This window comes from Schistocerca serialis, chromosome 11 (assembly GCF_023864345.2).
Source record: "Schistocerca serialis cubense isolate TAMUIC-IGC-003099 chromosome 11, iqSchSeri2.2, whole genome shotgun sequence".
In the NCBI taxonomy this organism is placed as follows: Eukaryota; Metazoa; Arthropoda; class Insecta; order Orthoptera; family Acrididae; genus Schistocerca; species Schistocerca serialis.
Genome location: NC_064648.1, coordinates 144,112,122 through 144,688,837, shown reverse-complemented (window position 1 = coordinate 144,688,837; position 576,716 = coordinate 144,112,122). Strand labels below are relative to the sequence as shown.

Genomic DNA, 576,716 nt, shown 5'->3' with positions numbered 1-576,716 from the left:
AAATGAGCAGAGAATTTTTTTTAGGTTTTGAAATTATTGCAGAAAGCTATGACGTTTTTGAGATTTGACTGAGGTGTTATGATGTTATTATTATGACGACGATGTGTACTATGCTGTTGAGATATGTTTATGATCAATAAGATGATGCTACCGTATATGACGAATAAGAAGTATGTTGGAAACCAAGAATCGTACTTTAAGAGTTATGAAATGTGCGTAAATGCGTGACTGTATCACAATACTGACGAATATTTTATTTGGACACTTATATTTATAGGATTTTCTTTCTACAGATTTGCAACGCTAATTCTTGACCTGTGAAATATTTTTATGTCAGACTGTCACTGTAGCGGAAACTGGTGTTGTAAATATTTCCGTAAGAAAGTTAAGTGACCACCTGCACGTAATGCGTTGTGGGCACGCAGCTGTGTCAAACACCTGGAGAACAAGCACAGGTAGAAAAAAAAAGGAAAAAAGGCAGGCCTTTATCCTCGCCATTGACATTCCTTTAGAGAAAATATTGCAAATGTGACACCCTCATTACTTCCATTAACCTTGCTATTGACATTCCTTTGTAGAAAGCATCGCAAATATTACACGCTCATTACCTGAAAACATATGATTACTCGTACTTTGTGCTAATTACTGCAATGCTTATGAATTGATGGGAAATATTCGCACATCTGCACACCTGATTATGACAAGTGTCTTTCTATGAGAGTTGAGAGCTACTGACTTACGAAATGCCACATGACTATTGAATGATGTTTTTATGCTTTGGTTTGCGTAATTGCTTATTTCATTTGACATCTGTTTTTCAGCTGTGTTGCAGCATTGGTTTCATAAAATAAAGTTAAATGCATTTGCTAATGTGAACACTTTCTGTCAACAGATCTATTAAATAATAATTTTGTGATCCACATTCTTCAAAAAAGGAGCACTTGGAAAGGAAAGAACAATAAGAAGGGACTAGTAACAGTAACTGCATACATAATATTCTTTTCAAGTACATGGTAATATTTCTTTTACAATAAGTTGTTGTGGTGCACCACTTTAATTACTTAGACATTAAGATGTGATTATACATTTCCCTTATCTGCATTGTTATCTTTAATGTACTATTTTTCCTGCTTGAGCTATGTCATGTTTAGATATAAGCTGCTGTTTGCCAGCCATAGTGTTACTGAATTTGACTTTGTGTTACTCTGCTAAGCCAGTGTTACTACTCATTTATTTTTCTTGTTGCTGCACATTGGCTCATATTAGTTGTAATGTTGCATTGCTTGGTAATTTAGATTTACTGTAGCTTGCTTTGCAAATTTCCATTTTTTTGTCATTGCTGTTTGTGTTAATTGTTTTGTGCTGCTGCATTGCCTCGTCCCTTAGTTTAGCATCTGAGCTCAGTAGATTTAAGTTAGCTTAAAAGGGGGTAGCCTCTAAGAGAATGAGTTGCGATGAATTGGAAGAAATGCATTCAGAAGTCATATGAAAAAAAGTACAGAAAACAGGTTTAGGTAGGATTTTCTTGGAAATAAATGTTGAGGTAAAAAATGTGTGAACATATAAATACAGAAAGCATGCTTAGATAGAATTTTTTTGGTGGAAACAAAGGATGAAATAAGAGGAAAGATATATGAAGTTTTGGGTTGGACTGCAGTACCAAATGTTACACTGAAAACGAACCCTGTCCTTTCCTATTGGTGTTATCCCACTATGTGTTTGTGTACCTTTGTGTATTTGTTTTCTTCCTGTCTCTGTGTAGTTTCATAGAATTTTTTCTTCTTTTAATATTAAGCTACATTCACTATGATGAGGAATACTGTTATCCTCAAATATATTTGGCATTAATAATATGTTATTTACCTTATAAATATGCTTACACATTATTTATTCTGTTTTGTTTTAATGCTCATGTGTGAAGTTGATGTTTCGAAAGTGATTCTGATCTTTTATTTTTGTACTCATGTCATAATTCCTGTAACACTGATGTATATGTTTATTTCTATTCTTTTGTAAAGCCCCTATTACTACAAATGTTATCTGTATTATTATGTTTTTAGTGATGTATTCTGTACCTTTGTTATTGTATTCTCATGTTATAAAATTGAAATTGACACCAGTTTATCAAACTAAGTAACTTGTAAGCATTCATTTCACTGCACACATTTCCGTTGGTCATAGTATATGGACAATATGTGAGAAGTAGGGACTGATAGTGTTTACATGTGTGTTAATAATTCAGCAAGGGACTGGATAACAGCATTGATGGATCTAAGGACAATTCCAGAAATTATGTGAGTGCACAAGTGGTGGTTTATGGACTTGCTATATTGTCCGCAAGACTCTTCGATGGTGATTGTGCACCTGCACATTTGCAACAGAGGGCTGCTGGCCGTCTCTACAAGGACTACAGTGGGTCTGCATCTCTGATGGCCCACCAATTGCTACAAGGACTGCAGTGGGTCTGCACCTCTGGTGGCCCACCAATACCGTAATCTCTACCAGGACTACAGTGGGTCTGCTCTGTGATGACCTACCTACCAATCTTCTTCAAACTGTCGAATGACTCTGCTGTGGGTTTGCTCTGTTGTGGCCCATTACCTGTATGCATGTCAAGAGTCAGCACTGTCTTTCCGTTGGAAGGACAACACTACTTCTTCAAGACTGCATGGAAATCCACTACTTCCGTGTGCATTTTCTTCTACTGCTCAGACTTTGAGAAAAACACTACTATTTTACCGTAATGAACGATCAGGACTGTCTTTATGGACTGTGAGAAAATTTGAGCTTTTGACCAACATTGTATGAATAAGTGTGTGCATTTGATTTCTTTGTTATTGTAATTATGAAAAATTTTTTCAAATCTGTATTGGCCACTGCCCAAACCAATTTGTAAAAATTTTTTGTGGGGGAGCATGGGGGCTATGTAAGTAGGCTGTTTAGGTTTTTTTATTGGTAACGCCACCTCTGTATGAAAATCACTGGCTGTGCTGTGTGCAGTCTGTGGCTGCTTTGCATTGTTGTAATACTCGCCATTGTAGTGTTAGGCAGCTGGCTGTGAACAGCGCGTAGCGTTGCGCAGTTGGAGGTGAGCCGGCAGCAGTGGTGGATGTGGGGAGGGAGATGGCGGAGTTTTGAAATTTGTCATGAACTGCTATATTTATATATGATGATATCAAGGTAAATACATTGTTTGTTCTCTATTAATATCTTTCATTTGCTAACTATCCCCATCAGTAGTTAGTGCCTTCCATAGTTTGAATCTTTTATTTAGCTGGCAGTAGTGGCGCTCGCTGTATTGCAGTAGCTTGAGCAGCGAAGATTTTTGTGAGGTAAGTGATTTGTGAAAGGTATAGTTTAATGTTAGTCAGGGCCATTCTTTTGTAGGGAATTTTGAAAGTCAGATTGCGTTGCGCTAAAAATATTTTATGTCAGTTTAAGCACAGTCATGTATAATTGTTCAAAGGGGAAGTTTCAACATGTGAGGTCATCAGTCCCCTACACTTGGAACTACTTAAACCTAACTAACCTACGGACATCACACACATCCATGCCAGAGGCAGGATTCGAACCTGCAACCGTAGCGGCCTCGCGGTTCCAGACTGCAGCGCCTAGAACCGCACGGCCACTTCGGCCGGCTCACAATAGCAGATAGCCCTCAGTGGAGCAGCGCGTTTCCTACATGTTATCACGTAATTCTTTTTGAGATGTTGCATTTAAATTACATAATCATATTCATTCATAAGAAAATATTTACAGAACTGTGACAAAATATATTACATAAAAATTACTCTATTACTCAAAATTACAGTATTGATACTGCGAAAATTTCTGATGTTAGATGATTGAAACGGCTCTGAGCACTATGGGACTTAACATGTGAGGTCATCAGTCCCCTACACTTGGAACTACTTAAACCTAACTAACCTACGGACATCACACACATCCATGCCAGAGGCAGGATTCGAACCTGCAACCGTAGCGGCCTCGCGGTTCCAGACTGCAGCGCCTAGAACCGCACGGCCACTTCGGCTGGCTCACAATAGCAGATAGCCCTCAGTGGAGCAGCGCGTTTCCTACATGTTATCACGTAATTCTTTTTGAGATGTTGCATTTAAATTACATAATCATATTCATTCATAAGAAAATATTTACAGAACTGTGACAAAATATATTACATAAAAATTACTCTATTACTCAAAATTACAGTATTGATACTGCGAAAATTTCTGATGTTAGATGATTGAAACGGCTCTGAGCACTATGGGACTTAACATGTGAGGTCATCAGTCCCCTACACTTGGAACTACTTAAACCTAACTAACCTACGGACATCACACACATCCATGCCAGAGGCAGGATTCCAGCCTGCGACCGTAGCGGCCTCGCGGTTCCAGACTGCAGCGCCTAGAACCGCACGGCCACTTTGGCTGGCTCACAATAGCAGATAGCCCTCAGTGGAGCAGCGCGTTTCCTACATGTTATCACGTAATTCTTTTTGAGATGTTGCATTTAAATTACATAATCATATTCGTTCATAAGAAAATATTTACAGAACTGTGACAAAATATATTACATAAAAATTACTCTATTACTCAAAATTACAGTATTGATACTGCGAAAATTTCTGATGTTAGATGATTGAAACGGCTCTGAGCACTATGGGACTTAACATGTGAGGTCATCAGTCCCCTACACTTGGAACTACTTAAACCTAACTAACCTACGGACATCACACACATCCATGCCAGAGGCAGGATTCCAGCCTGCGACCGTAGCGGCCTCGCGGTTCCAGACTGCAGCGCCTAGAACCGCACGGCCACTTTGGCTGGCTCACAATAGCAGATAGCCCTCAGTGGAGCAGCGCGTTTCCTACATGTTATCACGTAATTCTTTTTGAGATGTTGCATTTAAATTACATAATCATATTCGTTCATAAGAAAATATTTACAGAACTGTGACAAAATATATTACATAAAAATTACTCTATTACTCAAAATTACAGTATTGATACTGCGAAAATTTCTGATGTTAGATGATTGAAACGGCTCTGAGCACTATGGGACTTAACATGTGAGGTCATCAGTCCCCTACACTTGGAACTACTTAAACCTAACTAACCTACGGACATCACACACATCCATGCCAGAGGCAGGATTCGAACCTGCGACCGTAGCAGCAGCGCGGTTTCGGACTGAAGCGCCTAGAACCGCTCGGCCACAACGGCCAGCCCTTTATTGGTGTTACAAAATCCTGGGTAAAAGAAAAAGTGGGAGAAAAAGACCGCGGATATTCGATAGTTTACTGCAGTTACGTTTTGTTTCGTGTGCCCCTCACACAATACCCTGCTAGTAGCCTCTCGCATTAACCCCGCACTGCTTGCTACCTTTGTAACCACTACAGCAACTACGGGCCACTTACCTCTCTCTCTCTCTCTATCTCTCCGTCAGATGAATAATTCATGCAGCACGGCTCGCCGCTTAATCGGCAAAATGGCCGAGGCTCTGGTTGGAGCGAGGCATCCCGAAAAACGAGTTGCGACATCTCGCTGCTCCCCGGGCGCCGGCGGTCATTCCAAGGCGCCTGGTCGACTTCGCTAGTGGCTGCGGTCCGGGGCCACTTACCGCTGCCCCGTTGTCTTTTTTCATATATCCTTTCCTTGTTTTATTTTCTTTTTGCGCCCACTGACCTCTGGGAACGCTTGTGTGAGTAGCAGTCTGCTAATCTCTCATCTCCGCGAAACTAGTCAGACACCAGACGACGAAAAAAAGAAACCCGAGAAAAAAATAGAGGGGGAGAGTGAAATCGAGCGATAAATGAGGCACTAAAACTGCAAGAGGCCTTGCTCCTCGACATTATTTTCCTCTAAAGACTTCTTTTTTCCGTAATTTTTCGTCTTAAATGGTGGTCATGACGGAAAACACGCGACGTACTGGGGCGACGAACTTTTCTGAGAAGCTGTTTACATTTACGTGGTCCACTCTAGTTGCTGTGTAGTATTCGTGAGACCGCACACAGGGTGTTAAAACTCTCGGAAGAATACCATCCACACAGTCCCAAAAATCAGAGTGACAATTGTCGCACAAGCAGCTTAACGGCTCATGCATCCAAGCTGCCGACACTGATAATGTACAAAATAATGGAAAACTAAATTGAGGATCTGTTAGAAAAATGGTTCAAATGGCTCTGAGCACTATGGGACTTAACATCTGAGGTCATCAGTCCCTTAGAACTTACAACTACTTAAACCTAACTAACCTAAGGACCTGAAACTTTCTGGAAACATCCCCCAGGCTGTGGCTAGGCCATGTCTCCGCAATATCGTTTCTTCCAGCTTTCAGGAGTGCTAGTTCTGCAAGGTTCGCAGGAGAGCTTCTGTAAAGTTTGGAAGGTAGGAGGCGAGATACTGGCAGAAGTAAAGCTGTGAGTACCGGGCGTGAGTCGTGCTGCGGTAGCTCAGATGGTAGAGCACTTGCCCGCGAAAGGCAAAGGTCCCGAGTTCGAGTCTTGGTCGGGCACACAGTTTTTAATCTGCCAGGAAGTTTCATATCAGCGCACACTCCGCTGCAGAGTGAAAATCTCATTCTGGTAACCTAAGGACATCACACACATCCATGCCCGAGGCAGGATTCCAGACTAAAGCGCCTAGAACCGCTCGGCCACAAAAGCCGGCGAGGATCTGTTAGAGGACGACCAGTTTGGATTGAAGAAAGGTAACGGCACCAGAGAGTCAGTTTTGATTTTGCGCTAGATAGTGGAAGCAAGATTCAGAAAAAACCAAGACACGTTCATAGGATTACTAGGAACAGCGTTCGGAGACGGAAAATGGTGATGCTCATGTCCATTATAATTATCCGGGCTGTTATGCCGTGGTCGGTTGATGAATTCTGAGGTGATTCCCAACGTTTCGTCTCCGACTGCGGGAGACATCTTCAAGGGGGTCCGTAGCTTGAGGTGCAATTGGCCGCTGTCCGTCGCCGTCGATCGCCGTTGCCATCACCCAGTAGTGGACGGGCGGTACACATCTTCTTCAACACCGGCATCCATATACCGTTTAATTTGACGCCCTCCTCCTTTCGGTTGAAATTATTTGGGTGTTTAGCGATTTCGATTGCCTCCCTGTAGAGCCTTTCGTAGTATCCGCTCGTGGCCGCTAGTACTTGCGTCTCCTCGAAACGAATATTGTGGTTCCCTGGCTGGAAAGCATGCTCCGCAACAGCTGATCGTCCCGTTTCTCCTCTTCTACAATTTCCCTTGTGCTCTTCCAAACGTTTAGAAAAACATACACATCACGACAGCTGCATGGGATCCTATACATTCCAGATTTTTCCAATGGTTTGCGAGCGTCCTTGGCAGGCCTAAGGTATTCCTGTATCTTCCTGGTGGGCTTGTAAATTACGGTAATATTCCGCTTCGTCAAGATCCTCCCTATTCTTTCCGTTACATTTTTAACAAACGGCAGGAAAACCTTAGATTTTGCAGTAGCCTGTACGTCAGTATGATTTCTGCGTGGCTGCCTCAACGCACGTTTTATTTCGGTGGACGAATATCCGTTCTTCGTTAGTGCATTGTGGAGATGTTCCATCTCAGCATCGAGCAACTCAGGTTCACAAATATTTCTAGCTCTGTCCGCTAACGTCTTGATAACACCCCGCTTCTGTTGTGGGTGGTGGTTCGAATCCCGGTGCAAATAACGGTCCGTGTGCGTGGGTTTGCGGTACACTGAGTGGCCCAAACTACCATCCGTATAGAAACAGTGAGAATATTAGCCAAAACCGTCGAAAAGTAATATAACTCTGGGTGAGAGAAGAGCTTTAAAACTCCTGAATGACGACGATAGTATTTTGGTTCTCCCAGCTGACAAAGGAAGCGCAACGGTGGTTATGGATGTGGCCGACTATCAGAGAAAAATTACGGATCTACTGGTCCCGCAAGCATATAGGAAGCTGAATAAGGACCCCACTAACAACGTTCTCAGAACTGTGTCGCGGTTATTAAAAAAGTCCTCCATTGAAGAGAGTGTACAGAAAGGTCTCTGCAGTTCGGTTGCGCTACCACCGAGGCTTTATGGATTCCCAAAATTCATATAGAAAATGTTCCGTTAAGACCGATACTAAGTGCCATTGGTTCGCCCACCTACTCGTTAGCCAAGTTTTTGACTACGCTGTTAAAACCACGTGTGGGCCGTTCGGACTCGTACATAAAGAATTCGACACATTTCATCAGCAGATTGAATGGCATAGTGGTCCAGCCGGAGGACATATTGGTCAGCTTCGATGTGGTATCGCTGTTTACCATGGTTCCACTTAATGATGTATTGGAACAGCTGGATCGAATTTTTTCTGCCGATATTTTAGAGCTGTTTAAGTGTTGTTTGACGACCACATACTTCAAGTGGAATGAACAGTTTTATGAGCAAACGGATGGCGTGGCTATGGGAAGCCCCCTAAGTCCCGTAATTGCAAACTTCTTTATGGAGAAATTCGAAGAACAGGCCTTAGGAACTGCCAGCAAGAAACCAAGTGTATGGTTCCTATACGTGGATGACACGTTTGTGTTGTGGAGACATGGTAGGGAGGAACTAAGCCGGTTCCAAGAACATCTGAATAGTATAAAGAATTCAGTTTACTATGGAGGAGGAGGTAGACGGCAAACTACATTTCCTCGATTTGCTTGTGTTTAGAAACGAAAATGGTAGTTTGGGCCACTCAGTGTACCGCAAACCCACGCACACGGACCGTTATTTGCACCGGGATTCGAACCACCACCCACAACAGAAGCGGGGTGTTATCAAGACGTTAGCGGACAGAGCTAGAAATATTTGTGAACCTGAGTTGCTCGACGCTGAGATGGAACATCTCCACAATGCACTAACGAAGAACGGATATTCGTCCGCCGAAATAAAACGTGCGTTGCGGCAGCCACGCAGAAATCATACTGACGTACAGGCTACTGCAAAATCTAAGGTTTTCCTGCCGTTTGTTAAAAATGTAACGGAAAGAATAGGGAGGATCTTGACGAAGCGGAATATTACCGTAATTTACAAGCCCACCAGGAAGATACAGGAATACCTTAGGACTGCCAAGGACGCTCGCAAACCACTGGAAAAATCAGGAGTGTATAGGATCCCATGCAGCTGTCGTGATGTTTATGTGGGTACCACCAAAAGAACTGTTTCTAAACGTTTGGAAGAGCACAAGGGAAATTGTAGAAGAGGAGAAACGGAACGATCAGCTGTTGCGGAGCATGCTTTTCAGCCAGGGAACCACAATATTCGTTTCGAGGAGACGCAAGTACTAGCGGCCACGAGCGGATACTACGAAAGGCTCTACAGTGAGGCAATCGAAATCGCTAAACACCCAAATAATTTCAACCGAAAGGAGGAGGGCGTCAAATTAAACGGTATATGGATACCGGTGTTGAAGAAGATGTGTACCACCCGTCCACTACTGGGTGATGGCAACGGCGATCGACGGCGACGGACAGCGGCCAATTGCACTGACGTTTTCAAAACACGTGACGTCACGCCGCGGCGCGGGGGCGCGCGGACACGGAATTTAGCGGCAGTCAGTAGCGAGCCAGTGTGTGTGTTGGACCTTCCATCGAGCTACGGACCCCCATGAAGATGTCTCCCGCAGTCGGAGACGAAACGTTGGGAATCACCTCAGAATTCATCAACCGACCACGGCATAACAGCCCGGATAAGTATAATGGACATGATATTTCCGGCCGTGAAAGTTTACATTTTAGTAAATGGTGATGCTGTTTGAAATTCTCACATGCGCTGTAGCGAAAGAAGGTACCGTACGAGGGGCGTTTGAAAAGTCTGTGCAAAAATAAATACTACTTACGTATTTGGGGTAACCCTTTTTTATTTTTCGACATTGTCTCCTTTTAGATTTACACGCTTCGTCCAACGCAGTTCTAATTTGTTGATCCCTTCCGAATAATAGGAATTGCCCAAATCTGCAAAATAGCTATTAGTTGCTGCAGTCACCTCCTCGTTTGAATAAAATCTTTGACCCACCAGCCATTTCTTCAAATTGGGGAACAAATAGTAGTCCGAGGAAGCCAAGTCTAGAGAATATGGGGGATGTGAAACGAGTTGGAATCCTATTTCCATTAATTTTGCGACCACAACTGCTGAGGTGTGTGTTGGTGCATTGTCGTGATGGAAAAGGACTTTTTTTGCGGTCCAATCGGCGGCGTTTTTCTTGCAGCTCGGTTTTGAATGGGTCCCATAACGATGAATAATATGTACCTGTAATAGTTTTACCCTTTTCCAGATGGTCGATGAGGATTGTCCCTGGCGAATCCCAAATTACAGTCTCCATAACCTTTCTGGCCCAAGGAATGGTCTTCTCCTTTTTTGGTGCTGATTCTCCCTTGGTAACCCATTGTTTAGATTGTTGTTTGGTCTCAGGGGTACAGTAATGTATCCATGTTTTATCCACAGTGACGAAACGACACTTAAGGTCTTGCGGATTCTTCCTTAACAGCTGCAAACCATCCTTGCAACACTTCACGCGATTCCATCTTTGGTCAAGCGTGAGCAATCGCGGAACCCATCTTGCGGATAGCTTTCTCATGTGCAAATGTTTATGCAAAATATTATGTACCCATTCATTCGAGATGCCCACAGCACTAGCAATCTCCAGCACCTTAACTCTTCTCTCATCCATCACCACATCATGGATTTTATCAGTAATTTCTGGAGTCGTAACCTCCACAGGGCGTCCAGAACGTTCAGCATCACTTGTGCCCATATGGCCACTCCGAAAATTTTGAAACCACTTATAAACTGTTCTAATCGAAGGTGCAGAGACAGAGTAATGTTTATCAATATCCTGAGGCGTTTTGCTGTTCATAAAGTAATGTTTAACCACCACACGAAATTCTTTTCCGTTCATTTTTTTTTACAATCACTCGACTTCCTTGATTCAAACCAACGCCAAACGCAAAAGAAACAGACCAATATTGCTGAAACTTGGTGTGCGTTCTTTCCAAAGATGCTGCTAACTAAAGATGACCTCGATACGCGCCGGTGGTTCCATCTCTCGGACTTTGTATGGACTTTTCAAGCGCCCCTTGTATAACATATATAATAGCCAAGACAGAAAAATAAGAACTGAACAGCAAGAACGAAGTACTCGGATTAACTGTGGTGTAAGGTGCAGATGTAGTCTTTCACCCCTACGTTGAGTCTGTACATAGAAGAAGCAATGACGGAAGTAAAAGAAATTTTCGAGAGTGCGGTTAAAATTCGGGATGAAAGGCTAGAAATGATGATATTCGCTGATGACATTGTTATCCTCATTGAAACTGAAGAAGAATCCCAAGATCTGTTGAATGGAGTGGTCTAGTGAGTACAGAATATGGACTGACAGTAAATAGACATACTGATCAGAGTACTCTTGTAACCTCCCCACAAAATTTATTTAAATAATATGAATGATTCTAATTTAATGTAACCTCAAAACAAAATTCATTTACATTTATAACTTCCCTACAAAATTCTTTTCACATTAACCTCCACACAAAATTCTTTCTGATTTAATCTAAGCTCAAAATTCATTCACATTTAGCGTAACCTCAAAACAGAAAATATTAACATAAATAATATTCACGTTTAGTGTAAGCTCAAATCAGAAAAATTCCTAAACCTCTCAACAATAAAATTATAATTACGCCATTCACATTCAGTGTAACGTCGCAATAAAAAAAGTAAATTCAGTAACCTGGTAATAATACAATGTAACTAACTTCTCAATTAAACTGTCGCTCACTTATGACTTTTCAATAATTCACTGTGAATTTAACCAGGTAAATTTTGGACGACAGCAGTGCTGCGTCATGGCCCTGAAAGATCATTCTGAATAAAAAAAGGAAAAATTCTTACCTCAATGAAGTCGCCGAATATATCTGCTCTTACAATAAATTTTTCTGGCGCAGCCCTGTGCAATGCTGCCCACACGATACACCAGACCTCACTGCTAGCAACAACTTACTGCTACAGCTACACAGTTCCTACTGCAGTCAACACTGCTCTCTGGTCAGAGACCTTGCATATCGCAGGCAGCACATGAGCAATACATCGAAATTACATCTGCTCAGACCTCTTACGTAACCCTCCATTGGGGGGGGGGTGGGGGGGCGGCAAAAATTGGCAGCGATGGTGAGTCAATTGGACTTGCCATGAGCAACAAATTTTTCTAAAATCTACTTAATTAACTAAGTTTACAGTCACAGAGTATATACATATATTTATAAGTGCAGAACATGAAATGAAATAGAGTGCACATGCATACGCAATGAGTACAAAACATATTAATAAATGACATAAAGTGCACACGCACTGTATATATATATATATATATATATATATATATATATATATATACCATTTTATAAGAACTAGGAAAGGAAAGGGAAGGATTGCATCATGGCTGTAGCACAGTAGGTTGCACGTAGCTGCACTGAAAGTCCATAACTTTCTGCAGAAGCACAACACCAAGTGAGACAATCTGAAGTTCTCTTCCCTGAAGTATTAATCAGTGTAGCCAAGACACTGAAATGTCGTATTAATATTCAATGTTATCATTTTGGTAGTACATTAGGTACACCATCAGTGGGACCATAACAACATCTCCATCGTTCAAGGTGGTGGACAGCATGATTATGCTAGTCATCATAGAGAATTACACTAGTCTATCAACCGATTTGAGTAATTGTTGGCACTCATTGCCTAGTTTCTAAACATTTCTGTACTATGTATGGAGTATTACAGAACAGTATTCATAAGTCATCTGATTACACTAAATATTGGCACTCATTGGCCAGTTACAAACCATGTTTATACATTATTCAGAAGTCATCATTCAAAACAGGAGTTAATGAGTGTAGCATTAAGCTACTGGTATTCATATATGATATCATGTAAGTGATATAAGACAAATTTTAAAATATAAAAAAAGTGGCATTCATTGGCCAGTTACAAAGAATTCATATACTTTTATAAAACATTATTCAGTATTATTCAGAACTCATCATTCAAGTGACATAGGACATACTTAAAATGTAACACACTGCAACTATTACTCAAGGTCTGTGGTCCAATAATACATAGACATAATGTATTCAATACATCTGAGAAATCTGCATTATATTTAGTACAATAAATATCTCTTAAACTAGTAGCATTATTTGGGACTGGTAATACATTTCTTTGTGCAAGCAATGCATTGCGTTGGGATCGATAATTAATTGCTGGGGCATGAAATTATTTGCTTTTGACTTATTGCTGCAAATAACGATTAATAATGTCATTCGTCATGAGTCAGCTGTAGCAAGGTTATGAAACAAGTAGAGTATATGTGATCACATTCATGAATGACACACACAAATGGGTAAAAAAATGCAAGTACTAGAACAGGTTTAATAACTAACTGCTTATAGCACATTAATTTCATGAATAGCTTCTCCTGGAAAAAATACAAAATGGATTATTCATCTGAAAGAAGAAACGCATATTATGCTGAAAAGTAGTGAACTTCGAATTAAAAGGTAATGAAACGTGTACTCAATATGTATGTACTCTAGCTGTCCTTTCCAAAACATTCAGTCATTATACAATGCGATATAAGACATACTGTCAAAACGAACTGCAACAAATACTTAAATAACTACATAGCATTTCTAAACTAACAGTAAATATATAAACTTCATCATTATTCTCATCTGCAAAGAAAAACTTCATTATTCATATTACCATAACTTCATCACTATCATCAGCTGCAAAGAAAAACTTCATTATTCATATTAGCATATTCTTCATGTAACTATTCATCATCATTCATTATCATCTGCAAAAAAGACACTTCATTATTCATTATTCATATTACCATTTACTTCATATAACTATTCATAGTATAGACTTTCTTATTTCTAGCATAGTTCATCACTAAAACTAAGATGTGTAGTTCTGTCTGACAGCCTGCATCAATCGCCTCGTATTCTGAAAGAACAAAAATTAGTTAAGACTGCTATCATACGATGTGTATAGTATATTCTTGTTAATGCTTGTTAATTCTGATCCATTTACTCTTCATCACAAGGTATTCCATTTTCTTTTGTTCATTCCGAATATGAAATTCCCATTTCATAGTAATCCACTGTGGTTTGTTTAATTTATTTCTTTTAAACGTTATTGCTTTCTGAAAATGATGAATAAGGATTAATATCTTGCATTTAAATCATATACCCATTAAATAAAAACTTGTTTCTAGTGATATAATTAAGCATACAGCATAGCATGACAGAAAACGTATTATGTCAAAAACATAGAGAGTGTTCAGGTGCAAAAATGTACACACAGTCTTATAATGCAGTAGCCAAAAGTGTAGAATAGTCAAGATATTGAGATATCATAAGGAAAAATGTTAAAGTCAACTGTTTGTTATATCTTAAAGATTTCGTAGTGCATACAAACAAAACAGGGAAACATTCGTACACACACGAAAAATGGAAAATGTGCACGGTCTGATATATAACTTGCCAAGAAAAAAATACGATAATCATCAGTAAGTAGTCACATAGATAGAATTGCATAAGTGGTCATAAAATATGTAAGTTTATCTGGAAAAATGTGCACGGTCTGATGTGTAGCGACAAGAAAAGCGACCTGCTAACCTTACCTTGCCAGGCACTTGCCAGAAAAAAATACGATAATCATCAGTAAGTGTTCATATAAATATCTGCAAATGGCATTACAGTGCGACAAATCATAAAGTATGTTCATTCAGTAAAGGGTTTAATATTGGAGACATGGTGATTGCCTTTATTTTTTCTGTTTCTCAAAGTTTCGACGTGTACTACATTGGGGTGAGGAATGCTGCGTATTCTGTATGGACCTGCATATAGAAGCTCAAATTTACTGCATCTGCCGGCCGCGGTGGTCTAGCGGTTAAGGCGCCCAGTCCGGAACCGCTGGACTGCTACGGTCGCAGGTTCGAATCCTGCCTCGGGCATGGATGTGTGTGATGTCCTTAGGTTAGTTAGGTTTAAGTAGTTCTAAGTTCTAGGGGACTGATGACCTAAGATGTTAAGTCCCATTGTGCTCAGAGCCATTTTTTTTACTGCATCTACTCTTTCCTCTGTTGGGTAAATAATGTGTGCGTACCAATATCTTCTGTCCAATGTGAAAGTCACGGCGAGTACAAACCTGTTTTTGCTGTCTTCTCCGGCGCTCTGCGGCACGTTTGATGTTGTTCAGCACAATGTCAATTATTTCATGGTGTCGTAGTCGACGAGATGTAGGAAAGGATACTAATTCTTTAATTTCGTTAGGTGGTTCAACATTTTTCAGTATAACTGTCAGAGATAACATAGTAGATTCATTTGGTATGCAGTTAATTACATCCTGGAATGACAGTATGTGTGTATCCCAATCAATATGTTTTTTTTATAGCAGTATATTCTACATAGTTTACCAATTTCTTTCATTAGTCGTTCACAAGGGTTCGAAGAAGCGTGATACTTGGATATATAGATCGGAGAAATGTTTCTTGTTCGTATAATATGTGTCCATATAGCAGATCGAAACTGTGTTCCATTGCCGGAAATTACTTTCAATACATGCCCTACATGAAATAGAAAATGTTTTACAAATGCTTTCGAAACAGATTTAGCAGTAGCTTTGCGTAATGGAGTGAAGGTAGCAAATTTTGAAGTGAGTTCAACAGCGACAAAGATGTAGCAAAACCCTCTATTAGATCTAGGAATCGGACCAAAAATGTCTACAGCAGCCATGTGTCTCTATTTAACAGGTACAATGGGATGTAACGGAGGAATATGTGAAGTCGTGTCTGACTTAGCTTTATGGCAGATTTTACATGACGCTAAAACTCGTCGAATACGTTTCTCCATGTTGGCAAAATAACAGTTCTGTCTCAGTATAAGAAAACATTTTCTGGCTCCATAATGTGCGTAACTTAAATGAGTATACCAAATTAATTTGTTAACAAGCTCGGCAAAATGCATAGTAACCAATTGTTGCTGTCAGGATGAGAGCGGCGAAACAGAATGTCATTGCGTACAGTGTAATGGTTTCTGATTGTAACATTATTCCTATCTTGCCAAAGGTGTTTAATTTCTTTCCATACGTTGTCTTTACTCTGCTCTTGTGCTATGTCTCGTAATGATGACGAAATAAAATTTTCAAATGCAACTTGTTGAATATACATGACGCTAAAATTTGCTTGGCAGAAGTTGATTGCGATGTCTTGCTGAGAGAACGGGATAGTGCGTCTGCTACAATATTTTGCGTACCGGGAATGTAAACAGTTGTAAAATGAAATTCCTGTAAATAAAGTTTCCATCTGCTTAACCTGTCATGTGTAAATTTTGCTGAAAGTAAAAACTGTATAGCTCTATGATACGTGTAAACGGTAGTGTGTCTTCCATAAAGAAATGCCTAAATCGCGCAAATGCCCATACAACACATAATGTTTCAAGTTCTGTGACAGAATAATTGCGTTCAGCAGGTGACAGAATGCGACTCGCAAAGGCGATGTTTTTAATTGCTGTAGAACCATCTTCTTCAATTTCCTGAAAAATGTGTACGCCTAAAGCGGTGTTAGAACTGTCGGTGGCAATGGAAAAATTTCTAGTAAGATCTGGATGTGATAAAAGTGGCGCATTCAACAAAGCTTGTTTCAGATTGACAAATTCAGACTGCGCTTGGCTCTCCCAGGACCGAATAGTGTTTTTACCCGTCAATTGACATAATCTAGGGGTGTCTAAAGCAGAGTAATGAATAAATTTACGAAAAAAGTTAATTAAACCCAAAAAGCTGCGTAGTTGTTTCTTCGTCGTAGGTACAGTAATGTCACCTAAAGCTTGAAGTTTTACCGGGTCAGGCGCAGTGCCTTCTGCTGAAATTACATGTCCAAGAAATTTTATAGAAGTTTTGCCAAAGTGTAATTTGCTAAGATTAACTGTGAGCCCTTGTGCACGAAAAGTTTCCTACAGTTGTTCAAGAATCAGACTGTGTTTAGACCAGTTAGCTTCTCCAATAAGAATGTCGTCTACATACGATGTGATTCTGTCTTTTAATTCTGTCGGAAGTATAGTATTCAAACCGCGAATAAATGCTGCTGAAGAAATAGTTAAACTGAACGGTAATTTACAAAATTGATAACAGTCACCAAAACAGAGAAAAGCTGTGTACTTTCTGCAGTTCGGATGAAGCTGAATTTGCCAAAATCCCGATTTCAAATCTAATGTGGAATAAATAGCAATACCATGAAATTTCTGTAGAAGTTCTTCTAGTGTTTGAGGGCGATCTGTTTCATTAATAATAATGTCATTGACGTGACGCGAATCAAGTACGAGGCGAAGTGAACCATCCTTTTTCTTAACAATATGGAGCGGGTTTATGTACGGACTAACTGCCGGTTCAGTAATACCTTGGTCAAGCATAGCTTGCAATTCTCTCTTAACTTGTTCTGTGTGAATATACGGAATGGGATAATGTTTGGCTTTAAATGTGTCGTGCTGTTTAACTTGAAATTCATACATAAAACCGGACGTAGTACCAGGGACGTTGTCAAAAACTGGAGCTTGCTGTAAAAGAATTTTGCGTAGCTCTGAACGTTCGTCTTCTGTATTTGCACTGCTCTGTTTAATTTTATCAGTAATCATCTGTATAACGTCATAGTCGGCTTCGTCTGGAGTATTATAGTTGTGTACGTACGTATCTGTGAACAATGTGGAATGACAGTCTATGTTACGTGATGCAGAAATGACCTCTGTACGATTAATTGTTTGTTCTTCCGCAGATAAAGAGTGCTGAAATTCTAAAGCCAGTTGTACATTTTCATCCTTCAACATTAAATAGGAATTTTGAAAGTCGATAATTGCGTCGTGTTGTACCAGAAAATTCGTACCTAAAATAACGTCTGTTGTCAATAAGGGAACAATCCAAAAATTTGAGTGAAACGTATGACCTGCAATACAAAACAATAAGTGTGTCTGTAATTTTACATTTACTCCTTTACCAGATACTGCTCCTTTTACTTTAGTTTTGCCTAATGGTAACGTAGGATAGGTATTCTTTTTGTTACATTCGTTGAAAGTTTCCTCATTTATAACTGACATAGGTGATCCAGAATCGATTACTGCTGAAAATTTGGATGATCCAATCTTTGCTTCAATGACAGGATGTGAAATGGTTTTTGAATAACTGGTTTTTCCTGCAAAAGAGTGTCTCGGATGTCGTCCAAAGTAATAACATTTTCGTGAACAAGATTCTGTGTGTCAAAAGTATTGCTTGCGTTGCTGGAAGATGCAACCTGTGCTGTATCTAGTCAAATTCTATCTGATGTGCTATTATTTGCGGGAGGATGCTGTGGCATTTCGACTATTTGTACTGTTCTGTTATTTCTTCCTGACGTATTACGTTTGGGGTGATACCGACTGTCTGGTTGGTTCATGATAATTTGTTGTTGCGGATGATTCTGTTGCTGGTAAGAAAAAAAATGGTTCAAATGGCTCTGAGCACTATGCGACTTAACTTTGGAGGTCATCAGTCGCCTAGAACTTAGAACTAATTAAACTTAACTAACCTAAGGACATCACACACATCCATGCCCGAGGCAGGATTCGAACCTGCGACCGTAGCGTGTTGCTGGTAAGACCGACTGTTATTAAACGTACGCTGAAAATTGTGCTCATTACTTTTACGTCTGTCATGATAGTCATTGCTATACGGCTCGTTGCGATACGAGTTAAATGACGTGTCTTCTGTACGTACTGATTTCCTTGTTGCTGTGAGTTACTATTTGGTGGAGCCGACGCTATACGTCTAGGCGGCGAAACATTAAAGTTTGTTTGACCTTGCAGACTACATTGTTGGTTAGGTATGCTAACCGGCTGGTTTTGTTGTTTTTGTGGGGAAAAGCCTCTATTGTTGGCAAAATATGTTTGCGATTGCTGAAAATTTTGATGATACTGATGATTAAACTTTTGTCTGGTATTAACGTTCTCGTGGTTTCTGGAGCGTATAATGATAACTGTCACTTTCGGTAAAACTTGTCATATCGGGTTTTCTTTATTCATTCCTAATTCTAGATAGATCGATAGTTGAAGAGCTGTTTTGACAGATATAAAGGATAGTAAAAGAGAAGGCAGCAGTGCAGAAAACTAAAGATGAAATAGCACTACTACGGCTCGGGGCCCTGTGCATGCTACGGCACATATTCATTGAAGCGTAATGAATCCCCTGAGGTCAATTACGCGCTGCAAATAAATTTTAGTTTCTGCGTTACAGGCAATGGCGGTGAAAATTCAAAAGCATGTTGTTGTATCCAATCCAATTCTAGTTTCTGCATTACAGGCCAAGCTGGTGAAAATGCAAAAGCAAATCGTTGTATCCAGTACAAAGAGTGAATCTGTGTTCTGTCATTATTAAATATCTTAAATTTTCTCACGGATAGAAAGTGCTTATAATCAAAATTGTCGTCTCTGTATGTTTGAACAGGTTCAGGATTGTATGATAATCTATTTGTCTGTGACTGTTCAGAATCTAAGTCACGTACTCTCTGTAAATTACCTAAATTATACTGGCTGTGTGGGTGTGACAAATGTTGGGAACGTGGCGTATGCTGTGACGTGTTTGTGACTGAAACAATTTTCATTTCTGTCACTTTAAAACGTTCGTCAATTTGGCTGTTCTGTTGTTCAAATCTCTTATCGACTTCCGCATCCAGCATGTGTGAAAGTTCTGCTGACATTAAGTTAAACTCGTTGCGTAACTGTGTTGCATTTTCAGAACATTGTTCAGTGACTGCACTACTTTCATCTCTAAGTAATTTCGTTGTGGCTACACGTGTATCACGCAACTCTTCGCTACTATTCCTAGCACAAGCCTTAATTTCCTCACGTAATTGTTCTTTAGTATCATGACGTTGCACGGCAACGGCTGTAGGCTGTTCACTAAGTTGTTTGTCCTGTTCATTAAAGTTGTCGTGTATTTCATTCGACTGTTTGAAACTGTTGTTTAGTTTTTGATTCCATTGTTTGAGATTTTCATTACGTTGCTTGTACGATTCATTAAGTTTGTCCTGTTTTTCATTAAGTTGTTTGTACGATTCATTAAGTCGTTTGAATAGGTTGTCTTGGTCTTTCTTGAGTTGTAGTAATAATGCTACAACTTGATCCCAGCCAAAATTAGTTGCTGTATTCTCTGTGCTGTGTGATGGCGTACCTGCAATTGTCACGTTTTGTGTAACCATTTGGTCATTGTCTGACTCACGAAAAGGTTTGCCAATCGGACGTGCACTGTTGGTCACTACATCGGAATCAAATAAATCTGAGGTATTCTGACTACATTGTTCACCTTCGTTAGAAACAATTATCTGTGCGTTACGTAAATTTTGCAAACTGGGTGTATCAAACTGGGCAGCGATCATTGTATCGGAACGTGCCGCGTCATCAATTGTTAAATTTACTGTGGACGTAATTGAATTTGTTTGCCCATCATTAGGATTTAACTCAATACTAGTGGTCGGTACGCACTGATTATCAGTAATTAGAGGATTATCACTATTACACTGACTGTCGCTAGTATGATCGGTCAAATTATTCAAGAGAGCTTTTTTACTCATTGCACATCGCGATGTACTGTTAACAGTTTTTCGCGGCATTTCTCACAAATCAAAATTAAGCACAAAATGAAACAAAGACAAAGCGAAATGGAACAAACACAAATATAACAAAGAGCAATAAATTGCCGATGATCTGTGAAAGAAAAAGTGACAAATTAGTAAATGCGTTGCGCCAGATGCAAACTACATTTAAGTAAATAAGAGCAGATATATGACTACTTTTCAGAAATCCACAAAGAAAATACGATCCTGGCTGGTTGTCGCCAAGTGTAACCCCCCCACAATATTTATTTAAATAATATGAATATGATTCTAATTTAGTGTAACCTCAAAACAAAATTCTTTCACAGTGTAACCTCCCCACAAAATTCATTTACATTTAATCTACCCACAAAATTCGTTCCCATTTATAACCTCCCTACAAAATTCTTTCCACATTAACCTCCACACAAAATTCTTTCTGATTTAATCTAAGCTCAAAATTCATTCACATTTAGCGTAACCTCAAAACAGAAAATATTAACATAAATAATATTCACGTTTAGTGTAAGCTCAAAACAGAAAAATCCCTAAACCTCTCAACAATAAAATTATAATTACGCCGTTCACATTCAGTGTAACGTCACAATAAAAAAAATAAATTCAGTAACTTGGTAATAATACAATGTAACTAACTTCTCAATTAAACTGTCGCTCACTTATGACTTTTCAATAATTCACTGTGAATTTAAATGGGTAAATTTTGGACGACAGCAGTGCTGCATCATGGCCCTGAAAGATCATTCTGTATAAAAAAAGGAAAAATTCTTACCTCAATGAAGTCGCCGAATATATCTGCTCTTACAATAAATTTTTCCAGCACAGCTCAGTGCAATGCTGGCCGACCTATCTGTCATTTATGAAAGAAAGCAACTGATTTTTCTATTGCAATAATCGGGATGATCATGGATGGGAGAAATTAGTAAATTCTTTAAATTGAAATGAATGGTTGTTAAAAGTTACTTTTTATGAGGAAGATTATTATTACGAGAGTTTTAAAACATTTACATGGGACTTGAGGTAACATTACTACATATGCGCGAGGCTGCTTTTTACCTTAAACATTAATAGTCAGGCTCCGACATCGCTGCACCGCGACCGGACCAGCCAACACGATACACCAGACCAGACCAGAGCAGACTCCAGACTAGCAACAACTTACTGCTACTGCTACACAGTTCCTACTGCAGTCAACACTGCTATCTGGTCAGAGACCTTGCATACTGCAGGCAGCACATGAGCAATACATCGAAATTACATCTGCCCGGACCTCTTACAACCTTCTTTGTACCTATCTTTTCCTTCCCAACTTCTGCGATGGCCCTTTTTAGATATGTCCATTCCTCTTCAACTGTACTGCCTACTGCGCTATTCCTTATTGCTGTATCTATAGCGTTAGAGAACTTCAAACGTATCTCGTCATTCCTTAGTACTTCCGTATCCCACTTCTTCGCGTATTGTTTCTTCCTGACTAATGTCTTGAACTTCAGCCTATTCTTCATCACTACTATATTGTGATCTGAGTCTATATCTGCTCCCCTTTACATACTGCATTACCCTTTCAATATCCTCATACACTTTCTCTATCTGTTCATCTTCAGCTTGCGACGTCGGCATGTATACCTGAACTATCGTTGTCGGTGTTGGTCTGCTGTCGATTCTGATTAGAACAACCCGGTCACTGAACTGTTCACAGTAACACACCCTCTGCCCTACCTTCCTATTCATAACGAATCCTACACCAGTTATACCATTTTCTGCTGCTGTTGATATTACCCGATACTCATCTGACCAGAAATCCTTGTCTTCCTTCCACTTCACTTCACTGACCCCTACTATACCTAGATTGAGCCTTTGCAATTCCCTTTTCAGATTTTCTAGTTTCCCTATCACGTTCAAGCTTCTGACATGCCACGCCCCGACTCGTAGAACGTAATCCTTTCGCTGATTATTCAATCTTTTGCTCATGGTAACCTCCCCCTTGGCAGTCCCCTACCAGAGATCCGAATGGGGGACTACTCCGTCTAATAGGCGCAGCTCATGCATGGTTGTTTACAACTTTTGGCCGAGCGGTTCTAGGCACTTCAGTCTGGAACCGCGCGACCGCTACGGTCGCAGATTCGAATCCTGCCTCGGGCATGGATGTGTGCAGTGTCCTTATGTTAGTTAGGTTTAACTAGTTCTAGGGGGCTGATGACTTCAGCTGTTGCCCCATAGTGCTCAGAGCCATTTGAACCATTTTTTTGTTTACATCTTTGGGCGAGATTAGTGACATCTCTGAACAGCCAAAGAGACTGTGTCTGTGATACAATATCCACAGTCAACGTCTATCTTCAGAACTTCTGGGAACTGGGGTGATGCAAAACTTTTTTTGATGTCTGTATGTGACAAAAACACAATTTTACTGATGGCGCTCCCAAAATTACATGATGGCTGTACGGAGCAGAAACTTGAGCATCTGGGAGCGATGAACACTCAGGTCTACACAAGTAGAACAACACAGCGTTACCGGATTGTTTGCAGCATTGTGAGTCTCATCACTTTTCGCACACCCTTCCTATTTCAGTACATTATATGTTTCTGCATAAATAGTATACACTCAATACGATACGTCGCCTTGCAGACTGTGGGTGAGTATCGACTATAGCTGCCTTGCAGCAGTATTCGGAAGGGATGCTTGTTAAATGGTGGGTTGAGCAGTATACAGGGCATAGACTTCGAGAGGTTGTAGAGGGTGTCTTCAGGAACAAATTGAGGATAGGAACATAAGTCTGCAAAGTCATCCAACGATGTTACACAGCATCGAACTTATAGGACCTGGCGCCTGCCACTAGGCTACCCCCCCTGCAGCAAACGTGACATTGTACGCTGACGGGCCGTATGAGGAGAGTCTCGCAATGTTATTTCTTATTCAGTGATCGCGACATGTTGTGGCCGAGCGGTTCTAGGCGCTTCAGTCTGGAACCGCGACTGCTACGGTCGCAGGTTCGAATCCTGCCTCTGGCATGGATGTGTGTGCTGTCCTTAGGTTAGTTAGGTTTAAGTAGGTCTAAGTTCTAGGGGACTGATGACCTCAGATGTTAAGTCCCATAGTGCTCAGAGCCATTTTAACCATTTGGTCGTGACTGTTTGCCACCATCTCCAGCGGAGAAGATGGAGCTACCTGCTGCCTAGAAAGGTCTTGTTTCCTACGAATGCTCTTTTTCCTTGGTGGATAATGGACACTAGTTTCCAACTAGTGTCTGGGGACAGCGGCCGGTTAACGGCAGTAGGACATGTTATGAATAGGAAGGTAAGACAGAGAGTGTGTTACTTTGAACAGTTCAGTCATAGGGTTGTTCTTAACAGAATCGACAGCAAATGAACACTGACAAAGATAGTTCCCATGTAAATGAGGGTAATACGGCATGTAAAGGGGGACGAAAAACTAAAAGTCATGGGAGACTGGAATGCAGTTTTATGGGAAGGAGTAGAAGAAAAGGTTACAGGAGAATATGGGTTTGGGACAAGGAATGAGAGAGGAGAAAAACTAATTGAGTATTGTAACAAGTTTCAGCTAGTAATAGCGAATACTCTGTTCAAGAATCACAAGAGGAGGTGGTATACTTGGAAAAGATCGAGTGATATGGGAAGATTTCATTTTAGTTACGTCATGGTCAGACAGGGATGCCGAAATCAGATTTCAGGCGTACCCAGGAGCAGATATAGACTCAGATCACAATATAGTAGTGATGAAGAGTAGGCTGAAGTTCAAGACATTAGTCAGGAAGAATCAATACGAAAAGAAGTGGAATGCAGAAGTATTAAGGAATGACGCTGACACGCATGGAGTTCCCCAAGGCTATAAGTAAAGCAATAAGGAATAGCTTACTAGGCAGTACGGTTGAAGAGGAATGGACATCTCTAAAGAGGGCCATCACAGAAGTTGGACAGAAAAACATAGGTACAAAGAAGGTAACTGCGAAGAAACCATGGGTAACAGAAGAAATACTTCAGCTGATCAGAGTACAAAAATGTTCCAGGAAACCGAGGAATACAGAAATATAAGTCGCTGAAGAAATAAATAAATAGGAAGTGGAGGGAAGCTAAGACGAAATGTCTGCATGAAAAATGTGAAGACATCGAAAAAGAAATGATTGTCGGAAGGACAGACTCAGCATACAGGAAAGTCAAAACAACCTTCGGTGACATTAAAAGCAAGGATGGCAGCATTAAGAGTGCAACGGGAATTCCATTGTTAAATGCAGAGGAGAGAGCAGATAGGTGGAAATAATACATTGAAGGCCTCTATAAGGGAGAAGATTTGTCTAATGTGAGAGAAGAAGAAACAGGAGTCGATTTGGAAGATGTAGGAGATCCAGTGTTAGAATCAGAATTTAAAAGAGCTTTGAAGGACTTAAGATCAAATAAGACAGGAGTAGATAACATTCCAGCAGAATTTCTAAACTCATTGGGGGAAGTGGCAGCAAAACGACTATTTACGTTGGTATGTAGAAAGTATGAGTCTGGCGGCATACCATCTGACTTCCGGAAAAATATCATTCACAATTCCAAAGACTACTAGAGCTGACATTTATCACACAATCACATTAACAGATCATGCATCTAAGTTACTGACAAGAATAATATACATGAGAGTGGAAACGAAAATTGAGGATGTGTTAGGTGAAGATCAGTTTAGCTTCAGGAAGGTAAAGGCACCAGAGAGACAATTCTGACGTTGCGGCTGGTAATGGAAACAAGATTAAAGAAAAATCAAGACACGTTCATTGGATTTGTCGAGCTGGAAGAAGCGTTCGACAATGTAAAATGGTGCAAGATGTTCGAAATCCTGAGAAAAATAGGTGTAAGCTGAAGGGAGAACGGGTTATATATAATAAGAGCGAAGAGAGAATAATAAGAGTGGATGACCAAGAACAAAGTGCTCGGATTTAAACGGGTGTAAGACAGGGGTGCAGACTTTCACCCCTACTGTTCAGTCTGTACATCGAAGAAGCAATATTTGAAATAAAAGAAAGGTTCAGGAGTGGAATTAAAATTCATGGTGAAAGGATATCAATGATACGATTCGCTGATGACATTCCTATCCTGAGTGGAAGTGAAGAAGAATTACATGATTGCTGAACGGAATGAACAGTCTAATGAGTACACAGTATGGTTTGAGAGTAAATCAAAGAAATCAGAACAGCGAGAAAATTAACATCAGGATTGATGGTTACGAAATAGATGAAGTTAAGGAATTCTACTCCCTAGGCAGCAAAATAACTAATGACGGATGGAGCAAGGGCATAAAAAGCAGACTGGCACTGGCAGAAAGGGCGTTCCTGGACAAGAGAAGTCCACTAGTATCAAACATCTTAATTTGAGGAAGAAATTTCTGAGAATGAAATTTCTGAGAATGTATGTCTGGAGTACAGCATTGTATGATAGTGAAACATGGACCATCAGAAAACTGGAACAGAAAAGAATCGAAGCATTGGAGATGTGGTGTTACAGACGAATGTCAAAAATTTGGTGGATTGATGAGGTAGGGAATGAGGAGGTTCTGCGCAGAATCGGAGAGGAAAGGAATATGTGGAAAATATTGACAAGGAGAAGGATGATAGGACATCTGTTAAGACATCAGGGAATTACTTTCCTGGTACTACAGAGGAAGAGAGAGATTGCAATACATTCAGCAAGTAATTGAGGACGTAGATTGCAAGTGCTACACCTAGATAAGAGGTAGGCACAGGAGAGGAATTTGGGGCGAGCCGCATCAAACCAGGCAGGATACTGGTGACTCAAAAAAAAAAGCCGATTGGGACTACACGAAACTGTTACAATATTTCTCTTATTCGCTTCCTGTGGGCTTCCTTTATCACCAGTCTTCTTCGTTGGTTTTCCTCCTTAGCCAGACTGTGATTTGTGAATTTTTAGCCTAAAGATTTCGCGGTTTTGCACGTCTCCAAATGTTATTCCTGTCAATTTTGCATCAATTTTAATTTCGCCAATCCATTTGATCATGTCCGTTTTGGCTTTTGTTCCTGTTGTCAAAGAATTCGACTGTTTGTTTTCAATGCCTGTCTGGGTTCCTTCTTTTAATGTGTGCACAGAATCTTAACCTCCGTCTTGTAATGACACTATTCTCTGATTTCCCCTTTGCCTCCGAGTCGGTATTGCTTGTCTACAAGTTTCGCGCTTAGAATTTTTCTTACCATTTTGCATTCGTTTCACTCAATATTTAAGTGTCTATTATTCTATTAACTGAAGTAACCGGCAAGCAGTTGCACCAAATACACTCCTGGAAATTGAAATAAGAACACCGTGAATTCATTGTCCCAGGAAGGGAAAACTTTATTGACACATTCCTGGGGTCAGATACATCACATGATCACACTGACAGAACCACAGGCACATAGACACAGGCAACAGAGCATGCACAATGTCGGCACTAGTACAGTGTATATCCACCTTTCGCAGCAATGCAGGCTGCTATTCTCCCATGGAGACGATCGTAGAGATGCTGGATGTAGTACTGTGGAACGGCTTGCCATGCCATTTCCACCTGGCGCCTCAGTTGGACCAGCGTTCGTGCTGGACGTGCAGACCGCGTGAGACGACGCTTCATCCAGTCCCAAACATGCTCAATGGGGGACAGATCCGGAGATCTTGCTGGCCAGGGTAGTTGACTTACACCTTCTAGAGCACGTTGGGTGGCACGGGATACATGCGGACGTGCATTGTCCTGTTGGAACAGCAAGTTCCCTTGCCGGTCTAGGAATGGTAGAACGATGGGTTCGATGACGGTTTGGATGTACCGTGCACTATTCAGTGTCCCCTCGACGATCACCAGTGGTGTACGGCCAGTGTAGGAGATCGCTCCCCACACCATGATGCCGGGTGTTGGCCCTGTGTGCCTCGGTCGTATGCAGTCCTGATTGTGGCGCTCACCTGCACGGCGCCAAACACGCATACGACCATCATTGGCACCAAGGCAGAAGCGACTCTCATCGCTGAAGACGACACGTCTCCATTCGTCCCTCCATTCACGCCTGTCGCGACACCACTGGAGGCGGGCTGCACGATGTTGGGGCGTGAGCGGAAGACGGTCTAACGGTGTGCGGGACCGTAGCCCAGCTTCATGGAGACGGTTGCGAATGGTCCTCGCCGATACCCCAGGGGCAACAGTGTCCCTAATTTGCTGGGAAGTGGCGGTGCGGTCCCCTACGGCTCTGCGTAGGATCCTACGGTCTTGGCGTGCATCCGTGCGTCGCTGCGGTCCGGTCCCAGGTCGACGGGCACGTGCACCTTCCGCCGACCACTAGCGACAACATCGATGTACTGTGGAGACCTCACGCCCCACGTGTTGAGCAATTCGGCGGTACGTCCACCCGGCCTCCCGCATGCCCACTATACGCCCTCGCTCAAAGTCCGTCAACTGCACATACGGTTCACGTCTACGCTGTCGCGGCATGCTACCAGTGTTAAAGAGTGCGATGGAGCTCCGTATGCCACGGCAAACTGGCTGACACTGACGGCGGCGGTGCACAAATGCTGCGCAGCTAGCGCCATTCGACGGCCAACACCGCGGTTCCTGGTGTGTCCGCTGTGCCGTGCGTGTGATCATTGCTTGTACAGCCCTCTCGCAGTGTCCGGAGCAAGTATGGTGGGTCTGACACACCGGTGTCAATGTGTTCTTTTTTCCATTTCCAGGAGTGTATATAAGGCGCTTGGTTCTCTTCAGTCCTACAATGTTTGATTTATTGCGCAAATCGTCTAGTTCACAATCATGTCTGATCCTCCGTTCTCCAATGATTTCATCTTGTACTGGACCAAAGATCCTCCTTAAGACTTTCCACTCGAAAACAAGAAGATTGTTCAAGTCTTTTATCCAGGCACTCCCAAGTTTCACAACCATACAGCACTACGGGTTGAATCATTATTTTATACAGCTGGAGTTTGACATTCCTCCAGAGACCACGAGAAGCAAGAAGCTGACTGAGACCGAAGTATGATTGGCTGGCGGCTTGGATCCTCGCTTTGATTTCTGCTTCACATGCTCTGTCTTCTATAAAGATCACCCCCAGATATTTAAATTCACGAAGCCTTTTGTAGGATCGGGTTCAGACTATCAAGGGCTGGAGTGGGTCTCTTGAATAAGCCTGGGTCCTGCTTATCACGAGGTATTCCGTCTTTGATTCATTCACAAGGAGTCCAGTTTTGCTTGCCTCCGCCTCCACGCTTTTGCTCATCCGCATTAGTTCCTCCCTAGATCTGGACAACAGGGCCACATCATCAGCAAACGCGTGATGTGTGATTTTCTCACCCTTTACTTCAGTACCCTCGAAGCTTTTACGAGAGACTTCTCTCATTATGTTTTCAAGTGTCAGGTTGAACAATATAGGTGACAACCCATCTCCTGTGTTTATGTTAAAGCTCTCAGTGAGTTGGGGCCCGAGCCTCACTTTGCCTGTTGAATCAGAGAGACAAATTTCAACTAGGTTGACGAGTTTCTTAAGTATTCCAGACTCCTTTAGCAGTTCCTCCGGCTCTCCCGGGGTATCCAGTCACACGCCTTCTTAAAATCTATGAAGAGCACATGAATTTCTTCGCAAGTAGTACTTAGTAGAATATACAGTTTAAAGTTGACTGACAGCACTTAATATTAAGCTGGTTGTACTATAGTACTTAAATTTACTTTGGGAAGCACTGTAGTAAATGACGACATCGACAGCGCCAATGTCATCGTTTTCTGCTGTATTTTAAACGAATGTTTAATTATAATAGTACAGCCAGCTTAATCCATAGTGCAGTCAGCCAACTTTAAACTGTGTTTTCTGATGACGCTCTTGTTAATCTGAAAAGCGAAAATGACGAAAAAAAGAATACTAGAATGAGACTTTCACTCTGCAGCGGAGTGTGCGCTGATATGAAACTTCCTGGCGGATTAAAACTGTGTGCCCGACCGAGACTCGAACTCGGGGCCTTTGCCTTTCGCGGGCAAGTGCTCTACCATCTGAGCTACCGAAGCACGACTCACGCCCGGTACTCACAGCTTTACTTCTGCCAGTACCTCGTCTCCTACCTTCCAAACTTTACAGAAGCTCTCCTGCGAACCTTGCAGAACTGGCACTCCTGAAAGAAAGGATACTGCGGAGACATGGCTTAGCCATAGCCTGGGGGTGTTACCAGAATGAGATTTTCACTCTGCAGCGGAGTGTGCGCTGATACGAAACTTCCTGGCGGATTAAAACTGTGTGCCCGACCGAGACTCGAACTCGGGACCTTTGCCTTTCGCGGGCAAGTGCTCTACCATCAGAGCTACCGAAGCACGACTCACGCCCGGTACTCACAGCTTTACTTCTGCCAGTACCTCGTCTCCTACCTTCCAAACTTTACAGAAGCTCTCCTGCGAACCTCGCAGAACTAGCACTCCTGAAAGAAAGGATACTGCGGAGACATGGCTTAGCCACATCCTGGAGGTGTTTCCAGAATGAGATTTTCCCTCTGCAGCGGAGTGTGCGCTGATATGAAACTTCCTGGCGGATTAAAACTGTGTGCCCGACCGAGACTGGAACTCGGGACCTATGCCTTTCGCGGGCAAGTGCTCTACCATCAGAGCTACCGAAGCACGACTCACGCCCGGTACTCACAGCTTCTGCCAGTACCTCGTCTCCTACCTTCCAAACTTTACAGAAGTTCTCCTGCGAACCTTGCAGAACTGGCACTCCTGAAAGAAAGGATACTGCGGAGACATGGCTTAGCCATAGCCTGGGGGTGTTACCAGAATGAGATTTTCACTCTGCAGCGGAGTGTGCGCTGATATGAAACTTCCTGGCGGATTAAAACTGTGTGCCCGACAGAGACTCGAACTCGGGACCTTTGCCTTTCGCGGGCAAGTGCTCTACCATCAGAGCTACCGAAGCACGACTCACGCCCGGTACTCACAGCTTTACTTCTGCCAGTACCTCGTCTCCTACCTTCCAAACTTTACAGAAGCTCTCCTGCGAACCTTGCAGAACTAGCACTCCTGAAAGAAAGGATACTGCGGAGACATGGCTTAGCCACATCCTGGAGGTGTTTCCAGAATGAGATTTTCACTCTGCAGCGGAGTGTGCGCTGATATGAAACTTCCTGGCGGATTAAAACTGCGTGCCCGACCGAGACTGGAACTCGGGACCTTTGCCTTTCGCGGGCAAGTGCTCTACCATCAGAGCTACCGAAGCACGACTCACGCCCGGTACTCACAGGGTTAGCCACAGCCTTCTTCAGGAGTGCTAGTTCTGCAAGTTTCGCAGGAGAGCTTCTGTAAAGTTTGGAAGGTAGGAGACGAGGTACTGGCAGAAGTAAAGCTGTGAGTACCGGGCGTGAGTCCTGCTTCAGTAGCTCAGATGGTAGAGCACTTGCCCGCGAAAGGCAAAGGTCCCGAGTTCCAGTCTTGGTCGGGCACACAGTTTTAATCCGCCAGGAAGGTTAAAAAAAAATACTAATTACGATTTGTGGGCTAGTTGCTGTTTCCAAAAGGTTATACATGAGGCTCAACAAGGAAAGCACACTCAATAGGAGGGTGTCGAGGTCCATGTACATGGCACTGGTTGGACCTATGATGACGTACGCAGCTCCCGTCTGGGAACACGCAGATCCTACGCGCCTGCGCCGCCTGCTCAGATCGTACAGAACAAAGTGCTACCCATCATTAGCAACGCTTCACACTACACAAGCACCGTCGATATTCACAATGAATACCGCCTTGAAACCCTCAAGGAAGTATTCAAAAAACACGCCACAGGAGAGACACTCGAACAATCCTATCATCCTTACTCTGGGAAACTACCTCAAACCATAGGTGGAAGCACAAGCGGCCAAAGACTCTCCTAGCTGGGTCATAACCACCTGTGGCAAGCTAACATACACTACTGGTCATTAAAATCGCTACACTGCGAAGATGACGTGCTACAGACGCGAAATTTAACCGACAGGAAGATGATGCTGTGATATGCAAATCATTAGCGTTCCAGAGCATTCACACAAGGTTGGTGCCGGTGGCGACACCTACAACGTGCTGACATGAGGAAAGTTTCCAACCGATTTCTCATACACAAACAGCAGTTGATCGGCGTTGCTTGGTGAAACGTTGTCGTGATGCCTCGTATAAGGAGGAGAAATGCGTATATCACGTTTCCTAATGTTACATGAGCGCTGAAAAATCTGCAGTTGAGGTACCAGAAATATACAAGTATACAGGGTGTTACAAAAAGGTACGGCCAAACTTTCAGGAAACATTGCTCACAAATAAAGAAAAGATGTTATGTGGACATGTGTCCGGAAACTTGCCCAAAATATCTGCAACAAGAAATGAATATTCAAGCGCACAGTAACTGGAATGCCTCTATGGATCGGAAACGCTAACATTGAAGCGGAAACCCTCTGAACAAGGGCACTCAATGCTTGAAATCGGTTAACGAAATAAAATATATTTGGTGCAACTGCTTGCCGGTTACTTCAGTTAATAGAATTGTAGCATATCGCGATTACGGTTTATCGTATCGCGACATTGCTGCTCGCGTTGGTCGAGATCCAATGACTGTCAGCAGAATATGGAATCGGTGGGTTCTGGAGGGTAATACGGAACGCCGTGCTGGATCCCAACGGCCTCGTATCGCCAGCAGTCGAGATGACAGCCATCTTATCCGCATGGCTGTAACGGATCATGCAGCCACGTCTCGATCCCTGACTCAACAGATGGGGCTGTTTGGAAAACAACAACCATCTGCACGAACAGTTCGACGACGTTTGCAGCAGCACGGACTATCAGCTCGAAGTCCGTGCCTGCGGTTATCCCTTACGCTGCATCACAGACAGGAGCGCCTGCGATGGTGTACTCGACGACGAACCTGGGTGCACGAATGGGAAAACGTCATTTACTCGGATGAATCCAGGTTATGTTTACAGCATCATGATGGTCGCATCCGTGTTTGGCGACATCGCGGTGAACGCACATTGGAAGCGTGTATTCGTCATCGCCATACTAACCTATCACCCGGCGTGATGGTATGGGGTGCCATTGGTTACACGTCTCGGTCACCTCTTGTTCACATTACGGCACTTTGGACAGTGGACGTTACATTTCAGATGTGTTGCGACCCGTGGCTCTACCCTTCTTTCGATCCCTGCGAAACCCTCCATTTCAGCAGGATAATGCACAACCGCATGTTGCAGGTCCTGTACGGGCCTTTCTGGATACAGAAAATGTTCGACTGCTGCCCTGGCAAGCACATTCTCCAGATCTCTCACCAACTGAAAACGTCTGGTCAATGGTGGCCGAGCAACTGGCTCGTCACAATACGCCAGTCACTACTCTTGATGAACTGTGGTATCGTGTTGAAGCTGCATGGACAGCTGTACCTGTACACGCCATCCGAGCTCTGTTTGACTCAATGACCAGGCGTGTCAAGGGCGTTATTACGGCCAGAGGTGGTTGTTCTGGGTACTGATTTTTCAGGATCAATGCACCCAAATTGCGTGAAGATGTAATCACATGCCAGTTCTAGTATAATATATTTGTCCAATGAATACACGTTTATCACCTGGATTTCTTCTTGGTGTAGCAGTTTTAATGGCCAGTAGTCTACATCAACAAGCGACAAACGTCGGCAAGCGCCTCCATATCAGCAATGTTGACTGTGTATACAAGCTGCTATTAAAGCCGGCCAATAGGGTACAGCAGGGAAACCGACAAGTTCGCACACTGACGCACAAACAAATCGTTAACATCACCCTACACTGTGCATCTGATACATGACCTATCGGACAGAAGAACGATGAGGAACCTGTTATAGGTATGCTGATACTGACCGAGAGATCAACACCGGCACCCAACGGCAGGCGCCGAGTAACAGCACCGCACAACGTCAAAGGTATCGACCTGCATGAAACCCACTACATACTAAACCTACCCTTGCCCGACCTGTCGCAGGCAGTAAGACATCCGTTAGTGCTCTTACTACACGACATAACTATCGCAGAGTCTTTTTTTCCCTTGTGTCTTACCTTGGCACTTTTTTTCCTCTGCCCTTCAAACCGCTACCCTTCGTTCGACTTTCGGCCCAATCTATCCTCCAAATGAGCGCGTATTAATGGTTAACCTTAACCATCGCAGTACCCACATCCTGCGACACCTCACTTTAGTGAAAACTAACCCCTATGCAGAGATGGCAGTAGACCTTTTGAGTTGGCCATCATGCCGGTGTGGTCGTGGAGGGGCTCCACCTCTTGAAAAAAGAAAAAAAAGAAACGGTACCCTCGAAGTCGCTTTTACATGTAAAGCCTTCTACATGTCGAGAACGGCATGTGTTCGACAGAAGCTCTTATGTCCAGTTACACATTTGGTCTGATATTTCGTACACTCCTATTTTCATCATTAGGGGCAGTAAAGAAATGTATCGAACGCCTTCCGGCATCTACCTTTGCCCCTGTGTGCGCTGCTTTCTAGGTATCCTGCTATTTACACTACTGGCCATTAAAATTCCTACACCAAGAAGAAATGAAGATGATAAAAGGGTATTTATTCGACAAATATATTATACTAGAACTGACATGTGATTACAATTTCACGCAATTTGGGTGCATAGATCCTGAGAAATCAATGCCCAGAGCAACCACCACTGGCCGTAATAACGGTACGGCTGGGAATCGAGTCAAACAGAGCTCGGATGGCGTGTACAGGTACAGCTGCCCATGCAGCTTCTACACCATACCACAGTTGATCAAGAGTAGTCACTGGCGTATTGTGACGAGCCAATTGCTCGGCCATCATTGGCCAGACGTTTTCAGTTGGTGAGAGATCTGGAGAATGTGCTGGCCAGGGCAGCAGTCGAACATTTTCTGTTTCCAAAAAGCCCCGTACAGGACCTGCAACATGCGGTCGTGCATTACCCTACTGAAGTGTAGGGTTTCGCAGGGATCGAATGAAGGGTAGAGCCACGGGTCGCAACACATCTGAAATGTAACGTCCACTGTTCAAAGTGCCGTCAGTGCGAAAAAGAGGTGACCGAGACGTGTAAGCAATGATACCCCATACCATCACGCCGGCTGATACGCCAGTATGGCGATGACGAATACACGCTTCCAATGTGCGTTCACCGCGATGTTGCCAAAGACGGATGCGACCATCATGATGCTGTAGACAGAACCTGGATTCATACGAAAAAATGACGTTTTGCCATTCGTGCACCCATGTTCGTCGTCGAGTACACCATCGCAGGCGCTCCTGTCTGTGATGCAGCGTCAAGGGTAACCGTAGTCACGGTCTCCGAGCTGATAGTCCGTGCTGCTGCAAACGTCGTCGAACTGTTCGCGCAGATGGTTGTTGTCTTGCAAACGTCCCCGTGTGTTGACTCAGGGATCGAGACGAGGCTGCACGATCCGTCACAGTCATGCGGATAAATGTCATCTCGACTGCTAGCGATACGAGGCCGTTGGGATCCAGCACGGCGTTCCGTATTACCCTCCAGAAACCCACCGATTCCATATTCTGCTAACAGTCATTGGATCTAGACCAACGCGAGCAGCAATGTCGGGATACGATAAACCGCAATCGCGATAGGCTACAATCCGACCTTTATCAAAGTCGGAAACGTGATGGTACGCATTTCTTCTCCTTACACGAGGCATCACAACAACGTTTCACCAGGCAACGCCGGTCAGCTGCTGTTTGTGTATGAGAAATCGGTGAGAAACTTTCAATCATGTCAGCACGTTGTAGGTGTCTCCACCGGCGCCAACCTTGTGTGAATGCTCTGAAAAGCTAATCATTTGCATATCACAGCATCTTCTTCCTGTCAGTTAAATTTCGGGTCTGTAGCACGTCATCTTCGTGGTGTAGCAATTTTAGTGGGCAAAAGCTCTTGTGTCCAGTCACACATTTGGTCTGATATTCCGTACACTCCTATTTTCTTCATTAGGGGACAGTAAAGAAGTGTTTCGAACGCCCTCCGGAAGTCAATGAACTCGGCATCTACCTCTGTGCCAGTATGCGCTGCTTTCTAGGTCTCGTGTTATCTACAGCTGTCCTGTGGCTCTTCTACATCTACATCTACATTGATACTCCGCAAGCCACCCAACGGTGTGTGGCGGAGGGCACTTTACGTGCCACTGTCATTACCTCCCTTTCCTGTTCCAGTCGCGTATGGTTCGCGGGAAGAACGACTGTCTGAAAGCCTCCGTGCGCGCTCTAATCTCTCTAATTTTACATTCGTGATCTCCTCGGGAGGTATAAGTAGGGGGAAGCAATATATTCGATACCTCATCCGGAAACGCACCCTCTCGAAACCTGGCGAGCAAGCTGCAGAGCGCCTCTCTTGCAGAGTCTGCCACTCGAGTTTATTAAACATCTCCGTAACGCTATCACGGTTACCAAATAACCCTGTGACGAAACGCGCCGCTCTTCTTTGGATCTTCTCTATCTCCTCCGTCAGACCGATCTGGTACGGATCCCACACTGATGAGCAATACTCAAGTATAGGTCGAACGAGTGTTTTGTAAGCCACCTCCTTTGTTGATGGACTACATTTTCTAAGCACTCTCCCAATGAATCTCAACCTGCTACCCGCCTTACCAACAATTAATTTTATATGATCATTCCACTTCAAATCGTTCTGCACGCATACTCCCAGATATTTTACAGAAGTAACTGCTACCAGTGTTTGTTCCGCTATCATATAATCATACAATAAAGGATCCTTCTTTCTATGTATTCGCAATACATTACATTTGTCTATGTTAAGGGTCAGTTGCCACTCCCTGGACCAAGTGCCTATCCGCTGCAGATCTTCCTGCATTTCGCTACAATTTTCTAATGCTGCAACTTCTCTGTATACTACAGCATCATCCGCGAAAAGCCGCATGGAACTTCCGACACTATCTACTAGGTCATTTATATATATTGTGAAAAGCAATGGTCCCATAACACTCCCCTGTGGCACGCCAGAGGTTACTTTAACGTCTGTAGACGTCTCTCCATTGATAACAACATGCTGTGTTCTGTTTGCTAAAAACTCTTCAATCCAGCCACACAGCTGGTCTGATATTCCGTAGGCTCTTACTTTGTTTATCAGGCGACAGTGCGGAACTGTATCGAACGCCTTCCGGAAGTCAAGAAAAATAGCATCTACCTGGGAGCCTGTATCTAATATTTTCTGGGTCTCATGAACAAATAAGGCGAGTTGGGTCTCACACGATCGCTGTTTCCGGAATCCATGTTGATTCCTACATAGTAGATTCTGGGTTTCCAGAAATGACATGATACGCGAGCAAAAAACATGTTTTAAAATTCTACAAGAGATCGACGTAAGAGACATAGGTCTATAGTTTTGCGCATCTGCTCGACGACCCTTCTTGAAGACTGGGACTATCTGTGCTCTTTTCCAATCATTTGGAACTCTCCGGTTCCTCTAGAGACTTGCGGTAAGAGATGAAGTAACACATTTTTCCAGTCTTCCAGTCCTTACGAACTTGATAAATGCCAGCCTCTTACACTGGCAACCCGAGTTTCTCCGCGGCGCTGGCTGTTGTTTCGGCCGATCGGCGGCGCGCCATCGTCAGGAGTTTTCCCTGGATGCTGCGTCTGGCAGCCTCGCTAGAAACCGGGAGAGAGTGGGTGGGCGGCGGGCCAGCGGAGAAAACAACCCAACACGTACAGTGGCCACGCCGCGGCCGGCTGTTGGCACCTCTGCTGCCTGTCGTCCCAGCCAAGGACAGGGTCGTCAGCACGGGGTGGGGCCTCCTCGACAAGCAGGCGTGGTGTCGGCTGTGTGCTGCTTGACGAGAAACGTAAAGCGGCCAGAAGCGGACTAGCAAACGAATTGAAACTTAAAGGGGTTAAGAAGGCTATGACATTCATCTACATCTACGTCATTACTCTGCTATTCTCAATAAAGTGCCTGGCAGACGGTTCAATGAACCACCTTCAAGATGAAACTTCCTGGCAGATTAAAACTGTGTGCCCGACCGAGACTCGAACTCGGGACCTTTGCCTTTCGCGGGCAAGTGCTCTACCAGGCAAGGCAAAGGTCCTGAGTTCGAGTCTCGGTCGGGCACAGAGTTTTAATCTGCCAGGAAGTTTCATATCAGCGCACACTCCGCTGCAGAGTGAAAATCTCATTCTGGAATCATCCCCCAGGCTGTGGCTAAGCCATGTCTCCGCAGTATCCTTTCTTTCAGGAGTGCTAGTTCTGCAAGGTTCGCGGGAGAGCTTCCGTAAAGTTTGGAAGGTAGGAGACGAGATACTGGCAGAAGTAAAGCTGTGAGACTTGCCCGCGAAATATTATGTGTCAGTTTAAGCACAGTCATGTATAATTGTTCTAAGGGGACGTTTCAGTACATAAGGAGCGCGAACAGCGTCAGATGCTGAGTGATCACTGCGGAGGGCACTCGTGTGAGACAGTGTTGTCAGCACATAAGAGAGTTTGAAATGGTCTAGTTGTGAGCCTCTACTTGGCCAGTTGGTGAAGTGAAGTGATATGGCTGGGAGAGTAAGCCGCCTGAATTGGAAATGTGTCTCCTGTCCTCTTCACCCATAGGCATCTTTCCTTCACAAAGTGTGAGGGTTCTCTGTTAAGAGTAGGTGAGTGTGGTGTCATATATGTGCTGAATGATGAAGAGAGAATGGATCCACATGCTGGCACATAGCCCACTCCTCTCGAATAGCGTGAAGGGGTCCGCCAAGCTCAGCATGCTCATCTGACAGGTGGACTGCCATGAAAAGAGCCACATGCCCTCACATCGTGAGACACGGTGTAGAGGTTAGGGTTGGGTTGTTTGGGGGAAGAGACCAAACAGAGAGGTCATCGGTCTCAAAGGATTAGGGAAGGATGGGGAACGAAGTCGGCCGTGCCCGTTCAAAGGAACCATCCCAGCATTTGCCTGGAACGATTTAGGAAAATCACGGGAAACCTAAATCAGGATGGCCGGATGCGGGATTGAACCGTCGTCCTCCCGAATGCGAGTCCAGTGTGCTAACCACTGCGCCACCTCGCTCGGTGTAGAGGTTTGGAGTGTAACCCAGGACTATGGAGCAAAGAACGGGGATCAGGGTCATTACATCATCGCCCATCCTGCCCCACCTGCTGTGAAGTCAAATGGAAACCATCAACAGTGTGCGGCATACTTGGATAGTCACCCACCCTAGTAGTGACCACATCTGACAGTGCTTCATTTCAGCGATCTGAAGGGAATTCACAGCCATGACACCAGCTGGTCGAATCGTGCAGTATCCAGATTCGTGGAGCATTCGGATGTGACAATCGCCTGATGTTTGGCTGCATGGGAATGTGAGGGTAGCCACAGTTGTAGTCATCGTTTTGGTCCATTGCCTCTGACCATCAGAAGGAAGGATCGCCGTATTATGCATTAGGTACATTGTAAACCAATCACATCTGCACCTGTCATGCGAGACCAAGTTTTGGTCTCTCTGCAACATTCTATTATTCCGCACTGCTGGCCAAAGGCTAAGAGCAACAGAACAAGGGAACTGATGTCCTACATGCAGGCTGCCACTAGCACGACAGTACAAATGGCTGCGTTTGGGGTGCGGGAGGCATCTATTGCCGACGAAAGGCGCCGAACCGTGTTCAGTGACGAATCGCGGTTCCACACTACCCCGGATGATCATCGTCGGCGAGTATGGCGACGACATGGGGAGAGACCGCATTCTTCCAGTGTTCTGGAGAGGCACAATGGTGTTGCTTCTGGTGTCACAGTGTTGGGAACGATCAGACGTGATTTCAGGACAAAGCTGGCTGGGAACGAGGGAATGGTTCTTCAACCTGATTACTCATGCACTAAATTTCACGCGACAGTGCAGTGGTAACCTTTTCCAACATGACAATGCTCACACACGCATGGTACGTGTCTCTACGAACTGCTCGAATTATGTTAAACTACTGCTGTGGCCAGCAAGACCCCCATTGCATCCCTCACAGAACACAACACACACACACACACACACACACACACACACACACATATATATATATATATATATATATATATATATATATATATATATATATATATAGAGAGAGAGAGAGAGAGAGAGAGTTTGTGTTCTGAGAGGGATGCATCGGGGGGGGGGGGGGTCTTGCTGATCACAGCAGTAGTTTAACATCACGTGAGCAGTTCATAGATACACGTACACATGTACACACACACACACACACACACACACAGACATATATATATATATATATATATATATATATATATATATATATATATATATATATAGTCAATCATTTCCCGGTCCCATTCTTCAGTAAGCGCATGTTCACTGCCCAGTATCTTTACATTCGTTCTAATATTTCCTGTCTTTCCTCATCTGTAAATACCCTTTTCATTGTGTGTCGTCTGTATACTTTTGGTTTAAATCTTATTTTCTGATCTTTCAGTTTCTTGAGATTTTCTGTCTTGTTTTCCAGATCATCCAAGGTTATATCTAGTTCACCCATATCTTCTTCAATTTCCTTGATCCATCCCACTTGTTGCTTCAGATTCCACAGTTTCTGCATGATTTTCCTTGCTAATCTGGTTTCTGGTGTCCTCATTATGTGGCCAAAGAAAGAAACCCTCTTTTTACGTATAGTATCTGTGATGGGCTCCGGTTCCCTGTACACTACTTCATTCAGCACTATCCGCCATTGTCCTTCCTTCTGGTATATCTAGGATACCACAGTTGCAGGCTAGCTTGGTTCATGAGAGAACAGAACAAGTTTATGACACCCCTCCCAAGCAAAACATGCATCCCGGCGAAAGTAGGTGCAACGCCATACTGATAAGTGGCCTCATACTGCCAAATTCTTTGTAAATTTGACTCGATTTTTCAATCAACGAAATATTGTCTCATTTCAAGTAGGTACCCCAGTCATACAATTATAGTCAGTGGTGACTTCAACCTACCCTCGATATGCTGGAAAAATTATACGTTTAAACCTGGCAGTAGGAATAAAATGTCATCCGAAATTGTACTGAATGCTTCCTCAGAAAATTGTTTTGAACAATTAGTTCATAAGCCTACTCGAATCGTAAATGGTTGTGAAAGCATACTTGACCTCTTAGGAACAAATAATACTGGACAAATAGGGAGTATCGTGACGAATACAGGCATTAGCGACCACAAGGGTTGGGTTGGGTTGTTTGTGGGAAGAGACCAAACTGCAAGGTCATCGGTCTCATCGGATTGGGGAAGGAAGTCGGCCGTGCCCTTTCAAAGGAACCATCCCGGTATTTGCCTGGAGCGATTTAGGGAAATCACGGAAAACCTAAATCAGGATGGCCGGACGCGGGATCGAACCGTCGTCCTCCCGAATGCGAGTCCAGTGTGCTAACCACTGCGCCACCTCGCTCGGTGAACACAAGGCAGTTGCTGCTAGGCTGAATACTGTAACACCTACAACCATCAAAAACAAACGCAAAGAATATCAGTTTAAAAAAGCTGATAAAACTGCTCTTAACACCTTTTTAAGAGACAGTCTCCATTCATTCCGAACTGATCACGTAAGCGTAGAAAAGATGTGGACTGATTTCAAAGGCATAGTATAGACGGCAACTGAGAGATAAACGAGGTGCATTCAAGTTCTAAGACCTCCGATTTTTTTTCTAATTAACTACTCACCCGAAATCGATGAAACTGGCGTTACTTCTCGACGTAATCGCCCTGCAGACGTACACATTTTTCACAACGCTGACGCCATGATTCCATGGCAGCGGCGAAGGCTTCTTTAGGAGTCTGTTTTGACCACTGGAAAATCGCTGAGGCAATAGCAGCACGGCTGGTGAATGTGCGGCCACGGAGAGTGTCTTTCATTGTTGGAAAAAGCCAAAAGTCACTAGGAGCCAGGTCAGGTGAGTAGGGAGCATGAGGAATCACTTCAAAGTTGTTATCACGAAGAAACTGTTGCGTAACGTTAGCTCGATATGCGGGTGCGCTGTCTCGGTGAAACAGCACACGCGCAGCCCTTCCCGGACGTTTTTGTTGCAGTGCAGGAAGGAATTTGTTCTTCAAAACATTTTCGTAGGATGCACCTGTTACCGTAGTGCCCTTTGGAACGCAATGGGTAAGGATTACGCCCTCTCTGTCCCAGAACGTGGACACCATCATTTCTTCAGCACTGGCAGTTACCCGAAATTTTTTTGGTGTCGGTCCGTCAGCATTCGTGGCACCCACCTGGATGACACTTTTCGCATTTTCAGGTCGTCATGCAGGATTGTGTGCACAGAACCCACAGAAATGCCAACTCTGGAGGCGATCTGTTCAACAGTCATTCGGCGATCCCCCAAAACAATTCTCTCCACTTTCTCGATCGTGTCGTCAGACCGGCTTGTGCGAGCCCGAGGTTGTTTCGGTTTGTTGTCACACGATGTTCTGCCTTCATTAAACTGTCGCACCCACGAACGCACTTTCGACACATTCATAACTCCATCACCACATGTCTCCTTCAACTGTCGATGAATTTTAATTGGTTTCACACCACGCAAATTCAGAAAACGAATGATTGCACGCTGTTCAAGTAAGAAAAACGTCGCCATTTTAAGTATTTAAAACAGTTCTCATTCTCGCCGCTGGCGGTAAAATTCCATCTGCCGTACTTTACTACTTGCAAATTTTTTTGTGGGGAGCATGGGGGCTATGTAAGTAGGCTGTTTAGGTTTTTATTATTGTTAACGCCACGTAGCGCTCTGTATGAAAATCACTGGCTGTGCTGTGTGCAGTCTGTGGCCAGTTTGCGTTGTCTGCCATTGTAGTGTTGGGCAGCGGCAGCTGGATGTGAACAGCGCGTAGCGTTGCGCAGTTGGATGTGACCCGCCAGCAGTGGTGGATGTGGGGAGAGAGATGGCGGAGTTTTGAAATTTGTAATACTGGATATCATGAACTGCTATATACATTATGACTTTTGAACGCTATTGAGGTAAATACATTGTTTGTTCTCTATCAAAATCTTTCATTTGCTAACTATGCCTATCAGTAGTTAGTGCCTTCAGTAGTTTGAATCTTTTCTTTAGCTGGCAGTAGTGGCGCTCGCTCTATTGCAGTAGTTCGAGTAACGAAGATTTTTGTGAGGTAACTGATTTGTGAAAGGTATAGGTTAATGTTAGTCGGGGCCATTCTTTTGTAGGGATTATTGAAAGTCAGATTGCATTGCGCTAAAAAAATATTGTGTGTCAGTTTAAGCACAGTCATGTATAATTGTTCTAAGGGGACGTTTCAGTACCCATACCAGGCATGACAGCAACACTAAACATGAACAATTGCAGTCCCAGATCTACGGTACTTACGAACCGTGGTAAAAACTTGAGACGCCCCCCCCCCTTTCTCCTCGAGAGTTTCAGACAGGACGTCAAAAATTTTAAAAAAATTGAGTTTTCAAAAATATGTTCATTTTGTAGCGCACATCTTTCTCAGGAGTTTAAACAAATATGTTCGAGAAAATGTCAGGGATGTTATTTGGTCTTAAGTGTGCCAAGTGCAGAGCCACGCCCCTTCACAGAGCATTCTTCTATGCGCATTGCTGTATTTCGCTCTGTGGAATTCAAACGTGCCTATTCTTTAACGCAAGCCATCAAACCTGAATTCAGGACAGTGGAAATTAAAATGTCCTATGGTACCTCTCCTGCTCCCATTCGGCCGGTTTGACATCATACCCACCTTAAAAAAAATCTCGCAGTTAATAATGAGTCGGATTATTTGTAACCGGGAGAATAAGAACATCTCAGAAATTTCGTACTGTTTATCGCCTATTGGCTTATAACTTTCTCTTTTGTGTGACACAAAATTAAGTATAGGAAACATAAAACCAGTAAAGACAAGAGACAAGCAAGACAGTACACATTTCTTCAATCCTCAGGTCCCAGGACTTTTTCTCCATAATCTTCTTACAGTTTTACATGGCGTGCTTTTCTTTCTGCGAATGATTCTGTTACATCATCAAAGTTCATGAAACCTTTTGCTACGTCAAAAACCAAAATGTAATTTTCTAATATTAATTTTAATAATGAACAGCCTCAGTTGCACCGTTTACTAGAATTTTCCTAGGTTTCAGTCGGGATAACCCGACCTTCTTCAGAATAACAGTATCTACCGTTTGTCCATAGTGGACATCGTCAAGCTAAAACTACAAATCCATAAATTATACTTCAAACGGTAGATACTGTTATTCTGAAGAAGGTTGGGTTATCCCGACTGAAACCTATGTAAATTCTAGGTAAACGGTGCAACTGAGGCTGTTCATTATTAAAATTAATATTTATACAGTTGCTGACAGGGCTGCGAAATATTGAAGATATTTTATTTTTCTAATACTGAGAAAGTTGTTGATACAAATAGTACCCAAGACTGATGTGGTTTCTCGATTTGGTTAAGTCTATTTTGTCACTGTCTGCTAGATAAAATAGGCCTTTCTAATATGGCAGCAATTGTAACACACGCCAATCTACCTCATTTACGTAAATAACATAACAAAATATGATTGACGAAGTACCACTATCAAATGCCTATTAGCCCTACTAGAAGCAAAAAGTTTTATGTTCGGAAATAGTTTCACATTTCATTCATATGCTTGAGTTCTTCAAGTATGAGATCGGAATGCAGTAGTAGTACGAAATTTTTATATAAATTTGGAATCGTTATATTCTTCCATGTAAGTCGTGTCATTTCTCTGTTTCATCTCCTTCCTCGTTCTAACGAAGAATCTTGGCATCACTAATTCTGTAACTGTTCCTGCCATTGTCGAAACTTTTTCTCCGGTTAACTTCGCTAACCCTGCCAGAATCACCGGTTCAGTTATCCCGGACTTATTCTCCGTTTCGGTGTCATTACGTGTTCGTACTACGCGATCCCCGCGCTATTCCGAGAATACAGCTTAAGCGGCTGCTATCTAGGGACTGTAACTGGCCCTTAGTAGAGTAGTGATACGGCAAAAATTTTCTGTCAAAATTTCATTTTCTTGTATACACCGAGAAGATTAATATGTAAACTTTCTTACCTGTTATTCCTGTTACTCGTTAATTTCCACTCTGGTAGTCCAAAGCTACGAATTCTGCTACAAATTATAACAACATTTATCATTCGGACACCCAATCAACCACATAATAAATAGCAATTGGTATTCACCCGTTCTGGTTTATTTGGCTCAGCTCGAGTAGGTCAGTCTCCTTTTGTTTGCGGGAAAGTATTTTATTTCTGGATGTGACGGGGATTCTCCTGGCAGAGGCAGCACGTACAATATGCAGGAATTCAAAAATCAACTTATCATTCGTTCAGAAATCAACTTAGAATGTGTCCAAAAATGTTCAAAAAACAACAGGGATGCCTTTCAAAAATATATGAATAGCCGCGCGGGATTAGCCGAGCGGTCTGGGGCGCTGTTGTCATGAGCTGTGTGGTTGGTCCCGGCGGAGGTTCGAGTCCTCCCTCGGGCATGGGTGTGTGTGTGTTTGTCCTTAGGATAATTTAGGTTGTGTGTAAGGTTAGGGACTGATGACCTTAGCAGTTAAGTCCCATAAAATTTCACACACATTTCAACATTTTTGAACATATGAATAATAGACAGACCAACATGCGTTGGATGGTAGGCGGTTTGTGAGACAAGGCTTTTTTTCCTCCAAGAATATGAATATGACGCTTCCTGAAATTGGCGCCCGGGACAGACATACCCCTTCCCCTCCCTCTTGGGCCAGGCCCAAACAAACGTAATTGACTCTGGTGGGCTTTCTATCTATCAGAAATCTAATCATCTTCATACCCACTGATGGTGTGTACATGTACGAAGCTACAGTGGCATTTAATCGTGTCTTCTAGGTGCTTCACTTTTTTTTGTCAGGCGGTGTATTAAATGCCATTTTCAAAACCTGTTTCACTGATTGAGATAGTATTATGATTCCGCACTGCACGATCGTCAGAATGACAGGTTCCGAAGTAAGTGCCCATGCGAAAAAAGCAGCGTAAATCGTTCAACAGGGAGAGGCCATTGGGGCTTAGAGCATACCAGTACGATTCTACACAGAGGATGCGAAAGAACTTGCCCCCCTTCTAACAACAATGCACTGTAGTTATAAGACATCTCCGAAAGAACAGACACAAGACATTCATATAAGTGATTCGTCTTGGATGGCAATATAAGTACAATCTCCAGTGCAGATGCACGATTCGTTCGATCTCCAGCAGGAATCTAAAAATGTGAAAGACGTGGATGGGGATTGCGGATAGATGGCACTAGGTGGGGATGTGGGTCGGTTGGGGAGCGTGGTAAGACAGACCGTGCAAGTGCGATGAACGCTCTGTGCGGATGGTGCCCTGGTTAACAAATGGTGCAAATGGCTCTGAGCACTATGGGACTCAACATCTAAGGTCATCAGTCCCCTAGAACTTATAACTACGCAAACCTAACTAACCTAAGGACATCACACACATCCATGCCCGAGGCGGGATTCGAACCTGCGACTGTAGCAGCCGCGTGGTTCCTGGTTAACAGAAGTGCCTAGTAAGCAGGAGGTCCCGGGTTCGAGTCCCGGTGCAGCACAGAAAGCAGGAGACACAGGAGCGCAAGTAGACGCCGAGTTCCTTGACATGCGGGAGGCGTTCCATTAAGCTCCGAACTGCCGCCTAATGAACAAAATTCCAGCCTGCGGTGTAACAGACCAAACGTGTGACTGAATTAAAGAGTTTCTAGCAAAAAGGACACAGTAGGTCATTCTCCATGCAGAGAAATATTGAGATGTAAAAGTAACTTCGGGTATAGTTCCTGGGAGTGTTACAGGGCCATTACTCTCCACAATACATTTATACACTGAATCGCTAAAGATGCCGGTATAGGCATGCGTATTCAAATACAGAGATACGTAAACAGGCAGAATACGACGCTGCGGTCGGCAAGGCCTACAGAAGAGAACAAGTATCTGGCGCACTTGTTAGATCTGTTGTTCCTGCTACAATGGCGGGTTATCAAGATTTAAGTCAATTACAACGTGGCGTTATAGTCGGCGCACGAGCGATGGGACACAGCAACTCTGAGGTAGCGATGAAGGGGGAATTTTCCCTTAAGACCATTTCACGAGTGTACCGATCAGGAATCCGGTAAAACATCAAACGCCGGCCGAAGTGGCCGTGCGGTTAAAGGCGCTGCAGTCTGGAACCGCAAGACCGCTACGGTCGCAGGTTCGAATCCTGCCTCGGGCATGGATGTTTGTGATGTCCTTAGGTTAGTTAGGTTTAACTAGTTCTAAGTTCTAGGGGACTAATGACCTCAGCAGTTGAGTCCCATAGTGCACAGAGCCATTTGAACCATTTGAACCAAAACATCAAACCTCTGGCATCGCTGCGGCCGGAAAAATATCCTGCAAGAACAGGAGCAATGACGACTGAAGAGAATCGTTCAACGTCACAGAAGTGCAATCCTTCCGCATATTGCTGCAGATTTCAATGCTAGGCCATCAACAAAGCGTGCGACCATTTAACGAAACATCATCGAAATGGGCTTTCGGAGCCGAAGGACCATTCATGTATCCTTGATGACTGCACAACACAAAGGCTCGCCTGGGCCCATCAACACGGACAATGGACTATTGATGACTGGAAACATGTTACCCAGTCGAACGAGTCTCATTTCAAATTGTATAGAGTGCACGGACGTGTACCCGTATGGAGACAACCTCATGCATCCATGGACCCTACATGTCATCAGAGGACTGTTCAAGCCGGTGGAGTCCCTGTAATGGTGTGGGGTGTGTGCAGTTGGAGTGATATGGAACCCATGATACGTCTAGATACGAATTTGACAAGTGACACGTACGTAACCATCCTGTCTGATCACCTGCACCCATTCATGGCCATTTTGCATTCCTTGGAGTTGGGCAATCCCAGCAGGACAATGCGACACCACACACGACAAGAATTCCTACAGAGTGGCTCTTCTGAGTTTAAACGCTTCCGCTGGCCACCAAACTTCCCAGACATGAATCAGCGATCATAAAACGGTTAGCGCATCATTGATTTCAGCCGTAAATAGAAATATTAAAAAAGGTAGGAAGATTTTTCTGTTTAGCAAAAGTGACAAAAAGCAGATTTCAGAGCACTTGACTGCTCAACACAAAAGTTTTATCTCAAGTACAGATAGTGTTGAAGATCAGTGGACAAAGTTCAAAACCATCGTACAATATGCATTAGATGAGTATGTGTCAAGCAAGATCGTTAGAGATGGGAAAGAGCCACCGTGGTACAACAACCGAGTTAGAAAACTGCTGCGGAAGCAAAGGGAACTTCACAGCAAACATAAACATAGCCAAAGCCTTGCAGACAAACAAAAATTACACGAAGCGAAATGTAGTGTGAGGAGGGCTATGCGAGAGGCGTTCAATGAATTCGAAAGTAAAGATTTGTGTACTGACTTGGCAGAAAACCCTAAGAAATTTTGGTCATATGTCAAAGCGGTAGGTGGATCAAAACAAAATGTCCAGACACTCTGTGACCAAAATGGTACTGAAAAAGAGGATGAGAGACTAAAGGCCGAAATACTAAATGTCTTTTTCCAAAGCTGTTTCACAGAGGAAGACTGCACTGTAGCTCCTTCTCTAGATTGTCGCACAGATAACAAAACGGTAGATATCGAAATCGATAGAAAAACAATTAAAATCGCTCAAAAGAGGAGTGGCCGCTGGACCTGATGGGATACCAGTTCGATTTTACACAGAGTACGCGAAGGAACTTGCCCCCCTTCTTGCAGCGGTGTACCATAGGTCTCTAGAGGAGCGTAGCGTTCCAAAGGATTGGAAAAGGGCACAGCTCATCCCCGTTTTCAAGAAGGGACGTCGAACAGATGTGCAGTACTATAGACCTATATCTCTAACGTCGATCAGTTGTAGAATTTTGGAACACGTATTATGTTTGAGCATAATGACTTTTCTGGAGACTAGAAATATACTCTGTAGGAATCAGAATGGGTTTCGAAAAATACGATCGTGTGAAACCCAGCTCGCGCCATTCGTCCACGAGACTCAGAGGGCAATGACTTCTGCAAGGCGTTCGATACAGTTCCCCACAGTCGTTTAATGAACAAAGTAAGAGCATATGGACTATCAGACCAATTGTGTGATTGGATTGAAGAGTTCCTAGATAACAGAACGCAGCATGTCATTCTCAATGGAGAGAAGTCTTCCGAAGTAAGAGTGATTTCAGGTGTGCCGCAGGGGAGTGTCGTAGGACCGTTGCTATTCACAATATATATAAATGGCCTTGTGGATAACATCGGAAGTTCACTGAGGCTTTTTGTGGATGATACTGTAGTATATCGAGAGGTTGTAACAATGGAAAATTGTACTGAAATGCAGGAGGATCTGCAACGAATTGGCGCATGGTGCAGGGAATGGCAATTGAATCTCAATGTAGACAGGTGTAATGTGCTGCGAATACATAGAAAGAAAGATCCTTCATCATTTAGCTACAATATAGCTGGTCAGCAACTGGAAGTAGTTAATTCCATAAATTATCTGGGAGTAGGCATTAGGAGTGATTTAAAATGGAATGACCATATAAAATTAATCGTCGGTAAAGCAATGCTCGATTGCTGCTCACCGGTGTGGGATCCGTACCAGATAGGGTTGATAGATGAGATAGAGAAGATCCCACGGAGAACAGCGCGCTTCGTTACAGGATCATTTAGTAATAGCAAAAGCGTTACGGAGATGATGGATAAACTCCAGTGGAAGACTCTGCAAGAGAGACGCTCAGTAGCTCGGTACGGGCTTTTGTTGAAGTTTCGAGGACTTACCTCCACCGAGGAGTCAAGCAGTATTTTGCTCCCATCTACGTATATCGGGCGAAGAGACCATGAGGATAAAATCAGAGAGATTAGAGCCGACACAGAGGCATACCGACAATCTTTCTTTCCACGAACAATACAAGACTGGAGTAGAAGGGGAAACCGATAGAGGTACTCGAGGTACCCTCTGCCACACACCGTCAGGTGGCTTGCGGAGTATGGCTGTAGATGTAGACGTAGATTATTGAGGATATCTGGGATGCCTTGCAGCGCGCTGTTCAGAAAGATCTCCACCCCCTCGTACTCTTACGGATTTATGGACAGCCCTGCAGGATTCATGGTGTCAGTTTCCTGCAGCACTACGTCGAACATTGGTCGAGTCCACTCCATGTCGTATTGCGGCACTTCTGCGTACTCGTGGTTGCCGTACACAATATTAGGCAGGTGTACCAGTTTCTTTGGCTCTTCAGAGTATAAACGTTGTCGGAAGATCCATAAGGCTTTTCACAGATAGTGCTGTTGTATACAGAGAAGTCGCAAAGCTAGAAAATTGTAGCGAAATGCAGGAGAGCCTGCAGAGGATCGGTGCTCGGTGCAGGATTCGACAATGGACCCTCCGTATAAAACAAATGTTTAGTATTTAGTGTATCCTCAGCAACTGCAGTCGTAGGAAATGAACAGTAAACAACTAGTTGTATAAGAGAAATTTACTTTCTTTTCATGTTTCGGGCTCTTAGTGCCCTTCTTCTGGAAGCTATATTGCATTATTTGCGAGTGTCAACAGTGAAGTGGCTACACCGAAATGCCACCATCGTAAAAAATATACAGGGGCAACAAGTACTACACTCCTGGAAATTGAAATAAGAACACCGTGAATTCATTGTCCCAGGAAGGGGAAACTTTATTGACACATTCCTGGGGTCAGATACATCACATGATCACACTGACAGAACCACAGGCACATAGACACAGGCAACAGAGCATGCACAATGTCGGCACTAGTACAGTGTATATCCACCTTTCGCAGCAATGCAGGCTGCTATTCTCCCATGGAGACGATCGTAGAGATGCTGGATGTAGTCCTGTGGAACGGCTTGCCATGCCATTTCCACCTGGCGCCTCAGTTGGACCAGCGTTCGTGCTGGACGTGCAGACCGCGTGAGACGACGCTTCATCCAGTCCCAAACATGCTCAATGGGGGACAGATCCGGAGATCTTGCTGGCCAGGGTAGTTGACTTACACCTTCTAGAGCACGTTGGGTGGCACGGGATACATGCGGACGTGCATTGTCCTGTTGGAACAGCAAGTTCCCTTGCCGGTCTAGGAATGGTAGAACGATGGGTTCGATGACGGTTTGGATGTACCGTGCACTATTCAGTGTCCCCTCGACGATCACCAGTGGTGTACGGCCAGTGTAGGAGATCGCTCCCCATACCATGATGCCGGGTGTTGGCCCTGTGTGCCTCGGTCGTATGCAGTCCTGATTGTGGGGCTCACCTGCACGGCGCCAAACACGCATACGACCATCATTGGCACCAAAGCAGAAGCGACTCTCATCGCTGAAGACGACACGTCTCCATTCGTCCCTCCATTCACGCCTGTCGCGACACCACTGGAGGCGGGCTGCACGATGTTGGGGCGTGAGCGGAAGACGGCCTAACGGTGTGCGGGACCGTAGCCCAGCTTCATGGAGACGGTTGCGAATGGTCCTCACCGATACCCCAGGAGCAACAGTGTCCCTAATTTGCTGGGAAGTGGCGGTGCGGTCCCCTACGGCACTGCGTAGGATCCTACGGTCTTGGCGTGCATCCGTGCGTCGCTGGGGTCCGGTCCCAGGTCGACGGGCACGTGCACCTTCCGCCGACCACTGGCGACAACATCGATGTACTGTGGAGACCTCACGCCCCACGTGTTGAGCAATTCGGCGGTACGTCCACCCGGCCTCCCGCATGCCCACTATACGCCCTCGCTCAAAGTCCGTCAACTGCACATACGGTTCACGTCCACGCTGTCGCGGCATGCTACCAGTGTTAAAGACTGCGATGGAGCTCCGTATGCCACGGCAAACTGGCTGACACTGACGGCGGCGGTGCACAAATGCTGCGCAGCTAGCGCCATTCGACGGCCAACACCGCGGTTCCTGGTGTGTCCGCTGTGCCGTGCGTGTGATCATTGCTTGTACAGCCCTCTCGCAGTGTCCGGAGCAAGTATGGTGGGTCTGACACACCGGTGTCAATGTGTTCTTTTTTCCATTTCCAGGAGTGTAGTATTGTGCAAGGTCTGTGAATTACATACAGGCATCCAAGAGCTCTGATTGTGTTAATGGATTCATTATTGTATTACTTATTGCTCCTGTATATTTTTTAAGACAATGGCATTTTGATTTTAGTCCTTTATTGTTGACATTCGGAAATAATGTGATAAGAATAAGCTTCTGAAGAAGGGCGTTATGTGCCCGAAACTGGTAAGGGAATTAAATTTCGCCGACTGTTGTGACCGAGCGGTTCTAGGCGCTTCAGTCCGGAACCGCGCGACTGCTACGGTCGCAGGTTCGAATCCTGCCTCGGGCATGGATGTGTGTGCTGTCCTTAGGTTAGTTAGATTTAAGTAGTTCTAAGTTCTAGGGGACTGATGACCTCAGATGTTAAGTCCCATACTGCTCCGAGCCATTTGAATTAAATTTCTTTTATGCAGCTGGTTGCTTATTATTTCATTATATACACAAACGTAACATGTTCTACATCTACATGGATACTCTGAAAATCACATTTAAGTGCCTGGCGGAGGGTTCATCGAAGCACCTTCACACTAATTCTCTAGTGTTTTACTCCCGAACAGCGTCCGCAATAAAGGAACTTCTGTACGTTTCTGTGCGAGCTCCGATATCCCTTATTTTATTATCATGATCGTTTCTGCCTGTGTAGGCCGGCGTCAACAAAATATTTTCACATTCGGAGGAAAAAGCTGGTGGTTGAAATTTCGTGAGAAGATTCCGCCACAACGAAAAACGCCTTTGTTTTAATGGTGTCCACCACAAAACCTGTATTATTCTGTCCCCTATTTCTCGATAGTACAAAATGTGCTGCCCTTCTTTGAACTTTCTCGATTTACTCCGTTAATTCTATCTGGTAAGGACCTCACACCGAGCAGCAATATTCTAAAAGATGACGGACAAGCGTAGTGTAAGCAGTTCTTTAGTAGATCTGTTACATTTTCTAAGTGTCCTGCCGATAAAACCCAGTTTTTGGTTAGTCTTCCACACAACATTTTATATGTGTTCTTTCCAATTTAAGCTATTCGTGATTGTAATTCCTAGGTATTTAGTCTAATTTACGGCCTTTAGATTTGACGGATTTATCGTGTAACCGAAGTTTAACGGATGACCCCACACTTCCATGTATATATCTTTTCTAAATCGTTTTCAAATTTGTTTTAGCTTCTGATGACTTTATTAGTCGATAAACGACGGCGTCATATGCAAACAACCTAAGACAGCTGCTCAGATTATCTCCAAATTCGCTTATATAGAAAAGGAACAGCAGAGGGAATATGACACTACCTTGGGGAACGCCAGAAATACTTCTCTTTTACTCTATGCCATTCCGTAAGTTATTACGAACTTTGACCCCTCTGACAGGAAATCGTGAATCCAGTCACATAACTGAGACGATATTCCATGAGCACGTAATTTCATTACAAGCCGCTTATGTAGTACAGTGTCAAAAGCCTTCTGGAAATCCAGAAATACGGAATCAATTTGAAATCCCTTGTCAACAGCACTCAATGCTTCATGCGAGTAAAGAACTAGATGTGTTTCATAAGAACGATGTTTTCTAAATCCGTGTTGACTGTATGTCAATAGACCGTTTTCTTCGAGATAATTCACAATGTTCGAACACAATATATGTTCCAAAATCCTGCTGCATACCGACGTTAACGATATGGGCCTGTAATTTAGTGGATTACTCCTACTACCTTTCTTGAATATTGGCGTGACCTGTGGAACTTTCCAGTCTTTGAGCAAGGATCTTCCGTCAAGGTAACGGTTGTATATGATTGTTAAGTATGGAGCTAATGCATCAGCATACTCCGGAAGGAACCTAACTGGTATACAGTCTGGACCAGAGGACTTACTTTTATTAAGTGATTTAAGTTGCTTCACTACACCGAGGATATTTACTTCTACGTTACTCATGTTGGCAGCTGTTCTCCATTCGAATTCTGGAATATTTACATCGTCTTCTTTCGTGAAGACGTTTCGGAAGGCTGTGTTTAGTAACTCTGCTTTGGCAGCACTGTCTTCGATAGTATCTCCATTGCTATCGCGCAGAAAAGGCACTGTTTTTCTTGCCGCTAACATACTTCACATACGACCAGAATCTCTTTGGATTTTCTGCCATGTTTCGAAACAAAGTTTCGTTGTGGAAACTGTTATAGGCATCTTGCATTGAACTCGGCGCTAAACTTCGAGCTTCTGTAAAAGATCTCCAATAAAATATGGCGTTTCAGTCTTCGATCGCTATTCTTTATTTTCAATTACCGGTTTCGGGCTAGCTGCCCATCTTCAGATCTGTTAGACAAAGTTAAAAATATAATTAATAAGAGAGGAACAGTTAGCGATAGAAATATCTTAGTTTACAAAAAGAAATTATGGAACGTATTAAATGCCAACATACCATATATTGCAGTTACAGAGTAACTTGTCCGCACAGAACAATCAGTTCACTGTCATAAGTAAAGTAAGTACCTATAACAATTGTGCATCTGTTATTATTTCACCGTATATATTATGGCGAATATTCTTTTTAATAAAACAATTTTTAAAGTAATAACATATGAATAATCTTTTTTGAGTGGACCATGAAACGAAAAAATTTTTACACTAGTTTAAAATAAAAATTTTATATAATGAATGACCGCGGAATTCCCATTAAGACAATCATGTCTATGGTTCAATTCTTTTATCTTGGCGGCTCGCGCATGCCCGCCCAGACGCGGGAGATTGCTGCGTTGCCAGTTGCAAACGGCGCACGCGCCAATAGAAGCAGCACCATAGTATAGTATAGTTCGCAAGCTTACGTTTAGGGGGGAGCGCGCAGTTCATGAAGTAAAGCCACCACGGCCGCATTAAGCCTTTCGCTGCTACAGAGACGTGCCCCCGCATTCCGCACTGTGCGCGATTTTCTCACTGCACTGCTCGCCTGTTCCGACTGCTTTGACACTCTTATCAATCGATTCCAAAAAACTATTTGGCCCAAAAATTTGGTTTTTACACATCTTCTTGACTGATACCTTCGCCCCCATAAATGACTTAATTTTGTTTCGATGTTCAACGCAGTTATTATGCAGCATTAAATATAGTAAACCATTGCACGAAATTTTGAAGAGTTTGCAGATGTAAAAGTCCATAAAGTATACTTTCCGTATGGTCGATTTTAGTTGCCACAATGTTGAGAATGAAATGTGGACAAGATACCTAAATTTCATATAAAATTTACTGTATAACAATATCTCATTTAAGTACCACATAGGTGTCATATGTAATATTGCGAAATATTCCGTCTTTCGCGACTGTAACAAAAGTTTTATTTACACTGAGCACGTTTGGTTTTATTTTAAAGCACTTCAATCAATCAAAAGGACCTAGCCAAAATACATTAAACAAAACTGTGGACTTACAAAAACGTTAGGACTTGAATATACCGTCTATCAGTGAAGTGCTCTGAGCTATGTCAAATATAATTTTTGTGTGTGGCACACACAAACATCATTTATTTGCTAAAACACTGATCAGCCAACACAAACGTTGAATATTGTGTTACCGCAACACAAAACTACGAAAGGTGACTTGGAAATGGAGGACACAAAATACTGTCCACTGAAGATGCTTCAAAAGAGAAAAACGCGTCTGGTCTAAATAAGTCGCTTATTACAGTTGCAGAAGAGGGATATATTTCAGTACCATTGGTAAAACTGCGACTGTGGAACAAAAACAAGAAAGAGAACATGAGTACCTTTGTGTATGTGCCATACCTTTCATTGATTGAAGTGCTTTAAAATAAAGCCAAACGCGTCCGGTGTAAATAAAACTTTTATTACAGTCGCGAAAGACGGAATATTTCTCAATATTACATACGACACCTATGTGGTAGTTAAATTAAATGAGATATTGTATACAGTAAATTTTATATGAAATTTAGGTATCTTGTCCACATTTCATTCTCAACATTGTGGCAACTAAAATCGACCATACGGAAAGTATACTCTATGGACTTTTACCTCTGCAAACTCTTCAAAATTTCGTGCAATGGTTTACTATATTTAATGCTGCACAATAACTGCGTTGAACATCGAAACAAAATTAAGTCATTTATGGGGAGAAGGTATCAGTCAAGAAGACGTGTAAAAATCAAATTTTTGGGCCAAATAGGTTTTGTGAAATCGAATGATAAGTGTGTCAAAGGAGTGGGAACACCATGTGTCAGCACAGGCGAGCAGTGCAGTGATGACAAAATCGCCCACAGCGCGGATTGCAGGCAGCACGTGTCTGCAGCATCAGCGAAAGGGTTAATGAAGAGACAAAGCACTAGAAATTTAAAAAAATTGCATTCAAACGAATATAATTGGTGAAGTAAGGCACTTCGATATTGTTTTTAAATAATGAAAATATTAAGCACCACACAAGGTTTCAACACATAACCTTTCACATAGAAGCCAAACACCTTAGCCGTTACGCTATCGCGGCTCGTCCGCCTATAGGATGCCATTAGGACTCTAAGACGTCACTCAAAATACTGACAAACACTGTTGGTATAACTATGAATTACTCACGCTTCGTCGAAGTACAATAGAAAATAAACAATTACCGCTGTTCTTTATTGCGAAAAAGCAGTATAAAAGAAAGTCTGCTATCAAGACATTGCTTTTGTTCTATTACTTTATTTATGACTGAACGTTTCTAAAACTGAAGACACTCGTCCATGCTCTGCACTGCAGTCGAGCTCTGGCAACGTCGTTCTCTGTTCATTGGCTGACTGTGTTTTGTGACGTCAGATGCGCAGAACGAACCTAAACTCGGCCGCCAACATAAATGACGCGCACTTTAGTTTTGATAAAGATCTCCAATCTTGGGGATTTTGCGTCTGTTTAAATTTGGCATGTTTGTTTCGTTGTTTCTGCAACAGTGTTCTAACCCGTTTTGTGTACCAAGGAGGATCAGCTCCGTCGTTTGTTAATTTATTTGGTATAAATGTCTCAATTGCTGCTGATACTGTTTCTTTGAATTTAAGCGACATCTTGGTGGCAGTAGTTAGTGACTCACCCTGTATATTAGAAAGTGAAGAAAAGGTATTTTTAGAATAAGGTCATTATCTTTGAAGAGAAGAAGTTTGTGGTAGGACTGCCGCACTGCGCAACTAGGAATGATTATACGCAGCTACTTAACTTGCTCAGAGCTGAGACAAACACCACCCTTCTTCCCTGAGTCATGCATTAACATATTAACTGATTACGCTATTTGATTTTTATATAAATCCTCTGTTAACATTGTGTGGTGTGCGTACTGGAAGACCTTCGGTACACACACCATCAGATTGTTTGACTTGTCGCTCTAACGAAGTAGGCGAGTGTCAGCAATATGTCTCGTGGTCTTATCGTGGCGTGTTTATCTTCTGCCGTTAGGTGAGACGATAGAAATGCCACTTGCACGCTTAGAGTAGCAGATTGACGGTGACCAACTTTAAACTGAACTTGATTAATTTTCACACACATTTATTAAAATAATATAAATCATAGACATTACGTAACTTGATTCTGGATGCTGTTTACAATTGACAATCTGAAGTTCCTTTGGTTTTGGTACGTTAATCTTATTCTCACATATCTCTGCTACTTGACAAAGTGTCTATACATTTCTCTTCATGGCTATGTACAGGAAAATGGTAATCTTATTAGGCGCAGGCTAAAACATGGCTACAGACTAATGCAGACTAACGCAGACTGATGCAGACTGACTAATCTGGGGTCTGTACACTCGTTATAATACCTCGAGCGTTCAGGTATCACTGCGCGAGTGTGATCCGCGAGGAGAAAAGGTTCTACGTTAGTAGCAATCTCATTGGCTGCGTTACATATTAATACGCGGATCGGCGGAAGCAGAATTTGGTCCGTCTCTAAGGCAGCGCCATCTCGTAGTGCGGAGACGGACGAGCGCTGTGGCTGTGCTGTTGTGCTTAGCGGGGCGCGCTCTAGTGGGAAAGAAAGTTGTGTACACGCTGACTACACGGAACTATGTACACAACACATTGTACCCTCTTTAAATCATTGTTCACTTGGTTAAGCGTAGTATTGTTCAGAGTTATGTTATATGTAGACGCGAAGTTTTACTCTGTTGTTTTGAATATATACTTCATTCTAAAATATGTCTCTTGGAATATCATTTCATAGGAATAGAAACTCTCCCCTTCCACTGTTTATCATTAGCATTGCCACGTTGTAGCATGTGGTATGAAACAGTTTCAGTATAATTTGGAAATTTTATTTAGAAATAGAAATCTAGCTTAGCTGCTGCCTGCCTGCTGTTGTGTTTTCGAGAAATCTGCAACCAACTTTGTCAAGACACGAGAGCAGTGAAAAGTTTGATTACAATCAGGCAATTGTTTTAATGCGGCTGCGTATTTAGTTTAAAAACAAATGGCATTTGGATCAGTTACAGTTCAGTTCAAATTAAGTTCTGTTTAGTCAAATGTTAGCAAACGAGTTGAATAACAGTTTGAGGGGACATACATTTGCTAACATGTAGATTTTTGTGGAGTGGGAGGTAAAGAACCAAATATACTGAGAGGTTACATCCGTTATTCATGGACATTTAAAGCTCTGTTACCAGTTGTAATCTGGTTTTCGCAGGATACAGCGAATCACGTTATGGTTGTAGAAAGGGGCCGTAATGAGTTACTGTTAGTTGCATAAGCACACAAACTTTATTTTGCTAAGAATGACTTAATTACACATTTCCTTAAAAGGATCAAATTAAAACAATTCGGCTGAAGGCCTAGTTAAGAAAACTTAAGATACCTCTTGGGCTGAAGGCCCAAAACCACACAAAAAACAAGAACGGCTGAAGGCCTGAATACAAGTTATTAAAAATGCCTTAAAGAATACACGCAGCTGAAGGCCTTTAAAAGAGAAAATAAGTGCTTGGCTGAAGGCCACACACAAGACATTGAACAACTCAGGACTTAGGGCCTGGATAACAAGAATTTCAGATAACATTTTTTTTAGAAAATTTAATTTTAAACCAATCAGTTTTCAAAGTTTTAATTTAAGACAGCTGAAGGCCTTATTCTAAAATTAAAACAAAGTAAATTAATACACGACTGAAAGCCTCACACAGTATTTCAAGCTAAAATGAAAATCACAATCACAAACAGCAGAACAGTGGTGCTCAGAGATGTTTTAAGGGTCAGCCTGTGGAGGTAACTCTAACCACAGTTTAGGTGAGACAGGCAGCCAAAAGTAAGGTTAAACAATCAGATGGCAACCCAACCCAGGGACAGCTGAAGGACCGACCGACAACCTAATCAATTCCCTTCTGCCCAACCAACGGCATGGCAATGGAAAGTATCAACCGAGGCCGAAGATATCAGCAGCACTACGTCTTCAAAACAGGCGTCTAAAAACAGCAAGGCACAATAACCACTCTAAAAAAAATATGAACAAACCACTAATAGGTTGTTGAACTACATGCCGTGCCAGACAGCATCAACACGACGAGGAATAACACACTGCCGGAAAACTACACTCCTGGAAATGGAAAAAAGAACACATTGACACCGGTGTGTCAGACCCACCATACTTGCTCCTGACACTGCGAGAGGCCTGTACAAGCAATGATCACACGCACGGCTCAGCGGACACACCAGGAACCGCGGTGTTGGCCGTCGAATGGCGCTAGCTGCGCAGCATTTGTGCACCGCCGCCGTCAGTGTCAGCCAGTTTGCCGTGGCATACGGAGCTCCATCGCAGTCTTTAACACTGGTAGCATGCCGCGACAGCGTGGACGTGAACCGTATGTGCAGTTGACGGACTTTGAGCGAGGGCGTATAGTGGGCATGCGGGAGGCCGGGTGGACGTACCGCCGAATTGCTCAACACGTGGGGCGTGAGGTCTCCACAGTACATCGATGTTGTCGCCAGTGGTCGGCGGAAGGTGCACGTGCCCGTCGACCTGGGACCGGACCGCAGCGACGCACGGATGCACGCCAAGACCGTAGGATCCTACGCAGTGCCGTAGGGGACCGCACCGCCACTTCCCAGCAAATTAGGGACGCTGTTGCTCCTGGGGTATCGGCGAGGACCATTCGCAACCGTCTCCATGAAGCTGGCCTACGGTCCCGCACACCGTTAGGCCGTCTTCCGCTCACGCCCCAACGTCGTGCAGCCCGCCTCCAGTGGTGTCGCGACAGGCGTGAATGGAGGGACGAATGGAGACGTGTCGTCTTCAGCGATGAGAGTCGCTTCTGCCTTGGTGCCAATGATGGTCGTATGCGTGTTTGGCGCCGTGCAGGTGAGCGCCACAATCAGGACTGCATACGACCGAAGCACACAGGGCCAGCACCCGGCATCATGGTGTGGGGAGCGATCTCCTACACTGGCCGTACACCACTGGTGATCGTCGAGGGGACACTGAATAGTGCACGGTACATCCAAACCGTCATCGAACCCATCGTTCTACCATTCCTAGACCGGCAAGGGAACTTTCTGTTCCAACAGGACAATGCACGTCCGCATGTATCCCGTGCCACCCAACGTGCTCTAGAAGGTGTAAGTCAACTATCCTGGCCAGCAAGATCTCCGGATCTGTCCCCCATTGAGCATGTTTTGGGACTGGATGAAGCGTCGTCTCACGCGGTCTGCACGTCCAGCACGAACGCTGGTCCAACTGAGGCGCCAGGTGGAAATGGCATGGCAAGCCGTTCCACACGACTACATCCAGCATCTCTACGATCGTCTCCATGGGAGAATAGCAGCCTGCATTGCTGCGAAAGGTGGATATACACTGTACTAGTGCCGACATTGTGCATGCTCTGTTGCCTGTGTCTATGTGCCTGTGGTTCTGTCAGTGTGATCATGTGATGTATCTGACCCCAGGAATGTGTCAATAAAGTTTCCCCTTCCTGGGACAATGAATTCACGGTGTTCTTATTTCAATTTCCAGGAGTGTACATTAAAGACTAGGGTAGGTAACTGGGGCCTTAATGGCCACAAGTCAGAAAATACCACTGATAAGTAACAACCAATTTAGTAGTTAAAGACCATACAGGAAGACGGTTGCAAAATTTCGCCGATTCCAACACCATACGTTGCTGCTAGCTGAAACGGCCCAAGAAGCAACAACCGGAAATGAACTTAGAGATGTCACAGCAGTTGAGTTTTCATAACAGGTTAACTGATCACTCAACTTCAGTGTCCATGTTTGGTGGGCAACGAACTTTGTAGGTCTCGCCGCTAGCATCTCAGAATACGACCACGCGTGCGCGCCGCCAGCGGTCTCCCCTGACCTCGCACCGCGGAGACTTACTCGTTGCTCTGTCCCAACCGACCGACTGCCTGCGGCACGCAGACAGCATTAAAATAGCTGCTCAGTCAAACCACAAAAGCTACACATGGTTCCACGAAACATTTCCACAAACAACTCGAACAATACTAAAACGTTCACTGTGGAACAACAAGGACGAATCACAAGTCGACACACACAGAGAACCCAGAAGCGGTCGGCGACCAAATACACGTCGTCCAATGAGACGACCGACCGAACGACCAACCAAGGTCGTCCCCCTCAAGTCACGTGTGCCGGCAATGGTCGGGCGAGTCGTGGCTGTCCGGACCTCACTGCTGCTCCGTCCAGACTGAACTCCCGCCACACGACGACCCAGAAATACTAGCGGTCGCTCCAAAGATAGTAAGATATTGCTCTTATCGATAAGCGCTGCTGCTGCCACTCACGGGCAGGGATTCAAGCAACTTCGTGACGCCAGTAAATCGAATAAGAAACTGGGCGGCAGTACCGCTAAGACAAGATATCGAGCAATAATGAACACGAGCCGCGCACAGCTCAATTTGTTGCAAGAGTGTTTGTAGTAGATGCTCATCGTGTTAAATCTCTTCCAAATCATGTTATTGAACAGGAGCCAAACAATTAACTGAGTGGATCTGAGAAAGAGGGAAGTGGACTTGTCTTCGAGACTGATGAATTTCGGAAAAGGGACTGCGGGTTTTGCAGGGAATATTAACGTCCTCGATAAAGTCTGAAACGTTTACATGCTATTTAAGTTCTCAAAACTGAAAAAGGTGCTGTATTTTTTTGCACTGACACAACGTTAGCTCAGACATATGAAGTTACATAGCATTTTCTGCTGCTGTTGATATTACCCGATACTCATCCGACCAGAAATCCTTGTCTTCCTTCCACTTTGTAAGTAGGCTGTTTAGGTTTTTTATTGGTAACGCCACCTCTGTATGAAAATCACTGGCTGTGCTGTGTGCAGTCTGTGGCTGCTTTGGATTGTTGTAATACTCGCCATTGTAGTGTTGGGCAGCGGCAGCTGGATGTGAACAGCGGGTAGCGTTGCGCAGTTGGAGGTGAGCCGCCAGCAGTGGTGGATGTGGGGAGAGAGATGGCGGAGTTTTGAAATTTGTCATGAACTGCTATATTTATATATGATGATATCAAGCTGGCAGTAGTGGCGCTCGCTGTATTGCAGTAGCTTGAGCAGCGAAGATTTTTGTGAGGTAAGTGATTTGTGAAAGGTATAGTTTAATGTTAGTCAGGGCCATTCTTTTGTAGGGAATTTTGAAAGTCAGATTGCGTTGCGCTAACAAAATATTGTGTGTCAGTTTAAGCACAGTCATGTATAATTGTTCAAAGGGGACGTTTCAACTTCACTTCACTGACCCCTACTATATCTAGATTGAGCCTTTGCATTTCCCATTTCAGATTTTCTAGTTTCCCTACCACGTTCAAGCTTCTGACATTCCACGCCCCGACTCGTAGAACGTTATCCTTTCGTTGAAAGGAAAGGAATATGTGGAAAACACTAAGGAGAAGGGACAGGATGATAGGACATCTGCTAAGACATGAGGGAATGACTTCCATGGTACTAGAGGGAGCTGTAGAGGGCAAAAACTGTAGAGGAAGACAGACATTGGAATACGTCAAGCAAATAATTGAGGACGGAGGTTGCAAGTGCTACTCTGAGATGAAGAGGTTAGCACAGGAAAGGAATTTATGGCGGGCCGCATCAAACCAGTCAGTAGACTGATGACCAAAAAAAAAAAAAGTTGCGCACATGACTGACCAGTTGCACATTCCAGTAACGCTGGTTGTCCTAAAACGTTATCGCCACCTATCTAACAGCCGGCATGTCCACCTTTGACACGGATAACAGCAACAATGCATCTTGGCATGGAAGCAGTGAGGCCTTGGTAGGTCGCTGGAGAGAGTTGGCACCACATCTGGACACACAAGTAATCTAATTCCCGTAAATTCCGAGGAGGGGGGCAGTGAGCTCTGACGCTTCGTTCAGTCACGTCCCAGATGTCTTTGGTCGGGTTCTGATCTGGCGAGTTGTGCAGCCAGCACATCAAGTGAAATTCACCACTGTGTTCCTCGAACCACCTCATCCCACTACTGACCTTGAGACATGGCGCATTATCTTGTTGAAAAACACCACTGCTGTCGGGAAACGTGATCGTCATGAAGGGGTGTACGTGGTCTGCAACCAGTGTTCAATACTCCTTGGCCGTCATGGTGCCTTGCACGAGCTCCACTGGGCCCACGGATGCCCACTTTAATGTCCCACAGGGCTTGTCTCTGTCCCGCAGTACAGGTGTCGAGGAGACGGATTCGCGCCCTCGTATCGGTATGATTAAGAAGATTTCGGGATTCGCCAGACCGTTCAACGCCTGCCACTACACCAATATCCAGTGCCGATGGTCACGTGCCTACCTCAGTCGAAGTTGCCTATGTCGTGATGTTGACATAGGCACACACTCGGGTCATCGGCTATGGAGGCCCATCGTTATGAGTGTTCGGTGCACTGTGTGCTCAGACACAGTCTGATGTTAGTTCCGCCACATTTCGCCGCCTGTCCTGTTTTACCAGTCTGCCCAGCGACGACATCCGACATCTGGGTGGCTGCCCAACCCGACGGCGTCTGGATATGGTTTCGCCACGTGTTGAAGACACCCACTACAACTGGGCCATCACTATCTGCCTTCGGTCAAATTCAGAGAGATCGCGCGCCTTCCCCATTCTGCACACGGACAGCACGCTCACCGATATTACATGCACCGTGCGTGTCTGACTAAACCATGGAGGTAAGAATAGAGCGAGACGCCGTGACGTCACAGCTGCGAAGCTATGTGAAGCCGAGGGTAGCCATCTCAATCTCGCTTTTGGAAGGATTTTGCGCTATTATGGTGACTTGTGTGGTGTTCGGATGTACGACTCGTTCTGATTGTGATGCGAAATCGAAGGGAATAACATTTCATGTGTAAGTTGTCTCGTTAAGTGTGATTTTACAACTTCATTGTGAACGAACGTGTGCTACATCGGTACTTGTACTACAGCGTGTTTTTCTCCTGTACGATTTTAGATTTCCTAAAAATGAAAGTCGGAAAGCTCTGTGGGAGAATGTCGTGAGGAGGAAGAATTGGCGTGCGTCTAAATGGAGCACTATATGTTCTCAGCATTTCCGAGAAGAGGACATAGACCGAACTTCCCTTTCAACGGTAAGGCTCCGAAAAAATGCTGTACCATCAGTTTTCACTACACACCCCAAACATTTGCAAAAGGTATGTTAATTCAAAGAATTAAATTCTTAGTTTTCAAGTTCACGTTTTAGTATAATACGTACGTATCGCCGATAATCCAAGTGTTGAGTAACTCACTTTGTCTTCATCATGTACCAAATTAAAAGCTAACACTATATTAACTGGCGTAAAGTATAGGCCGAAACAGGACACTGTGTAGATTTGCCATTCTATGTACCGTATTTCACTAAATATTGATGGTAATGAACAGTGTTTCCCAGTAGTGTAACGTAACTGAAATGTTCCAGTACGTATTACAAAGATGTATTTACGGGGCTTTGGAGGGAGGGTATAGCTAACTTAGTTTTCAGTTTCTATTATTTAGTTTGTGATACACGTTTATTACTGAATTAACAAAATTGTATCGTTTACATTGAAGACTAGCTATTCGTAATATTACATTAAAAACTATTTTTAATCAGAAGAAACGCGGAATTTCGCCTTTGCAAGATTTTATTTTAAACAAAAACTTTGAAACAACCAATCTGATGACGTTACATGCGTATATGGTGCAATTAGCGAGTGTAATACACGCAGCGCTATAGCACACTGGCAATGTTTCGGTCAGAGTGTCATGGCAGCGAGCCAGGCCCCCATGGCTTCAAAACGTAGTACGGCTGGGATACGTAGCGCCATCTCCCCTTATTCTTACCTCCATGGACTAAACAACATCAAGAGGGAGGAGGGAAGCACTCTGAAGTCATACCCTTCCCGGACGTCACGAACCTGCCAGCGACACTCAAGAAGACCGCAACCATGGTGCGAGGTGGACGGTACGACGTCCAAAGAAAACCCTACCTTTTGGCGCAAGCGGAAGGGAAACGGAAGCCACCACTTCCACACCGGCCGTTCGAGCTTCGTGGCGTATATCGGGCAATTATGCTAGAATTCGTCACGAAGAAGGACCTCCACACCATCAACTCGAACCCAGTCTTCACGCCGCGCGACTGGCGCCTCATCTCGGAGGATGCGGTCGCGCGGCTGAAGAAAGAAGTCCGAGATGGAGAGAGGAAGCTCTCACCCGAGCTGAAGAGTCCGCACCGAAGAACATCGCGAGCGAGGGAAAGAAGAATTAGTACAACTTCAACAGCCAACGTCACCGCCAACATGCCTGCATGCTGGCAACCAGGATTCATCACCAATAACACGCAAGGACCAGCCACAACGAGAGGCAACAACACTATTCCAACCCGTAAGGATCTTGGAGGAACAGCTATCCACAGCTTAGACTCCAAACCTCAGACCAAGGACTAGGGCCGTATGTATAGCGTCAGCGTCAGTGACTAGCAGTCATTCCTCAGCAAGCTGTTGCCTGGACGGTCTATATCGATAGTTGGTCGGTGGTCATAATCTGCTGGCTGTTCAGCGTAAGTCTTAATGAGTGAGTTTGCGAGTATCAAAGTATGTCATAAATCCTCATACCTTTTAACTGCATTGACTTAGAAACTTACATTTATTATACGGCCATGTGACTATAGACCTTAGTACGAGACATAAATTTCAACTTGGACGAATAGAGCAAAAAGAAAAGAACTGTCTGACATACAGCGTTAATGTGTCCACCGTGGGATCACTTGGAAGTATGTACCACCACGGATGACTTGGTGAGGAGACTGATGGGAACACGTGACAGGCCTGTCAAGTGTTGCCTGAGAAATGAGCTTGATCGCTCTGAGGTGGATAAAAGAATAAACTCAAGACACATCACTCAAGGATACGGCATTCACTCCAGCTTATTCTCTAAATGATGGCAAACTGGTAACCACTCAATGTGGGCCAGAACCAGGGATCCTTTCAGATTACACTGCTACAATAGCTCCCTACTTAGCAATCATATACAACCGCTCGCTCACCGATAGATCTGTACCTGCAGATTGGAAAATTGCTCAGGTCGCACCAGTGTTTAAGAAGGGTAGTAGGAGTAATCCATCAAACTACAGACCTATATCATTGACGTCGGTTTGCAGTAGGGTTTTGGAGCATATACTGTATTCAAACATCATGATTCACCTCGAAGGGAACGATCTATTGATAAGCAATCAGCATGGTTTCAGAAAACATCGTTCTTATGCAACGGAGCTAGCTCTTTATTCGCACGAAGTAATGGCCGCTATCGACAGGGGATCTCAAGTTGATTCCGTATTTCTAGATTTCCGGAAAGCTTTTGACACTGTTCCTCACAAGCGACTTCTAATCAAGCTGCGGGCCTATGGGGTATCGTCTCAGTTGTGCGACTGGATTCGTGATTTCCTGTCAGAAAGGTCGCAGTTCGTAGCAATAGACGGCAAATCGTCGAGTAAAACTGAAGTGATATCAGGTGTTCCCCAGGGAACCGTCCTGGGACCTCTGCTGTTCCTGATCCATACAAATGACCTGGGTGACAATCTGAGCAGTTCTCTTAGGTTGTTCGCAGATGATGCTGTAATATACCGTCTAGTAAGGTCATCCGAAGACCAGTATCAGCTGCAAAGCGATTTAGAAAAGATTGCTGTATGGTGTGGCAGGTGGCAGTTGACGCTAAATAACGAAAAGTGTGAGGTGATCCACACGAGTTCCAAAAGAAATCCGTTGGAATTCGATTACTCGATAAACAGTACAATTCTCAAGGCTGTCAATTCAACTAAGTACCTGGGTGTTAAAATTACGAACAACTTCAGTTGGAAAGACCACACAGATAATATTGTGGGGAAGGCGAGCCAAAGGTTGCGTTTCATTGGCAGGACACTTAGAAGATGCAACAAGTCCACTAAAGAGACAGCTTACACTACACTCGTTCGTCCTCTGTTAGAATATTGCTGCGCGGTGTGGGATCCTTACCAGGTGGGATTGACGGAGGACATCGAAAGGGTGCAAAAAAGGGCAGCTCGTTTTGTATTATCACGTAATAGGGGAGAGAGTGTGGCAGATATGATACGCGAGTTAGGATGGAAGTCATTAAAGCAAAGACGTTTTCCGTCGCGGTGAGATCTATTTACGAAATTTCAGTCACCAACTTTCTCTTCCGAATGCGAAAATATTTTGTTGAGCCCAACCTACATAAGTAGGAATGATCATCAGAATAAAATAAGAGAAATCAGAGTTCGAACAGAGAGGTTTAGGTGTTCGTTTTTCCCGCGCGCTGTTCGGGAGTGGAGTGGTAGAGAGATAGTATGATTGTGATTCGATGAACCCTCTGCCAAGCACTTAAATGTGAATTGCAGAGTAATTATGTAGATGTAGATGTAGATGAGGAGTTCCAGCGACTGGCAGAGAAGGATGGGAAGACCAGAATAGCACACAGAATTTCAACGAAGCTCACAGTTTACAGTATTATCCCCAGAACTGATCCTGGCACTTTGGTTCCGAGTCGAGCAGTTAGGCTGTGACTTCCCGGACTTGCGCCATATGGTTCAGAACTGTAGAGTCCCCCTAAATGGGTCAGGTGTGGACCACCCACCAGAGACTGCTAATCAGGTCGCTGACTGCATGTGGTGTGCACAGAAGGGCTTCTTAGTTTAGCGACTCTCCATCCAGTCCAGATAACGATAGCTGTAGGGAACCCAGATGTATCAGTGTAACATCAAAAGAAATGAAACTTCCTGGCAGATTAAAACTGTGTGCCCGACCGAGACTCGAACTCGGGACCTTTGCCTTTCGCGGGCAAGTGCTCTACCGTCTGAGCTACCGAAGCACGACTCACGCCCGGTCCTCACAGCTTTACTTTTGTCAGTATCTCGTCTCCCACCTTCCGAACTTTACAGAAGCTCTCCTGCGAGAAATGCCTCCCACAGATGAGAGTACTGAAATCCTAATGGTAAATTGCTGAAACATTCGCAGCAAACTACCGGAGTTTGAAGCGTTCGTGGAAAGCAGTGTGGCTCACGTGATACCGGCTACAGGAAGATGGTTGAAACCTGAAATTGATAGTAGTGAGATTTTCGGGGAGTGGTTAAGTGTATATCGAAAGGACAGGCAAATGAGGTGGTGTATTTGTTTCAGTAGACAAGAGATTCAAATCCATCGAGGTAGAAACTGCTTGTGATTCTTTGGGCAGGACTCAGTATCAGGGATGGGCATAAAATCATAACTGGATACTCCTATCGTCCGCTAGATACACCTCCAGATGTAGCCGAAAACAAAAAACCTGACTTCGGTTGTACGTAAGTTCCCCAGCCACACTGTAGTTATCAGGGGAGACTTCAATCATCCAACAATTAACTGGGAAAATTACAGTTTTGTTAGTGGTGGGGGTGGTTGAACATCCTGAGAAATAGCACTACACGCCTTCTATGAAAACTATCTAGAAAAGATAGTTAGGAACCCCCTCATGATGGGAATATATTGGATCTAATGGCAACAAACAGACCTGACATCTTTGCGGATGTCCTCATCGAAACTGGTACCACAGACCATGACGAGGTTATGGCAGCAATGATTACCTAAGTGCAAAGGACAGCTAAAATAAGAAGAAAGATATATATGTTCAGTAAAATTGATAAAAGATCAGTAGTGTCATTTCTCAATGAGGAACTTGAAACATTCAGCAGAGGGCAGGATCATGTAGAGGAACTATGGCTCACGTTTAAAAGAATAGTTGACCATGCACTGGATAGATATACACCCAGTAGAACAGTTCATAGTGGGAGAGACTCTCCATGCCATACAGTTGCTGCAAACAAACTTCTACAGAAACAGAGATTACTGTGTAATAGATGTAAAACAAAGCGTATGGCTATAGACAGAGAGATGCTGAATGAAACGTGTTTGGCTGTTAAGACAGCAATGCGTGATGCCTTCAGTGACCATCGTAGCAGAGTACTGCCAAATGATATTTCACAAAACCGAAAGAAATTCCGATCGTATGTGAAGGCTGTTAGTGGCACCAAAGTTAGTGTCCAGTCCATAGCGAATGAGAAAGGAACTGAAATTGAGGATAGAAAAGCAAAGGCTGAAGTGCTTAACTCTCTTTTCAAATGTTCCTTTAAAAAGGAAAACCCTGGAAAATTGTCCCAATTTACCCTTCATACCACTGAAGAGATGAATGAAGTAAGTTTTAGTGTCAGTGGTGTTGAGAAACAGCTGAAACAGAATTGAACAAAGCTCCAGGGCCCAATGGATCCCTGTCAGATTATATACTGAATCTGCGGCTGACTTAGCCTCTCTCCTAACTATAATCTATCATAGATCCATCGAACAAGAAACCACGCCCATTTTTGGGAAAAAAGCACAGGTCAGACCCCTGTACAAGAAGGTAGTAGAAGTGAAATGGCTCTGAGCACTATGGGACTTAACGTCTTAGGTCATCAGTCCCCTAGAATTTAGAACTACTTAAACCTGAGGACATCACACACATCCATGCCCGAGGCAGGATTCGAAGTTGCGGCCGTAGCAGTCCCGCGGTTCCGGACTGAAGCGCCTAGAACCGCTCGGCCACCGCGGCCGGCTGGTAGGAGTGAACTACTGTCCAGTATCATTGACGTAGATTTCTTGTAGAATGTTGGAACATGTTCTGAGCTCAAACATAATGAGGTACCTTGAAGAGAATGACCTCCTCAGTGCGAACCAGCATGGATTCCTAAGACATCGATCACGTGAAACCCGCACTTTTCTCACATGACATGCTGAAACCCTTGGATCAAGGCAGTCAAGTAGATGCAGTATTTCTTGACTTCTAAAAAGCGTTTGACTCAGTACCACACCTATACTTATTGTTCAAAGTATGATCCTATGGGGTATCAAGTGAAATTTGTGACTGGATTGAGGACTTTTTGATAGTGAGGACGCAGCATGTTATCTTGGCTGCAGAGTCATTGTCAGATGTAGCACTAACTACGGGTATGCTCCAAGGAACTGTGTTGGGACCCTTGTTTTTTATGTTGTATGTTAATGACATTGCAGACAATGTTAAAATAACCTCAGACTTTTTGCGGATGATGCAGTTATCTATCATGAAGTAGAGTCTAAAACAAGCTGCATAAATATTCAGTCGGATCTTGGTAAGATTTCAAACACTGGCGACTTGTGTATTGTATGTATTGAACGAGGGACCTAGAAACGACGGAGAGGCTTCGTCCCCGCCGTTAGCCCTCAGTGGTTCACAACCCCACAAGAGGCCACAGCAGTTGTAGTGGGACGTGAAATTGAAGCGTCCCCCATCCACCAGTGTCGGCCCAGTTTGCAGGTAAATATAAGTTTAATTTATTGTTTTGTTTATGTATTTTTGTAATATTTGTAATAGCTGTGAATTATCTAAAGTTTTGTATTTATTTTTTATGTTTCGTGTACGGAGAGGGCGGCGCAACGAACGGAGACGGCATCTTCGCTGCCGGGACCAGAGAGAAAATTGCTGGCCACTATACGTCGTGGGTCGACAGCCAAAGAGCAATAGAAGATCCTGAAACCGAGTTGTTGCGTCGTGCTTCTAAAAATTAAGTAATTGAGAATTTGTAATGTTTGTACAACAATGACGTCATAAAAAGTTTCATCATGTTGTAAATGGTCAGTTCTGTCTTGTCAAGGCTCAGGTTCACGTCTATATGTAGGAAGATAATAAATTAGTGGATGCTACTAAAGTTTAAATACGTGTTCCGAGAATTTATTTATGAAGGATTTATGTGAATGAATTAATAATATATTTGACAAGATTATTAATTTTTGACAACGTTCATCGCGAGTTTGAATCTCGAAAGTTTATTCAATGTGGTTCTAATATTTATTAAATCAGATAACGTGCATTAATATAATTTCTGAGGAGAAACAAACGACATCTAAATTGAAAAAGTTTGCGCAAACCAATGGGACTGAGTGACGTAATTCTGCGCATACGACTCAAATGATGTTTTACAGTTTCGTTCAAGAACCATTCTGAGACAATTTAAAAAGAATATAAATAATTTTGAAGTGTGTTGTAACTGACGTAGGTGACGAAGTCTACACATGGTCATATGTCAAAAGAAAATCATTTATAAAAAACTTACGTCGTTACACTACACAGTCCACCCACCCCACCGCCGCCCCACACCCCACCCGGAAACGTTTCATACCAAACGAGTGTAACCCCAAACGTTTGCGTCGTAGAGTAATAACTACGGTGTATGCGAACGTGCGAACGTGGAGAGTGTTTGCACAGCAATTGCCGACATAGTGTAACTGAAGTGGAATAAAGGGAACCAACCCACATTCGGCGAGGCAGATGGAAAGCCGCCTAAAAACCACAGGTTGGCTGGTACACCAGACCTCGACACTGATCCGCCGGGCAGATTCGTGCTGTGGACCGGCACGTCTTCCTCCTCGGGAAGCAGCGCGATACACCGCGCAGCTAGCCGGGCGAGCCACTCGCGACTTGCTTAAATGTTCAGTAAAGCAAAAATTGTGGAATTCACAAAACGAGAAAACATAGTATTGGGACTATAATACCAATGAGTCAGTGACGGAATCGGCCAACTCATACAAATACTTGGGTGTAACACTTTGTAGGAACATGAAATAGAATGACCACATAAGGCTCAGTGGTGCTTAAAGCAGATGGTAGACTTCGGGTTTATTGGTAGAATACTGCGGAAGTGCAATCAGTCTACAAAAGAGATTGCTTACAAATCAGTATTGCTCAAGTTTGTGGGACACATACCAAATAAGACTAATAGGGGACACTGAACATATACAGATAAGGGCAGTATTAATGGTCACAGGTTTGTTTGACCTGGGGGAGAATGTTACTGAGATGCTGAAAGAACTGAAATGGCAGACTCTTGATGACTAAACTACCCCAAGAAAGTGTATTAACAAAATTTCAAGAACCGCTTTTAAATCATATGTCTAGGAATAAGCTTCAACCCCTTACGTTTACTCACCTTATTAGAATAATTACAGTGTGCACAGATGTATCCAAGCAACCAGTCTTCCCACACTCCATACGTGAGTGGAATGGGAAGAAACCCTAATAACTGGTACAGTGGGAGAACCCTCTGGCATGGTTTGCAGAGTATAGATGTAGAGTTGCGACTAAGACAAAAGGCCGACGAGGACATTTGGCGCAGGTGGCAAAATGAATACCTCCTGCTGCTAAGAAGCTACCACAGGGTGAAGGGATACACCTCAAGAAGTAGACCAAGAGTTGGAGAATCGTCCTGCTGCAGGAGGACCTTAAACCTGGCACTTGTGGAAGGATGCACTGGTGGAGAGTATAAAATAAGACGCATCATTCTCCAGCAGGTAAATGCCACGAAATTCTGTCGTCTGGTGCACGTACTTATTCCCTCTAGGCCGGCCGCTGTGACCGAGCCGTTCTAGGCGCTTGTCCGGAACCGCACTGCTGCTACTGTCGCAGGTTCGAATCCTGCCTCGGACATGGATGTGTGCGATGTCCTTAGGTTAGTTAGGTTTAAGGAGTTCTAAGTCTGGGGATCATAGTGCTTAGAGCCATTTGGACTATCCACCGACTAGGGTGGGATGGATGATGGGGAATAAGGGACTATTATGCCATCTGTTGACGTTGTCTACGAAACTGTAGACTGTGCTGCCCTCTCCAGTGCGTGTATATAACTGAAACTGGAACTGTAATGGACACTGCGAACAGATCTGTGAGCTGAAGTTACTGTGCTGAATTGCTTTAAATACAAGCGAGTAGCAAAATAGTCTCTTGATTACGCATAGACAAGGTCTCCGAATGACCCAACTGTCTTTCCCCAATCATTTTCACGAACAAAATAAGCTTTTTAACAATTGCTACAATATATCCACACATTTTCACACACATAGTTGATTTTTATCTTGGTGTTTCAAATTTCCGTAAACGAGGTAACTAGTTACTTCAATCATTGTTCGTTCTCCAAAAACCTGACATTTTGTCCTTTGCCAGTCATAAATATTTTTATTTCTTCCAAAAGAGAATGAAATCGTGTGAGCGTAGCTGATCTGTTGAACCAGCGAAGTCGGCTGTGGTATATATGATCATGCCCTGGGCCTACTTTAGACAGGAAGGTTTGAAATTGTCTATGGTTTAGTGCCCTTGCGCGTATAAAATGGGCAGTCCATATTACCTTTTCCATTACGTTTTTCTAATCGTGAGCTTTGGCACACAGGTGTTCTTCGTGCTTTTAAAGTCGCGATATTACTCATCGGTGTCGCAAATCGTTTGTTCATCCCTGGTGAACGATGTCTTGTGAAGCCGGAAATTTTTCACCATAAAGACCGAACTTTTTCGTAAAATTACTTACTTCCTCAAATACGTTTCGACCTGTTGTACCTTTCATTGGAAATGAGCGTTTGGCGTCATTGGCCAGGAGGCGCCTTACGGGGCAGGTCCGGCCGTCTTGGTGCAGGTCTTGTTACATTCGATGCCACATTGGGTGACCTGCGCACCAGATGAGGATGAAATGATGATGAAGACAACACAACACCCACTCCCTGAGAGGAGAAAAATTCCGTCCCAGCGGGGAATCGAATCCGGGCCCGGAGGACGGGAATCCATCACGCTGACCACTAAGCAAAATTTTTTTTTTTTTTTCGGTATTGTTCGTTGCGTTTGGTCTGCGCAGACGTCACACGGCATTCATTCACGTTGATCGTTGACCTTTACTCAGTTTTTTTTATTACAGAGGGTGAGCGACCCTCTGACCGAACACGCTGACCTTCCGTGACGGCAGCTATCGGGCCGGACATACCTTTCATTGAACGCATGGCAAGTAATTCCTCAATTACAAAATATCGACAAAGGAGGTTCATTTTAAAACATTGCCTTACTTACTACTGTATCTGTGCTACAACCATCTCGTCGGGATATGGTGGATCGGATTTTTCATGCCTGCATGCCGTGTGTTGCACATCCCTTCGGTAGACGGTGTAGAACAGGTACCACGTAGTCACGTGACCCACTACCGCATGACGTCAGTCATACCACAGAGGTGCTGTTTACAAGGTGTAATACTGGAGGGGAAACTTAACATCAGGATTGATGGTCACGAAGTCAATGAAGTTAAGGAATTCTGCTACCTAGGCAGTGAAATAGTGACGGACGGAGCAAGGAGGACATCAAAAGCATACTCGCTATGGCAAAAAAGGCATTTCTGGCCAAGAGAAGTCTACTAATATCAAATACCGGCCTTAATTTGAGGAAGAAATTTCTGAGGATGTACGTCTGGAGTACAGCATTGTATGGTAGTGAAACATGGACTGTGGGAAAACCGGAACAGAAGAGAATTGAAGCATTTGAGATGTGGTGCCATAGACGAATGTTGAAAATTAGGTGGACTGATAAGGTAAGGAATGAGGAGGTTCTACGCAGAATTGGAGAGGAAAGGAATATGTGGAAAACACTGATAAGGAGAAGGGACAGGTTGATAGGACATCTGCTAACACATGAGGAAATGACTTTCATGGTACTGGAGGGAGCTGTAGAGGGCAAAAACTGTAGAGGAAGACAGAGATTGTAATATGTCAAGCAAATAATTGAGGACGTAGGTTGCAAGTGCTACTCTGAGATGAAGAGGTTAGCACAGGAAAGGAATTCGTGGCGGACCGCATCAAACCAGTCAGTAGACTGATGACCAAAAAAAAAAATACTGGAGAGAAATTCCGCGTTATGCAAAGCATCGTTTTATAACTATCCACAAAGATGTTTCACCACTTTACGTACTATCTTCAGTGTGGTCTTTTATTCAGTTTCCTTCTCATATGACGCTGTTTCTTGTTATGCTGGTGGTTTTATACATACCGCACATTCTACAACTTGTCACGATTTTTTTTTCTAGAGATCATAGTGTCGCTTCCCTTTGTATCCCGCGGCTTCCTAATCTGCCTATTTGATTGTGATATAAATGACAGTGATGCGTGTGCCTAACGAAATTTCACAATGAGTGAGGCTATCGTTACCGAAGCAAAATAATGCCGGTTAGTAGGAGGAAAGTGTACAACAGGCACTTCTGAAGGAAAAACCTATTCTAAACCTAATCTAAATTCCGATAATTTTGAAATGAGTGGAATATAGTGAAATCGCCCACGAATCACACGAGGAGAAACGGGGACCACGTAATATTTAATACAAAAGACATTGATTAGCAAACAAGGGATAATTAAACGGTCGCCAGCCCACCAGGGCAATGAATATCCAGAATCCTAAGAAAGGTAGTGGCAAAGAATTTAAGCCGTGACAACAGAAGGTTGTCACCCTTTTCCACACCACAACAGTTCACGAGAAAATAAATGAATCAGAAAGCACTGAGTTTGCAGTTACTTAATCTGAACTATTAAATTTTAAAAGCGATGCTAAATGAAGTGATGATTGAATAAATAACTGAAACTTTGTTACGTAAAAAAAGACTTTCAGTAACCTCTGCATAACGTAATACAAAATTTGGAACAAAGCAAGCAATTTACTTTTAATTACTGAAATACTGAATTGAATTTACTTTAAGCGAATGAGCAACTGATTTATTTTTAACGTAAGAACAATGAGATACGTACCAACCCAGCAAAAGTAAACCGCTAAGCTAAATACAGAATAAATGAAATTGCGCACTCTTCATTTGTGCTGTATCTTTAGTTATTAGTTTTGCTAGTGAAATTTCATGTTACTTTAAGTCAGTAAACTTAATATTCAAAACTGCAAATTAGTGAAGCCTGTTTTACGCAATACAAGAATGAACAGTTAGTGAGGCAGCAAAATTTAGGCTGAAACTGGTCATTAGCAAATGGAAAAATTTGGAAATTCGTGGTATGGTCTTATGTGAGAAAACTGCTGAGGTCATCCGTCCCTAAGCCTACACACTACTTAATCTAACTTAAACTAACTTACACTAAGGACAACACACACACACACACACCGATGCCCGAGGAGGGACTCGAACCTCCGACGGAGGGAGGGTCATTAGCAAACAACAAAAATGGCAATAAATAGTTAATCAGTTTTCAAATTTTTCAACACTTGGTGATCGCATGTATCGGAAAGGTATCCTGCTTGGTAATAGTGTCTGAGGACAATGACAACACATATTCCCTACAAGGTTTAATATTGCAGGTTATTATTCAAGAAAGTTAGTTATTCGTGTTTGTGAAAGAAATGCCACGGGCAGTGCATGTACAAAATGAGTTAACAGTCTTACGGTGTTGTAGCGGTGCGGACGACGAAGTACACTACTGGCCATTAAAATTGCTACACCAAGAAGAAATACAGATGATAAACGGGTATTCATTGGACATATATATTACACTAGAACTGACATCTGATTACATTTTCACGCAATTTGGGTGCATAGATCCTGAGAAATCAGTACCCAGAACAAGCATCTCTGGCCATAATAACGGCCTTGATACGCCTGGGCATTGAGTCAAACAGAACTCGGATGGCGTGTACAGGTACAGCTGCCCATGCAGCTTCAACACGATACCACAGTTCATCAAGAGTAGTGACTGGCGTATTGTGACGAGCCAGTTGCTCGGCCACCATTGACCAGACGTTTTCAGTTGGCGAGAGATGTGGAGAATGTGCTGGCCAGGGCAGCAGGCGAACATTTTCTGTATCCAGAAACGCTCGTACAGGATCTGCAACATGCGGCCGTGCATTATCCTGCTGAAATGTAGGCTTTCGCAGGGAGCGAATGAAGGGTAGAGCCATGGGTCGTAACACATCTGAAATGTAACGTCCACTGTTCAGAGTGCCGTCAATGCGAACAAGACGTGACCGAGACGTGTAACCAATGGTACCCCATACCATCACGCTGGGTAATACGCCAGTATGGCGATGAAGAATACGCGTTCAAATAAATGGTTCAAATGGCTGTGAGCACTATTGGACTTAACTTCTCAGGTCATCAGTCCCCTAGAACTTAGAACTACTTAAACCTAACTAAGGACATCACACACATCCATGCCCGAGGTAGGACTCGAACCTGCGACCGTAGCGGTCTCGCGGTTCCAGACTGTAGCGCCTAGAACCGCTCGGCCACTCCGGCCGGCCTCCCCTGTGTTTTTCCCAAGGGCACCCTCTCTCCGTGCTCTCCCTCCTCTCTTCCTCCCTCCCTTCTGTCCCCCTGGGCTTCCATTACCCCCCCTACCTTCTTTCCTCTCCCTCCCTGCTCCTCTGCCACTGGCATCTGCACCCTCCCTCTCTCCCTCCTCCCTCACCTTCTCCTTTTTGGCAGGTCCCCGGATTCGTACATGAACAGTGAACATTCGTGCGCCGGAGATCATCGCCATCGGTATTTTGTGTGCCATCATGATAATGCCTTAGTGTTTCACCGTCCGTGCTCCATCGTTCACGTTTGTCTTTTCTGTCATCTATGTTGGTGTACCTGTGCTGAGCGCTTTTCATTTCACTGTGCCTGTGAACGGCTCCATGTATTTTACTTTGTGTGTCTACTGTTATTTACCCATAGTTTTGTTTTGCTATGTCTTCGTATGTACTAATTGTAATATCTGTGGCCGAAGAGCGGCGTAGTTTTGCCGCTGCCGGCCTACCTGTATAAGGTATTAAAATGACAATAAAGAAAAAAAAATAGTATTTCTGGGTCGTCGTGTGTCACGAGTTCAGTCGGGATGGAGTGCCAGTGAGGTGCGTGACTGCTGGCGACACACATGTACTGTCCGACGGAAGCAGACTGGAGCGGGAAAGACCGTTGGTTGGTCGTTCGGCCGGTCGTATCATCTGACGACCTGTAGCTGGTCTTCTGACGGCTTCTGGGGCGCTTCAATTGGACATCTTGTGGGACTTGGGTCGGTTCCTTCCTTGTGCAGTGATGTTGGGTGGCGAATGGGCAAGTGTTCCCTCTGTGTGGTTGCGTTCCAGCCAGTGTGCCCGGGTCCCAAAAGACATCGAGTTGTAGTGAGCTCCAGAGCTCCGGACAGCCAAGACTCGCCCAACCATTGCCAACACACATAACTTGAGTGGGGACGACCGTAGTTGGTCGTTTGGTCGGTCGCCTCATCGGATGACCTGTAGTTGGTCTTCTGACGGCTTCTGGGACCCTTCAATTGGACATCTTGTGGGACTTGGGTCGGTTCTTTCCTTGTGCAGAGATGTTGGGTGGCCAATAGGCAAGTGTTCCCTCTGCGTGGTTGGGTTCGAGCCAGTGTGCCCGGGACGCCGTGCCTCTGAGTTCCCAAAAGACATCGAGTTGAGTCGGGTAGGAGCTGTAGTGAGCTCCAGAGTTCCAGACAGCCAAGACTCGCCCGAGCATTGCCAACACACACAACTTGAGTGCGGACGACCTTGGTTGGTCGTTCGTTCAATCGTCTCATCAGACGACATGTATTTGGTCGCAGACCACTTATGGAAACTCTGTGTGTGTCAACTTGTCATTTCTCCCTGTTGTTCCACAGTGACTGGTTTTAGGATTGTCAGAGTTCTTGGTGCAAGTGTGTGTAACTTCTGTGAGTTCCACCAAGCAGATCAATTCTGTCTGCATACTGGAGTAGCCAGTCGGTCGGTTGCGAGAGAGGGAATTGATTAGGCTGTTGGTTGGTTCTTCAGCCGTCCCTAGGTCGTGTTGCCACCCGATCGTTCAGTGTTACGCTTGGCTGCCTGTCTCACCTAAACTGTTGTTAGAGTTTCCTCCCCAGGCCGACCCTTGGAACACTTCTGAGCACCACTATTCTGCTGTTTGTGATTGTGATTTTCTTTTGTCGCAAGTACCGTGCCAGGCCTTCCTCCATGTATTAATTTTGTCTGTTCTGTGTTCAGTATATGGCCTTCAGACGAACCTTATGTGAAGTATTTTAAGATCAGGCCTTCAGCCGTGTTTTATTTAAAATTCTTGTTTTGCTCTGTATTTAGGCCTTCAGCCGCGGTTGTTTTAAAATTTGTGTGGCTTTCATCCTTACTCTGTAAATGCTTATCTTAAGGTTTGTCTTTAATTATTTTGAATAATTGTTTGGGCCTTCGGCCGTCAAGATATTTCGAGTTTTCTTAAAATGGTTTTATGTTGTACTGTGTAAATGCTTGTCTTTCAAGGTTGCCTTTTATTATGTTGAAAAATTATTGGCATTTCAGCCGAGGAATTAATTCAAATTTTCCTTAGTATGGCTTTTAGCCGAAATTTGTATATGCTTGCCTTTTAAAGAATTTCGTTTTCTGATCTGAAGTATTATTTAGGCCTTTAGCGGAGAAGATATTTTAATTTTTCTTAAGTAAGGCCTTCAGCCGTTTGTCTAAGTCCTTGTGTTTTAAAAGGAATAATTTAAACTTTATTATTGAGAAGTTACTTGGGCCCTGAGCCGTGAATTGATCGTTGTTGTTTTAAAGAGAAAACCGTGCATTGTGTTTTGTAGGAATAAAGTTGTGTGTTCTCGTGCAACTAACAGTAACTGATCTTGACCACATTCCACAACGTGATCCGCTCTGTCCTGCGAAACCAGATTTCATATTGCTTTTGAAATATCGAAGCAATTATTTATTTTGCAGTTGTCATTTCTTGTTGTTACATACGCATCTCATATAATTTATCAGCAAAGTGGAAGTTTTTCCTAGACAGCAAGGGAAAAAAATACTACAACATCAAAAAGATGATCGAGTGTGCAAGGCGTCTCCAACAGATTAAGTTTTTTGCAAATAATTTAGTTTGTCCTCATATAAGGGGCGACCCAAAAGTATCCGTCTGAGCCCATTCCTGCCGATGCGGGTATATAAGCACCGACGTCTGGGCTAGGCATCAGTGTCTTAACGAGGTGCGTACAACAAATGAGGACACATGAACTACGGCGACGTTGTAACCAAATGCTGCCAGACATGACCAATGTGCTGTTACTCGTTTCTTGGCTGCAGAAGGACAAACACCGGTAGATATTCGTCGGAGAAGGAAGAATGTTTATGGGAAAGGATGTCTGTCGGAAAACACTTTTGTCGACAGGGACGTTGCTACTTAGGGCACGTCCCCGTATCGCAAAATCGTAACGCAGAAGTGACGCCAACTCAAGTGGAGACACTGGAGCACCAGCCCTACATCTACATCTACATGAATAGTCTGCAAGCCACCGTAAGGTGCGTGGCGGAGGGTACCCTGTACTACTTGTCATTTCCTTTCCTGTTCCACTCGCAAATAGAGCGAGGGAAAAGCGACTGTCTGTACGCCTCCGTATACGATTTCTCCTATCTTCGTGATCCTTACGCGCAGTATATGTTGGCGGCTTGGTTCAAATGGCTCTGAGCACAATGCGACTTAACTTCTGAGGTCATCAGTCCCCTAGAACTTAGAACTACTTAAACCTAACTAACCTAAGGACATCACACACATCCATGCCCGAGGCAGGATTCGAACCTGCGACCGCAGTGGTCAAGCGGTTCCAAACTGTAGCGCCTAGAACCGCTCGAATATTACAGGTTTGATCTTCCTACTCATCAGCATTAACATACATTTTTCCAAGTTTAGAGCTGGCTTCCATTCATGACAGCAACTGGAAATTTTGCGTAAGTCGTCTTGTATCTCCCTACAGTCACTCAACTTCAACATCTTACTGTACACCTGGGCATCATCAGCAAACAACCGCAGATTGCTGCCCACCCTGTCAGCCAAATCATTTGTGTATACAGGGTGTTTCAGAAGTGATGGTCAATATTCAGGGATATGACAGGAATGATCATTCGAAACAAAAAACTCAAATAAGCATGGGCTCTAAAACGCGTATCTTAAGAGCTATGAGCAGTTCCTGATCTTCGATACTGTGAAGCAAATCTCTTCTACTGCAAGCTCTTTGTTTTCCATACTAGGGTGAGTCAAATGAAAACTTTAAATTTGTAATAACAACTCGAAATTTCACGCCGTTATCCTGTAAGTTGGTAAGCGTGCTACAAACAACGTGCAGAATGGCCTGTAGGTGGCAGCATAGTGCAGATGCACACATACCGTCGCAGTATCAGTATAAAGATGGCCGCCCCACTTGCGACTTGCACCAGGGAGGAGCAGCGTTCTGTTATTCGGTTTTTGCGTAGTGAAGGTGTGAAACCTGTTGAAATTCATCGACGAATGAAGGTTCAGTACGGTAATGCATGTTTGTCACAGCAGCAAGTCTACGAATGGAGTAGGAAGTCCGTAAATGGTGTGACTTCAGTGGAAGATGCTCCTCGTCCAGGTCAGGCACAACGGGTTGTGACTCCACAGAACATTGCAGCAGTTGAAGCCATAGTGAAGGGAAACCGCCGAGTGACACTGAATGACACTGCAGCATGTTTACAAATTAGTCACAGGTCAGCACACCACATTGTGCATGATGTGCTCCAGTTTCATAAGTGTCTGCAAGATGGGTGCCGCGGCAGCTGACTCCTGAAATGAGAGAATTGCGTGTTGATGCTTGTGAAGAACTTCTTCGGCGCTTTGAACGAGAAGGTGATGGCTTCCTTGCAAGAATCGTTACTGGGGACGAAACCTGGGTTCACTTCCACCAACCGGGAACGAAGAGAGCGAGCAAGGAATGGCGCCACTCAAAGACGCAATGGGGGGGGGGGGGAAGAAGTTCCGTTCTGATTAAGAGGTATGCCACGCGGTGCATGAGTTGTTGTGCAGACTACCAAAAGGATTTTTTTCTAATGCAATTTATGCACTTTGTAAGCACTGGAAGACTTGCATTGAGTGTGGGGGAGATTATGTTGAAAAGTGATACAGCTTTGTACCACTTCTGCACAATAAATAATATTTAAAGATATTTAAGGTTTTCATTTGACTCACCCTTGTATTTTGGAAATTGGTAGTATGGGCCAAAACAAGAAAAAAATTACCAGTATGCTCTAAAATGCATACCTTAATAGCTATGAGCACCTGTTCATCTTCGGTACTTTGGAACACAGCTCTTCTAGTGAACAGGTGCTCATAACTTTTAAGGTATGCATTTTGGAGCACACGTTTACTGTATTTTTTTTTTCTTATTTTGGTCCGTACTACCACTTTCCAAAATATGAAAAGATCTTGCAGCAGAAGAGATTTGCTTCACAGTATCGAAGACCAGGAACTGCTCACAGCTCTTAAGATATAAGTTTTAGAGCCCATGATTACTTTGTTTCGAATGATCATTCCTGTCATATCCCTTAAGATTGAGAATCACTTTTGAAACACCCTGTGTTGAGAAGAACAGAGGTTCTATCGCTTTCCCCTGGGGCACTCCTGACGATACCCTTGTCTCTGATGAACACTCGCCGTCTAGGACAACATCCTCGGTTCTATTGTTTAAGAAGTCTTCGAGCCACTCACACATCTGTGTTATTATGACATACGCTCGTACCTTCCGTAACAGCCCGCAATGGGGCACCATGCGGTTATTCCGCCTTCGAACCCTTAAAAAAGCCCTTGAAGAGTCTACGGTTCCTGCCGGACGAGTATGCGTAGCAGGAGATTACGGACTTCTTCACCCAGCAGGACACGTGTTTTTACCAAACGGATATCTTCAACATGGTGCGTCAGTGGGGTAAATGCCTCAGTGCTCACGGCGATATTGCCTGGCTGGCATACCGATTCTGGACTGTGCGAACCGAAACTTTTTGATCGCCCCTTGTGTTTCAAAATTTTATCTTCAGATTTTACCTTTAGATATTATACACTTGTCTCGAGTCCTTGAAGCAATTTCTGAATTTGATCTTTAGACAAGCTTTTAGATCTCTCAGCGAAGCGTTTTTAATCTTATCACTACTTGTAAAACAACGGCTCTCTAATGTTTTATTAATTTTTGCTACAAAAGGAGGCCACGTGAACTCATTTGTGGTGAATAGGGAGAATGGTTCATCATCACATTATTGTTTTTGACCAAAAATCCGCGAGTAACACATGAAGTACCAGCAGGCGTATTGTCGCGGTGCAACAGCAAACTGGTGCTTCTCCGCAAATCCAAGAGTGTTTTTTTTTTTCCTGATTGCTTCAAGCAAATGGCGTTGAAGTTCCTATTCAGCATTCGACCTTGCGGCAACAAGTCGTGTTGCACAACGTCGTTAAAATCGGAGAACGCAAAGAGCATAACCTTCAGATGTTACCGCGTTTGTGGACCTTTTTCCGGTCTTGGCGAACCACAGTTGCGACGTCATATCCGCAAATCCGCGTTATGGCTCGACAATGATTGAAGCAGAAGAAATGGATTAAAATTCGTGCTGCGACCGGGACTCTAACCCGGGTCCTCTTGCTTGCTAAGCAGACGTTCTAACCATTACACCTCCACAGCACTATGGCGAACATTGCTGCACGAACTACCCAAGCAGAGTGCCCTCCCAACGCAAACTTCAATTCATTTCTTCTGCTTATTTTCCCTTAGATTGTCACTATCGCAGATAAAGAAGAGACTTAAATCTCGCAGGAAAAATATAATTATAAGTGTTACGACTCGTTTCAAGAGGCAAGGTGGGGAGGGGGGGGGGGGGTGGAAGCAGCATGTTAGCTTGGAGGAGGAGGAGATTAATGTTTAACGCCCAGTCAACAACGAGGTCATTAGAGACGGAGCACAAGCTCGGATTGTGTCAAGGATGGGGAAGGAAGTCGACCGTGCCCTTCCGAAGGAACCATCCCGGCATTTGCCTTAAGCGACTAAGGGAAGTCGCGGAAAATTTAAATCAGGATGGCGGGATGCGGGTTTAAACCGTCGTTTTCCAGAATGCGAGTCCAGTGTGCTAACCACTGCGCCACCCCGCTCGGTTTGTTATCTTCGGTGGAAAGTCTCGAGACAGTAGTAAAACTAAATTCAGGGTTGCCACAGGGAATTTTAGTTGCGAAACTCGGTGTTCTCCACCATCTGGGAGACAGTACCAAGACAGTCTAAGGAAAAAAAAAAAAAGACAAATGACGATTGATAACAAGAGGGGAAAGCAATACAGCAGAAGGAGAATGTGTAGCTTTCATAGATGAAATAGTGAAGGTAGGTGAAAGGACGGTGGTTAGTAAAAATCCTTGGGTAACACAAGAAATACTGAATTTAATTGACGAAAGGAGAAAATATAAAAATGCAGTAAACGAAGCAGGCTAGAGGGAATACAAAAGTCTAAAGAATGAGATCGCTAGGAAGTGCAAAATGGCTGAGCAGCGATGGCTAGAGGACAAATGTAAGGATTTAGAAGCATATGGCACTAAGGGACAGGTGCCGTCAACGGGTAAATCAAAGGGATCTTTGGAGAAAAGAGAACAACGTGTATGAATATGCTTAATGGAAAACCAGTTCTAAGCAAAGAAGAGAAAGCAGAAAGGTGGAAGAAGCATATAGAGGATCTATCCAAGGGTGATGTACTTGAGAGCAATATTATGGAAACGGAAGAGGACGTAGATGAAGATGAAATGGGCGATATGATACTGCAAGATTTTCACAGAGTACTGAAAGACCTAATTCAAAACAGGGCCCCTCGAGTGGACGACTTTCCGTCAGAATTACTGAAATCCTTGTCAGAGCCAGCAATGACAAAACTGTTCTGCTGGAGTGCAAGGTGTATGAGGAAATCAGGTGCTGACAGGGGCGAACGTTACCAAAGTATGTTTAATAAGTCACGGTTGCAAAATACTAACACGAGTTCCTCACAGAAGAATGGAAACACTGGTACAGGCTGACCTTAGTGGAGACCCGTTGGGATTCCGAAGAAATGTAGGCAATACTGACCCTACGACTTCGCGTAGAAGACAGGTTAAGGAAAGGCAAACCTACGATTATAGAATTTGTAGACTTAGAGAAAGCTGCTGACAATGTTGACTGGAAAACTCTCTTTTAAATTCTAACTCTGGCAGGGATAAAATACAGGGAGCGAAAGGCTATTTACAGCTTGTACAGAAACGAGATGGCAGTTACAGGAGTCAAGGGGCATGAAAGGGAAGCAGTGGTTGAAAAGGTAGTGAGACAGGGGTGTTATTCAGTCACTACATTGAGCATGCAGTAAAGGAAGGAAAAGAAAAATTTGGAGTGCAATTAAAGTCCAGGAAGAAGAAAAAATAAACCTGAGGTTTGCCGATGACACTGTAATACTGTCAGAGACAGCAAAGGACTTGGAAGAGCAGTTGAACGGAATAGACAGCGTCTTGAAGGCAGGATGTAAGATTAATATCAACGAAAGCAAAACGAAAATAATAGAATGTAGTGGAATTAAATTGGGAAATTAGATTAGAAAATGAGATACTTCCAGCAATAGATGAGGTTTGCTACTTCGGCAGCGAAATAACTGATACAGTCGCGGTAGAGAGGATGTAAACTGTAGACTGGCAACGGCAAAAAAAGCGTTTCTGAAGAAGATAAATTTGTAAACATCGAGTATGGATTTAAGTGTCAGGAAGTCTTTTCTGGAAGTACTTCTATGGAGTGTAGCCATGTATGAAAGTGAATCACGGACGATAAACAATTTAGACAGCAGAAGCATTTGGAATGTGGTGTTACTAGATGGGTAGAAGATGCAAATAATGAGGAGGTACTAAGTAGAATTGGGGAGAAAAGAAATATGTGGCACAACCTGATCATCAGAAGGGATCGGTTGGCAGGACACATTGTGAGGCATCAGGGGATCACCAATTAAATACTGGAGGGAAGCGTGGAGGGGTTAAAAATCGCAGAGGGAGACCAAGAGATGAATGAAGTAACTAGATTCAGAAAGATGTAAATTGCAGTAGTTACTCGGAGAAGACGAGGCTTGCACAGGATCAGCATGGAGGAACTGCATCAAACCAATCTTCGGACTGAAGACTACAACGAATGATTAAAATTTCAGAAGAATTGGATTTATTCAAGCGAAAGAGAATTACAAGAGCAAGTCAATAACGCGTTGATCCACCTCTGGTTCTTATACAAGCAGATATTCGGATTGGGATCTATTGATAGAGTTGTTGGATGTCGCCCTGAGGTATATCGAGCCGAATTCTCTCCAATTGGCGTGTTGGATGGGCCAAATCCCGAGCTGGTTGGATGGCCAACCCATAATGCTGTGAACATTCTCATTGGAGAAGGTAGGATTTGGCAAGCTGGAAGACAAGCAGTAGCAATAAACACTGTTGTGGGTGAGCATTATCGTGCTGAAATGTAAGCCCAGGATGCATTGCCACGAAGGGCAACAAAACGAGATTCAATTCAAAGTGGGACTCGTTACTGAAGAGGATACTACTATAGTCGATGCGATGTCGGGCCGCGAAGACCAACGATGTCGTGTGTGGAGACGGCCTGGACAGCAGTGTGACACCAACCTGTCGCTTGTCACACTGCCCAACAACGGGAGTGACGGTTTGGGATGCAATTTCCTTTCCTTATGTGCGACACCCTTGCAGAACACAGGCGTGTTCAAAAATGGGTCAAATGGCTCTGAGCACTATGGGACTTAACTTCTGAGGTCATCATTCCCATAGAACCTAGAACTCCTTAAACCTAACTGTTACCTCCGAGTGACACAGTACTCGTTAAAGCCTGTTCTATAGTAAGTGGGCGGGGTTCACCTTATGACAAAGGATTTTTGTATAGTTATCGACCGCGTGTACCTGAATGGTGGCAAATCAGACTTACAACCACTCTGTAATAACAATGATCTGTCAAGTAAGTTAGAAATGCAATTACACGTCAGGATGGATCAAAAGCAACCCAGAAGATGGTACTAATGTGATAATAATACGGTCGCCAGCCTAATTAGGCATTAACTGACTCCCTATACAAGTTGGTATATATTCATGCAAAACAACAAGTAGTAACACTGCATAATATAGTAGAATTTTAGAACCAGAAAATCTATTGAACTGATAGTTTCACGTTCTGTACTGATATGGAAAAACCATGAATACATAATGTATATAATGTATACTACAAAACTATATACTGTCTATTAATCTGATTAAAATCGGGCATAGGTTACCCTAGAAATAGCACTTTCGTACCACACACAAAATCTCAATTTTGATAAAGATAAAACACTGATAAATTTTGACTTTTATGTTGACTTTAACTTTTGCTGGTCAAACCAAATTAGAACACTTCAGAATTGACTAAAGGGGGGGGGGGTGGGGGGAGGGGGCGACCCTGAAACTGTTATGATAGCTGTATTTAAAAAAATGATTACTGAATTTATTATGCGTTCAAGATTTCCAGTATATAAGTTACTACTCTTTTCATCTTATTTACTGCTCATTTAAATATCTTTATATCTGTCTCGAAATAATAAACTTCATTACTATATCAATATTAAAGTTATCTTTCAACTTCGTTAGACCTTCGTTATTCATTTACTGGTTCATTAACAAAACATTTCTTTAAACACCATTATAACACAGCTAGTTCTGCAAATAATTATCATTAACACAAATTTTAATTTTCATTTCGGGACACTCTGATTGCACAACATCTGGAAGGACCCTGTGTATGTTAGTTGTGAGGATAATTAAATGATGGGAAAGTTCTGGTAAAATTTAGGTTATTATTGCACAGTTCACTCTCTGATCCATACGAATACAGTACTAAAAGTTTCAACCTGCTTGTATCGATGCGGCGGTTGGCGGGCGGCGAGATGCGAGGCACAGAGCACACGTACAACCACAGCTATGGCTCTTGACGTATCGGCACTTTAGTTCTTCTTAGCGTCGCAATACTTTTCCATTTAGTGCCTATGGAATTTTGCCACGCAGTGTGGGCGTTGGAACGGCATACCCGAGGCTCAGTGAAGCTACGTCTTCCAGGAGAGCCTCCTCGCTCCAGAACGTGTTGCTCAGACCAGTGCCAAATTCCAACTACTACTGCCGAGCCCGTTATGCCGTGCAGCGCCCGTGTGCATTTTCCCGCGCTCGCCTGTCATCCACCTTTTACCGCTCCCCTACAGACAGGGTATTCACCAGAGGTTTTGCATTCTACATATCCTAACACATTGCCTACGTCTGGACCAGGAGCACAATTACAATTTTAAGCATCTTACAACAGTCTCAACATCTGTTACATTTCAATTCTATCACAATATTACTTGACATTTGACATAAACATTAATATTCACATTGAAACTTATTTACAGTTTTCTTAACATAATGGCATGAAACAAAAAAAAAAAAAAATGAAATCAGAACATCAATTACACAAATGTATCGAAAAATCAGAAGAAAAAAATTATTTATATATACAATAGTATATTGGTTGTGCAACAAAAATCAAAACACCCTGGAAGATCTCAAAGATACCAGGAAAACAGTCACAAAAACAAGTCGTAAACAACACGAAGACAAAAAATTGCAAGACATAGAAAATGATTTCAAGAAAAACAATTCCCAAAATTTCTACAGAGTATTCATACAACAATTAACAAAGTACTCTCCTCCATCACTCCAGTTCAAAAATGACCATGGGGGAATTGCTCATACCAACACCGAAAATTGTGAAATTCTTGCAAAATACTTTTCTAAATTACTGAATTGTGAAAAGCCTGCAGAAAAATTCGAGTTCCATCGTACACAACGAAACCCAGACTCAAAGCCACCAAGTTTACAAGAGATTAAAGAGATAATTCAGCCTGCAGAAAAATTCGAGTTCCATCGTACACAACGAAACCCAGACTCAAAGCCACCAAGTTTACAAGAGATTAAAGAGATAATTCAGTCACTGAAAAATAACAAAGCATCAGGAGAAGACCAAATCATCGCATAATTATGGAAAAATGCAGGAAAAAATCTTATTACAAAACTCAAAGACATTATACATGAAATCTGGAAAACTGAAAAAATCCCCACAGATTGGAAGACTGCAATCATACATCCTCTGTACAAAAAAGGAAGTAAAACAGACTCCAACAACTATCGCGGATTCTCCTTATTGTCAATAACATACAAAATTCTGTCTAAAGCCCTACTAAACCGCGCAGAACCTCAGCTGGATTCAAAACTAGGCGAATACCAAGGTGGGTTCAGAAAAGGTCGATCTTGCGTAGAACAAATCCTTAACTTGAAAAACTCAATGCAATATTTACATAGTACTTCAAACAAAAGTTATGTCATCACGTTTGTCGACTTTAAAAAAGCATATGACAGTGTAGACCGAGAATCCCTTTTTGAAGTATTAGCAGAATTTGGACTAGATCAAAAGACAACAAACATCATAAAAGAAACACTCACGGAGACCAAATCCAAAGTAAAATTTAGGGGAGAATTGAGCACAGAATTTGAAATAGACACAGGAGTACGACAAGGGGATGTACTGTCACCAGTGCTCTTCAATTGTGCTCTTGAAAAAGCAGGTGCACCAGCACACAGACTGGGACCAAGACGTAAGGGCATAGAATTAGACTGCTTAGCACTTGCTGATGACATGGCACTGATCGCACAATACATTACCGATGCACAGAAACGGCTAGAATTATTACAAGAACAGGCAGCTAAAATAGGATTACAAATTTCATTTGAAAAAACAAAATTTATGACTGACGTCAAAGATGCACCTTCTGATCTCAAAATTGGTAATAACTACATCTCTCGAGTAAATAATTTAAATATTTAGGTGAATGGATTGCAGAAAATTGTAACGAAAGGAAATCTGTCAGATCAAAAGTCCAGAAAATGGAGACGGCGTTTCAGTTAACAAAAAACATTTACAACAAAAAGAGTCTCTCGTGGAACTGCAAAATACGACACTACACAACAGTAATTAGACGCGAAGCTCTCTACGCATCTGAGACACTAAACCTTCAACACAGAACACTAAAAGAGGAATTAGAAGTGAAAGAACGTAAGATAATGAGGAAAATCCTAGGACCAAGAACTAAAGATGGGGTACATTATCCAAAACCCAATGCAGAAATATATAAAAATATCTCCAAAAAAACAGACACAATGCGCATGAGAAGAATCCAATTCATGGGGCACTCAGAAAGAATGGACTCAAACAGGTTAACGTACAAAATCCATACATTTTTAAAGAACAAAACTACAAGACCGAACTGGTACAAACAGACGGAAAAATACCTGAGAGAATTAGGGTGTCCAAATCTACATGATAGAAATGAAATCAGAAAAATCACAAACACACGGGGTTTTGAGGAAGAAGAGAGAAAAACTAACCGACATACATGGTCTACGCAACGAAAGCTAGCCCAATCGTTGTTTATGAAGGAATACTGGGCGAAAAGGAAGGCCAACAAATGTTGATTACGCGTGGTCCTAAGTGATCCATCCGCGAAGAAAAAGAAGAAGTATAGCGTCGTTGTTGTTACACTAACTAACCTAAGGACATCACACACACCCATGCTCGAGGCAGGATTCGAACCTGCAACCGTAGCGGTCGCGCGGTTCCAGACTGAAGCGCCTAGAACCGCTCGGCCACCCCGGCCAGCAGCGGCACGTCGACGATATTCTCTACCGCGTTTTGTTGCTCTTCACGGCAAGTGGTCTTGGGCTTAACTGTCAGCAAGGTTACCGGCCCGCACACGGCGAGTGATACTATCGCTTGTCTTCGTACTTGCCAAGCCCTGCCTAAGCCATCAAGGTCTCCGGCTGCCCCATTGATAACGATGGATGCCCACGTGAATGTTCCCCACAGCACACTAGAGCCACCGCCAGCTCTTCTTCGTCCAGCAGTACACGTGTTGAGGAACTGCTTGCGCGCTCCTGTCGGCATGATGAAGAACGTGTAGGGATGTATCAGACCATGCAACCCTCTGACACTGCGCCAACGTCCAGTGCCGATGGTCAAGTGCCTATTTCAGTGATAGCTGCCGACGTCGCGGTGTCAACATTGGCATATAGATGGGTGGTCGGCGTCAGAGGATCATCGTTATAAGTGTCCGGTGCGCTATGTGTTCAGGCACACTTGCTCTCTGCCCAGCATTAAGGTCGGATGTTAGTCCCACTACAGTTCGCCAACTGTCCTATTTTACCAGTCTGCCCAGCCTACGACGGACGACATCTGCAATGGTAAACTTCGTGATCAAAAGTATCCGGACACCTGTCTGAAAATGACTTACAAATCCGTGGCGCCCTCCATCGGTAATGCTGGAATTCAATATGGTTCCAAAAATGGTTCAAATGGCTCTGAGCACTATGGGACTTAACATCTGAGGTCATCAGTCCCCTTAGAACTACTTAAACCTAAGGACATCACACACATCCATGCCCGAGGCAGGATTAGAACCAGCGATCGTAGCGGTCGCGCGGTTCCAGACTGAAGCGCCTAGAACCGCTCAGCCACACTGGCCGACTTCACTATGGTGTTGGCCCACCCTTAGCCTTGATGTCAGCTTCCACTCTCGCAGGCATACGTCTGTCAGGTGCTGGAAGGTTTCTTGGGGAATAGCAGACCATTCTTCACGGAGTGCTGCACTGAGGAGAGGTATCGATGTCGGTCGGTGAGGCCTGGCACGAAGTCGGCGTTCCAAAACATCCCATTGGATTCAGGTCAGCACTCCGTGCAAGCCAGTCCATTACAGGGATGTTATTGTTGTGTAACCACTCCGCCACAGGCCGTGCATTATGAACAGGTTGCTCGATCGTGTTGAAGGATGCCATCCCCGAATTGCTCTTCAACAGTGGGAAGCAAGAAGGTGTTTAAAAGATCAGTTTAGGCCTGTGCTCTGATAGTGCCACGCAAAACAACAAGGGGTGCAAGCCCCCTCTGCGAAAAACACGACCACACGGTGACATCACCGCCTCCGAATTTTACTGTTGGCACTACACTCGCTAACAGATGACGTTCACCGGGCATTCGCCATACCCACACTCTGCGATCGAATCGCCACATTGTCTACGGCGATTTGTCACTCCACACAACATTTTTCCGCTGTTCAATCGTCCAATGTTTATGCTTCTTACACCAAGCGAGGCGTCGTTTGGCATTTACCGGCGTGATGTGTGGCTTATGAGCAGCCGCTCGACCATGAAGCCGCGCGGAGTGGCCGGGCGGTTTGAGGCGCCATGTCACGGATTGCGTAGCCTCTCCCGCCGCAGGTTCGAGTCCTCCCTCGGGCATGGGTGTGTGTGTTCTTCTTAGCATAAGTTAGTTTAAGTAGTGTGTAAGTCTAGGGATAGATGACCTTAGCAGTTTTTTCCCTTAGGAATTCACACACATACACACACAGACGCACACACACACACACACACACACACACACACACACACACACACACACACACTCGACCATAAAATCCAAGTTTTCTCACCTCCCGCCCAACTGTCATAGTACTTGCAGTGGACCGTGATGCAGTTTGGAATTCCTGTGTGATGGTCTGTATAGATGTCTGCCTATTACACATTACGACCCTCTTCAACTGTTGGCCGTCTCTGTCAGTCAACAGACGAAGTCAGCCTGCACACTTTTGTGCTGTACGTGTCCCTCCACGGTTCCATTTCACTATCACGTCGCAAACAGTGGACCTAGGGATGTTGTGGTGTGCGTACTGTAAGACCTTCGGTACACACACCATCAGATTATTTGACATGTCGCTCTAACGAAGTAGGCGAGTGTCAGCAATATGTCTCGTGGTCCTATCGTGGCGTGTTTATCTTCTGCCGTTAGGTCAGACGATAGAAATGCCACTTGCACGCTTACAGTAGCAGATTGACGGTGACCAACTTTAAACAGAACTCGATTAATTTTCACACACATTTATTAAAATAATAACAATCATAAACCTTACTTAACTTGATTCTGGATGCTATTTACAATTGACAATGTGAAGTTCCTTTGGTCTTGGTACGTTAGTCTTATTCTGACATATCTCTGATACTTGACAAAGTGTCTATACATTTCTCTTCATGGCTATGCACAGGAATATGGTAATCTTATTAGGCGCAGACTGAAATTTGACTATAGACTAATGCAGACAAATGCAGCCTGACTAATCGGAGGTCTGTACACTCGTTATAATACCTCGCGCATTCAGGTATCACTGCGCGAGTGTGATCCGCGAGGAGAAAAGGTTCTACGTTAGCAGCAATCTCATTGGCTGCATTACATATTAACACGCGGGTCGGCGGAAGCAGAATTTGGTCCGTCTCTGAGACAGCGCCATCTCGTAGTGCGGAGACGGACGAGCGCTGCGCCTGCGCTGTTGTGCTTAGCGGGGCGCGCTCTAGTGGGAAAGTTGTGTACGCGCTGACTACGCAGGACTATGTACACAACAGATGTTTAGCAGTATGGATATCTCACGCACAGATGTATGACACAAGTGACACCCAATCACCTGATCACGTCGTCCGTGAGTTCCCCGGAGGGCCCCATTCTGCTGTCTCACGATGTCTAATGACTACTGAGGTCGCTGATGTGGTGTACCTGGCAGTAGGTGGCAGCACAATGCACATAATAAGAAAAACCTATGTTTTTGGGGGTGTCCGGATACTTTCGATCACATAGTGTAGGTGGTCGCCCAATCACACATCTGGACCTGGTTTCACATTGGTTTCGCCATGTGTTGAAGACACTCGCCACAGCACTCGAACACCCTATCAGTTGTGCAGTTTCCAAGATGCTCGAGCCGAGTCTCCGGGCTATCACAATCTGCCCTCGTTCAAACTCAGACTGATCGCGCGCCTTCCCCATTCTACACACGGATAGCGCGCTTACTGAGACTGCATGCACCGTGCGTGTGTCTGACTAGCAGTCATTCCTCGCCAGCTGACGCTTCTGTCGTCTGGACGGGCTTCTAACATTCTGCGTGGTGTCTGTCGTTCTATATCGTGTCTCCCTACCACTTTCGCGCAACGACGCTCTCAGCGTGTTTTTTAGAGAATTGACTAGTTTGAACCTGGGACCTGTTGCTGGTAAGGAGACGCCAGACCACACATGACATGTAGAGTTGAGAAGAGTTCAGTGAGACTAGCGATGATGTAATCAAATACTTAATGATTTCAGCGTCAGCTCCACTGCACTCCCTGTAAAAGAATCTTAATACTAACTAAATTTAGTGGAAGGGGTTCAAGGCTTTCCTACTTTTAGTTAGCTGGTAAAATAACGTCGAAAAAGCAGTAAGTTTACCACTGGAAATTTTATTCTACTCACAAAACATTGTTTATAAATTGCACTATTGATAAAAGGAAATGTTTTATACAGGATGGTAAAAACCAACTGGGTTCGACAAAAATGTGAACGAATATTCCCTGAATGGGTTTCCAAGTTCTACAATGGATCGAAGGATGACCTATGCCATATCACATCTATAATCTAGGTTTAAATTAAATTTCACAAAAGAGAAAAGTATCAAAATGGTCTACAGTGACCCTCAATTATCTTTAATTACTTATCTAACTAGTCGTAAATTACAGTGGCTGATGTGGCTTCTCAATAACTATATAACAGAAAAATCATCTCGTTTCAGATTTTTACTTCAAGTGGCAAATGTGAACACCATGAGCTTTAATTGACGATCGACACTAGTATTACGCAACAAGGGGGTGTAACAGATGAGACTTCTGCAGTTCTGAGTGAAGCTTTATGCGCTGTTATGCGGCATCGCGTGCGTTCATTACCTTGTCGGTGTTCGTCAGGGGGCGGCGGGCAGCACTGCTCCGCTCACCTCGCCGTCTCGGAAGCAACTCTCTCCTAACTTCTCCTTACTACAATTTACCGAAGTTGGTTTAATAAAACTATCTGGCTGTGTTTTCATCTGACCAATCAGGGTCACAATGTTAACCTTAAGCTCCACCTACAAAAATTCTGTGTATTCAATGAGAAACGTTATACTTTTCGTGGTGGGGCAATGTTTTTGAAGTTGGCAACGTAACAGAGACGCGAAAAAGTCTCACGCTAAAACTTGCAGCTGCTGTGGCCCTTTTAGTGTTATCGTAAGATCTATACCGTTCTTCTGTAGGGCTCTAGCTTTTAACATGGGCTGGGGGGTGGTCCTGACGCAACAGAGACGCGAAAAAGTCTCACGCTAAAACTTGCGGCTGGGGTAGCCCTTTTTGTGTTATTGTAAGATCTATACTGTTCTTCTGGAGGGCTCTAGCTTTTAACATGGGCTGGAGGGTTGTCCTAGCGGTTAGCTGGCGACGTCGGTGTCCGTCCCTTATCGTAGGGCCTTCCAGCTTAACACGGTTCTGCTCTCGTTTCTCTCCTCGGAACTGCGTTTGTCTCATGGTGGGAAGGTATGACATGCATTTAGGCATTTTTGTGTTAGTCTGTGGTATTCCATTTGCTCACTCGTTACTCGTATTACTTTGGTTAATTTAATATCACGATTTATCCGGAGCTATGTGACATACTACTGGATTTGCTAATCATGTCAGGGTTTTCATGGAAGGTGTTGGATTTGCCTGACACCTTACAGGCTTATATCGATAGTAGGTGTGTGGTCGTAATGTTCTGGCTGACCAGCGTATTTCTTACATCGGTGTGCCACATACAAGAGTATGGCAGACGTTACGTAGCACGGCACGGCCTGTATCCGTATTATTTACATGTACATCTACTTCTACATGATTACTCTGCAATTCACATTTAAGTGCTTGGCAGAGGGTTCATCGAATCACAATCATACTATCTCTCTACCATTCCACTCCCGAGCAGCGCGCGGGAAGAACGAACACCTAAACCTTTCTGTTCGAGCTCTGATTTCTCTTATTTTATTTTGATGATCATTCCTACCCATGTAGGTTGGGCTCAACAAAGACTGAAATTTCGTAAATAGATCTCGCCGCGACGAAAAACGTCTTTGCTTTAATGACTTCCATCCCGACTCGCGTATCAGATCTGCCACACTCTCTCTCCTATTACGTGATAATACAAAACGAGCTGCCCTTTTTTGCACCCTTTCGATGTCCTCCGTCAATCCCACCTGGTAAGGATCCCACACCGCACAGCAATATTCTAACAGAGGACGAACGAGTGTAGTGTAAGCTGTCTCTTTAGTGGACTTGTTGCATCTTCTAAGTGTCCTGCCAATGAAACGCAACCTTTGGCTCGCCTTCCCCACAATATTATCTATGTGGTCTTTCCAACTGAAGTTGTTCGTAATTTTAACACCCAGGTACTTAGTTGAATTGACAGCCTCGAGAACTGTACTATTTATCGAGTAATCGGATTCCAACGGATTTCTTTTGGAACTCGTGTGGATCACCTCACACTTTTCGTTATTTAGCGTCAACTGCCACCTGCCACACCATACAGCAATCTTTTCTAAATCGCTTTGCAACTGATACTGGTCTTCGGATGACCTTACTAGATGGTAAATTACAGCATCATCTGCGAACAACCTAAGAGAACTCCTCAGATTGTCACCCAGGTCATTTACATAGATCAGGAACAGCAGAGGTCCCAAGACGCTTCCCTGGGGAACACCTGATATCACTTCAGTTTTACTCGACGATTTGCCGTCTGTTACTACGAACTGTGACCTTTCTGACAGGAAATCACGAATCCAGTCGCACAACTGAGACGATACACCGTAATCCCGCGGCTTGATTAGAAGTCGCCTGTGAGCAACGGTGTCAAAAGCTTTCCGGAAATCTAGAAATACGGAATCAACCTGAGACCCCCTGTCAATAGCGGCCATTACTTGGTGCGAATAAAGAGCTAGCTGCGTTGTACAAGAACGATGTTTTCTGAAAACATGCCGTTCCAGGTGATTCATGACTTTTGAGAAGAAGCTGAAAGTAGACAAATGTAATTTTGTTGTCGTTGGCTAATTACAAATCGCCAATCAATCCCATTAACACTCATATCCATCTTTTTGATTTGCAGCTCCTTGTATTGGCCGTGTTTGCAGTTAAAATTGTTGGATGTGAGGTCCGCCAGTTATGCAAAACACCGTTTTTCTCAGTACCCAAACATGTTTCGACACTACTGTGCCATCGTCAGTGGGTTTTCGTTTTTATTTATTCTGCAATGTGAACATTTTTGTTAAATGATTATAGAATTATGTGCATTTTTGGTTCAAACAACAGATCATTTCCTTTTGTAATACCTTTACATTTGGTGTGCATGAATTTTCCGGGTCACCAGTGTGTTAATGACTACAGGTAGCTTGTCATCTGCAACCAAACGAAGTTGATGAAAAAGTTTTTTTGCTGGGAGTTAACCTATCTTCTGGAATGTAATTTAGTTTTTCGCGATTTTTTCGCCCCTATTTTCGTATTTACTTACGTTTTCATGTGGCAACCACTTACATTCTCCGCATCATGCTGAGATGTTCTGTTGCATAGAACACACTGTGATTGTGGTTTGCTATCAGTCAGTGTACATTTGTTCACCAGAGGGTTTGGCGCCAAATTTGAATTTTGTTTGCATTTTATCTTTGTGTGTGTGTGTGTGTGTGTGTGTGTGTGTGTGTGTGTGTAGATTTTATCTGTTTATGCTGTTTTTATTTGTAAAATTCCTTTAATGTGCTAAATAGTGTGCCCTTACAGAGTGTAGTGTATTCGTTTAAGACCTGTTTTCCTTCCACTATTACCTTCTGTATATGGAAGTGTTCCTCAATCGTCAGTTTGCTGTACAGGCTGTGGCTGGGTTTTAATATTCTTAAGTCTGTTTCTATTGTGGTTGGGTGGTCATTGTGGGCTACAAGGTGGTCAGCAAATCCAGAACGAGATTTTCACTCTGCAGCGGAGTGTGCGCTGATATGAAACTTCCTGGCAGATTAAAACTGTGTGCTGGACCGAGATTCGTACTCGGGACCTTTGCCTTTCACGGGCAAGTGCTCTACCAACTGAGCTATCCAAGCACGACTCACGCCCCGTCCTCACAGCTGTTCGAATCTCGGTCAGGCACACAATTTTAATCTGCCAGGAAGTTTCACATCAGCGCACACTCCGCGGAGACATGGCTTAGCCACAGCCTGGGGGATGTTTCCGGAATGAGATTTTCACTCTGCAGCGGAGTGTGCGCTTATATGAAACTTCCTGGCAGATTAAAACTGTGTGCCGGACCGAGGCTCGAACTCGGGACCTTTGCCTTTCGCGGGCAAGTGCTCATTTCAGCGCACACTCCGCTGCAGAGTGACAATCTCATTCTGGAAACATCCCCCAGGCTGTGGCTAAGCCATGTCTCGGCAATATCCTTTCTTTCAGGAGTGCTAGTTCTGCAAGGTTCGCAGGAGAGCTTCTGTAAAGTTTGGAAGGTAGGAGACGAGGTACTGGCAGAAGTAAAGCTGTGAGTACCGGGCGTGAGTCGTGCTTGGGTAGCTCAGTTGGTAGAGCACTTGCCCGCGAAAGGCAAAGGTCCCGAGTTCGAATCTCGGTCCGGCACACAGTTTTAATCTGCCAGGAAGTTTCATGGTCAGCAAATGTCCTAAGGGAGCTGTTGCTTTTTAAAGCTCTGAGATGTTCCGAATATCTGTTTTCTGACGAAATCGCTTTCACTCGTGACGGTAGCGATGTCACTCTTAACTCACACTGGTGGTCTCACGAAAACGCTCGTGCCTTTGTGTGGAAACTACAGCGTAATAAAAAAAAAAAAAAAAAAAAAAAAACGATACGCCACTAACGAATTGTCCGAATGGGACGGAAGCCGGTAGGTGTGATGTACTTGTGCAGTCAAACAGATGATTACAATTTGAGAAACACTTGATGATTTATTCGAAAAGAAGAGAAAGAATAGTGGAAACACTCGCAGACAAGAGCTAGGAAACAGTCTGCCGCATTCTCTACAAGTAGAAAGTCACCAACGCTTTCGTCCACCTCTAGCTCTTACGCAATCAGTTAGTCGGCTCGGCCAACTAGTTCGGGATTTTCACGACCTAAGGCGCCAGTTTGATAGAAATTGACGCGGTGTCTTTCAGGTGGACATCTAATAACTCTGTCAGCCAGTGCCAAACTGAACAACTGCTTGCGTAAGTGGCAAAGGTGGGGCAATGCGGTACTGACTTGCTCAAACTGTGAAGTTCTTTCCCTTGAATAAATCAGGCAGTTTTTCAGAAACTGGAATCATTTGTTTAAATGTACATCATATCTACCATGTCCCGTCTCATTCGATGATTCTTTCGTGACTCCTGGAGTTTTTTTCCGTAGAGCGTACTTACTTCACAGTACTTCCAGTAGATGCCCTTATCTATAATGAACTACTGTCAAACAGAAACCAACACATGAAATATAACACTTTTAAGTCGTGCAAAGATTAGTAATTTGCTTCAAATGTTCAGAAATGTAAAATTGTGCATTTCACAAAACGAATTAAAGGTTGCAATATCAGTGAGCCACAATTGGAGTCTGTCTAATTGTACAAATTCCTCAGTGAAACAGTTTGTAGGGATATGAAATGGAACGATCACATACGCTTAGCCTTGGGCAAAGCAGGGGGCAGACTGCGGTTCACTGACAGAATACTGGGAAAGTGCAATCAGTCCACAAAAAAAGATTGCTTACAAATCACTCGTGCGACCAATCCTAGAATATTGCTCAAGTGTGTGGGACCCGTGCCAGATAGCTCCCTTTTTGTAGTGGTCATCAGTGTTGTGACTGGTTTGATGCGGCCTGGCATGAATTCCTCTTCTGTGACAACCTCTTCATCTCAGAGTAGCACTTGCAACCTACGTCCTCAATTATTTGGTGGATGTATTCCAATCTCTGTCTTCCTCTACAGTTTTTGCCCTCTACAGTTCCCTCTAGTACCATGGAAGTCATTCCCTCATGTCTTAACAGATATCATTTCATCCTGCCCCCCTCCTTATCACTGTTTTCCACATACTCCTTTCTTCTCCCATTCTGCGCAGAACCTCCTCATTCCTTACCTTAACAGCCCACCTAATTTTCAACATTCGTCTGTAGCACCACATCTCAAATGCTTCGATTCTCTTCTGTTCCGGTTTTCCCAGAGTCCATGTTTCACTACCATACAATGCTGTACTCCAGACGTACATCCTCAGAAATTTCTTCCTCAAATTAAGGCCGGTATTTGATATTAGTAGACTTCTCTTGGCCAGGAACGCCCTTTTTGCCAGTGCTGGTCTGCTTTTGATGTCCTCCTTGCTCCTTATTTGATCTTAAGTCCTCCAAAGCTCTTTTAAATTCTAATTCTAATACTGGGTCCCCTATCTCTTCTAAATCGACTCCTTTTTCCTCTTCTATCACATCATACAAATCTTTCCCCTCATAGAGGCTTCCAATGTATTCTTTCCACCTAACCGCTCTCTCCTCTGCATTTAACAGTGGAATTCCCGCTGCAGTCTTAATGTTACCACACATGCTTTTAATGTCACCGAAGGTTGTTTTGACATTCCTGTATGCTGAGTCTGTCCCTCCGACAATCATTCCTTTTTTGATTTCTTCACATTTTTCATGCAGCCATTTCATCTTAGCTTCCCTTCATTTCCTATTTATTTCATTCCTCAGGGCCTGGTATTTCTGTACTCTTGAGTTCCCGGAACATTTTTGTACTTCCTCCTTTCATCTATCACATGAAGTATTTCTTCCGTTACCCATGGGTTTATCGAAAAAAAAAATGGTTCAAATGGCTCTGAGCACTATGGGACTTAACATCTGAGGTCATCAATCCCCCAGAACTTAGAACTACTTAAACCTAACTAATCTAAGGACATCACACACATCCATGCCCGAGGCAGGATTTGAACCTGCGACCGTAGCGGTCGCGTGGTTCCAGACTTAAGCGCCTAGAACCGGTCTGCCACAACGGCCGGCTCTAAGGTCATCAGTCCCCTAGACCTTAGAACTACTTAGACCTAACTAACCTAAGCACATCACACACATTCATGCCCCAGGCAGAATTCGAACCGTAGGAGTCGCGCGTTTCCGGACTGAAGCGCCTAGAACCGGTCGGCCACCGCGGCCGGCAACAAGGGAAGAGTCCAGGCGCCTCGGAGTAAACCAAAGCGATGTTGTTCGGACATGGAGGAGATAGAGAGAGACAGGAACTGTCGGTGACATGCCTCGCTCAGGCCGCCCAAGGGCTACTACTGCAGTGGATGACCGCTACCTATGGATTATGGCTCGGAGGAACGCTGACAGCAACGGCACCATGTTGAATAATGCTTTCCGTGCAGCCACAGGACGTCGTGTTACGACTCAAACTATGCGCAACAGGTTGCATGATGCGCAACTTCACTCACGACGTCCATGGCGAGGTCCATCTTTGCAACCACGACACCATAAAGCGCAGTACAGACGGGTCCAACAACATGCCGAATGGACCGCTAAGGATTTGCATCACGCTCTCTTCACCTATGAGTCTCGCACATGCCTTCAACCAGACAATCGTCGGAGACGTGTTGGGAGGCAACCCGATTAGACTGAACGCCTTAGACACACTGTCCAGCGAGTGCAGCAAGGTGGAGGTTCCGTGCTGTTTTGGGGTGACATTATGTGGGGCCGACGTACGCCGCTGGTGGTCATGGAAGGCGCCGTAACGTCTGTACGATACGTGAATGCCATCCGACCGATAGTGCAGCCGAATCGGCAGCATCTTGGCGAGGCATTCGTATTCATGGACGACAATTCGCGCCCCTATCGTGTACATCTTGTGAATGACTTCCTTCAGGATAACGACATCGCTCGACTTGAGTGGCCAGCATGTTCTCCAGACATGAACCCTCTCGAACATGTCTAGGATAGATTGAAAACGTTGTTTATGGACGTCGTGGCCCACCAACCACTCTGAGGGATCTACGCCAAATCGCCGTTGAGGAGTGCGACAATCTGGACCAACAGTGCCTGGATGGACTTGTGGATAGTATGCCACGATGAATACAGGCACACATCGCTAACAGCGCTCCGTGCCCTCGGTAAGAGATTCTGTGGCTGGGCGGACTGGCAGTCAGCCAGTGTATAGAGAAGTGTATTGACATGATATTCTTAGTGGACGCTCTGTGTTGGTAGGACATGCGTTATAAAGTGAGTGAAATGATGTCTTTATAAGAAAATACGCAAGGAGATGTATGATGATGGATGTTTGGTTGATAATGTTTGGGCAGTGGAATTATTGACTACTATATCATTTTTGGAACTGGATGTCACATGAATAAGGTGAATTTTTGTAAATACAGTGCTTGCTCTTCAACAAAATCTTTCTTTTGCTAACCATATGCCACCTAGTAGAGTCTGTAGTGGTTGGAATTTTTTTATTTAGCTGGCTGTATTTGCAACTTGCTGTAAATGCTGTAGTTCGTGTCATGAAGATTTTCTGCGAGGTAAGTGACTTATGAAAAGGAATTCTTGATTGAAATGAGTTTAGGCAATTAACAGGGTTGGAGGTAGTTTCACATTTCTTTAATTTCATGTTTTTTGGATTGTATTATTGTAAGGATTTCTTGCAATTCAGGGCCATTTATTTGTGTTAATTACTGGAAGTCATGTAGTCAATGTACAGCACTCAGATTGAGTTGGTCTTTTATGTTGTGGGTAGTAAATGAATAGCTTAAGTTTGAGTTGTCTTTGTAAGGGAAAATACTGTAGGTCAGTGTTTAATAAAAAATAATTAAAGAGGTAGTTTCACACTCTCTTCACTTTCTAATATGTATATCATATTCATCCTTGCTGTCCTTTACAATAAATCTTTCTTCATCTAACAGATACAATCAGAAGTCAACACACGACTAGTCCATCAGCTACCACACTGCGACTAAGACTGCATCAGACTGCGCACAGGCAAAGACTGTACCACCACAACAGCAAAGATTGTTTAACAGTGACGCAACTTGCTCTCTCTCTCTGGTGTGCACGTCAATGACATACAAAAGTCAAAATGACATGACCATCATCAACACTTCAGCGCGTTATAACACAGTTGGGGAACCGGCTGTGTACAGCTGTATCCGGGTACGGTAGACATTTCTAGCATCTTCTTAATTAACTTTCATTCATATCTGCATTCAATAAAAGACGGTTCATGATCTTGCATGTTGTCTTTTCTACCACAACGATTGCTTACTTTCTATCATGTGTTTTGGACCTTCTTGTAAATTAACCCTTCCTGTACAAGTAGTGAGAGAAAAGACTTTCGATGACGTTATGCAAAACACAGTCATTTCGTAAAAAAACGACCAGAAAAAGCGGAACGATGCGCTTGTCAATTTTACAGCGTTAAAATCATAGAAATGTGAGGTGAAATTTAGATAAACGTCAGTTTCACAAACTCCACCACTTACTAGAGGGCAACGGGCCTATTCCTCGTCACAGATTCCGTCCAAATTTGTGGTGTGTGCAGAACTTGGACAGAAAGTGGTGGCTCCAGATGGTCAAGAGATTGGACAAAAAAAATCATTTTTGGACGGGGTCAGGCGAGGCAAATGAGCCATTTACGTTAGTGTAATCTGTAGGCAGCGGGAGGCGCAGTCGGAAAGGTACAGAATGATAATCCCAAGGTCGTGGGAGCGAGTTCCACTGCAGAAACTTTTTAATTTTTTTCATTTCAAATTTTTAACTACAATGCGAATAAATCGAGATAATTATCAATATATTGTATTATATGTGATGAAGCCCTGCGTCCACGAGAAGAATTTCTTCTGTTAATTGAATAGTGGGGTGGACTACAAATCCACAATTATACGACGAGATTTTTCTCAAGATGGAGGAGTACCATCGTGCTGTATCAAAGTGATTCCCTCCAAACTCACACCGCTAGTGCGGCCCTAGTATGTCTATTTTTATCGTCGGCTAAATAATTTGGTCCGAAAGCTTTACAACTGCTCTTATCTCGTCGACAGAAAAGAAGAAACCACATCCCGAGAAGACTGCGTCAAAATACATTCCACTCTACATCACCAGCTAATCTCGCCAATATTTGGCGAAGTGGTATTTTAGGCCAGGTTTACTGCCAAACTGCGTGGTGAGCAGCATCTTATATGATTGTAAATCAAACCTGTTTTTTCTATACAAACTGTAAAACAACCATGAAATACATTGGAGGTATGAATTAAAAATGCCTTCAGTCACAACTTTTCGTGTTTTATTAAATACACGATGCATTTCGGTACGGACCCTGTGGGTCCATCATCACCCGTAATTTGTCTTAATAAATGTTTATTTCTTCTCTGGAATGAGGTGAAATGTATATTCCTATCACGAAAAGGTTTAATGTTAGGTTATGAATTTCGTAAATCGAAAGCGGAAAATATGTACAAAATAGTGGAAAAGATGAACAGTTTACTTACCATATATTTCAAAGGAAAGCGTTTTTAACGTTTTAGCTTCGGCAAACATCTTGAATGAAGTGACATGTACGAAACGACGAGAAAAGAATGTTTGCCGGAGTTAAAACTTTACAAACGCTTTTCTTTGAAATGTGTGGTGAGTTTACATTGTTCATGTTTTCCACTATTTTTGTTTTCCGCGTTCGACTTAACGAAATTCATAACATAACATTAAACCTTTTCGTGATAGGAATATACATATCACCTCATTCAAGAGAAGAAATAAAACATGTATTAAGACAAATTACACCTGATGATGGACCCACGGGGTCCGAACCGAAATGCATCGTGTATTTAATAAAACACGAAAAGTTGTGACTGAAGTTCATACCTCGAATGTATTGAATACAGTCACATTTGAAGCTGCAAAATACGGATAATAAACCATGTAATGATAAAAATGTGGCCTTTAAAACATGCTTCTGTTAACACAATGAACTCTACCCCAGCATGTGTAAATCATTAACCGTAAAATAATAAATGTATCTAATCTCATATACGAATCCAGACAACCTTTTGGTTAGGGCAACCACAGCTAATAACAGTGATCTTGGGTATTAATAAACCGTGTCAGCTGTATTTAGTCCTTTATTATTGGATCAGTACGAGTTTCGTGGCACTAAAAGCCATATCTTCAGATGAAAATTTGTGTAACAATAAATCCAGAAGGAATAACAACCCTGAGATCTACACCGATTTTCAAAAATTTTTAATACCTGTTAAAAACTTTTACTTGAGAATTTTAAAATGTTATTAGTCACATAACTAAAATATTAGAGCTCAAAGGCCATACAAGTGTATATCACAGACTTGTTATTCCTTTTGGATTTTTTGTTATACATGTGTTCACCAGAAGATGTGGCTTTTACTGCCACGAAACCGATAGTGATCAAATAATAATGAACTAAATACAGCTTAAGCAGGTTATTTTTTATTTTATTTCATTTTATTTTAATTTTTTGCCTTATTGAGTTTCGGTTCCTCCCGAAGGGGGCGGGCTGGCAGCAGCTTAGTACGCCGCTCTTCCGCCTACACAATTTGTTTTAAAAAAATGAAGATTATATATAATAAAAGCAGGCGATAAAAACGGTGACTTAAAATGCAAAATGGCGGAAAGTTGTGGAAGTGGCGATGCTGATTAAATACGCAGGAAGCAGACAGGTAAAATAGTAGACAGACAATTAAAAAAACACGGCGACACTCTGGTTTCTGTTGGCAAGAGGTATAAAAATCACACTCAGCGACAGTATGATTTCAAGCAGTTTATTAATACTCATGATGACTTATATATGAAGTTCTCGTGTACAGCTTACAATTCCTTCCTCGAAATTTATTTTTAATTTCAAATTTTTACGCCTCTTATGCAATACTTTGATAAATACAATACACGAGAGGCGTTCAATAAGTAATGTAATATATTGTCTTCCCAACCAATTTTGGTTGGGGAAAAAAATGTTGAATTTGTTGGGAGACATCTTGTGAACCTCTGTAGTTTCGTGAAGTTCCGACAGGTGGCAGCGCTAGGCGTAGCCTCCAAAATGGCGCCTATAACTGCGGTATGTTCGAAGCCGACAAGTGTCGTTGAGTTTCTTTGGTCGGGAAACCATATCATCGCAGATATTCATATGGGCGTGCTCAATGTCTGCGGAGACATGACAGTAAACAAAAGCACGGTGAGTTGTCGGGCAAGGCGTTTGTCATCGTCGCAACAAGGTAGCGCAAACTTGTCCGAGCTACCTCGTGCCTGCCGGCCGTACACAGCTGTGACTCCTGCAGTGTTGGAACGTGCGGACACTCTCATTCGAAGTTATCGACAGATAACAATCAGACACTGAGCCGTGGTAAAATCTGCTGTTTTGAAGAGCGCGCCGCAGCGCATAGTGCGAAGTAGTCGCCCTCCGTTTCTGGAGGTGGCACCGCTGTGGCAATCGAAGCTTTGGTGTCTGATGGGAAAGGGGAAAGGTTGCCTGTTCACGTGCATTTAAGGGGCGCTATGAGCTCGGCATGGAGTCAGTAAGAGTCTGTCGGTCTGAGACAGTCAGTCGGAGGCAGTTGGTCAGCCAGGGCAGTTTGTCAGTTTCGTCGACTCTGGTCAGTTGGTCAGCCGGTTCAGTGTGCGGCAGTCAGTGTCTGTCCGTCGTCCGGAGTGCTAGTATGTGTTAGGCCGCTAGTCTGCTCAAGTTAGCTCAGGCAATGGGCATTGGCGGTTGGATCTATCGGTTGGTCAGTCGCGCACTGGGACACGAGATGACGTGTCCGCCTTGAGCGTCGGCGCATGTGAGGTCGCCACGTCAGTCCAGTGGGCCGCGCCGTATAGCGAGGGGTAGTGGCTTCGCGGCCGACACGACAGCAACAGGAGTCAACCCACGACATCGGTCTGGCCGGTGCGAGCTGCGACGCCGTGAGACGGGAGATCGGAGCGCCTTCCTGCGTCCGTTGAAGCGGCTGGCAGCGGACGGTTTGGGAGACCGTTTTGGGGGTGCTGCGCCAGGTCTTCGCCAGAAATCGCAGTTATTAGAAGCTGAGTGAGTAGTGATATGTTAAGTTCTACTTGTGTTGTTGGTCAGTCTCTCGTCCCCAGCTTGCTTGTTTGTCTCTCGTCCGCATTTGTTAGGCAGTTAGTGTCTGACTGTCTACCGTACGTTAATAGCTGCCTCTGTCATGTTTGTCGGATTCGGTGTTAACGAATTTATAGAATTAAGGTAAAGACAGAATTCCTGAAATATGTTTCTATCTTCCTTATCACCTTGCGAGGCGGTATATGTGTAATGTAGAGCATCTTGTACACTTTATGTAAGTCTGAATTTCATGGGTTTTATTTAAATAGTCATTTTTATAAAGTTGCCACCCTTCCACACTAAGAGCCCTTTTAAAAACAAATTGCACTTTTGGTGGAAAATAATTCTGTGAGTGTTTGTACCATTTCCATCCCTCTTACGGGGTGCATAGTTAATGTGTTTGTGTGAGTTGTTAAAATTTTTAGATTAAAGTAATCTGTTGTGTTGCAGATTTCAAAAAAATGGCTCTGAGCACTATGGGACTTAACATCTATGGTCATCAGTCCCCTAGAACTTAGAACTACTTAAACCTAACTAACCTAAGGACATCACACAACACCCAGCCATCACGAGGCAGAGAAAATCCCTGACCCCGCCGGGAATCGAACCCGGGAACCCGGGCGTGGGAAGCGAGAACGCTACTGCACGACAACGAGATGCGGGTTGTTGCAGATTTGCACCAGTGTAGTTTCTCAGAGGTCGTTGTGAGCGGTCATGACTACGGCCGTGTTGAAAGGGAGCAGGCAAGATTCTCAGCCCGAAGGCTCCTACTGTAACAAAAAAAAAAAAAACAGACGTGGCGTTCGCCGTGCCTAGCTGACGTGACGTCACCAACAAGCGCCGAGGCCTTCCTTTGAGTCGGTGTTGCAGTTACTCGCCGGCAGTCCTCGTGTCTCGTATTGACAGGGCGCTCTGTTGGGCTCTGCTAGCTGGCAGCCAAGATGGGACGAGCCTGAGTCCATCCTGCCCGTTCGTGTTATTAGGGTGTTCAAGTATTTCGACGGCCGCTCTGATTTTGCGTTTTGTCTTACCTGGCTGCTAGGCCAACACACAGGCTTCGCTGAATTCTTATTTCTTTTCCGCAGTCTTGCTGATGTTCTGCCACTGCGGATTTGTTGTTTTACCCTAGAGGAATATAGCGCTCGTTTTCCCGGATGCGCGTTGCTATTGGCCTACCAGTCTCGCCGATGTCTGCCTCTCCACATTCGCATTCTACCTTGCAAACGCCTGCAGTGTGGAATGCATCCACCTTGTCCTTGGTGGAGCCTAGCACGTCCTGGATCCTACGACCAATATAGAAAACAGGCTGCACCCCAATGCGGCGAATTGCCTTTCGCGGGCGAGTGCTCCACCAACTGAGCTACCCAAGCACGACTCACGCCCCGTCCTCACAGCTTTACTTCTGCCAGTACTTCGTCTCCTACCTTCCAAACTTAACAGAAGCTCTCCTGCGAAACTTGCAGAACTAGCACTCCTGAAAGAAAGGACATTACGGAGACATGGCTTAGCCACAGCCTGGGGGATGTTTCCAGAATGAGATTTTCACTCTGCAGCGGAGTGTGCGCTGATATGAAACTTCCTGGCAGATTAAAACTGTGTGCCCGACCGAGACTCGAACTCGGGAACTTTGCCTTTCGCAGGAGAGCTTCTATAAAGTTTGGAAGGTAGCAGACGAGGTACTGGCAGAAGTAAGGCTGTGAGGACGGGGCGTGAGTCGTGCTTGGGTAGCTCAGTTGGTAGAGCACTTTCCCGCGAAAGGCAAAGGTCCCGAGTTCGAGTCTCGGTCCGGCACACAGTTTTAATCTGCTAGGAAGTTTCACTTTGTCTATTTCTTGCTTCTTACTTCTGTTCGTCGACAAGGCCGTGTGGATCGACTTATGGCTGTAACCATTGCCTAGAAAAGCGAAAACCTACGCAATTATAGAAGACTCTCGTGTTCGGCGTTTGGCTCAGGCGCATCGTACTGCTTCTGCAGCAGCAATGTGAGCAGCAGTTGGTTCAAATGGCTCTGAGGACTATGGGACTTAACATCTGAGGTCATCAGTCCCCTAGAACTTAGAACTACCTAAACCTAACTAAGCTAAGGACATCACACACATCCATGCCCGAGGCAGGATTACAACCTGCGACCGTAGCGGTCGTCCGGTTCCAGACTGAAGCGCCTAGAACCGCTCGGCCACACGGGCCAGCAGCAGCAGTTGGGACCAAAGCGACACAAGGAACTCTTACAAATCGCTTATTTCAAGGAGAGATCCGAGCCAGACGGGTGACACGTATGTAAGCATCATGTCTGATCACCTGCATCCATTCGTGTCCATTGTGCAATCCGACGGACTTCGGCAATTCCAGCAGGACAATGCGACATCCCACACGTCCAGAATTGCTACAGAGCGGCTCCATTCCACTGAGCCCCAAAACAGCACCATTTGCGACTTCACTGGTGTCAAAGCGAGAGGCAATTGGAGGGCACAGTGGAAGTCTGTTGTGTTTTCTGATAAAGGCTGCTTCTGCCTCGAAGTAGGGACGCAACTTAAATCACATAATAAATTCAAGTCTTCTGCTCCAGACTGTGTACCAATTAGGTGCCTTTCGGAGTATGCTGAAGCCTTAGCTTCATACTTAACAATCATATACAACCGTTCGCTCGTCGAAAGATCCGTATCCAAGGACTCGATTATTGGTGTGACCTGTGCAAATTTCGAGAAAGGTAGTAGGAGTAATCCACTTAATTACAGGCCCATTTCGTTAACGTCGATATGCAGCAGGATTTTGCCACATATATTGTGTTCCAAGTCCATTGGGTAACAGAAGAAATATTGAATTTAATTGATGAAAGGAGAAAATATAAAAATGCAGTAAATGAGGCAGGCACAAAGGAATACAAACGTCTCAAAAAATGAGATCGACAGGAAGTGCAAAATGGGTACGCAGGGATGGCTAGTGGACAATGTAAGGATGTAGAGGCTTATCTCACTAGGGGCAAGACAGATACTGCCTACAGGAAAATTAAAGAGAACTTTGGAGAAAAGAGAACCACTTGTACGAATATCAAGAGCTCAGATGGTAACCCAGTTCTAGGCAAAGAAGGGAAAGTAGAAAGCTGGAAGGAGTATATAGACGGTCTATACAAGGGCGATGTATTTGAGGAGATACGATACTGCGTGAAGAGTTTGATACAGCACTGAAAGACCTGAGTCGAAACAAGGCCCCGGGAGTAGACAATATTCCATTAGATCTACTGACGGCCTTGGGAGAGCCAGTAATGACAAAATTCTACCACCTGGTGAGGAAGATGTATGAGACAGGCGAAATACCCTCAGACTTCAAGAAGAATATAATTCCAATCCCAAAGACAGCAGGTGTTGACAGATGTGAAAATTACCGAACTATCAGTTTAATAAGTCACGACTGCAAAATACTAATGCGAATTCCTTACAGACGAATGGAAAAACTGGTAGAAGCCGAGGGAAGATCAGTTTGGATTCCGTAGAAATGTTGGAACACGTGAGGCAATACTGACCTTACGACTTACCTTAGAAAATAGACTAAGGAAAGGCAAACCTACGTATCTAGCATTTGTGGACTTAAAGAAAGCTTTTGACAATGTTGACTGGAATACTCTCAAATTCTTAAGGTGGCAGGGGTAAAATACAGGGAGCGAAAGGCTATTAATAATTTGTACAGAAACCACATGGCAGTTATAAGAGTGGAGGGGCAAGGAAGGGAAGCAGTGGTTGGGAAGGGAGTGAGACAGGGTTGTAGCCTCTCCCCGATGTTGTTCAATCTGTATATTGAGCAAGCAGTAAAGGAAACAAAAGAAAAATTCGGAGTAGGTGTTAAAATCCATGGAGAAGAAATACAAACTTTGAGGTTCGCCGATGACATTGTGATTCTGTCAGGGACAGCAAAGGACTTGGAAGAGCAGTTGAACGGAATGGACAGTGGCTTGAATGGAGGGTATAAGATGAACATCAACAAAAGCAAAACGAGGATAATGGAATGTAGTCGAATTAAGTCTGATGATGCTGAGGGAATTAGATTAGGAAATGAGACAAAGTAGTAAAGGAGTTTTGCTATCTGGGGAGCAAAGTAACTGATGATGGTCGAAGTAGAAAGGATATGAAATGTAGACTGGCAATGGCAAGGAAAGCGTTTCTGAAGAAGAGAAATTTGTTAACATCGAGTATAGATTTAAGTGTCAGGAAGGCGTTTCTGAAAGTATTCGTATGGAGTGTAGCCATTTATGGAAGTGAAACATGGACGATAAATAGTTTGGACGAGAAGAGAATAGAATCTTTCAAAATGTGGTGCTAGAGAAGAATGCTGAAGATTAGTTTGGTAGATCACATGACTAATGAGGAGGTATTGAATAGAACTGGGGAGGAGTTTGTGGCACAACTTGACAAGAAAAAAGGACCGGTTGGTAGGACATGTTCTGTGGCACCAGGGGATCACAAATTCAGCATTGGAGGGCAGCGTGGAGGGTAAAAATCCTAGAGGGAGACTAAGAGATGTATACTCTAAGCAGATTCAGAGGGATGTAGGTTGCAGTAGGTACTGGGAGATGAAGAAGCTTGCACAGGATAGAGTAGCATGGAGAGCTGCATGAAACCAGTCTCAGGACTGAAGACCACAACAACAATGTTAGTAGTCGTCTTAGGTTGTTTGCAGATGACTATGACGTTTATCGACTGATTAAGTCATCAGAAGATGAAAACAAATTCCAGAACGATTTAGAAAAGATATCTGAATGGTCGAAAATTGGCAGTTGATCCTAAATAACGAGAAATGTGAGGTCATCCACATGAGTGCTAAAAGGAATCCGTTAAACTTCGGTTACACGAAAAATCAGTCTAATGTAGAGGCCGTAAATTCAACTAAATACCTAGTTCAAAAATGGTTCAAATGGCTCTTAGCACTATGGGACTTAACATCTGAGGTCATCAGTCCCCTAGAATTTAGAACTACTTAAACCTAACTACCCTAAGGACATCACACACATGCGTGCCCGAGGCAGGATTCGAACCTGCGACCGTAGCGGTCGCCTAGAACCGCTCGGCCACACCGGCCGGCTAAATACCTAGCTATTACAATTACGAGCAACTTAAATTGGAAGGAACACATAGGAAATGTTGTGGGGAAGGCTAACCAAAGACTGCGTTTTATTGGCAGGACTCTTAGAAAATGTAACATATCTACTATGGAGACTGCCTACACTACGCTTGTCCGTCGTCTTTTAGAATACTGCTGCGCGGTGTGGGATCCTTACCAGATGGGACTCACGGAGTACATCGAAAAACTTCAAAGAAGGGCAGCTCGTTTTGTATCATCGCGAAATATGGGAGAGAGTGTCACAGAAATGATACAGGATTTGGGATGTACATCATTAAAAGAAAGGCATTTTTCGTTGCGACGGAATCTTCTCACGGAATTCCAGTCACCATCTTTCGCCTCCGAATGCGAAAATATTTTGTTGACACCGAAGTACATAGGGAAGAACCATCACCAGTATAGAATAAGGGAAATGAGAGCTCGTACGGAAAGATATAGGCGTTCGTTGTTTCCGTGCGCTACAAGAGACTGGAACAATAGAGAATTGTGAAGGTCGTTCGATGAACCCTCTGCCAGGCACTTAAATGGGATTTGCATAGTATCCATGTAGGCCTCGCGGGATTAGACGAGGGGTCTAGAACGCTTCAGTCATGGACTGTGCGGCTGATCCCGGCGGAGGTTCGAGTCCTCCCTCGGGCATGGGTGTGTGTGTGTTTGTCCTTAGGATAATTTAGGTTAAGTAGTGTGTTAGCTTAGGGACTGATGACCTTAGTAGTTAAGTCCCATAAGATTTCACACACAGTATCCAAGTAGAGACACTTTCATAGGATTTGTGGACCTGGAAAAGCGTTCGACAATATAAAATGGTGCAAGCTGTTCGAGATTCTGAAAAAAATTAGGGGTAAGCTATAGGGAGAGACGGGTCATATAGAATATGTACAACAACCAAGAGGGAATAATAAGAGTGGACGATCAAGAACGAAGTGCTCGTATTAAGAAGGGTGTAAGACAAGGCTGTAGCCTTTCGCCCCTACTCTTCAATCTGTACATCGAGGCAGCAATGATGGAAATAAAAGAAAGGTTCAGGAGTGGAATTAAAATACAAGGAGAAAGGATATCAATGATACGATTCGCTGATGACATTGCTATCGTGAGTGAAAGTGAAGAAGAATTAAATGATCTGCTGAACGGAATGAACAGTCTAATGAGTACACAGTGTGGTTTGAGAGTAAATCGGAGAAAGACGAAGGTAATGAGAAGTAGTAGAAATGAGAACATCGAGAAACTTAACATCAGGATTGATGGTCACGAAGTCTGCTACCTAGGCAGTAAAATAACCAATGATGGACGGAGCAAGGAGGACATCAAAAGCAGACTCGCTATGGCAAAAAAGGCATTTCTGTCCAAGAGAAGTCTACTAATATCAAATACCGGCCTTAATTTGAGGAAGAAATTTCTGAGGATGTACGTCTGGAGTACAGCATTGTATGGTAGTGAAACATGGACTGTGGGAAAACCGGAACAGAAGAGAATCGAAGCATTTGAGATGTGGTGCTATAGACGAATGTTGAAAATTAGGTGGACTGATAAGGTAAGGAATGAGGAGGTTCTACGCAGAATCGGAGAGGAAAAGAATATGTGGAAAACACTTATAAGGAGAAGGGACAGGATGATAGGACATCTGCTAAGACATGAGGGAATGACTTCCACGGTACTAGAGGGAGTTGTAGAGCAAGCAAATAATTGAGGACGTAGGTTGCAAGTGCTACTCTGAGATGAAGAGGTTAGCACAGGAAAGGAATTCGTGGCGGGCCGCATCAAACCAGTCAGTAGACTGATGACCAAAAAAAGAAAAAAAAAATCCATGTAGATGTACATGGCCCTGTTCTGGTTAGAAGAAGGCTAGGTTAGGACTTGCAACCAACCTGTCTGCGTGCTAGAGACTATGTTCTGGGATGCAATTTCGTATGACAGTAGGAGCACACGCGTGTTTATCCCATGTCTGTATGCGAGTCTGGTGATTCGACCTGTTGTGCTTCCCTTCACGAACAGCATTCCAGGTGGTGTTTTCCAACACGATAACGCTCGCCCATGTACCGCTGTTATAACCCAACACGCTCGACACTGTATCGACATGTTGCCTTGGTCTGCTCGACCACCATATCTGTATCCCATCGAGCAAGACACGGGACATCATTGGATGACAACTGCAGCGTCATCCACAAACAGGATTAACCGTTCCTGTGCTGACCGACCAAGTTCAACAGCATGCAGCTCCATCCAACAAACTGACAGTCGGCACCTGCACAACACATTGCATGCGCGTTTGCATGCTTGCATTCACCATTCTGGCCATTAAAAGGATTGTTAATGTACCAGAATTTCACATTTACAATGGCCTATTTCGTGTTAACATTAACCTGCGAGCTTGCAATGTTAATCACTTAGATATATTACCTAGACAAATGTATTCCAGAAATTTCAATACTCTACGTTAATTATTCTTTAGTGCGGCGATTTCTTTTCATCCTTTTACTAAGGATACAGTCATTCAGTGCCTTGAAAGGAGGATATAAGATGAACATCAACAAAAGCAAAACGAGGATAATGGAATGTAGTCGAATTAAGTCGGGTGATGCTGAGGGAATTAGATTAGGAAATGAGACACTTAAAGTAGTAAAGGAGTTTTGCTATTTGGGGAGCAAAATAACTGATGATGGTCGAAGTAGAGAGGATATAAAATGTAGACTGGCAATGGCAAGGAAAGCGTTTCTGAGGAAGAGAAATTTGTTAACATCGAGTATAGATTTAAGTGTCAGGAAGTCCTTTCTGAAATTATTTGTATGGAGTGTGTAAGTAGGCTGTTTAGGTTTTTATGCTGGTAACGCCACGTAGCGCTCTGTATGAAAATCACTGGCTGTGCTGTGTGCAGTCTGTGGTTGGTTTGCATTGTTGGAATATTCGCTATTGTAGTGTCGGGCAGTTGGCTGTTAACAGCGCGTAGCGTTGCGCAGTTGGAGGTGAGCCGCCAGCAGTGGTGGATGTGGGGAGAGAGATGGCGGAGTTTTGAGAGCGGACGATCTGGATGTGCGTCCGTCAGAAAAACGAAATTTGTAAGACTGGATGTCATGAACTGATATATATATTATGACTTTTGAACACTATTAAGGTAAATACATTGTTTGTCCTCTATCAAAATCTTTCATTTGCTAACTATGCCTCTCAGTAGTTAGTGCCTTGCAGTAGTTAGAATTTTTTATTCAGCTGGCAGTAGTGGCGCTCGCTGTATTGCAGTAGTTCGAGTAACGAAGATTTTTGTGAGGTAAGTGATTTGTGAAAGTTATACGTTGATGTTAGTCATGGCCATTATTTGTAGGGATTATTGAAAGTCAGATTGCGTTGCGCTAAAAATATTGTGTGTCAGTTTAGTGTTGATCAGAATAAGTAAAGAGAGAAATGTCTGAGTACTTTCAGTTCTGCTCAGCTGTTTGAAAATCAAATAACCTAAGAGCTTTACCAGCACAGTAATTCATAAATTTTTCTAAGGGGACGTTACAAGTGTAGCCATGTATGGAAGTGAAACGTGGACGATAAATAGTTTAGACAAAAAGAGAATAGAAGCTTACGAAATGTAGTGCTACAGAAGATTGCTGAACGTTAGATGGGTAGATTACATAACTAATGAGGAGGTATTGAATAGGATTGGGGAGAAGAGAAGTTTGTGGCACAGCTTGACTAGAAGAAGGGATTGGAGGGTAGGACATGATCTGAGGCATCAAGGGATCACCAATTTAGCATTGGAGGGCAGTGTGGAGGGTAAAAATCGTAGAGGGAGACCAAGAGATGAGTACACTAAGCAGATTCAGAAGGACGTAGGCTGCAGTAGGTAGTGGAAGATGAAGAAGCTTGCACAGGATAGTGTAGCATGGAGAGCTGCATCAAACCAGTCTCAGGACTGAAGACCACAACAACAACAACAGTCATTCAATAAAATAATCCATAAAAGTGCTAAAATGGGCGATGGTGATGATGAAAATAATTTAACATATGGTTTAGAGCAGGGGTGGTCAAGAATTCGGCTCGTGATCTGTGCCCAGAGTCGCGTGCCAAAGCCGTCAACTTGTTTGGCACACTGCCGCACCGTAATGCCACTCTATCTGAGCGAGAGGAGGGGCAAGAGCGAAAACGGGGAATGCGCTTCACTTAAACGGCAATCCAGTCGCACTGCATACGACGCGGATCTATGTTTCACATTTCTCAACAACACAGGTCAGAATGAAACAAATCTTCACTATTATACACTGAAGCGCCAAAGAAACTGGTGCAGGCCTGCGTATTCAAATACAGAGATACGTAAATAGGCAGAATACGGTGCTCCGGCCGGCAACGCCTATATAAGACAAGTGTCTGGGGCACTTGTACGGCCGGCCGATGTTGCAGAGAGGTTCTAGGCACTTCACTCTGGAACCGCGTGACCGCTACGGTCGCAGGTTCGAATCCTGCCTCGGGCAGTCCTTAGGTTAGATAGTTTTACGTAGTTCCAACTTCTAGGGGACTGATGACCTCAGATGTTAAGTCCCACAGTGCCCAGAGCCATTTGAACCATTTTTTGCACTTTTATCGGTTATTGCTGCTATAGTGGCAGGTTATCAAGATTTAAGTAAGTTTGAACGTGGTGTTGCAGTCGGCGAACGAACTATTGGACTTAGCATCTACGAGCTAGCGATGAAGCGGGGATTTTCCCGTACAACCATTTCACGAAAATCAGGAAACAAATCGCTGCGGCCAAAGAAGATCCTGCAAGAATGGGACTAACAACGACTGAAGAGCATTGTTTAACGTGACAGAAGTGCAATCCTTCCGCAAATTGCTGCAGATTTCAATGCTGGGCCATCAACAAGTGTCAGCGTGCGAACCATTCAACGAAACATTATCGATATGGGCTTTCGGAGTCGAAGGCCCATTCGTGTACCCTTGATGACTGCACGACAAAAAGCTTTACGCCCCGCCTGAGCCCGTCCATGCACACATTAGACTGTTGGTGACTGGTAACATGTTGCCTGGTCGAACGAGTCTCGTTTCAAATCGTTTCGAGCGGATGGACGTGTGCGGGTATGGAAATAACCTCATGCACCCACGGACCATGTCAGCAGGAGACTGTTCAAGCTGATGAAGGCTCTGTAATGATATCGGGCGTGTGTAGTTAGAGTGATATGGGACCCCTGATACGACTGTGACAGGTGACACGTAAGTAAGCATCCTGTCTGATCACCTGCAGCCATTCATGTCCATTGTGCATTAAGACGGACTTGACAATTCCAGCAGGACAATGCGACACACCACACGTCCAGAATTGCTACAGAGCGGCTCCAGGAACACTCGTCTGAGTTTAAGTACTTCTGCTGACTACCAAACTCGGCGGACATGAACATTATTGAGCATATCCGAGATGCCTTACAATTTGCTATTCAGAAGAGACCTCCAGCCCCTCGATAGCTTACGGACAGCCCTGCAGGATTCTTGGTGTCAGTTCCCTCGTGTCCGCAGCTCCTGGTCGTGCGGTAGCGTTCTCGCTTCCCACGCCCGGGTTCGACTCCCGGCGGGGTCAGGGATTTTCTCTGCCTCGTGGTGACTGGGTGTTGTGTGATGTCCATAGGTTAGTTAGGTTTAAGTAGTTCTAAGTTCTAGGGGACTGGTGACCATAGCTGTTAAGTCCCATAGTGTTCAGAGCCAGTTCCCTCGAGCACTGCTTCAGATATTAGTGGAGTCCATGCCACATAGTATTGCAGCACGCCTGCCTGCTCGCGGGGGACCTACTCGATATAAGGCACGTGTACCACTTCTTTAGTTGACAGGGCTACCGGGCCTACGCGGTAAACTGAGATAAATACACTCCTGGAAATTGAAATAAGAACACCGTGAATTCATTGTCCCAGGAAGGGGAAACTTTATTGACACATTCCTGTGGTCAGATACATCACATGATCACACTGACAGAACCACAGGCACATAGACACAGGCAACAGAGCATGCACAATGTCGGCACTAGTACAGTGTATATCCACCTTTCGCAGCAATGCAGGCTGCTATTCTCCCATGGAGACGATCGTAGAGATGCTGGATGTAGTCGTGTGGAACGGCTTGCCATGCCATTTCCACCTGGCGCCTCAGTTGGACCAGCGTTCGTGCTGGACGTGCAGACCGCGTGAGACGACGCTTCATCCAGTCCCAAACATGCTCAATGGGGGACAGATCCGGAGATCTTGCTGGCCAGGGTAGTTGACTTACACCTTCTAGAGCACGTTGGGTGGCACGGGATACATGCGGACGTGCATTGTCCTGTTGGAACAGCAAGTTCCCTTGCCGGTCTAGGAATGGTAGAACGATGGGTTCGATGACGGTTTGGATGTACCGTGCACTATTCAGTGTCCCCTCGACGATCACCAGTGGTGTACGGCCAGTGTAGGAGATCGCTCCCCACACCATGATGCCGGGTGTTGGCCCTGTGTGCCTCGGTCGTATGCAGTCCTGATTGTGGCGCTCACCTGCACGGCGCCAAACACGCATACGACCATCATTGGCACCAAGGCAGAAGCGACTCTCATCGCTGAAGACGACACGTCTCCATTCGTCCCTCCATTCACGCCTGTCGCGACACCACTGGAGGCGGGCAGCACGATGTTGGGGCGTGAGCGGAAGACGGCCTAACGGTGTGCGGGACCGTAGCCCAGCTTCGTGGAGACGGTTGCGAATGGTCCTCGCCGATACCCCAGGAGCAACAGTGTCCCTAATTTGCTGGGAAGTGGCGGTGCGGTCCCCTACGGCACTGCGTAGGATCCTACGGTCTTGGCGTGCATCCGTGCGTCGCTGCGGTCCGGTCCCAGGTCGACGGGCACGTGCACCTTCCGCCGACCACTGGCGACAACATCGATGTACTGTGGAGACCTCACGCCCCACGTGTTGAGCAATTCGGCGGTACGTCCACCCGGCCTCCCGCATGCCCACTATACGCCCTCGCTCAAAGTCCGTCAACTGCACATACGGTTCACGTCCACGCTGTCGCGGCATGCTACCAGTGTTAAAGACTGCGATGGAGCTCCGTATGCCACGGCAAACTGGCTGACACTGACGGCGGCGGTGCACAAATGCTGCGCAGCTAGCGCCATTCGACGGCCAACACCGCGGTTCCTGGTGTGTCCGCTGTGCCGTGCGTGTGATCATTGCTTGTACAGCCCTCTCGCAGTGTCCGGAGCAAGTATGGTGGGTCTGACACACCGATGTCAATGTGTTCTTTTTTCCATTTCCAGGAGTGTATGTCGTTAGCCACAGTGACCACCGACCTTTTAAAGCGTCTACGTATGCAGTGGGTTACAGGCATGCCCACCCTCCCAAGAGTTAAGTCAGAGGGGCGTGCCTGGAACGATTTTTAGATTTAAAACTTGTTGAATTTATGAAGGGAAAATAAATGCAAGAACGAAAAGTAGAACGAGCCAGACGGATTGCAGTCCTCGCATTTTATGTAGATTTAACTGCACACTGTCCACTGTACGACACTGCGAGGCGAGAAACAAGTTTTTTTCTGATTTGATAGAGATTTATTTGCAAAGAAAATCGCATAAAATGGCTCTGAGCACTATGGGACTCAACTGCTGAGGTCATAAGTCCCCTAGAACTTAGAACTACTTAAACCTAACTAACCTAAGGACATCACACACATCCATGCCTGAGGCAGGATTCGAACCTGCGACCGTAGCGGTCGCGCAGTTCCAGACTGTAGCGCCTAGAACCGCTCGGCCACTCCGGCTGGCGAAAATCGCATAGTGGAAGCGACAAATTCTCACAAATCCAGTTCAGTTCCCTATGCTCCCTGCCGTTAAGGTGAACGCAACGTTTGGAGAATTCATTGTGGCAATGAAATAATTACAGATATACAGGGTGTTCAGAAAAGGACTGCCTGATTTCAAAATTAAATATCTCGAAAACAAAGATCGATAGAGGAATGCACTAAACGGTATGTTTATTGTGAAAGCTGTAAGAAGTTTATACAGCAGTTTGAAATAATAGTTAGAAAAGCTGTTGACAGATGGCGCTGTACGCTGTACAGCTCATATCAGCATACATAAGTGAAATAATCGTATGAAAACAATCTTTGCAAACAATCACATCACAATGTTTTCAAAATGTTCACCATTGGCACTACAGAGGTGGCGCAAACGAAGAATGAAATTCGCCATCACATTTCGTAGTGTCTCAACCGAAATGGATTCACATGCCACAGAGATCGCTGATTCGAGCTCGTCCAGCGTGGCGGGATGCTTCGGGTAGACCGTGTCTTTCACTGTGCCCCACAAAAAAAAGTCACAGGGAGTCAAATCCGGCGAATATGGAGGCCAATCCATGCCTGCACCGGTAAATTTGGGATATTCCAAAGCAATGACTCGATTCCCGAAGTATTCCTCAAGAAAGCGAAACACTTGTTCGGTCCATTCAGTACCTGGTCGATCCTCTAACGCTTGCTGTGTGGCGACAAATTGTTCCAAAATTGCAACGTAACGTGCACCAGTGACCGTTTCTCGAATGAAAAAAGGGCCAGTAATGCCTCTGCTGCATACTGCAGCCCACACAGTAACTTTAGGAGAATACAGGGGTTTCGCTTCACACCAATATAGCTTTTCGGAATCCCAGAATCGCCAGTTCTGCTTATTAACGTATCCATTCATCTGTAAACCAAATGCAGCCCAACTTCAAATCCTTCACTATCAATGATTGTGAGCATCTGATTTGCAAAGGCAACCCTTTGTTGCACAGCTCGTACGGTTATGGCCTGGTGCGTTTGAATTTTTAATGGAAACATGTGTAGGCTCTTTCTCAGTATTTTCTGCGTGCTGGAACGCTTCAAACCAGTCTCAGATGCAATTCTACAGACGGATGACATTGGATTTGGCTGAATAATTCCAGAAACTGTGGCGATATTTTCAGGCGTAGCTGCGGTTTGCTTGCGGCCAACATGCCCCACTAGATCATCAGTTACGCTGCCTGTTCGTTGAAATTTTGCGAAGAGCGTACGAATGGTTTTCGCATCGGGTCCTTTTGGAACATTAAATCGTGCTTGAAAACTTCGCCTTGTTGCCGTAGGACTATCTTCTATCCTAGGCATTACGTAGGGCGATTACAGCGCCATCTGTTAGCAGCTTTTGTAACTGTTCTTTCAAACTGCTGTATAAACTTCTTACAGCTTTCACAATAAACATACCGTTTACTGCATTCCTCTATCGATCTTTGTTTTCGAGATATTTAATTTTGAATTCATGTCCTTTTCTGGACACCCTGTAGATTCCTAAACGTTTTCGAGACCATTTGCTATTTCAGCTGAAAGCGTCATTTTGAATTCGTAGACCCGTGGTCTAGCGGTAGCGTCTTTGATTCATAATCAAAAACGACTTCGATCCCGGGTTCGATTCCCGCCACTGCCTAAATTTTGATAAATAATCAGCATTTGCGGCCGAAGACTTCCGGCATAAGTCAGCCTCATTCTGCCAACGGCCTTGTCAAAGAGGGCGGAGGAGCGGATAGAGGAGAGGGAAATTGCCCCTAAAGGCGGAAGAATCAGCAATGATCAACGACATGAGGATGCAGAAGGCAATGCAAACCACTGCATTAAAGACACGTAACGTGTATCCACAGGACATGTGGCCTGTAATTGAAGAAGTGTCATGATGATCTCTCCATTGGCAAAAGATTCCGGAATAGTCCCCCATTCGGATCTCCGGGAGAGGACTGCCAGGGGGAGGTTACCATGAGAAAAAGATTGAATAATCAACGAAAGGATAACGTTCTACGAGTCGGGGCGTGGAATGTCAGAAGCTTGAACGTGGTAGGGAAACTAGAAAATCTGAAAAGGGAAATCTAGATATAGTAGGGGTCAGTGAAGTAAAGTGGAAGGAAGAAGGATTTCTGGTCAGATGAGTATCGGGTAATATCACAGTCTAACATAACAGTCGCGACACTCACTGCTGTAAAAGTTGTTGCCGTTTGACAGATGGAGCGACACTAGCGCTCCAAGTGGCAGGTAAGGTGAACGTCAGACGCGTCGTAAATATGTTTGTTTGCATCCATTTCTTACGTAATTTCCGAATTATTCGAGTTATTTTCTTGCCTCCAAGAGTTTGTGTAGTATCAGAAGGCATATATGTTTCTAAAAGTGATTCTAAAATAAGCGCAAGTATGGACAAAAACCATGAATAGAGTGGCAAGCTACAACACATTCGTGAAGAAACACTTGTGACATTGAACAAAATTGCAGCTTACCACGTCGATATCAAAAGAATATAAAAACACAGATTCACACGTGAGAAGCACAGACATGTACCTCTACATGCAAAAGCGATCGACAGCTCGTTTATCGTTCTGTAGGCCTACTGTGTTTGTCATTGTCGCCTGTTGCCACAAGTACGACCTTCATCTTTATATTATTCTAAGTGGGACAAGCAACTGCCAAATAGTGGGAGAAATATGCTGAAAACATTAAAATGAGCTGATTACATTACATTTCACGAAAAACCACATATTTTAATAATTTTCAAACAATCTGTCTGTAGGCACTTTCCTTGTCCCGTAATAGTTTCGCTCGATCTGCACATTCTGACACTTCACACGCTTTTGTAAGACACGAACAGCTGCACTTAATCTAACCACTTCATCGTCAAAGCAGGTCTGTGTTGATGTTCACACGAATCTGGCACTGATACATGGAGAGTTGAACTGGCTGCTTCTGTGTCATAGGACTGTTTTACAGCTTTAGATTGACTGTCGAATCTTTGTGGCAGTTTCCTTTTCATCGTCAGTTGAGGTGGCTTATTTGGAATGTCAAACAGTGTGGGTACTGCATTCCACACAAGTTTGTTATTGTCTGCGTTGCTGGTTTTGTTCGAAATGTAGTGGACAAAACCCAATATTATTGTACAGGTAAACTGAGTCTTTCTTCATAAGGTCTTCTCGTTTGCTATTAACTAGCCATTTTCTGCTCCTAAAACGAAACATTCATCATTTATACACATATAGTTTGCAAGTGAATCCTGACGATACAGTTTAGTAACATGATGGTATATACCTCTCAGGATCCTTAGGAAACCTAAAAAAAGACAGCTGTGGTGTCTTCTTCCTGTTGTTGCTGCAATTTATTGCGCTACAAACGCTCCCGATGGTAAAAACCATTGTATAAATCAAAATAAACAATCACTATTCGCTTTCACGATCGCGCCGAACTCACAGTTCAACCTACCAGCCGCTTGGGGCGCTGCTGGCGCTGTAGGCAACAAAATCGAGGCGAAGTGTCGCGACTGTTATGTTAGACTGTGGTAATATCAACAGCAGCAGAAAATGGTATAACAGGTGTAGGATTCGTTATGAATAGGAAGGTAGGGCAGAGGGTGTGTTACTGTGAACAGTTCAGTGACCGGGTTGTTCTAATCAGAATCGACAGCAGACCAACACCGACAACGATAGTTCAGGTATACATGCCGACGTCGCAAGCTGAAGATGAACAGATAGAGAAAGTGTATGAGGATATTGAAAGGGTAATGCAGTATGTAAAGGGGGACGAAAATCTAATAGTCATGGGCGACTGGAATGCAGTTGTAGGGGAAGGAGTAGAAGAAAAGGTTACAGGAGAATATGGGCTTGGGACAAGGAATGAAAGAGGAGAAAGACTAATTGAGTTCTGTAACAAGTTTCAGCTAGTAATAGCGAATACCCTGTTCAAGAATCACAAGAGGAGGAGATATACTTGGAAAAGGCCGGGAAATACTGGAAGATTTCAATTAGATTACATCATGGTCAGACAGAGATTCCGAAATCAGAAACTGGATTGTAAGGCGTACCCAGGAGCAGATATAGACTCAGATCACAATATAGTAGTGATGAAGAGTAGGCTGAAGTTCAAGACATTAGTCAGGAAGAATCAATACGCAAAGATGTGGGATACGGAAGTACTAAGGAATGACGAGATACGTTTGAAGTTCTCTAACGCTATAGATACAGCAATAAGGAATAGCGCAGTAGGCAGTACATTTGAAGAGGAATGGACATCTCTAAAAAGGGCCATCACAGAAGTTGGGAAGGAAAACATAGGTAGGAAGAAGGTACCAGCGAAGAAACCATGGGTAACAGAAGAAATACTTCAGTTGATTGATGAAAGGAGGAAGTACAAACATGTTTCGGGAATATCAGGAATACAGAAATACAAGTCGCTGAGGAATGAAATAAATAGGAAGTGCAGGGAAGCTAAGACGAAGTGGCTGCAGGAAAAATGTGAAGACATCGAAAAAGATATGATTGTTGGAAGGACATACTCAGCATACAGGAAAGTCAAAACAACCTTTGGTGACATTAAAAGCAACGGTGGTAACATTAAGAGTGCAACGAGAATTCCACTGCTAAATGCAGAGGAGAGAGCAGATAGGTGGAAAGAATACATTGAAAGCCTCTATGAGGGTGAAGATTTGTCTGATGTGGTAAAGAAGAAACAGGAGTCGATTTAGAAGAGATAGGGGATCCAGTATTATAATCGGAATTTAAAAGATCTTTGGAGGACTTACGGTCAAATAAGGCAGAAGGGATAGATAACATTCCATCAGAATTTCTAAAATCATTGGGGGAAGTGGCAACAAAACGACTATTCACGTTGGTGTGTAGAATATATGAGTCTGGCGACATGCCATCTGACTTTCGGAAAAGCATCATCCACACAATTCCGAAGACGGCAAGAGCTGACAAGTGCGAGAATTATCGCACAATCAGCTTAACAGCTCACGCATCGAAGCTGCTTACAAGAATAATATACAGAAGAATGGAAAAGAAAATTGAGAATGCGCTAGGTGACGATCAGTTTGGCTTTAGGAAAAGTAAAGGGACGAGAGAGGCAATTCTGACGTTACGGCTAATAATGGAAGCAAGGTTAAAGAAAAATCAAGACACTTTCATAAACCGGAAAAGCATCATCCACACAATTCCGAAGACGGCAAGAACTGACAAGTGCGAGATTTATCGCACAATCAGCTTAACAGCTCATGCATCGACGCTGCTTACAAGAATAATATACAGAAGAATGGAAAAGAAAATTGAGAATGCGCTAGGTGACGATCAGTTTGGCTTTAGGAAAAGTAAAGGGACGAGAGAGGCAATTCTGACGTTACGGCTAATAATGGAAGCAAGGTTAAAGAAAAATCAAGACACTTTCATAGGATTTGTCGACCTGGAAAAAGCGTCCGACAATATAAAATGGTGCAAGCTGTTCGAGATTCTGAAACATGTAGGGGTAAGCTATAGGGAGAGACGGGTCATATACAATATGTACAACAACCAAGAGGGAATAATAAGAGTGGACGATCAAGAACGAAGTGTTCGTATTAAGAAGGGTGTAAGACAAGGCTGTAGCCTTTCGCCCCTACTCTTCAATCTGTACATCGAGGAAGCAATGATGGAAATAAAAGAAAGGTTCAGGAGTGGAATTAAAATACAAGGTGAAAGGATATAAATGATACGATTCGCTGATGACATTGCTATCCTGAGTGAAAGTGAAGAAGAATTAAATGATCTGCTGAACGGAATGAACAGTCTAATGAGTATAGAGTATGGTTTGAGAGTAAATCGGAGATAGACGAAGGTAATGAGAAGTAGTAGAAATGAGAACAGCGAGAAACTTAACTTCAGGATTGATGGTCACGAAGTCAATGAAGTTCAGGAATTCTGCTACCTAGGCAGTAAAATAACCAATGACCGACGGAGCAAGGAGGACATCAAAAGCAGACTCGCTATGGAAAAAAAGGCTTTTCTGGCCAAGAGAAGTCTACTAATTTCAAATACCGGCCTTAATTTGAGGAAGAAATTTCTGAGGATGTACGTCTGGAGTACAGCATTGTATGGTAGTGAAACATGGACTGTGGGAAAACCGGAACAGAAGAGAATCGACGCATTTGAGATGTGGTGCTACAGACGAATGTTGAAAATTAGGTGGACTGATAAGGAATGGGGGGGTTCTACACAGAATCGGAGAGGAAAGGAATATGTGGAAAACACTGATAAGGAGAAGGGACAGGATGATAGGACATCTGCTAAGACATGAGGGAATGACTTCCATGGTTCTAGAGGGAGCTGTAGAGGGCAAAAGCTGTAGAGGAAGACAGAGATTGGAATACGTCAAGCAAATAATTGAGGACGTAGATTGCAAGTGCTACTCTGAGATGAAGAGGTTAGCACAGGAAAGGAATTCGTGGCCGGCCGCATCAAACCAGTCAGTAGACTGATGACCAAAAAAAAAAAGATGTAACTAACTGATCTGCAACGTAATTACTGTGTTTAAAAACAAATCCTTTTACGTTAAAGCCGGCCGTGGTGGCCGAGCAGTTCTAGGCACTTCAGTCTGGAATCGCGCTGATGCTACGGACGCAGGTTCGAATCCTGCCTCGGGCATGGATGTGTGTGATGTCCTTAGGTTAGTTAGGTTTAAGTAGTTCTAAGTTCTAGGGGACTGATGACCTCAGATGTTAAGTCCCATAGTGCTCAGAGCCATTTGAACCATTTTTTTTTTACGTTAAAAGTGTCTAGAACGTCTAAGTTACTCTCCTCAGGTAGAGTTGCTACGTCTCCAAAAAGACGTTGTAAAAGTGCTACAAAACTTCGATAATCGTATGAGTGTAAGATATCTTTTTTGGATTATGAAACTAAATAATTTACGATTACGTGGCAACCTGCGTGAAACAATCTGTGAAAATGTCTGCGTCTATCTGTGTGCCAGCAGTTTGTACCAGATAAAAACTATATTACGACTTCAGTGCGCAAAAGACCAATTATTCACTGAAGAGCCGTTAACTTGCGACACGAGTTGATATTCCATAAATTGTTGTGTTGTCCTTGGAAGTGTTGTGCATTTCTCTCTGCAGCTCTTCTTCGTACGGCTATTTTTGGTAAGTAATTGTTTATATTTATGTGTTGACCTTCCATAAATGCACAAATAATATTACTTTTTATTCGAATAGAATTATCTACACTTGAGAGTCGGATTTCTGTGTGCTTAGTGGCGCTAACCACCTCCTCTCTTCTCCACGCAGTATATTTTTTTCCCCGTATAGTATCTCTCGCGAAAAAAAGATAACAGAGGAACAATGTTACCAAATATTGCTTGACGAAATTGCTTCTAGTGACAACAGTGTTGACAGTGATGAAAGTGATGACAATGACCCGACATTCACTACACATTGCGCAACTGCTACTTTTGTTTACAGTCGCGTGTGGATCTGTAGTGATTCTGAGGATAACAGTGAAAGTGACAAGTCAAGTGAAAGCTGTGCGGTGTCCGTCGCTTTTCCATCAACAGTCGCGATAGACTGGAGCCAAGAAACAACTGTTGAACAAGTGCTGTCATTTATTGGGATAGGTGGTGTGGCTGCGGAAATGAAGAACAAGCCGGTTGAATTATTTTGCGCGTTTTTTGATGAAACACTTATAAACCGCATAGGGTTTCAAACCAATGTGTATGCAACACATGACAGGCAGATCTTTCGCCCCCACCAACGAATATCAAATAAAAGTTTTTATCGAAATAAATTTTTACAGGCCGCGCGGTTTGAGGCGTCATGTCACGGACTGCGAGGTCCCTCCCGCCGGAGGTTCGAGTCCTCCCTCACGCATCGGTGTGTGTGTTGTTCTTAGCATAAGTTATTTTAAGTAGTGTCTAAGTCTAGGGATCGATTACCTAAGCAGTTTGGTCCCTTAGGAATTCACACACATGTGAACATTTTTGAAATCTTTACATCATAACTTGCACTTCAATGATAATTCTGTGGCTGCTGACAGAAACAGAATTATGACGACTTATACAAACTACGTTGGTAGGTCATTTGAACAGGAAATTCCAAGACTGCTATACGCCGCAACATAATGTCGCTATTGATGTGATGATGATCATGATGATGATGAGGTCCCATACTCCGAGGAGTGTAGGGGGACGATGCGGGAGACACGTACTGCCGACTAGGCAAGGTCCTAGCGGAGGTGGTTTTGCCATTGCCTACCTCCGACCGCAATGGGGATGAATGATGATGAACACAACACAACAAAAACCAGTCATCTCAAGACAGGCAAAATCCCTAACCCCGCCGGGAATCGAACCCAGGACCCCCTGTGTGGGAAGCGAGAACGCTACCGCAAGACCACGAGCTGCAGACCGCTACTGATGTAACGTGGTTAGATTCAAAGGCAGATCATCTCTCGAATAGTACATGAGAAACCTGTAAAGAGAGAGCACGAAGTGTGGATGTTGCGTGATGAATCGTCATACAACTTGAAATTTGGTACCTATACAGGGAAAGTAGCAGGTTTAGGATAGATAGTGGTTCTAAATTTAACAAGTGATTTTTTTGCAAAGAATCATATTATATTTACGAAGAATTATTTTGCATCATATGATCTGTGCGAGAACTAAAGTCTAGTGGTCTGCACGTTTGTGGAATAATAAATCATAGAAGGAAAAAAACTGCCAGAACTCAAGGAGAAAAAGGAACTTGGGGAGAGGAGTTCGATTACAGAATTGTCAATGATGGCGTAGCTGCATGGGAAGATAACAGGGCAGTCAACATAATTTCTACCTGTCATGCACTATCAGATGTGTCCACAGTAAGTTTCAGGTTGAAAGGCGGAACAATAATCAAAATCACTTGTCCTATTCTGTTGAAAGATTACAATTTTAATTTTGATCGACTGAAGTCAGACTATGCTACAGGAAAAAAAAGCAAGAAATGGTGGATGAGATTAAGTCAGTTGTTGCACAAGGGGGTCCTTTTAATTGTAAAATGTAAACTTTCATTGCCGGAAATGTCACAATTAATAAAATGTTCCGGGCTATTATGCCGTAGTCGAATGGATTTCATCTAAAAATCCCGACATTTCGTCCCCATCTGCGGAGCACATTTTCAAAGCGGATCGTAGCTTTGTTGAATGTCCGATTCATACCCTGGCTCGCAAAGCATAAAAAAGACTGACGTGACGTCACATGTTAAGAATGCGCGAGTGCAACTGGCCGTTGTTGACTGCCGCCATCCGCTGTTGCAATCACCCCACGGTTGAGGACTGGTACACATCTTAAAAAAAAAAAAAAAAAATGGTTCAAATGGTTCTGAGCACTATGAGACTTAACTTCTGAGGTCATCAGTCCCCTAGAACTTAGAAATGCTTAAACCTAACTAACCTAAGGACGTCACACACATCCATGCCCGTAGCGGTCACGCGGTTCCAGACTGAAGCGCGTAGAACCGCTCGGTCACACTGGCCGGCTACACATCTTCTTCAGCACCGGAATCCAAACGTCATTCAGTTTCAAGCCCTCTTCCTTCCTACTGAAATTACTGGGGTTTTATGCTCTCTGTACAGGGTGGTCCATTGATAGTGACCGGGCCAAATATCTCACCAAATAAGCATCAAACGAAAAAAATACAAAGAACGAAACTCGTCTAGCTTGAAGGGAGAAACCAGATGGCGCTATGGTTGGCCCGCTAGATAGTGCTGTCATAGGTCAAACGGATATCAACAGCGTTTTTTTTTAAATAGAAACACCCATTTTTATTACATATTCGTGTAGTACGTAAAGAAATCTGAATGTTTTAGTTGGACCACTTTTTTCGCTTTGTGACAGATGGCGCTGTAATAGTCACAAACGTGTAAGTACGTGGTATCACGTAACATTCCGCCAGTGCGGACGGTATTTGCTTCGTGACACATTACCCGTGTTACAATGGACCGTTTACCAATTGCGGAAAAGGTCGATATCGTGTTGATGTACGGCTATTGTGATCAAAATGCACAAAGGGCGTGTGCTATGTATGCTGCTCGGTATCCTGGACGACATCATCCAAGTGTCCGGGCCGTTCGCCGGATAGTTACGTTATTTAAAGAGACAGGAGGTGTTCAGCCACATGTGAAATGTCAACCACGACCTGCAACAAATGATGATGCCTAAGCATGTGTTTTAGCTGCTGCCGCGGCTAATCCGCACATCAGTAGCAGACAAAATGCGCGAGAACCGGAATCTCAAAAACGTCGGTGTTGAGAATGCTACATCAACATCGATTGCACCCGTACCATATGAAACGTCCCCTTTGAACAATTATACAAGACTGTGCTTAAAACCTGACACACAATATTTTGTTAGCGCAACGCAATCTGACTTTCAAAATTCCCTACAAAAGAATGGCCCTGACTAACATTAAACTATACCTTTCACAAATCACTTACCTCACAAAAATCTTCGCTGCTCAAGCTACTGCAATACAGCGAGCGCCACTACTGCCAGCTAAATAAAAGATTCAAACTATGGAAGGCACTAACTACTGATAGGGATAGTTAGCAAATGAAAGATATTAATAGAGAACAAACAATGTATTTACCTTAATATCATCACAAGTCATAATATATATATCAGTTCATGACAAATTTCAAAACTTCGCCATCTCTCTCCCCACATCCACCACTGCTGGCGGCTCACCTCCAACTGCGCAACGCTACGCGCTGTTCACATCCAGCTGCCGCTGCCCAACACTACAATGGCAGACAACAATGCAAACTAGCCACAGACTGCACACAGCACAGCCAGTGATTTTCATATTGAGCGCTACGTAACGTTGCCAATAAGAAAACATAAACAGCCTACTTACATAGAGAAAACATAAACAGCCTACTTACATAGAGAAAACATAAACAGCCTACTTACATAGAGAAAACATAAACAGCCTACTTACATAGAGAAAACATAAACAGCCTACTTACATAGAGAAAACATAAACAGCCTACTTACATAGAGAAAACATAAACAGCCTACTTACACATATTTCTATGCACCAGGAATTGCATGGCGACGACTTTGAACGTCGTGTACAGTTCTGCCACTGGGCACAAGAGATGTTACGGGACGATGACAGATTTTTTCCACGCGCTCTATTTAGCGACGAAGCGTCATTTACCAAGAGCGGTATCGTAAACCGGCATAATATGCACTATTGGGCAACGGAAAATCCACGATGGCTGCGACATGTGGAACATTAGCGACCTTGGCGGGTTAATGTATGGTGCGGCATTATGGGAGGAAGGATAATTGGACCCCATTTTATCGATGGCAATATAAATGGTGCAATGTATGCCGATTTCTTACGTAATGTTCTACCGATGTTACTACAAGACGTTTCACTGCATGACACAATGGCGATGTACTTCCAACATGATGGACGTCCGGCACATAGCTCACGTGCGGTTGAAGCGGTATTGAATAGCATATTTCATGACAGGTGGATTTGTCGTCGAAGCACCATACCGTGGCCCGCACGTTCACCAGATCTGATGTCCCCGGATTTCTTTCTGTGGGGAAAGTTGAAGGATATTCGCTATCGTGATCCACCGACACCACCTGACAACATGTGTCAGCGCATTGTCAATCCTTGTGCGAACATTACGGAAGGCGAACTACTCGCTGTTGAGAGGAATGTCGTTACACGTATTGCCAAAAGCATTGAGGTTTACGGACATCATTAATGTGGTATTTACAGGTAATCACGCTGTAACAGCATGCGTTCTCAGAAATAATAAGTTCACATAGGTACATGTATCACATTGGAACAACCGAAATAAAATATCAAACGTACGTACGTTCTGTATTTTAATTTCAAAAACCTACCTGTTACCAACTGTTCGTCTAAAATTGTGAGCCGTACGTTTGTGACTATTACAGCTCCATCTATCACAAAGCGAAATAAGTGGTCCAACTAAAACATTCATATTTCTTTACGTACTACACGAATATGTAATAAAAAATGGGGGTTCCTATTTAAAAAAACGCAGTTGATATCCGTTTGACCGATGGCAGCGCCTTGTAGCGGGCCAACCATAGCGCCATCTGGTTTCGCCTTTCAAGCTCGACGAGTTTCGTTCTTTGTAGTTTTTTCGTTTGACGCTTATTTGTGAGATATTTGGCCCGGTCACGATGAATGGACCACCCTGTATAGCCTTTCATTGTATCTGCTTGTGGCTGACAGTACTCGAGTCCGATCAAAATGAATGTTGTGGTGGTCCCCTGGCTGTAAGGCATGTCCCTCAACAGCTGATCTGTCAAGTCTCCCCTCTTCTGCATTTGCCCTTGTGCTCTTCGAGTTGTTTTTTGACAGTTCTTTTTGTAGTACCCAACTTTCTCCTTATAATGTGCAGACGTCACTGTAATACATAATAGGCCCATTAGGTGTCACCTCCTCGAAGAAAAACGGACCGAAGACGAAGGAGTTAGTGGAACCTCACCACACAGTCGCATAAGCTGAGGGCAGTGGATATTCCTGCACATCATATGGTGGAGCATAATCAAATATGCGACAGTGCCGTGCGCTCAACGGCACAGAATATTCCCCGGTCACATGTCAGTATGTGCGGGAAAAAAAAGAAAAAAGAAAACGAATTGCAAAAATCATAGCATTGTAGCCTATCTTGGTGCTTTATTAGGAGCATAGTCTGAACCTTCCTGTCGGTAGCCATTGCGTTTGGCCTCGCGGGGTAGCCGCGCGGTCTTAGGCGCCGTCCGCAGCTCGTGGTCGTGCGGTAGCGTTCTCGCTTCCCGCGCCCGAGTTCCCTGGTTCGATTCTCGGCGGGGTCAGGGATTTTCTCTGCCTCGTGATGACTGGGTGTTGTGTGATGTCCTTAGGTTAGTTAGGTTTGAGTAGTTCTAAGTTCTAGGGGACTGATGACCATAGATGTTAAGTCCCACAGTGCTCAGAGCCATTTGGACCATTTGAATCTTAGGCGCCTTGCCACAGTTGCCGCGGCTTCCCCCGTCGGAGGTTCGAGACCTCCCTCGCGCGTGGATGTGTGTGTTGTCCTTAGCGTAAATTAGTTTAAGTTCGATTAAGTAGCGTGTCCCCCCCATGAACCGTGGACCTTGCCGTAGGTGGGTAGGCTTGCGTGCCTCAGCGATACAGATAGCCGTACCGTAGGTGCAACCACAACGGAGGGGTAACTGTTGAGAGGCCAGACAAACGTGTGGTTCCTGAAGAGGGGCAGCAGTCTGGATGATTGACTGATCTGACCTTGTAACACTAACCAAAATGGCCTTGCTCTTCTGGTACTGCGAACGGTTGAAAGCAAGGGCAAACTACAGCCGTAATTTTTCCCGAGGGCATGCAGCTTCACGTGGACGATAAATAGTTTAGACAAGAAGAGAACAGAAGCTTTCGAAATGTGGTGCTACAGAAGAATGCTGAAGATTAGGTGGGTAGATCACGTAACTAAAGAGGAGGTATTGAATAGAACTGGGGAGGAGCTTGTGGCACAACTTGACTAGAAGAAGAGATTGGTTGGTAGGACATGTTCTGTGACATCGAGGGATCACCAATTTAATATTGGAGGGCAGTGTGAAGGGTAAAAATCGTAGAGGGAGATCAAGATATGAATACACTGAGCAGATTCAGAAGGATGTAGGCTGTAGTAGTTTCTCGTAGATGAAGAAGCTTGCACAGAGTAGCATGGAGAGCTGCATCAAACCAGTCTCAGGACTGAAGACCACAACAACAACAACAAGTAGCGTGTAAACCTAGGGACCGATGACCTCAGCAATTTGGTCCCACAGGAACTTACCGCGTTTCACACGGAAAACATCAATCTTGTTAACACTTTGCACCAACAGTCACTTCACAAAATACTTAAGCATGCATCACCAAGTGACAAGCAGTATATTGACGTCAAAACAGAGAACGTTTCACATTCTGACTGCTTACAGTGCCATATTTTCACCGTGTGGCAGAAAAAAATGTTCAAATGTGTGTGAAATCTTATGGGACTTAACTGCTAAGGTCATCATTCCCTAAGCTTACACACTACTGAACCTAAACTATCTTAAGGACAAGGGTGTGGCAGAAAATGGAACTATTATTTTTTCAGTAAACACCACTAGTGCAGTGATTACCGAACATACCTACGACGTTGGTGAGGTGGCTCGTGTGTCTCAGAGATACAGAGAGCCATACCATTTGTGAAACCACGAAGGAGGGACGTCGCTTGAGAGACCAGACAAACGTGTGGTTGCTAAAGAGGGGCAGCAGCCCTTTCAGTAGCTCCACGAGCAACGGCTTGTATGATTGGCTGATCTGGTCTTGTAACATCAACGAACACAGCAAATGGCTGAAAGCGAAGGGAAACTACCACCGTAATATGTCCTAAGGACATCTAGCTCTACTGTATGGTTAAATGATGATGGCATCCTCTCGGGAAAAAAAATTTCCGGACGTAAAACAGTCTCTCAATCAGAACTCTGGGCAAGGATTACTCAGGAGGATGTCATCATCAGGAGAAACGAAACTGGCCTTGTATGGATCGGAGCGTCCAATGTTAGATAACTTAATTGTGTAGGTAAGTTAGAAAATGTAAAAAGGGAAATGGGTAGTTTGAAGTTAGATATAGTGACAAGAAGTGAAGTTTGGTGCAAGAGGAAGAGGACTTCTGGTCAGGTGAATGCAGGTTTATAAATACAAAATTAAATAGGGGTGATGCAGGAATAGTTTCAATAATAAAGAAAATAGGAATGTGGGAAAGCTACTATCAACAGCATTACCGTAGCCAAGATGGATATGAAGCCCACACCCATCACAGTAGTGCAACTACCTCCGCAGATGATGAAGAGATTGAAGGTATGTATGACAAGATAAAAGAAATTGTGATGGGGGATTTGAATTCGATGGCAGGAAAAGGAAGAGAAGGAAAAGTAGCAGATGAGTATGGACTGGGGGAAAGAACGAAAGAGAATGCCATCTGACAGAATTTTGCACAGAGCCTAACACTTGGTTTAAGAATCATGAAAAACAGGTTGTATGTATGGAAGAGATCTGGAGACAACAGCAGGTTTCAGACTGATTATATGATGGTAAGACAAAGACTCTGGAATCAGATTTTAATTTGTGAGACATTTCCCGGAGCAGACGTGTTCTCTGACATGTGGACTCTGTCGACAATTTATTGGTTATGCTTTGTAGATCAAAGCTAAAAAGTTGTGAAAAGGTAAGATATTAAGGAATGGAACCTGGATACATTGGTAGAATCAGAGGTTGTTGAGAGTTTCACAGGGAGCATTAGGCAACAACTGACTACGGCAGGGGAAAGGAATACAATACATGACGAATGGGTAGGTTTCAGAGGTGGAATAGTGAAGGCAGGAGAGGATCGAATAGGTAAAATGACAAGGTTTTGTAGAAATCCTTGCATTACACAGGAGATATTCGATTTAATTGATGAAAGCAGAAAATATAAAAATGCAGCAAATGAACTTCGGGAAAAGAAATACAAACGCCTAAAAAAGAGATTGATGGGAAGTGCAGGACTGCTAAGTAGGAATGTCTAGAGGACATATGTTTTTATAAGCATTCTCGATAGGAGAAAGATAGATACCACCTACAGGAAAATTAAACAGGCCTTTGGAGAAAAGAGAAGTAGCTGTATGAATATTAAGAACCCAAATGGTAAACCAGTCCTAAGCAAAGAAGGGAAAGATGAAAGGAGTATATAGAGAGTCTATACAAGGGAGACGAATTTGAAGGCAGTATCATAGAAATGGAAGAGGACGTAGACGAAGATGGTAAGAGGGATATAAAACAGCGTGAAGAATTTGGAAGAACACTGAAAGACCTAAGTCGAAACAAGATCCCAGGAGTAGACGACATTCCGTCAGAGCTACTGATGTGGTGTGTAAGTGGTAACATGAATAAGACAGGTGAAATACTCTCAGACTTCAAGAAGAATACAATAATTCTGTTTCCAAAGAAAGCAGTTTCTGACAGGTCTGAATATTACCGAAATTTAAAAAGCCATGGTTGCAAAATATTGATATGAATTCTTACAGGAGGATGGAAAAGTTGTTAGAAGCCGACCTCGAGGAAGATTACAGAGGAATTTAGGAACACGAGAGACAGTACTGATCCTACTATTTAGTCGGCCGCTGTGGCCGAGCGGTTCTAGGCGCTTCAGTCCGAAACCACGCGGCTGCTCCGGTCGCAGGTTCGAATCCTGCCTCGGGCATGGATGTGTGTGGTGTCCTGAGGTTAGTTAGGTTAACGTAGTTCTAAGTGTAGGGGACTGATGCTTAGAGCCATTTGAATTTTTGACACTACGACTTATCTTTTTCCCAAGTTCATTTGCAACATTTTTATATTTTCTGATTTCAACTAAATTCAATATCTCCTATGTTATACAAGAATTTCCACTAGACCTTGTCAAAAAAAAAAAAAATGGCTCTGAGCACTATGGGACTTAACTCCCAAGGTCATCAGTCCCCTAGAACTTAGAGCTACTTCTCTTCTTTCCGTAGTTGTTCTGCCCCATTTCTTCCTAGAGTTCCCCTGGAACCATCTTCAGATCTCCAATTTCGGTTACAGGAGTAACCCGTCCATACACAGCAACCTTCACATGAACCGAAACCGGTCATGTGAATAAGCATTTTTTTTTGCAATCAAGACGGATTATAAATAACATTGGAACTTCCAACACCGTCTGCTATACGTAGCTCTATTACTGACTTATAAACACTTTTTTTTAAAATTAGCAAACATAATATGTACGAATAAGTATAGTAAGTTATTCTTCTACTATATTGTAAGTACAAAAATGAATAAATAAATACCCTGAATGTCAGATTAAATCCTCGTTCTTCGATACTGTCTGCCCCAAATGAGGTCATTTGGAAACAACTATTGTATTTTTGGGTGTTTGCAAGAAAATGACGTGATTCGGGTGTTTCGCCACAAGGCAATGAACGCAACGGCTCAGGTGGCGGAGTCAATAAAGGCAATTTCACTTTCCCACTAAGGCAGCACAATCCGTGCGTTTCTCTGGAAAACTTCAGTGCACCACAATACTCGCAAACAAAGTCCATCGGCCCAATGCAAACGCAAGGATGCAAGCAGTAATCAGTGGTGCAGTCGCATCTAAACGCTGCTCGATTCAAAGCATCACATGATAAATCTTTTCTTGTGCATCGAAAATTATCTACATGTTGATCTCTGTTGTTCGCTTGACGATTTGGGATTGCCAACCGAGCCGTTTCGCGTGCTGCCTCACTTTGCTCTTGTGATTGAGAAGCACGAAGTCGAGCCATTCTAACGCGGCGCTCTTCACGGGCGGTTTGTTGTTCTTCTGCAGTCCTTTCATTCGCAATGTTTTGTATCCTTCTTGCATTACGGCTTTGTCGAGAAATATTCGATCGTCTTGGTCGCGGAACTGTTCATGATGATTCAAAGAAAAAACAAATTATTTCTCTACATTTTTAATTAATGATATATACTCATACTTAACCATAGACGTTTAGCTGTACTTTTGCGTTTTGTTATTCCATGCCAGATGCGTTTTTATTATACCACGCTTTATAGCGGTCGAACGGGATAAAAGATATCCCATGTCCGTCTCCTAGTTCTAAGCTACCTCTCCAACAATTTTCAGCCAAATCGGTCCAGCCATTCTTGAGTTATAAATAGTGTAACTCACACGACTTTCTATTGTACGAGGTGCATTCAAGTTCTAAGGCCTCCGATTTTTTTTCTCCGGACTGGAAAGAGATAGAAACATGCGCATTGGTTTAAAATGAGGCCGCGTTCATTGTCAATACGTCCCAGAGATGGCAGCACCATACAGCAGATGGAATTTTACCGCCAGCGGCGAGAATGAGAACTGTTTTAAATACTTAAAATGGTGACGTTTTCCTTACTTGAACAGCGTGCAATCATTCGTTTTCTGAATTTGCGTAGTGTGAAACCAATTGAAATTCATCGACAGTTGAAGGAGACATGTGGTGACGGAGTTATGGATGTGTCGAAAGTGCGTTCGTGGGTGCGACAGTTTAATGAAGGCAGAACATCGTGTGACAACAAACAGAAACAACCTCGGGCTTGCACAAGCCGGTCTGACAACACGATCGAGAAAGTGGAGAGAATTGTTTTGGGGGGATCGCCGAATGACTGTTGAACAGATCGCCTCCAGAGTTGGCATTTCTGTGGGTTCTGTGCACACAATCCTTCATGACGACCTGAAAATGCGAAAAATGTCATCCAGGTGGGTGATACGAATGCTGACGGACGACCACACGGCTGCCCGTGTGGCACGTTGCCGAGCAATGTTGACGGGCAACGACAGCAGGAATGGGACTTTCTTTTCGTCGGTTGTGACGATGGATGAGACGTGGATGCCACTTTTCAATCCAGAAACAAAGCGCCAGTCAGCTCAATGGAAGCACACAGATTCACCTCCACCAAAAAAATTTCGGGTAACCGCCAGTGCTGAAAAAATGACGGTGTCCATGTTCTGGGACAGCGAGGGCGTAATCCTTACCCATTGCGTTCCAAAGGGCACTACGGTAACAGGTGCATTCTACGAAAATGTTTTGAAGAACAAATTCCTTCCTGCACTGCAACAAAAACGTCGGGGAAGGGCTGCGCGTGTGCTGTTTCACCGAGACAACGCACCCGCACATCGAGCTAACGTTACGCAACAGTTTCTTCGTGACAACAACTTTGAAGTGATTCCTCGTGCTCCCTACTCACCTGACCTGGCTCCTAGGGACTTTTGGCTTTTTCCAACAATGAAAGACACTCTGCGTGGCCGCACATTCACCAGCCGTGCTGCTATTGCCTCAGCGATTTTCCAGTGGTCAAAACAGCCTCCTAAAGAAGCCTTCGCCGCTGCCACGGAATAATGGCGTCAGCGTTGTGAAAAATGTGTACGTCTGCAGGGCGATTACGTCGAGAAGTAACGCCAGTTTCATCGATTTCGGGTGAGTAGTTAATTAGGAAAAAAATCGGAGGCCTTAGAACTTGAATGCACCTCGTATATCAGCGGTGCTATCACACTTCCCTGGGCCATTCCTGACGGTACCCTTGTATCTGACGAACACTCGCCGTCGAGGATAAAATACTGGCTTCTATTATTTAAGAAGTCACATATCTGTGAACGTATTCCATGTGATTGTACCTACGTTAACAGCCTGGCACGGGGCACTGTATCAAATGCTTTCCGGAAATGTAGAGATATGGAATTTGCAAGCTGCCCTTCACCCATAGTCCGCAGTATATCATGTGAGGAAAGGGAAAGCGATGGTTTCTAAAACCATAGCGCTTCGTGGGCATAAGCTTCTCGTAAATGCAACTCCATCCTGGTTTCAGGAGCGTGGGACAGCGCCTGGTCAATGGAATGCGACAATACTGTTATTGTTATATTAGGCAATCGGTTTCGACGCTGCAATGACGTCATCTTCACGCCTTCCGCATGAATATCAAGTGCCAGGCGTGCATGTGTAAGACAAAGCACCAATACTCCGTTCATGTGATAGGCTTGAACATCACGTGATTGAAAAGTCGAAACTGGTTGTCTAATGAAACAATAACGTTATAGCTTCCGTTGGTACGGTATTATTAAATTTTATAAGCTTTTCTGTCTCGCCGGCCGGTGTGGCCGAGTTGCCGGCACGGTAGCTCAGCGTGTTCGGTTAGAGGACTTAGCTCCCCTCTGTAATAAAAAAAAACTGAGTGAACGGATCAACGAACAACCTGAACGGATGTCATCGGACGTCCGCCACGAACAAATTCAACGAACACTATGGAAGAAAATGAGATTAAAAAATAAAAAAGCGGTTCTAGGCGCTTCAGTCTGGAACCGCTCGACCGCTACGGTCGCAGGTTGGAATCCTGCCTCGGGCATGGATGTGTGTGACGTTGTTAGGTTAGTTAGGTTTAAGTAGTTCTAAGTTCTAGGGGACTCATGACCTCTGAAGTTAAGTCCCATAGTGCTCACAGCCATTTGAACCTGAAACGTCCCCTTTGAACAATTTTACATATGAGTGTGCTTAAACTGACACACAATATTTTGTTAGCGCAACGCAATCTGACTTTCAAAATTCCCTACAAAAGAATGGCCCTGACTAACATTAAACAATACCTTTCACAAATCACGTACCTCACAAAAATCTTCGCTGCTCAAGCTACTGCAATACAGCGAGCGCCACTACTGCCAGCTAAATAAAAGATTCAAACTATGGAAGGCACTAACTACTGATAGGGATAGTTAGCAAATGAAAGATATTAATAGAGAACAAACAATGTATTTACCTTGATATCATCATATATAAATATAGCAGTTCATGACAAATTTCAAAACTCCGCCATCTCTCTCCCCACATCCACCACTGCTGGCGGCTCACCTCCAACTGCGCAACGCTACGCGCTGTTCACAGCCAGCTGCCTAACACTACAATGGCGAGTATTACAACAATGCAAAGCAGCCACAGACTGCACACAGCACAGCCAGTGATTTTCATATTGAGCGCTATGTAACGTTGCCAATAAGAAAACATAAACAGCCTACTTACAAACCATTTTTCGGTCTCAAGGAAATTTATTATATTTGAACTCAGAATATTTTTCCCGTATTTATTCATTTATTTTTGTTTTATTTTGATTACCTATATACTCCATATATTCTTACAATTGGTAATTATTTCTTTTACTTTGTTTCTGTACCGCTTTCTGTGTGTCATATCTCTTGAAGAAGTCCCATCAACCATTTATTTTATTTCATTGGCTGTGTCATTTAATGTAAACTGTTACATAGCCTCTGTTTTTCGAGTTTAGTGTTAATGTTTTTTTTCTGTTTATTTTCTTTGTATTTACTTTTTTGTTCATATTTTTATCTCTTAAACTGCATTAGCACTGCTCTGTCAAAGATGATATTTCGCGGGTGTTTGTGCCTCAGTCTAAATGAGTAACATTTTTCTCGAAATTATTTACAAATATTGTAACTTCTTTGGCGACTATCGAACTTACGGCTGACGATAGTCTTGTAAACCGAAAACTTGTTATCCAGGATAAATTAATCCTGCACAACATAAGCAACAAAGTTCAGGTTGTTTACAAATGAATATCGGGGTTTTAACGCTTTATAGTATTTATTATATTCAAAAATGGTTCAAATGGCTCTGAGCACTATGGAACTTAACTTCTGAGGTCATCAGTCCCCTAGCACTTAGAACTACTTAAACTGACCTAAGGACATCACACACACCCATGCGCGAGGCAGGATTCCAACCTGCGACCGTAGCGGTCGCGCGGTTTCAGACTGTAAAGCCTAGAACCGCTCGGCCACCCCGGCCGGCTATTATATTAAACTGACAGTTATAAATGATGTGTCAACTCAAGCAACTCAAACAATTTTACCAAGAACCTTATAAACCTCACTGGCATAGCGAAGTACGCGATTGGTTGAATTTCACTGTACCCAAGCGCTGGATAGGCAGCAAGGGGCCCAATGACAGGGCTTGCTTTGCACGGCCTCCACGTTCACCCGACCTAGCACCATGCGATTTTTTCCTTTGGGGCTTCATCAAGGATCGTGTGTACGTACCTCCGCTACCAGCAGACCTCCCTGAATTAAGAAACCGGATTGAAGCAGCTGTTGCTACAATCACTGCAGACTTATCAATGTTTGGGAAGAACTCGGCTATAGACTTGATGTGTGCCGTGTGAGAAATGGTGCTCACATAGGACATTTATAAGGTTCTGGGTGAAACTGTTTGAGTTGCTCTTTCATTTGACATACCATTCATAACTGTAAGTTTAATATAGTAAATATTATAAAGCGTTAAAACCCCGAAATTCATTTTTTTAAAAACCTGTAGTTTTCATTTATTACTCGTGAACGAGACTGACACTGCGGACAAAAGAACTTAATGACATAAAACGAATGGAGAAGGTGTTTTTCTTCTGTTGCCTGCTGCAGGTCTGTGGAGTCAGTCGGATATTGCGGTTGCTGTGGCGCTATGTCCTCAGATCTCGGAATTTGAGATGAGTGTCCGTTTGTTGAAAGCATCCAGGGGTGTTGACACAGACTTCTGGCTGTAGGGCAAGGTCGGTGACGCTTGCGGACAGTCCAGAGGAGTTCCCAGTTTAGCGGTTGCGTTACAGAGTTTGACCTGCAGACTGGCACAGCGGCAGCAGGCGGAGTAAGTCAGACCCGCCTTCTGTGCAACTTCGGAACACTGGCAGCTACTTTGATTCTCTACAGATGTACAGGATAGTAGAAGCGACCGTTTCGCGCTCTTATGATAGTGGAAGCTAGAACGTCCAGACATGTTGCTAGAATTAGTCGATCTATAAAAAGTTCCATTAGAACTACTGACAGCCTTGGGAGAGCCAGTCCTAACAAAACTCTACCGTCTGGTGAGCAATATGTATGAGACAGGCGAAATACCCTCAGACTTTAAGAAGAATATAATAATTCCAATCCCAAAGAAAGCAGGTGTTGACAGATGTGAAAATCACAGAACTATCAGTTTAATAAGTCACAGCTGCAAAATACTAACGCGAATTCTTTACAGACGAATGGAAAAACTTGTAGAAGCGGACTTCGGGGAAGATCAGTTTGGATTCCGTAGAAATGTTGGAAAACGTGAGGCAATACTGACCCTACGACTTATCTTAGAAGAAAGATTAAGGAAAGGCAAACCTACGTTTGTAGCATTTGTAGAGTTAGAGAAAGCTTTTGACAATGTTGACTGGAATACTCTCTTTCAAATTCTGAAGGTGGCAGGGGTAAAATACAGGGAGTGAAAGGCTATTTACAATTTGTACAGAAACCAGATGGCAGTTATAAGAGTCGAGGGGTATGAAAGGGAAGCAATGGTTAGGAAGGGAGTGAGACAGGATTGTAACCTATCCCCGATGTTATTCAATCAGTATATTGAGCACGCAATAAAGGAAACAAAAGAAATGTTCGGAGTATGTATCAAAATGCATGGAGAAGAAATAAAAACTTTTTTAGGGTTCGCCGATGACATTGTAATTCTGTCAGAGACAGCAAAGGACTTGGAAGAGCAGCTGAAACGATTGAACAGTGTCTTGAAAGAAGGATATAAGATGAACATCACAAAAGCAAAACGAGGATAATGGGATGTAGTCGAATTAAGTCGGGTGATGCTGAGGGAATTAGATTAGGACATGAGGCACTTAAAGTAGTAAAGGAGTTTTGCTATTTGGGGAGCAAAATAACTGATGATGGTCGAAGTAAAGAGGATAAAAAATGTAGAATGGCAATCGCAAGGAAAGCGTTTCTGAAGAAGAAAAATTTGTTAACATCGAGTATAGATTTAAGTGCCAGGAAGTCGTTTCTGAAAGTATTTGTATGGAGTGAAGCCATGTATGGAAGTGAAACGTGAACGACAAATAGTGTAGACAAGAAGAGAAGCTTTCGAAATGTGGTGCTACAGAAGAATGTTGAAGATTAGATGGGTAGATCACATAACTAATGAGGAGGTATTGAATAGAATTGGGGAGAAGACGAGCTTGTGGCACAACTTGACTAGAAGAAGGGATCGGTTGGTAGGACATGTTCTGAGACATCGAGGGATCACCAATTTAGTATTGGAGGGCAGCGTGGAGGGTAAAAATCGTAGAAGGAGACCAAGAGATAAATACACTAAGCAGATTCAGAAGGATGTAGGCTGCAGTAAGTACTGGGAGATGAAGAAGTTTGTACAGGATAGAGTAGCATGGAGAGCTGCATCAAACCAGTCTCAGGACTGAAGATCACAACAACAACATAAAAAGAGTTAGGGAATGTGAAATGGCGCGAATCGTTCGAAATTGTCAGAAAAATAGATGTAAACCTTAAGACGTGTAATAGACAATATGTATAAGAACCAGTACAGAATAGGAATAACAGACCAAGAAAGAAGTGCCCCGATAAAAGAGGATAAAAGGAAACAATGAAGAAGCAACGATGGAAATAAAAGACAGAATCCGGATTGACATTACGCTGAAGCGCCAAAGAAACTGGTATAGGAATGCGTCTTCAAATACAGAGATGTGTAAACAGGCGGAATGCGACGCTGCTGCTACGATGGCAGGTTATCAACATTTAAGTGAGTTTGAACTTGGTGTTACAGTCGGCGCACGAGCGATGGGACACTGCATCTCCGAGGTAGCGATGGGGTGGGGATTTTCCCGTACGACCATTTCAAAAATCCGCTAAAACATAGAATACCCGACATCGCTGCGGCCGGAAAAAGGTCCTGCAAGAACGGGACCAACGACGAGTGAAGAGGATCGTGACAGAAATGCAACCCTTCTGCAAATTGCTGCACATTTCAATGGTGCGCCATCAACAACTGTCAGCGAGCGAACCATTCAACGAAATGCCATCGACTTCTTTCCGAGCCGAAGGCCCGCTCGTGTACCCTACATCAGTGCACGACACAAACCTTTACGGCCGGCCGCGGTGGTCTCGCGGTTCTAGGCGCGCAGTTCGGAACCGTGCGACTGCTACGGTCGCAGGTTCGAATCCTGCCTCGGGCATGGATGTGTGTGATGTCCTTAGGTTAGTTAGGTTTAAGTAGTTCTAAGTTCTAGGGGACTAATGACCACAACAGTTGAGTCCCATAGTGCTCAGAGCCATTTGAACCATTTGAACAAACCTTTACGCCTCGCCTGCGCCCGTCAACGCCGACACTGGGCTGTCGATCATTGGAAACATGCTGCGTGGTCGGACGAGGCTCGTTTCATATGGAGACCCGCATGTCAGCAGGGGACTGTTCAAGCTGGTGTAGGCTCTGTAATGGTGTGGGACGTGTGCAGTTGGAGTGGTATGGAACCCCTGATGTGTCGAGATACCATTCTGACAGGTGACACCTGTGTAAGCATCCTGTCTGATCGCCTGCATCTATTCATGTCCATTGTGCATTCTGACGAAGTTGGGCAGTTTCAGCAGGACAATGCGACATCACCTTGCGTCCATAATTGCTACAGAGTGGCTCCACGAACACTCTTCTGAGTTTAAACACTTCCGCTGGCCACCAAACTACCCACACATGAACATTATTGAGCATATCTGGGACGCCTTGCAACGTGCTGTTCAGAATATGTCTCCACCCCCTCGTACTCTCACGGATTTATGGACAGCCCTGCAGGATTCATGGTGTCAGTTCTCTCCAGCACTACTTGAGATATTAGTTGTGTCCATGCCACGTTGTGTTGCGGCACTTCTGCGAGCTCACGGGGGCCCTACACGATATTAGGAAGGTGTACCAGTTTCCTTGGCTCTGCAGTGTGTAAGAACCAATATGGAACAATAAGAATAGCAGATCAAGAACGGGGTACTCAGATAAAAAGGATAAAAGGATACAATTAAGAAGCAATGATGGAAATAAAAGACAGGATCAGGATTCATGTTAAATTTCAGAGTGGAAGGATATCAGTGATGATGACGCCGCTATCCCTAGCGAAAGTGAACGAGAATTGCAGAACAAAATGAATGAAATGAACAGTCTACTGACCACAGAATATGGATTGAGAGTAAACCGAGGGAGAAGGAGATAATTACATGTAGCGGAAACAAAATTACTGGTAAAGTTAGCATCAGAATTGAGGATGGAAAAGTAGATTAAGTTAAATGAAGCGATATGGTTCCAGACATTTCCAAGTCTCAAACATCCATGATGCACATATACAGACTGAAACGACGAATGAAAATTTGTACCAATGTCAGGATTCGAACCGGGTGCCTGCTCACTATGCATATGTGCTAACCACTATGCCACTCTGTTTTCTTTGGCACTTTGTTCGTCATTGCTCATTGTACTTGGTCGTAGCGGACATCACATGACATCCATTGAAGTTAGTTGTTGATCCTTTCACTCAAATGTTGAAATGTGTGTGAAATCTTATGGGACTTAACTGCTAAGGTCATCAGTCTCTAAGCTTACACACTACTTAACCTAAATTATCCTAAGGACAAACACACACACCCATGCCCGAGGGAGGACTCGAACCTCCGCCGGGACCAGCCGCACAGAATCCTTTCACTCTGTTCTTTTTTTATTGCAGAGGGTGGTCAGCCCTCTGACTGAACACGCTGAGCTACCATGCCGGCCTGTACAACAGCACGGTCTAGCACGGCTAGGTCCTCAACCGAAACTGACATTTACGTAAGCCCAATTGGTTTCCCCCTAAAGCCTCTACAATGTTGTTCGAGTTTAGGGGGAACACCACGTGGACTGAGGCGTTAATGGGAATTTGGGCTGAGGAGGGAGGCGTGCAGTTGTGCAAATCCGCTATGCCAGGGTGGTGTAGTGTTTAGCACATCTGCCCAGTGAGCAGCAGACCTGGGTTCAAATGGTTCAAATGGCTCAGAGCACTATGGGACTTGACATCTGAGGCCCTCAGTCCCCTAGAACTTAGAACTACTTAAACCTAACTAACCTAAGGACATCACACACATCCATGCCCGAGGCAGGATTCGAACCTGCGACCGTAGCGGTCGCGCAGTAGACTGGGTTCGCGTCCCGGCCTTGTTACAAATTTTCATCGGTCACTTTAGTCTGCACATGTACAGCATAGACGAAGTTAATACCGCTATGTTGGAACCAGAAAAACGTATGACGAACGGAGCAAGCGGGACTTAAAAAATCAGACTAGCACAGTCAAACACGGCGTTTCTGATCAAAAGAAGTCTGCTAGTATTAAAAATGGGTCTTAATTTACGGAAGGAATTACTGAGAATGTGGATCACAGCATTGTATGGAAGAGAGTCTGAAACTTCCCCTTTGAACAATTCTACAAGACTGTGCTTAAACTGACACACAATATTTTGTTAGCGCAACGCAATCTGACTTTCAAAATTCCCTACTAAAGAATGGCCCTGACAAACATTAAACTATACCTTTCACAAATCACTTACCTCACAAAAATCTTCGCTGCTCAAGCTACTGCAATACAGCGAGCGCCACTACTGCCAGCTAAATAAAAGATTCAAACTATGGAAGGCACTAACTACTGATAGGAGTAGTTAGCAAATGAAAGATATTAATAGAGAACAAACAATGTATTTACCTTAATATCATCACAAGTCATAATATATATATCAGTACATCACAAATTGCAAACCTCCGCCATCTCTCTCCCCACATCCACCACGGCTGGCGGCTCACCTCCAACTGCGCAACGCTACGCGCTGTTAACAGCCCAGCTGCCGCTGCCCAACACTACAATGGCAGACAACAATGCAAACTAGCCACAGACTGCACACAACACAGCCAGTGATTTTCATACAGAGGTGGCGTTACCAATAAAAAACCTAAACAGCCTACTTACATAGAGAAAACATAAACAGCCTACTTACATAGAGAAAACATAAACAGCCTACTTACATAGCCGCCATGCTCCCCACAAAAATTTTTACAAATGGTGTTGGGCACTGCCCAATACAGATTTGACAAAAATTTTTCACAATTACAGTAACAAAGATATAAAATGCACACACTTATTAATATTATGTTGGTCAAAAGATCAAAATTTCTCACAGTCCATAAAGACAGTCCACATTGTTCATCACAGTAAAAATGCAGAGCTTTTCTCAAAGTCCAAGCAGTAAAAGAAATTTGCGCACAGAAGTAGTGGATTTCCATGCAGTCTTGAAGAAGTAGTGTTGTCCTTCCAACGGAAAGACAGTGCTGACTCTTGAGATGCAGACAGGTAATGGGCCACAACAGAGCAAACCCACAGCAGAGTCATTCGAAGTTTGGAAGAATATTGGTAGGTAGGTCATCACAGAGCAGACCCACTGTAGTCCTGGTAGAGATTACGGTATTGGTGGGCCACCAGAGGTGCAGACCCACTATAGTCCTTGTAGAAATAATGGCGTTGGTGGGTCATCAAAGATGCAGACCCACTGTAGTCCTTGTAGAGATGGCCAGCAGCCATCTGTTGCGACCTGTTGCGACTGTGCAGGTGCACAATCACCATCGAAGAGTCGTTCGAATAATATAGCAAGTCCATAACCACCACTTGTGCACTCACAAAGTTTTTGGAATTGTCCTTAGAACCAGCAATGCTGTTATCCAGTCCCTTGCTGAATTATCAACACACGTGCAAACACTAACAGTCCCTACTTCTCACATACTGTCCATACACTATGACCAACAGAAACGTGTGCAGTGAAATGTAACTTACAAGTTAATAATAAGATGAACTGGTGTCAATTACAATTTTATAAATTTACAACATGAAAATACAATTACAAAGGTACAAAATACATCATTAAAGAACATAACAATATAGATAACATTTGTAGTAATAGGGGCTTTACAAAAGAATAGAAATAGACATATACGTCAGTGTTACAGGAATTATGACATGAGTACATACATAAAAGATCACAATAACTTTTGAAACATCAACTTCACACATGAGCATTAAACAGAATAAATAATGTGTAAGCATATTTATAAGGTAAATAACATATTATTAATGCCAATTATATTTGAGGATAACAGTATTCCTCATCATAGTGAATGTAGCTTAATATTAAAAGAAGAAAAAATTCTATGAAACTACACAGAGACAGGAAGAAAACAAATACACAAGGGTACACAAACATATAGTGGGATAACACCAATAGGAAAGGACAGGGTTCGTTTTCAGTGTAACATGTGGTACTGCAGTCCAACCCAAAACTTCATATATCTTTCCTCTTATTTCATCCTTTGTTTCCACCAAAAATTTCTATCTAAGCATGCTTTCTGTGTTTATATGTTCACACATTTCTTACCTCATTTTTATTTTCCATTATCTTACCTCATCATTTATTTCCAAGAAAATCCTACCTAAAATACTTTTTTTTTTTTTTTGGCCAAACCATTTTCTTATAGCGTCTAAATGCATTTCTTCCAATCCATCATAGTTAGTTTCTTATATAGTCTACCCCTCTTAAGCTAACTTAAATCTACTGAGCTCAGCTGCTAAACTAAGGGACGAGGCAATGCAGCATCACATAACAAATCAACACAAACAGCAATGCAAAAAATGCAAATTGGCAAAGCTAGCAGCATAAATGAGCAAAAGTCAAATTCAATAACACTATGCCTGGCAAACAGCAGCAACTTATACCTAAACATGATATAGTGCAAGCAGAAAAAATATTACACTAAACAACAATGCAGATCAGGGAAATGTATATTCACATCTTAATGTCTATGTAATTAAAGTGGTGCACCACAACAACTTATTGTAAAAAAAATATTACCATCTAATTGAAAAGAAAATTATGTTTTACTGTTACTAGTTCCTTCTTATTGTTCTTTCCTTTCCAAGTGCTCCTTTTTTAAAGAATGTGGATCATAAAATAATTATTTAATAGATCTGTTGACAGAAAGTGTTCACATTAGCAAATGCATTGTATTTTATAAAAGCAATGCTGCAACACAGCTGGAAAACAGATGTCAAATGAAATAGGCAACTATGAAAAGCAAAGCATAAAAATATCATTCAATAGTCATGTGGCATTTCGTAAGTTAGTAGAAATTCTCTCAACTCTCATAGAAGGACGCTTGTCATAATCAGGTGTGCAGATGTAAAAATATTTCTTGTCATTTTAGTAGGCATTTGAGTAAATATCGTAAATTAAGAGCTAGTGTAATCATACGTTTTCAAGTTCGACCGTGTCGTTTTTGCGATGCTTTCTCTAAAGGAATGACAAAGCCAGGATAATGGCCTCCCTTTTTCTTTCCTTCCTGTGCTCTGAAAGGCACGCGCTAATGGCTTTTTCTCCAGGCGTCTGACACAGCTGGGTGCCCGCGACGCATTACGTGCAGGTGGTCACTTAACTTTCGTACGGAAATATTTACGACAGGAGTGACAGTCTCACATAAAAATACTTCACAGGTCAAGAATTAGCGTTGCAAATCTGTAGAAACAAAATCCTATGAATATAACAGTGTCCAAAAAATGTTCAGTGGCATTGTGATACATTCACACATGATTCACACATGTCATAACTCTTAAAGTACGATTCTTGGTTTCCAACATCCTTTTTCACAAGTCAAGAGTCCCTACCCACTATTCATTACTCCTTACCTTATTACACATATACGTATCCATCGACACTCGTCAATATTTCGTCATTATAAATATGAAGCATAATCAAATAACTCATATAGTCTCAGCCTATTAATCATAAACATACCTCAGCAGCATAATACACATCGTCGTCGTAAAAATAACATCATAACACCTCAGTCAAATCTCAAAATCGTCGTAGCTTCCTCCAATAATTAAAAAAAATTCTCTGCTCATGTCAAAAGTGTCATCTGCCTCAAACGTACTTTAAAAATCATAATCCCTTTACCAAATACATCATTCAAAGCTCTCATAGTATCACAATGGTTCCGAAAAAATATGAACAGTTTCACAAAGTACAGACAAATTACAGTTTCATAAGTGTGAAGTTATCCAGCTGTGTAATTACGTAAACATCTGTCACTGACGTAGTAAAAAAATGTTTATCTCTCAGTTAAATGATCAGATAGCTGTGTAATTTGTGTGTTAGAGAAATATGGTACCGATGTGTAAAGTTGTATAAGCAAATACCATATTAGCTAGGGTTCCTTGTGGTTGCCACACACATGGTACACAAAGTAAGCGTGTACCCCCCTGAGGATTAATGTAATTATACCCTCAGGTGTTACAGATTACAGCAATGAAATGAAATGTATCTCTGAAAACCTTTGTATCATTGTACTTCAAATATCTTAAAAAATAAATGTTTTAAGTACAAAATTAATCACTGAAATGCGTGTACTGTAGCGCTAAATGTGCATCTTGTTGTAAGATAATCTCTGTGGAAGTGTCGTAGTTATTTTCCTCCGAAAGCTAAGTTCTGCAGAAGCCAATGTACTTACCTCATGATAAACAAAAGTGAAATGCTTTGCGTAGAGATATCTTAGTTATTACGCTTATTGTTGTGATGATGAAAGTACTGTGCTGTAACGTATTGTTGTGCTATGGAAAAGGCTGTCTCCTTGTAGCTATACCACAAAAGTTACTAATAAAACATATTTTGATTTCCAGAAGAATTCAGAAAACTGTGCTGATATAAAACAGATACACCACAAAAGCAACATTGTAAATTGTCACTTATTAGTAGCGTCGTGATAAAAATCGTGTAGCTGTCACATAAACTAACCTCTGTGTCATCTGGTATCTCTCAGAAAGCACTTTAAATTCAGAATGTATTTTCAAATAAACCAAAATGTTGCATTAAAATCTCATTAGCAGTACTGGTAAATGTTCTAAGTATGTAAGCCTTATAGTCGTTCCATAATCGTGCAACAAACAAGCAAGAATGTACACACAATAACATTACCACGGAGAGGTGATCTTTCCCTGTAGTTATTACTACTCTGCCAACGGTTGTCATACGGGTGGTGTCTGTTTTGGTCACGATTTGTGTTGTGAGAATAGCCTTGTCGTGTAAAGTTATTACTTCTTTCATCGCGGAATTGCGACGGATGTGATCTGTAATTGCTGTGTTCCTGGTTTCGCGTTCCGCGATTGTCAGTGTCAATTTCTAATTCTTGTAAGAGTCCCTGAAATGCTTCAATGTCGTCTTTGCAACGTCCTGCCAAAATAATATGTCGTAAATGTTCCGGCAGTTTGATTAAGCAAATGCGGATGAGTTCTGAGGGGCTGTATGGGTTTGAAAGATACTGATTCTTATGCAACATGTCTTCAAAATATTTCATAAGACTGGAAAATTCAGATTGTTCGAAACATTTCGTCATTATGATGCCATGTTTTACTCGGTCTTGTGTGGCTGGAGACCAATATGCTGAGAGGAAGGCATGGTAAAACTCTCCTTCACTGTGGCAATCGTGAATTACCGATCGCATTCTTACAGCTGGTTCATTCTCTAAGTAGCCACACATAAATTCTAATCTGTGTTCCAACGACCAGTTGGGAGGAAAACAATGAGAGAATTGATGGAGCCATGCTTGTGGATGAATGTCGTTGGCAGAATTCTTAAACGTTTTGAATTTACGTGTAGTAATGAACAGCTTATAGTCAAAATCGTCATGTCGGCGAGTCGCATGTCGGTCATTGTTACTTCGTTTCGGCGGTTCCATCTCAAAATCCAATGCGCCTTGCCAATTTCTTTCATAATTTCCGAAGTGTCCTGTGTTATTATTTTGTGGTTGTTCCGTATTTCTATGTCCCTCTTCCCGTATTGGAGCGCGAGTGTCCTCTGAAATACGTAATTCTTGTATTACCTGTGTCAGCTGATCTTGTACTTCCCGGATTTCTCTTTTGTACTGTGTATTGATTTGATTTTGATTCTGTTTGAATTTTCTTATTTGTTCATACTCTTCTGTGTCAGTGAAGGCTACGGGTCTTGTGTCATTCAGATCATCATCTACCTTTGTAGATAAGTTAGTGAACTGATCTGAAAGTTCGGCTACTTTATCCGATAGTGAAATCATTTCCTCTGTATGTTTTTCTGAACCAAGTTTCAGAGTGTCCATTTGTGTTGCAATCGTGTCTACTGTGACCTTTAAGTTTTCCTGAGTTTTTGCAAGTTGCGTAACCGAATCGGTAGATGCAACTGAGTCAATTTTAGCTTGCAAGGTCTCATGATTTTCATGAACAATAGTTTGCAGTTCTTTTATGGCTGCTTCGTGCTTCTGTAATACATTTTCATGACGCGAAAAAATAGGTTGGAAATGCTCACAAATTTGTGTTTTTACGTCATTACAGACTTTTTGACATTTCGATTCAATGTGATGTAACTCAGTAGTTAAATCTTCACGCGTTTGTTCAAGAGTTTGTTCCAATGAGTCTAACTTTTGAAGCTGTTGCTGTGTTTGTCTCTGATTTTGTTCCATTGTGTCTAACTGTTGCTGTGTTTGTCTCTGGTGTTGTTCCATTGTGTCTAACTTTTCAAGCTTTTGCTGTGTTTGTCTCTGATTTTGTTCCATTTGTTGCATTAATTGCAATAATAATGTATTAGTGTCTGGAATCTGTTTCTCTACGCTTTTCGGCAGTGCATTTGCACCGGCAACATTCACATTTTGACAAGTAGAAAATGTGTCTTGACTTATTTGAGAAAACGGTGATGACCCAAAACCTGAATCTACAGTATTTGCGAAATTGTGTCCTGTCATTTCGGATTCCTGAGGCGAGCTGTTGCCGACCGATCGATCGATAATGCTTCCCTGTTCACTACCTGTTTCACTGTCTACACCATTGTTTGCAGCCCGCTCCATTTCCCTATTCACAATTACCAAATTACTACTTTGAACATCAGTTAATTCACTACTCGGTGGCGCTAACACACTGCTTTCGTCTTCACTGTCATTTCTCAGTTTACTTTGGAGCCTAGTATTACTTTTTCACACGCCATTATTGTTACAGTATTTCACACGACAACACAGAAAAACACAATTTGAAGTGCAAAAATAGGAGAACACATTAACATAGCACTGAAAAAATATCTAGTTAATTGCAAGCGTAGCTGCGAAATACTTGGTGCAAATCTATATGCATGCCACAACTGTTTTACTGTACAACAATGAAAGGCTACAACTACAAAAGAGATTCTCTCTACAATTACGCGCTAGCAATAAACAAAAGCTACACTAAATACAAAAACTACAAGAAAAAAATCAGAAGATTCCAGTGAGGTATCCTAGGCTAAGGGTCGACATATGAAACTTCCCCTTTGAACAATTCTACAAGACTGTGCTTAAACTGACACACAATATTTTGTTAGCGCAACGCAATCTGACTTTCAAAATTCCCTACTAAAGAATGGCCCTGACAAACATTAAACTATACCTTTCACAAATCACTTACCTCACAAAAATCTTCGCTGCTCAAGCTACTGCAATACAGCGAGCGCCACTACTGCCAGCTAAATAAAAGATTCAAACTATGGAAGGCACTAACTACTGATAGGAGTAGTTAGCAAATGAAAGATATTAATAGAGAACAAACAATGTATTTACCTTAATATCATCACAAGTCATAATATATATATCAGTACATCACAAATTGCAAACCTCCGCCATCTCTCTCCCCACATCCACCACGGCTGGCGGCTCACCTCCAACTGCGCAACGCTACGCGCTGTTAACAGCCCAGCTGCCGCTGCCCAACACTACAATGGCAGACAACAATGCAAACTAGCCACAGACTGCACACAACACAGCCAGTGATTTTCATACAGAGGTGGCGTTACCAATAAAAAACCTAAACAGCCTACTTACATAGAGAAAACATAAACAGCCTACTTACATAGAGAAAACATAAACAGCCTACTTACAAGTCGTGGACTGATGGGAAAATCGGAAAAGAAGGCAATTTAAGCATTGTTTATGACGTGCTATAGAAGGGAGATGAAAATCAGGTGGACCAATGAAACAAGAAATGGGACGTCTATCCTCACTTATTGTGCAAGATCCCCTTACAAATATTCTCCTCCACAATTGGTACTCCCCTCCCAACGCCGTTTCCACTTCTGGATCCAATCTCGGTACTCCTCTGTCTCGATGGCACCAAGCCTTGGTTGCGATCTTTTTTAATCTCGTCTATCGTTGCAAATCTTCGTCCTTTCGACGGGGTTTTCAGCTTTGGGAATAAAAAAAGTCCACAGGGGTGGAGAGTACGAAGGACAAGGCAGTAGAGTATCAAGAATGGTGTCCCCACAGGGTTCGATCTTGGGTTCCTTATTGTTCTTAATATATATTAACGACTTGCCACTCTATATTCATGAAGGTGCAAAGTTAGTTCTTCTTGCTGATGATACAAGTATAGTAATCACACCCAAGAAGCAAGAATCGGCTGAGGAAATTGCAAATAATGTCTTTCAGAAAATTATTAAGTGATTCTCTGTAAATGGACTCTCACTAAATTTTGAGAAAAGTCAGTTTATACAATTCTGAACAATAAATGTAATAACACCATTGAAAAATATAGACTATGAACGGAAGTCTGTTGCTAACGCAGAATATTCAAAATTTCTGGGTGTTTGCAGTGTTGAGAAATTGAATTGGAAGAAACACATCGATGATCTGCTGAAACGGCTAGGTTCGGCTACTTATGCTATTAGTGTTATTGCAAATTTGGTGATAAACGTATCAGTAAATTAGCCTACTATGCCTATTTTCATTCACTGCTTTCATATGGCATCATATTTTGGGGCAATTCGTCATTAAGAGAGAAAGTATTCACTGCACAAAAGCGTGTAATCAGAATAATAGGTGGAGCCCACCCAAGATCACCTTCCAGACATTTATTTAAGGAACTCGGGATAATCACAGTACCTTCGCATTAAATAGATTCACTTATGAAATTTGTCATTAATAACCCATGCCATATCAAAAATAACAGCGAAGTGCATAGCTACAACACTAGAACAAAGAATGATATTCACTCTTCTGGATTAAATGTCACTTTGGCACAGAGAGGGGTGAATTATGCTGCCACTAAAATTTTTGGTCATTTGCCAAATAGTATTAAAAGCCTGACAGATAGCCAACCAACATTAAAAAGCAAATTAAAAGAATTTCTGAATGACAACTCCTTCTACTCAATAGATGAATTCTTAGATATGAAGTAGTAACTGAAAAAAATTAAATAATTAGCTGCATACTGGCCATTAAAATTGCTACACCAAGAAGAAATGCAGATGATAAACGGATAACCATTGGACAAATATATTATACTAGAACTGACATGTGATTACATTTTCACGCAATTTGGGTGCATACATGCTGAGAAATCAGTACCCAGAACAACCACCTCTGACCATAATAACGGCCTTGATACGCCTGGCCATTGAGTCAAACAGAGCTTGGATGGCGTGTACAGGTACAGCTGACCATGCAGCTTCAGCACGATACCACGGTTCATCAAGAGTGGCGTATTGTGACGAGCGAGTTGCTCGGCCACCATTGACCAGACGTTTCCAATTGGTAAGAGATCTGGCCAGGGCAGCAGTAGAACATTTTCCGTATCCAGAAAGGCCCGTACAGTACCTGCAACATGCGGTCGGGCATTATCCTGTTGAAATGTAGGGTTTCGCAGGGATCGAATGAAGGGTAGGGCCAGGGGTCGTAACACATCTGAAATGTAACGTCCACTGTTCAAAGCGCCGTCAATGCGAACTAGAGGTGACCGAGACGTGTAACCAGTGGCACCCCATACCATCACGCCAGGTGATACTCCAATATTGCGATGACGAATACACGCTTCCAATGTGCGTTCACCGCGATATCGCCAAACACGGATGCGACCATCATGATGCTGTAAACAGAACCTGGATTCATCCGAAAAAATGACTTTTTGCCATTCTTGCACCCAGGTTCGTCGTCGAGTACACCATCGCAGGCGCTACTGTCAGTGATGCAGCGTCAAGGGTAACCGCAGCCACGGTCTCCGAGCTGATAGTCCATGCTGTGGAAACGTCATCGAACTGTTCGTAGAGATGGTTGTCGTCTTGCAAACGTCCCCAACTGTTGACTCAGAGATCGAGATGTGGCTGCACGATCCGTTACAGCCATGCGGACAAGATGCGTGTCATCTCGACTGCTAGTGATACGAGGCCGTCGGGATCCAGCACGGCGTTCCGTATTACCCTCCTGAACCCACCGATTCCATATTCTGCTAACAGTCATGGGATCTCGACGAACGCGAGCAACAATGTCGCGAAACGATAAACCGCAATCGCGATAGGCTACAATCCGACCTTTATCAAAGTCGGAAACGTGATGGTACGCATTTCTTCTCCTTACACGAGGCATCACAACAACGTTTCACCAGGCAACGCCGGTCAACTGCTATTTGTGTATGAGAAATCGGTTGGCAACTTTCCTCATGTCAACACGTTGTAGGTGTCGCCACCGGCGCCAACATTGTGTGAATGCTCTGAAAAACTAATCTTTTGCATATCACAGCATCCTGTCGGTTAACTTTCGCGTCTGTGGCACGTCACCTTCGTGGTGTAGCAATTTTAATGTCCAGTAGTGTATTTTGTGAAAGAAAACTTATGTTAGAGTGAGACGTTCCACATCATTACGAAATGTCGTATTCATGATCTATGGAAGAAGGATTAATGTATGCATGTGCAGTAGTGACGCACCAACAGGGATGAATGTACGGGTGCGTTATCTTAACACAAGAGCTATGAATTGTCTCGCCACATTTCAGGCCGTTTCCCTCTCAAAGTTTCTCGCAGGTGTCCCTGTGGCGCGAATTCATGATGAACTAAACTCTCAAAGTCAAAGAAAACTATCAGTGTGACTTTGACATTTGACCTGACCTGATGATCTTCTTTTTGGTCTTGGAGAACCTTTCCCGACCCATTTTGAAGATTGAACTTTGGTCTTAACATCGTAACCAAAGACCAATGGTTCCCAGCACGTGGTATGCGGACCCCTAGGGGCCGCGAGCTATGTCAGAGGGGTCCGCAAGAAGCTATAAGAATAAAAAATATATTAAATATATTTCGTATGATAACAGATTTTTTGTTTTGGCCGCTTCCTGCATGAGTAGAGCTTTAGCGAACGCTAACTCCTAGGTCCAGCGTCTTCCTACAGCTGCGGTCAAAAAGTGTCAGATCTGTTCATCAAGGATAGAAAACGAGTCACTAACTTGTCTACTGTATCCCTTTCAGACCCCCACCCAAACTTGAAATGGAAATTTTTAAATAAATGCATTTTTGTAACTAAAAAAAATATAGTCGTGGACCAATTGCTTAGAAAATTTAATCTTTTAATTTTGATACAAATTTTAAACCCACACGATAGTGTGGGTTGGGATTATCTTACATATTTATGTCATTTCTTGCAGTGATACTCACGGAAGCAGTTACTGTCTTTTGACAGACACAAATAAATATTGCACTTCAGTGGCCGTGCGGTTCTAGGCGCTGCAGTCTGGAGCCGGGCGACCGCTACGGTCGCAGGTTCGAATCCTGCCTCGGGCATGGATGTGTATGGTGTCCTTAGGTTAGTTAGGTTTAATTAGTTCTAAGTTCTAGGCGACTGATGACCTCAGAAGTTAAGTCGCATAGTGCTCAGAGCCATTTGAACCATTACAGTTCAGACATCTTGTTCTGGTCCCCTTCCTGCAATTTTTTTGCCTGCAGCAACGAGTTGAAGGCAAATCATCAACAGTTGGCCAGTGATGATATCCGCCTAGCCACTTCTCATCACATGCTGTGTTTGCTGGTTTGTACATTTTATATGGTGGCTCTTCATCGGATTCACTTTCATGTTCCTGTCCTGAAGAAGAAGAATTAGTGCTTCCCCAATCACTTGTCGGAAGCCAAGAATATCTAAAGTGTTTTTGTTTTGTACTTTATTGGCTTCGAATTCAACTTTGTATTGTAACCAGGAATTGACGCAAGCCAAATCAAGCAAATGAATCAAAACTTTTAAAGTCCACTTTTTTGTCTTCAAGAAGGTCCTGTAGGTCTCCATCATTTGATCGCAGAGGTCCACTCGTCCCATACACAGGTTGTACTTCACTACTACTGCAGAACATGGTACTAAGATGTACTTCTTTCTGGTTTACTCCATCTCTCAGCATTTCTTACAGGTTCACATCCTCTACAAGTAGAGACAAGCGTCACAGCTTTTGAATTTTTCCACTGGACAATGAATAATTTATCATCGTCCCTGCAGAATTCTTCCATATCTCTTCTCTTCAGTCTGTTTTCTTCTGTCAAGTGAACTGGTTTCACTCTGTTTTTCATTATGGTTCCTGTTCCTTCCAGCCCTAGGTCAAATAACTGATGCAATAACGGCAAAGCTGTAAAATATCTGTCAAAATATAGTCTTGCACCTTGAGGTAATATTTGAGCAAGCGAAGTATTACAGATGGCCCAAGACCAAGGCCAACATCTGGCAGAGGAGTTGATTTACCTTGATAAAATTAAAAATGAAGTACTAAACCTTTCGTTGTTGCCAAAACATTTTAATTCCCAAAGGGCGCGGTTTGTTTGGAACATACTGGGACAATGTGCAGCGTCATCAATGGAATAATCATTTTCAGAGGGGCGTGGAAGTCTCAAACAAGCGATGCGTACAACATTAATTGCAGGTTGTACTTTCCTCAATCTATTACTTCCTGATTCACGTGGAATGTTGTTAGTGTCCACAACATGAAGTGCTGTTCTGAGAGTGAAGAACCTGCCATCGACCGAAAACGACCATATGCCGGTAAAATAGTCCCAACACACACAATTGTGCGTGTGGATGTTACAGTCATTGTAGCTATGAAAGTATTCAAATAATTGTGGCGGACATATTTTTATTTACTTCTGTACGCCTTTCGGAATCTCAAACACATTTTTCCAAATGTCAAACATATAAATAAAGCACAATAAACATTTACCTCGACAGACATGCCTCCGACCTGCCATCTAGAAAATTACCAAAGATTAAGACACAATATCTCGCGTCTGTAACGAGATATCGATATAAATTGAGTTGTATACGAAACAGCGATTCCTGTACACTCGTGTGACTTGGGACTCAACTGCATAGCGGAATAATATGATGCTACAACGCAAATAAACCGCACCCACAAAATTGAGCATATCGGGTCTGAAAGGGTTAAAACAATTCTTGGAGTCATCAGAGGAGAGTTTGCCTGACCAGATCAAGATCAATGTAGCCGAGCATCTACGCAGCCTGGCCACCACTTTTAGAGAGTATTTCCCTGAACCTGACCCTGACGACAGATGGATTCGAAATCCCTTCAGCTGTGAAGAAATAGACAAAATCCAAGGCCTCACTGAAGAAGAGTGAGATCAACTTGTGGATCTGTCCAGTTGTGGTACGATTGGATGGATGGATTGGATGGTTTGGGGGAAGAGACCAAACTGCGAGGTCATCGGTCTCATCGGATTAGGGAAGGATGGGGAAGGAAGTCGGCCGTGCCCTTTCAAAGGAATCATCCCAGCATTTGCCTGGAGCGATTTAGGGAAATCACGGAAAACCTGAATCAGGATGGCCGGACGCGGGATTGAACCGTCGTCCTCCCGAATGCGAGTCCAGTGTGCTACCACTGCGCCACCTGTGGTACGATGATAAACATTTTCATCGGTGATAAAATTACAGACTTGTGGGCATCAGCACTCAAGGACTACAAGAAGCTTCGAGATAAGGCAATGAAAAAGATCCTTCTGTTGTGACTTGGCAAGACAGCCAAGCCACTATGATTGGTAGCCGAAAGGCACGCGTTTAAGCTCACGCAGGCTGGCGTCAGGCCTGGAACAGTTATAGGAGTTGAGTCTAGTAAACAAGGTACGTAGCTTCTGGAATACTTTAATCCATAATTGGTGAACATCGGTCTGATGGCACATGCATCACAAGATAAATAGCAAATGATAATGGCGCCTTGCTAGGTCGTAGCAAATGACGTAGCTGAAGGCTATGCTAACTATCGTCTCGGCAAATGAGAGCGTATTTGTCAGCGAACCATCGCTAGCAAAGTCGGCTGTACAACTGGGGCGAGAGCTAGGAAGTGTCTCTAGACCTGCCGTGTGGCGGCGCTCGGTCTGCAATCACTGACAGTGGCGACACGCGGGTCCGTCGTATACTAGCGGACCGCGGCCGATTTAAAGGCTACCACCTAGCAAGTGTGGTGTCTGGCGGTGACACCACACCTTCCATTTCCAACCACATATCGGTGTAAGCAAGAATTTTCTTCCACGTGTTTCATGATAACAAATATAGGAATCGGCTCGACATGCGGTCGGATTTCAGAGTGAAAGTTTCAAATTTGGAACTTAATATTTCAGAAATAATGGGCTCAAAAGTCAGATTGAACTCATCTCATTAAGAAATGTAAATTAAAACTAACTGTATGCTGATGGAGTACACTGTCGTAACTGTATTTTTCCAAATAAATAATACCTTGTATGAAATTAGTGTTTTCTTATTTTTCACACATGTCTACTCAATGCAATCTCAAGTGTAGTACACTTCAAAGACCAAAACACACAGTTTTAATTTTTTCCGTCATTTTCAGTTCATACTCAATTTTAATTTTTTTTAAGAGTTTGTTATACTAAACATCCAGATTTGAAGACAAAGATTTTGAGCAATAATCAGAAATTTTACAATAACAATGGTGGCTAAATTGAAAAAGTTTTAAACTCAATACTTTTTCAATAATGAATATGTCAATGTTTTTTCTAAGTACCAAAAATAGAAAACGTATAAAAAAGACTCTTACTTTGGCTTTTTTAGGTACTTGGTACTGTGATATGACAAGGTACCAATCACGCTCGATGAGGGTGTCCTCGAGAAAATTTTGTTGGGAACCCCTGCCGTAGACCCACTTCTCACCAGCAGTTACGTTTCTCTTAACAAACACCTCGTTCTAATTGGCGCGATCCAAAAGCTCTTCACAGCGAGGCTTAGGTCTTTCTGGTTTTGACTTGTTGGTCGTGGAACGAAGTTGGCGGCGACAATATGCATTCCAAGATGCTGCGTCAGGATTTCATGACATGATCCAACTGAAATGTTACATTCTTCTGCAATCCCTCAGTCTTCGATTGGAACGCACGTTCCTGACATGAGCGCCGTGGATAGACGTCGAAGGGCGTCCTGAAAGAGGGTCGTCTTTAACTTCCGTCCGGCCATTTTTAAACTGTATGAACCTCTCGTAACAACACCGAGTACGGCTAAGCGCTCATCGCCGTAGGCTTCCTGCACTATTTGCTGTGTCTCTCTAAAGGTTTCCGTGAGCTTCACGCAAATTTTAACGCAGACGCGATGCCCCTCTTAACTCTGCCATCTCGAAATTCGCAAACTGTTTGACGCAACGTTCTACTCGGCACAGCGCTGAACAATAAGTAAAGGACTCACAACAATGAAACTTCCAGCAGTTACATATTAAACACAGGCGTGTGCAGGGATGCCAACCACATTTCGCTCCCCCCACACTATCGGCGCGAAATTACGAATGTTCCGGAGTTTTTTGTACAGAGCTCGTATATGTCGCAAAACAACTAGCGAAGGGGGTTCAGAAACCTATCCATCACTAGATTCAGAACAAGGCTCACTGGTTATGTTACAGCACAATAAAAAAAAAACACTTTTCAACTACTACCTCATGAAAATATACACACTATTGCAAACTTGTGCAGTAATTATTCCTAATTTTGGCCCTTCAATTTTGCTAGCTAGTAACTATTCTGAATAACTCCACTTTTATTCGAGTACCTTTATTATTGTGTTGGCATTTTAAAAAAGAATAAAATTTGAACAAAACACTTTAGATCATCTCTTTGCAACTGCACTTTGGTGAAACTTGAACCATCCTTTTATGAAATAGTACTTGGAGCTCTTCAGAAAGACTGCTCACTGAATGAGTATGAAATTTATTATTCCACAAAGTTTATTAAATATAGTTAAAGAAAGCAATTGGTTTTCAGTTCAAGAAAGTAGGTCACTCGGAAAGATTACAGCACTTGGAAAATGACTAGGGATTAAATATGGGTGCTCGACTCAACGATTAAACAAAATTATTTATTATTTAGATAAAAAACCAAGTAATTAGTCCACGCAATCACACATTACTCAGCTAATTTTTTGAGACGAAGGTGGTCGCTGTGGCACACTACACTAATGTGCAACAAATGTAACGTTTATTATGGGCTACACACAGGTGGATATAAACAATATACACGACTGACATCTCTCCCAATACCTTTCCGGATATCGGCAATTGGATCTTTTCATCTGACTGAACCTTACACAATGAATGGTTAAATACATGTTGGCGCAGATAGAAGACCCCCGGGTATGTACAAAGGAAATAAAGTGATTTTCCTCATTTGCGTGGCCATATTTTCCTTATTTGCTTTATAATTCCTGAGGGTATTTTCTCTCTGTCTTTGCAACTACAAGAAAATGCGTGTTTTTTTCCCACCAGACACATTTCACTTTATTGTGGTAAAGCATTATCAGTTTTCTGTCATTAAAAGATATTTATAATTTGATTTCTTTTAAGGTGGGGAAAACAGTCCGTTAAAAATATATCGACTTTTTTACTTACGGTGATTTCCGCTTGGTTTCTAGCCTACATGCAGAGATGCCGTCTGCTAACACATCTTTGGTGTCTTACTTCATCAGACACTAATTCATATTTTTCGCTGCTATACGGAACTTACGCACTTCTTATGTTTCACGCAGCACACTTTTTCTTCTTCTTCTTCTTCTTCTTCGTTTCACCCAACTTTGGGGTACGTTGAATCAATCACTTCTGTGTGTTCTGTGCCTTTCTTTTCGCCCAGTACTGCTTCATTCTTTCTGATCTTGCTTTTCTTTCCTCATCAGAGATGACAATCGTTCTTTTCTTTCTATTTTGGAACTGGAATCCCTCTTTTCTGTCTTTGCTTATCATTTTTGCGGTCCTGTCTGTGAGCATTTTTTCTGTGATGTGTAGTTCTCTTAAGTCTTTCTCTGTTTGGATAAACCAATTTGGTTTGGGTTTTTATTCCTGAAGTAGTCAAACATTCTTTTTGTAAGTCTATTTGGGTTCATTCTGAGAATGTGCCCATAAAACTCAATTCTTCTTTTCCTCATTGTATCCGAAAGTTTTTCTGTGGTTTTGTAGAGTGTTTCATTTTTGGTATGAATTAGTTTGTCGTTATGAAATTTGGGGCCTAAAATTTTTCTCAATATTTTTCTTTCTTTGATCTCTAGCCTTTCAATTGGGCCATGGTTAGTGATAGATAATGTCTCAGCTGCATATAGTGCTTCTGGTTTAATGACAGTGTTGTAATGTTTTATTTTTGAATTCCATGAGAGGGACTTTTTGTTATAAGTATTTTTAGTAAGCTGAAACGCTAGTTCAACTTTGTTTCTTCTTAATTCTATTGCTTTTTTCTCAAGGGCGTTCCAGCTAGTCCATTCACCAAGATATTTGAATTCTTTAACAGTTTCGATCTTTTGGTCTCTTACTTTAAGATATTTCATTGGCTTTTTTATATTTGTGATTATTTTGGTTTTTTCAAAAGAAATTTTAAGGCCTATTTTCTCTGCTTGTTTCTGTAATTCGAGGATCTGTTCTTTGGCTTCTTCCCATGTTTCAGCTAGTAGGGCCATATAATCGGCAAATGCTAGGCAATTAACCTTGATGCCTTTGTTTTTTGTTCCTAGTCGGATTCCACTATTGATTTTCTTGTTCCATTCCCTTACTATTTTTTCTAGGGCACAGTTAAATAACAATGGAGAGAGTCCATCACCTTGTCGTACTCCAGTTTTTATCTCAAATAGGTCTGAGAGTTCTCCCATAATTTTTGTGTTGGTGATGGTTTCTCTAATTAGGTTTGTAGTTTTATTGTCTAGGTCCAATTCTTTTAATATGGAGATTAGAGATTCCCTGTCTATGGAGTCGTACGCCTTTTGAAAGTCAATGAATGTGATGACATACGCTTTTGCTCTCGATTTTTGGTAGGCCATAAGATTTTTGAGGTTTAGAATTTGTTCTGGGCAGGATCTTCCCTTCCTGAAGCCTGCCTGGTATTCTCCAAGTTGACAATCTAGCTGGGGTTCTGCTCTGTTCAAAAGGACTTTAGACAGTATTTTGTATGTTACGTCAAGGAGCGAAATCCCTCTGTAATTGTTGGGGTCTGTTCTGGATCCCCTCTTATGAATTGGGTGAATGAGGGCCATCTTCCATTCATCCGGAATTCTTTCTGTTTTCCATATTTCTTCAAAAATGTTTTGGAGAGATTCTATGGCATTTCTATTGACATTTTTCCACAGTTCAGCTGTAATTTGGTTCTCTCCCGAAGCCTTATAGTTTTTGAGATTCAAAATGATTGATTGTAGTTCCTCACGGTGGGTGGTTCTGAGTTAGGACTTGTTGAAGTTGAGTTGCTGAAATCCATTTTTTCAATTGGTTCTTTACAGTTGAGAAGGTTTCTGAAATATTCCCTCAAAATTTTGCAATTATCCCTGTTGTTGTGTGCAATATTACCATTTTTATCTTGTAATTGGAGTGTCGGTGGGCTGTACTTGGTTATTTTTTGTTTAAAAGTTCTGTAAAAGCTCCTAGTCTTGTTTTTGTTGAAGTCTTCGTTGATCTGCAAAAGTAGTTGATCTTCTTGTGCTTTTTTAATTCTTTTGAGGTTTTTACTCACTAGTTTTCTTACACTCAGGAAATTTTGCCTATTATATTCATTTTTCTGAGATTGCATCTGTTGCCATGCTTTCTTTCTTTGCTCAATAAGTTTGTCACATTCCTCTGTCCACCATGCGTGTTTTTTGATTTTGGTTATAGGTGCTATTTGTTCAGCTTTGGTTAGTAGGCTTTCCTTCATTTGATCCCAATTTTGGTTCCTTATATCTTGAGTCGCGAGGGGAAACTCCTTCGAATTCATTATCTTTTCTGGATCGTATCTTCTGCTTTTGGGTTTACTGTTTCTATCTTTCCTTTTGGGGATAATTTTGAGTTTTATTTTAGAAAGATAGTGATCAGAATCCAAGTTTGCTCCTCTGAGTACTTTGACATTTTGTATTTCTGTATGGTGTTTCCATTTTATCGCCACATGATCAAGTTGAAATTCACCCAAGTGTGGGTTTGGTGAGGTCCATGTCTTCTGTTTTCTGGGTAGTCTCTTAAAGGCTGTGGATTTCAGGATCAAGCCATGCGCTTGGCAGAGTTCTACTAATCTGACTCCATTTTGGTTAGTTCTATTGTGCGCTGGGTAGTTTCCAACAATATTTTTGTATTTTTCTCTTTTCCTACTTGAGCATTGAAGTCCCCCGTAAGTATGATGTTGTGTTTGTCTGGGATCTTTTGCACCACGTCATCTAGTTGTTCCCAAAAACGTTCCACCTTTTCCTTATTTTTCCTATTGTCTTCATTTATGGGGGCATGTGCATTCACAATTGTGTATACTCTATTAGCAGATTTAAAAGTGAGTGTGGAGAGTCTTTCCGATTGTGATTGAAAGCTGATAATGGAGTCTAAAATACTTTTATCTATTATAAAGCCCGTTCCGAGGTGGGGTGTGTTTTTCATTATTCTTTTGCCTACCTTTCCTTTGTATATTCTGAAACCTCCAGAATCAAAATTGTTTTCATCTATGTATCTAGTTTCTTGTAGTGATGTTATGAGTATTCTATGATGTTTGAGGGTATCTGTAAGATGTTTTAATTTTCCTGTTTTTAAAAGAGAGTTTACATTTAAAGTAGCTATGTAACTTGTTTTTTTACATTTCAATTTGCTTGATGTCTTATCATGTCCCGATTCATCTCTGTGCAATGCTGCAGACTCCCCAGAATCCGATAGTCTGCTTGCGCACCTTGGTGCGGTGGATTGTCCACCTGGGGTAATTTGTTTCACATTACACTCTTCCATGATTGATAGTATTATGTAAGGGGTGACTCTTCGAGCCACAAATTTACAACCACGGTTGTTAGCCCTGGAGGTTTTTCCCAGCCGCCCCTAACCTGGGGAACAGACGCTGACCAAAGACCGCCCAATGTGAGACAGTCGCCTTTGGATTTCTGGACCTGTGTTGGTCCACGGGTGGTATTTTATTTCCCACCTACCCTACATATCTGTAGAGCTTTCCCCTATCCGCCACCTGGGGACGCGCCCGGTAGGGGAACAGGTTCCCCCTCGGGACACTTTTTCTTATAACACTCTTTTCTGTTTATTTTTATATTTCTAAGTGTGTATTGTGGTTTCTGTTCTGTACTTTGCCAACTTAACATTGCCTATACTTCTTTTTTTTTAATTAATTTTATGCGTGTAATTCTATTTAATTCTATTGCTGTGTATGTATATGCTGTATAAGAGTAGTGAACGAACAGTGAAGGAGTAGTCTTTTTTTAATTCTTTTATTTTTTTAGATGGCGGAGGGGGAAACCATGATGAGTGGTCGTAAGTGTATAGTAGTGTGGTGGAGTTTGAGTTCCAGAAGACAGTAAGGAGCAAGAAGTCAAATGAAATTCTGGGGGGAGGAGGGGGGGGGGCGGAGGAGGGATTGGTGGGAGAGGGTGTAGCGTGAAAAAGGCTTTCTTATTTTTCATGCAATTTCTTCAGTTATTTTATATAGTATCTGGTTTTCAATATTTATTTGGTCATTGACCAACTGCTTATTTTGAATTAATGCTTTGTGTACGTGGAAATTTTTAAACCGGAAGATACCAGCCATCTTGTATCTATCAGCTTAGTTTCAGAGATTGTGAAAAAGATGTACACTAAAATGACTGGCACGACATTCGACACAAGATACAAAAAATACGTTACAGCATTTGCCAAGAATCTAAAACAAGAATACCATAGACGAAGTAAAGACAGACATCTCCTCCCTTTCCAAGAAAATTTGCCCATATACAAAGCATTAGCTCAAAATAAACAGTTTCTCATTGATCAAATAAATATTAAACCAGACACCATGTAAAATAAATGAAGAAACTGCATGGAAAAGAGAGCCTTTTTCATCTTTCACCCTCTCACACCCAACTCCCCCTCCCCCTCTCAATTTCATTTCACTTCCTGCTCCTCACCTTCTCCTCAAACGCACACTCCACCATACTACTGTACACTTACGACCACTCAACATAGCTTCCCCCACCCCCACCTAAAGAAATAATAAATTAATCAAAAAGACCACTCCTTCACTGTTCGTTCTCTACTCTGCCACAGTATAAATACCCAGCAACCTAACTGAATAGAATTACACACATACAATGAACTAAAAAAAAAAACAAGTATAAGTCAAAGACAAAGTAGTCACAACTCTACAAAACAGAAACCACAATACAGACTTAGAAGTATAAAAATAAACAGAAAATAGTGGTGTAGGGAAAAGTGTGCTGTGTGAAACATAAGAACTGCATAGTTCTCTAGAACAGTGGAAACATTACAAGCATTAGCGTGTGATGAAGAAAAACTCCAAAGATGTGTTAGCAGATGGCATCTCCAGATGTAGGCGAGAAATGAAGCGGAAATCACCGTAAGTGAAAAGCAACATATTGTTAACGCACTCTCTTTCGATGTTAAAAACAAATCAAATTGTAAATATCTTTTGTTGCAGACCACTGATGATGCTTTACCTCAATAAAGCGAAACGTGTCTGGTGGAAAAAAAAGGAAAAAGAAACAGATTTTCTTGTAGTTGCAACGATAGAACGAAAATACCCCCAGGAAATGCAGTGAAATTACAGACACGAAGAGCAGAGTGGACTTACCATTTATTTGCAATGAAAAATACATTTATAACAACATCGACACACAGCTGTGCACGTTTAAGTACATTCAGGTACACCCAATGTAAAGTTGGGATATGGATGGCGGTGACTTCACGGCTGATGTCTTTCATTTCCTGTGTTATGTGTAGATTCGTTTTATAGACCTTGCTCTTCGAGTCCCCCACAGGAAAAAAATTCTATTTAATTAGATACAGCGGATGTGACGTCCATAAATGTTTGCTGACAGTTCGTTCCTCAGTGAATACATGGATTTGTTCCGGGGATACCTAAGGCGTGTAGCATGTTGCCCCGTTTTGCTGGAAGAAGCGGTATTGTCTTCCATATTCAATGAGTTGAGTACAAAATATATCAGAAATTTCCATATATGCAACCACGTTCAAGTTACTGTCAAAAAATGTCGGTCCAAAGATGGGCGTTGCTGTTAAACCGCAACAAATGTCGGATCTTTCACCGTGGAGTGGTTGCTGACACAAACCGTTAGTGTTCTCCCTTGTCCAGAACCCAGTGTTCTGTGAATGCGCATGAGCGGAAAGAGCAAACCGTGCTTCATCACTCATGATGTAACGGAAAGGGTCTTAAAAACCATCCTTGGTTTTATTCAAAAGTCACGCGCATCTCTCTATACATTTCTGATTGCTGTCCTACCATAATTGCTGCGCAACCGTCGCTTCAAATTGAGACTTTTCAACATCCTCCTACTTACATGCGTCTGTTGGGTCAACTTACGTGTAGACTTTTTTTAGACTCTGAATAATTCTGCGAATGTCTACAGTAACTTCTAGTGTGCGAACTGGAGGAATTCTTTGTCGTTTTACATTTTGCGAAGATCCGTAGGTGTGCCAGTTTTTATGCAAACTTGTATTGCTCTCTTTGCATATAGTCTCTATCCGGATACTTGACTCCGAAAATTTCGAGAGTTTCTTTAATCGAACTTGTCTTCACATATGCTTCCACAATGTCTACCAACAAAGTCATTTTGCAGCCACAAAGAGAAACGTCTAATTTCACTTATGAAATGAAGGGTGAAATGCTGACAAAAGATTGCTGACAATCGATTATTGCACGAAATTGGCCGTTGTTACAGCTGTTTACTCTATTTCATAAGTCGAAATATTGTGTTGCCCTACTTGCAAAATTTTGTCCTCTTGACATTTGACACGTTTCCCAGTATCGGTACGATTCCTGAAATTCGCCGTGGTTACGATATCTGTATAAGACAGATACTAATTCTGCGTTGCTACTGTTTGGCAAATAGGACCAATATGTTTCGGAGAAGAAGACGTTCTTAGGAAGTTGTGTAGTGCGTAATGAGATGTAAAGAGGAAGAAGGGTGGGGGCATCGGAAAGAGGGGAGGAACAGAGAGAGTGGTCCTGTTGACGAAGGGGGGTGGGGGAAGGGCTGTGGGCGTGGTCACGTGACCGTACCGACGTTTATATATATAAGGCCGCGGGACTGTGGGGCCTCTTTTCAACTGTCTGCGGTCGCGCGCAGCCGGAGAAGTAGAAACGAGAGCAAGAGAGGCAGTGAGAGAAAGAGAGAGAGAGAGGGGGCAGTGAAGAAGTAGACAGAGAGAGTGGTAAGGAGAGGGGGAGAGTGGATCGGGCGTGACTTTCTCGCGCGGCCGTTTTCGTTTTCGTTTCGCCGCAGCCGGGCGCGCCTTCCTCGGGACTGGTCAGATGCCAGGCTGCAGCCGCCGCTGACGGACACAGCTGCAGACACAGCTGCGAGGACACACTCACCCTACCGTCGACTGCACAGCCGCCGCTGCAGACATGGGCGGCCCTGTTACGTGAGTACCTCATTCGCTCTATTCACCTCTCAACACTCATTCCCTGCCTATACAACTTCTTTCGCTTTTCCCATCACTGTTGGTACGACCAAATGCACTGGTGACATTTTTATGTACAGTTACCATAAAGCTTTCAAAACTTCTAGTGTTCTGCAACTAAATGCAGTCAGCGTGTCATCATCAATCAGACTTGAGAATTTTAAAATAAATATTCAAAAAAATATTTAAAAAAATAAAAGTCAGACATATGATGATAGACTCGCGAAACTAGTTGGAGAGCAATAATGATTTTATCACCTTCTGGGGGTCACGTACAAAAATAACGTTTATGAAAGGTGTTTGATGAAAACAGTGATTAGTAACAAGTTTTGCGAGCTAAATTCGGCGCTTTGAAACTACGAGACTTCGGAGGAGACTCTGCTTTTTAAACACATTTTGGCGACCGCATTGTTCTTAAGATTTGGATATTGGGGAGATACCATTGTAGGAATTAATTTTTTTCCAGTTGACGAGTATATCGCCTTTTAGTATTTTATCCATCCTCAGCAACTGTAGTTCTATATATCGACATCATCAGCAACCAGTTGTATAAAAGAAATTTAATTTCTTTACCGGTTTTGGGTACTTAGTGCCCTTCTTCAGAAAGTTATACCAATCACATTATTTGGAAGTGTCAACAATAGCATGTATACAGTTAAATACCGTCGTCAAATGGTTCATAGTGCTTGTATGTTGCTTTTTAATCGCATTTTGGCGACCATATTCTTCTTCAGATTTGGGTATTGGGGAGATACCATTTTAAGAATTTTTTTTTCGTTCCAGTTGATCATTTAATCCATCCTCAGAAACCGTAGTTGGGTACATCTACATCATTAGAACCAGTTGTATAAAAGAAATTTAATTTCTTAATCGGTTTCAGGTACTTAGTGCCCTTCTTCAGAAACTTATACCTATCACATTATTTGGAAGCGTCAAAAATAACATGCATACCGCTAAGTGCCATCGTCATATAGTTCATAGTGCTTGTATGTCGTTGTTTGGCTTCTTTATATCACATCTGTACAGGCATATGAACCACATGCTGTATGCACATTATTGTTGAGACCCGCAAATACTGCGATAATTATAACATTCTGAAGAAGGTCGCTAAGTGCCTGAAACAGATGAAGATAATTAAATTTGTTTTCTACAACTCGTTGCTGATTATTTCGATATATGTCGTCTTTACATGCCAGATTTCATCTCACTCGCTCCATCCAGTTCCAAGCAGCATCTGCCTGTTCAACTTCATCAACTGTACCTCTGGCTGCTGCTGCATCCAAGCATCAAAAGCGATTACAGACTTTTATGTATAATCACCGTAAAGGTGCTAAAATATTTTTTTTATTCTTCGGGTAGTTTCGATATATGTCGTAGTCTGAAAATCTTTAGCGTATTAAAAATAAACTAAAACAGACTTCTAGATGATAACGTATTGCATAAACTACGGAAAAACAGGTGATTTTATCAGAATTCCGGTCGTTGTGGAGGGTGTGGAGAAAAATATGGAAACACAAACCACAATGTATTACATGGCTAATACGGTGTAGGAAAACCGTTGGCATTCAAAACAGCGTCCAATCGTCTACATCTACATCTACATACATACTCCGCAATCCACCATACGGTGCCTGACGGAGGGTACCTCGTACCACAAGTAGCATCTTCTCTCCCTCTCAGAATGAGGGAAAAATGACTGCCTATATGCCTCTGTACGAGCCCTAATCTCTCTTATCTTTGTGGTCTTTCCGCGAAATGTAAGTTGGCGGCAGTAAAATTGTACTGCAGTCAGCCTCAAATGCTGGTTCTCTAAATTTCCTCAGTAGCGATTCACGAAAAGAACGCCTCCTTTCCTCTAGAGACTCCCACCCGAGTTCCTGAAGCATTTCCGTAACACTCGCGTGATGATCAAACCTACCAGTAACAAACCTAGCAGCCCGCCTCTGAATTGCTTCTATGTCCTCCCTCAATCCGACCTGATAGGGATCCCAAACGCTCGAGCAGTAGTCACGACTAGGTCATATTAGTGTTTTATAAGCGGTCTCCTTTACAGATGAACCACATCTTCCCAAAATTCTACCAATGAACCGAAGACGACTATCCGCCTTCCCCACAACTGCCATTACATGCTTGTCCCACTTCATATCGCTCTGCAATGTGACGCCCAAATATTTAAGCGACGTGACTGTGTCAAGCGCTACACTACTAATGGATTATTCAAACATTACAGGATTCTTTTTCCTATTCATCTGCATTAATTTACATTTATCTATATTTAGAGTTAGCTGCCATTCTTTACACCAATCACAAACCCTGTCCAAGTCATCTTGTATCCTGCTACAGTCACTCAACGACGACACCTTCCCGTACACCACAGCATCATCAGCAAACAGCCGCACATTGCTACTACGGTACGGTACGGATGAACACGTGTATGGTGTTCAAGGGAATCTATACCATTCTTCCTGCAAAATAGCGGCACTCTGAGGTAACTGTTACGGATGTGGGTAGCGATCACGCTTCAAAGTAGGCCATAAAGGTTCTGTAATAAAGAGATTTGGTAACTGTGGTGCCTAGGCTATATGCGACAATTCATCCTCGTGCATAGTCCTGGACTATGCGAGCTGTATGAACAGGAGACGCAGCATAACCATTGGAGAAAAAACATTGTGCCATGGGATAGATCTGATCGGCCGCAATGGTCACATAACCCTCGGCAGTAACGCGGGGTAACCATCAGACCTACGGAATGCCACGGGATGGCTGCTCAAGTCATCACCGAATCCACTCCACGTTTCACTCTTCGGACGTAAACACGGCCAGAACCTGGAAACAGCGGCCGTGCGGTTCTAGGCGCTACAGTCTGGAACCGCGTGACCGCTACGGTCGCAGGTTCGAATCCTGCCTCGGGCATGGATGTGTGTGATGTCCTTAGGTTAGTTAGGTTTAAGTAGTTCTAAGTTCTATGGGACTGATGACCACAGATGTCAAGTCCCATAGTGCTCAGAGCCATTTGAACCATTTTTTTGGAAACAGTGTTCAACAGAGTTCATCCGACAAAAAGACAGTTTTCCATTGCTCCACAGTCCAGATTTTATGGCTTGGTTTCACGTTTCCTTTTTACGGGCATTTCCATCACTGATGTGTGGTTTTGGAATCCCCCCCCCCCCCCAAAAAAATGGTTCAAATGGCTCTGAGCACTATGGGACTTAACTTCTAATGTCATCAGTCCCCTAGAACTTAGAACTACTTAAACCTAACTAACCTAAGGACATCACACACATCCATGCCCGAGGCAGGATTCGAACCTGCGACCGTAGCGGTCCGGCGGTTCCAGACTGTAGCGCCTAGAACCGCACGGCCACGATGGCCGGCAAGGAATCTCAGCTCGTTCTGGAATTCTCTGCCTCTGGAGCTCCCTTCGTGTGGTTTTGATGCTGACAAGTTTCGCGAGTCCGAAAATCAGTTCTGCAGTGACTTTTACAACTGTCGTCCTCTTATTTTTAGTCACAATCTTCTTCAGTGACCGTCTGTCACGGCCACTCAGCACACACTTTCCTCCGCGTTGAGACTTCGCAGATGATGCTTTTCCGATTTCCCTGTATGCTGTATAAATTTTCTGTATGGTGTCTCTCGAAACAATAAACACTTCAGCTACTTTGATTACGTAAGCACACACCATAGGCGCCAATAATTTGCCCACTTTCGAATTCACTTAGCTCTGACATAATGCACTCACAAAAAAAAATGTTCAAATGTGTGTGACATCTGATGGGACTTAACTGCTAAGGTCAGCAGTCCCTAAGCCTACACACTACTTAACCTAAATGATCCTAAGGACAAACACACTCACGCCCGAGGGAGAACTCGAACCTCCGCCGGGACAAGCCGCGCAGTCCATGACTGCAGCGCCTAGACCGCTCGGCTAATCCCAATGCACTCACAACTACAGAGAACACTATTCTGACCATTCCTGACATTTGCAACGTGTTGAGAACACTGCGCAGGTGTTGTTCGTGGTCGAATACAACAGCGCAACCTGTAGTCTTCGCTAGCATCGGTATTTATGCTCCATCATTAATTTTTCGCGGTATTTTCATATCTTTGTACAATCCCTGTACATAAAAATGTCTGTCATAAGAGCTATTTAAAGAACATTGATACTGGTAACTAGTCTCTGGAAGTTAAACTCAGTGCTTCGAAATTCCAAAAACTCAGTGGGAACTATGAATTTTGAATGTATGTTCCTCTCTCCTCTCCTCCCGAACAGGCCATGATGGCTCAACGGTACCGACCGGCCGCCGTGTCATCCTTAGCCCATAGGCGTCACTGGATGAGGATATGGAGGGGCGTGTGGTCAGCACACCGCTCTCCCGGCCGTATGTCAGTTTACGAGACCGGAGTCGCTACTTCTCAAGTACCTCCTCAGTTTGTGTCACAAGGGCTGACTGAGTGCACCCCGCTTGCCAACAGCGCTCGGCAGACCAGATGGTCACCCATTCGAGTGCTAGCCCAGCCCCACAGCGCTTAACTTCGGTGATCTGACGGGAACCGGTGTTACCACTGCGGCAAGGCCGTTGGCTTTAAATTTCTTTTAGGCCACAATATTCTGCATCAGGCACCATTACTGTGGAGATAAAGATTCAAGAAAACGATTTTTTTTCTTTCCGAATCCCGACTACCGTGCCATATTTTTACCTCACTCACTCTATTCAACTCTCAACACTGACGCTCTGTCTGTTCAACTTCGCCCACTGTACCTTCTAACAATCCTACCACAACAAAGGTCAAAAATTAATTATGATTGTAGTGTTGCTCACGCTGCTAAATATTGCATTTTCGGGCAACAACAAAGTTATATTGTGTGGCAGGTGTTTTTAGAGCACAGTTAATAAAGTCATTTCATGAAATAATGGATAAACTAGGCACTCATCTTTTCCCACGCTGGTCTCGTTCTGAACTCATGGCTCAATCGTCGAAAATCTAGGTAGTGATGACTCCAAGCTCGGCTGCAAAAAGGCCTAGGTGTTATTCTGCGATATTCAAAAATTTTATATATATATGTTTCATAAACCAAGTGATGTAAAAAAAGTAATCAGCACTCCGAATTTAATTCACACTTATTTTTTATTACTTTTGTTGCAACATCACTTCACAATATAAAACATACTTGAAAATATCTTCCTCACTGTTAAAGTTCACATTTCATAAACTGACTTTTCAACATGACGACCAAGACTTGACTCTCTAATAACCGCTTACGCGCCCAAAAATCAGAGTTACAAGTACGTCAAAGATCATAGTGACAAAAGAAAGAATACACATAAGAATAATATCATTGCAATATAAACATATCGATCTATCAAAGTACTTCTACATTAATGAAATCAAATCTGAATGTTGTCACAGAAATATGTTAACTATTTTACAGAAACACAGTAGAATACTGCTGGTATCGAAAGGTTGACGTGAAGTGCCGTAATGGTTAGGTAATTCAAGTACCATTACAACCTGCAACTGACGCTATGGCCAGATGCAAAAGCAAATTTTGTGTATAACACTAAACCATTGCTAAAATCGTTTTCTGATAGCATGTTACCATCTTACAGATTTTCTACATTTCTTTATTTTAAAACTCCAGAATCTGCAATGTGGTGACATTCAATCTGAATCGATTGCATAATAACACACACCTTAGCAGGCTTATGGTGGCTGAATAAAAAAAATGTCATTAATGAAAGCTGCTTAAGAAAGGTTGAGAGATGTGTCTTGTTTGTGGAACCTAAACTCGGCGCTCCGAAACTGCAAACCTTCAGTGGACTATTTGTGTTTTAATCGCATTTTAGGCACGATGTTGTGTACCAGACGCAAATGATGTGGAGATATAGTTTCAAGAATTGTATTTTTTCGTCTTTTCACGCTACAGTTTACGTCACTTGCTCTATTCAGCTCTAATCACCTTGAGACTGCAAGTTCAACTTCATCTGCTGTAGGTGGCACAACTGTGATAGCACCGATTGTGCTTTCTGACCTCTTTATGTTTAATCATCATAAAGCTGCTGAAATATTTATTATTCTTCAGCTAATCTCGACGTATTTCATAATCCGTCAGACTTTAGAATTCCAAAATAAAAAATGAAAGTAAAAATTAAAAAATTTTGGAACAAAATGTCATGTCACCTAAACTAGTTATGCAATAACAAATATTTTGGCTGCCTTGTGATGGTTATACATAAAAATGGCGTTAGTGAAAGCCGTTTAAAGAAGATTGTGATTAATACTTACATTTCAAGAACCTAACTGAGCATTTCGAAATTACGGTACTTAGACTCTGCTTTTAAATCGCATGTTAGCCACAATATTCTCTACAGCAGATGATTACTGATCTCCACACAATGCGGCAAGATACTGTTTAACACTAGAAATACGAAAGTGAGTTCTTGGAGAAGAATACTAATCACAGATGTTTTTTCAGACAAAGCAAGAGAATTAAAGTATAAAGTAGGTGGTAAAAACTGAGAAACTGGAGAAAGATAGCCCAAAGACTTTTTATGTTATATTTGATATTATCCAGACATTGTAGAACGACATTCGCGGCTGTACGTGAAGTAACATATAGCTTCAGCTAGCTGCGATTGGTACAAGTCGCTGTAGTCTCATAAAGCAGTTACGAGCGTTTTTAAGCCTTTCTCCAGATGAGGCATCAAAACTTGTGGATGCGTCAGGTGGTTTTGAAATGGCTGGAAATGGCTTCACGGAAACAGGTGTAACGTTTCGCAAGTGCCTTATAATGGTTGCAGCTGCCTATAGTTTTATTTCACGTTTTACTTGCATTTCTGGGGTTTCTGAACACAATAAGTGTATCGTGGAACGATAATAGTAAAGATTTGGATCTAAGAAATGAGTCTTTCGATACTTCATTTTTTTATTGAATTACCGCAGAAAAATATAGAAAACATATTTCGCGATCTTTTTTTTTTTGTTTCATAATTTATAATTCTGTTTTATCTTTTCCACCTCTAACTACTTGCTTTATAGTTTTATTCTCATGCTTGATTGGAGTGGATAGTATCTTGAAAAGGGGTATGAGATGAACATCAACAAAAGTAAAACACAGGTGACAGAGTGTATGGGAATTAAATCAGACAGTGCTGAGGGAATTAGATTAGGAAATGGGACACGAAAAATAGTAGATGAGTTTTGCTATTTGCGCAGCAAAATAACTGATGATGAAGTAGAGAGGGTATAAAAGGCTTATAAAGGCTACAGCAAAAAAAAGCATTTCTGGAAAGAAGAAATTTGTTAACATTGCATATAAATTTAAGTGTTAGTAGGTCTTTTCTATTTGTCTGGAGTGTAGCCTTTTCGGAAGTGAGACATTGACGATAAGCAATTCAGGCAAGATGAGAACAGAAGCTTTTGGATTTAAGATAATTCTCATTTACTGTTCCGTCTCAGTTGCACTTTTTTAATTAGGTTTCATGTTTCGATCCTTATGGACCATTTTCAGATCTAAGTAGTTGCGTTACCAACTCGTCTTGTCTACTCAGGAGCACTTATCAGTGTACCACTTAGGTCGTGAAGATGATCCAGAGGGTTTCGAAACATGTAAGCTAATTAAAAACGTGCAATTGAGACGCAAAAATAAACGAAAATTATCATAAATGTCGAGGCAGTCGATGAATCTCTCAAGACAATTACATCAGCTACAGCGAACTTTTGAAATGTGGTGCTACGAATCAATAGTGAAGATTAGATTGTTAGGTCGAATAACTGATAAGACGGTGCTGTTTCGAATTGGGAAGAAAAGAAATTTATGGCGCAATTTGACTGAAAGAAGCTATCGGTTGATAGGACACATCCTGAGGCTTCATGCATTCAACAGTTTGGTGATGGAATGAAGTGGGAATGGTTGTGCATTGATGAAGAGACGAGCTGCATCAAACATGTCTTTCGACGGAAGAGCACTACAACAACAATCTCAAAACTGACTGTAGTTGACATTCCTTCCCCTAACTCATCTTTGTGTTCCCATTGTCTTTCTTATTTCATTTATATCGCCATTAGTTTCATACAAAACTTCTTCAATTTCGCTTTTTTCATTATAGTGATTAATAACAGCTTGTAATGGTTTTTTCCTATTTTAGTTACCTACTACTTGTTATTCGAAGTTTTATTTACGACTTAACGTCGAAATTTTATCTCGGAAATGGTTGTGGTATAAATTTTGGGTGATTTTGCCTGTTCATCTTCATCTTTTGCACCTCTGACTGGCACTCCATTCGCTGTACTCACAGGCAGTACCTATCACTGAGACTCGGTACATAATTGCTCAACAGTGGAAATTCTTCAGCGTCTTGTAGTCAAGAGTGGTACTTCGAAACTGAGGGGCTTTAGTAGAATCTGAGATTTCGTGTCGCAATTTAACGACGACATTTTTCAACAAATGCAGCTGGTAATGGGATAAATCAATTGCTTTAACGGCTCTACGATACGATTTATATTCTTCACCGTACGTAATAGACAGTTCACATTCCTGTTATTAGTTTTAGTTAGCTACAACACTGTAACGATTGTTAAGTGTATAGTACTTAGGAAATGAAGCATCTAATTGTCTCCCTTCTTTAGAGTATGAACAGAGAACTATGTATAATGCATAGGCGTACATTGTCAGCATAAACGTCTAGGGTGTTTGGAAGTATCTTTGCTATACATTGGACAGCCGTTTTGTACTTGAGACTGCATGTGTACGTGTCGAGAGAAAAAGTTGATGTTCGTGAGATTCTTATCGTTGGATGTTAAATACGTAGCGTACTTAACTTGCATTCTGCTTGGTTCTCCCACATGCATTACAAACTTTCTGTTCCTACTTGATAAAGCTCGTGTTAATGTTTATAAGTAGTTCCGCATGTGGGCAGATGGAAAAGTTCGTATGTTGCCACATGCTGCATGGATGTTATCTCAATGTAAATGCATGACTGTATCCTGTGCTAAATTAATGACTCCGGCATCTGATGTGTTTCATAGTTTCTTTTTTTAAGTATATTTTCCTAACTGTGTTTAGCTGCTTGATAATGACTAAAAACTGGAAATTGCTCAACAGCAAACAAAGTGAAAATGGCACAGAGCATAATGGGCAATGTTGTGTTTCGAGAAATGTTAGGCTGATGCATAAGTTCGCAGTGTTTTTGTTTTGCATGTTGGTATTCCGGTTGCTATGGGTTTATTTGTCAAGTGTCATTTTTTATATGTAGTTCACTTTTGCAGTTTGAAATAAGTTTCCTTTAATTTACGTCTATGGTCACAAACTTTTTGTTAACAGATTACCAAACCGGTAATCTGTTACCAAAACGTTTGTGACCATAGACATAAATTAAAGGAAACTTATTGCATATACGGGTCACTGTTTTATTCGCGACAATGTACTACTTAAGCCTAACTAACCTAAGAACATCACACACATCCATGCCCGAGGCAGGATTCGAACTTGCGACCGTAGCAGTCGCGCGGTTCCAGACAGTAGCGCCTAGAACCGCTCGGCCACCGCGGACGGCTCATTAATACGAGCTTTATCAAGTAGGAACAGAAAGTTTGTTATACATGAGGGAGAACCAAGCAGAATACAAGCTAAGTACGCTACGTATTTAACACCCAACCTTTGAAGAACTTCCTTTCCGAACGAAAATGGGCTCCCGAACATAGCCCGACACTGTCTTCGCCTCAAACCACATTGTTTCTGGAGTCACGGAATAGAAAAATTACCGCAGCGTTTGCAGACGGTTGTAAATAGTGGAGAAGAATATACAAGGTGTTTCAAAATGAGTATACTGGTTTTAAGGCTGTGCAGAATTTATGGCACTCAACATAGAATTATAAATAGTACATCAAATGAAAGAGCAGCTCAGACAGTTTTGTCTGTATACCTACGTGAAGAGCGTCGAAAGACCAACAGTGACTGAAGAACGTGTGAGTCTTTCATGCCCAGCCCCAACAAATCAGTTCGGAAGATTAGCCGTGAATTAGTAGTTCCAGTCACGTCTTTGAGGAGACTTTTAAGAAGACACTTATAACTACTTCCTTATCATGAATCCTTTCATGAATCACTTATCTCACAAAAATCTTCGTTAATAGAACTACTGCAATACAGCGAGCGCCAATACTGCCAGCTAAATAGAAGATTCTAACTACTGAAGGCACTAACTACTAATAGGCATAGTTAGCAAGTGAAAGATTTTGATAGAGAACAAACTAGGTATTTACCTTAATAATGTTCGAAAGTCATCAAATATATATCTATTAATTCATGACATCCATCTTTACAAATTTCCTTTTTCTAGCGGATATACGTCCAGGTCGTCCGCTTATAGCAACCTCTCAAAACTCCGCCATCTCTCTCCCCACGTCCACCACTACTGGCGGCTCACCTCCAACTGCGCAACGCTACACGCTGTTCACTTCAACTGCCCAACACTACACTTGTGGATATTTCAACAATGACTCCAACCAGCCACAGACTGCACACAGCACTGTCAGAGATTTTCATACAGAGCGCTACATGGCGTTACCAACATAAAAACCTAAACAGCCTACTTACACACTTTACGCGTACGTATACAAACAAAACTGTTTGAGCTGCTCTTTAATTTCATGTATTATTTTATAATTGTAAGTTGAATGCAATAAATTCTGCACAGCCTTAAAAGCCGTACATTCATTTCGAAACACTCTGTATTATTGACAAATAAAGTCCGTGTTATGTGTAGCTGTCGTGTTTATTGAACTTGTGGAAAAACGCCACGAACGTATTCACCAACCCGATATGTCTAGGCTGTGGACCCAGTGCTAACAAAACTAAAGACGAGAACATCACGTGTAGCCCCCGGCCTTCTCTATCACCCACCACATACGCCTTCCGCCGGCTTCCAGCGTGGAACTGGAATTACTGTACTGCAGCTACGAGCTAGCCAGGAGCGCCTGCACGTCTGACCTTTTGGTCGTCGTACGGCGGAGCACCTAAGCTCGCCTTGAACTTTGTGTCTCCGACGATAGAGATCCTTTCCAAGCTCAGTTATCTCCAACATTCTCTCTCCTGGCATTTTATTTTCCCGCAGGAAAGGGGAGGGCTGGGTTGCGGTGGGGGCAGGGATGAGCTCGCTTTGTTTTGACTTTTTTTTCCCGCCAGACCGTCCTTCGTATTAGGTATGCCAAGCACTTCCCCGTACGTGGCGTGCGACAGACGCAGCGGTGCCTTCCCGAGAACGGCCGTTTCTCCTGGGAGCATTCGGTGGCGATGAAACCACCGGGCACACCCTCAGAGGTGCAAACACCGTTCTGGGACGGAAACGGGTTGACAGAACGGAAATTGCTACAAAATCCCTCATGCGACCCATCGTAGAATATTGTTCAATCGTGTGCGGAACTCGTACAAGCCGCTGTAGCTGAGCGGTTCTAGGCGCTTCAGTCCGGAACCGCGTTGCTCCTACGGTCGCAGGTTCGAATCCTGCCTTGGGCATGGATGTGTGTGCTGTCCAGAGGTTAGTTAGGTTTAAGTAGTTCTAAGTCTAGGGGACTGATGATCTCAGATCTAACGTCCCATAGTGCTTAGAGCCATTTGAACCATTTGACGCATACGAAATTAGACAAAGATGGGATTGTATGAGGGAAGGTAGGAAGGAAGGAAGATTAGGAGTTAACGTACCGTCGACATCGAGTTCATTAGAGACGAAACACAGGCTCGGGTCGTGTCAAGGATGGGGAAGGAAATCGGCCGTGAGCTTTCAAACGAACCATCCCGGCGTTGGCCTGGAGCGATGTAGGGAAATCACGGAGAACTGAAATCAGAATTTCTTTAAAGTCAGTACCGCATTAGAGTGTTTTTTTTTTTGCTATGTGTCTAATAGTGTATTTTATTTTAAATACGACAGTACGCCATCTTAGGCACTGTATAACATTAAAACACTGGATAATGGCATTTTAAGCCGAAATCATGATCGTGTAAATTTAACACTGCAAATAAAAAATAATAATTAAAAAAACAATCTAATGGCCGTACTGACTTTAAAGAAATATATTATAGCTGTGGCCCCACATTATGATGGCTCTGAGCACTATGGGACTGTAGCGCCAAGAACCGCACCGCCACTCCGGCCGGCCCACATTACGAAAAAAATATGAAATCAGAATAACCTGACGCGCGTTTGAACCGTCATATTCCCGAATACGAGTCCAGTGTGCTAACCATTGCACCACCTCGCTCGTTGTACAAACGGTAGTCAAATGAAAACGAGACAGAAGGGAAAAAAAACGTAAGTAGACTGTTTGTTAAATGGTTCAAATGGCTCTGAGCACTATGGGACTTAACATCTGAGATCATCAGTCCCCTAGAACGTTGAACTACTTAAACCTAACTAACCTAAGGACATCACACACATCCATGCCCGAGGCAGGATTCGAACCTGCGACCGTAACGGTCGCGCGGTTCCGGACTGAAGCGCCTACAACCGCTCGGCCACACTGGCCGGCTCCAGCTGAAGTGTATAAACTCATAAAAGTGTTCCTGGAACCACTCTGTACCGATTCTGGACGTGTGGGGTGTCGCACTGTCCTGCTGGAATTGCCCAAGTCCGTCGGAATGCACAATGGACATGAATAGATGCAGGTGATCAGACTGGATCCTTACGTACGTGTCATAGTCGTATCTAGATGTATCAGGGTCCCATATCACTGCAACTACAGCGCCCAATACCATCACAAAGCTTCCATCAGGTTGACGTTGAGGGTCCATGGATTCACAAGGTTGTCTCCATACCTGTACACGTCCATCCGCTCGATACAATTCAAAACGATACTCGTCCGAACAGTCATCAGCAGTCCAATGACGGCAATCATGGCCCATGCAAGGCGCAAAGCTTTGTATCGTGCAGTCATCGAGTGTACACGAGTGGGTCTTCGGCAGTGAAAGCCCATATCGATGATGTTCCGTTGAATGATACGCACGCTGACACTTGTTGATGGCCGAGCATTGAAATCTGCAGCAATTTGTGGAAGGATTGCACTTCTGTCACGTTGAACGATTCTCCTCAGTCGTCGTTGGTCCTGTTCCTGCAGGATCTTTTTCCGGCCGCAGCGATGTCGGAGATTTCATATTTTACCGTAATTCTGATATTCACGGTACACTCGTGAAATGCTCGTACGGGAAAGTCCCGACTTCACCCCTACTCTTCGCAGATGCTGTGTCCTATCGCTTATTCGCCGACTATAACGCCACGTTCAAACTCACTCAAATCTTCATAACCTGCCACTGTAGCAGCAGTAACCGCTCTAACAACTGCGGCAGTTACTTGTTTTATTGTGCCTGTTTACATATCTCTGTATTTGAATACACATGCTTATACGATGTCTTTGGCGCTTCGGTATAAGGGACCCAAAACTGAACCCTGTGGGACACCGTTCTTGATAAATCTCCAGATGGAGGGCTCTGCTGAGTTTTGCAGACTATCTGTACTCTTAATTTCAACCTTCTGCATTCTCCCATTTACATATGAGTCAAAATCAAGGAACATTTACAATAAATCGGCCTGGACTATTCTTCGGACAATGTTCAGAAATTTGTGGAGCAAACCACAGATTTATATCAATTGTAATTGAAAGAACTTCAGTAAATTTATTTATCAAGTTAAGGGGTTAGTTAAAAAATGTAACATTAGAGTGTCAATCTAAAATAACTAAACAATTAGTGCACCTTGAAACATCAGATGACTGAAAGTAAGTAATGGTCTCTTAAACGAAAACAATAGTAAATTAACGACTACTTCTGATGGGGAAATTAAATCTAAATCCCTCAAATATCTCCTCTCATATGATCATTTGTGCACTGTCCCACTCGTACCACAGTACTTATCTAGAAGAATTTCATCGACAAATCCTAATACTGAGTGATGATACTGAACGTGCGATGGCCGCTTAAAAGTTCGGCTGCAGCTGCTGAAGACGTGGCAGGACCGCGTGTTGGAAACGCCAGCGCGGCGGGCGCTAATGTGTTTGTCGGCGGGTCGGAGCGGCGGGGCGAGGAAAATCGGCTGTTTATTCGCGCCGGCCGCGGCAGCCAGGGTTCCCCCGTGTTTTCGAAACACGCCGGCGTGGCTTGCAGCCGGATCGCTTTCTCCCCGCTCTGCTGAGCTGTACTGCGGTCCCCGGTCAGTTTCGACACTGGCCGCTCGCTACAGCGTGTGCTGGACCGCCGCGTGCACGCTGGTCCGTCAGCGCTCCAGTCCCTCCAGCACCGGGTCTCAGCTGGAGGCGGCGATTTTTCTGGCGCAAAGCCGGCGGCACACGGGCCGAGCGACGAGCGCGCCGAGTTTCTGACGTCACAGCCTGGATAGCTCGTCGGGGCGTCTTTCTAAACGTGCAAAGCGATATCTAGCATGGCAGATACAAAATTGCTGAGCACTGCCCACAGCGACGTTGGATGCCTCCCTGTGGCATTACGTCCACTTCGCAAGAACACTACAGCCCATTAAAATTGCTACACCACGATGACGTGCTACAGACGCGAAATTTAACCGACAGGAAGAAGATGCTGTGATATGCAAATGATTAGCTTTTCAGAGCATTCACACAACGTCGGCGCCGGTGGCGACACCTACAACGTGCTGACATGAGGAAAGTTTCCAACCGATTTCTCATACACAAACAGCAGTTGACCGGCGTTGCCTAATGAAACGTTGTTGTGATGCCTCGTGTAAGGAGGAGAAATGCGTACCATCACGTTTCCGACTTGGATAAAGGTCGGATTGCAGCCTATCGCGGTTCCGGTTTCCCATATCGCGACATTGCTGCTCGCGTTGGTCGAGATCCAATGACTGTTAGCAGAATATCGAATCGCTGGGTTCAGGAGGATCTCAACGGCCTCGTATCACTAGCAGTCGAGATGACAGGCGTCTTATCCGCATGGCTGTAACGGATCGTGCAGCCACGTCTCGATCCCTGAGTCAACAGATGGCGACGTTTGCAAGACGACGACCATCTTCACGAACAGTTCGACGATATTTGCAGCAGCACGGACTATCAGCTCGGAGACCGTGGCTGCGGTTACCCTTGACGCTGCTTCACAGACAGGAGTGCCTGCAATGGTGTGCTCAACGACGAACCTGGGTGCACGAATGGCAAAACGTCGTTTTTTCGGATGAATCCAGGTTCTGTTTACAGCATCATGATGGTCACATCCGTGTTTGGCGACATCGTGGTGAACGCACATTGGAAGCGTGTATTCGTTATCGCCATACTGGCGTATCACCCGGCATGATGGTATGGGGTGCCATTCGTTACAAGTCTCGGTCACCTCTTGTTCCCATTGATGGCACTTCGAACAGTGGACGGTACATTTCACATGTGTTACGACCCGTGGCTCTACCCTTCATTCGATCCTTGCCAACCCCTACATTTTAGCAGGCTAATGCACGACCGCATGTTGCAGGTCCTGTACGGGCCTTTCTGGATACAGGAAATGTTCGACTGCTGCCCTGGCCAGCACATTCTCCAGATCTCTGACCACTCGAAAACGTCTGGTCAATGAGGGCCGAGCAACTGGCTCGTCACAATACGCCAGTCATTACTCTTGATGGACTGTTGTATCGTGTTGAAGCTTCATGTGCAGCTGTACCTGTACACGCCATCCAAGCTCTGTTTGACTCAATGCCCAGGCGTATCAAGGGCGTTATTACGGCCAGAGGTGGTTGTTCTGGGTGCTGATTTCTCAGGATCTATGCACCCAAATCGCGTGAAAATCTAATCACATGTCAGTTCTAGTATAATATATTTGTCGAATAAATACCCGTTTATCATCTGCATTTCATCTTGGTGTAGCAATTTTAATGGCTAGTAAGCGGAGCAGACACGGATGGGGGATCATCCTGGCGAAGATGTGGGCTGCAAATGGGGAAATCCATTCAGATAAGCGACTTCGACTCAGGGCAGATTATTATTACGCGCCGGCCGGAGTGGCCGAGCGGTTCTAGGTACTACAGACTGGAACCGCGTGACCGCTACGGTCACAGGTTCGAATCCTGCCTCGGGCATGGATGTGTGTGATGTCCTTAGGTTAGTTAGGTTTAAGTAGTTCTAAGTTCTAGGGAACTGTTGACCTAAGAAGTTATGTCCCATAGTGCTCAGAGCCATTTGAACCATTTTTATTATTACGCAGAGCTTGAGAACAAGTATGTCGAAAACGGCGAAGCTTGTCGATTGTTCACGTGCTACTGTCGTGAGCATCTACAGAAAGAGGCAGAAAGACAGTGAAAGTATCACTAGGCGCTAAATGGTTGGACGTCCACGACTCTTCACTGAACGTTGGGTTAGGAGGCTTGCCTGCTCTGTAAAGTAGGATTGATGGTGATCTGTGAGATCTCTGCCGAAAGAGCACAGTGCTGGCGCATACACAAGTGTTTCAGAGCACACCGTTCATCGTACGTTTTCGGACATGCAACTTCTCAGCGGACCACACCAACGTGTTCACATGCTGACGTGACGACACCGTCAATTACAATTGCAGTGGGCGCTGGACTGTTGGCATTCGACTGTCGATCAATGGAAATGTGTCGGCTCTTTGGGTGTCTCCACATACGCGTACATCATAATTACGCTACCACGCAAACATTGGGGATACACGCATCTGGTGTGAGACGTTCCTGGGAGAGTCCACTGGGGGTAGAACCGCACAGTAACCGTGGGTTCGGTGTGAGGCGGCAGTGGGGTGGGTAGACTGCTGTGGCCTGTTGTGGGGTTGTGAGCCACTGAGGGCTACGGCGGGGCGAAGCCTCTCCGTCGTTTTTAGGTCCCCGGTTCAATACACAATGCAATACAGGTACCCTTGCGATGGTACAGTTTTGTATTTTAAGATAAAATAAAAAATTTGAAATAAAAAATTCCACCATTCCAAAAGGCGACTGGTTGCCGTAATTCCTGAAATCCTTAATTCTCTTACCTGTCGTATTATGTCTAACACTGAAGCAAGTGCGTATTCTTTTTACGTGCATCAGCGTACGTTACTTAATGCCATTCATCGGCGGTCCGCGAGAGAACAGTTGACCCCTTTTCTAAAGGTCGCCTTGCGCAAATGGCGGACCAGCGGCCGGCGCGCGGGACGGAAACGCGAAGGCTGAAGATGCGGACAAGCCGAGTACCGAAACGTCAGGGCCACGAATGTTTGCAGACAAAGGCATTGACAAAAATACAACACACCCCATAAAGTACGCCGAAAAAGTAAGTGGTGAAAGAAAATCCGTGCACAGCGCGAGTCCTCACGTACTAACAGTACCAAAATATGAGTAACAAATTTCCTCCCGTGCAAAATTTTGCCAGGAACCGACTCCAATGAAAGGCAATTTGACAACACTGTAATAAAGTGTACGGCGAGTACCTTCAATACTCTGCAGCTGTGTTGCCAGGTTAATACACCGGTTACCTGACGGTGCGTGGCGGAGGGTACTTCTGGCACCACTAACTTATCTCCCCTTCCCTGTTCAACTCGCGACTGTCGAAAATGGCTCTGAGCACTATGGGACTTAACATCTGAGGTCGTCAGTCCCCTACACTTCGAACTACTTAAACCTAACTAACATAATGACATCACACACATCCGTGCCCGAGGCAGGATTCGAAACTGCGACCGTAGCAACAGCGCGGTTCCGGACTGAAGCGCCTAGAACCACTCGGTCACCGCGGCCGGCTTGGTTTATATGATCATTCCACATAGGGTAGCTCCGGATAATTAGGTTTAGGTATTTTACGGTAGATACTGTTTCCAGCAATCTGTCATGAATAGTATAGTTGTACAGTAGTGGATTTCATTTCCTATATATCCGCAATATTTTATATTTATTTACGTTCAGGATCAACTCCCTGAGCTTGCACTGCACCATTCATCAATTCTCTGGAGGTCATTCTGTTGCTAATGTTACTTATAATCCGTCATGATTGCAAATTTTTTTTTTTATTCATATGACCGGTTTCGGTTCATTCAGAATCTCCTGGGAGAGTCCACTGGGGGTGGAACGGCACAATAAGAGTGGGTACGGTGTGAGGCGGCGGTGGGGTGGGTAGACTGCTGTGGCCTGCTGTGGGGTTGTGAACCACTGAGGGCTACGGCGGGGCGAAGCCTCTCCGTCGTTTCTAGGTCCCCGGTTCAGGAGTAACTGAAATATCAGATCTGAAGATGGTTCTGAATGAACCGAAACTGGTCATGTGAATAAAAAAAAAAAAAAAGAATTTTCAATCAAGACGGATTGTAAGTAACATTATAAAATCACTGATTGCTGTTATCCCATCAGACATTATGTCTGTATTTGCAAACATTCTTTTGCTACTTTGTTACAGACAATCGCATCATCTGTCAACAGCCTTAAACAACTTCCGACGCATTCTACTACATCACTTAATACATTATAAACAGTAGCGGTCCTGTCACACTTCCTTGGGGTATACCGCCCCCCCCGCCCCCAACGCCCCCCCCCCCCCCACCCCCGAAATTACCTTTACTTCAATCGATTATGCTCCGTTAAGAAGCTCTCCTGCGAACCATCCAGAACTGGCACTCCTGGAAGAAAGGATATTGCGGAGACATGGCTTAGCCACAGCCTGGGGGATGTTTCCAGAATGAGATTGTCACTCTGCAGCGGAGTGTGCGCTGAAATGAGCACTTGCCCGCGAGAGGCAAAGGTCCCGAGTTCGAGCCTCGGTCCGGCACACAGTTTTAATCTGCCAGGAAGTTTCATATAAGCGCACACTCCGCTGCAGAGTGAAAATCTCATTCCGGAAACATCCCCCAGGCTGTGGCTAAGCCATGTCACCGCAATATCCTTTCTTCCAGGAGTGCCAGTTCTGGATGGTTCGCAGGAGAACTTCTGTGAAGTTTGGAAGGTGGGAGACGAGGTACTGGCAGAAGTAAAGCTGTGGGGACGGGGCGTGAGTCGTGCTTGGGTAGCTCAGTTGGTAGAGCACTTGCCCGCGAAAGGCAAAGGTCCCGGGTTCGAGTCTGGGTCCGGTACGCGGTTTTCAAAAATGGTTCAAATGGCTCTGAGCACTATGGGACTTAACTGCTGAGGTCATTAGTCCCCTAGAACTTAGAACTACTTAAAGCTAACTAACCTAAGGACATCACAAACATCCATGCCCGAGGCAGGATTCGAACTTGCGACCGTAGCGGTCTTGCGGTTCCAGACTGCAGCGCCTTTAACCGCACGGCCACTTCGGCCGGCGGTACGCGGTTTTAATCTGCCAGGAAGTTTCATATGAGCGTACACTCCGCTGTAGAGTCAAAAATTTCATTTTGCACCATAAAGTATTTGGCTTCTCAATGTTTATACGTTTGTTTAATTGACGTCGCAGCGCGCCACTACGGAAGGAGGTCACAGGTACTTTGAGCCGAATTGCTAGCTTCAGCATCGCAATGGGAGAAAATGACGGAGAATTAAAAGGAAAAATGTGTGACGGTTTAATGTTTGCCGCACTGTGTACATTAAATGTTTCTGGGAATGCTGAAGGTGATGCGGCTGAAGATGAGCTACGTCGGCCATGAGGCTTCGAAGTAGCGGTATGCGGTGTTGCGATTGTAAGATGACGTCATCAGAAAATAAATCAGACATCGTGCGATGCGCGGCCGCAGCCTTGAGGATGCCGTTGCGGCAGACCGCAACGTTTAATGGAGGGAGTGACGCGCCTTACTGAGCGTGATTCAGCCGCAGATCCGCTTGGCAGGCGTTCGGTCCCTGGCAGTGCCTCACGGCACAGAGAGGTGAATCGCTGCCGAGAAATAACACCCCCGTGAACGTCAGATGAGCCCTTGTCTAGACGCGGATTCGTCGAACAAACCTGTACACGTACAAGCCGAGATTTGTCAGTTCAACCTCATTTTGAAGCAGACGCTTTTCGCGATCGTGAGCATTTTGACGGTAGCGAGGAAGGCCACGTATTCCGATACTACCACTGACTTTGGTACTGTGTTTGAAGAAGAAAATACAACGCTGCTCCAGGGAATGGTTTAAAATACACTACCGGCCATTGAAATTGATACACCAAGAAGAGCCGGCCGGTGTGGCCGTGCGGTTAAAGGCGCTTTAGTCTGGAACCGCGTGACCGCTACGGTCGCAGGTTCGAATCCTGCCTCGGGCATGGATGTGTGTGATGTCCTTAGGTTAGTTAGGTTTAATTAGTTCTAAGTTCTAGGCGACTGATGACCTCAGAAGTTAAGTCGCATAGTGCTCAGAGCCATTTGAACACCAAGAAGATCACGTGCTACAGACGCGACATTTAACCGACAGGAAGAAGATGCTGTGATACGCAAATGATTAGCTTTTCAGAGCATTCACACAAGGTTGGCGCCGGTGGCGATACCTACAACGTGCTGACATGAGGAAAGTTTCCAACCCATTTATCATACACAAACAGCAGTTGACCGGCGTTGCCTGGTGAAACGTTGTTGTGATGCCTCGTGTAAGGAGGAGAAATGCGTACCATCATGTTTCCGACTTTGATAAAGGACGGATTGTAGCCTATCGCGATTGCGGTTTTCGTATCACGACATTGCAGCTCGCGTTCGTCGAGATCCAATGACTATTGGCAGAATATGGAATCGATGGGTTCAGGAGGGTAATACGGAACGCCGTGCTGGAACCCAACGGCCTCGTATCCCTAGCAGTCGAGATGACAGGCATCTTATCCGCATGCCTGTAACGGATCGTGCAGCCACGCCTCCATCCCTGAGTCAACAGATGGGGACGTTTGCAAGACAACAACCATCTGCCCGAACAGTCCGCCGACGTTTGCAGCAGCATGGACTATCAGCTCGGAGACCGTGCATGCGGTTACCCTTGACACTGCATCAAAGACAGGAGCGCCTGCGATGGTGTACTCGACGACGATCCTGGGTGCACGAATGGCAAAACGTCATTTTTTCGGATGAATCCAGGTTCTGTTCACAACATCATGATGGTCGCATCCGTGTTTGGCGACATCGGGGTGAACGCACATTGTAAGCGTGTATTCGTCATATCCATACTGGCGTATCACCCGGCGTGACGGTATGGGGTGCCATTGGTTACACGTCTGTCACCTCTTGTTCGCATTGACGGGACTTTGAACAATGTGTTACGACCGTGGCTCTAACCTTCATTCGATCCCTGCGAAACCCTACATTTCAGCAGGAAAATGCACAACCGCAAGTTGCAGGTCCTGTACGGGCCTTTCTGGATACAGAAAATGTGCGACTGCTGCCCTGACCAGCTCATTCTCCAGATCTCTCACCAATTGAAAACGTCTGGTCAATGGTGGCCGAGTAACTGGCTCGTCACAGTACGCCAGTCACTACTCTTGATGAACTGTGGTATCGTGTTGAAGCTACATGGGCAGCTGTACCTGTACACGCCATCCGAGCTCTGTTTGACTCAATGCCCAGGCGTATCAAGGCCGTTGTTACGGCCAGAGGTGGTTGTTCTGGGTACTGATCTATGCACCCAAATTGCGTGAAAATGTAATCACATGTCAGTTCTAGTATAATATATTTGTCCAATGAATACCCGTTTATCATCTGCATTTCTTCTTGGTGTAGCGATTTTAATGGCCAGTAGTGTATGTTACGCCTGGTTGGTTAGGAAGGAGTTGAAGTTCGTGATGTCTCGAGATGGGTGTAATCCCGAAACGCGTAGCATGTTTTAACAAAATGTCAATTGAACATCCCATGACTTTATTGCGATTGTACAGCATTCGTTGCCGATTATTAACTTCTACATCTGACAATGACTCTCCATTCAAGATAAGATTCTGCGTCCTCCCTACCAAAAAGTCCTGAATTTATTCACAAATTTCACTTGATCCCCCAAATGATCGCACTTTTGATAATAAGCGTATGTGTGGTGCTGAGTCGAATTCTTTTCGGAAATCAAGAAATACTGCGTCTGTCTGACTGCCTTGATCCAAAGCTTTCAGTACGTCATGTGAGAAAAGTGCGAGGTGGGTTTCACACGATCGATGTTTCGGAATCCGTGCTGGCTATCGTTCAAGAGGTCATTCCGTTCAAGACACTCGTTGTTTTAGAACTCAAAAAATGTTCAATGATTCCACAACAAATCGCTGTCAAGGTTGTTGGACGGTAGTTTCGTGGATCACTTCTACTGTCCTCCTCGCAGACTAGTGTGAACGTTTCGAGTACCTTCCGCCACTTCACAATTTCTCGGCTGCGGTTACACACACAGCTTGCGCCGACAGGGGTCATTTCTCCACAACGGCCGGTGTTTGCCGCCGCTCGCCCGCCATTACACGCCAGCCCGTGTCCTCCAGGATTTCCAAAGTGTTTCCTCAGCGCTCGCGTCCTTATAAACAACTGCCTCATCTCTAGCGGTACACCGCGGGTGAAGGCTGTCCAGCGGGAAGGGAACGTCCCTCACCGCAACGCGGGCTGCGCGCCTTCCTTTGCCTCTAACCGAGGTTTCATTCTGCCTCCCAAAAACGACCGCTTTCCAGTTACAAACTCATATTTTTTCTTCTTCTTTTCCGGAAAGGATTTCGCACTCTGCCCCACTGCAGTCTATTAACGAAGGTACGAGCATATGGAATACGTTCACCGGTATGTGAAGATTGATCTGTTCTTTCTGACATGTCCGAAGGAACAGATACTATATATATATATATATATATATATATATATATATATATATATATATATATATATATATATATATATATATATATATATATATATATATATATCCGCACAGAAGAAGATGGTCAAATAGCCCGCATCTCGTGGTCGTGCGGTAGCGTTCTCGCTTCCCACGCCCGGGTTCCCGGGTTCGATTCCCGGCGGGGTCAGGGATTTTCTCTGCCTCGTGATGGCTGGGTGTTGTGTGATGTCCTTAGGTTAGTTAGGTTTAAGTAGTTCTAAGTTCTAGGGGACTGATGACCTAAGATGTTAAGTCCCATAGTGCTCAGAGCCATTTTTGAAGATGGTCAAATAGCCGGTGAGCCGTAACTATATATATAGGGTGATCAAAAAGTCAGTATAAATTTGAAAACTGAATAAATCACGAAATAATGTAGATAGTGAGGTACAAATTGACACACATGCTTGGAATGACATGGGGTTTTATTAGAACCAAAAAAATACAAAATTTCAAAAAATGTCCGACAGACGGCGCTTCATCTGATCAGAATAGTAATAATTTGCATAACAAATTAAGACAAAGCAAAGGTGATGTTCTTTACAGGAACAAAACCAGAATCGCGCATTTCCTCGAAGAAAAAAGGCTCGATAACGGTAGATGTGGTAAATCGAACCGATACCGTGACTTTCTCGTCGTGCAGTGGAGTTTCCACGACAGTTCTAGGATCTTCGGTAGCCCAAATTCTGCAGTTGTGGGCGTTGACAGACCCTCGGAGTGTGAAATGAGTTTCGTCGGTCCACAACACGTTACTCAAACAATCGTCATCTTCCGCCATCTTTTGAAACGCCCACACCGCAAATGCCCTCCGCTTCACTAAATTGCCAGGTTAACAGTTCGCGATGCCGATGGATTTTGTACGGATAGCATCGGAGGGTACGCCTAAGTGCCAACCAAACAGTAGCGCATGGAATGCCGGTGCGACGTGCGACTGCACGAGCGCTGACTTCCCCGTGCATAGACGAACCCGCTACAGTCTCCATTTCTTCCTGAGCATTACGCTTTGTGCCCGGTCGGCCACTACGGGGTCTATCGTGTAAACAACCCGTGGCTTCGAACTTCGAAATCATTCTCGCCACAGCTGCATTTGTCAACGGACCTTTACCCGTTTGATGAATGGCAGCTACTCCTAAACGTGGAAGAATGTAAGTTAATCCGGATGAGTAGGAAAACAAACCTGTAATGTTCGGATACAGTATTACTGGTGCCCTGCTTGACGCAGTCACGGCCTTTAAATATCTGGGCGTAACGTTGCAAAGTGGTATGAGATGGAACGAACATGTGACAACTGGGGTAGGGAAAGCGCATGGTCGGCTTCGATTTATTGGGAGAATTTTAGGAAAGAGGGATTCAGCTGTAAAGGAGGCCGCATACAGGGCGCTGGTGCGACCTGTTCTTGAGTACTGCTCGAGTGTTTGGGATCGGTACCAGGTCAGATTGGAGGAAGACATGAAAGCGATTCAGAGGTGGCCTGCTACATTTGTTACCGCTAGGTGACGTAGGTGTTACAGAGATGCTGCGGGAATTCAAATGAGAATTCCTGGAGCGATGGCGACATACTTTTCGAGGAACGCTATTGAGGAAATTTAGAGAACCGGTGTTTGAAGCTGACTCCAGAACGATTCTACTGCTGCCAATGTACATTGCATGTAAGGACTACGAAGATAAAATATGAGACATTAGGGCTAATACAGAGGCGTATAGACAATCGCTCTGTTTGCGTGTGGAACAAGAAAGTAAGTGACAAGTAGTGGTACAGTGTACCCTCCGCCACGCGCCCTACTATGGATTGCGAAGTATGTGTGTAGATGTGGATATATGTGTACGTATGAGCCAATAGGGACTATGTGCATTGCAGCTGTCCCTCCTTTCGTTGTGCCGTATATCTCTCGTCATTTCTCGATGTTCCTCTCTTCCGTGTTGTGTCCAACTGACTCTAGCCTTGAAACTTCCTTGCAAATTAAAACTGTGTGCCGCACTGAGACTCGATCTCGGGACCTTCGCCTTTCACGGGCAAGTGCTCTACCAACTGAGCTACCCAAACACGAGCTACGACCCGTCCTCACAGCCTTAATCCCGCCAGTGCCTTGTCTGCTACGTTCTGGAAACATTCCGCAGGCTGTGGCAGAACCAAGTCTCCGCAATATCCTTTCTTCCGCGAGTGCTAATTCTGCGAGGTTCGCAGGAGAGCTTCTGTGAAGTTTAGGAGACGAGGCACTGGCGGAAGTAAAGCTATGTAAGTCTGCAGGCTTTCGTGGCCGTTGTCACTGAAGTTAAAATCTTCTGGGTTATTAGGCCGCGTCATATTTCCTCTAAAATGATCGACGTTTCGACCCCTCTGATGGGATCTTCCTCAGGATCTTCCGGTGTCCACTACTGCTAGAGTGTTCTAGCAGAAGATTTTAACTTCAGTAACTTTAGAAAGTAAAACTTTCAGGACGGGGCATGAGTCGTGCTTGGGTAGCTGAGTCGGTCGCCGGCACGGTAGCTCAGCGTGTTCGGACAGAGAGCAGGCTGGTCTCTGTAATAAAAAAACTGAGTGAAAGGATCAACAACGAACTTGAACGGGTGTCATATGACGACTGCTACGATTAAATAAAAAAAAAAGAATAGGTTGATGGAGCACTTGCCCGCGAAAAGCAAAGGTCCCGAGTTGGAGTATCGGTCCTGCACACAGTTTTAATCTACCAGGAAGTTTCATATCAGCGCACACTCCGCTGCAGAGTGAAAATTTCATTCTGGAACCATCTCAGCTTGTTCCCGATATGAATACCCGACCATTCTACTGCTTACAGTACTCTGCGTCAATCACGCAGCGTGCGACACACAAGGAACACACGGCGCGTGATCAGAGCTACTTTCATCAGCGCCAACGATCCACTTTCGGACACATGTCCAGAGGACCTTCTTTTCCCTCCATTTCCAGTCATCAGCAACCCGTCCCTGCATTTTGTAGGTTTTATTAATGCTCACCCTGTACTCGCAAGCCAACGACCTTGACGTACTGGTAACACCGGCTCCCGTCAGATCACCGGGCTGGGCTAGCACTTGGATGGGGGACCGTCCCGTCTGCAGAGCGCTGTTGGCAAGTGGGGTGCTCCCAGCCTTTGTGAGGCAAACTGAGGACCTACTTGATTGAGGAGTAAACTGCCATACGGCCGGGAGAGCGGTGTGCTGACCACATGCCCCTCCGTATCCGCATCCAGTGACATCTGTGGGCTAAGGATGACACGGCGGTCGGTCGTTACCGTTGGGTCTCCCAACGCCTGTTCGGAAGGAGTTTATACTCGCAGCCTTTGATCTTTCAGAATACGCTGTACGTCTGTAGACTTGTTCTGGGCATTGCAGCGCGACGCCAAAGCAAAACTACTGCCTAGTCTTGCTGATAAACGCCTGTCCCACCATCATGGTTTACCTTCTCTGTACTTTCCTCAGATCTCTTAGAAGTTTGCCCCTCGTGGTCTCGCAGCCACTTATGCCACATGTGTTTAGGAGTTGAGAAATGGTTCATTTGAAAAGGTTACGGGATCTTTTCTCGTCGTGTGTTCTTTCTTTTTCACCCCGAGAACAAGTGAAATTGTGCAGTGGTTATGACAACTGGAATTCAAATACTCATAAGGCAACCACGCACGGAATAATGCATTGGTGACTTCGATGCACGATTAGAATACCAACTTTCTACTGCTGACATGGTAACTTCAATGCACAACTGAATGCTGACATTGGTGACTTCACGACTAGAATACGAACTTTCTTCTGAAGACTTCAGCCGGCCGGCGTGGCCGAGCAGTTGTAGGCGCTTCAGTCTGGAACCGCGCGACAGCTACGGTCGCAGGTTCGAATCCTGCCTCGGCCATGGATGTGTGTGATGTCCTTAGGTTAGTTAGGTTTAAGTAGTTCTAAGTTCTAGGGGATTGATGACCTCAGATGTTAAGTCCCCTGCTGCTCAGAGCCATTTGAACCATTTTTGAAGACTTCAGCGGTCGATTCTGACGCAAGCACAAACCGTAGAGAGATAGTTTTCGTTGAAGCAGCGTTCCCAAGAAAGGACGGATATCATGCAGAATGTCTCGTCAACGTGACGAGGCACTGCACTCGCTAACTGTAACAGATTCCAACAAGCCAACTACGAGGGTTGCCCAGAAAGTAAGGCACGTCTACAGACTTGTTCTGCTAAGAGCGACGCAGTTCAGCGTGCCTGCTTTCGCCTGCTACACCATTACTTTCAGCTGTGTCATCCGTCAGACTCTGCACAGTGTTTTCCCTCGGACAGACACGCTGGGTTTTGCGAACTGCGGGGGCGGGGATACGCGTAGCGGCAGAGTGGTAAGAATACTCTCTCAGCCGCATCGCCAGAATGTTCCTGCCGCAGCATTAAACGAGGCGAGCGTTACAGCGCGGCGGCGTTTCGCAACACGCCTGTCGCCTGCAGGCTTCAGCGACGTAACCGCCGCCACCCAACGCCACCGCGGAGACGCATTCTCCGCGCACCTTCTCCGCATGACCTTTGATTTCCCGCCGCTTAGCGGCTTCTGCCTCTGCCAGCCGTTACGACGCGCAATTTCTCTTCCTGCCGAGAGACGCGAGACGACGCGTAATTATCTTTTTACGCGACTTCGCCTCCAAGTGATTACAGACGAGTTAGTACATCGTCAGTCTCGTATTTACGGCGCCTCGGCTCACCAGGAAGAAAGTGTTCCCAACCTTGTATGCCAGACGCCGAAATTTCGTGACGAAGCTCTTTAAACAGACGCAAAATCTCCAAGATTGGCAATCTTTTACAGAAGCTCGAAATTTAGCACGGACTTCAATGCGAGATACTTATAATACACACATATCAAAAAAAGTTTTGCACCACCTCGGTTACGAGAGTTCCGGAGCCTGTACAGAAAATTGGAATAGAGATCAACATAAACATCATTTCCATCCTTTTACTGTACATGAAAACCACACATTGCATGTTGTACCACCACACAGCAAGGCCTTCAGAGGTGGTGGTCCAGATTGCTGTACACACCGGTCCTTCTAATACTCAGTAGCACGTCCTCTTGCATCGATGCATGCCTGTATTCGTCGTGGCACCCTATCCACAAGTTCATCAAGACACTGTTGCTAGCCGGCCGTAGTGGCCGAGTGGTTCTAGGCGCTACAGTCTGGAACCGTGCGACCGCTACGGTCGCAGGTTCGAATCCTGCCTCAGATATGGATGTGTGTGGTGTCCTTAGGTTAGTTAGGTTTAAGTAGTTCTAAGTTCTAGGGGACTGATGACCTCAGATGTTAAGTCCCATAGTGCTCAGAGCCAGTTTTTGAACACTGTTGCTCCAGATTGTCCCACTCCTCAATGCCGATTCGGCGTAGATCCCTCAGAGTGATTGGGGGGTGACGTCGTCCATAAACAGGCATGTTCGATAGGGTTCATGTCTGGAGGACGTGCTGGCCACTCTACTCGAGCGATGTCGTTATCCTGAAGGAAGTCATTCACAAGATGTGCACGATGGGGGCGCGAATTGTCGCCCATGAAGACGAATGCCTAGCCAATATGCTGCCGATATGGTTGCACTGTCGGTCGGAGGATGCCATGCACGTATCGTACAGACGTTACGGCGCCTTCCGTGACCACCAGCGGCGTACGTCGGCCCCGCATAATGCCACCCCAAAACAGCATGGAAACTCCACCTTGCTGCACTCGCTGGATAGTGTGTCCAGCCTGACCGGGTTGCCTCCAAATACGTCTCCGACGATTGTCTGATTGAAGGCATATGCGACACTCATCGGTGAAGAGAACGTGATGCCAATCCTGAGCGGTGAAAAAAATGGTTCAAATGACTCTAAGCACTATGGGACTTAACATCTGTCATCAGTCTACTGAACTACTTAAACCTAACCATCCTAAGGACATCACACACATCTGCGCCCGAGGCAAGATTCGAACCTGCGATCGTAGCAGGAGCACTGTTCCGGACTGAAGCGCCTATAACCGCTCGTCCATAGCGGGCGGCATGGTGTCCGGCCCATCTGTACCGTGCTGCATGGTGTCGTGATTGCAAAGATGGACCTCGCCATGGACATCGGGAGTGAAGTTGCCCATCGTGCAGCCTATTTCGCACAGTTTGAGTCGTAACATGACGTCCTGTGGCTGCACGAAAAGCATTATTCAATATGGTGGCGTTGCTGTCAGGGTTCCTCCGAGGCATATTCAGTAGGTAGCGGTCATCCACTGCAGTAGTAGCCCTTGGGCGGCCTGAGCGAGACAACATCGCTTTGGTTCACTCCGAGACGCCTGGACACTTCCCTTGTTGTGAGTCCTTCCTGGCACAAACTGACAATGCGGATGCGATCGGACTGCGGTTTTGACAGTCTAGGCAGTGAAATTGCGTGCTTATGGAATATCGTCTCAGTTATGTGACTGGATTCGTGATTTCCTGTCAGAGAGGTCACAGTTCATAATTACTGGCGGAAAGTCATCGAGTGAAACAGAAGACATTTCTGGCGTTCCCGAAGGCCCTTTGCCGTTCTTTATCTATGTACGCGATTTGGGAGACAATCTGAGCGGCCGTCTTAGGGTGTTTGCAGATGACGCTGTCGTTTATCGACTAATAAAGTCATCAAAAGATCAAAACAAATAGAAAAACGATTTAGAAAAGATATCTATATGGTGTGAAAATTGGCAATTGACCCTAAATAACGAAAACTGTGAGGCCATCCACATGAGTCCTAAAGGAATCCGTTGAAATTGTTATCTATAGAGTAGAAGGAGTTGCCTGTCAAAAAATCTTTCAAACTCTATTTAAACCGTGCTTCATTTGAAACAAGTTTTTGATGGTTGCTGGCAATTTATTGAAAATGTGTGTTTCTGAATATTGTACACCTTTTTGGACCAAGGTAAGTGATTTTAGGTCTTTATGTAGATTGTACATATTCCTAGTAATGATATCATCCACTGAGCTATTGGTTGGAAATAGAGACATATTATTTGCAACAAATTTCATTAAGGAGTAAATATACTGAGAAGTAGTGGTTAGAGAACAAAGTTCCTTGAATTTGCACCACAAATGATTCTTATTACACGCTTTTGCACCCTAAAAACTTTTGCTTGGTTTGACGAGTTACCACAGAATATGATCACATATGACATAATAGAATGAAAGTAAGCAAAGTATGCAAGGATTTTTTATATTTATAGCTCCTACATCTGACATCATTCTCACAGTAAATATAGGCTTGTTTAGGCGCTTAAGCAATTGAATTTATTATCGAGTTGTAATCTCAGAAATTTAACACTGTCAACTTCTTCTATCTGCATGTCTTCATATATTCTACACATGCTGGAAGGAAAATCTCTTATCGGTTTTGAACTGCATATAGTGGATCTTTTCAAAGTTCAATGACAGTGAATTGGCTTTAAACCATTTATTGATGTCAGTGAAAATTTGATTAACAGCCATTCCTAAATCTGTACTAGACTTTCTAGTTCCTGCAATGTTTGCATCATCTGCAAACAAAATAAACTTAGCATTTGCCAATGTAACAGACGAGAGGTTATGAGATATACACAAGGAAAAGGAACGGACTCAAGATGGAACCTTGAGGAACACCACATGTAATTAATTTCCAATCAGGTGAAGACTGACAGCTTACTGCACAGGTTTTGTTTCCTGGTGCTGATTCCGCATTTAACATTTGACGATGCCACTACGGCTGCAGTACATTAGGACTTAGTTTTTATGAAACAGATCTGATGATGGTCATTAAAAACCGAAACCGGTAATCTATTAACAAAACGTTTGTGTCCATAGACGTAAATTAAAGGAAACTTATTACATATACGGGTCACTGTTTTCCCGCGACGACGTCGCAGCTTGTGAAACTTCAGGTGTAGTTGGAACGTCCTTATAAACAATGTCTTTTACGAATCCCCACAAGAAAAAATCCAGAGGCGTCAAGTCTGGCGAACGAGCCGGCCACGATACATCCCCTCCGCATCCAATCCAACGATTCGGAAATTGTCCCTGCAACTCATTTCTAGCCATCAACGAAAAATGTGACGGACACCCATCGTCTTGATGCCACATTCTATTCCTTATTCCTAAAGGTATTTCTTCCAATAACAGACCTAATGTTCCTTGCAGCAATGTTGTGTACTTCCTACCATTAAGATTTCCTTCGATGAAATACGGGCCTATGATTCTGTCCTCCAGGATCCCACACCATACATTCACCGCCCACGGTTTTTGGTGTGCAACTTGCCGCAGCCAACATGGATTTTCAGTTGCCCGATAATGCATGTTATGCACATTAACATTTCCATGGTTCGTGAATGTAGCCTCGTCAGTAAATAAAATCAAATTAATAAACGTGTCATTCCACTGAATCTGAAGTTGGGCCCATCGGCACAATTCAGTGCGACTCATACAATCCGTACCAGTTAATTCTTGGTGGAGACGGATATGGTAAGGATGATATTTATGGCGTTGCAGAACACGAACAACACTTCTCTGGCTCATGCCAGATTCCCTTGCGATTTGACGCGAACTAACACAAGAATCTCGAACCACAGTGGCAGGAGTACAAATTTCCGTTTCCTCGTTAGTAACTTTCCTTTGCCGAATATGTTTCCGATGCGTTAAAGATCCAGTTGTTCTCAATTTATCATACACATATTTGAATGTACGAGGTGTAGAATGAGTACGGTAAGGATACCTTTCAGCGTATAAGTCTCTAGTTCTCACTGAATTTCGTTGGCATCCTCTGTAAATGAGAAGCATATCGAAGGAATACGTCATTCACATTCGCTTGATTCGTCGATACTAGTCTTACCGTCCCTATTAGTGTTGTATTGCGAAACCGTCCAATGGTGTTTATATGCCAAAGGCACGTTAGATGGATACGCCGAATTGGGCGAATATTTACTATTTGGACGATATACGAGAGAGAATTGTCAGAGCATGTGTTTCGACAAGTGCCGAAGTGATAAGGAATACCACTCAATCCATGATAAGAAGATTGCAGCACTGCACTGGTACCAACGGTCATCACTTCGAACACCTTCTGTAAATGGACGTTCATGCCACCTTCGTGACCTTCAAAAATGCCTCTGAGCACTATGGGACTTAACTGCTGAGGTCATCAGTCCCCTAGAACTTAGATCTACTTAAACCTAACTAACCTAAGGACATCACACACATCCATGCCAGAGACAGGATTCGAACCTGCGACCGTAGCGGTCGCGCGCTTCCAGACTGTAGCGCCTAGAACCGCTCGGCCACTCCGGCCGGCTCGCGATCTTCGTTGACCCTCAAAGACCTTACTGTTACACATCACTGGATTCGTCTCGATAGCCGCTGTCAGAAAATAAGTACCAAACTATAGCATCCCATTAAAAAAAGCAAAGTTGACCTTCACGCCTCTGACGCGACCCCACCGAGATTGTCCCACAAACTTATATGATACTTTCGGAGTTATTCTAGGTGGCAATAAGTGACTCACCCTCTATACATAGCTGAGTTTGTTAGAGAGAGATTTATAATGTTGGTTCATTTGAGCTCATTATCCACAGTAATATCTAAAAGTGCAGTGGATTTTACTTCTTCCAACCTTGTTTCTTCCACCTCTTGAATCGGTATGTCCAGATTTATCTCTATTTCTGAACACTGTATATATGGTCTTTTTCAGTTTTATAACCAGTTAATTTTGCACCAGTCATTCGGCTACGACATTTGCAGTAATATAGCTCGTCTCTAAAGCTATTCCACGTTTCGGTCACCATTTAGTTTCGTCACATCAGGTGTACAGAATAACTTCTTCGCTTCGTCTTCAACTACATCATATATAAAAAGATTAAAGAGCACTGTCCACATTATCGAACAGTGCGGCACTTCGTATTTGATGGTTTTCTTTTCTGACTGGTACGTGTTCGCAGTTGGTGCATATTCTTTCCTGAGGTAAGAACTTGAAGGACGCCTTGAGCTTTTGTGGTATTTTATTCCTCAATCGAGCAGACATTATGCGGAAGCGTGACAGACGTAAAAACTTCATCGCAGCCTCACGTGTACAAATGAGCCGGCACAGTAGCGGAAAGCCTTCAGCACGCAAAGCGAACGAGGCCGCGCTACTGGGGAATGCTGGCCGCGAGGTCGCCGCCAGGCACCGCCGCTGCGAGCGCGCGTGCTTAACCGCTGGCTGCCTCGCGGCGCCAACAGTGGCACCAACATTCGTGTTGTTACCGCGGGAAAGGTGTGATATCGGCCGTAGTAAATGCGACAAAGTGTTCCGTGCGCCTTAGCGAAGCGACGCTGGAAGCAGGTAGCGGTGATTTCTACGCACGGTTGGAACAGCAACTTTTCTCCTCTGGAGATTTCAACGCCTGGTTCGGTCGCGAACACTTTCCATTCTCGTCGAAACAGATTGCCGACGAAAGGACAGATGGTAGGGACGACACGTTTGACTGTCGTGTCGACAGGAATGTCATTAGGACCAGAAGACTCGCTAAGTAGAGAATTCCCTTAATGTGATTTCTGGGGCTTTCCAGCGTCGACGGGTTACCCACGGGTAAAGGCCGATATTGGACGTGGGAACTGTGACCGAAGATTTCCTGCTCCAAAAAGCACGCTTCAAGGCGCGGCGTTGATGACTTCTGTGCACGGTTGGAAGAGCAACTTATTCTTGAAGTGCATTTCCGAGGAAAGAACAAGTAGTAGGGCATATTTCAGCGCCTTGTAGAATATTATTAGAAACCGATACTCGCTAAGTTAAAGAGATACATCAGTGTACTTTCTGAGATCTGCCAGAAGTGCACTTTCCTTTATTAGCAGGATTAGAAATTCCATTTCTACGCGCAAAATTTCGACGACTGACGTAACAGTCGTCGCCCATTGATCAATTAAGGTGATTTCTAAGGTTGTTTCTCTGAAACGAACACTGTCGCTGTCATTCGCTATCCGCGCGTGTGCTCCGTCTCTAATGAGCTTGCCCGCATCTCGTGGTCGTGCGGTAGCGTTCTCGCTTCCCACGCCCGGGTTCCCGGGTTCGATTCCCGGCGGGGTCAGGGATTTTCTCTGCCTCGTGATGGCTGGGTGTTGTGTGCTGTCCTTAGGTTAGTTAGGTTTAAGTAGTTCTAAGTTCTAGGGGACTTATGACCACAGCAGTTGAGTCCCATAGTGCTCAGAGCCATCTAATGATCTTGTCATCGACGAGGGTCTCTACAGCTATCACATCCACATCTACACTCCGTAAGCCACCTTACAGTATTTCAATCACGAATGCTTCTCGGGAATTTACCTAGATTATAAAACTTACCTGGAACTGCCTCGGCCCGTTTCACGACCGCGATGCGGCAGCCACGAGTGCTGTACTGGAACTCATTTATGGATTTGTAGTTTTAGCTTGACGATGTCCACTATGGACAAAAGGCAGTTACTGTTATTCTGAAAAAGGTTGGGTTATCCCGACTGAAACCTAGGTAAATTCTAGGTAAAGGGTGCAACTGAGGCTGTTGATTATTAAAATTAAAATTAATCATTTATACAGCTGCTGACAGGGCCGCGAAATGTTGTTTAATTTCTCGGGAAGAATGGGTATCCGCAAGCCACCATGTGCGTTTGAATCTCTCTTAATTTTCGGTTTCTGGTCACTTCGCGAGACATACGTCGGATAAAGCAATATGTTGGTTGACTCTTCTGCGAACTTGCGCCCTCGGCATTTCCACGGCAGACCATACTGTGATTCTCGACGCCTCTCTTCTAGCGTCTGCTTTCCCGGTGGAATGGGAGGCGCATCTCTGTGACGCTTTCCCGCTTGCTAAACGAACCCGTGACGAATCGCGCTGCAGTTCTCTGTTTCGTCTATCAATCCTATTTGGTGCGGATCCCAGACTGACAAGCAATATTGCTGTGGCTGGGCGGTTCTAGGCGCTTCAGTACGGAACCGCGCTGCTGCTGCGGTCGCAGGTTCGAATCCTGCCTCGGGCGTGGACGTGTGTGATGTCCTTAGGTTAGGTAGGTTTAAGTAGTTCTAAGTCTAGTGACCTGACGACCTCAGATGTTAAGTCCCATAGTGCTTAGAGCCATTTGAACCATTTGAACCAACAAGCAATATTCCTATGTGGGTCGAATGAGTGTTTTTAAGCTACCACTTCCACGGGTGGACCTCTTCCTGAGGAGTCTTTCAGTCACTGGAGTCTGCCTTTTCTGTGTGGTCGTTCCATACGCACAGTGTCAGTTATTTAATGGAAATATTATTTCCAGCGGTTGTCCTGCAATGGTGGCATCAAACACTGTCGAGGCTTTCCGTCTCTGTATGTGCAAAATATTACATTTGTTTAAATTGAGACGCAACTCCACTCCCTACATCAAGCGCCGATTCTCAGCAGGACTTTTTGCATTTAGCAACAGTTTTCTAGTCTTGCCACTTCTCTCCATACAGCAGCCTCATCTCCGAACAACCTCATGGAAGTTCTGATCTCGTTCACCACGTTATTATACTGTTAACCTCGTTTCTGTGTTTTATATTCAGTCTCCGAAATATTGAGTAAAAGAAGAGAGTTGTGAGCGAAGAAACGGATTCGAAAAATGTGCCTCTGACCGCACCGGTAATTGATGGAAGAAAACGGCGGAAAATGTACTGTGCTATACTCCTCCGGAACAAGCCAACGGCCGGCCGCGGTGGTCTAGCGGTTCTGGCGCTGCAGTCCGGAACCGCGGGACTGCTACGGTCGCAGGTTCGAATCCTGCCTCGGGTATGGGTGTGTGTGATGTCCTTAGGTTAGTTAGGTTTAAGTAGTTCTAAGTTCTAGGGGACTTATGACCTAAGATGTTGAGTCCCATAGTGCTCAGAGCCTTTAACAAACCAACGGTACCGAACGGCCGCCGTGTCATCCTCAGTCCACAGGCGTCACTGCATGCTGATATGGAGGGTCATGTGGTCAGCACACCGCTCTCCTGGCCGTATGTCGATTTCCGAGACCGGAGCCGCTACTTCTCACTCAAGTAGCTCCTCAGTTTGCCTCACAAGGGCTGAGTGCACCCCGCTTGCCAAAAGCGCTCGGCAGACCGGATGGTCGCCCATCCAAGTGCTAGCCCAGCCCGACAGCGCTTATCTTCGGTGATATGACGGGAACCGGTGTTACCACTGCGTCAATGCCGTTGACAAACGGCGGAAAAGCAAAATCAGAATTGGCGGTCGTGGGTTAGAATTCTCGCTTGTTTTGAGTACGAATCCACTATTATCCACTGCCACACATCAGTCTTCCTGAATTGAGGAAAACAGGAAAGTTATCCCTAATAAATGCCCTCAGAAATGAGGTTTCGTGTGTACAGTTGTCACTGTCAGATTTCAAACCAATGGTGGCAAAATATCGAAAGGGAAACGAATAAAGTACCAAAATTAATTTTCCTAAGAAGTTCCTCCCTTTCATTGTTTCATGAAAAAGTCGGAAATCTGTATTTATGTCCACATTTCCGTTGCAGCTTTCTTCCGATAGCAAACTGCTTGTTCCATGTTGCAGTGCAGTTATTATTTTCTCAATCAGGAAGTGTTTCATTATTTTGTTTACTCATCATCGTCAATGGTCGAGAATGATTTTATTTATTCACACTATTTTTTTACGAAATTTCTGAACAGGTTAAATTTTTGTGCAGGACCGAGATTCGAACCCGCAATAGTTGCATTCGTGAGTAATGCTCTTATCGAATGAGCTATCCAGGCGAAAAGTAGGCGACTGGTACTGCTGAGTCGTGCCTAGATACATCATTCGGTATAAGCATTGTCCTTGAGAACCAAGGTTCCGGGTTCGGCTACCGGTCGAGCGTACAATTTCAATTTGTCAGCAAGGCCGGGAAAAAGTTTAACTGTATCTAATACAGAATTTTCGACTACACTTTTCTCAGTGGTTTCAGCCAGTCAAATGTCCTCGCTACAGATGAAAAGCAGACAACTGGGAAAGCGAATGCTAATCGGAACAGGGTCGTAAGAGTGGCCTTTACGCGACCTCCTTTTGTAGGTTAGTGTGGGTGTCCTTTTGTAGGTTAGTGTGGGTGCGAGGCGTTTCTGACATCCTTACGAATTGCGTCCCCAGGGGGATTGTCGCGTCACGGGGAAAACTGGGCGTGCCTGCAGCTGCAGACCGTGGAGCGAGTGGCGACACTGCAGGAGATGTCAACACGCGTGGGGCCGTCCCGGCCGTCCCAGAAGCGGTGAAAGCGCTCGAGGGGCCGCCGGCGATGCACCCTCTTCCTGTTTACCTGCCCACGAAAGGCCACCCGACAGCCAGTGCCGACAAACCTTGCAAACACTCAACGAGTTTGTTGCAATGCCGTAGTTACCCCACCCTCCATTTTTCCTGTTTTCATTAGTTTTCTTAATTCAGTATCATGAGAGGTTACAACATTGATAATACCAAGTATTTGTGGGTTGTCCTGCATAGCTAAACACATTCGTGGTATTTAAGGAAGAGACTAAATCGTCTGTGCAATCGATACACAACATTGGTGACTTCAATACGCGGTTGGAACACCAACTTCTTCGAAAGATTCCATTCCAAATAGGTCTTATTATTGCCGAAGCTGAATGCAGCACTTCTGTTTGAAGAGTTCCACTTTCTTAACACATCTAACACCTGAAAAGGAACGCACACATTGGATACAGAAAGGAAAGTAGTTGTGAAGTCCTGCACAGTTTAATGCGTCATAGAGTTTAAAGTAAGGTTTAAAGCTTCGATGCGGGTTGTAGAAAATTCTAGAATGTTTAAATAGAAAGAAACATATTTTTATATGACAAAAATATCACAGGTGCACCGTTTGCCCATTAGGTGCCCACGAAGATATTGACGATAGCGATGTTCAGAGATGCTGTTCAAATTACCATGTGATGAATATTGTTTTAGAAATGTTGCTGACCTCCTACTGATTATTCTATTTTTATACGAAGCCCTTGGTAAATGAGACAGCGGTAGATACTCCAGAAGAGCTGGTTGCACATTTGGATGAAGCTGCAGCCATTATTCGTTGAAAATCTGGTTCTTTTGAGAATTAGACAGTCATTAGTGTGTAGGGCCGAATTGAGTATTAAGGTAAACGAGCGATATTTTCAGCAACACCTCTAACACAATATTCATCATACAGCAATTTGAACACCGTCTCTGTACATCGCTAGCTTCAAAACTTCAAGGGCCCCTAGCGGGGAACGTTGCACCAGTGACGTTTTTGTCACGTAAAAGACTGTTTCTTTTATTTCCTCTAACCACCGTTTGAACTTTATACACCGGTACGTACGATGGTTTTTTTACATCCTGTACATCAGCACGCCAAATTGGCGAGTTCAATGCACCGTTGGAACACCAACTCTCTTCGGTAGATCCGTCGTAAGTTTCGAAGATCAAATACTTTCCGAAGAGGATTTTTTGTCGACGGGGCTATAACTAACACTTATCCTTGAATGCTTGTATTTCATTAATTATTCTAATTACAGAAAGCAAACGCATGCATTGTGTACAAAAAGGTAAGCAATCGTGGACCCTCTACGGCTTGATGCGATCGTGGAGACTAAGAATAAATCTTTTTCGACTATGTAACAGCCCCACCACAGTGGTGACTTCGATGCACGGATAGAATACGAACTCTTTTTGGAAGGTCCTTTATATTGGTTCGCGCCCAATGTCGTAATGAGACACCTTGTATTTTGCGGTTGTTACTGTTTCCAGTGATTTATCGCCGGCATCGTAATCGAAGAGTATTGTATCTTCCCGCAACACGTCAGAAGCGTGCGAAGGAGTGTTGCGGGCAGATCAGGAAGCAAAACGTTGTAGCAATCAGTCACGTATCGCACCTATTTCTGTCGAAATTTATCGAGCGCCGCTGACGTCACGGCAGCCGAGCTTTCACGCGAGACGCAGGGCCGCCAACCGCGGTGACATTTCCCTCGCGTGGCGTTTGCATAACGAGAGACCCGGGAAATGCCGACCGGTGCAAATTCCCTCGCCAGCCCCCGCTCCCTGACATTAGCGGCCGTGTGCGTACGCAGCCCGTCTCGTCTCGCAGTTACGCAAGCACCTAACGGTGTGCTGGCTGCTGAAGATGAGCCGCGCGCCGAACCGCTACGCCACGTCCTTGATGCTGGGCATCCGGGAGAGGGCGTCAGTCAGCATGGCTAAGGTGCTACGGCGGTACGGTGGTAGGTCCGAGCTGACCGAGCGGTTCTCCGCCCCGCGGGCCCCTTCAAAAGAGAAGAGATTCCTCTCTCAATGGCCTCGGCACATCGTACGCGATGACACAACGAAAGTACCGAAGTTCGATCGGCTCAAAACGAATAAAAATTATTATAAAATACTGGAATATGTCTGTCTATTGAACCACCTTTCATGGTAATTTTGTAGAGTAGCCTAACAGGACAAAAAAATTGTCACCCCGCGGGAGACCTTCCGACATACAATGCAAAAACATTCATTACAATCCAATTTAAATACCACATCACATACGCTCTCTCTCTCTCTCTTTCTCTCTCTCATACACACACACACACACACACACACACACACACACACACACACACACACAAGAACAAAGCATGTGCTTAACAAAAATTTAAAAAAGAGCAATAGAATCGTTTTGGTACTGCTTGGGCAGGAAAACAACTAATACAGTAGTTGAGAGGATATAAAATGCGGACTGACAATGTCAAAATGCCTTTGAAAAAGAGAAAAATATGATAACTTCGAATATAAATTTAAGTTGGTTGGTTGTTTTGGGTAAGGAGACCAGACAGCGAGCTCATCGGTCTCATCGCATTAGGGAAGGACGGGGAAGGAAGTCGGCCGTGCCCTTTGAAAGGAACCATCCCGGCATTTGCCTGGAGCGATTTAGGGAAATCACGGAAAACCTAAATGTGGATGGCCGGACGCGGGATTGAACCGTCCTCCTCCCGAATGCGAGTCCAGTGTCTAACCACTGCGCCACCTCGCTCGCTTAAATTTAAGTGCTGGGGCATCTTTTCGGGTAGTATTTGTCTGGAGTCTAGCCTTATATGGAACAACAACACGCTTAACATACAACAACGACAACGTCCGGGTACACCCCTTTTGACATTGTATCATTAACTGCCCAATACCTAAAACTTAGCATAATATGTTGGTTACATTCACGTTTGTAGGGTTGTTTTGTCCACACCCTCGATACTGTGGCTTCTGCGGGAGGAGTAAAAGATGCCAGTGAGAGTAAGTGTGGGAAACTGACATGCCGTTGCAGTTATGAGAAGCCTTTTGCCTGTGTACATCGTTAGTGTCTTACAAGCGCGGAACTGGAAAAGCTAATAGGCAGCGACTGGCCGGTGGAAAGGGAAAGGATAGGCGGCCTGGAATAGAGTCCAGCTCCAGCCGGCCGTGGTGGCCTGCCGGCTTTCTACTGTTTTGCCGGCCTCGGCTGTTGCCAGCTCTACGACCAGTAAACACCGCAGCAGGTGCGTTCGCCGCAGCCGCACTGCAGCACGGCGCCAAAGCAAAACTACTGCCTAGTCTTGCTGATAAACGCCTGTCCCACCATCATGGTTTATCTTCTCGGTACTTTCCTCAGATCTCACAGAAGTTTGCCCTTCGTGGTATCCCAGCCATTCATGCCATATGACTTTAGCAGCTGAGGAATGGTTATGGTTCATTTGAAAAGGTCACCCTGCAGCCATCCACACTAGTGGTCCCTCGTTTGCGAGGAATTGACCAAAAATAAATAAAATAAAATAAAAATTTAAAAAAAATTCGAAAGTTTACGCGAGTCTCAGTAGCATTAAAAGGGTACAAATACGTTGTCTGGGAGGGTGGTACAATGGACAGGATAAGGCCTTCACATGTAGAAGATTGTGGATTCGAATCTAGTCAGATGCTTTCATTTCTTTATTTTAAATTTTTATGAAAATGACTTCCATCGTTACGTATATTCAGTTCGTTGATTTCAATGTAATTTTTTATTTCGATCATCACTTTAATCAACTTCTTTATTTCTTCTCATTTTTCTCCCTATCAGACTTTTTTCGATTGAAATCCTTGTTCTTATGATTTTAATTAATTTTTCGTATTAATTTCGATTTAATTTTTTTCGTTTTACCATTCTATTTTTCATCTGTCTTACTGCGTTCACTGTTTCTATTCCTCATTTGGATGGAAGTTCTTGTCACTTATGATCCATTCGTTCATTTAAATCTTCATCTGTGTTAGTTTTTCCATAGTGCAGTAGGAATTTAGGCTATGTTTTAAGTATTTGACGATTACCATCAAGAAAAAAAAGCACTTCTTTGCAACGAAAAACACATTTTTTAAACAATTGTACAGTCAATATAAATACATTATTTCGTCTTTTGTTTTGTAACTGACCGATTAGCATTTTCAAATATTTAAATATTATAGTAAACAAATACCATTAAATTCACATTCGCAAAAATTCGGCGTGGAAAGAGAATAATATACAGAAAAAATGAGAACGAATGAAAAAAAGGTTCAAATGGCTGTGAGCACTATGGGACTTAACATCTGAGGTCATCAGTCCCCCACAACTTAGGACTACTAACCAACCTAAGGACATCACACACATCCATGCCCGAGGCAGGATTCGAACCTGCGACCGTAGCGGTCGCGCGGTTCCAGACTGAAGCGCCTAGAGCCGCTCGGCCACACCGGCCGGCAGAACGAATGCAAAATTCATACGATGATTAAAAAGAAGTGTCAAAGGAACAGAAATATAAAAAATACGTTTAAACCAATTAATTGAATGAAAATAATGATCAAAGTCATTTCGATAAAGATTTAAAAATAAAAAAAGGGTGAGCCAACCAATGAGATTCGAACTTTTTTATCTCATTTTGTTCGTTATTGTTCGTTGCATTTGTCCGGAGCGGCTGTCCCATAACGCCCGCTTAAATTGATCGTTGATCCGTTCACTCAGGTATTTTATTATAGAGGGCAGCTAAGCCTTTGACCGAACACTATGAGTTACCGAGCCGGTGACCTCATGACGTTCTGCACATGCAGGGCTTAGTCTACTCGTTGAACTACACAACCTGTCTGTTGTTGTTGTGGTCTTCAGTCCTGAGACTGGTTTGATGCAGCTCTCCATGCTACTCTATCCTGTCCAAGCTTCTTCATCTCCCGGTACCTACTGCAACCTACATCCTTCTGAATCCGTTTAGTGTATTCATCTCTTGGTCTCCCTCTACGATTTTTACCCTCCACGCTGCCTTCCAATACTAAATTGGTGATCCCTTCATGCTTCAGAACATGTCCTACCAACCGGTCCCTTCTTCTAGTCAAGTTGTGCCACAAACTTCTCTTCTCCCCAGTCCTATTCAATACCTCCTCATTAGTTATGTGATCTACCCATCTAATCTTCAGCATCCTTCTGTAACACCACATTTCAAAAGCTTCTATTCTCTTCTTGTCCAAACTAGTTATCGTCCATGTTTCACATCCATACATGGCTACACTCCATACAAATACTTTCAGAAACGACTTCCTGACACTTAAATCTATACTCGATGTTAACAAATTTCTCTTCTTCAGAAACGCTTTCCTTGCCATTGCTAGTCTACATTTTATATCCTCTCTACTTCCACCATCATCAGTTATTTTGCTCCCCAAATAGCAAAACTCCTTTACTACTTTAAGTGTCTCATTTCCTAATCTAATTCCCTCAGCATCACCCGCCTTAATTCGACTACATTCCATTATCCTTGTTTTGCTTTTGTTGATGTTCATCTTATACCCTCCTTTCAAGACACTGTCCATTCCGTTCAGCTGTTCTTCCAAGTCCTTTGCTGTCTCTGACAGAATTACAATGTCATCGGCGAACCTCAAAGTTTTTATTTCTTCTCCATGGATTTTAATACCTACTCCGAATTTTTCTTTTGTTTCCTTCACTGCTTGCTCAATATACAGATTGAATAACATCGGGGAGAGGCTACAACCCTGTCTCACTCCCTTCCCAACCACTGCTTCCCTTTCATGTCCCTCGACTCTTATAACTGTCATCTGGTTTCTGTACAAATTGTAAATAGCCTTTCGATCCCTGTATTTTATCCCTGCCACCTTCAGAATTTGAAAGAGAGTATTCCAGTCAACATTGTCAAAAGCTTTCTCTAAGTCTACAAATGCTAGAAACGTAGGTTTGCCTTTTCTTAATCTATTTTCTAAGATAAGTCGTAGGGTCAGTGCCTCACGTGTCCCCATATTTCTACGGAATCCAAACTGATCTTCCCCAAGGTCTGCTTCTACCAGTTTTTCCATTCGTCTGTAAAGAATTCGCCTTAGTATTTTCCAGCCGTGACTTAATAAACTGATAGTTCCGTAATTTTCACAACTGTCAGCAACTGCTTTCTTTGGGATTGGAATTATTATATTCTTCTTGAAGTCTGAGGGTATTTCGCCTGTCTCATACATCTTGGTCACCAGATGGTAGAGTTTTGTCAGGACTGGCTCTCCCAAGGGCGTCAGTAGTTCCAATGGAATGTTGTCTACTCCCAGGGTCTTGTTTCGACTCAGGTCTTTCAGGGCTCTGTCAAACTCTTCACACAGTATCGTATCTCCCCTTTCATCTTCATCTACATCCTCTTCCATTTCCACAATATTGTCCTCAAGTATAGACCCTCTATATACTCCTTCCACCTTTCTGCTTTCCCTTCTATAACGTATCAATTTTCTAACGCTGTTGAGGGTGTGATGTAAAATTCCGAAGTTGTTTTCGCAAACGTGGTCCCACCAGCGTGAATGGTTGCGGGGTGTGATTTCTGGGATCTTAACCTACGTCACCGTATAGATGCTTCAAAAAGTGGATTCCACCACTGGGGAGTCTCCTTGTGAGTGTCTGACCAGGTTGTGACAGCAAAATTTCGACTCTACAAGAATTCCGTGTCTGAAAGTGAGCCGCATTTACACTCTTTTGTTTCCTGTCCACCAGAAAATCTCATTTTAGCCCCAGGATTACTCTCTCCCCCTCCCGCTTGAATGTAATGTACGAGCATACTGGCGCGGCTCGAGTATCGCAACTCCGGCCAGCCGAAACTGCTGGTTGCTCCGCTTACGCGCTGGAGTGGCCCAGTTCGACTCTCGATAACTATCGATAGGACGCCCGCCCGGCAGACACGAAGTGGCTGGCCAACTTTCGCAACGCGAATAAAAAGAGACAGAGAGAGGGAGAGGAAGAGAGAGAGAGAGAGAGAAAGAGAGAGAGAGAGACGGAAAGAAAAAGGGAACGCCGATCTGGGCGCTCGCAGTGTTGCCAACCCTCCCGCGCTCTGGGAAACAGCCCAAAGCGCCGTTTTCCGTAGCAACGGATAGAGCGACCGCTATGCAGGCGGTTACGTCTGCAGACATAATTGCGCAACTCTGCGCCAGATCGCCTTTCTTTCTTCCATCCATCGCGAGCTCCGCATTCTTGTGCCTCTGACGGGCAGCCTTGTATGTGGAGCGCACACGCGAACCAGTTGCCTTGGCTGCTATCCGCTCACCGCTCTGAGACAAGTAGACAGCGGTGATGTGGCAAACCGAAAACTCTGCGGTGTGCGGTGGCAAGTGGCCGCCCAGTATGTAAATACAGGTCCTTACAGAATATTGGGTGATGCAACTGGCTGGGTACACGACTTTCCAACAGACAGAAGGCAAATCGTCGCTTATCCACACTCACGTCCAGAAAAAAGAAATACAACACCCTCAGAGACAAGGTCATTTTATTGACAAGTGTTGTGATAGGCTGTTCACCATTGTAGGAGTACATGATAACAAATTCAGACCAAATGGAACACACACATCACAGTTGTGTTCAACACGCATGAAAGTACAGTATACCGCCCTCTGGCAGCAACGCAGGTGTGTACTGTTGCATGAAACGACCATAGAGGTGACTAATGGCATCCTGCGATGGACTGTCCCAAGCATCTTGCGCTTTTTGTTGTAATTCGGCTATTCTTCTTACAAGTCCTGGAGAACCAGTAAGGCCGGCCGCAGTGGCCGAGCGGTTCTAGGCGCTACAGTCCGGAACCGCGCGGCCGCTACGGTCGCAGGTTGGAATCCTGCCTCGGGCATGGATGTGTGGGATGTCCTTAGGTTAGTTAGGTTAAAGTAGTTCTGAGTTCTAGGGGACTGATGACCTCAGATGTTAAGTCCCGTAGTGCTCAGAGCCATTTGATCCAGAACCAGTAAGTTCCCGCTTCATACGTGTTCAACTGGCGAGAGATCTGGTGATCTTGTTGGCCAGTGCAATTGTTGAACACACTGCGTCGCAGCAACCGTATGTGGAGGTGCATTGTCCTGCTGAAGATATGCCAGCAACAAGGGGCTAACAGTCTTTGCAAGGTGGTGTGCGTTGGTCACTTTCCCCTCAGGAAGACCAGATGTGAACGCGAGTTGTAACTGATCCCCCCCTCCCACACACACACACACACACACACACACACACACACACACAAACCATGAAGCCTGCGGTGGGACTTGTGTGTCATGGGTGCTTGCACTTCAGAACAAGCCACTCATCAGTTCTACACAATATTTCAACAATATATCAAACAAATACTATATGCGGAGATAGGAAATCACGGGAACAACTGAAACAGTGCATCACTTCACTGCAATTTTCATTTATTGTAAAACTTGATAACAGACCAAGAAAATGTCGAGTGTTACACTTGTCAGATAATAGCACTAGAACAATAATAAACACCTTGTTCTGTTTTCTGCGCTATATACAGGCTGTTACAGAAAGGTACGGCCAAACTTTCAGGAAACATTCCTCACACACAAATAAAGAAAAGATGTTATGTGGAGATGTGTCCGGAAACGCTTAATTTCCATGTTAGAGCTCATTTTAGTTTCGTCAGTGTGTTCTTCCACCTACGCTCAATGGAGCACGTTATCATGATTTCATACGGGATACTCTACCTGTGCTGCTAGAACATGTGCCTTTACAAGTACGACACAACATGTGGTTCATGCACGATGGAGCTCCCGCACATTCCAGTCCAAGTGTTCGTACGCTTCTCAACAACAGATTCGGTGACCGATGGATTGGTAGAGGCGGACCAATTCCGTGGCCTCCACGCTCTCCCGACCTCAACCCTCTTCACTTTCATTTGTGGGGGAATTTGAAAGCTCTTGGCTACGCAACCCCGGTACCAAATGTAGAGACTCTTCGTGCTCGTATTGTGGACGGCTGTGATACAATACGCCATTCTCCAGGGCTGCATCAGGATATCAGGCATTCCATGCGACGGAGGGTGGATGCATGTATCCTCGGTAACGGAGGACATTTTGAACATTTCCTGTAACAAAGTGTTTGAAGCCACGCTGGTACGTTCTGTTGCTGTGTGTTTCCATTCCATGATTAATGTGATTTGAAGAGAAGTAATAAAATGAGCCCTAACATGGAAAGTAGGCGTTTCCGGACACATGTCCACATAACATATTTTCTTTTTTTGTGTGTGAGGAGTGTTTCCTGAAAGTTTGGCCGTACCTTTTTGTAACACCCTGTATATAAATGCATATATGTGCATAAGCACGATTGAAAGTGGTGAAAAAACACTAAATTGCCGACACTGGTCCACCATTTGGGCCACTCTAAGTTTTATGCCCACTGGGCTCCCCGCCGTATCATAAAGAGCAACGAAGGACCATCTGTGCGGAATTACTTGGGTTTACGAGGCAGACTGTGAAAATTTTTTGGCGATCATCGTCAGAGGTGCTGTAACTCGAGTCCATTACTTCGGAGCGCAAAAAAATGGCGGTCCGTGGAGTGACGCCGCGTCACCTCTCCTCTGAAGAAAAAGTTCCCTTACTCGATTTGCGACTGGAACAGGAAAGGAAATTAACAACGGCAGTGCCAACGCTGCTGAAGCTGTCTAGTAAACAGCCAACATAGTCAGCTGGATTGAAGCGGGCGCTAAGTAGCTAAATCGAAGCGAAAGCCGTAAGGCATCTCCAAGGCGAAGCTTCTCCATACAATGAATGGGCAGGCGGAGGGATACACCGGCCACTGGAAGTGGCGCACCCATCCGGCATTAGAGGATTCTCCCCCCCCCCCCCCCCCCCCCCTACGGCAGATGCCTTGTACTGCGGTGCTAACTGGCCGAGATCAGCCGCGGCCGTGTCGGCGGACCGGAAAACAGCCATTTCCGCGCGCCTGGCCGTGAAAACTCCGCTGCCGGCGTTTCCGCCTCGAGGCACATCCTCAGGAAGGCGCCTGGCCCAGTTTCTGCCACCGCGAGCTGCGAAACGGTCGCTCGTGTCACGACATGCTCTCATCTGCATGTACACTGAGGTGGCAAAAGTCATTGGATACCTCTTAACATCCTGTCAGACCTGCTTTTCTCCGGTGTAGAGTGGCAACTCGAAGTGGCACGGACTCAACAAGTCGTTGGAAGTCCCCCTAAGAAATATTTTGAGCGAAGCTGCCTCTACAGCCGTCACAATTGCGAAAGTAATACTGGTTCAAGATTCTGTGCACAAATTGATACCTCGATTACGTCCCATAAATTCTCAATGGGAATCATGTCGGGCGACCTGCGTAGCCAAATCAATTCCTCGAACTGACCAGAAAGTTCTTCAACCAGCTGCAAAAAACTGTGGTCTGGTGACATGGCGCCCAGTTATCTGGGAACACGAAATCCTTCAATGGCTGCAAATGGTCTCCCTATAGTTGATCATAACCGTCCCCAGTCAATGATCGGTTGAGTTGGACCAGAGGACCCAGTCCACTCCATTTAAACACAGCCCACACCATTATGCAGCCACCACCAGCTTCCAGAGTGCCTTGTTGATAACTCATCCCTTACCAACTGAAATCGGGATTCATCTGACCCAGGCCACGGCTCTCCAGCTGTCTAGGGTCCAGTCGATATGGTCACGAGTCCAGAAGAGGCGCTGCAGGCGATGTCGTGCCGTTAGCACTCGCTTCAGTCGTCCACTGCCACAGTCCATTAACGCCCAATTTCGTCGCACTGTCCTAACGGGTACGTTCGTCGCACATCCCACATTGATTATTCTGGCTGTTTCACACAGAGTTGCTTGTCTGTTAGCACTTACATCTCTACACCAGCGCCGCTGCTCTCGGTCGTTAAGTGAAGCCCGTTGTCCACTGTGTGTCCACGGTGAGAGTTAATACCAGAATTTCAGTATTCTCGGCACACTCTTGACACTGTGGATCTCGAAATAATTAATACCCCAACGATTTCCGAAATGGAATGTCCCATTCGTCTAGCTCCAACTACCATTCCGCGTTCAAAGTCTGATAACTCCTGTCGTGCGGCCATAACCACATCGGAAACCTTTTCACATTAATCACCTGGGTAGAAACGACAACTCCGTCAACGTATACCTTGTATGCGTGATACTACGGCCATCTGTATATGTGCATATAGCTATCGCATGGCTCTTGTGACCTTGAAACGTCCCCTTAGAAAAATTATTGATTTATTGTGCTGATAAACCTCTTACATTATTTGATTTTCAGACAGCTGAGCAAAACTGAACGTACTCAGACATTTCGCTCCTTACCTATTCTGGTCAACACTAAACTGACACACAATATTTTTAGCGCAACGCAATCTGACTTTCAATAATCCCTACAAAAGAATGGCCCTGACTAACAATAACCTATACCTTTCATGAATCACTTACCTCACCAAAATCTTCGTTACTCGAACTACCGCAATACAGCGAGCGCCACTACTGCCAGATAAATAAAAGATTCAAACTACTGAAGGCACTAACAACTGATAGGCATAGTTAGCTAATGAAAGATTTTGATAGAGAACAAACAATGTATTTACCTTAATAGTGTTCAAAAGTCATATATATATATATATATATATATATATATATATATATATATATATATATATCAGTTCATGGTATCCAGTCTTACAAATTTACTGTCTCTGTCCAGATCATCCGCTCTCAAAAATCCGCCATCTCTCTCCCCACATCCACCACTGCTGGCGGCTCACCTCCAACTGCGCAACGCTACGCGCTGTTAACATCCAGCTGCCCAACACTACAATTGCAGACAACAATGCAAACCAGCCGCAGACTGCGCACAGCACAGCCAGTGATTTTCATACAGAGCGCTACGTGGTGTTACCAATAAAAAAACCTAAACAGCCTACTTACAACCTCAGTGTAGATATGCATATACACACGCTTTTGTAATCAAACTGCCTCATACTGCCTCATGACGCACGCCGTTTTAATAATTCCTTGTTGGTTGAAGCTCCCCTCTTGTCCACGTTTGATTTCAAATGCGTCCATAAAGTTTTGTCCGTAAATCACATAAAAAGCCTTTGCACGAGTGCGTGGTCGTTATCAGCAGTTAGTATAATTGTCCGTCTTCAGTGCAATTTTTTTATTTTATTTTATTTTATTTTATTTTATTTTTTTCTTTTGTAAACATATTCACCTTACCGCGTTTCCGCTTGCAGGCGTCGTGAGGATCTATGAGATGAACAGACAAATTAGGAACAACACTTCTGCGCGAAATACATAAATACAATGTATGGACTAAAATGAAATTTGTTAACAACGAGTGACAAGTGTCAGGAAGTCTTTTCTGAAAGTAATTGTATGGAGTGTAGCCATGTATGGAAATGAAAGATGGACGATGAACAGGGCAGACAAGAAGAGCGTAGAAGCTTTCGAAATGTGGCGCTATAGAAGAATGCTGAAGATTAGGTGGGTAGATCGCGTAACTAATGAGGAGATATAGAACAGAATTGGGGCGAAGAGGAATTTGTGGTACGACTTGACTAAAGGGAGACATCGATTGGTAGGACACGTTCTGATGCATCAAAGGATCATCAATTTAGTACCGGAGGGAAGCGTGGGGGGTAAAGATCGTAGAGGAGACCAAGAGATGAATACACTAAGCACTTTCAGGGAGATGTAGGTTGCAGTAGGTACTCCTAGATGAAAAGGGTTGAACAGGATGGAGTAGGATGAAGAACTGCATCAGAGCAGTTTTTGGACTGAACACCACAAAAACAACATGCCTCACTGCGCGCTATAAACTGTTATTGTTCCCATAACACGCTTTCCCTTTTGTTTTAGTGAAGTGGCGCCTGTTGAAACGTACGCGGTCCCAGCCAGCAACACAACAAGTGGAGGCGTGTCTTGTTTCGTAGGCAGCGACGAGTCTTACCGAAGAGATACCCTCGGCCAGCCGGGTGCAAACACGTTACGTGATCCGTGTTTGCCAGACTTTCTCCTGGTCAAGGCCCGGCGATGGGGTGGAAACAGCGGCACACGCCGTGCGCAATAGCACTGCCGCCTCCCGGGAGAAAAGAAATACAGGAATACGAAATACCGCTCGTGTGAAACACGGCTTGTTATTTTGACACGCGACATCTCCCGAACGGCTCGGTTTTTCAAAGTAGGATTTGTCGACCTGGAAAAAGCGTTCGACAGTATAAAATGGTGCAAGCTGTTCGAGATTCTGAAAAAAGTAGGGGTAAGCTATAGGGAGAGACGGGTCATATACAATATGTACAACAACCAAGAGGGAATAATAAGAGTGGACGATCAAGAACGAAGTGCTCGTATTAAGAAGGGTGTAAGACAAGGCTGTAGCCTTTCGCCCCTACTCTTCAATCTGTACATCGAGGAAGCAGTGATGGAAATAAAAGAAAGGTTCAGGAGTGGAATTAAAAGACAAGATGAAAGGATATCAATGATACGATTCGCTGATGACATTGCTATCCTGAGTGAAAGTGAAGAAGAATTAAATGATCTGCTGAACGGAATGAACAGTCTAATGAGTACAGAGTCTGGTTTGAGAGTAAATCGGAGAAAGACGAAGGTAATGAGAAGTAAGAGAAATGAGAACAGTGAGAAACTAAACATCAGGATTGATGGTCACGAAGTCAATGAAGTTAAGGAATTCTGCTACCTAGGCAGTAAAATAACCAATGACGGACGGAGCAAGGAGGACATGAAAAGCAGACTCGATATGGCAAAAAAGGCATTTCCGGCCAAGAGAAGTCTACTAATATCCAATACCGGCCTTAATTTGAGGAAGAAATTTCTGAGGATGTACGTCTGGAGTACAGCATTGTATGGTAGTGAAACATGGACTGTGGGAAAACCGGAACAGAAGAGAATCGAAGCATTTGAGATGTGGTGCTATAGACGAATGTTGAAAATTAGGTGGACTGATAAGGTAAGGAATGAGGAGGTTCTACGCAGAATCGGAGAGGAAAGGAATATGTGGAAAACACTGATAAGGAGAAGGGACAGTATGATAGGACATCTGCTAAGACATGAGGGAATTACTTCCATGGTACTAGAGGGAGCTGTAGAGGGCAAAAACTGTAGAGGAAGACAGAGATTGGAATACGTCAAGCAAATAATTGAGGATGTAGGTTGAAAGTGCTACTCTGAGATGAAGAGGTTAGCATAGGAAAGGAATTCGTGGGGGGCCGCATCAAACCAGTCAGTAGACTGATGACAAAAAAAAAAAAGTCTCCAGCACTGGCCCCTTACCTATTTCGCGAATCTCTCGCCCAGCGTCAAGTTCCAGCGACCGGAAAAAAGCGCAGGTGAGTCCTGTGTATAAGAATGGCAAAAGAACGGACCGCAAAATTACAGACCAATATCCGCAACATCAGTTACTTGCAGAGTCCTTTAAGATATTTTCAGTTCGAATATCATACATTTTACTGAGACCGAGAAGTTTATGTCCACGAATCACCTTGGTTTTAGAAAGCATCGCTCGTGCGAAACTCGGCTTGCCCATTTCTCACATGATATTCTGAGATCTATGGATGAGGGGCAACAGGCAGATTCCACATTCCTAGATTTCCTGCAAGCGTTTGACACGGTGCTCCATTACAGCCTGTTAAAAGAAGATACGAGCGTATGGGATACGTGAGTACTCGAAGACTAAGTTACAGAACAAAGTATGCAGTGCTCGACAGTTGAGTTCATCAGAGACAAGGATATAGTCAGGAGCGCCCCAGGGAAGTGTGACGGGGTTGGTAATATTATCTACACTCATGTTCATCAGTTAAGTATAATTGCAGAATGTGGTGCCACACTACGTGGCACTACACAAAACTGGTGCTAATAGCATAGGCACATAGGGAACACATACGACACACATCTGTAAGTCCACGGTATTGGTGATAAGTTGAGCTAATCGTCCCGAAACACATGTGCTACAAAACGCCACTGTTTCCTTCACATGTACCCCGACATCAATATGGGATATGATCACCATGCACACGCACACAGGCCGCGCAACGGGTTGGCATACTCTGGATCAGGTGGTCGAGCAGCATTTGATTGTGTGAACTACAACATCCTTTTAAATAAATTAGAATTCTATGGTGTCACGGGCAGCGCTGCAAAACGGTTCAAGTCATACCTCGCTAACAGGAAACAAAGGGTGTCAGTGCAAGGGACTAGTGAATTAAGTCATCAGTCATCATCAGAATGGGAAGAAATTACATGTGGTGTCCCACAAGGATCCATCTTAGGGCCATTGCTTTTTCTTGTGTACATTGATGACCTCTCATCAGTTACACTGCCAGAAGCAGAGTTCGTTTTGTTTGCAGATGACGCAAGTATTGCAATAAATAGTATGTCGAGTGTAGTTCTAGAAAGGTCTGCTAATGATATTTTCATGGATATTAATAAATGGTTTACAGCCAACTCACTGACATTAAACTTCTAAAAGACTCACTATATGCAATTCAAAACCTGTAAGAGGTTTCCACCCAGCATATGCATAAAGTATGAAGAAGAGCAGATAGAAGAGGTTGAAGGTCTTAAATTCCTGGGATTACAACTTGATAATAAATTCAGTTGGGAGGAGCACACCACAGAACTGCAGAAACGCCTTAACAAATCTGTATTTGCAATTCAAGTGTTAGCAGACATAGGCGACATAAAAATGAAAAGTCTTGCATACGTTGCCTACTTTCATTCCATAATGCCATATGGTATAATATTTGGGGATAACTCTTCAAGTCAAACAAACGTTTTCAGAGTCCAAAAGCGTGTAATACGTATTATTTGTGGAGTAAATTCACGGACATCCTGTAGAAATCTCTTCAAAGAACTGGGTATACTAACTACTGTCAGTATATTTACTCCTTAATGAAATTTGTCTTAAATAATATATCTCTTTTTCCAACAAATAGCTCAGTTCATACATACAATACCAGGAACAAAAATGATCTCCACAAGGACTTAAAAGTACTTTCCTTAGTTCAAAAAGGGGTCCACTACTCAGGAACACTCATCTTTAATTATTTGCCAGCAAACATAAAAAAATTTAGTTACAAATAAAGATCAGTTTAAAATGAGCCTGAAAGACTTACTAGTGGCCAACTCCTTCTACTCCACTGACGAATTTTTAAATAGAAAGAAATGATGTATTGTATATACTCACACTATTAGGTTGTTATTTCAGCTTTAAAAAATTATGTATAGTATATACTCATACTCTTAGTATTGTTATTTCAGCTTTTAAAAAAAGTGACATCTTCCACATCCACGAGGATCTCCTCAGTACGGATCTATGGAACGACAAACTAATCTAATCTAATCTAAGCTAATCTGCTGGGTATAACCTCCCATTCTTGCACGAGTGCCTGTCGGAGCTCCTGAAGTCTGCTAGGGGTTTGAAGACGTTCAGCGATACGTCGACCGAGCGCATCCCAGACGTGCTCGATGCGGTTTAGGTCTGGAGAACAGGCGGGGCACTCCATTCGCCTGATATCTTCTGTTTCAAGGTACTCCTCCACGATCGCAGCTCGGTGGGGCCGTGCGTTATAAGCCATCAGGAGGAAGGTGGGACCCACTGCACCCCTGAAAAGGCGGACATACTGGTGCAAAATGACGTCCCGTTACACCTGACCTGTTACAATTCCTCTGTCAAAGACATGCAGGGGTGTATGTGCACCAATCATAATCCCACCCCACACCATCAAACCACGACCTCCATACGGGTTCCTTTCAATGACATTAAGCGGTCAGCATCTGGCTCCTCGTTCACGCCAGATGAAAACCTGGTGAAAATCACTGTTCAGACTATACCTGGACTCTTGACACCGGACTTTACGGGCTGTCCTTTGACCAGGGTCAGTGGAATTCACCTTGCACGTCTCCGGGCGAATAAACCGTGTCTGTTCAGTCGTCTGTAGACTGTGTGTTTGGAGACAACTGTTCCAGTGGCTGCAGTAAGGTAGGGAGCGAGGCTACCTGCAGTACTCCGTTACCGTCTGCGGGCACTGATGGTGAGATATCGGTCTTCTTGTGGTGTTGTACACTGTGGACGTACCGTACTGTAGCGCCTGGACACGTTTCCTGTCTGCTGGAATCGTTGCCACAATCTTGAGACTTTTCTGAGGTCATCAGTCCTCTAGAACTTAGAACTACTTAAATCTAACTAACCTAAGGACATCACACACATCCATGCCCCGTGCAGGACACGAACCTGCGGTCGTAGCGGTCGCGCGGTTCCAGACTGAAGCGCCTAGAACCGCTCGGCCACACCGGCCGGCAAATCGCAAGTATTTTTCGTTGTAGAATCTGAATATGCAATGAAAATGGGGTAGGGGGTGTTCCCATTTGAAGTATTTCCATTTGAAAATACAAAGTTGACCCCACCCACGCAGGAGGGTTGGTTAAGAGGTGGTCACGTGTGGGGCAAACAGATGTCCCCTTTACTAATATTAGCTTTTCACCTAGAACATTTTTCTGGTACGATGCGCCATTTCGAGATAACAAGTTGTCTCGAGTTAAAACAAACGCCTTGTCTACTTCAGCACTTCACAATAGAGGAGAGATGCAGGGTAAAAGAAGAAAAGGACGAAGAAGGCCGCCCCGGTTAGATAACTTAAGGCAGTGGACGGGATTACTGAGTGAAGATCAGGCACACCACATACTGCTGTTCATAGAATAAATATGCATCGTTCGGACGCCTGCTGCCAGTAGTGGACTGGCTGAAGAAGAAGACAACAACAGTAGCCGAAACAGTTACGAGACGGTAAACCATCACACTATGAAGGGTTCGCCGGTGAGGGTCAACGAAATAAGCTGGCGACTTCGCTCACTGTCAGTGGCTGCCAGAGGCTCTCTGAGCGTAACGCGGCAGCTGTCTGCGTGGGTCGCTGCAGCTGCAGCTGCGGCTGCAGACGCCAGCTGCCAGCTGTGTGAGCAGTCCCGCGTCCACTTTCGCCTCGGCGGCGCCAAGGTCAATGGGGAAAGCCATACACGCTCCCTCACTCTCCCGTCTTGTCCAGCAGTCTCCGTCTCCAGCCGGCTACCGGTCCGACGTACTTCTAACACCGCAGGTACCTACATACACACGTGATCTCTCCAGACCACTCCACAGTTTATGGTGGAGGATACATCCTACCATATTCCATTCGCCTATTGAGTGAGGGAAGTATGACTGACTACATCGCTCTGTAACCACCCTCTCTCTCTCTCTCTCTCTCTCTCTCTCTCTCCCTCTCTTTCTCTCTCCCTCTCTCTCTCTCTCTCTCTCTCTCTCTCTCTCTCTCTCCCTCTCTTTATCCCTCTCTCTCTTTCCTCTTTTTACCAAAGGTGCCCCTTACTTGCGGACAAGAGCGCATTTTACTTTATTTACAGTTTCACTATTTCACATGCGTGAAGTGAACGTTCCAGCGGTGCAGTACGCGTGCCGATACAAAAATCGCTCGTGGCATCAGCAGAGAGATACTTAGGGAAAGTTCATTTATTATAGCGCAGATCAAGTAACTGTTATTAATAAATATTAGCTAACAAAAGCTGTCGTTTGGCACTCAGACATTAGGAGGAGTGTAAGGGCCATAAATACTATTTTTCATAATTTTACAATACCAGGAAACGTAGACATTAATAAATAAATGAATAATTTCGGAATAATCTCAGATACGCGATTTTATACGAACTATACCGATTGTACGCTCAAGTTACAGACTGTGCGCCATAGTGTAGAGACATCGATAGGATGCCTTTCGACCTAGTCATCTGGTAGACCATGCTCTGTACCGCTAATAGTTAGTTTATAATCCGTGTCAACAAGTTAATTTTGCGGTGTTTCTAATACAGGGTGGTCCATTGATATTGATCGGGCCAAATATCTCACGAAATAAGCATCAAACGAAAAAACTACAAAGAACGGAAGTTGTCTAGCTTGAAAGGGGAAACCATACGGCGCTATGGTTGGGCCGCTAGATGGCGCTGCCATAGGTCAAATGGATATCAACTGCGTTTTTTTTAAAATAGGAATCCTCATTTTTATTACATATTCGTGTAGTGCGTTAAGAAATATGAATGTTTTAGTTGGACCACTTTTTTCGCTTTGTGATAGATGGCGCTCTAATAGTCACAAACATATGGCTCATAATTTTAGACGAACAGTTGGTAACAGGTAGGTTTTTTTAAATTAAAATACAGAACGTAGGAACGTTTGAACATTTTATTTCGGTTGTTCCAATGTGATACATGTACCTTTGTGAACTTATAATTTCTGAGAACGCATGCTGTTATAGCATGATTACCTGTAAATAGCACATTAATGCAACAAATGCTCAAAATGATGTCCGTCAACCTCAATGCATTTGGCAATACGTGTAACGACATTCCACTCAACAGCGATTAGTTCGCCTTCCGTAATGTTCGCACATGCATTGACAATGCGCTGACGCATGTTGTCAGGCGTTGTCGGTGGATCACGATAGCAAATATCCTTCAACTTCCCCCACAGAAAGAAATCCCGGGACGTCAGATCCGGTGAACGTGCGGGCCACGGTATGGTGCTTTGACGACCAATCCACCTGTCATGAAATATGCTATTCAATACCGCTTCAACCGCACGCGAGCTATGTGCCGGACATACATCAAATTGGAAGTACATCGCCATTCTGTCATGCAGTGAAACATCTTGTAGTAACATCGGTAGAACATTACGTAGGAAATCAGCATACATTGCACCATTTAGATTGCCATCGATAAAATGGGGGCCAATTATCCAACCTCCGATAATGACGCACCATACATTAACCCGCCAAGGTCGCTGATGTTCCACTTGTCGTAGCCATCGTGGAATTTCCGTTGTCCAATAGTGCATATTATGCCGGTTTACCGCTGTTGATGAATGACGCTTCGTCGCTAAATACACTCCTGGAAATTGAAATAAGAACACCGTGAATTCATTGTCCCAGGAAGGGGAAACTTTATTGACACATTCCTGGGGTCAGATACATCACATGATCACACTGACAGAACCACAGGCACATAGACACAGGCAACAGAGCATGCACAATGTCGGCACTAGTACAGTGTATATCCACCTTTCGCAGCAATGCAGGCTGCTATTCTCCCATGGAGACGATCGTAGAGATGCTGGATGTAGTCCTGTGGAACGGCTTGCCATGCCATTTCCACCTGGCGCCTCAGTTGGACCAGCGTTCGTGCTGGACGTGCAGACCGCGTGAGACGACGCTTCATCCAGTCCCAAACATGCTCAATGTGGGACAAATCCGGAGATCTTGCTGGCCAGGGTAGTTGACTTACACCTTCTAGAGCACGTTGGGTGGCACGGGACACATGCGGACGTGCATTGTCCTGTTGGAACAGCAAGTTCCCTTGCCGGTCTAGGAATGGTAGAACGATGGGTTCGATGACGGTTTGGATGTACCGTGCACTATTCAGTGTCCCCTCGACGATCACCAGTGATGTACGGCCAGTGTAGGAGATCGCTCCCCACACCATGATGCCGGGTGTTGGCCCTGTGTGCCTCGGTCGTATGCAGTCCTGATTGTGGCGCTCACCTGCACGGCGCCAAACACGCATACGACCATCATTGGCACCAAGGCAGAAGCGACTCTCATCGCTGAAGACGACACGTCTCCATTCGTCCCTCCATTCACGCCTGTCGCGACACCACTGGAGGCGGGCTGCACGATGTTGGGGCGTGAGCGGAAGACGGCCTAACGGTGTGCGGGACCGTAGCCCAGCTTCATGGAGACGGTTGCGAATGGTCCTCGCCGATACCCCAGGAGCAACAGTGTCCCTAATTTGCTGGGAAGTGGCGGTGCGGTCCCCTACGGCACTGCGTAGGATCCTACGGTCTTGGCGTGCATCCGTGCGTCGCTGCGGTCCGGCCCCAGGTCGACGGGCACGTGCACCTTCCGTCGACCACTGGCGACAACATCGATGTACTGTGGAGACCTCACGCCCCACGTGTTGAGCAATTCGGCGGTACGTCCACCCGGCCTCCCGCATGCCCACTATACGCCCTCGCTCAAAGTCCGTCAACTGCACATACGGTTCACGTCCACGCTGTCGCGGCATGCTACCAGTGTTAAAGACTGCGATGGAGCTCCGTATGCCACGGCAAACTGGCTGACACTGACGGCGGCGGTGCACAAATGCTGCGCAGCTAGCGCCATTCGACGGCCAACACCGCGGTTCCTGGTGTGTCCGCTGTGCCGTGCGTGTGATCATTGCTTGTACAGCCCTCTCGCAGTGTCCGGAGCAAGTATGGTGGGTCTGACACACCGGTGTCAATGTGTTCTTTTTTCCATTTCCAGGAGTGTAGAACGCGTGCAAAAAATCTGTCATTGTCCCCTAATTTCTCTTGTGCCCAGTGGCGGAACTGTACACGACGTTCAACGTCGTCGCCATGCAATTCCTGGTGCATAGAAATATGGTACGGGTGCAATCGATGTTGATGTAGCATTCCCAACACTGACGTTTTTGAGATTCCCGATTCTCGCGCTATTTGTCTGCTACTGATGTGCGGATTAGCCGCGACAGCAGCTAAAACACCTACTTGTGCATCATCATTTGTTGCAGGTCGTGGTTGACGTTTCACGTGTGGCTGAACACTTCCTGTTTCCTTAAATAACGAAACTATATGGCGAACGGTCAGGACACTTGGATGATGTTGTCCAGGAAACCGGGCAGCATACATAGCACACGCCCGTTGGGCATTTTGATCACAATAGCGACACATCAACACGATATCGACCTTTTCCGCAATTGGTAAACGATCGATTTTTCACGGGTAGTGTATCACGAAGCAAATACCGTCCGCACTGGCGGAATGTTACGTGATACCACGTACTTATACGTTTGTGACTAAAACAGCGCCATCTATCACAAAGCGAAGGAAGTGGTCCAACTAAAACATTCATATTTCTTTACGTACTGCACGAATATGTAATAAAAATGGGGGTTTCTATTTAAAAAAACGCAGTTGATATCCGTTTGTCCTATGGCAGCGCAATCTAGCGGGCCAACCATAGCGCCATCTAGTTTCCCCTTCAATCTAGCCAAGTTTCGTTCTTTGTAGTTTTTTCGTTTGTCGCTTATTTCGTGAGATATTTGGCGCGGTCACGATCAATGGACCACCCTGTATAAAAACACCATAATGGCAACCCGTGTAAAAACTTAGTTCCACTAAAAACTTCTTCCCGCGTCATTACGTAAAACATAATACACCAGTATTGCACTTTCAGAATCCGACGGAGCTGCTACGGCTCTGCAAGCGGACATAAAACCTACGAGAGCATCTCCACGTAACAGGCAGTACGGATTGCTACGTGGCGGCTCAGGTCTTAATTATCACTAGCTCAGGTGGGAAAGAGTGGAAAGTTATACTGTACGACCCTTATACCACCATCTACAGACTCGTCAGCTAAACTGAGACATTTCTGGAGGTTTACTACTGGTGAGGCGATCTTGCAAACTGGTATTTATACAATAATTTACTACGTCGAGATCAAATGGCTCTGCCGCGCGGGATTAGCCGTGCGGTCTAAGGCGCTGCAGTCATTGACTGTGCGGCTGGTCCCGGCGGAGGTTCAAAAAAATGGCTCTGAGCACTATGGGACTTAACATCTGAGGTCATCAGTCCCCTAGAACTTAGAACTACTTAAACCTAACTAACCTAAGGACATCACACACATCCATGCCCGAGGCAGGATTTGAACCTGCGACCGTAGCAGCAGCGAGGTTCCGGACTGAAGCGCCTAGAACCGCTCGGTCACAGCGGCCGGCAAGTCGAGATCGCTTAACAGTTACAATGCCGAATGTTAACATTATGTGGTTGGGCAATTCATTGCCATCTTCAGGTATGTTTAACCCACAAGCAGCTCCGTCATGATATACAAGGTGTTTCACAATTCACGTTACTCGCTTCTAGAAGTTGTAGACGGGACTTAGTAGATCAAGTTTTAGATTGGAACCCATTTCCAGAAACGTCATGCAACGACGCTACACAGCGACAAAGTTATAGGCGCCGGCTTTTGGGAAGTCGAGAAATACTGTATACAGGGTGTTACAAAAAGGTACGGCCCAACTTTCAGGAAACATTCCTCACGCACAAAGAAAGAAAATATGTTTTGTGGAAATGTGTCCGGAAACGCTTACTTTCCATGTTAGAGATCATTTTATTACTTCTCTTCAAATCACATTAATCATGGAATGGAAACACACAGCAACAGAACTTTGTTACAGGAAATGTTCAAAATGTCCTCCGTTAGCGAGGATACATGCATCCACCCTCCGTCGCACGGAATCCCTGATGTGCTGATGCAGCCGTGGAGAATGGCGTATTGTATCACAGCCGTCCACAATACGAACACGAAGAGTCTCTACATTTGGTACCGGGGTTGCGTAGACGAGAGCTTTCAAATGCCCCCATAAATGAAAGTCAAGAGGGTTGGGGTCAGGAGAGCGTGGAGGCCTCGGAATTGGTCCGCCTCTACCAATCCGTCGATCACCGAATATATTGTTGAGAAGCGTACGAACACTTCGACTGAAATGTGCAAGAGCTCCATCGTGCATGAACCACATGTTGTGTCGTACTTGTAAAGGCACATGTTCTAGCAGCACAGGTAGAGTATCGCGTATGAAATCATGATAACGTGCTCCATTGAGCGTAGGTGGAAGAACGTGGGGCCCAATCGAGACATCACCAACAATGCCTGCCCAAACGTTCACAGAAAATCTGTGTTGATGACGTGATTGCACAATTGCGGGCGGATTCTCGTCAGCCCACACATGTTGATTGTGAAAATTTACAATTTGATCACGTTGGAATGAAGCCTCAACCGTAAAGAGAACATTTGCACTGAAATGAGGATTGACACATTGTTGGATAAACCATTCGCAGAAGTGTACCCGTGGAGGCCAATAAGCTGGTCATAGTGCCTGCACACGCTGTTCATGGTACGGAAACAACTGGTTCTCCCGTAGCACTCTCCATACAGTGACATGGTCAACGTTACCTTGTACAGCAGCAACTTCTCTGACGCTGACATTAGGGTTATCGTCAACTGCACGAAGAATTGCCTCGTCCATTGCAGGTGTCCTCGTCGTTCTAGGTCTTCCCCAGTCGCGAGTCATAGGCTGGAATGTTCCGTGCTCCCTAAGACGCCGATGGATTGCTTCGAACGTCTTCCTGTCGGGATACCTCCGTTCTGGAAATCTGTCTCGATACAAACGTACCGCGCCACGGCTATTGCCCCGTGCTAATCCGTACATCAAATGGGCATCTGCCAACTCCGCATTTGTAAACATTGCACTGACTGCAAAACCACGTTCGTGATGAACACTAACCTGTTGATGCTACGTACTGATGTGCTTGATGCTAGTACTGTAGAGCAATGAGTCTCATGTCAACACAAGCACCGAAGTCAACATTACCTTCCCTCAATTGGGCCAACTGGCGGTGAATCGAGCAAGTACAGTACATACTGACGAAACTAAAATGAGCTCTAACATGGAAATTAAGCGTTTCCGGACACATGTCCACATAACATATTTTCTTCATTTGTGTGTGAGGAATGATTCCTGAATGTTTGGTCGTACCTTTTTGTAACACCCTGTATACCCGACTGCGTTGATGAATAGCGATCGGGATGTTATTTAAGATAGCCGAGTAACGCTGCAGTCTGCCTCACAGCATTTGCCTTTCCTAACGCCGAAACGGCCGCCATGTGACGGATTCTATGAATCACGCACTAGCCGTGCGTCAGCTCAGCTCTCAGCCGGCTCGGGGGACCTTGCGTGTCTCTCCGTCTGGTGAGTCAGCGACCCGAGGGACAAAGGCCTGCCGTGTCCAAGGACCAGGGTGGCCGGCAACCTGAAAAAGAAAAAAAAAAAGAGGAACAGCATAGAAGGGGCGTGGCCAGCAGTTCGGGATAAAATACACGCCCCGTCGCTCCACGAAAGATCCGTATCCGAAGACCGGAAAGTTGCACAGCTCACACCACCAACACGCAAACAGAGAAATAGGATTAACCCACTCAATTGTGGGCCCGTATCACTGACATCGATTTTCAGCAGCATTGCACAACTTAACGCTGTGTACCAGCGTTACGAAATGCCTCGAAGCAAAAGATCTGTTGACACATAGCCAGCACAGTACTGAGGAAACACAGTTCTTTTGAAACGCGACTAGCGCTTTAGTCACACGAACTAATGACTGTTACCGACACGGGATCTCAATTTGATTGCATATTTCTAGATTTTCAGAACGCTTTTGGCACTGTTCCTCACAAGTGGCTTCTACACTACTGGCCATTAAAATTGCTACATCAAAAAGAAATGCAGATGAGAAACGGGTATTCATTGGACAAATATATTATACTAGAACTGACATGTGATTACATTTTCACGCAATTTGGGTGATCCTGAGAAATCAGTACCCAGAACAACTACCTCTGGTCGTAATAACGGCCTTGATACGCCTGGGCATCGAGTAAAACAGAGCTTGGATGGCGTGTGCAGGTATAACTGTCCATGCAGCTTCAACACGATACCACAGTTCATCAAGAGTAGTGACTGGCGTATTGCGACGAGCCAGATGCTCGGCCACCATCGACCAGACGTATTCAATTGGTGAGAGATCTGGAGAATGTGCTGGCCACGGCAGCAGTCGAACATTTTCTGTACCCAGAAAGTCCCGTACAGGACCTGCAACATGCGGTCGTGCATTATCCTGCTGAAATGTAAGGTTTCGCAGGGATCGAATGAAGGGTAGAGCCACTGGTCGTAATACATCTGAAATGTAACGTCCACTGTTTAATGTGCCGTCAATGCGAACAAGAGCTGACCGAGAGGTGTAACCAATGGCACCCCATACCATCACGCTGGGTGATACGCCAGTATGGCCATGACGAATACACGCTTCCAATGTGCGTTCACCGCAGTGTAGCCAAACGCGGATGCGACCATCATGATGCTGTAAACAGAACCTGGATTCATCCGAAAAAAATGACGTTTTGCCATTCGTGCACCCAGGTTCGTCGTCGAGTACACCATCGCAGGCGCTCCTGTCTGTGATGCAGCGTCAAGGGTAACCGCAGCCATGGTTTCTGAGCTGATAGTCCGCGCTGCTGCAAACGTCGTCGAACTGTTCGTGAAGATGGTTGTTGTCTTACAAACGTCCCCATCTGTTGACTCAGGGATCGAGACGTGGCTGCACGATCCGTTATAACCACGCTAGTGATACGAGGCCGTTGGGATCCAGCAGGGCGTTCCGTATTATCCTCCTGAACCCACCGATTCCATATTCTCCTATCAGTCATTGGATCTCGATCAACGCGAGCAGCTATGTCGCGATACGATAAACCGCAATCGCGATAGGCTACAATCCGACCTTTATCACAGTCGGAAACGTGATGGTACTCCTTTCTCCTCCTTACGCGAGGCATCACAACAACGTTTCACCAGGCAACGCCGGTTAACTGCTGTTTGTGTATGAGAAATCGGCTGGAAACTTTCCTCATGTCAGCACGTGGTAGGTGTCGCCACAGGCGCCAACCTTGTGTGAATGCTCTGAAAAGCTAATCATTTGCACATCACAGCATCGTCTTCCTGTCGGTTGAATTTCGCGTCTGTAGCACGTCATCTTCGTGGTGTAGCAATTTTAATAGCCAGTAGTGTAATTCAATACAGTGACTATAGGGTATCGTCTCAGTTGTGCGACAAGATACCTGATTTCATGTGAGAAAGGTCACAGGTCGTACTAACTGATGCGAAGTCATCTAGTGGTAGAGAAGTGATATCTGGACTTGGTTGTTTGGGGGAGGAGACCAGACAGCGAGGTCATCGGTCTCATCGGATTAGGGAAGGACGGGGAAGGATATCGGCCGTGCCCTTTCAAAGGAACCATCCCACCGTTTGCCGGAAGCGATTTAGGGAAATCACGGAAAACTTAAAATCTGGATGGCCGGACGCGGGATTGAACCGTCGTCTTCCCGAATGCGAGTCCCAAGCGTTGTAGGTCCTCTTCTGTTTTCTGACCTATATAAACGATTTAGGAGATAACCTGAGCAGCAATCTTAGATTATTTGCAGAGATGGCGCTCTCATTTACCGTCCAGTGAAGTCGAAAGAAGATCAGAACGATTTACAAAATTATTTGGTCAGGATATCTGTGTGGTGGGAAAAGTTGCATTTGGCCCTGAACAACAAAATGCGTGACTTTTTCGCGTCAGTTCTAAAAAAATTGCGTTAAATTTCGGTTACACGATAAATCACACGCAATGAAAGCTTCTTGATTCAACTAGGTACCCAGGGATTACAATTAGGAACAACTTAAAACTGGAGCCACCACACAGAAAACGTTACCGGAAAGCGATCCAAAGACAGCGTTTTTATTGTTAGAACACTTAGAAGACGCAACATCTTAGTAAAGAGAATGCCAACAGTATGCTTGTCTGTTCTCTTCTGCAGTATTCCGGCGCGATTGCACGATATGAGATCCTTACCATACGGGTGTGACAGAGGACATCGAAAATGCTCAAAGAAGAGGAAAGCATTTTGTACTATCAGGAAGTATAAAAGAGATTGTCGCAGATATATTACGGGAGTGGGGGTGGCAGTCATTGAATCAGAGGTATTTTTTGATTGTGAGGAGGTGTTTTACGAAATTACTATCACTAATGTTCACCTGTGAATGCCAAACTATTCTGTTGACACTATCAGCATAAGGAGAAATGGTAATGACGATAAAACAAGAGAAATCAGAGCGCTGTCGGGGGGATGTAAGTGTTCGTTTTTCCCCCTGTGCTTTTCATGAGTGTAACGGTAGAGAAACAGAAACTGGATCGATAAACCCCCAGACAAGCAGTTACGTAAGAACTGTGGTGCTGTTGCAAAGATGTAAATATACAGGGCGAGACAAAATGGACTTTACAATTTTGGAATGATATAGAAATGTATTGAGATAACTTACATAATCGGTAGATGTGTAATTTTGTAGCAAACAACCTCAAGTTTGAGTCACGTAGTGCGTCAGTACACCATTCCGCCACCAGGAGCGCCCGCGTAGTACACAATTAAAATGGCTACTTTCACTGGTGTGAAGCGTGCTTGCTGTGTGTTTTCGATTCACGAAAACGAACTCTGCAACAACTGTTTTGAGTAAAGGGCGCGTCAAAAAGGACTTAACAATTTTGGAATAATATAGAAATTTATTGAGATAACCTATAGAATCGTAGATGTGTGATTTGGTAGTGAACAACCTCAAGTTTGAGTCACATAGTGCCTCAGTACTCCATTCCGCCACCAGAGGCGCCAGTGTAGTACACAGTTAAAATGGCTGCTTTCACTAGTGCAGAGCGTGCCCGTTGTGTATTTTGGTTTCATGGAACGAACTTTGCAACAACAATTCTGCGTAAATTTCGCACCGAATACGCCAAAGAACCTCCGAGCAGGCGTACAATTCACTCTTGGCACAAGAACCGTGTTGCACCCTTAGCGCCGTCCGGTGTGGCCGAGCGGTTCTAGGCGCTTCAGTCTGGAACCGCGCGACATCTACGGTCGCAGGTTCGAATCCTGCCTCGGGAATGGAAGTGTGTGATGTCCTTAGGTTAGTTAGGTTAGAACTACTTAAACCTAGGGGACTGATGACCTCAGATGTTAAGTCCCATAGTGCTCAGAGCCGTTTGCACCATTTTTGAAGCCTTAGCAAATTGAAAGTGTACAGCCGTTTCTTCTTGATGGAGAAAACTGTCATGGATAATGTGTATTCGGATATGCTTGAAAACTTTTTCATTTCACATATCGAAGAAAATGACCGTGATGGATGGTTTACTACCAGCAATACGGGTGTGTCACCTCATTTCCTCACGGAAGGCTGAAGTTTCCTTGATAACTGCTTCCCAGATTGGTGAACTGGCCGTGAAGGGCCAATCGCATTGCCACCTCGCCCACAAGACCTGACCCCTATGGCTTCCTTCCCCTGCGGTTTCATTAAATACCGTGTGTATGTTCCTGCCCTGCGGGAAAACTGGATGTACTCTACGCTGCTGCTGCACAAGATGCTCCCGATTTGCTGCAACGAGTGTGGGAGGAAACTGATTACAAGTGGCAGTAACAATTTTTTATTTATTTATTTACACGTCAAGTTCCGTACAACCGAAGTAAGGAGTAAATCTCCAAGCTCATGGAACGTGTCAGTACATGAAATTAAAACATAAAAGTAATAACGGATAAAAAATAAAATGTTTATGAACTCAAAAAAAGTCAGTATATAAGTTTAAGTAACCGCAACCAACAATACAACAAAAAACAGCGTAATTTTTCAAGGAACTCCTCGACCGACCGAATAGGAGTGACCCATGAGGAAACTCTTTCGGTTTGAAAGCGCGTGGATTACTGCTAAGATTCTTGAATTCTAGTAGCAGCTCATTGAAAATGGATGCAGCAGTATACTGCACACCTTTCTGCACAAGAGTCAAGGAAGTCCGATCCAAACGCAGGTTTGATTCCTGCCGAATATCAACTGGGTGAAACCTGTTTATTCTAGGGAATAAGCTAATATTGTTAAGAAGAAGTGACAGTAAGGAATATATATATATATATATATATATATATACACTCCTGGAAATTGAAATAAGAACACCGTGAATTCATTGTCCCAGGAAGGGGAAACTTTATTGACACATTCCTGGGGTCAAATACATCACATGATCACACTGACAGAACCACAGGCACATAGACACAGGCAACAGAGCATGCACAATGTCGGCACTAGTGCAGTGTATATCCACCTTTCGCAGCAATGCAGGCTGCTATTCTCCCATGGAGACGATCGTAGAGATGCTGGATGTAGTCCTGTGGAACGGCTTGCCATGCCATTTCCACCTGGCGCCTCAGTTGGACCAGCGTTCGTGCTGGACGTGCAGACCGCATGAGACGACGCTTCATCCAGTCCCAAACATGCTCAATGGGGGACAGATCCGGAGAGCTTGCTGGCCAGGGTAGTTGACTTACACCTTCTAGAGCACGTTGGGTGGCACGGGATACATGCGGACGTGCATTGTCCTGTTGGAACAGCAAGTTCCCCTGCCGGTCTAGGAATGGTAGAACGATGGGTTCGATGACTGTTTGGATGTACCGTGCACTATTCAGTGTCCCCTCGACGATCACCAGTGGTGTACGGCCAGTGTAGGAGATCGCTCCCCACACCATGATGCCGGGTGTTGGCCCTGTGTGCCTCAGTCGTATGCAGTCCTGATTGTGGCGCTCACCTGCACGGCGCCAAACACGCATACGACCATCATTGGCACCAAGGCAGAAGCGACTCTCATCGCTGAAGACGACACATCTCCATTCGTCCCTCCATTCACGCCTGTCGCGACACCACTGGAGGCGGGCTGCACGATGTTGGGGCGTGAGCGGAAGACGGCCTAACGGTGTGCGGGACCGTAGCCCAGCTTCATGGAGACGGTTGCGAATGGTCCTCGCCGATACCCCAGGAGCAACAGTGTCCCTAATTTGCTGGGAAGTGGCGGTGCGGTCCCCTACGGCACTGCGTAGGATCCTACGGTCTTGGCGTGCATCCTTGCGTCGCTGCGGTCCAGTCCCAGGTCGACGGGCACGTGCACCTTCCGCCGACCACTGGCGACAACATCGATGTACTGTGGAGACCTCACGCCCCACGTGTTGAGCAATTCGGCGGTACGTCCACCCGGCCTCCCGCATGCCCACTATACGCCCTCGCTCAAAGTCCGTCAACTGCACATACGGTTCACGTCCACGCTGTCGCGGCATGCTACCAGTGTTAAAGACTGCGATGGAGCTCCGTATGCCACGGCAAACTGGCTGACACTGACGGCGGCGGTGCACAAATGCTGCGCAGCTAGCGCCATTCGACGGCCAACACCGCGGTTCCTGGTGTGTCCGCTGTGCCGTGCGTGTGATCATTGCTTGTACAGCCCTCTCGCAGTGTCCGGAGCAAGTATGGTGGGTCTGACACACCGGTGTCAATGTGTTCTTTTTTCCATTTCCAGGAGTGTATATATATATATATATATATATATATATATATATATATATATATATATATATATTGGGAGGCCAACGTCAAAATACCCGGACTCGTGAACAGGGGTCGACAAGAGGTTCGTGAACTTACACCCGTTTCTGAGCCAAAAATGTTCTTTTAGAATGGGAAGAGTTGCCCCAAAACATAATACCATACGGCATAAGCGAGTGATAATAAGCAAAGTAGGCTAATTTTCGTGTCGAACGATCACTCACTTCAGATACTGTTCGAATAGTAAAAATGGCAGCATTAGGTCTTTGAACAAGATCCTGAACGTGGGCTTTCCACGACAGTTTACTATCTATTTGAACACCTAGAAATTTGAACTGTTCAGTTTCACTAATCATATGTCCATTCTGTGAAGCTGAAACGTCAGGTTTTGGTTAAATTGCGTTTTAGAAACTGTGAAAACTGAGTCTTACTGTGATTTAGCATTAGCTTGTTTTCTACAACCCATGAACTTAGGTCATGAACTGCACTATTCGAAACCGAGCCAATGTTGCACACAAGTCTTACTACAAGCTAGTGTCATCAGCAGACAAATATTTTAGAGTTACCCATAATAATAGAGGGCATATAATTTATATAAATAAGGAACAGGAGCGGCCCCAACACTGATCCCTGGGGCACCCTCCTCTTGACTGTACCCCACTCAGACCCCATATCACAGCGATTATCAACACTGTGAATAATGACCTTTTGCTGTCTGTTGCTAAAGTAAGAGATGAACCAATTGCGAGCTACTCCCCACATTCCATAATTGTCCAACTTCTGGAGCAATATTTTATGATCTACACAATGAAACACCTTACTTAAATCAAAAAATATGCGTAGCATTCGAAACCTCTTGTTTAACCCATCCAGTACCTCACACAGGAAAGAGAATATAGCATTTTGAATAGTTAAACGACTTCTAAATCCAAACTGTACATTTGATAGCAGATCGTTTGATATAAAATGATGAATTATCCTTGCATCAACAGCCTTTTCAATAACTTTAACAAACAATGATGGCATAGAAATAGGTCTAAAATGATCTACATTATCCCTTTCTCCCTTTTTATAAAACGGCTTTAATCGCTCAGGAAAAAATATGGCTAAATACAGGGCTAACATGTGCAGCACAATACTTTAATATTCTCCTAGGCACTCCATGATAACCATTAGAGTCCTTAGTCTTCAGTGATTTAATTATTCACTCAGTCTCCCTCTTGCCTGTATCACAGAGGAGTATTTCAGACATCAGTCTCGGAAAGGCATTTGCCAAGAAAGTTAAATGATTCCCCATAGAAACTAAATTTTTATTTACTTTACCAGCAATGCTCAGAAAATGATTGTTATCCTGCGAAATATCTGTTCTATTTGCATACCACATACTCTTTCCCTTCCTAATAACATTATCAAGCACCTAACAATACTGTTTGTAACGGGCTACTGTAGCTTGATTGTGACTACTTACATTTTGATAAAATACTTTCAACATTGCAGCACAGTCAGCAATCGTGATAATGTAATACATATAAGAAACTATCAGCCTCGATTGCGGCAATGAAACCAACCTTTACCTAGGTTTCAGCCTTCTTCAGAAGATAACGCTGATTCTATAATATGTCTACGAGGGCATGGTCTAGAAATACCGCATTTTTAAAATGTGACTACGCCTATTCAGGCTGTTTTAGTTTTATTTCTAGACCAAGCCCTCGCAGACATATTATAGAATCAGGTTTGTCTTCTGAAGAAGGCTCGATTTGGTTAGACACTGGACTCGCATTCGGGAGGACGACGGTTCAATCCCGCGTCCGGCCATCCTGATGTGACTACGCCTATTCAGGCTGTTTTAGTTTTATTTCTAGACCAAGCCCTCGCAGACATATTATAGAATCAGGTTTGTCTTCTGAAGAAGGCTCAATTTGGTTAGACACTGGACTCGCATTTGGGAGGACGACGGTTCAATCCCGCGTCCGGCCATCCTGATTTAGGTCTTGCGTGATTTCCCTAAATCACTCCAGACAAATGCCGGGATGGTTGCTCTGAAAGGGCACGGCTGACTTCCTTCCCCGTCCTTCACTAATTCGATGAGACCGATGACCTCGCTGTCTGGTTCCTCCCCCAAAACAGCCCAAGGCTCAATTACTTGGGCTGAAACCTGGATAAAGCTTGGTTTCATTACCGCATTCGAGGCTGATAGATTCTTATATATTTTGATATAACTCCCGCTTTGTTCTACATGATATCCTTATCTCACTGGTCAGCCACCTGGGCTGCCTATTACTGCTAGTACCCCATCGAACCAAAGTGACACTTTGAGACTTTTATGTAAAACTTGGTATTGTTTACTACAAAATGACACATCTATCGATTCTGTAAGTAAAGTCAAACAATGGAAAAACCAGGATGGGTTCTGTATATTGATTCTGTAAGCAATGACAACAAATTTCTATATCACTGTAGAGTCCTTTTCGACTCACCCCGCACAATCTGCACCGAGCAGATTTTTAGTCACTAGTCGTCGGACACCGTGTGACAGTGTAACTAGGCTGTTTAGGTTTTTATGTTGGTAACGCCACGTAGCGCTCTGTATGAAAATCACTGGCTGTGCTGTGTGCAGTCTGTGGCTGGTTTGCATTGTTGTTGGCTATTGTAGTGTTGGGCAGTTGGCTGTTAACAGCGCGTAGCGTTGCGCAGTTGGAGGTGAGCCGCCAGCAGTGGTGGATGTGGGGAGTGAGATGGCGGAGTTTTGAGAGCGGATGATCTGGACAGAGACAGTAAATTTGTAAGACTGGATACCATGAACTGATATATATATATATATATATATATATATTATCACTTTTGAACACTATTAAGGTAAATACATTGTTTGTTCTCTATCAAAATCTTTCATTTGCTAACTATGCCTATAAGTAATTAGTGCCATCAGTAGTTTGAATCTTTTATTTAGCTGGCAGTAGTGGCGCTCGTTGTATTGCAGTAGTTCGAGTAACGAAGATTTTTGTGAGGTAAGTGATTTGTGAAAGGTATACGTTGATGTTAGTCATGGCCATTATTTGTAGGGATTATTGAAAGTCAGATTCCGTTGCGCTAAAAATATTGTGTGCCAGTTCAAGCACAGTCATGTTCAATTTTTCTAAGGGGACGTTTCAACAGCCCCGAGTCGGTACCCAGCCACTGGACCGACGAGGCCGTCGTTGTCCGCTGCCGCGATTGTCCAGCGGCCATTAGGCGGTTCCGGGTGCCAACAACAGCGAACGCTGTTTTCCAAGGACTGCACTCCGCCGTTCCATTAAAAACAGAGCAACGTGTGGGGGACACTGACGACTTTAATTGTCGCGGTCGAGCACGCTAACGCCCGCAGAGGACGAGTGGATCACGACCACTGTGGACAGCGGGCAAACCAACCAATGGCTAGGGTGTACAAAACAAGAAACTCTCTGGCTGCTGTCCTCTTGGTCGCCGCACTGTCAGAGGCGCCATGTCACTGACTGCGGTCCGCAGCTCGTGGTCGTGCGGTAGCGTTCTCGCTTCCCACGCCCGGGTTCCCGGGTTCGATTCCCGGCGGGGTCAGGGATTTTCTCTGCCTCGTGATGACTGGGTGTTGTGTGCTGTCCTTAGGTTAGTTAGGTTTGAGTAGTTCTAAGTTCTAGGGGACTGATGACCATAGATGTTAAGTCCCATAGTGCTCAGAGCCATTTGAGCCACTGACTGCGCGGACCCTCCCGCCGTAGATTCGAGTCCTCCCTCGGGCATGGACGTGTGTTGTTCTTAGTAAGTCTAGGGACCGATGACCTAAGCAGTTTGGTCCCTTAGAAATTCACACACATTTGAACATTTTTTTCCTCTTGGTCAGTACGCCAAGTATCCTGTATCTTTCGAAAAAACATCAGTCTCTCAACTGTGAAGATTTCGAGAGCTGACAAGCGCGAGAATAATCGCACAATCAGCTTAACAGCTCATGCATCCAAGTTGCTGAGAAGAATAATACACAGAAGAATGCAATAGAAAGTTGAGGACGTGTTTGACGAGGATCTGTTTGGCGCGAGAGAGGCACTTCTTACGTTGAGGTTAATAATGGAAAAAAAACTCTGTCCGAAGCCTTGGAAGGCCAAATGGCACCGACCGGCCGCCGTGTCAACCTCAGCCCACATGTGTGACTGGATGCGGATATGGAAGGCCATGGGGTCAGTACAGCGCTCCCGCCAGCCGCTGTGACCGAGCGATTCTAAGCGCTTCAGTCCGCGCTGCTGCTACGGTCGCAGGTTCGAATCCTGTTTCGGGGATGGATGTGTGTGTTGTCCTTAGGTTAGTTAGGTTTCAGTAGTTCTGAGTTCTAGGGGACTGATGACCTCTGATGTTAAGTCCCAAGGTGCTTATTGAACACTGCTCCCCCGGACGTACGTCAACCAAATAGCTCCTCAGTTTGCCTCACAAGGGCTGAGTGTACCCCGCTTGCCGACAACAGACCGGATGGTCACCCATCCAAGTGCTAGACCAACCCGACAGCGCTTAACTTCGGTGATCTGACGGGAACCGGCGTTACCACTGCGGCTAGCCCGCTGTCGATAATGGAAACAAGGCTGAAGAAAAATCAAGACACGGTCAGAGGATTTGCCGAGCAAGTAGAAACATTCCACAAACGGTGCTAGATGCTCTAATCCTGAGAAAAGCAGGAGTAAGCTATTTGCATCTACATCTACCTCTACACCAACATCGATACTCTGCAGATCACACTTATGAGTCCGGCAGAGCGTTCATCGAACCACCTTCACAATAATTCTATATTATCCCACACTCGCCGGCCATTGTGCCCGAGCGGTTCTAGACGCTTCAGTCTGGAACCGCGCGGCCGCTACGGTCGCAGGTTCGAATCCTGCCTCCGGCATGGACGTGTGTGATGTCATTAGGTTAGTTAGGTTTAAGTAGTTCTAAGTTCTAGGGGACTGATGACCTCAGAAGTTAAGTACCATAGTGCTCAGAGCCATTTGAACCGTTTTTTGCCAGGGTACTTGGTTTGGTATAGCCGTGCTACCTGGTACTTGGTTTGGTATAGCCGTGCTACCTATCGACCGTTTCCATCTGCTTGACCGTATACGAATACCATCTCGACTTGTTCCTGGCATGTGTACCAGACCATTCTGCTGTTTACAGTACATTGTGTCAATCACATACCCCGCAGAATACGAGGGAACACACGGCACGGGGTCTTAGGAACTTTAATTCGTCACTGCCATCTACCATGCCAACAATGCATTCCCGGACACATGTCCATTGGACCTGTTTTCCTCCATTTCCAGGAAGTAATTCGTCCACTAGAGCTTGTCCTTCCATTAATGGTTGAAATGGCTCTGAGCACTATGGGACTCAACATCTGAGATCATCAGTCCCCTACAACTTAGAACTACTTAAACCGAACTAACCTAAGGACATCACACACATCCATGTCCGAGGCAGGATTCGATCCTGCGACCGTAGCGGTCGCGCGGTTCCACACTGAAGCGCCTCGAACCGCTCGGCCACACAGACCGGCTTCCATTAATGTTCAACCTGTATAGTGTTGAGTTTTATTGCTATGTTTTGCACCCGTCAGGTATCCTGTGTGCTAATCACATTTGCTGTCAGCTATCGTAGGTTATAGAATGAGGTTTTCACTCTGCAGCGCAGTGTGCGCTGATATGAAACTCCCTGGCAGATTAAAACTGCGAGCCGGAACGAGACTCGAACTCGGGACCTTTGCCTTTCGCGGGCAAGTGCTCTACCAACTGAGCTACCCAAGCACGACTCACGCCCCGTCCTCACAGCTTTACTTCTGCCAGTACCTCGTCTCCTACCTTCCAAACTTCACTGAAGCGCTCCTGCGATCCTTGCAGAGCTAGCACTCCTGAAAGAAAGGATATTGCGGAGACATGGCTTAGCCACAGCCTGGCTGATGTTTCCAGAGAGCTTCTGTAAAGTTTGGAAGGTAGGAGACGAGGTACTGACAGAAGTACTCTGAGGACGGGGCGTGAGTCGTGCTTGGGTAGCTGTTCGTAGAGCACTTGACCGCGAAAGGCAAAGGTCCCGAGTTCGAATCCCGGTCCGGCACACAGTTTTAATCTGCCAGTAAGTTACTTTTCGTAGGTTATGTCCAACGATGTTTGTTCGGAGCAACTGTTAGGCGACGCTTTAACGCTAGCCACTGCAGCAGGATGCAACGCGAGCACCTGATGATGTCGCACACTTGCTTCGCAGAAACGTCGTGGGTCTCACACACTGTCGTCCGGAGACAAATCTCGACATGTGTGTTTGCAAAACATTGGGCAAGTGTTGCGATGTGTGTGTGGGCGTAGGCGTGCAGAGCTTCCTGGCGCTGTTGACGCTGAGCTCGACTGCGCGGAAGGTGGGCGCCGCCGCCGCTTTGCATACAAAGAGCAGTTAGCTGCCGGCATCCGGGTATGGAGCACCCGGCCGTACACGCCGACCCTGGATCCCACAGCGCTTGCCACACCGGCGGACGCGTCTGAATAATGGATCCAGGAGGATCGTGCGATTCTGACAGAGGGGAGGACGTCGGCGGAAGCGCGATCTGCTGCCCAAGGGGCTGTACAGTAGTTTCCCTGTCCGACGACTGGTTGGACAGGTGTCTGGGACCCTGTGGTGCACACTATACGCTAGTGCGACCAATTAATTCAATATCACTGTTGCAACGTTTGCAGTCTTTATGAAAAAGGTGTGCTAGCAGAGTTGCAACGTATTCAAAAGAGGCGCTGTTAGATGAGCGCCGATCAAAAAGTTTACGTTTGGACTCGAGGTGAATGTAAATAAGTTAAACTGCAGGGACGGCTTCCTAACTGGAAATGGAGGAAAAAAGGTCCTATGAACATATATCTGGAAATGGACAGTGTGTCTGCAAGGACAACAAATCGTCCCAGAACACAGTACAGAGCTGCATCGCATCCTCGTCGCAACAGATGTTCAAAGTTGCCTCCACAGGACACAATGCAGGCGTCCACACGTGAAATGGATTGAAATAGTAACCGGTCCAAGTATGTGGTGGCCAAGAATCCCTGACCGAGCGAGGTGGCGCAGTGGTTAGCACACTGGACTCGCATTCGGGAGGACGACGGTTCAATCCCGTCTCCGGCCATCCTGATTTAGGTTTTCCGTGATTTCCCTAAATCATTTCAGGCGAATGCCGAGATGGTTCCTTTGAAAGGGCACGGCTGATTTCCTTCCCAATCCTTCCCTAACCCGAGCTTGCGCTTCGTCTCTAATGACCTCGTTGTCGACGGGACGTTAAACACTAACCACCACCACCACCACCAAGAATCCCTGTACACACATTGACGCTGAACCGATGCTGATGAGACGCCTCATCCATTCCCCGAGGACTGTCTGTAGCCCACATATGAGGACTGTATGAGAAACCATAGAGTAAATATCTCTGGAGTGAGCACTCACATGCGCAGAACAGATTTTGTGTTGTCAACATACATTGCCGGCCTGGTCACGCGATCTCGGGACGTCGTACGTTTGTCCGTATAGCGCCCTGTATATTTAGAGTGTCACCACATCCCTAGTACAGACGGATTCTTTTCGTACGTGTCGTGGATTATTTATATATGTTGCGCAGACATTTTAACAGTACCCATTTGATACCGGGAATGAACCAGCTACGTAACTTTTAAGGGCAAGTGATATTACATTCAGCTTCTTTGCGATAGGTGTCATAGTTCAGATGCACTCGATTTTTGGTAGTTTTTCGTATGATACCGCACTTTATAGTATTACAAAGCCTGAAGTACATTTTTGCAGTGATAGTCCCGCAAAACGACTTGACAGTACGTTAGTACTTTCGCAGGTGTCCGAAAAACACCGAATTTACCACACATTAGCGATTATATCCCTGCTAATTCGTCCTTTTTTCTTGTATTTCTGCGTTTTTATTTTCTCGTTTTTGCGACCTAAAGCACAATTTTTATTACTGGTGACACTTTGAAGTATTTATTTAACGCATTTTAAGTACTTGCTCCCAGTTCATTAAATAAACAGTAGATGTGTAATCTATATACAAATATACACTCCTGGAAATGGAAAAAAGAACACATTGACACCGGTGTGTCAGACCCACCATACTTGCTCCGGACACTGCGAGAGGGCTGTACAAGCAATGATCACACGCACGGCACAGCGGACACACCAGGAACCGCGGTGTTGGCCGTCGAATGGCGCTAGCTGCGCAGCATTTGTGCACCGCCGCCGTCAGTGTCAGCCAGTTTGCCGTGGCATACGGAGCTCCATCGCAGTCTTTAACACTGGTAGCATGCCGCGACAGCGTGGACGTGAACCGTATGTGCAGTTGACGGACTTTGAGCGAGGGCGTATAGTGGGCATGCGGGAGGCCGGGTGGACGTACCGCCGAATTGCTCAACACGTGGGGCGTGAGGTCTCCACAGTACATCGATGTTGTCGCCAGTGGTCGGCGGAAGGTGCACGTGCCCGTCGACCTGGGACCGGACCGCAGCGACGCACGGATGCACGCCAAGACCGTAGGATCCTACGCAGTGCCGTAGGGGACCGCACCGCCACTTCCCAGCAAATTAGGGACACTGTTGCTCCTGGGGTATCGGCGAGGACCATTCGCAACCGTCTCCATGAAGCTGGGCTACGGTCTCGCACACCGTTAGGCCGTCTTCCGCTCACGCCCCAACATCGTGCAGCCCGCCTCCAGTGGTGTCGCGACAGGCGTGAATGGAGGGACGAATGCAGACGTGTCGTCTTCAGCGATGAGAGTCGCTTCTGCCTTGGTGCCAATGATGGTCGTATGCGTGTTTGGCGCCGTGCAGGTGAGCGCCACAATCAGGACTGCATACGACCGAGGCACACAGGGCCAACACCCGGCATCATGGTGTGGGGAGCGATCTCCTACACTGGCCGTACACCACTGGTGATCGTCGAGGGGACACTGAATAGTGCACGGTACATCCAAACCGTCATCGAACCCATCGTTCTACCATTCCTAGACCGGCAAGGGAACTTGCTGTTCCAACAGGACAATGCACGTCCGCATGTATCCCGTGCCACCCAACGTGCTCTAGAAGGTGTAAGTCAACTACCCTGGCCAGCAAGATCTCCGGATCTGTCCCCCATTGAGCATGTTTGGGACTGGATGAAGCGTCGTCTCACGCGGTCTGCACGTCCAGCACGAACGCTGGTCCAACTGAGGCGCCAGGTGGAATTGGCATGGCAAGCCGTTCCACAGGACTACATCCAGCATCTCTACGATCGTCTCCATGGGAGAATAGCAGCCTGCATTGCTGCGAAAGGTGGATATACACTGTACTAGTGCCCACATTGTGCATGCTCTGTTGCCTGTGTCTATGTGCCTGTGGTTCTGTCAGTGTGATCATGTGATGTATCTGACCCCAGGAATGTGTCAATAAAGTTTCCCCTTCCTGGGACAATGAATTCACGGTGTTCTTATTTCAATTTCCAGGAGTGTATATAGAAAGAAGGATCCTTTATTGTATGATTATATGATAGTGGAACAAACACTGGTAGCAGTTACTTCTGTAAAATATCTGGGAGTATGCGTGCGGAACGATTTGAAGTGGAATGATCATATAAAATTAATTGTTGGTAAGGCGGGTACCAGGTTGAGATTCATTGGGAGAGTCCTTAGAAAATGTAGTCCATCAACAAAGGAGGTGGCTTACAAAACACTCGTTCGACCTATACTTGAGTATTGCTCATCAGTGTGGGATCCGTACCAGATCGGGTTGACGGAGGAGATAGAGAAGATCCAAAGAAGAGCGGCGCGTTTCGTCACAGGGTTATTTGGTAAGCGTGATAGCGTTACGAAGATGTTTAGCAAACTCGAGTGGCAGACTCGGCAAGAGAGGCGCTCTGCATCGCGGTGTAGCTTGCTCGACAGGTTTCGAGAGGGTGCGTTTCTGGATGAGGTATCGAATATATTGCTTCCCCCTACTTATACCTCCCGAGGAGATCACGAATGTAAAATTAGAGAGATTAGAGCGCGCACGGAGACTTTCAGACGGTCGTTCTTCCCGCGAACCATACGCGACTGGAACAGGAAAGGGAGGTAATGACAGTGGCACGTAAAGTGCCCTCCGCCACACACCGCTGGGTGGTTTGCGGAGTATAAATGTAGATGTAGATGTAGATGTATACATAATTGACTATTCACTGATAAATGCATGGAGGATAGTATTTACTGAAACAACTAACCTTTCTCTTTCCTGTTCCACTAGCAAATTTACGAGAGGAAGCGATTGTTTGTAAGCTTTTGTACGAGCCTTAATGTCTATTATATAGTCATAAAATCGTAGAAAAATAGGACTACAGAATCAAGTCTTAATTATAATGCGTCTCGAAATTTTTAAACGTATACAGTGTCTCTTACTAAAATGAAAACTATAATTAGAGCTATATGGAATGTACCCATGAAAAGTTACTATCCCTCCTTTCACATATTTTTCTTTGCATACGTAGCAAGAACAGTAATTCACCATCGCTATTACACTATCAACAAACGGTGAAACACAATAAAAACTCTTGGTATTATAAACTTCAAACGCTGCAGAAAGCACACAGGCACAGCGAAGTCCCGAGATCACGTGACAATCCTGGTTTAATGTTGACAACATGCGCAGAACGCAATGCTCACTCCAGAGATATTTACTCTATGTGAGAAACAGAGATATGCGCAGTATACGTACATACTTTGTGCTGCAGAGTAGTCACGTCAGACGATAAAAAAAGTAAAAGTTACTTGGATGTGAAGATCTGTGGGCACTCTTTCGCACGCTACCAGCTTTCTCTGAGTAGCATCACAGGCGTCGTGAACGCGCTGTTGAAGGGTTTGCACATCAGGAACTGCTTCAGCATACACAATGATTTTCAGATTCCCCCAGAGGTACAAATCCAAAGGTGATCTAGCAGACCACGCTACAGCGTCTATGCGCCCTATCCAATGTCCGGGGAACGTTTTTGAGATGCCGGGTAACTGTAATGTGGAAGTGGGGTGGTGCTACGTCTTGCAGAAACCACACGACCTGTCGTATTGCCAAAGGCACATTCTCATCCAGCCCAAGTAGAGTATTCTGCAGGAAGTCCAGGTACACTATGTGATCAAACATGGCTGAAAATGACTTACAAGTTCGTGGCGCCCGCCATCGGTAACGCTGGAATTCAGTATGGTGTTGGCCCACCCTTAGCTTTGATGGCAGCTTCAACCCCCGCAGGCATACGTTCAATCAGGTGGTGGAAAGTTTCTTGGGGAATGGCAGCCCACTCTTCACAAAGTGCTGCACTGAGGAGAGGTATCGATGTCGGTTGGTGAGGCCTGGCACGAAGTCGGCGTTCCAAAACATCCCAAAGGTGTTCTATGGGATTCAGGTCAGGACTCTGTGCAGGCCAGTCCATTACAGGGGTGTTATTGTCGTGTGACCACTCCGCCACAGGCCGTGCATTATGAACAGGTGCTCGATCGTGTTGAAAGATGCAATCCCCATCCCCGAATTGCTCTTCGACAGTGGGAAGCAATAAGGTGCTTGAAACATCAATGTAGGCCTGTGCTGTGATAGTGCCACGCAAAACAATAAATGGGTCAAGCCTCCTCCACGAAAAACACGACCACACCATAACACCACCGCCTCCGATTTTACTGTTGGCACTACACACCCTGGCAGATGACGTTCACCGGCCATTCGCCACAACCACACCCTGCCATCGGATCGCCACATTGTGTACCGTGATTCGTCACTCCACACAACGTTTTTCCACTGTTCATTCGTCCAATGTTTACGCTTCTTACACCAAGCGAGGCGTCGTTTGGCATTTAACTGGCGTGATGTGTGGCTTATGAGCAGCCGCTCGACCACGTAATCCAAGTTTTCTCACCTCCCGCCTAACTGTCATAGTACTTGCTGTGTATCCTGATGGAGTCTGGAATTCCTGGATAGACGTCTGCCTATTACACATTACGACCCTCTTCAACTGTCGGCGGTCTGTGTCAGTCAACAGACGAGGTCGGCCTGTACGCTTTTGTGCTGTACGTGTCCCTTCACGTTTCCACTTCACTATCACACCGGAAACAGTGGCCCTAGGGATGTTTAGGATTGTGGAAATCTCGCGTAGCACCCCATTCTGCTCTCTCACGATGTCTGATGACTACTGAGGTCACTGATATGGAGTACCTGGCAGTAGGTGGCACCCCATTGCACCTAAAATGAAAAACCTTTCTGTTTGGGGATGTCCGGATACTTTTGATCACCTAGTGTACGTTCCCCCATAGAGGCGCTGTGGAGTAATAACCGGTTCAAGGTTGTGGTCGCCAGTGAATAGCCGCCCACACATCGATGCTGAACCGCTGCTGATGAGGTGCCTCAACCATTCCCCGACAACTGTCTGCAGCTCACCATGACGGTCATGCAGACTGATGATGTCAGTCCCGGTATAGGTTGCTTTGTCTGTAAATAGGACTGCCGCCAGAAATCCTGTAATCGTGACAGCCCGGTGCAGAAACGATTGATAAAATCCTTCCCGTACAGGGATATCTGGTGCTGATAATCCTTGTGGTACTTGCAGGTGATACGGATAATAGCGGCTGTCGTACAGGGTACATACAATCACGGTTTGCCTTACGCCATGATCGTGGGCCACTGCTTGGAGTTTGAACTAGGATTTGTCTCAGTATCCTGTAGAAAACGGTTCCGCAAGTCTGGTGTACGCACAGTCCACAGCCTACATGCACGTTCGTCTGTCTGAAAGCTCCCATGAGCACACAAACGCCCAAAAATGTGTAACGCGGTTGTGAATGTACTTGTTTTGGTACCTCTCGATAGCTTCCATCTGCCCGGCCACAAACACCATCTTGACTTGTTACCGACATGAATACCGGACCATTCTGCAGCTTACAGTACACTGGGTGTATCACACAGCTTACAAGACCGAACGAGGTGGTGCAGTGGCTAGCACACTGGACTCGCATTCGGGAGGACGACGGTTCAGTCCCGCGTCCGGCCATCCCGAGTTAGATTTCCTGTCATTTCCCTAAATCGCTCCAGGCAAATGCCGGGATGGTTCCTTTTAAAGGGCACGGCCGACTTCCTTCCCCGTCCTTCCCTAATCCAATGAGACCGGTGACCTCGCTGTTTGACCTCTTCCCCCAAACAACCCGACCCCCAACAGCCTACAACACACAAGGAACACACAGCACATGGTCAGGGGAACTGTCATTCTCAGCGCCATCTACAGTGGCAACGACGCATTTCCGGACACAAGTCAATAGGGCCTTTTCTCCTCCATTCCCAGTCATGAACGCGTCCCTGCAGTTTGTCGATTTGATTAATGTTCGCCCTGTATGCCTCATAACTGTCTGAGACTTGCAGTGATCTATGGACCTATGTACTTACTTCGCAATTGTTATCCCCAGGTATTTATTTTAGTCGACCTTCTAAATTTGCTCGATTCGTACTGTAACCGAAATACACTGCTGGCCATTAAAATTGCTAAACCAAGAAGAAATGCAGATAATAAACGGGTATTCATCGGACAAATATATTATACTAGAACTGGCATGTGATTACATTTTCATGCAATTTGGGTGCATAGACCCTGAGAAATCAGCACCCAGAACAACCAAATGTGGCCGTAATAACGGCCTGGATACGCCTAGGCATTGAGTCAAACAGAGCTTCGATGGCGTATACAGGTACAGCTGCCCATGCAGCACGATACCACAGTTCATCAAGAGTAGTGACTGGCGTATTGTGACGAGCCAGTTGCTCGGTCACCGTTGACCAGACGTTTTCAATTGGTGGGAGATCTGGAGAATGTGCTGGCCAGGGCAGCAGTCGAACATTTTCTGTATCCAGAAAGGCCCGAACAGGACCTGCAACACGCGGTCGTGCATTATCCTGCTGAAATGTAGGGATTCGCAGGGATCGAATGAAGGGTAGAGCCACGGGTCGTAACACATCTGAAATGTAACGTCCACTGTTCAAAGTGCCGTCAACGCTAACAAGAGGTGACCGAGACGTGTAACCAATGGGACCCCATATCATCAGGCCGGGTGATACGCCAGTATGGCGATAATGAATACACGTATCTAATGTGCGTTCACCGCGATGTCACCAAACACGGATGCGACCATCACGATGCTGTAAACAGAACCTGGATTGATCCGAAAAAACGACGTTTTGCCATTCGTGCACCCAGGTTCGTCGTCGAGTACACCATCGCAGGCGCTCCTGTCTGTGATGCAGCGTCAAGGGTAACCACAGCCACGGTCTCCGAGCTCATAATCCGTGCTGCTGCGCCGGCCGAAGTGGCCGTGCGGTTAAAGGCGCTGCAGCCTGGAACCGCGAGACCGCTACGGTCGCAGGTTCGAATCCTGCCTCGGGCATGGATGTTTGTGATGTCATTAGGTTAGTTAGGTTTAACTAGTTCTAAGTTCTAGGGGACTAATGACCTCAGCAGTTGAGTCCCATAGTGCTCAGAACCATTTGAACCATTTTTTTCGTGCTGCTGCAAACGTCGTCGAACTGTTCGTGCAGATGGTTGTTGTCTTGCAAACGTCCCCATCTGTTGACTCAGGGATCGAGACGTGGCTGCACGATCCGTTACAGCCGTGCGGATAAGATGCCTGTCATACCGACTGCTAGTGATACGAGGCCGTTGGGATCCAGCACGGCGTTCCGTATTACCCTCCTGAACCCACCGATTCCATATTCTGCTAACAGTCATTGGATCTCAACCAACGCGAGTAGCAACGTCGCGATACGATAAACCGGAATCGCGATAGGCTACAATCCGACCTTTATCACAGTCGGAAACGTGATGGTACGCATTTCTCCTCCTTACACGAGGCATCACAACAACGTTTCACCCGGCAACGCCGGTCAACTGCTGTTTGTGTATGAGAGATCGGTTGCAAACTTTCCTCATGTCAGCTCGTTGTCGGTGTCGCCACCGGCGCCAGCCTTGTGTGAATGCTCTGAAAAGCTAATCGTTTGCATATCCACAGCATATTGTTCCTGTCGGTTAAATTTCGCGTGTGTAGCACGTCATCTTCGTGGTGTAGCAATTTTAATGGTGAGTAGTGTATAAGCGCGGCAGGGCCTACTCGGACGCTTGGTGGAGAGACGCCGGCGCTGGCGGACGAGAACGTGCGGCGGCCGCTGTGCCGTGGCGTATAGCGGGCCGACATTTAGCTGCAAGGCCGCGGCGCGGTCGCGCCGTTACATTCCAGTCCAGCTGCTGCGGTGGGGCCGGCACGGCTGGGGAACTCGGCAAGACTGCACACCGGCTCAGCTGGGACCCGAAACAGCTGCGTCTGACACCACGGTAGATATACCTGTGCCGCGCTATGGAGTGGCGACGCAACCCACTTACACGTCGCCTTCGACTCATCGGCCACTGCCTGTAGTTGCGGAGAAGAAACAGAAAATGAATGTGAAACGTAGCCTCTTGTGAGGAAAACGTAAAACACGGGGAACTCTGGAGGTCTCAAGCGTGCTTTGAACGCTTCTGGAAGTGCTCACAAAACTACATTTACAAAGTTTTACAGTCTAAATATCCTCCCGGACAACGTTTTCGGCGTGAAAGTATCAACGACTGAGGTTTGATAAAGTGCACATTTTTCAGTGATAAACATTTCGCATTTGAGGTTCCTCTACGTGGTAGAGTGGCAATCACGTCATGTTGTCACAAGGGAAAAATTAATTTACCACCATTAATATAGCCGGCCGGGGTGGCCGAGCGGTTCTAGGCCCTACAGTCTGGAACCGCTCGACCGCTACGGTCGCAGGTTAGAATCCTGCTTCGGGCATGGATGTGTGTGATGTCAGGATAGTTAGGTTTAAGTAGTTCTAGGGGACTGATGACCTCAGAAGTTGCGTCCCATAGTGCTCAGGGCCATTTGAACCATTTGGAACCATTAATATAAAAAATTATTTTTCAATGCACTGCATCAAGGACTCTCTCCAAATGCTTGAACAGTTAAAGAGAAATCAGAGAATTATTTCAGTAAATACAAGTGGTCGAATTTGGGCCACAGACGATACGAGTACTAATAAACAGAGAAGCGAATTTATGCGCAACATTTCTTAATATAGCGTGTTAATGAGCACAACTCGTAAATAAACTTCCGCAGTTACCACAGCATGGAACCTGCACTGCAGTTCATGAAACACACAATTTCCGAAATTTCGTATTATAAAAATTACTTAACCTTTACGAAATTTATATGTCACTAGAAATCTCAGCTAACAGAGAATCCGGAAAACCTTCCACAGTTCGTCAAACTTGCTGGAGTGAGGATTTATTTAAATAAATGGGAATTAAATTGCGTCATTAATAAAATTTTGAAAACACAACTGACTCGGTTTGGTGTTAGTGCGAAAATTCCACTTATGTTTTTACGGAGTTAAATTTATTGAACAGCACTGGAAAAGTCACCGCTTTAATAAATCCACAGGGTGTTTCAAAAATGACCAGTATATTTGAAACGGCAATAAAAACTAAATGAGCAGCGATAGAAATACACCGTTTGTTGCAATATGCTTGGGACAACAGTACATTTTCAGGCGGACAAACTTTCGGAATTACAGTGGTTACAATTTTCAACAACAGATGGCGCTGCAAGTGATGTGAAAGATATAGAAGACAACGCAGTCTGTGGAGGCGCCATTCTGTACGTCGTCTTTCTGCTGTAAGCGTGTGCTGTTCACAACGTACAAGTGTGCTGTAGACAACATGGTTTATTCCTTAGAACAGAGGATTTTTCTGGTGTTGGAATTCCACCACCTAGAACACAGTGCTGTTGCAACAAGACGAAGTTTCCAACGGAGGTTTAATGTAACCAAAGGACCGAAAAGCGATACAATAAAGGACCTGTTTGAAAAATTTCAACGGACTGGGAACGTGACGGATGAACGTGCTGCAAAGGTAGGGCGACCGCGTACGCCAACCACAGAGGGCAACGCGCAGCTAGTGCAGCAGGTGATCCAACAGCGGCCTCGGGTTTCCGTTCGCCGTGTTGCAGCTGCGGTCCAAATGACGCCAACGTCCACGTATCGTCTCATGCGCCAGAGTTTACACCTCTATCCATACAAAATTCAAACGCGGCAACCCCTCAGCGCCGCTACCATTGCTGCACGAGAGACATTCGCTAACGATATAGTGCACAGAATTGATGACGGCGATATGCATGTGGGCAGCATTTGGTTTACTGACGAAGCTTATTTTTACCTGGACGGCTTCGTCAATAAACAGAACTGGCGCATATGGGGAACCGAAAAGCCCCATGTTGCAGTCCCATCGTCCCTGCATCCTCAAAAAGTACTGGTCTGGGCCGCCATTTCTTCCAAAGGAATCATTGGCCCATTTTTCAGATCCGAAACGATTACTGCATCACGCTATCTGGACATTCTTCGTGAATTTGTGGCGGTACAAACTGCCTTAGACGACACTGCGAACACCTCGTGGTTTATGCGAGATGGTGCCCGGCCACATCGCACGGCCGACGTCTTTAATTTCCTGAATGAATATTTCGATGATCGTGTTATTGCTTTGGGCTATCCGAAACATACAGGAGGCGGCGTGGATTGGCCTCCCTATTCGCCAGACAAGAACCCCTGTGACTTCTTTCTGTGGGGACACTTGAAAGACCAGGTGTACCGCCAGAATCCAGAAACAATTGAACAGCTGAAGCAGTACATCTCATCTGCATGTGAAGCCATTCCGCCAGACACGTTGTCAAAGGTTTCGGGTAATTTCATTCAGAGACTACGCCATATTATTGCTACGCATGGTGGATATGTGGAAAATATCGTACTATAGAGTTTCTCAGACCGCAGCGCCATCTGTTGTTGAAAATTGTAACTACTGTAATTTCGAAAGTTTGTCCGCCTGAAAAATGTACTGTTGTCCCAAGCATATTGCAACAAACGGTGTATTTCTATCGCTGCTCGTTTAGTTTTTATTGCGGTTTCAAATATACCGGTCATTTTTGAAACACCCTGTATCTTTAAAACGTAATTTTGTCACGTTAGTACCAAGCTTCATTCTCTAGTTAAATTACATGTACTGTTAACAACCGAAACAGAAAAAAATAAGTTTCCATAATTAAGCACCGATATAACAACATTTAATGTATTAAAAAAAGTCGTTAATATCTGTCCTAATTTAAACGCTAATACTGTTTTTTGAGAAACACTTGTATAAGAAGGTAACAGTCTAGCAGATCTGTTGACACTGTGGTTTTGCCAAAGACGTTAAAAGTTTCTGCGGAGAAGCTAACTTGTAGTGTGTATTGTAGACATAAGTCGGGAAGTTGAGAATATACGGCAGCCTCGTACGTGTGTGGTCTGTGCTGGACGGGGAACGATTCGCGTCCTTCAGGCCCCGCTGAGTGTGGTTGGCAGGCGACTCCGGAGAAGTGTTCGTCTCGCGCTCCGGCAGGTCAAACTACGGCGGTGACTGAAGGATCTTCGCCATCTGTGTGGTGGGCTCCCTGCTGTATTGCTCGGTATACCGCCTCCTGCGTCCGTGGCTGGTGAGAGGGGACTGGACTGTGCGTGCAGCGGCGAGGTGCGTAGCGCTCTGGCACGTGCGCGCCGAACACATGTTGCCGCCAAGGCCGACTTCTCCTGCCAGCGTACGGTCAAATGGCGGGGAGCACACGGCTTTGGAGCTTACTGTGTGATTCCACGGTCCATATATCACGCCGATATGTAGCCATGTAGTCGTATAGCGCTGCCGTCAATGTTACTGCGATACATGAGCAACAGACGGCAATATTTTATATGACCGGGCAATATTGCTGAGGTTGCAGATCGTTGTCGGCGTATTGCCGAGGGGCTACCTGTGTTGTCCAACAAGTGTGGACAGTATGTTGCCGTCTACATCTACATGATTACTCTGCAAGTCACATTTAAGTGCTTGGCAGAGGGTTCATCGAACCACAATCATACTATCTCTCTACCATTCCTCTCCCGAACAGCGCGCGAGAAAAACGAAGGTACTTAGTTGAATTGACAGCCTTGATAATTGTACTATTTATCTAGTAATCGAATTCCAACGGATGTCTTTTGGAACTCGTGTGGATCACCTCACACTTCTCGTTATTTAGCGTCAACTGCCATCTGCCACACCATACAGCAATCTGTGGCCGTAATAGCATTGAGATCAATGTTGCTACATTACCAGTACAATAGAGGGCAATATTGCCATATGGCCGGTCAATATTGTTAGTGACGCAGGTGGAACAGGGAAGGGGGGATCAGATAGTGGTACAATAAGTACCCTCCGCCACACACCGTAAGGTGGCTCGCGGAGTATAGATGTAGATGTAGATGTAGATGTAGATGTAGTTGGCGATGTATCGCTGAGGAGCTGCCGGTGTTGTCCGTAAGGATGGACAATATGTGGCCGTAATAGCACAGTCGTCAACATTGCTGCAATACGAGCACGACAGAGGGCAATGTTGCTATATATCTGGACATTATTGCTGGTGTTGGAGGTAGTTGGCGACAGGTCGCCGAGGGTGGAGAATATGTGGCCATAATAGCTGAGTCGTCAATGTTGCTGCAATACATGAGCAGTAGCGTGCAAATATTGGTTTATGATAAGGTAATATTGATGGTACTGCAGGCACTTGGGTACATATCGCCCTGTGGCTGCCTGTGTTCTGCAACAAGGATGGACAATATGTGGCCGTAATAGCACTGCGGCCGGCTGGTGTGGCCTTGCGGTTCTAGGCGCTTCAGTTTGGAACCGCGTGACCGCTACGGTCGCAGGTTCGAATCCTGCCTCTGACATGGATGTGTGTGATGTCCTTAGGTTAGTTAGGTTTAAGCAGTTCTAAGTTGTAGGGCACTGATGACCACAGATGTTAAGTCTCATAGTGCTCGGAGCCATTTGAACCATAATAGCACTGCCATGAATGTTGCTGCATTTCGAAAGAAATAGCGGGCAGTATTGCTATATGGCCGGTCAATATTGTTAGTGTCGCAGGTAGTTGGTGATGTATCGTCGAGGGGCTGCAGGTGTTGTCCTACAAGGATGGTCAATATGTGGCCGTGCATTGCCATCAATGTTGCTACATAACGAGAGCAATAGCTAGCAATATTGCTATATGGCCGGTCAATATTGCTGGTGTGGCAGGTAGTTGGCGACGTATTATCGGGGGGGGGGGGGGGGGGGGGGCTGCCGGTGTTGCCCAACAAGGGTGAAGAATATACAGGGTATGAGAACTTTGCCACCTATTTTCGAAAGGCAACAAAACGTGAAAAATGCAATTAGCCAGGGATGCAGTTATTTCAAGGGTTCATTCAACGGGCAAGAATGCACAATTCCAATAAATAAACAATCACTTTCAAGATAAAGTTACGTTGTTTCTTTTAAATTGCACATGTTTGTTTTTTCTACCGAAATGAAACCTATAATTAGTGGTGGCAGACTTTGTCTCACTGCTCTCAACAAGATATCGTCTATAGTACGCAGACTTTAAACAATGGCGACGGTTCCGCAGTTTATGTCGTAATGCGGGTTGCCTGCATCGCCCTGAAGCGTGCTGCAGGCAACGCTTGGAGTTCTGCGCGTTGCAGCTGTAACTGCTTCGCATTTCAGAAGGTACGTGGTTTAGAACCGTCTGCCGTCACAAAAGCAAACATGTGCCACTTAAGAAACGTAACGTCGTACTGAAAGTGATGTTTGAAACTTCCTGGCAGATTAAAACTGTGTGCCAGGCCGAGACTCGAATCGGGACCATCCCCCAGGCTGTGGCTAAGCCATGTCTCCGCAATATCCTTTCTTTCAGGAGTGCTAGTTCTGCATGGTTCGCAGGAGAGCTTCTGTAAAGTTTGGAATGTAGGAGACGAGGTACTGGCAGAAGTAAAGGTGTGAGGACGGGGCGTGAGTCGTGCTTGGGTTGCTCAGTTGGTAGAGCACTTGCTCGCGAAAGGCAAAGGTCCCGAGTTCGAGTCTCGGCCTGGCACACAGTTTTAATCTGCCAGGAAGTTTCATATCAGCGCATACTCCGCTGCAGAGTGAAAATCTCATTCTGGAAAGTGATGTTTGTTTACTTGTAGGTATTGTGCGTTCCTGTCCATTGTGTGAGCCCCTGACAAACTAGACGCATCACTGGCCAGTTACATTTTTCACATTTTGTTTCTGTTCAGAAACATATGAGGTGTCGGAGTAAGATGGGACACCCTGAATATAGACACGCAAATTGTTACACCTAGGTATTTGTATGTGCTGACTGTTCTCAACTGCGAATCATTGATACTGTGCTCGTAGAACGCTACTATTCTTCGTTTTTGTTAAGTGTACCATTACATTTATGAAAATTTAAAGCTAGTTGGCAAGCCTGCGCTACTTAAAATTTTTATCAATAGCCTAATTTAATGCCATACTGACTGTTAATCGACCGTGTCTCTTTGAAAATGTATGAAAAAGGATTTTTTGATACCGCTCGCAACTAGTCAAAAAATTTGCTGACTTACTTAAAGCTCATCCCTGGGCTACAATCGCAATGCAAAAACATTTAACAGAAGTACACGAGCGTATTAAAGTTGTTCTCTAAAGTCTCGACACGCGCTGTCGTTATCTTGTGGAGAAAGAGACTTAGTATGTTGGTCTGCTTGTCGCATAAATTTGTTTTAAAAAATCACTCACTTTGTTGGTGTTAAATGTTTGTCTTTTTGTGGCGTGTTCAATCTAACGTACGGAGTAGATAGTGCTTCCTTCTCTCCAGGATGGCTCCAGCATACTCCAGGACTAAAGAGAACAACTGTAATACCTATGTGTACTTTAGTTAAACGTTTTTGTATTGCGACTGTAGGCCAAAGATGAGCTTCTCAATTTGAAACACATTGCTTCATTAAACAATTTAAGTAAGTCAACAACAAAAAAAAATGGTTCAAATGGCTCTGAGCACTATGCGACTTAACTTCTGAGGTCATCAATCCCCTAGAACTTAGAACTACTTAAACCTAACAAACATAAGGACATTACACACATCCATGCCCGAGGCAGGATTCGAACCTGCGACCGTAGCGGTCGCGCGGTTCCAGGCTGTAGCGCCTAGAACCGGTCGGCCACCCCGGCCGGCAGTAAGTCAACAATCTTACTTAGTGGTAGCACTCTGGAAGTAATCTTTTCACGTGGCTGAATATTTGTGCAGTTTTTGTCAGACATACTTCCTTGTTAGTTACGTGCATCATCTGCAAAAAGTCTGGCGTTAAATAATAGTGAGCGTATGGCATTGGTGGCCGGGAGACCCCTCGCGGAGCGGTTCGGCCGCTGCTCCACAAGTTCTTTAACGCCACTACGGCGACTTGCGAGTGAATGAAGATGAAACGATGATGAAAGACACACAACACCCAGTCATCTCGAGTCAGAGAAAATCCCCGGCCCCGCCGGGAATCGAACCCACGACCCCATGCGCGGAAAGCGAGAACTCTACCGCAAGACCACGAGCCGCGGACAGTCTGACGTTTCTGTTAATATTGTCTGCAAGGTCTAAGTTTGGAAGATAGGAGAAGGAGTACTGGCGCAATTAAAGCTGTGACGAAGGGACGTGAGTCCTGCTTGGGTAGCTCAGTTTGGTAGAGCAGTTATCCACGAAAGGCAAAAGCCCCGAGTTCGAGTCTCGGTCTGGCACACGCATTTGACCTGCTAGGGAAGTGTATAAGAAAAAAAGTTCAAATGTGTGTGAAACCTTATGGGACTTAACTGCTATGGTCGTCAGCCCCTAAGCGTACACACTACTTAACCTAAATTATCCTCAGGACAAACACACACACCCATGCCCGAGGGAGGACTTAACTGCTATAGCCGTCAGCCCCTAAGCGTACACACTACTTAACCTAAATTACCCTAAGGACAAACACACACACCCATGCCCGAGGGAGGACTCGAACCTCCGCCGGGACCAGCCGCACAGTCCATGACTGCAGCGCCTGAGACCGCTCGGCTAATCCCGCGCGGCAAAGTGTATAAGAGAAGTGACCGTCAGCACTTGATTATGGATGAGGAATACTCAGCAGAAAGCTCGTGCATTTTGAACCACTTGTCGCAGATGGAAGCTCGAGAGAACATCATGCTTCACGAAATGGTCGTAGCGCATATTGCTTTGTTAAAAAATTTTCATTAAAAATCGAACGCAAGCCCTCCACATGGCAGGCGAGCATACTACCACAGAGCGACTCTGCTTCTTGAAACATTAACCTTACAATTGCGTACTGAAGACGCTTGGAACGTTCCAAAGTCGATTTTCTCAAGCTTTCATGAGACTTGCTTTGAGCTGCTTTGGTCGACCGATAGTTGAATCCTAAAAAAAAAAATCCATGGTCCCGTATCTACATCTACATCCATATTCCATACTACGCAAGCCACCTGACGGTGTGTGGCGGAGGGTACCTTGAGTACCTCTATCGGTTCTCCCTCCTATTCCAGTCTCGTATTGTTCGTGAAAACAAAGATTGTGGGGGCTCTAATCTCTCTGTTTTTATCCTCATGGTCTCTTTGCGAGATATACGTAGGAGGGAACAATATACTGCTTGACTCCTCGGTGAAGGTATGTTCTCGAAACTTCAAAAAAATCCAGTACCGAGCTACTGAACGTCTCACTTGCAGAGTCTTCCACTGGAGTTCATCTATCATCTCCGTAACGCTTTGGCGATCACTAAATGATCCTGTAATGAAGCGCGCTGCTCTCCGTTGGATCTTCTCTATCTCTTCTATCAACATTTTCTGATATGGATCCCACACCGGTGAGCAGTATTCAAGCAGTGGGTGAACAACTGTACTGTAACCTACTTCCTTTGTTTTCGGACTGCATTTCTTCCAATGAATCTCAGTCTGGCATCTGCTTTACCGACGATTAATTTTACGTGGTCATTCCATTTTATATCACTCCTAATGCGTACTCCCAGATAATTTGTGGAATTAGCTTCTTCAAGTTGTTGACCTGCTATATTGTAGCTAAATGATAAAGGATCTTTGTTTCCATGTATTCGCAGCACGTTACACTTGTCTACACTGATATTCAATTGCCATTCCCTGCGTCATGCGTCAATTCGTTGCAGATCCTCCTGCATTTCAGTACAATTTTCCATTGTTACAACCTCCCGATATACTACAGCATCTTCGAAAAGCCTCCGTGAACTTCCGATTTTATCCACTAGGTCATTTATGTATATTGTGAACAGCAATGGTCCTACGACACTCCCCTGTGGCAGACCTGAAATCACTCTTACTTCAGAAGACTTCTCTCCGCTGAGAAAGACATGCTGCCTTCTGTTATCTAGGAACTCTTCCGTCCAATCACACAATTGTTCTGACAGTCCCGTAGTGAAAAGTAAAGCGTCTGACAAAAGAAACACCGCCATTATTCACTTCCATACGGACGACCCTAAGACAAGAACGCCGTACAAAAAATGGTTCAAATGGCTCTGAGCACTATGGGACTTAACTTCTGAGGTCATCAGTCCCCTACAACCTAGAACTACATAAACCTAACTAACCTAAGGACATCGCACACACCCATGCCCGAGGCAGGATTCGAACCTGCGACCGTAGCGGCCGCGCGGTTCCAGACTGCAGCGCCTAGAACCACTCGGCCACCCGGGCCGGCACTGCCTCTCTTACCAAAGTGAGTGTTAGTGTTTAAATTCCAGGCTGTCGGGATTACACCCATCTTCAGAGATCACAAACTTCAACTCCTTCCTAACCAACCAGGCGTACAGCTTTGACAACTCAAAGAAAGTGTTATTTCGAAATAAGGTGTTACTTCGACCACGCTCACCTTTCCAGACAGTATATCTGTGGCTCTCGGACGTCCGATCGGTCACTCGGCAAGACTCAGCGGTAGAGCGTCTCTGAGGGTGTCCAGCTCGGTCCTGGACGAAACGTCAGGAACAAAATGGCTCTGAGCACTATAGGAGTGTCGAAGCCGCGACCGTAGCTGTCGCGCGGTTGCGGACTGTAGCGCCTAGAACCGCTCGGCCAGTCCGGCCGGAACGCCGTACAGATCTCCCGCATCGCAGCCGCCGCGTCAGAGAGAGAGGCGCCAGATCCCCTCCGCCACGCACCTCCAGCCAGCCGGCCACTTTCCCTGTCACTTGACCCGCTGACCTTCCCCTCCCCTCCCCTCCCCCGCGCTTGCGTGTCGTCTCCAGCCAGGCGACAGCCTCCTCTGCGATCGGCCGGCCTCTCCTTTCTATTTTCGGCGTTCGTCGTCATCAGCTCGCCATCCGTGCCCGTAGTCCCGTGCTTTTCCTTCCGCCGGCAGACAACGCCTCCTCCCCCACATCACCCTGCCGTGTGCGGGCGGCCTTGACTCGCGCCGCAACACCGCTACGGCGCAAGTAGCCTGCGAGCTGAACCAGCAGCCATTCCAACGACAACAAACCCACTCGCACTTTTCTCCCGTGAAGGCCGTGGACCGAGGCAGTTGTGTGGACCAAGTATTTTTCGACTTCTCAACACTATTTTACTCGGTATCACGCTAACCCTTCTTAACGAAAGTGAGTTCCCGTGGGAGTACCAAGAGGCATTTCTCACTGTATTTAGTACGGGAATTAAAAATAAATAAAGTATTGGAAATTTTTTTAGTGATGTACAGATGAAAGCCACGCTTAAATACTACTTTTCTACATAGTTGCCCTTTAAATTAAGGCACTTGTCGTAGCGATGGAAGAGCTCGGAAATTCCTTCGTCGTAAAATTCGGCCGCCTGCGCCTTCAACCACGTGGCTACCTCTTCTCGAAGCTGTGCGTCGTCATCAAAACGCTGCACAGCCAACCACTTCTTCATTGCTGGGAATAAGTGGAAGTCGCTCGGTGCCAGGTCGGGACTGTACGGCGGATGAGGAAACAACTCCCACTTAAAAGATTCGAGAACTTCACGAGTGGCATTTGCCGTGTGGGCCCGGGCGTTGTCGTCAATCGGCAAGAACTTTGAGCCCAACTTTCCCCTTTGCTTGTTTTGTATTGCTCTTCTGAGGTTGTGCAGAGTTTGGCAATACCTTTGAGAGTTTATTGTAGTGCCTCTTTCCAGGAAATCCACAAAAATCACACCTTTTCTGTCCCAAAAGACAGTCATTACGTGGTTGATGGCGCGGGCGGCCGAATTTTACGACGAAGGAATTTCCAAGCTCGTCCATCGCTACGATAAGTGCCTTAATTTAAATGGCAACTATGTAGAAAAGTAGTATTTAAGTGTGGCTTTCATCTGTATATAATAAAAAAAATTTCCAATACTTTATTTATTTTTAATTCCAAAACGTAATGTACTTTGTGGATAGCCCTCGTATTTCTTAAAATGGAGGTCGCAACATGTTACCATGGATGGAGCGTGCAAGGGAACTGACCACTGGTCTTTATCACGTATTGAAGTACACGATACCCGAATAAGCAGATAATTTTAAACTGAGGGCAACAACAGCTTATACATAGTCCACAGAACCTTCAATCACTAAAATCCAGATGCTGAAATGGACGAAACTGATGAACATATAGCTGAATGAAAGCTCGTTAATTCGCTACACTGAGGTGGTAAAAGTAATGGTATATCGACATGCACACATACAGCGACAACAGTATCGAGTATACAAGCTACACTATGTGATCAAAAGTATCCGGACACCTGGCTGAAAATGACTTACAAGTTCGTGGCGCCCTCCATCGGTAATTCTGGAATTGCCCCACCCTTAGCCTTGACTACAGCTTCCACTCTCGCAGGCATACGTTCAGTCAGGTGCTGGTTGGAATGGCAGCCCACTCTTCACGGAGTGCTGCACTGGGGAGAGGTATCGATGTCGGTCGGTGCGGCCTGGCACGATGTCGGCGTTCCAAAACATCCCAAAGGTGTTCTATGGGATTCAGGTCAAGACTCTGTGCAGGCCAGTCCATTACAGGGATGTTATTGTTGTGTAAGCACTCCGCCATAGGCCGTACACTATGAGCAGGTGCTCTATCGTGTTGAAAGATGTAACAACCATCCACGAAATGCTCTTCAACAGTGGCATGCAAGAAGGCGCTTAAAACATCAGTGTAGGCCTGTGCTGTGATACTGCCACGGAAAACAACAAAGGGTGCAAGCTCCCTCCGTGAAAAACACAACCACACCGAATTTTACTGTTGACACTACACACGCTGGCAGATGACGTTCACCGGGCATTCGCCATACCCACACCCTACCATCGGATCGCCACATTGTGTACCGTGATTCGTCGCTCCACACAACATTTTCCCACTGTTCAATCGTCCCATGTTTACGCTCCTTACACCGAGCGAGGCGTCGTTTGGCATTTACCGGCGTGATGTGTGGCTTATGAGCAGCCGCTCGACCGTGAAATCCAAGAGTTCTCACCTCCCGCCTTACTGTCACAGTACTTGCAGTGGATCCTGATGCAGTTTGGAATTCCTGAGTGATGGTCTGGAGAGATGTCTGCCTATTACACATTACGACCCTCTTCAAATGTCGGCGATCTCTGTCGGTCAACAGACGAGGTCGGCCTGTACACTTTTGTGCTGTACGTGTCCCTTCACGTTTCCACTTCAATATCACATCGGAAACAGTGGAGCTAGGGGTGTTTAGGAGTGTGGAAATCTCGCGTACAGACGTATGACACAAGTGACACCCAATCACCTGACCACTTTCGAAGTCCGTGAGTTCCGCAGAAGCGCCCCATTCTACTTTGTCACGATGTCTAATGACTGCTAAGATCGTTGATATGGAGTACCTGGCAGTAGGTGGCAGCACAATGCACCGAATACGGAAAAAGTCTGTTTTTGGAGGTGTCCGGATACTTTTGATCAGATAATGTACTTACATTACTTTCATTACATGAAGGCACTGTAATTTACGATTGACAAAGTGAGATGGTCCATAAACGTAGTAGGCTGTAGTGCCATGTTTATTTAATCGTGCCATTAGCTACCTTCGACTAAGAGTCATTGTCAAGCACATTCGTAAGGTATATATTTCATGTCATTTTCAAATCACTCAGATGTAATTAAGAGTGATTTTAAAATGACACGAAATACCGATGTTACAAATGTGACTGTCAATGAGGCGTAGTGCAAATTAGCTAAAGGCGCGATTAAATAAACATCGCATTGCAGCCTACTACGAGCCATGTTTACGTCTATCAAGCATGTGGAGGCTGTGGATCCCCACGAATACAATTTTTGTAATAGCCGAGTCCTACCTGCAGTATACTGAGCAACTGTGAAAGTTAAAACGGTAAGTATAACGGGTAATTTGCCGCCCGAGGTTTGGAACATGATTAATATCGCAACCAGCATTAAGACACAGAACTGAACTTATAAAATGGCTCTAAGCATTGTGGAACTTAACATCTGAGGTCATCAGTCCCCTAGACTTAGAACTACTTAAACCTAACCAACCTAAGGACATCACACACATCCATGCCCCGAGGCAGGATTCGAGCCTCCGACCGTAGCGGCAGCGCGGTTCCGGACTGAAGCGCCTAGATCCGCTCGGCCACAGAGGCCGGCGAACTGAACTTACTGATTGCCGGTACTGTGGTGAGGATCGATTACCTCATTACATAATTACATGTTCGTCAGTGTTACCCATTAACTTTACATAAGTTTCACTCCATTTTCAAAGAAACAATTATATTTGTAATTTCGATACATTTCGCAGTCATACTAGTATCTGAAGTGTCGAATATTAAAAATCACAATTATAATCACATTTATTGTTTGAATAATTATCCTGGAAAAAAGTAAAATATAGCGGCTGCCAAAGAGTACTTTAAAAATGAACACAGTCACTCTCGACCGCAAAAGAACATTTATTCTGTGGTAACCGGTTGCTGTCAGATTCTGACCGTCGTGGTATCAGAGTCGGAAGATAATCAGAAACTGACCGAAATCGGCTGCAACAAAAATTTTTTTTCCGTTCGAGACTGTTTGTGTTCATTTCAAAAGAAACTTTTATTTTTGTATTAGTGACATTACGTGACTGTGTTGCTGCAGTGAACATACAGCTAGTCGTTTGGTATTTAAGTTACGTATGACAGTTCTCGCAGCCGCTGTGGTATTCCTGCGCCCCTGCTTAGAGGCGATGACCTTGGAAGGCGCTTTCGCTCGCTGCTACTCCGTCCAGAGATCGTTCTTCCGCCCCTCCCCTCCCCCGACGTCGCGGCGTTGTTTTCTCCGTCACTTGTTCTCGCTCCCCCTCCCCCCCCCCCCCCCAACTCTTCCCCATCACCATTACCACCACCACCACTTGTCTCTGCTTCTCCGGCTTTTGTTCCACAGTTTCTCAGTAGCGGGAGAAACCGACCAAATGTCCCAGCGGCGGCTTTGCTGCTTGCGACACCTGCATTCCTCAGACGTCAGTGTGTGTGTGTGTGTGTGAGAGAGAGAGCCGACGCCCCGCGAAGAACGCGGCTCGCCCTCTGTGATTCCGGCTACGGCCGCCTGGGGCGCCCGTGTCGCACGCTTCTACCGCGAGTTTATCTTTCGTACCGCATAACAACACAGCCCATATATAAGCGTCCGCGACGGGGGACGAGGAGGGGGGTGGGGGAGGGGGAAGAAGCGGTACTGCCTCCCCCCCCACCACCACCACTTGGACGTCTGGCTTCAAAATAGTACAGAAATTTATCAATGATGCAGCAATTAAAGGAAATAAACTACTCACTACTAATTTCTTTCCTTTTGTTTCTCAGAAACAATCTGTGACTTCGTGTAGCGTAAGGTGCAACGCACATACGACAGGATCTTCACAACCTTACTATGGATCATGGAAGCGGATCTTACTCTAAAGAAAATCACTCTTGAGAAATCAAACTCTGATTATTCAGGAAAATACTACTCAGCGTGAGAAGAGTTAAACAATTACAAAATTCTTTCATTATGGCAATTATTAAAATCACAACCGATGGCATAATTTGTGACATAATGAAAAACAAAGAGATCTAATTAACACTAATCATGAAAGTTGTCAGTTATCTGACTGCCAAAAATTTCGTAGAATTCATAGTTTTGACAAACATGCCTCCGTTACCTTTAAAATTCTTTCAAAATCTTCTCCATCACTATACTGAATGAGAAAGTATTAGAAATGACTTTTCATCTCCTTAATAGTATATCAGTTTTTCCCAGATTCACAGAAAACAGATTTCTTTTTCTGAAAAACTCAACTGCACGCTACTGTGCCTCAAATGAGAATGCCCCAACGCTGCAAAACACTGACTGACTAGCAAGTCAGCCGCAGATAAAACTAAACACGGATTCAAGGATCTTACCACTACCCATTCTATGCGCTCAATCATCTTTTCCCCAGTACAGTAAACAGCATAAAATTATTTACACAACAGCAGAAAACATGAGAATCTCACACTACAAGTGCTTGAATTTTGCTCGTCACGTTGGTCACCATACCAGATAGGACTGGTAGAGGAAACAGAGAGCATCCAAAGAAGGGCAGCGCGTTTCATTCCAGGTTCGTTTAGTAAGCGAGGAAGCTCACGGACACGCGCAACCCACTCCAATGGCAGACGGTGCAAGAGAAGTGTTCCGTATCAGTCTACGGCCTACAGCTAAAGTCCCGAAAGCCTTAAATATACTGCTTCCTCCTATGGACGTATCGCGAAAAGCCGATAAAAGTAAACTTAGATATATTCGAACCCACGCTGATACCCCGCGAAATGTACGTGAGAATAAAATTTGAGATATTCCAGCCCATACGGATATCACGCGAAAAGTCCGTGAAGATAGTATTAAAGATATTCGAAGCCATGCAGATATCTCGCGATAAGTCCGTGAAGATAAAACTGGAGATATTCGAGCCCTTGCTGATATCTCACGAAAAGTCCGTGAAAAATTAGAAATACTCGAACTCACGCGGATATCTCGCGAGAATTCTGTGAACATAAAATTAGAGATATTTGAGCCCAAGTGGATATGTCGCGAAAAGTCCGCGAAGATAAAATTAGAGATATTCGAGCCCATGCAGATATCTCGCGAAAAGTCTGTGAAGATAAAATTAGAAATACTCGGACCCACGCGGATATCTCGCAAGAATTCTGTGAAGATAAAATTGTTTGGATTCCGTAGAGATGTTGGAACACGTGAGGCAATACTGACCCTACGACTTATCTTAGAAGCTAGATTAATAAAAGGCAAACCGACGTTTCTAGCATTTGTAGAATTGGAGAAAGTTTTTGACACTGTTGACTGGAATACGCTCTTTCAAATTCTGAAGGTGTCAGGGGTAAAATACAGGGAGCGAAAGGCTATTTACAATTTGTACAGAAACCAGATGGCAGTTATAAGAGTCGAGGGACATGAAAAGGAAGCAGTGGTTGGGAAGGGTGTGAGACAGGGTTGCAGCCTCTCCCCGATGTTATTCAATCTGTATATTGAGCAAGCAGTGAAGGAAACAAAAGAAAAATTCGGAGTAGGTATTAAAATCCATGGAGAAGAAATAAAAACTTTGAGGTTCGCCGATGACATTGTAATTCTGTCAGAGACAGCAAGAGACTTGGAAGAGCAGTTGAATGGAATGGATAGTGTCTTGAAAGGAGGGTATAAGATGAACATCAACAAAAGCAAAACGAGGATAGTGGAATGTAGTCGAATTAAGTCGGGTGATGCTGAGGCAATTAGATTAGAAAATGAGACAAAGCAGTAAAGGAATTTTGCTATTTGGGGACCAAAATAACTGATGATGGTCGAAATAGAGAGGATATGGAATGTAGACTGGCAATGGCAAGGAAAGCGTTTCTGAAGAAGAGAAATTTGTTAACATCGAGTATAGATTTAAGTGTCAGGAAGTCATTTCTGAAAGTATTTGTATGGAGTGTAGCCATGTATGAAAGTGAAACATGGACAATAAATAATTTGGACAAGAAGAGAATAGAAGCTTTTGAAATGTGGTGCTACAGAAGAATGCTGAAGATTAGATGGGTAGATCACATAACTAATGAGGAGGTACTGAATAGGATTGGGCAGAAGAGGAGTTTGTGGCACAACTTGACTAGAAGGAGGGATCGGTTGGTAGGACATGTGTTGAGGCATCCAGGAATCACCAATTTAGTATTGGAGGGCAGCATGGAGGGTAAAAATCATAGAGGGCGACCAAGAGATGAATACATCAAGCAGATTCAGAAGGATGTAGGTTGCAGTAGGTACTGGGAGATGAAGAAGCTTGCACAGGATAGAGTAGCATGGAGAGCTGCATCAAACCAGTCTCAGGACTGAATACCACAGCAACAACAAAATTAGAGATATTTGAGCCCATGCAGATATCTTGTGAAAAGTCCCTGAATATAAAATTAGAGATATTCGAGCCCACGTGGAGACTTACCAGGAATCGTCGTTCCCGCGAACCGTTCGCGACCGGAACAGGATAGGGGGGAAAAGAATCGCACGCAAAATACCCTCCATCACACACAATAATCTGCCTTTCTGAGTATAAGTGCAGATGCTGATGTATGGCCGTATTAGCGGACGCGAAGTCCAGAGGAGTGTAGCGGCGGCCGAGCGTCGCCGGGGACAGGCGGGTCTCGAAGCCGGTCCTCCCGGTATGGCGAGACCGGGGCAGGACTGGCCGGAGCGCCGGGCAGCCAGGGTCAGCGGCCGCCCGCGCCTCCTGGAGGTCGCCCGGCCGCCCGTCACACAGCTCTCCGAAGCCCTCCTTGCCACACACTTAAGAGCGACTTGGAGGGCGAAATGAAAGGTACCTTCTCCCAAGCAACTTCCAGTGTCCGATATCCTACTGAAAAAAGCGCCCTCTGCCACGCTCTTCACCGGGATTTACACAGAAGCGCCAAAGAAAACAGAGACATATAGGCAGACAGAATACGGGGCAGCGGTCGGCGACACCTACATAAGACAAGCATCTCGCGCAATTGTTAGATCGGTTACTGCTGCTACAATAACAGGTTATCAAGGTTTACGAGGTGCATTCAAGTTCTAAGGCCACCGATTTTTTTTCTAATTAACTACTCACCCGAAATCGATGAAACTGGCGTTACTTCTCGACGTAATCGCCCTGCAGACGTACACGTTTTTCAGAACGCTGACGCCATGATTCCATGGCAGCGGCGAAGGCTTCTTTAGGAGTCTGTTTTGACCACTGGAAAATCGCTGAGGCAATAGCAGCACGGCTGGTGAATGTGCGGCCACGGAGAGTGTCTTTCATTGTTGGAAAAAGCCAAAAGTCACTAGGAGCCAGGTCAAGTGAGTAGGGAGCATGAGGAATCACTTCAAAGTTGTTGTTACGAAGAAACTGTTGCGTAACGTTAGCTCGATGTGCGGCTGCGTTGTCTCGGTGAAACAGCACACGCACAGCCCTTCCCGAACGTTTTTGTTGCAGTGCAGGAAGGAATTTGTTCTTCAAAACATTTTCGTAGGATGCACCTGTTACCGTAGTGCCCTTTGGAACGCAATGGGTAAGGATTACGCCCTCGCTGTCCGAGAACACGGACACCATCATTTTTTCAGCACTGGCGGTTACCCGAAATTTTTTTGGTGGCGGTGAATCTGTGTGCTTCCATTGAGCTGACTGGCGCTTTGTTTCTGGATTGAAAAATGGCATCCACGTCTCATCCATTGCCACAACCGACGAAAAGAAAGTCCCATTCGTGCTGTCGTTGCGCGTCAACATTGCTCGGCAACGTGCCACACGGGCAGCCGTGTGGTCGTCCGTCAGCATTCGTGGCACCCACCTGGATGACACTTTTCGCATTTTCAGGTCGTCATGCAGGATTGTGTGCACAGAACCCACAGAAATGCCAACTCTGGAGGCGATCTGTTCCACAGCCATTCGGCGATCCCCCAAAACAATTCTCTCCACTTTCTCGATCGTGTCGTCAGACTGGCTTGTGCGAGCCCGAGGTTGTTTCGGTTTGTTGTCACACGATGTTCTGCCTTCATTAAACTGTCGCACCCACGAACGCACTTTCGACACATCCATAACTCCGTCACCACATGTCTCCTTCAACTGTCGATGAATTTCAATTGGTTTCACACTACGCAAATTCAGAAAACGAATGATTGCACGCTGTTCAAGTAAGGAAAACGTCGCCATTTTAAGTATTTAAAACAGTTCTCATTCTCGCCGCTGGCGGTAAAATTCCATCTGCCGTACGGTGCTGCCATCTCTGGGACATATTGACAATGAACGCAGCCTCATTTTAAAACAATGCGCATGTTTCTATCTCTTTCCAGTCCGGAGAAAAAAAATCGGAGGCCTTAGAACTTGAAGGCACCTCGTAAATGAAACTCCCTGGCAGATTAAAACTGTGTGCCGGACCGAGACTCGAAAGGTCCCGAGTTCGAGACTCGGTCCGGCACACAGTTTTAATCTGCCAGGAAGTTTCATATCAGCGCACACTCCGCTGCAGAGTGGAAATCTCATTCAAGATTTAAATGAGTTTGAACGTTGTGTTATAGTCGACGCGCGTGCGATGGGTCACAGCGTCTCATTTCACGAGTGGACGTGAATATCAGGAATCTGGTAGAACATCAAAAGTCTCCGACATCACTGCGGCCGGAAAAAGATCCTGCAAGAACGGGACGAACGACTACTGAACAGAATGGTTGAACGTAACAGAAGTGCAACCCTTCCGCAAATTGCTGCAGATTTGAATACTGGGCCATCGTACAAAGCATTCAACGAAACATCATCGATATGGGCTTTCAGAGCCGAAGGTCCACTCTTGTACTCTTGATGACGCCCCACGTGGGCCCATCAACTCCGAAATTGGGCTGTTGATGAATGGAAACATGTTGCCTCGTCGGACGAGTCTCGTTTCAAATTGTATCGAGCGGATGGAAATGTACAGTTGTGGAGACAGCCTCGTGAATCCCTGGACCCTGCATGTCAGCGGGGAACTGTTCAAGCTGGTGGAGGCTCTGTAATGGTATGGGGCGTGTGCAGTTGGAATGATTTAGGACCCCTGATACGTCTAGATACGACTTTGACAGGTGACATGTACGCTAACATACCGTCTGATCACCTGCACCCATTCACGTCCATCGTGCGTTCCAACGGACTTGGGCAATTCCAGCAGGACAATCCGACACCCCATACGTCCAGAGTTGCTACAGAGTGGCTCCAGGAACACTCTTCTGAGTTCAAACACTTCCGCTGACCACCAGACTCCCCAGACATGATTGAGCGTGTCTGGGATGCCTTGCAACGTGCTGTTCAGAAGAGATCTCCACCTCCTCCTACTCTTGCCGATTTGTGGACAGCCCTGCAGGATATTACCTCCAGCACTACTGGTCCCGATGGCCCTACACGATATTAGGCAGGTGTACCAGATTCTTCGGCTCATCAATATATATAGTACAGCTGCGAGGCAGTTTATCACGATTTGAAGGCCACTACCAGAGAAACGCTTTGTGTCCATCTAAGTAACATATCCCCTGCCACTATAAAGTCTATTCGGAGAATGTAAAGAAAAGTTCCCTCAACCATACCCTTTGCATTTGAGGCCCTGAAGTCAAAATGGGAACTTGTCATAATTTTTGTGGCATAAGAGCCATTACTGGAGCTGTCATTTTTACACGATTCCCCATGTGTTGGTTCTAAAATGGGACTTGCTGAGTCATTTTTTTTCCCTTGTCTAAAACAGTGTTGAAATCCCGTTTCTTGCAGGAAGAGGACTCGTCACAGTCACAGAGACTGCGTGAAACAACCTCAGCTGTGACGACAGCACTGTAGCAGAATGCAGCAACGTACTTGGAGACACTGTTCGATCAGAATGCGTCTCTGTTCCACCCAGTAGCAGGGGGATGGTGAAATATGAACTTCCTCTGGTGAAGACTGCAGCCGGCCGGTGTGGCCGAGCGGTTCTAGGCATTTCAGTCTGGAACCGCGTGACTGCTACGGTTGCAGGTTCGAATCCTGCCTCGGGCATTGATGTGTATGACATCCTTAGGTTAGTCAGGTTTAAGTAATTCTAAGTTCTAGGGGACTGATGAACTTAGATGTTAAGTCCCATAGTGGTCAGAGCCATTTGAACCATTTTTGTTAAGATTGCGACAGTCCCTCACTTCCATAATGTTTCGGGGGCATACATGGACAACATTCCTCTGAAACTAGAGAGGCTACAGGATGTTTCACTCATGACTCATGCTATCCCTTTGCAGTTTCGTGAGTATTTCGATAATATTTGCAAGAAATGTGCCATTAGTAAAGTGACTGGTGGCGCTGAAGACAGTGAATCTGGAATTCAAGGTTGGAACAGTGATCAGGAGTGACAAGTCCCTGAGCTTATGTGTCTGTCAAAACGAACAGGGTTGTTTAATAAACAGAAAATGTGGAATTACCTATCCCACGTTACAAGCCAAGGCACTAAAAAGCATATTGTCTTGCATTATATTGTCTATTTTGATTTGTATTATTGAATTATGAATGATTATACAAATAATAGCAAGGTGTATGAAGACGCTGAAATGGCTGAAAAGAATATTTGCTTGAAAATATATTATTCTTTTAGTTACACGATATTTACAATAAAATGAATCTTATTTGAATCAAAAAGAGGGTCATTATATATTACAGTTTTCGATTATTTGCTTTTATACTATGATTGCAGATTTTGATATAAGATAGTATTCTTTCTGATGAGCATGCGTCAGTAACTATAAGGTTTGGGAATAATACTGCTCAAGACTGTACAGTTTTTTCAATATATCTCAAAAGCATTTTCGAGTTACATGTCCTTTTTTAGATCTCAATATCTCAGTTCTCTCGCAATTTACTAGGAACAGTAAAAATTTTGGAATGCCCTGGTTCTAAACACAAACGAAAGCTGTTTACCCATACGTTTGACAGCGACTTTCTAATGAATCGTGACTTGATTTCCATATGATTTCTTCAATTTGCTCTAATTCTGTGTAAACGGAAAAATGAATCTGACTAGACAACATTTGTGGGCTATGGGTTTTAACGGTTTTAAATCGCCATTAACGATATGAAAATGGACTTAGAAATGGTGACGGACGAAGAAACCCCATCTAAAGGTACAATTTATCATTGGTACGGTGAATTCAGAAGATACCGGTTTTTTTCTCAGTGACGGATTTCGTGAGCGACGTCCAAGAACTACTGTATTAATGAATAACTGTGAAAAAATTCCAAGGCGACAGTTCAGATTTGGTTTGGAATATCATGACTGGTGGTCAATCTTCGATTGTTTGCTATGATCGTGAAAAGACAAGTCAATCGGCACGAAAATTCTTTCGAATAGACCTAAGCCTATCCTATGAAGACTTCGCAGCACTAGTAACAAGATGGTTCCTCGTTTTTTATATATTTTTAATTTTTTGTTTTACTGCAGTAGAGCGAAGACGTGCCGTTACTACCGACTCTATGCAACTATCTGTCTACCGCATGTTTTTGTGGAAGATCGCGAAAAATTCCATGACGACAACGCACCATAGCGAACAGCAGAACTAACAAATAAGTATATGCAAGTCTTAGAGGTCAGCACATCGACTCTCCATCATACAGCACTGACCAAGAAAATCGTGGTTTCTTTTGTTGCCAATAATAAAAGGTAAAAATGTGTGGAATGACTTTCCCGTCATCGGGTGAAGCAGTGGAACATTATAAAAACCTGTTCTCAGATGGTTCAAATGGCTCTGAGCACTATGGGACTTAACATCTGAGCTCATCAGTCCCCCAGAACGTCGAACTAGTTAAACCTATCTAACCTAAGGACATCACACACATCCATACCCGAGGCAGGATTCGAACCTGCGACTGTAACGGTCGCGCGGTTCCAGACTGAAGCGCCTAGAACCACTCAGTCACAACGGCCGGCAAAACCTTTTCTCTCAACAGTGAGTTCCGAGGCGGTCGTGCTAACGGGATGCGAGTGTATTTTGTGGTTAGTGCGTGTCTTCTAAAGAAAACGCTAAATACAGAGGAGAGGAACAGTTCGGAAAAAGATGATTGATTGTATCACCTCATTGAAAGCCTCCCCAGCAGAGTTCAGGCCGTCATAAATGTGTAGGGTCGGTAAGCGGCGTAGTATTATCCACTAATAGGTGTCCGGATATTTTTGATCACATCGGCTACAATACTTAGTACAATACTGGATAAAGCACCCTCTGCCACGCTCTTTACTGTGATTTAGATCCAGCAGAGGTGAGCAAGCACCCTCTGCCATACACTGAATCGTGATAAACGGCGTAGTATTATCCACTAATAGGTGTCCGGGTATTTTTGATCACATGAGCTACAATATTTAATACAATACTGGAAAAAGCACCCTCTGCCACGCTCTTTACTGTGATTTAGATCCAGCAGAGGTGAGCAAGCACCCTCTGCCACGCACTGAATCGTGATCCGGGTAGGGACCTTATGTTTCGTCGTCTCCGGGTCAACGGAGGACAGCGCGCCAGCATACCGCGCAGCGGGAGGGGAGAAACCGGTGTAAGGGCTGCCAACGCACGCGCGCGGTAAAAGTGTGGGCAGTGCTGCCAACGCAGCTGCCCCGCCCGGGGCTGTGGGTCAAGTTCAGCGCTTTCGAGAAGACGGCCGGGCCGGGACGGGACGGAAAGGGAAACTCCCGCTAGACGAGGGATAAAAAAACAAGCGACGCGATGCGAGCGGCCGGCAGTAACTACTTTCTCTACTCTCCTGTCTGCCTCACGCAAAGCTCTCTGGCCACACGCCCACGCACGGCTGCAGCTGGGAAGGGTTGCCGACCTTCTCGTGTAATAAGGGAGTTCCCGTATTTCAAATGGCTGTAAGCACTGTGGGACTTAACATCTGAGGTTATCAGTCCCCTAGACTTAGAACTACTTACGTCTTACTAACGTAAGGACATCACACACATCCATACCCGAGGCAGGATTCGAACCTGCGACCGTAGGAGCAGCGCGGTTCCGGACTGTAGAGCCTAGAAGCGCTCGGCCACAGCGGCCTGCTGTTCCCGTATTTGAGGGATAAAAAAAATTACGAGTCGCTAAAGTTAGTGCTGTATAAATGGCGTTCGGCTGATATCGGCTGATTTGGTTGTGGTGGCAGACCGATCTGCAGAATAGTCAGAGGTGTAGGTTAGGTTGGAAGGTGATAGTTTGACTGCGAAGGCAACGAATGAAGCAAGATTAGGCTTAACGTCCCGTCGACATCGAGGTCATTACAGACGGATCGGAAGCTCGGATCGCGTCAAGGATAGGGAAGGAAATCGGCGGTGCTCTTTGAAAGCAACCTTGCCGGCATTTGCCTGGACTGATTTAAGGGGCAACAAATGAGAATGCCGAATAAAGGCTGTGACGACAGAATGATCTATAAAGTGACATAATATTTTCATTCACGTCATACTTAATCGGTCCATTTCGGCCAATACTGGTTGTACAGTTCTCATTTTAGTTGCCAATGCCAGATGAAACGTTCTCATTTTAGCTGCTCGTAAAAAAATAAAATAAACCTAAATGTGCATGACGACCCGGGTTTGAATCGTCCTCCCAAATGCGAGTCATAACAACTATGTAACTTCAATGAATGACTTACAAGAATAAGATGAAACGTCCCCTTAGAAAAATTATGAATGACTGTGCTAGCAAACCTCTTACGTTATTTGATTGTCAAACAGCTGAGCAAAACTGAACGTACACAGACATTTCTCTCTTTACTTAATCTGAACATCACTAAATTGACACACAATATTTTTTTAGCGCAACGAAATCTGACTTTCAAAAATCCCTACAAAAGAATGGCTCTGACTAACAATAACCTATACCTTTGACGAATCACTTACCTCACAAAAATATTCATTACTCGAACTACTGCAATACAGCGAGCGCCACTACTGCCAGCTAAATAAACGATTCTAGCTACTGAAGGCACTAGCTGCTCACCTCCAACTGCGCAACGCTACGCGCTGTTCACATCCAACTGCCCACTACAATAGAGAATTTTTCAACAGCGCAAACCAGACACAGACAGCACACAGCGCATTCAGCGATTTTCATACAGAGCACTACGTGGCGTTACCAACATAGAAACCTAAACAGCCTACTTACAAACATAATGCTCGAAAATACATCAATAGTGGATTTTAGTATACCGTAAAAGATCGAAACTACTCGCATTTGGTAGGACGAGGGTTCAAACCCGCGTCCGGCCATTCAGATTTAGGTTTTCGGTGATATCTCTAAATCGTTCCAGGCAAATGCTGGGATGGTTCCTTTGCAACGGCACGGCCGATTATCTTCCATGTCTTTACACAGCCCGAGCTTGTGCTCCGTCTCTAATGACCTCGAAGTCGACGGGACGTTAAGCCCAATCTTCCTTCCTACATCTCGCCTATCAACGAGGGCGTGCTGAAAAGTAGTGCCTGTTCTCAGCATGGGATGACGTATTACATGTCATGTGTAATACCTGGTCAAGTTCCCCGCTTCACTGACGCAAGTTGGAGCCCTTTGCCGCTAGAGGTCTCCGAATTGGAGCATGTAAAATGGCTGTATGTAACGTAACTATGTCGCTGCGTGAGAAACTGCGTGATGTAACAGAGTTTCTAACCGCAGGAAATGTGCCACCAATTGAAGTCCATACGAGAATGAAAACTGTGTATGATAATGAGTGTATCTACATTAGGTGTAACGTGTGACAATGGCTTGTTCGTGCTCGTAATGAAGGAAACGGTCGTGCTAACAGCAACGTGTGCCACAGTACTCGTGGTCTTCTACCGCGTAAGGCAGCCGACGAGGTTCATATTCGCGTCTTCTGTGATGTTCAAGGTGTGGTTCGTTTGGAATTTGTTGTGACTGTCAATTCGCAATTTTTCACAAACGCAACATTTATTGATGTAAGTTCACAAGGGTGACGACTGAACAACGAACGAAAAGTAACAATAATGATGCCAGTAAAAGTCTCCTAATTGAGGCAAACAAAAGTTCACTTCTAATTTTCTGCAAAAGTTCGTGGTAACACACACAACACTAGTAACAGTCCAATTCAGAGACGAAGACGTAATTTTCAACGGTCCCAGTACACGAGGGCGGCATCCGGCGTGAACTGCAGGGCTGGTTCTAGCCCCTAAAGAGCTGTCTCCAGCCAATCAGCTTCTGGCGTAGTGATACTTCCTGCTGGCCGTGGTTCGAGCTTCCCCTGCAGGAAGTGGAATGTCTGTTTCCATTATCTTGTATGTAAACAGCCGTTGTTTACCATGGTGCTTTTGGTACGCCTTCGGCATAGACAACCTCGTCCTCTGTGTTGTAATATGGGTTGCCAGCTCTCAGGGGCTACCTTTGCTCCGGTATAACAGAATTCGTGCCTGAAGTCACCACCATGAACTGTTCAAAGTACTGCGTCACCCTCAGAAAGCTGAAAGCACAAATTCGAATGGTTCATCCAGCACCCTCTTCCTTCAGCATGACAACGCCACACCACACAAGGGCGCCGCGACCCTTCGGGTTCAACGTCATCGATCATCCATCCGTACAGCCCCGACTAAGCTCCATGCGATTTTCATCTGTTTCCGAAACCTGAAGAACACCTTCGAGGTGTGGGCACTGATGAAGCTGTGCAAGCAGAGGCGAGGTTGTGACTCCGTCAACAAAATCTGCAGTGACAGTTTCAACAAACTACACTACTGGCCATTAAAACTGCTATACCAACAAGAAATGTAGATGATAAATGGGTATTCATTGGACATGTGACTACATTTTCACGCAATTTGGGTGCATAGATCCTGAGAAATCAGTACCCATAACAACCACCTCTGGCCGTAATAACAGTCTTGATACGCCTGGGCATTGAGTCAAACAGAGCTTGGATGACGTGTACAGGTACAGCTGCCCATGCAGCTTCAACACGATACCACAGTTCATCAAGAGTAGTGACTGGCGTATTGTGGCGATATATTGGCGTATATTGACAGACGTTTTCAATTGGTGAGAGATCTGGAAAATGTGCTGGCCAGGACAGCAGTCGAACATTTTCTGTATCCCGAAAGGGCCGTACAGGACCTGCGACATGCGGTCGTGCATTACCCTGTTGAAATGTAGGATTTCGCAGGGATCGAATGAAGGGTAGAGGCACGGATCGTATCACATCTGAAATGTAACGTCCACTGTTCAAAGTGCCGTCAATGCGAACAAGAGGTGACCGAGACGTGTAACCAATGGCACCACATACCATCACGGCGGTTGATACGCCAGTATGGTGATGACGAATACACGCTTACAATGTGCGTTCACCGCGATGTCGCCAAACACGGATGCGACAATCAAGATGCTGTAAACAGAACCTAGATTCATCCGAAAAAATGACGTTTTGCCATTCGTGTACCCAGTTTCGTCGTTGAGTACACCATCGCAGGCGCTCCTGTCTGTGATGCAGCGTCAAGGGTAACCGCAGCCATGGTCTCCGAGCTGATAGTCCGTGCTGCTGCCAACGTCGTCGAACTGTCCGTGCAGATGGTTGTTGTCTTGCAAACGTCCCCATCTGTTGACTCAGGGATCGAGACGTGGCTGCACGATCCGTTACAGCCATGCGGATAAGATGCCTGTCATCTCGACTGCTAGTGATACGAGGCCGTTGGCATCCAGCACGTCCTTCCGTATTACCCTCCTGAACCAACCGATTCCATATTCTGCTTACAGTCATTGGATCTCGACCAACTCGAGCAGCAGTGTTGCGATACGATAAACCGCAATCGCGATAGGCTACTATCCGACCTTTAACAAAGTCGGAAACGGTACGCATTTCTCCTCTTTACACGAGGCATCACAACAACGTTTCACCAGGCAACGCCGGTCAACTGCTGTTTGTGTATGAGAAATCGGTTGGAAACTTTCCTCGTGTCAGCACGTTGCAGGTGCCGCTGCCTGCGTCAACCTTGTGTGAATGCTCTGAAAAGCTAATCATTAGCATATCACAGCATTTTCTTCCTGTCGGTTAAATTTCGCGACTGTGGCACGTCATCTTCGCGGTGTAGCAATTTTAATGGCCAGTAGTGTAGTTTCTCGCGGGGAGGGGGGCTACGTGTTCCCTTCCAGGGAGAGCAATAACATCACTTTTCAGCAGGCTCTGTACTAAACTGTAATTCAAGTTGCTTTCGGATTGGTATTGCGTACCGCTGAAGATGACTGTTCGGTTTGACACTGTCCAGCCTATTAACTAAAAAACAAGAAAGATTCTTTGCAGCCGAAATCGACGTTTAGTCGTCAGCCATGTAATTTCGGAGTTTCTCGTGAGCTACAGGGGAAGAGTCGTGTGACTTAACAAAGGCACCCGAACACGTAAGGGATCTGTTGCGCTCGCTCCGTGGGAAAACCGGTTAGCGGGACGACCGCGAAATACGCCGCCATTACCGGAGCGCGACGCTGCTGGAGGTGCGCTCGAAGCCGAAACTCGCACGCGACGGCGCTATTACCGTTGCGTTGGCCACGGCTGATGTCTTTTCCGAGGAAGCTGCTGCAACGGCGGCCTTGGAACACTTGCCTACATTCTGGATTGCAGCTGTAGATTGCGCACGCGCTATTCTGGGTTAAACCGCGGAATTTGCGGTTTGAATTGACGGACGCGGCATTTCGGAGGTCAAACGCCAAGAGAAACCCCAGCTCGCGCATTTCTTACATCTATACGGGGCGTAGCAAAAAAATGTGCGGCACAAATTGCAGGACACATTCCTCAAAGGTAGTCGAAGAAATTATGTTATATGCACATTGGGCTGGAAACGCTTTGTTTACTTCTTACAACTCATTTCCTCGAACTCATTAATCACTGTATGGTTCAAAAATGGTTGAAATGGCTCTGAGCGCTATGGGACTTAACATCTATGGACATCAGTCCCCTAGAACTTAGAACTACTTAAACCTAACTAACCTAATGACAGCACACAACGCCAGTCATCACGAGGCAGAGAAAATCCCTGACCCCGCCGGGAATCGAACCCGGGAACCCGGGCGCGGGAAGCGAGATCGCTACCGCACGACCACAAGCTGCGGACAATCAGTGGAAACACGAACAGAATGCACCAGCATACCACATGTAACTCTTTCTGACAGGAGATGTTCAATCTGCCCTTAGTGGGGTTGAAACATGCATCAACCCGCCGCCGTATTGAATGTCGGATGCGCTGAGAAATCCCTGCGTATTGCGTATGGCTTCGCAACCTTCCATAATAAGGGCATGGAGACTCTGAACATCCTGTACTGGAGTTCCATGCACAAGAGCTCTCAAACGAAAAGGTCCAGTGGGTTTAGACCCGGAGAATGTAGAGGCCAGGCAAATGGGTCACCTCTAGCTATCCATCTGTCCCTGAATCTGTTATTTAGAGCCGGCCGCAGTGGTCTAGCGGTTCTAGGCGCTCAGTCCGGAACCGCGCGACTGCTACGGTCGCAGGTTCGAATCCTGCCTCGGGCATGGATGTGTGTGATGTCCTTAGGTTAGTTAGGTTTAAGTAGTTCTAAGTTCTAGGGGACTGATGACCACAGATGTTAAGTCCCATAGTGCTCAGAGCCATTTGAACCATTTTGTTATTTAGAAGCCGACGGACATTAACACTAAAATGAAGAGGTGTTCCAACGTGCACAAATCAAGTTCTGTAAGAAATTATGGTAATTTTGTCCGTTGAGCGTGGGTGGGAGAGAGTGTGGCCATGCCAAACCATCACCAACAATGTCGGCCCAAACACTGAGAGAAATCCTTTGTTGATGACTTGCTTCAAACAGCTGCGTGAGGATTGACGTCTGCCCCTACATGCCGGTTGTGAAAACTTACAATCTGACTTCGTTAAGCCGGCCGAAGTGGTCGTGCGGTTAAAGGCGCTGCAGTCTAGAACCGCAAGACCGCTACGGTCGCAGGTTCGAATCCTGCCTCGGGCATGGATGGTTGTGATGTCCTTAGGTTAGTTAGATTTAACTAGTTCTAAGTTCTAGGGGACTAATGACCTCAGCAGTTGAGTCCCATAGTGCTCAGAGCCATTTGAACCAACTTCGTTAAAACTCGTCTTGGAAAATGAGTTATAACACATAAACAAAGCTTTTAAAATGGTTCAAATGGCTCTGAGAACTATGGGACTTAACATCTGTGGTCATCAGTCACCTATAACTTAGCACTACTCAAACCTAACTAACCTAAGTACATCACACAACACCTAGTCATCACGAGGCAGAGAAAATCCCTGACCCCGCCGGGAATCGAACCCGGGAACCCGGACGCGGGAAGCGAGAACGCTACCGCACGACCAAGAGCTGCGGACAAACAAAGCTTTTAAATAATAGATTTCAGCTATCAGTCGTCCTTTTTAAATTTTATTGGCAGATCTAGATTTCAGCTAGAAACTAGCCATTCTCAATGCCCTATCATTTTGGATCAATGCATGTAATACCTGTTGGTCGGGCTTGATCCACAGTTCATTGAGTACTAGTATGCCTGTTGGTCGGCCTTCATCCACACTTCACTGAATGCCGATGGTCACGTGCCCATTTCAGTCCTAGCTGCCGATGTCGTGGTGTTAACAGTTGCACATGTATGTGTCATCGGGTGCGGAGACCCATCGTTGGGAGTGTTCGGTGCACTGTGTGTTTAGAAACATCTGTACTCTGCCCAGCAATACTGATGTTAGTTCCCGCACACAGTTCGCGGCTCGTCCTCTTATCAATCTGCCCAACCTACGATGTCCAACATCCGCAATGAGGGGCGGCCATCCGACCCCACGACATCTGGACACGGTTACACCTCGGTTTCGACGCTCACCGCAGCACTCCTCGAACACTCGACAAGTCGTGCAGTTTTAGAAATACTTCTGCTGAGCCTCCGGGCTATCACAATCTGCCCTCGGTCAAACTCAGACTGATCGCACGCCTTCCCCATTCTACAAATGGCTCTGAGCACTATGCGACTTAACTTCTGAGGTCATCAGTCTCCTAGAACTACTTAAACCGACCTAACCTAAGGACATCACACACATCCATGCCCGAGGCAGGATTCGAACCTGCGACCGTAACGGTCACGCGGTTCCAGACTGAAGCGCCTAGAACCGCTCGGCCACTCTGGCCGGCCCCCATTCTACACACAGACAGCATGCTCATTGGTATTGCATGCACCGTGCATGTGTCTGACCAGCAGTTATTCCCCGCCATGTGACGCTGCTATCGCCTGGACAGGCTTATATCGATAACAGGTCGCCGGTCATGATGTTTTGGCTTATCAGTGTGGTTATGCAGAGACGGAAGGGCTTGCACAGGATAGAGTAGCATGTACACCTGCATCAAACCAGTCTTCCGACTGAAGACCACAACAAAAACAAATGTCAATCGGGAGCACGTTTTTCCTATAAAATGTTGTATACGGTCGTTCCAGTTTACATCTTCACGGATCGTCACTTCTACGTATTTTAAGCTGCCATTGTTTCTACATCTACATCTACAGGGTGCTACAGAAAGGTATGGCCAAACTTTCAGAAAACATTCCTCACACACAAATAAAGAAAATATGTTATGTGCACATGTGTCCGGAAACGCTCAATTTCCATGTTAGAGCTCATTTTAGTTTCGTCAGTATGTACTGTACTTCCTCGATTCACCGCCAGTTGGCCCAATTGAAGGAAGGTAATGTTGACTTCGTCCGCCCTTCGTGGTCTCGCGGTAGCGTTCTCGCTTCCCAAGCACGGGGTCCCGGGTTCGATTCCCGGCGGGGTCAGGGATTTTTCCTGCCTCGAGGGTGTTGTTGTGCCGTCTTCATCATCATCATTCATCCCCATTACGGTCGGAGGAAGGCAACGGCAAACCACCTCCATTAGGACCTTGCCTAGTAAGGCGGTGCGGGTCTCCCCCACCGTTCCCCTACGCTCTGTAAAGAAGCATGGGACTTCATTTCATTTCAATGTTGACTTCGGTGCTTGTGTTGACATGCGACTCATTGCTCTACAGTACTAGCATCAAGCACATCAGTACGTAGCATCGACAGGTTAGTGTTCATCACGAACGTGGTTTTGCAGTCAGTGCAATGTTTACAAATGCGGAGTTGGCAGATGCCCATTTGATGTACGGATTACCACGGGGCAATAGCAGTGGCGCGGTACGTTTGTATCGAGACAGATTTCCAGAACGAAGGTGTCCCGACAGGAAGACGTTCGAAGCGGCGTCTTAGGGAGCACGGAACATTCCAGCCTATGACTCGGGACTGGGGAAGACCTAGAACGACGGGGACACCTGCAATGGACGAGGCAATTCTTTGTGCAGTTGACGGTAACCCTAATGTCAGCGTCAGAGAAGTTGCTGCTGTACAAGGTAACGTTGACCACGTCACTGTATGGAGAGTGCTACGGGAGAACCAGTTGTTTCCGTACCATTTACAGCGTGTGCAGGCACTATCAGCAGCTGATTGGCCTCCACGGGTACACTTCAGCGAATGGTTCATCCGACAATGTGTCAATCCTCATTTGAGTGCAAATGTTCTCTTTACGGGTGAGGCTTCATTCCAACGTGACCAAATTGTAAATTTTCACAATCAACATGTGTGGGCTGACGAGAATCCGCACGCAATTGTGCAATCACGTCATCAACACAGATTTTCTGTGAACGTTTGGGCAGGCATTGTTGGTGATGTCTCGATTGGGCCCCATGTTCTTCCACCTACACTCAATGGAGCACGTTATCACGATTTCATACGGGATACTCTACCTGTGCTGCTAGAACATGTGCCTTTACAAGTACTACACAACATGTGATTCATGCACGATGGAGCTCCTACACATTTCAGTCCAAGTGTTCGTACGCTTCTCAACAACAGATTCGGTGACCGACGGATTGGTAGAGGCGGACCAATTCCGTGGCCTCCACGCTCTCCTGACCTCAACCCTCTTGACTTTCACTTATGGGGGCATTTGAAAGCTCTCGTCTACGCAACCCCGGTACCAATGTAGAGACTCTTCGTGCTCGTATTGTGGACGGCTGTGATACAATACGCCATTCTCCCGGACTGCATCAGTGCATCAGGGATTCCGTGCGACGGAGGGTGGATGCATGTATCCTCGCTGACGGAGGACATTTTGAATATTTCCTTTAACAAAGTGTTTGAAGTCACGCTGGTACGTTCTGTTGCTGAGTGTTTCCATTCCATGATTAATGTGATTTGAAGAGAATTAATAAAATGAGCTCTAACATGGAAAGTAAGCGTTTCCGGACACATTTCCACACAACATATTGTCTTTCTTTGTGTGTGAGGAATGTATCCTGAAAGTTTGTTCGTACCTTTCTGTAACACCCTGTATATCTACATCTACGTGATTACTCTACTATTCACAATAAAGTGCCTGGCAGAGGGTTCAATGAACCACCTTCATGCTGTCTCTCTACCGTTCCACTCTCGAACGGCACGCGGGAAAAACGAGCACTTAAATTTTTCCGTGCGAGCCCTGATTTCTCTTATTTTATTGTGATGATCTTTTCTCCCCATGTAGGTGGGTGCCAACAGAATGTTTTCGCTATCGGATGAGGCGATTGAAATTTCGTGAGAAGATCCCGTCGCAACGAAAATCGCCATTGTTTTAATGATTGCCACTCCAATTCACTTATCATGTCTGTGACACTATCTCGCCTATTTCGCGATAATACAAAACGAACCGCCCTGCTTTGTACTTTTTCGATGTCATCCGTCAGTCCCACTTGATGCGGATCCCACACCGCACAGCAGTACTCCAGAATAGGGCGGACAAGCGTAGCGTAAGCAGTCTCTTTGGTAGACCTGTTGCACCTTCTAAGAGTCCTGCCAATGAATCGCAGTCTTTGGTTTGCTCTGCCCACAACATTATCCATGTGATCGTTACAATTTAGGTTATTTGTAATTGTAATCCCTAAGTATTTACTTTAATTTACAGCCCTCAGATTTGTGTGACTTATCGCGTAATCAAAATTTAGCTGGTTTATTTTAGTATTCATGTGAATAACTTCACATTTTTCCTTATTGAGGGTCAACTGCCACTTTTCGCACCATACTGATATCTTATTTAAATCATTCAGCAATTCGTTTTGGTCATCTAATGACATTACAAGACGGTAAATGACAGCATCATCTGCAAACAATCTAAGACGGCTACTCAGATTGCCTCCTATGTCGTTAATATAGACCAGGAACAATAGAGTGCCCGTAACACTTCCTTGGGGAACGCCGGATATTACTTCTGTTTTACTCGATGACTTTCCGTCTATTACTACGAACTGCGACCTTTCTCACAAGAAATCACGAATCCAGTCGCACAACGGAGGCGATACTCCAGTGAAAATATTTTGACGTACTCCCCCGTCTATGCTGATGCTTGTCCGGGTGTGACCAATTGAGGCCGAGATTCTGTGTTTGAGTGTGCGATGCGTGCTTGTCGCATTATCGCAAACAGGGAGAGTTGTTAGCTGTTCTCGCTCGTGTTGTACACACACCGGGTGATGATCGAGTGGGCGTTGGCAGGCGTGGGAGAAAGTCACTTTCGCGGGCCATCTCTTCTCTCCTATGCTGTTCTCTCTCTCTTTCTCCCTCTCTCCTCCTTCCCCCCCCCCCCCCCCCCCACCTTCCTGAATCTGCTGGCGTCTTCTCTTGGGGCGTGGTTCCAGCGCGGCCCACATTCCAGTGACGTCACAGAGTGGCGACCCGGACAGGATGCGAAACGCAAGTGCGGCACCGGCGGCAAGGAATCTGCGCTCAGTCAGTCACACGGACCGACTATTGGAATTAGCGCACCGTGAGAGCAATTCGAATCACACAGTAGGTGCGAATTAACGCGCCGAATGCAGCACAGTTTGAGCTGAAAAATACGGAGGGCACTCACAACGTTATTCAGAAAGATTTCCGGCTTGCTGCCGGTCGTCGTTAGCTTACATCCACGATATTTCGGCTGGACAACTGCCAGCCGTCCTCAGGTGAGCCATCGAAGACTCACGAAGACGCCCTCCGTTCCGCAATATACAGGGTGTTACAAAAATGTGCGGCCAAATTTTCAGGAAACATTCCTCACACACAAGGGAAGAAAATATGTTATGTGCACATGTGTCCGGAAACGATTACTTTCCATGTTAGAGCTCATTTTATTACTTCTCTTCAAATCACATTAATCACGGAATGGAGGAAACACACAGCAACACAACGTTCCAGCGTGACTTCAAACACGTTTTTACAGGAAATGTTCAAAATGTCCTCCGTCAGCGAGGATACATGCATCCACCCTCCGTCGCACGGAATCCCTGATGCGCTGATGCAGTCCTGGAGAATGGCGTATTGCATCACAGCCGTCCACAATACGAACACGAAGAGTCTCTAAATTTGGTACCGGGGTTGCGTAGACAAATGCTTTCAAATGCCCCCATAAATGAAAGTCAAGAGGGTTGAGGTCAGGAGAGCGTGGAGGTCACGGAATTGGTCCGCCTATACCAATCCGTCGGTCACCGAATCTGTTGTTGAGAAGCGTACGAACACTTCGACTAAAATGTGCAGGAGCTCCATCGTGCATGAACCACATGTTGTGTCGTACTTGTAAAGGCACATGTTCTAGCAGCACAGGTAGAGTATCCCGTATGAAATCGTGATAACGTGCTCCATTGAGTGTAGGTGGAAGAACATGGGGCCCAATCGAGACATAACCTACAATGCCTGCCCAAACGTTCACAGAAAATCTGTGTTGATGACGTGATTGCACAATTGCGTGCGGATTCTCGTCAACCCACATATGTTGATTCTGAAAATTTACAATTTGATCACATTGGAATGAAGCCTCACCCGTAAAGAGAACATTTGCACTGATATGAGGATTGACACATTGTTGGATGAACCATTCGCAGAAGTGTACCCGTGGAGGCCAATCAGCTGCTGATAGTGCCTGCACACGCTGTACACGGTACGGAAACAACTGGTTCTCCCGTAGCACTCTCCATACAGTGACGTGGTCAACGTTACCTTGTACAGCAGCAACTTCTCTGACGCTGACATTAGGGTTATCGTCAACTGCACAAAGAATTCCCTCGTCCATTGCAGGTGTCCTCGTCGTTCTAGGTCTTCCGCAGTCCCGAGTCATAGGCTGGAATGTTCTGTGCTCCGTAAGACGCCGCTTCGAACGTCTTCCTGTCGGGACCCCTCCGTTCTGGAAATCCGTCTCGATACAAACGTACCGCGCCACGGCTATTGCCCCGTGCTAATCCATACATGAAATGGGCATCTACCAACTCCGCATTTGTAAACATTGCACTGACTGCAAAACCACGTTCGTGATGAACACTAACCTGTTGATGTTACGTACTGATGTGCTTGATGCTAGTACTGTAGAGCAATGAGTCGCATGTCAACACAAGCACCGAAGTCAACATTACCTTCCTTCAATTGGGCCAACTGGTGGTGAATCGAGGAAGTAGAGTACATTCTGACGAAACTAAAATGAGCTCTAACATGGAAATTAAGCGTTTCCGGACACATGTCCACATAACATCTTTTCTTTATTTGTGTGTGAGGAATGTTTCCTGAAAGTTTGGCCGTTCCTTTTTGTAACACCCTGTATAGCGTGCATCGAGTATTCCGCGCATGCGTCAAAATCATATTGACAGACGAACCACACCGCCCGCCGGCAGCGCCCTCGCTGGTGGAACTGCAGAACTCAGCTGTCTTCGGCGTTGTCAATTGCCGCTTCCATCGGAGTAACTCTGACGTCTTCTTCTGGAGCAGATCTTAGAGATGACGGGGTTCCACGCATTATCTAGCTGGTAGCCATTCTCACGGATCATAAGATTGTCTGTCATGCGAATTTCCACTGATTCTTTTATGACGGAGTCCCAAAAGGATGTTGCTATGGCCAAAATTGTTGTCTTGTGCATTGAGTGTCCAGTGGAAATGGAATGCTCAGCAATTGCAGACTTGCTAGGTTGCAAAAGGCGAGTACATCGTTGATGTTCAGTGCAACGTTCTTCTACTGTTCGCAATGTTTGTCGTATATATGAAATGCCACACTAACAAGGTATTTTATAAATTCCCTGCTTCCGCAATACCATATCGTCTTTGACTGAGCCCAGCAGGTCGGAAATCTTCGATTGTGGACGGAAAATCACTTTCACTTCTAAACCGTGGAGGATTCTTGCAATTTTGAAGGAAATGTTGCCAACAAAGGGAAGAAAAGCTAAAGATTAGTAGGCTTGCTCTCTTCTTTCTCCACTCCCTGTTTCTTTGGCTAAATTGCAAGTGCCTTGCTAATTTTCGATGGCTCAGCTGAGGATGGCTGGCAGTTGTCCAGTCGAAATATCGTGGATGGAAGCTAACGACGACCGGCTGCAAGCCCGAAATATTTTTGAATATTTAGTTCGTCGGGAAAATTTTAAATTTCACTCACAACGTTGTTATTAGCACCTCCAAAAAGGAAATATAAGAAAGTTATTTTATCACGTTAGACAAAAGGTCTCTGAACACATTTGAGACCGTATCTATGTACGAGGGTTGGAACTTTAATAGAATCAACTATTTATTTACAGCTCATACAAAATAGACACGTGTTTCAAAGTTTTACTGACCTTCAGAGTGTCTTGCAGCGGTCTCTCCGCGATATTTTCAGAAATTTTATAAATTATATAACTCAGTACATATCTCGAAATATCTCTTCTTATCTTACCGATTCCTAAACTTTAATATACGATGATTATCAATGCAAAGTAGTTTCAAGCCCTATTATTCCTTGGAGCGTGCATTTACTCCATGGAATAGCTTCTCTGCTATCTACGTTTTCTCTTATGAAAAGAAAGATTGAGATCTTGCCGATTAGCCGTGAAAGAACGAAGATGTATATGTATGTACTGTTGAGCTAGTCGCCATCTTGATGAGATTGTGTATGAGAAGGAATTTAATACATGAACTAAACTAAAGTAAGTGTGTTCGCGTATTATTTAACTGATTGTTATTGACAGTGTCTGCTTACTACGCTGTGTTGCAAGGGATCGGTGGGGAACGTCTGAGTTACACTGGACGAACCTGCCGTTTTGTACGCTCAAGATATCCAGTTTATTACTTTCAATAAATGGGCTAACACCGTCTTACCAGCAGATTTCCGGTCTTCCCCATGTGGTCACCGAAAGTTAATAATTATTACAAATGTTTTCAGGAGATCGACTGACAATTTTCGACGCACCGAGACTTCGAAATTGCTTCACTGCCTTATGCAATTTAAGTTAAGCTCAATTTAATCAGGACAGAACAGTACTGAACTGTGTGAATGTGATAAGCCTGCTTTGTGAATGAAAATTCCCTTAACATACGCATGTTTTTTTACTATCCTGATCAGTGAAGCTAAATCAGGCCGGTGTGAGAGAGGTTTTTAAAGTCCAGATCCCACAAAAAATATTAAAACCAGCATTGTGTGTAAGCCATTGCCAGCGATGTGGAAGTCGTAGGATACTCTTAGCAGTGCCAGTTGTGTTGACAGTTCGAGCGACGCGGTCTATCGCCCGACGAATTTGTGGCAGTTCTGAAGCGAATGCCGTCAAGTGTTTCCTTTAAAAAAAAAAAAAAAAAAAAAAAAAAAAAAAAAAAAAAAAAAAAAAAAAAAGAAAAAAAAAAAGTTCAAATGGCTCTGAGCACTATGGGACTTAACGGCTGAGGTCATCAGTCCCGTAGAACTTAGAACTACTTAAACCTAACTAACCTAAGGACATCACACACATCCATGCCCGAGGCAGGATTCGAACCTGCGGCCGTAGCGGTCGCGCGGTTCCGGACTGAAGCGCCTAGAACCTCTCTTCAGTTTACAAATCGAGTTGAACTTACGAGGGCTTAAGTCAGGGGAGTGCAGTAGGTGGTATAGCACTTAGCAGCCCATTCAGTCAAACAAATCAGTAACAGCTTGCACTGTACGTGCTGATGGTCAGGTCCTGCAGAAAGTAGCCGGCCGCTGGTGGCCGAGCGGTTCTGGCGCTACAGTCTGGAACCGCGCGACCGCTACGGTCGCAGGTTCGAATCCTGCCTCGGGCATGGATGTTTGTGATGTCCTTAGGGTAGTTAGGTTTAAGTAGTTCTAAGTTCTAGGGGACTTATGACCTCAGCAGTTGAGTCCCATAGTGCTCAGCCATTTGAACCATTTTGAACCTGCAGAAAGTGTCATCACTTTTGTCTCTATGCTGTTAATTTTTGGAACACAACCTACGACCAGCTCAGAGATAGAAGTGATGACACCTTCAAGCGGAGGTGCGTCCCAAGCAGAGAGCAACCATTCACTTTTGCGTGGCGGAAAACCAGAGCATTGCAGATATTCGTAGGTGCCCGGAAAATGTCTGCGGGGACCTGGCAGTGAGCAAAACCACGGCGAGTCTTTGGGCTAGGCGTCATCGCAACAAGGTCTCGCAAACCTGCCAATGATCTCTTCAGTACGAGTAATGAGGCTTCATTTGTAGTGTGTGGAAAAGTTGAGAATTTGACGGGAGGCGTGTTAGGAAAGTCTGTGCAGTCGAAATGACCACTGTGTCCGGATGGCCTAGTGATGAGGGCATGTGCCTTGTAAGCAGCAGACGCCGGTTCGAATCCAGGTCTGGGAGAAATTTTCAACTTCCCCATTGATTTCAATCAATGCCCACTCGCAGCCAATGTCTGTAATTCTCTTGTGTCTTAAAAATATCTGCATTTTTACCCAGACCGCTTAGGATTGGCATCACGTTCTCTTCATCGATGAGTGTCGCATATGCCTTCAATCAGACAATCGTTGGAGACGTGTTTGGAGGCAACCCGGTCAGGATGAACGCCTTAGACACACTGTCCAGCGGGTGCAGCAAGGTGGAGGTTCCCTGCTGTTTTGGGGTGGCATTATGTGGGGCCGAAACACGCGGCTGGTGGTCATGGAAGGCGCCGTAATGGCTGTACGATACGTGAATGCCATCCTCCGACCGATAGTGCAACCATATCGGCAGCATATTGGCGAGGCATTCGTCTTGTGAATGACTTCCTTCAGGATAACGACATCGCTCGAGTAGAGTGGCCAGCATTTTCTCCAGGCGTGAAGCCTATCGAATATGTCTGGGATAGACTGAAAAGGGCTGTTTATGGACGACGTGACCCACCAAACACTCTGAGGGATCTACGGCGAATCTCCGTTGAGGCGTGGGACAATCTGGACCAACAGTGCCTGGATGAACTTGTGGTTAGTATGCCACGACGAATACAGGCAGGCATCAGTGCAAGAGGACGTGCTGCTGGGTATTACAGGTAGCGGTGTGTACAGCAATCTGGACCACCACCTGTGAAGGTCTCGCTGTATGATGGTGCAACATGCAATGTGTGGTTTTCATGAGCAATAAAAACGGCGGAAATGGTGTTTATGTTTTTCTGTACAGGTTCCGGAACTCTCGGAACCGAAATGAAGAAAACTTTTGTTGATGCGTGTATTTACGGAGCGTGAAGTTCGGAATGGAAACGTCAATACCCGAAAGCAGTACGATGCAATTCTCAAACATTCTCGAGTGAATCGGTAGTGAATTTTTCCGTCCGTATTTACTACCCTAATGTGAGATCGATTTGCTCGTCAGGCAGTGTGGTTTTGTAGCAGAGTGCACTCTCCAGAAATAGAGGTCCTGGATTCGATACCTTGCCGAAGAGAATCTTTGAACAGAGATGCATGTTCTGCTACGTGAAGTACGTTAGATGGAAAAAAAAATCAGTACTGCTCGAGATGGGATCACGAATTTGAGTCTCGTTTCCGTCATTTTTTTTTTCATATCTTTCCGTTCGGTTAGAATACCTACACCAACTAAATATAAAATTCGTCAATATGACCCAATCAACATATATCTAGTAGCCATTTTTATGAAAGACGCAGGTCTTCTTATTTCTACTTACATGTTACACACAAAAACGCAGTTTTCATTTAAAATATAAATTCTTACTTACTGATCTTTTATGAAGGATTGTTAATAGTGACTTATTAAATTAAAAAATGACAAATTAAAATTTCTTCATCCTTCTGTGTTTTGCGCTTGACGGAAATACTGGTGGAATGTGCACCTTTGTTTAGAACTTTATAGTAGCTGGAAACCGAAGGCGGACCACCACGGGATAGGCAAGCATTTAATCACATAGCGATGCGGCCCGTGGGAAAATTGACTTTCCCTTAGGGTATTAAAGACGATCGGCGAAAATTTGAAGTCCGTTTTCTCGACTTTGTATGAGAATTGCAAAATGGCTCTGAGCACTATGCGACTTAACATCTTAGGTCATCAGTCCCCTAGAACTTAGAACTACTTAAACCTAACTAACCTAAGGACATCACACACATCCATGCCCGAGGCAGGATTCGAACCTGCGACCCTAGCAGTCGCGCGGTTCCTGACTGAACCGCTCGGCCACCGTGGCCGGCTGAGAATTTCACTGGGCGGCTTTGGTAAATTAATAATTGGGTTCTGAACTTCATGTAACACAAATATAAAAGTATTCAGTAACCTAATTCTCGTGTGGTATCCTTGTAAGTACACTCATTCTCAAATACTCTGTGCTAAAGTTGTAAAATAAAACAGGCTGTATTTTCGAGAGGAAAGAGGAGGGCAGGGAGGCATAATGAAACAGAATCGAACCCAGTGCCTGAATGCAGCCATCTCGCATGCGACCTCGGCCCTTGGAGGGAGAAGCCCGGAAGCCAGAAAGGCCAACTTCGCCACCGGAAGAGGTTTGGAGGCCAGCCGGTTTGTCGCCGGTGGGCGTTACCGCTTGGTGAGCGGAACCTTACAGTAACTCTACCATAATCTCCACTCCCCCTCCCCCCCTCCTCGTCCCAGGCACAAGAAAGCCGCGACGGAGGTATTTGCAGCCGCAAACAGCGATACCGTGAGCGCAATGGCGCGCATGGCTGACCGCAAGAATTCAAGAAATTCCGGAACAGTTGCCTGCCAGCCGCAGGATCTATTTCTACCGCACCGTCAGCCGGGAAGGATGCGCAGCCTTTTCGATCTGAAATGTCTTTTTCCAAAGCTGTTTCACAGATTAAGACTGCACTTAGTTCCTTCTCTAGATTGTCGCACAGATGACAAAATGGTAGATATCGAAATAGACGACAGAGGGATAGAGAAACAATTAAAATCGCTCAAAAGAGGGAAGGCCTCTGGACCTGATGGGATACCAGTTCGAAGGTACACAGAGTACGTGAAGGAACTTGCCCCCCTTCTTGCAGCGGTGTACTTTAGGTCTCTAGAAGAGCGTAGCGTTCCAAAGGATTGGAAAAGGCCACAGGTCATCCCCGTTTTCAAGAAGGGACGTCGAACAGATGTGCAGAACTATAGACCTATATCTCTAACGTCGATCAGTTGTAGAATTTTGGAACACGTATTATGTTCGCGTATAATGACTTTTCTGGAGACTAGAAATCTACTCTGTTGGAATCGGCACGGGTTTCGAAAAAGACGGTCGTGTGAAACCCAGCTCGCGCTATTCGTCCACGAGACTCCGAGGGCCATAGACACGGGTTCCCAGGTATATGCCGTGTTTCTTGACTTCCGCAAGGCGTTCGATACAGTTCCCCACAGTCGTTTAATTAACAAAGTAAGAGCATATGGACTATCAGACCAATTGTGTGATTGGATTGAAGAGTTTCTAGATACCGGAACGCGGCATGTCATTCTCAATGGAGAGAAGTCTTCCGAAGTAAGAGTGATTTCAGGTGTGCCGCAGGGGAGTGTCGTAGGACCGTTGCTATTCACAATATACATAAATGACCTTGTGGATGACATCGGAAGTTCACTGAGGCTTTTTGCAGAGGATGATGTGGTATATTGAGAGGTTGTAACAATGGAAAATTGTACTGAAATGCCTGAGGATCTGCAGCGAATTGACGCATGGTGCAGGGAATGGCAATTGAATCTCAATGTAGACAAATGTAATGTGCTGCGGATACATAGAAAGATAGATCCCTTATCATTTAGCTACAAAATAGCAGGTCAGCAACTGTATGCAGTTAATTCCATAAATTATCTGGGAGTAGGCATTAGGAGTGATATAAAATGGAATGACCATATAAAATTAATCGCCGGATATTTTACTTACAAGGCAGCACGATTCCTTAACTTCTCTACTTCGTGATCACCAATTCCGACGTTATGTTTCTCGCTATTCTCATTTCTGTTGCTTATCATTACTTTCCCACGGTTTACTATGAATCAAAATTCGCTATGCACTAGGTGATTAATCCCACTCAACAGATGTTGTAACCCTTCATCAATAGCCGTATACTGTAAGATGTTTATGTGCCTCTACATTATTTAAACCCTTGTATGTTACACCATTATGTTTCTGACAATATACAGTTCTTCTCCTATATTTTGGTGTCTAAGAATCTTGGTATGAATGTAACTTTTCAACCTTTCTATAACGCACTGATCGTTTAGCTGAGGCATCAAATAAGTCAACTTCATATGAAGGGCTTATATCAATAGTGGTACAAGTCCATTTTTGTTCATATTGAGATACAGAGTCCTAAAGTTAAATGAGTGCTGAAAAATCTGCAGTTGAAATATCAGAAATATTCAAGCTTATGGCTTCTTGCTAGAGATGAACCTTTCTTTCTGTTTTTTTGGATCATTAATTTCAGAATCATTCTAGGCAGAAAAGTGGAGGTAATGGACTTGTATCACTATTGAAATAAGCCCTTCATATGAGCTCGTAGATCTTGTTGTCTACAAATCTTTTTATCGGCTTTATAGTAGTTTACTGCCTTGGTAGGCAGCACATGCTTATTAGTGACTATGTTTTCTGTTTATTGATATATTATACGCTACGTTTATACTTAGGACAATGAAGCACTTTACTGCTTCCTTATAATGGCAATTGGTGTTACCTGTTGTCAGCTACCACGTTTTAGCCAGTTGGCTTTTTAGACCCAAATTGACACATTCCCCAATTTACTCGTGGGAATTAGGAATGTCTGCACCTTATGATTATGATTGGGACCAGGTTAGTTTACCTGCGTGTCAGTGTTGTAGTTACTTCCCCATACATCTTAGGGAGATTGTTATGATGTTCTTACTAGAGACGAGTTTTGGTGTTCATGTGTTTATGGGCTTAAACTTCGGCAATGTGGTGGTCTTCGCACACTCATTTACCTTTTATTTTTTCCGTTCCCACGTTCCCTATCGCGAGATAACTTATTGAGACCGTTTGTCATCTATAGGTAGCTCGTTTTAGATACTGTCTTACACTCCAAGTGAAACTGCGTGATGCTGTCGGCTGTGAACTAGCTTTGCTTAAGTAGGATTTGACATTCTTGTTGGTTTGTTTCACTGTGGTAATGCCGACCTGTTATGTGATATAAAAGAAACCAAATCATATCTTTTTATTGCGATTTGCTGTATAACCTAGGCCAGAAGGTAGCTGTGAACGTTCTTGCATGCTGTTTTCTCTTAATATGTCGAAAAAATGGCTCTGAGCACTATGCGACTTAACTTCTGAGGTCATCAGTCGCCTAGAACTTAGAACTAATTAAACCTAACTAACCTAAGGACATCACACACATTCATGCACGAGGCAGGATTCGAACCTGCGACCGTAGCGGTCGCGTGGTTCCAGACTGTAGCGCCTAGAACCGCACGGCCACTCCGGCCGGCTTAATATGTCGACTGCCGTTGGGTTTTGCTCCAAGTTGTTCTTGATGCTGTGACAACTACTTGTCTTACCATATATTGCGTAGGCTGTAAATACGCATACTATTGTATTTCACAGCTTACTATGTGACATTTTACTTTGAATGGAGATTGGTACTCATCGAAACATCCCCTTAGAAAAATTTATGAATTACTGTTCTGGTAAACTTCTTACGTTATTTGATTTTCAAACAAATGAGCAAAACTGAACGTACTCAGACATTTCTCTCTTTACTTATTATGATCATCACTAAACTGACACACAATATTTTTTTCAGCGCAACTCAGACTGACTTTCAATAATCCCTACAAAAGAATGGCCCTGACTAAAATTAACCTATACCTTTCATGAATCACTTACCTCAGACTACTGCAATACAGCGAGCGCCAATACTGCCAGCTAAGTAAAAGATTCTAGCTATTGAAGGCACTAACTACTGATAGGCATAGTTAGGAATTGAAAGATTTTGATATAGAACAAACAATGTATTTACCTTAATAGTGTTCAAAAGTCATAATATATATATCAGTTCATGATATCCAATAACACAAATTTACTCTTTCTGATGGACACACGTCCAGATCATCCGCTCTCAAAACTCCGCCATCTCTCTCCCCACATCCACCACTGCTGGCGGCTCACCTCCAACTGCACAACGCTATGCGCTGTTCACATCCAACTACCCAACACTACAATGGCAAATATTCCAACAATGCAAATCAGCCACAGACTGCACACAGCACAGTCAGTGATTTTCATACAGAACGCTACATAGCGTTACCAACATAAAAACGTAAACAGCCTACTTACATCATATATGATAGGCGGTTCCTCATATAGAAGAATTATATATATATATATATATATATATATATATATATATATATATATATATATACTCCTGGAAATTGAAATAAGAACACCGTGAATTCATTGTCCCAGGAAGGGGAAACTTTATTGACACATTCCTGGGGTCAGATACATCACATGATCACACTGACAGAACCACAGGCACATAGACACAGGCAACAGAGCATGCACAATGTCGGCACTAGTACAGTGTATATCCACCTTTCGCAGCAATGCAGACTGCTATTCTCCCATGGAGACGATCGTAGAGATGCTGGATGTAGTCCTGTGGAACGGCTTGCCATGCCATTTCCACCTGGCGCCTCAGTTGGACCAGCGTTCGTGCTGGACGTGCAGACCGCGTGAGACGACGCTTCATCCAGTCCCAAACATGCTCAATGGGGGACAGATCCGGAGATCTTGCTGGCCAGGGTAGTTGACTTACACCTTCTAGAGCACGTTGGGTGGCACGGGATACATGCGGACGTGCATTGTCCTGTTGGAACAGCAAGTTCCCTTGCCGGTCTAGGAATGGTAGAACGATGGGTTCGATGACGGTTTGGATGTACCGTGCACTATTCAGTGTCCCCTCGACGATCACCAGTGGTGTACGGCCAGTGTAGGAGATCGCTCCCCACACCATGATGCCGGGTGTTGGCCCTGTGTGCCTCGGTCGTATGCAGTCCTGATTGTGGCGCTCACCTGCACGGCGCCAAACACGCATACGACCATCATTGGCACCAAGGCAGAAGCGACTCTCATCGCTGAAGACGACACGTCTCCATTCGTCCCTCCATTCACGCCTGTCGCGACACCACTGGAGGCGGGCTGCACGATGTTGGGGCGTGAGCCGAAGACGGCCTAACGGTGTGCGGGACCGTAGCCCAGCTTCATGGAGACGATTGCGAATGGTCCTCGCCGATACCCCAGGAGCAACAGTGTCCCTAATTTGCTGGGAAGTGGCGGTGCGGTCCCCTACGGCACTGCGTAGGATCCTACGGTCTTGGCGTGCATCCGTGCGTCGCTGCGGTCCGGTCCCAGGTCGACGGGCACGTGCACCTTCCGCCGGCCACTGGCGACAACATCGATGCACTGTGGTGACCTCACGCCCCACGTGTTGAGCAATTCGGCGGTACGTCCACCCGGCCTCCCGCATGCCCACTATACGCCCTCGCTCAAAGTGCGTCAACTGCACATACGGTTCACGTCCACGCTGTCGCGGCATGCTACCAGTGTTAAAGACTGCGATGGAGCTCCGTATGCCACGGCAAACTGGCTGACACTGACGGCGGCGGTGCACAAATGCTGAGCAGCTAGCGCCATTCGACGGCCAACACCGCGGTTCCTGGTGTGTCCGCTGTGCCGTGCGTGTGATCATTGCTTGTACAGCCCTCTCGCAGTGTCCGGAGCAAGTATGGTAGGTCTGACACACCGGTGTCAATGTGTTCTTTTTTCCATTTCCAGGAGTGTATATATATATATATATATATATATATATATATATATATATATATATATATATATTGTTTCAACACTGTCTAGTGCTGATCTTTGTAACGAATTTACATGTTCCCTTGTAAATACGTGGTGTTAAATAGTTTTAGGACTAACAGATGTGTACCCATGCTTTAGTCTATTGTGCTGGATGTGCACAGAAATTTGGGTTAACGCTACCACAAATATGTACACACGTTTTAGTCTGTTGTTGTGAATGTATACAAAGATTTGATTTAACGCCACTACTTTCATTAAAATGAGAAAATCCGATCAACAGTGGAGGGATTATAAGGACTCCTTGGGGAGCACCGGATATCATTTCTGTTTTACTCGATGATTGCCCGTTAATTGTCGCACCGCATGTTGACTTTTGTCTCGCGATCTTCGCCAGACATCATTTTAACGATTTTGCTATCGTTTGGCCATCACTAGCGGTTGTCATCGTCAGAGATTTCCCCGCCGGAGGTTCGAGTCCCCCCCTCGGGCAAGGGTGCGTGTTGTGTCCTTAGCGTAAGTTGGTCTAATTTAGATTAAGTAGTATGTTAGCCTAGAGAGCGATGACCTCGGCAGTTTGGTCCCATAGGACCTTACCATAAATTTCACAAATTTGTCAGAGATTGACCGTACGTTGCTGGTGGCGGGCAGAGGGCGAACAGCTGACGATACCAGCAACTGGTGCTGGAGAAGGGGGCAGGAAAAAAGGTAAACAGACGTCTGGAGAAAATCCTGAGAGGGAAGCCAACATGCAGTACCAGTGGCGCCCATTGCTTCAGCAGTTTTGTTCCCGTCAGTTACAACGAAATGAGGAGCTTGTGGATCTGTACGAGAGAACGCTGAGGGCGCTTTTGGAACAGAGTGTGTGTGTGTGTGTCTAGCGGGGTCGTAGCTGTTTGGAGGACATCGGGGACATGACTGCGGGTCGCCTTGACCTTAAAGTCCCCGCCACACACACACACACACACACACACACACACACACACACGCGTGCGCCCTGCATGCTTGTGGGCGCTTTATCGGAACTGCATGGCGGCGACATCAGTCGCGCACCACCGTCAACATCTCACAAGGTCGGCCCCTCCCGAAGAAGGCGAAATCTACATCGAGGCACGTTTATCGGCGCAGTTTATCCTCACCTGTCGCCAGCGCCTCAAGAAGTGGCCTCGGAGATTTTGTACCCTTTTCGCGACGAAGTAACTTAGCCTGAAATGTGTGGCTGCTTTCGATTAATCGCTTTTTTTTTTCGTCGATCAGTCTTCTGACTAGTTTGATGCGGTCATCCACGACTTCCTCCCCTGTGTCAACCTCAGAGCAGCATCTCAGTTAGTTGTTCGATATTCAGTATTTATTTACACTACTGGCCATTACCAATCCCAAAGAAAGCAGGTGTTGACAGATGTGAAAATTACCGAACAATCAGTTTAATAAGCCACAGCTGCAAAATACTAACACGAATTCTTTACAGACGAATGGAAAAGCTAGTAGAAGCCGACCTCGGGGAAGATCAGTTTGGATTCCGTAGAAATACTGGAACACGTGAGGCAATACTGACCTTACGACTTATCTTAGAAGAAAGATTAAGGAACGGCAAACCTACGTTTCTAGTATTTGTAGACTTAGAGAAAGCTTTTGACAATGTTGACTCTTTCAAATTCTGAAGGCGGCAGGGGTAAAATACAGGGTGCGAAAGGCTATTTATAATTTGTACAGAAACCAGATGGCAGTTATAAGAGTCGAGGGACATGAAAGGGAAGCAGTGGTTGGGAAGGGAGTAAGACAGGGTTGTAGCCTCTCCCCGATGTTATTCAATCTGTATATTGAGCAATCAGTAAAGGAAACAAAAGAAAAATTCGGAGTAGTTATTAAAATCCATGGAGAAGAAATAAAAACTTTGAGGTTCGTCGATGACATAGTAATTCTGTCAGAGACAGCAAAGGACTTGGAAGAGCAGTTGAACGGAATGGACAGTGTCTTGAAAGGAGGATATAAGATGAACATCAACAAAAGCAAAACGAGGATAATGGAATGTAGTCGAATTAAGTCGGGTGATGCTGAGGGAATTAGATTAGGAAATGAGACACTTAAAGTAGTAAAGGAGTTTTGCTATTTGGGGAGCAAAATAACTGATGATGGTCGAAGTAGAGAGAATATAAAATGTAGACTGGCAATGCCAAGGGAAGCGTTTCGAAGGTGAGAAATTTGTTTACATCGAGTATAGATTTGTCAGGAACTCATTTCTGAAAGTATTTGTATGGAGTATAGCCATGTATGGAAGTGAAACATGGACGATAAATAGTTTGGACAAGAGGAGAATAGAAGCTTTCGAAATGTGGTGCTACAGAAGAATGCCGAAGATTAGTTGCGTCGATCACATAACTAATGAGGAGGTATTGAATAGGATTGGGGAGAAGAGAAGTTTGTGGCACAAGTTGACCGGAAGAAGGGATCGGTTGGTAGGACATGTTCTGAGGCGTCAAGGGATCACCAATTTAGTATTGGAGGGCAACGTAGAGGGTAAAAATCGTAGAGGGCGACCAAGAGATGAATACACTAAGCAGATTCAGAAGGATGTAGCTTGCAGTAGGTACTGGGAGATGAAGAAGCTTGCACAGTATAGAGTAGCATGGAGAGCTGCATCAAACCAGTCTCAGGACTGAAGACCACAACAACAACAACAACAACAACTTGCCATTAAAATTGCTACACCCAGAAGAAATGCAGATGATAAACGGGTATTCATTGGACAAACATATTATACTAGAAGTGACATGTGATTACATTTTCACGCAATTTGGGAGCATAGATCCTGATAAATCAGTACCCAGGAGAACCACCTCTGGCCGTAATAAAGGCCTCGATACGCCTGGGCATGGAGTCAAATAAGAGCTTGGATCGCGTGTAGTGGTACAGCTGCTCATGCAGCTTCAGTTCATCAAGAGTAGTGCCTTGCGTATTGTGACGAGCCAGTTGCTCGGCCACCACTAACAGGACGATTTCAATTGGTGAGAGATCTGGAGAATGTGCTGACCATGGCAGCAGTCGAACATTTTCTGTATCCAGAAAGGCCCGTACAGGACCTGCAACATGCGGTCGTGCATTATCCTGCTGAAATGTAGGGTTTCGCAGGGATCGAATAAAGGGTAGAGCCACGGGTCGTAACACATCTGAAATGCAACCTCCACTGTTCAATGTGCCGTCAATGCGAACAAGAGGTGACCGAGACGTTTAACCAATACCATCACGCCGGGTGATACGCCAGTATGGCGATGACGAATGCGCGCTTCCAATGTGCTTTCACCGCGATGTCGCAAAACACGGATGCGACCATCGTGATGCTGTAAACCCAACCTGGATTCATCCGAAAAAATGACGTTTTGCCATTCGTGCACCCAGTTTCGTCGTTGAGTACACCATCGCAGGTCCTCCTGTCTGTGATTCAGCGTCGAGGGTAACCACAGCCACGGTCTCCGAGCCGGTAGTCCGTGCTGCTGCAAACGTCGTCGAACTGTTCGTGCAGATGGTTGTTGTCTTGCAAACGTCCCCATCTGTTGTCTCAGGGATCGAGACGTGGCTGCACGATCCGTTACAGCCTTGCGGATAAGATGCCTGTCATCTCGACTGCTAATGATACGAGGCCGTTGGGATCCAGCACGGCGTTCCGTATTACCCTCCTGAACCCACCGATTCCATATTCTGCTAACAGTCATTGGATCTCGACCAACGCCAGCAGCAATGTGTCGATACACTAAACCGCAATCGGGATAGGCTACAATCCGACCTTTATCAAAGTCGGAAACGTGATGGTACGCATTTCTCCTCCTTACACGTGGCATCACAACAACGTTTCCCCAGGCAACGCCGGTCAGCTGCTGTTTGTGTATGAGAAATCGGTTGGAATCTTTCCTCATGTCAGCACGTTGTAGGTGTCGCCACCGGTGCCAACGTTGAGTGAATGCTCTGAAAAGCTAATCATTTGCATATCACAGCATGTTATTCCTGTCGGTGAAATTTTGCGTCTGTAGCACGTTATCTTCGTGGTGTAGCAATTTATGGCCAGTAGTGTATTTATCCTGATCCGATTAGTGCCATGAGGTCCTCTCTTACATCAGACCAGGATTTCACATATACAGCATCTTTTTTTACATCATAGTTACCTAATAAATAACAATTTTAATATGACAAACGGGATTAAAATGATTTCAGTGTCTAGAGAGACAATATGAGTGAATAATACTGACTATAAACTGCTGCCAGTACTCGGTCTGCTACCGCTGCTACCACTAATAGTGATGATAGTAATAGTAATACCAGAGGCGGAGGAGATTAGTTTTTAATATCCCGTCGACATGGAGGTTATTAGAGACGGAGTACAAGCTCGGATTAGGGGAGGATGGAGAAGCAAAGCGGCCCTGCCCTTTCAAAGAAACCATCCCAGCATTTGCCTGAAGCGATTTAGGGAAATGACGGAAAATGTAAATCAGGACGGCCGGACACGGGTTTGAACCGTCGTCCTCACGAACGCGAGTCCAGTGTGATAATCACGGAGCTACCTCGCTCGGTAGTACGAGGGTTGGAACTTAAATGGTGGCAATTATTTACTCAGAACCGATACAAAACATGTTTTCACCTGTTACTGTCCTGCAAATTAGTCACCAGCGTTGTGTAGAATTCGTTTCCAGCTGTGTGGAAGGCGTAGTATATCGTTACCAGACCCTGTTCTGTTGATGATGCGAATGGAGCTGTCTACTGCCTGTCGAATCTCTGGAACAGTTCTGAAGCGAATGCCCTCAGAGCTGAAGGCCCTCTCGTGTCCCGTTGATGACTGCACGACACAGACCTTTACGCCTCGCCTGGGCCTGTCAACACCGACATTGGACTGTTGATGGCGGGAAAAAAATTATTCAAAAAGCTCTGAGCACTATGGGACTTAATATCGGAGGTCATCAGTCCCCTAGACTTACTTAAACCTAAGTAGCCTAAGGACATCATATACATCCATGCCCGAGGCAGTATTCGAACCTGCGACCGTAGCAGCAGCGCGGTTCCGGACTAAAGCTCGTAGAACCCTTCGGCCACAACGGCCGGCAATGGCTGGAAACATGTTGCCAGGTCGCACGAGACGTGTATGGAGACAACCTCATGAATTCATGGACCCTGCATATTATCAGGGGACTGTTCAAGCTGGTGGAGCCTAATGCTGTGGACGAGTACAGCTGAAGCGATACGGGACCCCTGACACGTCTAGATGCGGCTCTGACAGGTGACACGTACGTAAGCATCGTGTCTGATCACCTCCATCCATTCATGTCTTTTGTGCATTCCGACGGACTCGGGCAATTCCAGCAGGACAATGTGACACCCCACACGACCAAACTTGCTACAGAGTATCTCCAGGAACACTCTTCTGAGTTTAAATACTTCCGTTGGCCACGAAACTCCACAGACATGAACATTATTGGGCATATCTGGGATGCCTTGCAATGTGCTGTTTACGAGAGATGTGGAGCCGCCCCCCCCCCCCCCCCCTAGTTCTCAAAAGGATTTTTGAACAGCCCTGAAAGATTTATGGTTCAAGTCCCTCCAGCACTGCTTAAGACATTTGTCGAGTTCTTGCCACGTCGTGTTGCGGCACTTCTACATCTACATCTACATACATACTCCGCAATCCACCATACAGTGAGTGGCAGAGGGTACCTCGTACCACAACTATCATCTTCTCTCCCTGTTCCACTCCCAAACAGAACGAGGGAAAAATGACTGCGTATATGCCTCTGTACGAGTACTAATCTCTCTTATCTTATCATTGTGGTCTTTCCGTGGCAGTAAAATTGTACTGCAGTCAGCCTCAAATGCTGGTTCTCTAAATTTCCTCAAAAGAACGCCTCCTTTCCTCTAGAGACTCCCACCCGAGTTCCTGAAGCATTTCCGTATCACTCGCGTGATGATCAAACCTACCAGTAACAAACCTAGCAGCCCGCCTCTGAATTGCTTCTATGTCCTCCCTCAATTCGACCTGATAGATCCCAAACGCTCGACCAGTACTCAAGAATAGGTCGTATTAGTGTTTTATAAGCGGTCTTCCCAAAATTCTACCAATGAACCTAAGACGACTATCCGCCTTCCCCACAACTGCCATTACATGCTTGTCCCACTTCATATCGCTCTGCAATGTTACGCCCAAATATTTAATCGACGTGACTGTGTCAAGCGCTACACTGCTAATGGAGTATTCAAACATTACAGGATTCTTTTTCCTATTCATCTACATTAATTTACATTTATCTATATTTAGAGTTAGCTGCCATTCTTTACACCAATCACACGATATTGGGCACGTGAACCAGTTTCTTTGGCTACGGTCGCAGGTTCGAATCCTACCTCGGGCCTGGATGTGTGTGACGTCCTTAGGTTAGTTAGGTTTAAGTAGTTCTAAGTTCTAGGGGACTGATGACCTCAGATGTTAAGTCACATAGAGCTCAGAGCCATTTGAACCATTTGATCTGAAATCGCGGCACCGATTGTGTTCATATACAGGGTGTTACAAAAACGTACGGCCAAAACATTCCTCACACACAAAGAAAGAAAATATGTTATGTGGACATGTGTCCGGATACGCTTACTTTCCATGTTAGAGCTCATTTTATTACTTCTCTTCATATCACATTAATCATGGAATGGAAACACACAGCAACAGAACGTAGCAGCGTGATTTCAAACACTTTGTTACAGGAAATGTTCAAAATGTCCTCCGTTAGCGAGGATACGTGCATCCACCCTCCGTCCGACGGAATCCCTGATGCGCTGATGCAGCCCTGGAGAGTGGCGTATTGTATCACAGCCGTCCACAATACGAGCACGAAGAGTCTCTACATTTGGTACCGGGGTTGTGTAGACGAGAGCTTTCAAATGCCCGCATAAATGAAAGTCAAGAGGGTTGAGGTCAGGAGAGCGTGGAGGCCACGGAATTGGTCCGCCTCTACCAATCCGTCGGTCACCGAATCGGTTGTTGGAGAAGCGTACGAACACTTCGACCGAAATGTGCAGGAGCTCCATCGTGCACGAACCACATGTTGTGTCGTACTTGTAAAGGCACATGTTCTAGCAGCACAGGTAGAGTATCCCGTATGAAATCATGATAACGTGCCCCATTGAGCGTAGGTGGAAGAACATGGGGCCCAAGCAAGAGATCACCAACAATGCCTGCCAAACGTTCACAGAAAGTCTGTGTTGATGACGTGATGGCACAATTCAACATTACCTTCCTTCAATTGAGCCAACTGGCGGTGAATCGAGGAAGTACAGTACATACTGACGAAACTAAAATGAGGTCTAACATGGAAATTAAGCGTTTCCGGAGACATGTCCACATAACATATTTTCTTTCTTTGTGTGTGAGGAATGTTTCCTGAAAGTCTGGCCGTACCTTTTTGAAACACCCTGTATAGCTGAAAGCGGTTATGTCAGAAGTATTGTGTGGCATTTTACACACGGTTATACTGTTCCCGCCCATAGCAATGCAACGCTGCACGATTATCTGTCGGCCGGCCGCGGTGGTCTAGCGGTTCTAGGCGCTCAGTCCGGAACCGCGCGACTGCTACGGTCGCAGGTTGGAATCCTGCCTCGGGCATGGATGTGTGTGATTTCCTTAGGTTAGTTAGGTTTGAGTAGTTCTAAGTTCTAGGGGACTGATGACCACAGATGTTGAGTCCCATAGTGCTCAGAGCCATTTGAACAATTTTTTTTATTCTTGCCACTTTCAGTTCTATTTCATTTCGTTAGAACCTTAAGTCACCACTAGATCTAGGAAGGCGCTTTGCAAAAAATTCGATGGAACCATTTGGGGGAGGGTACAGAGAAAACGGGTATGGAACCTAGTAGAAGTACTGGCGTGAAACATTTCGCGTCCACGACGTGCAAAACGCTTATTTAAAAACTGAACAATGAAAATGATTGTACGTCCATTTCTGTGTTCGTAGTATGTAACTGCAAATGCTTTGTAGAAGACCCACTGTATTCGCTGTATGACGATTAAGACGTCACGTACCGTAGCACACAGACTACTTTTAGCAAAAAAAAAAAAAAAAAAAAGAAAAGCCTCGACCCGGAATCGAACCCTCGACCTCCTACATGCTATCTCGAAACGCCATCCCCACCCCTTTTTTATCTGATCTTATTTTGTTCGTCATTGTTCGTTGCATTTGTTCGGAGCGGACGTCCCACGACACCTGTTAAAGTTCATCGTTGATCCATTCAGTCAGTTTTTAAAATTTTTTTTTTAATTACAGAGGGGTTAGCTAGGTTTAAGTAGTTCTAAGTTCTAGGGGACTGATGAGCTCAGATGTGAAGTCCCGTAGTGCTCAGAGCCATTTGAACCATTTGATGTCTGTCGGACATAGCCCGAGACCCGCCAGTAAGGCACCCGACAGTTGTGGTGCGGGAGGCAGCGCTGAGCGTCACACGTGCGCTCCGACGCATTATGGTTTTGTTGCTCTCCAGTCGAAGGTGCTGCGTCCAGATACAGGCTGCGAAGACCACAGTAGCGCTGAAGATAGCTGTGTGACACGACCGCACCACGTGCAGCGGTAATTCACAGTCAGCAGTGCCAGCACGAGATGTGTATTAAGCTTGGGCACATCACAAGGGTCAAAGGTGCTGGGGATTAAAGGGATGGGGACAGCTGGTGTCTGTGTGAGCCGGCGTGACTTTTGAGGAGGGAGAGGGGGAGGGTGGAGGTGATGGGTAGTGCTCGCGCCGGCTTTCTTTCGCTCTTTGTCCTTTGGGCGGCCGGCCTTGATCTTTCTGAGTAAGGAGGCGCCATCCGTCTGGAACGGGACGGAACGGCGGCTAGGTGACGCCGGCCCAGGCGGTCCCTGGAGCTCAAGGCCGCGGCACGAGCCCTGGTGGGGGCAGTGGCAGCCCCGGGGTCTTCCCCTGCACGGGGCGGACCGCAGGGTCAGGGAACCCAGCACGGCTGGGCGCTGCCGCTGTCCGGGAACCACACCGCTCTCCAGCGTAACCACTGGCCGCCTCTCATCGCTCCACTGATCAGCCAAAACAATACGACCGGTGCCCACCGCGGCGCTGGATGTCGCCTGCTGCCGCTGCGGGCACGTGATGCGGTGGCAAAAGTGTGTAAGCGGAGCGGACCCGGACGTGGGATCACCCTAATGAAGATAAGGGCTGCAGTTCAATTCAGAGGGCAGATTATTACACTACTGGCCATTAAAATTGCAACACCAAGAAGAAATGCAGATGATAAACGAGAATTCATTAGACAAATATATTATACTAGAACTGGCATGTGATTACATTGTCACGCAATTTGGGTGCATAGATCCTGAGAAACCAGTACCGAGAACAACCACCTCTGGTCGTAATAACGGCCTTGATACGCCTGGGCATTGAGTCAAACAGAGCTTGGATGGCGTGTACAGGTACAGCTGCCCATGCAGCCTCAACACGATCCCACAGTTCATCAAGAGTAGTGACTGGCGTATTGTGACGAGCCAGTTGCTCGGCCACCATTGACCAGACGTTTTCAGTTGGTCAGAGATCTATAGAATGTGCTGGCCACGGCAGCAGTCGAACATTTTCTGTATCCAGAGAGGCCCGTCTAGGACCTGCAACGTGCGGTCGTGCATTATCCTGCTGAAACGTAGGGTTTCGCAGGGATCGAATGAAGTGTAGAGCCACGGTTTGTAACACATCTGAAATGTAACGTCCACTGTTCAAAGTGCAGTCAATGTGAACAAGAGGTGACCGAGACGCCAGTATGGCGATGACGAATACACGCTTCCAATTTGCGTTCACCGAGATGTCGCCAAACACGGATGCGACCATCATGATGCTGTAAACAGAATCTGGATTCGTTTTGCAATTCGTGCACCCAGGTTCGTCGTCGAGTACACCATCGCAGGCGCTCCTGTCTGTGATGCAGCGTCAAGGGTAACAGCAGCCGTGGTCTCCGAGCTGATAGTCCGTGCTGCTGCAAACGTCGTCGAGCTGTTCGTGCAGATGGTGGTTGTCTTGCAAACGTCCCCATCTGTTGACTCAGGGATCGAGACGTAGCTGCACGATCCTTTACAGCCACGCGGATAAGATGCCTGTCATTTCGACTGCTAGTGATACGAGGCCGTTGGGATCCAGCACGGCGTTCCGTATTACCATCCTGAACCCACCGATTACATATTCTGCTAACAGTCATTGGATGTCGACCAACACGAGCAGCAACGTCGCGATACGATAAACCATAATCGCGATGGGCTACAATCCGACCTTCATCAAAGTCGGAAAGGTGATGGTACGCATTTCTCTCCTTACACGAGGCATCACAACAACGTTTCACCAGGCAACGCCGGTCAACTGCTGTTTCTGTCTGAGAAATCGGTTCGAAACTTTCCTCATGTTGGCGGCCGGGGTGGCCGAGCGGTTCTAGGCGCTACATTCTGGAACGGCGCGACCGCTACGTTCGCAGGTTCGAATCCTGCCTCGTGCATGGACGTGTGTGATGTCCTTAGTTTAGTTAGGTTTAAGTAGTTCTAAGTTCTAGGGGACTGATGATCTTAGAAATTGTCCCATAGTGCTCAGAGCCATTTGAACCATTTTTTCCTCATGTTAGCACGTTGTAGGTGTCGCTCTGAAAAGCTAATCACTTGCATATCACAGCATCTACTTCCTGTCGGTTAAATTTCGCGTCTGTAGCACGTCATCTTCGTGGTGTAGCAATTTTAATGGCCAGTAGTGTATTACGCAGAGCCTGTGAAAGAGGATCTCGTAAACAGCGAAGCTTGTCGAATGTTCACGTGCTACTATCGTGAGCATCTACGGAAAGAGGGAGAAGGCGCTAAGTGGTTGGAAGTCCACGACTCTTCACCGAATGTGGGGTTCAGAGGCTTGTCCGCTCGGTAAAGTAGGATAGAAGGTGATCTGTGGCGTCTCTGCCGAAAGAGCGCAATGCTGGTGCACGCCCAAGTGCCTCAGAGTACACAGTTCATAGCACATGGTCGTACATGACGCTCTGCAGCAGACCATCATTTGTATTCACATGCTGATCCAACGACTTCGTCACTTACGATTTCAGTGGGCACGGGACCATCGGAGTTCGACCGTCGACCAATGGACACGTGTCGCCTCTTCGGGCGAATCACATTTTTGCTACACAAGGTCGATGGTCGTCTCCACAAACGCTGTCATCGAGGTAAACGGCGGCTCGAAACGTCCTTCACGCCAAACGGGCTGGTGGGAGCAGTATTATGCTACGACAGACATTCTCCTGCCCTATTGTGGGACTTGTGGTAGTAATCGAAGATACGCTGCCAGCTGCGAACCAAATGCATCCCTTCATGCATGATGTCTTCCCGACGGCGCCGGCCGGTGTGGCCGAGCGGTTCTAGGCGCTTCAGTCCGTAACCGCGCTGCTGCTGCGGTCGCAGGTTCGAATGCTGGCTCGGGCATGGATGAGTGTGATGTCCTTAGGTTAGTTACGTTTAAGTAGTTCTAAGTTCTAGGGGACTGATGACCTCAGAAGTTAAGTCCCATAGTGCTCAGAGCCATTTGAACCATTTGACATGTTCAGGTTTACTTGGACATATGCAGGATTTGACGGTCTACACGCGGAATAATCTGAAAACGTTAAAAACATATGTTTTGACAGAGCACAGGGAAAACTGTACGACTGTGAAAGTGTTGTATTCATTTGTTGCAGTTTATGTGACAAACTCTTACGTTTTCATCACTTTTTTGGGAGTGATTATCACACCAAGAAAACCTAAATCGGGCAAGGTAGAAGAATCTTTTTACCCATTCGCCAAGTGTACAAGTTAGGTGGGTCGACAACATATTCCTGTCGTGTGACGCACATGCCGTCACCAGTGTCGTATAGAATATATCAGACGTGTTTTCCTGTGGACGAATCGGTTGACCTATGACCTTGCGATCAAATGTTTTCAGTTCCCATTGGAGAGGCACGTCCTTTCGTCTACTAATCGCACGGTTTTGCGGTGCGGTCGCAAAACACAGACACTGGACTTATTACAGTGAACAGAGACGTCAATGAACGAACGGACGGATCATAACTTTGAGAAAATAAAGAAACTAAAATTTTCACTCGTGTGAAGACTTGAACCAATGACCTTTCGTTCCGTAGCTGCTCACGCTAACCACAGGACCACGGAGCTCCTTTTTTTTTTTATCTTTTTTGTGGGAGCAGGAAGGCAGGGTAAACAAACAATCTTTATTCGTACAATTGTACTATCTTAAGGATTAGGAAAGGATCGAGACAGCAAAAACAAAGCAAAAACAATTTGGAAACCAGAAAATCAACGTAAAAGCCGCCCTTTTTTTTTTTTTTTTTTTTTGTGGAACATGAATAAAGTAAATGACAATCCTAGTCACGGGCGGGAGTGAAAATGAAGTTATCATCTGCATCACAATCCCTGCAGCACGCGGTGTCGCATCATAAATCTGGCAGACAGCCATATAATCTTGACCATTTCTGCCTTTGTGGGCGGCATATATTTATGTATTTCTCCTGCGTCGACCATGTGGGGGCCAGTTTTCTTCTCAGTGTGCCATGTGCCAATATAACTGAACCGCGCAGTACTGTCTCTAGTCGTTCTGCTGCAGGAGTCTTCTCAGTTCTGGGACACCCCAGCTGTCGGGCGGATTGTGAAAAACACTTCCTAAAAAATTGGAAAAGTAAGTCCTGTATTTCGTATGACTCCGTATGAGCTCGTGTTGTTCTTGAACCTGAGCCCACATTATCCGTGATGTTACCTATCTTGCACGTGGACTGCTCAGTTTGTATATTTTGCTTATGTTTTCCATAGTTCCGCACAACTTCTTCCTGTTTTCTCAATTGATCTTTCAAGGCGTATCCACTGTGCCAACTTATGACTAAATCTGAGGGGGGTGCGAAAGGGGGGGGTTCCCTTGTAAGCACATTTCAGAACTGCCCGAGAGTTTTTCCTTTTGTTGCTTTTAATTTTCCTCTGAATATCAGGACTGTGCCAGACAAATGCAGTGACATAACCTGCTAGTTATTGCGGAGTGTACGAAAGGGAAAAAGAAAGGTGTCCTGGCGCGAAAGTTGTCGACTCGTCAAGTAACGGGGATGGGCAGATGATTAGCGGACTGCGGGGCGCCTCTGCGTCTTCCTGACCGGACCTGCAGCGGCTCCGTCGCCGGAGAGGCTTTGCGCAAGATGGCGGCAGAGAAAGTGGCAGCCCTGCGAAATGTCAGGGCCGCCAACCTCGGCGGGTCCCGCTAGCCGGCGGCGCGCTGCCAGAATACTGCGAGAGGCGGAAAATCACGCGGATACAGACAGCTGCGAACTACACTGCGACCGCAACTGAGCTACACCTTCTGCCTGTGCGTTCCGTTCAGGCTAGCTCATCTTCAGGATCTGGAATGCTACCGAGACAAGAAAAAATAAGTCCAATAAACATCGGTCCGGAAATTCATACTTTCTGCGATAAACACGTGTTTACACGAGGAGTTGAACGTGGCGTCCATTCATTACACGCACCTTTCTCCCCTCTGGTGTAAGGAATGACGTGTACAGGGAGTTACAAAAAGGTACGGCCAACCTATCAGGAAACATTCCTCACATACAAATAAAGAAAAGATGTTATGTGGACATGTTTCCGGAAACGCTTAATTTCCATGTTAGAGCTCATTTTAGTTTCGTCAGTATGTACTGTGCTTCCTCGATTCACCACCGGTTGGTCCAATTGAAGGAAGGTAATGTTGACTTCGGTGCTTGTGTTGACATGCGACTCATTGCTCTACAGTACTAGCATCAAGCACATCAGTACGTAGCATCGACAGGTTAGTGTTCATCACGAACGTGGATTTGCAGTCAGTGCAATGTTTACAAATGCGGAGTTGGCAGATGCCCATTTGATGTATGGATTAGCACGGGGCAACAGCCGTGGCGCGGTACGTTTGTATCGAGACAGATTTACAGAACGAAGGTGTCCCGTCAGGAAGACGTTCGAAGCGGCGTCTTAGGGAGCACGGAACATTCCAGCCTATGACTCGCGACTGGGGAAGACCTAGAACGACGAGGACACCTGCAATGGACGAGGCAATTCTTCGTGCAGTTGGCGATAACCCTAATGTAACGCCAATATCAGAAAGCAGTATGATGCAAATCTCAAAAATTCTCGAGAAAATAGACTGTGAAATTTTCCGACCGTTTTACTACCCTAATGTGAGATCGATTTGCTCATCAGGCAGTGTGGTTTTGTAGCAGAATGCTCTTTCCTGACGTAGGGGTCCTGGATTCGATACCTCGCCGAAGAGAATCTTCGAACAGACGTGCTTTTTCTATTGCGTTAAGTACGTAAGGTGGAAAAAAATCAGTACTGCTCGAAATGGGATCACGAGTTTGAGTCTCGTTTCGGTTTTTTTTTTCATTTCTTTCCGTTCAGTTAGAATACCTACACCATCTAAATATGAAATTCGCCAATATGACCTGATTAACATGTATCTAATAACCATTTTTATGAAAGACGCAGGTCTTCTTATTTCTAATTACATGTTACACGCAAAAACGCCGTTTTCATTTCAAATATAAATTCTAACTTACTGATGTTTTTATAAAGGATTGTTAATACTGACTTATTAAATTAAAAAATGACAAATTAAATTTTCTTCATCCTTCTGTGTTTTGAGCTTGACGGAAATACTGGTGGAATGTGCACCTTTGTTTAGAACTTTACAGCAGCTGGAAACCGAAGGCGGACCACCACGGGATAGGCAAGCATTTAATGACATAGCGATGCGGCCCGTGGGAAAATTGACCTTCTGTTAGGGTACTGATCGGGGAAAATTTAAAGTCGGTTTTCTCGACTTTTTATGAGAACTGCCCCGGACGGCTTCGGTAAATTAATAATTGAGTTCTGAACTTCATGTGACACAAATATAAAAATATTCAGTAACCTAATTCTCGTGTGGTATCCTTGCAAGTACACTCATTCTTAAATACTCTGTGCTCAAGTTGTAACATAAAACTACATTTCTTAATGACTAAATTATGATAGCACTCTCATTTTTTAAAACTCGATCGATAACTGTATAAAATATTGAAAACGAAATTTTAGTTACCCTGGGAGCAGTTAGATAGGCTACCTGTAATTGGTTAGCGATATAAAGGGCCCTACACACACACACACACACACACACACACACACACACACACTCCGACCGACCAACAAATCGAATGTGTGGCTAGGCATTTTGGCTAACCGACCGACCAATTTTCCTTGTCGGGTGACACACCATCCGACCGACCGACCAACAAATCGAGTGTGTGTTTAGACACGTTGGCTAACCGACCGACCTACTATCCTTTTTGGGCGACACATCCATCCGACTGACCGACCAAAAAAACGAATGTGTGGCTAGGCACTTTGGCTAACCGACCAAACAACTCTCCTTGTCGGGCGACGGTTGAATATGACCACCCGACACCCGACGTACCGCTTGCTGGACCCCCTTCCCCCCCCCCCCCCCTCCCCCCCTCCCCCTAGCGCAATACCGTTTCGCGTCACCCGACACCGTATTTTACGGACTGTAGGACACTAGGGAATAGAAGAGACACGACAATTTTTAAGCGGTTTTGACCTTTTTTATTGCTAGATCGCGAAATCATACTAAAAAAATATTTTCAGTTTAAAAAACCGTACTGGTCTTGAAAAATCCCTGAAAACTCATCTGAACTTCCCGCTTCTCTTCTTCTTCTTCTTCCTCTTCGTCGTCGTCGTTCTCCTCGTAGTATATATAAGATGATCATCACTGCCATCTTGAAAGATTTAACAATAATGTCTTCTCTCACTCTAGACCACGACTGTTTTATGCACTGACACACTTGTTTGATTGTAGGTTGTTTTAAAGGTTGCAATTGTCAAGTGAGTTCTCCCGGAATAACATCAAGCTCTGTATTTCCGCCTGACGGTTCTAGGCGCTTCAGTCTGGAACTGCGCGACCGCTACGGTCCACGACGTGCAAAAGACTTCTTTAAAAGATGACCAATGAACAAGATTGTATTTCCATTCCTATGTTCGTAGCATGTAACTGCAAATGTTTTGTAGAAGAGCCACTGTATTCGCTGTATGACGATTAAGACGCCAGATACCGTACCGCCCAGTTAGCAAATAAAAACAAATACGCCTCGACTCTGAATCGAACCCTCGACCTTCTGCATACTAACCCAAAATGCTATCAACTCAACCAACAGCACAGCACTAGTACTATTTCCTGACAGCAGTAGTTGCCGTACACGTGATTACGATGTTGCCAGATTGCCAGTCTTTAACGTCCATTTACTGCGCTAAATATGTGGAGGACGAAATTTGGTGAGAGATATTTTTGTATTGCCAGTATATGAGGAATCGCGCTGCGAAGTCCGAGTGCGCGATTTTTTCATCACCCTGTATGGCCATTTTTAAGAATAGTGGAAATTTTAAATCAAATGCTGCACTTTTTTCTATTAATGTCGAGTATAAGACGCACCTGCATTTTGGAGGCAATTCTTCAAAGAAAAATGTGCGCTTTGTAGCCTGTAAATTACGGTAGTTGTCGTGCCAACCGGCCGACGAAAGTTCGTCTTAGTCATTGCGGCACTGTAAATGGTCGGAATATGTGGAGACTGGACACGAAATTTGTCGATCCGTCGATCGGTTGGTAGGTAGCATGGTGCTCATGTAGTAGTAACCACCAAACCCTTGATCCATTAAAGTTACAGAAAGCGAGGTTGGTTGGTTGATTTTGGGGGAAAGGAACCAAACAGTGAGGTTATCGGTCCCATCGGTGAAGGGAAGGCTGGGGAAGGAAGTCTGCTGTGCCCTTTGAAAGGGACCATCCCGGCATTTCTCTGAAGCGATTTAGGGAAATCACGGAAAACCTATACGAGGATGGCCGGACGCGGGTTTGAACCGTCGTCCTCCCGAATGCGAGTCCAGTGTGCCAACCACTGCGCGGGGTCTGTTCCAGCCGCCTGGGCTGGAACGTGTTGCTATGAGTGGCTGAGACCCCCGCTCGGCCTTGGAGACTTACCACGGCTGGTGCTGATGCGGCTGGAGGTCGCCCAGGGAACGCACGGCTTGAGCAACATCCGCTCGCCGGCCGTCTCCATACAAAGTGGCCTGTGACGTCACCCGCCGATTCCGCTCGCTTTTTTACAACGACTTTTCGCTTTTACGCTCCACGTCTGCCGTAAGTGAAAAAATGCCAATATGTATTTAAGAGTGACATTGAATAATGAGACACGCTGTTCTTCCTTGATCTTCAGGTTGGCAACACTGGGATGAACTGAAAACAGCTGACGGATTACCTCAATATCGCATTTAACGATGGCATGTCCTCTTGAAGTTTTCACATTAGCTGAACAACATTCTGTGATCCGGTTTTTTGCTTTCTGAAGGTGAAAAGCAAGTTAAAATCTTTTGAAACTTCCTGGCAGATTAAAACTGTGTGCCGGACCGAGACTCGAACTCGGGACCTTTGCCTTTCGCAGACATGTGCTCTACCAACTGAGCTATCCAATCATAACTCACGACCCGTCCTCACAGCTTCAATTCTGCCAGCATCTCATTACAGACTTCAAAGAAGTTCGAGTCTCGATCCGGCACACAGTTTTCATCTGCCATGAAGTTTCGCATCAGCGCACACTCCGCTGCAGAGTCAAAATCTCACTCCGTTGTTGTTGTGGTCTTCAGTCTGAATATTGGTTCGATGCAGTTGTCCACCCCACCCTATCCTATGCAAGCCTCTTCGAGTAAGTACTCCAGCGTACAGCCACTCGAACCTGCTTACTGTATTCATCTCTTGCTTTTCCTTTGCATCTACATCTACGTGATTGCTATGCTATTCACAATTAAGTGCCTGGGAGAGGGTTCAATGAACCACCTTCAAGCTGTCTCTCTACTGTTCCAGTCTCGAACGGCACGCGGGAAAATCGAGCACTTAAATTTTTCTGTGCGAGCCCTGATTTCTCTTACTTTATCCTGATGATCATTTATCCCTATGCAGGTGGCCGCCAACAGAATGTTTGCGCAATCGGAGGAGAAAACTGGTTACCTAAATTTCATGAGAAGATTCCGTCGCAACGAAAAACGCCATTGTTTTAATGACTGCCACTCCATTTCACGTATCATGTCTGTGGCACTATCTCCCCTATTTCGCGATAATACAAAACGAGCCGCCATTCTTTGAACTTTTTTAATATCATCCGTCAGTCCCACCTGATACGGATTTCACACAGCACAGCTATGCTCCAGAATAGGGCGGACAAGCGTGGTGTAAGCAGTCTCTTTAGTAGATCTGTTGCACCTTCTAAGTGTTCTGCCAATGAATCGCAGTCTTGGGTTTGCTCTACCCACAACATTTTCTATGTAATCGTTCCATCTCAGGATTTTTTATTGTAATCCCTATGGCGTAATCGAAATTTAGCGGATTTCAAAATGGTTCAAATGGTTCTGAGCACTATGGGACTCAACTGCTGAGGTCATTAGTCCCCTAGAACTTAGAACTAGTTAAACCTAACTAACCTAAGGACATCACAAACATCCATGCCCGAGGCAGGATTCGAACCTGCGACCGTAGCGGTCTTGCAGTTCCAGACTGCAGCGCCTTTAACCGCACGGCCACTTCGGCCGGCTAGCGGATTTCCTTTAGTACTCATCTGAATAACTTTACACTTTTCTTTATTCAGGGTCAATTGCCGCTTTTCGCACCACACAGATATCTAAATCATTTTGCAATTCATTTTGGTCATCTGATGACTTTACAAGACGGTAAACGACAACATCATCTGCAAACAATCTAAAGGGCTACTCAGATACTCTAAAATGTCTGATTCTAAGCTGGTGATCCCTTGATATCTTAGAATGTATTCTATCAAGAAGTCAAGTTGTGCCGGCCAGAGTGGCCGTGCAGTTCTAGGCGCTACAGTCTGGAACCGAGCGACTGCTACGGTCGCAGGTTCGAATCCTGCCTCGGGCATGGATGTGAGTGATGTCCTTAGGTTAGTTAGGTTTAAGTAGTTCTAAGTTCTAGGGGACTGATGACCTCAGAAGTTAAGTCGCATAGTGCTCAGGGCCGTTTGAACCATTTAGTCAAGTTGTGCCACAAATTTCTGTTCTCCCCAATACTATTCATTACCGCCTCATTAGAGACGCGATCTACCGATCTTATCCTCAGAATTCTTCCACAGCACTGCATTTCAAATGCTTCTATTTTTTCCTTGCGTGAACTGTTTATCGTCCACGTTTCACTGCTATACAACGCTACACGCCAGGAAATTCTTTTACGAAACGGTTCCTAACACTTAGATAAATATTCGATGGTAACAAATTACAACAAATGCTTTTGCTGCCTTTGTCATTCCATATTTCATATCCTTTCTATTTCGACCGTCATCGCTTACTTTACTGCCTAAACAGCAAAACTCGTCTACTACTTTAAGTAGTCGTTCCCTATTCTAATTCCCTCAGTATCGCAAGATTTGATTTGATTCCATTCCATTATCCTTTTTTTTCTTTTGTTGATGCTGATCTCTCAAAATACTGCCCATTCCATTCAGCTGCTATTCCAAGCCCCTTTGCTGTCCCTGACACAATTACAACGTCGTCGGTTAAACCTCAAACATATTGTTTCTTCTCCTTTAACTTTAATTCCTCCTCGAAATTCCTCTTTCGTTTCCTTTACTGCTTGCTCAATGTAGAGATTGAACAACATTACACATAGGCTATAGCCCTGCCTCACTCCATTTTCAACCACTGCCTCCCTTTCATGCGTCACGAAAAAGTGGACGCATCATGGGGGGAGTATAGGTGGGTAGAAATATTTCAAAAGCGAGGAAACATTAATGATACACGAGAAACGTCCTGGCCGGGCAGTTGAAGTGTCATCTCCGTCGCTTGAAACCCGACCTGTTGCAATTGAATTTATAGCAAGAACACTTGCTGTAAGTGTTGGTACAGTTCATAACTTTAATGGCTACAAGCTCAAGTACAGGAAAACAATTGCAGGGTGGGTCCCAAAAAAGTTAACGCACCAACACAAGGAAACATGTTTCAGTGTGTGTACAGATTTGAACGAACGCCATGTAAGGTGACCCTTCCCTAAACAAGATTTTAAAGTTTGATGAAACTTGGGTTCACCATTTTGAGCAAAGTCCAAAAGATCAAAGCATGATATGAAAGCACACCAGATCACATGGTCGGAAAAAATTCAACCTTTTGTATGTGATTCTACCGGCATGTGTGTTACGATTCCCGTCGTCAGTTGTTATGATGACAGGTGGCAAATGCTAAATAGAAACATATCGTACACTACTGGCCATTAAAATTGCTAGTCCAAGAAGAAATGGAGATGATAAACGGGTATTCAATAGACAAATACATTACACTAGAACTGACATGTGATTACATTTTCGAGCAATTTGGGTGCATAGATCCTGAGAAATCAGCACCCAGAAACTCTGGCCGTAATAACGGCCTTGATACGCCCGGGCATTGAGTCAAACAGAGCTTGGATGGCGTGTACACGTACAGCTGCCCATGCAGCTTCAACACGATACCACAGTTCATCAAGAGTAGTGACTGGCGTATTGTGACGAGCCGGTTGCTCGGCTACCATTGACCAGACGTTTTCAATTGGTGAGAGATCTGGAGAATGTGCTGGCCAGGGCAGTAGTAGAACATTTTCTGTATCCAGAAAGGCCCGTACAGGACCTGCAACATGCGATCGTGCATTATCCTGCTGAAATGTAGGGTTTCGCAGGGATCGAATGAAAGGTAGACCACGCGTCGTAACTCACCTGAAATGTAACGTACACTGTTCAAAGTGCCGTCAATGCGAACAAGAGGTGACCGAGACGTGTAAACAATGGCATCCCATACCATCACGCGGGGTGATACGCCAGTATGGCGATGACGAATACACGCTTCCAATGTGCGTTCTCTGCTATGTCGCCAAACACGGATTCGACCATCACGATGCTCTAAACAGAACCTGGATTCATATGAAAAAAAATGACGTTTTCTCATTCGTGCAACCAGGTTTGTCGTCGAGTACACCATCGCAGGCGCTCCTCTCTGTGATGCAGCGTCAAGGGTAACCGTAGCCACGGTCTCCGAGCTGATAATCCGCGCTGCTTCAAACGTCGTCGAACTGTTCGTGCAGATGGTTGTTGTCTTGCAAACGTCCCCATCTGTTGACTCAGGGATCGAGACGTGGTTGCACGATCCGTTGCAGCCATGCGGATAAGATGCCTGTCATCTCGACTGCTAGTGATTCGAGGCCGTCGGCATCCAGCATGACGTTCCGTATTACCCTCCTGAACCCACCGATTCCATATTCTGCTGACAGTCATTGGATCTGGACCACCGCGAGCAGCAATGTCGCGATACGAAAAACCGCAATCGCGATAGGCTACAATCCGACCTTTATCAAAGTCGGAAACGTGATGGTACGCATTTCTCCTCCTTACACGAGGCATCACAACAACGTTTCACCAGGCAACGCCGGCCGACTGCTGTTTGTGTCTGAGAAATCGGTTGGAAACTTTGCTCGTGTCAGCACGTTGTAGGTGTCGCCACCGGCGTCAACCTTGTGTGAACGCTCTGAGAAGCTAATCATTTGCATACCACAGCATCTTCTTCCTGTCGGTTAGATTTCGCGTCTGCAGCATGTCAAACGTCATCTTCACGGTGTTGCAATTTTAATGGCCAGTAGTGTATATTGCAGGTTTGGCAGTGAAGTCGGTAAGGGGCTGGCTGCATGATCTGTATCTGCAACAACTGAAATAATTAGTAGTCGTTGGTAAAAAATAATATATATTGTACTTAACTTGTGTTACAGGCTTCTTCATATGCTGCATACATATAATTACAAACATTTATATAGAGAGGCATTACTTACTCCATACTTGACTAAGCGCCTTGTTAGAGGTTGTTTCCTATCAGCTGAAGGCTATGCTACATTTCTAGTTGACGTCCCGAGAAGAGTGGACGAGAGCTCGCTAGATATTTTTCGTGACTCGCGGGTCCAGCGATATCTATTACCGACCGCGGCCGATATCTGCAAGCCCTAACAAGTGTGGTATCGAACGTTGATACCACAATGTGTTTATACGCATATCGCTATCCCCTGATCTTTGTCGCCTGAGTGTACATGGGAAATCGATTCTTTAAAGACTCGGGAGTTTGGGGGCTTATGAGGAGTTACTTGTGTTTTCTTTCCTAAAGTTCAAGGTTGCACTTCTACGGTAGTGGTTAGGTGTATAAGATAATACCGGTATCAAATGAGCGTTTTTTTTTAAATGAAACACTAATTTTGAATTGATAAATAAAAATTTTATTCAAGGTACTGACCATTGATTTCTATACATTTTGACCACCTTTCTGGCAAATTGTGGACATCACTACAATAGAAATGTTCGTCTTTTGAAGCAGACCAATCAGACACCCAATTTTCGACTTCTTCGTAGGAATGGAAGTGTTCCTTAGCTAATGCGTGCCCCATTGATGAAGACAAATGCTAGTCGGAAGGGGCCAAGTCTGGTGAATACGGCGGGTGGGGTAGCACCTCCCAGCCAAGTGTTTTGATTGTTATATTTTGACTAAAGTTCAGTCTTGATCACACCATTTATGTTTCAATGATATAGATAACCGGTTTCGGTTATTTTTACATAACCATCATCAGACCCATGGCTCCCTTAGGATGGTAGGCTGAGCTACTTTGTAGCAGCTGAGGAGAGCTCCGCCTACCATCCTAAGGGAGCCATGGGTCTGATGATGTTTATGTAAAAATAACTGAAACCGGTTACCTATATCATTCAAACATAAATTGTGTGATCAAGACTGAACTTTAGTCAAAATATAATAATCTATTGATCACTGTATTCCAGAAATGTTTACCAAAATTGTTTTGATTGTATCCTGAACCGATTTTGCTTTGCGTGCAGGTGCATTGTCGTGTAAAAAAATTACTTTGCCATGTCTTCTGGCCCGTTCTGGTCTTTTTTTCGATCAATGCATGGTTAAAATTGATCATTTGTGCGTCTGTAGCGATTAGTATTCACAGTTACACCGGGTTTTAGAAGCTCGGGATACACCACACCTTTCTGATCTCAGCAAACACGGAGCATTGTCTTCTTCCCAAATCGATCTGGTTTTGCAGTCGATGTTGATGGTTGTCCCGGATTAACCCATGATTTTTCCCGTTTAGGATTCTTAAAATAAATCCATTTTTGATCGCCAGTAACAATTCAATGAAAAATTGATTTTCTTTCATGTCTTTGAAGCAAAATTTGGCAGATGGATTTTCGGTTTTCCATCTGTCTTTCATTCAATTCATCTGACACCCATTTTCCACACTTTTGGATCTTCCCATAGCTTTCAAACGGTCAGAAATTGTTTGTTGCGCAATATTTAGCATTGCTGCCATTTGCTTCTGACTCAAAGTATCATCTTCAAAAAAATGGTTCAAATGGCTCTGAGCACTATGGGACTTAACATCTGAGGTCGTCAGCCCCTAGAACTTAGAACTACTTAAAACTAACTAACCTAAGGACATCACACACATCCATGCCCGAGGCAGGATTCGAACCTGCGACCGTAGCGGTCGCGCGGTTCCAGACTGTTGCGCCTAGAACCGCTCGGCCACCCCGGCCGGCTATCATCTTCATCCAATATTGCTTGCAATTCGGCGTCTTCGAACTTTTCTGGTGGTCTTCCACGTTCTTCATTTCGTACATCAAAATCATTATTTCTCAACCGTTGAAACCATCTTTCGCATGTTGCTTCTGACAGAGCACGATCACCATATACCTCGACAAGCGTTCGATGCGACTCTGCAGCACTTTTTTTGAAATGAAAACAAAAAATTAATGCTTTGCGCAAATCGTCACTTTCTGGTACAAAATTCGACATTGTTAACACGATGAAAACATATGATGTTGTTTGTTCCATGACTTGATGTATACTAAATCTCTTTGACAGATGTCATACCATTGTTGTTGTTGTCATCAGTCCTGAGACTGGTTTGATGGAGCTCTCCATGCTACTCTATCCTGTGCAAGCTTCTTCATCTCCTAGTACTTACTGCAACCTACATCCTTCTGAATCTGCTTAGTGTATTCATCTCTTGGTCTCCCTCTACGGTTTTTACCCTCCACGCTGCCCTCCAACACTATATTGGTGATCCCTTGATGCCTCAGAACATGTTCTACCAACCGGTCCCTTCTTCTTGTCAAGTTGTGCCACAAACTCCTCTTCTCCCCAATTCTATTCAATACCTCCTCATTAGTTATGTGATCTACTCATGTAATCTTCAGCATTCTTCTGTAGCACCACATTTCGAAAGCTCCAATTATCTTCTTGTCCAAACTATTTATCGTCCATGTTTCACTTCCATACATGCTTACACTCCATACAAATGCTTTCAGAAACGACTTCCTGACACTTAAATCTGTACTCGATGTTAACAAATCTCTCTTCTTCAGAAACGCTTTCCTTGCCATTGTCCGTCTACATTTTATATCATCTCTACTTCGACTATCATCAGTTATTTTGCTCCCCAAATACCAAACTCCTTTAGTACTTTAAGTGTCTCATTTCCTAATCTAATTCCCTCAGCATCACCCGACTTAATTCGACTACATTCCATTATCCTCGTTTTGCTTTTGTTGATGTTCATCTTATACCCTCCTTTCAAGACACTGTCCATTCCGTTCAACTGCTCTTCCAAGTCCTTTGCTGTCTCTGACAGAATTACAATGTGATCGGCGAACCCTCAAAGTTTTTATTTCTTCTCCATGGATTTTAATACCTACTCCGAATTTTTCTTCTGTTTCCTTTACTGCTTGCTCAATATACAGATTGAATAACATCGGGGACAGGCTACAACCCTGTCTCACTCCTTTCCCAACCACTGCTTCCCTTTCATGCCCCTCGACTCTTATAACTGCTATCTGGTTTCTGTACAAATTGTAAATAGCCTTTCACTTCCTGTATTTTACCCCTGCCAGCAACCAAACAAAAAGAAATTAAGGCTCGTTCACAACAAATGTTCCCTATCGACACATTTGTATCTTAACGCCCATTTCGTACCGGTACACCTGGTAGATCTCGGTATAGCGATGGCGTATGTGCAGGCAGAGAGATAGAAGTTCATACATACACCGACACCGGCTTGTTGACGCGGAAGATTTTCACACGCACGCACACAAGCACAGACAAGTTGTAAGTATGCTGATGGGCCGTTTGCGGTGGAGCTTTCGCCAGCAGCGCCGCTTAGCGCTCGTCTTCCGTCACGACGTTCACGTTGCTCCATTGTCACCTCCCCCCCCCCTCCCCCTGTCCCCCCTCCCCCCCCCCCCTGACAGGGCGGGGCCCTAATGGTTGACAAATAGCTCGATACGCCTCTCACACGAGCCTCGTCTTACTTCTGCATCTGCATCTTATAACATCACCTCCAATCTGTGACAAAAAATTCGAGAAAATTAAAATCTCTCTCAAAGTTTCCTCTCAGCATTTACGGCCAAGTACCGGGTGATCAAAAAGTCAGTATAAATTTGAAAACTGAATAAATCACGGAATAATGTAGATAGAGAGGTACAAATTGACACACATGCTTGGAATGACATGGGGTTTTATCAGAACCAAAAAAAAAAAAATACAAACGTTCAAAAAATGTCCGACATATGGCGCTTCTTCTGATCAGAATAGCAATAATTAGCATAACAAAGTAAGACAAAGCAAAGATGATCTTCTTTACAGGAAATGCTCAATATGTCCACCATCATTCCTCAACAATAGATGTAGTCAAGGAATAATGTTGTGAACAGCACTGTAAAGCATATCCAGAGTTATGGTGAGGCATTGGCATCGGATGTTGTCTTTCAGCATCCCTAGAGATGTCGGTCGATCACGATACACTTGCGACTTCAGGTAACCCCAAAGCCAATAATCGCACGGACTGAGGTCTGGGGACCTGGGAGGCCAAGCATGACGAAAGTGACGGCTGAGCACACGATCATCACCAAACGACGCGCGCTAGAGATCTTTCACGCGTCTATCAATATGGTTTTTTTTTTCTTCTAATAAAACCCCATGTCATTCCAAGCGTGTGTGTCAATTTTTACCTCTCTATCTACATTATTCCGTGGATTACAAAGTTTTCGAATTTATACTGACTTTTTGATCACCCGGTACACTCTGTAGGTATAGAAATGTTGTTATAGAAATACTGCGTCTTAAAGTCCACATCTGCTACACAGATACTGTGCAAGCCACCATTCAGTGTATGACATTGCTGCGCAGGGTAGCCGGGCGGTCTAGGGCGCTTTGTCACGGTAAGCGCACCGCTGCCCCCCCCCCCCCCCCCCCGCCCCGCCCCTCCACCCCGTGGGAGCTTCGAGTCCCCCCTCGGGCATGGGTGTGTGTGTGTTGTGCTTAGCATCAGGAAGTTAGATTAAGTAGTGGGTAAGCTGAGCTAACGTCAGCAGTTTGGTCCCGTAAGACCTTACCTCTAATGTATGACAGAGGGTATCTTGTGCCACTACATTTCCGTTCCCATTCTACTCGCAAATAGAGCGAGAGAAAAACGAGTCGTAATTTGTCTTATCTCCTGGTCCTTACGCAAAATGTATCTTGGCGGTAATAGAATCGTTCTGCAGTCAGATTCAAACGCCGGTCCCTAAATTTTCTCAGTAGAGTTCCGCGAAAAGAACGTAGTCTTCCCTCCAGGGATTCTCCTTTCAGTTGACGGAACATTTTCGAGTCCTGTTGGTGGAATCTATTAGTGCGAAATCTAGCAGGCCGCCGCTGAATTACTTCGATGTCTTCCCTTAATGCGACCCTTGTGGGGATCCCAAATACTCGAGCAGTACTCAAGAATGGGTCACTCAGGTGTTCTACCTGCGGCCTACATTATACATAAGCTCCAATTCCCTAAAAATTCTCCAAGTAAATCGAAGTGGAACATTCTCTTTCCCTACTTCCAACTTGACGTGCTCGTTCCATTTGATATCGCTTTGCAATGTTGGGCTTAGATACTTAATCGACCTAACTGTGTCGGGCACCACACTACTAATACTGTATTCGAACTCTATGTGACTCATTTTCCTACTCATGTGCATACACCTACGTTTTTCTACATTTACAGTTAGCCAGCATTCGTAACACTACAGATTTCGTCTGTCTTACTTCCTCTTACAGTCACTCAACTTGGACACCTTCCCTCACACCACAGCGTCACCAGAAAATACCCGTTGTGTACGAGGTCTGTTCAAAAAATTCCGCAACTCTGTCCATAAAATTTTTCTGCGCTTACCTTTTACTGATTGTGCATGCTCTCCTTCCAAATACTCTCCTCCACAGTTGATACTCAGCTCCCGACGCCATTTCCACTTCCGGTAGCAGCCTCGGTACGCGTCTTGCTGGATCGCACCAAGTTCAGTCTACGGATTTTCTTTTATCTCGTCTGTAATTGGAAATCTTCGTCCTTTCAGCGGGTTTTTCAACTTTGGAAATAAAAAAAGTTCCGCAGGGTCCATGCCTGGAGAGTACGGAGGGTGAGGTAGCACAGTGATTTCGTTTTCTGTGCAACAGTCACGCACCAACAGGGGTGAATGTGCGGATGCGTTATCGAGATGCAAGAGCCACGAATTGTCTCGCCACATTTCAGGCCGTTTGCTTCTCACATTTCCTCGCAGGCGTCGCAACACGTCTCGATAGTACCGTCGATCAACTGTTTGTCCATGTGGGCCGCGCGGGATTAGCCGAGCGGTCTGAGGCGCTGCAGTCGTGGACTGTGAGGCTGGTCCTGGCGGAGGTTCGAGTCCTCCCTCGGGCATGGGTGTTTGTTCGTCCTTAGGAATATATTACCTTAAGTAGTGTGTAAGCTTAGGGACTGATGACTTTAGCAGTTAAGTCCCATAAGCTTTCACACACATTTGAACTTTTTTTTTTTTGTCCCTGTGGCACGAATTCACGATGAACTAATTCTTCAAAGCAAAAGAAAGCCGTCAACTTGGCTTTGAGATTTGACCTGGCCTGATGAGCTTTCTTGGAGAACCTATCGCCGGCCGTTGTGACCGAGCGGTTCTAGGCGCTACAGACTGGAATCGCGCTGCTGCTACGGTCGCAGGTTCGAATCCTGCCTCGGTCATGGATGTGTGTGATGTCCTTAGGCTAGTTAGGTTTAAGTAATCCTAAGTCTAGAGCAGGGCTTCCCAACCTTTCCAGCTGGCGGACCCCTTCTACAGTCGAAAATCCATGGCGGACCCCTAGTCAATCAAGAGCACAGTAACTTTAAATTTCAGAGCGAAACCCATGGGAACTGAAAGCTTCTTAATGCAAGTGCCATGTTCCCAATGACCCCCCCCCCCCCAAACTATCAATAGTCTTTGGACCTTCTTGTGATTGTTCTTCCTTTGGTCGTCCTCCCTCCTCATTCATTTCAACTGGAAACTTCCCTTGTTGTGAAGGCGATGGAAAAACCGCACCCTTCTTCAATGATCCTGACTTCAGCCACGGATCCATGTTAGAAGTAATAAACTGGTCAAAAATCGACTTATGATATAGGTAGTGCACTGACAAAGCAAGTTCAACATTTAATGATGCCAGGGGCCGCATACGTGCCAGCGAGCGCTGTGATTGGTCGACAAAGCTCGCTCCGCGCATGCGTAAAAGGTTTCAGCGCATCTAGCGCCGTGAGCCAGGGCACAAACGACCCCCGTATTGTTGCGAAGCAGTCGACCAGAGAAGCCGCATTCTCCGGCACTAAACTGTGTATGCGTTCTCACTTAGGGACCGCCAAGGCTGCTTGGGAATACGATCTGAAGTAAAAGTACACATGTTTTTCACACGAAAAAAAAAAAATAGTGATGAATTTGATTTTCACATTTTTATCTAATAATTTTACTCATTATTTGACACGATTTGGTGAAAGGTCGCCGCAGATCCCCTAGATAGAGCCGGCGGACCCCTAAGGGGTCCGCGGACCACGGGTTGGGAAGCTCTGGTCTAGAGGACTGATGACCTCACATGTTAAGTCCCATAGTGCTTAGAGCAATTTGAACCATGAATATAAGAAAACAATGGTTGTAATAATCTTTCACACTAATTTTGTTGAAACAGATTGTTCTGAGACATATCAAAAATTAATAATGGACAGCTAAATTTTAATAATAGAAAATCTTACGTACAAAGAGCTGAACATATACAGTTACACAAAGATTGCAATACAAATTTGCGGAACATCTTGCGTCTCTTGGGGAAAAAAAATCATTCAACGAGTTTGTCTATGCTTAGAAATTACAGGTAGCCAACTGAAGTCCACTGTTTTCGTTACACTAATTTAGGAAGACGATGATAGTATGGATCGAAAACGGTGATGAAACAGAAGAAAAATTTGGGTGAACAAAGGTTTCCACACTGCATAAATTTTAAACGTTAGATCGCTGCGGCGCTCACCGTGATTGTAGCACATTTCTTCAAATCTGACAGAATGGTTCATGTACTTCATTTAAGTGAGAGATCGCGTTTCTCATCAGTACGAGACTTTGAAATTGTAAAATTTTAAACCATATGTCTATGTATTCCTCACCATTTCTTGCAACATTTGATAATGGATTGTGTGTTTTATTAAGATGTTGGGTTATGTTTTTCATTAGAATGAGACTCTGAAATGAAGAAATATTGTAAACTTGGGGTCGGTGGATCCATCACTGTGCTTACGTCACATTTCGTCTAATGTGATCGTCTTAATGGATCGTCTTCTTCATTAAAGTAACAGTTCGCGCTCTTCGTTGGAACGAGCATAGTACAATGTCCAGCTTCATTAGAATGGCAGTAGTCTATTACGGATTTGAAGCCATATCGACCATTGATCGATTGTGACTGTTTCAAAGCAGGCCAATGTGGCCGAGCGGTTCTAGGCGCTTCAGTTCGGAACCGCGCTGCTGCAACGGTCGCAGGTTCGAATCCAGCCTCGGGCATGGATGTGTGTGACGCCCTTAGGTTAGTTAGGTTTAAGTAGTTCTTAAGTCTAGCGGACTGATGACCTCAGATGTTAAGTCCCATAGTGCTTAAAGCCATTTGAACCATTTTGAACTGTTTCAAAAATACAAGGTTGTTCTATACCGCTACCAGTCACAAGGTTTGTTGACTCCTAAATTATTTATGTAGCGACACATATTGAGGTGATACTTCATCGTCAGGCTATACCAGCATTACAAAAACACTTAACATAAGTGTATACAGATACCAAAGTTGCTTTACATAACTATTGTGATCATCTTTGATCTTCTGGCGTGACACCCTTCTCGTGTTGTACGAAGGTATCGCTATTTCCATGGCTCACTTGGATTTCTCCACCATCGTTCACAAACTTCGCAAGGGTGACTTTACAATGCTATATCACAAAGCAAATCAGCAGTGCAGAAAACAAGATGGCGGTCAAAACATGTTTTATGCACTGCTGAGTTGTTTTGTGTTATAGCATTGTAAAGTCACCCTGGTGAAGTTTGTGAAGAATTGTGAAGAAATCCAAGTGAGCCCTGGAAATAGTGATTCCTCAGTACATCGCGAGAAGGATGTCACGCCACAAGAACAAAGATGATCACAACAGTCATGTAAGGAAACTTTAATACCTGTATACACTTATGTTAAATGCTTTTGTAATGGCAGTGTAGCCTGATGATGAGCTATCACCTCGAAACGTGTCACTAAATGAATAATTTAGGAGGCAACAAATTTTGTGACTGGTAGCGGTACCTCAAACCCTATTAAGGGGAAAGAGAGTGGCTGTGGAAAGTGAAATATTTAGAAATAGAGGATTACAAGAACCAGTCGTTGGGAACTTGGTGCGGGAAACTGGTAAGGCAGCTTTGAGAGTAGTACGCGCCGGCAGCAAGAGAGGATACGAAGTGCGCTGTGAGCGATTCTGCAACGGCGCCCACGATGGAAAGCGACAGTGTCGCCAACACTGTGTGTGTGTGTGTGTGTGTGTGTGTGTGTGGCCTCCCCTCCCCTCTGCCTCTCTCTTTCTCTCCTTCCCCTCTCCAGGGACAGGCAGAAGACTTCCTGGAGTTACGACACACAGCTGCATCTCCTCCGTGCAACGGGCAATATGTCACAGTTAGTGGGACAAGCTAACAGCAAGTTAACAGCAGGGGTCGGAGGTTGCGTAACGGACAACACAGCCGACAGGGAAGAGAGTAAGGAGGGGGGGGGATTAGATATGGAGGGGAGGTAAGTAGGGGAGAGAGGTAGAAACATTTGTCCCGATGCATTGCAAGCTCACCTAAAAGGCGCTGAAGCGTCTGCTTAAAGTTGCGTTTACACAGTCCACGACAGTCAAAATTGCTGTAAAGTGGCTGCAGTATATCGCTATATTACCGAATATCCAGGCAATGTTGCTGATGGAACAGGCTGTTTTTGCAAACTGCCGACATTTTGCTGTGGTGTTGTTGATTGTCCATCAGGGGCGGAGTATATATCCACTGAGGAGCCAAAGAAAGTGGCACACCTGCCTAATACCGCGTAGGGCCCCCGCGAGCACGCAGAAGTGCCACAACACAACTAATGTCTGAAGTAGTGCTGGAGGGAACTGAAACCATGAATCCTGCAGGGCTGTCCATAAATCCGTAAGAGTATGAGGGGGTGGCGATCTCTTCTGAACAGCACCTTGCAAGGCATCCCAGATATGGGGAGTCTGGTGGCCAGCGGAAGTGTTTAAACCCAGAAGAGTGCTCCTGGAGCCATTCTGTAGCAATTCTGGACTGTCGCATTGTCCTGCTGGAATTGACCAAGTCGAAATGCACAATGGATATGAATAGATGCAGCTGATCAGAGAGGATGCTTACGTACGTGTCACCTATCGGGGTCGTATGTAGACGTATAAGGGGTCCCATGTCACTCAAACTGCACAAACCCCACACAATCACAGAGGCTCCATCAGCTTGAACAGTCCCCTGCCGACATGCAGGGTTCACGGATTGATGAGGTTGTCTCCATACCCGTAACGTCCATCCACTCGATACAATCTGAAACGAGACTCGTCCAATAAGGCAACATGTTTCCACTCATCAAGAGTCCAATGTTGGTGTTGACGGGCCCAGGCAAATCATTAAGCTTTGTGTCGTGCAGTCATCAACGGCATACGAGTGGGCCTTCTGCTCCGACAGCCATATCGATGATGTTCTGTTGTATGGTTGTCATGCTGTCATTTGATGATGGCCCAGCATTGAAATCTGCAGCAATATGAGCGAGGGCTGTCCTTCTTTCACGCTGAACGATTCTGTTCAGTCGTCTTTGCTCCCGTTTTTGCAGGATCTTTTTCGGCCCAGCGATGTCGGAGATTTGATTTTTTACAGGATTCCTGATATTCACGGTACACTCATAGTCGTTCAGCAAAATCCCCACTTCATCGCTACATCGGAAATGCTGTGTCCCATCGGTCGTGCGCCAACTATAATACCACGTCCAAACTTACTTAAATGTTGATAACCTGCGGTGGTTGCTGCAACGGCACAGACTACCCATGACGGTTCTCGTCAGAGCCAAATTCTCAACTGATACGAGACCTATTCGCAAAGGAAGTTCCGATCGGGTGCGAAACGGAAACCACAAAGAACATCCGATTAAGATTTGCACTGATGTGTTGGGCAGTGCCTCTAGTGTTCCCGTCGATCACGTCACGTCGTTATTTTCAGTTCTGAGAGAATAGTGACCACATAAACATGGCTAGAACACAGTGTCTCTCGCCAAGTACGAGGGGCTGGTGAGAGATTTCGCCTGATGTTATGCACCCCCCATAACACAACTGTCATACAGTTCTCAACCACGCTCTTCAGGGGCAATGAAGATGCTCCTGCGGCGTTGTCGTTTGGGAAGTGTTTGATCACCCATAATACAGCCCGTAATTTGCTCCCCCAAAGTTGTATAGATTGTAGCCATGTATGAAAGTGAAACATGGACGATAAATAGTTTTGAGAATAGAAGCTTTCGAAACGTGGTGCTACAGAAGAATTCTGAAGATGGATAGAGCACGTAACTAATGAGGAGGTACTGAACAGAATTGGGGAGAAGAGGAATTTGTGGCACAACTTGATTAGAAGAAGGGATTGGTTGGTAGGACATGTACCGAGGCATCAAAGGATCACAAGTTTAGTATTGGAGGAGAGCGTGGAGGGTAAAAATAGGAGAGGGAGACCAAGAGATGAATGCACTAAGCAGGTTCAGAAGGATGTAAGTTGCAGTAGGTACTGGGAGATGAAGTAGCTTGCACAGGATAGAGTAGGATGGAGAGCTACATCAAACCAGTCTCTGGACTGAAGACCACAACAACAACAGGAAGTTTCATCCCTGCTCACATAAACCGCTGCTTATGAAGAAAACATTTTGGCACAGACAACGAGCTGCAGACCAGTGTAGGCACAGGTGGCTGTCTGGTATGACGAGGGTACTGGAAAGTTGTTACATCGCTACGACAAAAGTCTGAGAAGTGTCTATGCAGAGAAGTAGCTGGAAGGTGTGGCTAACTGCTGTAAACAAAAATTTTTGATTTCCAAAGTGGCTTCCATATCGTGACTGGTCGGACCTTACTTTCCGAATAGTCCTCGAACCACACACGGCCATTAACCTCATTACTCGTCGATTTCCGTAAGAGTTCGAACCCGGTATGGAACTGCACTGGAGGGATCACTGGCCGTATCGCCTTAATTATACAGGGCGCACCATTCTAATCCATAAACAACTCGGAATGGAGATGAGATACAGCAAAATGTTTCAGACAAAAGTTGTAGGTGGAAGAGAGAGTCACACGTTGATACTCGTACTAACGGCCGTGGCCTTGATCATGATTTTCAAGGTGATTTGGAGGCCAAAGCGAACCCTAGCGTTTGGTTTAAGATTTGGAAAGAGTCGCAAATTTTACGTATAAAATGATATATTGTTCAAGGTCATGACAAGGTCCAATGAACGTCAAACCAGCAAATATTTTTTATATATAATAGGGATTATCTCGGATATGAGGAGCAAAACAACAAAATACAATTTTAAAGCCTGTTCAGTGTTCAGTTCCTGACCTTAGCTTGAATCCCAATTGTCCCCTAGTTCTCATTGAGTAACGCCAGCAGAAGTCGGAACATTTCGCGTCGACTCTACTCCATTTCCGATTTCTGCCATTATCAGCGATCTAGTAGCACTGTCTCTGAATTTAGCGTGATTAAGTGATGTGTGTGTTAATTGGGAAATAAATAACCTAAAATGTGTGGCTGAATATAATTACATGGCCCTGTCTCTTGCTTGTTTCAGGTTGTTGATGTTGGCGCTTCTGGCCGCGCCCGCCTTGCCTCGACCGGCTGAGGTGTCTGTCATCACGGAACCCAGGCCAGGGGAGGAGTTCGTGCTCTACCATGCGGGGGATGCCGGGCAGCGACGCACTGTCAGAGGTAAGTGTAAATGAAGACCATCCATGCCTCCACTGCAAGCAAAACCTGCCCACATGTCCACTGTAAACAAAGACCTGCCAAATGTTCTCTGTAAACAAAGACCACCCAGCTGTCAACTGTAAACAAAGCCTGTCCCCATGACCACTGTACTCAAAGGCTGACCGAGCGAGGTGGCGCAGTGGTTAGACACTGGACTCGCCTTCGGGAAGACCACGGTTCAATCCCGCGTCCGGCCATCCTGATTTAGGTTTTCCGTGATTTCCCTAAATCACTCCAGGCAAATGCCGGGATGGTTCCTTTCAAAGGTCACGGACGACTTCCTTCCCTGTCCTTCCCTAATCTGATGAGACCAATGACGTCGCTGTCTGGTCTCCTTCCCCAAAACAACCAACCAACAAAGGCTGACCACCTGCCCGCTGGAAACCAAGGCTCACCACTAAGTGTTCTCTGTAAACGAAGGCCATCCAGCTGTCCACAGTAGAAAAGGCTGTTCATGTGACCATTGTAAACAAAGTCTGCCCAACTGACCACTGTAAACAAAGGCCTGCCACATGTTCTATGTAAACAAAGACCATCCATCTGTCTACTGTAAACAAAGGCTATCCCTGCGGCCACTGTAAACAATGGCTGCCACCTATCCAATGTAAACAAAGGGCTGCCACATGTTCTCTGTAAACAACAGCCATCTAGCAGTCCACGTTTTTAAACAAGGGCTATCCCCATGACCAGTGTAAATCAATGCTATGTACCTGTCACTGTAAACAAAGGCTGACCACAACTTATTTATAAGCAAAGTTCTTCAAACTGTTCACTGTAAGCAAAAGCTGTCCCTGTGGCCACTGTAAACTAAGATCACCCATGTGTCCACTGTAAAAAAAAAGGCAAGCTAGATGTTCTCTGTAAATAAAGGTAATACAGCTCTGCAAACAAAGGCTGTCCGTGTAACCACTGTAAACAAAGGCTGCCCAACTGTCCACTGTGAACAAATGCCCACTACATATTCTCTGTAAACAATGGCCATCCAGCTGTCCACTATAAACAAAGGCTGGCTCCATGATCACTGTAAACAAAGGCTACCCACCAGCCACTATAAACAAAGGTCCATGACTAATTATCTGTAAACAAAGGCGATCCAGCTGTCCACTGTAAACAAAGGCTGCCCAATTTCCAATGCAAGGAAATGACCACTGCATGTTCCCTGTAAACAAAGGCCTTCCAGCTGTCTATTGCAAGCACAGGCTGTCCATGTGACTACAGTAAACAAAGGCTGCCCACTTGTCCACTGTATACAAAGACCCACCAGAAATTATATGCAAACAAAGGCATCCAACTGTCCACTGTAAATAAAGGCTGTCCCTGTGACAACTGTAAACAAAGACTGCCCATGTGTCCAGCAACAAAGGCCATGTGCACGCCCACTGTAACAAAGACTATCCACGAGTACTTTGTCCATCAGAGGTATACAGTGCCTCAGGGGCACCCACATAGGATGGAGACAGAGAATAGAAAAATCCTTAAGCCTGGAGAGAAATTTCACCTTATATAAGATACTACTTCACAGTTTTGTTATTATGGTACTTAAGTATATTTCTACATTTTAAGTGCTATCTCTAGTAATTGTTATTTCCTTTCTGAAAAAAGAAAACATGTTAACCTCTTGTGAAGTTTTTATGAATTTTGATCGAAGTTATTTACATAAATAAGGGAAGCATAATTAGGTGCCAAAGATTTTTCATTAATTTCCATGTAGTTTACAGTTAGTGACAGATATCGCTGATTTGAAGCATTCTGTATTTTTAGCTTTTGCTGTGCTCAAAGGTTTTGCTGAATGAATGTAAATTTGGAAAATTTACATTTACTTGTCTGTTCACACACACCTCATACGACGCTATTAGTCGTGTATGCTGTCAGTTTCTCATTTACCTTACATTCTGCAGCTTCTTCGCTTCAAAGAACGAAACTTTTTGTATTTTTCTATTTTACGTCCATTTGAAACACAGAATCGCTATATATGGCGTTATTTCGCGTGTTACCTGCGGGTTTTCTTACATTTTCTTAGCTAGCACGGAAGATAAGAAGTGACACAACATCCAAAACATAAATGATCCTTAACCCACTCAAGGCTGTATGTAATATACAGAATTTTTTATGATCAGGAATCAGGTAAGTAGTAACTTATTATTACTCAGCTAGAGAGTTGGGGGTGGGTGGGCGGGCGGTGGGAGGGGAAAAATTTACGGAAGTGTGAAAAACAATGACAGAAGCAGTGGCACAGGCATGAAACGAGAGGTTTATTCAACTTTCAAAGGAAATTGTGTTCTGAGTTTTCGTTGCCTGAGATTACAACACCTACCATCGACTGCAGCAACTAACCACCTTACCGATAAACACTACGACATTTCTAACTCAGTACTTCAGACATTTTTCCAGCACATGCACAAGTTTTGTCTGTGATGAACCATGGACCTTGGCGTTGGTGGGGAGGCTTGCGTGCCTCAACGATACAGATAGCCGTACAGTAGGTGCAACCACAACGGAGGGGTATCTGTTGAGAGGCCAGACAAACGTGTGGTTCCTGAAGAGGGGCAGCAGCCTTTTCAGTAGTTGCAAGGGCAACAGTCTGGATGATTGACTGATTTGGCCTTGTAACAATAACCAAAACGGCCTTGCTGTGCTGGTACTGCGAACGGCTTTTTCCCGAGGGCATGCAGCTTTACTGTATGATTAAATGATGATGGCGTCCTCTTGGGTAAAATATTCCGGAGGTAAAATAGTCCCCCATTCGGATCTCCGGGCGGGGACTACTCAAGAGGATGTCGTTATCAGGAGAAAGAAAACTGGCGTTCTACGGATCGGAGCGTGGAATGTCAGATCCCTTAATCGGGCAGGTAGGTTAGAAAATTTAAAAAGGGAAATGGATAGGTTAAAGTTAGATATAGTGGGAATTAGTGAAGTTCGGTGGCAGGAGGAACAAGACTTCTGGTCAGATGACTACAGGGTTATAAACACAAAGTCAAATAGGGGTAATGCAGGAGTAGGTTTAATAATGAATAGGAAAATAGGAATGCGGGTAAGCTACTACAAACAGCATAGTGAACGCATTATTGTGGCCAAGATAGATACGAAGCCCACACCTACTACAGTAGTACAAGTTTATATGCCAACTAGCTCTGCAGATGACGAAGAAATTGAAGAAATGTATGATGAAATAAAAGAAATTATTCAGATAGTGAAGGGAGACGAAAATTTAATAGTCATGGGTGACTGGAATTCGAGTGTAGGAAAAGGGAAAGAAGGAAACATAGTAGGTGAATATGGATTGGGGCTAAGAAATGAAAGAGGAAGCCGCCTGGTAGAATTTTGCACAGAGCACAACTTAATCATAGCTAACACTTGGTTTAAGAATCATGATAGAAGGTTGTATACATGGAAGAACCCTGGAGATACTAAAAGGTATCAGATAGATTATATAATGGTAAGACAGAGATTTAGGAACCAGGTTTTAAATTGTAAGACATTTCCAGGGGCAGATGTGGACTCTGACCACAATGTATTGGTTATGACCTGTAGATTAAAACGGAAGAAACTGCAAAAAGGTGGGAATTTAAGGAGATGGGACCTGGATAAACTGAAAGAACCAGAGGTTGTACAGAGTTTCAGGGAGAGCGTAAGGGAACAATTGACAGGAACGGGGGAAAGAAATACATTAGAAGAAGAATGGGTAGCTTTAAGGGATGAAATAGTGAAGGCAGCAGAGGATCAAGTAGGTAAAAAGACGAGGGCTAGTAGAAATCCTTGGGTAACAGAAGGAATATTGAATTTAATTGATGAAAGGAGAAAATACAAAAATGCAATAAATGAAGCAGGCAAAAAGGAATACAAACGTCTCAAAAACGAGATCGACAGGAAGTGCAAAATGGCTAAGCAGGGATGGCTAGGGGACAAATGTAAGGATGTAGAGGCTTATCTCACTAGGGATAAGATAGATACTGCCTACAGGAAAATTAAAGAGACCTTTGGAGAGAAGAGAACCACTTGTATGAATATCAAGAGCTCAGATGGCAACCCAGTTCTAAGCAAAGAAGGGAAAGCAGAAAGGTGGAAGGAGTATATAGAGCGCCTATACAAGGGCGATGTACTTGAGAACAATATTATGGAAATGGAAGAGGATGTAGATGAAGATGAAATGGGAGATAAGATACTGCGTGAAGAGTTTGACAGAGCACTGAAAGACCTGCGTCGAAACAAGACCCCGGGAGTAGACAACATTCCATTAGAACTACTGACAGTCTTGGGAGAGCCAGTCATGACAAAACTCTACCATCTGGTGAGCAAGATGTATGAAACAGGCGAAGTACCCTCAGACTTCAAGAAGAATATAATAATACCAATCCCAAAGAAAGCAGGTGTTGACAGATGTGAAAATTACCGAACAATCAGTTTAATAAGCCACAGCTGCAAAATACTGACACGAATTCTTTACAGACGAATGGAAAAACTAGTAGAAGCCGACCTCGGGGAAGATCAGTTTGGATTCCGTAGAAATACTGGAACACGTGAGGCAATACTGACCTTACGACTTATCTTAGAAGAAAGATTAAGGAAAGGCAAACCTACGTTTCTAGCATTTGTAGACTTAGAGAAAGCTTTTGCAATGTCGATTGGAATACTCTCTTTCAAATTCTAAAGGTGGCAGGGGTAAAATACAGGGAGCGAAAGGCTATTTACAATTTGTACAGAAACCAGATGGCACTTATAAGAGTCGAGGGGCATGAAAGGGAAGCAGTGGTTGGGAAAGGAGTAAGACAGGGTTGTAGCCTCTCCCCGGTGTTGTTCAATCTGTATATTGAGCAAGCAGTAAAGGAAACAGAAGAAAAATTCGGAGTAGGTATTAAAATTCATGGAGAAGAAGTAAAAACTTTGAGGTTCGCCGATGACATTGTAACTCTGTCAGAGACAGCAAAGGACTTGGAAGAGCAGTTGAACGGAATGGACAGTGTCTTGAAGGGAGGATATAAGATGAACATCAACAAAAGCAAAACGAGTATAATGGAATGTAGTCGAATTAAGTGGGGTGATGTTGAGAATATTAGATTAGGAAATAAGACACTTAAGATAGTAAAGGAGTTTTGCTATTTGGGGAGCAAAATAACTGATGATGGTCGAAGTGGAGAGGATATGAAATGTAGACTGACATTGGCAAGGAAAGCGTTTCTGAAGAAGAGAAATTTGTTAACTTCGAGTATAGATTTAAGTGTCAGGAAGTCATTTCTGAAAGTATTTGTATGGAGTGTAGCCATGTATGGAAGTGAAACATAGACGGTAAATAGTTTGGACAAGAAGAGAATAGAAGCTTTCGAAATGTGGTGCTACAGAAGACTGCTGAAGATTAGATGGGAGATCACATAACTAATGAGGAAGTATTGAATAGGATTGGGGAGAAGAGAAGCTTGTGGCACAACTTGACCAGTAGAAGGGATCGGTTGGTAGGACATGTTCTGAGGCATCAAGGGATCACCAATTTAGTATTGGAGGGCAGCGTGGAGGGTAAAAATCGTAGGGGGAGACCAAGAGATGAATACACTTAACAGATACAGAAGGATGTAGGTTGCGGTAGGTACTGGGAGATGAAGAAGCTTGCACAGGATAGAGTAGCATGGAGAGCTGTATCAAACCAGTCTCAGGACTGAAGACCACAACAACAACAACACTTCAGACATTTTTCCAGCACATGCACAAGTTTTGTCTGTGATGGGCATTGTTTTTGAGACTGGATTAGCTGTGACATATACGAACTTTACCCCAAAGTACAGCTTTGCATCACGTCATTTGATGAGTCAGAATCGAAGTAAACACGCTTCGGTATCGTGAACTAATCTCCCATTTACCTTGAATGTGGTTATTAGTTTACCAACCTAAATATCGGTAGAGGAACTATTAATGGCCATGATCCGCCCTTGAAATATGATGCCGTATTCTATCAGTCTATCAGCGAGGAATGTTTCAAGAATCAAAGATATCTGTATCACAGACGACTACTTTCTTCTTCAGTCAGTGCTGATTCTTCGACCAGTCTGTTTGAGGTTTGTGGAAACGACAGTGAACTCCGTTGTTTTGGTGCCTCAAAGATGACATAGCAGAGAGTTGTTCCTTGTTTACTTTGCAAAAGCTAGTTTGCGCCTGGTGGCTGTGCTTACTTAACACAATTTCGATTTAACTTGCCGAATTATTCTGTTCTGAAGTCCATGCACATTAAAAAAATGGATTTGCGTATATGTCCATGTATGTGTGTTCTAAATTTCCTCCTAAACCACTGGACCGATTTCATCTGAACATAGTACACGTATTCCTAACTGTCAGGCAACAACCGCTGAGGAGGTACCTATCTCCTAGATCAGCAGATACGACGTCATAAACAGTGGGATGGATTAAAAACTGTCTCACCATGTATCACATTTTAATTTATTACGCCCTTACTACTTACAATAATCGCAACAAATTTCTCAGACAGCATCAAAATACACCACTGAATATATCTGAAAAATTATATCTTTCTACGAGACACTTTTCAGAAGATACGTCATAAATATTGAGCTACGTGAAAACGGAACTGCAGGGTGATATTCGCTAAAGGTACCTATGAAATCGAGTATAGATACCTGTGTGAAATATACTAAATTATGTTCGTAATATACACTGGTGTCCAAAATTAAAGCAACAAACCGTTATTTCCCAGTTCTGTGTCTAATTCAAGATATAATTATGTCAACAGACGCCATTACTATCACGGAAGATGGCATTCCCGTCAGCGGATAACCATGCCAACGATGATGCCAGGGCACCTATCAAAAATGGTCCAAATGGCTCTAAGCACTATGGGACTTAACATCTGAAGTCATCAGTCCCTTAGAACTAAGTAAACCTAACCAACCTAAGGACATCACACACATCCATGCCTGAGGGAGGATTGGAACCTGCGATTGTAGCAGCCGCGTGGTTCCGGACTGGAGCGCCTAGAACCGCTCGGCCACCGCCGCCGGCACGGCACCTATGAAGCGGGGTAGTGTTTGCCGGGTAGCCCCATATCCACAATCACTGTGTACGCAGTCACAGACGGTACAGTTTGGCTCAGAGAAGATTCCTATCAGACTCTCTGCGATGGAGGGCCATAGGAAGAATGGAAGCAGGACAGACGCCAACTGATGTGGACCAATGGCTTAGTGTGAGTCGTAGTGTTGTTTCTCGTTGTGGTGTGCGTACTGTAAGACCTTCGGTACACACACCATCAGTTTATTTGACCTGTCACTCTAACGAAGTAGGCGAGTGTCAGCAATATGTCTTGTGGTCTTATCGTGGCGTGTTTATCTTCTGCCGTTAGGTCAGACGATAGAAATGCCACTTGCACGCTTAGAGTAGCAGATCGACGGTGACCAACTTTAAACAGGACTTGATTAATTTTCACACACTTTTATTAAAATAATAGCAAGCATAAAAATAACTTGGTTCTGGACGCTATTTACAATTGACAATCTGAAGTTCCTTTGGTCTTGGTATGCTAATGTTATTCTCACATATCTCTGATACTTGACAAAGTGTCTATTCATTTATCTTCATGGCTATGTACAGGAATATGGTAATCTTATTAGGCGCAGACTGAAACTTGACTACAGACTAATTCAGACTGATGCAGTCTGACTAATCGGAGGTCTGTACACTCGTTATAATACCTCGAGCGTTCAGGTATCACTGCGCGAGTGTCATGCGCGAGAAGAAAAGGGTCTACGTTAGCAGTAATCTCATTGGCTACGAGACATATTAATACGCGAATCGGCGGAAGCAGAATTATGTCCGTCTCTAAGGCAGTGCCATCTCGTAGTGCGGAGACGGACGAGCGCTGCGCCTGCACTGTTGTGCTTAGCGGGGCACGCTCTAGTGGGAAAGTTGTGTACGCGCTGACTACGCAGGACTATGTACACAACACTCTTATGAGGCGATAGATCATAGAGACCGAAACTGAATCCTGGAGACCAGGACAGGGCCGACTATGTGTGACATCAGACAGAGTGGACCATTATTTGGCTGCAGGGGCATGACGGTACCGCCTTAGTACTGCACAGCAATTGACATCTGACCTCGCAGCATCCACAGGACGTGTTCAATAGAGCAAACGGTGTACTGAAGGCTGCGGCAGAGTGTTGGAGACGTGCTGTATGTGTACCTCTGACGCGTCTTCACAGAAGGGAACGTCTAGGGTGGAATCGTCACTATGCCATCTGGACGGTAGAACCGAGGGGCAATGTCCTTTTCAGAGATGAGTCCCGATTTCGTGTGAAGAGTGATTCTCGACGGATTCACATCTGACAGCCAAACATTGTGGAAAGAGACCAATATCGAGGAGGATGTCTAATGGTGTGGGCAGGGATTATGCTCACCACTCGAACATCTCTTTGTGAAATTATACGGGTGCGTCAGTAAGGTTTAACTGCTGTCAGGTATTGTGACAAGGTCTTGGGACCTCTTGCGCGGTTGTTGCGAGACGCTTTGGGCCCAGACTTGGTACTGATGGACGATAATACTGGACCTCATAGAGCACAGGTGGTTGATGTTTTCTTGGAAGACACTGCACGCATGATGTGGCCTCCTCACTCTCCCGATCTGGATGCCATAGAGCATGCGTGGGATGCACCATGCAGACAGGTTGTATCACGTCAGCATCTCCAAGACTCGAGAGCAGCTCTCTGGAAGAACGGGCGTTATTGGGTCAACATGAGACTGATGACATCATTTACAGTATGTCCCGTCGTTTTCAAGCCTGAATTGCCGCCGGACGTGGTCACAACCAATTGTATGTATTGTATGTTAACTGGGGACCTAGAAAAGACAGAGAGGCTCTGTCCCCACCGCAGCCACAGTGGTCCACAACCCCACGACGACTACCGCAGTCCACTTCACCCCTCCGCTGCCCCACACCGAACGCATGGTTATTGTGTGGTTTGGCCCCTGGTGGACACTCCCCCTCCCAAGCCGGCCAGAGTAGCCGAGCGGTTCTAGGCGCTAATGGATGTGTGTGATGTCCTTAGTTCTAGGGGACTGATGACCTCGGAAGTTAAGTCCCATAGTGCTCAGAGCCATTTGAACCATTTGGACCCCCCCAGCAAACGTCTCACACCAGACGAGTGTAACGCCTATGTTTGCGTGGTAGAGTAATGGTGGTGTACGCGTATGTGGAGAACTTGTTTGCACAGCAATCACCGACATAATGTAGCTGAGGTGGAATAAGGGGAACCAGCCCGCATTCGCAGAGGCAGATGGAAAACTGCCTAAAAACCATCCACTGGCCGGCCATCTCACCGGACCTCGACACAAGTCCGCTGGGCAGATTCGTGCCGGGGACCAGGCGCTCCTTCCCACTCCAGAAAGCCATGCATTAGACCGCTTGGCTAACCGGGCGGGCCCTCACAACCCATACTGAGCACATTAACCAGTGGTCAGAATTTGTGTAGAAATCCATTAAATTGGAGAACAACGCAGAACGTTATGCATGTTGCAGTTGCTTACGTTCTGTATTCTTTACATTGTTTCTACTATTACATGTTTGTACTATTTTGTGGTGGCAAAATAAACGCAGTCTTGCAAAATTTCCGATTGTTGCTTTAATTGTGGACACCAGTTTGTGTCACATACGCGTGTTCTGGCAAAGCCACAGGTTAAAAACTCCTCTTAAACCACTGGGTCAATTCCAAGCAAACTTGGTAGATATATGACTTACTGTCTCGAAAGAGATACTGCAGGGGTAAGAACCACCAGCCTACAATGGCTGGGGGGGGGGGGGGAGGTGCGAGGGTGGGGCGGGGGGATGATTTGGAGAAAGAAAGTGGGGAGGAAGAGATGGACCCAGATAAGTGGGAGGAGGGGGTGTAGAGAGAAAGAAAGATGGGAGAGGAGGATATGATCTGAGAAAGGAAGAAGGATGAGATGGACGGAGAGAAGGCGGGAGGATGAATGGATGAAGAAATGTAGGAAGAAGGAGTTGGACACAAAGGGAAGGAGGAAATGGACTAACAGGATTGGAATACATATCCTCACAATGCCAGGTCCTAGGCTAGTATGTGATAGCCGGCCGATGTGACTGAGTGGTTCTAGGCGTTTCAGTCCGGAACCGCACTGCTGCTACGGTCGCAGGTTAGAATCCTGCCTCGGGCATGGATGTGTTTGATGTCCTTAGCTTAGTTAGGATCAAGTAGTTCTAAGTTCTAGGGGACTGATACCCTCAGATGTTAAGTCCCATAGTGCTCAGAGCCATTTGAACCATTTGAAGCATATGATAAATCACAACAGGACCCATGTTTTCAATAATACAAGAACTTAAATATGAAATATTAAACAATTAAGTTATCAGAGAAGATAATCACAAGCAGATTCACAACTAAATGGGTGCTACATTTGAAAAACATGTTACATCTCTAGAGAAAAAATGTATGTAAAAAGTTATTGTAGATATAACATAAAATCATTGTTTACATGGCGCCTATTATTAAATTATTCAAAGTAAATCATTATTGTGGTATAATTTTGGTAGTAAATTGCCGATTTATGTGGGAATAAATAACAGTAGCAGCATCGTGCCACAACACAGCCCGGTGGGGATAGTATTATGCTTTGGGGAACGTTAACCTGTGCTTCTGTGTGGTCTGTGATAGTAATCGAAGACATCATGGCAGCTATGGACAACATACACATAAATCGCGGTCATATGTGTCCCTCCATCATGCGGATCTCCCTGACGGTGAAGGCATTTTCCAGCAGAGTAACTCTCCGCATCACAATGCCAGTATGGTGCTACAGTGAACTGAAGAGCATGACAATGAACTCGCATTGATGACATGGCCACGCAGTTCGCCTGACCTGAAACTGAGGGCATATCTTGGACGCTATTAGTCGCCAGCTTCATGTCCACAAACGACCGACAAGTATAAATGGCAGATTGAAGCGATGAACGAAAATTTGTAGGAAGGCTTGGATTCAAACTCAGGTCTGCTGCTCCCTACGCAGATGCTCTAACCAATACACCACCCTGGCACAGTGGCTTTGCACAACTGCAAGGACTACCCTAGCACACCTCCATCCTCAATCCAAATTCTCATTCACGCCTCAACCGACTTGGTATTCCCTGTAAACTCAAACACCATTGCAGAGGCTCTCCAAGTGTATTGCAATAAGAACTCAGCATCGAACGAAATGGAGATTCCTGGTGTTCACTGTACCAGGGACCCTGGTCCAGGGTGGCATAGTGATTAGCGCATCAGCCTAATGAGCAGGAGACTTGGTTCGAGTACCGGCCTTGGAACAAATTTTCATTTTTCACTTTAGTCTGCATGTATACACCGCGTAAGGTCTTGGGAACTATGTAGTTTCATTTTACTAACCACCTTATGCCTGGGTTTCAGGTAGGAACCCCCATTTCATTCGATGCTGAGGTGCTATTCCAGGAGGGAGACATACTAGGTAATCTGTGCAGTTGTGGCGTAATAATTAGCACAACTGCCTAGTGAGCACCAGACACAGGTTCGAATCCTGGCCTTGGAAAATACTTTCATTCGTCAGTTCAGACATACATAATAGATATTTGAGACTTGAAAAGGTCTCTGGAATTATATAGCTTCATTTGATCACCAACAAGTAGTTTACTAGAACTGCATGACCGGTGCAATAAACATATTTTTTTTTTTATTTTGCAAGTCTAGTTCCGTAGGATCAAATTGAGGAGCAAATCTCCAAGGTTTTCGAACCTGTCAGTAAATGAAATTACAACATAAAAGTAAGAACAAATGAAATGAAATGTTTATGAACCCAAAAAAAGACTAGCTATAAGTTTAAGTAAACGCAGTCAACAATAAAGCATAGGGATCAGCTAAATTTTCCACGGAACTCTTATACAGAATAGAAGGAGTGGCCTATGAGGAAACTCTTCGGTTTTGATTTGAAAGCGCGTGAAATAGTGCTAAGATTTTTGAATTATTGTGGTAGCTCATTGAAAATGGATACACCAGTGTACCACACACCTTTCTGCACAAGAGGCAAGGAAATGCAGTCCAAATGCAGATTGGATTTCTGACTAATATTAACTGAATGAAAGTTGCTAATTCTTGGGAATGCAGTGATATTGTTAACAAGAACCGACAGTATATATATATATATATATATATATATATATATATATATATATATATATATATATGTGTGTGTGTGTGTGTGTGTGTGTGTGTGTTGAGAAGCCAATGTCAGAATACACAGACTAGTGATCAGGGGTTGAAAAGAGGTTCACGAACTTACACAACTTAATGCCTGAACTGCCCATTTCTGAGCAAAAAATATCCTTTAAGAATGGGAAGAATTACCCCAAAATATAATACCAGAAGCACTCCGTCTTCAGGCCACGAGTGGCGTACCGGGACCATCCGACCGCCGTGTCATCCTCAGTGGAGGATGCAGATAGGAGGGGTGTGGGGTCAGCACACCACTCTGCCGGTCGTTATGATGGTATTTTTGACCGAAGCCGCTACTATTCGGTCGAGTAGCTCCTCAATTGGCATCACGACGCTGAGTGCACCCCGAAAAATGGCAACAGCGCATGGCGGCCTGGATGGTCACCCACCCAAGTGCCGACCACGCCAGACAGCGCTTCGGTGATCGCGCGGGAGCCGGTGTATCCACTGCGGCAAGGCCGTTGCCTACCATATGACATAAGCGAATGAAAATAAGCAAATTAGCCTAATATTCATGTCGAACGACCACTTACATCAGATACCTTTCGAATAGTAAAAATGGCAGCATTAGGTCTTTGAACAAGATCCTGAACGTGGGCGTTCCACGACAGTTTACTATCTATCTGAACACCTAGAAACTTTAACTGTTTCACTAATCATATGCCCATACTGTGAATTTGAAACTTTGGGTTTTGTTGAATTGGGTGTTAGAAACTGTGAAAAATGAGTCTTACTGTGATTTAGTGTTAGTTTATTTTCTACAAGCCATGAACTTACGTCATGAAGTGCACTGTTTGAAACAGAGCCAGTGTTACACAGAACACCTTTACTACCAAGCTAGTGTCATCAGCAAACAAAAATATTATAGAATTATCTGTAATATTATAGGACATATCATTTACATTAATAAGGAACAGGAGAGGCCCTAACACTGATCCCTGGGGCACCCCCCACTTGACTGTACCCCACTCAGACCCCACACAACAGCTATTCTCAACACAGTGAATAAAGACCTTTTGCTGTTTGTAGTCAAAGCAAGAGGTAAAGCAATTGTGAGCTACTACCCGCATTCCATAATGGTCCAACTTATAGAGCAATATTTTGTGATCAACACAATCTAACGCCATAGTTAAATCGAAAAAAATGCCTAGCGTTCGAAACCTCTTGTTTAACCCATCCAGTACCTCACAGCCTTTTCAATAACTTTAGAAAACATGGGTGGCATAGAAATAAGTCTAAAATCTTGTGCCACATAGCTCTGGAAATCTAGCAAAGACTTGTTGAGTCCCTGCCACGCAGGATCGCTGCTATCTTGCGTTCAAAATGTGGATCAATACGCTACTGACAGGTTCTGGCTTGTCAGTGGGTGCTACAGAGCTCAGAAATTGCGAATACGACACCCACGCCTGTCTCAGTGGATCGTATTCTGCACTAAAGTGCTGGTTCGTGTTCTACACCAAAACGAGTGTGAGCAATGTCCCCTTTCCTTACAGTGTGTGGCCAATGTGTTGCAGAGTTCGCGACTTCCCACCAGAGCCCGCACGCGTCGCGCGCCGCCTCCGACCTGGAGGCGGTGCTGGAGGAGCAGGAGGTGGCGGGGGCGGAGAGCCGCCCCAGCGCTGGCGCAGGCTCGGCCCGCGCCCAGCCCAGCAAGCGAGACGTCGACGTCGACCCCGAGCAGCTGCGAGCCGCCGAGGCCCTGCTGGGGGCGCTGCTCCACCCGAAGGACACTCTGCCGCTGCCCCCGGCCAGGAGAGTCAGCGTGCGGCCGCAGGCCGACATCGGGGTCATAGAGGAGCAGGTAACCGGCGCTGTCCCCCCGTCCCAAATCCCGTTGTACCAGTGACCTCGCCAATACAGTCCGATTTAGATTATAAGTGCCTGCTTGCTTCTGTAACTGTTGTCATCAGAGGTAAAATCAGTTGGATTGTAATGCTTCAGTAATCGACATTTCGACCACTTTGCTTAGGTCTTTATCAGAACCCTTGTCGTTGTCCTCAGTTGGCTTAGTCTCCAGCCTACTTGCTATGATCTTCTTTAGCTCTCTGCTGGTAGTCCCTGATTGGATCACACATCAGCCGACTTGTTGGGATCTTCTTTGGGACTCTTCTGGACGTCCCCAGTTCTCCAAGTCTACAGTTTAGTTACATGGACCTTCTTCAGATCCCAGTTGGCTTAGTCTCCAGCCTACTTCCTATGATCTTCTTTAGCTCTCTACTGGTAGTCCCTGATTGGATCAGACATCAGTCGACTTGTTGGGATCTTCGTCGAGACTCTTCTGGACGTCCCCATTTCTCCAAGTCTAGTTTACATGCAGGGACCTTCTTCAGATCCCAGTTGGCTTAGTCTCCAGCCTACTTGCTATGATTTTCTTTAGCTTTCTACTGGTCGTCCCTAATTGGATCAGACATCAGGTGTCTTGTTGGGATCTTCTTTGGGACTTCTGGACATCTCCAGTTCTCCAAGTCTACAATTTATTTACAGGGACCTTCTTCAGATCCCATTTGGCTTAGTCTCCAGCCTACTTGCTACGATCTTCTTTAGCTCTCTACTGGTCGTCCGTAATTGGATCAAACAGCAGCCGACTTGTTGGGATCTTCTTTGGGACTCTTCTGGACGTCCCTAGTTCTCCAAGTCTACAGTTTAGTTACAGGGACCTTCTTCAGATCCCATTTGGCTTAGTCTCCAGCCTACTTGCTATGATCTTCTTTAGCTCTCTAGTGGTAGTCACTGATTGGATGAGGCATCAGCCAACTTCTTTGGATCTTCTTTGGGGCTCTTCTGGACGTCCCCAGTTGCAGGGACCTTCTTCAGTTGGCTGAGTCTTCAGTCAGTATGCTGGGATCTCCTTTAGGTATCTCCTGGTTGTTCCCAGTTGGCTAAGTCTTCAGCTGAGATCCTAGGATTTTCTTCAGGATTCTTCGTCTTGCTCAGGGTTCATACCTGTATCATGCCACACTCCAAACAACTGCTTCCAAGACCTATATGGTTATGTCTGTGGCATTATCCAGAGAGCTCGTTGCAATACCAAACTCTATACCACAGACATTATTCAATTCTCACTGCAATCTGCAACAACATACGAGTGGCACTCCTGAAGACCGTACCTCTCTCCCAGCACTGCAGTGCCCTCACACTGAGGTCAACATAGAGTTGAACCAGGAAGTGCTCACACCAGTTCGAGACACCAGCTACAGCACTCATCATCATAGTCACAGTTAAAATTTCTGATGAACCTGCACTTTAGTCAAGATTGCATTTTGTACTGCAAGAGAACAGTTTGTTAATCTGTGCATCAGGTGATGCTTTCAGAGTCAAAGACAATTCTAACAAGCAGCCCTGTGGCAAAGAAGTTTGCCAAAGTTAAGTAAATCTATTATTTATTTATGTAATAAAGTGAACTAATATTTAACATGATCTACTTTGATGAGCCTTCTCCCAGAGCAGCCAAAGAACCTGCATGTATGGCCAGACAAAAGTACTTCCATCCGGACACAACAATTTCCTGACTTATATTCATCTTGATGAGTGACATTGTTTTCCAAGTTGAATGCAATTTTAGCCTGCTGTATTTTCCTCTTAGTTTCTTTCCAGTTTCTGCCGTCCCTTGTGATCCCACTTCTGAAATAGGTAAATTCCTCTGTCGCTTCTAAATTCTCTCTTCCAATTCTCATTTGTTGAGCTTCATGACAACATACCATATAGTAGTCACCACAGAAATTTCTCAGTTCTGCAAATCACATCTTTAAATACTGAATGCTGTAGAAACTTCATGCATTACTGTGGGACAACACATCCAAATGGTGACGTGCGTTGCTGTTTGTACTTGTGTGACATACTTCACTCTCTTATTGCTGATTACAGGAAACTGTTTATACATTTGTATCTTCAACGTAACCAGCTACTGTTTACGAATAATTTATCTAAGTTTAGCTAATGTTTTTGCTTTTCCTCGTTTGGAATTCGCCAGATACTGTATATCAGTAACTGTGGTTGCAAGCTGCTAAAAGTTTGCATCACCATGTGGCTGTACGGTCCCATATTAATGTGCGACGTTTTAACAGCTTTAGCCCGTATGTCATTTACACATACACTGTCTATTTTAACCTCATGCCACCTGTGAATCAAATATACAATAAAACTGTTACAAGGTTGTCACTCTGCTTGCATAGGCTGTATGCCTAATCTAAGTGATATATATGATGGATGCCCCGCCTAAGAGTCATCAGGTGCATTGTCTCTGGTGTTCTGACAGATGTTTGCAATTCCATCTTTGGTGGAGTCAATTTAAACGAATAGTGCTCATCACATCCTTCATGCGACGCTGAGTGTCGATGGACAGCGTTGGTTTGGTTCCCATTACAAATAAAATTGTTTTTGAACAGCAATTTTATGTGCCTGTTCGATAGAGTAGTCGCATATTAGTCTAGAGCAGAAGTTGTTTTATCGATAGGCATAAACAGAGGCAGTAAGGCGTGACGAAAAACCTGTACTCCAGCCGCTATAGGACAGATGTGGCCCATGCTGAATGCATGCAGAAAAAAATGGCTCTGAGTAGCGTGGTTCCAGACTGTAGCGCCTAGAACAGCTCGGCCACTCCGGCCGGCTTGCATGCAGCAGCACTGCTCAGTTGCTGCTAGAGTTCTTACTGCCTCTGTTTACGCATATCGGTAAGACGACTGTTACTAACAGAGGCAGTAAGAGGCGAGGATTAACTGGAACTCCAGCAGCAACTGAGCAGCACTGCTGCACGCAGTCAGTGCGGGCCAGGGCTGTGCTGTCACTGCTGCAGTACCGTTTATTCCTTGCACCTTACTGCCTCTGTTAATACATATCCATAAAACAACTGGTGCAAAATTTTTTTCAATGATATGCATTAACGGAGACAGGAAGACACAAGGAATAGCCAGAACTACAGCAGCAACTGAGCAGCGCTGCTGCATGCAAACAGCACAGGCTTGGGCAGTGCTGTCGCTGCTGGAGGACCGTTTATTCCTCGCATCTCACTGCCTGAATATTCCACAATGTCCCACAACAATTTCTGCATTGAAACTTCCTGGCAGATTAAAACTGTGTGCCGGACTGAGACTCGAACTTGTGACCTTTGCCTTTTGCGGGCAAGTGATCTACCCAAGCACAACTCACACCCCGTATTTTCTGTAGTTATTCGACTTTATGATCACATGTAGCAATTAAGTACTGCAATGTCCTGCAGGCTAATAATGACTAGACTGAAGTTTTTAAACACTTTAGTTGTTAATGTTAGCAAAAACCAAATAGTTTAACTTCACTTCAACAGTCACTTGGACTGTTTCAGCATTAGGGACAGGGACCTGACATTGGTTACGTGACACAGAATAATGATAACAGACATATATTGCATCACTGTAATAAAGTTACTGACTGAAGCACTCCGTACGGCCCTAGAGATTCCTTACACTGCCGGGAGTTGTTGAAGTGATGATTGGCTGTGTCGGTGGCACTTGGTCTGTAATTTTTTTTGAGGGGATGTCAATAAATTAGATCAATTCACATTATGCATGTTGAAATATGCAACTGCTACAATTCTATCGATTTACTGTATATGAATCAGTAGAATTTGTAGAATTATTTTACACATTTGACTTACAAAAGAAATATACCCCGTAACAACATTCAATAGAAATAATGAATACATATTAACTAGTGCAATAATCCTACTACATTAATCTTTGCATAGAGTACATGAAAGTTTTCTATTTGTTTAATTTTATGAACTGAAGCTAGAGTAAACTGAAATGTTATACTTTATAACTCGCATATCTGTCTTGTTCTGAACCATACAAGTGATGTGATAAAATGAGTCTCCGAAACTGAAACTATACAAATGCTTTTTATTTAACTTCAGCAAAGTGATTAGAAAACGTAAGTGTATATTAAATAATCTGTTCATTGAAATTCCCGTGATACAGTACAGTGGATTGCTGCAATGTGTGAAATCGCAACAAATGACTTGCAACACACAGAGTTAACAAGAATGAAAATGTTGTATAAATTACTACTTAAATTTTGAAAGAATAAATCACCCAGGTGTTTCTATGAAAATGTCATGTGAATCTACGTGCGCAAATTGTGTAAATAAATTACCAAATGCTGAATAATACATTTGTAAATGTAACAGCGTGAGAACAAGATTGTCTGCAAATCAAGTGCAATCTGAAATGACCTACACTTAAACTGACCTGATAACGAATTCTGAAAAGCAAAGTTGACCAAATGATCTGACAGTAACCCGACTGTAATGTAAAACTCGCCATAATAATTTTTCTTGGCTTACCTGTGGCTGTGAAAACTTGGTACTTCTCACAGTGATGAACATAAGAGATGCAGTAAGCAACTTGAATGGAAAGGAAAGGAAAGTGCAATGAAAGGACATGCAGCTATTCTAAATAGATTCTGCTTTGGTTTTGCTTTGTGCATCTGTGTTCCGGTCCATGCAATGTGGCGACACACATAATCAGAAAATATGATTCTCTTATGAGGCGACGATGTTGGAATTTGAAGTTACTAAATGATCGAAGGAAAACTGACATTCAAAAAACTATGTTGCAAAAACTGAAATTCATTGTCTGACTTGCAATCATCTCTACCAAAATTATTTTTTATAACAAACATTGCTTTGTCAAGGTATTAATTTCTTTGATAAAGGAGTGGTAAAATCTATTATTACTGAGTGCAAGCCATGTGAGTAGAAAAATTTAGTAACTCATGCCTCAACAATGAATCTGACTAACACAAACCAATAAAGAAAACTTGGACTAAAAACTTCCATTATTCCAACACATCACAATAATGTGCACACAAACAGAGCAGCAACAACATTACCTCATAATCCACACCTGTCAACCTAATTCATCCTTATCTGTATCTTTATCTGTGTGCTCTACAAGCCATTTCCATGTGATTGGTAGCACAGCCAACACCCAATATTCACTCTAGCGTACCTTAGAATGCTTACTGCAGTGACAGTACTACTCGCAACTGAAGAATGCACTGCTTGCATGCAGAACATTCGTGTAGTGACATATTAACTATTGAAAACTACTGTTTGAAAAATATTTTGCAGGCAAATGTGGAATATGACACATCGAGTTAAAATATAAGGCTCTCATTACTGTCCCTGAATAGAAAAAATAGGATAGAAATCTCACAAGTGTTAGTGTTGTAACATCAGTGATATAAAGTGAATTCGAAATGTAACCGTGTGATGCCGTTCTGATCTGTGCAGCCAGTGGGCGTGGACGAGAAGCGCATCATGTCTAAGAAGAAGACCCTGTCGACCAGCACATCGACGTCCTCCTCCTCCTCATCATCCAGCTCGGTGTCCAGCAAGAAGCCCTCCAGGCGCCGGCCGGAGCCCGCCGAGGTCGAGGTGGAGGTGATGCCCGCCGCCGTGGCAGGCGTGGCCCCCCGCGGCGAGGGGGGCGTGCCCCCGCTCAAGGGCATCCTGCTGCCAGAACACAGGTAGCGCCACTACTCTGCTCCACTACACAAATCTGACTGTGGTTTTTGGTACTCTCCTGCTTTTCGACTGGCCTGCCCACCTTTCCGTATCATTCTATCAGCATGACCCGACAGCCTCAGTAGTCTTCCAGCCTTCACCCTGGCTTCCACTGCAGCACCAACCTAACCTGTTTCTGAAAACTGTATGATATAATTCAAATCAAGTTGCAGCGCTTTTCATAAATATGAGATCAACTGCGACCAGTCGATCTACTCCAAATCAACTGCTTAAGATGGAAACTATTAACTATAACCTAAAATTGTATGTAATAAAAACCAGTTCTGATATAACAGAACAGTCACTTTTGGCCACTAGACAGAATTACGTGAAATTATCCATCCCCTTCTATGTCGACCTTTTTCTTGTATTTACTTTGTCAGTGTTCTTTGTGTGTCCAATGTTTTTAAATTTGGTTTCATTTTTAGAAATTACCTCATTTTACTAACAAGTGCTGGAAGTATTAATCACCTCTTCTTCGAAATGACATAGCGTGTTTTGTTGAGGATAGCTTCCAACCCTGCAAAGGTTGAAATGACAACACTTCTCATCTTAACAATTGCAATACCAAGGAGGGGTGGGAGGAAAGAGGGGGCGGTGTGTATTGTGTATTGAACTGGGGATCTAGAAACGATGGAGAGACTTCGTCCCACAGCAGCCCTCAGTCATTCACAACCCCACAACAGGCCACAGCAGTCCACCCACCCCACCGCCGCCCCACACCTAACCCAGGGTTGTTGCACAATTTGGCTCCCAGTAGACCACCCCAGGAACATCCCATACCAGACGAGAGTAAGCCCAGATGCTTGCGTAGAGGAGTAATTATGGTGTACACCCATGTGGAGACTGTTTGCGCAGCAATCACCTACATAGTGTAACTGAGACAGAGTAAGGGAACCAGCCCTCATTCGCCACGGTAGATGGAAAACCGCATTAAAAACCATCCACATGCTGGCCAGCACACCGGACCTCGACACTAATCTGCCGGGTGGATTCGTGCCGGGGACCGCCATGCCTTTCCACTCAGGAAGCAGCGTGTTAGACTGTGTGGCAAGGGGGGATCCTTTACCCCCACCTCTTGAAAATAATGTAGTCAACAAATGTTTATTGCTTTTACTATCAGATTCAATAATTTTTTAAAATTTTCAGTTATACTCAATGCAAAATTTAAATCTTTGTGGTAGAGGTGACCTTGCACAATCAATGAAATCTTCAGTATTTTTAGGTTCAGGACCCTACTTACATATCAACAACTCTATAAAAAGATTTGAGTGAGTAAAATGAACAACAATTACCGAAATTTGTGTTTTTAAGTTGTTGTTATGTTGTTCATAAAGTACACCTCTTCCCCCTCCTCTCAGTAGTGTACTAAGAGTGTGATAAAAGACATTTTCAGGTTATTGACCTAACTTACACATCAGCACCGCTTTAAAAAGTATGTTGTTAATACGGTAACAACAATTAATGAGATCTGTATTTTTTTAAAAAAATTTAGATTTGGCGTAGAATACCTTGTGACCCCCCCCCCCCCCCCTCTCCTCTTGCTAACACACATTACTGAAACTGCCTTGGTATTGCTAGGGTTTTTATCTCCACACTTTTTTTAGAAACACCTTTTGAAGCGATTGGTGGATTTCAACTGAAGCAGGAGGTCAAAGGATATCGCTCCCGACAACCACACTGTCCAATCACACTAATGTCACCACCCGCAAAATTCCGGAACAGCCACCTTTTGCAACGCCGGCCGCTACTAGACACGCAGGAAGGGAGTGCATGAGGTTCTGGAGGGTACCAACAGGGATGTAGAGCCATGCTTGGTTTCTCTGTTGAGGATCCACAGCATGAACGGACTGACTAAGGTGGTCCCGCACCTTCTCAGTTGGGTTTAAATGTGAGTAAATGGTGGGGGAGGGAGTACTGTAAACTCATCCTGGTGCTCTTTGAGCTGTATGCATTGTCCTGTTGGTAGGTGCCATCAAGCCAAGGAAAAACTAACTGGATGCACATGGTCCCCCACAGTGGATGCATACTTGAGATGGTGTAGTGTGCCTTCCAGAATACTGATGATGTCACCTGGCAAATGCCACTAATACCTTCTTCAGAACATGATACCCCTCCACCAGCCTGGACCCTTCCAATGATCGTTGCAGGGAGATTGCATCTGTCCGATTGAATGTAAAATGCGATTCTTCTGCAAAGGCCACTTGTCGCCAATCAGTGGAAGTGCATGTAAACTCCACACTTGGTCGCCAAAGAATGGCAGTTAGCATGGGTGGATGAACCAGACGCCCACTGCAGAGACCCATACACAGCAATGTTCATTGAACTGTCTTAGAGGAGACAGTGTTAGTCACTGATGAACGGCAGTTGGCATGGGTGGATGAACCAGGTGCCCACTGCAGAGGCCCATACACAGCAATATTCATTGAACTGTCATAGAGGAGACAGCCTTAGTCACTGATGAACGGCAGTTGGCATGGGTGGATGAACCAGGTGCCCACTGCAGAGGCCCATACACAGCAATATTCATTGAACTGTCATAGAGGAGACAGCCTTAGTCACTGATGAACGGCAGTTGGCATGGGTGGATGAACCAGATGCCCACTGCAGAGGACCATACACAGAAATATTCATTGAATTGTCATAGAGCAGACAGCCTTAGTCACTGATGAACGGCAGTTGGCATGGGTGGATGAAACAGGTGCCCACTGCAGAGGCCCATACACAGCAATATTCATTGAACTGTCATAGAGGAGACAGCCTTAGTCACTGATGAACGGCAGTTGGCATGGGTGGATGAACCAGGTGCCCACTGCAGAGGCCCATACACAGCAATATTCATTGAACTGTAATAGAGGAGACAGCTTTAGTCACTGATGAACGGCAGTTGGCATGGGTGCATGAACCAGGTGCCCACTGCAGAGGCCCATACACAGCAATATTCATTGAACTGTCATAGAGGAGACAGCCTTAGTCACTGATGAACGGCAGTTGGCATGGGTGGATGAACCAGGTGCCCACTGCAGAGGCCCATACACAGCAATATTCATTGAACTGTAATAGAGGAGACAGCTTTAGTCACTGATGAACGGCAGTTGGCATGGGTGCATGAACCAGATGCCCACTGCAGAGGACCATACACAGAAATATTCATTGAATTGTCATAGAGCAGACAGCCTTAGTCACTGATGAACGGCAGTTGGCATGGGTGGATGAAACAGGTGCCCACTGCAGAGGCCCATACACAGCAATATTCATTGAACTGTCATAGAGGAGACAGCCTTAGTCACTGATGAACGGCAGTTAGCATGGGTGGATGAACCAGGTGCCCACTGCAGAGACCCATACACAGCAATATTCATTGAACTGTCATAGAGGAGACAGCCTTAGTCACTGATGAACGGCAGTTGGCATGGGTGGATGAACCAGGTGCCCACTGCAGAGGCCCATACACAGCAATATTCATTGAACTGTAATAGAGGAGACAGCTTTAGTCACTGATGAACGGCAGTTGGCATGGGTGCATGAACCAGATGCCCACTGCAGAGGACCATACACAGAAATATTCATTGAATTGTCATAGAGCAGACAGCCTTAGTCACTGATGAACGGCAGTTGGCATGGGTGGATGAAACAGGTGCCCACTGCAGAGGCCCATTCACAGCAATATTCATTGAACTGCCATAGAGGAGACAGCCTTAGTCACCGATGAACGGCAGTTAGCATGGGTGGATGAACCAGGTGCCCACTGCAGAGACCCATACACAGCAATATTCATTGAACTGTCATAGAGGAGACAGCCTTAGTCACCGATGAACGGCAGTTAGCATGGGTGGATGAACCAGGTGCCCACTGCAGAGGTCCATACACAGCAACATTCATTGAACTGTCATAGAGGAGACAGCCTTAGTCACTGATGAACGGCAGTTAGCATGGGTGGATGAACCAGGTGCCCACTGCAGAGACCCATACACAGCAATATTCATTGAACTGTCATAGAGGAGACAGCCTTAGTCACCGATGAACGGCAGTTAGCATGGGTGGATGAACCAGGTGCCCACTGCAGAGACCCATACACAGCAACATTCATTGAACTGTCATAGAGGAGACAGCCTTAGTCACCGATGAACGGCAGTTAGCATGGGTGGATGAACCAGGTGCCCACTGCAGAGACCCATACACAAAAATATTCATTGAATTGTCATAGAGGAGACAGCCTTAGTCACTGATGAATGGCAGTTGGCATGGGTGGATGAACCAGGTGCCCACTGCAGAGGCCCATTCACAGCAATATTCATTGAACTGCCATAGAGGAGACAGCCTTAGTCACCGATGAACGGCAGTTAGCATGGGTGGATGAACCAGGTGCCCACTGCAGAGACCCATACACAGCAATATTCATTGAACTGTCATAGAGGAGACAGCCTTAGTCACCGATGAACGGCAGTTAGCATGGGTGGATGAACCAGGTGCCCACTGCAGAGACCCATACACAGCAATATTCATTGAATTGTCATAGAGGAGACAGCCTTAGTCACTGATGAACGGCAGTTGGCATGGGTGGATGAAACAGGTGCCCACTGCAGAGGCCCATTCACAGCAATATTCATTGAACTGCCATAGAGGAGACAGCCTTAGTCACCGATGAACGGCAGTTAGCATGGGTGGATAAACCAGGTGCCCACTGCAGAGACCCATACACAGCAATATTCATTGAACTGTCATAGAGGAGACAGCCTTAGTCACCGATGAACGGCAGTTAGCATGGGTGGATGAACCAGGTGCCCACTGCAGAGACCCATACACAGCAATATTCATTGAATTGTCATACAGGAGACAGCCTTAGTCACTGATGAACGGCAGTTGGCATGGGTGGATGAACCAGGTGCCCACTGCAGAGGCCCATACGCAGCAATGTTCGTTGAACTGTCATGGAGGAGACACTCCTGTAGCCCCTCGGTTCCTCTGAGTGATCAGTTGCTCAACAGCTGCACGTCTGTTAGCCCGCACACATTTCCGTAGCCATTGGTCATCCCTGCCGTCCGTGGCCCGTGGTACACAATGGTTACTCCGGCGCCAGTTTTGGGCGGTACCAGTCTGCCAGACATGGTGTACTGTAACCAGGTGTACAAATTTAGTGGTTCCGGAAACGCATCCACCCTTAGCCTAAAAGCCAATGGTAGTGCATTTTTGGATTTTGGACAAATCGTTCCGTTCCCGAATTACAACTGGACTGTTTTCCGCGTCCCCCGACAAGGTTAATATACCCTCTGCTGCTGTCTGTTAGTGGTTATTGCACACTGAAGAGTATGAACGTACCTACATCTATACTCTGCAATAAACTGTGAGGTGCATGGCAGAGGGTACGTCCCATAGCACTATATATTAGGATTTGTTCTTGTTCCATTCACGTATGGATCTTACCCTTATGATCCCTATGAGAGTGATACGTGATGGGTCATAGTATGTTCAAAGCAAATGTCTTCGAGAATGAAATTTTCACTCTGCAGCGGAGTGTGCGCTGATATGAAACTTCCTGGCAGATTAAAACTGTGTGCCGGACCGAGACTCGAAATCGGGATGTTTGCCTTTTGCGGGCAAGTGCTCGGCAAAGGTGAGTTCGGGTGTCGGTCCAGCACACAGTTCTAATCTGCCAGGAAGTTTCAAGTCTTTCAGTTCAGTTCATTCAGCATCTCCATGAGGCTTTTCCATAGGCCAGACGAACCTGTGACTGTACTGCCCTTCTCTGTATTCGTACGCCAGCCGGAGTGGCCGTGCGGTTCTAGGCGCTACAGTCTGGAGCCGAGCGACCGCTACGGTCGCAGGTTCAAATCCTGCCTCGGGCATGGATGTGTGTGATGTCCTTAGGTTAGTTAGGTTTAATTAGTTCTAAGTTATAGGCGACTGATGACCTCAGAAGTTAAGTCGCATAGTGCTCAGAGCCTTTTGAACCATTTTTGTATTCGTTCCATAGCTCCCTTTTGTCCTATTTGTGTGCGTCCTACACACTTGAGCAATACTGTAGAACCGGTGGTTTGAGTCATCCGTATGCAACCTCCTTTGTAGACTGATTGCACTTCCCCAGTAATCTATCAGTAAACCACAGTCTACCATTTGGTTTAGCGACGACAATATCCCTAGAAAGTGTTAAACGCAGGTATTTGAGTTGGCCGATTCCAACAGTAATTCACTGATATTATAGTCATAGGATACTACGTTTTGTGGTTTTGAGAAGGGCACAATTTAACATTTATGAACGTTTAAGGCAAGTTGCCAATGTTTGCACCTGTTCAAAATCTTATCAAGATCTGACTGAATATGTATGCAGCCTCTTTAAGACAGTACTCATTATAGATAACTGCATCATCTGCAAAAAGAGGTTGCAATTAATACTGTCTGCAAGGTCATTAATATACAACATGAATAGCAAGGGTCCCAACACACTTTCCTGGGGCAAACCCGAAGTTACTTCTACATCTGACGATGGCTCTCCACCCAAGACAACATCCTGCGTCCTCCCTACCAAAAAGTCCTCACAAATCCAGCCACAAATTTCACTTGAAACCCCATATGATTGTAGTTCTGAGAATAGGGGTAGGTGTGGTACCGACTGTTTATTATAGGAAACTGAGAAAGTATCTCCCTAAACAATTATTGGCAAAGCAAGAATAAATACCTTTTATTATCATGAACTTCTCTCCCTACATTTAATAATGGAAATTGCGCTTCAAATTACGTAAAGTGAAAATACCGTGATGTTAGGAATTATTATTCTGAGATGACAGATATATTCCACTGCTACGCAAAGCTTCTCTAGCATGGGTATTAAATATTTTTCCTTCTGACCTAAAATAAATTGAATCTTCATTTAATTCTGAAATACTACTTCCTAATGCTCAAGCCAAATTTAATGCAAACGTCTGCTAGTGTTGTATGGTTCAAATGGCTCTGAGCACTATGGGACTTAACATCGATGGTCATCAGTCCCCTAGAATTTAGAACTACTTAAACCTAACTAACCTAAGGACATCACACAACACCCAGTCATCACGGGGCAGAGAAAATCCCTGACCCCGCCGGGAATCGAACCCGGGAACCCGGGCGCGGGAAGAGAGAACGCTACCGCATGACCACGAGCTGCGGACTTAGTGTTGTATTACGTAAAGATAAATTTTCAGAAATCAAAGATAACCGTGGTAGGTTAACTGAAAATCGGACTCCGCAAATAACATTAAATTGCAGGTACAGCTCGAGAAATGAAAGAAAACCAATTTTGAGCTACTTTGGGGGATTAAATTTAAAATACCACACGACCTTTCACCCGTACACGTTTACGTAAATGGTACGGGGAGGAAAAGGTTTCCGTTCCACAGCAAGAACAAACTTATAAACTTCAACACTGATAATTATTATTTAGCGGTAATTCAACATACAAGAATAGGTAGCAAGGCTCTATACATTGAATGGCATAAAGAGCCACGGGCGGAAAGACAAGACAAGAGCTGAGCTATAGGGCAAGCTATTACAGACAGATAGCATGGCGTCTTCCCTTTACACAGTATGTCGTGGTATCTTTATACTCTGAAGAGCCAAAGAAACTGGTACAGCTGCCTAATTCCGTGTAGGGCCCCCGCGAGCACGCAGAAGTGCTGTAGCACGACGTAGCATGGACTCCACTAATGTGTGAAGTAGTGGTGGATGGAACTGACGTCCTGAATCCTGCAGGGTTGTACAGAAATCCTTAAGAGTGCGAAGGGGTGGAGATCACTCCTCAACAGCACGTTCCAAGATATCCCAGATATGCTCAACAATGTTAATGTCCGGGTACTTTGGTGGTCAGCGGAAGTGTTTAATCTCAAAGGAGTGTTCGTGGAGCCACTCTATAGCAATTGTGGACGAGTGGGGTGTCGTATTGTCCTCCTGGAATTGTCCACGTCCTTTGGAAAGCACAGTGGACATGAATAGATGCAGGTGATCAGATGGGATGCTTACGTACCTATCACCTGTCAGAGTCGTATCTAGACGTATCAGGGGCCCCATATCACCACAAATGCACACGCCCTACACCATTATAGAGCCTCCACCAGCTTGAGCGGTCCCCTGCTAACAAAAAAAAAAAAAAAAATGGTTCAAATGGCTCTGAGCACTATGGGACTTAACATCTGAGGTCATCAGTCCCCTAGAACTTAGAACTACGTAAACCTAACCTATGGACATCACACATATCCATGCCCGAGGCAGTATTCGAACCTGCGACCGTAGCGGTCGCGCGGTTTCAGACTGAAGCGCCTAGAACCGCCCGGCCACACCGGCCGGCCCCTTCTAACATGCAGGGTTCATGGATTCATGAGGTTGTCTCCATACCCGTACACGTCCATCCGCTCGATACAATTTGGAACGAGACTCGTCCGACCAGGCAACATGTTTCCTGTCATCAACACTCCAATGTCAGTGTTGACGGGCCCAGGCGTGGCGTAAAGCTTTGTGTCGCGGAGTCATCAAGGGTACACGAGTTGGCCTTCGGCTCCGACAGCCCATATAGATGATGTTTCGTTTAATGCTTCTCACGCTGTCACTTGATGGCCCAGCGCTGAATTCTGCAGCAATATTAGCGAGGGCTGTACTTCTGTCACGTTGAACGATTCGCTTCAACCATCGTTGATCCCATTCTTGCAGGATCGTTTTCAGGCCGCAGCGATGTCGAAGAACTGATGTTTTACCGGATTCCTGATATACAAGGTGCACTCGTGAAACGGTCGCACGGGAAAATCTCCGCTTCATCGCTACCTCGGACATTCTGTGTCGTCGGCCGGTGTGGCCGAGCGGTTCTAGGCGCTTCAGTCTGGAACCGCGCGATCGCTACGGTTGCAGGTTCGAATCCTGCCTCGCGCATGGATGTGTGTGATGTCGTTTAAGTTAGTTATGTTTAAGTAGTTCTAAGTTCTAGGGGACTGATGACCTCAGATGGTAAGTCCCATAGTGCTCAGAGCCATTCGAGCAACTGTGACCCGTCGCTCGTGCACTGACTATAACACCACATCCAAGCTTAAATCTTGATAACCTGGCATTGTAGCAGCAGTAACCGATCTAAGAAGTGCTCAAAATGGCTCAAATGGCTCTGAGCACTATGGGGCTTAACAGCTGAACTACTTAAACCTAACTAACCTAAGTACATCACACACATCCATCCCCGAGGCAGGATTCGAACCTGCGACCGTAGCGGTCGCGCGGTTCCAGACTGAAGCGCCTAGAACCGCTCGGCCACTCCGATCGGCCTAACAAGTGCGCCAGACACCTTTTGCCTTATACAGGCGTTGCCGACCGCAGCGCTGTCTTCTGTCTGTTTACATATCGTTGTATTTGATTACGCACGCCTACAGCAGTTTCTTTGGCACTTCAGTGTAGTAGTTCATGGAATCTTTATATATCACTGAGGAATCTATAAAGTTTCAATACACTACTAGTGATAAATGTTCTAAGTGAAGCTTATGTCACTCTGATTATTTTTACCACTACCCAGAGGAGTCACAGTGGCACTGCATCCACATGGCAGCCTCAATCCGAAGCTTTCAGAGTGTCATGTGAGAAATGTGCGGTGGCCACGTTAAAGTGACTGGACTGTGTAGTTTTACTTAAAGATAGTGCTGTGTTTATTATTATTGATTCAAACATCGATAAAGACGTGTCGGTAACTTCCGTGCAGTGGCGAGCAGCAGCAGCAACAACAGCAGCAACAGCAGGAGCAGCAACAACAACAGCAGCAGCAGACGACGCCCGCCCCCGGCCTGCCGCTGACGCCGCCCCCGCCGTTCGACGTGGTGCCCGTGAACTCGGTGGCCAAGCCACGGCCGCCGCCCCCGCGCGTCGTGGGGCTCAAAGACGCCGACCTCAGCCTGGAGACGGCGGCCGCCGGGTCGGGGCCGCAGACGCGCGTCGAGGTCAAGAAGGGTGAGTGGCGCCCCCTCAAGGTCAAGAGCGAGCCCCTTCTCAGGGAAGCACTTAACAATTCTCGAAAAAAAAAAAAAAACATTATTAAGAATTCCTCCTGCCGCTTTCTCTCTAATGCGATTTCTTACAACACTGCACCCTTTTCACTCTGGCCTTGTGGCTCAAGGTCGCGTGCCTTTATCCCTACGATAAAATACCGAAATACCGATGTATCGACTATTCTTCCAAAAGTTATCGATAGATGTTGTTGTTGTTGTGGTCTTCAGTCCTGAGACAGGTTTGATGCAGCTCTCCATGCTACTCTATCATGTGCAAGCTTCTTCTTCTCCCAGCACCTACTGCAACTTACATCCTTCTGAACCTGCTTAGTGTATTCATCTCTTGGTCTCCATCTACAATTTTTACGCTCCACACTGCCCTCCAATACTAAACTGGTGATCCCTTGATGCCTCAGGGCATGTCCTACCAACCGATCCCTTCTTCTACTCAAGTTGTGCCACAAACTCCTCTTCTGCCCAATTCTATTCAGTACCTCCTCATCACTTATGAGATCTACCCATCAAATCGTCAGCATTCTTCTGTAGCACCACATTTCAAAAGCTTCTATTCTCCTCTTGTCTAAACTATTTATCATCCACGTTTCACTTCAATACATGGCTACGCTCCATACAAATACTTTCAGAAACGACTTCCTGACACTTTATACTCGATGTTAACAAATTTCTCTTCTTAAGAAACACTTCCCTTGCCATTGCCAATCTACGTTTTATATCCTCTCTACTTCGACCATCATCAGTTATTTTCCTCCCAAAATACCAAAACTGCTTTACTACTTTAAGCGTCTCATTTCCTAATCTAATTCCCTCAGCATCACCCAACTTAATTCGACTAAATTCCATTATCCTCGTTTTGCTTTTGTTGATGTTCATCTTATACCCTCCTTTCAAGACACTGTCCATTCCATTCAGCTGCTCTTCCAAGTTCTTTGCTGTCTCTGACAGAATTACAATGCCATCGGCGAACCTCAAAGTTGTTACTTCTTCTCCATGAATTTTAATACCTACTCCGAATTTTTCTTTTATTTCCTTTACTGCTTGCTCAATATACAGATTGAATAGGATCAGGGATAGGCTACAATTCTTTCTCACTCCCTTCCCAACCACTGCTTCCCTTTCATGCCCCTCAACTATTATAACTCCAATCTGGTTTCTGTACAAATTGTAAATAGCCTTTTGCTCTCTGTATCTTACCCCTGCCACCTTTCGAATTTGAAAGAGAGTATTCCAGTCAACATTGTCAAAAGCTTTCTCTAAGTCTACAAATGGTAGAAACGTAGGTTTGCCTTTCCTTAATCTATTTTCTAAGATAAGTCGTAGGGTCAGTATTGCCTCACGTGTTCCAATACTTCTACGGAATCCAAACTGATCTTCGTCAAGGTCGTCTTTTACCACTTTTTCCATTCGTCTGTAAAGAATTTGCGTTAGTAGTTTGCAGCTGTGACTTATTAAACTGATAATTCGATAATATTCACATCTGTCGACACCTGCTTTCTTTGGTATTGGAATTATTATATTCTTCTAGAAGTCTGAGGGTATTTCGCGTGTCTCATACATCTTGCTCACCAAATGGTAGTATTTTTGTCAGGGCTGGCTCTCCCAAGGGTGTCAGTAGTTCTAATGGAATGTTGTCTACTCCCGGGGCCTTGTTTCGACTCAGGTCTTTCAGTACTCTGTCATACTATTCACGCAGTATCGTATCTCCCATTTCTTCTTCAGCTATCGATAAATACCGGTGATACATAAATCTCGAAATGGTAATCTCAAGTGCCGATGTATTTATTTTATATATTATACTTTTTTCGCTATTTTCGATAAATATTTGAAGTTGTTCTTTTGAAATTGTAGTAGAACATCATTTTACTTTGACTGTGTGAATGACAATGTTTAATTTGTGGAGTGCTCAACCACGTGGTCAGCAGCGCCCATGCAAAGTCCCAATTTTTACAAATTTTTAACTCAGTCCAATCCAACAACTGTCACGAATGATGATGATGATGATGAATACCCAGTCCCCAGGCAGAGAAAAGAGAAAATTCCGAACCTGGCCGCGAATAGAACCCGCGACCCTGTGATCCAGAGGCAGCAACGCTGGCCCCTAGACCACCAGCTGGGGACACACTGCGTGGACGAGTCTTACTACTTGGCGAGCTTCCATCACGTCCAGTCTTGCTCTCTGACTGTGTATAGCAAGTATAGGTCCTGTTGCCCTCGGAGGTGGCAGTGGAATAACAAGATTTGCGATGTGGAGAAATAGCACACCAATGTGCTATTTCTTCATATCGACATTTTTCAAAAACAGCTGCTGAACACGATGAACAAAAATCTAAATGAAGAGATTCGTCTACGCGGTTGGGCGGAGACGTGTGAGGGGAAATGCTGACGTAATTGGCGTTCGGCGCCACCAACAGAAGCCGGCCGAAGTGGCCGTGCGGTTAAAGGCGCTGCAGTCTGGAACCGCAAGACCGCTACGGTCGCAGGTTCGAATCCTGCCTGGGGCATGGATGTTTGTGATGTCCTTAGGTTTAACTAGTTCTAAGTTCTAGGGGACTAATGACCTCAGCAGTTGAGTCCCATAGTGCTCAGAGCCATTTGAACCATTTGAACCACCAACAGAAACTGCAACGTTTAGCGTCCCCACGCAATTTTGACGCTACAACTGCTGGGTCGTTGGAGATTGGGGGAGAAAAAACAAAAAAGACAGGAAAGTCGACATGAACTGTTTCGGACAAATCCGATATGTGATGAAACCGAACGACAGACCCAACTGTCACTTTTATTGCGCCACCGACATGCAGTAATACCACTGTTAGAGATGTGGTTACGGCCAAGCCAGAACGTGCATCGCTTTCCTTTCAATTCTTGCTCTACCGGGATAATCAGGCTGCTAGCTTCTTGATGTACAGTATATCTAATAATGAATCAATACTCAAATATACGGCTCTCGGCCGCGGTGGTCTCGCGGTTCTAGGCGCGCAGTCCGGAACCGTGCGACTGCTACGGTCGCAGGTTCGAATCCTGCCTCGGGCATGGGTGTGTGTGATGTCCTTAGGTTAGTTAGGTTTAACTAGTTCTAAGTTCTAGGGGACTGATGACCACAGCAGTTGAGTCCCATAGTGCTCAGAGCCATATGAACCATATATATACGGCTCTAAAACAGGCAGTGTATTTACAATGTCAACCGATATTTTTACACGCCGGTACATCGATATTTTCCCCGTCGATGTGTTGATGCATTTTTTCGACATATCGACGTCGGATTTTGATATTTTTCTAAATGTCGATGTTTTGAAAAACATCGACAGTCCTAATCTCCACTCTACACGTTCCCCCCTACAACCTTGCAAGCACTCCGCACAGTCAACAACCATTGCCGCTTAAACAAGGAACCAATAACAATAAGCATTGTCGCTTTTCAGAATTAGTTTATTGCTCTCTAATGGACTTTGCCGGCAGCGGTGGCCGAGCGTTACTAGGCGCTGCTACGGTCGCAGGTTCGAATCCTGCCTCCGGCATGGATGTGTGTCATGTCCTTGGGTTTAAGCAGTTCTAAGTTCTAAGGGACTGATGACCTCAGATGTTGAATCCCATAGTGCTCAGAGCCATCTGAACCATTTTCTAATAGACTTTGTTTACACACGACTATTACGCTAAAATTGAATTATTGAACTAGAGGGTGTATCAAAGAGAATCATTTGATTTGGCACGTTTATATTTCTGAAACTAACAAAAATATACAATGAATATTCTTTTTTGACGAATAGGAAACTCAAAAAGTCTTTTCTCGTACCTTATCACAGGTATTCAATACGCCTCCTTGAGATGCACGGCAATGTAAATGCGATATTCATATTGTTCCCACACTGCAGCGGGCATGGCTTGAGTTAACAGCTTCCAGAGCTGCTGTTACGCGATGTCTGAGTTCATTCATTGTTGTTGGTAATGGAGGCACACAAACATTTTACAAACCCCGACAAGAAATAATCACATACAGTCAGGTCCGGTGACCTTGGAGGCCAGTAATGTAAGGCTGAATCATTTGGTCCAGTGCGACGGATCCATCGTCCAGTAATCCTTCGATTTAAAAATTACAGCCGGCCGGTATGGCCGTGCGGTTCTAGGCGCTTCAGTCTGGAACCGCGTGGCCGCTAGGGTCGCAGGTTCGAATCCTGCCTCGGGCGTGGATGTGTGTGATGTCCTTAGGTTAGTTAGGTTTAAGTAGTTCTAAGTTCTAGGGGACTGATGACCACAGATGTTGAGTCCCATAGTGCTTAGAGCCATTTAAAAATTACCGCACTTCCAGATGCCGGTTGGTAAATGAAGTCGTTCGAATCAGTCCCCAACTGTGGGAAAAGAAAGTTCTCAAGTATGTCGAGACACGTGCTTCCTGTAACAGTGTTCTCGGCGAAGAAAAATGGACCGTACGCGTTCTCGAGTGAAACTGCACATAACACACTGCCGCTACCTAGCGCGAACCAACTAAGATTCGAGAGTTTGCTCTTTCCAACAGCAGGTATTTCAAATAACATAAAAGATGTGATTCGTCAGTTTGTCCCGGCGTATTTGATAATCAAAATATCCACGGGTGTACTGCCGGTCTACAGTGTCCAACGGGCACAATATTTCGGCGATCATACATGTCGCCTTCGTCAGGTGTACTGATGATGGCGACATGTATGATCGCCGAAATGTTGTGCCCGTTGGACACTGTAGACCGGCAGTACACCCGTGGATATTTTGATTAACATAAAAGTTACCATTTCTTTAAATTCGATGATTATTTTGATACATCCTATATATGAAAAAAAATATAAATTAGTTACAAACTGCGGGGTGCACACACTTTATTCGACATGTAAACCTCACTACAGATATTCGGATTTAGGTTATGACATGTTCGATACGCCTGCCATCATTGGCGATGATGTGGCGTAGACGAGTAACGAAATTCTGCGTGACCTGCTGAAGCATCGGAACATCGATGCTGTCGATGACCTTCTGTTTGGCTGTTTTCAGCTCAGCAATTGTTTTGAGGACATTGCTGTACACCTTCTGTTTAATATAACGCCACAAATAATATTTCTCATGTGTTCAGATGCGAAAATTGTGGCGGCCAATCGAGGCCCGTGCCAGTGGCCTCTGGGTACCCCAGAGCCAGAATGCAGTCCCCAGAGTTCTCCTCCAGAACATAAAACTGCCTGTTTCTTTAATTTCCCAAAGGCAATAAAACGACTAGGTGACGATGAATCTATCGAAGTTCAACTCTCCCGCAATTTTGCGATGCGATACGAGCGTCTTCCTCGGACGTTTAAGAGGACCAACTCCACTCGTTCTTCTTTAGGAAGAGACATAATTCGTTCTGAAAAAAATTTATTAAAATTTATTTTATTATTGTTGTTGTTGTTGTCGTCTTCAGTCCTGAGACTGGTTTGATGCAGCTCTCCATGCTACTCTATCCTGTGCAAGCTTCTTCATCTCCCAGTACCTACTGCAAGCTACATCCTTCTGAATCTGCTTACTGTATTCATCTCTTGGTCTCCCTCTACGATTTTTACCCTCCACGCTGCCCTGCAGTACAAAATTGGTGATCCCTTGATGCCTCAGAACATGTCCTACTAACCGATCCCTTCTTCTAGTCAAGTTGTGCCACAAACTCCTCTTCTCCCCAATTCTATTCAATACCTCATCATTAGTTATGTGATCTACCCATGTAATCTTCAGCATTCTTCCGTAGCACCGCATTTAGAAGGCTTCTATTCTCTTCTTGTCCAAACTATTTACCGTCCATGTTTCACTTCCATACATGGCTACACTCAATAATGTTTGTAAAATACAGCATATTTATTAGAATTTATTAGAATCTCTTACGCACCCAGACTTTGAGGACAACCTGTATATAGTGTTTCTTAATTTTTCTTGGAAAATTGTTGCTTTATAACTGTTGGGGCCTTTGTACATTTAAATGATAAGAGATCATTCTGAGGCTGGCTGTGCAGGTCAAGTTAGAAACCCTCGCTGTCCCCCTACTTGCAGGACCGAACGGGCAGGACTATGAGTACGAGTACGTCTACTACTACTACGACGACGACGACACGGCGGAGGCGGACTCGTCCGCCGCCCCCGACGCCGCCCCCGACGCCGCCAGCTCCGACACCACCAGCTCATCTTCCACGACCACCAGCACCACGACGACGACGACGACGACCACAACCACCACCACGACCACGCCGGAGCCCACCACCACGACCACTACCACCACCACGACGCCACCTCCGCCTCCCCCGCCGCCCCCGGCGCCGCCGGCGGTGAACTCCGTCCGCAAGCACGGCCACAGGAAGGATCGAGAGGACGGCGAAGGCGGCAGGTACGTATGCTGCACTCCTACTCCTGGGTTCGAATCCCTCTGCCTACATTTCAGGCGGGTTTCGGCTAGGGACACGGTACCGACGGAAGCGTATCGGTCACTCACGAGTAGTATCGTAATAAAAGTGTTGTAGTCGTGAAAGTATCGAAAGGGAAGTGTCAATACTTTGAAATATTGATAGTTACCCGTACTACTATACAGTGTGTAAACAAAAATGTACGGCACAAATTGCAGGACACATTCCCCACAATGTAGACGAAGAAATCATGTTATATGAACATCGATCTGGAAACGCTTTGTTTCCATGTTACAACTCATTTTCTCCAACGAGTATTAACTAGATCAGATTGTAAGTTTTCCCAAAATTTGGAAATTTGGAATAAGTTCTATAGGTCCAAACTGCTCAGGTCACCGGTCCCTAAGCTTACACACTACTTAATCTAACTTAAACTACCTTACGCTAAGAACAACAGATACACCCGCGCCCGAGGGAGAACTCGAACCTCCGACGGGGTGAGCCGCGCGAACCGGGACAAGCCGCCCTAAACCACGCGGCTACCCCGCGCGGGTGAGTTTTCCCAATTGTCAAGTACGGGCAGACGTCAATGCTCACGAAAAGATTTCTTTTCAGTGTCTGGGCCGGCATTGTTGGTGACTGTTTGGTAGGGTCTCACTTTCTCCCACCCAGGCTCAACGGACAAAGTTATAATTGCGTACAGAATATTCCACCTCATGTTGACTATGCTACAAATATAGCACCATTCTTATCCACTATCTATCAGAGATCATTGGAACAGCGGAAAGTTCCACGGGACTGGAAGAAGGCCCAGGTCATAGCAACCTATAAAAAGTGTAGAAAATCGGAAGCACATAACTACCGGCCAACTTCACTGACATCGATTTGTTTTAGAATCGTGGAACATATTTTGTGTTCAGACATAATGACCTTTCTAGAGTCTGAGAAGGTCATCTGCAGAAACCAGCACGGTTTTAGGAAACAGCGGTCATGCGAGACACAGCTGGCCCTCTTTGTGCATGACATACAACAGGTTCTACATACCGGCTCCCAGCTTGATGCCATATTCCTCGACTTTCAAAAACCTTAGACTCAGTTCCGCACTGTCGCTTGCTACAAAAAGTGCGCGCTTACGGGCTATCCGATGACATATGTGGTTGGATAGAAAGTTTTCTAAAGACCAGAACGGGGTGACTTCAACAGAAACAAGCGTTAACATCAGGTGTGCCCCAGGGCAGCGAAATAGGTCCGCTGTTTTTTACGATTTACATAAACGATCTGGTTGATGGTATTGACAGCGACCTTAGACTGTTTGCCGATGATGCTGTAGTCTACACGAAAGTAGTATCACACGAAAGTTGTGAACAAATCAGTGAGAATTTGCAGAAAATAAATTGAAATTATTTCTCAATATTAGTAAGTGTAACCTACTGCGGATAACAAGGCGAAAATTCCCATTAATGTACGAGTACAAAGTAAATGATCAGTCTTTGGAAGCGGTAACATCCGTCAAGTACCTGGGTGTGACTATTCGAAATGATCTCAAATGGAATGATCAGATTACGCAAGTAACGGGTAAGGCGAAGTCTAGATTACGGTTTATTGGTAGAATCCTGAAGCGATGCAGTCCTTCAACAAAGGAAATTGCTTACAATACGTTAGTTCGTCCAGTCTTGGAGTATCGTTCGTCTGTATGGGACCCTTACCAGTTGGGTCTGATTCAAGAGATTGAGAAGGTCCCAAAGTCTCATAGAAAGTTTGAAGTCGAACACAGGCGCAGATAGACGGCGCTCTAAGCGGGGCTGCTCACTAAATTCCGAAATCGCGGTGAACGCACATTGGAAGCGCGTATTCGTCACCGCCATACTGGCGTACCACCCGGCGTGATGGTATGGGGTGCCATTGGTTACACGTCTCGGTCACCTCTTGTTCGCATTGACGGCACTTTGAACAGTGGACGTTACATTTCAGATGCGTTACGACCCGTGGCTCTACCCTTCATTCAATCCCTGCGAAACCCTACATTTCAGCAGGATAATGCACGACCGTGTGTTGCAGGTCCTGTACGGGCATTTCTGGATTCAGAAAATGTTCGACTGCTGCCCTGGCCAGCATATTCTCCAGATCTCTCACCAACTGAAAACGCCTGGTCAATGGTGACCGAGCAACTGGCTCGCCACAATACGGCAGTCACTACTCTCGATGAACTGTGGTATCGTGTTGAAGCTGCATGGGCAGCTGTACCTGTACACGCCATCCAAGCTCTGTTTGACTCAATGTGCAGTCGTATCAAGGCCGTTATTACGGCCAGAGGTGGTTGTTCTGGGTACTGATTTCTCAGTATCTATGCACCCAAATTGCGTGAAAATGTAATCGCATGTCAGTTCTGGTACAATATATTTGTCCAATGAATACCTGTTTATCACCTGCATTTCTTCTTGGTGTAGCAATTTTAATGGCCAGTAGTGTAAATTTTGTCTACGCCATGTTGTATCCCCCTACAGCAAACGACCGCAGATTGCTGCCCACCCGTTTCGTAAGCTCATTTGTGTGTACAGAGAGAGAGAGAGAGAGAGAGAGAGAGAGAGGTGGTCTCGTCACGCTTCCCTGAGGCACTCCTGACGACGTCCGTGACGAACACTTGTCGTGTAGGGGGAGGTGCCGGGTTCTGATCCTGTACCCGCGCGCCTGTTCTCCTGCTGCGACGGTCCACGTCGTGGCTACGCAGGCGCCACGGGACGCCACGCGCTTTCCCTGGGGAGGCCAAGTCAGCCGGCGCCGGGCAGGTGCCAAGGTCGGCGTGGCTTCGTGCTTCCCATCCCTGCTTTCTCTCTCTCCTTATCTCTCTTCCCGTCCCCAGAAATTTCTCCGCCAGATTTAATTCGGAGAGAGCTCCCACGAGCGCGGGAACACCTGCCCGCCGCCGATTCTCAAAAGAAACGCCTGAAAAAGAAAAGAAAAGTGTGCGGCACTGCCGGTGTACCACGACAGTTCCAGCAATCTCCGCCTGGATTCGCAGGCACAGCTAAATACCTAGGTGCTACAGTTGCGACCACCTTGAGCTGGAACGAACACACAGTGACGTTGTAATAGGTCCATGATTAAGGAATTTGTTGCTAGCGCAGTCGAGCAGATGTAATTTCGATGGATTGCTCATGCGGTGCCTGCGATATGCAAGGTATAAGAGAATCTCAGACCAGAGAGCAGTGTTGTCAGCAGCAGGAACTGTGTAGCAGTAGGAGTTTGCGGTAGCTAGCAGTCTGGTGTATCGAGTTGGCTGGGCCGGTCGTGTGGAGCGATGGCGGTGCCCGAGCGAGGTAGTATAAGGTAAAAGCAGCCTCGCGCATATGTAGTATTCTTATATCAAGTCCCATGTAAATGTTTTAGAAAGAAATCTCTTAATAATAATCTTTCTTATAAAATTTAACTTTTCACAATCATTCATCTCAATTTGAAGAATTTACTAATTTCTCCAATCCATGGTAACCCTGATTATTGTAAAGACAAATCAGTTGTTTGTTTTTATACAAAATGGTTCAAATGGCTCTGAGGACTATGGGACTCAACTGCTGAGGTCATTAGTGCCCTAGAACTTAGAACTAGTTAAACCTAACTAACCTAAGGACATCACAAACATCCATGCCCGAGGCAGGATTCGAACCTGCGACCGTAGCGGTCTCGCGGTTCCAGACTGCAGCGCCTTTAACCGCACGGCCACTTCGGCCGGCCCTTTTTATACATGACAGATCTATCGGCCAACATTGCACTGGGCTGTGCCAGAAAAATTTCTTATAGGAGCAGATATATACGCGTTATCCGGCGACCTTATTGAGGTAAGAATTTTCATTTTTATTCAGAATGATGTTTCAGGGCCATGACGCAGCGGTGCTGACGTCCAGAATCTACCAGTTTAAATTCACAGTCATTATTGAAAGGTCATAAGTGAGCGAGGTTAGTCACATTGTATTATTAGTAGGATATGGAATTTATCTGTTGGGCAGTTACACTGAATGTGAATTATATAATTATATTTTTTACTGTTGGGAGGTTTAGGAATTGTTTTGTGGGGAGGTTACACTTGACTAACCTCGCTCACTTATGAGCTTTCAATAATGACTGTGAATTTAAACTGGTAGATTCTGGACGTCAGCACCGCTGCGTCATGGCCCTGAAACATCATTCTGAATAAAAATGAAAATTCTTACCTCAATAAGGTCGCCGGATAACGCGTATATATCTGCTCCTATAAGAAATTTTTCTGGCGCAGCCCAGTGCAATGTTGGCCGATAGATCTGTCATGTATAAAAAGAAACAACTGATGTGTCTTTACAATAATCAGGATTACCATGGATTGGAGAAATTAGTAAATTCTTCAAATTGAGATGAACGATTGTGAAAAGTTAAATTTTATAAGAAAGATTATTATCAAGAGATTTCTTTCTAAAACATTTACATGGGACTTGATATAAGAATACTACATATGCGCGAGGCTGCTTTTACCTTATACTGCCTCGCTCGGGCACCGCCATCGCTCCACACGACCGGCCCAGCCAACTCGATACACCAGACTGCTAGCTACCGCAAACTCCTACTGCTACACAGTTCCTGCTGCTGACAACACTGCTCTCTGGTCTGAGATTCTCTTACAGCTTACATATCGCAGGCAGCGCGTGAGCAGTCCATCGAAGTTACATCTGCTCGACTGCGCTAGCAACAAATTCCTTAATCATGTACCTATTACAGCCTTTTCAGGATGAAGTGGTACTGATTGAGTTGCGTATGGGTTTTCCGTTGCCCATGTCGGACAATTCTGTGTACTGACATATCCTGTCACATGGAAGTGGGCTTCGTGTGTCCACAGAATCTTCCATGACCAATCATTGTCCACTTCCGTGAGAGCAAGAAATTCTGAAGCAAAGGTATCTTTTGCTGACAGGTCAACTGGAAGCAACTCGTGCACATCAGTAATTTTGAACGGATAGCGAAGAAGGATGTTTTGTAGAATTTTACGCACCGTGCTCACGGGTATGTCCAATGCTCCAACAATTCTCCGTGCACCACACGTTTGCAGACCACCACTCATATCCTCCTGTATTGCTGTGTCGACTGCTTCCACTGAAGTCGAATGATTTCGTTTCCTCCCTCTACCTGGTTGCTCACGAAAAGAACCTGTCTTTTCGAATCTCCAAATCATTTTCTCCGGCCCCCGGCAGTCATCGGACCAACACCTTTTCTCAAAACTTCAAAAAAATGGTTCAAATGGCTCTGAGCACTATGGGACTCAACATCTTAGGTCATAAGTCCCCTAGAACTTAGAACTACTTAAACCTAACTAACCTAAGGACATCACACACATCCATGCCCGAAGCAGGATTCGAACCTGCGACCGTAGCAGTCCCGCGGTTCCGGACTGCAGCGCCAGAACCGCACGGCCACCGCAGCCGGCCAAAACTTCAGTGTCCGGAACTTCTGCAGAGCGACGTGTGCACAGTCATCGTTCTCGCTTTACAAGCAGAGCGCGATCCTGCATTCAGACAGCCGTGTCGAACGTCGCAGACGCGAAAGGAGGAAATGCCGTGTACCAGGCGTGTTTATACCAACTTGAATGGGTCGAGTGCATGACAAGTGTTTCCATTTGCGTATTCTGACACATACAGCGCCTTCTATTGACCAATTTTCGCACTATTTTCTTCTTCTGCCATACGTTTCCCCCTTCTCTGATAATACAGGGTGATTCGAAAAGAATACCACAACTTTAAAAATGTGTATTTAATGAAAGAAACATAATATAACCTTCTGTTATACATTATTACAAAGAGCATTTAAAAAGATTTTTTTTTAATCAAAAACAACTTCAGAGATGTTCAATACGGCCCCCTCCAGAAACTCGAGCAATATCAACCCGATACTCCAACTCGTTCCACACACTCTGTAGCATATCAGGCGTAACAGTTTGGATAGCTGCTGTTATTTCTCGTTTCAAATCATCAATGGTGGCTGGGAGAGGTGGCCGAAACACCATATCCTTAACATACCCCCATAAGAAAAAATCGCAGTGGGTAAGGTCAGGGCTTCTTGGAGGCCAGTAATGAAGTGCTCTGTCACGGGCTGCCTAGCGGCCGATCCATCGCCTCGGGTAGTTGACGTTCAGGTAGTTACGGATAAGGTTTCATAACTAACCTTTTTCGTAGGACTCTCCATACAGTTGATTGTGGAATTTGCAGCTCTCTGCTAGCTCTGCGAGTCGATTTTCCTGGGCTGCGAACAAATGCTTGCTGGATGCGTGCTACATTTTCATCACTCGTTCTCGGCCGTCCAGAACTTTTCCCTTTGCACAAACACCCATTCTCTGCAAACTGTTTATACCAACGTTTAATACACCACCTATCAGGAGGTTTAACACCATACTTCGTTCGAAATGCACGCTGAACAACTGTCGTCGATTCACTTCTGCCGTACTCAATAACACAAAAAGCTTTCTGTTGAGCGGTCGCCATCTTAGCATCAACTGACGCTGACGCCTAGTCAGCAGCGCCTCAAGCGAACAAATGTACAACTAAATGAAACTTTATAGCTCCCTTAATTCGCCGACAGATGGTGCTTAGCTCTGCCTTTTGTCGTTGCAGAGTTTTAAATTCCTAAAGTTGTGGTATTCTTTTTGAATCACCCTGTATTCTGTTGCAATTTGACGTCATTCAGACAAAGTGGTGTTATTTCTGTGGCGGTCAATTCACCCTTATCAGCCAATTGCTGTTGAGCGGGAGGGCCGGGACATGTAAACAACATTCACAGTTTATAACAACAACACTTTTATTAAACTGTTCTTTATCTTTAAAAAATGTTCAAATATGTGTGAAATCTTACGGGACTTATCTGCTAAGGTGATCAGTCCCTTAAGCTCACACACTGCTTAGCCTACTAAGGACGAACATATACACCCATGCCCGAGGGAGGACTCGAACATCCGCCGGGACCAGCCGCCCAGTCCGTGACTGCAGCGCCTAACACCGCTCGGCTAATCCCGCGCGGCTGTGACTAAAAGTCTAGGAGGTTTTGCTGTAATGTAAAATCACTAAGCGGCTCCATATCATCTATTCCCTCATGGACGATGCAGGCACCAATGCGGAAGGTACCAGGGAGAAGGCCGAAATCGTGAATTCGGTCTTCCTCGATTGTTTCACCCCGGAGGATCGTAATACGGTCCCTTCTTTCAATCAACGTCGAAATGGCACATACTGTGATCACCGATTGCGGAATAAAGCAACTACAATCGCTTGGTTTTGGAAAGGCATCAGAACGAGATGAGATTCTAGTAACATTCTACAAAGACTATGTCAAAGAACTTGCTCCCCTGCTAGCAGAAGTTTGTCGTACGTCACTGGAGCAACTCAGGTAGTGACTGGAAAAAGAGCGCAGGTCATTTCCATTTTCGAGAAGGGCCGCAGGACAGATGCACAAAATTGTCGACCTTTGCCTGTATAGTTGAGGTCTATCTGCTCGAGAATTCCGGATCGTGTTTTATGGTCATTTATTGTGCCGTTTTTGAGAGAGCGGGAATCTATAAGAATTAAGATGGATCTTTGGAAACTCAGCTAGGTCTGTTGCTACATGAGATCCACAGTGCTGTAGACAACGGTGCTCATGTTGATGAGGTATTCCTTGACTTTCAGGAAGGCATTTGATGCAGCAGTTTAGTAAAAAAAAAAAAAAATACGAGCTTAACGAATATCGGACCAGATCTGTGATTCGATTCGGGACTTTCTTGCAGAAAGTACTCAGTATGCTACTGTTAAGGGAAAACAATCGGCAGATGTGAAACCTAATTACCGGCGTACGCCAAGGCAGTGTGGTAGGACTGTTACTGTTTAGAATGCATATAAATATCTAGCAGAAACCGTCGGGAGCTCTTTAAGACTGTTAGCAGACGTTGCAGTTGTCTATAAAAAGGCAGCAATGCCAGAAGACAGTGTCGAGTTACAGAATGACCTGCACAGGTTTAATGAATGTTGCTAGCTCTGCCAGGTGACCCCGACCGCAAATACATGTAAGATATAGAAAAGACGTAGGAAAGAACTTCACTGATGTACAACTACGCTATTGATGACAAACTTCTGGAAACAATATCTACTGTAACATATCCAGGGGTAACTACCCACAGCGACCCTATGCGGAATGAGCCGGCCGCGGTGGCCGAGCGGTTCTAGGCGCTACAGTCCGGAACCGCGCGACTGCTACAGTCGCAGGTTCGAATCCTGTCTCGGGCATGGATGTGTGTGATGTCCTTAGGTTAGTTAGGTTTAAGTAGTTCTATGGGACTGATGACCTCAGATGTTAAGTCCCATAGTGCTCAGAGCCATTTGAACCTATGCGGAATGAACAAATAAACAAATTAGTAGGAAAATCGGATGGAAGATGGAGTCATGGGAAGAATCTTAAGGATATGTAATACATCCAGGGAAGATGGCTCTTGTTCGATTGATTTTTGAGTAGTGTTCATCAAACTGGGGCCCTTGCCAGGTAGGACTGTTAGAGAATTTCACGGGAAAAGGTGTATGGCCCATTTTTCTTTGCAGAGAACACTGTGACCGGAGGCACATATCGCAATATGCTTGAGAAATTCCTTTTCTCAGAGTTGGAGACTGATTCGAACGACTTAATTTACCAACAGGATGGGGCACCGCCACACTGCCATCTGGAAGTGTGGGAATTTTTAAACTGATAGATTACTGAACGATTTATCGGTCGCACTGGACCATAAGATGCAGCCTTACATTATAATGTAATAATTATAATCCAATAATCCAATAATTATTGGACTCTGAGGTCACCGGACCTGACTAGGTGATTATTTCTTGTGGGGATTCATAAAAGACTTTGTTTATGTCCCTCCGTTACCAACAACAATGAATGAGCTGCGACATCGCATAACAGCAGATGTGGAAGCTGTAACTCGAGTTATGTCCGCTGTAGTGTGGGAACACTATGAATACCGCACTGTCATATGCTGTGGATCTCAATAGGAGCATACTGAACACCTATGAAAAGACACGAAAAAAAACTTTTTGAGTTTCAAGTTCATCAAAAAACAAAATTCATTGTATATGTTTATTAGTTTCAGAAATATAGACGTGCAAAATCTGATGATTCTTTTCGGATTGGATTGTTTGGGGGAGGAGACCAGACAGCGAGGTCATCGGTCTCATCGGATTAGGGAAGGACGGGGAAGGAAGTCGGCCGTGCCCTTTCAAAGGAACCATCCCGGCATTTGCCTGGAGCCATTTAGGGAAATCACGGGAAACCTATATCAGGATGGCCGGACGCGGGATTGAACCGTCGTCCTCCCGAATGCGAGTCCAGTGTGCTAGCCACTGTGCCCCCCACGCTCGATGATTCTTTTTGTTACACCCTGTATTGATGAAGAAGGTATCGGGATTCATCAGGCCGTGCAACGCTCTGTCAATGCCCCAACGTCAAAAAAATGGTTCAAATGGCTCTGAGCACTATGGGACTTAACATCGGAGGTCATCAGTCCCCTAGACTTAGAACTGCTTAAACCTAACTAACCTAATGACATCACACACACCCATGCCCGAGGCAGGATTCGAACCTGCGACCGTAGCAGTCTCGCGGTTCCAGGCTGAAGCGCCTAGAGCCGCTCGGCCACGCCCCAACGTCCATTGGTGATTGTCAGGTGCCGATTTCACTCGTAGTTGCCAATGTAGTGATGTTAACATTGGCACTTGCACAGTCGGCAGCTGCTGATGCCCATCGTTAGGTGTCTTCGGTGTGCTGTGTAATCAGACATACTTGTACCGATTCACTTACATACATGGCTACACTACACACAAAAGATTTCCTGACACTGAAACTATACTCGTTGTTAACAAATTTCTCTTCTTCAGAAACGCTTGCCTTGCCATTGCCAGTCTACATTTTATATCTTCTCTACTTCGACCATCATCAGTTATTTTGCTCCCCAAATAGCAAAACTCCTTTACTACTTTAAGTATCTCATTTCCTAATCTAATTCCCTCAGCATCACCCGACTTAATTCGACCACATTCCATTATCGTCGTTTTGCTTTTGTTGATGTTCATCTTATACCCTCCTTTCAAGACACTGTCCATTCCGTTCAACTGCTCTTCTAAGCCCTTTGCTGTCTCTGACAGAATTACAATGTCATCGGGGAACCTCAAAGTATTTATTTCTTCTCCATGGATTTTAAAACCTACTCCGAATTCTTCTTTTCTCTCCTTTACTGCTTGCTCAATATACAGATTGAATAACATCGGAGAGAGGCTACAACCCTGTCTCACTCCCTTCCCAACCACTCCTTCCCTTTCATGTCCCTCGTCTCTTATGACTCCCATCTGGTTTGTGAAAAAATTGTAAATAGCCTTTCGCTCCCTGTATTTTACCCCTGCCACCTTCAGAATTTGAAAGAGATTATTCCAGTCAACATTGTCAAAAGCTTTCTCCACGTCTACAAATTCTAGAAACGTAGGTTGCGTTTTCTTAATCTAGCTTCTAAGATAAGTTGTAGGGTCAGTATTGCCTCACGTATTCCCATATTTCTACGGAATCCAAACTGATCTTCCCCTAGGTAGGCTTCTATCAGTTTTTCCATTCGTCTGTACAGAATTCGCGTTAGTATTTTGCAGCCGTGACTTATTATACTGATAGTTCGGTAATTTCCACATCTGTCAACACCTGCTTTCTTTGGGATTGGAATTATTATATTCTTCTTGAAGTCTGCGGGTATTTCGCCTGTCTCATACATCTTGCTCACCAGATGGTGGAGTTTTGTCAGGACTGGCTCTCCCAAGGCTGCCAGTAGTTCTAATGGAATGTCGTCTACTCCTGGGGCCTTGTTTCGACTCAGGTCTTTCAGTGCTCTATCCCATTTCATCTTCATCTACATCCTCTTCCATTTCCATAATATTGTTCTCAAGAACATCGCTCTTGTATAGTCCCTCTATATACTCCTTCCACCTTTCTGCGCCGGCCGGTGTGGCCAAGCGGTTCTAGGCGCGTCAGTCTGGAACCGCGTGACCGCTACGGTCAAAGGTTCGAATCCTGCCTCGGGCATGGATGTGTGTGATGTCCTTAGGTTAGTTAGGTTTAAGTAGTTCTAAGTTCTAGGGGACTGATGACCTCAGATGTTAAGTCCCATAGTGCTGAGAGCCATTTGAACCATTTTTGAACCACCTTTCTGCTTTCCCTTCTTTGCTTAAAACTGGGTTTCAATCTGAGCCCTTGATATTCATACAAGTGGTTCTCTTTTCTCCAAAGGTCTCTGCCCAGCATTAAAGTCTAACGTTAGTTCCGCCACAGTTCGCCGCCTGTCCTGTTTTACCAGTCTGTCCAACCTATGACGTCCGACGTCTGTAATGAGGGGTGGTCATCCAAGGCCATGACGTCTGCACGTGGTTTCGCCACGTGTTGAAGGGACTGGCCACAGCAAGTCGTGCAATATCCGAAATGCTCGTGTGGAGCCTCCGGGCCATCACTACCCGCGCTCAAACTCTGATAGACAGCGCGCCTCCCAACTCTATACAGGTACAGCACAATCAGCGAAGTTACATGCGCTGTGCTTGTGTCTGACTAGCGGTCATTCCTCGCCTCGGCGGCTTTATGTTGATTATAGATCTATGGTCAAAATGTGCTAGCTGACCTGTGTAGTTACCTTACACACGACTCGCTACAATTTGGGCCTCATCTAAAAGCCAGATGGTTGCAACTGGCGCTAGCAAAGTGGGAAAGCCGACCAATTAATAGGAACAAGTAATAACTCAACCGGTTTTGAGAACACAAAAGAAATTCGGAGGCATTACTTTTCGGCACGCTCCGGTCTCCCTGTCTCTCTCTCTCTCTCTCCTTCTCTCTCTCTCTCTCTGTCTGTCTCTGTCTCTTTGTCAGCCCATCGGCCACTCAGGTACAGGTGGGAGGAAACTGGTGAGAATTGGTGACGACTGAAGCCATGGTCTGTTCCTGCCTTACACAGGACCCGCACCCGCACCCGCAGCCGTGGCCAGTCGTCGGCGCCAGTAGAGGAGGAGTCTTCGTCTGCAGATGACCTGTCAGTGAAGGCCAGCTCCGGGCGCCGGCGCTACACCTCTCTGGACAGGGGTGCCGCCAGGGACAAGGCCCCCAGCAGCAGCAACAACAACAACGGCAACGCACCGGAGGCCAACGAAGTCCTTCCGCCACCCAGGAGGTATGTACTGCAGATTCCTCTCCTGGCAGGGTCGCCAAATGGCCACTACACAGCAAACGCAAATAAAAAACTCCGTACAAGTAATCCACTAAATTGCAGGCCATATCATTAAGGTCAGTATGCAACAGGATTGTGGAATTATTTTGTGTTCAATGAGGTGCCTCGAATAGAACGGTCTATTGACTCAGTCAACACGACTTTAGAAAATATCGTTCTTGTGAAACACAGCTGTTTAATAACGCGAAGTGTTGAGTGCTATCGACAAAGGACTTAAAATTGATTCCATGTTTCTACACTGAAGAGTCAAAGAAACTGGTATACCTGCCTAATATCAAGCAGGGTCCCCGCGAGCATGGAGAAGTGCCGCAACACGACCTGGCATGGGCTCGACAAATGTCTGAAGTAGTGCTGGAGGGAACTGACACCATGAATCCTGCAGGCCTGTCCATAAATCTGAAAGAGTACGACGTGTTGGAGGTCTCTTCTGAGCGGCAAGTTGCAAGGCATCCCAGTTATGCTCAATAATGTTCCTGCCTGGAGACTTTGGTGGTCAACGGAAGTGTTCAAACTCAGAAGAGTATTCCAGGAGCCATTCTGTAGCAATTCTGGACGTGTGGGGTGTCGTACTGTCCTACGGGAATTTCCCAAGTCCGTCGGAATACACAATGGACATGAATGGATGCATGTGATCACACAGAATGCTTACGTACGTCTCACCTGTCAGAATCGTATCTAGACGTATCAGGGGATCCATAGTACTCCAGCTGCACGCCCCCCACCATTACAGAGCCTCCACTAGCTCGAACAGACCACTGCTGACTTGCACGGTCCATGAATTCACGAGGCTGTCTCTATACCCGTACATGTCCTCCCACTCGAAACAATTTGAAATGAGGCTCGTCCGACCAGACAACATGTTTCCAGTCATCAACGATCCAATGTCGGTGCTGACAAGCCCAGGTGAGGAATAAAGCTTTGCGTCGTGCAGTCATCAAGGGTACACGAGTGTATCTTCGGCTCCGAAAGCCCATATCGATTATAGAATGAGATTTTCACTCTGCAGCGGAGTGTGCGCTGATATGAAACTTCCTGGCAGATTAAAACTGTGTGCCCGACCGAGACTCGAACTCGGGACCTTTGCCTTTCGCGGGCAAGTGCTCTACCAACTGAGCTACCGAAGCACGACTCACGCCCGGTACCCACAGCTTTACTTCTGCCAGTACCTCGTCTCCTACCTTCCAAACTTTACAGAAGCTCTCCTGCGAACCAAGCAGAACTAGCACTGCTGAAAGAAAGGATATTGCGGAGACATGGCTTAGCCACAGCCTGGGGGATGTTTCCAGAATGAGATTTTCACTCTGCAGCGGAGTGTGCGCTGATATAAAACTTCCTGGCGGATTAACATCCCTCAGGCTGTGGCTAAGCCATGTCTCCACAATATCCTTTCTTTCAGGAGTGCTAGTTCTGCTTGGTTCGCAGGAGAGCTTCTGTAAAGTTTGGAAGGTAGGAGACGAGGTACTGGCAGAAGTAAAGCTGTGGGTGCCGGCCGTAAGTCTTGCTTCGGTAGCTCAGTTGGTAGAGCACTTGCCCGCGAAAGGCAAAGGTCCAGAGTTCGAGTCTCGGTCGGCCACACAGTTTAATCTGCCAGGAAGTTTCATATCGATTATGTTTCTTTGAATGATTCGCACGCTGACACTTGTTGATGGCCCAGCATTGAAATCTGCAGCAATTTCCTGAGGGGTTGCACTTCTGTCACGTTGAACGATTATCTTCAGACGTTGTTGGTCCCTCTCGAGCTAGATCTTTTTCCGGCCGCAGCGATGTCGGAGATTTCATGTTTTACCGGATTCCTGATATTCACGGTACACTCGTGAAATAATCGCACAGGAAAATCCCCACTTCCTCGCTACCTCGGAGATGCTGTATCCCATCGCTCGTGCGCCGACTATGGCACCACGTTCAAACTCACTTAAATCTTGGTAGCCTGCCAGTGTAGCAGCAGTAACCGATCTAATAACTGTGCCAGTCACTTGTTGTCTGATATAGGCGTTGCCGACCGCAGCGCCGTATTCTGCCTGTTTACATATATCTGTATTGGGCATACCTATACCAGTTTCTTTGGCGCTTCAGACACCGTAAGCGACTTGTAGTGAAATTCGTGCTTATGGAATAGTGTCTGAGATACGACTGAATTCATGATTTCCTGTCAGAGAAATCACAGATCGTGGTAACTGACGGGAAGTCCCTGAGTAAAAGAGAAGTGATTCCTGGCGTTCCCCAAGACGGTGTGATAGGCCCTCTGCTCTTGCTTATCAATTTAGAGGACAATTTGAGCAGCCGTCTTAGGTTGTTTGCAGAAGATGCTGTCATTTATCGTCTAGTAAAGCCATCAGAACATCAAACTCAACTGCAAAACTATTTAGGAAAGACGTGGATACGGTGCGAAAATCGGGAATTCATCCGAAATAATGGAAAATGTGAGGCCATACAAATGTGCTAAATGGAATTCGCTAAATTTCAGTTACACGATAAATCAATAAACTCTAAAGGCCGTAAATTCAACTAAATAACTATGAATTACAATTACGACCAAACTAAATTGGAAACATCACATAGGAAATGTTAAAGGGAAGGCGAACCGAAGATTGTTTTATGATGCCGAGCACATAGAAGATGCAACAGATCTAAGTACAGAGACTGCCAAAATTGTGCTTGTCCGTCCTCATTTTGAATACTGCTTTGCGCTGTAGGATCGTAAATATAGGATTTACTTAGTATACGGACAAAGTCCGAAGAAGAGCAGCACGTTTCGTATTATCGAGAAATAGGAGAGAGCGTATCACGGACATGATACCTCATTTGGAGTGGATGTCGTTAAAACAAAGGCGTTTCTCGTTGCGGCGGAATCTTCTCACGAAATTTCAATCACCAACTTTCTCCACCGAATGCGAAAATATTTCGTTGACGTCTGTCTACCTAAGGAGAAACGATCGTCATAATACAGTAAAGAAAATCAGAGCCTGCACGAAAAAATATCGGCGCCCGTTTTTTCGTCGTGCCGTTCACATAAGAATACGAATTAAATATTCCAGAACTCGAATAGAGAACAGCTGCCGACAAGAGTAACGTAGAAGTAAATATCCTCGGAGTTGTGACGCAACTTAGATCACTTAATAAAAGAAAGTTTTCTGGTTCAGACTGTATACGAATTAGGTTCCTTTCGCAGTATGCTGATGCACTATACAATCGTTCGCTCGACGAAAGATCCGTGCCCAAAGACTGGAAAGTTGAACAGGTCGCACCAGTATTCAAGAAAGGTAGTAGGAGTAATCCACTAAGTTACAGGCCCATATCCTTAACGTCGATATGCAGCAAGATTTTGGAACATATATTGTGTTCGAACATTATGAACTACCTCGAAGATAACTGTCCATTGACACATAGTCAACATGGGTTTAGAAAACATCGTTTTTGTGAAACACAACTAGCTCTTTATTCACATGCAGTGCTGAGTGCTATTGACAAGGGATTTCAGATCTATTCCGTATTTCTGGATTTCCGGAAGGCTTTTCACACTGTACCACACAAGCGGCTCGTAGTGAAATTGCGTGCTTATGGAATATCGTCTCAGTTATGTGACTGGATCTGTGATTTCCTGTCAGAGAGGTCACAGTTCGTTGTAATTGACGGAGAGTCATCGAGTAAAACGGAAGTGATTTCTGGCGTTCCCGAAGGTAGTCTTATAGGCCCTTTGCTGTTCCTATCTATATAACCGATTTTGCAGACAATCTGAGCAGCCGTCTTCGTTTGTTTGCAGATGACGCTGTCGTTTATCGACTCATAAAGTCGTCAGAAGGTCCAAACAAACTGCAAAACGATTTAGAAAAGATATCTGAATGGTGCGAAAAGTGGCAGTTGACCTTAAATGACGGAAAGTGTAAGGTCATCCACATGAGTGCTAAAAGGAACTCGTTAAACTTCGGTTACACGATAAATCAGTCAAATCTGAAAGTCGTAAATTCAACTAAATACCTACGTATTACTATTACGAACAACTCAAATTGGAAGCAACACACAGAAAATGTTGTGGGGAAGGCTAACCAAAGACTGCGTTTTATTGGAAATGATACAGGAACAATGGTAATTCATCGTTCTATAGCTTTATAACTTTATGTGCTTTTTTCAATGTATGCAGCCCTCTACTTAAAAGCTTTGTATACAACTTGTAGGTCTGAAGATGACCACAGTAGTGGTCGAAACCGGTCACCTTGATACACAAATCGTGATCAAGACTGATTTTAATAGTAAATAAACACAAGGACGGTTCCACTGAAAAGATCACGACCGATTTGCTTCCTCGTCCTTGAGACATTCCGAGCTCGTGCTCCTATGACCTCTATGTCGACGGGACGTCAAACGCTTACTTTCTTTGCACTGTGCGCAGGTTCCGCGGCCGCACGCTGGGCCGCCCGGAGGCGGACTCAGACGCCGCCGCCGCCCCCGCGCCGCCCCCAGAGGGCGAGCCGGTGCCCGAGGAGCGACTGCCCGCCTCCACGCGCTTCCCGGCGCGCACCTCCGCCCCCCAGCAGTCGCCCGCCGTCCGCCGCCCCAGCCTCGAGCTCGTCGACAGCTCCTCGTTCCGCACGCACCACGGTGGGGGCGGTGCAGCGCCCGCGGGGGGCGAGGAGTCCGCCCCCAGCTTCCCACAGCGGCTGCCCGCCGGGCCCGTGCGCTTCCTGGGGGTGACCCCCGAAGAGAACGGCGAGCCGGCCGCGGCGCCCCAGACCCACGGGCGCTACCGACCCAGGGGGCACTCGTCGACCACCACCACGACCAGCACGACCACGACCACGGCCGAGCCCGAGCCGGAGGAGGCGTCGACCAGACCCACGAGGGGGCGCGGACCGCACATACGCCGGCAGCACTCGACCACCCCCATCACGGCCGCCCCGACCACACAGCCCAGCACCACCACCACCACCACCACGACCACGACCACGCCTGAGCCGCCACCTGCACCAGTCGACGAAGTAGACCCCACCGCTGAGGCGCCTGCCGTACCCAGGTATGCTCTGCACGATAACAGCCCTATGTTGCTGTTGTGGTCTTCAGTCCTGAGACTGGTTTGATGCAGCTCCATGCTAATCTATCCTGTGCAAGCTCCTTCATCTCCCAGTACCTACTGCAACCTACATCCTTCTCAATATGCTTAGTGTATTCATCTCTTGGTCTCCATCTACGATTTTTACCCTCCACGCTGCCCTCCAACGCTAAATTTATGATCTCTTGATGCCTCAGGACATGTCCTACCAATCGATCCCTTCTTCTAGTCAAGTTGTGCCACAAACTTCTCTTCTCCCGAATCCTATTCAATACCTCCTCATAAGTTAAATGTTCTACCCACCTAATCTTCAACATTCTTCTGTAGCACCACATTTCGAAAGCTTCTATTCTCTTCTTGCCCAGACTATTTATTCTCCATGACTCACTTCCATACTTGGCTACACTCCATACAAATACTTTCAGAAACGACTTCCTGACACTTAAATCTATATTCGTTGTTAACAAATTTCTCTTCTTCAGAAACGCTTTCCTTGCCATTGCCAGTCTACATTTTATTGCTTGTTTGGTTTAATTAATTAATAGGATATGAAGCAATTGGTATAAAGTATGCTTTTTCCAAACTTTCTATAAAAGAAAGTCTGCTATCAAGACATTGCTTTTGTCCAATTACTTTATTAATGACTGAACGTTTCTAAAACTGAAGACACTCGTCCGTGCTCTGTACTGCAGTCGAGCTCTGGCAACGTCGTTCTCTGTTGATTGGCTGACTGTGTTTTGTGACGTCAGATGCGCAGAACGAACCTAAACTCGGCCGCCGTCATAAATGACGCGCACTTTAACAGATAATCGAGAGTGACGTAACGAGCTGCGAAATGACAAGTCTGATGGATGGAAAAGAAACTCAAATCGCTCTCAACGGAATGGGTCACTGGACCTGGTGGGATACCAATTGCGAGCTAACATCCCAGAGATGTTCGGGCTCACTTGCGATTCCTCTTCGTCGAAATGTCTCGGCTCAAACTCGTCTAGGGGTTGAACTGCAAGTGGCGCATTACACGCCCTAAACTAGACACTTGTGACCCTTTAGTTAAATTGTGTGCCTGATGACAAGTTTGCGAAATATAAAGTTAACATAGCACATAATAACAGTAATAATACTATCGGGAACTACACTACTGGCCATTAAAATTGTTACACCAAGAAGAAATGCAGATGATAAACGTGTGTTCATTGGACAAATATATTATCCTAGAACTGACATGTGATTACATTTTCTCGCAATTTGGGTGCATAGGTCCTGAGAAATAAGTACCCAGAACAACCGCCTCTGGCCGTAACAAAGCCCTTGATGCGCCTGGGCATTGAGTCAAACAGAGCTTGGATGGCGTGTACAGGTACAGCTGCCCATGCAGCTTCAACACGATACCACAGTATATCAAGAGTAGTGACTGGCGTATTGTGACGAGCCGGTTGCTCGGCCACCATTCACCAGACGTTTTCAGTTGGTGAGAAATCTGGCAAATGTGCTGGCCAGGGCAGAAGTGAAACTTTTTCTGTATCCAGAAACGAGCGTACAGGACATGAAATATGCGGTCGTGCATTATCCTGCTGAAATGTAGGGTTTTGCAGGGATTGAATGAAGGGTAGAACCACGGGTCGTAACACATCTGAAATGTAACGTCCACTGTTCAAAGTGCCGTCAATGCGAACAAGAGGTGGCCGAGACGTGTAACCAGTGGCACCCCATACCATCACGCCGGGTGATACGACAGTGTGGCGATGACGAATACACGCTTCCAATGTGCGTTCACCGCAATGTCGCCAAACACGGATGCGACCTTCATGATGCTGTAAACAGAACCTGAATTCATCTGAAAAAAGGACGTTTTGCCATTCGTGCACCCAGGTTCGTCGTCGAGTACACCATCGCAGGCGCTCCTGTCTGTGATGCAGCGTCAAGGGTAACTGCAGCCGTGGTCTCCGAGCTGATAGTCCATGCTGCTGCAAACGTCGTCGAACTGTTCGTGCAGATGGTTGTTGTCTTGCAAACGTCCCCATCTGTTGGCTCAGGATCGAGACGTGGCTGCACGATCCGTTACAGCCGTGCGGATAAGATGCCTGTCATCTCGACTGCTAGTGATACGAGGCCGTTGGGATCCAGCACGGCGTTCCGTATTACCCTCCTGAACCCACCGATTCCGTATTCTGCTAACAGTCATTGGATCTCGAGCAACGCGAGCAGCAATGTCGCGATATGACAAACCGCAATCGCGATAGGATACAATAGGACCTTTATCAAAGTCGGAAACGTGATGGTACGCATTTCTCCTCCTCACACGAGGCATCACAACAACGTTTCACCAGGCAACGCCGGTCAACTGCTGTTTATGTATGATAAATCGGTTGGACACTTTCCTCATGTCAGCACGTTGTAGGAGTCGCCACCGGAGCCAACCTTGTGTGAATGCTCTGAAAAGCTAATCATTTTCGTATCACAGCATCTTCTTCCTGTCGGTTAAATTTCGCGTCTGTAGCCCGTCATCTTCGTGGTGTAGCAGTTTTAATGGCCAGTAGTGTAAATTAATGACAAATAAATGATGAAGGCCACACAGTTACGATCTGGTTAGAATATTGTTCATTGAGAAAGCAAAAGTGCTCGTATTTAGAGCTACTGTTAAACTCGAGCGCCGGTCGGAGCGGCCGTGCGGTTCTGGGCGCTACAGTCTGGAACCGAGCGACCGCAACGGTCGCAGGTTCGAATCCTGCCTCGGGCATGGATGTGTGTGATGTCCTTAGGTTAGTTAGGTTTAATTAGTTCTCAGTTCTAGGCGACTGATGACCTCAGACGTTAAGTCGCATAGTGCTCAGAGGCATTTGAACCAATTTGAACCAAACTCGAGCGCATTTCCATTTGACACAGTTCCATCATTCGCAATCTACGCGAAAAGTTAGATTTTACACCAAGCGCGCGGCTGCTCACCGCTCAGAGACTTAGCCCCGTGATACCACACAACGCGAAATTTTCTAAGTCGTTTCACATCCTAACTGCCCGGTGTCGCGTCTCAACGGGAACTGTCCACTTTGGTGTCTCCAGCCGAACTGTCGGCTTTCGCGTCTCCACCAGCACTGTCCCTCTGCCCGTTCCCGGCCGCGTTTCCTGTGCGCCGAACCTCTTCTCTCAACTGACTAGTCCAGTTCCCTTTCCTGAAGCCGTCCGTCTGATTGGCTACAGCTTATTCTACATTTTAACATATTTAAATAATCAAAGCTTGACCACTTTCACGTTCTAGATAAAGTAACAATAATATCCATTACATAATAAACGCTCAGTTCTTTTACACAAAACCAATACAATTTCCTTCTTAACTTTGAATGTCACGGCCAGTAGCCTTGCACCAATGTGCTTTCTGGCAAATAAATAAAGAACAAAAGTAACTATTATGCACGAAACCTTACAACAAATATTCTGTTACCTAATGATTCAATAAGGTGTCATACTGTCATCGGTCAGTGTCTGTTGTGTGGAGAAAATGATGATCTGACGCGTAACTGGAAATACTGATAATTTATACTATATCTTTCAAACAAGTAAAGTTAGAGAGTGATATTTACAACGTTCGTCATTTTAATGATGTCCTTCTGTATGTAATGTCGATCGTTAAGATCGACTAAAGCGTTCGGTTTGTGGGACAAATGTTGCATGGCACAAGGGGAGCCGTAATATGACGTTTTTTGTTGCTAGGTGGGATCGCGTCAGAGATATGAAAATGAACTTTGTTTTTTTAAATGGGATGCTGTAGTTTGGTACTTATTTTCTGATAACGGCTATCGAGACGAATCCAAGGTTCTGTGAGGTCTTTGAAGGTCAACGAAGGTAACAAACGTGGCATGAACGTCCATTTACATAAGGTGTTAGAAGTGATCACCATTGGTACCAATGCAGTGCTGCATTCTTCTTATCATGGATTGAGTGGTATTCCTTTTCACATCGGCACTTATCGAAGCCCATGCTCTGAAAATTCTCTCTGGCATATCTTCAGGTGTAGTTGGAACGTTTTTATAAACAATGTCTTTTACGAATCCCCACAAGAAAAAATCCAGAGGCGTCAAGTCTGGCGAACGAGCTGGCCACGACACATCTCCTCCGCGTCCAATCCAACGACATGGGAATTGTCCTACAAACTCGTTTCTGGTCACCAGCGAAAAATGTACTGGACACCCATCGTGTTGACACCACACGATGAAATAGGGACGTCTAATTCTGTCCTCCAGAATCCCACACGATACATTCACCGACCACGGATTTTGATGTGCAACTTGTCGCAGCCAACATGGATTTCAGTTGCCCAACAAAGCATGTTATGCAAATTAACATTTCGATGGTTCGTGAATGTAGCCTCGTCAGCAAATAAAATAAAATTAATAAATGTGTCATCCCTCTGAATCTGAAGTTGAGCCCATCGGCAGAATTCAGTGCGACGCATACAATCCGTACCAGTTAATTCTTGTTGGACACTGATGTGGTGAGGATGATATTTATGGCGATGCAGAACACGGACAATTCTACTCCGGCTCATGACAGACTGCCTTGCGATTTGGCGTGAACTAACACAAGGATCTCGAACCACAGTGGAAAGACTACCAATTTCCGTTTCCTCGTTAGTGACTTTCCTTTGCCGGATATGTTTCCGATGCGTTAAAGATCCAGTTGTTCTCAATTTATCGTAGACATAATTAAATGTACGACGTGTAGGGTGAGTACGTTGAGGATATCTTTCAGCGTATAAGTCTCTAGCTCTCCCTGAATTTCGTTGGTATTCTCCGTAAACGAGAAGTGTATCGACTTGTTTTTCGAAGGAATACATAATTCACATTCGCTTGCCGGTAATATTGGTGTTGTACTGCGAAACCGTCGCATGGTGTTTACATGGCAATGGCACGTTAGATGGATACGACGTATCCGGCGAATATTCACTATTTGCACACCGAGCGAGGTGTCGCAGTAGTTAGACACTGGACTCGCATTCGGGAGGACGACGGTTCAATCCCGCGTCCGGCCATCCTGATTTAGGTTTTCCGTGGTTTCCCTAAATCATTCCAGGCAAATGCCGGAATGGTTCCTCTGAAAGGGCACGGCCGACGTCCTTCCCCATCCTTCCCTAATCCGATGAGACCGATGACCACGCTGTCTGGTCTCCTTCCCCAAACAACCAACACTATTTGCACGATATATGAGAGAGAACTGTCAGAGCATGTGCTTTGATAAGTGCCGAACTGATAAGGAATACCACTCAATCCATGAAAAGAAGATTGCAGCTCTGCATTGACATCAATGGTAACCACTTCGAACACCTTCTGGAAATGGACGTTCATGCCACCTTTTTGACCTTCGTTGACCTACAAAGACCCTACTGTTACACATCCTTGGATTCGTCTCGATAGCCGCTATCAGTAAATAAGTACCAAACTACAGCATCCCATTTAAAAAAACAAAGTTGACCTTCATATCTCTGACGCGACCCCACCGAGCAACAAAAAACCGAACTCATATTACAGCCCCCGTTGTCCCATGCAACATTTGTCCCACAAACTTTTCAGCCACTATCGTACGTCCGGATTTATTCTAGGTGGCAATAGTTAGTGACTCACCCTGTATACATATATGATCTCGCAAACAGGGTGCACATAAATCTGTGGTTGCTTGCTGATGATGCCGTGGTGTACGGTAAGGTGACAAAGTTGAGTATCTGTAGGTAGGTACAAGACAACTTAGACAACATTTGCAGTCGGTGTGATGAATGGCAGCTAGCCCTAAATATGGCCAAATGTAAGTTACTCCGGACCAGTAGGAAGAACAAACGTTTTATGTTCGGATAGATTATTACTACTGTCCTGGTTGACACAATTAAGTCATTTAAATATCTGGGGGTAATGTTGCAAAGCGATACGCGGTGGAATGGGCATATGAGAACTGCGATAGGGAAGGCTTGTGGTCGACTTTGGGTTATTGGGGGAATTTTGGAACAGAAGGCTTTTGACACTGTACCACACAAGCGGCTCGTAGTGAAATTGCGTGCTTATGGAATATCGTCTTAGTTATGTGACTGGATTTGCGATTTCCTGTCAGAGCGGTCACAGTTCGTAGTAATTGACGGGAAGTCATCGAGTACAACAGAAGTGATTTCAGGCTTTCCCCAAGGCAGTGTTATAGTCCCTTTGCTGTTCCTATCTATATAACCGATTTTGCAGACAATCTGAGCAGCCGTCTTCGGTTGTTTGCAGATGACGCTGTCGTTTATGACTAATAAAGTCATCAGAAGATCAAAGCAAACTGCAAACGATTTAGAAAAAAATATTTGAATGGTGCTAAAAGTGGCAGCTGACCCTAAATAACGAAACGTAAGAGGTCATCCACATGAGTGCTAAAAGGAGCTCGTTAAAGTTCGGTTACACGATAAATCAGTCTAATCTAAAAGCCGTAGATTCAACGAGATACCTAGGTATTACAATTACGAACAATTTAAATTGGAAATAACACATAGAGAATGTTGTGGGGAAGGCTAAGCAAAGGCTGCGTTTTATTGGCAGAACAGTTAGAAAATGTAACAGACCTACTAAGGAGACTGCCTACACTACGTTTGTCCGTCCTCTTCTAGAATACTGTTGCGCGGTGTGGGATCCTTACCAGATAGGACTGGCGGAGTACATCGAAAAAGGTCAAAGAAAGGCAGCACATTTTGTATTATCGCGAAATATGGGAGAGAGTGTCACAGAAATGATGCAGAATTTGGGCTGGAAATCAATAAAAGAAAGGCGTTTTTCGTTGCGATGGAATCTTCTCACGAAATTCGAATCAGCAACTTTTTCCTCCGAATGCGAAAATATTTTGTTGACACCGACCTACATAGGGAGGAACGATCACCATGATAAAATAAGAGAAATTAGAGCTCGTACGGAAAGGTATAGGTGTTCATTCTTTCAGCGCGCTATACGAGATTGGAATAATAGACAATTGTGAAGGTGGTTCGATGAACCCTCTGCGTGGCACTTAAATGTGATTTGCAGGGCATCCATGTAGCTGTAGAGTGGTTCACTTGTAGAGGACGCTGTGCGAAATCTTTTCATTCTGTTGTGGAGTGTGCACTGGTATGAAACTTCCTGGCAGTTTTAAACTGTGTGCCGGACTGAAACTCGAACTTGGGACCTTTGCTGACAGAGCACTTGGCTGAGAGAGGCGAAGATCACGAGTTCGAGCGGAATCAGGAAAATCTGTACCGGACCGAGATTCGAACCTGGAATCTCCTGCTTAGTTTTTTTTCGCCCTTAACCCTTTGTTTCCTGACATAAGAAAAAATTTACTTTTTAACATTTTCTTTGCAGAATTTATGCTATTGTAGCCTCAAATGACGGTAGGATTTTTTGTAAAATTTTATTTTATTTTTTACAACTTTTTTCATTCCTGGTACTCAGAAGTACCATCAGACTCCATGGACAGAATCACAACATGAGCAGAAAAATGCTCCAATTTTTATAACTTGTACGTTATTCCATATAAATATTAAATATTTTTACATTAGAAAATTAATTAACAGAAATATGATATTTCTGAATTTTTTTTTTAAATTTCGCGTAAATTTACCTTCTAGAGCAACTTCACAATACATAGTAACTCAGCTATACATTTTTGGCAGTATATACATACCACATATTTACTGGTACCTCATGAAATTGTAGGAAACAGTTCTTTTTTTCATTGCAGCACAAATACGCTTTACATGTACTACAATGTGAATGTGGTCTCGACTGAATTTTATTTTTCGCACACATTTCGCGTCGTCCTCTTTTACAACTGAACACTACAAAATGGTTTCATCGGTTGCCAAGACGTACATCCTTAGGAACAGAAAAATTATCTTTCGTTCTCTTTGGGGGAGTTATTTCATCTTCACCAGAGTTCCTCTTTTCTTGATTTGGCACTTGCTATTCACCCATTAGCCATAGTGCCACAGCACGCCTGAATTGCAGCAGTGGCAGTGCCCCATGTAGATCACTGAAAATGACGTAAGCATTGACAAAAGCTATTTCTATTGCTCCCCAGAAGAGACGGTGCCACCATTTCTTTGATCGCTTGTCAAGACCTTAAGTTGAATGTAATCTGTCTGCATGATCCACACCACCCATGTTTTTATTGTAATCACATACAACAACTGGACATGGTATAGTCATACTACACTCCTGGAAATGGAAAAAAGAACACATTGACACCGGTGTGTCAGACCCACCATACTTGCTCCGGACACTGCGAGAGGGCTGTACAAGCAATGATCACACGCACGGCACAGCGGACACACCAGGAACCGCGGTGTTGGCCGTCGAATGGCGCTAGCTGCGCAGCATTTGTGCACCGCCGCCGTCAGTGTCAGCCAGTTTGCCGTGGCATACGGAGCTCCATCGCAGTCTTTAACACTGGTAGCATGCCGCGACAGCGTGGACGTGAACCGTATGTGCAGTTGACGGACTTTGAGCGAGGGCGTATAGTGGGCATGCGGGAGGCCGGGTGGACGTACCGCCGAATTGCTCAACACGTGGGGCGTGAGGTCTCCACAGTACATCGATGTTGTCGCCAGTGGTCGGCGGAAGGTGCACGTGCCCGTCGACCTGGGACCGGACCGCAGCGACGCACGGATGCACGCCAAGACAGTAGGATCCTACGCAGTGCTGTAGGGGACCGCACCGCCACTTCCCAGCAAATTAGGGACACTGTTGCTCCTGGGGTATCGGCGAGGACCATTCGCAACCGTCTCCATGAAGCTGGGCTACGGTCCCGCACACCGTTAGGCCGTCTTCCACTCACGCCCCAACATCGTGCAGCCCGCCTCCAGTGGTGTCGCGACAGGCGTGAATGGAGGGACGAATGGAGACGTGTCGTCTTCAGCGATGAGAGTCGCTTCTGCCTTGGTGCCAATGATGGTCGTATGCGTGTTTGGCGCCGTGCAGGTGAGCGCCACAATCAGGACTGCATACGACCGAGGCACACAGGGCCAACACCCGGCATCATGGTGTGGGGAGCGATCTCTTACACTGGCCGTACACCACTGGTGATCGTCGAGGGGACACTGAATAGTGCACGGTACATCCAAACCGTCATCGAACCCATCGTTCTACCATTCCTAGACCGGCAAGGGAACTTGCTGTTCCAACAGGACAATGCACGTCCGCATGTATCCCGTGCCACCCAACGTGCTCTAGAAGGTGTAAGTCAACTACCCTGGCCAGCAAGATCTCCGGATCTGTCCCCCATTGAGCATGTTTGGGACTGGATGAAGCGTCGTCTCACGCGGTCTGCACGTCCAGCACGAACGCTGGTCCAACTGAGGCGCCAGGTGGAAATGGCATGGCAAGCCGTTCCACAGGACTACATCCAGCATCTCTACGATCGTCTCCATGGGAGAATAGCAGCCTGCATTGCTGCGAAAGGTGGATATACACTGTACTAGTGCCGACATTGTGCATGCTCTGTTGCCTGTGTCTATGTGCCTGTGGTTCTGTCAGTGTGATCATGTGATGTATCTGACCCCAGGAATGTGTCAATAAAGTTTCCCCTTCCTGGGACAATGAATTCACGGTGTTCTTATTTCAATTTCCAGGAGTGTAGTTCCATCTTTCTGTTTTCTTGACACTACGCTCTGTTCAGTGCCTTGGAAGTTTGACGCAAAATACGCTACTTTATTGTCCCTCCATCGAAATACTGTTAGGTCTAAAGATGACTCTCTGTGATTTGATTCCCCACGCTTTAGACATATTTCTTTAGGTAAATTCGCTGGCAAACCTTTCATGTTTGTTCTAATTGTTCCACAGGCAAATGTATTTACGGATTTCTGTGTGGGAAAAAGTGGACAGAACAACTAATGAGAGGTAATACATTGTTGCTACAATAAAGTGTTCGCACAACCTGACGGTACTAATAAGTCCGCTTTATATTTTCCACTTTATTTCATTCACTTGTAACATAATGCTTCAAAGTACTACAAAAAACAAAGAAGGTAAGTACGTACAATGGAAAACTCAACGGAAGTTTCAATAAATTGCACACAAATTCAGGCAACACCATGGAAACAAGCACATAAAATCTTCTGTTTTCACAGCAGCGCGCGAAAATCAATTTCAAACTCTGACCGCCACGGAGGTCTATGTATTGCACAATAACATCTATGAAACAGTAGAGCAGAGTTACTGATACGTACCGACAGGCTCTCAGATCACGAAACTGCACCACAAGAAAATAATGAGAGTCAAAACTTATGGTACTTTTAAGTACCGTCAGGCAACAAAGGGTTAAAAAAATAAAAATATATATTTATTTTGACATACATAAAATGCATACAATAAGCCAACACAAATTTCTTCAGAGGCACTCACAGCAATATGGCAAGTTACCATTTATTTTCTGTTCCCATTTTTGCCCCCAGTAACTTGCAGTTATTTGCATTTAGATAAGCACACCAGTGAAACACATGTTGTACATCTTACAGTTCCAATTCTTCACCTGGGGATAATGGAGCGAACTGTGCTTCTACAAATTCATCTGTAACTTCTGACAAAGTGCTTTGGTTTCCGGTTAGGTTTTCGTCCGTTGTCTATCAATAATGCTTTTACTCCTTCATAGAAGTCGTGACCCTCACATGCATGAACAGCAAGTCTGTACTCCATCTTCAGACAATCCAATAAACTTTTGCCTTCTCCTTCTTCTAGTTGTTTTTTTTTTTTTTTTTTGTAACTTTTAATGAAGTTGGAGACATATTATTTAGACCACTCTGAATCTTCAACTCTTAACCTTTCTAATATCTCCTCCACTGTTAGTGCTGAGAAGCAGGAATCTATTATTGACATGTATGGCGTAAGACTAAATTCAGATGTCTTTGATGTGCTGGATTTTGAAAACTTATTTAATACCTCCTCTACTGCATTCTGAGCGCCTGGACACTTTAAAAGTGAATCCAGCAAGTCACCAAGTTTACCAGAATCACCGAAATGAGTTGCAATGCATGCCTTCAAAACATCTAGTCCTTTCAGTCGGAAATACGCAAGCGTCCGATCCCGCCCGTCTGCTTTGACCCATGACGTCACAAATATGGCGGAAACAAAAACAAACACACACTTTCCACAAGAAGCCTAATGACACTAACGGGACAAGCGCGGGAAATGGGGTGTTTTGGGTGGGGGGGGGGGGAAACTAAATATAAACAAATTTAGACGCCTTGCGTAGCTACAACCTGTAAGTGAAGACAGCCATGCATGAATACCCACCCACCTCCCCAGGGGTCGTAACCCCTGCAACCCATAGAAGATAAAGATGCTTCAGTAGCTGATTAGTGTTTTTTGTCTTTTTAAAAAAAAATCTCACGAGATAGAACGAACAGATCAGAAAGATAAATATAATAAACTAAAACAGAAATTGGAGGAAACAGATAATTAAAATAAGTAATAAGTGTTTTTAAATTAAAAAAAAAATCTCACGAGATAGAGCGGACAGATCACAAAAGTAAATAAAATAAGATAAAACAGAACTGGAGACAGCCACACTCAAACCAAACTCCGCGTTGTCATGACGTCACACACGACAACACCCTTACGTCACGGGTCAAAGCCGACGCGTGGGATCGGACGCTTCTGTCGACCCTTTCAGTCTATATCCTGTAAATGCAAGATACAAACCCAACTTACCACCTAATCGAGGAAGAAAGTAACTGCCACCCACATCGGGAAATAATCCAATTGCAGTTTCTGGCATCGCAAAAAGAGTTCTTTCTGTAGCTACACGAAAGTGACCATGGACTGAAAGTCCCACGGCTCCACCCATCGTTATGCCATCTATAAATGCTACATAGGGTATATTATATGTGCCAATAAGAGACTTAAGTGTGTATTCTTCACGAAAGAAGTCCCTTCCCAGGTTTGTACCTTTTATACCAGCTTCAGTTACAGCTCTTACGTCACCTCCAGCACAAAATGCCTTTTCACCTGTTCCTTTCATTATCACTAAGCTCTTCTCTTTCTCTCAATTTTTCATAATTGGAAGTATTTTTCGTATCATAGATAAATTAAGAGAATTTAATGCTTTAGGTCGATTAAGTGTTATGACTCCTTTATCGTTCACATGATTCAATAATCACATCATTTTCACTTGAACTCATCTGTCTTCTCAGACACACTGGTATTTTACGAATAGCATTGTGTTTCCTGCTGAGACGTAAGGGAAAAGTGCAGGTACAGATCGTCTTCGCTCTTCGTTGCCACTACACGTCAGTATACTTTCCAATTCCAACTTCTGACATGTACTTCGAACTCAACTGCTCATACTCAAGTCATCGAGTGCTTAGTAGGCACGCATGGTAACCACTGCGCGATCCGGGACACAGCCTTATCGGAACTGTTCGTTCTACCTCAGCTCGCCTCACAGCCGATCCAAACTCCCCCCATCGGGCGCCACCTATCTCCAGCCTCTGCCTATTTCCGCCATATTCGCTCTTCCGAGATTCCCACAGGAGGTCGGACGTATTCGTGCCGCTGCAGTGAAGAAGGTGGCTTAATTGCCCAGCAACGCCTATCAAATTATGTGAATGTGTGGTGTCCGTCGTTTGGACATGTCCTGAAGAACAGACACCACACATTCATATAATTTCACACATTCATACAGACAGTCCTTTTTCCTTCGCTCTATTTGCGAGTTAAGAGGAAATAAGTAGCGGTACAGGGTGCCCGCTACAAATCCTTGATCCGACCCATCCTCTGTTGTGCTATTCTTCGATCTTCGCCCCCCCCCCCCTCCCCAACCAAAAATGGTTCAAATGGCTCTGACCACTATGGGACTTAACTTCTGAGGTCATCAGTCCCCTAGAACTTAGAACTACTTAAACCTGACTGACATAATGACATCACACATACCCATGCCCGAGGCAGGATTCGAACCTGCGACCATAGCGGTCGCGCGGTTCCAGACTGTAGCGCCTAGAACCGCTCGGCCACCCCGGCCTGCGCCACCCCCCGCCCCCCGCCCCCCGCCCCGAATTCTATAAGTCCTTCCAAATCTTCGAGCACCATGCACTCCATCGTGTCTTCCATACGTGCCTCCTGTCCCCCACGCGGATCCTCTCTGACCTGCTGGCTTTCCTCAATCTGCTCCTTTTCCTCAAGCTTATCCCTCTACACCTCCCGCCGACTTGATTCCCCCCACCCCTGTCCTCTGGGTGCTTCTCTCCTCTCCAACCCCTGAGCACTGCCACGCCTTCACCATTGTGTCCCAACTACCCTTCACCTCTACACCCTTCATCACCTGAGGTGGATTCTGTCAATTCCCCCTCCTGGATGACGCCCTCTTTCCCTCTATTTATCCCTCCTATCAACTCTGATCCACATCTCCCTCTCCCTCCCTCTGTGCTTTTCCCCACCTCCCTCTTGCCCCCCTTCCATCCTGTTTCTTCCCCACCTGCCCACTCTTTGACTCCCTTCTCTTCCCCGAGTACTTTAGCATTCCCCCCCCCCCTCTGCCACCCCCACCCCCCGGCTTGCGTCCTCCCGGCCCCCCCTTGTTTATGTGTCCTCTCCCTCCATCAGCTACTCCCCCTTTTCTTTCCTTTTCCTCCCCTCTTTTTCCCCCATCATCTCTCTGGGTCCTCTCCGCCCCCTCCCTCCTATCTGCCTAAGGCTGTGTGTGTCATCTTTGTCTCTACTCTTTAGTGCAGTGTTTAGTGCGTGTTAAGTGTTGTGCATCTTTTTTAAGTGTTGCAAACAGAACCCATACTCTCACTGTGTGTGATTTTTATCTCTTGCAAACAGAAACCAGAGTGTCGCCGTGTTTTTTAATTGTCTGTCTGCTTACACCAACCCTTTACTTTTATATTTTTAGCTTCCACAACTTTCCGCCATTTTGTAGTTAAAAAGTCACTGTAGTCATCGCCTGTTTTTATTGTGTATTTCTTCTTATCACGTTTTTAAATATTCTGCAAGTTGAAGAGCGGCGCCATAACCTGCTGCCAGCCCGCCCCTCCCCCCCCTCTGTGAGGAGGAATCGAAAGCCAATCAAGAAAAAAGGAAGATATCCTCCACCACAGTCACTTGCCTGACTGGCATACCGATTATGGACTGTATCACATTCGAACAGAAAATTCATCGTCGGCCTTTATTGCACGTGCGGATACATTATTAAGTTTGTAGGGATCTCTCAGAGCACCCTGCCAGGTTAGCCGAGAGCACTAATGCGCTGCTTCCTGGACTCGGGTAGGCGCGCCGGCCCCGGATCGAATCCGCCCGCCGGATTAACGACGAGTGACTGGATGTGGTTTTTAGGTGGTTTTCCACATTCCTCTAGGTGAATACCGGGCTGTTTCCCACGTCCCGCCTCAGTTACACGACTCACAGACATTTGAAACACATCCGCACTTTTCCACGATTTACACTAGACGCAGACAGATGGGGTACTCTGATTCCATCCCGGAGGGGTACGGGGTGGCGGCAGGAAGGGTATCCGGCCATCCCTTCAAATTAACGTGCGAACGCCGATTTAACCACGCCAGGCCCGCGTGCAATGCGGGACAAAGGCGCAAGCGATAGATAGATAGATGTCCAGACACTCTGTGACCAAAATGGTACTGAAACAGAGGAGGACAGACTAAAGGCCGAGATACTAAATGTCTTTCTCCGGAGCTGTTTTACGGGTGAGGACTGCGCTGTGGTTCCTTCTCTGGATTGTCGCTCGGATGACAGAATGGTAGATGTCGAAATGGATGACAGAGGGACGGAAAAACGATTAAAATGGCTCAAAAGAGGAAAGGCCGCTGGACCTGGTTGGATACCAGTTCGATTTTGCGCGGAGTGCGCCGAAGGAACTTGGCCCCCTACTTGCAGCGGTCTGACCTATATCTCTGGCGTTGATGAGTTGTGGAATTTTGGAGTACGTGTTGTGTTCAAGTGTAATGACTCTTCTGGAGACTAGAAATATACTCTGTAGGAATCGCCATGGGTTTCGAAAAAGAAGATCGTGTGAAATCCAGGTCGCGCTATTCGTCGACGAGACTCAGAGGGCCATAGACACCGGTTCCGAGGTAGATGCCGTGTTTCTTGACTTCCGCAAGGCGTTCGATACAGTTCCCCACAGTCGTTTAATGAACGAAGATCAGACCAATTGTGTGATTGGACTGAAGAGTTCCTAGATAACAGAAAGCAGCATGTCATTCTCAGTGGAGAAGCCTTCCGAAGTTAGAGTGATTTCAGGTGTGCCGCAGGGGAGTGTCGTAGGACCGTTGCTATTCGCAATATATATAAATGACCTTGTGGATGACATCGGAAGTTCACTGAGGCTTTTTGCGGATGATGCTGTAGTATATCGAGAAGTTGTAACAATGGAAAATTGTACTGAAATGCAGGAGGATCTGCAGCGAATTGACGCATGGTGCAGGGAATGGCAATTGAATCTCAATGAGGACAAGTGTAATGTGCTGCGAATACGTAGAAAGATAGATCCCTTATCATTTAGCTACAAAATAGCAGGTCAGCAACTGGAAGCGGTTGATTCCACAAATTATCTCGGAGTACACATTAGGAGTGATTTAAAATGGAATGACCATATAAAATTAATCGCCGGTAGAGAAGATGTCAGACTGAGATTCATTGGAAGAATCTTAAGGAAATGCAGTCCGAAAACAAAGGAATTAGGTTACAGTATACTTGTTCGCCCACTGCTTGAATACTGCTCAGCCGTTTGGGATCTGTACCAGATAGGGTCGATAGAAGAAATAGAGAAGATCCAACGGAGAGCACTTCGTTACGGGATCATTTAGTAATCGCGAAAGCGTTACGGAGATGATAGATAAACTCCAGTGGAAGACTCTGCAAGAGAGACACTCAGTAGCTCGGTACGGGCTTTTGTTGGCGAACACACCTTCACCGAGGAGTCGAGCAGTATATTGCTCCCTCCTGCGTATATCTCGCGAAGAGACCGTGATGATAAAATCACAGAGATTAGAGCCCACACAGAGGCATACCGAGAATCTTTCTTTCCACGAACAATACGAGACTGGAATAGAAGGGAGAACCGATAGGGGTACTCAAGGCACCCTCCCCCACACACCGTCGGCTGGCTTGCGGAGTGTGGATGTAGATGTAGATGTAGGTAGATAGGGATCTGCCGGAGCGGAGGGCCAACTCGCACTAGTTCGGTTTTAGTGAGTAGGTGTATCTGTGACCAAACAACTGTGCTGGAAGTGACTTGGGCATGGTGACGCATTGCAGGAGGGACAGCTTCGCGGTGTCGCGAGGCGGGCGCCCGCGGCCTGCGCCGGAGGAGGAGGAGGAGGAGGAGGCGGAGGCGGAGGAGCCGGGCAGCGCGGAGGCCTACCAGGAGCGGCGGGCCACCACGGAGGGCTGGGCGGCGGCGACCGGCGCCGGCGGCTGGAACACGGCGTCGACGGCGGCGCCGCCCACCGACGCCACGACGGAGCAGGAGGCGGCCGGGCTGACGGCGGCGGCGGGCGACCAGGCCGCGCTCCAGCTGTACGCCGTGCTGCGCCAGGCCGAGGGCGTGCGCGACAACTCGGTGCTCGACGACCTGGAGGACGAGCTCGCCGGCGCCACCGACGGCTACCTCGCCGGCGTCGACGAGGTGCGTGCGCTAGCCACAGCTCAACTCGATGACCACGACGTACAGGATTTCATTCGGTGTGCCTGCTGCGCAATACAGGGCGTTTCACAAGTCGACACGGAGCTGTAAACATCACAGGGTGTTTCACAAGTCTCTCCTAAACATAAAAGCGCAATACAGAGTGTTTTCTAAGTAACATATTCCAATGCACCAAATGTACACTCCTGGAAATTGAAATAAGAACACCGTGAATTCATTGTCCCAGGAAGGGGAAACTTTATTGACACATTCCTGGGGTCAGATACATCACATGATCACACTGACAGAACCACAGGCACATAGACACAGGCAACAGAGCATGCACAATGTCGGCACTAGTACAGTGTATATCCACCTTTCGCAGCAATGCAGGCTGCTATTCTCCCATGGAGACGATCGTAGAGATGCTGGATGTAGTCCTGTGGAACGGCTTGCCATGCCATTTCCACCTGGCGCCTCAGTTGGACCAGCGTTCGTGCTGGACGTGCAGACCGCGTGAGACGACGCTTCATCCAGTCCCAAACATGCTCAATGGGGGACAGATCCGGAGATCTTGCTGGCCAGGGTAGTTGACTTACACCTTCTAGAGCACGTTGGGTGGCACGGCATACATGCGGACGTGCATTGTCCTGTTGGAAAAGCAAGTTCCCTTGCCGGTCTAGGAATGGTAGAACGATGGGTTCGATGACGGTTTGGATGTACCGTGCACTATTCAGTGTCCCCTCGACGATCACCAGTGGTGTACGGCCAGTGTAGGAGATCGCTCCCCACACCATGATGCCGGGTGTTGGCCCTGTGTGCCTCGGTCGTATGCAGTCCTGATTGTGGCGCTCACCTGCACGGCGCCAAACACGCATACGACCATCATTGGCACCAAGGCAGAAGCGACTCTCATCGCTGAAGACGACACGTCTCCATTCGTCCCTCCATTCACGCCTGTCGCGACACCACTGGAGGCGGGCTGCACGATGTTGGGGCGTGAGCGGAAGACGGCCTAACGGTGTGTGGGACCGTAGCCCAGCTTCATGGAGACGGTTGCGAATGGTCCTCGCCGATACCCCAGGAGCAACAGTGTCCCTAATTTGCTGGGAAGTGGCGGTGCGGTCCCCTACGGCACTGCGTAGGATCCTACGGTCTTGGCGTGCATCCGTGCGTCGCTGCGGTCCGGTCCCAGGTCGACGGGCACGTGCACCTTCCGCCGACCACTGGCGACAACATCGATGTACTGTGGAGACCTCACGCCCCACGTGTTGAGCAATTCGGCGGTACGTCCACCCGGCCTCCCGCATGCCCACTATACGCCCTCGCTCAAAGTCCGTCAACTGCACATACGGTTCACGTCCACGCTGTCGCGGCATGCTACCAGTGTTAAAGACTGCGATGGAGCTCCGTATGCCACGGCAAACTGGCTGACACTGACGGCGGCGGTGCACAAATGCTGCGCAGCTAGCGCCATTCGACGGCCAACACCGCGGTTCCTGGTGTGTCCGCTGTGCCGTGCGTGTGATCATTGCTTGTACAGCCCTCTCGCAGTGTCCGGAGCAAGTATGGTGGGTCTGACACACCGGTGTCAATGTGTTCTTTTTTCCATTTCCAGGAGTGTATAATCAACACTACAGATTTCGTAACAGGTCAACACAGAGCTGTAAACAGTACAGGGTGTGTCACAATTTACACATAAACTTATCATAGCAATATAGGGTGTTTTGTAAGTAACTTAATTCACCATTTGTACTGCATTGTATGCAGTACAGGACGTTTCACAAGTCAGTACGCAGTGGTAAACAATACAGGGTGTTTCATATATCTCACCTAAGCTTAAAAGTACAGTGCAGGGTGTTTTGTAACTAATATTATTAAGTGTCTCAACTGTATGCTCAAGACGATAGACTGCTTAACAGGTCAACACAGAACTGTAAACAGTACAGGGTGTGTCACAATTCACACCTAAACTTATCATATCAATACAGGGTGTTTTGTAAGTAATTTAATTCACCATACGTACTGCATTGTATGCAATACAGGACATTTCACAAGTCAATACACAGTGGTAAAAAATACAGGGTGTTTCATACATCTCAATGGTGGTTTGTAAGTAATACCATTCAATGCACCAAATGTATACTCAACGCTATGAAGTGCATAGCAGGTCCACACAGAGCTGTAAATAGTACAGGGTGTGTCACAATTCACACCTAAACTTATCACAGCAATACAGGGTCATTGTAAGTAATTTAATTCACTGAATGTACCAAATTGTATAGGATACAGGGTGATTCACAAGTCAATACGCAGAGGTAAACAATACAGGGTGTTTCATACATCTCACCTAAACTTAAAAGTACAGGACAAATAACTAATATCATTCAGTGTCTCAACTGTATACTCAATACTATAGAGTTCTTAACAGGTCAACACAGAACTGTAAACCGTACAGGGTATGTCGCGATCTACATCTAAACTCATGATGGCAATACAGGGTGTTTTATAAGTAATTTAATTCACTGTATGCACTGCACTGTATACAACACACGACATTTCATAAATCAATACACAGTAGGAAACATTACATGGTTTTTCATACATTTCACCTAAACTTAAAATACAGTACAGGGTGTTTTGTAACTAATATCATTCAGTGTCTCAACTGCATACTCAAGACGATAGACTGCTTAACAGATCAACACAGAACTGTAAACTGTACAGGGTGTGTCACAATCTACACCTAAACTTAGGATATCAATACAGGGTGTTTTGTAAGTAATTTAATTCACCATACGTACTGCATTGTATGCAATACAGAACGCTTCACAAGTCAATACGCAGTGGTAAAAAATACAGGGTGGTTCATACATCTCACTTAAACTTAAAAATATAGTACAAGGTGTTTTGTAAGTAATATCATTCACTGCATCATATGTATACACAACACTATGGACTGCTTAACAGGTAAACATAGAGTTATAAACAGTACAGGGTGTGTCACAATATCCACCTAAACTGATGATGGCAATACAGGGTGTTTTGTGCAGACGGGGTGGCCATGCGGTTCTAGGCGCTACAATCTGCAACCGAGCGACCGCTACAGTTGCAGGTTCGAATCCTGCCTCGGGCATGGATGTGTGTGATGTCCTTAGGTTAGTTCGGTTTAATTAGTTCGAAGTTCTAGGCGACTGATGACCTCAGACATTAAGTCGCATAGTGCTCAGAGCCATTTGAACCAGGGTGTTTTGTAAGTAATTTAATTCACTGTGTGCACTGCATTGTATACAACACATGACATTTCATAAGTTAATACATAGTAGTAAACATTACAGGCTGTTTCATACATTTCACCTAAACTTAAAAGTACAGTACAGGGTGTTTTGTAAGTAATATCATTCAGTACACCAAATCCATACTCGAAGCTATAAAATGTGTAACAGGTCAACACAGAGCTGTAAACAGTACAGGGTGTGTCACGATTTACACCTAAACTTATCACAGCAATACAGGGTGTTTTGTAAGTAACTTAACACTCTGTACATACTGCATTATATACAATATGGGCATTTCACAAGTTAATACGCAGTGGTAAACATTATGGGGTGTTTCATACATCTCACCTGACCCTAAAAGTACTGTGCTGGGTGTTATGTAAGTAACATCATTCAGTGCACCAAATGCATACTCAGGACTATTGAGTGCTGAACAGGTCAACACAGAGCTGCAATCAGCACAGGGCGCGTCACAATTCTCACCTAAACTTGTGATAGCAATACAGCGTTTTTTGTAAGTAATTTAATACTCTGTATCTACCCCTCAGTGAACAGTTCAGAGCTTAACACAACTCAACTCAAAGTATTGAACATTTCGGTGTGTTTCACAAGCCCCACATAACAAACCACAATATATGGTGTTTTGTAAGTAGTTTCATTCAGTGCACCAACTCAGTAATCAACACTACATAGTGGTGAGAAATGCAACACACTGTTGTAAGCCGCAGTTGATGTGTCACAATTCACACCTAAAATTATGAGAGGAATACGGGGGGTTTTCTGGTAATTTATTTCACTGCACGTGTTGCATAGTGGACAGAACAGGGCGACTGACAAGTCAGTGCAGAGCTTTAAAAAGTACAGGCTGTTTCACAAGTTCCACCTGGTTTAAGTATGCAATACCGGGTGTCTTGTAAGCAAATTCATTCAGTCCACCAACTGAATAACTAACTGTATAGGTTTCTTAACAAGCTAACACAGCTTTATAAACAGTACAGACTATTCCAAATTCACACTTAAACTTATGAGAGCAATACAATGCGTTTTGTTAGTAGTTTAATTTACTGCACCTACTGCACAGTGGACAGAACGGAGCGTTTCACTAGACAACACACTGCAGTAAACGTTACAGGGTGTTTTATACATCTCACGTAAAACTTGAAGTGCAGTACAGGGTGTTTTTTAAGTAATATCATTCACTACATGTATATCGAATGCTACAGGGTGCTTAGCAAGTCAATGTAGAATTGCAAATAGTACACGGTGTGTCACAGTTCACTCCTAAATTTGAGAGAGCAATGCAGGGATTTTTGTAAGTAATCTAATTCACTGTACCTACCAAAGAGTGGACAGTGCAGGGCTGTTTACAAGTCAGTGTGGAGCTGTTAACATTACAGGGCGTTTCACAAATCGCAAGTGCGATACAGGCTATTTGTAAGTAATATCATTCAGTGCACCAAAGGTATAAACTGCGCTACAGAGTGGTTAACAAGTCGACATTGAAATATAAACTGTGGAGGGTGTGTCACAGTTTACACCAAAACGTATGAGAGCAAGACTGGGTTTATTGTAAGCAATTTTATTCACTGTGCCTACTGCATTATGGACAATACAAGGTGTTCCGAAACCAACAGAGCCCAGTAAATTTGTCAGGGTGTTTCACAAGTCTCACTTAAATATAAAAGTGTTGTACTGGTGTTTCTTAAGTAATTTCAGTCAGTGCCCCAACTGCATAATCAACACTACAGAGTACTTAAAAAGGCAACCCATAGTTGTAAACAGTACAGGATGTTTCACAATTCACACCTAAACTACTGATAGCAATACAGGGCGGGACTGCTACGGTCGCAGGTTCGAATCCTGCCTCGGGCATGGGTGTGTGTGATGTCCTTAGGTTAGTTAGGTTTAAGTAGTTCTAAGTTCTAGGGGACTTATGACCTAAGATGTTGAGTCCCATAGTGCTCAGGGCCATTTGAACCATTTTGAACCAATACAGGGTGTTTGTAAAAGTAATCTAATTCAAAAAATGGTTCAAATGGCTCTGAGTACTATGGGACTTAACTGCTGAGGTAATCAATCCCCTAACTAACCTAAGGACATCATACACATCCATGCCCGAGGCAGGATTAGAACCTGCGGCTATAGCGGTCGCGCGGCTCCAGACTGTAGCGCCTAGAACCGCTCAGCCACTCTGGCCAGCTAATCTAATTCACTGTATGTACTGCACTGTGGTTAATACAGGGATTTTGACAAGTCAGCACAGTGCTATAAATATCACAGGGTGTTTCACAAATGTCACCTAAACTGAAAAGAGCAGTACAGCATTTTTGTAAGTAATATCATTCAGCACACAATCTGAATATTCAACACTATAGAGTGCTTAACAGATCAACACACAGCTGTAAAAGTATGGGGTGTCGCAGATCACACCTAAACTTATGAGGGCTGTACAGGGTGTTTTTGTAAGTAAATTATTTTGCTGTACCTGGTGCATTGTGGTATCTTTACATGCATAGCACAGGGGCCTGAAGATGGCATTATTGAGATACTGGAACTGGTTGTATAAATAAAATAACTTCTTAAAACACACAGTTTTTTGGCGATTTTCTTTGGTAAAGTATACAGGTGGTTTCCAGAATGACATTTCCACTCTGCAGCGGAGTGTTGGTAGAGCTCAGTTGGTAGAGCACTTGCCCGCGAAAGGCAAAGGTCCCGAGTTCGAGTCTCGGTCCGGCACACAGTTTTAATCTGCCAGGAAGTTTTATACAGTTGGTGTTACGCGGTACCATTGTGATCTGTCCTGGAGGGTTGGTGTCTTCTTTTTCGCTCGCTGTCGTCAGTTAGTGTGGAATACAGTCATAGTCCTGATTTAGACGTAGAGAAGCTACCACACTAGACAGTTCTGACGCAACGACTGTTGCCCACAGATCCTGACGACCACGGAGGAGGAACCCGCGCCGGCCCCCACATCGCCGAGCACCACCACCACGACCACGACCACCACGACAACCACGACCACGACTCCGGCCCCGACGACGACGACGACGACGACGACAGAGGCGCCGGCCCCAGCCGGTGGCAGGCGACGCCTGCGCCCCAAGCCCGGGGGCAGGTTCCGCGGGGGCGGCTCCACCTCCGCCTCGACGACCACGACCACGACCACAGAGGCCGCACCCGAGAGCAGCACGCGCGCCAGGAGCCGCTTCGGCAATGGAGCCGCCTCCAGGTGAGTCTGACCACCTAACGCAGGGGCGGTCAAACGTTGCACGCGCCTCATGAGAGCACTGTGCTGCAGGTGTGCTGCTCGCGTGCAATCGTCAAACGGGGCAGTGACGACAGCCGGCAGGTTGCGGCAGTGTAGTGGCAGGCTAAGCTGCGGACGTTGAACCGAAGCGACCGCTACGTAGTGAACTTTGCATTTCAAGAACCGAAAAAGGCAGAGTGAATCAAGGAAACGGAGAAGTGGAGAGATGCTATCTTTTAAAAAGGAATGGGAGAATCATTTTTTCTTTGTGCAAAAACGTGAAAATTCGAAATGTATAATATGTGACAGTATTCTCGCTGATCAGCGGAAGTTTAATATTGAACGCCATTATAATAAATTTCAATGTGTTCCCGTACTTAGTGGAATAAAAGAGGAATTTCTCAAGCGATTTGGGGATACATCATACTTATCCCAAGTTTTTGAATAGTTCTCGAGACAATTTGCTGTTTCTGTAGATGATATTCATCCCAGTTTGCAAATGGAATTAATAGATCTGCACTGTAGATTCTACAGCATAATTCTCGTCTGAGAGACAAGTTCCTTTTGGCAAGACGTGTAATAGATTTTTGTCACGACTTTCCACAGCGAGAGTTTCCTCGTCTCCATCGTGAAGCCGCGAAGATAATGTCAATGTTTGGCTCGACATACGTTTGTGAGAGACTTTTTCTGTTATGAAAATTAATAAGTCTCGGTTAAGAGCAAACAACAGTAATGAAAATTTATGTAACTGTTTGCGTTTGTCTGTACGTAGGAATTCTGTTCCAGACATTAAATGTATTGCAAACTCCACCTGTGATAATAAAATAAAAGGTATCGTAGGTAATAGGTACTCTTTCAAACCACGATTTCTTTCAAGCACTCCTACTAACCTTATTCCTTCATTCAATAAAACAGGCCAGGAAACAAAACGCATTACAGAGGAAGAAACGGAGAGACGGTATGGTGGGGAGTGGAGAGAAGCGGGTGGCCAGCTTGCCCCTGTGTGCACGCAGAACACCTGTTAACTGCACACGTGCAAGTGCACCGCACACGTGCAGGATTGCTGCCCGCCCCAGACCTAACGTGTCCCCCTTGCCACCCACCTGCACTTACGTCTACAGCTAAGGGACAGCGATACGCCCGTATACAGATGCCGGTAGTATAGTGTACACGAGGCAATAAAGAAGGGCAGTGCATTGGTGGAGCAGTCATTTGTATTCAGATGATTCATGTGAAAGTGTACAAACTCTACGGATTGATCGATGAGAGGAAATGGAACAAATAAGGTCTAATGAATTTATGTCTGGAAATGCATGGTTTCCATGCTAGAGACTACTTATTCGATCACATTGTTACAGGACGCAGCATGTCATTCTCAATGTAGAGAAGTCATCCGAAGTAAGAGTGATTTCAGGTATGTCGCAGGGGAGTGTTGCTATTCACAATATACATAAATGACCTTGTGGATGACATCGAAAGTTCACTGAGGCTTTTTGCGGATGATGCTGTAGTATATCGAGAGATTGTAACAATTGAAAATTGTACTGAAATGCAGGAGGATCTGCAGCCAATTGATGCTGGGTGCAGGGAATGGCAATTGAACCTCAATGTAGACAATTGTAATGTGTTGCGAATACATAGAAAGAAAGATCCGTTATCATTTAGTTACAATATAGCAGATCAGCAACTGGAAGCAGTTAATTCCATAAATTATCTGTTAGTAGGCATTAGGAGTGATTTAAAATGGAGTGATCATATAAAGTTGATCGTCGGTAAAGCAGATGCCAGACTGAGATTCATTGGAAGAATCCTATAGAATGCAATCCGAAAACAAAGGAAGTAGGTTACAGTATACTTGTTCGCCCACTGCTTTAATACTGCTCAGCAGTGTGGGATTCGTACCAGATAGGGTTGATAGAAGAGATAGAGAAGATCCAACGGAGAGCAGCGCGCTTCGTTACAGGATCGTTTAGTAATCGCGCAAGCGTTATGGAGAAGATAGATAAACTCCAGTGGAAGACTCTGCAAGAAAGAAGCTCAGTAGTTCAGTACGGGCTTTTGTTGAAGTTTCGAGAACATACCTTCACTGAGGAGTCAAGCAGTATATTGCTCCCTCCTACGTATATCTCGCGAAGAGACCATGAGGATAAAATCAGAGAGTTTAGAGCCTACACAGAGGCATACCGACAATCATTCTTTCCACGAACGATACGAGACTGAAATAGAAGGGAGAACCGATAGAGGTACTCAAGGTACCCTCCACCACACACCGCCAGGTCGCTTGCGGAATATGGATGTAGATGTAGACAGCAGTCTAATATGCGGTGTACCATGCAGCCATAGTTTGATTATGGCTGCATTACGAGAATTAACAGGCTTTGAATGCGGAACGGAAGTTGGAGCTAGACCAGGGTGACCAAATTATTTTCGGTGAAAACCGGGACACATTCACCTGGGTGCCAATGGACACCTCATTCCACATGTACCCAGGTTTCTTAACTTTAAATATTAATGTTTTGTTGATACATTTTGTTAACCCGATTATTATAACTAATAAGAGGATACAAAAGATTGATATAGTCTAGATTATCTGTATAATTAATGACATTTAATAAATGTATACAGTAATAAAGAAATGTATTACGATTTTACAAAATTTTACAGCCATTCAACTTTTAATCAATTAATATTAACATGAGCTTTAATATTACTGAGCACTTGTAGATGGAATTGACTGTACTTGGAGAAAAGTGTATTTTTCACTGCCTCCAGCCTTCTTGGTCATGTCTTTGTTCTTTGAGACACAGTGATAAAACTCGGCACACTCCATTTTGTAGTTGTACAGGATCTGCAGGATTGCTTCAAGAGAGTCCACCTACGTTCTGTTTCTTTCATCAGTCCACTGGAAATTCATGAACGAAAATATTCTTTCCACATTGGCATTATGGGCTGGATTGCAAATAAATACCTTGCAATTATTACCAACTCAGAGTAATGCTGAAGACAGTCACAGCTTTTAAAAAAACTCACCCACTTCTCATGACATTCCAATGCTGTTTTTTTTCCCTTAATTCCACTTGTGAAGGCTTTCTTCAACAAAATTTGTCAGTATGCCGAACTGATCAAAGAGAATGGAATCATCGATTTCAATTTCTTTACTCTTCAAATAAGAAACTGTCTCTTCAACACTTTCCCATTTTGGCACTCTCTTCAGTAACATTCAATCAAACACCGGCGATGAGGATAAATATGAGACGCTCCACTTGCGGAGATATTCTACACAAGTGTCATAAAACTTGTTAACTTCTTATCTAAAAATCCTTTCCGCTGCTTCTGATACTTCTGCTCTTTTAAGGACAGATTAACATTAAAATAAATGAACTGCTGTTCTCTCCTCTTAGTAACAGTATCCAGAGTATTTTTCAAAGCATCATTTACCTCTATTACACTTTTCGTGCTTCCCTCAATTTCCTTTATCCCATGCTGCTAAGTGCTAAGCTGACTGAATGAACCATAAGTAGGCTTCACTTAAATGGTTACTGAAAAACTGAACCAATATTTTGGGGGCTGTGTCTTCATTTAGGAAAAAATCTTTTAGCGGTTCAAACAGGCGGATTACTCTTTGAACTGCTGTAAACAGTGATTACCAGCGAGTTTTCGAGTGACACATTACATTCACATATTCAGTTCCCACACAATCACACAACTCCTTAACCCTCTCTGTTCTAACAGTATATATGTCAAAGTGTGGGTATACCTGCATGACGATAGTTTCAACATCACAGCTTGAACTGTCAGCAGATGTCTGCACGCTGTTGTGTAAAACATGTGCAGGGCACCCTATGCCTTCAGTGTTTTCATGCAATGTTGCCTTTAATTTGGTAAATACGTTGCATTTGCCTTGTCTTTTTAAACCACCAAAGTTCGTGTTGGTGTTGTCTCCACAAAATGCTACACATTTATTTTTCCCAAGATCAAACATTTCGATAGTATTCATACAAAATCTTGAAATTTCGTCAGATATTTCATTAGGTAGGGAACTCACCTTCAAAAGTTTCGTCTGAATGACCCTGATTAATATCGAAAAACTGAACAATAAACGGAAATATTTTAGTGGCCTTATGATTGCTGGCATCAGTGGACATACCGTAGGAAGAAGACTTTTTGATGTATTGAAGGCTTTCCTTTACACTTTGGGGAACAATAACTCCTTTCACTAAGGCTGACACTTTAGTTCTTGCTGACCTAAACTTTTTTGCAATGGAAGAATCATCAAACATAATGCTGTTAAGCTTATTAGTACAATCACTAGATCTACAAGTTTGGTGATGTTTTACCGTGTGGTAGGCTAGTGTAAGCTCGGCTGCTCGAACTTTCGTCTCTTCACTTGACTGATGTTTCACAAAATAATTTTGTAGAGTTTTACTGCAGCTCGGTGTACTGTATCTGTTAATGTGTTTCTTTGACCTGATGTGATCAACTATGTTGGAACGTCCACCATGACTTATACTAATAAAACAGTTACGTACGGAACGCTCTGCTTCCTAATCAAAACGACCTTTCTTAATGAAATTCCATTCCTTGGAATAACAGTCACTGAACGTGCAGGCAGGTTTCGGCATTGCGTTTCACAGTACTGCAGCAATAATACCACTAATATGAGAAAAACTATTGCAGTTTGTCTGACAAAACATCAACTACTACACTGTTCTGACAATGAGTGTGTAAGTGGCGCGACAATCGGACGGTTTCATAGCTCTGTTACAATAATACAACTCACTACTTGTTGGCCAAAGTACCGCTCAAAGTAAATTATTGCCTGAGTGTATCAATACTGATACTGCGATTACTAGTATGGGACAATGGAGGTTTTAGACAAATAAGCTAAAATATATTAATTTCTTGTGTTGTATTTCCTTTAATATAGCGAAATCCCAAAAATTTGAGAAAGTTTCACGAAATGTATTTAAAAACTGAATTCCGGGACCTTTGAGCGTCCTGAAACAAATTTTCTGGACACCGGAACACAGGGATGAAAACCGGGACTATCCCGGTTTTCCGGGACGTTTGGTCACCCTAAGCTAAATGTACCAAGTATGTTCACAAAAATTTAATTTTCCTCCAGCAAAAAATAAAAAAAAAATTAGAGACAACTGTTCAAAACTCTTTGAACTCCTTTTGTAGAGTACTTACCTTTAAAATTGCGACATCAAGAAGAAATGCAGATGATAAACGGGTATTCATTGGACAAATATATTATACTATAACTGACATGGGATTACATTTTCACGCAATTCGGGTGCATAGATCCCGAGAAATCAGCACTCAGAACAACCAAATCTGGCCGTAATAACGGCCTGGATACGCCTAGGCATTGAGTCAAACAGAGCTTGTATGGCGTATACAGGTACAGCTGCCCATGCAGCTCTATACCACAGTTCATCAAGAGTAGTGACTGGCGTATTGTGACGAGCCAGTTGCTCGGCCACCATTGACCAGACGTCTTCAGTTGGTGAGAGATCTGGAGAAAGTGCTGGCCAGGGCAGCAGTCGAACATTTTCTGTATCCAGAAAGGCCCGTACAGGACCTGCAACATGCGATCGTGCATTATCCTGCTGAAATATAGGGTTTCGCAGGGATCGAATGAAGGGTAGAGCCACGGGTCGTAACACATCTGAAATGTAACGTCCACTGTTCAAAGTGCCGTCAATGCGAACAAGAGGTGACCGAGTCGTGTAACCAGTGGCACCCCATACCATCACGCCGGGTGATACGCCAGTATGGCGATGACGAATACACGCTTCCAATGTGCGTTCACCGCGATGTCGCCAAACACGGATGTGACCAGCGTGATGCTGTAAACAGAAACTGGATTCATCCGAAAAAATGACGTTTTGCCATTCGTGCACGCAGGTTCGTCGTCGAGTACACCATCGCAGGCGCTCGTGTCTATGGTGCAGCGTCAGGGGTAACCGCAGCCGTGGTCTCCGAGCTGATAGTCCGTGCTGCTGCAAACGTCGTCGAACTGTTCGTGCAGATGGTTGTTGTCTTGCAAACGTCCCCATCTGTTGACTCAGGGATCGAGACGTAGCTGCACGATCTGTTACAGCCGTGCGGATAAGATGCCTGTCATCTCGACTGCTAGTGATACGAGGCCGTTGGGATCCAGCACGGCGTTCCGTATTACCCTCCTGAACCCACCGATTTTATATTCTGCGAACTGTCACTGGATATCGACCAACGCGAGCAGCAATGTCGCGTTAGGATAAACCACAATCGCGATAGGCTACAATCCGACCTTTATCAGAGTCGGAAACGTGATGGTACGCATTTCTCCTCCTTACACGAGGCATCACAACAACGTTTCACCAGGCAACGCCGGTCAACTGCTGTTTGTGTATGAGGAATCGATTGGAAACTTTCCTGATGTCAGCACGTTGTAGGTGTCGCCACCGGCGCCAACCTCGTGTGAATGCTCTGAAAAGCTAATCATTTGCATATCACAGCATCTTCTTCCTGTCGGTTAAATTTGTAGCACGCCATCTTCGTGGTGTAGCAATTTTCATGGCCAGTAGTGTATATGCATAGGACCTCGTTTCCAGGACTCTTGTATGACAGGTTTAGTAGGTGTTCAAGCGTCGGGTGCTTCATCCTAAAGCCACTGTGCGGTGGCAAAAGCAAAATATATAACATTCTTGAAAGCATCTACCACGGTGGGGGTGTGTCTAGTGTTTGGTCCGCTTCTCGACTGACTTGGTGTGCTGTGTGTGTTTGTGCCGGCAGGCCCGGAGGCAACTTCGGCTCGCGACGCAAGGCATCCACGGCGGCGCCCAGCAGGGACTCGTCGGAGGAGGTGAAGGAGGAGGCGAAGGAGGTGGCGGCGCCCGCCCCCCGGCCAGCGCGCGGCCGCTTCGGCGGCGCCAGGACGCGCTCCACCACCGCCGCCCCCGCAACCACCCAGCAGCAGCAGCAGCAGCCGGCCGAGGAGGGCTCTGCGCCCCCTGCCGCCCCCGCCGCACCCCACAGGCCAGCGCTGCCCGACAGGTCCGTACTCCGTCCTCTCTCTCTGTCTCTGTCTCTCTCTCTCTCTCTCTCCCAGTCTCACTCTCTCCATCTCTCTCCCACCCACACACATACATTCCTACCAGCATCTAATATAGAGGGTGGTCCATTGATCGTGACCGGGCCAAATATCTCACGAAATAAGCGCCAAACGAAAAAAACTACAAAGAACGAAACTCATCTAGCTTGAAGGGCCAAACCAGATGGCGCTAGATGGCGCTGCTATAACTCAAACGGATACCAACTGCGTTTTTTTTTTTTTTTAAATTATGAACCCCCATTTTTATTACATATTCGTGTAGCACGTAAAGAAATACGAATGTTTTAGTTGGACCACTTTTTTCGCTTTGTGGTAGATGGCGCTGTAATAGTTACAAACCCATAAGTACGTGGTATCACGTAACATTCCGCCAGTGCGGACGGTATTTGCTGATACATTCATCATCAGTTATCTGCTATATTAGCAGGTCCTTTGCCTCTCCATTTTCTGCGATCCATTGCTTCCTTCTTAAGGCTGCTGTATGTTGTACTGTCCATCATGTCATCCAGTATCTGGAATCTCTTCCTTCCTCGCTTCCTTTTCCCTTCTACATGTTGTTGTTGTGGTCTTCAGTCCTGAGACTGGTTTGATGCAGCTCTCCATACTACTCTATCCTGTGCAAGCTTCTTCATCTCCCAGTACCTACTGCAGCCTACATCCTTCTGAATCTCTTGGTCTCCCTCTTCGATTTTTACCCTCCACGCTGCCCTCCAATACTAAATTGGTGATCCCTTGATGCCTCAGAACATGTCCTACCAACCGAGCCCTTCTTCTTGTCAAGTTGTGCCACAAACTCCTCTTCTCCCCAATCCTGGCACTGCTAAGAGTATCCTACGACTTCCACATCGCTGGCAGCGGCTTGCACACAATGCTGGTGACTACTTTGAAGGTCAGTGGAACTTTGAAACATTTATCTATTTTGTACGAGCCGTAAATGCGCAGTTGCCACTATTAAAGTTCCAACCCTCGTAAAACCGACGAAGTGAAGGACAGATTCCTGACAGGAAATGGAGAAAAAATTGTCCTTTGAACATGTGTCCAGAAAAGGACAGTGTGCATGTAGTGATGGCTCTAAGCACCATAGGACGTAACATATGAGGTCATCAGTCCCTTAGAACGACTTAAACCTAACTAACATAAGGACATCACACACATCCATGCCCGAGGCCGGATTCGAACCTGCCACCATAGCAGTAGCGCGGTTCCAGACTGCAGCGCCTAGAAACCCTCGGCCACTCCGGCCGGCGAGGCGTCAATCACATGGCCTGCAACACATATTATAACAATACTTAGAAAGTGTATCTTTGTGCAAAATACACTTTTTAATAAAACAGTGCCTATTGACATAAACAAATTCAAAACTGATTCAAATAACTGTAAGCACTATGGGACTTAACATCTGAGGTCATCAGTCCCCTAGACTTAAACCTAACTAACCTAAGGACATCACACACATCCATGCCCAATGCAGGATTCGATCCTGGGACCGTAGCAGCCGCGTGGTTCCGGACTGAAGCGCCTAGAACCGCTCGACCACCGCGGCCGGCTAAAGTAGAGTAAATTATAATGTCAGTGGTGTTTGTTGCAGGATTCTAGTGCAGAGAGGGAAAAGTGGAAATTTCATTCAAAAAAAAAAAAAAAAAAAAAAAAAAAAAGAACATGAACAGTTATTGTGTATATAAAATTACTGCTCTGCGTCATAACACTTTGCACGATTTCTTCAAAGGCGCCTGCTTTCTGTATTCAATACAATGACACGCTACAGTGCGTGTTATTTCCTCGAATGTCTACAGGCTCTGTAATACAGGATAACACTGGATCCAAGATGCAGCCAAACTTGCACAATTAATATTGGCTCGGCAATACACGCGTGTATACTACTGTCTGCCCTCATTCACCTTACAGCGTAGTAAATAACTGTTAATTTGCTCCAATCAGACCGAAAATATGTCGCACAACATCTAATATCATGTTGTGAACTGATACCTTCTCTTGCAAAGCCCCACTACTGCCACATTTACAGCTTTGTGGTGACTTTCCAAACGCTCTGTATTGTTCTCTGCATGAAGTTTCTTATGAAACTTCCTCTAGTGATTTCCAAAAATTAATAGTGACTTACGAAGCACCGAGTACTGCCGCATTTACAGCTTTGTGTAGACCTTATAAACACCCAGTACTGTACCCCTTTCTGTACGTACACTGTGTGGTATTTCTTACACGAAACTCCCACGCTGATTTAAAAAAAAATGTGTGTGAAATCCTGTGGGACTTAACTGCTAGGGTCATCAGTCCCTAAGCTTACACATTACTTAACCTAAATTATCCTAAGGACAAACACACACATCCATGCCCGAGGGAGGAACTGATTTTAAAAAGCAAGTTGTGACTTATGAGGCACCCTGTACTGTCACGTTATAGTTTTTTGGTGACTTATTAAACACTCTGTACTGTCTTCTGAGTGAATTTCCTTACGAAACACTATACATTGATTTCCAAAAATTTTGACTTAAAAAAATAGTGGTGCCACGTTTATAATTTTATGGAGAGTTTTTGAACACCCAGTAGTGTTTCTCTATGTATACGTACACTGTGTGGTATTTCTTACGAAACTCCCATGCTGATTTACGAAAGCGAGTAGTGACTTACGGGGCACACTGTACTGATACATTTATAGTTTTGTGGGCACTTATTAAACACCCTGTACTGTACTCTTTTCAGTGCGTACACTGAGTGAAGTTTCTTACGAAACCACTACACTGATTTTCACAAGTTAATATTGACTTATGAAACGCCTGGCACTACCACGTTTACAATTTTGTGGAGACTTTTTAAACACCCAGTATTTTCCCCTTTTCCTTGCGTATACTGTGAGGTAATTCTTTCGAAACTCCCATTACTGATTTACAAAATCCAGTAGTGACTTATTTAGCACCCAGTACTCCCACGTTAACAGTTTTGTGGAGACTTTTCAAACAACTTGTACTGTTCTCTGAGTGGAGTGTCTTACGGCTTTTCCTATAGTGATTTCCAAAAATTAACAGTTTCTTACAGAGCACCCAGTTTACAGGTTTGTGTAGACTTGTTGAACGCCAGGTACTGTTCCTTTCTGCGTAATCCAGCTCACGAATTCCTGAGTCCTTACGGCTGCCGGAGTTGTACAGAGATCGCTCTCCGATATGCAGGTGGTCCCTAACTCTAAACGACAAAAGCCCTGCCGTCGTGACTTCCGCGTCGTGATGGACGCCATCTTGTTACGTCACAACATGCCATAAAGACAAACGGCCTACGTCCTTGTCTCTAGCACAGGCCCACGAAACTGTCGGCACACATTGCTTACTTGCACCGATTCAGAAACTTTTTTTCCTTCTTTCTTTCTTTAATCGTGCCCCCCATAGTTCCTGATGTCCAGAAGTAGCTTGAGACATCCAACTATACAACTGCCGACACACTGCTAATTGCAATAAATCTCTTCCCAAACAGTGATAACCAAAACGTTGAGCATTAATTATTGCTAGTACATTTTTGGTAAAACTTAAAACCAATGTTTGTCTATACAATTATAACTGGAAATAAATAATTGCAAATACTATAAGATTTTACTTATGTTTTCCGCCGTACTAGAAGTTCGTTTGTGCCTCGATGAGCACGCTGCAGGTTTGTTATTATCTCTATTGAGACACTTTTCTTCGTAGTAATTCTTGATATTTTGACCTCTTTCCAAAAAGCAACATAGTGCAAGTACTCACCAGAGAACCACTTCACAAAGCTCATCTTAGCATCTGAATCGGCCGGCCGCTCTGGCCGAGCAGTTCTAGGCGCTTCAGTCCGGAACCGAGCTGCTGCTACGGTCGCAGGCTCGAATCCAGCCTCGGGCATGGATGTGTGTGATGTCTTTAGGTTAGTTAGATTTAAGTAGTTCTAAGTCTAGGGAACTGATGACCTCAGATGTTAAGTCCCACAGTGCTCAGAGCCATGTGAACCATTTGCACGTTTACGAACTGAGCACAACTGCTGCACTTAACGCGCTTTACTTCTGTTTATATCCTCCCTGTTCGCTTCAGAGGTTTCTCGAAAAGTACACTTTTAAATCCTACGATTTGTAGTTAGTACCCGGATTTTAAGTAAAGCATATATTTTGAGAATTACCATTTTAGGCTACAAAATTATCCTGTTTTGCAGTTTAAATCAGTTTCAAGGTTATAACCGAAGTTTCTGGAATCTACAAGTTTCTTTTGTAAACGATATTTTCGAATGAAATTTTTTTAACATAACAACTTATTCTTTCGTTTGTTGATAAGATAATGTTTCCATTAAGGTATATAACAGTAAATCCAAATAACTTTTATCTATGTACAAATTTTATGTAATCTCTATTTTTTTAAGTTATAATTTTTAATTCTTTTCTTTAAGCACCCATTTTCAATGAAAGTAATTAGAATGTTACATTAATGTTACATTAAATGTCCAAAATGTCACATTTCTAAGAAATTTTTGTACTGATTCCAAAACTGGGCTTGGCTTTTGCGAGTCTCTAATATTTAGCGAGTTTGGAGAATTTAATATTATGATTGGTATTTTATTATGTTTAATTCACTTGATACACTTGCTTTACAGTAGTATCCATAAAATATGATATTTTGTTGTGTGGTATTAGCTGAATGAACGTTACTTTTGAAATGGTCATTTACTTGAATTTCAATATTGCACCATAAATTCTCTCATTGATACTTGACACAATTTTGGAATTACGCAAACGAGTGGGTCTTTCATGATACGTATTATTCTGTTAGGATATACAGGCATCATAATCATGGTAGCAAAGTATGGGGTGATGAATTTGAATTTTCAGTATTCGAAATGTGGACTTCCTTCATGAATACTAAAATGCAGTAACAGAAGGACTGTATAGCATCTGGGAAATCAGCTAGTAATCAGTTATGTCATTACGTTGTTAGAAATATGAAGGGATTATTTCAATAGTGATACAAGTCCATTTTTGCTCATTCTGAGATACAGAGTCCTTAAGATAAATGAACGCTGAAAATTCTGTAGTTGAGATACCAGATGCCTGAAAAAAAAATATAAACTTAAAACTAGAATACTTGAATATATATAAACTTGAATATATATAAACTTGAATATTTCTGGTATCTCAACTACAGATCTTTCAGCGCTCATTTAACTTTAGGACTCTATATCTCAGAATGAGCAAAAATAGACTTGTGCCACTATTGAAATAAGCCCTTCATATGTCTTATTTACAAACAGATTGAATGTATGCAGTGTAATTTAGTTTAGAGTCAAAGAGCCAATTGCTGGTTGTCACAGTCGACTCGGTTTAACAATCGATAGTCGACAGTCAAATTATACCACAGCATATACGCTACTGTATTAATATGGGGATACTCACCACAGGCACAGCGTGCTGGGCAGACGGCGTGGTGTGATCCGCCCCACGACGGCCGCCCCCGCTGCCCCCGCCGCCCCCGCCGGAGAGGCCGAGCCGGCGCCACCCGCCCCCAGCGCCGCGCCCGCCGCCCCCGCAGAAGACGCCTCTGCAGAGAGTGCCTCTGAGGCCAGCCCACCAGCTGTCACCAGGCCCGGCAGGTAAAGGAGTGGCCCCAATGATAGACCCGTGAACCACACCCATTACCACCCATATAACCACTCCATAAACACTCAACGACCAGAGCTATAACTACCACCATAGTCACCCCTTATCCACCACCAATAACAGACCTCTAAAACTCAACCATATCGAGCCACATAACCACTCGATAAACCTCCCATAAGCACCCCATAACCAGCGCCATAACCACATCCATAACCACGCCTATAACAGACCCATGGACCACAACTGTAACCACGAACTCCACAACCACCACAACCACTCCAGATGCACACTCAGAACCAACTCTACACCTGTGATTCTTCAACTTCTCCCGGTGTATTTCTTGATCGAACAGTCCACGGGTGTACTGCCAGTCCATAGAGTCCAACGGGCTCAATATTTCGGCGATCAGACATGTCGCCATCGTCAGGTGCGCTGACGAACTGAGCTCCTGCTGCTTCTGCTGCCTGACAGGGACAGATGAGCCCCAGTGGGTCGGTGGAGTCTAAGCCGGAAGGCTATTCGTCTGACGGAGCGTGTGGTGTGGCCTGGCTTCGTGTTTGATGTCCTGTCAGTCTGCTGGGACGGATGTGCTGGCAACTCAGTGGTCGCGAAGCAGGTGGGGCTATCTGATTGCGTTAAGACGCTGCACCCTGCGGCCCAGTGCTCGAAGGAGCTGATTTTCGGACTGCGCGTTCTTCTCATAAAAGAGCCGTGCAGCCTGACGAAACCTGTCTCGAGCAGTAGGGATGTTGGAGATTCGGTTAAGGACGTCCGACGGGAAGTCCCGAGGGAGGTGCAACGCCAGACGTAGGATCCGGTTCTGAAGGCGCTGGAGTCGGCCGACGTGGGTCGCTTCAGCATGGACCCAAACCACAGCGGCGTAGTCGGTAAGCGGGCGTATGAGTGTAAGATAGAGCGCAACACCCAGTTCTGGCGGGAGCGCAGGTGTCGGATTTAGAAAGGGGTAGAGTTGAGTCATTCTACCCCTGACCTTGTTGACGATGTCGTCGATATGGTATCTCCATGTGATCCCTGTATCCAGCGTCAGACCCAGGTACTTAGTGGCATTGCCCCAAGGTACGGCGGTTCCCCTGAAGGCGATCTGCGGTATGTCGGCTGGGATACGCTTCTTGGTGATGAGGAGGGCTTGTGTCTTAGCCTCGTTGAAGCTGAGGCGCCACATCCTGGCTCACTAAGTGTGTCAGCCGCTGCCTGCATGCGTCGTTGGAGCAGAGCTGCGCGTATACATCGCCGTATCATCCGCGTACAGGGCAAGGTGGACCTTGTCCATTCGCGGCATGTCTGCGATATACAGGATGTACAGTATGGGGCCGAGGACAGAACCTCGGGGAACTCCAGCCCTGACTTGGCGGCGCATCGACAGGTCCTCCGTGTGTACATGAAAGCTTCTGTCGCACATGCGGGAGGGGCGCACCGAGGTCCAGGAGCTTGAAGAGAAGCCCCTCACGCCGTACGGAATCGAACGCCCGTGAAACATCCAGGAATATGGCTCCGAAATATTCCCGCCGTTCGATGGCATCAAGGGCCTCTTCAACGAGTCGAAGCAGTTGGTGCGTTGTTGTGTGTCCAGGGCGAAAACCACATTGCTCGTCCGGTAGGAGACGTTCTTCCCTGATGTGACGCAGGAGGCGGCAGAGATACAGCCTTTCAAAGACTTTGCTGACTGCTGGTAGTAAACTGATGGGTCTTGAGCTCCTGAGGGCGGGCGGCCGTCCTAAACCCCCTTCCCGGGCGAGGCGTTCTCTCCGCGGTCCGCGCCCGCGGCCGCGCGTCGGCGTTCCCTTTGGCGTCGGCGTCTGTGGTGGCGTCGGTGTAACTGCCTCGTCCGCCCTGGTCGCTCGTTCGTTTTCTTTGCCGAGCCTCTTTTTAATTAGACTCAGTGCTGGTTCCCATGCCTTGCTGAGGTTATAGCCGCAATCTCTGTTGATGAGTCCGTCCCTGGTACGAATTTCGGTAGCTTCTCTAACGACGCTGTCCCAGTATTTAGATGTCTGTGCCAAGACCCTGCTATGTTGGTAGTCCATTTCGTGATTTTCGGACAAACAGTGCTCTGCGATTGCCGACTTGTTGGGGTACAACTCGAGTGTGCCTCTGATGTTCTCGGCAACGATCTTCGATGGTGCGCACTGTCCGTCCAATGTAAGTCTTCCCACACTCACATGGAATCTGGTATATGCCAGCTTTCCGTAAACCGAGATCGTCTTTGACACTTCCCAATAGTGATCGTGTTTTATTGGGCGGGCAAAAAGTTCCTACTTGGTGTTTCCTCAATATTCGTCCTATTTGCCCCAATAGTGCGCCAGTATACGGTATATAGGCGGTGGCTATCTCTTCCTCCGTGACTTCGTCCATCTGCGCACGCTGTACTGTAGAGGTGGGGCGGATAGCGCGTCTGATCTGCCATCCCGAGGCCGTGGAGAGAACGCCTCGCGGGGGAAGGGGGTTTAGGACGGCCTCCCGCCCTCTGGAGCTCAGTTCGTCAGCGCACCTGACGATAGCGACATGTCTGATCGCCGAAATATTGTGCCTGTTGGACACTATGGACCGGCAGTACACCCGTGGACTGTTAGAGCAAAAAATACGCTGGGAGAAGTTGAAGAATCACAGGTGTAGGGTTGGTTCTGAGTGTGCATGTGGAGTGGTTATGGTGGTACAGTTGTGGTCCATGGGCCTGTTATGGGCGTGGTTATGGATGTGGTTATGGCGCTGGTTATGGGGTGCTTATGGGAGATTCATCGTGGTTATGTGGCTCGATATGGTTGAGTTTTAGAGGTGGACTGTCCGAGCAACCCTACACCTGACCCCATACTACCCCAGCATTGTGTCTCATTTAGAGACTCCTCTCCCATACAATACAAGCTGTAAACGATAACTGTTTGCAGTGTCCTGCAATGCTGTAAGGGAAGCCGAGATGAACAATTTGGTGTACGAGGGGTGTTCACTAAGTAATGCAACACATTTTTTTCTGAAAGCACGTTGGTTTTATTCAGGATTACAATGCACCATATTATTCACCATTCTTTTGGCTACAAAATCACCTCCGTTCAATGGAAAGGCCTTACGCAAACTTACTGTATGCCTGCATGGTACCACTCTATTGGTCGACGCCAGAGGCAACGTCTTGTTGCATCAAATACCGCCTCATCATTCACATACTGCTTTCTGTGGAGTGCATCTTTCATTGGACCAACCAGATGGAAAGTGTGAAATCCAAGCTGTAGGTTGAATGAGGAGGAACAGTCCAATGAAGTTTTGTGAGCTCCCATTGGGTGTGCAGACTTATATGAGGTTTTCCATTGCCATGGAGAAGGAGAAGTTCGTTTCCATTTTTGTGGCAACGAACACACTGAAATTGTTTTTGCAGTTCCCTGAGGGTAGCACAAAAGCTGTGTGTGGTCGACTGGCATGCAGGGGATCAGACAGGTTTACGTGGTCTTGTTACCATGATGACAGACACCTCACTCAACAACTCGCCGTGCTTTTGTTCACTGCCAGGTCTCTGTAGAATATTTGCGATGACATCTCTCTGCTTGCCATTCACCTCTGTTACAGGCGCCATTCTGAAGGCTACGTATAGCACTGCCACCTATCGGAACCGCGTGAAACTGCTGCAGCTGCAGCGGGAAAATTGCACACTAAATTCCACAGTAAATTCCACATTTTTCAACCGAAACAGGTCGAGAAAAAAATGTGTTCCATTACTTACTGAACGTCACTCGTACATCGAAGAAGCGATGCCAGGAATAAAAGAAGATTCCATGAGCGGTATAAAATTCAAGGTGGAAGGATACCAACATAATAACATGCACTGATTACATTGCTATCCTCAGTGAAGGTAAAGAAGAATTGCAAAATCTGTTGAATGGCATAAACAAATAAGAACAGATATACAGGGCGTTTCCGTAAGAGCGTGCAAAAATATAACAGGACATAGAGAGTGCTCCACTGAACTATTTGAGGTAGGGAACGTGGAGTCGGAGAAGCCAGCTTAAGGAGGTTGAAACGTCCCCTTAGAAAAATTAATGAATTACTGTGCTGATAAACCTCTTACGTTATTTGATTTTCAAACAGCTGAGCAGAACTGAACGCACTCAGACATTTCGCTCTTTACCTTTTCTGATCAACACTAAACTGACAGACAATATTTTTAGCGCAACGCAATCTGACTTTCAATAATCCCTACAAGAGAATGGCCCTGACTAACATTAACCTATACGTTTCACAAATCACTTACCTCACAAAAATCTTCGTTACTCGAACTGCTGCAAAACAGCGAGCGCCACTACTGCCAGTTAACTAAAAGATTCAAACTACTGAAGGCACTAACTACTGATAGGCATAGTTAGCAAATGAAAGATTTCGATACAGAACAAACAATGTATTTACCTTAATAGTGTTCAAAAGTCATAATATATATATCAGTCCATGATATCCAATATTACAAATTTACTGTCTCTGATGGACACACGTCCAGATCATCCGCTCTCAAAACTCCGCCATCTCTCTCCCCACATCCACCACTGCTGGCGGCTCACCTCCAACTACGCAACGCTACGCGCTGTTAACATCCAGCTGCCCAACACTACAATAGCAAACAACAATGCAAACTAGCCACAGACTGCACACACCACAGCCAGTGATTTTCATACAGAGCGCTACGTGGCGTTACCAATATAAAAACCTAAACAGCCTACTTACAAGCTATAGAAGTAAACTTGTCTGCCACTTTGTCTAGCATTACTATTTTCCAGTTTATTTACAACTAACATGCGTACAAATTTACAGGTACTGTGCTGTTTATTTACATGTACATTCTTTATTTCGTGCAAGGAAACAAGGAAGGCGGGCCTGATTACTAGGAAGTCACGATGCACGATTTTTACTAGGAAGTCATGATGCACGATCTGCTTACTTTACTTGCCCATAAGGTGGCTCTGTTGCACCGAGTTTACGTTGTTGGAAGACAGGCTGTTCGTGACAGAATGCTGAGACAACACGGCGGTGCACCGCCTTAGTTCAGTGTGGACGTCCGCAACCATCTCAGTACTGTATTTCCTGGTCGCTGGATTGGAAGAGGAGGTCATATTCTACGCCCTGCGACGTCAGCTGACGTGAATGCTCTTGATTATTTCGTACGGGGGTATCTGAAGTCGCTTGTGCTCGAGGCCCCAACGGATACGCAGATGGAATTAGTTGCCAGAGTTGTAGCTGCCTGTGATGTGATTCCAAACACACCAGAGCTATCTGTCAGGGTCCGTCATAACCTTGTTCGCCGATGTCATTCTTGCATTGGGGTTGATTGCCGTAAGTTTCAACATATTTTGTAAGAGACAGTACGAAAGGTACGTTCATTGTGTGAATGTACATAATGTAAATAAAAAAGTAGACGTGATTTTATTCACATTATCTCCTGAATCTGGTATCTCTGATCCCGGATTGCCCACCTCAAAAATGTTCAGTGGAACATCCTCTACGGCCTGTTAAGTTCTTCCACGCTCTTACGGAGAAACCTTGTAGACTGATAGTAATCCGAAGGAAAAAAGTAATGAGAAGTGGCAAGAATGGGATTACTGATCAACTTACTACGAAGTAGATAAAGTGAAGGAGTGCTGCGAACGTGGAAGTAAGATAAGAAAGATATAAAGAGCAGATTAGCTCAGGCAAGGAGCGCAGTCTTGGCCAAGAGAAGTCTGTTAATATCAAAAAGTGGCCTTAATGAAGAAATTTCTGGCAATGTACATTTGGAGCCCAGCGTTGTTAAGCACCGAAACATGGACTGTGGGAAAAGCAGAACAGAAGGGAATCGAGGCGTTTGAGATGTGATGCTGCAGAAGAATGATGAAAATTGTGTGGACTGGTAAGGTAAGGAAAGGAATGAAGAGGCTTCCCTCGGAATCAGCGAGGAAAAGATAATGTGGGGAACGTTGACAAGAAGAAGGGACAGAATGATAGGACATGCTCTGCGAAATCAGTGGATACCTTGTTTTGTACCAGAGAGGCCTGTAGAAAGTAAACTTCGTTGGGGAAGACAAACGTTGGGATTCAGCCAAGATTTAATTGAGAACGTAGGTTCCAAGCGCTACTCTGAGATTAAGACATTGATACACGAGAGTAATTCTTGGTAGGCCGCACCAAACCAGTCAGAAGACTGATGCAAAAAAATGAGATAAAATGAAAGTAATAGGCAGTACTTGGCTCGCTTCATCTACATAATGAAAAAATGCAATTGCAAATATCTGCTGATACAGCAGAAGAAATACGCTAATGGAGAAGAAGAGAAAATGCCGCCAGGTGTATTACCATAGGACCAGCTGTTCGAGAAACAATTCTGTGTAGTCCAGAATGAGATTTTCACTCTGCAGCGGAGTGTGCGCTGATATGAAACTTCCTGGCAGATTAAAACTGTGTGCCCGACCGAGACTCGAACTCGGGACCTTTGCCTTTCGCGGGCAAGTGCTCTACCCACTGAGCTACCGAAGCACGACTCACGCCCGGTACTCACAGCTTTACTTCTGCCAGTACCTCGTCTCCTACCTTCCAAACTTTACAGAAGCTCTCCTGCGAACCTTGCAGAACTAGCACTCCTGAAAGAAAGGATATTGCGGAGACATGGCTTAGCCACAGCCTGGGGGATGTTTCCAGAATGAGATTTTCACTCTGCAGCGGAGTGTGCGCTGATATGAAACTTCCTGGCAGATTAAAACTGTGTGCCCGACCGAGACTCGAACTCGGGACCTTTGCCTTCTGTAAAGTTTGGAAGGTAGGAGACGAGGTACTGGCAGAAGTAAAGCTGTGAGTACCGGGCGTGAGTCGTGCTTCGGTAGCTCAGTGGGTAGAGCACTTGCCCGCGAAAGGCAAAGGTCCCGAGTTCGAGTCTCGGTCGGGCACACAGTTTTAATCTGCCAGGAAGTTTCAATTCTGTGTAGTCTTGAGTTTGTTGATCGTCAAATGATGATACACGGTGACAATTATTGAGCTATACGAAGTAAAATCGTCATAACTTCTGAACAGTTTGGGTTAGGACGTTCAAACTGCACCGTTGGCCGCGGGGCATGATGGCAACTACGAGGGTCACTCCAAAAGAAATGCACACTATTTTTGTAAAAATACAGTTTTAATTCTGCATGTGTGAAAGTTTTACAGTGTGTAGATACATCCTTCCCGCTTGTTTTCAAACTTAGTTCAACCGGTTCCCGTGAGTGGCGCCGTCAAAGCATGTCTTCAAGATGGCTGCTACACTTGACGTTCGCCAGAAGCAACGTGCTGTCGTAGAATTCCTGTGCTGTGAAAACGAGACAGTGGGAAACATCCACAAGAGGTTGAAAAAGGCGTATGGAGATGCTGCTGTCGACCGCAGTATAGTTAGTCGGTGGGCAAGCAGGTTACGTGATAAAAGCGGGCACGGCAATATTGAGGATTGTCCTCGCAGCGGCAGGCCTCGTACTGCACACACTCCAGGCAATGTGCAGGGAGTTAACGAATTGGTGACTGCTGACAGTCGCATCACAGTGAACGAATTGTCACGCTTCGTTGGGATAGGGGAAGGAAGTGTTTGGTTCAAATGGCTCTGAGCACTATGGGACTCAACTGCTGAGGTCATTAGTCCCCTAGAACTTAGAACTAGTTAAACCTAACTAACCTAAGGACATCACAAACATCCATGCCCGAGGCAGGATTCGAACCTGCGACCGTAGCGGTCTTGCGGTTCCAGACTGCAGCGCCTTTAACCGCACGGCCACTTCGGCTGGCGAAGGAAGTGTTTGCAGAATACTGAAAGTGTAGGAGCTAAAAAAGGTTTGTGCCAGGTGGGTTCCCAGGATGTTGACAGTGGCTCACAAAGAAACAAGAAAAACGGTATGCAGTGAACTTTTGGAACAATACGAGAACGGTGGAGATAAATTTCTTTTGGAAGAATTGTGACAGGTGATGAAACATGGCTCCATCATTTTTCACCAGAGACGAAGAGCAATCAATGGAGTGGCTTCAAGCAAAATCACACAAGAAAAAAAAATTCAAAACCACACCTTCTGCTGGAAAAGTTATGGCTACGGTGTTTTTCGATTCTGAAGGACTCTTGCTCGTGGACGTCGTGCCAAGTGGAACCACCATAAATTGTGATGGATATGTGACGACACTGAAGAAACTTCAAGCTCGACTGAGTCGTGTTCGACCACATCGGCTAAAGCAGGATGTTTTGCTGTTGCACAAAAATTCACATGTCAGTCAAAAAACCATGGAAGCGATCACAAAACTCGGATGGACAGCACTGAAACACCCACCTTACAGTCCTGACCTGACTCCGTGTGACTATCATCTCTTTGGTAAACTGAAAGACTCTCTTCTTGCAACGAAGTTTGAAGATGACGACTCCCTTGTGCACGCTGCCAAACAGTGGCTCCAACAGGTTGGTCCAGAATTTTACCGAGTGGGTATACAGGCGCTGGTTCCAAAATGGCGTAAGGCAGTTGAAAGGGATGGAAATTATGTGGAGAAATCAAAATATTGTTCCTAAAGGATGTATCTACACACTGTAAAACTTCCAAACATGTAGAATAAAAGAAGGATTTAAAAAAAAAATAGTGTGCATTTCTTTAGAAGTGACCCTCGTAGTATGGACGGTGCTCTAAGCGACCCCCACCACTGCCGCTCCCCCCACACTTCCCCAGCCGACTGCGCATCTAGTAACCAAGCCATTTTGCGTGCGCTAAACCGCGCAGCGAATCATGTTGTCCCGCCTCTCGCCCCCAGGGCTGGAGTCCGCCCCCCGCTGGGCGGCCCCCGCCCCCTGCGGCCCGGCCCACGCATCGGCGCGCTGGCCGGAGGCGGCCGCCCCCGCCTGCCCGGTGCCGCCCCCGCCTCCACAGCGGCGCCAGACGCCGCCCCCAGTCCCAGCTCGACGCCGGCGCCGACGGCGGACCACGAGGAGGACCATGCAGCTCCAGCCGCCGCTGACGACGCCGCCCCCGCCTCGCAGGAGGTACTGTATAGTTCACTAGCGCCACTCTGACGTCACAGTTACCTGCATGTATATTGGCTAACAGGGTGGAACGAAAATGTAAAGTACAAATTGCGGGAGCCATTCCTCACACGTAGACGAAGACATTATTTTATCTGAACAAGGGTATGGAAACGCTTTATTTCCTTGTTACAGCTCATTTTCTCCAAGTCATTAATCACGGAAAACACACAAGAACAGAATGTTACGAGGATAATCCCAAAAGTAAGGTCTCCTATTGTTTTATTAGTAGATAGACCTGTTTACTGGCCACTAAAATTGCTACACCACGAAGATGACGTGCTACAGATTCGAAATTTAACCGACAGGAAGAAGATGCTGTGATATGCAAATCATTAGCTTTTCAGAACATTCACACAAGGTTGGCGACGGTGGCGACACCTACAACGTGCTGACATGAGGAAAGTTTGCAACCGATTTCTCACACACAAACAGCAGTTGACCGGCGTTGCCTGGTGAAACGTTGTTGTGATGCCTCGTAAGGAGGAGAAATGCGTACCATCACGTTTCCGACTTAGATAAAGCTCGGACCGTAGCCTATCGCGATTGCGGTTTATCGTATTGCGACATTGCTGCTCGCGTTGGTCGAGATCCAATGACTGTTAGCAGAATATGGAATCTATGGGTTCAGGAGGGTAATACGGAACGCCGTGCTGGATCCCAATGGCCTCTTATCACTAGCAGTCGAGATGACAGGTATCTTATCCACACGGCTGTCAAGGATCGAGCAGCCACGTCTCGATCCCTGAGTCAACAGATGGGGCTTTCGCAAGACAACAACCATCTGCACGAACAGTTCGACACGTTTGCAGCAGCATGGACTATTAGCTCGGAGACCATGGCTGCGATTACCCTTGACGCTGCATCACAGACACGAGCGCCGGCAATGGTGTACTCAATGGCGAACCTGGGTGCACGAATGGCAAAACGTCAGTTTTTCGGATGAATCCAGGGTCTGTTTACAGCATCATGATGGTCACATCCGTGTTTGGCGACATCGCGGTGAACGCACATTGTAAGCGTGTATTCGTCATCGCCATACTGTCGTATCACCCGGCGTGATGGTATGGGTTACACGTCTCGGTCACCACTTGTTTGCAAATTACGGCACTTTGAACAGTGGACGTTTCATTCCAGATGTGTTACGACCCGTGGCTCATTCGATCCCTGCGAAACCCTACATTTCAGCAGGATAATGCACTACCGCATGTTGCAGGTCCTGTACGGGCCTTTCTGGATACAGAAAATGTTCTACTGCTGCCCTGACCAGCACATTCTCCAGATCTCTCACCAATTGAAAATGTCTGGTCAATCGTGGCCGAGCAACTGGCTCTTCACAATGCTCCAGTCACTACTCTCGATGAACTATGGTATCGTGTTGAATCTGCATGGGCAGCTGTACCTGTACACGCCATCCAAGCTCTGTTTGACTCAATGCCCAGTCGTATCAAGGCCGTTATTACGGCCAGAGATGGTTGTTCTGGGTACTGATTTCTCAGAATCTATCCACCCAAATTGCGTGAAAATGTAATCACGTGTCATTTCTAGTATAATATATTTGTCCAATGCATACGCATTTCTTCTTGGTGCAGCAATTTTAATGGCCAATAGTGTATTTCTACAACGGTTTACATCAGTTTACAGCTTGAACATTTAGCTACCCGGTGATCAAAAGGTCAGTATAAATTAGAAAACTGAATAAATCACGGAATAATGTAGATAGAGAGGTACAAATTGACACTCGTGCTTGTAATGACATGTGGTTTTATTAGAACCAAAAAAATACAAAAGCTCAAAAAATGTCCGACACATGGCGCTTCATCTGATCACAATAGCAATAATTAACATAACAAAGTAAGACAAAGCAAAGATGATGTTCGTTACAGGAAATGCTCAATATGTCCACCATCATTCCTCAGCAATAGCTGTATTCGAGGAATAATGTTGTGAACAGCACTGTAAAGCATGTCCGGAGTTATGGTGAGGCATTGGCGTCGGATGTTGTCTTTCAGCATCCCTAGAGATGTCGTTCGATCACGATACACTTGCGACTTCAGGTAACCCCAAAGCCAATAATCGCACGGACTGAGGTCTGCGGACCTGGGAGGCTACAGTCACCATTTCTTCCTGAACTGCCGGCCGTTGGTGGCCGAGCGGTTCTAGGTGCTTCAGTCTGGAACCGCGCGACCGCTACAGTCGCAGGTTCGAATCCTGCCTCGGGCATGGGTGTGTGTGATGTCCTTAGGTTAGTTAGGTTTAAGTAGTTCTAGTTCTAGAGGACTGATGACCTGAGATGTTAAGTCCCATAGTGCTCAGAGCCATTTGAACCATTTTTTTTTCTTCCTGAACTGTCTCAGCAGCATTACGCCTTGTGCTCGGTCGGCCACTACGGGGTCTATCGTCTAATCGGAATCATTCTCGCCACAGCTGCATTTGTGAAGTCCGCAGCTCGTGGTCGTGCGGTAGCGTTCTCGCTTCCCACGCCCGGGTTCCCGGGTTCGATTCCCGGCGGGGTCAGGGATTTTCCCTGCCTCGTGATGACTGGGTGTTGTGTGATGTCCTTAGGTTAGTTAGGTTTAAGTAGTTCTAAGTTCTAGGGGACTGATGACCATAGATGTTCAGTCCCATAGTGCCCAGAGCCATTTTTGTATTTGTCAACGGACCTGTACCCGTTTGAGTCCCCTTCCAGTGGCGATAGGTTCGTAACGCTGAACTAGCACATTCACCATTCTGGTAATACAGCTTGTTCAAAAGCGCCTTTTCATGTAACGTCAACATGCTGCAACTGCTGGTGCATCTGATTCTCTCTCTCATTACAGCTCCTTTTATACACGATTGTTATGCGCAGTCATTGACGTTTTGCTGTCCAGCGTCATCTTTCGGACATTTTGTGAATTTTTTTTGTTGTTCTAATAAAACCCCATGTCATTCCAAGCATGTGTGTCAATTTTTACCTCTCTATCTACATTATTCCGCGGTTTATAAAGTTTTCAAATTAATACTGACTTTTTGATCACCCGGTATTTTTCGACATAATCACCATTTATGTCGATTTTTGGAGGCGCTGAGGCAGTTTTTGTATGACCATATCATACCAGCTCGCCGCCATGCTGTTCAGAAATCTATGAACCTTTTCTTTCACGTCGTCGTCGGAGCTGAATCGCTTTCCGGTCAAATGTTCTTTTACCCTAGGGGACAGGTGATAGTCACTGGGCCCCAAGTCAGGACTATAAGGTGGGTGGGTGATTATGTTCCACTGAAACTGTTGCAGGAGAGCAACGGTTTGCCTAGCGATGTGTGGGCGAGCGTTGTCATTGAGAATGTGTACGCCCTTGCTCAACATTCCTCTTCTCCGGTTCTGATTTGAATTTGGCATCCATGCACACTTATGGATTTCAATCGGCGCAGTGCCCTTAGCGTTCAAAAATCGAATAACTGCGCCCAATTCGCACTTGACGGTAACATTCTCAACGGCTGCCAAGCCAAGACTGAGCGCCCCAGCCCGGCGTGCGCATGTTTACACTCAGCTCGCGAGGCACTCTTCATAACAGTGTGACCAACTGCCACACAAACAGAGTTCTGTAGTTACAGGAGACCTTACTTTTGGGATTACCCTCGCAGAATCGCGGGGGACATCTCTGTTCCCTGCCAGTGTTTTGTTTTTCATGTCCCAGTTGCCACGCCTCCCTTTCTTCCATCCAGGCTCAACATACAAAGTTACCATAATTTCGTAGAGAGTGTTCTACCTAATCTGTTCATCTACATCTACATCTATACTCCGCAAGCCACCCAACGGTGTGTGGCGGAGGGCACTTCACATCTCACTGTCATTACCTCCCTTTCCTGTTCCAGTCGCGTATGGTTCGCGGGAAGAACGAATGCCGGAAAGCCTCCGTGCGCGCTCGAATCTCTCTAATTTTACATTCGTGATCTCCTCGGGAGGTATAAGTAGGGGGAAGCAATATATTCGATACCTCATCCAGAGACGCTCCCTCTCGAAACCTGGACAGCAAGCTCTTGCAGAGTCTGCCACTCGAGTTTGCTAAACATCTCTGTAACGCTATCACGGTTACCAAATAACCCTGTGACGAAACGCACCGCTCTTCTTTGGATCTTCTTTATCTCCTCCGTCAACCCGACCTGGTACGGATCCCACACTGATGAGCAATACTCAAGTATAGGTCGAACGAGTGTTTTGTAAGCCACCTCCTTTGTTGATGGACTTCATTTTCTAAGGACTCTCCCAATCAATCTCAACCTGGCACCCGCCTTACCAACAATTAATTTTATGTGATCATTCCACTTCAAATCGTTCCGCACGCATACTGCCAGATATTTTACAGAAGTAACTGCTACCAGTGTTTGTTCCGCTATCATATAATCATACAATAAAGGATCCTTCTTTCTATGTATTCCCAATACATAAGATTTGTCTATGTTAAGGGTCAGTTGCCACTCCCTGCACCAAGTGCCTATCCGTTGCAAATGTTCCTGCATTTCGCTGCAATTTTCTAATGCTGCAACTTCTCTGTATACTACAACATCATCCGCGAAAAGCCGCATGGAACTTCCGACACTATCTACTAGGTCATTTATATATATTGTGAAAAGCAATGGTCCCATAACACTCCCCTGTGGCACGCCAGAGGTTACTTTAACGCCTGTAGACGTCTCTCCATTGAGAACAACATGCTGTGTTCTGTTTGCTAAAAACTCTTCAATCCAGCCACACAGCTAGTCTGATATTCCGTAGGCTCTTACTTTGTTCATCAAGCGACAGTACGGAACTGTATCGAACACCTTCCGGAAGTCAAGGAAAATGGCATCTACCTGGGAGCCTGTATCTAATATTTTCTTGGTCTCATGAACAAATCAAGCGAGAGTAGATTCTGGGTTTCCAGAAATGACATGATACGCCAGCAAAAAACATGTTCTAAAATTCTACAACAGATCGATGTCAGAGATATAGGTCTATAGTTTAGCGCATCTGCTCGACGACCCTTCTTGAAGACTGCAACTACTTGTGCTCTTTTCCAGTCATTTGGAACCTTCCGTTCCTCTAGCGACTAGCAGTTCACGGCTGTTAGAAGGGGGGCAAGCTCCTTCGCGTAATCGAATTGGTATCCCGTCAGGTCCAGTGGACTTTCCTGTTAGCAGATGTTCCTCTAGATGTGTGATAAAACGAGTACTTCATGCACGATGGAGCACCCCCTCGTTTTATCATTAGATTTGGTGAGACATGGATATGCAGAGGTGGACCAGTTGGTCGGCCTCCACTCTCCAGACCTAAACCCACTGGCTTTTTATTTGTGGGGACATTTGAAACCTCTTGTGTGCGTAACCCCGGTACAACACGTTCAGAGTCTATGAGCTCGCATTAGGGAAGGCCGCCAAACCATACCCTATAGCACAGGTAAACACCAGCGCATGCGAGATTCACTACGGTGGCGGGTGGATACCCACGCGGGGCATACTGAACATCTCCTGCCAGAAAGAGCTGCTTGTGGTATGCTGGTCCGGTCTGTTCGCGTGTGTTCTCGTGATTAATGAGTTGGACAAGTGAATTGTAACATGGATACAAAGCGTTTCCAGACCAATGTTCAGATAACATTATTTCTTCGTCTGTGTACGAGGAATGTGTCTTGCAATTTCTGCCGAACGTCATTGTTTCACCCTGTATAGCCTCGCGAGGTTGCAGCGCGGTCTCGGACGCCTTGCCACGGTTCACGCAACTCCCCCCGTATGAGGTTCGAGTCCACCCTCGGGCATGAGTGTGTGTGTGTTGTCCTTAGCGTAAGTTAGTGTAAGTTTGATTAAGTAGTGTGTAAGCCTAGGGACTGATGACCTCAGCAGTTTTGTCCCATAGGAACTTGCCAATACCACCACCACCACTCCCTGTATATCCAGATTCCATATCCATATATTATGTTGTTATTGTGATCTTCAGTCCAGAGAACGGTTTGATGCAGCTCTCCATGCTACTCTATCCTGTCAAGCTTCTTCATCTCTCAGTACCTACTGCAACCTACATCCTTCTGAATCTGTTTAGTGTATTAATCTCTTGGACTCCCTCTACGATTTTAACCCTCCACTCTGCCCTCCAATACTAAATTGGTGATCCCTTGATGCCTCAGAACATGTCCTACCAACCGATCCCTTCTTCCAGTCAAGTTGTGCCACAAACTCCTCTTCTCCCCAGTTCTGTTCAATACCTTCTCATTAGTTATGTGATCTACCCATCTAATCTTCAGCATTCTCCTGTAGCACCACATTTCGAAAGCTTCTGTTCTCTTCTTGTCTAAACTATTTATCGTCCACCTTTCACTTCCATACATGGCTACACTCCATACAAATACTTTCAGGAACGACTTCCTGACACTTAAATCAATACTGGATGTTAACAAATTTCTCTTCTTCAGAAACGCTTTCCTTGCCATTGCCAGTCTACATTTTATATCCTCTCTACTTCGACCATCATCAGTTATTTTGCTCCCCAAATAGCAAAACTCCTTTACTATTTTAAGTGTCTCATTTCCTGATCTAGTTCCCGCAGCATCACCCGATGTAATTCGACTAAATTCCAATATCCTCGTTTTGCTTTTGTTGATGTTCATCTTATATCCTCATTTCAAGACACTGTCTTTTCCGTTCAGCTGCTCTTCCAGGTCCTTTGATGTCTCTGGCAGAATTACAATGTCATCGGCGACCCTCAAAGTTTTTATTTCTTCTCCGTGGACTTTAATTCCTACTCCGAATTTTTCTTTTGTTTCCTTTACTGCTTGCTCAATATACAGATTGAATAACATTGGGGATAGGCTACAACCCTGTCTCACTCCCTTCCCATCCACTGATTCCCTTTCATGCCATCTGGTTTCTGTACAAACTGTGTATAGCCTTTCGCTCCCTGTATTTTACTCCTGCCACCTTCAGAATTTGAAAGAGATTATTCCAGTAAACATTGTCATAAGCTTTCTCTATGTCTACAAATGCTAGAAACGTAGGTTTGTCTTTCGTTAATCTATTTTCTAAGATAAGTGTTAGGGTCAGTATTGCCTCACGTATTCCAACATTTCTACGGAATCCAAACTGATCTTCCCCGAGGTCGGCTTCTACCACTTTTTCCATTCGTCTGTGAAGAATTCGTGTTAGTAATTTGCAGCCGTGGTTTATTAAACTGATGGTTTGTTAATTTTCACACCTGTCAACACCTTCTTTCTTTGGGATTGGAATTATTATATTCTTCTTGAAGTCTGAGGGTATTTCGCCTGTCTCATACATCTTGCTCACTAGATGGTAGAGTTTTGTTAGGCCTTGTTTCCCAAGGCCGTCAGTAGTTCTAATGGAATGTTTTCTACTCCCGGGGCCTCGTTTCGACTTAGGTCTTTCAGTGCTCTGTCAAACTCTTCACGCAATATCATATCTCCTATTTCATCTTCATCTACATTCTCTTCCATTTCTATAATATTGTCCATTTCCCTTTTTAAATTTTCTAACCTACCTGCCCGATTAAGGGACCTGACATTCCACGCTCCGATCTGTAGAATGCCAGTTTTCTTTAAATCTGCATGCCCTCGGGAAAAATTACGGCTGTAGTTTCCCCTTGCTTTCAGCCGTTCGCAGTACCATCAGAGCAAGGCCGTTTTGGTTAGTGTTACAAGGCCAGATCAATCAATCATCCATACTGTTGCCCCTGCAACTACTGAAAAGGCTGTTGCCCCTCTTCACATACTTATGTTATAAATGCCAAAGTAGCTCTGTGTGTTATGCTTTCAGGACTAAACCGCTCGACCGATTTTGATGAAATTTGCTAGCAGACAGCTTGAATGCTGAGGAAGAGCATAGGCTACTTTAGCAACATATTTATTGATCTGAAGAATATAATGTGAAATATGGAACAGTAATTACTCTTTGAAAAACCTATTTACTCTTTGACTTTTGAACTTACTACTGCTGCAGAAACAACAAAGAAAGCATGCCAAATTTAAACGAACGCAAAATCCCCAAGATTAGCAATCTTTTACAGAAGCTATAAATTTAGTTCGGACTTCAATGCGAGATGCTTCCAACATTTTCTGCAATGAAACTTAGTCTAGAAACCTGGCAGAAAATCGAGATTCTGGTCGTATGTAAATTATCCTAGCGGCAAGACACAATGCTTTCTCTGCCCAATAGCAATTGAGGTACTACCATTGACAGTGTTGCCAAAGCAGAGTTACTAAACACAGCCTGCCGAATTTCCTTCGCCAAAGAAGACGAGGTGAAATATTCCAGAATTCTAAAGAAGAAGAGTTGCCAACATGAGTAAGTTAGAAGTAGATATCCTCGGAGTAGTAAAGCAGATTAATTAATAAACGCAAATCTTCAGATTCGAACTGTGTACCAATTAGGTCCCTTACAGAGTATGCTGATGCAACAGCTTCATACTTAACAATGACATACAACCGCTCGCTCGACGAAAGATCCATACCGAAAGACTGGAAAGTTGCGGCAGGTCACACCAACATTCAAGAAAGACAATCGGAGTAATCCACAAAATTACAGGCCCATATCATTAACGTCGATATGCGACAGGATTTTGGAACATATGTTCTGTTCGAACATTATGAATTACCTCGAAGAGAACAGACTATTGACAGACAGTCCATAAACAGTTAGAAAACATCGTTGTTCGTGTGGAACGCAGCTAGCTCCTTACTCACAAGAGGTATTGAATACTATCGACTAGGCATTTCAAACTGATTCCTTATTTCTAGATTTCCAGAAGGCTTTTGAACCGAACCACACAAGGGGTTTGTTGTGAAATTACGTACTTATGGTACAACGTCTCAGCTATGCGGCTGCATTATTGATTTCCTGTCAGAGAGACCACAGTTCGTAATAACTGACAGAAAGTCACTGAGTGAAACAGAAGTGATTTCTGGCTTTCCCCAGTTCCTTATCTGTATTAACGATTTGGGAGGCAATCTCAGCAGCCATCTTAGTTTCTTTGCATATGATACTGTTGTTTATCGTCTAGTAAAGGCATCAGAAGATCAAAAGAAATTGCAAATGGTTTAGAAAAGATATATTTACGGTGTAAAAATTGGCAGTTGACCGTAAATAATGGAAAGAGTGAAGTCACCCACATCAGTGCTAAAAGAAATCAGTTAAACTTCGATTATACGATAAATCTGTCAAATCTAGAGGCTGTCAATTCAACTAAATACCTAGGAGAGACTGCAAAGGACCTGGAAGAGCAGCTGAACGGAATGGACAGTGTCCTGAAAGGAGGATATAAGACGAACATCAACAAAAGCAAACCGAGGATAATGGAATGTAGTCGAATTAAATCGGGTGATGCTAAGGGTATTAGATTAGGAAATGAAACGCTTAAAGTAGTAAAGGAGTTTTGCTATTTGGGGAGAAAAATAACTGATGATGGTCGAAGTAGAGAGGATATAAAATGTAGACTGGCAATGGCAAGCGTTTCTGAAGAAGAGAAATTTGTTAACATAGAGTTTAGATTTAAGTGTCAGGAAGTTGTTTCAAAAAGTATTTGTATGGAGTGTAGCCATGTATGGAAGTGAAATGTGGACGATAAATAGTTTGGACAAGAAGAGAAAAGAAGCTTTCGAAATGTGGTGCTACAGAAGAATGCTGAAGATTAGATGGGTAGATCACGTAACTAATGAGGAAGTATTGAATCGGATTGGGGAGAAGAGGAGTTTGTGGCACAACTTGACAAGAAGAAGGGATCGGTTGGTAGGACATGTTCTGAGGCATCAAGGGATCACCAATTTAGTATTGGAGGGCAGCGTGGAGGGTAAAAATCGCAAAGGGAGACCAAGAGATGAATACACTAAGCAGATTCAGGAGGATGTAGGTCGCAGTAGGTACAGGATAGATACAGGGAGTAGCATGGAGAGCTGCATCAAACCAGTCTCAGGACTGAAGACCACAACAACAACAACAACAACAACTAATATGGTGTTTTGAAAACAGGCCATTCTTTTTGAAAAATACTGTAGTCTAGCCATTCCTTGCCGGATATTACATTTAACTGTACGGTATCTCGTTCTTGTTTATTCGAGTGGTTCGTAATGTTAAATGATTTGTTTTGTTTTCCACGAATATCAGTAAGAGTAACTAATAAGGAAATGTAGTTCTGCCTTGAAAAATCGCAACTTTTCTTGTGTTATTAGCTGTGCATGTTGCCGAAAAGAGTCGCCACATTCAGTGGGTTTTACATATTATCCTATTATTACATACTGGTGTTCACAAGTATTTCGTTCAAAAACGGTTCAAATGGCTCTGAGCATTATGGGGCTTAACATCAGAGGCCATCAATCCGCTAGAACTTAGAACTACTTAAACCTAACTAACCTAAGGACATCACACACTTCCATGCCCGAGGCAGGATTCGAACCAGCGACCGCAGCGGTCGCGCGGTTCCAGACTGAAGCGCCTAGAACCGCTTGGCCACTTCGTCCGGCCAAGTGTTTGGCATTCGCAGCAAAGCTACAATTACTTCCTTCCATTGGAGCATATTAACGCAGACAAGAAAAATTACGTTTCCTCGAGGCAGACCCACATTTCCATGTTAGATATTAGGGAGCAGACACGGCCGAGGAAACAACTTCGATCACAAAGTCCAGAATGAATTTTCAGTCTGCAGCGGATGTAGCAATGGAGAATGTCCTGGAAGACTAAAACTGTGTGCCCGACCAGGACGCGAACCCAGAACTTTTCACTTTTGGATGGCAAAAGCTACCAAAGTACTACGAATGAGCTACCAGAGTACGACTCACAAGCCGTCATTACAAATCTACTTCCAGCAGAACTTCATCCCTGAGAAAATTGTGGGACTAGCACTCTTGGAAGAAACGATATTGCAGAAACATGGTTTAGCCACAGCATGGCGGATGTTTCCAGAATTAAGACAGAAAGGAATCACAGACACTTGCTGCGAGTGAGCATTGAATGAAATTTTAAGATTTTCTGCAACTTGAAAATTCGTGCCAGCCAAGGATTCGGACCCAGATCCCCTGCTTAGAAGGCAGATGCTCTGACACTAAGCCACCTGGACATAGTGGCCATGGCCGCTGCATAGACTATCCTAGCACACAATATGTCAGGCCCAAATTGTCGACTTACTGGCACACTGTTAATGTAATCCGCCTTGTCCATTCTCCTCATTACTCGCAACATTTGAAAAGACACATATGTCCGAAAGAACTGACACCCCATATATGTATATATAATTAAAGCGAGATAGCGAGTGGTCTCTTCAGTGCAGATGCACACCAGGCTCAAACTCTTACGGCTATTGGCGAAGTGCTGCGAGTAATGAGGATAATGGGCAAGGGGCACTACGTCAGTACTGTGTTATTAGTGAGAATTTGAGCCTGATGGAAGGTGCGCTAGAGTAGTCCTTGCAGCTGGGATGACCAGTAATCAGAGCATCTGCTAGTAAACAGGGGACCCGGGTTTGAATCCCAGTCTGGCACAAATTTTCGACTTTCTCCACTGATTTCAATCAATACCCACTCGCGGCCAGTGCCTCAATTCTGGAACCCCCCGCCCCAAGCTGTTGCTAATCCATGTCGCATCATGCCCTTTCTTCTAGCAGTGCTAGTTTGGTATGTTTCACATCAAAACTTCTGTGAACTTTGGAAGGTAAGAGATGAAGTACTGGCGGAAGTAGAGTTGTAAGGACGGGTCGTGAGTCGTGCTAGGGTGGTTCTGTTGGTACAGCAGTTGCCCACGAAAGGCAAAGGTCCCGTGTTCGAGTTCCGATCCGGCACACAGTTTTAATCTGCCAGGAAGTTTGGCCCTCACGAGAAGGGTCCGTTGCCAGTGGACTCGCCAAATCCATTATTTACTGCCAAACGAGGAGTCTGAAGGCAGCCGCAGAAGAGAGAGGGAGGTACCCGCAGCGTTTCGGCAGGGACGAGGGCGCCATCATCACGAGGGTCTTTCCCGTTCGCAGGAGTCGAGCCCGGCGACGGCGGCGGACGCGCTGAGCAAGCTGCGCCAGCGGCCGCGCCTGCGCGTGCAGCCCGCCTCCAGGGCGCCCGCCCCCGCCGCCCCCGCGCGCCGAGGCCTCCCGCGCACCGGCGCCGCGCTGGCGCGCAGGCCGGCCGCCCCCGCCGCCTCCACCGCCGCCCCCGAGGACGCTGAGGAGCACGAGGCGCAAGGTGAGCGACTCCCTGCAGATTAAATCTGGTAGCTTTCTCTCTGATGGACTCGCAGCACTTATTACGAGGGCTATCCACAAAGTACATTACGTTTTGGAATTAAAAATAAATAAAGTATTGGAATTTTTTTTTATTATATACAGATGAAAGCCACACTTAAATACTACTTTTCTACATAGTTGCCATTTAAATTAAGGCACTTATCGTAGTGATGGACGAGCTTGGAAATTCCTTCGTCGTAAAATTCGGCCGCCTGCGCCTTCAACCACGTGGCTACCTCTTCTCGAAGCTGTGCGTCGTCATCAAAACGCTGCACAGCCGACCACTTCTTCATTGCTGGGAATAAGTGGAAGTCGCTCGGTGCCAGGTCGGGACTGTACGGCGGATGAGGAAACGACTCCCACTTAAAAGATTCGAGAACTTCACGAGTGGCATTTGCCGTGTGGGCCCGGGTGTTGTCGTGAATCATCAAGATCTTTGAGCCCAACTGTCCCCTGCTCTTGTTCTGTATTGCTCTTCTGAGGTTGTGCAGAGTTTGGCAAAACCTTTGAGAGTTTATTGTAGTGGCTCTTTCCAGGAAATCCACAAAAATCACACCTTTTCTGTCCCAAAAGACAGTCGCCATCACCTTCCTTGCCGACATTGTCTGCACGCATTTCTTGGGTTTTGGGGGGGAATTTGTGTGCCCCCACTGCATTGACTGCAATTTTGTCTCGCAGTTCACATGCTTAACCCATGTTTCGTCACCAGTAACGATGCGATCGAGTAATGAGTCGCCATCTTCCTCGTAAGCGTCCAAAAACGCTAACGCTGCAGCCATTCGCTGATTTTTGTGAATCTCTGTCAAGATTTTTGGTATCCATCTTGCTCAAAACTTGTGGTAACCGAGCTTTTCGGTAATGATTTCGTGCAACAAACTTCGTGAAATTTGTGGAAAACTCATAGAGAGTTCCGTTATGTGAAATTACGGTTTTCACGGACCGCGGCATCGACTTTTTCGACAAGTTCTGGAGTCTCTATGCTGGGTCTTCCACTTCGCTCTTCGTCGTGAACGTTAGTTCGGCCATTTTTAAATTTTATGACCCACTGACGCAATCCACCTTCAGTGATTATGTTGTCCCCATACACTTCACAAAGCTGCCGATAGATTTCTATCGGTGTACAGTTTTTTGCAGTCAGAAACCTTATTACAGCACGCACTTCACACTTCGCGGCGGAGATTAGCAGCAGCTAGACTAGGGGGTTAACTGTCTCCTGTGCAGAGGGAGCCATTAGCATCACAACACTACAGGTTGCATTTCACTGGTGTCATTACCAGGAATCACGGGCTGCTCCAAAATGGTGTCATACTGCACTGCAGTACTGCACTGCCATAGATTACTGTCATCAGTTAGTATTGCAGCAACCTAAGGAGATGTGGCATTATTCCAATGTTTTGGAGAGACACTGCAGTGTTACTAATGGTGTTGTATCGTGGGAAGAAATCAGCTTATACATCAGGTCACGGCTGCTAGTGACTGAGTGAACTCTGAGGCCACAATGGTAGGCCACCCACATCCTGCATCCTCATGTGTTACCTCTCATGCGACAGTATCACAGTACCATTTTTCAACAGAACAATGCTCGGCTATATGTGGAATGTGCCATTGTGAATTGTCTGTGAGGCACTCCAGTGACCAGCAAGATCCCTAGCTCTACCTCCAGTGGAGCGTTTGTGGGACCAGTTCAGATGTCACCTCTGTTCCAGCACGAACAGCCAGGATATCAACCATCAGTTAGGCCCACCCCTTTAGCCGAGCAGTCTAACGCACGTATTTTCCAGAGAGGGAAGGAGCGCCTGTCCCCGGCACGAATCCGCCCGGCGGACTTGTGTCGAGGTCCGGTGAGCCAGCCAGTCTGTGGATGGTTTTTAGGCGGTTTTCCATCTGCCTCGGTGAATGTGGGCTGGTTTCCCTTATTCCACCTAAGCTACACTATGTCAGCAATTGCTGCACAAACAAGTTCCCCATGTACGCCGTACACCACCATTACTCTAACACGCAAACGTAGGGGTTACACTCATCTGCTGTGAGACGTTCCCGGGGAGGGGGAGTCCACTGGGGGCCGAACCGCACAATAACCCTGGGTTCGGTGTGGGGCAGGGGAGGGGTGAAGTGGACTGCGGTAGTCGTCATGGGGTTGTGGAGCACTGAGGCTGCAGCGAGGACAGACCCTCTCCATCGTTTCTAGGTCCTCGGTTAACATACAACAATCAGTTACAGACGTTGTGGCGGGGGGGAGAGGAGGGGGAGGGAACCTTGCGTCTTGCTTTATGACACCCTTCCCAATGGAATCAGTGCATACATCGAGCCCAGAGGTAACGCAATGTCATAGTGACAAATCGCCTCATACTGTAAATTTGAGCCGAGTTTGTAATCACTGAAATAAAATCAACGTATCCTCTCAACCAATGAAGTTTCATTTCAGTTTCTCCTCCCTTCCCAGTTTTGTTTTTCTGTCAGGCGATGTAGTTCATCCCTCTAGGAGACTTACCAAATAAGAGCAATAAAGGCAAATGAGGAGGTCCAGTGTGCAACTTCTGGAGAGGCCAGTCTCAATTCTTCGCCAGCCAATGGCGCAGCTCCCAGATGCACTACGGCAGGAGTCTTAAGGGTTGTAGGCGAAACATTAGTAACGACAGAAGTGTGGGTTAGGTTTTGATCAGTGCTGAACTAGCTGAATGATTACGGCAGCTGCTTTCATGAAGTAGCAATCAGGATTCCCGTCCCTCTCGGGCACATACAATGACGGAGTATAAATAGCAACAGCAAAAAATAATTAATGTTGAGTAATGAAATTCCGGGAATGCATTTGTCTAGGTAACATAACTAAGTCATTAACACTCAAAATTAGAAATTAACGTATGCCAGATGAGTCATCACAAATGTGAAATTAATAACCGGTGTAACCATCAGAACGTTGAATGCGAGCATGCATTCGGTTGAAGAGGTGCCGGATGTCAGTTTCTGGCATGGAGTTCCATGCTTATTGCACTTGTTCGGTGAATACTGCGACTGTTAATGCAGTTTGTCAATGAAGTGGGAGTTGTCCAATGATGTCCCGTATGTGCTCGACTGGAGACAGATCAGGTCATCTAGCAGGCCTAGGCAACGTCTCTACACTGTGTAAACCGTGCTGGGCTAAACGGCGGTAGGTGAGCGTGCGTTATCCAGTTGGAAAACACCCACCGGAACGCCGTTAATGAATGGCAGCACAACAGGTCGAATCAGCGAATTTAAGTTCAGTCTTGGAGGAGTCAGGGTGTGTAGGATAACAACGAGAGTACTCCTGCTGCCATACAATATCACACCCCAACACACAGGCAGGTGGGCTACAATGGCGGTAGGTGAGTAAGCGTTATCCTGTTGGAAAACTCCTCCCGGAATGATGTTAATGAATGGCAGCACAACAGGTCGGATCAGCAAATTTTAGTCTTGGAGGAGTCATGGTGTGTAGGATAACAACGGGAGTACTCCTGCTGTCATACGAAATCGCGCCCCAACACACAGGCAGGTGGGCTACAATGGCGGTAGGTGAGTAAGCGTTATCCTGTTGGAAAACTCCTCCCGGAATGATGTTAATTATGGCAGCACAACAGGTCGGATCAGCAAATTTTAGTCTTGGAGGAGTCAGGGTGTGTAGGATAACAACGAGAGTACTCCTGCTGTCATACGAAATCGCGCCCCAACACACAGGCAGGTTGATTGCAGGCCCTGAACTGGCTTCCTTCTAATCAACACACGACCATAGCTGGCACCGAGGCAGTACTAGCTGTCATCGCAAAACGTAACAGACCTCCACTCTGCCCTCCATGACCTCTAAAATGGCACTGAGCACTATGGGACTCAATTGCTGAGGTCATTAGTCCCCTAGAACTTAGAACTAGTTAAACCTAACTAACCTAAGGACATTACAAACATCCATGCCCGAGGCAGGATTCGAACCTGCGACCGTAGCGGTCTTGCGGTTCCAGACTGCAGCGCCTTTAACCGCACGGCCACTTCGGCCGGCCCATGACCTCTCGCTTGGCACTACTGAACTCGAAAATAGAGATATTTTGTGGTCAGGGCGTCTGGCTATGAGCTGTCCTGGAAGTAAGCAGTTTGTAACAGTCCGTTCTGCCACTGTGGCGCCCAACTTCTGCTCAGATTGCTGCTGCAGATGCAGTACGACTCGTTAGCGCCGTAGGCCGAAAACGATGGTCTTCCCTCTCGGTAGTGCTACGTGGCCGTCTGGAGCCCAGTCTTCACGCGACCGTACGTTCTCGCGACCACCGCTGCCAGCATTCTTATACAGCGATACATTCCTGCCAAGACGTTCTGCAGTGTCGCAGAAGGAACACCCAGCTTCTCGTAGCCCTATCACATGACCTTGTAATGATCCCGACAGGAGGGAAAAGAAGTATGGAAGTATACGATACTGAGGACAAATTACGATTTCTCAGTAAATTAAACTCAAATTAGTTAAATTTCGTATGGGTGCAATTATGATGCAATGTTTTTCAATGTCTTTAATATCTAATATTTCGATCCAAAAGAGGTTGCAAAAGCAAGGTACATTTATTTAAACTGTTTTAACACGAATATTTCATTAGGAACTGTTATGTTTTGCTCACATTGGCTTACTCAAAGTGTCAACATATGTGATTCACTACACTTAGTATGAAAAACAAATAAGTTTAATAATACTTTTGCTATGTATACTCACGTAATTTACAGGTTCTACTTTTAACCCGAATATCGTGCAAATGAGAAAGGTCATATTCAACACTTTGTACTCCAGCTATTTCACTTGGTTGATACTGGTAATTATTTGTAAAATCCACCATTTATGTTTTTAATCTAAACACCTGACCACCAGAATCATTCGTAACTATTTCATGTAAATAATTCATTTAATAACAATTTAACTGACTCTAAAAAAAGTGATAATTTGTTGATCTCTTTGGAAGGTTATATATAAGAGCACTGTCAAAAAACCGGCAGGCAGTTTGCTCAGTGTAGTTGTGAAAGTCACGTCGGTCAGTGTTTTTAGTGCCAGCTAATTCCATTGCATGTAAAGATGTGTGGATCGCAGAACCAAAGAGGTTGATGCACAAGATGTAACTGTTTTGTCAGAGATGCCATGTAAACTTTACGTGTGTTTTTCAAAGAGGAATAAAAACATGTGATGACTTCTATAAAACTACTGGATGTCTCCAGGCTTACCTTTTTTAAAAATCCGGACCTCTTATAAACATATAATCCCCTAGACAACAAAAGTGAAGAGCCATAAATTTTGTCTTTGAAACAGTATTATTCAGCGTTGTGATGACCACCCTGCGAACATCTTTGAAATGTTTTGATGAGAAGTTATATTCTCCTAAAGCATGCCACATTTTATTTACTAACATAAAACTGAATTTTCATCATATTAAGGCAGGGGGCCGTTATAACATCTTTGAAACTCAGTGGGGTGTTGATAATGACGTCTCTGCCGCTTTAAAGGCATTTTTGACTAAATTATATGAATATGGTATCTGCTCTTTCGGACATGTCCAAAAGAACGGATACCATCTCCATATAGTTAAGGCTAACTGGCCATTTACCTTACTCTTCTGTGCTGGATGCACACGCGTTCCCCGAACTCTTACGGGACTCGGTAAGATTGCCTGTCGCGACCAATGAATGTAATGGGCAGAGGCACTACGAATGTAGTGTGCGGACAATAAGCTGGGACTGTGGGTCTCACGGGGAGCGTGCAAGGGATAAATCCCTGCAGTCGCTCTATCCTCTGTGCCCTCGGTGGCTCAGATGAATAGAGTGTCTGCCACGTAAGCAGGAGATCCTGGGTTCGAGTCCCAGTCGGGGCACACATTTTCAACTGTCCCCGTTGATGTATATCAGTGCCTGTCGACAGATTAGGGTCTTGATTTAATTATCATTTCATTCTTCACTAAGATCAATTCACGTCGATTCTTAAAACTACCTATCGCTCACGACCGTTGCCGTGTTATTCAGAGCAAATGAGATTTACTTCCTCACAGTAGCCGCTAACGCCACTCTTACGCGACTGAATTTAAGTAGCCGTCATCTTTCAGATGTAGGAACACGGCTAACAACTCCTTCTTGGTGTTCCATATGCCTCAATGGTTCCTGCCAGTATCATTTCATGCCACTGCACCCCCGCAACTCCATCAGCATCGATACATTACACTGCGTTTGAGCGCACTTAACTCAATTCAGTTAACCAGGTTGGATTCCGGAGCAATATGGGAACACGCGAGGAAAGCCTGGGCCTACGACTTCTCTTTGAAGGTAGGTCAAGGATGGGCAAACCTACGTTTGTTGCATTTGTAGAATTAGAGTTTTTAATAGTGTTGATGGAAATACTGTCTTTGAAATTCTGAAGGTGCAGGGGTAAAATACAGGGAGCGAAAGGCTGTTTACATTTCGCACGGAAAGGAGACGGCAGTTGTAAGAATCGAGAGGGAGCAGTGGTTGGGAGTGAGAGAGGGTTTTAGCCTATTACCGATGTTATTCAGTCTGTACATTGAACATGCAGTAAAGGAAACCAAAGAAAAATTTTTGAGTAGGAATCAATGTTCAGGGAAAAGTAATAAAAACTTTGAGGTTTGCCGATGACATTGTAATTCTGTCAGAGGCAGGAAAGGACTTGGAAGAGCAGCTGAACGGAATTGAAATTATCTTGGAATGGGGATATAAGATGAGCATCAACAAAAGCAAACCGAGGATAATGGAATGTAGTTCAATTAAATCAGGTGATGCTGAGCGAGTTAGAGTAGGAAATGAGACAGTAGATGAGTCTTGCTCTTTCGGCAGCAAAGTAACTGATGATGGCTGAAATAGACAGGACATAAAATGTAGACTGGCAATTGCAAGAAAAAGCGTTTCTTAGGAAGAGAAATTTGCTAACGTCGAGTATAGATTTAAGTGTTAGGAAGTCTCTTCCTGAAAGTATTTGTATGGACTGTAGCGACGTGATGGTTAATAAATATTTTAGACAAAAAGAGGTTTTTGAAATGTGGTACAGCAGAAGAATGCTGAATGTTAGGTGGGTAGATCGTGTAACTAATGAGGAGGCTCAGAATAGAGCAAAGAAATTTGTGGCAAAACCTGATTAGGAGAAGGGATTGGTAGGTAGGGAGGGAAGAGTGTGGAGGTGAGAATCGTAGAGGGAGAACAAGGGATGAATACAGTAAGCAGGTTGAGATAGATATAGGTTGCAGCAGTTAACCAGAGATGTTTCACAGGATAGAGTATCATGGATGGCTGCACAAACCAGTCTGTGGCCTGAAGACCACAACAACAGTAACACAGTCCTGTACCTGTCGTTACAGAGTCAGCAGAGAAGTCGGCCAGCGAGGAGCCGCCCGCCCCCGCCGCCCCCGAGTCGGCGGACAGCGCCGCCCCCGCGGCAGAGCCCGCCCCCACGACGCCCGCCTCCGGCCTGAGCCGCCTCCTCGCCAAACGCCGGCCGCTGGTTCGCCGCCCACAGCCACAGACAGCAGCAGCTACGGCCTAGGCGTCCAGCTGTCTCATCTCGCCGCGAGGAGCCACAGTCGCACGTCTCACAGACGACCCCGACGATTCCCCCCCCCCCCCCTCTCCTCCTTCCCATAGCCCCCCCCCCCTCCCGGCACCTAGTCGACCCCCTCCAATCCGCCGCCTAACCCTGCCAAATTTCCCACATGCTCCTCCTACTGTGGGGGTCTCCCCACCCACTAGACCTACACACGAGTCAGTAGCAGACGTCGCAACTCGACCGGTGTCCCAAAGGCGATGATCACAATTTTGTTACAAACGTTGAGGTGGACCGACTACACAAAGCAGACTCGTCTCCAAACACTCTATATCATAATTAAGTTTCTCTCGGAGAAACATGCCAGATGGCACTATCCTATCCTTCCCAATCTCCTTATGTTCCACAGACCAGGTAGAATATCTAGCGGTTTGTGTCGAACACATCAGCGGTGGTGTCTACAGAAATCTCAAGTCAATAATGAGAGAAAGTTGAATATATCCATCTTCCATGTGCAGCCACAGCAGATCTGATGAATTGTCAAACCAGCACCTTCATACTTCATCAAACTTTATTAAATTCCTTCTACATCCAAACGACTCCAATTTACTCATTCTTTGTACAGACAGTGATGGCGTCTCTTATCAGTTCATTGGTCCTCCTCAACATATTACAACCAATTTCATAATCTTGAAAGTTGAACTCCATCTGTGCATAGTTTTAGCTTCTTATTTACCAAATTTTTGTATCACAGAATATCCCAAAACAACGTCCAGCTTCACTTGTAAAAAACAAATGGCACAACCTTGACTCTGAGATGGGGTTCAAATGGGATAAAACCATGGAGCTAGCGCTGACCTCACTCCACATTTAAACCCATAATCTTTCTCGAAATACGCAACCCTTATGCGTGAATGAAAGGCGCAAAATGCAAACAAGCACTAGCTCTTATGATCTCAAACTGCCGAAACGTGCAGATGCTTTTCACTCTGCCCGATTTACTAACTCAAACTGTAAATAAGTATACTGGTCTTCGCAGACGATATATAGAATTTGGCGTGGCAGGGGGCGTTGAGGACATCGACACAGCCTCACAGTGCTGTTCCCTTCAGAGGACTGGTGTGGCCAGCGGGGAATAGTACTGTCAGTTATTTCTACTGGAGGCTTAAAATCGTGACAGGAGAAGGACTCAGAAAATACACAACTCTCACTCTTGAAGTGACTGATGTAAAATTAGACCGCTCACCTGATTTTAACCCCGATGTTTACTGGTACACTTGACGAATTTATGTCATGACCATAGTCCTTCCTCTAGCGAAATCTTTACTTTTCAGCCTGCACAACCCGACTCTCCCTGCCCCTTACCTCAGCCCTGAAATGAGCCTGATGGACACACAAACACACACACACACACGCACACACACACACACTCACACACACACACATACTCCCAGATGAGGCACCACTGCATCCCACTGCGGTTCTCCTTGGACCCTGGCTATGAGGGACACACAGGTGCCCGTACTATTCCTCCTGATGAGCCACTATCCCGTCCCTCTCCCTCGTTACTGGGACCCCTATTATTACTATTACTATTATAGTTTTTGCTACTAGTACTAGCACCATCCACTGGCTGGTGTTCGTTTTTCTTGTGAGTGTGCAGCCCTACCCTGAGCTGCCAGTGTGAAAGTGCCAAGACTCTTCTTATTGTTTGTTTTTTATTGTCTCCCTCTCCTCATTATTTTTGTACATATTGTATTTCCACACTTGATGCATTGAATTGATTGAGAGGAATAAAACATATTATTAAAACTTACTTTGTCTCTTTACTTTCTCCTCTAAATGTTATGCAAATCTTTCATCCATAATTGGGCATTTTGCAAACACATGTTTACTTATATATTTTATATGGCAACATAAATGTCTTAATGCCTACTCTTACATCTAACCAGACATCCATAATGAGTGTACAATACAGCATGGGAAGTCCATGGTGAGTGCATAACAATAACAATAATATAATAATAATAACACAGTTTTAATATCTTCTGTAAGGCAATGAATATTGGTCAGATTCAACACATCCTCAGTCACGAATTTTTTTCATCCAGCTATTCATCACCCTATAGTCGCACCACTATCACCAGTAAAACTAAAGAAAGAAATCAATTTAATCAAAACTGAGGCCTTTAATAACGGTGGAAAAAAATTTCGAAGCGAAAACTAACAAATGAATCACTACTATAGGTGACGATCTGAATGAAGATTTTGATAGAGGAAAATGTGTTTCAGTACCTTACTTATGTAATGTATCGTATTAGATGCAACGTCTGCCGGCCGCTGTGGCCGAACGGTTCTAGGCGCTTCAGTCCGGAACCACGCTGTTGCTACGGTCGCAGGTTCAAATCCTGCCTCTGGCATGGATGTGTGTGTTGTCCTTAGGTTACTTAGGTTTAAGTAGTTCTAAGTCTTGGGGACTGATGACCTCAGTGTTAAGTCCCATAGTGCTTAGAGTCATTTGAACCATTTTTGATGCAACGTATAATAGTTAAAAATATGGCTGCGCTTTTCCACGAATAACACTTTAGAAAAAAATTAATCTGTAATTTATAAACTTAAAATTAACCTTTACGTAGCTCAGGAGCCTACAGAGTTACTTGGGGGTGATTTTCCGGTGTTTCATATCGGACAAACCGGTAGTGCCTGTAACATAATGATCAATTGCTAAAGGAGGAAGCTACTAATGTTCGTAATTATACTTTCTCTGAGCGTTTACTAATATTGGGGCACAATCCAAAAGGATTAGACGAATTGACGATTCTACACAGAGAGAAGAAATGTTGGAACTTGAGGTCTTCAGACATATGGTCAGTAACGAAGGCGTCATCTTACTCGAACAAGTACTGTTACGGAACAAAAGGTTCTTTAACCCCTTTAAACCACTTCTCGTAACTGTATGATGCTTTAGTTCATGTTCCGTTGGTTCATTTGCATTTCAGAACCGTTGTTTCTCCCTTTCTTTTACTGACTCTGTACTTTTTTAGTGCCAGAAGGCACTGTATGCAACATTATGTTTTGCAGATTTTATGTAAAGCACATTTCCTCCCTTTTTGCTTGTTGTAACTTCTTGATAAAATCCCACTACAGTATATTCTTTATTCGCAGCTTATTCTCGGCAAGTGCTTGTAATTAATCATTTGATTCATTTTTGCTAGATATTTCCATAGTAATTTTTATAAAAACTGTTTCATTATTTATTATTATTATTACACATTTTTGCCTCGAGGACAGTTATTAGCTTTGATTATTCATTTTTTTCGCTTTCTTCCTCTTTCCTTCTTCCCAAAACCTCTCCATTCGTTGGCTGTGTTCCTGATTTGCTCGGTCCATATTTTGCGTGTTTCCTTCCTTTCTTTTACTCCAAATTTCGTGTTCATAATTTTGTTTCTGAATCTTTCTCTCTCATTTATCATTTCAATACGCATCCCTGCTTGTTTTAGGTCTTGAACACAATTGGTTTACTACATCAAAAATCCCCTTTGTGAGTCTGTTGCTGTTCATTCCATATAATGTTAGTCGGTGTTTGCTGGTCATTTCTGTGAACCCGTCTGTGTCTTCATATAATTCTTTGGTTGTTCGCTTCATCCGTATACCATCTCGGTGTACTGCTCCAAAAAAATTTTCTGACTATTTTACGTTCTATTTTTTCTGTCTGTGATTCCTGATGCTCCGATTGTGGTCTTTCTGAAGTGCAGGGTGCGTTTGCTAGCACAACTTTACTGTAGTGCCTGAGTTTAGCCTCTCTTGAAATACTTCTTTCACTGTAGAGCGTCCGAGTCAGTTTGTATGCTTTCTCAATTTTTTCTGTTTTTTGTATTTTGGAGGTCTTGTTTGATCCTCCTAGTTGTAATTATTTCCCAAGATATTTAACGTTTCCCATTTTGTGTACATGGCTAGGTTGTTGCTGTTCTGCCTTTCCATGCAATGCGTCTTCTCATACGACATCTGTAGATCTGGTTTCGCAGAGACTTCATGTAAGTATTCCAGTACTTCTTGTGCTTCTTGTCTATTGGTGCTGAGTATTGTCAGGACATCTGCAAATGCCAGGCAGATTATGATCGTCTTGCTTGCACACGTTCTTCCTAACTGAATTGCTTTTACTTTTTCTTCCCGTTGTTTGATAATTTTGTCCAAGACAATGTTGATTAAAAGCACTGAGAGACCATCTCCATGTCTGACCCCTGTATGTATCTCGAATAGGTCTGAGATTTCTTCCATAAATTTTATTTGTCTGTAAGTGTCTGTTGTATGAGTGTCCTTGTTTTTCTGTCCATCTCATATTCTTCTGGTGTGTCTAGGAGAGTCTGCCTGTCTATGGAGTCAGACCTTCTTGAAGCCCACGAATGTGACTAGAGCGTTATTCGTCTTTCTGACCTCCAGCAGCGTTCGCAGGTTCCAAATCTGTTCCGTGCAACACCTTGCTCTTCTGAAGCCTGCTAGGTATTCATCTATCTTTGTATCACCTTGTGGTTCTAGTCTGTTGAGTAATGCCTTGCACAGAAAGTTGAAAGTCACTGGTAATAATGAGATACCTCTATAGTTATTAGGGCTTGCCGTGTCGCCATTTTTGTGGAGTGTGTGAATCAGCTATAAGGAGGTTGTCTGTGTTGTTACCCCCGGATGATAATTACACGAAATATTTGTCAGGATTCGTAAGTAGTGGGTCCCTGAGGTACAGGTTACGCGAACACCGAAGAGTAAGTTAAAACAGTTTTATTAACAAAAGGCTGATTATAAAACAAGCACGCTGCTCGCACCCATCAACACTGTGTCTGACATCCTAACACCGGCTAATTACGGTCGTATTGAAAGGCTCCATGGTGAGCTAACAAGGGAACCTCCCCATCGCACCCCCCTCAGATTTAGTTATAAGTTGGCACAGTGGATAGGCCTTGAAAAACTGAGCACAGATCAATTGAGAAAACAGGAAGAAGTTGTGTGGAACTGTGAAAAATATTAATAAAATATACAAACTGAGTAGTCCATGCGAACATAGGCAACAACAAGGAGAGAGTGAGCTCAGGAGCGTCGTGGTCCCGTGGTTAGCGTGAGTAGCTGCGGAACGAGAGGTCCTTGGTTCAAGTCCTCCCTCGACTGAAAATTTTAGTTTCTTTATTTTCGCAAAGTTATGATCTGTCCGTTCGTTCATTGAGGTCTCTGTTCACTGTAATAAGTTTAGTGTCTGTGTTTTGCGACCGCACCGCAAAACCGTGCGATTAGTAGACGAAAGGACGTGCCTCTCCAATCGGAACCGAAAACATTTGATCGCAAGGTCATAGGTAAACCGATTCCTCCACAGGAAAACACGTCTGATATATTCTATACGACACTGGTGACGGCATGTGCGTCACATGACAGGAATATGTTGTCGGCCCACCTAACTTGTACACTTGACGAATGGGTAAAAAGATTCTTCTACCTTGCCCGATTTAGGTTTTCTTGTGGATGTGATAATCACTCCCAAAAAAGTGATGAAAACATAAGAGTTTGTCACATAAACTGAAAATAAAAAATTAAAATTATCACTCGTGGGAAGACTTGAACCAAGGACCTCTCGTTCCGTAGCTGATCTCGTTAACCACGGGCCCACAGCGCTCCTCGACTGCTGTTGTCCTTGATGTTGCCTATCTTCGGATGGACTACTCAGTTTGTATATTTTACAAATTTTTTTCAGAGTTCCACACAACTTCTTCCTGTTTTCTCGGTTGATCTGTGTTTAGTTTTTCAAGGCCTATCCACTGTGCCATCTTATAACTAAATCTGAGGGGGTTGCGATGGGGAGGTTCCCTTGTTAGAAACGAGACATATTCACGCCTGAGGCCGCACTACTTATACAGTGCGCTGTGGACGGCGGCCATTGGCTTACTCCTCTGTGGCGCACTGCGGCCGGACGCATGTCTACTGACCAATCAGATTGTCAGCATTCCAGACAGGTCGGCTGGCGAACGCGTGTTACGTACCGTACGGCTGCGCACAATCTGTAGACCCTTACACCACTCTCCCTAGAGAAAAAAAAGCAACCATAGGTGGCTCAAAACGGGCGTTATGAATTTATTTCGCCATTCGTGGCATCAGAAGGCACTGCAACATGTATTTCATTTGCAGATACAGTAACATTCGGTACAGAGAATCGAGATTTCTTGACGACAATTTCATACATGACAAATGCTGTTGACGAAAGACAAATTAATAAAAGCTATAAAAGCAGAATACTGACAATCAAGTATGCGTTAACAGTATTGGATGAATCGAAGGACTTAATTCTGTTTGCTGCTTCAATGAAGTTTAACTCATTTTTGGAAGAAATTACATTTTCATGGATATCCTTAATTAAATCATTGTCTTCAGAAATACTTGATAAGGAATGCTTTCCATATGTTAATATGTATGAATAATTGTAATAAACGGATAACATTCTCGTTAATGGCAAATGTCCACTTGCATTGAATGTAGTTGGCAGTACACTAGGCGTACCAAATAGTTCACATGATAAATCACAATGTGTGGCACTCAAAATTAATCCACTATTATTCAATTTGAGTGTTTAGGATAGCTCAGGTGTATCATAATTTCTACATGTAAATGTGACATCAAGCGTGGAGTTAAATGAGAAAATTATACCTTCAGAACATCGATCAAGAAATGGATGATAAAGATGCATTAAAATTCTAGGGGAGTCATCTCTTGGGATGATACATAAACAATTATTTCTCGCAGCTCTACACTCTACAATCTGAAAATACAGCCGATTGAGCGCAAATTTACTTATGACAGTGCTTACACATGTGTAAATCGTTTTCATTTAGGGACACAAAAATCTTTGATCCTTGCTGATCAGTAGATAATCATTTAGTATGTACTTTACATGAATACCTGCCTGTCTCCATTTCACAGGGTAAGTATAAATCTTATGCATCTCAAAACTATGCTTTGATCCAGCAATGGGTATAGAAACAATAACAGTTAATTCATCTTCAATCATTAAAGAGTGTGTGGTGGTTAACTTGTAGCAAGCATATAAACTGTAAGAGTTAACAGGGTAAATCATAATATATGTTGCATCTAGCTTTCGTTCCATTGATAGTAGGATCTGTAAAAATTGTTCTGGATGTGTTAGTACACTGCCAAAGCAATCATTTGAACTACTTTCTAAGGCTGTTCTTAAGGGCATCAATTCTAGCATTTGATAAACTATCAGTAATCCTTAACAAAAGAGTGTTTAAATCTAAATGTGCACTCACAGCATTTAATCCCTGGAATAGTTCTTGGATATTTGCATTCGTTTCATTACGAATTATGTGGAAATGTGAGAAAAAATTGGTTTACAATCTGTTCAATGAAAACTCTGTGGTTAGTAATGGTTTTTTGCATATTCTTTAATACAATAATTTCATTAGAGAGGTTAGTTGAATTTGTACTAGACTGTTGTTCAAGAGCTAATATTTTGCCTTTAACTTCCAGTAGATCTCGACTAGTTAAAGTACCAAATAAAGTATGAAGGATACTCCCTCCAAAATCAAACCAGACACTTTTACTCCTAATTAAAGTTTTATGTGGCAAAAGCTTTAAAAAAAACAATAAATCTCTTGTTAATAATTAGCAAAAGTAGACTTTACCTGCATTTTGGCTGTGATCCAGTTATTGAACCAAGATGTACCCAGTTCCAAAATTGCTATCATTACCCTTAACAGAACGAATTAGATCAATTTGATTCTTTACATAATTGGACTTTTGCTGGATTTCACTCAGACTGTACTTGAATACAAGTTTTGCATTACTTGTTCAAACTCCCACATCTGATCGTGGTTCAAACAAAACACCTGTACTCTGTGGTACTATTACTAAGCATTAGTACAATATGCTATCCTAGCAAACAGATTAAAAATGAACATAGTTAATTAGTTCTAAATACAAGAGTTAACAATGAATGTAAAATAAATGAATTGCTCGTGGTAACCTGTGGAATAAAAGGTTTAGCTTCACTTGTGCACTCGTGTAATAGCTTCAGTACTAAATTTTCACAACACATTTACGTAAGCACATGGCTGAAATAAACACACGCATTGCACTCTCACACACTACACAAGTTTACACAGATTATAGGGGTGTCTGGAACAGGAGCGCTCAGAACATGGCAATGCCTCGGCGTCGAAGTCCGGACTGCGACCTCGCGATTCTCGCTTCCTGGGTTTGAGTACAGCAGATCTGCTTCTCAGTCGGTCCCCGTCGTCTTGCGATGCTACAGGAAAGCGACCCAGAAATGGCTTTACACGATTGACATGAACGACAGTCGAACAGAAGGGCAGTTGGAGCTTAAGAGTGACTGGCGACAACACGTCCAAGATTGGATATGGTCCTTTCCAAGACTTAAACTTTTTGACTTGACTCTTCTTTAACACCACGTTGCTCAGATACACAAGATCTCCAACTCGATATTGTGGCACTACTGCTTGGCGGTCGTGTTGTCTTGCTTGCTGAAAAAAGGATTGATGATTTCGCTGTTTCACCCCCCTCCATGCTTCGTTTAGTTTGCGTGCTAGATCCCTTATGTGTTCATTGCTGATTCCGGCAGTCGACCATGCAAAGGCCAAGGAAAATCTCATATGGACTTAGGTCAGTTGAGCTGTGCATTTTGGCACTGTAACAACTTACCAAGTGTGGTAGACAGTAATCCCAATTATCGTGTTGCTGCCTATATAATGACTATCCATTTTAAGAGTTGTTCTGTGGACTCCTTCGACTCTTCCATTTCCTTCAGGGTGTGCTGGTGTAGTCCTTAACTGAGTTATTTGCATGAGCTTACAAGTCTGTTTAAGTAATTCACTCATAAAATTCGTTTCTTGATCACTAATTATACTTAATGGCGATCCAAACTCAAGTATCCATTCTTTTACAAAAACTTTAGCTACAGTCTCAGCACTCTGATCAGGTATTCGTATCATGAGAAAGTATCTAAAGAAATGATCTAACATTATCAATATGTATTTGTTTCCATCTTTAGTCTTAGGCAACGGTCCTACTACATCTAGTCCTACTCTTTCAAGTGGTTCGCTTGTCTCTGGCAGTTCCTGCAATGGTGCTCTACTTTTTCCTACATTATCCCGTCTGTTACAGGAATCACATTGTGAAACAAACTCGAAAACGTCACCTTTGCAGCTCAGCCACCAAAACATTTGAGCTATTTTAATGTTTGTTGCTTTTCTACCACAATGTCCTGATAATTAAGAATCGTGTTGTTCGCTCATGATTTGCTCTTTCATGCTTTCTTAACTAACTAGGCTGTTTCCTTTACTAGTGATTTTGTACAATAATCCATCTATTTCGAGAAAACGTTGATCATTTTTCCATAATTTGCGTTGTGGATCTTCTTCTTGAGCTGCCTTTAAGTCATCTTCTTGACTTATTGTAACACAAACATTGAGCTTTCGACTCATTGCATCAGCATTCACATGTTGTTTATCAGGTTGGTGAATAACCTCAAATTAGTACTCACTCAATCTTAATGGTCATCTTGTTAATCTGGAACTTGGATCCTTTAAGCTCAATAATCATTTAAGTGCGGCATGATCCGTAATAACTGTAAATTCTCTTCCTGTTAAGAAACATCTGTTATGTGTTACACCAAAACCCAAAGCGCAAAGCTCCTTCTCAGTAGTAGTATAATTACATTCTGCTTTGTTTAATTGTCTGGAAGCAGATGAGATTGGATGTTCATGACCGTCAACTTCTTGAGACAAGATTGCACCTGTGGCAAAATTGGATGCATCTGTTGAAAGAATAAAAGCTTTACTGAAATCCAGATATGCTAACACTGGGGCTGTGGCTAGAGCACTTTTAAGTTCTTCCTTTGCCCCTTTACATTCTGTTGACCAATTAAATGTGACTCTTTTGTTCAGTAGCTGTGTCCCTGGACGTGATATATTTGCATAACCGGCTACAAATCGTCTGTAGAAATTTGACAATCCCGAGGATGATCGTAGTTCTTTCAGATTCTGTGGTTCAGGAAAATTCTTTACATCTTCAGTTAATTTTGGATCAGATCAAACACCTTCACTAGTTATAACTTGACCAGGATAATTAACTTTACTGAGTGCAAAATGACATTTATCTATTGATAAAGACAGGTTTGCACTTCTTATACACTCAACAATAGCTTGTAGTCTATCAGTATGTTGCTTCATGTTCTCACCAAAAATTATTACATCATCAAGGTAAACAAATGCTTGTGTTGGGGTGAGCCCTCGTAAAACTGAATCCATCAGGTGCTGAAATCTTGCTGGAGAATTATGAAGTCCAAATGGGATACGAAGATACTTGTACACTGCTGTTGCATATACAAATGAAGCTTTTGATTGATTATCTAGTGATAACCACTTGTTAAATCACATACTGAAAAAAAATTCGACATCTGCCCAAGTAATCCAAGGTTTCCACTAAATATGGTAAGGGGTAAATGTCGGGTGTGGTCACAGCATTCAAAGAGCGGTAATCAGCACAAAAACGGAACTGTGGTTCTCCAGAAATTGATTTCTCCTGTACAATTACAACAGGCGACCACCAAGGTGGGTCTGAAGGATCTCTTGGTTTTATAATTCCGGTTTTTAATTGTTCTCACTTTTCTCGGATCGCTCAATTAATAACAAAGTTCCTTTCTTGCATCACGGTGACTTAACTTCAACGTAGATTTTCTTTCCTGCTCTCTTGGGAATTTGCTGAGGCTGATCAATTTTAACATCGAGTCGGACGGTCTGAACTGATGCGTCACCTGGGCGGTAACTGAGTAGTCAGCGTGACAGACTGTCAATCCTAAGGGCCCGGGTTCGATTCCCGGCTGGGTCGGAGATTTTCTCCGCTCAGGGACTGGGTGTTGTGTTGTCCTAATCATCATCATTTCATCCCCATCGACGCGCAAGTCGCCGGAGTGGCGTCAAACCGAAAGACTTGCGCCAGACGAACGGTCTGCCCGACGGGAGGCCCTAACCACATGACATTTATTTCCATTTCCATTCACCTGGGCGGTCCATTCCCGCGACGTCAGTATCGGTGCTCCCTTGAGTGCGATCTGATGAACGATTTCCTATGTTGTTGCTTTCTTTCTGCGACAAATATCTCTGCCTCGTTATCGGACAAGAAATCAAATCCAAGTACACTGTCGTAACGCGTTTCGTTATTTGAAACTACTTGCACCTTTGCTGTGTATTTATTATCACCTTCATCTTGGCCTTGACCAAGAATTAATTCTACGTCAACTTCTCCATGGTTGCGTAGTTTTCCTCCGTTTGACCCTCGTACTTTTAATAGCGTCGGTTTCAATTTATCCCGTTTATCTATGCAACACCACATTGATGAGCTCTGTGCTCCTGTGTCAATACGTAGTTTGATGTTTCTCCCACGACATACAGCACCTATCACGAAGCCATTTTCGGTCTGATTTTCGCTGGAACTAACAGGAATCGCTTTGTGTGGCAAGGGGCAGACAGAGTGATGGCTCGTACATCCCCACACTCGTTTAAAGACCTAGCAGATTGTCATTACCTTGCTTCTTGTTGCGACAATCTCTCGAAACGTGACCGTGCATCCCGCAATGATAGCAGATTCGATTCTGTTTACAATCCTTACGCCTATGACCAAGATTATTGCCTTTGTAGCATTGTACTGTTGTATTGAAAACTCGGCGTTCTTGTTTCTGCAACTCATTCGGTCGTCTTAGTGCTTCAACGAAACCAACAACTGATTCTGCTGCTTCCTGAAACGTTTTACATCGTGCCAATCTAACAGCTTTGCTTACTTCTTCTCTGTACAAACCATGAATAAATGTGTCCAAGGCTCTCTGATCGACTTCGAACAACTGAATGCGATTTTAGTTTTCATCTTCTACTAACTCGTACGTTTGAGCGTTGATGTTTCGAATTCTGTCTGCAAACTGCTCTATCGATTCGCTTCGTCGCTTTCGAAAGCTGTGAAGCTGCTATCTGTTTTTACGTTTAAATCTCTGAACAACAATCGTTCTAAACTCATTGTAATCTTCTGTTTTCACGCATCCACGCTAATGAAATTTTCTGCTGCTCCCTGAATTCTTAATTTGGCAACCACTAGCTTATCGGAATCTGTCCATGATCCTAACAGGGGCGGCACCTTCAAGTTTACGAAAAAACACTTTCACATTATCTTCGGGTTTCCTGCTAAACACCGGTACTGATGGCAATAATGAAAAATTCTTTATTGTTGTTGTACTTGTACTGCATGAACTATCATTTGACAAGTCTTTCGGAATGTTACGCTCGCTTCTTTCTGCTTTTAACTGCCGAATTTCTTCTTGCAATTCATTAATAACATTTTGTAAATCGACAACTCTGACTGGGTTGCGGCATATCGTCTAATTTAACGCCAAAGAGTCACTCAAGTGTGATTTTCCCATTCCCTCTCGCGTCTACCCTGCCCCTCTCCCCCCTTATGAGACCTCTCCCTCCTTTGGTTCCACCCCGCCTTTCGTTTTTACCTCTCCTCCCTCCTCGTTTTCCCCCTCATCCAGGTGTCTCGCCCCCCCCCCCCCCCTCAGGCCTTGGCTAGGCAGTGCCATCTTTGTGCCGACATTTTCGTGCAGTGTTTTACAGTGAGTGTTCCGTGTTGTCTGTCTTTTGGGAAGTGTTGCGAACGGCCATCATACTGTCGCTGGGTGTGATTTTTTATCTCTTGCGAACAGAAAATAGACTGCCGCCAGTTTTTTTTTAAATTGTGTGTCTACTATGTTACTTGTCTGATTCCTGTGTACTTTACGAGGTGCATTCAAGTTCTAAGGCCTCCGATTTTTTTCTAATTAACTACTCACCCGAAATCGATGAAACTGGCGTTACTTCTCGACGTAATCGCCCTGCAGACGTACACATTTTTCACAACGCTGACGCCATGATTCCATGGCAGCGGTGAAAGCTTTTTTAGGAGTCTGTTTTGACCACTGGAAAATCGCTGAGGCAATAGCAGCACGGCTGGTGAATGTGCGGCCACAGAGAGTGTCTTTCATTGTTGGAAAAAGCCAAAAGTCACTAGGAGCCAGGTCAGGTGAGTAGGGAGCATGAGAAATCACTTCAAAGTCGTTATCACGAAGAAACGGTTGCGTAACGTTAGCTCGATGTGCAGGTGCGTTGTCTCGGTGAAACAGCACATGCGCAGCCCTTCCCGGACGTTTCTGTTGCAGTGCAGGAAGGAATTTGTTCTTCAAAACATTTTCGTAGGATGCACCTGTTACCGTAGAGCCCTTTGGAACGCAATGGGTAAGGATTACATCCTCGCTGTCCCAGAACATGGACAACATCATTTTTTCAGCACTGGCAGTTACCCGAAATTTTTTGGTGGCGGTGAATCTGTGTGCTTCCATTGAGCTGACTGGCGCTTTGTTTCTGGATTGAAAAATGGCATCCACGTCTCATCCATTGTCACAACCGACGAAAAGAAAGTCCCATTCGCGCTGTCATTGCGCGTCAACATTGCTCGGCAACATGCCACACGGGCAGCCGTGTGGTCGTCCGTCAGCATTCGTGGCACCCACCTGGATGACACTTTTCGCATTTTCAGGTCGTCATGCAGGATTGTGTGCACAGAACCCACAGAAATGCCAACTCTGGAGGCGATATGTTCAACAGTCATTCGGCGATCCCCCAAAACAATTCTCTCCACTCTCTCGATCGTGTCGTCAGACCGGTGTGTGCGAGCCCGAGGTTGTTTTGGTTTGTTGTCACACGATGTTCTGCCTTCATTAAACTGTCGCACCCACGAACGCACTTTTGACACATCCGTAACTCCATCACCACATGTCTCCTTCAACTGTTGATGAATTTCAATTGGTTTCACACCACCCAAATTCAGAAAACGAATGATTGCACGCTGTTCAAGTAAGGAAAACGTCGGCATTTTAAGTATTTAAAACAGTTCTCATTCTCGCTGCTGGCGGTAAAATTCCATCTGCCGTGTGGTGCTGCCATCTCTGGGACATATTGACAATGAATGCTGCCTCATTTTAAAACAATGCGCATGTTTCTATCTCTTTTCAGTCCGGAGAAAAAAAAAAGCGGAGGCCTTAGAACTTGAATGCACCTTGTATTAACATTGCCAACCCCTTTGCTTTATGTTTTAACTTTCCACAATTTTCCGCCGTTTTATAATTTAAGTCACCGTTTTATCGCCTGTTTTTCTTGTTTCTTTTCTTCTTATGTTTTTAAAAAGTCTGTAGGCTGCATAGCAGGGTACTAAGCTGCTGCCAGCCCACCACCTTTGGAAGGGGGGAGGGAGGGGGGGGGGGGGAATTGAAATTCAATAAAGGAAAAAAAAAACCTCAAGTGTGAAGTAATAATCCATCACTGCCTTTCATATTCTAGACAAACTGAAGTAGACCCACCCGAAGTCCAGCGTTGGATGTCTCCACGTAGTCGGAAGATGCTGTAATGTATTACTATATTTACGACGCTTCTCATCTAGCCATATAGCCTACGTTATCTCGCATTTCTCGCTGCTTCTCTCACACAAATAATGATAAAAATTCAGAAATTCAGGGTCGCCACCAGCCCAAACCCTTCCTACCCATTTAGAAAAGAAACGGAGCTGGAAAATTATTAGTTTAATTACTCTAATAATTTAATTGCGAGTATGCAAATTTCTTTAAGTAGCCAGTTAAATAGCACTCCATGTCGTGCATGAAGCAACTTGATTAATTCAGGATTGGAAATCGGAGGAAGTGCGTAAGATCAGCACCACTGAATTTATCTTTCACGTAGATCATTTATTGTATCTAAGTATTTGGCTGCACATCCTAACTACACATAACTGGTGCCTGAATAGAAACATTTGAGTAAAAATTACGTGAAAATGTAACAGAGCACAATTTAACTACAGCAAGAAGGAATACAGAAAACGGGGGTGGGAGACAGTGATAGTATCATCTTCTTTGCATTCATACCATAAAAATATCTCAGTGAGATACGCGTTACGATTCTACGCATGCACTATTCTGGACAGAGGTTTAACCAATGCACGAGGTTGTGCGATAATTATCTAACATACTAACTGCGTCTGCTGCTTGCAAACTGCCGAAGTAGAGCACGTGGTGCATTCCGAATCAAACTGTTGTGCTGCTTTGTAGAAAGCGCACGAAAGAACAGATATTCTTGCAGAAATTGTAGCTTATTAAACAAGCAAACCGTTAAAATAAAGCCTATTCCAGCGCCGTGGTGGACCGGAAGGGTCATTGATTACCAAACACGTGGCACAAAATCGACACTCAAAGACAAAAGTAACTTCCACAAAATATAAGATTAAAAATCATTAAAAGTCATACTCGCTTCGACACAGTATTACACTCACGTACGGTTGAAGTGATCCTAACCAACTTTTCCTAATCGGATTTACCGTTTGAAATTCTACTTCATCGTTGTTCAAAATGAAGAAGGTAATATCCACACTTTTAACTCAAACACCCAAAAATCGCCTATTTAAAGCAATATAATTATGGCACATTCGTAGAAATAGCTTGCTTCACACGCTTCAGTTAAGCTAAAGTTCTTAAGTATTTCAACAGTTAAACATAACGAAGTCCTAACTCAACCTGCTTCCTATCACCTGAAACCCCCCCCCCCCCCTCCCTTACGAGCTATGGTCCGTACTCACCAAGCCATTCACCGAAGAGTGCTGCTTTCTGTTTCGAGGTTACCTAGCTCCCCGTGCAGCGGAAGCTACCAGAGGGGTAGGGCCGGCCGAAGTGGCCGTGCGGTTCTAGGCGCTGCAGTCTGGAACCGCGTGACCGCTACGGTCGCAGGTTCGAATCCTGCCTCGGGCGTGGATGTGTGTGATGTCCTTAGGTTAGTTAGGTTTAAGTAGTTCTAAGTTCTGGGGACTGATGGCCTCAGAAGTTGAGTCCCATAGTGCTCAGAGCCATTTGAACCAGAGGGGTAGACCTCCGTCACCAACCTCACACACGAAAACAGCCTTCGACTAAGATGGGTAAACCTCTCTGTTCAGGTATTGGAAACCTAAGTTGGCCATCCTGTGCTCTCCTTCGAACGAGAAGCAACATCGTCTAATCCCAGCAGCCGATGACCAACTCAGCGTTTCCCACAAAACAAAACCAAAACCCCACACTAAAACACACATATAACATTCAATAGGCCTTATTTGAGAGCTCAGTCTTTCTCGAAGAGTTCACGAATAGAGCTAAAATCAGGCAGTAAAGTGAATAAGTTGTAACGAATTCGAGAAGCGTCTTATGAAACGACTTCACAGAGACGTTTCAATGTTCATGCTGCTGCTGCCCGAAGTTCACGTTTTTCTGCACCTCTTCAGGACTTAAGGTTTTCCATAATTATTGCGTGAAGAGTTTGACAGAGCACTGAAAGACCTGAGTCGAAACAAGGCCCAAAGAGTAGACAACATTCCATTAGAACTACTGACGGCCTTGGAAGAGCCAGTCCTGCCAAAGTCTACCATCTGGTGAGCAAGATGTATGATACAGGCGAAATACTACCCTCGGACTTCAAGAAGAATATAATAATTCCAATCCCAAAGAAAGCAGGTGTTGACAGATGTGAAAATTACCGAACTATCAGTTTAATAAGTAACAGCTGCAAAATACTAACGCGAATTCTTTACAGACGAATGGAAAAACTGATAGAAGCCGACCTCGGGGAAGATCAGTTTGGATTCCGTAGAAATGTTGGAATACGTGAGGCAGTACTGACCCTACGACTTATCTTAGAAGCTAGCTTAAGGAAAGGCAAACCTAAATTTCTAGCATTTGTAGACTTAGAGAAAGCTTTTGACAATGTTGACTGGAATACTCTCTTTCAAATTCTGAAGGTGGCAGGGGTAAAATACAGGGAGCGAAAGGCTATTTACAATTTGTACAAAAAGCACATGGCAGTTATAAGAGTCGAGGGGCACGAAAGGGAAGCAGTGGTTGGGAAGGGAGTGAGACAGGGTTGTAGCCTCTCCCCGATGTTATTCAATCTGTATATTGAGCAAGCAATAAAAGAAACAAAAGAAAAGTTCGGAGTAGGTATTAAAATCCATGGAGAAGAAATAAAAACTTTGAGGTTCGCCGATGACATTGTAATTCTGTCAGGGACAGCAAAGCACTTGGAAGAGCAGTTGAACGGAATGGACAGTGTCTTCAAAGGAAGGTATAAGATGATCATCAACAAAAGCAAAACGAGGATAATGGAATGTAGTCGAATTAAGTCGGATGATGCTGAGGGAATTAGATTAGGAAACGAGATACTTAAAGTAGTAAAGTAGTCTTGCTATTTGGGGAGCAAAATAACTGATGATGGTCGAAGTAGAGAGGATATAAAATGTAGACTGGCAATGGCAACGAAAGCATTTCTGAAGAAGAAAAATTTGTTAACATCGAGTATAGATTTAAATGTCAGGAAGTCGTTTCTGAAAGTATTTGTATGGAGTGTAGCCATGTATGGAAGTGAAACGTGGACGATAAATAGCTTAGACAAGAAGAGAATAGAAGCTTTCGAAATGTGGTGCTACAGAAGAATGCTGAACATTAGATAGGAAGATCACATAACTAATGAGGAGGTGTTGAATAGAATTAGGGAGAAGAGGAGCTTGTGGCACAACTTGACTAGAAGAAGGGATCGGTTGGTACGACATGTTCTGAGACATCGAGGGTTCACCAATTTAGTATTGGAGGACAGCGTGGAGGGTAAAAATCGTAGAGGGAGACCAGGAGATGAATACACTAAACAGATTCAGAAGGATGTAGGCTGCAGTAGGTTCTGGGAGATGAAGAACCTTGGACAGGATAGAGTAGCATGGAGAGATGCATCTAACCAGTCTCATGAATGAAGATCACAACAACAACATAATTACGCACTTCTGACACCACTTCTATAAAGAAGTCGTTTGCGTTTTTGCCCCCGGATGATAATTACACAAAATATTTGTCAGGATTTGTAAACAGTGGGTCCTTGAGGTACAGAAATACGCGAACACCGGGAAGTGAGTTTAAACAGTTTATTAGCAAAAGGCTGATTATAAAACACGAGCGCTACGCGCACCCGTCATCACTGTGCCCGACATCCTAACACCAGCTAATTACGGTCGTATGGAAGGGCTACATGGTGAGCTAAGAAGAGAGATGTATTCGTGCCCGGGCCTCGCTAGTTATATGGCGGCCACTGACTTACTCCTCTGTGGCGCACTGCGGCCGGTCGCACGTCCACTGACCAATCAGATTGTCAGCATTCCAAGGCAGGTCGGGTGGCGAGCGCATGTTGCGTACTGTGCGGCTATGTGCAAACCCATAGACCCTTACACCTAACAGATTATGGTTCACTAGAAATATACAGAACTCGTCATTAAGTCTTCTACACAAACAGCTCCGCTCTCATTGTTAGCACAGTCACTAGTTTATTTCGTTCCAGACACCAATTCTTATGGAACTGTCACCTGAAAATATGCACCGTACCTCTGTCTACAATGTCCATCCCTATTTTCTGGGCCGGCCGGTGTGGCCGAGCGGTTCTAGGCGCTACAGTCTGGAACCGCGTGACCGCTACGGTCGCAGGTTCGAATCCTGCCTCGGGCATGGATGTGTGTGATGTCCTTAGTTAGGTTTAAGTAGTTCTGAGCTCTAGGGGGCTGATGACCTCAGATATTAACTCCCATACTGCTCAGAGTCATTTGAACCTATTTTGTGGGCCGGCCGTGGTGGCCGAGCGGTTCTAGTGTAGTGTAACGACGGAAGTTTTTTATAAATGATTTTCTTTTGACATATGACCATGTGTAGACTTCGTCACCTACGTCAGTTACAACACACTTCTAAATTATTTATATTCTTTTTAAATTGTCTCAGAATGGTTCTTGAACGAAACTGTAAAACATCATTTGAGTCGTATGCGCAGAATTACGTCACTCAGTCCAATTGGTTTGCGCAAACTTTTTCAATTTAGATGTCGTTTGCTTCTCCCCAGAAATTATATTAATGCACGTTATCTGATTTAATAAATATTAGAACCACATTGAATAAACTTTCGAGATTCAAACTCGCGATGAACGTTGTCAAAAATTAATAATCTTGTCAAATATACACTCCCGGAAATTGAAATAAGAACACCGTGAATTCATTGTCCTAGAAAGGGGAAACTTTATTGACACATTCCTGGGTTCAGATACATCACATGATCACACTGACAGAACCACAGGCACATAGACACAGACAACAGAGCATGCACAATGTCGGCACTAGTACAGTGTATATCCACCTTTCGCAGCAATGCAGGCTGCTATTCTCCCATGGAGACGATCGTAGAGATGTTGGATGTAGTCCTGTGGAACGGCTTGCCATGCCATTTCCATTGGCGCCTCAGTTGGACCAGCGTTCGTGCTGGACGTGCAGACCGCGTGAAACGAGCGCTTCATCCAGTCCCAAACATGCTCAATGGGGGACAGATCCGGAGATCTTGCTGGCCAGGGTAGTTGACTTACACCTTCTAGAGCACGTTGGGTAGCACGGGATACATGCGGACGTGCATTGTCCTGTTGGAACAGCAAGTTCCCTTGCCGGTCTAGGAATGGTAGAACGATGGGTTCGATGACGGTTTGGATGTACCGTGCACTGTTCAGTGTCCCCTCGACGATCACCAGTGGTGTACGGTCAGTGTAGGAGATCGCTCCCCACACCATGATGCCGGGTGTTGGCCCTGTGTGCCTCGGTCGTATGCAGTCCTGATTGTGGCGCTCACATGCACGGCGCCAAACACGCATACGACCATCGTTGGCACCAAGGCAGAAGCGACTCTCATCGCTGAAGACGACACGTCTCCATTCGTCCCTCCATTCACGCCTGTCGCGACACCACTGGAGGCGGGCTGCACGATGTTGGGGCGTGAGCGGAAGACGGCCTAACGGTGTGCGGGACCGTAGCCCAGCTTCATGGAGACGGTTGCGAATGGTCCTCGCCGATACCCCAGGAGCAACAGTGTCCCTAATTTGCTGGGAAGTGGCGGTGCGGTCCCCTACGGCACTGCGTAGGATCCTACGGTCTTGGCGTGCATCCGTGCGTCGCTGCGGTCCGGTCCCAGGTCGACGGGCACGTGCACCTTCCGCCGACCACGGGCAACAACATCGATGTACTGTGGAGACCTCACGCCCCACGTGTTGAGCAATTCGGCGGTACGTCCACCCGGCCTCCCGCATGCCCACTATACGCCCTCGCTCAAAGTCCGTCAACTGCACATACGGTTCACGTCCACGCTGTCGCGGCATGCTACCAGTGTTAAAGACTGCGATGGAGCTCCGTATGCCACGGCAAACTGGCTGACACTGACGGCGGCGGTGCACAAATGCTGCGCAGCTAGCGCCATTCGACGGCCAACACCGCGGTTCCTGGTGTGTCCGCTGTGCCGTGCGTGTGATCATTGCTTGTACAGCCCTCTCGCAGTGTCCGGAGCAAGTATGGTGGGTCTGACACACCGGTGTCAATGTGTTCTTTTTTCCATTTCCAGGAGTGTATTATTAATTCATTCACACAATTCTTCATAAATAAATTCTCGGAACACGTATTTCAACTTTAGTAGCATCCACTAATTTATTATCTTCCTACATACACACGTGATCCAGAGCCTTGACAAGACAGGACTGAACATTTACAACATGATTAAACTTTCTATGACGTCATTGTTGTTCAAACATTACAAATTCTTAATTATTTAATTTTTAGAAGCACGACGCAACAACTCGGTTTCAGGATCTTCTGTTGCTCTTTGGCTGTCGACCCGCGACGTATAGTGGCCAGCAATTTTCTCTCTGGTACCGGCAGCGAAGATGCTGTCTCCGTTCGTTGCGCCGCCCTCTCCGTACATGAAACATAAAAAATAAATACAAAACTTTAGATAATTCACAGCTATTACAAATATTACAAAAATACATAAACAAAACAATAAATTAAACTTATATTCACCTGCAAACTGGGCTGACACTGGTGCATGGGGGACGCTTCAATTTCACGTCCCACTACACTAGGCGCTACAGTCTGGAACCGCGCGACCGCTACGGTCGCAGGTTCGAATCCTGCCTCGGGCATGGATGTGTGTGATGTCCTTAGGTTAGTTAGGTTTAAGTAGTTCTAAGTCCTAGGAGACTAATGACCTCCGAAGTTAAGTTCCATAGTGGTCACAGCCATTTGAACCATTTTGAACTATTTTCTGGTGAAACTGAAACTTTTCAATCAGCAAAACATGAATGTCAGCTTTGGATCCATTGACTTACAAGTAGCCTAACTTTCTGTATCAATCATGAGATTCTTTCTCTCGATAGTAACATATGATCTCTTAATGGACTACATTTGTGATTTCTCCTTGCCTACAGGGTAGCTACTGCAGGATAACCATCTCACTTGGTAATATCTCAAAATACGTAAATACAGTTCTGTAAATACACATAAAATATAATTTGAAGATACACACCAAAAATTTGTGTATGACAAACTGTAACAGCATGAGGTTAGGAGGAGGGTTAGTTGTTATATAAAAAACTACTTTAGCTGTTGTCTAACTACAAACAGCGAACATTCTAACACAATCTATTCTAGTGCCTCAAGAACTATATAAATGTCATGTTGCTGGCAACCTTTCAATTTGAAACCTATTTGGTAGCTTGTGGATCAATGTTAATACTTATTTTAATCAACTAGCTACTCTGTTGGCCTTATTAGAATGAATGCGCAATGTTCCAGTCTTTCCTGTTGAGTTTATCAAAGCATTTAAATGGTCTTCGTGGTCTCATTAGGCCATGATGTTTCTTATGCATTTTTGTACAGTCCGTTTGCCCTGAGTCATTTTTGTTGTGTGTGCCATATGTGTATCATGCAATAGACTTAGCAAGCTTGTGGTGTCATCCAGTGGTCCAATAAATGAGTGTAATATTACTTTTATCAGCATCCTCACTAACTGTAATCCACAGGCAATAGAATTCTTAACATTTCCACCAAGGAAATATTCCTAGTACAAAGAATCAAACCTGGGTTCCCCACAATGGTCAGAAATGCTGATCACTTGGCTATGAAGCAAACCACTGTATCAATAAGAAGTCCATCAGGACAGATGCCTAATGTATACAGAAACTGTCTTTCAAAATACTTTAAGAATATTGGCTCGAGTCTAGTTATGGTGTTGGCAGTTTTTATACGACTTTGAGATGTTTGTAGTGGAGCAATGAATCACAGGAAATCAGAATGGCTTGAAACCTTAGTTGTGGCAGCAGAGCTACCTGTAGTGTACACAAGGTCAGGTTGGAAGGAAGGCAACAGTTTGGTTGTGAGTTGGCGAGCCATCGAATGTGAATGCCAGATCGAGGCTGCGCGAACAAAATTAACCAGTAGTAAAGCCCAATGTTTACATCCATGCCATACTGATTTCTCGAATTCATCGCGCAGTTACCAACATCTGTAAGTTGTGTAGACACTGCCAGCATTGCGACTAGACTCTTACTGGAATATCAGAGACTGCAATATTATGGTTTAAAACGAAAAACTCAGTTTAGAATTCAACAGAAAGATGAGAGAAGATTACGTACATAGCTATGGGGAAAGTATACAAATAAAAAATTGCAATCTTTAGAATTCTGAAAGTGACTGCAAAGCAGCCTAGAAGCCCTTTGAAAAGTTATGGGGAAACTGTTCAGGTGCTCAGTGTATTTTCATGTCGTGAAATATCAAATCCACTTAAGGATTACCACCCATAGACATCTGTAGAAACCAAAAGCACAATGACAGCATCTAATTTGCAAATGGAATTGTTTTATATAGACCAGAGCAAAATTTAGATATATATCATGACATGTTATGTTCAAGTGCATGTTCACAGTAGACCTACTACAAACAGATGTTATTTGCCCTTCATCATGATTTTACTTGGGCTTTAATAACTGAAATTAAAATTGTCAAAGTCTACAATTTATGAACCTTTTTCTTACAAGACATTTTCAATGGCCGAGCGGTTCTAGGAGCTACAGTCTGGAACCGAGCGACCGCTACAGTCGCAGGATCGAATCCTGCCTCGGGCATGGATGTGTGTGATGTCCTTAGGTTAGTTAGGTTTAAGTAGTTCTAAGTTCTAGGGGACTGATGACCTCAGAAGTTAAGTCACATAGTGCTCAAGCCATTTGAACCATTTTCAATGTCTTTGAAAAAGATAAGTGTGTACCAGAAACATACCTTCTGTGCAATGTTATTCAAAAGAACAAGTTTCTGAGGCTAATAGCGTACACATATTTTGGATATGTGATAGACAAATAAGGTAAATCATAATAATGGCAACTAAAGAAATTTGGCTTATTTTTTCGTCTTAAATAGAACAAAACTGTACAAAACAGAAACATCAACAGAAAGGTTCCAGATATAACCGTTCCTAGCATTACAATTTTAGTTTTGTGTTCACTTTTTAATTTTAAGACATGTTGCATAATAACATTGGCATCAATTTTGCCTTGCTGTGAGTTTATGAACATATCTAATGACTTCAGAAGGGAACTGCCAAGGGAGTCATTGAGGTAGGACAGGTTTTGTGTAGGAAATGCTTGAATGGCGTTTTCTGGCCAATAAATTAGAGGGAAGAAAAGAAGGAATACATTATAACTACAAGATCTACGTGTTTCTACGTTCAACTTCTTTTTAAAAAAATAAAATAAACCATTATCACTTATTAATTATTTACATTTCTATACTACCAACTGTCTACTATGATTCAATGAGGACATTCGCACCCTTGGTCGAAGATTGTATGGTGCCATGTCTGTATGTTGTGCTGGCGTGGCTACTCTTTTTCCTTTTCAGGAACTTCCTTCACCCTTCGGAAAAGCAGACACTATTGTTGAAGAAATTACATCTGGAGTGCCCTTAAAAGGTTTTAAACTACTTGCATGGACAATAGTAGTTCGGGTGGACAGTTGCAGTTTAACATTGACTGGTGACGTGATCTCAACAATTTGATAAGGACCTCTGTAGTTTGTTACAAATTTCTTCGTTTATCCTTTCGCAATGTATGGGGTTGACAGCATCACCCACTGACCGATTTTGTAATTTGGATACTTAGCTTGGGCATTACCTAATCTTTCCTGTCGTTCCAAAGCCTTTGTATCAGATTTCTGAACCTTTTTCCATACATGCTTCATCACTCGACAGAAATCTTTTACTGTTTCTCCGACTTTTCCGCTTTTCTGCCTGATTACATCAAAAGGGGATGGCATGTTTCTCCCATAGACCACTTCATAAGGTGACATGCCAGTTGCTTCATGCGTTTTGGCGCTGTACACCAACACGATTAGTGGTAAATACGTATCCCAATTAGAATGTTGTTCGTTAATATAATAACTAAGCTTCTTGCCAATTGTCTGTGCGTCCGTTGCACTGAGGGTGTAACGGAGTTGTGCGTAATTTACGTATTTTTAGTAAGTGGCATAGTTGTTTCATTAATTCAGACATAAAATTATATCCCTGATCTGTGATAATAGCTTCAGGTACGCCAAATTTAAGTATCCAGTTGTTAACTAAAACTTGGGCAACTGTATTGGCTTGCTGATCTGGGAGACTCACCATAGCTAGATAGCGTGAAAAGTGATCTATAATTGTAAGAACATACTTATTACCAGCGGGTGTTTTATGAAATGGCCCATAGAGATCTATTCCACAGATTTTAAATGGACATGAAGCCTCGGGGAGCCTGTGTAAGGGTATTTTTAAACGAGAAAATTCAGCTCGTTGTGCGCACGCAATGCAATTACGAATGTACTGCGCAACATCCTGCTTTCTGGTTTGCCACCAAAATCGCTCTGCTACGCGTCTTTCGGTTGTCCGCTGACTACCGTGTCCTGCAAGGACATGATCGTGGGCCTCTGCCATTATTTCTAGTCTAAGGTGTAGGGGAACAACAATTCGTGGTCCAAGCTTTGTTTTACGGCATAATACACCACCTTCAAAGGAAAATCGTTTTTGAGTTGCGTATTTTTTGCATTCTGTATCCTCACCTTGTGGCTTTCTCTAGTCCTCAGTATCTCGGCCTGTTGCTTCCAAAAGTGCTATTTTCCGACTTAGGCAATCTGCATTCGTGTGTTTTTTGCCTGGTTTATGGATAACTTCGAAATCCATTTCGGAAAGACATAGGGCCCAACGGGTAAGACGACTAGATGGATCCTTTAACCCAAGCAACAATTTTAAAGCTGCGTGGTCTGTAATAACCTTGAATTTCCTACCATACAAGTAGCATTTAAAGTATTTGATGCCATAAATAACACTTAACAATTCTTTCTCCGTTGTGGAATAATTTCTTTCTGCCGTTGTTAGTTGTCTCGAAGTGTAGGCTATGGGGTGTTCCGCGCCATTAATATTCTGACTCAAAACAACTCCTACTGAATGACCACTTGCGTCACAGGATAAAATAAATTCTTTATTATAATCTGGGTAGGCTAATATTGGACTGTGTGTTAATTTATCTTTAAGGGTTTGAAATGCTGATTCACAATCTTCAGACCAATGAAATTTTGCACCCTTTTTCAATAATTGAAGGGCTCGGAGAGATATAGTCATAAGCCACAACTTTCACGAAATTGAGTTTTTCATGTTGCGGCATTCTTAACAATGTCTTCTTCACAATGTGTTTAAAAAGTTCCATGTTACTGCAACTGATGGCAGGCTATGATGGAGTGCAGTTCTATGCTGTGCCATCTGGTGGTAGTTTCAGAAGATACATAGTCACAAGCCATGGCAAAATGACAGTGCCAACGCATTTGACAGCCATCCTGTGTGTTAATGATGAAACTTGATGGGCACATTTATATTACTGCTTAATGGTGCAATAATGTAGTTTCAAAGGTAAAAGATGTGTAAAAAACATTTTCTCATTAATGTGATTTTAGCGAAATTTAATGTTTTGTGTGGCTTATGACTATATCTCACGCAAATTCTTAGACTATTTTGCTCTTCATATTGTAGCTTGAAATAAGTAGAATAAATGAAGAATCACCCGAAAAACCAAAGCCTTCATGGAAAAGAAAGCGAAATATTGATCAGTGGAAGAAAAATAAAGCAAAACGTCGACGAAATGCTGGTCAGCAGTATAAGTCTTTAAAAACCGACAAGACTGTTCAGGCTGCTACTATAGGAAGTCTCTGTACTTGTTTAAATAAATGCTTGACAAAACTGCTTGGAGAGGAAGAAAACATTTTTCATTCATTTTAGGACATAGGAAACTTTAATGCCCAGAATACTTACCTGATGAGCTATATGAAAATGGAACCGAAAAAGTGGAGGTCTGTTCACTATTTAAATAAAAGTCGTTTAATATTTTGTATATTTATTTCATTTTGTTATATTTGTCATAATTTCTTTTAAAGTTATCCAAAAAAGACTTCCAAGAAAATATCATCCAGGGATGTTACATTTTCTTATAATGTGAGGGTATGTGGAATAGAAGTCATGATCTGCAAGGAAGCTTTCGTAAGGTTTCATGGCTTACAGATACATGCACGAAGAGTGAGGAATTTGCAACATCAAATGAAGCAGGGATTTGCAGTGCCAAAAGAAGATGGAAGAGGTTTGTATGTTACTCTGTGCTATAAGTTAGGGATGTACTCAAACTGAGTACTATAGAAATATTTCTATTAGGAAGAGGATATAAGCTCATCTTCTTTTTCTTTCAGGAAAACATGGAAACTACCCACATAAATTTCAAGACGAAGCTGTACAAAGCGTTAGAGAATTTCTCAACGCCATACCAAAATATAACAGCCATTACAGTAAGCAACAGACCCCCAATAGAGTGTATTTGGATTGTGATATCAGCAAGCACTGCTTCCTTATTTCGAGATAACTACTCAGAATACTGCAAGGAAAAGCAGGTTCCTGCAGTATCTGAAAGTAAATTCAGAGAAATTTTCGTAAACGAATTTAACATAGGCTTCAAACTACCAAAAAGTGACACCTGTACAAAATGTGATGGATTTCTAATTCCAATAAATAACTCAGAATTATGTGCAGAAGTCACAGAAAAGAAACAACAATATGAACTGCATCTCAAAAAGGCTGACAGAGGACAAAATATGATTGCGTCTTTAACTGCTCTGGCTAAAGAAAATTCGAAAGAGCATCATGTGATAGCAGTCGATATGCAGCAAACGTTCCCCACACCTAAGCTAACAGTTGCTCCAGCATTTTACAAGAGGGAAATACGGACATACAACTATGGTATCCACGACTGTGCATCAAATAAGGGTTAGATGTTTCTGTGGAGCGAGAAAGATGGAGGACGGGGTTCAGATGAGGTTGGGAGCTGCTTATTGAAGTACTTGGAGGTAACTAATCCTCAGACAAAACATGTCCACATAATCACAGACAACTACAAGGGTCAGGCAAAGAATTGGACTATTATTGCTTTGGAAAGGTCCCTTGTTGCTACTAAAAGATTTGATTCTGTCCAGCATTACTTCCCTGTGGTAGGTCACACCATGCTACCTTGCGATCGTGATTTTGGTAGCATTGAACGGTATGCAAGAAACAGACGTCCAATAGTGCACACTCCAGATCAATGGGCAGAAGTAATAAAATCTGTGAGTCCAAAACATTTCATTGTAACTAAAATGGAAAGAGAAGACTTCAGAAGTTTGGAAAGCCTGAAGGCATTGATCTCAAAACGTACAGAATCCACGACTGGAGATCCCCACCGTTTCAGTGAAGCTACTCAGTTTAAGTTTGAGTCTGAAGATCCCTTCAAGCTAAGTGTAAAGCACTCTTATTCAGACATAGGAGCTTTCATGTCAGTGGATATTCGTGTCAAAAAGAAAGGAAGGATAGTCGAGCCAAATCCATATCAGCTGCCAATAAATTACGGAAAGCCACTACCAATTAACCAGAAAAATATTGATGATGTACTGTATCTTGTGCCATACATACCTGCAGCAAATCAAGATTTCTTTCGGTCATGTACTGGAAATAACGTGTACAATGATGAGGTAGAGGAAGTTCCTTGATGTAACTGTATCAATGAAAAAGTAATTTATACATCTCAGATACCTGCTATGTATACATTAATGTGTAAAAATTATATATTCTGCTTGCTGTGTAAGATTAGCAAAAATAAATCCTTACAAATTCATACTTTATGTTTAAACAATTTTTTGGGAGATATAGTCATAAGCCACCATTGACTACATCTTAATTAGAATCATTCTAAAATTAATATTTTATAGCATGTAGAGAGTTGACTATTTAACAACATGCTTTGCAAGTATTAAGCAAGTGTTTGCAGTAGAAATAAAGTTTCTATTTTGTATTAAACATTTTCAGACCTCTGAGGAACTTTAAACTCGCTGTATCTCAAAACTACTTCAATGTGGCTTATGACTATATCTCTCCGACCCCTTCAATTGGGTTAAGGGTCGGGCAGTTTCAGCAAAATTTTGAACATATTTTCGGTAATACGATGCGAGACCAATGAAACTCTGTACTTCCTTAACGCGTTGTGGTGTTGGGAAGTCCTTAACTGCCGAAATTAATCGAGGATCTGTTTTAATTCCTTTTTCACTAATGACATGCCATAGGTATGTAACCTCTGTCAATGCAAAAGTACATTTTTCCATATTTAATGTTAATTTAGCTTTTCGAAGTCTCTGAAAAACGTTACACAGACGCACAGCATGTTCATTAATGTCATTGGAGAGTACAATAATATCGTCTAGATGTACACAACATTGCTGAGTTTTGAGTCCTCGCAATATTCCATCGAGTAGTCTTTCAAAAGTTACTGGTGCATTTTTCAAACCGAAAGGCATTCTTTTAAATTGCCAATGGTCTCCAGGGGTAGAAAATGCTGTTTTATGCCTATCTTCAGGTGCAACTTCCAATTGATGATATCCGCTACGTAAATCGATTGTTGAAAAGTATTTACTGTTACCCAAACTGTCAATGATATCTGTAATGTTTGGAAGAGGATAAACATCTGAGATAGTTTGTTTGTTAAGATGTCTGTAGTCACAACAAAATCTATATCGTTTCGTACCGTCGGGGGACTTCTTTGGAATAATTACAATATTTGAATTATAAGGCGAATCAGGATATTCTATAATTCCATCATTTAGATGCAGTTCTAAAAATTCATCCAGATCTGGCTGTAAGTGATGCGGAACTCTATAAGGCTTCCTATAAACTGGGGGGCTATTTCCTGTTGGGATCCTATGCTGTGTGATATCTGTTGCTGGCAGTGGACCTTCTGCATTAAATAAATCTTGGAACTTAACTAAAACTGCTTCTATCGTGTCTCTATCCTTTCCTCGCAAATGCTCAATCTTCTGGCGTAATGCGGTTTTATAGGCGTCTGATTTCTGACCATCATTCATATCTGACCAAATGAAATCTTCTTCTTCAAAAGTACTGACTGTAGCTACTAATATTCCCTTATGCAACTCTTTGTCCTCCACTCCGAAATTGTCAATATGTACCGGTACTTTTCTTTCTCCCTCAATGTCTTGAACCCGTACAACACTTCTAAGTACAAAACAATGTGATACATCTAATTCCTCATTTTCCTCTAATGGCTCTATTAGACATATTGTATCTGTAGGTACCTCGGGGTCAACGGTCACCCAGAAAAGTTTTCCTGAGCCAAATGGTATCTTATCCTGCGAATCAACCTTCAAGGACGTTGCACGCAGTGTAGTTGATTTCGCCTTCCGGTTAAGGAAATCTTGCGGCAGAGAGCCCCTTGCAGCGGTGTCACATAGCTGAAACACTATTCCGCTAAGTTCTACAGTTTGCTGCCTGAGGTCGATTTTAGCGTGATGTTTATTCAGGAAATCCAGCCCTAGGATCGCGTCGTACCCGTCAGTTACCTTTGTTACCACTTCTACATCTTCTTGAAATTGTACACCGTGAATATAGAAAATCAGTGAAGTACATCCTAACGACTTCACTGTACCCCCTCCTACTCTACTCAATCTATACCTTGGAGGGTCATATTTCTTTTCTCCAATGCATTCATTACTCACTATTGATACGTTTGCGCCTGTATCCACCAGTATCCTTGCCTCTTTATCCTGTATGGTAGCAGATAACCAGCATTCCGCCTTCACATTGTTGTTGTGGTCTTCAGTCCTGAGACTGGTTTGATGCAGCTCTCCATGCTAAACTATCCTGTGCAAGCTTCTTCATCTCCCAGTACCTACCGCAACCTACATCCTTCTGAATCTGCTTAGTGTATTCATCTCTTGGTCTCCCTCTACGATTTTTACCCTCCACGCTGCCCTCCAATACTAAATTTGTGATCCCTTGATGCCTCAGGACATGTCCTACCAACCGATCCCTTCTTCTAGTCAAGTTGTGCCACAAACTTCTCTTCTCCCCAATCCTATTCAATACCTCCTCATTAGTTATGTGATCTACCCATCTAATCTTCAGCGTTCTTCTGTAGCACCACATTTCGAAAGCTTCTATTCTCTTCTTGTCCAAAGTATTTATTGTCCATGTTTCACTTCCATACATGCCTACACTCCATACAATTACTTTCAGAAACGACTTCCCGACACTTAAATCTATACTCGATGTTAACAAATTTCTCTTCTTCAGAAACGCTTTCCTTGCCATTGCCAGTCTACATTTTATATCCTCTCTACTTCGACCATCATCAGTTATTTTGCTCCCCAAATAGCAAAACTCCTTTACTGCTTTATGTGTCTCATTTCCTAATCTAATTCCCTCAGCATCACCCGACTTAATTCGACTACATTCCATTATCCTCGTTTTGCTTTTGTTGATGTTCATCTTATACCCTCGTTTCAAGACACTGTCCATTCCGTTCAACTACTCTTCCAAGTCCTTTGATGTCTCTGACAGAATTACAATGTCATCGGCGAACCTCGAAGTTTTTATTTCTTCTCCCTGGATTTTAAATACCTACTCCGAATTTTTCTTTTGTTTCCTTTACTGCTTGCTCAATATACAGATTGAAAACATCGGAGAGAGGCTACAACCCTGTCTCACTCCCTTCCCAACCACTGCTTCTCTTCCATGCCCCTCGACTCGTTCAACTGCCATCTGGTTTCTGTACAAATTGTAAATAGCCTTTCGCTCCCTGTATTTTACCCCTGCCACCTTCAGAATTTGGAAGAGAGTATTCCAGTCGACATTGTGAAAAGCTTTCTCTAAGTCTACAAATGCTAGAAATGCAGGTTTGCCTTTCCTTAATCTAGCTTCTAAGATAGGTCGTAGGGTCAGTATTGCCTCACGTGTTACTACATTTCTACGGAGTCCAAACTGATCTTCCCCGAGGTCGGCTTCTACCAGTTTTTCCATTCGGCTGTAAATAATTCGCGTTTGTACTTTGCAGCTGTGACTTATTAAACTGATAGTTCGGTAATTTTCACATCTGTCAACACCTGCTTTCTTTGGCATTCTTCTTGAAGCCTGAGGGTATTTCTCCTGTCTCATACATCTTGCTAACCAGATGGTAGAGTTCTGTCAGGACTGGCTCTCCCAAGGCCGTCAGTAGTTCTAATGGAATGTTGTCTACTCGCAGGGCCTTGTTTCGACTCAGGTCTTTCAGTGCTCTGTCAAACTGTTCACACAGTATCGTATCTCCCATTTCATCTTCATCTACATCCTCTTCCATTTCAATAATATTGTCCTCAAGTACATCGCCCTTGTATAGACCCTCTATATACTCCTTCCACCTTTCTGCTTTCCCCTCTTTGCTTAGAACTGGGTTTCCATCTGAACTCTTGATATTCATACAAGTGGCTCTCTTTTCTCCAAAGGTCTCATAAATTTTGCTGTAGGCTGTATCTATCTTACCCCTAGTGAGATAAGCCTCTACATCCTTACATTTGTCCTCTAGCCATGGCTGCTTAGCCTTAATGGCATGAAATTTTACTGGGAACGCCTGGCGGCGGCTCCGACATTCCCGTTTGAGTTTAACTGATTTCTATTTCCAAAAACTTTGTTAGACCTGCATTCCTTGAATGTGTGACCTATTCTTTCACAATTAGTGCATTGAGGTTGTCTGCAGTTTTTTGCTATATGTCCGTGTCGATCGCACCTAAAACATCGTACTCCTGCTAAAATAAATTTCGCTTCTCCTTGTATCTGGTGGCAATGTCTATTTCTTCGAAAGCCGCCGCCACAGATACAGCTTCCGCTAAATTTTTAGGAAACTCTGCCCTGACATAACGTGACGTTTCAGGAGGTAACGTACGTAAAAATGTATCCAGAGCTCTATCTTCTGCCTCTTGTAAAATAACTTTATTTGCTTCATCACTAGTTGTCAACTGATAGGTGCTAATATTAACTTTTCTAATCCTATCTACAAAGCTTTCTAACGACTCATTTTGCCTCTGAGTGATAGTGTTTAATTTTTCCCTATAAAATCTACAGCTGTTCTGTTTTTGAAAACGTCTAAGTAATCCCTTCTTCAATTCCTCAAATGTTGGAGCATTCCGTAATTCTTTATGGCTTCACAAACGACACAGCTGCTGCTCTCCGAGCCAGAACATCCAATAAGCAAACAGTTGTAAAAAACTTTCAATAAAAGTTATCTTATGTAAAAATGCTGTTTCATTCTACCTCAATTCCTGAGCCAAGGAAGAACCAACCCTGCCCACATGTTATTAAGAAAGAAAAAGTAATTTATTTAGTGTTTCTTACCCTGAAATAATGCTTTGGAATTAAATGCTTTTTGCAGTAATGCTCATCCTGACAACTGACTAGCATCAAAAGAGAAAACCCAGTTACATTTAGTAGCACAAGTGTTACATTTAGTGTCAGAACTGTTACACAACAGAGTTTGTCATGACAGCATATATATGTGGTTATTGTAGAAAGCTTTAAATCCATTCAACAGTTTGCTAATGATGATCACATGGAAAATATTGGCAAGTCAATAATATCGTATCCTATTTGGGCAGCAGATGGACAAAATATCGGAAACTCATTCTTCAGCCGGCTGTAAAACTCTGAAAAGTCATATCCCATGTATTGCCAAACTATGCAGTAAATGTATTATGAATGTATTATGAACATAATGCTTGAAGTATGCGGAATAAAATCGCAGAAGAACAGCAGCAGACAGCAACTTTAATAAAGAAACGAAACAGACAATGAACTATTTGCATCTGCTAAATGTTTATATACAAAGAAGCAGCCAACTCGTTTCAGCAGGTTGAAGGGGAAATTTCACGAACTTAAGCCTTTTTAATTCCCACACACGAAATTAAAGCCAACTCCTTCGGCAATTTTGTCACAGACATTTTATTTTGAGCACTAAAAACATCACAGTAGAAACTCATGTTCGCTACACACGAAAATTCATAAGAAAAATGTTTATTCTGAGAAACAGAACGGAAAAAAGAGTGCAGACTTTTGTTAAGTCACTTAATCTTCCAGGCTGTTTTCTGCTGTACGTTTTTAAACAACTCGTGGTAAACACCTGAAAAGAATCTGTGCAACGTGGCTGTAGTGAAGATTGCTGATTTTGTTCACACAATTTTTTTTTTCGTCAATATTAGATTGCAGTAATACGTAGAAGCACAGTCAGACTTTCGTAGTGCAAAACTCAGGATTCATCCCACACACCAAGCAGGCAAGAAGTACTGTGTTCATTTTCTGGCGGGAAAGGCAACATAGTACACTCAAGTAGTCATTACCATCATCATTATTATTATTATTATATTTATATTATTATTGATTGTTATAATTATTTTTTGATTGTTATAATTATCCTTGTATTACTGTTATAATCTCTATTTTTTTCTTTAACATTAATTGTGTATAATGTGGTATGTCCATAATGTTCTGTACAAACTGAAATTCGTTCAATCTGAGTATGCCTGGTTAGGTGTAAGAAATGGTTCAAATGGCTCTGAGAACTATGCGACTTAACTCTTGAGGTCATCAGTCGCCTAGATCTTAGAACTAATTAAACCTAACTAACCTAAGGATATCACACACATCCATGCTCGAGGCAGGATTCGAACCTGCGACCTAGCAGTGGCTCGGCTCCAGCGCCTAGAACCGCACAGCCACTCTGGCCGGCTAGGTGTAAGAGAGGGCCTGAAGGCCCTAATCTTGCCAGGTAAAGTAAATGCATAAATAAATAAATAAATAAAACCAGGAGCACTGGCAGCCACGCCCTGCCTCCTGTGCTTGTGGTGGTGGAATCACGTGACCAGCCTTTGGCCGTTGTGGAGGGGAGACTGTAAATTCCGTGTGAATCCTGAGGTTTGCGAATCCAGCTGAGGGCCATGCCTGCGGAGAAGCAGCGGGTGGGGCGGGAACAGGCTGTAGGGGTGCTGCGAGCAGAGTGGCGGTCTGACCACGGCGGCGGGACTAACCCGCCCCGAGAGAGAGGGAGAGAAAAGACCAACAACATGACAAGGACGCCGAAACTAAATCTGGATGAGCACTTCCGATATGAAATCTGCAACACTGTTTAGCGATACGAGCTCCAGTTCTACTCAACAATTTAAATTTCAGCCACGATTGCAAACACCAGCGTCCAGCTGCCAGTTAATGTCACAATATTGCAAAGATATTTTCTCCCATTCTCCCAGTAATTTCGCAGTTGTATCACAGCACATTACATCTATCTAATGGCAGTCCACGTGTAAGGTGGCGTGGTCTCCTGAACTTCATTTCTTACGTATTCCGACCTCACCATCGTATTCTGCGTATCAAGACATTTAATTTGATCCCAAACTCGATAGGGTAGAGTCAATTTCCATTTAATCGATATGCAAATCTAACAAATAAATCGCAAGTGCGCACCGAGATTAAAAACTCGAGGCTGGCATACACAAACATTCAAGACACCACGGCCACAGGGGTTTTTGTTTGGTGGAGGCAACCAGCCCTATGGAAAATCTGTAAGAGGGTGGGTTAGCACGCAGCTGTGCCAGCCAGCCGACCGCCCAAGGACCAAAACAGTTTTTTTTGCAGAGAAAAGGGATAATGGCCTGCGTGTTCACCTTAAAAGCAAAACCCAATGTATTGTTAGGGAGGGCCCCATCACAGGCATTTTTTTTGACGGACCTAGTGCGCAGTTTCAGAGTTCTCACAGGTGGACAGTAAACGCCTAACACAGATACTATATATTTCCGGATTGGTCGGCTTAGCCATTCTCCTGTTTGTAAGAGTAATGCTGATTGGTGGACTATTTCTGACACAATGAGCCGGAGGAGTGAGGGAAAGACAGCGGATGATATACCCTTTCGCTTTTTTGCGTGGAGGGAAGTTGTTCTGGTTCTGCTCTTGCAGCAGGAACACCTAGCGGGAGCAAGTGCACTAGTGCGTGTACGCAGAGAGCGAGGAACAAAGACTCTACTCAGTACTGCACTGAGAGAGCACCTCTGTCCCTAGCGAATCAGAGAGATACTCTATACTGAGTTGCTCACGATTAAGCGTTTGTTCACTGTGTTGGCCGCAACACTTAATGTGCGGTGTGGACACAGACAGAGTATTAGTTAGCACCTGTGAGCAAATATTGTGTGGCATCGTGGTGGACTGGTTATCTGACTGGTGTACCACGCCAATAGTTAGACTAGGGGCAGATAGAAGTCTTTGACTTCATCAAGGCATAGTGAGGGTTCGATTGGTGAAGGTCAATACACATAGAAAGAGACAGTTTTGTTATTTTTCAGCGGCGAGCGACACAGGCAGCAGTCGTTGCAGCTCACGGTATTGTGCGCTACAGTGTAGGCGAGCCCCATCTTTCCTCCATTGTTGTTGTTGTTGTTATTGTGGTCTTCAGTCCTGAGGCTGGTTTGATGCAGCTCTGCATGACACTCTATCCTGTGCAAGCTTCTTCATCTCCCAGTACCTACTCCAGCCTACATCCTTCTGAATCTGCTTAGTGTATTCATCTCTTGGTCTCCCTCTACGATTTTTACCCTCCACGCTGCCCTCCAATACTAAATTGGTGATCCCTCGATGTCTCAGAACATGTCCTACCAACCAATCCCTTCTTCTAGTCAAGTTGTGCCGCAAGCTCCTCTTCTCCCAAATTCTATTCAATACCTCCTCATTAGTTATGTGATATACCCATCTAATCTTCAGCATTCTTCTGTAGCACCACATTTCAGAAGCTTCGATTCTCTTTTTGTCTAAACTATTTATCATCCATGCTTCACTTCCATTCATGGCTACACTCCATAGAAATAATATACTTCATTCACGTCACTCTATTACATTTCTCATGCGACACCCGTACTTAGAAAAATTCAGTCTGATAATTATTCAAGTTGAGTAGGCACGGCTCTCAGCCGTTCTGACGAGTAAATAACATTCTTAAAGAAAAGGGATAAAAGAGCTTTCGCACACTTTGTATATAAATGTCATTAACAGGATTCCTATCCAAAACAGGTAAACTCCTATTCCAAAAAGAACACAGAAATTTGTGTATCAGTTTATAAATAAAAGTTTTATTAGATTTTTCTCAGATTTTGCAAAAAATAATATTTTACGTTCGTTTAACGTTTTTATTACACTAACTAGCAATACTCCAGTACCCAAGTATCCCACTAGTTACATAAGAAAATATAACATTTTTGTGTCTTTTCCTTACAGTGGACGACTCCAGAAAATATTTATTGCCGAGAGTTTTTCCAGCATTTCTTTTTGGTACGTTAGGGGCGTCTTTCTGACTTCAGTAGTAGTGTGGGGTGGAAATTGCGTCTTGCAGGAGCCAAAGGGTACTTGTCAGATCAATCCATTGCGCAACCCATCAACATAACAGCCACACACTGACACACAATGTACTGACACCAAACATTATTTCGATAACAGCCTCTGTTACAATTACTGTGCTGAATTATTTAATACAATGTGTCACGTTTGTGTAATATTTTCGCAGAAAGTCCCAACGACAGCTATAGGAACATCCAATGACTTTCAAGCTGTCAATCCAGAAATCAGTTGCAGAATCGCTGTCCTTTTAAGGTATAGGTGTGCCCCCCTTTTCTCGAGAAATATCAATGTTACGAGTGTGGGAGAGATGCGCATCAAGAAGGTCGTCAGGTAACCTGTATAAAAGGCAGGAAGCAGAGACAGAAGTGAATGGTGTGAAGAACAAAGAAAAAATAAGGAGGGGAGTAAGGCCATTATCACCATATTTGTTCAACTTATTTATTGAAAAAACCATTGAAAAGCTGAAAATAATAACCAAAGGAATTAAAATTAATGGGGAACGAATACACTGTATCCGTTTTGCAGATGATATAGTAGTACTTGCTGACTCAGTAAAGGAAATTGAGTTTGTGTTGCTAAAATTTGCCAAAATCCTAAGAGAATTTCATCTAAAAATAAATAAGAAGAAAACAAAAACTATGGTAGTAGGGAAGACAAAAGAAAATGGTAAAGTTAATATCAAACTGGAAGACGATGTTCTAGAGCAGGTTGAGAACTTGTTATTTGGGGAGCACAATCACTGACGACAATAAATATATCACAGATATTAAGAGAAGAATAGCCTTGGCAAAGCAAACGTTCCAGAATAAAAGGAATTTCCTAACAGACAATCATATAAGCCTAGAAAGTAGGAAAAAGTTTGCCAAAACTTTTGTCTGGAGTGTCTTAACATACGGATGTGAAGCGTGGACTCTGGGAAAGGCAGAGGAAAAGAGACTGGAAGCAATGGAAATGTGGATATGGAGAAGAATGATGAAAACAAGCTGGGTAGGTAGAAAAAGTAATGAACAGGTCATAAGACAAGTGAATGAGGACAGAACGCTGATAAATTGTGTAGGAAGAAGAAAACAAAAAATGATAGGGCACATAATGAGACACAACCAGTTGCTAAGGAATGTATCTGAAGGAAAAGGTTTAGGGAAAAGAACAAGAGGCAGGCCAAGAGCAACGTATTTTAATAACGTCAAGGAAGATACGGGGATAAAATCGTATGAAGAATTGAAGAGGATGACAGTGGAGAGAGGGACGTGCCCAAATCGACAAGGCATAGCCTTTCGCTTATGATGAGTTTTCAGGTGTGGGTTCCACGATGTTTACAAAGTGTTGTAAGCAGTCAGTGAAAAGTGAAAGCTGCGTTCGACCAGACTGGCGACACTTTATCCTGTAGCAGTTGCACTGAGACGATTAAGTTCTTCCTTGTTGTCCTGAAATGTAATGGATGGAGGCACAAAGCAGCCTTTTGGGTTAGTCAAAACAAAACTCATAGGAGCAATTCTGACTGCTGAAGCCATTTTTGAGACACTCGTTTTTTCCTTTGAAACTTGTAACCCTGCTAGATGAACGCTGGACAACAGTGATTCAGTTCTCGTGACAATAGAAAATTAGGTGGTCAGGAAACTGCAGAGCATTTGAGTCATCTTCCAATAGCTGGAAGAAAGTCTATTGAGTCAGCAGGACTCAAAAGGACCAGCCATACCTCTGAAGATGTCCAACGTAGTATTGGACAAAGCGTTAGTAATAGAAGTATTCCATGGACCACGGCCATATAACCTGGAAGAATTATCAACAACAGTACCATCCTGTCGTGAAAGCCTTCATTGTATGATCTGTTACCACGCTTGCAAAGCCCTTAGTTCTCGCTACAGAAACCTGCCTGGTACGTGGCCCCTTTAATACAACCTTTCACAATCCATACCACAACTGTTATTGGGACAGGAAACGGGTTGGCATATCATGGTTGGTAGTCATACATCGATTTACGACCTTGCACAATCCATACCACATCTGTTACTGGGAAGGGAAACAGGATGGCATACCATGGCTGGTAGTCATACGATGATTTACGACCTTGCACAGTCCATACCACATCTATTACTGGGAGAGGAAACGGGATGGCGTACCGTGGCTGGTAGTCATACGTTTATTTATGATCTTGCACAATCCATACCACATCTGTTACTGGGAGGGGAAACAGGATGGCGTACCATGGCTGGTAGTCATATGTTGATTTACGACCTTGCACAATCCATACCACACCTATTATTGGGACGGGAAACGGGATGGCATACCATGGCTGGTAGTCATACATTGATTTATGGCCTTGCACAATCCATACCACATCTGTTACTGGGAAGGGAAACAGGAGGGCGTACCATGGCTGGTAGTCATATGTTGTATTACGACCTTGCACAGTCCCTACCATATCTATTATTGGGATGGGAAACGGGATGGTATACCATGACTGGTAGTCATACGTTGATTTATGACCTTGCACAAACCATACCACATCTGATACTGGGAGGGGAAACAGGATGGCGTACCATGGCTGGTAGTCATACGTTGATTTACGACCTTGCTCAATCCATACCACATCTATTATTGGGACGGGAAACGGGATGGTACACCATGGCTGGTAGGCATACGTTGATTTATGGCCTTGCACAATCCATACCACATCTGTTACTGGGAAGGGAAACAGGATGGCGTACCATGGCTGGTAGTCATACATTGATTTACGACCTTGCACAGTCCATACCACATCTATTACTGGGAGAGGAAACGGGATGGCGTACCGTGGCTGGTAGTCACACGTTGATTTATGACCTTGCACAATCCATACCACATCTGTTACTGGGAGGGGAAACAGGATGGCGTACCATGGCTGGTAGTCATACGTTGATTTACGACCTTGCACAATCCATACCACATCTATTATTGGGATGGGAAACAGGATGGTATACCGTGGCTGGTAGTCATACGTTGATTTATGGCCTTGCACAATCCATACCACATCTGTTACTGGGAAGGGAAACAGGAGGGCGCACCATGGCTGGTAGTCATACGTTGAATTACGACCTTGCACAATCCAACCACATCTGTTACTGGGAGAGGAAACGGGATGGCGTACCGTGGCTGGTAGTCATATGTTGATTTACGACCTTGCACAATCCATACCACACCTATTATTGGGACGGGAAACGGGATGGCATACCATGGCTGGTAGTCATACGTTGATTTATGACCTTGCACAATCCATACCACATATGTTACTGGGAGGGGAAACAGGATGGCATACCATGGCTGGTAGTCATACGTTGATTTACGTACTTGCACAGTCCATACCACATCTGTTACTGGGAGAGGAAACGGGATGGTATACTGTGGCTGGTAGTCATACGTTGATTTACGACCTTGCACAATCCATACCACATCTATTATTGGGACGGGAAACGGGATGGTATACCGTGGCTGGTAGTCATACGCTGATTTATGACCTTGCACAATCCATACCACATATGTTACTGGGAGGGGAAACAGGATGGCATACCATGGCTGGTAGTCATACGTTGATTTACGACCTTGCACAGTCCATACCACATCTGTTACTGGGAGAGGAAACAGGATGGCATACCGTGGCTGGTAGTCATACGTTGAATTACGACCTTGCACAGTCCATACCACATCTGTTACTGCGAGAGGAAACGGGATGGTGTACCGTGGCTGGTAGTCATACGTTGATTTTTGACCTTGCGCAATCCATACCACATCTGTTACTGGGAGAGGAAACGGGATGGTGGACTGTGGCTGGTAGTCATACGTTGATTTACGACCTTGTACAATCCATACCACATCTGTTACTGCGAGAGGAAACGGGATGGCATACCGTGGCTGGTAGTCATACGTTGAATTACGACCTTGCACAATCCATACCACATCTGTTACTGGGAGAGGAAACGGGATGGCGTACCATGGTTGGTGGTCATACTTTGATTTACACATAATTTAATAACTTAAGGTTCCTTCAGATACTTTCCCACAATCTTCCGTACAATGCAGCAGTTACTTAGTATAAGTTCTTATAGAAACAAGACAGTTATCAGAACCCAATAAGTATAACCATGAAATGCATATGAAACTAGTTAAGAAGCAAATAGCAAACACAGTATTGCCATGCCTTCGCCACACTTAACAAAAGCTTACAACTGTCAGTACAGTTCCTATCAGATGGATATGTAACAGAAGCAAGAAAGATTGCCGTGAAGCAAACCCAGATTACACTTTACATGATTACACACTGTAACTTAAATAGAGATGTGACATTGACTCAACAAGCACTGTGGACTGTCTATTACTACAGAAACAAATCACTGCGATTAGCCGAAAATAACATGACAATCGATAGAGAAAATTTAATTACTTTACACCTGCTCTATTTGCTAACGTTTACTTAGTTACAGGTGTATCTTTATGTAACCCAAAAAAACATTTGTTTAAGCATCAGAAAATCACAATCAAATTACAAAACGCGTTTTACCCGCCCTGGCGGAAAGGAAAGATTTACTGAACCTTTGGTATGGGGTCTTTGCCCAAAGCAATCCAGCCGTGGCAGGGTTACGTAAACACAGCAGGACCTAGGCTGCGGGTTACACCTCACTCCCCGCCAAGGCTTTGGCACTTACAAATGGTTCAAATCACTCTGAGCACTATAGGACTTGACATCTGAGGTCATCAGTCCCCTAGAACTACTTAAACCTAACTAACACACATCCATGCCCGAGGCAGGATTCGAACCTGCGATCGTAGCAGTCTCGCGGTTCCGGACTGAAGCGCCTAGAACCGCTCGGCCACAACGGCCGGCGTTTGTCGGCGTTGGCACTTACAGCACCTTTTGACGAACACAGCACAATTGCAACTCTGTGAAACACACACAAAAATACAGGGCAGAATCCGTGCACCGCACATACGTGCATCAGCCTACAAAATGTTCCGTCCACAGCAATCACTGACCTTTAAATTGAAACCGTTTAAGGACGGTTCACCGGTAATAGCAATATCACTTACGTGCAGTTTTCAATCACTTAATACCCTTAATGATCAATCAGAGAAGAACCTGTGCAGTTATAACTAAGACTTCATTGCGAAACCAACATCTAACCAGCTCACACGGAGTTCATCCACATACTTATCGACTAACAGCTGTCTAAGTTCCACAGTCATCGTTCCTGTGAAACACACCTAGCTCTTTATTCACATGAAGTGCTGAGTGCTATTGACAAGGGATTTCAGATCGATTCCGTATTCCTGGATTTCCGGAAGGCTTTTGACACTTTACCACACAAGCGGCTCGTAGTTAAATTGCGTGCTTACGGAATATCGTCTCAGTTATGTGACTGGATTTGCGATTTCCTGTCAGAGAGGTCACAGTTCGTAGAAATTGACGGAAAGTCATCGAGTAAAACAGAAGTGATTTCAGGCTTTCCCCAAGGTAGTGTTATAGGCCCTTTGCTATTCCTTATCTGTATAAACGATTTGGGAGACAATCTGAGCAGCCGTCTTCGTTTGTTTGCAGATGGCGCTGTCGTTTATCGACTAATAAAGTCGTCAGAAGATCAAAACAAACTGCAAGACGATTTAAAAAAAGTATCTGAATGGTGCGAAAAGTGGCAGTTGACCCTAAATAACGAAAAGTATGAGGTCATCCACATGAGTACTAAAAGGAACTCGTTAAACTAAATTCAAATAAATACCTACGTATTACAGTTACGAACAACTTAAACTGGAAGTAACACATAGAAAACGTTGTGGGGAATGCTAACCAAAGGCTGCGTTTTATTGGCCGGACACATAGAAAATGTAACAGACCTACTAAGGAGACTGCCTACACTACGCTTGTCCGTCCTCTTTTAGAATACTGCTGCGCGGTGTGGGATCCTTACCAGGTAGGACTGACGGAGTACATCGAAAGACTTCAAAGAGAGGCAACACGTTTTGTATTATCGCGAAATACGGGAGAGAGTGTCACAGAAATGATACAGGATTTGGGCTGGAAATCATTAAGAGAAAGGTGTTTTTCGTTTGCGACGGAATCTTCTCACGAAATTCCAATCACCAACTTTCTCCTCCGAATGCGAAAATATTTTGTTGACACCGACCTACTTAGGGTGGAACGATCACCACGATAAAATAAGGGAAGTCAGAGCTCGTACGGAAACATATAGGTGTTCATTCTCTCCGCGCGCTGTACGAGATTGGAATAATAGAGAATTGTGCAGGTGGTTCGATGAACCCTCTGCCAGGCACTTAAACGTGATTTGCAGAGTATCCACGTAGACGTAGTGAGTGAAACGCCTCTTAACAAGTCGCTCAGCCACATACACTAACGGCCAACTTACTTGACGTTTGCACACAGCACAACTCAGCGGCTCAAGCAGCTTAACCACTTTACTCCAGGGACCTTTCCCTTGATAGAAATCACGAAACTTGGATCTCCAAGCTGCCCAAAATCACAGACTTGCCGACGAATACAACTCCGCGGCATACAATGCTAATAGGGCACACCCGGTCGCAGTCGACACTCCTTTCTCCGGAGACGTCTCAAGTCTCTCAATGTTTTTCTACGAAAGCTGACGGCCGACTTACTGAGAGTATTCGTATAGCGTGTAGCCATGTATGGAAGTGAAACATGGACGATGAATAGTTCGGACAAGAAGACAATAGAAGCTTTCGAAATGTGGTGCTACAGAAGAATGCTGAAGATTAGACCGATAGATTACATAACTAATGATCAGGTATTGAATAGAATTGGGGAGAAGAGGAGTTTGTGGCACAACTTGAGTAGAAGAAGGGATTGGTTGGTAGGACATGTTCTGAGACATCGAGGGATCACCAATTTGTTATTGGAGGGCAGTGTGGAGGGTAAAAATCGTCGAGGGAGACCAAGAGTTGAATACACGAAGCATTTTCAGAAGGATGTAGGTTGTAGTAGGTACTGGGAGATGAAGAAGCTTGGACAGGATAGAGTAGCATGGAGAGCTGCATCAAACCAGTCTCAGGACTTACGACCACAATAACAACAACATCCAAAGACCACATACAACCTCCAAAATCGATCGCAACGATATAACGAGCGTACTCGGTGCTGGCGTCGGTCCGCCACAGCTCACTTCCCTCACGTCGAAATCTCAATTCAGACTGTCGTTTCGGAAACCCTCTCAGTCATGTTTAACCCACAGAAGACTTATCCTCCATCGAAAATATTTGGTAATTCTTTTGTGCTCTGCAAGTCGGAATGCTGGAGATTTAAAATCTCTAGCTCCAAGAGCATACCACCTGTGGTCCATATTTCTGCAGTGCCACTGCGAGATCCTCTTATGTTCGTACCAGAAGTACGGGTTTTCTGCCAGTGCTCCAAGTACTTGATTCATTTCTTGATCACTGTAATTCCTCACATAGTCTTGTAAAGTTGCTGGAGGTAAACTGAAGCTTTCGCCAGCTTTTAAGTGGCCCATTTCCTTTCTGAGGTATGGGGTTGATCTGTTATTCTGCGCAACGGATTAATCTGGGATGTACCCTTTACCCTGTGGCTCCTGCAAGATGCAATTTCCACCCCCACACCACTACAGAAGTCAGACAGACGCTGCTAACGTTCTAAAGAGAAATGCCTGAAAAACTTTCAGCAATAAATACCTTCTGGAGTCGTCCACTGTAAGGAAATGACACAAAAATTCACAACATTTCTTACATAACTAGTGGGATACTTGGGTACTGGAGTAGTGCTAGTTAGTGTAAGATATACATGAAACTAACGAAAGTTATTATTTATTTTGCAAAAATACTGAGAAATCACAATGGCACTTTTAGCTATGAATTGAACAAGTTATATCCTGGTTCTTTTCGGAATGTGAAGTTACCTCTCAAGGATACGATTCGCTAATGAAATTTCTGTACAAAGTTTAATATTGTTGTTGACTTGGCAGAATGGCTGAGAGCCACACCTACTCAAGTTGAATAATTATCCTTTAGAATGTTGCTAGGTACGGTCGAGGCTGTCACGTGTGAAATGCAGTGAAGTGTACTGTTGTGGAGGAAATATGGGGCTCACAATAGCTGTAGCACACAGTACCGTAAGCTGCGATGACTGCTGTCTGCACCGCTCGCTGCTGACAAATAACTTTCGTTCTATCTGGATTGACCTTCGCCAATCAAACTCTCCCTATGCCTTGATGAAGGCTAGGATTCCTATTCGCCCCTAGTCTAACTATTGGTGTGGTACACCGGTCAGATAACCAGTCCACCGCGATGCCACTCAAAATTCGCTCGCAGGCGTTTAACTATAACTCTGTCCGTTCACACCACACAATAAGTGTGGCGGCCAACACAGTGAACAACGCTTAATTGCAAGGACTCAATACAGAGTCGCACTTCGATTCGCTCTCGACAGAGGTGCTCTCCCAGTGAAGTACTGAGGAGAGACTTGTTCCTCACTCCAAGAGCGACAACGGAATGGCGCCTCTCCACGCCAGACGTGAAGGGGTATATCTTTCGGTCTCTTCCATTATTCCTTCAGTTCAAGGCGTCATAAATATCGTCTGCCAATCAGTATTGCTGTTCTAAAACGGGAGAAAAACGTTTCGTTTAAGGCGACCAATCCGGAAACCTGTAGCATTGGCATTTGGCGTTTGCTGTCTCTCTGTGAAAATCTCTGAAACTGTGTGCTATGTGTAAAGAATGCGTAGGCTGGTCACTCCCACGAAATGTAGCGGAATTTGCTTTTAAGCTGAACACGGGGTCGTTCTGCCTTTCACTCAGGGCCATGCTGTTCGCTACATGGGCAGTCACCGGGCGACATAGGCTGGGTCATCCTCTGAAGGGACCGGCGTCCCGTTGTGCGGGTTCTCTCCCGAACTAAAAGCTTCTGTGACCGTCGTGTCTGGAATGTATGTGTGTACGCCAGCTTTGAGTATTTCAACCACGGTGCCCTTGCTTGTTAATTGCATATCGTTTGCACGAATTCATACAACATTGACTTTATCTTATCGAGTTTGGGTTCGAATGAAGCGTCTTGATGTGCGGAATATGATTGTGAGGGCGGATATGTAAGCAGTGAAGGTCAGGAGACCACGGCGTCTTAAACCTTCTTCAGGACAGCTTGCACGGCTTTCCGTGTAGTTTCCAGTACCACAAACGTGCCTGTCTTGGAGACATGGGATTAGAATTCAGGACACCTATTTTAAGAAACTGATCCCAAATTTCGGGTCCCAGAAAGAGAGCAGCCTATTGCTACTGGCTGCTGTGGACAGCGCCTTAGTTTTATTTTGGCACAATCTAACAATGGTGGCCTATTGCTCCATATGTTTTATCACTTAGTTAAGAAATAGCATACCTGAGACTTTTCTAATGTATGAAATACTTTGAAAATACATCTCGACTGTCTTCGGGAATGACTTAAATTGAGCTCCGCAGAAAATTTTTATCCTGATCGCAATACAAAATTGGCTGTGGAGAATGAAACGGTAACAGTGCCGGCACTAAACTCGCAATGGCTCAGAATGACTTTCGGTACTGCAACCAGTCACCTTTCGTGAAAATTAAATTTTTTTTTTACCATGACCTATTTGGATTTGTAGACTTAGGGAAAGCTTTTGACAACGTTAACTCGAATACTCTCTTTCCAATTCCGAAGGTGGCAGGTGTAAAATATAGGGAGCAAAAGGCTGTTTACAATTTGTACAGGAAACAGATGGCAGTTTTAAGAGTCGAGGGGCGTGAAAGGGAAGCAGTGGTTGGGAAGTGAATGAGACAGGGTTGTAGCCTATTCCCAACGTTATCAATCTGTATATTGAGCAAGCAGGAAGGAAACAAAAGAAAAATTCAGAGTAGGAATTATATTCCATGGAGAAGAAATAAAAACCTTGAGATTCGCCGATGACATTGTAATTCTGTCAGAGACTGCAAAGGGCTTGGAAGAGCAGTTGAACGGAATGGACAGTGCCTTGAAAGGAGGAAATAAGATGAACACCAACAAAAGGAAAACGAGGATAATGGAATGTAGTAGAATTAAGTCAGGTGATGCTGAGGATATTAGGTTAGGAAATGAGACAATTAAAGTAGTAAAGGAGTTTTGCTATTGTTGTGTACATAGTTCCGTGTAGTCTGCACGAACACAACTTTCCCACTAGAGCGCATCCCGCTAAGCACAACAGCGCGGGCGCAGCGCTCGTCCATCTCTGCACTACGAGATGGCGCTGCCTTAGAGACGGACCAAATTCTGCTTCCGCCGATCCGCGTATTAGTATGTAATGCAGCCAATGAGATTGCTGGTAACATAGAACCTTTTCTCCTGGCGGATCACACTCGTGCAGTGATACATGAACGTGCGGGGTATTATAACGAGTGTACAGACCTCCGATTAGTCAGTCTGCATTTGTCTGTACCAGTCTGCATTTGTCTGTACCAGTCTGCACTAGTCTGTACCAGTCTATAGTCAAGTTTCAGTCTGCACCTAAGAAGATCATCATATTCCTGTACATAGCCATGAAGATAAATGAATAGACACTTTGTCAAGTATCAGAGATATGTGAGAATAAGATTAACGTACCAAGACCGAAGGAACTTCAGACTGTCAATTGTAAACACCATCCAGAATCAAGTTACGTAATGTCTATGCTTTTTATTATTTTAATAAATGTGTGTGAAAATTAATCAAGTTATGTTTAAAGTTGGTCACCGTCAATCTGCTACTCTAAGCGTGCAAGTGGCATTTCTATTGTCTGACCTAACGGCAGAAGATAAACACGCCACGATAAGACCAAGAGACATATTGCTGACACTCGCCTACTTTGTTAGAGCGACAAGTCAAATAATCTGATGGTGTGTGTACTGAAGGTGTTACAGAACGCACACCACAGCTATTTGGGGAGCAAAATAACTGATGACGGTCTTAATAGAGAGGATATAAAATGTAGACTGGCAATGGCAAGGAAAGTGTTCCTGAAGAAGAGAAATTCGTTAACATCGAGTATAGATTTAAGTGTCAGGAAGTCGTTTCTGAAAGTATTTGTATCGAGTGTAGCCATGTATGGAAGTGAAACGTTGGCAATAAATAGTTTGGACAAGAAGAGAATAGAAGCTTTCGAAATGTGGTGCTACTTAAGAATGCTGAAGATTAGGTGGGTAAATCACATAACTAATGAGGAGGTATTGAATAGAATTAAGGAGAAGAGAGATTTTAAGCACAACTTGACTAGAAGGAGGAATCGGTTGGTAGCACATGTTCTGAGGCATCAAGAGGTCACCAATGTAGTACTGGAGGGCAGTATGGAGGGTAAAAGTCGTAGAGGGAGACCAAGAGATGAATACACTAAGCAGATGCAGAAGGATGTAGGCTGCAGCAGGTACTGGGAGATGTAGAAGCTTGCACGCGATAGAGTAGCATGGAAAGCTGCATCAAACCAGTCTCTGGACTGAAGACCACAACCACCACAACAACATTTGGATTCTCCTAGCAATAGTTGTTTATTGCGTAGCAAGAATGGTGTTGCTGTCGCAAGACATAAAAATGACACGTGCAAACACTGAGAGTGGCGTAGATTATTTACAACATGAGATCGGTTTCATGACCTTATTTTCAGTTATTAGTAACCGGTGACTTATTCCTGCTGCTTGTAATATACTGGAAAACGCGATATGAGTCTTCCAGTAACGTTCATTCCACCGCTACCAAACTTTGTTAGGGTAGCAACTTGCATGTACTTCACAGAATGTTAATAAACCAAAGAGCGTGATTACACTTCGTTCTTTGCTCAGCTGTCGCACTCCATATTAGTGACAGTTAAGTATACATCGATTTACATTACATTCAGTGTAACAAATGTAACATGTACAGGGCTATTACAAATGACTGAAGCGATTTCATAAATTCACTGTAGCTCCATTCATTGACATATGGTCACGACACACTACAGATACGTAGAAAAACTCATAAGGTTTTGTTCGGCTGAAACTGCGCTTCAGGTTTCTGCCGCCAGAGCGCTCGAGAGCGCAGTGAGACAAAATGGCGACAGGAGCCGAGAAAGCGTATGTCGTGCTTGAAATGCACTCACATCAGTCAGTCATAACAGTGCAACGACACTTCAGGACGAAGTTCAACAAAGATCCACCAACAGCTAACTCCATTCGGCGATGGTATGCGCAGTTTAAAGCTTCTGGATGCCTCTGTAAGGGGAAATCAACGGGTCGGCCTGCAGTGAGCGAAGAAACGGTTGAACGCGTGCGGGCAAGTTTCACGCGTAGCCTGCAGAAGTCGACGAATAAAGCAAGCAGGGAGCTAAACGTACCACAGCCGACGGTTTGGAAAATCTTACGGAAAAGGCTAAAGCAGAAGCCTTACCGTTTACAATTGCTACAAGCCCTGACACCCGATGACAAAAGTCAAACGCTTTGAATTTTCGGCGCGGTTGCAACAGCTCCTGGAAGAGGATGCGTTCAGTGGGAAAGTTGTTTTCAGTGATGAAGCAAAATTTTTTCTTAATGGTGAAGTGAACAGACACAATGTGCGAATCTGGGCGGTAGAGAATCCTCACGCATTCGTGCAGCAAATTCGCAATTCACCAAAAGTTAACGTGTTTTGTGCAATCTCACGGTTTAAAGTTTACGGCCCCTTTTTCTTCTGCGAAAAAAGCGTTACGGGACACGTGTATCTGGACATGCTGGAAAATTGGCTCACGCCACAACTGGAGACCGACAGCGCCGACTTCATCTTTCAACAGGATGGTGCTCCACCGCACTTCCATCGTGATGTTCGGCATTTCTTAAACAGGAGATAGGAAAACCGATGGATCGGTCGTGGTGGAGATCATGATCAACAATTCGTGTCATGGCCTCCACGCTCTCCCGACTTAACCCCATGCGATTTCTTTCTGTGCGGTTATGTGAAAGATTCAGTGTTTTAAACCTCCTCTACCAAGAAACGTGCCAGAACTGCGAGCTCGCATCAACGATGCTTTCGAACTCATCGATGGGGACATGCTGCGCCGAGTGTGGGAGGAACTTGATTATCGGCTTGATGTCTGCCGAATCACTAAAGGGGCACATATCGAACATTTGTGAATGCCTAAAAAAACTTTTTGAGTTTTTGTATGTGCGTGCAAAGCATTGTGAAAATATCTCAAATAATAAAGTAATTGTAGAGCTGTGAAATCGTTTCAATCATTTGTAATAACCCTGTATTATCATTGTAAAACTGATATGTCCTATTTACAAAGTCCCCAAAACAAAAAATTTAGGGTGATATTTCATGAACAGTTTCAGCATTGGGATTAAGCTCCACATGTAAGTCTTGGTTATCCGCTGGTCCGCCCTCTGCCGGAGCTGCAGGGCCCACTGGCCGCCCCCGCCTCCCCCCACCCCCCCGCCTCAACATCCTGTCCCTCTGCGACCTCCCCCCCCTCCTCCTCCTCCTCATCCGTTTCTCCTCCTGCTACGGGCCTACCTCTGCCTCCGCACACCACGGTGAAAGCTCGTATGTCCACCCATGATGCCATTTTTACAGCCCGGATCTACTTGTATTCTATACACACTCGACCACTTCTCCCTAGTCAGTGACCCTACTTTCCGTACATTTCCTCATCCGGCAGGGCAAAAGGCAATCGGTTCATATATTCCAGAGGCATGAACCCAGTCATGAAATTCTGCAGTGAGTGTTTTAAAGTTACGTTCAAACATGCACTGCACATTGGCTACACGATCCAGACTTACCGTGTTTTTCCACTACGAATACAAGAAACACAGATCCAACGCGACGGTTTGTACACGGCAAGGTTAAGGTCACAGCTACGTGCGGTCACACAGTGTCGGCAAAGTATACCTCATCAGCCTCGAATCGAACTCAGGTCATGTCTTTGGCAAGTGGGCATTCCACCACTGCACCACGGGCGCTTGTGCCTGATGTGAGGGTTCAGACGAGCAACCGCCACCTACGGTACGGGTCCAGCGCGACAGCCATCTGGAGACAGAAAGGGTGCCAGTATTACAGAATCAGCAGACGCATTCAATACATCCGCGAATCCGCGCGTGCGCAGAAGCGCGTACTACAGTATGCATTCTGCTTGTTGCTCGTATGGCCACCAGCCAACTACAGAATTTTCGTAATGCACGTTTTGCGCCTTTTTCAGTGAGTAACTGTCCATAAACACAGTAATTAGAGGATGTGGAAAAGGAACCGGGAGGACGCACTGTCGAAGGCGTTCTGAAGGGTAGCATTCATCTCACGCTAGACGAGGAGAACCCTACGTCATAGTGACGTAACCGTAACTGTACGTCATCGTGACGTAAATAACCTAAATCGATTACATGAGTGCGTATATCGATCTTTGCGGTTGTACCAACAACGTCAAAGCTAAATGTAAATACATGCGTACAAACGAACTGACAGGAGTTATCTGTTACGCTCATCCCAGCTGAATTAATTATTAAGCTGTAATCCCACAATTTTGGATGGTATCATGTGTTTCAGGAACATTATGTGACGTCTGAACGAAGGAACCATAACGAAAGCAAAAAAAAGCTTTTAGTCAATTTTTTTTTTAAAATCCGATGAATCGTGCATAAATCGTGTGGATAGAAACGTGAAATAATTAATTATTAAGCTGCAATCCAAAGAATGTGGGATGTTATAGTGTGTTTCATGAACGTAACGAATATCTGAATGAAGGAATCATAAGCATAACGAAAGTGTCTAGGCATTTTAGTCCGATTAATCGTGCATAAATCATGTGGATGAAAACGTGAAATAGTGAGAAATTAAAGTGTTTCGTATTTTTATAAAAGCCAATCTATTGTACATAATTCATGTGGACAGAAACGTTAAACTGAGAAACTGAGGTTCGAAGTAATTCCGAATGTTGCTGGAAATATTAAACCATCTAGTTCCATTTAATTTTGCCTACATGTTGTAAATCAACTAGGAACAATGAACAGTGCAGATTCAGGACGCACACAACAGTCGATGTATACAGAATGCACACAACAGTCGATAGGACAACTCGTGAAGCTCATGGTGACGCGTGCCTATGTCACGTTGACGTAGGGCTCTCCTCACCTAGCGTGAAATGAATGCTACCCCGTTCTGAATGGGGTCACCTCTCGAAACCTCTAGGAAAGGGAAAGGTTTTCCAGTGATCGAGTCCCGTATTTTCTGAGACAGGCAAAAGGGGATATCGTCACTGCAGGAGATTTTAATTGTATTTTAAGGGCGACAGACTCAAAAGGCACAACACCCTTCTCTGGTACCCTGCAAAATATGATTGCAGGTCTGGACATGAAGAACGTACTTGAGCGGCGTGCCGTTACACGTACTTACTACACGTACGTCTCGGCAGCGTTAGCATCGAAGCTTGACAAAACCCACATCACAACGGGGGGTAACTGTGCAAGATTGCGGCGTAGCTCCTGTCAGCTTTTCCGACAATCATGCTGTAATTGTTAAAGCAGAAGGTCTACCTCGTCCCAAAACAATTGACAGAGGATACTGGAAATTAAATTGTAACCTGCTACACGTAACATGGATGAATACGGAGTTCATTGCTCGCTACAAATCGTGGGTTAATCTTAAACGTTTCGTTCGTAACGCGATTCAATGGTGGGAGAATCTTGTAAAACTCAGTGTATGGGAAATTATTTACAAATGTCGCCTACAGAACTGACGGAAAAAGGAGAAATAACATCGATTATTACTACCGTATAACTCGTGAACTGCAGGCAATAGTAAACAATGGGGAAGACCGAGAAAATTATTTAAAAAGCTTCAAAAAGAAAATTTTGGAACTGCAGGGAAGTGAGCTATAAGGGAAAATTATCACCTGCAAGAGTGGTGAGGATATGCCAGGTGAGAAGAGTAACGCAGCTCGAACAACAGCCGTCATGTTACGATTCACCTCTCATTTGTAGCCGAACCCAGTTACGTTAAGACGCTTTCAGCGCCATTTACCTGCAAAATTTTCGTTAAATTTTTGTTTCCATGACGTTTTCCTCTACGTCTGTCGTATGCTGTTCAAATTTGACGTCATTCTGAGCAGTGGTTCTCTTTCTACTGTGTTTTGAAACTATGGATACACTTTGTATTAATCACCCTTCTGTACTATAAACAATAAATTAGAAATATACAGGGACAGTCACTAACTATTGCCACCTAGAATAGCTTCGAAAGTATGTTAGTACCTAAAAAGTTTGTGGGACAAATGTTGTGTGGGACAACGGGGCCCATAATATGACGTTGGTTTTTTGTTGCTAGGTGCTGTCGTTTCATAGGTATGAAGGTTTTTTTTAAATGGGATGCTGTAGTTTGGTACTTATTTTCTGATAGCGGCTATCGAGACGAACCCAATTTCGTGTAAGGCTCTGAGCACTATGGGACTTAACATCTGAGGTCATCAGTCCCCTAGAACTTAGAATTACTTAAACCTAACTAACCTAAAGACATCATACACACCCATGCCCTAAGCAGGATTCGAACCTGCGACCGTAGCGGTCGCGCAGTACCAGACTAAAGCACCTAGAACCGCTCGGCCACTCCGGCCGGCCGTAACAGTAAGGTCTTTGAAGGTCAACAAAAGTCACGAAAGTTGTATGAATGTCGATTTACAGAAGGTTCGAAGTGATTACAATTGGTATCAATGCTGAGCTGCAATCTTCTTACCATGGATCGAATTGTATTCCTTATCACATCGGCACTTATCGAAGCACATGCTCTGACATTTCTCTCTCGCATATCTTCAGGTGTAGTTGGAACGTCTTCATAAACAATGTCTTTTGCGAATCCCCACAAGAAAAAATCCAGAGGCGTCAAGTCTGGCGAACGAGCCGCCCACGACACATCTCTTCCGCGTCCAATCCAACGATTTGGGAATTGTCTCTGCATCTCATTTCTAGCCATCGGCGAAAAATGTGCCGGACACCCATCGCATTGCCACCACATTCTGTTCCTTGTTCCTAAAGGTACTTTTTCCAATAACAGACCTAATGTTTCTTGCAGGATTGTGGTGTACTTTCTACCATTAAGATTTACTTCGATGAAATAGGGGCCTATAATTCTGTCCTCCAGAATCCCACACCATACATTCACCAACCACGGATTTTGCTATGCAATTTGCCGCAGCTAACATGGATTTTCAGTTGCCCAATAATGCATGTTATGCACATTAACATTTCCATGGTTTGTGAATGTAGCCTCGTCAGCAAATAAAATCAAATTAACAAATGCGTCATCCCTCTGAATCTGAAGTTGAGCACATCGACAGAATTCAATGCGACGCATACAATCCGTAGCAGTTAATTCTTGGTGAGACTGATGTGGTAAGGATGATATTTATGGCGATGCAGAACACGGACAATAATGGCTCATGCCAGATTCCCTTGCAATTTGACGCGAACTAACACAAGGATCTCGAACCGCAGTGGAAAGAGTACCAATTTCCGTTTCCTAGTTGGTAACTTTTCTTTGCCAGATATGTTTCCGAAGCGTTAAAGATCCATTTGTTCTCAATTCATCATACACATATTTAAATGTACGATGTGTAGGGTGAGGACTTTCAGGATCTCTTTCAGCATATAAGTTTCTAGCTCTCACTGAATTTCGTTGGCATTCTCTATAAATGAGAAACATATTGACTTGTTCTTCTAGGAAGTACATCATTCACATTCGCTTGATTCGACGATACTAGCGTTACCGTTCCAGTTAGTGTTCTATTGCGAAACCGTCGAATTGTGTTTACATGTCAATGGCACGCTACATGGATACGCTGTTCTCGGCGAATATTTACTATTTGCACAATATACGAGAGAGAATTGTCAGAGCATGTGCTTCGATAAATGTCGAAGTGATAAGGAATACCACTCAATCCATCATAAGATGATTTCAGCACTTTACGTAAGTGGATGTTCATGCCACCTTTTTGACCTCCGTTTGCCTTCAAAGACCTTACTGTTACACATCATTGGATTCGTCTCGATAGCCGCTATCAGAAAATAAGCACCAAACTATAGCAGTCCATTTAAAAAAGCAAAGTTGACCTTCATATCTCTGATGCGACCCCACCTAGCAACACAAAACCAGCGTCATATTATGGCCCCTATTGTCCCACGCAACATTTGTCCCTCAAACTTTTCAGCTACTATCATACTTCCGGAGTTATTGTAGAAGACAATAGTTAGTGACATCCTGTATACCTGTATTACATCCATTAGTGAAAAGTATTGATTGCAATAACTAAATGAGAATAATTTATTGGTTCAAATGGCTCTGAGCACTATGGAACTTAACAGCTATGGTCATCAGTCCCCTAGAACTTAGAATTACTTAAACCTAACGAACCTAAGGACAGCACACAACACCCAGCCATCACGATGCAGAGAAAATCCCTGACCCCGCCGGGAATCGAACCCGGGAACCCGGGCGTGGGAAGCGAGAACGCTACCGCACGACCACGAGATGCGGGCATTAATTTATTGAGACGATTGCTGGAAACCTGTCGACCCACTGCTTTGTACTTCTACATAGCGGATGGACTATTAAGTCACTGCTCTGAGTGGAATCAGTCGATCGTAGCGGCCGACTTCTTCTGCTTATTTACTGAATGATTCAGCCTGTGCCTTCAAATGAAACCAGTTTGCGGTTGTTGGGTGAACCGTGTCCCTTTCTTTCGCTCTTTAGTGTTTCAGTTACTGCACCAGACATTCATCCTTCTGAGTGAAACTAGCGTATGGTATTTGAAAATTTTATTTACGTATTGCTGTTATGGTCGCTGGAGACAAATTTAGTCACCTGACGTTCACTAAGGCTGGTATTACACTATCAAATTTCTTTGTCAAAGATTGCATGGGAGCTTAATTAAATATAATTGAAAATATTTTTTGTTTTTAGTAGCTGTATGACCGATTACGCTGTTTCGTAAACGGTTGGCCCTGACTAGTATTATTACGCTATCTGACTGCAAAGAACAACAGCAAGAATGAAATGAAATTTTTCGTTAACACAATTAATTAATTAAGTCCCCAGCAACTATGAAACCTACGAAACCAAAGCATAAGAATAACTGTTCTGTATGTGGAAGTATGACTCAACGGACATCTGGCACGGTTCTTCTTCAACAAGACAAGAATTTTTAAATACCAATTTTACTGACGTGATAAAAGAAAATTAGAAATACGATAATTGCGTAAGGAAAGCAGAATTACACTCTAATACAAGAACACACGCCAGATGCTTTGTTGACTGAACCTGTAATGACGCATTATTTAGGACACTAAAATAAAAAACAAACGGAGTTAATTACCTCATTTATATTGATGAAAATCATTCTAATCCTTACATCACATCTCAACCAGAACTCTCCAATGTCACATCTCAGCAAGCACTGTCTAATAGCACATCTGAACAAACACTCTCTGCTACAACATCTCACCACAGACTACCACGAGACCTCGACAGGCACTGACTACGACGAGCTCTCCCCAAGCACTGACTACCACGAGTTCTTAACAGGCACTGACCTCTACGAGCTCTCGACAAGCACCGTGGGGGCGACTTAATAATACTCTTTGGCGCAAACTCTGGCGCAGTGGCTCAGTGTAGTCACCTTTCATATGCCCCTCCTCCACAGGCCAGAATTTGATGGTATTTTTTGCCAGCATTGGTGGTGAAAATACCACCAAATTCGTCCAGAAAAATACAGACAAAAATAAAAGATAATATTAATACCTAAATATCACATAATTAGTTAAAATTTTGGCTTTGCACTGACCTTTCAATAACCTAATATATAAAATACAGTAGGCAATACAAATTCTTTTCATACATGTGGCTTTGCATAATAGTTTACACAATACATAAAAAATCAGTTTATACAAATGTTCACATAAAATGCTTTCAATGATTAGTTCCAGTAATAGCACCCAGCGATGGTCAACAGGTGCAAACACCAACAAGTGACATCATTTTAGTAAAAGCAGTCCATCAGTGGCACCCAGCAATGTTGAGCAGGTGCAGACACCAACAAGTGACATCATTTCAGTAGAAGCAGTCCATCAGTTGCACCCAGCAATGTTGAGCAGGTGCAGACAGCAACAAGTGACTTCATTTCAGTAGAAGCAGTTCCATCTGTGGCACCCAGTAAAGTTGAAGAGGTACACACAGCAACAAGTCACATTAGTTCAGTAGAAGCAGTCCATCAGTTGCACCCAGCAATGTTGAGCAGTGCAGACAGCAACAAGTGACATCATTTCAGTAGAAGCAGTCCATCAGTTGCACCCAGCAATGTTAAGCAGGTGCAGACAGCAACAAGTGACTTCATTTCAGTAGAAGCAGTTCCATCTGTGCCCGTATCTCGTGGTCGTGCGGTAGCGTTCTCGCTTCCCACGCCCGGGTTCCCGGGTTCGATTCCCGGCGGGGTCAGGGATTTTCTCTGCCTCGTGATGGCTGGGTGTTGTGTGCTGTCCTTAGGTTAGTTAGGTTTAAGTAGTTCTAAGTTCTAGGGGACTTATGACCACAGCAGTTGAGTCCCATAGTGCTCAGAGCCATTTTTTTTAGTTCCATCTGTGGCACCCAGTAAAGTTGAAGAGGTACACACAGCAACAAGTCACATTAGTTCAGTAGAAGCAGTCCATCAGTTGCACCCAGCAATGTTGAGCAGTGCAGACACCAACAAGTGACATCATTTCAGTAGAAGCAGTCCATCAGTTGCACCCAGCAATGTTGAGCAGGTGCAGACAGCAACAAGTGACTTCATTTCAGTAGAAGCAGTTCCATCTGTGGCACCCAGTAAAGTTGAAGAGGTACACACAGCAACAAGTCACATTAGTTCAGCAGAAACAGTCCATCAGTGGCACCCAGCAATGTTGAGCAGGTGCAGACACCGGCAAGTGACATCATCTCAGTAGAAGCAGTTCCATTAGTGGCACCCAGCAATGTTGAGCAGGTGCAGAGAGCAGTCCATAATATTCACTATCACTGATCACACAGTTCATCAGCAGAAATTAATCATTCCTAAGTGTCACACATTATGTTGAAAAAGTGCAGGTAACAGTTCATAATATTTACCCTCACTAATCAGACAGTTCAGGCATGAACAATAGTTTGAATGCACATACAAATGCTTTTACACTAAACATACAAATCATAACAAACACACAAATGATGTCAGATAATTTTCATATTAACTATTACAAATACTCAAATATCAGTAAACCTATAATATTTATGGGTGTCAGTGCAAGCCACTACAAACAAATAAAATAATATTTAGGAGATAGGTGGGTAGGATTAGGAAAGGAAAACACACAAAACACACTCACTCATCTTTCATCCACATTAAGTACTACTGTGTAATTGAATAGTGTTAACTGTGTAAATGCAATTCTGTCAAAATCTGATGTTCATTATGTGTATCAAGTAGTAGTGGCAGCAATGTATAACAGTCAATAATAGTTAAGTCAACGTCATAGTCATCAAGTCAAGACCAATGTTTGCCAAGCCAGATCAAAATGTACTGTTGCTGAACAACTGTCAGTGAGCCAAGATATGCAAATACTTCCTCTCTTCAAAAAAAAGTATATACTGCTTAGTGATATAACAAAGTGTGTGTATAGACTATTTTCCTTCTACTTTAGTGTTCTAGTGTGCTATCTTCATCCTCCTTGTTCCATAAGACCAACAAAAAAATATGCAGCTCACTTACTTTACCTCTTATCCACCAAAACTCCAATAATCATCAACTTCACACAATCTCAATAATATCTCAATAATACCTCTTCAATACGTCGATACATATAAACCTTATTGCCAATATATGCTCCTCACTTACTTTACCTCTTATCCACCAAAACTCCAATAATCATCAACTTCACACAATCTCAATAATACCTCAATAATACCTCTTCAATGCGTCGATACATATAAACCTTATTACCAATATCATTTCACTTCCATAACAACTCTTTCCTCTAGTCAGTCTCCTCGAACAAGCACAGATAAAATCCTAGTGCAAACTTCAGTTCATCATCCCATACAATCTGAAGACACATTGCCATCACACAACCTCTGTGTAATCCATCTGAGCCAAATCTTCTACTCATTATGAATTATAAACAAAGAAATGCATACATGACCTCTAACAGACTTAGTTCGAATAACTCTCAGTAATTAAGTACGATTACGGAGTGTGAATGACCACAATATTTCACAGTGTGTACACCACTTCAAGAATTATGGCAGAAGCAAACATGTGGAGTATTTCTTATATCAAGTGTCACTTCCTATTTCAATTGCTCACGAAAAATGCAGTGTAATAACTGTTAATGGTCTAAACCTAGTAATGGTATGTCATGTCGTTAGCTTCCTTCCTATTAGCATAAATTTATACAGTTTCCATAAAACCTCCAGCTCATGTGACTTCTATGAAGTTTCTTGTACTAATGTCGTTCGTCGAATTACAGCAGTTCATTTTCTTATCTTAAAAATATAAAGCACTTAGCGTAAGCAAAACAAGCAATAGCGAGTAAATATACCAGTAGAGAACAGAATGTCAAAAAGTGGATGCAGCACAAATCCTACAACGAGGCTCTGCCAAGCGAACAATCTATAATTAATACCATAGTGTGACCTAAACTCTATATTCGTACACTGTACATCAGCATTTCTATACACCAAATTAAAGAGTAGTTATGACAACAAAACAGAAATGTATAAATATGCAATCCATACGCATAGCAGCAAACATATGTTATCTTACATAATAAACAGGTCATTAGCATCATATCAGCATAAGCAAATAAATATTCATATGTCATCTTAATAAGTAAACATGAAGGCGTAAGCAGATAAATCACAAAGTATAACTTACATACATAATCACAGTCAGCACAATTAATCAGGTGACAATTATAATTTAAATAAATAAGCACAGCAGGCACATAATTATAAAATATGACATCAGTGAAAAAGCAGTGCAGCCAAGCGATGCATAATATACACAAGTTACAACCCAGTTCATTAATAATCATTGTCAAATTCAGTTAGCGTACGCAAGCACGTCGCTTCACACGTAAATTCATAGAACATGAAATTAGCACAAAGTATGAAACACGTAATCGCGAGCAGCAAATTACGTCAAAAGTACGTACCTAAGTGGAAATATGTTACCTGAAAAATAAACTCAATTAATAGTTACCCTTTTTAGTTTATTAGTTTCTTCTTCGAAATTACATTCTTCCTGTAAATTTCTCGATAGCAAGTCGTCTTAACGTCGGACACGCACAGAATTTACCTGAAGTTCTCAAATATTTTATAGAACCGTATCCTGAAAAACACTGAATGTTAATAACATAATTCATCAAGTCACTATAGCTTTATACTTAATTTAATCGGAGAAACTAGACTGTGTATTTGTTTACGGCTGTCAGTGCATTCGCACTGAGCGCTCGATCAGCTGTAGGCGCGTGACGTAGGAAGCAATTGTTCGCGGTCAACGACTGCCTTGTGCGGCGCGCAGACTTGACTGTTGCTTTGAGTATATGCCGCCGCCAAAACACAGCGCGGTATCCTTGTACTCTCCGCATGTTTACATGTAGCTGTTAGTTTCTCACAAGTATGTCATTCCACAAAAATTTTTACGTTGGATATATGATGTATTCCTTTAGAGCGTCGAGATTTAAGAGTTTCTACTTCGACAGTGTTATCATGAATAATTTTGCGAATTCTATATGGACCGTTATAAAGCAGAAAAAATTTGCGACACAAGCCTTTTCCTTTGTGCGACAAACGATGAGACTTAATTAACACTTTTTGACCAACTGACAAGATTTTTGAACGACCAGGACGCTTAGCTGATTTCTCTCTTCTAGCAGCCGCAGATGCAATATTTCGTAGAGCCAGGTTGACAACTTCAGAATGCCGCAGTTTCCGTGTAGGCGGAAAAGGAACGATTTCAGATATGCGATTTGTCGGTGCTTTGTTTTTTAATATTAGTAAAGGCGGTAAAGAAGTTGAATCATTAGAGAGTTCATTCAGGATGTTTTGAAAAATATGAAGATGCTGATCCCACGTTCTGTGATTCTGATGACAATAAAGACGACACAATTTATTGATTTCCTTCATCCATCTCTCTGAAGCGTTAGATTGAGGGTGAAAAATTGAAATGAAGATTGGTTTAATCTTACGACGCCGTAGAGTACGAAGCCAAATTTTAGAACGAAACTGTGATCCATTATCTGATATAACCTTATCAACATGACCAACTTCTTTAAGAAAATGTTTGATGAAAGCGTTAGATACTGAACGAGCTGTTGCTTTGCGTAAAGGTGTAAAACACACATATTTTGATGTCAACTCCACTGCTACGAAAATGTACGCAAAACCACTAGTAGAACGAACCACTGGACCGAACAAATCGACTGCAGGCATCTCCTTTAATTTCGCTGGAATGATAGGAAACAACGGTGCTCTGTGAGAAACTGTTGGCGGCTTAGCCTTTTGACATAATTTGCATTTGGCAAGAACAGATCGAATACGTTTTTCCACATCACTGAAATAACAATTTTCTCGTAATTTATGAAGGCATTTTCTGGGACCAAAGTGTGCACAACTGAAATGCGTATACCAAATCAATTTATTGACCCACTCATCAGGAATACAAACTAACCAAACGGAGTTGTCGACCGATTTTCGTTTAAAAAGAATGTCATTGCGGACTAAATAATGCTGTCTAATCGCTACGCTTTCCTTTCTCCTCCACTTCTCCTTAATGTCCTTCCAGATTGGATCCTTGTTTTGCTCCTTAGCGATGTCCTGGAGCGAAGACGAAATAAAGTTCTCAAACGCAACACCTTGAATATACATCAAACAATAATTGTTTTCTATGCCGTCCTCTTCAGCACATTGTTTCAAACCCATAGGTGCACGTGATAAAGCATCAGCAACAATATTTGAAGAACCCTGTACGTAAACAACACTAAAATCAAATTCCTGTAGGTACAGCGCCCATCGTGACAATCTGCCATGAGTTAATTTTGTCGACATAAGAAATTCCAGAGCTCGATGATCGGTGTAAACCTTAGTATGTCTGCCATACAAAAATGTGCGAAATTTTGTGAAAGCCCAAACAACAGCCAAAGCTTCAAGTTCCGTAATCGAATAATTCTTTTCGGATTTAGAGAGAACGCGACTTCCAAATGCAATAGTCTTCTGTACTACAACGCCGTTTTCTTCTATCTCTTGAAATAAATGTGCACCTAGGCCTTTGTATGATGAGTCCGTCGCCAAACAAAAATCTTTAGATAAATCCGGGTGTGAGAGAAGTGGAGCAGCAACTAAAGCATCACGAAGCTGTTCAAATTCTGACTGAGCTTCCTCATCCCAACACCAATTAGATTTCTTTCCAGATAGTTCACATAAACGAGGTGTGGCCAAATCGTCCAATCTAACAAAGCGTCGAAGAAAATTACAGACACCAAGGAAACTACGAACATCACGTTTTGTGGTAGGAACAGCATAATTACGAATAGCGTCTAATACAGAATACCTTATGTAGAAATAATGTGACCGAGAAATTTCACCTGAGAACGACCAAATTCAGATTTTTCCAAGTTTACTGTAATGCCAACTCTTGCAAAGATACGTAACAATGAATCCAAAATTTTGTTGTGCTCACTCCAAGAACGTTTAGCAATAAGAATGTCGTCAACATAAGAGGTAATATTGTCACGAAGATAAACAGGTAAAATTTCATTTAAGCTACGAATGAATGCTGCAGAAGATACAGTAAGTCCAAACGGTAATTTCCGAAACTGGTAACAGTTACCAAAGGCTAAAAAGGCAGTATATTTTCTACAATCAGGGTGGAGTTCTATTTGCCAAAAACTTGCGGGCATATCAATCGTGGATAAACCTTTAATTCCATGGAAATGTTGAAGAAGTTCATCTAAATTTTGTGGGCGATCAGTTTCAGGAATGATGATATTATTTATCTGTCTGGAATCCAGAACCAAACGAATTGACCCATCCTTTTTAAGAACAACGTGTAATGGGCTAGTATAAGGACTGACTGCAGGCTCAATAATGCCCTGATCTAACATGTTCTGAAGTTCATTCTTAACCTTGTCTCTGTAAGCCAAAGGAATTGCGTACGTTTTCCCCCGAAATGGTGTGTGTTCTTTTACTTTAAATAAATATTGTAAGCCTTGTATAGTTCCTGTGTGATGAATACTGTAGCATGTGAAGTCAAAATTTGGTGCAGCTCTTCTCTTGCAACGTCATCTGGCACTTCAGCTTTCTTAACCTTTTCATTAATTAATTTTTCGCTATTACTTATATCATCCATCGCGTCTCTGTATCTATTGTCATTGTCATGAATAAACACACTGTCGTCATAATGCTCAACGAAAACATCAGAAGTAAGAAACCTTAAACATTTTGTATCTGGTTCAGATCTTGTTAAACACTCGTAAAATTTCAAACATTTCGGCATTCCGGCAACAGTCAAATTCATACTTCCTTCTTTAAAGTTCAGAATTGCCTTACGTGCGTTAAGACACTCTATACCTAATATAATTTGTGTACTAAGTAATGGAACAATAATAAAATTAGCAGAAAATTCGTATCCTTGACAATTGAAATTTAGGTTGGTCTGTTGTTTGACTTCCACACCTTTTCCAGAAATCGCTCCTCGAATTGTAGTTTTAGAAATAGGTAACACAGGACAGGCGATAGTTCTTTCACATATACGAAAAACTGATTCACTAATGACGTTCAATGGGCTCCCAGAATCTAAAACTGCAGTGAACTTATTCTTACCCACATATACTTCAATAACAGGGTGTAAAAATGCGTCTACATTATTTTCCTTTTCGTCTAGCAAAATGTCTCTCACGTCTTCCAGGCGTACGTAGTGTAAAGTCGTAGTGTCATTACTTTCTGAACCGTCTATATTGCTGCCAGAAGCCGAAGCTGCAAGTCATTGTCGATTGTTTGCGTCACGTCTTTGAGTATTCGCATCATTTCGCGGATCAATTCAACAATTTGCACTTGTCTCTCAGAAGTTTTGTCACGTGGAGGATGCCAATTAGGTCCTTCCTGTCTGTTAGATGCAAATTCTTGGCTGTGTCTGTTATTAAAATTTCTGTTTTCCTGTCTGTCTGCATAACTACTTCTTGTGTAATTTCGACTGTCATTTCTGAAATTATTGTTGTATCTACTACCCTGATTATTTCTGTAGTAAGAATTTCTATTACTGTATGAATAATTTCTGTCCTGATGATACCGATTACTGTTTCCGTATGATTGATCATTCCGGTATGAATTACCGATATTGTAATTGTCTGTGTAATTTCTGTTAGAACGTCTGTTATTGTCATAGGGCTGGTATCTATTGTCCTGTCTGTTACGTCTATCGTTCTCAAAGTTACTCACATAACGCCCGTTCCGATCACTATCTCTTTTCTCTGAAAATCTATTGTAATTACTGTTACTGAAAAAGTTACAAGAAGTCCCGTCGTCGTTGTCATACTCAAGTTCTTGCAACAAAGTCTTAAAAGTCTCAATGTCGTCTTTACATCTTCCGGCTAAAGCAATTTGTCTTATGGATTGTGGCAGCTTAGTTAAACAAATGCGAATTAATTCAGTCGGGCTGTAAGGGTTGGAAAGGAACTGATTCTTTCGAATCATGTCTTCAAAATATTCTGCTGGCGTGCGGAACTCAGACTGTTTGAAATTACGCTGCATAATAAGACTGTGTTTAACTCTGTCCTGCGTGTTTTCGGACCAATATGCCGATAGAAATGCATGATAAAAATCATTCAGATTATTACAATCTCTAATGAGTGCGCGCATCCGCGTCGCCGGTTCGTTTTCTAAATATCCACACATAAATTCCAGTTTGTGACTTAGTGGCCAATTTGGTGGAAGTGCGTACATAAATTGATCTAACCATGCACATGGATGTATGTCATTCTTAGAATTACGGAAGATCTTAAATTTCCGGACAGTCAAAAAGTGTTTATAGTCAAAATTTTCGCCTCGTGGCGACAAAGACCTACCGCGTCTGTCCCAGTCCGAATGTCGATTATTGTAAAGTACGCGCCCCTGGCGCTCTCTTGTTGCATCCCGTAAATGAAATAAATTATTTTCTTCAAACCCTTCTGGTATCTGTGATTCTAAATTTCCTTTGCCGTCTTTTCCTACGATTTCGCCTTGAATTTGTTTGATTTGCTTTTTTAATACCTCAAATTCCCTTTTCACGCGTTCATTAAATTTTCCCTGATTTTCAACATGCTTATTTATGTTCTGATACTCTTCGGTTTCTGCAAATGGTACTGGAGCTGTATCATCCGAATCTCTGTCCCCATGTAAACTAAGATTTGTCAATTTATCTGAAATCTCCTCAACTCTTTCCGATAAGTCACTTATTTTTTTCTCATAATTATCATAGTGGTGTGATTGAATGAATGTGGTTGTGTGTCACGTTACTAGACGGTGGCGTAGTCTGCTGCAGAAACTCTGCGATAGTCGTACAGATTCAGCAGGAGTTGTACAGAATAGCCAACTCTCGTAGTGGTCAAGTAGGCAAAGAGGTTTTCGCTACTTGTGAGAAATCCACCTGCGTTAGGTTGGTGGCGGAAATGGCATCTTTGGGTTTTCCGGGCCACGCGGAGCGTGGAAGAGGCTGGAGAAGAAAAAGGGAGGCAGTCTGCCGCCGGTATGGGAAGCGTCCACAGCTGTGCTCCAGTCGAAGAAGGGTGAGTTAGACTGACCGCGTGGCACGTTGTTACTTGGCGAGGGGAGAGCTGTTAGCCTTTGGCCTCGCTTTTCAACTCTGAAAGATTGCCTTCCCTTGTCGCAGCAAGGAATGCAAAACTTTGGCAGATGTTTCTGTTGTGGCGTAACAAGACAGCTACGCCACACTGAAGTAGCCGAAAGGCACGCGTAATCTCACGTAGGCTAGATAGGGTCTGAAACAAGATACGTAATGAATGGTAGCAAGAAAAGTACGTAGCTGCTATAATACTTAACTTTTAATCCTTCATTTGAGTACAGCATTCCTTGATGATACAAGTGAGACTCTATCTTAAAATGGTTAATGGCGCCTTGCTAGGTCGTAGCCATTGACTGAGCTGAAGGCTATTCTAACTGTCTCTCGGCAAATGAGAGAAAGGCTTCGTCAGTGTAGTCGCTAGCAAAGTTGTTGTACAACTGGGGCGAGTGCTAGTCCGTCTCTCGAGACCTGCCTTGTGGTGGCGCTCGGTCTGCGATCACACAGTGGCGACACGCGGGTCCGACATGTACTAACGGACCGCGGCCGATTTAAAGCTACCACCTAGCAAGTGTGGTGTCTGGCGGTGACACCACAGTTTCACTTAGTAAATTTCTATAGCAGACTTGGATCCACCGGAAGAGCGCCACACAAAGGTGTCGATAAGAAGTGAGCACTCGCTTCTGTATGAATGTCTGTTTGCCTACAGCTGTGCCTGTATAAGCTTTCATTTTTCTAAATATTAATAGCTTTGCCTTCTCGTAAATTTTCCTTGCTTAATGTATCTTTCGTCCGTGGGGAGCCGACCACGTGGTTGAACATTAAACTTTTGTTGGGCTACCGTCATCACTAACTGTCCGGTCTCATGCTTGTTTTAAAGAACTTTAACCGCTCATGATTGTGTGATGTGATATTGTTGCAACTTGGACACGATACCTACGAAGTGCGTCTCCACAAACCACGTGGACACGCGGGTGTACTGCGAAACGTGTACCGCTTTACGAGTTATTGCGATCAGGCAACAGCAGTTGTATGAATGATTCACACCAATGATTTTAGGAGTAGATTATCACGGTGAATGTATCGATGCTTTTCTTTAATGTCTTAGGAATAAATGATTTTACCCACAATTTTCTCTTGTGTTCCGAGGTTACGTTTTTGAACCTAAGCCACTCACCTCATACCCTTCCCGTTAGCACATCCAACGCGTTTCCTTACGCACAGGTCCTGTGGTTAGTTTCCTTTTTTATTTTAAAACAAGTGCTTTAGACTAAATCTTATTTTCAGGTGTGTTCCGGGAGCTGATCTTATGCAGTGTTCATGCATGTTCTATTTTATTTTAAATGTTTGATTGTCGTGAACAGTGCACGGGCAATACTATTAATTACATCGTATCCGCTATGAGCGACATCACAACGTATGCATTTTTTTGTGGTTTTGGTCTGTGATCAAATTAATTTATTTTCCGACTCGACCAAACCTTCGATTAGTTGTATGGTTAGAGTCTGTGGCGACCCTAATCTTCTCACGTTAACTTCCCAAGCAATAAGTATTTACATTCCCAATAATAACGTAATAACCCATAGAAACAGGTTAGTTACAGTATGCCGCTGATAATGTTATTCATGGATGCGTCATGGGAAACTGTTCACCGGGTGACGCCTGAGTGTGCCTGTGGGGTAGCAAAGAATCTGCTGTGAAACTACTGTTCCCACAGATAGTATTGGACATTATAATTAGAGAGGATACACATTTGATAAGATAATGATTTTATACACATTCATATACTGACCACCTCCCACCAAACAATACAACAGAAAAACAAGTTCAAATGTGTGTGAAACCTTATGGGACTTAACTGCTAAGGCCATCAGTCCCTAAGCTTACATACTACTTAACCTAAAGTATCCTAAGGACAAACACACACACCCATGCCTGTTATCGTAACATCTATACTGTTCTTTTGGAGGGCTCTATCTTTTAACATGGGCTGGGGGTGGTTGTAACGTAACAGAGACGCGAAAAAGTCTCACGCTAAAACGTGCGGGTGGTGTGGTCCTAGCGGTTAGCTGGCGACGTGGGTGTCCGTCCGTCCCTTATCGTAGGGCCTTCCAGCTTAACACGGTTCTGCTCTCGGCTTCTGTTCTCGTTTCTCCCCTCAGAACTGCGTCTGTCCCACGGTGGGAAGGTATGACATGCATTTAGGCATTCTTGTGTTAGTCTGTGGTATCCCATTTGTTCACTCGTTACTCGTATTACTTTGGTTTATTTAATGTCACGATTTATTCGGAGCTATGTGACATACTACTGGATTTGCTTATCATGTCAGGGTTTTCATGGAAGGTGTTGGATTTGCCTGACACCTTACGCGCCTCATACACCTCTATTAATTTTTTAGTTGTCGGTAAACACCATCTGTATTTCCCGGCCATGTTTATAAACACACTACAGATGACAGAACGCTGCAGCGATGCTTGCGCTCCACGTGGTAACATGTCACATCGCAGTGAACAGAAGACAAGCGACGTTTTATGATCAAATCCACAGCGAGGCCCTAGATTTGATCAGATATTTGACGACATTTGACAAATTACACGATCAAATTTCTTTGACAAAGATATTTGAAAAAGATATTGGACAGAGAAATTCCATAGTGTAATACCGGCCTTTCCACGTTACGAGTAAACTGGAGTCTACACGAAGCATGAAAAGAAAGTTGACGTAATGAAGATCGGGTGACTAAATTTTTCTCCAGCGAACGTAACAGCACTGTACAAATAAAAGCTTCGAAAACTACAGACAGTTCTCTGTGAGAAGGATGAATCGCAAGTTCAGTCAACTAAAAGGAGTGATTTCACTTCATAGAAAAAATACTTGGTTCAACCGACAGGAAAACCACACATTGGTTTTGACTGAAAACAAAGAATGAGTAATTCAGACAACATGCAGAGGTACTGCGGTTGTTCCCACCGACTGGTTTCGCTCAAAAGAATGAATGAAAATTTCGACCGATAAGCACAACTGCAACCGCCGCCTTGCACAGTAGGTTTTTCTAAGCACAGGGGACGGTTAAAAGACGGAATACTCGTGTTTGGCCAGCTTGTAATTTCGTTAATTTCAGTTCACCTTAACTGCTCTCTCTGTCCGGCAGTTTTGGTTCTCACCTCTCAGGCGCCGACGCCGCCGCTGTCTGCCGTGGTGGACAGGCCGTCCGGGAGAGCGATGGCGGCGTAATGGCGGCGACTCTTCTCCCAGCCGACTGTACTTAGTGTAGATGAGCGCCACCAGAGGGCAGCAGCTACCGGCGCTGGCGAGCGGCCGCCACACGTAGTATGAACTTCCGCCGACAGAGGGCAGGCGCGAGCTAAGCAGCGGACTCCTCGCAGCCTCCCGCGAATTCTCGTAAGGCGTATGCTGCAATTGCTCTACGACCCACATCAACACGTGTGAGAATAGCAACAATTTTTTTCCATAACACGGATATATGTAACACAACCGAAGCGGAGACAGCAGTAAAACCTGCAAAGCGCGCCGTATTCGTAAAATAGTCCGCCTTTTTCTACTTGTTCTACTTAACTCTGACAGTTCCCAATAGTGTATTACGCAAAAAGATCTATCGTAATGATCACATCGGCGCTTATCGAAGCACATTCTCTAACACTTGTCTCTCTCGCGTATTTTCAGGCGTACTTGGAACGTCTTTATAAACAATGTCTTTTAAGAATCCCCACAAGAAAAAACCCAGAGGCGTCAAATCTGGCGAACGAGCCGGCCACGACACATCTCCTCCGCGTCTGTCCAATCCAGAGTTTTATCTGCAACTCATTTCTGGGCATCAACGAAAAATGTGACGGTCACCCATCGTGTTGATACCACATTCTGTTCCTTGTTCCTAAAGGTACTTCTTCCAGTAACAGACCTAATGTTTCTTGCAGGAATGTGGTGTACTTCCTATCATTAACATTTCCTTCCGTGAGATAGGGGCCTATTATTCTGTCCTCCAGAATACCACACCATACGTTCACCAACCATGGTTTTTGGTGTGCAACTTGCCGCAGCCAACATGGATTTTCAGTTGCCCAATAATACATGTAATGGAAATTAAGACTTCCATGGTTTGTGAATGTAGCCTCGTCAGTAAATAGAATCATATATATATATATATATATATATATATATATATATATATATATATATATGATTCTATTTACTGACGAGGCTACATTCACAAACCATGGAAGTCTTAATTTCCATTACATGTATTATTGGGCAACTGAAAATCCATGTTGGCTGCGGCAAGTTGCACACCAAAAACCATGGTTGGTGAACGTATGGTGTGGTATTCTGGAGGACAGAATAATAGGCCCCTATCTCACGGAAGGAAATGTTAATGATAGGAAGTACACCACATTCCTGCAAGAAACATTAGGTCTGTTACTGGAAGAAGTACCTTTAGGAACAAGGAACAGAATGTGGTATCAACACGATGGGTGACCGTCACATTTTTCGTTGATGCCCAGAAATGAGTTGCAGATAAAACTCTGGATTGGACGCGGAGGAGATGTGTCGTGGCCGGCTCGTTCATATGAAGTTAGTTTGGCTTTAATTTTATTATCTTTAATTATTTTAATTGGTAGTTTTAACATGTTTGATTTTATAAACTATCAGCTTTATTGTTGATTTATTATTATTTCTTTTCCTTTAGCTTTAGCTTGTTTTGCTTCTTGTTTAGCTGAAACTAACCGTACTCCTTTTGATTTTGCCGAGGGTGAATCTGAGTTAGTTTCAGGATTTAATATTGAATATGGTGCAGGAGGTTTTACTTTAATTTTTTTAGCTGAATATACTAGAATTGTTTTTATAAGAATGTTATTAGCTTTAATTTTTTTAGGTGGTGATTTTTATTCTTTTATATTTTTTATTAAGCTTGCTGTTATGTCCTTTGGTTTTATTTGAGTTCGTGGCACATTACCACGTTTTCGTTACGATAAGTTAATGTACTTAGCTTGAAAAAGTTTTTTGCCATTATCTTTAAATTTTTTTATTTTCTTTGTTGGTTTAAAGATTTTATTTATTTCATTTATTTAGTGAAATTTTTTAAGAAAAGTTAATAGAAGAGTTAAACTTCTAGTTTTATGTTTTCAAAACATATGCTTTTCCTAAGCTAATTAACTTATTATTCCTTAATTAGCTTATCTCATGCGTTTGCAACATGCACATTAATTAAGAAGTATGTAAAGTAAATAATTGTTAAGATTTGTCCTGTTATAATATAAGGTTCTTCAACAGGCCGTTTTCCAATTCATGTTAATAAGCATACAACAACTACTATAATTCAGAATAAAATCTGGTTGATAGGATAGAATTGAATACCTCGGAATGGTGTTTTATTATAAAATGGTAAAATTATTAAGATTCTAATTGATAGGAATAACGCAATAACACCTCCAAGTTTATTAGGGATTGAACGAAGAATTGCATATGCAAATAAGAAGTACCATTCTGGTTGAATATGGACAGGAGTTACTAATGGGTTGGCAGGTACAAAATTATCCGGATCTCCTAGGAGGTAAGGATTGATCAAGCATAATATAATTAATAATGATGTTATTAATACAAATGTAATAGAGTCCTTGAAAGTAAAGTATGGGTGAAATGGAATTTTTTCAATATCTCCATTTAGTCCTAAAGGGTTATTAGACCCTGTTTGGTGGAGGAAAAATAAATGAATTGCTGCTATTGCAGCAATAATAAATGGTAATACAAAATGGAATGTAAAGAATCGATTTAATGTTGCATTATCAACAGCAAATCCTCCCCACACTCATTGAACTAAATCTGTTCCTAAGTACGGGATTGCTGATAATAAATTAGTAATTACTGTTGCACCTCAGAATGATATTTGACCTCAAGGTAAAACGTATCCTATAAATGCAGTTGCTATAACTAAAAATAGGATTACTGTACCAATTATTCAGGTGTGTATGTATATATAAGATCCGTAGTAAATTCCTCGTCCTACATGCAAATAAATACAAATAAAAAATATAGAAGCTCCATTTGCATGTAAGGTTCGAATAATTCAGCCATTATTTACATCTCGGCAGATGTGAACTACACTACTAAATGCTATTTCAATATTTGATGTATAATGTATAGCTAAAAATAGTCCAGTTACAATTTGAATTACCAAACATAGCCCTAGTAGGGATCCAAAATTCCATCAAAATGAAATATTTGTTGGTGCGGGTAAATCAACTAAAGAGCTATTAATGATTTTAATTAAAGGATGTCTCAATCGTAAGGGTTTATTCATTAGTAAATTATCTTATTTTACGAATAGGCCCCTGGTTAATGTTGGTGATTTTAACAACTGCTAATAGTGCTAAAAATAAATAAATTATTATTATTATTGTAATAATGAATGTTGGTCTATTATATAGTTTTTCTAAAGATATTGTTATTTCTTGATAATTGATTGAATTATCAATATTTATAGTTTCAGTATTTTTAAAAAAGTCTATAAATATTGTTATATCTAAAATAATTAATGTTGATATGATAAATATTCATATTGTTAAGGTAATAATTATTGTAGTTGATTTAGGTTGAAATATTTCGTTTGATGCAATTCTCGTAATATAAATAAATAGGACTAATATACCACCAAGAAATGTTAAAAATAAAATATATGATAACCAATATCTTTCCATTATTGTCCCTGTTATTAGTCCAACTAAAAAAGTTTGTAGGATAATGAAAAGCATTATTGATATTGGGTGTCTTAATTTAATAAAATTAATATTTATTACGTTTGATATTGATATAATTATTATTTTGATCATTTCAGGGGTTAGTTTATTTAAAATATCGGTTTTGGGGACCGATGATGGGAAGCTTTCCACCTCTGAAGTTTTAAAAGCGGGGTCCAGACTTATCTCCGGTTTACAAGACCGGCGTTTTTTTTAAACTATTAAAACTAATGTTTATATTCTCTGTCTTTACTTCTTTATTGATTTATTTTGCTGGTGTTTATGTTTTTTCTTCTAAACGTAAGCATTTATTAATGGTTCTTTTGAGATTAGAATATATTGTTCTTTCTTTATTTATGTTGGTTATTGTTTTTCTTATTGAGTTTGATTATGATTATTTTTTTCCTGTTATTTTTTTGGTTTTTTCTGTTTGTGAAGGTGCTTTAGGTCTTTCTATTTTAGTTTCAATAATTCGTTCTCATGGTAATGATTTTTTTAATTCTTTTGGGTTATCTTTATGTTAAAGTATTTATTTATAACTATTTTTTTGATCCCTCTTTGTTTAGTTAATAATTGTTGATGGTTGGTTCATTCTTTAATGTTTCTGTCTAGTTTTGTTTTTATGCTTTGTGTTTATTCATATGCAGATTTAAATATGATTAGATATTATTTTGGTATTGATTATTTTTCTTTTAGTTTAATTTTACTTAGTTTTTGAATTTGTTCTTTAATAATTACTGCTAGAGGTTCAGTTTATTTAAGTTCTTATCATTCTAATTTTTTTGTTTTTATAGTTTTGATTTTAATGATTATGCTTTATTGTTCATTTGCTAGATTGAGTCTTCTTTCTTTTTATATTTTTTTTGAGGCTAGATTGGTTCCTACTTTACTTTTGATTTTGGGTTGGGGATATCAACCTGAACGTTTGCAGGCTGGTGTTTATTTAATTTTTTATACTTTGGTTGCTAGATTGCCTTTATTATTAGTTTTATTTAGGGTTTATGATTTTTCTAATACTTTATATTTTCCTTTATTGGTTGATTTTGGTTCTTATTATTTTATGTTTTATGTTTTTATAATTCTTGCTTTTTTAGTTAAGATGCCAATATTTTTGGTTCATTTATGGCTTCCTAAGGCCCATGTTGAGGCCCCTATTTCAGGTAGAATAATTCTTGCTGGTGTTTTATTAAAGCTAGGTGGTTATGGTATTTTTCGTGTTATAAAGGTTATTTCTTATCTGGGTTTAAAGTTTAATTATTTTTGATTGTCTTTAGGTTTATCCGGTGGTGTTATTGTTAGATTTATTTGTTTTCGTCAGGTTGATTTAAAATCTTTAATTGCTTATTCTTCTGTTGCTCATATAAGAATGGTTATTGGGGGATTGATAACTATGAATTGATGAGGTTGTATAGGTTCTCTTTCTTTAATGGTTGGTCATGGTTTGTGTTCTTCTGGTTTATTTTGTCTATCTAATATTATTTATGAGCGTTTAGGTAGACGAAGATTATTAATTAATAAGGGTATAATTAATTTAATGCCAAGAATGGCTTTATGATGATTTCTTTTGAGATCTTCTAATATAGCCGCTCCTCCTTCTTTAAATTTGGTAGGTGAACTTAGATTATTAAATAGAATTATGTCTTGATCTTCTTTTAGATTTCTTGCTTTAATTTTTTTGTCTTTTTTTAGAGCTGTTTATACTTTATATATGTATTCTTATTCTCAGCATGGTAATTATTATTCTGGTGTTTATACTTGTTCTCTTGGTTATTTTCGTGAATATCATCTTTTACTTTTACATTGATTGCCTTTAAATATTCTTTGTTTAAAGGGTGAGTATTTTTTTGTTTAGGTTGCTTAAGTATTTTAATTAAAATGTTGTTTTGTGGAATCAATGATATGAATTTTTTCATCTTAGGCCGTGAATTTGTTTTCTATTTGTTCTTTGAGTTTTTTTTCTCTATTTTTTTCTAGAACTATAATTTTTATTTTGGGTATTTATTATTTAATAATTGATTATAGAGTTTTTGTTGAATGAGAGCTTTTTAATTTAAATGGTTCTATGGTTGTTATGACTTTAATTTTGGATTGAATGTCTCTTATTTTTATATCTTTTGTTATATATATTTCTTCTTTGGTTATTTATTATAGAGAGGATTATATATCGGGAGAAAAGAATATAAATCGTTTTATTATTATTGTTTTAATATTTATTCTTTCTATAGGTTTTTTAATTATTAGTCCTAATTTGATTAGAATTTTATTAGGATGAGATGGTTTAGGTTTAGTTTCTTATTGTTTAGTTATTTATTATCAAAATGTAAAATCTTATAGTGCGGGTATGTTAACTGCACTTTCTAATCGTATTGGTGATGTTGCTATTTTAATTTCTATTGCTTGAATATTGAATTTTGGTGGTTGAAATTATATTTATTATTATGATTTTATTTCTAATTCTTTTGAAATAAAGCTTATTACTATATTAATTGTTTTAGCAGCTATAACTAAAAGAGCTCAAATTCCCTTTTCTTCTTGACTTCCTGCAGCTATGGCTGCTCCTACTCCTGTTTCTGCTTTGGTTCATTCTTCTACTCTTGTTACTGCTGGGGTTTATTTATTAATTCGTTTTAGACCAATATTAGATACTTATAATTGTGGTTGATTCCTACTTTTAATTGGTTGTATAACTATGTTTATGGCTGGTTTGGGTGCAAATTTTGAATTTGATTTGAAGAAAATTATTGCTCTTTCTACTTTAAGACAACTTGGTTTAATAATAAGAATTTTGGCTATGGGTTATCCAAAACTTGCATTTTTTCATTTATTAGCTCATGCTTTATTTAAGGCTTTATTGTTTATGTGTGCAGGTTCAATAATCCATAATTTAAAGGATTCTCAGGATATTCGTTTTATAGGTTCAATTGTTAATTTTATGCCTTTAACTTCAGTTTGTTTTAATGTTTCTAGTTTATCTTTGTGTGGTATACCATTTTTAGCAGGGTTTTATTCAAAGGATTTAATTCTTGAGATGGTTTGTTTAAGATGAATTAATTGTTTGATTTTTTTTCTTTACTTCTTTTCTACTGGTTTAACTGCTTCTTATTCTTTTCGTCTTTTTTATTATTCAATATCTGGTGACAATAATTTTTATTCTAGATTTTCTTTTGATGATAGGGGTTATTATATTTCTTTTGGTATAATTGGTTTATTGTTTGTTGCTGTTTTTGGTGGTAGCCTTTTGTCTTGGTTAATTTTTCCTGTTCCTCATGTGATTGCCCTTCCTTATTATTTGAAGTTTTTAACTATTACTGTAGTTGTTTTAGGTGCTTATTTGGGTTATCTTATTTCTAATTTTGATTTTTCTCAAAATTTATTTTCTTTAAGTATGCTTTCTTTTGTTAGATTTGCTGGTTCTATGTGGTTTATACCTTTCATTTCAACTAAGTTTATTAGATATTTTCCTTTAAAATTGGGTTATTATTCATCAAAGTCATTTGATTATGGTTGAGGTGAATTATTTGGTGGTCAAGGTTTATATAGACTATTTATTTATTTAATTAGTTATATACAAGGTTGATATGATTCTAATTTTAAGATTTATCTTTTAACTTTTATTTTTTGAATATTTATTTTGGTGGTATTATTTTTCGTTTACTTAAATAGCTTATAATTAGAGCGTGACACTGAAGATGTTAAGGAAGTATTTTTACTTTTAGGTATTTATAAATATACATATATTATTTTTACAGTGAAAATGTAATGTTTTATTTAAACTATATAAATTTTAGAAATGTTAACGGAGTTTAACCGCTAATATAAAAAGTTAGCAGCTTTCATATTGGCTTTACATTTCCTTAATTGGAACTTTATAGTTCAATTATATTATTAACAGTAATACGCCTCTTTTTGGCTTCAATTAATAAGAATAAGGGTATTTATTTACCAATCTTCCAGGTCGAAACTGACTGCAATATTTCGCTTCTTATTCTATTTAAGGTTGATTGATTATATCAATACTTTTTGAATGCAACCCAAATGTTATAGTTAACTACAACCCTTTATTCTGCTCATTGTAAGGCTCCTTGATTTCATTCATGGTATAGTCCACCTAATAATACTATAATAAAAAATATTGTTGATACTGTTCAGATTATAATGTCTGAAGTTTTTAAAATAATTACAATTGGAAGGATTAATGCGATTTCTACATCAAAAATTAAGAAAATTACTGCAATTAAGAAGAATCGAAGTGAGAATGGTATTCGTGCTGATCTTTTTGGGTCAAATCCACACTCGAATGGTGATCTTTTTTCTCGGTCATTAATTAATTTTTTTGATAATGTTGTTGCAAGGATTATAACAATTATTGGAATAATAAATCTAATAAAAATTCTTGTAGATAAGATTAGGATTGTTTTTCTTGATTTATATCAAGCTTTTTGATTGGAAGTCAAATGTACTATTTATACTAGAAAAACAATTATCTACCTCATCAATAAATAGAAATATATAAGAATAATCATACTACGTCTACAAAGTGTCAGTACCATGCTGCTGCTTCAAACCCAAAGTGGTGTCTTGGTGAGAATTGATTTATTGAATGTCGAAGTAGACATGTTGATAAGAAAATTGTTCCGATAATTACATGTAGACCATGAAATCCTGTTGCAACAAAGAATGTTGATCCATAGACTGCATCTGCAATGGTGAAGGGTGCTTCTCAATATTCATATGCTTGAAGTATAGTGAAGTATAGTCCTAGTAGTACTGTGAAGAATAATCCTTGTAATGCTTGAGTATGATTAGATTCTATTAGACTATGATGTGCTCATGTTACTGTTACTCCTGATGCTAAAAGAATAGCTGTATTAAGTAATGGAATTTGTATAGGATTGAAAGGTTGAATTCCTATTGGGGGTCATAATATTCCTAATTCAATAGTAGGTGCTAGTCTTCTTCTAAAAAATGCTCAAAAAAATGAAACAAAGAATAGTACTTCTGATGCAATAAATAAAATTATTCCTCATCGTAATCCAATTGATACAAATCCTGTATGTAGTCCTTGGTATGTTCCTTCTCGTACTACATCTCGTCATCATTGGATTATAGTTAGAAGTGTAATTCCAAATCCAATTATAAATAAGTTAATGTTAAATAGGTGAAATCATTTTGCTAATCCTGATACTAGAACTATTGCTCCAATTGCTCCTGTTAATGGTCAAGGTCTGTAATCTACTAAGTGGAATGGGTGGTTTGAGTGAGTTGTTAACATAAGTTTAGTATACTTCTCTAGAATATAAAGTTCTTAAAATTGAGAAAACATAGGCCTGAATTATTGCTACTGCTGATTCTAGAATTAATAGAAGTATTTGTCCAATAATTAATAGTGAAATTAAGTTTATTGCTATAGATGGTCCTGTATTTCCTAGCAACGTTAATAGTAAGTGCCCTGCAATTATGTTTGCTGCTAGCCGTACTGCTAGTGTACCTGGTCGAATGACATTTCTAATTGTTTCAATTAATACTATAAATGATATTAATGCAGGTGGTGTTCCTTGTGGAACAAGGTGTGCAAATATGTGATTTGTATGATTAATTCATCCAAATAATATAAATCTTAATCATATAGGTAGAGCAATTGCAAATGTTAATGCTATATGTCTTGTTCTAGTAAAGATGTAAGGGAATAATCCTATGAAATTATTAAATAGTATTATAATAAAGATTGAAATGAAGATGAATGTTGTTCCATTAAATGATTTTGGTCCTAGCAATGTTTTAAATTCATTGTGTAAGGTTAAGTTTAGTTTATTTCAAATAATATTAATTCGTGATGGTGTAAGTCAAAATATTGATGGGATTAATAATAATCCTAGGAATGTTCTAGTTCAATTTAATGATAAATTGAAGATATTAGTTGATGGATCAAATGTTGAAAATAAGTTTGTTATCATTTTCAATTTAAGTTCTTTATATCAATTGTTCTTTTTTCTGCTCTTTTAATAAGGTTTGGTTTGAATGAAAAAAAGTTTATTTGATTAAATAAAATTAATGTAGTCGAAAATATAATAAATAGGGAGAATCATATGAGAGGGGATATTTGAGGGATTTGGATTAAAATTCCCCATCAGAAGTAGTCGTTAATTTACTATTTTTTGGTTTAAGAGACCATTACTTACTTTCAGCCATCTGATGTATTTCAAGGTGTACTAATTATTTAGTTATTTTAGATTGACACTCTAATGTTATATATTTTAACTAACTCCTTAGATTATCTTAGATAATCACTTGATAAATAAGTTTACTGAAGTTCTTTCAATTACAATTGGTATAAATCTGTGGTTTGCTCCACAGATTTCTGAGCATTGTCCAAAGAATAGTCCAGGCCGGTTTATTGTAAATGTTCCTTGGTTTAGTCGACCTGGCGTTGCGTCAATTTTAACTCCTAATGCAGGTACTGCTCATGAATGTAGAACGTCTGATGCTCTTGTTAATACTCGTACTTCTGTATTTATTGGTAAAATTGTTCGGTTATCTACATCTAAAAGTCGAAATCCGTCGTTTTCTAGGTCTTGTTCTGGTGTTATATAAGTGTCAAATTCTACATCTATAAAGTCTGAATATTCATATCTTCAATATCATTGTCGTCCAATTGTTTTAATCGTAATTATTGCGTCTACTGAATCATCAAGTAAATATAGAAGTCGTAATGATGGTAATGCAATAAAAATTAGTGTAATTGCTGGCAGTGCTGTTCAGATTGTTTCAATTAAATGCCCGTGAAGTATGTTTCGGTTTGTATAGGCAATGAATAATATGTAACTTAGGGCATAGCCTACAATTACTGTAATTAATAATAATACGACCATGGTATGATCATGGAAGAATGATAGTTGCTCCATTAATGGTGAAGCTCCATCTTGAAGTGATAAATTTGATCATGTTGCCATTAATTTTCTAATAAAAGGTCAAACCTTTATTTGTAGAGCTTAAATCTACTGCACTAATCTGCCATATTAGAATCTAGAAATTAATGGTAGTTCTGAGTAACTGTGTTCCGCAGGTGGGTTATTTTGCAGTCATTCTGTTGATCTTCTTATATTAGCTCTAAATATGATTGCCCGGTTTGTAACTATTCTTTCTCATATAATTACAATGAATATAATGATTCCTACAATAGAAATTGTGGACCCAATTCTTGATACTACATTTCATGATGTGTATGCGTCTGGGTAGTCTGAATATCGTCGTGGTATTCCTGCTAGTCCTAGGAAGTGCTGAGGGAAGAATGTTAAGTTTACTCCAATAAATATAATTGTGAATTGGATTTTTAATCATGTATTATTTATAGTTAATCCTGTAAATAATGGGTATCATTGAATAACACCTCCTATAATTGCAAATACTGCTCCTATAGATAAGACATAATGGAAGTGGGCAACTACATAATATGTGTCATGTAATACAATGTCAAGTGATGAATTTGCTAATACTAATCCTGTTAGTCCACCAATTGTAAATAGGAAAATAAATCCTAGAGCTCATAATAACGGTGGATTAAATTTGAATTTAGTTCCATATAGTGTAGCTAGTCATCTGAATACCTTGATTCCTGTAGGTACAGCAATAATTATTGTTGCTGATGTAAAGTATGCTCGTGTGTCAACGTCTATTCCTACTGTGAATATATGATGTGCTCATACAATAAATCCTATTAGTCCAATTGATAATATAGCATAAATTATACCTAGTGTTCCAAATGATTCAATTTTTCCTCTTTCTTGACATACAATATGAGAAATAATCCCAAACCCCGGTAGAATTAAAATGTAAACTTCTGGGTGTCCAAAGAATCAGAATAGGTGTTGATATAAAATTGGGTCACCTCCTCCAGCAGGGTCAAAGAATGATGTATTTAAATTTCGATCTGTTAATAGTATGGTAATAGCCCCTGCTAATACTGGAAGTGATAAAAGGAGAAGAAGGGCTGTAATAGCTACAGATCATACAAATAAAGGTGTTTGATCTAGAGTTATGCTTTCTGATCGTATATTAATTGCTGTTGTAATGAAGTTTACTGCACCAAGAATAGATGATACACCTGCTAAGTGAAGTGAAAAAATAGCTAGGTCTACAGATGCCCCCCCATGTGCGATAGCTCCTGCAAGAGGAGGGTAAACTGTTCATCCTGTACCAGCACCGTTATCTACTATAGAAGATGTAAGAAGAAGGGTAAGTGAGGGTGGTAGTAATCAAAAACTTATATTATTTATTCGTGGGAATGCTATATCTGGTGCACCAATTATTAATGGTACAAGTCAATTACCAAATCCACCAATTATAATAGGTATTACTATAAAAAAAATTATTACAAATGCGTGAGCTGTAATAATGACATTATAAATTTGGTCATCCCCAATTAGAGATCCTGGTTGACCAAGTTCAGCACGAATAAGTATTCTTATTGATGTTCCTACTATTCCTGCTCACGCTCCAAATAAGAAGTATAAAGTACCAATATCCTTATGGTTTGTTGAGAATAATCATTTTTGCGGTAAGATGGCTGAATTTAAGGTGGTAGACTGTAAATCTACTTATGAGATATTTCTCTCTTACCATACTTTAGGTCTTATATTCAATTATGATTCTAGACTGCAATTCTAGAGGTGTAAAATTTTACTAAGGCCTAAAAGATTATTCTTTTAATTATAACTTTGAAGGTTATTAGTTTGTTTAACTTAAGTCCTTAGTATAATGAGATTAAGGTTGATGTTGAGACTAATCCTATTGTTGAAATTATAACTGTTATAGGAAGAATAATTCTTGATTTTTGAGACTTTATTTTTATAGATCACGAATTTTCTGTGTATGATAAAATTAGGGCTGAGAATCTAATACGTATATAATAATAAAGTGTGATTGTAGTTAATACAACCATAATTGTTATAATAGTTGTTATGTTATTTTCCATCAATGATTGTATTACAATTCATTTTGGTAGAAATCCAAGAAATGGTGGTAAACCACCTAATGATAAAAGGGATAAGAATATTATGAATTTAATTTCAGTTTTTATATTTCTAGCTGAATAGATCTGATTTATAAAAAATAGATTTATTTGCTTAAATAATAGGACCATAATTAATCTTAATAGTGAATAAATAATGAAATATAGTTCTCAAATGTTTTCTCTAACTGTTAGGGATCTAATTATTCACCCTAAATGTCTAATTGAGGAATATGCTAGAAGTTGTCGTAGCGATGTTTGATTTAAACCACCTATTGCCCCAATAATAATTCTTAGAATAATAATTGTTCAAATGAAAGTTCTTAGTTGAATACAGTAAGATAATACTATTATTGGGGCAATTTTTTGCCATGTTATTAGTGTTAAACAGTTATTTCATCTTGAAGCTCCTATTACTTCTGGAAATCAGAAATGAAAGGGTGCAGCTCCAATCTTTAATAATAATCTAGATCTAATTATTATTGATGGAATAAATTCTGTTTCCCATCCTATTGGATACTTTATTTGAATCAGCAAAATTGAAAATAATAGTATTGTCGATGCTATTGCTTGGACAATAAAATATTTAATTGATGATTCATTTATTATTATATTTTTATTTCTTGTTAGGAGCGGAATAAATGAAAGTAAGTTGATCTCAAGTCCTATTCAAACTCCGAATCAGGAGTTTGATGAAATGGACAGGATCGTTCCTATCATTAATGTTGATAGGAAGAGAAGTTTTGTAGAGTTGTTGGTCATTAAAAAGGAGAGGATTGATACCTCTATAAATGGGGTATGAACCCATTAGCTTGTTTAGCTTACCTTTTTACATTAAGGTGTATGATGCACGTTAGTTTTTGATACTAAAGGGGACAGTTTAATTCTGTCTTATGTAATTTAATGAAGGTAATTTTATTTACTTGATTTACCCTATCAAGGTAACCCTTTAATCAGGCACTTCATTTATATTTAATATATAAATTAAAAATTTTTTTTAGAAATTTGTTTATGTATTATTTTGGTTATTTCTAATTAATTTATCTCGGTTAGGATAATCTAAATATATATTATATATAATAAATAATTTATATTAATATATTACATTTAATTAAAGTTAAATACCTATAATGTTATTTTATAATTATTAAATGATTATTTTAATACATTTATTTACCTAGGATTATAGCTACTTATGTTTTTAGCTTAAAATAAATTATTGTATTATAAATTATATAATAATATGTAAATTAATATTTAATATTATTATAATTGGATATAATAAATATAATTAATATTATTAAATATAAAATTTTATATTAATATAGTTAATTATATTAATTATAATAATATAATTTAATATATTATCTATAATTAGATTATTTAACTAATTAATATTTAAGTTAACTTAATATAAAGTTAATTTTATATTAATAACATATTACATTAATTTACATAATTATATTAAATATATTTATTATATTATTTAATCTTTCTTTATAATTAGTGAAAAGAAAGATTAAATAAGAAAGAATATAATACATTTATCGGTATACATGTTCCATATTAATCTTTATTTATATATAATAGAGAAGTTGTTGTGGTCATTCTAGGGTGCGTTTCTTTTTTTTTTTGTTATTTTTGTGTTTGTTTTATTTTGTTTTTCTTTAAATATTTGAATCGTTTATTTTTTCTTATTTTTATAAATTTTTAAGTTTCTTATTTTGTTTCCAAAAGTTTTATTCTTGCTTATTTATTCACTTTTTCTTTGTATTATATGTAAGTTTTGTTAAACTAAATGTTCTATTTTGCAGTAATTTGATTTAATTATCAAGTGATTTTGGATTTAGCAATTGATTTAGTATCGGCATAATTCGTGCCAGCAGCCGCGGTTATACGATTGATACAAGTGAATATTATTGGTTAAAACAGTTATTTATATTTTTAGGGTTAAAATATAAATTTGTAAGGTGAAATGTTAAAATTTATTTATAGCTCTTTTTATGAATCTGTGAAATTTAAATAATAAACTAGGATTAGATACCCTATTATTTTAAATGTTAATTATATTTACCTGGGTACTATTAGTTAAGGTCTTTAAACCCAAAGAATTTGGCGGTATCTCATTCCATTCAGAGGAACCTACCCCATGATTGATAATACACGATTTACTCTACTTAATTTATTTGTTTGTATATCTCCGTTATCAGAGAATCTTTTTAGAGTTATAATTCTCAAGATTTATAATTATAAAGTATTTCAGGTCAAGGTGCAGCTTATAATTAAGAGGAGGTGGGTTACAATAGATTTTTGTTTATAACGGATTTGATGGTGAAATACTATTAATGAAGGTGGATTTGATAGTAATTTAATTTATTTAATTTAACTGATATTGGCTCTGAGGTGTGTACACATCGCCCGTCGCTCTCATTATTGATTATTCTATTTTATTACTTTAATTTAGCTTCAATTTAGATGAGATAAGTCGTAACATAGTAGATGTACTGGAAAGTGTATCTAGGAAGAGTTTCAAGATATAACTTATTAGTAAAGTGTTTCATTTACACTGAAAATTTTTCTGTGCAAATCAGGATATCTTGAATATTTATTTTATTATATTTATTTTTTGTTTATTTAATTATTTAATAAAAATAATTTTGTTGAATTTTGTCTTAGTATATTTTGTAGAATTGATTTTTTATATTATAGTTTATTGGTAATGTAATTGTTTTATGAAATATTATTTTAAATTTTTAAAAGTAGATTTTATTTATTGTACCTTTTGTATCAGGGTTTATCAAAATTTTAGTATTTACTTTACTTGTCTCGATTTGGGTTGATTTATAAATAATTTATAGTTAATGTATCATAATTCTTATTAAATTATTTATAGAAATGAGATGTTAACCGTTTCCCAAGATATCTAGTTTCTTAAGAAAAAATTTAATTTTTTAAAGTTAATTGTTTTTATTTAATTTTTTTAAGTATAAATATTAACTTATTTATTCTTTAAGGGATAAGCTTTGAAGTTAATAACCTATAATTTGTTTTAATAAAATATAATAGTAAGCTTTAAACCAGCTATCTTTAAGATTACGTTTTAGTTCATTATTTTTATTTTTGATTTTATAATTATTTTAGGTTTTTTATTAAGATTATAAATTTAATTTTTAAATTTTTGTAATAATGATAGAATTAGTATATTTATTTGTATATAATTTTTACCTTGTTAATTTATTATAAGGAACTAGGCAAAATTGATTTCCGCCTGTTTATCAAAAACATGTCCTCTAGAAAATATTTTGAGGTCTGGCCTGCTCACTGAGCAAATTTTTAAAGAGCCGCGGTATTTTGACCGTGCAAAGGTAGCATAATCATTAGTCTCTTAATTAGTGGCTGGAATGAATGGCTTGACGAGAAATCAACTGTCTCTTAATAAATTTTTGAATTTAACTTTTGAGTCAAAAGGCTTAAATTTTTCTTTAGGACGAGAAGACCCTATAGAGCTTAACATTTTATTTTTATATAGTTTTTTGTTTGTCTTTCTATATTTAATGATGATGTTTTGTTGGGGTGACATGAAGAATAAATAAACTCTTCATTATTATATCATTTATTTATGTTTGTTGTTTTGATCCATAATTTATGATCATAAGATTAAGTTACCTTAGGGATAACAGCGTAATTGTTTTTGAGAGCTCATATCGACAAAGCAGATTGCGACCTCGATGTTGGATTAAGAAAAATTTTGGGTGCAGTAGCCCAGTAATTAGGTCTGTTCGACCTTTAAATTCTTACATGATCTGAGTTCAGACCGGCGTGAGCCAGGTCGGTTTCTATCCTAAGATTATTAATTCATATTAGTACGAAAGGACCATATGGTTGAAATATTTTTTATTTTATTGATTAAAATTAATTAAATTACTATTTTGACAGATTAATGTGTTGAATTTAGAATTCATTTATGTAGATTTTTTCTACAAATAGTATTGATACTTTATGATTTATTTATGTTTATTTTGAATTTTCTTTTATTAGTTATTTGTGTTTTAATTAGTGTTGCTTTTTTAACTTTATTAGAGCGTAAGGTTTTAGGTTATATTCAAATTCGAAAGGGTCCAAATAAAGTAGGTTTTGTCGGAATTCCTCAACCCTTTAGCGATGCTATCAAGTTAATTTGTAAGGAGCAGCCAATTCCTATTATATCTAATTATTTACTTTATTATTTTTCTCCTGTTTTTAATTTAATAATTTCCTTGGCTGTTTGAGTGATTTTTCCCTACTTAACTTATATATGTTCTTTTTCTTATGGATTTTTGTTTTTTTTATGCTGTACTAGATTAGGTGTTTATACTGTTATAATTGCTGGTTGGTCTTCTAATTCAAATTATTCTTTACTAGGTTCTCTTCGTTCTGTTGCTCAAACAATTTCATATGAAGATTATTTTAATACATTTATTTATCATATATATATATATATATATATATATATATATATATATATGATTCTATTTACTGACGAGGCTACATTCACAAACCATGGAAGTCTTAATTTCCATTACATGTATTATTGGGCAACTGAAAATCCATGTTGGCTGCGGCAAGTTGCACACCATATATATATATATATATATATATATATTTTGAAAGAGTATCTGCAACAACATTATGTTTACCAGGTATGTACAAAGTCCTGATGTTGAACTCTTCCAGATAAAATGCCTACCTGACAAAATGACGGTAAGTGAGCTTTGCATTGATCAAAATCCTAATGCTTGATGATCTGTATAGACCTTTGCACTTGACCAAACAATCATCAGCAAGAGCTTCAAGTTCAACGAGGAATAGTTACGTCCACACTTAGAAAGCCCCTGCTTTCTAAAAGCAATAGTTCGATGCTTCATGATTCCATCTACCTCAGATTTTAGGAAGAGCTTAACACCAAGAACCACTTCAGCTTAGAAAAAAAATCTTTGCTTAAATCTGAAAGTGACCGAAGAGATGCTTCCAAACGTGCCTGTTAAACACTCTCAAATTTCGTCTCCGCTTGGCCATCCCAGTCCCAAGGAGTTTTCTTCCCTGTTAATGTACATAGTCGTGGTGCAGATAAAACATTCAAATTTATCAATCTTTCACAAAAAATACTTAAAACCCTGAATGTTCAATTATCTTTCCTCGTTTTAGGAATAGGAAAGCCTCTAACCACCTCAATCTTCTCTGGATCTTGTAGAATCCCCAATACAGTAACAATGTGTCTAAGAATGTTCACCCGAAATCTACCAAACTCTTATATGTTTCTGAATTTACACTGACTCTGTAACCTATCGAGGACATCATTATACATTTCCCAGCTCTCTTCTGCAATCACCACATTACCATCGCACATGGTTCATATTTCTCTCATATCTGTTGGAAGAATGCTATTGTAACTTCTCATAGATGCTGTTGAACTGCTATTCAACCCGAAGTGCAACTTGTGTATAGCAAGAGTCATAAGTTAAGGATGCTATGGATCTGCGAGATGGAGGAAGCGTTCTCGTAAATCGATAGAAGGCATCAACTTAATACCATGAAATTTCTGCCAGAGCTCACCTCATGTCAACTGCCTATCGGTTTCTGGCAAAATAATTGTGTTAATCTGACTAGAACCGAACACCAACTGCATACCATCTCTCTATGCCTCTCTAACAGTGGGTTGTTACAGGGACTGACAGCAGCTTCAGTCATCCCTTGCTGCAACATTTTCTTGATTCCAACCTCAGCTCTGTCTTTATAAATCTGTGGGGTCAGATATAACCTGCCAAAAATCTCTTACATTCCTAAACTTTAAACTGACCGGAAGAAAGTGTTGATTGTGCCGGAATGTTAAAAAAACACTGAAGAATAAAGCGACTGAACAACAAAAGAGTTTCTCTTCACTACTTTATCTGGTTCTTCAACATACTCACAAGGGAACCTCCTCATCGCACCCCCCTCAGATTTAGTTGGCACAGTGGATAGGCCTTGAAAAACTGAACACAGATCAATTGAGAAAACAGGAATAAGTTGTGTGGAACTGTGAAAAAATAAGCAAAATATACAAACTGAGTAGTTCATGCGAAGATAGGCAACATTAAGGACGATAGGAACGCAAGAGCGCCGTGGTCTCGTGGTAACGTGAGCAGCTGCGGAACGAGTGGTCCTTGGTTCAAATCTTCCATCGAGTGAAAGGTTTAATTTTTTATTTTCAGTTTATGTGACAAACTCTTATGTTTTCATCACTTTTTTGGGAGTGATTACCACATCCAGAAGAAAACCTAAATCGGGCAAGGTAGAAGAATCTTTTTACCCATTCGCCAAGTGTACAAGTTAGATGGGTCGACAACATATTCCTGTCATGTGACGCACATGCCGTCACCAGTGTCGTATAGAATATATCAGACGGGTTTTCCTGTGGAGGAATCGGTTGACCTATGACCTTGCGATCAAATGTTTTCTGTTCCCATTGGAGAGGCACGTCCTTTCGTCTACTAATCGCACGGTATTGCGATGTGGTCGCAAAACACAGACACTAAACTTATTACAGTGAACAGAGATGTCAATGAACGAACGGACAGATAATAACTATGCAAAAGTAAAGAAAGTAAAGTTTTCAGTCGAGGGAAGACTTGAACCAAGGACATCTCGTTCTGTAGCTGCTCACGCTAACCACGGGACCACGGCGCTCCTAAGCTCCCATACTCCTTTATGTTGCTTATGTCGCCAATGGACTACTCAGTTTGTATATTTTGCTTATTTTTTCACAGTTCCACACAACTTCTCCCTGTTTTCTCAATTGATCTGTGTTCAGTTTATCAAGGCCTATCCACTGTGCCAACTTATAACTAAATCTGAGGGGGGTGCGATGGGGAGGTTCCCTTGTCAGATGGATTCCACATTCCTTGTGAGGTATCAACACTTAGTTAGCAATGTAATAATAAAACTGCACTAGCACTGTTCTTACTAATCACAGACCTCGGCTCAAGGAACAACTCATGTCTGGTGAGAAATTTAAGACAATGGCTTGAACTTATCAGTCTAACCTCTCAAATGGTTCAAATGGCTCTGAGCACTATGTGACTTAAACACTCAGGTCATCAGTCCCCTTGAACTTAGAACTGCTTAAACCTAACTAACCTAAAGACATCACACACATCCATGCCCGAGGCAAGATTGGAACCTGCGACCGTAGCGGAGCGCGGTTCCGGACTGTAGCGCCTAGAACCGCTCGGCCACCCTGGCCGGCGTCTAACCTGTCGGTTTCCAACAAGTGGTCCACAGTCCAGGCTAAAATATGGCCTGCAAAAAATTTTAAACTTCAAACTTTTATTGATTTTACATTACTAATCACTTGTACACAGACTATGCAATATCGTGCACCAGGTGAGTAGTGGCAAGCGTGGGTGGACGGAGATGGGAGGGGGGGGGGGGGAGGAGGGAGGGAGGCAAAGGGACAAGTGATCACGCCACAGTAAGACACGAGCCGTTTTGTCAGCCACACCTTTCCTTTTGTCTAGTTCGGTGGTGTCAGCGATTCTATTTTGCCTGTTTAGTCGATCGATGGTGTCAGTCGACTAACTGCCCATTAGTCTTCAACATTCTTATCCAATTATTACATACCATTACATAAACGACGTAAGTACACGTACTTCTATTAATTCCTTTAATTAAGAGTAGTATTACAAAAGGTAATATAAGTGCGAGTATATCTACGTATGTATGAATTATACAACGTTGAGAACAGTTAGGGAAGTTTTGCTGACTACATAACTAGATTATCACATTATACAGCGATCTGTAAATAAAAAATGAAGACAGTAAAAGTATATTTATTCATTTAGTAGTCTATTATTTGTTCAATTTATTATGAGAAATACATTGTTTTTACATTTTCGGTCGTTATGCTTATATTCGATTGCATTTCTGTTTTATTTTCAGAAGGTGAGGCCTAAAAGAAAAGAAAACGGCAGTTACATCGAATTCGAATTTACGTCGACAGAAAGTAGCTTCAGTCCGGAACCGTGTGACTGCTACGGTCGCAGGTTCGAATCCTGCCTCGGGCATGGATGTGTGTGATGTCCTTAGGTTAATTAGGTTTAAGTAGTTCTAAGTTCTAGGGGACTGATGACCTCAGCTGTTGAGTCCCATAGTGCTCAGAGCCTTTTTTTTTTTTTTTTTTTTTTTTTTTATAGAAAGTAATGAAGAAATAAAACCACAGTGCATCAGTTCACGTGAACGATTCCTTGGATCCAGCGAAACTAAAACGTAAATCAGAAAAGCTCAATTTTCATTTCTCTGACTCACAACCAGAGTTCTTTGAAGGAAAATTAGAGAATCTGAAAAAAATGGAAGTGAGGCCTAACGTTATAAGGTTTGCGACATCGGGAAAAAACATTAGCAGCGTCGTTTGAGGCGCTGGCATTAATAGCACAATCGAAAAAGGCTCAGAAAATATAGAAACACACGCTAAACGTTGTTTAGTGAAAGCCGTCCGAACAGACCTTGGAAGGCCCAACGGCACCGACCGGCCGCCGTGTCGACCTCAACCCATAGGCGTCACTGGATGCGGATATGGAGGGCCATGTGGTCAGCACACCGCTCTCCCGGTCCTATGTCAGTTTACGAGACCGGAGCCGCTACTTCTCACTCAAGTAACTCCTCAGTTTGCCTCACAAGGGCCGAGTGCAGCCCGCTTGCCAACAGCTCTCGGCAGACCGGATGGTCACCCATCCAAGTGCTAGCGCAGCCCGACAGCGCTTAACTTCGGTGATCTGACGGGAACCGGTGTCACCACTGCGGAAAGGCCGTTGGCGGAACAATTTTTAGGATTACAAAAAAAAAAAGAACATACAAGAAATACCTATATCGAGCAACAAGGAAAACGCTCAAATTGAAGTGGGTTCAAATGACATCTAGGTTGGTTCAAATGGCTCTGAGCACTATGGGACTTGACTTCTGAGGTCATCAGTCCCCTGGAACTTAGAACTACTTAAACCTAACTAACGTAAGGACATCACACACATCCATGCCCGAGGCAAGGATTCGAACATGCGACCGCAGCGGTCGGGCGGTTCCAGACTGTAGCGCCTAGAAGCGCTCGGTCACAGCGGCCGGCTGACATCTAGGCACGCCTTCTTTCAATAATTAAAAAATCGCCATGCTTCGCTTTGCAGTGTGATGAATCGACTGATATTCATAATTGTTGTCTTTTGCCCTTGTCTGGCCACTTTTTAGACACCAGCAACATAACTAAAGAAGAAATATTAATCTCGCAGGAACTGAAATTAACACCAAAAGGTGTCTGCTACATGAATATGATAACAGAATGGTTTCAGAAGCACAACATCATGTCGGAAAATCTCGTCGGCTTCTGTATGGATGGGGCGTTACAGCTGTGATGGTATCTAATTGTTGCCGCTAGAGTAGTTGCTGATTGAAATGGCATCCCATACGATTAAACCACTTGCTTCTCTACCAGGTATTACTCGTACTGTAGGTACTTGCGCTGAGCACAGCTCAGCTTAAAAAGAATAGTTTAGTGTTAATTTTAATTTTAATAATCAACAGCCTAGCCTCAGTTGGACCGTTTACCTAGAATTTACCTAGCTTTCAGTCGGGATAACCCAACCTTTTTCGGAATAACAGTAACTACCGTTTGTCCATGGTGAACATGGTCAAGCTAAAACTACAAATCCATGAATTATCGTCAGACTGTAAAACTGCCTCGGTCCCACTTCGTGATGCGGCAGCCACGTGTGCTGTACTAGAACTGACTGTAGAGTCATGAGGCCCGCCTAGGCGAACACAATGCATTGCGCCTACGCATAAACTGTGTGATAGTTGCTTGTCGGGACAAGACGCGAACTTAGCTCCTGACCTTGAATTTATTAGTAAAGGGAAAGGGCGTATATGTTATCCTGTGCAAAACGTAGTTAGATCGACTGTCTTAACATTTATGGAGTATTCATTAATGGTGATATGAGGAAGGCATCATGTGCTTACAAGGTATGGCCTATCTAGGAAATTTTTGTGGTTAAGCACGAAGTTTAATCACCTAAAAAGAACTTAGCAGTGGGAAGGATATTATAAAGCTAACATCGTCATTATTATGACTAGGTCTAGAAATTTTTAAGATGTAAGACGTAATTGTTAAGCACTTGCTTAGCTATGGTTACAACGCATGAACATCCTATTGACTTAGCACACAAATGGTCGTGATTGAACTTATGAGCAAGTCTATATCTAATCTGTAACATCCGGCAATACGGGCCATATAAAATAGACGGTCATTATTCAAGATTAGTATATTTACTAATAGTTACTGTTATTCTGAAGAAAGCTGGGTTATCCCGACCGAAACCCAGGTAAATTCTAGGTAAACGGTGCAACTGAGGCTGTTGATTATTAAAATTAAAATTAATATTTATACAGTTGCTGACAGGGCCGCGAAATGTTGAAGATTTTTAAATAGCTTGATGCAGTAATAGCATCGAGCCGCATACGTCTGCTTTCATGACCCACAGCTAATTCGCTGCAAATAATAACCTGTAGCTGTGATTCTGCAGTCAAATAATGTGTACGTTGGCTATATAATTGCGAGTTAACAAAATAGACAGAAATGCAAAATAAAAGTTAAATGAATAATTTAATAACAAGAGACTAATCTAATGTCTTTAATTGATATATATGATATACAATTATGTTGAATAATGTTTATTCAATAAATGACATCTCATATAAAAAACGAGAAGTGGTCCTACAATATTCAGCTAAATGACAGACAGAAAAGACTCTTATCGTCTGTAGTAGAGATGTAATTTAATAACAAGAGACTAATCTAATGTCTTTAATTGATATATATGATATACAATTATGTTGAATAATGTTTATTCAAGAAATGACATCTCATATAAAAAACGAGAAGTGGTCCTACAATATTCAGCTAAATGACAGACAGAAAATACTCTTATCATCTGTAGTAGAGATGTAATTTAATAACAAGAGACTAATCTAATGTCTTTAATTGATATATATGATATACAATTATGTTGAATAATATTTATCCAAGAAATGACATCTCATATAAAAAACGAGAAGTGGTCCTACAATATTCAGCTAAAATACAGACAGGAAATACTCTTATCATCTGTAGTAGAGATGTGTTGAGGGTGTTATGAGAATGGTAGCCAAATCCCCAAGCTCAACTGTGATCAAAGATACACAAAAACTGAGTCCATTTCATAATCGCTATACACGAAATATTCACCAGCTCAGTCAGAGCTCACCATGATGATTCAGAAGTTAATAAGAATGGTAACTCGTACTCCATCTATCCTCAGTTCCAGAATACAAGCAGAGCACATTACGACCTCTCAAAATATAAACTCCCTCAGAATTTAATAAACAGTAGTGGCCTTTCACCGCCCAGAATCGGTACCTTCGGTTTCCGAGGCAAATCTGTCTTCTTGCAGCACGAACATCCCAGTGTCCAGAATCCAAGTGTCCCTTCAGCTCTTTGTTCAAAAAGTTTGAGTCCCGTAGTGTTTCTCTATTGTCTACTTTTCCATTGGCTGAAGGCCGTCACAACCAAAGATAAATCGTTCTTAAGCTCTGCAGACATAATTTAGCTCCACATGACCACTTACTGGATTAAACCAATATATTGAAACAGTATTTAAGTAAACGAATGTTAGAAACATTCAGTCACACTCAAACTATTCACAATAAACATAATCAAAGGTTTGTCCGTGACAAGTAAGCCAGTATTCTCACGCGAATGTACACACGATAAAATGACAGCGGATTGTTGTTAATATTGTTTAAATGATTATTTAGGCCTGCTTGTCAGAAGCGTCTCTTGGCGCTCTTTTACAATGGTGGCGTCAGCAAAAATTACCTTGATTTTGTATCATCAGTTGTAGTTAATAGTTAAATAAAGTTACTGCCAAAAACACTAAACTGTTCATTAAATAGATACACAAGCATGACCAAATATGAAGTATTTCTACAATTCATTTGCTGTTTAATTGTGGAGCATACAATGTTGTCACGAATATTTGCACTATGAAAAGATATGAAAACATAATAATGTTACATAGCTTTCAGCGATGACAACTACAGTGCAATGCTACATCTGAAATAGCGATTGTTGAAATCACGTGATGCATTTCAAAGTTTCAGCATAGGAATCACGCATCAACCAGTTGCAAATAATTGTTTGGTACATTGACCTAGGTTTCGACACCTCTAAGGATGTCTTCGTCAGAATGAAATTTTAAGAAACTATAAGGTCGAAGTTCAGTGCACATACACCCAAGTCTGATGTTCCTAGCAAGACGCAAATGCAAAAGCTGGAATGTGTTTAGTTTTAATTTTTGACTTGAGCATATCTGCTCTAAACCTTGACCATTGTCTTCTCCCAATGCAACTTTATGGTTTCTTGAAACGTTATTCTGATGAAGACATCCTACACTACTGGCCATTAAAATTCTGACACTACGAAGATGATATGCTACAGATGCGAAATTTAACCAACAGGAACAAAATGCTGTGTTATGCAAATGATAAGCTTATCAGAGCATTCACACAAGGCTGGCGCCGGTGGCGACACCTACAACGTGCTGACATGAGGAAAGTTTCCAACCGATTTCTCATACACAAACAGCAGTTGACCGGCGTTGCCTGGTGAAACGTTGTTGTGATGCCTCGTGTAAGGAGGAGAAATGTGTACCATCGCGTTTCCGACTTTGATAAAGGTCGGATTGTAGCCTATCGCGATTGAGGTTTATCGTATCGCAACATTGCTGCTCGCGTTGGTCGAGATCCAATGACTGTTAGCAGAATATGGAATCGGTGGGTTCAGGAGGGTGATGTGGAACGCCGTGCTGCATCCCGACGGCCTCGTATCACTAGCAGTCGAGATGACAGGCATCTTATCCGCACGGTTGTAACGGATCGTGCAGCCACGTCTCGATCCCTGAGTCAACAGATGGGGACGTTTGCAAGACAACAACCATCTGCACGAACAGTTCGACGATCTTTGCAGCAGCACGGACTATCAGCTCGGAGACCGTGGCTGCGGTTACCCTTGACGCTGCAGCACAGACAGGAGCACCTGCAATGGTGAACTCAATGACGAACCTGAGTGCACGAATGGCAAAACGTCATTTTTTCGGATGAATCCAGGTTCTGTTTACAGCATCTTGATTGTCGCATCCGTGTTTGGCAACATGGTGGTGAACGCACATTTGAAGCGTGTCTCCGTCATCACCATACTGGCGTATCACCCGGCGTGATGGTATGGGGTGCCATTGGTTACTCGCCTCGGTCACCTCTTGTTCGCATTGACTGCACTTTGAACAGTGGACGTTACATTTCAGATGTGATACGACCCGTGGATCTACCCTTCATTCGATCCCTGTGAAACCCTACATTTCAGCAGGATAATGCACGACCGCATGTTGCAGGTCCTGTACGGGCCTTTCTGGATACAGAAAATGTTCGACTGCTGCCCTGGCCAGCACATTCTCCAGATCTCTCACCAATTGAAAATGTCTGGTCAATGGTGGCCGAGCAACTGGCTCGTCACAATACGCCAGTCACTACTCTCGATGAACTGTGGTATCGTGTTGAAGCTGCATGGGCAGCTGTACCTGTACACGCCACCCAAGCTCTGTTTGACTCAATGCTCAGGCGTATCAAGGCCGTTATTACGGCCAGAGGTGGTTGTTCTGGCTGCTGATTTCTCAGGATCTATGCACCCAAATTGCCCGAAAATGTAATCACATGTCAGTTCTAGTGTCATATATTTGTCCAATGAATACCCGTTTCCTCGGGCATGGATGTGTGTGATGTCCTTAGGTTTAAGTAGTTCTAAGTCTAGGGGACTGATGACCACGGATGTTAAGTCCCATAGTGCTCAGAGCTATTTGAACCATTTTTTTGAATACCCGTTTATCATCTGCATTTCTTCTTGGTGTAGCAATTTTAATGGCCAGTAGTGTAGATGCGTCTAAACCTATATCAGTGTGCCAAACAGTTATTTGCAAGTGGCTGGCTGTGTGATTCGTAAGTTGAATCTTATATACAGTTGCTGAGAGATAGTCATGCTTAAAACTGTTTAGAAGTTGTTATTTCAGAGATTCACTGTGAAATAGTAACTTCTGCATTTTTTAAGACATTAGAACACTGTTGTCTCACTGGATGTGCCTCATTTTCCTGTGTTTGCAGATGTATTCATATTTGCTTTACTACTTGTATTATTATAGATTCTTGAAGAGCTGTAAGAAGCTATCTTTCGTCTTGCGACATTCCGCCATTTATTGGTACTCTATACTGGAAATTCGCCTTACCTCCTACAAACTCTAGGTGACAAAATCGCTCGCCAACATACATGTAACATTACACACCTTGTAACCTTCTCATATAAAATAATAAAAAAGATAATGATTTTGGTTAATATCTTAACTCACGAAAACTGATAAATTTTGACGTAAGCAGCGCTGCGCCATGGCCCTGTGAAATCAGTCTGAATAAACTGAAAAATTCTTACCTCATGATGGTGTCTCCAGATAACGCTGTCTGTATATCTGCTCGTGAATGGCACAGCTTAGTGCAATGCTGGCCTGTCTACTAATACTGGACAACATTTGTCTGAGATCTGAATTATTTAAAAATTGACTTCGCTTACTGACATAGCTGCACAGCTGGTCGTCTGATTACTAAAGAACACATGACTATGACCTGACAAAATTTGTGAAATATTTAAATTTAAATAAATAACTGGATTGGGACTGGTGATGACTTAAGGCAAAATTATTCCTTCCTTTTTTTGTAGGCTGGTAAAAATTATATTCTGAGAATCTTTTACATTAATGATAAAGATCTGCAATCCATTAGGCCTATATGAACAACTGAATATTACAAATCTGGGTCAACTGGTGCTGACGAATCACAAAAGGATTGAAACAAATTCATATTAACATCTCAGACAAGTGACTTAACTACGCGCATGCCAATAACAATAATAAAATTTACCTTACAATACATGACTATGAACTGCACTGTACCAGCGGGCGACTGCAACTGCTCTCTAGCAGCGAGCGATTGCAACTACTGCCTACACTGCTGAGACCTGCGACTCTGTTGCAGCAAAGATATTTTCTGTTGCAGTCAGCGTGCGAGCAATAAATCGAAATTGCATTTGCTCCAGCAGGGTGGTGAACCCATTTCATAATCCTCCACTGGGGAGGGGGGGGGGGGATAAAAATTTGGCAGCAGTGGTGAGTCAATTGGTCTTGCCATGAGCAACAAATTTTTCTATTGCAAATCGATATGAAGTATTCAGTTTACTAAGGCTACAAAATGAGTTTTCGTAACTAATATACAGGGCTATTACCAATGATTGAAGCGATTTCATAAATTCACTGTAGCTCCATTCATTGACATATGGTCACGACACACTACAGATACGTAGAAAAACTCATCAAGTTTTGTTCGGCTGAAGCCGCACTTCTGGTTTCTGCCGCCAGAGCGCTCGAGAGCGCAGTGAGACAAAATGGCGACAGGAGCCGAGAAAGCGTATGTCGTGCATGAAATGCACTCACATCAGGCAGTCATAACAGTGCAACGACACTTCAGGACGAAGTTCAACAAAGATCCACCAACTGCTAACTCCATTCGGCGATGGTATGCGCAGTTTAAAGCTCCTGGATGCATCTGTAAAGGGAAAATCAATGGGTCGGCCTGCAGTGAGCGAAGACACGGTTGAACACGTGTATCTGGACATGCTGGAAAATTGGCTCATGCCACAACTGGAGACCGACAGCACCGACTTCATCTTTCAACAGGATGGTGCTCCACCGCACTTCCATCATGATGTTCTGCATTTCTTAAACAGGAGATTGGAAAACCGATGGATCGGTCGTGGTGGAGATCACGATCAGCAATTCATGTCATGGACTCCACGCTCTCCCGACTAAACCCCATGCAATTTCTTTCTGTGGGGTTATGTGAAAGATTCAGTGTTTAAACCTCCTCTACCAAGAAACGTGCCAGAACTGTGAGCTCGCATCAACGATGCTTTCGAACTCATTGATGGGGACATGCTGCGCCGAGTGTGGGAGGAACTTGATTATCGGCTTGATGTCTGCCGAATCACTAAAGGGGCACATATCGAACATTTGTGAATGCCTAAATAAACTTTTTGAGTTTTTGTATGTGTGTGCAAAGCATTGTGAAAATATCTCAAATAATAAAGTTATTGTAGAGCTGTGAAATCGCTTCAATCATTTGTAATAACCCTGTACATATGTTTTAGATAGTTACAGAGTATATATGAAATCACTGACAAATTGTAAAAGTACTGAACATACAAAGGTAGTTATCAATATTAAGAACCAGATAAAGTGCACATGCACTGTATAAGTCTTCAGTATCTTTTATAAGAAGGTGAGGAAGGGAATGGATAGCATCATGGTTGCAGCACATGGCTGCATTGAAAAGTCCGTATCTTTTCACAGAAGCACAACACCGGGTGCGACAATCTGAAGGTCTCTTTTCTGAAGCATTTATCAGTGTAGCCAAGACATTCAAATTTAGTATTAAAATTGTTGCCCTTTTGGTAGTACACCAAGCAGCAGTCCCATAAAGACATCTCTGTTGGTCAGTATGGTGGACCGCTTCGTATGTCAACTCCACGTTCTTGTAGAATCCATAATCTGTACATCAACGCAGAATTAGTGCAAAAAAATCCAAACAGTGTGCTCCATGACCATGAGGATGGGTGTTGTTGTTGTTGTGGTCTTCAGTCCTGAGACTGGTTTGATGCAGCTCTCCATGCTACTCTATCCTGTGCAAGCTTCTTCATCTCCCAGTACCTACTGCAACCTACATCCTTCTGAATCTGCTTAGTGTATTCATCTCTTGGTCTCCCCCTATGATTTTTACCCTCCATAAGGATGGGTAGGATGTAGGAAAGTCTCATCAGTTGGTGATAATTGGGTCAGAGGTTGAAGGATACATTAAATTTTGTGAAAGTTACATTATTGGCACCAATCCAAAGTTACATAATATAAGCCGAGTTTCTGTCCCATAACATTTGTAAGGTAATCTCACATGAACGTTCCTTTAGCGGTTTTACATATATATATATATATATATATATATATATATACTTGATTTGACATAATAAGTAGATCAAGAAAAAAAATTTATGTAACTCATTTATGTGGCTTTTGGGAAGCTCTACATGACAACTGTACAAATTGTTGTGGCGTTCAAAGGCCAAACAATAAAATTAAAACATTAAATAAGTGTAACATAGAAATCATCAGTAGTAATCTTGCATATTCTTAGCTGGAGTAGTGTTGACACACCCCTCATTCACTTGTTCCGTTACATATTGGTAGCTTCCAAGACTTTCCTTATGTCAGCCCGCATCTCGTGGCCATGTGGTAGCGTTCTCGCTTCCCACGCCCGGGTTCCCGGGTTCGATTCCCGGCGGGGTCAGGGATTTTCTCTGCCTCGTGATGGCTGGGTGTTGTGTGCTGCCTTAGATTAGTTAGGTTTAAGTAGTTCTAAGTTCTAGGAGACTGATGACCACAGCAGTCTGTTAGTGCTCAGAGCCATTTCCTTATGTCACCTCAGCAAAATACAGTTTGTCATCTTCTGGTGTACCACAGCCTAGAGTAACCGCTGGAGTATCGTGAAGGGATGCTGTGGTGTGTAGGTAGGGTTTGCTGCTCTCCCCGTAACATGAATGGGACGTTACATTCCTGCAGCACAGCTCCGCTTCAGTCACTGATCTGCGTACAAACTGCATTCCCCCACACATCTACGGCGTGGTGAGTTTTGGGGTACCGTAATGTGCAGGTCGCCTAGCCAGTCTGGTTGCTATTTAATTTTTTTTTTTTTAGTTTTTAACTTTTAACAGACTCCTTAATGCTCCAGTGCATTTCATTCTGGCCTTAGTGCAGAGCAGGAGAGGCACTTTTAACACTTTTGTGCAATATCGACTATACCTACATCATGTAATATCTTTGGCTTTTTGGGCTTACTCTGACTTCTGTGTCACCTTTTTCTTCGGTTAAGCACCTGTGTAAATATTTATTAGTATTTCATGTCGATTTATCGCACTGTAATTAATCTCTGCGTGTAATATTCAAATCTATTTCCTCTTTAAACTCTGAATTATTAAAATAGTGATTGTAGATTTGGTTTATCCATAGCGTATGTAGACTTTTACTTTTAGCATGGCGGGCCGGAAACTGTTCAGTGTTTATATTTTAAATGTACTTATAAAGTGCAGCAATCATTTTAATAGCATTTCTTTGTTTAAAGGGTGAGCGGCTACAACTGTTCATACTGTAACATATTCAAGGACCTCTTGTTTTATTGTTGTCTATTTAATACAAAGAAATGCCACCGAAGGAACCATATAATAACCATTTCAGTTAACAGAGCTTTTCTGTATCAGTGTTTCTAAATAGTTAATCAGATAAAGCTCCTCACGTGCATATTTGTTGAGTTAATCCATCGGTAAATGATTTTGATTAGTGAACATTAGCCTTCTCACTTTAAATAGAGATGTTAAGAGATAGTGAGAATCATTTTGCTGCCAAAATATTTTGAGATTCTATATTTGTTGTTCAGGGCAGACCTCCGTTCGAAGGCTTGCTACATTGTGCTACTGTTTCGTGTCCTGTTTGCGATACAGGTTTTCGTACCAAGTAAAGTCACATACAGTCGTTAATGATCAGTGTAATCACTTAGTTCCACTTTGCCTGGTTAGGCTGCAGACCTTTCTTTTCATTTACTGCATTAGAGATTACTGCAGTATTAACTACCACAACACTAGTTAGATTCCGGCTATTTCCGCTACTGGTGTCTAACAAAATGTGATCTTTCGTTTAGTGACAAATAGCCTGATACCTCTTTTGTTGCGCTCGATCACGGTCAAAACTAAATTACTTCCATAGGAGTGACATTATCGGCAATGTGCTTTTATGGTGTCAGAGGGGCGTATTGTACTTGTGTTTATGCATAAGACAAGCGTCAATGACCGACAGTGGTACGCACTTGGGCAGACATTCCTTTGCCACTGTGGAGTGTGACCCGCTGCAGACACTGCCGCCACATCCCAGCCCCCGGCTCCCATCTGGGGGCGTGGGGGGCGTGACGGGCATGGGGGGTGAGGGGGGCGTGGGGGATGAGGGGGGCGTGGGGGGAGAGGTGGCGCGGGGTCGTGGGGGGTGAGGTGGCATGGGGGGCATGAGGGCGTGGGGGTCGAGGGGGGTGTGGGGCCTGGGGCTGGTGGGTGTGGGCAGCATGGGGGGTGAGGGGGGGTGTGGGGGCGTGGGGGGCATGGGGGGTGAGGGGGGCATGGGGGCGTGGAGGGCATGGGGGACGTGGGAGGCGCCGCCCCTGGGTCTGACCCCCATCCTGCTGTCTTCCTCCCAGATTTTGTCCCGACACCGAAATTAACGAGACTGGCTAAAGACTGCAGAAACTTAAGCCCATTCCTGTTCTGAACAAGATATAAACTTTCTTTTAGGACCTTATAATTGAAAGGCCCCCAAAGAATGCCCACACAGCCTCTATCCTGTCTAGCTCCCTTCTCCATCCATACAGTAAACTGAATTAACTTCATCTTTATTCTGAAGTAGCACTGAATTACTGCATACATGCTACTCAATTTATTGTCGTTCGTACATCTTTGTGATACAACCTTTCAAATGGGCAATGCTTCTCAGTTTCTTACCACTCTCCAAGATGCCCCTCAGCTCTTACGGTTGTGATGTACAAGACCAAGATATGTCTTTACGATGTTATGGAGAACGTGAGAGCATGCATGATACACTCAATTTCGGTATTGTTCTGATGACATTATCAGAACATAACTTCCAGCAGGACAACGCTCTGTTACTGCGCCATTAGGCTCCTCTCCTCCTTTTCTTTTACAGTGGCGCACTGGAACAGCTTCAGTATTGGTATGGTGGCGAACTGAATTGTAAAATAAACAGTGTGTGCCGAGTGGGTGGTTATGGCAGACTCGTGGCTGCAGGGAACGCGTTCCCCGTTGTGCAGCCGAACTGTCGTAAGGGCGGGATTTCTTTCAAACGGACATCGCCTCACTCGTCACTACAGCACTGTCCTGTGGCGCTCGCGCAGAAACTTTGCGTCTGCTGGACAGGGTAACCGTGCTGAGCTGCCACAGCAGTGTCCAGGGGTCGTCCAACACGGTCTGCCACCTCGTGTACAGCACGACAGATGTTTGACCAAAGGGTGGAGGCAGAGTTTCGTTACTCACCACGAGTGTTACACAGCTCCATCCCTCCATGAGGAGCCCGGCTTCGTAATCAGCAGCATACTGAACGTTACCCATTTTGTCGTTCATGTTTAGGGGAGTTATGACATAAATTAATCGTTTTCGTTTGTTGTGGATAAACTGAAATGTTGAGGAGGAACCCAACCCAGTCTCCTATTGCCTCTGCAACTCTGTAATTACTTTACGTACCAGCAAGACCACGTGCATCACGTACACTGTCTTATACAGCCCCACTACCGCTGACATACCTCACCTCACCTCACCTGGCCGTGACACACAGGGGCACACTGCTATGCCACGTTGTGTCAAATTCCAGCCCAAGATACCCCCACCTGTTTCGTAATGGAGCAATAAAACTTGCTAGATAATTCACCTGGAAAGTGCCTGGCAGAGGGTTCATTGAACCACATTCGCACTAATCCTCTATTATTCGACTCTCGCCTAAAAACTAGCGCTTATACAGGGTGTTTCAAAAATGACCGGTATATTTGAAACGGCAATGAAAACTAAACGAGCAGCGATAGAAATACACCGTTTGTTGCAATATGCTTGGGACAACAGTACATTTTCAGGCGGACAAACTTTCGAAATTACAGTAGTTACAATTTTCAACAACAGATGGCGCTGCAAGTGATGTGAAAGATATAGAAGACAACGCAGTCTGTGGGTGCGCCATTCTGTACGTCGTCTTTCTGCTGTAAGCGTGTGCTGTTCACAACGTGCAAGTGTGCTGTAGACAACATGGTTTATTCCTTAGAACAGAGGATTTTTCTGGTGTTGGAATTCCACCGCCTAGAACACAGTGTTGTTGCAACAAGACGAAGTTTTCAACCGAGGTTTAGTGTAACCAAAGGACCGAAAAGTGATACAATAAAGGATCTGTTTGAAAAATTTCAACGGACTGGGAACGTGACGGATGAACGTGCTGGAAAGGTAGGGCGACCGCGTACGGCAACCACAGAGGGCAACGCGCAGCTAGTGCAGCAGGTGATCCAACAGCGGCCTCGGGTTTCCGTTCGCTGTGTTGCAGCTGCGGTCCAAATGACGCCAACGTCCACGTATCGTCTCATGCGCCAGAGTTTACACCTCTATCCATACAAAATTCAAATGCGGCAACCCCTCAGTGCCGCTACCATTGCTGCACGAGAGACATTCGCTAACGATGTAGTGCACAGGATTGATGACGGCGATATGCATTTGGTTTACTGACGAAGCTTATTTTTACCTGGACGGCTTCGTCAATAAACAGAACTGGCGCATATGGGGAACCGAAAAGCCCCATGTTGCACTCCCATCGTCCCTGCATCCTCAAAAAGTACTGGTCTGGGCCGCCATTTCTTCCAAAGGAATCATTGGCCCATTTTTCAGATCCGAAACGATTACTGCATCACGCTCTCTGGACATTCTTCGTGAATTTGTGGCGGTACAAACTGCCTTAGACGACACTGCGAACATGTCGTGGTTTATGCAAGATGGTGCCCGGCCACATCGCACGGCCGACGTCTTTAATTTCCTGAATGAATATTTCGATGATCGTGTGATTGCTTTGGGCTATCCGAAACATACAGGAGGCGGCGTGGATTGGCCTCCCTATTCGCCAGACATGAACCCCTGTGACTTCTTTCTGTGGGGACACTTGAAAGACCAGGTGTACCGCCAGAATCCAGAAACAATTGAACAGCTGAAGCAGTACATCTCATCTGCATGTGAAGCCATTCCGCCAGACACGTTGTCAAAGGTTTCGGGTAATTTCATTCAGAGACTACGCCATATTATTGCTACGCATGGTGGATATGTGGAAAATATCGTACTATAGAGTTTCCCAGACCGCAGCGCCATCTGTTGTTGAAAATTGTAACTACTGTAATTTCGAAAGTTTGTCTGCCTGAAAATGTACTGTTGTCCCAAGCATATTGCAACAAACGGTGTATTTCTATCGCTGCTCGTTTAGTTTTTATTGCCATTTCAAATATACTGGTCATTTTTGAAACACCCTGTATCTTTCCGTGCAATCTCTGATTTCCCTTATTTTATTATGATGATCGTTGCATCGGGGCTTAATTAAATAGAATAATTTTAATTTTCGTCGCTGACTGTCCGGTTACTCAGTCTCGTAACCGGTTGGCCCTGACTAGTATTAGTACGCAATCTGACTGCATAGAATAACAACAAAGAATGAAAGAAAACTTCCGTTAACACAATTAATTAATTAAGTCCCCAGCAACTATAAAACCTACGAAACAACAAAACACAAGTGTAACTGTTCTGTGTATGGAAGTGTGATTCAACGTACGCATCTGGCACGGTTCTTCCTCAATAAGACAAGATATTTTAAGCACCATTTACACTGAAATAATTAAAAAAAAACCAGAAATACTATGATTGCACATAGGAACCAGAATTACACTCTAATACATGAACACAAGCCAGATGCTTTGTTGACTGAACCTGTGACCAAGAGTCATTGTTAGTTAGGACATTTGAAATAAAAAAAATTTTCTTTACCTTCATATATATTGACGAAACATACGCTCTGATCATTACAACATCTGCAATCGAACAGCATCGGCTGTCTAGCCCATCAGAACAACTGCATACAACATGCTCACAACTGGTCACGGCTACATCAGAACTCCTACTGCCCACTTCTCGACAAGCACTCTCCACTACCACTTCTCAACAAGCACTGCCAGTGGAGGCGGCTGAATAATACTCTTTGGCGCAATCTCTGGCGCTGTGACTCAGTGTAGCCACCTTTCATATGCCCCTCCTCCACGGGCTGAATTTGATAGTATTTTTGCCAGCATTGGTGGTGAAAATACCACCAAATTCGTCCAAAAAATACAGACAGCAATTAAAAAGGAATATTAATAAGTAAATATCACATAACTAAATAAATTTTGGCTTTGCACTGACCCTTCACTAACCTAATATATAAAATACAGTAAGGAATACAAATGCTTGCATACATATGATTTTACATAATAGTTTACACAAGTATCATGTGGTTAAACAATTCAATCAATAGCGTCAGCAATGACGAATAGGTGCAGGTAAGAGTCTCATAACATCTCATAAACAGTAAACACCCAAAAAATCAGTTTATACAAATATTCACATAAAATCGTTTCAGTAGTTCAATAAACAAGTAGGACTCCTCAGAGTAGTTGACAGTTCCAACAGTAACACCCAGCAATGATCAACAGGTGCAAATAGCAGTCTCATAACATTTCATCAGCAGTATTTAAACAGCTTCAACAGTGGCACCGAAAAATGTTGAACAGATGCAGACACCAACAAGTGACATTACGTCAGTAGAAGCAGTTTCATCAGTGGCACCCAGCAATGTTGAACAGGTGCAGACACCAACAAGTGACATTATCTCAGTAGAAGCAGCCCATCAGTGGCACCCAGCAATGTTGAACAGGTGCAGACACCAACAAGTGACATCATTTCAGTAGAAGCAGTTCCACCAGTGGCACCCAGCAATGTTGAGCAGGTGCAGACACCAACAAGTGACATTATGTCAGTAGAAACAGTTCCATCAGTGGCACCCAGCAATGTTGAACTGGTGCAGGTAACAGTCCATAATATTCACTATCACTAATTAGACAGTTCATCAGAGTTCATCAGCAGAAATTAAACATCTCCTAGTGGCACCCATCATGTTGAACAAGTGCAGGTAACAGACCATAATAGTCACTATCACTAATTAGACAGTTCATCAGAGTTCATCAGCAGAAATTAAACATCTCCAAGTGGCACCCATCATGTTGAACAAGTGCAGGTAACAGACCATAATAGTCACTATCACTAATTAGACAGTTCATCAGAGTTCATCAGCAGAAATTAAACATCTCCTAGTGGCACCCATCATGTTGAACAAGTGCAGGTAACAGACCATAATAGTCACTATCACTAATTAGACAGTTCATCAGAGTTCATCAGCAGAAATTAAACATCTCCAAGTGGCACCCATCATGTTGAACAAGTGCAGGTAACAGACCATAATAGTCACTATCACTAATTAGACAGTTCATCAGAGTTCATCAGCAGAAATTAAACATCTCCTAGTGGCACCCATCATGTTGAACAAGTGCAGGTAACAGACCATAATAGTCACTATCACTAATTAGACAGTTCATCAGAGTTTCTCAGCAGAAATTAAACATCTCCAAGTGGCACCCATGAATGATGATAGGTGCAAGTACAAACAACAGTTTAATGCACACACAATTGCTTTTACAAAATTATTATCAATGCTCTTACACTAAACATACAAATTATAATAAACACACAAATGATATCAGATAATTGTCATATTAAATATTACAAATACACAAATATCAGTAAACCTTTAATATATATGGGTGTCAGTGCAAGCCACAACAAACAAGTAAAATAATATTTAGGAGATAGGTCGGTACCAATTATTTGGGATTAGGAAAGGAAAACACACAAAACACACTCACTCATCTTTCATCCACATTAAGTACTACTGTGTAATTGAATAGTGTTAACTGTGTAAATGCAATTCTGTCCAAAATTTTATGTTCAACTTGTGTATCAAGTAGTAGTGGCAGCAATGTATAACAGTCAATAATAGTTAGTCAACGTCGTAGTCATCATGTCAAGACCAATGTTTGCCAAGCCAAATCAAAATGTACGGTTGCTGAACAACTGTCAGTGTGCCAAGATATGCAATCTTCTTTCCACTTGAGTGTTCTAGTCTGCCATCTTCATCCTCCTTGTTCCATATAGACCAACAAAAAAAAAATGCTCCTCACTTACTTCACCTCTTAACCACCAAAACTCCAATAATCATCAGGATCACATAATCTTAATACTTCAATAATACCTCTTACGTCGATACGCATAAACCTTATCATTAATATCATTTACCTTACCTCTTGTCCACCAAAACTCCAATAATCATCAACTTCACACAATCTCAATACCGCAATAATACCTCTTCAATACGTCGATACATATAAACGTTATTACCAATATCATTTCACTTCCATAACAACTCTTTCCTCTAGTCAGTCTCCTCGAACAAGTGCAGACAAAATCCTAGTGCAAACTTCAATTTATCATCCCATGCAATCCGAAGACACAATGTCCACACACAACCTCTGTGTAGTCCAACTGAGCCAAATCTTCTACTCATTATGAATTACAAAATACATTTTGGTTACCTTGTCCATCATAAAATAAAAGAAATGCATACATGACCTCTAACAGCCTTCAGTTTGAATAACTTTCAGTAAGTAGGTGCGAGTACGTAGTATGAAAGATCACATAAGACTTTGAGTGAATAAATCGTAATATTTCACAGTGTGTACACCACTTCAAGAATCATGGCAAAACAGAAGCAAACATGTGGAGTATTTCTTGCGTCAAGTGTCACTCACTATTTTAATTGCTCACGAAGAATGCAGTGTAATAACTGTCAATGGTCTAAACCTAGTGTTGGTATTTCATGTCGTTAGCTTCTTTTCTATTAGCATAAATTTATACAGCTTCCATAAAACCTCCAGCTCATGTAAGTTCATGAAGTTTCTTGTACCAATGTCGTTCGTAGAATTATAGCAGTTCATTTTCTTATCTTAAAATATAAGGCACTAAGCGTAAGCAAAACATGCAATAGCGAGTAAATATACCAGTAGAGAACAGAATGTCAAAAAGTGGATGCAGCACAAATCCTACAACGAGGCTCTGCCAAGCGAACAATTTATAATTAATACCATAGTGTGACCTAAACTCTATGTTCGTACACTTTACATCAGCATTTCTATATACCAAATTAAAGAATAGTTATGACAACAAAGCAGAAATGTGTAAATATGCAATCCATACGCAATGCAGCAAATATATATCTCACATAATAAACAGGTCATTAGCATCATATCAGCATAAGCAAATAAATGTTCATATGTAATCTTAATAAGTAAACATGAAGGCGCAAGCAGATCAATCACAAAGTATAACTTACATACATAACCATATCAGCACAACTAATCAGGTGACAATTATAATTTAAATAAATAAGCACAGCAGACACATAATTTTAAAAAATGTGACATCAGTGAAAAAGCAGAGCAGCCAAGCGAGGCATAATATACACAAGTAATAACCCTGTTCATTAATAAAACGTTGTCAACATCAGCAAATGTACGCAAGCACGTCGCTTCACAAGTAAATTCATAGAACATAAAATTTAGCACAAAGTATAAATCACATAATCGCGAGCAGCAAATTACGTCTAAAGTACGTACCTAAGTGGAAATATGTTACCTGAAAAATAAACTCAATTAATAGTTACCTTTTTAGTCTATTACTTTCTTCTTCGAAATGACATTCTTCCTGAAATTTTCTCGATAGCAAGTCCTCTTAACGTCGGACACACACAGAATTTACCTGAAGATCTTAAATATTTTATACAACCGTATCCTGAAAAATACTCAACGTTAATAACATAATTTATCAAGTCACTATAGCTTTATACTGAATTTAACCAGAGAAATTAGACTGTGTATTTGTTTACGGCTGTCAGTGCATTCGCACTGAGCGCTCGATCAGCTGTAGGCGCGTGACGTAGGAAGTAATTGTTTGCGGTCAACGACTGCCTTGTGCGGCGCGCAGACTTGACTGTTGCTTTGAGTATGTGGCGCCGCCGGAACACGGCGCGGTATCCTTGTACTCTCTGCGTGTTTACATGCAACTGTTAGTTTCTCAAAAGTATGTCATTCCACAAAAATTTTAACGTTAGATATATGATGTATTCCCTTAGAGCGTCGAGATTTAAGAGTTTCTACTTCGACAATGTTATCATGAATAATTTTGCGAACTCTATATGGACCGTTATAAAGCAGAAAAATTTGCGACACAAGCCTTTTCTTTTATGAGACAAACGGTGAGACTTAATTAACACCTTTTGACCAACTGACAAGGTTTTTAAATGACCAGGACGTTTAGCTGATTTCTCTCTTCTAGCAGCCGCAGATGCAATATTTCGTAGAGCCAGGTTGAGAACTTCAGAATGTCGCAGTTTTCGTGTAGGTGGAAAAGGAACGATTTCAGAAATGCGATTTGTTGGTGCTTTATTTTTTAATATCAATATAGGCGGTAAAGAAGTTGAATCATTAGGGAGTTCATTCAGAATGTTTTGAAAAATATGAAGATACTGATCCCAAGTTCTGTGATTCTGATGACAATAAAGACGACACAATTTATTGATTTCCTTCATCCATCTCTCTGAAGCGTTAGATTGAGTGTGAAAAAGTGAATTGAAAATTGGTTTAATCTTACGACGCCGTAGAGTACGAAGCCAAATTTTAGAGCGAAACTGTGATCCATTATCTGATATAACCTTATCCACATGACCCACTTCTTTAAGAAAATGTTTGATGAAAGCATAAGATACTGATCGAGCTGTTGCTTTGCGTAAAGGTGTAAAACACACATATTTTGATGTCAGTTCCACTACTACCAAAATGTACGCAAAACCATTAGTAGAACGAACCACTGGACCGAACAAATCGACTGCATCCATGTCCTTTAATTTCGCTGGAATGATAGGAAACAACGGTGCTCTGTGAGAAACTGTTGGCGGCTTAGCCTTTTGACATAATTTGCATTTGGCAAGAACAGATCGAATACATTTTTCCATATTACTGAAGTAGCAATTTTCTCGTAATTTATGAAAGCATTTTCTGGGACCAAAGTGTGCATATCTGAAATGTGTGTACCAAATCAATTTGTTAACCCATTCATCAGGAATACAAACTAACCAAACAAAGTTGTCGACCGATTTTCATTTAAAAAGAACATCATTGCGAACTAAATAATACTGTCTAATCGCTACGCTATGCTTTCTCCTCCACTTCTCATTAATGTCCTTCCAGATTGGATCCTTGTTTTGCTCCTTAGCGATGTCCTGGAGCCAAGACGAAATCTAATTTTCGAACGCAACACCTTGAATATACATCAAACAATAATTGTTTTCTTTGCAGTCCTCTTCAGCACTTTGTTTCAAACCCATAGGTGCATGTGATAAATCGTCAGCAATAATATTTGAAGAACCCTGTATGTAAACAATACTAAAATCAAATTCCTGTAGATACAGCGCCCATCGTGACAATCTGCCATGAGTTAATTTTGTTGACATAAGAAATTCCAGAGCTCGATGATCGGTGTAAACCTTAGTATGTCAGCCATACAAAAATATGCGAAATTTTGTGAAAGCCCATACAACAGCCAAAGCCTCAAGTTCCGTAATCGAATAATTCTTTTCTGATTTAGAGAGGACACTACTTCCAAATGCAATAGTTTTCTGTACTACAACGCCGTTTTCTTCTATCTCTTGAAATAAGTGTGCACCTAGGCCTTTGTATGATGAGTCCGTCCCCAAACAAAAATCTTTGGATAAATCCGGATGTGACAGAAGTGGAGCAGCAACTAAAGCATCACGAAGTTGTTCAAATTCTGATTGAGCTTCCTCATCCCAACACCAATTAGATTTCTTTCCAGACAGTTCACATAAACGAGGTGTGGCCAAATTGTCCAATCTAACAAAGCTTCTAAGAAAATTACAGACACCAAGGAAACTACGAACATCACGTTTTGTAGTAGGAACAGCATAATTACGAATAGCGTCTAGTTTCTCTGGATCAGGAAGAATACCGTCTGTAGAAATAATATGACCAAGAAATTTCACCTGAGAACGACCAAATTAAGATTTTTTCAAGTTCACTGTAATGCCAACTCTTGCAAAAATACGTAATAATGAATCCAAAATTTTGTTATGCTCACTCCAAAACGTTTAGCAATAAGAATATCGTCAACATATGAAGTAATATTGTCACGAAGATAAACAGGTAAAATTTCGTTTATACTACAAATGAATGCTGCTGAAGATACAGTAAGTCCAAATGGTAATTTCCGAAATTTCTTTTGGGTAAAATAGCCATATCCGGTTATTTTTTACCGTTTCTCTAGATAGATTGATAGTCGGAGAGTTGTTTTGATAGATACAAAGAATAGCAAAAGAGTCGACAGCGGTGCAGAAAACTAAAAGGGAAATAGCACTACTACAGCTCGGGGCCCTGTGCACGCTACGGCACATATTCACTTAGTGTAGTGAATCCCCTGAGGACTTAAATAGCCGCACATAAATTCCAGTTTGTGACTTAGTGGCCAATTTGGTGGAAGTGCGTACAAAAATTGATCTAACCATGAACATGGATGTATATCGTTCTTAGAATTGCGAAAGATCTTAAATTTCCGAACAGTTAAGAAGTGTTTATAGTCAAAGTTTTCTCCTCGTGGTGACAAAGACCTACCGCGTCTGTCCCAGTCTGAATGTCGATTATTGTCAAGTTCGCGCGCCTGGCGCTCTCTTGTTGCATCTCGTAAATGAAATAAATTATTTTCTTCAAAGCCCTCAGCTATCTGTAATTCTAAATTTCTTCTGCAGTCTTTTCCTACGATTTCACCTTCAATTTGTTTGACTTGCTTTTGTAATGTCTCAAATTCCCTTTTAACGCGTTCATTAAATTTTCCCTGATTTTCAACATGTTTATTTATGTTCTGGTACTCTTCGGTTTCTGCAAATGGCAGTGGAGCTGTATCATCCGAATCTCTGTCCCCATGTAAACTAAGATTTGTCAATTTATCTGAAATCTCCTCAACTCTTTCCGATAAGTCACTTATTTTTTCTTTCTTTTTATTTACTTCTTGCGTAAGTCTCGTGACTCGGGTTTCATTATTGACACATTTAGTAATTAACTGTTCATATTGTTGTGTTAGGTTATTTATTCTGTCATTTGGTACGGATATCTCGATTCTTTCAAGTATTTCTTCCTTATCGTGTGCACGTTGCAAATTTAACTCTGAAAATTTTTGTACTATCGCGCGATCTTTTTCTTCCTGTTCTCTATCCTGTTCCTTTTGTCTGATTTCTATTGAAATTAATCTATTATTGTGAGCATTCAAAATCGGTTGTACTTCTTCTCTAATTTCTTTCTTTGATTCATCTTTCATGTTTTTGAAACATGTCCCTATTCGTGAGCCTAACCGTGTTGCCAGTGTTCCCATCCCTGTTTTTAATTCAGATCTTAACTGTGATCACAGTGAGTCTAACCGTGTTTCCAAAGTTCCCATCTCTGTTTTAAATTCAGATCGTAACTGTGATCCCAAAGTTTTTAATTCAGATCTTATCTGTGTTTCCATTTTTCCCATCCGTGATCCCAAATTTAATATAGCACCCATCAACTGCTCCATATTAACTGGTTCGAAATTCTTTTCGCCCCTAACATATCCCGCTAAACCACCTTCCTTCGTCATAGCTGTAAAGCTATCTGTGTTCGATTCTATTCCAGAATCTTCTGTCGTTAATCTCGTATTCTGAAAATTCTTTAATTGTGAAAAGTTTTGAACTGGTTCTGGACTATTTTCCCTGCTTATTAAATTGTTTTCTACTTCATTATTCATCATACTGTTCTCCTGTGTTGGCGAGCTCGCCATGTTAACAATTTCATCATTCTCACTATCCATCATTTTTGCCTTTTTCATCGATCGCGTAGTCATTTACAAAACATACAAAACTTGTCACTATACTAAAATTACACACAATATGACACTTTATCACCAACAATACCATTCACACGAAATGCTTCCCTCAAACACGATTAACGAACAATTGAAATCTTCATAATTGCACAAAATTGTCAAACGCGCATACAAGACATCAAAAATTAAATTCTGCAAAAATACCATTAGAAGAAAGACAAGACAACTACAAATGTTCAATTACCAAATCTACACATGCAATATTCTATTACTACAAATTACTACAACAATACTACTGTCTGCTATTTTTACTATCAGAAGATTCCAAGGGACGATCCGAAGCAACGGTCGCCACGTGCATGGGGGCTTAATTAAATAGAATGCAAATAATTTTAGTTTTCGTCCCTGACTGTCCGGTTACTCAGTCTCGTAACCGGTTGGCCCTGACTGGTATCAGTACGCAATCTGACTGCATAGAATAACAACAAAGAATGAAAGAAAACTTCCGTTAACACAATTAATTAATTAAGTCCCCAGCAACTATTAAACCTACGAAACAACAAAACACAAGTGTAACTGTTCTGTGTATGGAAGTGTGATTCAACGTACACATCTGGCACGGTTCTTCCTCAATAAGACAAGATATTTTAAGCACCATTTACACTGAAATAATTAAAAAAAACCAGAAATACTATGATTGCACATAGGAACCAGAATTACACTCTAATACATGAACACAAGCCAGATGCTTTGTTGACTGAACCTGTGACCAAGAGTCATTGTTAGTTAGGACATTTGAAATAAAAAAAATTTTCTTTACCTTCATATATATTGACGAAACATACACTCTGATCATTACAACATCTGCAATCGAACAGCATCGGCTGTCTAGCCCATCAGAACAACTGCATACAACATGCTCACAACTGGTCACGGCTACATCAGAACTCCTACTGCCCACTTCTCGACAAGCACTCTCCACTACCACTTCTCAACAAGCACTGCCAGTGGAGGCGGCTGAATAATACTCTTTGGCGCAATCTCTGGCGCTGTGGCTCAGTGTAGCCACCTTCCATCGTTTCTCCCTAAGTAGGTCGGCGTCAACAGAATATTTTCGTATTCGGCGTAGAAAGTTGGTGAATGAAATTACGTGAGAAGGTCTCGCCGCAACGAGAAACGCCCTTTGTTTTAATGTCGCCCACTCCAAATCCTGTGTCACTTGCACGACACTCTTCGCCCTGTTTTCCGGCAGTACAAAACGTGCTTCTCTTCTTTGAACTTTCTCTACGTCCTCCGTTAATCCTATCTGGTAACGGTCCCACACTGTGCAGCAGTACTCCAAAAGAAGACGCACAAGTGTAGTGTGGGCAATCCCTTTAGTAGATCTGTTGCATCTTCCAAGTTTTCTGCCAATAAAACACAGTCTTTGGATTGCCTTCCCCGCAGCGTTTTATGTGTGTTCTTTCCAATTTAAGTTGTTCGTAATTGTATTTCCTCCGTATTTAGTAGAATTTACGGTCTTTACATCTCACACTGAAGTCCGTGCTAAATTTCGAGCTTATGCAAAATATCGCCAATCGTGGTAATTTTGCGTTCGTTTAAATTTGGTCTGCTTTTTTCGTTGTTTCTGCGACAGTCTTCCGAACTGTTTTGCGATCCCAGTTCCGCCTCTTGTTAATTTATTTGCTATAAATTTCTCAATTTCTGTCGACACTATTTATTTGAATCAAGTCAAATCTGGTGTACATTTGCAGTATTAATTTGGAAGGGTGGAGATTGTCTCTGAGGAAGACGTCAAGCAAATTTTTATCTGCTGCTTTGAATAGATAAGTTTTCCGTTTATTTTGGGGGATTTCGGAGCTACGACAAACTTCTGTTACCTAAGCCGTGTATCGGTTTTGACGCTCATTAATGTGATTATTTGTTGCTAAGAGGTCAAGTGTGTTTTCACAACTGTTTGCCATTCGAATGGGCGTATGAACTAATTGTTCGAAATAATTTTAAGACAACGCTTTTAGCAATATCGGGTGATGCATTGTGTTTACCTCCGGATTTAAACATGTACTTTCGTCAACATATCGAGGGTAAATTGCTGTCACTACCAACTACAGTCGTGTGGGTAGGGTACGTGATTTCCAGTAGAACACTGCTCCTTTATTCAGTTTCCTCGTTAAACATCATGGAGTGCCCAAACGTTGCTCAGCTTGCAGGGCAGTGACAGCACCCACGTACAGTCTTAACCTAAACGTCACTGCCCTCGGAGAACTGTACAGGGAGTAGAACACACCCACTTCTCCTGAGGCCGCCAGCACTTCATGAACTCGGCGTGTTCTCCCAGGTGGACAACGCCCACTCAGTCTCTGGCCGGGTTACACAGCGCCGCACTCTTACGCACGCCCAGTTCTCCCGTGGAGCGACAAGCATCACCAGTTGAGTACCATGTTTCGGCGAAACGTAAGCTGTGGAAACATCTGGTGTTTGATGAGGCAACGGTGAACCGTGGAAAATTAATCCTGCTGTTTCTGCAGCACTTCTCAGAAGTTCAATGGGACATGTTCTTCTGTTCTTCCAGCACGGCAATGCACCTTAATTCATTACTGTGTCACACAGATGCAGAAACCCAGAAGCACTTCAGCGGAATAAACTGCCGACATAGGACATCACGTCGTGGGGAACCGTACACTCTGTTTTTCATTGTTAGCACACCCTTGGCAGCCCCTCTCAGAGATCCAAATGCAGAACTAATGTGGAACTATATGTCGAAACAGATATCGGCATGACGCTTTTTCAATTATTCGTTCTTTGTTCGGAGGGCGCCAGTCTCTTACTCATCTCTGCTGACAGTAAAAGCGGTAAGCGGTGCGACATTTGCAGTGTAAAGGCTCGCACTGTTTTCTTGCTCACCACTGGACTACCTCTACTGTTCCAGTGCCTCTCGCAAGAGGGGTGTTGGGTGGTGTTTTGTACGCAGCATCTTCGTGTTTCAGAAGACTACCTCCGCAAGATCGCTTCGGAAGTGGCCACACCCTGAGTTCACGTCATCGTCCTGCAGTGTGTTTTGTGTTAAGATATCTGCCATATTTCTGCTGCACGTGAACAAGTAAACAAGAGACAAAATCCATCAGTATGAAGATCCATAGCGATTAACACCTTGATTTCGGGCCTGATATGTTGTCATTTAGTACTCGAGATACAAGATTAAACTGAAACACAGTTGGGTAATCAGTTATGGCGAGGTGGTGCAGTAGGGAGGGTGCTGTTGACGCAGCCACGTTACAATAGCAGCGTCGATTCATTTATTCTCATTTCGTGTAAAAATCCCTTCGACACCAGAGCGGCAGAGAGTCTTCGTCACCGCGAGCTGCTGGATGCCTGTCTGGACACAGCCACAGGGGCAGAGGGGCGCAGCCTAGGTGGACACGTAGTGTGCGTACAGGGAGAAAGAACCACCTGGGACTGAACCACGTACACTGTCTTCAGCTCCAAATAAAGGCGTTCCTTCCAGTTTTCTCCGATAACGTTCATCATTAAAATTCTGCAACTAGCATCACTCCATAAACTCCAAAACATGACCGACTGATTGTTTTCATCTTACTTTAGAACTGACTGTTGTTATGGGATACCATTTAAAGCACAAAAAAATAGTGAAAATCATGTTAATGCTGGAAAACATGGAAAATACTCAGGCCAATGACACGGTAAGGTCAGTAAGCCCCTGGACACAGTAGTATGGTTTCCGCAGGTCTCAGAAGATGGCGTCAGCACTAAATGTGAAGGCCTTGTCGTACAGAAGACAGTACACTCACGCCACGGGGTGGCAGTCTGACGTCACGAGTGGCCTTCACGTTCTTCGTGGATGTCACGCTCTCAACAGCGAACTTCTGGAAGCGATTTAGGTCACTTCATGAAGCTGGCGGCGTGTCGACCAGAATGATTCCCCTCAAACCAGTAAGGAGACAGTCCTCATTGCTGTGTAGGCCGTGCTCTCCGAAACAACTTTGACGCCGAATAGCATTATTTGCTAAGCCACCTTCAAATGTCATAAGTGTCGCGGCTAAAATTATTTGATGGACATAAACAGTCTTAGAAATAAACGTCGAAAACACAATTTATTCTTTGGGCTAATGAAATCTTCTATTAATGAAGATGGCGACGCTTTCGTCTCAAGTTTACATAAATGCTTATATTTCCAGACATATACTACGACAATTTTTACTGCGGATTCGTGTAGACAAAATAGCAGTTTCTGTGGCGGGAGCATTTGGTACTGTTTCCTGGTGTCTTTCATGCAATTGTCAAAAATGGTTCAAATGGCTCTGAGCGCTATGAGACTTGACATCTGACGTCATCACTCCCCTAGAACGTAGAACTACTTACACCTAACTAACCTAAGGACATCACACACATCCGTACCCGAGGCAGGATTCGAACCTGTGACCGTAGCGCCGGCCGCGGTGGTCTCGCGGTTCTAGGCGCGCAGTCCGGAGCCGGTCGCAGGTTCGAATCCTGCCTCGGGCATGGATTTGTGTGATGTCTTAGGTTAGTTAGGTTTAAGTAGTTCTGAGTTCTAGGGGACTGATAACCACAGCAGTTGAGTCCCATAGTGCTCAGAGCCATTTGAACCATTTTTGTGACCGTAGCGGTCGGGCGGTTCCCGACTGAAGCGCCTAGAACCGCTCGGCCAGAATGCAACTGTCAAATCTTCTAGCGGAGCGTCAGTTTGTCGTTGTGGCCGTACAGCTCACACAGTTCGTAGTTTCTCTCGTAATGCTTACACTCGTACGGTACTGGTCAGGAGACACGTGGCCACTGCAGACTATCGACAAAACGCGAGCGCCATGTTTGGCCAGCCCTGCTGCCCACTCTCCAACTCCCTCTCAGCAGACGTCAGCCACCTGCCGCCAGACTTCAGAGTACCCGTGGTACACCAGCACAGCTGTGCGGCAGTCTGTAGCCACAGTCCTCCGTTTGTCCATTCAGTACGTACTCAAACCGCCTGCTCTGGTTCGCAATCTTTAATTCCTCCTACATCTGCTCCCTCCGCCTGTTACGTCCCACCCTTAAATCTGTTAAACTTTTTTTGGGTTCCTCGGAGAGGATGACGTATTGTGTACGCGTGTTTCGCTACGTATAACTTCTCGTAATTAGAGAGCTCCTTGAAGCTTGCCGTGTATGTTTTAAAAGATTCTCCCAGGCTCTGGAACGTACTCAGCATCGAATTTTAATGTTACTGGCATTTAAAAAAGAATGTAATATTAAATTTATTGCTTTTACTGGTGGCAAGCTTCTAAAATGATAAAATGGTGCACAGAAAATTTTTACTTGTCGATAACGAAATTATACATTCCGCCAACCAGCATCAGACCGACGAGAACGTAGGCCGAAGGCATTGTTTAGAGGCCAGTGATCGATCTAAAAATTAGGCAGTCTGCGTAATTACGCTGCTCGGATACTGATAAGAAAGACCGGTAAAGGAGATCTCAGGGACGCTGAAATAAAAATTTTCTAAAGTAGTTGCCGACAGAACACAGATTTCTAAAATGTGGCATAGTAATTTGATAAGTGGGATTAATGATAAAGGCAAGTACAGTCTTAATTAAAACACGGCTTTTGAAATTAATTTAGCGTAATTATTTGCTAAACGTTACAGAGCGTCACTTACATTTTCGAAACAGCCATCGAAAACAACCGAGAGAGAGAGAGAGAGAGAGAGAGAGAGAGAGAGAGAGAGAGAGAGGGGGGGGGGGGCCTCACAGATCCTGCTTTTATGTTCAAATGTGTGTGAAATCTTATGGGACTTAACTGCTAAGGTTACCATGTGAAAAAGGTTGAATAATCAACGAAAGGATAACGTTCTACGAGTCGGGGCGTGGAATGTCAGAAGCTTGAACGTGGTAGGGAAACTAGAAAATCTGAAAAGGGAAATGCAAAGGCTCAATCTAGATATAGTAGGGGTCAGTGAAGTGAAGTGGAAGGAAGACAAAGATTTCTGGTCAGATGAGTTCAGGGTAATATCAACAGCAGCAGAAAATGGTATAACAGGTGTAGGATTCGTTATGAATAGGAAGGTAGGGCAGAGGGTGTGTTACTGTGAACAGTTCAGTGACCGGGTTGTTCTAATCAGAATCGACAGCCGACCAACACCGACAACGACAGTTCAGGTATACATGCCGCCGTCGCAAGCTGAAGATGAACAGATAGAGAAAGTGTATGAGGATATTGAAAGGGTAATGCAGTATGTAAAGGGGGACGAAAATCTAATAGTCATGGGCGACTGGAATGCAGTTGTAGGTGAAGGAGTAGAAGAAAAGGTTACAGGAGAATATGGGCTTGGGACAAGGAATGAAAGAGGAGAAAGACTAATTGAGTTCTGTAACAAGTTTCAGCTAGTAATAGCGAATACCCTGTTCAAGAATCACAAGAGGAGGAGGTATACTTGGAAAAGGCCGGGAGATACGGGAAGATTTCAATTAGATTACATCATGGTCAGACAGAGATTCCGAAATCAGATACTGGATTGTAAGGCGTACCCAGGAGCAGATATAGACTCAGACCACAATATAGTAGTGATGAAGAGTAGGCTGAAGTTCAAGACATTAGTCAGGAAGAATCAATACGCAAAGAAGTGGGATACGGAAGTACTAAGGAATGACGAGATACATTTGAAGTTCTCTAACGCTATAGATACAGCAATAAGGAATAGCGCAGTAGGCAGTACAGTTGAAGAGGAATGGACATCTCTAGAAAGGGCCATCACAGAAGTTGGGAAGGAAAACATAGGTACAAAGAAGGTAGCTGCGAAGAAACCATGGGTAACAGAAGAAATACTTCAGTTGATTGATGAAAGCAGGAAGTACAAACATGTTCCGGGAAAATCAGGAGTACAGAAATACAAGCCGCTGAGGAATGAAATAAATAGGAAGTGCAGGAAAGCTAAGACGAAATGGCTGCAGGAAAAATGTGAAGACATCGAAAAAGATATGATTGTCGGAAGGACGGACTCAGCATACAGGAAAGTCAAAACAACCTTTGGTGACATTAAAAGCAACGGTGGTAACATTAAGAGTGCAACGGGAATTCCACTGTTAAATGCAGAGGAGAGAGCAGATAGGTGGAAAGAATACATTGAAAGCCTCTATGAGGGTGAAGATTTGTCTGATGTGATAGAAGAAGAAACAGGAGTCGATTTAGAAGAGATAGGGGATCCAGCATTAGAATCGGAATTTAAAAGAGCTTTGGAGGACTTACGGTCAAATAAGGCAGAAGGGATAGATAACATTCCATCAGAATTTCTAAAATCATTGGGGGAAGTGGCAACAAAACGACTATTCACGTTGGTGTGTAGAATATATGTCAGGCGATATACCATCTGACTTTCGGAAAAGCATCATCCACACAATTCCGAAGACGGCAAGAGCTGAAAAGTGCAAGAATTATCGCACAATCAGCTTAACAGCTCATGTATCGAAGCTGCTTACAAGAATAATATACAGAAGAATGGAAAATAAAATTGAGAATGCGCTAGGTGACGATCAGTTTGGCTTTAGGAAAAGTAAAGGGACGAGAGAGGCAATTCTGACGTTACGGCTAATAATGGAAGCAAGGCTAAAGAAAAATCAGGATACTTTCATAGGATTTGTCGACCTGGAAAAAGCGTTCGACAGTGTAAAATGGTGCAAACTGTTCGAGATTCTGAAAAAAGTAGGGGTAAGCTATAGGGAGAGACGATCAAGAACGAAGTGCTCGTATTAAGAAGGGTGTAAGACAAGGCTGTAGCCTTTCGCCCCTACTCTACAATCTGTACATCGAGGAAGCAATGATGGAAATAAAAGAAAGGTTCAGGAGTGGAATTAAAATACAAGGTGAAAGGATATCAATGATACGGTTCGCTGATGACATTGCTATCTTGAGTGAAAGTGAAGAAGAATTAAATGATCTGCTAAACGGAATGAACACAGTATGGTTTGAGAGTAAATCGGAGAAAGACGAAGGCAATGAGAAGTAGCAGAAATGAGAACAGCGAGGAACTTAACATCAGGATTGATGGTCACGAAGTCAATGAAGTTAAGGAATTCTGCTACCTAGGCAGTAAAATAACCAATGACGGACGGAGCAAGGAGGACATCAAAAGCAGACTCGCTATGACAAAAAAGGCACTTCTGGCCAAGAGAAGTGTACTAATATCAAATACCGATCTTAATTTGAAGAAGAAATTTCTGAGGATGTACGTCTGCAGCACAGCGTTGTATGGTAGTGAAACATGGACTGTGGGAAAACCGGAACAGAAGAGAATCGAAGCATTTGAGATGTGGTGCTATAGACGAATGTTGAAAATTAGGTGGACTGATAAGGTAAGGAATGAGGAAGTTCTACGCAGAATCGGAGAGGAAAGGAATATGTGGAAAACACTGATAAAGAGAAGGGACAGGATGATAGGACATCTGCTAAGACATGAGGGAATGACTTCCATGGTACTAGAGGGAGCTGTAGAGGGCAAAAACTGTAGAGAAAGACAGAGATTGGAATACGTCAAGCAAATAATTGAGGACGTAGGCTGCAAGTGCTACTCTGAGATGAAGAGGTTAAGCACAGGAAAGGAATTCGTGGGGGGCCGCATCAAACCAGTCAGTAGACTGATGACCAAAAAAAAAAAAAAAAGCTTACACACTACTTAACCTAAATTATCCTAAGGACAAACACACACCCCCATACCGGGACCAGCTGCACAGCGACATCACTAATCTCGTCCTGAACTGGAAATTCTCTCTCCAGTGCGACGCGCCGCATTACTTAACGACATTATGTTGTCATCGGCCGCATGTAATAACAACGCATTTTCGTCCACATAACTAATTTATTCATTGGGCTGAATCTAAGTGCAAATAACTTTCCTCCATCCGATGAACTCAGATCTGTATAACCCTCAATATATTGGACCACATGGACAATCCCCTCATTTAAATGTGAAATCAGCTGTTAAAAGCAATTCATTAAAATTTATAACCACCTCTTGCACCTCGGCAAATTTGGTGGTTTCACGCATCGATTTATTTTCGAGTTCCAGAAACTTAACTTTTTTCATTTCATTCCTTTCTGTGAGAAGCAAATATTACGTCCCACGGTAGGGCTTCAGTTACGTGCATGAGTATTATTTCATAGCATCCACTGTTACAAAAACCTTCTCTGGGTCGGAACGTAAAACTTGTACGTCCGCTAACTTGAGATCAAGAAATACCGTACTATTATTGCCACAAAATCATCGCAATGCAATCTCACTTAGTGGTGCACAGACGATTATACGGTAATGTAGTCTTGTTTACTGCATGACGCACTGCAGTTACCAGAAAATTAGCTCTGTATTGCTGGATAATGACCTACAGACCACATTTAGATCTTTCTTTTTGTCTTGTTGGTCATCACATCCTGGACTGGAAGGACCCGGGTGATTCCCCGCAAGCCTGGGATAAGGATAGGTACTGAAAGGGTACAGAACCGCCCGACATTGAAAATAGGTACAACATACTTCATTATTTTTGTCAGAACAACACTTCTTTTTGTAAAATAACTCAATTTCAATTAATACAGCGAAGCCGGATACCAGTGTGGGAAAGAATGACAATTTATTTATTTAATTGATCACATGTGCACTCCCACAAAGTAAATCCCTACATCCAGTTTGGTGAGATCTGTGAAATGAATGAATGTATGGTCGTCTGCTAACTGCAGATAGTGAATGTGAATATATGATCATCTTTGAGTCGATCCTTTGGCCACCTTTGGTGGGACCAAAGAGATGAAATTTACCAGAGCTTTGAGCGCCTGAAATGTGGCTGACCAATACGATAGCAAGGTGCTTCCCCCACCTCGACAGAGATGGGAGAGAACCTCAGGAACGGCCATGTTTCAGCACTCTGCCGCTGGATCTTGTGCTGTTAAGACCTGTTTTAGTTGTGCTCCGTAATGACGAAAGAGTGGAGACATGGTATGCATGTGGAATATTTAAGAGTAGTTTGAAATAATAATTTCTCTATTTCAGGAACTTTTGTGGGGAGAATTAAATGTCAGGCAATAAGTTGAAATACTTCCGTGTGCTTAAGTTAAGCTGAATTACTAGCGTGTGCACAATAAGTTGAAATATTTAAGAAATAGCGTGTGTACCATAAGTTGAAATATTTAAGAAATGGCGTGTGCAGGACTTGAAATTAGAGACGAGTACTTCCACGTGGTGAGTACTGTGTGAGTCTCAATCTGTGTATGAGACAAAGGATAAAGAGAAGTACTCGTCCATGGTATCACTTGAGGACTCGCGTGTGTGATGTTCTTAATATTACTTTGCGTGATATGATTCCGTGTGACGCTTGATTCAAACTCTGAGAGAGAAGCAAGGTGAGTCAGCCGCCTATCCAGCAACGCCACTTGGCTTGCATTGCACAGGAAGACGTGCAAATATCTCCAGAGTTCATAGTAGGAAAGTAGAATTACAAAGTGGGGCAGTGTCGTGTGAAACTGGCATAAATATTAATTGAAGTGGGAAAGCTGAAAGTGATAGTGTTGTGACTATTTAGTGTTTTATATTTCTTATTGCAGTGTGATGTATGTCATGTAATTTGGGTATGTGTGGTTTGCATGGGAGAGTAGCGAGGTAGTTTCAAAAGATTAGTGGGTTATGCTTGTTCCTTCGGTACCGCTCGGTCAGGAGGAAAGTTTAATGATGATGATTGTGAGAGCCGAAGCGTGAGGTATAATAAAAGATCCACCATCCTATCCAGAAAGTGCACTGCAGCGGTTAAAAATAATTACGAGACCATAATATAGAGATTCACCATTGTAAAGCCATGCCCACTGGGCGGAATTTCTCACGTGTTATTGTTGTAGGTTATAGAATTTGTGTGTTTAGGTTAGAGAATTTATCGGAATAAATAAGATAGTGAAAAGAAAAATATTGGTGACCTTTCCTTCGAATTGTATGTTGTAATAATGTCCCGAATTTATAATGTGTGCGCCATTCATATTCAGTGCGGTGGTCACGTGTCGGTAAAAGCCGTTAAATAAAAGACAAAAAGAAAATGTGGTATTGCTAGTGCGTAGTGAACAGTCAGAGTTCTGTAAATTACTGATAGTCAGATGCGTGTTTCCGTTGCGTAACTTAAGTGTGAGTACTAGAGTTCATGTTACTCGATAAATAAGAATGAATCCACTCGCTTGGCAGACCACTCATCTTGCAGGCCTGACTGCTTGATGCCACAGTATGAGCAAGGCATGTGGGTGCCTCTCAGTACGATACTATGGGATAATAACAAAATGTGCAAAATATTAATTTTCAGTGGTTTATATGTATTATTAGGTAAATATAGTTCCAATTACTTCTAACAACTGAAAAGCTAACTAATGAAAAAAAATTTTTTAGAGAGTAGAAGTTTCAGCTAAGCTGTCAACAACTCGATCCTGAAAGATTCGGTTCCCATTATCCTTGATCAGGTCTAATTTAAATAATCAACGAATTCAGCAGTTCTGCCCCCAGTAAAGACCTAAATCTCGTCTTAAAGCGCTTCAGTGCACTGAAAATCGTCTTTCAGAAGTCACTTGCGTCAACGACATTGTCAGTATTACACAGTAACTCAACGTACAGGTTGGACAATGCACCGCTGTGCTGTGTCATACTGTGGCAAAAGTTTACATGCACGTCGTACGCAACTTCGCCAGGCGTCAGAACCTCTTCGGGAAAAACAAATGACGTCCTTTGCAGTTTGGTCCAAGCCGTTTTCGATCGGCGTCTTGTTCCTCTGAGAATATGCGCCATTCACGTCTTGTTTCCTAGGTGGAACGTGTTGATCCCAAAGAGTTTCAGACGGTTCGTTAAAACTTTTGGTGAAATATTGTAATTCTTTTCACAGAAATTCTCTATCGGCATTTGCAGCTGATGAGAGAGACTTTAACGCGGCATTAAGAATCCCATTTTTGTTAATTTCATCGACGTTTTTCGGGTACAAAAACGCGAGCGTCTTCATTAAATGTTCGTTGCAATTGAATTTTGCATCTGATTTAACTAAATCTGCGTTAACAGTGACTCTGT

At 43.8% G+C, this 576,716-nt stretch overlaps 1 protein-coding gene, 1 non-coding gene and 2 pseudogenes across 2 annotated transcripts; 1 reads left to right on the top strand and 3 right to left on the bottom strand.

The window, feature by feature from the left end:
- Positions 1–169,492: 169,492 nt before the first annotated feature.
- LOC126427409 (uncharacterized) lies at positions 169,493–454,216 on the top strand. The gene is made up of 15 exons (XM_050089779.1): positions 169,493–169,803; positions 334,128–334,264; positions 348,045–348,331; positions 353,798–354,033; positions 363,774–364,018; positions 370,108–370,438; positions 382,459–382,671; positions 387,116–387,736; positions 404,023–404,392; positions 410,595–410,893; positions 417,695–417,955; positions 423,429–423,620; positions 432,397–432,625; positions 444,633–444,840; positions 452,219–454,216. The coding sequence occupies exons 1-15, from the start codon at positions 169,787–169,789 to the stop codon at positions 452,401–452,403; spliced, it is 3,831 nt and encodes a 1,276-aa protein (XP_049945736.1). The 5' UTR covers positions 169,493–169,786; the 3' UTR covers positions 452,404–454,216.
- LOC126427444 (5S ribosomal RNA) lies at positions 174,307–174,424 on the bottom strand (annotated as a pseudogene).
- On the bottom strand, positions 262,414–262,497 carry Trnas-gga (transfer RNA serine (anticodon GGA)). The gene is given in 2 exon segments: positions 262,414–262,448; positions 262,458–262,497. It is a non-coding gene; the product is annotated as a tRNA-Ser (tRNA).
- Positions 454,217–542,439: 88,223 nt separating the features above from the next.
- Positions 542,440–542,557, bottom strand: LOC126427492 (5S ribosomal RNA; annotated as a pseudogene).
- Between the last annotated feature and the right edge of the window lie 34,159 nt (positions 542,558–576,716).

Excerpts from the sequence above, each read along its gene's own strand:
- LOC126427409 (XM_050089779.1), top strand. Across the intron at positions 348,332-353,797 it reads TCGGGGTCATAGAGGAGCAG|CCAGTGGGCGTGGACGAGAA; the intron begins GTAACCGGCGCT and ends TGATCTGTGCAG. Across the intron at positions 387,737-404,022 it reads GAGGCGCCTGCCGTACCCAG|GAGGGACAGCTTCGCGGTGT; the intron begins GTATGCTCTGCA and ends GACGCATTGCAG.